At 43.4% G+C, this 534,005-nt stretch overlaps 3 protein-coding genes and 2 long non-coding RNA genes across 15 annotated transcripts; 2 read left to right on the top strand and 3 right to left on the bottom strand.

Moving 5' to 3' along the window:
• Nucleotides 1–204,790: 204,790 nt before the first annotated feature.
• ALDH1A2 (aldehyde dehydrogenase 1 family member A2) lies at nucleotides 204,791–299,374 on the bottom strand. Its single transcript, XM_045899979.3, has 13 exons — nucleotides 298,560–299,374; nucleotides 258,730–258,834; nucleotides 258,403–258,543; nucleotides 255,394–255,523; nucleotides 243,347–243,408; nucleotides 240,964–241,092; nucleotides 240,724–240,837; nucleotides 218,510–218,612; nucleotides 216,411–216,595; nucleotides 214,861–215,025; nucleotides 214,067–214,224; nucleotides 213,677–213,751; nucleotides 204,791–206,580 (listed from the first exon to the last, which is right to left on the bottom strand). The coding sequence occupies exons 1-13, from the start codon at nucleotides 298,674–298,676 to the stop codon at nucleotides 206,508–206,510; spliced, it is 1,557 nt and encodes a 518-aa protein (XP_045755935.1). The 5' UTR covers nucleotides 298,677–299,374; the 3' UTR covers nucleotides 204,791–206,507.
• On the top strand, nucleotides 297,995–393,145 carry AQP9 (aquaporin 9). 2 transcript variants are annotated; one of them, XM_054513521.2, is made up of 6 exons: nucleotides 297,995–298,362; nucleotides 376,218–376,344; nucleotides 381,615–381,752; nucleotides 383,133–383,255; nucleotides 385,943–386,156; nucleotides 390,771–393,145. In XM_054513521.2, the coding sequence occupies exons 2-6, from the start codon at nucleotides 376,302–376,304 to the stop codon at nucleotides 390,943–390,945; spliced, it is 693 nt and encodes a 230-aa protein (XP_054369496.1). In that variant the 5' UTR covers nucleotides 297,995–298,362; nucleotides 376,218–376,301; the 3' UTR covers nucleotides 390,946–393,145. The 2 variants fall into 2 exon arrangements, with proteins under 2 accessions (XP_054369496.1, XP_054369495.1); XM_054513520.2 differs by lacking the exon at nucleotides 297,995–298,362 and adding an exon at nucleotides 348,441–349,596.
• LOC135361573 (uncharacterized) lies at nucleotides 365,719–500,318 on the bottom strand. 9 transcript variants are annotated; one of them, XM_064570413.1, is made up of 5 exons: nucleotides 500,191–500,318; nucleotides 499,152–499,361; nucleotides 481,911–481,971; nucleotides 430,032–430,171; nucleotides 365,719–373,015 (listed from the first exon to the last, which is right to left on the bottom strand). In XM_064570413.1, exons 1-5 carry the CDS (start codon nucleotides 500,248–500,250, stop codon nucleotides 373,004–373,006), a joined length of 483 nt encoding a protein of 160 aa, XP_064426483.1. In that variant the 5' UTR covers nucleotides 500,251–500,318; the 3' UTR covers nucleotides 365,719–373,003. The 9 variants fall into 9 exon arrangements, 3 of the variants coding, with proteins under 3 accessions (XP_064426483.1, XP_064426484.1, XP_064426482.1); XR_010405009.1 differs by lacking the exon at nucleotides 430,032–430,171 and adding an exon at nucleotides 443,071–443,187 and having other exon boundaries at nucleotides 365,721–373,015; XR_010405008.1 differs by lacking the exon at nucleotides 430,032–430,171 and adding an exon at nucleotides 443,076–443,187 and having other exon boundaries at nucleotides 365,722–373,015.
• On the bottom strand, nucleotides 409,786–412,922 carry LOC135361572 (uncharacterized). The gene is made up of 2 exons (XR_010405005.1): nucleotides 412,638–412,922; nucleotides 409,786–410,313 (listed from the first exon to the last, which is right to left on the bottom strand). It is a non-coding gene; the product is annotated as an uncharacterized LOC135361572 (long non-coding RNA).
• LOC129046518 (uncharacterized) lies at nucleotides 499,561–514,444 on the top strand. Of its 2 annotated transcripts, none has more exons than XR_008508041.2 (3): nucleotides 499,561–499,717; nucleotides 500,033–509,343; nucleotides 509,633–514,444. It is a non-coding gene; the product is annotated as an uncharacterized LOC129046518 (long non-coding RNA). The 2 variants fall into 2 exon arrangements; XR_008508042.2 differs by having other exon boundaries at nucleotides 499,563–499,717; nucleotides 500,709–509,343.
• Nucleotides 514,445–534,005: the final 19,561 nt, after the last annotated feature.

The raw sequence follows: 534,005 nt of genomic DNA, 5'->3' as shown, positions 1-534,005 counted from the left end.
TCACAAACCAGATGCAGAAAAGCTACAGCCAGTACTCTGGAATCTCCCCATGGCCCCTGTGGATACTCTATTTACCTACTATCTGAGCTAACTACTGTCCTGACTTAGAGTAATACTCCCCCCCCCCCCTTAAAAAAAAATGGTCTTACCAGTTATGCAATAATACGGCTAGTTTGTTTTGCCTACTTTTGCCTTATAAAAATGGAACCCTACTGTATATGCGTTTGGTGTCTTTGACTCAACATTGCTTATAAAATTCATGTCGCGTGGGTATTTTTTGTTCATCTCATTGCTGTGTAATGTACCACTCCATCAATCCCACTTTAGTGTGGCAAGCACTTCTGTGATACTTTCAGGTTTCGGCAATTATAAGCAATGCTGCAGTGAGCATCTTTGTGCACATAAACATTTCTGTTGGGTATTTACCTAGGAGTTCAATTGGTGGGTTATAAGGTATGCATATCTTTAACATTTAATATTCCCACCATCCCGTCTCCAGCATGTATGAGAGTTCTAGTTCACTAACACTTGATATTACCAGACATTAACATTAGCCAGTGTGATGTTTTGATAGTAGGCCTTCATTTTAGTTTTACTTTGCATTTCCCTAATTAGGAATGGCTTTGAGCATCTTCATTTACTGGTCATTGGATTTCTTCTTTTGAAAAGTGTCCATTCAAAACTTTTGTTCATCTCTCTATTGTGTTTGTGTCAGCTGTCCTTTTCCTCACTGATCTGTAGGATGTATTCTTGATACTGATTATTTAGCTATATTTGTCGTAAATAACCTCTTCCTCTCTGGATTACTTTTCATTCCTTCATGGTGTTTTTGTTGGACAGAAATTCTTAAAGGCAAACTTACCAATCTTTATGTTTAGTGTCTTTTTTTGAAAGAATCTCCCTATCCTGAAGTCATGAAAATATCTTTTTTAAAGATTTTATTTATTTATTTGACAGACAAAGAGAAGGAACACAAGCAGGGAGAGTGGGAGAGGGAGAAGCAGGCTTCCCTCTGAGCAGGGAGCCCAATGTGGGACTCGATCCCAGGACCCTGGAATCATGACCTGAGCCGAAGGCAGATGCTTAACGATGAGCCACCCAGGCGCCCCGAAAATATTATCTTTTAAAATTGTTTTATTTAAAAAGGGCTCTATAGTTTTGCCTTTCCACTGTGTCATTGATGCTACCCAGAAATTATCTGTGACCGTGTGAGGAAGGATCCTTCTGTGTAGCCAGCCTGTTGTCCCACACTCCGTAGTGTATTTCTGGGACACATCAAGCATCTGTGTATGTCTGTGTTACTTTGCTGAGTCCTCTCTTTGGTTCTGTTCATCTATTTGTGTTACTATTACTCCGTATTATTTATGGTAGCTTTATAAGGCTGGAGTAAAGCCTGCCATCCTATTCTTTTAAGAGTGGTTTGGATATTTTTGACACTTTGCATTTTCCAATAAATTTTAGAATCGGCTTGCTTTGTTTCACAAGAAACAAAACAAACCAAAACCCTTCGTAGTGCAAATATCCATTCATTTAAAAAAGTGTTTGATATTCCATCGTTAATCAATTAACTTTTTATTCCTAACAAAATGTACTTTGAAACTTAGGAGATAGATAGGAGATTTGGAACCTTGCCATTTATCAAGGATAATTACTATTTCAACTAGGATGACTATTTGTGGGCTATCTGGTTAAATAGAAAATTGAGAACACTGTTTTATTGTGAATAAAGTATTACGTAGTTTTGATTGAGAAGAGTTAGCAAATAAGGGGTTTTGTTTTTGTAGTGTGACATGATTAGATTTTTATTTTTCAGAAGTACCACTTTTTCCCATTTACAAAAGAGGAAACTGAGGCACAAGGACTTGAAATAACTTGTCCAAGGTCAATGACTAGTAAGTGTTGGGGATAAGGTTTGAACCCAAGCTATATATGCTCTTAGCTCATAATCCATGTTGCCTCTCCAAGACAAATCAAAAGGGTACAGACATAGCAGACATGTTTTCTTTTTTTTTTTTTTTAAGATTTTATTTATTTATTAGAGACACAGCGAGAGAGGAACACAGGCAGGGGGAGTGGGAGAGGGAGAAGCAGGCTTCCCGGCAAGCAGGGAGCCCGATGCGGGGCTCGATCCCAGGACCCTGGGATCATGACCTGAGCCGAAGATAGATGCTTAACGACTGAGCCACCCAGGCGCCCCAGCAGACATGTTTTCATCTGAATTGCAGGTGAACAGAAGTTAACTATTTAAAATAAATTTTTAAGGAAGGAAGACTTCATGTTGAAATTAGGTTTAAAGTAGGAAAATAGAGTGAATCTGTGGTCGTGAACTCTTACCGTCAATTTTCAAGTGATGATGTTAAGGGAAGTGCTGAAGTTTGGGGCTTAACCTGAAAGGTGGGAGATGTTGGAGGGTTAGTCTCATTCTATACAGTCACCTCTAAGATAATTTCACAGCACCTGTGTCCAGTCCACATCACATTCTCTGGGGACCCAGGAGGTGTGTGAGTCAAGGTGGAAGGCAGATAGCTTATGGGATTCTCTCTCCTGTAACTGGGATGTTGCGGTGATTTGCACAAGGTCATTCAGAGGCAGCCGAGAAAAGAACCCAGCCCTCAAGACTTCTGGGCACCAGACTGCATGACCTTGTGCACAAACCCACAAATCAAAGTTGCATGTGGGCTTTAGAAAGTGCTAATGCTAGGTGAGAGCTCAGATTACTCTGAGGGTATTTGTCATGTCTCTATGACTTATGCCACAGAAGGGCTTTTGTTCTGGTAATTTTTGTGTTTGGAATGTTTTGTTTTTAATCATCTTAGAACTGTATGACCCCTTTGGTCACTGCTGGGATCTTCACTCTTCCCACCTCACTCGACAGTTGGCTGCGTAAAACTTTCTAGGAGAAGAGATTCGAGGCAAAGTGACCTCAGGTATCCTAGGCTTTATTCAGACGAGCGGATAAAATCTGGTAGTTTGCCCTTTGCAGGCTTCAGGACAGTTTGTAATGCTAAAAAGAAAATAAAGTTGTCAGGAAAAAAAGGTTCTGTCTTTTGCCTCTGCTAAATACATAAAAGGATTATATATCCTGCTTTAATGGAGAGCATATAGTCATCTACAAAATATGGCAAATTGCATTATTGACTAGCTCCTTGACAGGGAGGAGAAACTGAAAGCTATTATTTTAATTTCTGGCTAAAGTGAGGGAGCTTTGATACTGGGTGGATGAGACAAACCTAGCACCGGGTAATACTGAACCAGAGCCAGACCACAAATCAGAAGCGATTCTGAAAGCGCAGCATAAAAGCCTGAACAATTAAATATGATCTATTACCTCCCAAATGATTTTAGAAAACTTGGAATAAAAAAAAAAAGGCGAAAAAGAGGGTAAGCCACTGGAATAGCATTAGATTATTAGATTTAGGATTTAAATGCCACTATTTCCTCTGAATCCGATGGGAAGTTATGCGCTCTCCTGACTATTAAGTCTGTAAGATGAGGTCAGCGACCCCTTATCTAACGTATGGGGTATGTTTTGAGAGAACAGAAATTTCAAAGTGTGGTCTTTAGAGAACACTTTGGGGCCTAAAAGAGATTCTATATGAAAACCTTATTGTAACGATGGTAACAATTATGATCGAAGTAGTTTGGGGAGGTACCTTTTGGCATATGAAGTAAAATGTTTTAAAATCACCACCATATGAAACTTTTAATTTAGTGTTAAAATTAACTTGAGAACAATAGAGACTCCCTAAAAAGGCTATTTTGACAAGGGGAAATTAGGACACTGAGCTAAGGAAAGCCCGAGCTTCGGATGGAAAATTTTCTCATTATTAAGGCAAAAGAATGAGAGTTGTAAATCAAGCCCTTATTCAGAGCACACAGAAACGCTTCTCAGAAGACGGAGACCCAGATTGGTGCTTATAAATTCTGTCCGAAAATATTGCTAGTAAATACATCACTGCTCCTAACCAGTACCACATATATTTGTATTAAATAGCTCTTCTAGGGACTGTGTGGTAAAAACGAAGGCATATCTTCTATTGATTAGATTTTTAATAGGAAGGATTTTTTCTCCCCTTCAGCTATATTTAATAGGGTCAAAATGCAACACATGAGGAAACTCACTGACAATAGAAGGCTAATCTTATCTCAACTTAGGATCTTAGTTCTTAGGGAAGGAAGCAAGCTTAAATATAATTTGTTCCACATCCTATAAATAGGGAAACTGAGGCACAGAGAGGCACAGAGATGTGCCTATGGTGTGCAGCTGGTTCTAATAGAGCCGAGTCTTTCTGCCCTAGCCCCGTGTTCTTTGCTTAATGTGGAGTCTTCTTGTAATTAATTCCTTAACACATTTTTGCTAAGTGACAAAAAAAGCACAGTGCCAGGAATGTATTTTCTACTTCTGAAACTACAGAAATGTTACGTAGTCTTAGGTAGCCTTACCTATTGCAACTGGGTTCAGTTACTATAATTTTCTTAAATAAAAATGGATAATGTATATTTTAAAAAGTGACATTGAAGGGATAATGTACTGCTCGTTATATTTATGACTCTCTTTCCTCTTTGCTGCCTTTTTTTTTTTAAAGATTATTTGAGAGAGAGAGAGAGAGTGAGCATGTGGGGGGGAGGGGCAGAGGGAGAGAGAATCTCAAGCAGATGCCCTGCTGAGCTCGGAGTCCCATGTGGGGCTTGATCCCACAACCCTGAGATCATGACCCGAGCTGAAACCAAGGGTCAGACACTTAACCAAGACTGTGCCACCTGGGCACCCCCACTTGGTTTGTTTTGAATGTCCCCATTTTCCCAACCTCTTCCTTCAGTCGTCAGCAGTGTGACTTCTGCCTACTTACCAAAACCTCTCACCATGTCTCCCACCACCTTCCGAAGGTAACAGGGGTCTTGGGTTTCTAGTATTATTGCTGGCTAATTAGCATAATTAACAAAAATTCCAGGAAGTCTAATGGCTTCTGTGAAGCAAATGGATTTGAGAAGAGTAAACCTTCCCGAGAATGATGATTTTTTTTGGTTGAGGTATAACTGACCTATAACATTATATTAATCTCAAGTGTACAATATGATGATATTCTACACATTGGAGAAAGATCACCACAATAAGTCTAGTTAACATCCATCACCACACATAGTTACACTTTTTTTCTTTGATGAGAACTTTTTTTTTTTTTTTAAGATCTACTCCCTTAGCAACTTTCAAATATGGAATACAGTATTTTAACTATACACCTCACCATGCTGTACATTGCATCTCCAGGACTTATTTTATGAGTAGAAGTTTGTACCTTTTGAGCCCTTCACCTTTTTCCCCCAACCCCCTAAATTCGACTTGAATTAAGATGTTAATGAAGTGTCTGTGACTACAGTAAGGGGCAAGCTAACTTTTGCCCTTTTTTGTTCATAATCTTTCTGGGAACCAGGAGGACTTGGATGAAAGCTCTGTCCTTCTCAGAGCTTTGTGAATCTTCTGGCTCTGTCCTCCTTTGGCAGGCTAGTCGCTTCCCTCATGTGCTGCTGGGCAGTCTCTGCCATCAATACCTTCAAGGAAGTGGTCAGATATGGAATGGAGGAGTGTGTCTTCCTCGCCCTACTCTGGTGAAGTCTCTGGTTATTACAGTCTTGTTACCAATGATCATTTCTTAGATTGTCTCTTTGTTGGTTTTTTAATCATTAAAAAAAAAAAAAATCATGGCTTAATTTACTGCCCAGGGGTAGGACCAGCATTGCTCTTCAAAGCTTCCACCTCTTAGTCTTATCCAGAAATGAGGTCTGGGTGGCTGTGGGTTATGGGCAGATCTCAGCCCACAAGCTGTAACTTTGCTTGGCCTTAATCCTCTCGGGGAGAATACACTGAGAGTCTTATCAGTATGGGGGTCCCTCAGATAATTTACAAACAAAAGAAAACCATTTGTACTTTGGAACTTTATTATAGTAACACACTATTTAAGATGCCTCACAACTGGTGGAGGTTCACAGTGGGTCTTGATGTGTCCCTTGAGTAGCACTGCCCCAGGCAATGAGCTCAATGTTCTGCATCATTTCTTCGGTAGGAAGGTTATTTCAAAATAGAAAATTATATATTTGCAAATTGTGTTGTCAACAGTAGGCACTGGGTAGTGATGGATAAGGGACAATACGGTATCCCAGATTCAGTGTCTTTTCCTTCCTCCATTCTGTGGCTGCCATGATTTCCTTTGGGAGAAAACATTTTATTTATTGGAGTTCTTTGTTAAAATCCACATGATCCCGGAGGCCGCAAAACATCAGTGAAATTTTATTACTCTCTCAGTGCATATTAGTTCATTAGATGGCTTTTTTCCTGAGGGAAAGTAGGGCTTAAGGGAATGGGAGATAGAACAAGCAAACTTTGGGAGAGTGGGAGAAGGAAGACAGGAAATGGAAAATGGAGGAGGGGAAGGACAAGGATAGGAAGTGGGCCTAATGGACCTTCAAAAGCCAAGGAGCAGCAAGGAAGCATAACTTGGAACACCTGTCTATCTCACTGCCTCAACTCCTCTCCTCCAGCTCTCCTAAATACCCTCCAATCTCAAGTGTTTGCTCCCAACATGCCCCCCCAAAAGGTCAAGGTCACCAGTAGCCTTGCTGTTGCTAAATTCAGTAGTTAATTCTCAGTCCTTCTTCTTCTTGACCCCTCAGAGCATTTGGCATCGTTAATCACTCCCTCTTTCTCGAAACATTTTTTTTCTTGGTTTCTGGAATACCACTCTCTGTCGGAGGCACTTGATGACCACTTCCCGTCAGTCTTCTTTGAGGGTTCCTTCTCGTCTTCCCAATCACTGAACACTGAGATGCCCAGGGTTCTTTCCCTGAACCTCTTCTCCATCTATGCTCACTCCACTGGGGACCTCATCCAGCCTTGAGGTTTTAAATAACTCTTGATACATTGTGACTCCCAAGCTCTATCTCCAGCTCTGAACTCCAGATTCATATTCAGCTGCAACAGAAGTGCTCTGAGGAGAGTCCTGCGCTCTTGGGCTCCGAATCAGGATATATTGGCAGTGGCAGAGTGGTGGCAACAGACTTCTTGCTTTGCTGTTCACAGATTGAATATTCTTGGCCAAGTCACTTAACTTCTTGGGATTTGAGTTTTGCGGTTTCTAAAACGAGCGTGTTGGACTTGGTTAGCATCACCCAAAACATGTGTCTTAAAACAGAAACCCTATGGAAAATGAGATTTGGTGGTCAAACAAGCTACCACCTCCATTGCCTGGTTGCTGCGGGGGCCTCCTGTCTGATCTCCCTGCTTCTGCCCTTGGCCAAGCTTACAGTGCTGTCTGAACACAGCAGCCAGCATCACGCCGTAAAGACACCGTCAGATCAGGTCCTTTTTCTGCCTCAAGCCCTCCACAGGCTCCCATCTCAGAACAAGCTAAATGTTTACGATGGCCTACAACACCCCACCCGATCCCGCTGTCGCTTATCCGGCTGTAGCCCTGGGCCACATGGGCCTCCTTGCTCCTGCTGTAACAGGTCCCAAGTGTGCCCACCTAAGGGCCTGTGCATGGACAACTGTTCTCCCTGCCTCGAATGTTCCTTCCCCATACGTAAGCAGGCTAGTTCCTCATGTCCTACAACTATTTCTCCAAATGTCACCTTCTCAGGAATGCCAATGAATATAACTCCCCTCAGCTGCTTTATTTTTCTCCATAGAATCGTCCATTTTCCTGTCTGCTTATTATCTGACTTCCCCCACTAGAAGAGGAAGGCAACGATTTTTGTTTTGTTTATGGCTATATCCTCAGTGGCCTAAAACAATGCTAGACATAATGGGCACTCCATAAGAGAACGAATGAGTGAGTGAGAAGCCGAGCAGATGGAGAAGAGGAAGGGGGGCTTGGGGAGCCCCCCTCTGCACCTGCCCGAGAGCCACTGTCTTCAGTGGGAAACCATGATGCCCAACCCACAGCTGTGTGTGCTTTAGGACATGGTCTCACAGCTGGGGTCCCTCCTTCTCATACATGCCCTGTGAGGTAGGGATTATACCAGCGTTTTCCAGGAAGGGAAACTGAGGGTCAGTGAGGCAGTGGCTTCCTCAAAGTCATGCACGTGCGTCTGCCTTTCTCCAAGTCAAGTGCCTTTTCGGTTTCCCAGGGTGCCTTGCGTACTTGTTCTGTTTGCTTGCATTCCAGATAGCAAGTGCCTGGCTTTGCCCGTGGGGCTGGCCGGGATGGGTGGGGAGCACCCTACATCTTGTCACTAAGGCCTTCCACTGGGCCCAAGGGGGTCCCTCCCCTTTGGTCCTGACAGCAGTGTTGTGATGGGCTGTGCCTTTCACAGATATTTTCCTTAATGATGAGCGGCAGCAGGGAGAAACAGAGGACAAAGAGCATGAAAACAGCCCGGGTGTGAGCCTTCTCTAGCTCTTTCCCTCCCAGCTCTTTGGTTCTACCTTCTACGGCCACTGCCTCTCCCCAGAGGACCACCCAGCACTCACTCACGCACCAGCCCGAGCCAGCAGTTCACATCCGCCACTTACTCCCAGGGTAGCTAATGTTCCTTAACTGCTCGGAGGCTCCTCATCTGAAAAGTGTGAATAGTAAGAACAGCCTCACCGTCAGAGGCTTGTCGTGGAGATGAGCTCGGTCTAAGTCTACAACAACTGTTAGCTGCTGTTCTTCCTGCTTCCAGCCTGTCTTCCACTCAACACCTGCCTGCCCCCACCCTCTGCACCACTGCTTCGTAGAAGAGAACAGAAGCGTCAGGTTGCCCCCTGCCCAGGCCCTTCCAGGGGCTGCCACTTGCATACCCAATTCTTATCCAGAGTATACAGGGCCAAGTGGCTAACGGACCAAGGACCCCATTTCCAGGAGGGGGCCAGGTAATCTCCATGAAGGAGGGCCTTTGAGCTGTGGGCGCCACGCAGACCGGTGGGCTGGGGTGATGGTTGGACACGTGGCATTAGCAAAAAGCCAGGAAGGGGGGAAATTCAAAATGTCTGGGAAATGACAAGAAGTCAGTTAATATCTGGCCAGTATAATGCAGAATTGGATTTGAATTCAAAAGCATTTAAAAAAATACATATGAGCCCTAAAGTGAAGTTTAAAAAGACTTCAAAATGTATTCGACTGTCATAGACCCTGAGGTGGAGGTTAGCATGCAGGACGTCTGTTAGGCGAGCTCCAGAGAGAAAAACCTGTGAACGGAGGACAAGGAAGCAGAACTGGGTTGGGAGGGGAGAAGTTGGGAGGGGCCGAGGTTCACAAAGCCCTCAGGCGACCTCACAGGGAGCTCGGGAGCCCTGCAGAGTGGTGTCCCCATGGGAGGTCTAGGGGTCCGAATGGTGACCCCAAAAAGATGTGTCTGAGTCCTCCCCCTCCATCCCTGTGACCTTATTTGCAAATGTAATAAAGTTAAGGATCTCAAGATGAGATCATCCTGCAGTTAGGGTAAGCCCTAAGTCCATCAACCAGGGCCCTCCAGTTAAAAGAGAGGAAGATTCGACACCCAGACTCATGTAAAGACAGAGGCACCGCCTGGAGCAATGCGTCCACAAGCCAGGGCGGGCCAAGCATGGCCTGCGGCCACCAGCACCTCCAAGAGAACATGGGACAGACTCCCTCACGGCCTCCAAAAGGAGCCTTCTTGCTGGCAGTGATCTCAGGCTTCCGGCCTCCAGCTCCGTGAGAGAATAACTCCCGTGGGGTTAAGCCACCCAGTTTGTGGTGATTGGCTATGGTGGCCACAGGAAACTAGCACAGGAGGCCAGGCCTTTTTCACCCTGGATGATCAGTCACTGGATACGGAGTGCGCCGGAAGGAAGCATGGTCTTGGGTGAGCCACTTTTCTTCAGCAGGGACAGACCCCAGAGAGGGCCGACAGCTGAGGGCCCAGGGCTGGAGGCACTCCCAGCAGCCTGGGGAAGATGTTCTGCCTTCCTGAAGAGGATCTGGGAAGCACATTCTAGTAGCCACTTTTCTGTCCCTCGGTTTTCCCATTGACAGAATGGGAGCGACAGTAAGACCTATCTTATAAGGTTCCTAGGAGACAAAATTCGATGATAACACTAGCAGCTAACATTTATGGGGCACTTACTGTCTACATGCAGGCACGCCTGTACTTGAGTTCATACTTGTATGTGGCCCCCCATGTTGGCTCTTATCATAGGGGGTGCGTCCAAGGTCACACAGGCCAGAGCCAGGATCAGAGCCCAGATTTCCTCTCAGGCCAACACCCCCTTGTCTGTAATAGGTCCCCTCTCTGCGTGTGTCTGATCGGGCCTTCTTTTCATGACGCCAATGGCATTTTTATGCAGTGAAGCCAAATCTGTGCTTCACAAAGGAAATGTTATTTGCCTGGTTATCTGAAGGGAAGAGCTTCGAGTTGTCTGAAACTCGTTCACACTCTCCCAGGCAGACTCTGTGTGACCAAAGACATTAATTTGCAAGACAGGCTGGGGCAGGAGGGGCAGCTGGGGCTGGGCACAAGTCCCTTCTGCCCACAGCTCATTGGCTCGGCAGGCCCTGCGTCCCAGCATCTGCTGACACGGCATTCCTGAGATGTGGGGAGAGGCCAGACACGATCGCTTTACAGAGGACAACGTGAAGGACAGAGAGATTAGCCGATTTGCCCTCTTAATTATGTGGTGAGCTGGAGATGGAGCCAAGAATTGAATCCAGATTTCTCCAGTCCCAGATGGGTTTTTTCATCAGGAGGCCCTGCCACATTCCCTCCCTTGGAACTGCCCCTTCTCTGGATCCCAGGAATACATACCTGGGCTGAGTTCCGGGCTGTGTGTCTTTTGTGTGTTATGTCTCCCTTCACATTAGGCTGATTCTGAAAAAGAAAGAAAAAAAAAAAATCCTTACCCTTAACAATGATCGCTTAATTGAGAATAGCATAGATGATGCACACATTGCTTAAATGCTCTTAACCACATCAGAAGAATTTTGGCTGGGCACATCCGGCGCCCAAATAGAAGGGCCCTTCACATTTGACCCATGCGTTTCTTCCCAGAAGAAGTTGCATACAGAGACATTGTGCAAGCGATTAATGTTAAAAGGATTGTTCTCCTCCATTCAAAAATCTGAGATAAAATTCACATTGACACAATCTGGGACTAGGAAGGGACAGTGGCTATCCAGAAATTTCCATATGCACCCCTCTCCACCCAGACCGGACTTTAAGAACATGACTGCGGGCTTTCACCACTAGAGGGCTTGACCTGAATTACACACTTAAAAATGTCCCAGGTACAGTTGGTAACACATTTCCCGATTTTCAGGCAAAGTGAGCTTTCCAACAAGGTAACTCACCAAGGATTACTGTTCCTGTTGACCTTAGATACATTAGTACATAACCCAATAGGGTTATGTGCCCCCCTCGCCCAAATAAATCTATATTTAAAAAATATAGACAAGACGAGAAACAAAACCAGTTTGCTAACTTTGATTAACTTGTTACTGACCACACAGTCTTGGTGACTTTTTGTGATAAATACCATCCCTCGAGGCTGCTTGGTGATCATCCTGGCTGGCCTCCTCTGTCGGGCCCTTTGTCCCAGCCTGGATCTTCTTCGGAAACAGACACAGTTTTCTCTTTGTATCTTCCGGTGCTGGTGGGCAGAGGGGTGGTTGGTTATTTTTTCCTTGAAAGAGCTGAGAAGTTCTTTAAGACAATAGACAGCTAGTTGGCTTGTTCAGTAGGTCATTCATTCACTCATTTATTCAGCTGATATTCACTAACACCCGTGACATACCAGGCACTGAGATTTCTTGACCTCTTGGAATTAACCATTTAGTGGGGGAATACTAACAATTACAAATGTGGGAAGTGTGATGGAAGGATGCTATGGAAGCATGAATTCTACTCACCTCCTTAAAAAAAAGTCTTAACTGCTTCCTTCAGTCGTCCACTCAAAAGAGACACCATCTTGCTAAAATTATTAGAGTGCATCACCAGGTAATGTTGCATTATCTCAACTGTTGGGTTTAAAAGAATGTTCCCTTTGGGGTCCGCTTCAAGCAAAAATAAATATATTAGCAAGAGAGCCATGAAAGTGCTCTGAGGAAGAGTCCTGGGCTATTATATGAAAATACATTAGGTGACAGGGATGAGGGAGGTGGGGAGAAGAAGGGAGAGGGAGTGGAGAGTCCCTGCTCTGCTATTATCAGATAGCTTGAGTGCCTGGCCAAGTCACTTAACTTCTGGGGATTTAAATCATCCCATTTCTAAAATGAAGACACTGGACCTGGTCAACATCTCCCAAAATGTGTCTCTTAAAACAGAAATCCTGAGAACAATGGAGTTTGGGGAATGCAGCATAATCTCTGCCCCCCCACCCCTTTACTCACTATCCCATGGGAATTCAAAATCACCTTAGCATATTAAAGGTTTTGATAGGTCCTGGAGTGAAAAGCCTATTTAACTTTGTTTACTCAGCATTTCCCAAATGTATTTGCCTGGAGATCCAATTTTATGTAATTCCTATTAATATAGAAATGTTAGACTAGATGTTCACTGAAAAGCCAATAAACATTTATTGAGTGCCTACTTTGTGCTAGGAAGTTGCCTCTCGGGCTGTATTACATGAGTTTATGAATATTATGATTTAATCAAATAAACAGTGTAGATGGAGATTTTTCCATGGACAATACCTTCTAATTAATCTGTCCACAATTCCCAGGACTTGACTTCCTTCCTTCCAGAGGGCACTGTTTCGTATCATTAGTGGTTTTCCACATCAGTGCCAAATTTTTTCTTCAAATTGTGTTAGAGTGCAAATCAGATTTAATTCTTCTAAATTAATACAGGAAACAGCAGAGGGTAAGTAGCGCTAACCTCGTGCTGGTTGTGACTGCCCATCAGATTCTAGTCCAGAGGACTGGACCAGACTTCAGATGCACAAGACTTTCTAGGAATGTACACCCAAACTTCATTTACCCACGTCACCTTTCTTTGGGTTCTAGATGGTTTCACAGTTTTTGTGAAATTCAGTTAGTTTGTGGAAGGAGGAACTTTTAGTACATGCTCCTTTGGTACAGCTGATTAAAAACAAAATCCTCATCTGGTCGACTCAAAAATATTCTGTCGTTTCCACTTTCACACCAAGGAAAAGGACATTGCATGTCTTTAAAATGTTCTCCCAGGTGTCTTATTCTGCAGAAACTTTAGGAAGTGAGTCTTGATAGAGAGCCTGGTTTCCTTTATTTTAAAGTCATCTTACTTTAGATTTTCCAATGAAGATAGGGCACGTGAGAGGGAGGTCGGGGGGAGGGGAAAGCATCTGGGCTCATGGTGAGAAATCCCATTGCTGGTTCCAACTTTGCCTTATCTAACACTGGGGAGAAAGAATAGGTGGGAAGGTAGGATCTGCAAGCTAAAATCTAGATTCTGGATTCTTTTTCATTCTCTGAAATGGACTCTCTGCTGCTGATCGTAATGCCTAAATGATAGCTGCTGCTAAATATTATCTTTGTCAAGAAGTAGGGCATCATCAGATGTCAGGTCTGCAGACTAATTTTTAATGCAAGCCCAGCAGATTTTTGTGGCTATGGGCCAGGAATTTTAATGAAAGAAAACATCAAAGATGCAGAAGAAATGAGAATATTAGTCAAGGAAGATACACAGCGATGCTCTCTGATAACCCCTGTTATTGACATTAGAACTCTGTGGGAGCAACTTAAATAAACATCTGGACACTGAGTTTAGACATTTTCAGTGACAAACCCCAGACAGATCTTTTCGACTTGCAATAATAAATATTTCAGAGGCTATATGAATCAACTGAAAATTCTGTTTTCAATTATTCTAGTTTTATAAATAGAGCATAGTTAATTATTCAAGTATAGAATTTCTTTTGAAGATTAGGTGAATTTTATATTTCCTTTGTCCATGTTATACTTCAGTTTTATTATTCATATCAAATTTATGTCTGTGTGTTCAAAAATAATATAGTTAGCTTGCCAGATGCTATTAAATCAGAATCCAGCTGAGCTTGATTTTTTTATTATTTTATTTTCAGGAAAGGCTCTTTTATAGGCCCTCAGCCCTGCTGTTCCATGAACTTGTTCAGCATGGCCAGCCCCAGTGAAGGACACCAGTGGTAGTAAAAGGGGGACAGACGGACACCCTAGCTCTTCTTACCAGGTTCCATGATTGTTTGGACTCATTTGGCCATGATTGTCGTACGGCCTCATTTGGCCATCAGTCCATCAGGAAAGCATCAGAAGGACAGCATACTGGTAATGCTTCAGGAGAACCGAATTTTAGGAAAAACTTGACCCAAGTGCAAAGAGGTCTCTAGTCAGTGACCAAAGCTACTCGGATGGTCCTGTTGATTGCTGTTGAATATTTTATAAGAGGAATACAGGCTTTCCCCTAAAAATTGAAAATAAAAAAGAGAAATGTGATGCACTGCATATATATTATCTCCAGAGAGCCTAAACTTTCATGCCTTAAAAGTTAGCATCTGCAGTGGATAGCCCTCAGTATTTATGGCCCCTTCTAGTATTAAGAGTGTGGCGTGGAGAGGGCCATCTTGGTTGGGGGCTGGTTTAATAATATGGTTATGTGGTGCTTACCAGAGTGTACTTGGTGTGATATTTATGTTCACACTTGTTCCCCCACTGCCACCGACCCCGACCAGACTGAACCTTGTGGACTGAGACTAGCTCATCGTTGAGTTTGGCACAGACGATGCCCTTTTACAATGTTTTGAATAAAGAGGTCCTAGCTCTGCTGCTGGTAATTTTGGGAGGGAAAAGTGTTAGGCAAGCCACAATGTCTCCATTTGTCCAGTTTTAAATCTAGGAGGTGATAATAGCAGCCAACATTCATCAAGCTCTTAGGAGCTACATTGAAGAAATACATGTATATAATATAAAAAGTCAAATAGAACTGGAAGCTTTATAATAAGAAATAACAATCCCTTCCCAACTCCATCCTATCCCTAAAGCAATGACTTTAGTTGTTTCTCCGTTATTTATCTCCAGATTTCTAAATAACGGGCTTATGGTGCTATTGTTTAACTTTTGAAACAGATATTATCTACTGATTGGAGAGTGCAGTGTAGTTTAGCTCCCATGCCCCACCTACCCTCTCACATTGCTGCTCCTCTCATCCTCCCAGTTTTTGATTAAATATTCAGGGTTTTTGTTATAATGACTATAAACAATATTTTCACAATATTGCAAGATTACATGTTCTTCTTTCTATGATTTGAGTGTGCTCTGGAATTCATAATCACTTTATTTGTTTGCCTGATTTTCTATGTGCCTAGAAAAGGAAGTCTCAAGTTCTCCAACAGAAGCATAAAGCCCCTCTCTGTATTGTCAAACAAATCAAATAAACTTCTGTTCTTTCTTCCTTAGAGCCTTCCCTGCTAGAGCCCCTGTCTTGCTCTGCTCTGGGCTGCCTGGTCTCTTGGTCTGCCCCATGCTGTGATCCTGAGACTCCTCTTCGCTCTCATCTTGGAATTCCTTTTACCTCCCCCTTGGAAAATCATCTGTTTTCTGGATCTCGTGTCTTTGTCTTTCTTGGTTTTCTGTTAAGTTTCGATGGCACACATCTCCCATCAAATATGGAAGCAGCAAAAGCAGCATAGGACATACATTTCGGATACCTTGCAGGTCTGATGGTTTTATCCTACCCTTACTCTTGATTCATAGTTCGGCTGGGTATAGAATTTTAAGGAGGAAATCATTTTCTCCTAGGATTTAGAGGCATCAGTGTCTTGACTGTCTTTTAGCTTCTAGCTGCTAAGAAATTTGATGGTATTCTGATCCAAAGTCCTTTGTATGTGACCTCTCTGTCTTGCTCTTACTTGCTCTCTCTCTCCTCTCAACATTTAGGGTCCTTCCTCCCCCCCAGGATACTGAAGTTCCATGATGATGTGTTTTGGTGTCAGTCACCCCCCCTTTCTTGTGGAGGTGTATGTAGGGTGGGTTGCTACTGACTGGACTTGTTCGATCTAGAAAAGTGTTTGTTGATTTCTGGGAAGTTTTCTTGTAGTAGTTATTTGATAATTTACCCATTTCCACTTTCTATTTTCTCATGCTGGAACTTCTTATAGTCAGCTATTGGATCTCTTGGATGATTATTATTATATTCTCATTCATATTCATTATAGTTTTCTCTTTTTTAAAAAGATTTTATTTATTTATTTGACAGAGAGAGAAAGAGACAGCGAGGGAGGGAACATAAGCAAGGGGAGTGGGACAGGGAGAAGCAGGCTTCCCGCCGAGCAGGGAGCCCGATGCAGGGCTCGACCCCAGGACCCTGGGATCATGACCTGACCCACTTAACTGAGCCACCCAGGCACCCCTGTTTTCTCTTTTGTTTTATTCTGCTCCTTGAGCTATCTGTTTCTTTCAAGTGCCATTTTTTCCCCCTGTTTGATTTTGGTCTTTCTCTCATGTTAGAGGCTTTCTTCTAATCTCTTCTATCCTTGCTGTCTAGTGAGTTGTTGGAAAATTGAGGGGGATCTATTTGTGGGCCTTGAGTGATGGGGGCACCCAGGCTTTCTTTGGGAGATGTCCAAATGTCAGCATCTCTCCATCTTCCTCTCACACTGGCCAGGTTCTTCAGAAAGTCTCCTGCCTTCAGGGTGTGCTCAATTGCCCACATTTGGGGAAGTGTCCTGGTATTCACCATTCAGCCTGTAGTCCTTCACTCCATTCCCCATCTTTAATAAATTGCCTCCCCACCCCCGTGCATCCATGAATGCCCTTGAGTCTGCCCCTCTGTGGTCTCTGTCTTTAGAGGGGCCACCACCAGATGCAGGGGCAGGGGGAGGGTTTCCCTATCACACTATCAGTGAATCCTCTGGTTTTTAGCTCATCTCTCAGACCGATTTGCCGAGCATCCCCAACTGCCTCCATTTCTGGAACATTTCTGGGTTTAAGTACTGTAAATTGGCTTGCTTTTTATTGGTTTCTCCTCACTTGCAGACAGTTACATATCAGCTTTCTGTACTCTAGTAGGTGGCTGAATGCACGGGTTAGCATAATTTTTATTCTCCTGTCATCTCAGTAGGACTTCGGTAGAGAATGGATTTAAATGCATGTACTCAATCTGCAGTATTTAACTGGAAGTCTTAAGTAATCTGTTCAACAACGTTATGATGTAGGAACAATTATTATCCCTGTTTTACAGATGGTGAAACAGGCATAGTTTCCGGTCATGCAGCCAGGAAGTGATAGAGTTGGATCTTAAACCCAGCTCTGTCTGACCCTCTGCCTAGTGGTTTTTCAAAGCAGTGGTGCTGACTCTTGTTTGACAAGATAACCTCCCAGGGAGCTTTAACACATGCTAATACCTGGGCCACACTGAAACCAATCAAATCAGAGCTTCTGAGGATAGACTCAGGCACTGATGGTTTGTCACACCTGCCCTGGGGAGATTCCTGCGTGCACCCTGGATTGAGAACCACTGCTCTGAATTCTCCTCCAGTTCCAGGATTCTTTCTACCACTTTCCTTTTGTAACAGAGGATCACCCTGCAGGGTGACCATCGAGATCTCTCTGTGAAGCTCCTCAGGCCCCTTCCTCAACTGTTCTCCATCCCTTCCACTTGTGTTCACTTTTTCACCCACTCTATTCAGATAGGGTTGCCAGAGTTAGCAAATAAAAATATGGGACTCCCAGTTCAATTTAGATCTCATATAAGCAACAAATACTGTTTTTAGCCTAATGTCCCATGTAATATTTGTGACATACTAAAAAATTATGTTGATTCTTTGAAACTCAAATTTAATGGTGTCCTGCCTTTCATCTGGCAATTCTATGTTGAGAGCATCAAAATGGCAGAACACTCAAGATTTATAGAACCTTCCAGCTGGAAGCAGCCTGGCTTTAAACCTCTGTGCCCCCCCTGGACTCCCCTTGGCATTTCCACCCCTCCTGTCATAGAATCCAGTGGGTGGGCCGAACCAGTGCCCCCACCTTGCGTTCCCTTCCTCTTATACACAGCATGTTCATACTTCTCAATGCCTGCTTAAATCCCCCCACTTCCAAAACATTTTCCTCTTTTCTCCTCTGTAACCCCACAGCATTTCGTTTGGAACTAATAAACAAGTTGGAGCTACTAAGTTCATTGCCCGTGTTGTGAGATGTCACTCGTCTGTTTCCCTGATTTGCCTGCAAGCAACCCCAGGACTGAGACCTTGTCCTGTTCATGGTCTAGTCCCCTCAGCACTTGCGTCTCTGGGTGTGGGAGTGAGGAACGGAAGCACTTAGGAACCAGTTGTCAGAAAATTGTGCTCTCCTTGCACCCTCTTCCCTTAGGCTGCCCTGCAGTCCCTTACTTTGGCAAATCTCCTCTTATTGCCTTGCCAGGCGCTAGGGCATGTGATTTAAGGAGACACTCACTTTCAGTGTCGTGCAAGTACGACCCTGAGGTTGCATGACACTGACCGTGAGTACCTCTTTATGTTTTAAGGTGTCTTGCTGACCTTACCCTTGTCTGGCCCTGCCTCTTGGGGAGAGAACACTCACTGCGTGGCCCCAAAGAAAACTGGCCTTGGATCACCCAAGTGGTAGGGTGTGTTTCCCAAACTTCTCATGTTTGGCTTGTGTCCCCCTCCCCTCATCAGCAGCATGTGGATGCTGAGGTCTGTGTCTATCTCCGTGGGGCCACCAGCGCATTGCCAACACGCGAGAGCAGGTGTGTAAAACATACACCGTAGGGACACAGAAGAGTCTCTGAAACTCTCTGAAGTCTGCAGACAAATATTCAGGGAATATGTTGTAAGAAGGAAAATCCATTCCTGTCCTTGAGGAGTCTATGCTGTGTAAGTGTCTCAAGTTAAAATTATATACCTCTCTGTCAATAAAAATACATTCTTCCCAAAACAAAACCACAAACCTTTCTGTATTAGCTTTAGCAGAAACAGGGTCTTTGATGCCATTAACTGGCCATGTTATTGTAGAAGTCACTTAACCTTTCGGACCTCAGTTTCTTTGTTTGTAAGATGATGGGGGCTCAGATGAGGCAATCTCTAGACCCCTTTGTGTTTTAAAAGTTCCACGATTTCTTTTATCTTAGGATTTCATTCCCTCCTAAACTGGTCCATCTCTCCTGGCAAGTGACAGAAATATTTCTATTTGGGACGTCTTTCTGGATTTATCACTTATTTTAATCTAGTTCCCTATCCTGGCATACTGCTTTGTCTAAAACCTGTATTTTAATTTTTTAAATGCAATTTGTCCTTTATAACTCTTTTTCATGTCCCATAAAAATGATGGATGGGGGAAGATAGATAAAGCTACAGATCAATCTTAGATTCTGATAATCTAATAAATGCTTTGAGCACCGATCTTGCAGTTTATGACCCCTTGCCAGTTGATTTACGGCCTTGTAGTAAATTTTCTCTCCCACTTATCCAGTATTTATTGGAACATCTTGTTCTTAACAGACAAAGTACTGTATAAAACATCTGTCAAAACAAAAGGCAATTCAATTAAATATCTTTTACTTCCAAGTCTACTTCTCTGGTTCTCTCTAGCATCCAGATTACAAAACAAGTCATGTTACGCACAACCTTTGAGCAAGGTTTCAGGAACATAAAATGTACTTGAAAAATCATTACAACAAAAGTTGATGTGAAAGGAATGAAAAGTCCCTATTTGGTCCACATTAGAGGCTGGACCCTGCCCCATATTGACGCTGGCTCCCTGAGGGCCCCCCAATCTCTCTGTCAGTAATGGCCCCATTACTCATTTTCCTCTTACAGACCCCACCATTGGAAAGATTTTCTTCAGAAACAAACTTTATTTACCTGGTATGAACTAGCTTGGTTATTAATCTCAAGATATATTGACACCTGGTTCGTCTGTGATAATCCACATTCACTCACAGAGTTGAGATAATTCCAACCAAAACTAAAGGAAAAAACAGGTATGTGCAATTTCTTTAGGCATTTTGAAAAACTGAAATAAACTCGGGGTCTCTCCCTTTTACTGTTTTGAAGGGACAGCTAAGTAAATACAAACTGAGATATTTTCACTCAGTTAGATCCTTTTTTTTCCTATTATCAAGTCCAGTTCGTGGGGTGGGGGAGAAGAGCCTATTTCTCCAAGAATTTCAGTTGTGGGGGGAACCCTCAACTCTTTGCAGCAGATTCATGTGTCTGTACTTCTTGTAATGTTTCCTTTGTGCATGGGTGAGAAGTGTTCCGATCGGTGTCCTTGGCCACTTTCTTTTGACCTGCAAAACCCCGAGCTCTACTCTGAAGGTCATTTTATGGATGGTTTGTGTATGTGGCTTAGTGAGCTCCGGACTGCAACATTTCCATAGCTTAAACTTCTCCAGAATTCAAGGTTCCAGTTTTGTTATTGTTGCTCCTAAATGCTCCCCAAATGTAACGGGGATGGATGACATATTGAAAGCATATGTCTGTTTACCTCCATATTGATGTCATTTCCTATAACACCAAGAATTATATGTGAAGTACAGGGAGGTGGGGAGCACGTGGGGGGATCTGACAAGCAGAAGCAAAGGCCAAACGCATTCTAGGAGAGAACTCCATAGTAGTTTTGATGTTAAAGTTGAAACCTGAAATATAGTCTCATCTCAAGGGGGAAAAAAATCCTGTCGATGGACATCAATAGTACCTGAGCCATTTTCTTCTTTATCCTAACTCAGGAAATTTTGGAAATGGTCTTAACGGCATACTTTCATGTTAATTGCCATGGTGGTGGCTATTTTTCCTCTGGGTTTAACCCTTCAATTGTGATGTCGCCATATTCACAGGGAGTAAGGATGAAATAGATAACTAGTCAACAGATCTCGAATTTGTTCCCCAGGTCTCTTACGGAAGTTGCTGACAGTCAAAGAGGGGGAAACAACACGTTAGAATAATATAGGAGCGGATTTTGGCACATGGCTGATTTTTGTCTTCTCTGGCCTGGGTGCTCCCAGCTCCGCTGTGGACAGAAGGTATTTTAACTACCATCTTTAAAACTCAGCCCCCGAAGCCCCCAGATGGCTTTTTTAAATGTTGCAAATTGTCCTTGGGCATGTAACATTTAAAATGGGAGCCCAGGGTTTCTCCAACGCTGAAATAACTCCAGTGAAAGCCAGCGGGACTGCGAGACCCTCCATTTGAGCCCACAGCCCCCCAAACGCTCTCAGCGGTGCCAACCTCCAGAGTAGGTCTGGAGCAGGACTGTAAGGCGGCGGTGTATGCAGGGGGCCCGGGGGCACAGTTCCCCTTGTGCCCTGCTTTCTTGGGTAAGGCACAGCTGCACCAAAGGCCACTGAGCTAGGGTGGGCCTGTCTGTCCCAGCTGGCTCCCTTCACTGACCTGCTCTCGGAGGGCCCAGGGTCCCAGCCTCACCCAGAGTGCAGAGGCTCCCAGATCAGATGGCCCCCGTTTGGCATTGGCAGGCCGAGTGACCTTGGGCAACTTCTCCGTCTTTCTGTATCTTAGTCCCCTTACCCATAAAATGGGTTTTGTGAAGATCAAATATAACGAGGTACACGAAGCACTCAGTACAGTGCCTGGGACTATGAGGAGTGCAGTAAATAGCGGTTCTTATCATTTGTGTGATTAACAACATGGGAGTGGAAGTGACCGCGTGCGATAATGCCTCAGCACTTTCCACCTGCATTTCTACCTGCAGGTGACTTAGGCCAGAGTACGGCAACCCTTGCGCTTGACTTAAAGCCACTGGTTGACGCTGCTTGAGGCTGGTGTGTGTGAAAGTGAAGGAGGCCATGCTGTCCTTAGCAGCCAGAACTTGAAAGGGCATGAGCTGGCCATGAAGTTGACCAAAGTGCTCTCATGAAGGTTCATGGAGCACTGGCTGGGTACCAGCTGCTGGGGATCACGTCGGGGCGAGACAGAGACCATTCCTGCCCTCGAGGAGCTCCCAGTTGGGCAAGGGAGAGTGCAGCAAACTAATCACTGCCCTGCAAGTCTCCTGCATAGTTTCCTTTCTATTCTACGGCTTACGGGCACGGCCTTTCCCCACGAGGCTCACTCCCCACCGTCTTCCCTCCCACCAGGACCTGCCCAAAGTTGGAGCCATTTCTCTCCAGTCTTTCAAGACCCTTCTCTATGGTAGGTCCCCACAGCACTCAGGCCATGATGCTTGAGCGCACCTGCCTATATAACTAAGTCTGGTTCCTGTACCTGTGGCTAGATGAGCCCAGCCGCCGGCGTACAGAGAGCAGAGAGCGAACTTTGTCTGGCAGATTCAGTAGTTCAGTCTAGGGTCTTCGGGTAGGGCCCATCGGAGTCAACTCCTAGGGAGGGTCCACCTCCTGAATGTTCCACTGATAAGTAGTAGTTTCCGCAATTCAAATAACATTCATGGAACTTTCAGGAGGTGAAAAGCACTGTGTTAAACACCGAGGATGCACTACCTCCCTTAGTCCTTTTATCCACCCTTGAAATCGGTACTATAATTCTCCCAGTTTTACAGAGGAGGAAATCGAGGCATGCCCAGGCTGAGCAGCATCCCAGAGTTTGTCAGCAGCAGAGCTGGGGTCTGAACTGTTTCCCATTCTCTCTGTTTCCTGTTCCGCGAGGCTCTTGCTGGGGGCGCAGGTACTTCTTGCCATTGCTGGTGTTCAGCTTCCATTTCATCCAAAGCCTTGACTCTGGCGTTCAAGGTCTTCCACGGCTGGGAACCAGCCAGCCCTCTGCAGTCACCTTTCTTCTCCCCCTCAGTCATCCCAGGCTGATCCCCACCTCTGCACCACTAGCTGGCGGCCCTCCAATCAAACTCCCCCAGAGACCCCCCCCCGCAGCCTCCAACACCCAGCTCCCGCGTGCTTCCGCCGTGATCTCCGGGACCTTGCCGCCCCAATTCTCCTGCAACACTTCAAAAGTGTCACCTGTCCATGGGAAGGGGCAGCTCTGCAAGCGCTTGTCCGGTTCTTTACCCTCCTAGGCATTGGGAACGTGGGTACGATCTAGCCTCCTGCCCAGAGTCCATTCCCCAGTCAGTGCATGGTAAAAGTGCTTACCCCCACACAGGCTGTGGATCTGGCCACTGTGAATTCTTATCTCTAGTTTGCTTGAGTTTACTGTTGCCATGTGAACCAGTTAATAAATAAACAAAAAGAAATGGCTGGCAAACCATGCTGGGATGCCCTTTTGGCAGAATGATGAAACAGGCAACGTTTGTCTGCTTTGTTGCTTGTCCTACGTCTTTAAGTTGTGCCTTTGTGAGCCCCGTAACTTGTCACTTATCCTTGGACACTGTACCCAAACCTGCTCGCAGAGCCCTCATTCTGCCCCCAGGAGTAACTGATGGCTGGCGTGAGTCCTGGGAGGTGCCATCTGTTTTAGCTGGAACCGAAGCCTTAAGGTAAAGGAAAGAAGGTTCGATGGAAGGACTGCAGGCATCCTCAGGCAAGGGAAGTTTGCTTACCCCCTTGAAATTACATGTGGGCTTCCTGAGTTCGTCCTTACGTGGACATTTTCACTGTTCTCTAAGGGATAAGTTTTTGCGGAAAGATCTCGGGGTGGGGAGGCTGGGGCCCTGCTGGCTGTGGGAGTTCCTGTGCCAGCTGATAAGTCTGTCAGCTCCAGAAGAAAGGGGGTGCCCCACAGCCTGACCCGGCTCTTCTCCTCTTACCTCTTGGGCTGCCCCTCCATGGACGCCTCTCCTTCCCCTCACTCTCCAACAATGGGCTTCTTTCAGCCCCTCTCCCTTCCCTTTGCCATTCCCCCCTCTATGAGCTCGTCTCTTCTCATGGTTTCATCAGCACCTCTTTGCAGATGCCGAGCAAGTCGACCTTTTCCGCCATGACCCTTTCCTGTGCCCCAGACGGCATTTTCAACCGCTGACAGGACATCTCTCCTCACATATCCTGAAGGCCCTTGGCCTCAGTATGCCCATCTGCTCACTCCCTTCAAGATGTGCAGGTGCTTCATCTAGGGGTCCATTTCAGTCAGGGCTCTGCCAGGCTTTCAAGAGCTCCTGGCTAGGAACTGAGACAGCTATCAAGAGTCTACTGGGCGTCCATTGTGTGCCAGGCAACATGCTTGGGCTCGGGGTAGAGAGATGAATACAAATCACTGACAGATCTTAAGACAGTCGGTCTAGAGAAGGGGAGAGATGCATAAACAATGCACGGCAGCATTTGATGCATGTTTCTTGGTGAGGACGACCTCAGTCTTGGCTGGTCTTGACCTTCCTCCCCATTTCCACCGCCACCATCTTGGTTCAATTCCTCATCCCTCATATCTAGATTATAGCAACTATCTCCCCTCTGTCTCTTTAATTGTGAATCTCTCGGTCACTAGCGAATTCTTCCAAAATACCACTCTCACTAGTTTACCCCAATTCTCAAGAAAAAAAAATCTATCCTGGTGTCTCCTCTTTTCTCTGCAGCCTGGTCTCAGTACCGTGGTTAGAACATGGGGTCTGGTGTCAGGCTCACTGGGCTAGAATTTCAGCTCTACTACTTACCTCCTGTGTGACCTCCTTCAGTTCCTCGGGGAAACTGAACGGGGATAATAAGTCAGCCTCCTTTGTGGAGTTGTAAGCACAGAGTGAGTTTAATATTGGCAAAAGCACTGAGTAAGGTAGCCATTATTGTTCTTTGCTGCCAAGTAGTAGGGGCCCTCTGTGCCCCCCAGACCCTGTCACAGGCCTTGAGGATAGCTGTCTCTGTGTTTCCCATGATGACAACCTTCCCTGAGACACCAGGCTTTTCTGGTTATGTTGCTCCTTCCCGTCTGTCAGACCTAAATCAGTTCCCTGAACCTGTGTGGAATCTGCCCAGCTTCCTTCGTTCCAGTAACTTCACTGTCATGTGAGCTTGGATCAGAGGTATAGTAGAGCCCCTTAGAGTTTTTTGGAGACTTCCTACATATACACTGCTCTTCCTTCAAGCAGGTAAAGACTCTGTCTGGAAGTTTAAAACTGGCAGCACTGAAGATGAAAACACTATTATCTCCTGCCCGGGTTATGGGCACAACCTCCTACCTGCCCTTTGTACCCTCTCTGACCAGGGGCTGGCAAATTTTTCTAAACAGGCTCAAATAGTCGACACTGTAGGCATCGCAGGCCATATGCCTACAGCTCAATTCTCAACTGCTCAACTCTGCCGTCTTCGTGAGAAAGCAGACAGAGCCAAGATGCGGCTGTGTTCTCATACAATTTTTGCATACGAAGCAGGGGTTGGCCTGCTTTGGCCCACGGGCTGTATTTTGCAGAGCCCGGCTCTAGCTGAGAGCCAGTTCACTGGACAGACCCTGCTGCTCAGCGAGCCTCCCTGAAGTTTCCTCCCGGGGACAGAGTATTTCCTGTTGCTTGGACTCCAGGGAGCCCCAGCAAATGTTTAAGTGGCCTGGGGCATGAAGGTGAACTAGTATGCCTCGCCTGACAGCTTTGTTCCTGAGATCAGCCAGAGCAAGGGGGACAGGCCCAGGGGGGCGCGCGACGTTTAAGCAAAAGGAAACCAGGGGCTCTTCTCATCCTCTTTTTCATCCCTAACCCACGGCCCACTCACGCTGCCCTCAGCCTTAGTCCCAGAGGTAAATAAATATACATTTTATAGCCACTTCAGACAGATTTTTTATTATTAAGAAAGGAAATTAAAAGTCTCTGAAGTGTAGATAATATGGAGTTCACTGGACAAATTGACAATGGCCAGGAAATTTGAAACTGAGGGCTGCAGGCTCTTCCCCTGGAGGTCCTTCGGCCTGCAGTCTCTCTGGGCTGGGCTGGCCTCCGGGTGTGGTGGTACGGCCTTGACCGTGCTGTCAGTGGGCCCCGAGCTTCTCTGTGGGCCAAGCTGCTTTGCCCAGTATCGATTTGGCATTTGTAAAGATCGCTCCACCCCGGGCGCTCTTCTCCCCTTTGCCTTCTCAGAGGGTTGGTAGTGAAGTCACTTGACTGTCCAAAGAAAACCCCAGTCGCTAAACCCTGGGTTGCTCTCTCTTAATGGAACCTTCCTTTGAAGGAGACAGACACATCTCTCTGGGGACTGCCCTGCTTACATTCTCCATAACCCCTTTGGTTGTCACCAGGGGAGTAATTATAAGTTAAATCGATGGGTACTTGAGAGAAGGTGAACTATTTGCCCTCTCCTAGCACTTGACATTTTGAACATTGGACAATGAAGGGTGACTTTGTTTATTTATTGAGCTATTAGGGCTTAATGCTAAAAGGGGTTCCTGACAAGAACTGAAAGAAACCTCCTTTTTGGGATAAAATCTTTAAGCATAAATTGCTTTGTCACTGGTCAATATTTGAGAAAAAAATTCCAGCGAAAGCTATATCCATTTGATATCGTGTACATTTTTCTATATCTCACTGGGTACGCCAAGCCAAAAGTAACTGCTTTCCCCAGTATTTCCGACATCTGGTCTTAATATTTGAGTCTTTGTTTCATGTACTCTTGATAGACAACATTTTTTGTGTATGGAGTATTTTGTTATTAGACTCTATGAAATGTTGATATTAATCTGAATTGCCCTGGTCTTCATGGAACACAAGGCCAGTTGGGAACTATCCTTGGGTGCATCTTTGGGAGAGTATTTTGGGGATCATGCAGCATATTTTGACATCCTCCCAAGGGCATCTGACTTTGTTTTGTGGAAACACTGTGCATGCTTTTGACCCAGAGGACCCCTGGGCAGGGTTGCTGCTCACTTCCAATCTCTCCGACCAGTGTATCGGGTGCTGTTGTGTTAGGAACGTTGGCAGGTTGAAAGGTCAGAGGTTAGGATTTAGCTTCTCCACTCAGTGTTCATGGATCCAAAGGAATTAAAGGGCTCTGTTCGTACGGGGTGAATTGCATTCTGAAGGGGGCCTTCAACCCTTTCTGGATCTGAATGGACGTTAAGAGCTGAGTGTGGAGGACAGGCTGCTCTCCAGACCGGCTAGGCCTGTTTGCAGATGGACAAAAATGAGCCAGGCCCATGCAGAGTGATGCCCTCTCTCACTGTCAGCGTCTTTCAGGAAAAAAGCATGCTTGATGGAATGAGCACCAGGTGTTGTGTGCAACTGATGAATCACTAAGTTCTACCTCTGAAACTAATAATACACTGTGTGTTAATTGAATTTCCAAAAAAAGCGTGCTGATGAAATTAAAATGTAGAAGGTTTACGAAAACGAAGAATGGCGCTGTTTCCGCGGAAGAAGTAGAATGAGGAAGCGTGGCAAAGCTGGGGCCAGCCGATTTGGCAGCCACCTGCATCGCAGACCTGAGGCCCACGACAGTCACAGAGCAGGTCAGTGTTACACGCGGTCTCAAGGTTATGAATCACCTGGAGACGGAACAAAGACTCATCTTCCCTGATCGGAAATACTGATTTCCATTTACACATATTTCACATAGTTTCCTTTTCCCTTTAAATTCCCAGAGTCCCAGATCTACGCTGTGTATGTAGTCAACTTTCCGAAAGGAAACAAAACTTACCAACCTAATTTATAGAAACAAATATTCTCACTCTGGCGCCTTGTCTATCCCATGGGCAGGCCAACCAACAGACCCCGAGTAGCATGATAATTGATAAAGAAGTAAAATATTTCAGACTTTTCCCACTGCCCCCCACCCCTTACATGTTAGCAGTCATGGCAGGGGAACTGTGAGTGGGAGGCTAGACATCAGACTGGATTTGCATTTAGGTTGATGGCTCCTAATGTTTACCAACAGGTGCCCCTAAGCGTGGGAAGACACGTGCTGGATTATTTGGGATCCACCTGCAGGGGGCTAAGTTTATTTACAAGTGAGTGCGCCCAGAAGCAGGCTCTGCATCAAAGGCCATGATTAAGGCACACGGTTAATGATAAAACAAATAAAAGCAACTCTCTAAAAATGTCACATGTAAGAAGGAAATGAAAGTGAAGGGGAACCTGACCTCTATAACCCCATGATATTCCAAATATAATTGCCATCTGACTCAGATCTCAGAGTTAATGGTGCAGAAGTCATTTTTTTCTAGTGGCTTATCTTTGTCATTAACGAAATAATAATTTGGGGGGAAATTCTGTCATGATTTCACCGGAGTTTAAATTCCTCTGTCCTGCATAGATCCATAGGGCTCTCCAGAGATGAAGAGGAATGAAGTTATTTCCTAGGGCTGGGATATTAGGGGTCCGGTTTGGCTCTATGGTGTTGCTCTCTTGGGGGACAGGAGGTACGGACAGGGACACCCAGATGGAGTCAGGCTGCCCCAGGTCCATTCCCGTGCTGCCACTTACTGACTTTGTGGCTGGACGCAAGCCACGCTATGTTGTTGAATTTCACTTTTCACATCTGGACCCTGGGGTTAATGACACTGATTTGGAAGGCCTGTTTTGAAGACTAAGTGTGAAAACTGGTCTCCAGCACCTGCACGCTTTCAGCACGTAGAAATGTCAGATCCTCTTCCTCTGCAGAGAGCCCTGAGATGCGAATCTCCACCCCCACAGCAGCTGCAGCCCCATTCCCTCCTTGCCAGCCGCCTGAGTAAGTGTTCCAGGATCCTGACCTTCCGTGGAAATGGACGAGTGCTTGCTCAGAGGTCCGTGATGCGCTGCAGACGGCCTTATCTGGTAGGGACCTTGCTTTCTCAAGAGGAGCTTGAATTTCCTTCACTTGGAGAAATGCTATTTCACAGTCCCTCGGTAGATGTCAGCAGCAGCGAACAGCTCCATGCCACAGGAGAAGCAGGCTGGCGTAAAAACAACTTTCCCAATTAAAAAAATTAAAAAAAAAAAAAGTCAATGCCTCCTTTGCAGTTCTCTTTAGAAATCCCAGAACCAAAATGGTGAGATTCTTTTTTTTTTTTTTTTTTTTTTTTTTTTTTTTTTTTTTTTTTGGTCTTTTTTTTTTTTTTTTTTAATTTTTTTATTCTTATGTTAATCCCCTTACATTACAACATTAGTTTTAGATGAAGTGTTCCATGATTCATTGTTTGTGCACAACACCCAGTGCTCCATGCAGAATGTGCCCTCCTAAATACCCACCACCAGGCTAACCCATCCTCCCACCCCCCTCCCCTCTAGAACCCTGTTTGTTTTTCAGAGTCCATCGTCTCTCATGGTTCGTCTACCCCTCCGATTTCCCCCGCTTCATTCTTCCCCTCCCGCTACCTTCTTCTTCTTCTTCTTTTTTTTTTTTTCTTAACATATATTGCATTATTTGTTTCAGAGGTACAGATCTGAGATTCAACAGTCTTGCACAATTCACAGCGCTTACCAGAGCACACACACTCCCCAGTGTCTATCACCCAGTCCCCCCATCCCTCCCACCCCACCCCCCACTCCAACAACACTCAGTTTGTTTCCTGCGATTAAGAATTCCTCATATCAGTGAGATCATATGATACATGTCTTTCTCTGTTTGACTTATTTCACTCAACATAATACCCTCCAGTTCCATCCACGTCGTTGCAAATGGCAAGATCTCATTCCTTTTGATGGCTGCATAATATTCCATTGTATATATATACCACATCTTCTTTATCCATTCATCTGTCGATGGACATCTTGGCTCTTTCCACAGTTTGGCTATTGTGGACATTGCTGCTATAAACATCGGGGTGCACGTAGCCCTTCGGATCCCTACTTTTGTATCTTTGGGGTAAATACCCAGTAGTGCAATTGCTGGATCATATGGTAGCTCTATTTTCAACTTTTTGAGGAACCTCCATACAGTTTTCCAGAGTGGCTGCACCAGCTTGCATTCCCACCAACAGTGTAGGAGGGTTCCCCTTTCTCCGCATCCCCGCCAACATCTGTCGTTTCCTGACTTGTTAATTTTAGCCATTCTGACTGGTGTGAGGTGATATCTCATTGAGGTTTTGATTTGGATTTCCCTGATGCCGAGCGATATTGAGCACTTTTTCATGTGTCTGTTGGCCATTTGGATGTCTTCTTTGGAAAAATGTCTGTTCATGTCTTCTGCCCATTTCTTAATTGGATTCTTTGTTCTTTGGGTGTTGAGTTTGATGAGTTCTTTATAGATTTTGGATACTAGCCCTTTATCTGATATGTCATTTGCAAATATCTTCTCCCATTCTGTCGGTTGTCTTTTGGTTTTGTTAACTGTTTCCTTTGCTTTGCAAAAGCTTCTTATCTTGATGAAGTCCCAATAGTTCATTTTTGCCCTTGCTTCCCTTGCCTTTGGCGATGTTTCTAGGAAGAAGTTGCTTCGGCTGAGGTCAAAGAGGTTGTTGCCTGTGTTCTCCTTTAGGATTTTGATGGACTCCTGTCTCACATTGAGGTCTTTCAACCATTTGGAGTCTATTTTTGTGTGTGGTGTAAGGAAGTGGTCCAGTTTCATTCTTCCGCATGTGTCTATCCAATTTTCCCAACACCATTTGTTGAAGAGACTGTCTTTGTTCCATTGGACATTCTTTCCCGCTTTGTCGAAGATTAGTTGACCATAGAGTTGAGGGTCCATTTCTGGGCTCTCTATTCTGTTCCATTGATCGATGTGTCTGTTTTTGTGCCAGTACCATGCTGTCTTGATGATGACAGCTTTGTAATAGAGCTTGAAGTCCGGAATTGTGATGCCACCGGCTTTGCTTTTCTTTTTCAATATTCCTCTGGCTATGCGGGGTCTTTTCTGGTTCCATACAAATTTTAGGATTATTTGTTCCATTTCTTTGAAAAAAGTGGATGGTATTTTGATGGGGATTGCATTGAATGTGTAGATTGCTCTAGGTAGCATTGACATCTTCACAATATTTGTTCTTCCAATCCATGAGCATGGAACGTTTTTCCATTTCTTTGTGTCTTCCTCAATTTCTTTCATGAGTATTTTATAGTTTTCTGAGTACAGATCCTTTGTCTCTTTGGTTAGATTTATTCCTAGGTATCTTATGGTTTTGGGTGCAATTGTAAATGGGATCGACTCCTTAATTTCTCTTTCTTCTGTCTTGTTGTTGGTGTATAGGAATGCCACTGACTTCTGTGCATTGATTTTATATCCTGCCACTTTACTGAATTCCTGTATGAGTTCTAGCAGTTTTGGGGTGGAGTCTTTTGGGTTTTCCACATAAAGTATCATATCATCTGCAAAGAGTGAGAGTTTGACTTCTTCTTTGCCAATTTGGATGCCTTTGATTTCTTTTTGTTGTCTGATTGCTGTGGCTAGGACTTCCAATACTATGTTGAATAGCAGTGGTGATAGTGGACATCCCTGCCGCGTTCCTGACCTTAGGGGGAAAGCTCTCAGTTTTTCCCCATTGAGAATAATATTTGCTGTAGGTTTTTCATAGATGGCTTTTATGATATTGAGGTATGTACCCTCTATCCCTATACTCTGAAGAGTTTTGATCAAGAAAGGATGCTGTACTTTGTCAAAAGCTTTTTCGGCATCTATCGAGAGGATCATATGATTCTTGTTCTTTCCTTTGTTAATGTACTGTATCACATTGATTGATTTGCGGATGTTGAACCAACCTTGCAGCCCAGGGATAAATCCCACTTGGTCATGGTGAATAATCCTTTTAATGTACTGTTGGATCCTATTGGCTAGTATTTTGGTGAGAATTTTTGCATCCATGTTCATCAGGGATATTGGTCTGTAATTCTCCTTTTTGATGGGGTCTTTGTCTGGTTTGGGGATCAAGGTAATGCTGGCCTCATAAAATGAGTTTGGAAGTTTTCCTTCCGTTTCAATTTTTTGGAACAGTTTCAGAAGAATAGGTATTAATTCTTCTTGAAATGTTTGGTAGAATTCCCCTGGGAAGCCATCTGGCCCTGGGCTTTTGTTTTTTGGGAGATTTTTGATGACTGCTTCAATTTCCTTAGTGGTTATAGGTCTGTTCAGGTTTTCTATTTCATCCTGGTTCAGTTTTGGTAGTTGATACATCTCTAGGAATGCATCCATCTCTTCCAGGTTATCTAATTTGCTGGCATAGAGTTGCTCATAATATGTTCTTATAATTGTTTGTATTTCTTTGGTGTTGGTTGTGATCTCTCCTCTTTCATTCATGATTTTGTTGATTTGGGTCATTTCTCTTCTCTTTTTGATAAGTCTGGCCAGGGGTTTATCAATCTTGTTAATTCTTTCAAAGAACCAGCTCCTAGTTTCGTTGATCTGTTCTACTGTTCTTTTAGTTTCTATTTCATTGATTTCTGCTCTGATCTTTATGATTTCTCTTCTCCTGCTGGGTTTAGGCTTTATTTGCTGTTCTTTCTCCAGCTCCTTTAGGTGTAGGGTTAGGTTGTGTACTTGAGACCTTTCTTGTTTCTTGAGAAAGGCTTGTATTGCTATATACTTTCCTCTTAGGACTGCCTTTGCTGCATCCCAAAGATTTTGAACAGTTGTGTTTTCATTTTCATTAGTTTCCATGTATTTTTTTAATTCTTCTTTAATTTCCTGGTTGACCCATTCATTCTTCAGTAGGATGCTCTTTAGCCTCCATGTATTTGAGTTCTTTCCGACTTTCCTCTTGGGATTGAGTTCTAGTTTCAAAGCATTGTGGTCTGAAAATAGGCAGGGAATGATCCCAATCTTTTGGTACCGGTTGAGACCTGACTTATGACCTAGGATGTGGTCGATTCTGGAGAATGTTCCATGGGCAGTAGAGAAGAATGTGTATTCCGTTGCTTTGGGGTGGAATGTTCTGAATATGTCTGTGAAGTCCATTTGGTCCAGTGTGTCATTTAAAGTCTTTATTTCCTTGTTGATCTTTTGCTTAGATGATCTGTCCATTTCAGTGAGGGGGATGTTAAAGTCCCCCACTATTATTGTATTGTTGTTGATGTGTTTCTTTGCTTTTGTTATTAATTGCCTTATATAATTGGCTGCTCCCATGTTAGGGGCATAGATATTTACAATTGTTAGATCTTCTTGTTGGATAGATCCTTTAAGTATGATATAGTGTCCTTCCTCATCTCTTATTACAGTCTTTGGTTTAAAATCTAATTTGTCTGATATAAGGATTGCCACCCCAGCTTTCTTTTGGTGTCCATTAGCATGGTAAATGGTTTTCCACCCCCTCACTTTCAATCTGGGGGTGTCTTTGGGTCTAAAATGAGTCTCTTGCAGACAGCATATCGATGGATCTTGTTTTTTAATCCAGTCTGTTAGCCTGTGTCTTTTGATTGGGGCATTTAGCCCATTTACATTCAAGGTAACTATTGAAAGATAGGAATTTAGTGCCATTGTATTGCCTGTAAGGTGACTGTTACCATATATTGTCTGTGTTCCTTTCTGGTCTATGTTGCTTTTAGGGTCTCTCTTTGCTTAGAGGACCCCTTTCAAGATTTCCTGTAGGGCTGGTTTTGTGTTTGCAAATTCCTTTAGTTTTTTTTTGTCCTGGAAACTTTTTATCTCTCCTTCAATTTTCAATGACAGCCTAGCTGGATAGAGTATTCTTGGCTGCATATTTTTCTCATTTAGTGCTCTGAATATATCCTGCCAGTCCTTTCTGGCCTGCCAGGTCTCTGTGGATAGGTCTGTTGCCAATCTAATGTTTCTACCATTGTAGGTTACATATCTCTTCTCCCGAGCTGCTTTCAGGATTTTCTCTTTGTCTGTGAGACTTGTAAGTTTTACTATTAGATGTCGGGGAGTTGACCTATTTTTATTGATTTTGAGAGGGGTTCTCTGTGCTTCCTGGATTTTCATGCCTGTTTCTTTCCCCAAATTAGGGAAGTTCTCTGCTATAATTTGCTCCATTATACCTTCTGCCCCCCTCTCTCTTTCTTCTTCTTCTGGGATCCCAATTATTCTAATGTTGTTTCGTCTTATGGTATCACTTATCTCTCGAATTCTGCCCTCATGATCCAGTAGTTGTTTATCTCTCTTTTTCTCAGCTTCTTTATTTTCCAGCATTTCATCTTCTATATTACTGATTCTCTCTTCTGCCTCATTTATTCTAGCAGTTAGTGCCCCCATTTTTGATTGCACCTCATTAATAGCCTTTTTGATTTCTACTTGGTTGGATTTTAGCTCTTTTACTTCTCCAGAAAGAGTTTCTCTAATAACTTCCATATTTTTTTCAAGCCCAGCTAGTATCTTTAAAGTGATGATTCTGAACTCTAGATCTGACATCGTACTAATGTCCGTATTGAGTAGGTCCCTGGCAGTCGGTACTGCCTCTTGTTCTTTTTGTTGAGGTGATTTTTTCCGTCTCGTCATTTTGTGCAGAGGAGAATAGATTAATGAGAGAACAAAATGCTAGCAGAGTAACCACGTCCCCAGAAAATATACTCTAAACAAATCAGAAAAGACCTGAAGCAGTGGGATAAGAAGGGGAAAGAGAGAAAAAAAAAAGAAAAAAAAAGAAAAAGATAAAGATAAAAACAACAACAAACAAAAGAACAACAACAAAAGAAAAACCAGAATGTGATCAAATATGATCTATATGGTATATAGATCAGTGCCACACACTAGATTTGGGGTGTGTTTTGGTCTTTTAGAAGAAAGTGTCTCCCAAAATTTTAAAGAAAGAAAAACTTATATATGTACAAAAATAAGGGTTGATATGATGAAGGGATGGAAAATGACTGTAAAAATGGAAATTATAAAAAATTTTATAAAAGGAATTGATAAGAAGTTGTTTGAAAAAAGAAAGAGGATTTAAAAAAAGAAAAAAGAAAAAGAAAAAAAAAGGGAGAGGATGTGATCAGGCAGGGGAATAGAGAACACCATATACTAGAGATTTAGGGTATATTTTAATCTGTTAGAAGAAACTATCTCAAAATTTTAAAGAGAGAACAACTTATATATATAAGCCAAAAATATGGGTAACTACTATGAAGGGATAGAATATGACTCTAAAAATGAAAAATAAAAATGTTTTTTTTAAAAAAAGGGATTGATAAGATGTTGTTTGAAAAAGGGAAAAAGAAAAATTCAAAAAGAAATAAAAAGACAAAAAGACAGTTAAAAAAAAATTAACTTTAAAAGACTAAGGAATCATGGTAAAAAAGCCGTGAATTCTATGTGCAGTAGTCCCTTAGTGCTGGAGTTCTGCCGTTCTCATTGATCGGTAAACTTGGTCTTGGCCGGCTGTTCTCGCTGATCTTCGGGGGAGGGGCCTGTTGCCGTGGTTTCCAAATGTCTCTGCCGGAGGCGGAATAGCCCCGCCCTTGCCCCCTCCCGGCTAAGTAATCTGCTCGGGTTTGCTCTCCGGGGCTTTTGTTCCCTGCGAGCTTTCCGTACAGCTTTGGAGGCGGAGAGTGAAAATGGCGGCCTCCCAATCTCCGCCCCGGAGGAGCCGAGAACTCGGGGCCCGCTCCTCAGTGAGCCCCCAGAGAAAAGCCGCCAGTCACTCCCGTCTCCCCGGTCTGCAGCTGCACTCCGTGCTCAACCGGCCTGTGACCGCGCGTTTCTCTCTCTGGCACCCGACCCCGGGTGGAGTCTCCAAACCCAGCAGATCCCTGCGGTGCCCTCCCGCGCGGCTCCTCCCGGGGGAGGAAGGTGAGTCTCCCCGGATCGGCCGCTTGTTGGGTCCCTGCTGGAGGAGCAGGGGCCCGACTGGGCCGCGGATCGCGGTTAATGGCAACCCCAGCTGAGAGCCCGCGCCTGGGCTCCGCCTCTGCAGCCGGCTTCCCTGCTGCGTTACCTGGGAGCTCTGCTGCCCTCAGGCACCCCCGGTCTTTCTGTGACCCCGAGGGTCCTGAGACCACACTGTCCCGGAGGGTTCCACCCCCCGCTTAGCCACCAGAGTGACGTCCCTCGGCGGAGCAGACTTTTAAAAGTTCCGATTTTGGGCTCCGCGGCTCTATCACTTGCCAGAAGCGGCCGACGGAGGCCCCTCCCCCGCCGTCTATCCTCCCGAATATCGCCTCGGATTCACTTCTCCGCACGTCCTACCTTCCAGAAAGTGGTCGCTTTTCTGCTGAGACAGTTGTTGCTCTTCTTTTCTTCGATCTCCTGTTGAGTTTGTAGGTGTTCAGAATGGTTTGATCCCTATCCAGCTGAATTCCTGAGAGGAGACGAAATCCAGGTCTCCTACTCCTCCGCCATCTTGCTCCGCCCCCCCAAAATGGTGAGATTCTTGAGAGGATTACCAAGCATGCATTTGCATTTTAAAGACAACCTTTTCTTCTCAGTAATGAAAACATCATCCCAGAGATGGTTAGGGATTATAGCAACCTTTTTAGAATTTTCTGCAAGTTTATCTTGCATTTTACCCTCCAGGCAAGAGTGAAATAATAGAAGATGTCCAATATTTTGTTTCTTCCTGTGAAGTAAATCAAAACCGTGGGAATGTTTTCCCCTAATTTAATTTACTGCTGTCTCCTCGAATGTATCTTTTATTGTACTCAATTAACCCTCTGATTGTGACCACAACAGCAATGAGGTCAAAGAGTAAGAGTTTTCTTGTCAGAAAAAAAAAAGGGCTGATTGGAGTTTGTGGCCAAGTAGTATTTGGATGTGGATACCGACCTGGGGTTTTGCTTATGACATTTAATCTACCAGCTGACTCTCCTTCCCACTCTCTCCTACATTCTTGCCTGCCCCACCCCAGGTTTGATATGAGCTGGGCCAGAACTACTAAGTGGGAATGTCTCTATCACTTACATACCTTATTGTCCCCAGTAATATGTAATTTTGCCTCCAAACTTGACTTCCCGGCTGGCTGGCTCTTGGATTTTAGATTTACTTGCTTCTGCTCCTCATTGCTTTCTGAGCCTTCAGTCTGTGGTTTCCTGTCATTTCTATCACAGCCTACGTTTTGTGGGGGAGGGAAATAGATGGTGCCCAAGGTTTGAGAATTTGTAGCTGCTGTCTTTAGGTAGTGAGCTCCCTGTCACTAGAAGTATTTATTCATCAGTGATTCTCAATTATGGCTGCACATTGGGATCGTCTGAGAAGCAAACATCAACTAGGGTGACCAGTCATCTCAGTTCCAGCACCGAAGACTCCACATCCCAAGGAACCCTTTCGTTCTGGGCAAACAGATGTTTGGTCACCTTACCAATGTTTTCCATTCCCAGAGATTCTGGTGTAAGTGAGCACTGGAATTTTTAAAAACTTCCCAGGTGATTCTAATGTACAGCTAAGGTTTAGAACCATTGACCTTGAGGCCAAATGACCATGGTCATTAACACTTTGGAAGGGACTCTTGGGTAAGCTATAGGAAAACGTGGCTTTGCCCCTTTGCTGTCACTGTCAGAGCCTTGACCTAGGGTTGTGCCATGGTTTCTTTCTTTTTTTTTTTTTTTTTTAAAGATTTTATTTATTTATTCATGAGAGACAGAGAGAGAGAGAGAGACAGAGGCAGAGGGAGAAGCAGGCTCCCCGCGGAGCAGGGAGCCCGATGCGGGACTTGATCCCAGGACCCTGGGATCATGACCTGAGCCGAAGGCAGACGCTTAACCGACTGAGCCACCCAGGCATCCCGTGCCATGGTTTCTAACAAAACAAGCCACTTGATGCTTGAACAGGAAGACGGGGGCTGGGTTCAGGGTGAGGCAGGTGGAGGTATTTGCCTTGTGCACAAAATTTAAGAGGCACTAAAGCCACAGTAATCAACATAGATAATATTTCTAAAAATCAAAATTAGTGTAAAAGATCCATGCTGAACAAAATATCAAACTTTTCAATAAAGACAAGATTAGTAACGGTGCCACGTGGAGCCGTATGGGAGCCTGAGATAAAAGCAAAATCAGTAAGAGCGATCCTATATTTATTTAAAAGTTTGATATTTTCTTCATCATGCATTTTCTTGCATTAATCTTGATTTTTGATGTGGCATTTAAGTATTATATACTTTAAAAAAAAATTTTTTTTTAATTTTTTATTTATTTGAGAGAGAGAGACACACAGAGAGCACAAGAGGGGGGAGGGTCAGAGGGAGAAGCAGACCCCCTGCCGAGCAGGGAGCCTGATGCGGGACTCGATCCTGGGACTCCAGGATCATGACCGCCAAAGGCAGTCACTTAATGGAGCCACCCAGGCGCCCAAGTATTCTATATCTTGATGACTGGGTTTTCAGGACCCCCCTCAAATGTTGCCTGGGAAGATGCCTCACTCACCTGACCCTAGTCCCGGCCCTGGGAGGGATGCACCTCCAGGTTCATCGAAACCCGAGAGGAGCCCCTTGGGCTTGTCAGAGGCTCAGTGGGTTCACAGATCGGCAATACTGTCTCACTGCACCGTCTTCAGAAGGAAGTAGGCCTCCTAGGAGAAGAGAAGTGGTGATGCGCAGGTCTGAGTGAGTGGAATTCACCAGGGCCCTGTAAGGGGAAGCGGAGCCTGCGGTCCTCAGCACCCTGGCCAGAGCAGGGCAGGCACCTGGGGCAGTGCTAAGTGACTTGTAGGTGTCAGCTGGTTTAAACCCTTGCAGCCCCTTTGGTTAGAAACCAAAAGCAAACTGTGTTTTTCCATTTCCAGGACTAAAATTAAGCCAAACCAGAACCCCTTCTTTTTTTGTAAGTGGAGTGGAGAACAGACAGGGCAAAAACCTGTCTGTGGCAGGCTTCGGGGGGAAGAGGGAGGCAGAGGGCTTAATCATGGCCCAGGACTAGCACTGCCAACAGCAGGAAAGAAAGGCTTAGGGGGCTCATGGGGAGACTCTTTGGGCCAAGAGACCCCAGAGGGATGGCCACCCCATTCCCTCCTGCCCTCCTGCTAGTTTGGATCAGGAGCTGCAGAAAGCACACTTGCTGTGTATTTTTTCATGAAAAGGTCAGAATGGACCAAAGTGTTGTTATTTATTTGTGCAACATGGTTTAATCGGGTCAGATTTGGAAGACCAGATTCCAATCCCAGCCCTACTTCTGGCCAGTTGTGGTGCTTTGGGCAAGTCAGTGAGCCTCCTAGAGCCTCACCTCCAGCCTGCAAATGAGGGTGAATGGGATTTATCCCGCCAGCCCCCAAAGACATCCGTGAGACTTGACTGGTTAATGTTGGTGACAGAGCTATGTAAGGTGTAAAGGCCCCACAGATAGAGGCATGATTGTGGTGGTGGTGGTTGCTATCATTCTAGCCCATGCTCTTGCTATTTAGCTTGCTTACTTAATACATTAGTTAATTCAATATATATCTGAGAGCCTGCCATGGGCCAGGCTCTGTGCTGTGAAGGAGATAAAGCATTCTCCCACGAAGGGTCTAGTAGGAGACAGGACAAATAAATATACAGAAAACTGCAAGATGTGATAGAAAGGGACACTAATGTCAAGGAGGCAAGCAGGGGGAGGAGCTGTTCCTTCTGGCGGGAGGACTCCCAGAGGATCTCATGTGGAGGTAAATATTGGGATGAGGCGGTTGTAAATGTCAGATATTTGCAGCATGAGCTGGGGTGTATGTGTGGGGTGGGGGTGCTGAGGAGGGTAGGGAAGGCACTCCAGGGGAAGGCAGAGAGGCTGGGAATTGGTTGAGGCATGTATGGGGAGACAAAAGTGTTTCTTAGCTGGACCATGGGTTATATGAACAGAACAGTGGGCAAAGGTTGGAAAGAGTTGTAGGGGCCAGGTTGTTTGGGGGGTGGGAATCTGATCTAGGGGAAGGAGGATGGACTTTATCATTTGGGCAGCTTTGTGCCTGACGGTGTTTGAGCGGGGTAGTGGCATGATCAGACATGTCGATTAACTTGACCATGAGTAGAACAACACCCTGCTGGCTTGCCCAGGCCCTGGGTACTAATGTTTCTCTACCTTTTCCTTATGGGACTCCCTGGTGGCTGGCTGTCAGACCCACCCTCCCTGGGCCTGGCCCAAGGTGTGTCTGCCTGCACCAGAAGCCGATTCCAGAGCATCCCCGGCAGTGTTATGGGAGCGGTTGCCACCCTTGACTCTGCTCTGCTAAACGTTCCTGGGGCTGACGTGTCTGGGAAACGCTGCACACGATCCACCTCCCTCTTGAAGATTCACAGCACGCATGAGCGCACCAAAGCATCCGAGAAGACACTTCCTTAGCTTTGCCAACTCAATCTCTCCTGAATTTAGTGAGCCACAGAATCTTTTAGCATGAAACTATTAGCATCCCAGGGAAGTGGAGTTCCACATAACTCCTGGGAGAATGAAATGGTCTCCAGGGGGTTCTAACGTGCAGGCAGGTTGAGGCCCTGCTACTCAAAGTGTGGTCCATGGACCAGCAGCTGCTGCAGCAGTAAAGCGACATCGCCTGGGATCTTCTTAGAGATGCAGAATGACAAGCCCCGCCTCAGACCACTGAGTCTAAGGCTGCATTTTACAAAGTCCCCGGGTGATTCATAGGCATATTGAAGTTTGAGGAGCACAGTTCTAAGTCACGGTGCTGGACATTAGCTGGACATTGGAAGCAACTGGGTAGCTTAAAAACGCCTTGATATCTGGCCCTTGTGATCCTAGCAGTTAAGGTCTGCGGGATGGATTCTTTTTTTTTATTGGGGTGAAATATACACAACATAGTTTATCATTTTAGACATTTTTAACTGGGCTACACTTCAGTGCACTAAATGTGTTTGCAATGTTGTGTGATGATCATTATTATCAATCGCCAGGATTCTTTTTTTATCATCGCAAAGAGAAACTCTGTATCCATTAAACAATATGGGCAATGGAATTTTAAAAAGCTAAGCAGCTGATTCAAAATGCAGTCAAATTTGAAAACCACTCATTTAGGCTACTTGCTCGCTACATTTAGAATGTTCCACCAAAGGCCTTGAGCCTGGGGCACCTGGGTGGCTCAGTCAGTTAAGTGTCTGCTTTTGGCTCAGGTCATGATCCCAGGGTCCTGGGATTGAGTTCCGTGTGGGGCTCCCTGCTCGGCGGGGAGCCTGCTTCTCCTCTCCCTCTGCTGCCCCCCCACTTGTGCTCTCTCTCTCTCTGTCAAATAAATAGATAAAATCTTAAAAAAAAAACCCCAATAATTTTTTTAAAAAGGCCTCTAGCCCTTCTAGGTCACCTGAAGCCTGACTTTGGACCCCGAAACACCCTTGTTCTAATATGGACTCTGGCACCTTGGCAAGTCAGCCTCTCTGAGAAGGTCTGTTCCATCTACGTGAACGGGCAGTGACGGGTAGCTCACAGTGTTGTGGTAAGGGCTGGTCCGGGGCCTGGCCTGTAAATGTCAATGAAGAATCACAATTATTATGCTATCTTACTTGGAGAGGCAGTTTAATGTAGTCCAAAGAGCACTGGTTTTGGAGTCAGAGAAACCTGAAAAATCCTGGCTTTACCATTTAGGAATGATGTCACATGGACAGGTTATTTTACCATTCTGAACCTGTGTGTGTGTGTGTGTGTGTGTGTGTTTTAACCTGTAAAATGGGGATAATAGTACTTACCTCATAAGATTATGGTGAGAATGAAGCCAGACGCCATACCTACGTGATTGGTACATAGTAGGTGCTCAATAAATGGTGTAATTAGTTACAAATGTGAGACATACATTACTTCTGTATAATTTGTCATCCAGGGTCAAAGGAATCATAGGCTTCTGGCACTGAAATAATTTTTAAGATGAGAGGAAAAATTAGTAAAATATTGAAACTTCGAAATGTCCCCCTTTCATTGCAGCGCGGGGGGTGGAGGGGACGCGACCGTGGCTTAGTGATCAGAGCCCCTGGAGCTCCAATAGCTGAGCTCCTGCTAGCTGTGCATTCTCAGGCAAGTCAAATTCTCAGGGACTCGGGTTCCTCATGTGAAAACCAGAGAACTTAAAAACGATATATGTGCATCAGTAAGTGTGTGAATATGAAGAGAGAATTTTTTTTTCAGGTCTCATGTCTTTCAGGGACCTACTGAAGCTTCGATTCTGTCATACTCTGTCGCCTTGCTAAGCCACCCAGCTGCCAGGGGCTAGGATAAGAGCTGTCCCTGACTCTCCATCCCCTCCCCTCCCTGTTCCTGGGCTTCTTCCGCTGCCTGACGGACCTGACATGTGGAAAATACCACTAGTAACCATCTTGTTCCCACAGATATCCATTAAATAAAAAATTCTTTTCAGCACCCTCTCTATTCTCTCTGAAACTCTCAACCAAGTAAAGATCTTTCCTAAACCAGGATCAATTTTGTTTGGGCTAAGATGACTCTGGTAATATATACATAGTCTGATCCTCCAGGAGGAAATGTCAGCATGTTACTAATATTATTCAGAATATATACTGTCACATATATTTTCCAATTCATAATAACGTATGTCAGTTTATTAAATCACTGTGTGGCATATGGGATTGTATTTGCACTCCTTATGAATGTTTTTACTGTTTTGTAGTCAAGATGAATTATGCTTGAAGATTTGTAGGTACTCTTTGTTCTCGATTGTATAGCTTTGATTTATCATCAAAATGACTTTGGTTACATGATTAAACCAAATGTTATCTTCTTTTTTTCTTTTAATGAGTATTTTTGGAATGTACGATGTTGATGAATACCAGTGGTTTAAGATTGAACAGCAGGCTAAAATTTTGTAGCTAGATGTTCCATTTATAAGACATCAAAGAAAAAAAGACATGGAGTCACATTACCAAAGTTCAGAATTGCTGAATATAGGGTATGTGTACATAGGGAAGTAAATTTGAGGGGGTCCACAGTGATGAAGTCATGAGGGGTCTGAATACTGGTGCTTTGTTCTGTGGACCAAGGGTCCCACGCTGGAATACCTACTATGGCCGGGTGACAGTGAATGAAGAGGTCCTGTATGAGAAAAGGCATCTTTGATTATGCTTTTTCAAATCTGACACAATTTGCTTATAAAATGTGTAGGAAAAAACGTCATGCCTACAAAGAACTGTGCACTCTCATGTTTTTCTTCAGGTGTGGCCCTCATAAACTATTTGTTCTATTCCTGATAGAGGTGAAGAGAACCATTTCTCTACTATAAGAAAAACAACAGTATATGCAGGATCGTGTATGGCATTTCACTCGCCCTTCAGTGTCAGTGAAACTATAGGGAGGGGTGGGGACTGTGGCTGACCACACCATCCAGTCCCTGCCTCAGGAGATTTACCTCTGTTTAGCTCCATTTGAGGCTCTTGTTCTGGGGGGATAATAGCTCCACGTGGAGAAGTCTGAATTTTGGAGAAACATCAGAAATTTGCTTTCTGTGAAATCTCTCATTTTATTTTATTTATTTATTTATTTATTTATTTATTTATTTATTTATTTAATTTTTTTTTTTTTTTTAAGTAGGCTCCATGCCCAGCATGGAGTCCAACTCGGGGGTTGAACTCACGACCCTGTGATCAAGACCTGAGCTGAGATCAAGAGTCAGACATTTAACCAACTGAGCCACCCAGGTGCCCCTGAAATCTCTCATTTTCATTGTTGGCCTGATAAGAGGTGAAAAAAACATGCATGTGCCTATGTACATAATACACATTTGTCGACTGGATTCCATGTGGGAACTGCCAGTTTTGGACCACTGCCAACAACCAAAGAGCTTTAACGATATCAGAGATGTGACCAATCTACACTTTAGAAAGATTTATGTCCAATAGCATGTTAATACAAAGGGTGCTATTTGGTTAAAGCAGTCTCACTGGCCTCTTTATTTGTAAATGTGTATTTAGCAAATACCCATATAGTGTTAACTATCCAAGAAACTGCTGCAAGGGCTTTGCAGATATTTATTCCTTCTAACAGGCATGCATGATCTATACTATGACTATCCTCATTTTATAGATGAGACCTGAGGCACAAGGTCACAAAGCTAGTAAGGGGCAAAGCTGGGTTTTGAACTCAGATAGTCTGGTTCCAGAATGTAGCATTTAACCACTCTGCCATGTTGCCTTTTAATGACAGAAGATAATAGGCATTCGGAAGATTGTGTGTGTGTGTGTGTGTGTGTGTGTGTGACAGAGAGAGGGAGAGTTGGGATGGTGAGTATAACTTTTTGACATATAATTACATTCTGGTTGTGGTTGGGGAAAACATAGAGACAAAGGTGTCTTTATTGCTTAAACAGCATTGTTAAAGGATAAGGAATTTCTCTGTGGGAAATCCAACTAATATGTCAAAAAAAAAAAAAGAGTAAGTGATAAGGTAGTCTTCGAGGACTCTGAAAGAAGAGAGAGTGAAAGTCCAGAAGACTTTCTCCAGATCTGGTATGCTCAAGGGACCCCTTGATGGCGCTTCATGGCCACGTGGTATGGTGGGGAGGTGAAGTCAACCTTCTCTTTGGTTTCTGGGGGGGGAGGTGTCCTGAATACCCACTGGTCAGAAGGTCTCTTTTCGCCCTGCCCCGGCTCCTCCCACCGCTAACCCCCAAAGCCCGCCGAGTGTCCACTTTACTTGGGGCCACAGAGCAAGAAACTGAAGAGGTTAACCCCGGGCTCCCCCAGACTAAGGACACATGACAACCAAATGCAACATGTGACCCAGGAAAAGACAATTAGTGGGACAATTGATGAGATATGGATAGGGTCGATCGTGTAGATAGGAAGTACTGCAGCAAGGTTAATTTTCTGTTTTGATCATTGTAGTGTGGTTAGGTATGATGTTAACATTTGGGGAATCCGATGAGGGGTATATGGGAATTCTTTGTACTATTATTGCAAACTTTTTGCAATTCTGAAATTATTTTCAATTGAAAATATAAGAAATAAAGAATGTAAATTAACAGACTCCTATGAGGGGAGGTTGGACCCATGTGCTCCTCCCGAGTAAAGGATGGGCCGGGCTGTAGCAGGTAGCAGGTCCCCGGGAGGCTCTGCTGTGGCTGGGCTGTGAGCTCCACTTGGAGAACCCCATGTGTTGTGCTTTTGCCCTGATTTCCCCAAAGAACTTTGATGTACGTCAAAATGATGTGTGGAACTGGTTTTGCTCTGATTTAATTTACACGTTGAGGAAGGTTGTCAGGAGGACCCCCCCTTAGATCGCGTGGTGTGGGGGAGCTTAGGCACAGGAAGGATTTTCGAGCTGGATATGAAAGCTCAGGTGCTCTGGGTCAAAATCAAAGTGTATCTGGCTTGGTTGGCTAATGGAGAGACCATTCCATAATCAAATAACTCTGTCACCACAGGCAGGTTATAAATTTACAAAGAATTCAAATATAAGGAAATACACTTAACATTAAACAAATAAACTGGACACAATCTAAGCATTCTTGAGTGGTTCAGAAGACGTTCAAGATTCTGCAGCATCCACGTAATAGCATCAGTGGGCATTGATGAGATGCAGAAGTCTTGGCTTTCGTCCTTCTCTACAAAGAACAGAATGTCTCAATTTCCACTGATCATCTTGCTCTTCTCTTTCATGTGGAAATATCTCAAGAAGGACAGGTTCCATTTGGAGACTTTTAGTGTACTTCTGTTAAGGACCATAATGATAATCATAAAGGGGATGATCATGACTAAAAACAGTAGGAGCCATCAAACCCTATACTTACTGCTTTTTATAATTCAGAAGAATTTGCGTACATCAATTTTCTATACATTATTAGAAGTATAGATTGGCAATCAAAAGGGTAGAAATGCTCCAAGGAGAATAGGAGAAAAATATTAAAAGTGAGATGTCTCCCCATGCCTCTGGTTACCTTCACCTGGGAGCGAGACAAGAAGGATCGAGTCAAGAACAATCCTGCCTGATATACCAGGACGAGGTCCCTGGAAACATGGCCCAATCAGTGTCCTGGAGTCTGGATTTGTATAGCCTTCTCTTGGACTAGAGAGGAAAATGTGGGGAGAGGGACAAAGGATGTTCCCTTTCTTTACAATCTTGTAGCTCTCAATATCTACTTTTGCTTTAATGCCCCTGTTGAGTGGCTTATTCTTTTTTTTTTTTTAAAGATTTATTTATTTATTTGAGAGAGCGAGAATGAGAGAGAGAGAGAGTACATGAGAGGGGGGAGGGTTAGAGGGAGAAGCAGGCTCCTCGCCGAGCAGGGAGCCCGATGCGGGACTCGATCCCGGGACTCCAGGATCATGACCTGAGCCGAAGGCAGTCGCTTAACCGACTGAGCCACCCAGGCGCCCCAGTGGCTTATTCTTTATTTGCATTATTTGCAATACAGTTACTTCTGGTAAGTTTCCAAGTTGGCCACAGCTCATGGGTTTGGTTGGCCCTGGATCAGCTGCACTAGTGCTAGATGGGATGAGTATCTTTGGTCCTATTGCCTGTGTGGCCGGGAACGCAGGGTCATGTGCATGCTATCAGAAAATGTTGGAGTTCGCGATCTCCTCTGTCAAAGTTCTCTTCCTGGGAAAAATGCTCCCAGCCTGTGGCTTTGGAGCTTTTTCTGAGGAGAATCCCTTCTGTATAATGGATTTCCTCCTTGTTATTCCTTATAGTCCTTTCAAATGGAATTAAATCATTTTGCCTTTGGATTTTTGTTTGTTCAGGGAACTTAAATTTATTTCACCAAACCATTCTCTGGCATTTACGGGGTATTTTTCCCTCTAGAGTAAAACTGGGGCACCCTTGGAGTGCCCTTGTAATATAACCCCTCTCCCAGGCTTTACCAGTCTGAGTACAAATTAAGTCATATTAATGTCAGTAACTCTTGAGTTCCTGTTCTTGCTCCCACACATGCTCCCAAGAGTCCTCCAGCCTCCCACCAAGCCTCTCCAAATATTTCTGTGACTTTACAAAGAGAAGGCCCTGTGGGGCCACAAACTAGCTGCCTGTCTGTAGTCACCATGTACCTCCTGCCCTGGTCCCCCCTCCACTGTCCTTTCCTTGGTCTCCCCTGCGGGCGGCAAGGTCAGCCTCTCAGAGCCACCCTCAGAGACCCCTCTGCCTGCCCACGCTGAAGGAGAAGGCACCTTTCCCCTGCTCTGAACCACCTTTGTCCCCTGGGCCCCAAAGCAGCCCTGCTTTTGCTCAAGTGTCACCTAGGTCCTCTTGACAAAAGCTTATTTTTCCTTCTGCCTTAACTTCTCTCTCGCCCTGGAGTCCCAAGAGGCCTGGCAAAGAACGGGCCCTATGTGACAATCTTCCTTGTTCTCATCTCTCTCCTTTCTCTTAGTATACTCTGCTGTCAACAAAACGCTCCTTCCTTCTTTCCCAGCGCCAAACCAGAAGTCTCCGTTCACATAATTTCATCTACACTCGCCTCCGGGGACGCCTGGCTCACCAGGCCCATGAAGGGTGAACCTGGGAATTGCCTTCTGAGTGACCTAGAAAACTCTGCTACCTAATCAGTGATGGATTCCCTTAATTGTAGAGAGATTCTTGAGCTGAAGTTTGAGAAGCAGTGAAGAAACATTTTTATTGACTTGGAAACCAAAGATGTAAAAAAATGTTTTTCTTTAATTATGGAACTCACTAAAAGTCCCTTCAGCTAATTGTATTCTTATTTTCCTTTTTAAAAATTGTGGTTAAAGACACACAACATTGACTTTCCCATTTTAACCTTTTGTAAGTATACAGTTGTGTGGCATTAAGTACATTCACGATGTTGTGGGACCGTCACCACCGTCCATCCTTCTCCAGAACTTTTTCATTTTTCCAGATGGAAACACTATACCCATTAAACAATATGCCCCACTTCCTCCTTCCTCCCAGAAACTGGTAACCACCATTCTGCTCTGTCTCTATGAACTTGACCACTCTGGGTACTTCATATAAGTGAAATCATACAATATGTGTCCTTATATAACTGCCCTATTTCACCTGGCCTAATGTCTTCAAGAATCATCCATGTTACAGCATGTGTCGGAATTTCTGTCCTTTTGAAGGCTGAATAGTATTCCATATATGTATATTCCACATTTTGTTTACATATTCATCCATCGATGGACTTTTGGGTTGCTTCCATCTTTTGGCTATTATCAATCACATCTACAATTTTAAATTTTCTAGTAGTCACATTGAAAAAGTAAATTTATATATTTATAGATACATTTTAATATATTTATATGTATTTGTGTATATATACAAATTTACACAAAATTTTATCAACATGTAATCAATATAAAACATTAATAAGATATGTTAAATTCTTTTTTCAATATGAAATCTTTGATATCTGATGCATATTTTACATTTACATCTCCATTTAGACTAGCCACGGTTTAAGTTGTTCATGTTCAACTTGTGTGGCCACATGTGGCCAATGGATAGTCTATTAGATACCCAGATCTAACTTATCATAGGGCAGCCTAACGAAGCCCTCTTTCCATGTCCTTGGATTATCTCGGTCTGAGAGAGCCAGGGTCTCAAATGAATCTTTGGCAAGTTATAGATTTCTGTCAGTTCTCAGTTGATTTCTCAGACAAAATGCCTGGAGTCCCACATTTCTGTGGCTCCACATGTTTCCGCTCTATGTCCAAGCAGTTGAACTGACGTTTTGAAAATGAAGGAGATTGATTTGCATTCTCCCCAGGCAGAGGAATACATGCTGCGATCACTTACACACTCCAAGTAAATTATGTACTCAACCCTTTCAAGGCACCACATAGATTTTATTTATCTCTACATGATCCAGCATAGTGATTCTATTTCACAGGGATATGTGTACATACCTGAAGTTAATGCTGCACCATAATCCTTCATTTACTCATGAATTCAGCAATGATTTTTTGAGCTCCGTTTATTGGCCAAGCACACGCTGGGCATTGGGGGTCCATCCACAATGAGATGTACACAATCCCCACGCTCAGGGGCCTTGAGCTATAGTTTGTGGACTTTCCTTGTCAGCGAACTTGACGTTGGCTGACATGGAAAGAGGATACTCTCCCTTCTCAGCCTGGGCAAACCTCTGCAGTTCTTTTCTCCTAACCAAAGAAATAATTCCATTCTCTGATTGTGCACCCCTGGGTGCACCCGTGGGAACTTGGGGGCTTACTTTCATAAATGTGAGTGTAAATTGCCACAAAAACTGCTCAAAACTGAAGCTCACTACCTGACAGTTGGGGTGGCTAGGGCAGATTTTCTCCACATTCTCCAACTCCCCAAATAGGAGGCCTGGGTTTTGTTTCACAAAAGTCTTCTTTTTGCAGCTAACGAAGGCCCAGGTAGCATATTCTATGTCATGATATGTATGGTTCCTACCGAGAGGTTTAATAATCTATGATACAAAGGCTCCAGTTGAGTCTGAGCTGGATTTCGTCCCTTTGTTTATTCAAAAAACACATGCATGATGCCTGGAAATGCCCCTAGTCCTCTCCTCATCCCACTGTTCACATTCACGAGAACGCCAGATTGTTGGGAGCTTGAACATCTGGGTCATTCCCGAGCATGGATTTCTTCGTGCCTCTTTTGACTGAAGTGAAACTGTGGCCCACATTTCTTTAGGGAAAATTCCTTAAAATTAGTGAGTTCTTACTAGATACCTCACTATAATAGAAATGCATCTATTCGACTGATTTTCTAGAATTGTGGATGAAAGCCATGTGGCTTTGGATGGAGGTTATTGTCCTCCTCCCAGGGCAAGTTGCTGAGGATTGCAGGTCAGTCCCTCTTATATCTGGGAGGAGAGTTGGCATTTTGGCATTTTGGTCAGTCCCTCTTATATCTGGGAGGACAGTTGAGAGCACTGGAGGTGGTCTAAGGAACGTCAAATTCATCTCTGTGTTGGTTCTTCCCACTATCATTGGCCAACTCAAGAACTCGGCCCTTTTTCTCTCTGCGCAACCAGGCAGCATCTCCTTGTGGCCCACCCACCGAGTTTGCCACCTGTGGGCTTTTCTTCTGTGTCTTTCCAAAGCCAGATCAAGCATCACCACCTTCTTGAAGGCTCTGCCCTGACCCCAACACCACACCGCTCCCAGACCTCAGATTCACTTGTGTAATTTGGCCTGTCAGACTTTTTCTTTCTCCTTGGTCCTTTGGCCACAGCTCTAAAAAATTAAGGCAGAAAGATGTGGAAGAGAGATTCTGTGTTGAAAGAATGAACTCTTTGATATCCTGAAGGAAACTGTATTCTTCTATGAGAGCTCTTCCTGCCGCAGCCCTCTCTCTTTTAGATGTGGGTCTAGGTCACGTCTAGCATGGAATTCTGAATCTCTCCCCAAGAAGTGACCACTGCAAAATAGAGCCCAACCCTGGGCATTGAGACCCTTTAAGACATTTTCGAATGGTAGTAAAAATAATAATGCCTGCATTGGAACTTTATATCTGTTACCTTATTAGTTACCTGAACGTTATTATTATGACTAAGTGCATTTTGTAGAGAAGGAACGCAGCTTTGGGATGAAGCAGTTTGCACATAGCTGCACACTGAGCAGGTCCTGGGACCAGGGCTGGTGAGCATCAGTGTAGACCCAGTTTCACATCCAGGCCAAGGTTTGCTGAGTGGAACACGGGCTCACACTTGCTTCTCTGGCTGGGCACAAGCCTACACAATCCTACGGGGCCAGTGTGTTCACATCCCGGTCTAGCTCCTGCTCTCATCACAGCAATGTTGGGTAAAGTTACAGGATGGAGGGATGTGGGGAGGAGCCTTTGTTCTTTCTGTGTAGGGCCAGGCTTCTAGGTAGGCAATAGAGGCTGTCAGTTCTTTCATGCAGTCTGAGGGACACAGGAAACCTTTACCTGCTTGCAATTCTATCATGAAGTCTGGGATCTGATGAGGAACATGCTTTTGACTTTGGGCTTTGCTCCTTGAAGGTGTGCATGTCTTAAGTAGGTCTCTTCAGCCTTCTAGACCTCAGTTTTCTCAGCTAACAAATGACAGGTTTGGATTAGGTCACTCACTTTTTAAACATGAGAATTTAATTCACATACTATAAAATTCACTCTTTTGAAGTATACAGTGCAGTGGTTTTTAGTATCTTTACAGGGTTGTGCAACCATTGCCACTGTCTATCCAATTCTAGAACATTTCATCACCCTTGAAAAATCCTGTACCCATTACCAGTCCTTCTCAATTCCCCACTCCTTCCAGCCCCTTGCATCCACTGGTCTACTTCCTTTTTTTTTTTTTTTAAGATTTTATTTATTTATTTGAGAGAGAGAATGAGAGAGAGAGAGAGCACATGAGAGGGGGGAGGGTCAGAGGGAGAAGCAGACTCCCTGTTGAGCAGGGAGCCCGATGCGGGACTCGATCCAGGGACTCCAGGATCATGACCTGAGCCGAAGGCAGTTGCCCAACCAACTGAGCCACCCAGGCGCCCTGGTCTACTTTCTGTATCTATTGATTTTCCCATTCCAGACATTTCATATAAAAGGAATTATGTGATATGTGGTCCTTTGTGCCTGGCTTCTTTTCTTTTTTCTTTCTTTCTTTCTTTCTTTCTTTCTTTCTTTCTTTCTTTCTTTCTTTCTTTCTTTCTTTCTTTCTTTCTTTCTTTCAGATTATTTGTTTGTTTGTTTGTTTGATGAGGGGAGAGACAGTGAGAGAACACAAAGAGGCAGAGGGACAGAGGGAGAGGGAGAAGCAGTCTCCCTGCTGAGCAGAGAGCCCCGACGCAGGGTTTGATCCCAGGACCCTGGGATCATGACCTGAGCAGAAGGCAGACACTTAGCTGACTGAGTCACCCAGGTGCCCCTCTTTCTTTCTTTTTTAAAAAAGATTTTATTTATTTATTTGTTTTGGTGGGGGGAGAGAGAGAGAGTAAGGGGAGGGGCAGAGGGGGAAGGAGAGGGAGAGAGAATCTCAAGCAGACTCTGTGATGAGTGCAGAGCCCGATGCAGGGCTCTATCCCGTGACCCTGAGATCACGACTTGAGCCAAAACCAAGAGTCAGCCATTTAACCGACTGAGCCACCCAGGCGCCCTAATGCCTGGCTTCTTTCTTTCAGCATAATGATTTCAAGGCTCATTCATGTTGTAGTATGGATCAATTTTTTTTAAACTTCCTTTGGAAAAGCCAAATGTTTTGAAGAGAAATTGTGGAACCTCAATATATCCCGTAGATAGAAGCAGAGGTGATCCATTGGGAGCAGGGCAGAATTTCCTGCCTTGTTGAGAGCGCTCTCAGCCTGATGTTGGCCCCTGGAGCACCTCTGCAGAGCCCTCAGGCTCCACAGAATACAGCTGGGAAGGCCCTGACCTAGATCCTCTCTCAAGCGCCTTTCGGTTCAAAGACCTTGTTTCTTCGGGCTTGTACATCAAGAATGCAAATCACCTTATCCGTCATTTTCATCTGAATTAGTTCAAAACACCCCTCTCTGAAACTATTCAGAGAGAGCAGAAAATTGAGCAAGTGGGAGTCTGATGGCAGAAAAGCACGGATGGTCTTGTAGCTTCGACAGTGCGTTGGAGAACCGGGTTGGGGTGGGCAGCTGGAAAGAGGGAAACCACACAGAGAGAAAGGGACTCAAGAGAGCGCAGGAGGCTGCTTTGTAATATCGCTGTGGTCTGACCCCCAGTGATGGACTTTTCTGAGAAATGTCTTCTCCTTTGACGCCAGAAAAGCGTTATTTGGTCTGCAGCTGGCTGGAGCTCTTCTTCCCCTGGTCATGACTGCCTTGCTGGGTGAGGAAAAAAACCCAGGAAAATCTCTGTCCAAAGTCAGTTATCTGAGATTTGTAGTAGTGTAGTCTGCCAATGGAAACTGTGGGTCATTTGTATGCGGCCTGCTATGTGGGATGGCTTAGACAGCTTTTCTGGCCCTTCTGTCCGTCCTCCTCCTCCTGGGAGACTTCAGGCAGCTGTGGCACCCTCCTTAGCTACAAGCCCCCCTCCGCTGAAGGGGGCAAGTTCCTCCTGAGTCGGTGTGAGCCCTCTGATCGTGTGGTGAAGCCAGCAAGGGCCTCGCCTCCTTCATCCCCAGCATGGTGCCTGAGTCCATCATAGGCTCTGGACGGTGGAAGGAGCCCTAGACAGGGGTCAGGGGGCCCACCTCTGACCAAGCACACACAGATTTTGGTATAGGCTCTGCTTCTTTTTTTTTTTTTTTAAAGATTTTATTTATTTGTTTGAGAGAGAGCACACGAGCGAGAGAGCAGAAGCAGAGGGAGAGGGAGAAGCATACTTCCCGCCGAGCAGGGAGCCCGATGTGGGATTCGATCCCAGGACCCTGGGATCATGACCTGAGCTGAAGGCAGACGCTTAACTGACTGAGCCACCCAGATACCCTGAGGATATTTTATTTTATTTTATTATTATTTTTTAAAGATTTTATTTATTTGACAGAGAGAGAGACAGTGAGAGAGGGAACACAAGCAGGTGGAGTTGGAGAGGGAGAAGCAGGCTTCCCACAGAGCAGGGAGCCCGATGCGGGGCTTGATCCCAGGACTCTGGGATCACAACCTGAGCCGAAGACAGACGCTTAACCGACTGAGCCACCCAGGCGCCCCTCTGCCTTCCTTTTTTAAAGCAAGCGATAATATGCAAGTCGTGTTGTCTCTATGTAATCATCTGTTAAATGTTTGATTGACTGGCTTCCCATCTTGCTCCAAAAACGGTTTAAGGCAACTCTTCTGTAAAATTAAGGAGTCAGGTCAGGTGACTTCTAAGTTCCTTTTTGTCATCTTTTAACCCTATTCACACAGTGGGGCTAGATTCCTACTGATTAATTAAATGCTGTTTAGAAATGCCTGCCAGTTGGGGAGGCTGTTCTAGATGAGGGGAGGATTAAGGGACGTGAGAATGACATAGGACATGCGCTCCTTAAAGAGATCTTGCATCAAAAAACAAAACAAAGCCAACAACCAACAATGGGCATTTGGGGGAACACTGAGGTTTGAGGCAGAATGCTCCTGGCCTTCCGCAGACCAAGCCCGACCGACCTCCTTTGCTCTTCTCAGCCAGCTCCCCCAGGGCTAACTCAGACCTCGATGCCCAGGTCCCTCCCACACGCTCCAGCCGATGACATCTCCTTCCCTTTTGCGGCTACACCGGCTTCTACACAACTCTCCCTCCCTGCTTGCCCCGAGCCTCGAAGCCCCGATCCCGGAAGCTGCTCCTTCTGCACGTGTGTGTGCCAATGGGCGCCGCGAGAGGCCAGGGGCCCTGGCTTCTGTGCCAGCCCCAGGCAACACATTCAATAAATCATTTTGCAATTGAACTTGGAATAAGTATTCAAATTCAAACTTTACTGGCTATTGTTGCTGAAGCAGTTTCATGTTCTGGGCCTCTTGCTCATTATTCAGAGGTGAGGGCAACGTGGATCGGCCTGGATCCTGACAAAACCCAGCTTCCCCCGAGCTCAGAGCCCCATGTTTATTTTACAACAACGGGAAGCACGCAGGCTCCTTCCCAGACAGGTTAATATATCAAGCCAAGTTGTACACACTCCCTGCTCACACACGCCTGGTGCAAGGACCTCGGACACAGCTTTAAAAATGGCCTTGGTAACAGGATGTTGAGAGGCACTTTCTCTGTTCCTTCACAAATGGTCACCAGGACCCCAAACTGAGGGCAAAGAGATCTGACCACTTCTCATTCTAAAGAAAGCCCCCAAGAACTGGGCCCAAACCTGCCTCCACGGTCAGCCATCACAGCCAACCAGCCCCAGCTCAGCCCACCCCAAGCTGAGGCCAGAGGAGAAAGGGGAGAGCTCTCCGGAGCCGTGCCACGCCATCTTAGTGGGATGTTGCAGTTTGCCCTCCTGCCCTTGCTTTCCCGGTTCCCATAATAAAGTGTGAGGGGCTGCAAAAGAATAATACATACGCAAAAAAGAAATTTGTTCTTTAAAAATCACATGGACAGACTAGCTCTGCCTGCAAGGGGAGATTGGCATCTTGTTATCCAGTTGGATGTCTGCTTGGGCAACAGATTTGTCCATCGGGGATCATTTGTAATGTCTGGGGACATTTTCGGTTGTCCCAAGTTAGGCAGGGGCCACAGGTAACTACTGGAGAGAGGCCAGGATGTGGCTAAATACCCTATAAGGCACAGGGCAGTCCCCACAACAAAGAATTATCTGACCCCGAGTGTCAATCGTGCCAAGGCTGAGAAACTCTGCTGCGAATAGCTTTTGACCCAAAGAGAAGGGATGTCACGATTCCTGGGGACACCCCAACAACTGTATCTCATCCTCACGTCCTCGATTGCTGGCCAGTGCACCCCCTATTCTTCCGTGCCGTGTATTTCTGAACCCTTATGCCACTGTGCAGGTCGCAGCCCACATCCCTCGGGACTCACAGGCTTTCATGTTTGCCCCAGATGTGACAGCTTATTAACGGTGTGATCCCACACAAGCACGTTTGAAAGGGAAGCTGCTCTCTCCAAATAAAATTTTTTTATATATATATTTTTAATTTCATTTTATTATGTTAGTCACCATACAATACATCATTAGTTAAAAAGGCTACACATTAGAATCATCTGGGGAGTTTTTAAAGTTCCCAATATAACAGCTGTGTCCCATAGCAACTAATCAGAACCTCTGGGGTGGAACCCAGGTGGTTGAATTTTTTAAAACCACCCAGTGATTCCGACAAGTGGCCAAGTATGAGAACCTCTGCTCTACCTAAGCCTTGTCCCCGTGCCTGTGCTCAGGGGAGCCTTATCCCATCACAGTTATAGAGCAGGACCTGGCGGACTCAGCGTGCTGGCCTTGGGAGGACTGCTCTGCATCCCTTATCTCAGGAACTAGCTGGTCGACCCTGGCTGGGCTTACTGCTTAGCTGCAGCATATGCATGTATGTTCCTAATGGCTTATGTATTTGCATATATTATAAATCCTTGTGTAACCCTCGATCCCACCTCACGAAGGATGAGGAAGCTGTCTCTGGCCCTCAGAGGCCGTGCCCTAGCCCTTGGCCACAGGCGTCTGCATCATCTGCGCAATCCCACGGAGTGTCATGATTCTTTCTTTCTTTTTTTTTTTTAATTCTTATGTTAATCCCCTACAATACATCATTAGTTTTAGATGAAGTGTTCCATGATTCATTGTTTGTGCATAACACCCAGTGCTCCACGGAGTGTCATGATTCTGAGTGTCACACTGGTTTTTGCCATGTCGGCCAACCTCGCCCCCTGGCCTCATGCGGATTACCTGGGCTCTCAGTCCTTTCGCATCTCTGCCTTAGCTGTTAATGCGACTAGAGCACTCTCATCTCGGCTGCTCTCTTTGCATGGAGGCTTTACAATGGACTCAGATGCTTTAATGCTCAAATCAAGAACTCTGGCTGCTACAGGAGGTTTTTTTTACAAAATGCCCTTTAAATTAAGGAATATTATACAAAGAAGAGAATATAAATAATGTATATATTAAAAAGCACCATAACCAAAAGAACACCCCGAGCTTGTCTACCCCCAAGCCAGGAACTAGATTATAGCCTATCCCTGGTGCACACCACTCCTCTTCATCTCTCCGTGCTTTGCCACCAGAATCAGCAACAGTCTGGATACTGTTTATAATTGTTTTCCCTTTTGGAAGGGGGAAAAAAAAAGGTTTTCTCAGGGTTTTATGGATTCCTAAACAATGCATTATTTGGTTTTGCTTGTGTTTGAGCTGTATTAAAGTGGTAGCATATTGTATGTAATCTTTTGTGACTTTTTTTTCCTTAATATGGTTTGGCTCAGGTTCATCTTTATGTCACCTCAGAGGAGTTCACTCATTTTCAGGGCTAGATAATATTCCGTTGTGTAACTATACACCAGTTATTTACCCATTTTACACTTGAGCGACATTTGTGATGTTCCTACCTGTTGTTACTATAAACAATGCTGCAAACATTCTCTTAGACATCTCTTGCTATACATACTTGAGCAGAATTTCTTTAGATCAGGGCGTCACAAACTTTAATAGGCATATGGAGGATCTGGGAATCTTGTGAAATGCAGATTCTGTTTCAGTTAGTCTGAGGGGAGGCCTCAATACCAGTGCTGTGAGTCTCTGGACTCCACTTCTAGTGATAAGGTCCTGAGTGTTTAGCCAACTTTATCGAAGGATGCCACATAGCCCTCTAAAGTGGTGGGGCCCCCTTACATCCCCACCAGCAAGGAATTTTGACACAGATCTTCTCCAGGATTTGCTATTGTTGGCTTTGAGTTCTGAATTTGCATTTCCCTAACTATTAATTAACTTGAACAATCTTTTGTATGTTTATTGGCCATTCATATGTATCTCTTCTTCTGTGAAATGCCTATTCATATCTTTCGCCCACTTGTCTTCTGGGTTGTTTGCCTTCTTATTAATTTGTAGCAGCTCTTCTTACTCTTCTCATGCTCTGATTCAAATCCTTCACTGTTACATGTGTTGCAAATATTCACACACCATTTGTATCTTTCCTTTTACTGGTCTTTATAGTGTTCTTTGCTAAATGGAAATTCTTAATTTTAATATGGCTGAATTTGTCAATCTTTTATTTTTAGAGTCTTTATGTCTTTTAAAAAAGTCATTCTTTTTTTTTTTTTAAAGATTTTATTTATATATTCATGAGAGACAGAGGCAGAGGGAGAAGCAGGCTCCCCGCGGAGCAGAGAGCCTGATGTGGGACTTGACCCCAGGACCCTGGGATCATGACCTGAGCCGAAGGCAGACGCTTAACCGACTGAGCCACCCAGGTGTCCTTAAAAAAGTCCTTCTTTAATTCAAATAGTTAATTGTGATGTGCCAATGTTAATTTCTTAGTTTTGGTAATTGTACCATGGCTATGTAAGATGTTAATTTTAAAGAAAGCTGGGTGAAGAATATAATGGAACTTTTTGCACCATTTTGAAACTCCTTTCTAAGTCTAAAATTATTTCAAATAAATTCTTTTCTTAGAGAGAGCACAAGTGGGATGGAGAGAGGCAGAGGAGAGAGAGACTCTCTAGCAGGCTCCATGCTTAGTGGGGCTCGATCTCAAGACCCTGAAATCATGACCTGAGCTGAAATCAAGAGTCGGTCGCTTCACCAAATGAGCCACCCAGGCTCCCCAAAATAATTTTTTTTTCAAAGTCCATCACTCTCCGAAGGTTATAAAGTTATTCTGTATTTGATTCTAAAAGTTTTACCTTTTATAGTTAGGTCTTTGGTCCATCTGGAGTTGATTTTGTGTTTAGCGTGGAGGTATGGATTTAATCCCATGATTCCCCACGTGGATCTGCAATTGTCCCACCGTCATTTTTGAACAGCTTCTCCTTTCCCTAGTGCTCCCCAAAGCCATCTTTATCATATACTAAATGCCCATTGGCCACTGGGTCTTTATAGACTTTCGAGCTATAGAGGAAGCAAAGAATGACTTCTGTGAAGCGTGTTCCTCGGAAGACTGTACCATACTCTTCCCAAGCCCACGTGCCCTTTTCCCCAGGGTGGTTCCACTCTGTGCAGCAAGATCAAAGGGACCGGCCACCCTGGGCTTGCAGCTTTGGGGGCTCTCAGTCACGCCCTGCTTCACTTCCTGTTTTTGACTTTCAGGTTTGTCAGACCCGTCTTGCTCATGTTCTGTCTTTTGAATCACACACTGTTCAAGCCGGGAAGGAAGCTGGGGATGAAGTTTCCTAGCCTTTTCAACTTAGAGTCAAGAAAATTTAAGTGAGTTAAGCAATGTATCCAAGGTCAGACACTGAGTTCATGGAAGAGCTGAGATTAGACCCAATCTTGCAACTCCCCATGCTCATTCAGATTTGTTTTCCCCTCCTGTGCTTCTTATCCCAATTCACAACATGACTGTCACCTTTCAAGCTAGAACACTGGAGGTGTTCCCGGCTGACCCCTCCTCGCCTCTCTGCACTTTCTGTCATGGCCACATTCTGGTCATTCTGCTTCCGAAATCTTTTTAAAAATTTATCCTCTCTCACTCATTCTACTTCTTGCCTTTCTCAGGGCTCGATTGGACCACAAGAGCCCCCCTTATTGGCCTTCTTTTTCTCGTCGTTCCCCTCTATCATCTACTTACTTGCTAGACTGCTCTTAAAATTCAAAAACACATACCTAGTTGCTCTGTCCTGCTGCTTTGCTTAAAGACCTTTGCGTCTCCTTGCCAAGGGATAAAATTATTTTTTATCACCTACTCCCAGTTTATCTTCTCAAGTTCATTTTTTTTTTAAAGATTTTATTTATTTATTTGAGAGAGAGAGACCGAGAGAGAGAGCACATGAGAGGGGGGAGGGTCAGAGGGAGAAGCAGACCCCCCGCTGAGCAGGGAGCCCGATGCGGGACTCGATCCCGGGACTCCAGGATCATGACCTGAGCCGAAGGCAGTCGCTTAACCGACTGAGCCACCCAGGCGCCCCCCCCCTTTTTTTTTTAAGATTTTATTTATTTGAGACAGAGAGAATGAGAGAGACAGAGAGCACATGAGAGGGGGGAGGGTCAGAGGGAGAAGCAGACCCCCCGCTGAGCAGGGAGCCCGATGCGGGACTCGATCCCGGGACTCCAGGATCATGACCTGAGCCGAAGGCAGTCGCTTAACCAACTGAGCCACCCAGGCGCCCCTCAAGTTCATTTTTTATCCTCTTTTTCCTCCCCTCCAAGTACCAGGGCTGGATCCACAAGGGGCTATTGGATGCTCCTGAGAAATGCCACACGTGTTTGGGCCTCTGGTACTGAGCACACGCTCCCTTTGCCCACAGCACTGCTGTATCTTTCTCTACCTATTACAACTGCCTTCACCCTGCAAGACTCAGAAAAGGGCTGTCTCCTCCATAGAGCTCCCCCCCCCCCCCCCCCCCCCCCCCCGCCGAATGTCCTGGTTGCAGCCACTCACTCTCATAGCATTTTTATTTCATTTTTAATTGAAGTCTAGTTGACACATAGTATTAAATTAGTTTTAGGTATCCAATACATCGATTTGACAACTGTAGATATTATGCTCTGCTCACTATGGTAAGTGTATTTACCATCTGTCACCATGCAAAGTTATTATACTATTATTGACTATATTCCCTATGTTGTACTTTTCATTCCTGCAACTAATTTATTTTAGACCTAAAGTGTGTGCCTCTAATCCCCTTTACCTATTTTGCCCACCCTACCTCCATCCCCTCTGGCAAGCACCAGTTCTCCGTGTATACCTCTCACGGCATTTTGTACGATCCTGTGGACCTCTGTTACAGCCATGGGCTTGTTCATGTGTCTGTATCCCTTACCAGTCCTTGAGCCGCTGGAGATCCGTAACCATATTTTAATCATCTTTGTCCCTCAAGTGTCCGGCTCACAGTAGACAATCTATTATTATTGTTTGAATTCAATAGACATTTGAGGAAATTACTTAGGAAATGTTTCTTACCGTTATTAGATTCTTATTCTGCCAACGCACGCTTATGTTGATATCACTTACGTATTAGTGAGGACTCTTGGGGTGGTAGGTGCAGAAATTCTATTTGCATAAGCTTAAGTCCGATAAGAAGCTAGTATAGGGCCCTGTAATCTGCCATGGAAAGGGCAAGGTAAGAGTTGGCTTTGCGGGCAGCTGAGACCAGGGATTCAAATGTGTTCAGAGCTCTCTACGCCAGACTCTGGCCTTTGGGTTTCTCTGCATAATGGCTTTATTCTCTCCCGTGGGCTTTCTCTCAGGGCAGCTCTGGACCAATATGAACAGCAACATAACTGAGAGAAAATAGCTTTTCTCCTAAGTCGGATATGAAGCATCCTGGAGAACTCTGACTGGCTAAGTTTGGGTCAAGTACCTGCCCCTAAGCCATCTGGGGAAGTAGAGTCAGCTCAGGGAATGAATAAATATGGCTAAAATGGGGGAAGAAAGAGCATATCCCCCCCAAAGATTGAAGGAATACCACTGACAGATTATGACGGGACCATCTCCTCCCCTTAAATTGCGTCCAATTAGAGGACAGAGACAGAAAATGACTTTGTTTTGTTCAGTTGTAGGGTTGAAACAAGGAAAGAGCACAGGATTTGCACACTCAGCTGCAATACTTGATGAAGTGAATGTGTCTCCCCCTAATGAAGTTATTCCATCTTTTGGGCAATGTCTTCATGTTTGACAAGTACCAGGGACTTTAATTGAAAATTACTTTGGGAATCTTGCCAGACATTACAAATTGAAAATATGAAAACCCTTCTCCTGGGTCAGAAGTGTAACAAGCCCCATGTCAAATGTCATTACCCCACGTGCATTCTAAGACTGTGCAGGTGGGAAGCTAAGTGTTGATTGCATATTTTGGCCCAAGAATAATTTCCTGAATGGCAATTTGTTCCTTTATTTGATGAAACCGAGGTTTTCAACAGCAGTAAAATGCAATCTTTCCAGAGTGTATTTCCGTGGGTTATGAAGATTGATTATGCTGCTTAGTGAGAGATTCATTATTTGGTTATTTAGACCATGATTTATTAAAAAAAAAAAACACAACTAAAAAGCTAATGATTTCCAGTTAGGAAGGTTTGCCCCGTGAGCAGTGGTATTTGGCTTAGCGTTGCTTCTAATTGATAGGGCTGGGGCGGGGGTGGGGGGGGGAAGGGGCTCCAGGAGACAGGCCTGTTTTAAGCTCAGCCATTGGTACTTTCTTAGACCTCAGAGGGCCCCCTAATTTCTGTGGCTCTCAGGACTGCTTGGCCCCCACCTTCCCGAGCCTGTAGGGACTGGAATTTTGATTGTGCCCTAGAATAAGGGAGTGGGGGGCAGGGCAAAAGCATGGATGGAGGCAAAACTGAGGTTCAGAGGGGGACACAGGCCTAGAAAAGACCCAGGGAAAGTCAAAGGGGAAAGAGCTGTGAGCCAGAAAAGTGGGGAAAGAACCAAGCCAATAACGCATGAGGGATTGAGTGTGAAGGAGACGATGGAGAGAGGGAGCTGGGGAATCACATGGAAGGTTCAGACCCAGACAGAAGACCATAGACATGGGGATGAAAGTAGAGGTCATAGAGAATGGAGTCCCTCATCTGTAGTGGCCCTCAACACCTGTGTGTCTATGCTCAGCTCCACCTGTCCCCTAGGGCTTCCTGCGCAGACCTGCCCAGCTCTGCCCAGGCACAGATTCCTTAGAACGTTCCAGCCACTGCAACCCCAAGCACTCTCTTTTCAGGAAGACAAATCTGTGTATCAAAAAAAAAAAGCATAGCGTGGTAGGAGGGCTCTGGGAGGGATATTGTTCAGATCAAGAAGACTGGGAGAAAGGAAGGACACAATGGAGAGTGGCCAAATGAATTCCCAGCTACTCTTCTGTGCCCATAATTCTTTCCCTGTGCATGTTTCTCACACTCCAGACCCCTGTTTTCTAGAAGCCTCCTCTTGGGAAGAAGCCCACAGTGATGAGACTGAAATGGTAGAAAGTCCTTTGTTTCATGACATGAACCAGTCCTAGATTCTAGAAAAATCGCCAGAAAAATCCCACAGCCAGAGCTGAGATGATGACAACATTAGCTACTCATTGTTGACTCGGAAGTGACCGAGACCTAACAGTCACGATCTCCTTCAAACCTTGTAAGGACCCCTCAGGGCAGGTTTTGTTACCACCGCTCTGTGTTTTAAAGGCAGATGTTATGATCTCTCTTCTGCAGAGAAGGAAATGGATGCTCCAGGGAGTTGGGTGTCTTGTCCAAACCCTCAGCTCTGGGAGGTGATGAACCAGGTTGCCTTGAAAGCCCCAATTCTTTTCCTCACACCTGGCTGTCCTCCAGCCGGTCCATGGGCCAATTGGAGACAACGACCAACCAATTTGGTGCACGTGTGAAAACAGCTCCTTCTATTAGTGTCAGACATGATAGCCATTTACCAAGGCCATTCACATCCATCACTTTGGTTCACTTTATGGTCACACAAGAGGCAGACCAGACATTCCGCAGCAGATGAGTGAGAAGAGCTTTGGGTTCAAGGAACATGGGAATACCTTCTAAATGGGCTCTCTTGAGCTTGGAAACCCAGCATCACCGGGCCACCTTGTCTCATGAAATTTAACCTTCAATTCAGAACTCAACCCCTATGCCTCTGACCCTGCCCCAGATCAAAGAACCAGGATACCATTTAAAGAGGGATGTCTTTCTTGCCAGGCTGGAGCAGGGCAAATAACCCCATCATTGTGATCGGGGAGGAGGGGGGAAAGTGGCACATTCAGTGGAACCCTGCCAAGGACAACTTCCCGGTTTGAACCTCAAAAGAATCCAAACTGGGAGAAACACAGTCATGGGGGGAACAGAACATCCTTTGTTGTTCCTTTGAGATGGTCCCAACCCAGTTTCCACAGTCATGCTTCAAATTCCTTCAGCATTCTTACATTTCCTCATTATTGTGTCCCCAGGGAAAATTCCAGCCTCTCAACACCCAGGGATCTCATTTCCAAAGATACAACTGCAAAGTCCATTCAAGTGATTCTTTAGGAAAATAATAATAATTTTTTAAAGGTATTGCACTGTAGTGACAGATTTCAAAATTAGCTGTCTTACCACATGTCTCTCTTAAGATTTGCATTAACTAATTTCTTTTCAAGTTCACAAGGAATGGGCAGATTTTTCCCGCTCTTTCTACATACCGTAGTTTACCTTGGAGAAAAAGGAAATTTGGTGAGTGTTCCTTTGGATCTGAGAAATGTGGGGAGTGGATTTTTATGATGCCTTTCCAACTAGCAAAGGCAACACTTGCCACTGAATACCAAGAGGAGGCTGGGCAGTAGTCACGAGGCTTTGCTGTGCATTCACATCTAGCTGGGCTTCATTGATTGAACTGTAAAGGAGAAACTCAAATCGTCAAACAGTCAGAAAAAAGGCACAGAGTAAACGAGAATGCATTGGCCATGGTATCCAAAAATGTATGGTTTTGTCCTTTATGACCTTTTTTAGCAGAGTGATTAGAAATTTCTGAAGGCTAAGACTGTACCATTTTGGGTCCACTGTTGTGTCCCTAAGGCCTAGCACCAGGGTCTTCCTGCCTGTCTGTGCAAGCTATGCCCTTCACAAAGCCGCCCGGCCAAGGGTGTGAGGGTGCTGAAAGGTAGCCTGAGCTTGGCTTGCCAGACCAAGAGGACTGGGCCTTCCTTTTCTATCCTAATCCACACAGTCTGGTTTAGTGGAAGCTCTGCCTAGCAAAGCACAGTTGTTTTAAGTGAACTGGCACTTCACTTATTAAAAAGAAAAGTCAACTGGCTGATCTTGTGTAAGCCACAAACCCTCCCTCTCAGTCTCTTCATCAGTGAAGTAGTGCTGCGAAAGCTTCATTTATGGAACAATTATGCGGTTGACAAAAACCCCCCCCAGAAAACGCTTTCTCAAGTCCTACATGACTACAGGATGTTCTCTTGGGGTCGCATGGCCCTCCGGGCTTCCATCACATCGATAACGGCCAAGTCCATCATCCATACATTCTCAAAAATTTGCAGTACCATTTCTGTATGTGGAGAATAGGTTGAAAAACCAGAATATTTGGTTCTCAATGGACAAAAGAACTATTCCCAATGCACCTTTCAGCCTTATTAAGCAAATCCGTGGAACATGGTTTATTGTTTTCCTTCCTAAGTGGGAATCTTAGGAGCAAGCTCTCTGAAAATAACTACTCTTTTGCAGTATTAGAAATATTTCAATAGTGACAGCTTGGAAATGCTTTAACTTTTAAATACTTAAACCAAATAATAAATAAACCCTTGTGACGAATGTTTCCAGAAGGGACGATTAACATTATCCTTACAGCTGTTCATGATATAATATCAAAATGAAAAACATGCACGAGAAAAACAGCAAGCCCATGCTGACTTCATGTCGCTTTTTTTTTTTTGTAAATAGCTCTAATGTGAAGACATTCTCAGTAAGACTTAACCAACGATATTTCATCTGATCATCATTTAGCCAAACCGCAACAATACTCCCGAGACCTCTTCAGTTTCACTGACAGCATCTGTCATTTCAGTTACTGCAAATGTGATCTCGTGCAATGGGGCTCTGTGGCCTGCAAGGAGAATGAAATGCTATTTTTCACATTTTTAATATTTTATTGTCAAGGTAGGACTCAATAGTAGCTCAGGAAGAGAGGATCGTTGTCATCGTCGTCGTTATTTTGTTTGTTTGTGGGCGCTTTGAGAAAAATAAAACAAAAATGTGGATCTGGGCAAATGCATATGTTCCTGATTTAACGGTGTACCTGAGCTGCAAAATAGCAAGAATTCCTGTTTATATCAAAGGTGGTTTTAAAGAACACAAGGTTGAACTGCAACTTTAAAAATCTATAATCTTACCAGTCAATAATTTATTGGCAGAATTCCCCAGCAACTTAATAATTTTACATGAGTAATAATAATTACCATATGTGGCTGGCTTGCTCTGTGCCCGAGGCTGGTCCAGGTGGCCTTAAATACCTTATCTGACTTAGTCTTCATGACAACCCTCTGAGGTAGGTAGGATCTCTCTCATTTTGAAACAGAGGAAACTGAGGCTCAGAGTGGGTGCCACTGCATTGGGCTCCAGCCCAGCGTTGCCCGACAGTCTTGTTCTCACCCACCCTGGAGGTTCATTTGCCACCTCTCGGCCATTGGAGGAATTGGTGGAGAGGTGGTCATCCAGGGCTGTCAAGAGCATTTTAGCTTGTAAATAAGAAGTCCACTTCTCAGCTCCCTGGGCCCCTTTGCTTTCTTTTGAAACGGGTCCTTCCATGTGGTGGTGGGGGGAGGGAAGATGCTCTCCTAAAGACCTGGCTGTAGGGTCTCATCTTCTGAAGTTCATCAAAATGGCGTCTGTTCCTGATTGACACATCCCCTTCACAAAGCTGCCAGGCCAAGGGTGTGAGGGTGCTGAGGACCCCCCAGGAGTCTTCCCATTGCCTTGCTCTGACAGGCTAACAAATCTGCGATAATCTGGGAATGCCCAAGCAGTGTTAAATGAAGGACACCAGGGCTTTGATTTTGGACAAATGCCCCATGATGGATGGGCTCTGGCTGACACACTTTCCCTACTGGGGCTCAAAAGTGAGAAGGAAAGGCAAACGAGAGGTGCCAACTCCAGGCAGGTGGGGAGACCTGGACTGTTAACTGCCACTCAGCACTTTCACATGGCAGTGGAGGTTGCCTCTGTCACACGCCCTGACATACCCATCCATCAGGGGGCATGTGGAGCTTCCTGGGGGCCTTTCCTCAGCCCAAGGCAGGATGGCTCCTTCTAGGGGGTGTGACAGGAACTTGGGTACCACCACCTGAGCTGCAAATTTTCTTGTTGATGTAAGAGAAAATGTTCCCACACTATTCTCGTCCACACCGATCTCAAAGGTGAGGCTGAGCTTAAGTCAATAGGGATCTGAAATGAATGCAGTTGTGAAAAGCCCATGAAACATAGCATCATAGGGTAGCCGGGCTCCACAGGCTATAATTGATGCGGGTTTCTGCTTCTGGGATTTATCCCAAACTTCCAGTTTTTAGGAAGCTTCCATTCGAACAGTGAAATACCTGATTTCTGGATCCTCGAAATTCTCTTCATGTGTGACTCAGTCTAACCTGGGTTAAGGACTCAGCTTAGGTGTCACTGTCTCCCAGAAAGCTTCCTTGAACCCCACTACCAGTTCAGTGCCCCCATGAGGAGCTTCCACAACAGTCTGTTCTTACCCTGAGATGTCTGTATCAAAATTGTGTGTTTGAGCTCTGCTTCCTCACCCGAGCGAAGACACTGGTCTCGGGTCCATTTTTGTGCTGTATCCCTACAACACAACATAGAAACTAACAAGGGGTCATAACAGAGCCCCAGAAAGCCATGCATGCTGTCCTGAGGATGTGAGGTCAGGTCAAAAAAGAATTCAGATGGCCTTCACTAAGGAATAGATTGCTCTTGTGGTGTTTATAGATTCATGACATCACAAAATTTGGGGTGATGATCACCTTTGTTTCTAGCACAGACAATTTCTACACATAAAGCTCACTGGTTGATATTGTACCATCACAGTCTTTAACGTCTGGCTTAAGGGGCTTGCTTTTGGTGAAAAAGTCAGTATGTTGGGCCTTTTTGTGCAGAAGCTCCATTAAATAACCACAATCAACACACCTAAAAGCCAGACAATGTGATTTTTCTGAAGCACAGTGACAGTAATTGGTGTGATCTTCACTGCGGTCTTACCTGGTTGAACAGCCTTTAGTAACTGGTCTTGAACACCCTGGGTTCCTGGAAGTGAAGGTCACCACAGAGGGCTCAGGCCACAAAGGGCAGCATGAATCTCCTGAGTCCCAGTCAAGTTTCCTTTCCAGTTGGTAATAAAAGGTTCTTTTTGGTCCAGAATCCACTCATATATTTGTCACCTCAAGCTGTGGTTATAGAAAATATGACCAAGTAGGAGCTGAGGGGTGACAAGGGCCGAAGTCAGAGCCTCTAAAGGTTGGAGGACCAGGACAGGGGACATAGCCAAGAGTAAGAAGAAGGGTCGCAGGCCGGTGCAAGAACTCAGCACACCCCTCCAGCCCTCAGAAAATGAAATGGTACATAGCTTCTGCAGGACCTTCTAGCTTGTACGTCCCACCTTGTAAAAGGCTGTAAACTCACAGTCCCTAAACACAAGGAAAAGAATGAACCAAGACTTGGGGTTTTGTAGTACAACTCTTTTGCTATTACGCTATTAGCGTGACAAGCAAGGCAGAGCCCTGAAGGATGGGGTCTGTTTTCCCTCTGTATTTATTTACCTGTCTATATTGGAGAAGAAGACCTCCCAGTTTTTGTTTTTTAACCCCATATGAAGCATTTTTACCTCATATGTAGCATTATACTTTTTTCCCACTACAAAGAAAACTCTGAAATATAAATAATATGTACTTTAGAAAATTCACAAATATAGAAAAGAAACAATTCAATCAGAGGAAACTACTATTAACTTCTTACATCTTTTTTTTTTTTAAGATTTTATTTATTTATTCATGAGAGACAGAGGGGGGCGGGCAGAGGGAGAAGCAGGCCCCCAAGGAGCAGGGAGTCCGATGCGGGACTCGATCCCAGGATCCTGGGATCATGACCTGAGCTGAAGGCAGACACTTAACCATCTGAGCCACCCAGGCGCCCAACTTCTTACATCTTTATACTTACCCTATGCAAATACACAGATGAGAGTAAATATTTGTAATATATAAAACTAAAAATAATTTTCCTTGTTTGGTTGATGTGGTCTTGAAATTTGCAATTTTCATTTAAATGTATGGCAAATATCTTTTCATTTCAGTGAGTGTAGATCTACTCTACATTCCAATGGCTGCATAGGGGCATGATTGATTTCTCCAGTCCCTGTGTCTACACGTCCAACAATATTTTCTATAATAAACAGCAAGGTGATAAACATTCTCACTAACTCATCTGGAGGCCTCAGCATCTGGGTTTATAGAAATGACTGTGGTTGAGGAAGGCAAGACCAGGAACCAGAAGTTGGGAGCTGTGGCATCCTGGGATCCCGAGGGGTGGGATGGCCTAAAACGAGGGCATACTTCCTGAAACTGTGTCTCTCCGGTGGGCTAAACCCAATGCAGCTTCCAAAGAATAGACATTTCACCCAAAAAACAAAATGACTGTAGCTGTACCTTGAGAATCCCTTGCATTGTAGCACCATTGTTTGCTCATGTCCAGAGCAGTCAGGGGGGTGTGAGGGGTGTGGAGGAGAGGAGCGATCAAAAGGTTTCAGAGGCTCAGTCTCTAGAAGAGAAGCTGCTGCTGGTGGGTGGCGTTTTGCCAAAAGGACTAAGGAATGGAAACTGGCATTTATGGAATGTTCTAGCAGTTTCATGCTCATCCTCTTATTGAATTCTCACATCAACCCTTGGAATCATCTTCCTGTTTATAGGTAAGGAAATAGAAATGAGAGAAATCAGGTCATTTTCCCAAGGTCGGCTCATGGTGACAGAGCTAAGATTTATTAAAACTCTTGTCTTTCTGGCACTTTCTATCAGACAAGGTCAATAAGTTTGAGAGTTGCTTATAAACACATTGAAATGAAGACTAATTAATATCAATTTTGAAAGTGACGACTTATTAATGACACGTGTAAAAAAGCTGAAAATAATGACAACAATGTGAGGCGCTGTGTCAAGCTCTATCCCATGTGTTTGAACCTTTACTTCCAAGCTGCCACTCTGCCTTTAGACCAGAAACTTAGCTGGTGTCTCAAGAGTGTGACCAATGAGTGCGGTTGGGCTGAGCTATAGCTCTTCTCTAGGCTCAGCGACTTCACAACCACCAGATCTACTCTAGGCTGGGCCTAGGAAAGCAGGGTGAGAGTACAGAACAGCTGAACATTTCTCAGGTTGCCATGAGTCCACCTCCTGATGTGGTTAAGGGTCACCCTCCAGCCCGCTGTGAGTCACAAGGTCCCTCCCTGAGGGTTGGGCTGCCCTGCAGGCGTAGGGCTTCCGCTATTGTGCCATTCAACTGTCCCTTATTATGTAGTCCACAGGTCAACAATTTCTTTTTTTGTAGAGGACCAGATAGGAAATAATTTAGGCTTTGTGGGCCATACGTCTCTGTCACAATGACTCAGCTCTGCTGTTGAAGGACAAAAGCAGCCACAGACTATAACCCACAAATGAACATGGCTTTTTCCCAATAAAACTTTACTTAGCCTGTGGGCTATGGTTCGCCAACCTCTGCCTTTAGTCCAGCAGCTTTATCAAAGCCCCACATTTTCCTTTCCATCCTCAACATAATGTTTCAAAGCACAAGTTGTTTCCAGTTTGCTGGCCATGGAGCACAAAGATATATACGTGGAAGGCCACTGGCATTTTTTTCTCCTCATATCAGTGACTAAAAGCGACATTCCACCAAATCATCACGTGACCAAGCACAGAGCCAGTGTCTCTGCAATATCTTTCTTTGCCTGCTGTTCACCTTGGGTGGTCGCAGGTGTTCCGAAGGATGACCCTCTTACCTAAGGGAAAACAAACCCATCATGTACTCTTGGCACAGTGGTCTGGACTTGGGGCTGGCTGACCCCACCTAGAGCAAAACCCACCAGCCTCAATATCCCATTTTGTTTCTGATACGACACACAATGAAGCCCTGGGTCACCTACTCCCAGCAGGTCTATTTCCTAGACGAGTAGAGAGAACTTTGGACTAAGACACAGGAGGCGTGGGTTTTAGCTCTGGCTCTGTCTCTATCCAGCTGCCTTACCCTGGGTGGACTACTTCCCTTCTGTGCTCAGTTTTCTCATCCATCAAAAATCATCTTTACCACAAGAATGATGTTGGACCCTTACCCTTACACCATATACAAAAATTAACTTGAAATGGAAAAAGACATAAATGTAAGAGCTGAAACTATAAAACTCTTAGAAGAAAACATAAGAAAAAAGCTTCCTAGCATTGCTTTTGGCAATTCTTTCTTGGATATGACACCAAAAAACCCAAACAATAAAAGAAAACTAGATAAATTAAATTTCATCAAAATTAAAAACTTCTGTGCATCAACAGACAAATGAGCAGAAAAGGCAGCCCATGGAAAGGGAGAAATACTTGTAAACCATGTATCTGAGAAGGGGTGAAGATCTAGAATATATAAAGAGCTCCTATAACTCAACAACAACAACAAACCCCAAAAAACTCCCATTAAAAAATAGGCAAAAGACTTGAATAGGTATTTCTTCAAAGATGAAATACAAATGGCCAATAAACACATGAAAAGATGCTCAACATCACTAGTCATTAGATAAGTACAAGTCAAGACCATAATAAGATACCACCTCACACCCATTAGGACGGCTACCATTAAAAAACAAAAAAACCCAAAAAACAAAAAACCCAGGGGCGCCTGGGTGGCTCAGTTGGTTAGGCGGCTGCCTTTGGCTCAGGTCATGATCTCAGGGTCCTGGGATCAAGCCCCACATCCGGCTCCCTGCTCAGTGGAGAGCCTGCTTCTCCCTCTCCCTCTGCCTGCCACTCTGCCTACTTGTGCTCTCTCTATCTGTCGAATAAATAAAGTCTTTAAAAAAACCCCAAAAAACAGAAAATAACAAGTGTTGGTAAGGATGTGGAGAAATTGGAACCCTTATTTGGTGGGAATGTAAGATGGTGCAGCTGTGTTAGAAAACAGCGTGGTGGTTCCTCAAAAAATTAAACACAGAGTTACCATATGACCTAGCAACTTGACTTCTGGGTATATACCCAGGAGAATAAAGCAGGGTCTTGAAGAGAGATTTGTCCATCCGTGTTCATAACAGCATTATTCACAATAGCCAAAAGGAAGAAGCCGTCAACAGATTAATAGATAAACACAATGTGGTACATACATACAATAGAATATTATTCAACCTTAAAAAGGAAGGAAATTCTGACCCATGCTACAACGTGGATAGATCTTGAGCACGTTACACTAAGTGAAATGAGCCAGTCACAAAAAGGCAAATACTGCATGATTCCACTTCTATGGGATACCAAGTCTAGTGTGATTCATAGATGCAGCAAGTAGAATGGTGGTTGCCAGGGCTTGGGGAGGAGGGAATGGGGAGTTACTGTTTAATGGGTCTAGAGTTTCAGTTTTGTGAGATGAAAAGAACTTTGGAGATGGATGGTAGTGAGGGTTATACAACAATGTGAATGAACTTAATACCACCGAACAATACACTTAAAAATGGTTAAGTTAGCACATTCTAAGTGTGTGTATTTTACCACAATTACATTTTTTCCCCAAAAAAGCTACAAAAGATCACCTTTACATGTTTGCTGAAGTCCCTTCTGCTCTGAAGTTCCATATTTCACTGTGCACACGGGAAGGCATTTTCAAGGATACAGGTGCTGGTATAAAGTGGGGGTGCCCACCCACCTCCTGACCACAGTCCCTTGAATCCTACAGCTCGTCACAAGGACAACTCATTTTCAAATGCTTGGTTTCATTGGAGCAGTACAACAGCATTACAAAATTGGCAGGGTTGTATTATTGTGCCCATTTTACAGTGGAAGAAACTGAGCCTTGGGGATTTCAAAGACTTGTCCAGGACATTGAATTAATACATGGACGTGCAGGGTTGAGTCAAGCTCTCCCTGCTACATCCCTCGGAAGCTTCAAGGGATGGATCTCGAAGATGTCATTGACATCGTACTCAGCAGCATGCCAGGAGGTGACCCCTACTGGCAGCTATGGTTTTTCTCCCCAAGCACCATGACTGTCTCCTGCTTAGTGATCTCCTCTCCCTCCCTAAAGAACTTCAAGTTGTCAGGCCTTCTTGCAAAGTGATTTGCAGAGAAGGAAGGAAATGAAAATGTATTGAGCACCCACAACAGGCCACTTTTCTATTAGAGAAGCAATAATATTTCCTTTTTGAAGGATGAAAAAGATATGGGTCCTAGGGAAGCAAGATCACAGGGCTAGGGAGTGAGGTCCCGATAGAGTGGAGGACCATGAGTCAGTCACCCTGTCTGTCACTTTCCCCAGACATGGGTGGCCCGGTGTTAAAATGCTCCATGCACTGGTGCTAAAAAGCTGAGCAGAAGAGCAAAACGGGCAGGATTTCTCTCCAGATGGACAAGCTGATCCTCTTGCCTCACGAGGCTCTCTTGGTCAGGAAATGTCCCCTGAGCTTCTGGTAAGTGCCAGGCGAGATGCAAACGCCGAGAAGCAGCTGGACACAGGCAGGGCAGGTTGCTGGTCCTGGTGCTCCCCGTCCCCCTAGGAAGCGGGAAGCAAGATGCAAAGGAGTGCACAGACACACTCTTTTCAGGTTGTGATAAGCGGAGGGGAACGAACAGGGTGATAGCCCATAGAGAGTAACGGGGGGAACAGGGTAGGTCTTTGAGGAGGTGATGTTCCAGCTATGACCCACAGGGAGAGAAAGAGAAGACAGATGAAGAGCGAAGAGGAGACACCAGGCAGGGGACCGTGACAGCGACAGCAGGTGGCCTCCTACAGCACAGAGCTTCAAGGGACAGGGGCCAGTATGGCCCAGCCCATGAGGGAGGGGGGCGCCTCGAAGACCATGGTCCGGAGTCTGCATTTTACCCTGAGAGCAATGGGAATTTGTAAAGAGTTTTAAGACCATGTGGGGGAGCTCACAGAGGAAGCTGGGGACAGTTCCCCCAAAGCTGCTCCGCACATGGACGCAGCCAGCCTATCACCTCCACAAAATAGTCCTACTGTCCATATGGAAAAAATCTAGTTAACATATTTTAGGAGTTATAGGATGCATACATTTTTCAATATTTCTTTTAGGGACCATAAACCTTCAGTTTTATGATGACTTAATATTGATGCTGAGCCATAAACAGAGCTGGGCCAGTTTGATTAGAAAAGTAGCAACTTTGTGCCAAACAGGCAGTATTTTTTCTTTTATCTTTTTCCTTTTCCCAAACATGCTTAAATCTAATGCCTGGAGCAAAGGACTTGGCTCTCCCTTGGATAACGGCAGCTTCCAAATGTCCTTTGGAGCCTGTGTCCGAAACTGGGGACAGACCTTAATTTACAGTGGCCTTGACCTCTAGAAAGGCACCTCATGTTGGAGGGGACACAGCCCATTGCAGATACCTTGCAGAGTGCCCTGGATGGGGAAAAAAATCACAAAAAACGCCAAGTAATCCCTACCCCCTCCCCCACCTCCCCAGCAGCTCTCCAGGAACATAATATTTATAGGGCCAACAACAGGAAGGCAGGAAGGCCCATGGTGCAAGAACTTGGGGAGAGAAAAGATGATGAAAAATAACTTCCAGAACAAATGAACTCACATCTTGAATGGAAACAGTATTTAAAGAGAAAGCCCAAATCCCAAACATCCCATCCAACAGGAAATCATCACCGGTGCTATGAAATCCCAGGGAGAGCACCCTGGGACAGTGGGGGAATTGGCCCAAGGACATCAGTTGAGCGGAGGAGGAGCTGCGAGTAGATTGACCAGTTCCCCAAGCCCCTGGGGGTAAGCTCGGGGCACTGACACCCTCCTGACACGCTGGGAGGGCAGAGATGTCAGTGGTGGGTAGGAGGAAACCAGTAAGGTGCTGTGACGTCCGTCACTCTATCTGTGTGGCCTCCTGTAGTCAGTGGATGTTAATCCTGCCTATGCCAGGGGCCAGGCACCCTTCTGGGCCCTGGCAACACATAGTGAGCAAGACAGAAAGAGTTCCCGCTCTCAAGGAGGGCACACCCACGGCTTGGGGAACATTCCGCTTCCTGCCTGGAGAGTTTCATGAGATGGATGGTAACAGTGACCTGCCTTCCCCTAGCAGAGGGGTAGGAAAGTGAGCCAAGTAAGGTCAACAGCTTAGGTTGAGATTGGCATCATGAGAAGAGTGATAAAAATACCGGGGGCATCAGTGGGGGCAGGTCAGTCCATGTTCTAGCAGTCTTTCCTGGAGGGGTTTCCACCTGGAGCCCCAGAGCTACCGTGGCACTTGTCCTTCCAAGGCTGTCCCTTCAGCCTGCCCCTAGGTTCTGAGAGCGGCTGTATGGTGAGCTGAAAAGGGCCGGTTCTGCTCAGGTCACCCAGTATTAGTGCCTATCGCCTGTGGCTGCGACCAACGATCCTTGACTATTAGAAGGTGGCCAAGAGGAAGGAGTTAGAAATGGATGATTGTTTTGCAAGTTAGACTAAAACTCAGAACTATCAGGCCTGGTCTCTACTTATTACCAGCAAAAGCTTGTTTTCCGACCTTAAATCCTCTTGCCTATGTTATTGACATAGACCTCTTCTGGTCTCCTTGCCTTCAATTTCTTTCGGTGCCTACAGTGACTGTCACCAGAATGATTATTCTAAAATATTTCCCCACTATTCCAGAAGCCTGAGTCTCCTCAGCCTGAGGGCAAGACCTGCCAAAATCTGGCCGAAACTCCTTTGTAGCCTGCTTCCCACATCCTTACGTATCCGGCATTAAAGCTGTGTGGGATAACCAGTCATTCCCCCCCTGCACCCAATGCAATGGTCCGCCACAGGGCATTTGCTCAAGCTCTTTCCTCGACCAGGAATGTCTCTGTGTGTTTCTGTGCTCTTCGGAAAGCCTACTTCAACCTGAAAACCTCAGTTGAAATGTTATTTCTGGTGTGAAGCCATGAAGAAATAATCACGTCTCCTTCTGTGTTCCCATTACCCCCTAGCTTGTATTTCTACTGTTTCCTTGGCCTGACCCTGAGGTTAGTTGTATGTCTATCCATGTGCTTCTCTAGATTTGAAGTCACCCGGGAGGGTCCGTGTCTCTGGTTTCCCAAAGCTCAGGACAGCGCTGGCATAAACAGACAACACAATTTTGTTGAATTAATTTAATTGCTGGCCCCAGGCCTCTCTGTTATTTCTTTCTTAATTAAAATGGATCTTGAACACGAAGAGTCAGGTTCCGGCCACTCACTCAGAATTAGTCCTCCCTACTCCGTCTCCTTTCTAGCACAGGCTCAGCAGTCATTTCCTGGTACTGCGGCTTTGCTCATTCAGCGGCAGCTGCGCAGCGCCCCCCTGCCAGCCGGGCCGTAACCATCTTGTTCACCAGGGTATGCCCAGGCCCTGGCACGAGGCTTAGCATATGCCAGTGGTGAAGCAAGTTCTGGCTGCATGAATGAGTAAGGGAACGTCCTTGAGCTTGTTTACTCTGAGATGGATTCTGGCTCAGACCCATCCTAGCGTTTGTGAGGCCACGTGCAAGAGCAGAAAGGAATCCCCCGTGCCGTATGTCTGCATATGTGAGCGTTGCAAAGCAAGCTAAAAAAACCGTTATAGAAAATTTTGTTATCTTCCTACCTTGACAAAGTCCAGAATGTGGACTTCTCCACAGTCTGCACTCGGACAAGGCGGAGGAAGGAAGGCTGGCTCTCCCCCTGCTCTGCCTCATAGCTGAGAGGCCTCACACAGGCAAGCCGTATCCACATCGCCCCACAAATTGCTTCCTTAGCCACCCCTTGCACCCCTTGGCTACCCCTTGGACTTTGGGGTGTACATATTGTGGTCATTGCCTAGCCTTGAAGGATAGACCCAGGGATGAGGCCCACAGAGGTCTGGAAACTGGCTCGGGGGCTTTTGGGTCGGGAATTCTGAGGTCCCGGTTGCCAGAGAACAGTCTAGAAAGGCAGATGTGGACTCCAGGTGGATAGAGACTCTTCACTTCATGGGGAGAAGAATGGCCAGGGAAGGACCCGGCGCGGGGGGGGGGGGTACCCCTCATGCCTAGGTCTAAGGAAAGTACTGTTCTGATTTTACTCTTCTTAGGAGATTTACCCATCAAGGAACCAAGCAAGAAAAACTCCCACTTCATAGAGGCTCTTTCTACACTGGTTTATCCTTGGGGTTTGCAAAAGCATCATTAGCCCAGAAAAAGCCAGAGCAATGGGTCACCTAGACACCCATGGGTGAGAATGAAGCTGATGTTCCACACAGCAGTCTCCTCTCCGACAGGGGTGGGAATCCCTCTCAGATCCCATGTGTGTTTGTCATGGAGGTCTAGAAGCTTCTGTTCCTGAATGTGATTTCCGCCATTTAGAAGGGCCCCTTGGCCAGATACAGGGTGATGATGACACTACAGTTCTCCAAGCTGAGCAAAACCAGTGGCTGGCGCTTTAAAGGAAGAAGGAGATTTTCCGCACGAAGACTTTTCAAATGGGCTCCTGCAGACAGCTGTGGCCAAGCTTTTGAAATATTTCTAGCCTCTGTTTTCCTGCTGTGAAGTCTTTCGAGAAACAGCTTAGGAGCGATGAGCTGTTTGCTATTCTGGGGCAGTGGGTGTGCAGATGAAAGGGCAGATGGGTTGTGGGGGGGAATAATTCCCCAAGCGCCCATAAAATTTTTGATCTTTGGCCCCTGCTGTAACGTGATTCTGGGAATGCCGGTCAGACAGGAGAGCCAAACTCTGTGGCCCTGGGGCTTCCTGTGACCTTCGTCTGGGCACGTGGGACACAGTCCTTGTCACCGAGGGCACTGAGATGGGGACTCTCATGGCTCCTGGAGGCTCCAGAGGCCTGTTGGAACTCTGAAGAATCTCAGGCCAGATGACAGGACTGGGGAGGTCTTTTACCAGATAGGTACAGCCGGGTCTAGGTAGTTGATTCAAAGAAGTAAGTACTCCACCAAGAAAGTGAAATTTTGCCTGTGAATGTGTTTGGCTGATGATCGAACTCTCTCAAGCTCAGGTGAGTCAAGACTGCGTGGTTTGTTGAGCAGAGCACTTCACTAAGAGTCCGGAGACCGGGCATTAGCCCTGGAATCCGTCGCCCCCTGGTTGCGGGACTGGCCAGATTAAGTGCCCTTCCTGCCTTAGGATTCTTCCCAGCTCAAAGCTCTGAAATTATTTTTCAGGAGTGGGGGAGTCCAAGCGGAAGCCTTGGGAATGGCCTACATTTAGCTGATTTCCTGATTTCCATCCTTCTTCAGATAACAGTTTAATTTGGGCAGGACATTTGAGATTTAGAGTCAGGGTAAATCTAAATGCAGTCCCAGCTTAGCTACAGATCACTATGCATGCTTGGGTGTGTGTTGGTCACCTCGTTGAGCCTCAATTTCTTTACCTGTAAAATGGGATGATACCAGTTACTTCTCCAGCTGTTGGGAGAATGAAATGAAGTGATGTCCTTGGATGCTCGGGCATAATGTGCACTCCCTCTCTCGCTCTCTCTCTCTCTCTGACAAATAAATAAGTAAAATAAAATAAAAAAGGCTTATCCAGAATGGTTCAGTGGAAAAGGTGCTGGATTTGGAATCAGTTGGGCTGGGATCCTGTTTCATCCCTAGTACGTAGTAACATAACTGCCATTTAATTGAGGCAAAATAAACACATGCTTAATGAATAGAGGAAGGAAGGAGGGAGAGAAAGGGAGGAAGAGAGGGAAGGAGGGAAGGAAGGCGGAAGGCAGAAGGGAGGAAGGGAGGAAGGAAGGAAAGAAGGAGGGAGGGAGGGAAGGAGGAAGGAAGGAAGAAAAAAAGGAAGGAGGGAGGGAGGGAAAAAGGGAAGGAGGGAGGAAGGAAGGAAAGGGAAGGGCTAATTTGCTTCCTCCCTCCGCCACATGAGACCTGGAGATAATCTCCTCTTTGGCCAAAGGTGGATAATAATATCTAGCAAAGGGGGTGGTTCTGAGGATTCACTATGACATGTGCATTTCAACCTGTAAGGTGCTATCTATCTATGATAATGACAGTTAACAACAAAATTAGAGCGGACACTCATAGGAAACTGTAAGAGGAAGTGAACACGGACGTGGAGAAGGGTATCAGTCAGTCTGAAGTGCGATTAGCATTGCCTTGAAAGCAATGCCATCTTCAGGACGAGTAACCAGCCAGGAAAAGGGCTCCCGGTCGTATCGCAACATATTTTCTTGCCCTCCATTTTTCGGAAACAAGAGGCGCATCCTAACCAAATAAACTCCCTTAGCAAATATTTCTGTATCGACTGGGTTTTAGCTAGAATATGGTAACTCCACGCAGGGATTCTTATTTTCATTCCGGACAATAAGATGTTGAGATGCACGCTCATTAGCATAGCAACATCCTCAATCATGAAGGACACAGTCAAGCTTACTTCACAGACGTTCGGAGGCAAGACACTGAGCCTTGGTGCTCAGCGAGGTATGTGCAAATCTCTGTTCCCCCAGGCGCTGCCCTATTTCAATCTGTCCCCCTACTTCCCAGCCTCATGCAGTAGTATACGCCGCTGTGTGCCCGGCACCGGGCTAGGGGCTGAGAGAACATCGTGAACAAACCTCAGGCCTCGCCCTCCTCAGGAAGGCTGGAGCCTGGTGAGGCAGACAAATAAGACGGTGATTATAATAGTAATTATAGTAAAACGTTAATTATAATAGTAGTAATTCCTCGCGTATAGATTGCTTCATTGTTTTTCAAGGGATGCTTTTCCCTACCTCACTGCTGTTCAGTAATCATTAAAAGGAAGTCACTGGAACTCTGCATGCATCTTTGGGAGTTCTAGGATGCCGGCAGGCCATCCCTAGGTTTTCCTGGTTTGTACTACATAGCGTCCAGCAGAATAGTAAGGTGCTATTGGTAATAGACTGGTTAAGAGCTGGTAGCACTAATAAAGCACCTTACTGGAAGAAAGCCACATCACCCTCCAATATCACAGCTTATTAGGAGCTGCATTTCTTCAGCATTTTATGACACCGCCCGGAGGCTGGTCTGCCCAGGTATCCGAGCGGCTGTCCCCTGCGTATGAAGTGAGTTCTCCGTTTGCAGTAGACTCTCACCCAGCAGAAGCCAACATCCTGACCCCAAAAGGATCCTTGCAGATGTTAACTTGCCCAATTCCTCCAGTCAGTTCTGGCCTCCGTGGCTCTTCCAGCCCAGCTGAGCATGAACTGGGGAGGGACTCTATCCCCCTCATCAATTGGAAGACATCTGGGTCGCCTGTAGGCAGCCAATGAGTTAAAAGCATGCCTCAGATACAAATACATCCGATCAGTTGTTCTGCGCTCGGAAGAAGTAAACAAAGGTTTTGCTGGTTTGCGGTAAAATCAAGTTTTCGGTCTTACTTTCCCTAATCTTTCGTCCTCCATTGACATATATACTTGGTTGCTTTTAGAAGGTAACATGTTGAAAGGGAAATTACGTCACTTAGAGGGCACTGGATGAATAGAGAACTGTAATGTCATCCTGGCTTAAACAATTTGGAAATTTCCTGTCTCACAGAAGAAGAAGTTCAGAAGTGGGGTGGGCTCGGGGGTGAGTCAGCAGCTCAGTGATGTCACCGTGGAGCCCAGTTCTCAGGACCCCCGAGCTCCCCCTCGTCTGCGTCGGCTTTGCTCGCACGCTGGTGCCCCTCAGGCAGACAACCACTGTGCATAGGAAGAAAAAGGTGCTGTCTTTCTTGGGTCTACATTTTGAGACTTCAACAGTTGGCAGGCTTCCCCTCACATTTTACTGACCGGGCTTTGGTCCCATGCCCATTCCCATACAAACCCCGAGCAAAGGCAAGGGAATGGCCTTAACTGGCCCAAAGGAATCCTTTGGGGGTGGGATGGGTGTTGGGGCAGGAAGTCATAGGCACCCTTTTAAACCTGCAGTTTCAGCTCGGGACCCAGTCCAGTGCCGCGAAGGCAACAGGCTCTTATTAGCACACAGGGGACAGTGATGGCGTCCTAGGCTCGGGTTTTACCACTCCGACCTGTTTACTCTTACTGCTGCTTTGAGCTGCCTCCCGTGAGTCTGGCTAAGCACAAGCACGGACAGACTGTAAGGACTCCACGCTGTCTATAAACTCATGCTGGAGCACGCAGGCAGGAACTCGCGGGCGGCCGAGAGCCCCGCTCTGTGGTTTGGCAGGGCCACTGAGGCGCCAGTCCGCATCCCTCCCTGAAGGCAGGACACGCGATCAGCGCAGAGCTGGCCTCGTCCATCCAGCTCCCACCGAGAGGGGGGAATTCCCAAGATGCACTGCTCCGAGCAGCCTCACCTGCCCACTGATGAGCTGTGAGTTTCAGGTGAGGCCTAGACAACATCACCATGGTCATCTGAATAACAAAACCAAGTTATTCCCTCATTTCAGTTTTCCTTTCGAGGGGGAAAACGTTTGGAACACAGGGCCCATCAAGACCTTTCCTGTTTCTGATGTCTCTATCACAGACTTGGTTCCAAAGGTTAAATGTTTTGGATTACAGAAATGTACATTATATGGGGGTCTTCCTATAAATCAACAAGGCAGGTATGTTAAACACAGAAAAATATCTACAGCTGTTCTCTTACTCATCCTGCTTGTTATTTAACTCAGCCTGGGCCCTAAGGAACATTTTTAGTTGTACTGTCAACAGTTTCAAAACAAAGAAGAAAATGCGACTAGCAAATGAGGAACCCAGCTGGCCCTCTGTTTAGGCTCCCACTGCATATACTTTAATCCTGACACCTGCAAGCTATTTAATCAGGATTTACAATTGAACATGAAGGATGAGGGGTCCGCAGGGCTGTGTTCTTAGTGTTTGGATTGCAAATGATGGAGAAAAACTTTGTTATCGGATGTTGTAGTTATTTGAAGTTGGGTGCCCTCTAACCCACAGGGAACCGAGCATCATTTATCACTCCCCAGAAAAAACTCAGCTCAGGCAGACGCTGCCCCTCACTGCCTAACATTCTATTTTTGCTTCTCCTGTATTCTAGAGTAAACAAACTTGAAATTTATGAACAACGGGAAAAATAATTTCCAGAGAGCATATGGCCAGAGAAAGTTCTAAGTGAAATAATAAAAGCACGATCTTGACTTAGAACACAAAGCAAAATACAGATGAGGGCATTTGCCTGCAATCTGGCCGAGGCCTGTGGTCTACAGAAGGGTTTCTACTTACAAACTTGCCGACTCTCATGGAAAAGAGCGTAGCCTTAAGCCAGAGTGAAAGTATGACCATTTTGCCTAACACAACAGATAGAATTTAATGTTGCTTGTAAATGTGCAAATTTCCCAAATGAATAAAGAAAATGCCCTCATTCTGGACTTGCAAAAATCACCTGAGGAATAGCCTTTTAGATGGGAAATTTCCTCTAAGTTGAGATTCTATAGTAAGGTGACTGGATGAAGCCTACAGAAGTGGCCATTGATCGCTATTTATTGAGTCCCCAATTGGCTGTATGCTTTGGAAGAGATGAAGAAGCAGAAAACAGGGTCCCACCCTCAAGGAGCTTCTAGTCTACTTGACGGAGGAAAAGACCTTCATTGAGACATAAGAAAACAGGACAGAACAGTGTGCAATAAAAAGAATTTCAGAGAAGGCAAGTCCCTGTCAACTGGAATAGCCAAAGAAAACTTCCTGAAGAACTTGGAGCTTGAGTTGGAAACACAAATGGTTGAGGCAGTGGTTCTCAAGATATTTTACCGCAAAGAGCGCCAAACGATAGTCACTTGACTTTACAGTTAGAATCCATTAATTGAGAAATACTTAAAAAACTGCCATGAATTCATTACCACTGAAAAATGTGTGTTTTATTTTTCACCATAACAATATTTATATGCATTGGAAAACAGTACAAATCTAGTATTTACCCAGTCAGCGTACAAGATACAGTTCCCATCTGGCCTTCTATCTCTTCCTTGTTACGGCTCTGCTATTTCATCCGAGGGCTTAAAGTCCACAGGAAGTAACACTGGCTTAGAATAATATCTTTGGGTGCTTTTGAAACTGTCTTAATGGGTATTAGGGAAAACACCCAACAAACTGGGCAGATGATCCTACGGATGCCTTCAAATATACTTAAGGGGCAGTGGCCAAAGCTTGGTTGTGGCTTTAGCTGCAACCTTTGAGCAATGTCTCTACCAGCAACTCAGCTCCTTGAGTGATTCCTTTCTCCCCATCCATGTCAGTGTGCCCAGGTTGGTGAGTGGTCTAAGTTTACCCTTAAACTCTAGTGTCAAGGTTAAGAACAATGACCATCTCACTGGCTGCCTTCCACTGGACCTGGGCCAGCTCACACAGAGATCTTTGACTGTCAAGAATGTGACTTTTAAAGAGCAACAGAGAACTGGATTTAATGGTCTCTCTCAGAAATTCCTTATCCAAATGAATAAAGAAGAGGCACTGTTTTTTCCTCTTGAGTTCTAAAGTAACATATGCTTGCTTATTTTTGTGAACATTCCAAGTATAGGAAAACACAGAGCTCATCTGGTATTTTGCTGGAATCATTTTGGCATGTATCTTTCTAGTCTTTTTTTTTTTTTTTATGGAGGCATACATACATATACATAAATATTTTTTTACAAAACTAGAATAATTCTGTAAACCATATTATAGCTGATTTTTTTTGATTAGTATATTTGGCTTAGTTCCTTTGCCCATATACTTTTTTCTAAATCTTAATTTTTATTTTTTATTTATTTTTTCTAAAGCTTGATTTTTAATGACTACATAATATTTGGTCACATGGCTTTTCCATATATTATTTAACCAAACCTTTTTTTTGTTACACATTTAAGTTGTTTCCATCTTTTAAAAATCTTAATAGTGTCATGATGAATATCTTCATATATAAATCTTTATGCTCATCTCTAAGAAAATGCAATTTCAATTTGATTAAATGTCTTGAATTCTATAGTTTATTCCTAGATTTTACTATTCCATTTTGGCTTCCTACCAGCTTCTGATTCTGTTTGGGGTCTACATTTAGCCATTAGCCAAAATCCGCAGAATACAAGGCAGTGAGATGACTTCTTCCCAGATGAGTTAGAGAGCTAGGGAAATACAAACCTTCTCCTCTTCCTTCTCCCAACCTCTTGGGAGGTTGGAGAGGTAAAGCACCATGCAACACTTAAGTAATTGGTGGGGGAGGACTTCAGATGTAGAAACGCTGCCTGGACAGCCAGGAAAGCTCAGGGAGGACACAGTGCTTAGGCCCTTGGTTGGAGGAGGACGCTCAGGCTGGGCTCCCCCTTGAAGCCTCGATTTCTAGCCGGCGGCAGCAGGATTGGAGCCCGAGGATGATGATGGTGCTATTTTCACTTCTTTCTTTCTTTGATAGCCTTCCACATGACAGAGCTGATATTTTAGCATGGGCATTGCTCAAAAAAAATTATTCATGACACTTGCTAAAGACAGCAGGGAAGACTTTATTCAAGTGGGCTACATGATGAGGTTTTGCAGTAGGAGAGATATGGGGCTCAACTCCAAATACAATAAGGAAAAGTTGGGATTTATAGCCAAGAAGCAGAGGTGGGGGTCAGTGGATGGAAAATTACTAAGATGCAGGGTACTTCTTTTTTAAACTGGCCTAATGGATTTTTGCTGAAGGCAGACCAGGGTGATAAGACATGGAGGGTGGGTTTTAAGCAGGGGGTTTCACTACTGACTCAGCAAGATTCTTGCTGAAACTGGAATAAGCAGGCCAAGGACAGAGCCCGAGGTGGGGCCTAGTGAGAAAGAGGACTCAGAGGAGGCTCCATCGAGTTTGGTCACAGAGAAGTGTCTTTGTCAGTATCTCTGTCTTCTGAAGTGTCTAGCCTCTCATCCTGGTGTTTCTTGGTTTAGTTTAGTTTAGTTTTCCCTCAGGGAAATAATAAATGTGAACTCCGCTTTCAGGGAGAAATTTCCATTTGGTGCTTTTCACTTTACATTTCTCTTTCTCTGTTTTCCTACTCTGCTCTTCCACTCCCGGCCCCTCTTCCTCTTACCTCCCAGTCCTGTGCCCTCCTCACCCATACTCCCAGCCCCTCACACCCATTTTCCTCTCCTCACACATCTTGCAGCACAGACTTTGTAGAATCATTCACTTTCTCTAACCACAGTGCTCCCTTTTCCTCTGGCACCTCTGTGGTGAATGGAAGCATTAGCTCCTGATCAATCACGGGTCTCGAATCTACTGTCCTTGTGGGGTCTTTCCTCTTCAACTTAGAGTTTACACACCTGACCTGGTAACTTATTCTCGGCCTCCAATTTAGAAAGGCCTGGTATTCCTACCACATTGTCTTACCATGTTGTCTTACCACATCTGACCATAAAATTTGTCTAAAATAAAGGGCACTTGGAGAGTAAATGAAGGTACTACTATTAATCATGCCAGACCAACAGCATAAATAGGGACCCCCCTCCCAATAAATATGGATATATAATCACATATCTTAATTTTTCCCTTGCTTTCATTCCCAGTCTCTCTGAAAATTCTCTGTCAAATAGAGTCAAGAACAGATCACAACCCTAAGAATATGAAGTACATCATTTTGGAATTTTTATAAATTAGTCAGAGGTTGGGCTCAATCAGGCTTGCATTGTGCTATCAATGAAGAATTTTGGCCAAATGAACAGTGTAATGCAGATACTAGTAGGAAAAAAAAAAATCCAGGCACCATTTTTTTTTCTTTTAGGCACCATTCTTACATAGTGATTTAAGCAGCTGGTCAAAGGACTTTGAGACATCAACACTACGTTATTGTCGTGTAAGTTTATTAATTTTGTTTCTTTCCTATTTCCAATCTGGATTTTTTTTCTTTCTTTGGTTGGTCTTTTAGCCCATCAAACAGATATGGTTTTATAATAATTCACATCAACTACTATGGCTATTGAGGTATATTTATGGGAATTGGCCACTGATGGATAAGAATTATTTAGGGCCATTTAAAACAAAAGGGGCTATGGGAGCCCAGATATGAGACAAACAAAATTAGGGAAACAGAATTATTTTCAAGATGATACTAGCCTCCTTATCTTGTATTCATAAAAAGCTCCCCATATTTCAAGTGTCTTCTAAAACATTTATTTTACTTTTTCCTTTCAGCTTGACATTTGCATGCCAATACCTCTCTTCCAAAATATTGACCCAGTCTATAAGTAGGAAACCTAAATACATCAAAAACTGTAGAAGAAATGGAAAAATATTGCTAAATGATTACCTCCCCAAAGCATGCTAGACTGACAATTTGTCAGATTTTTAAGAATAAAAAAAATCCCTGTGTTATAACATTTTTCCAGATAAAAGGAAATAGGAAAATATTTGAAAATTCACTTAAGAATTAGCATGATTGTAATACAAAAATTTGACAAATACAATATTAAAAAATCTATAGTCCAATCTCATGTGTTAATAAACACACAAAAATTTTACCTAGCTATATTAAAAGAACAATATATAGAATGTTTATTATGATACCTAGGAATTCATGGATGGTTTGCTATAGAGAAATATAAGAATGTAAATTATACATGAATAGGTCAAAGGACAAAAGTCACATTATTATGATCAAAAGGCATAAGACTCAATGTCCTTCCTGTTTAAAACTTTCAATAAACTTGGTACAGAATGATACAGAATACAACTGTAAAAGAACACACACACACACACACACACCTCTTTTCCAAATCAATAGCCATGCAACATCATTCTTTTTTTCTTTTTCTTTTAAATTTTATTATGTTATGTTAGTCACCATACATTACATCATTAGTTTTTGATTAGTTCCATGATTCATTGTTTGCGTATAACACCCAGTGCTCCATTCAATAGGTGCCTTCTTTAATACCCATCACCAGGCTAACCCATCCCCCCACCCCCCTCCCCTCGAAAACCCTCAGTTTGTTTCTCAGAGTCCATAGTCTCTCATGGTTCATCTCCCTCCCCCTTTATTTTTCCCTTCTTACTATCTTTTTTTTTTTTTTAACATATAATGTATTATTTGTTTCAGAGGTACAGGTCTGTGATTCATCAGTCTTACACAATTCACAGTGCTCACCATAGCCCATACCCTTCCCAATGTCCGTCACCCAGCCACCCCATCCCTCCCACCCCCCACCACTCCAGCAACCCTCAGTTTGTTTCCTGAGATTAAGAATTCCTCATATCAGTGAGATCCTATGATACTTGTCTTTCTCTGATTGACTTATTTCACTCAGCATAATACCCTCCAGTTCCATCCACGTTGTTGCAAATGGCAAGATTTCGTGCAACATCATTCTTAACCATGAAACACTAGAGCCAATCTCATTAAAGGAAGAAATACATAGGATACTATCACCACTACTTTTATAGTACAGTATAAAAGTTCTAGACAACACTGTAAGTCTTAAAACAGAAAAAGTAGGTATTGTTATTTGCAAATAATATGATTATTTACTTAGATGGCCTAAAAGCCAAATCTGGCCAGGGGACTGCTTTTGTAAATAAAGTTTTCATTGGAGCAGAGCTATACCCTTTCACCCTGCTTTTGAATTATAACAGTAGAGTTAAATAGTTGTGGCAGGTGCTACACTTGATCTTAGCCTAAAGGCTGAGAAGTAATGAATAGTTGTGACAGAGACTGTATGTCTCACAAGGTCCAAAATATTTACTGTTTGGTCCTTACTGAAAAAACATTGCCAGTCCTTCATCTAGATTACAATTATTCCCATGGCCACAAGCAAGAGACAACCAAAAAAATCAATTAAGAAGTCATTAAGGTGGTCAGATACAAGACACACCAGAGATAGTTATATAACACACCAATAATAATAAGTTGTATAACATTAAAGAAAAAATCTTACAAAAATAACATATTTAAACACACATACTAGGCAGGCTCCATATGAAGAAAATCACCCAATTTAATAAAGGATATAAAACAACATATAAGTAAATGTAGGACACAGAATGTTTATGAATTGGAAGACTGAAGATCAAGTAAGTGACACTTCTTCCCATATTATTTTATAAATTTAAGGCAATTTCAATAAAAATTTCAATTTAGAAGGGGAATAACCAAAATGATTCTTAAATTAATTGTTTAAGAATTGTAAAAAAAAGAGGGGTGCCTGGGTGGCTCAGTCGGTTAAGCGGCTGCCTTCTGCTCAGGTCATGATCCCAGGGTGCTGGGATCGAGCCCCGCATCAGGCTCCCTTCTCAGAGGGAAGTCCGCTTCTCCCTCTCCCTCTGCCTGCCTCTGTGCCTACTTGTGCTCTCTCTCTCTCTGTCAAATAGATAAATAAAATCTTTAAAAAAAAAAAGAATTGTAAAAAAAGAAATGGTTAATAGATAAATAGACCCTCGAATGTATGCCAGACAAAATAGAAGTTTATTTCTCATTCAAAGGAAGCCCAAAACGGGCATTTCAGATGGGCAAGCAGCTCTATTCCAGAGATCCTCAGGGGCCCAGGCTCCTTCCACCTCCATGATCCTGCATCTCAACATAGGGCTTCCAAGCATATCTTGGGGGATCCTTTCAATCTGAGATAGATGAGAAGGGAAAAGATGGTGAATTGCTTATGTGAGGTTTTATTTATTTATTTATTTATTTATTTTTAATTTTTTTTTATTTTTAAGATTTTATTTATTTATTTGAGAGAGAGAATGAGAGCGAGCACATGAGAGGGGGGAGGGTCAGAGGGAGAAGCAGACTCCCTGCTGAGCAGGGAGCCCGATGTGGGACTCGATCCCGGGACTCCAGGATCATGACCTGAACTGAAGGCAGTCGCTCAACCAACTGAGCCACCCAGGCGCCCCAGGTGAGGTTTTATTTTTATCGGTGATTCTGGAGATGCCATACATTGCTTTCCCCTCACATTCCTTTCCCATGTCCCTTTGACATCAATCATATGACTACCACTAACTGCAAGGGAGCCTGGGAAATGTAGTCTGGTTGCATACCCAGAAGGAAAAATAAAAAGGTTGGGCGAACAGTCTACAAAGTTTGCCATAGCACCAGATGGGGAAATCCAGAAACAGACCTCAGCATATGTCAGAATTTATAATGTGATAAATATGGCATTTCAAATCAGCGAGGAAATTACAGTCAATTAACAGGACTTGGACAATTATTGGTTATATCTTTACCCTCACAACCAACAACAAAATAAATTCCAGATGTACTACATTTAAGTAGATACTGAAAAAAGTGAAACCCTCAAAAAAAAACTAGAGTAAATATAGTTTGATATTTTGTTGGGCAAAGCCCTTCTAAGCATAGAAAGGGAAGAAACCATAAAGGAAAATTGATGGTTTGAGTACCTAAAAATTAAAAACTTCTGTATGCTGAAATTAGAAAAAAAAATTAAAGGCAAATGACAAAAGGAAGAAAATGTTGTCTATTTGACAGCAAAAGGGTAAATACCCTAAATATAAAAAAAGTTCTAAATAGCAATGAGGAAGAGATGAATTGGTCAGCTGAGAAATAAGAAATGAAATGAGATGTAGGTGGCAAACAAACATATAAAAAATAAACCTCAGTAACAATCAAGGATTCCTGAGAAAGCCTATGACCTTACCAGCCCTCTTGGAGTCCTGGTTTCTCCATCTGTGAGACTAGAATAATCACAGAAACTTCTTGGGAATCTGTTTATTTAAATGAGATAATTCATGGACAGCATGCAACAAACACTCAACAAATATGAGCTATTGCCATTTTTTTATCATTCTACGTGTTCATGGTGTATTTTTAGATGAAAAAAGAAAGATTCAAAATGTATTCAGTTTAACGTCATTTATGATTCACACATATCCCCATACACCCGGGAAAGGAACACGCTAAGATTTTAGCACGGTTGTCTCTTGCTTGTGGCTGTAGGAATAATTGTAATGTTCTCCTTCAGACATTTTGGTGTTTTCCAAATTTTTCACAATAAACATGTGTTGTTATGTTTACAATTTTTAAAAATTTAAGCTCTCATCTTTGAATCATTGTCGAATGACCCTAAATGGTTTCTTAACTTTGTCTGGGACTGATTAGTTTCTGAAACCGGACTCTGTTTTCAAAACTGCTGTCCCGAGCCCTGAGCAAGGGAAAATCACCAAATAGGTTTTGCCTCAGTTTCAGCTCAACAACAGAGTCTCTTTCTCGCTTGTCCAAATTAAGTGTGAGATCATTGCCCCTGAAGGATTCAGAATGTCAACTGAAGCACTCTGAAAAAAAAAAAAAAAAACAAAAAAACTAGATTATAGCAGATTGAATTCCAAGGAGGGCAAAGTGATACAAACGGGGATATGGCTGCGCAGCGAGGATGGCTGGCATGGGGCGCGGGCGCTTGGCTCCTCTCAACCCTGGTGCCCCATTGTGGTGCTTCTGCTCCTTCAGCCACTTCCTTCCTTATCTCCCATCTCCCTTTGTGGGCTTCCTCTTGTCCACTGCTGCTGTTTCTTGGGAAGGTTACTTAACCTGAGTCTCAGCTTCCTCATCTACAAAATGAGGCGAATAATATCTTCCGATGGGAATGTTTTATATAAAGCACTTAGGATACTGTCTGGCACATAGTAGGTGCTCCGTAAAAGGATGTTGTTATTCTTCAAATGCGTGTTGTGTTCATTCTTCAAATGTCAACATATAGAATTATATTTTCACTTTTTTCTGTCTTGTTTCTGGGTCAGGAAGTGGAGAAGGGGCTGAGGGGTTTGGGTGAAGTGCTGGCTTCTATTGGCTCTGTGTTTTATTTTCTGCTTGTTTGGAACTAGAGTGGGGAAGAGAAATGTTCTTTATTGGAGACCTTCACTATGATCCCAACAGAAAAAGCAGCTGGACTCATCCAATCGTCCCTCAGACATACAAAAACTGAACTTGGCAGTACTTTTAGTTAAATACCCAACAGAAAACTCTCCTACATGTGCAGAAGGGGACATGGGTAAGCATATTCATGGCAGAGTTGAAAAATGGAAACTGTCTATGTTTTTATCAATAGTGGATAGATAAGTGAAATGGGTTTTTATTATCTTTTATTTTATTCAATTTATTTACTTGGTGAAATATATATAGTAGTTAAAAGGGATGAACTGGGTTTATATGTTTCAATGTGGATATAGATCAAAATCATTATGTTGAATGAAAAAGGAAAGTCACAGCTTGTGATAACATTTATGTAAATGAAAAAACACACACACGAAACAGCACCATATATTGTTTTCGGATATGCGCCTGTGAGAGACAACTGAAAGACTCTATCAAACCAGTGGTGGTGCATCATGGTGGTTGTTTTCGGGGAAAGAGGGAAGGGGCCTGTGAGTGGCTCAGTCGGTTAAGTGTCCGACTCTTGATCTCAGCTCAAGTCTTGAGCTCAGGGTCACGAGTTCAAGCCCCACATTGGGTTCCATGCTGGGCATGGAGCCTACTTAAAAAAAAAAGAAAGAATGTAGCAACCAACACATTTGATTCTTGTTGGAACTATGTCAGCTATAGGAGAAAGAGGGAAGAGGAAAATAGGCTCAGGTTGGCTCAAGAGAATTCTATCTGTAATATTTTACTTTTTATTTATTTATTTTTTTAAGATGTTATTTTTAAGTAATCTCTATACCCAATGTGGAGCTCGAACTCACAACCCTGAGATCAAGAGTCACACACTCTATGGACTGAGCCAGCCAGGCGTCCCAATATTTTGCTTTTTAAAAGAGAATCTAAGCATATACTGTATAATTTTAAAAGGCATACAGAGAGGGGAAGATTCAGGAAGCAAACATGACAACATGACAACAGTTGGGAATCCTGTTTCATGGGAAAATGGGTATGCTAAGTTAGACGTTGGACTTTCCTGTGAATAAACCTTTCCTCAAACAAAAAGAAATCAAATAAAGCAGGGGTTGCTCTTGAAGGAATCTTCCAGTGGTAGGAAGCACCGGGGCCGGAGAGTCCATGTCAGGGTAACAGCTAGAAGACTGTCCTGTGGCTGGGGAGGTGGAGGCCACACTGGAGCTGTATGGGAACGAGCAGGGCTGAACGAGCAGAGGGAGCCGGCACCCAAGGGAGGCACGCCGTGGAGGGACGGGGCCGAGGGAGAGGCCGTGTGCCCCACAGGAGAGGATGGGTGTGGTCTGGCCCAGAAGGTTCTCCAGTCCTGACCTAGCTCCCATTTCAGTCCGTATTCTTAAAATAAACCTCCTACTATCTGGTGCTAGTTTGAGGGTGACCAAACGAGCTGTACCTGTGCTTCCGGTTCCGGTAAGAGAATGGCCAAGCGCCCACACTGGCTCGTGTCCTCAGATGTTTCTGTGGCCTGACCATTTCCAGCCCTGAGGATGCTGAACTGATGTGACAATAATGGTAGAGCATCGGTGGGCTCTCCCTTCTCCCAGGCCGCTTAAAAGAAAAAATAATAAGCTTTTGAGGACAATTTTAGATTTACAGAAAAATTGCCCATACCCCTCACACCCGGTTTTCCTCTTATTAACACCTCGTGTGTGGACAACAGAGTTGTGACAGCTAACGAACCAATCCTGACGCATTATTATGGACTTAAAGTCCATAGTTTAGTCAGATTTCCTGAGTTTTCCAGGTCCTATTTCTGTCCCAGGGTCCCACCAATACCCCATCACATTTAGTGGTCAGATCTCCTCAGGCTCCTCTCGGCTGTGACAGTCTCTCACTTTCCTTGTTCCTGTTGACCTTGACGGTTTGGGGGAGCACCCGTCAGGTATTTTGCAGGAGGCCCCTCTACCGGGATGTGTCTGATGTTTTTCTCATGATTAGGCCAGGGTTAACGTTCGTGGGAGGACGATCACAGAGGGAAGTGCCCTTCTCATGTCGTCACACCTAGGGGACCTCCTGTCAACATGACTCGTCACTGTGGACCTGGGACTTGATCACCTGGCAGGTTACATTGTAAAAGTGGTTTTTCTAGGCGTTCTCTGGCCGCAAGGAGTGACCGTAATGGAGAGTAAGAGTCGTTTCAGGTGGGGGCAGCGCTGCCTCACAGAGCACCGCAGGCAGCTCGCCCCAATCCCGCAGGAAGGCCCGGCTCAGCCTGCTCGCTCGCCCACAGCCCGGCAGCCCGGGCCCGAGCTCCGGCTGGAGCGCCCCTGGGCTCTGAGCAGGGGCCAGGAAACTTCCCCGGGCACACAGGAAAACCACAGTGGCAACCAGAGTCTCCTTTCCCAGGCAGTGGGGAGGGGTATCTCCAGAGTACTAGCATTTACACTGATAAATATTTAGAGAAAAGACCTAACTTCATTTCCTGTCGCTGATAAAGGCCTGTGGAAATATTTGGGCCTTGCTAGTTTGCAGCAAGCCTTTAATGTCTCCTAGTTGACGCCACAGCTGCTATTTCAAAACTCCTTTTATCCACCGTCCACTCTCCCCTGAGGGACCCTCTTAACCTCGGGGAATGGTTGGCTTCCTAGTCTACTGGGAGGATGAGAGCCTGTTCTCCCTCGGCTGCCCCTACTGCACCTTGGCCCCTGCTTGCCTGCCAGCTTCCCCCCTGCTCTCCGCTGCCAGGACGAAGGCTGAGCCCCTCTCTTCCTAGAGCCCTGTCCACGTGCTCCTCTCCTTTTAACCTGCCCATTCCCCCGGCCTCTCGTAGTTCAGCTCATCATACTCCAGCTTAGTCACTTTCCCCACAAGCTGCTTCCTCTCCTTTCCTCAAATGGCTCATTGTGACCCTACCCTGACAACTCACCCGTCCTCACCTCTGCATTTCCTACCACTGAGCTCCAGCCATGACCAAACCATCAGTAGTCCCCACAAAGCGTCAGCTTCTCTCTTTCTTCCGGATCTCCAAGCCTTCTGTGTTCATGGCTTGAAATACTGTCTCGCCCTACTCCCCTCCACCTGTGTCATTGGCTGGCCAACCCCCACACTTCCTGTCTCACACCCTGACAGACCCAACTTTCAAAGCACTTCCTCCAGGAAGCCTTCCCTGACTCCCAGAAATCAAAACAGGGCCCCTCTATGTACACTCGGAGCACCTTGGGCATGCCATCTTAGCACTTACCTCATGGTATTGAAACTGCCCGGGTATGTCTGTTTTCTGCCCCATTGGATTACAAGCTCCTTGAGGGAGCAAGCTCATCTTGTTCATCATTATATTCCTCAGATACTGGACCTGACCAATAGCTGGAGCTCACAAATATCTGTTGAATTAAAAGAGCAGTCTAACCAGCCGTTTCTGCCTTGAACATGAACTCTTGTGTTCTTACCATTCGTTACACTCCCACCACCTACACCCCAAACTCCTTTATTTGCCTTTTGTATCAGCCACCTTGTGGAATGATCTTCCAAAGAACTTCCTCAACGTAGCAGCCAACGGTCCCTGCTCAGTCCTTGGTCCACTCGACTCTCCGCTGGTTATGATGCTCCTGTCCAACTTTTCCTTTCTTGTAATTCTCTCCTCCGTTGATTTCTGGAATGTTGCACTCTCCTGGTTCTCCCCCAACTTCTGTGACTTCTTTTTCTCTTTGCCCTCTTCTCTCCCTTCTACTTTAACAGCTCCCAAACTACTTCTGTCATGTTGCTTCCGAGACTTGCTGCTTGTCCTTGCTTCCCCGTTTCTGTGAACAGCATCAGCAGGTGGAAACCTCAGCCTCATCTTCAACTCCTCTCTCCCTTTATATGACCTTCTAATTAGGAGCCACCAAGTCTAGCAATTTCTGCCTCCCAAATTTCACTATGACCCTTGCTCTAAGTTAGGCCTTCATCCCTTCTATCTGGACTACTAATGGTTATCATCACCTCCGAGCTGGTCTCATGCCTGGCCCCACTCCAGTGTCCCCCCACCTAACCTATCCTTTGCACTGTTCCGGTCATGATGCATCATCACTTTCAGTGTCAGTTGCTGTCTGTTGCCTCTGGAAAAAACCTCACACTGCTAGGGAAGAGTTCAAGGCCTTCTTCAAATGGCACAACCAACCTTTCCAGCCTTATCTCCCAGCACAGGACCCCTCCTTGCACTTGAACTACTTCTTGGCCTGCTCTGGCTACCTGCTCCGGCTTCTGCCTGGACTGGCCCTGCCCACCACTCACGTGGAAATCCTACCAAGTTTTCATGCTTTGTACAGATGTCGCTTCTTCTTTGAAGTCTTCCCTGATCTCTCACCTTTGCTCTTTGTTTTAGTCAGGATGTCATCAAGCTCTGCCGCCTTAACAAATCAATCCTGAAATCTCAGAGGCTCCAACCAGTTACTCCCCACTCACGCTACACTCTGATGTGAGTCCAGCAGCTCTCCTTGGTAGCTCTTCCCCAGCTGTGACTCAGGGGTCTCCGCTGCTCCCATCTGTCAACTCTACCATCTTCAGAAGTGTCTGCTTCCAGTGGTGAGGGGTGAAAGGGGAGGCCTGGAGAATGCTTGCCCACTCTTAGCTGTCCTCTCCTGGAAGAGGCTCATTGCTTCCGTTCACATTCCTATTGGCGGAAGCTCAATCACGGGGCCTGGAATGACCTACACAGGAGGCTGAAAAATGTAGGGAAGCACACAGACATTTGGTCAGCACTGCTGTGCCGTAGGGTCCTGTGCCAAGGGTGACTGACCTGTTTGCCTGGGACTGTCTGGGTTCTAGCACTGAGAAGCCCGGCTTCCCAGAAAACCCTTCATCCTAGGCAAACTGAGAAGGCTGGCTGGTCATCCCACCTCCAGCTCTTGGCTCACACCTCTGTACAACTATGTCATCCTCGCCTGTTTCCACTTCATCCAGTTGTAGATTACAGACTTCCTGAGAGCAGGGACTGGACTGCGCGAATCTTTTTCATCCCACAAGGTCAAGAACATTGCACTGGGTAGATAACCATAAATTCGCATAGAGGTTTAAGATGTCTTTTTGGCTTTTGATTATGCGACTAATATATATTAAATGTAAAAAAACAAACAAACAAACAAAAAACCAGGTAAGCAAAAAGGGAGAAAACAATTTTTAACTTTACCTTATTTACTAGCCCTCCTTAGAAATGACCACTTAGCTTTTGAGCACATGCACGCACACACATATTTGAGTTTGTATGTGAATTGTAAAGAAAAACTGGGTCATATTTCACAGGCTGTTCTGTAAGTTCTTTTTCTCATTGAACAATATATCTCATAAATGTCTATGGAATTAAATTGAAAATGATATAATTAAGTGACTTGCTTTTATTAGGCCCAAATTGTAATATACCTGGGAATGCCGGTATGATTAACGGTTGTATCATGTTCTATAACTTGGCACGCTAACCATTTTGTATAATTGACTGGTTGTATTTCCTTTTTGCGAAGTAAATGTAAGTGATAGAAATTGTTCCAGAACATTGCAAAAGATGGGCAGCTACCCAGTTCATTATATAAAGCAAACATAACCTTGGTACTTAAAACTGATCAAGATATCATTTAAAAAAAAAGAAGAAGAAAGAAAACATACAGGCTAAGATCACTTCGGAATATGGATCTTAAATGAAAAACAAGCAAATAGACTGTAAGAAGATAGCAGATAAATTAATTAGAAGAATTATAGCAACAGTAACACAAGCTAACCCTCATAGATCTTTCTATATGCCAGCCACGGGTCTGAATGCTTTACATATACTGACTAGTTAGTCCTCATAACACTCTGTGAGGGAACATTTTACAGACGAAGAAACGGGTATAGACTGAGACTAACTTGTCCACAGTCCACGACTAGTGACTTCCTTCCAGGATTACATCAGCCTTTTATTCCAGCAATGCAGGGATGGGTCATTACAAGGAGATTTACAAAATGATAGAGTACAACAATAGGTTTAACAAGGAAAACAAGATCATTTTGATACTAAAAAAGGCATTCAAGAAACAGTGGTATCTCCTTTAATAAAAACGTTAAAAAAATAGAAGCAGAAGGGTGTTTGTTTACACTAAAAAGTATATTTATTTATTTATTTATTTTAAAAGATTATTTATTTATTTACTTGACACAGAGAGAGACAGCGACAGAGGGAACACAAGCAGGGGGAGTGGGAGAGGGAGAAACAGACTTCCCGCCGAGCAGAGAGCCCGATGTGGGGCTCGATCCCAGGACCCTGGGATTATGACCTGAGCCGAAGGCAGACGCTTAACGACTGAGCCACCCAGGCGCCCCTAAAAAGCATATATTTTAAACCAAGGCATTTCTGTTAAAATTTAGGTTCAAAGTATGGATTCCTCGATTCTACCTATTAACAACCAAAATAGGAATACTTTATAGGACACGTGAAATCTTTCTCTTTTCTACAAAAAGAGTATTTGTTTGTGTTTGAAAATGTTGAAGAAATAATCTCCTCTGTCATTAAATTCTCTCATACATGAATTTTAATGGCTGCATAATATTTCATCAAAAGGATGTACCATAATTTAACCTCTGTGTTGGACACTTGAGGGATTTCCTTTTTTCTTTTTACCTTCCTTCCTTCCTTCCTCCCCCCTTCCTTCCTCTTTCCTACCTCCTTCCTTCTTCCTTCCTTCCTTCCTACCTTCTTCCCTTCCTTCCTCCCCCCTGCCTCTCTCTCTCTCTCTCTTTCTTTTTTTCTGGCTATTATAAATAGTAATGCAATTAATATCTTTGTCCCTAAACCCTCTTTCACAGACCTGAAGGTGAATTTAGGTCGAATTCCTAGAAAACAGCTCCAAATTTTTTACGTTTCCTGCCAAACTACCTGCCTAGAATATTTGCCCTAATTTATGCTTCTTCCAGTAATGTAGGAGACTACCATTACCTCCACACTCACATTTTCCAATAATTCAAATGAAATATGTGTGTGATTCTATGAAGATGTTATGAAAACTGATAGCTGACATGCATCATGCTCCTGAATAAGAGGGACTATGTGCCATGAAGCTGTCAGTTCCTCCCAAAATAATTTACAAATTTAATCCAAGGCCAACAGGAATTTTCTTAGAATTTGCCTCGATTCTAAACATTATCTGGAAAAAGGAGCAAGGGAGGGCATCAGCAAATGTTGTAAAAGAGAAGAGCGAGGACAGGGGCCAATTCTCATCAGATTTTTAAAAAGCGGTAATAGTTCAAGCTCTAGCTGTGGGAACCCGAGCGCATCCCCCTGTCCCCTGCGCCGAGCTATGCGTCCACACAGATTAGCTGCTGGGGAGAGAGGTCTTCTCAGCAGCTGATAAAGCCTTGTGGGACTCAAGCCACTTCATGTCCGAATGTGAATTAATGAAGAGCAGAGAGAAATCCAGATGTAGGTTTGTTTTTTTCCACAAGGCCTTGCTTTCCACGGGGAGAGGCCCCCCACAGAAACTGGATGCACTGTCAGTGGGCCTAACTGCCTCTCTCCTATCTCACTGCTGATTGAAGAGGATGAAAACAGCTATGTTCACATAGTACTATTAACTTTGTAAAGAACTTTCTAGGACCCAAGCTGAAGGCACAGCCATAGCTCCAGATGAAACGCAGACTCCCGTGATTCTAGAGGGTGCAGTGGCACTTTGGCTGGTGCTGGCTGTGGTGGAAGCTGCTGACTTCGAGACGGGAAAATGGAGCTCTTTGTGCCCCCCAAACTCAATGTCTTTTAATATCAGGGATTAGACCCTTTCCTTGACTGCTCTTGTTTAAAACACGAGGTCACTCCCTATAAAAGCCCAAGTTCATTTGCTTAAACCCATCTGTGGGAAACTTTCCCATAGAATGTTCCACAGGCTCTCCCGTTTAAATTATTTGAAAGAAGGACCCCAACAACACAGAAGGAATTTGAGAGAGAGACACCCACTCACCCACCCACACAGATGCTCACATACAACAAAACCAAACCAGTTGGCATTGACGCCCAGGCCCTCTGAGTTCAAAGCAAGAGCCACCTCAGAGTTCCCACCATCCGAAGAGGACCTTCGCTTTTTTCCTTTGAAGTGTTGCCTTTGAAGGTCAAGGTAAAGGGGCCATGTTGACTTAAGAAATTGCTAATCTATAGAAGGATGTGGCCTCTGCCCCATCACACATTTGTAATGTTCACATGAGGTTAACAAAACAAATGGTTTTGACTGTAAAATGCGTGAGCGAGGGCCGGCCTTTCTTCTCCACTTGTCTCCATCACGGGAACATTCCTTCAGGACAAGGTGAGACCCAGCCTAAGAAGGAACTCACTAGGTTCAAAAGCCAGTTCCAGGGCTAATTCCGAGCCTCTCGAGTCTCAGTAGTCATGCAGTCAACACTGGGGTCCTGCCATTGGCTACTGGGTGCCTCGCTACAAAGACAGTCCTTGGAGATAGAAGATCTGGATCGAATCCCAACTCCTTTGTCCCTGATGACACAGTGTCATTCCTGACAGGTCTATCCGCAGTTTTTCTTCTTGACCTGCCTCATCCTAATTCCTATGGAAGACTTTCTTAAAACAAGTTGAAATGTAAAACAAAAAACAAACAAAAAAACCCAAAAGAGACTTTTTGAGCATAGAACCCAGAAGTAAGTAGGACTTAACAAGCTGGATTTTAAGAAGTAGAAACCTTGGCATCCAAGAGAAACACCATCACCGAGATGGGCTGAGCCTGGGCAGAATTTTGCCAGGGTAGCAATGAGTAGAGTGTTCAGCAGGCTCCAAAACCCCTCCCAACCACACAACGAGCATCACCAGAATGTTTGCACAGGATGTATCTTTTATTTTGGTATCTCCAGAACCCAGCACGGGCCTTGGCATGCATCAGTCAAATTCAGTTAATCAGGAAATGCAGCACGTTCTCTCTGCACTCATCCCTACCCTCATCCACCCAAATATTTGGTCTAAATTGTGGGTATACTAAAAGTGATGTGTATCACAAATTGAATCTAAAAGCGTTTCTCCATCTGGAGAGAGTGGGTTGTCTGGCAGAGTCAAGAAACTGGAAATACCAGATAATTACAAGAAACTTTGATCAAATATTTTGTTTTGAGGTTGATGCAGGTGACACGCCTCCCCCAATCCTGCCCCTTGCTAATAAGGTCACCCATGGGATTTGGAATGGATGTTGCATATGCCAGTCACCAAATGGCCTGCTTCAGAACCCCAAAGGGTCATATGTTTGGATAAAGTCTCTTCGGCCTCTCTGTTGTTGTTTATCTCGAGTCCTAATTCAAGGGGATTCTTCCATCACTTTTTTTTTCCCTCAAGAAAATACCACCCAGAGAGCTAGGAGATCAACAACAGAGTGTGTCAGGTAGGTGGGGATGGAGTCTATTAGATAAAAGAACAGGCGTGCTTGGGGCTTAAAAGAGTGACTTTGTCTACCTTAAGTTAGGATTTTACACATGAATATGAATATAAATATAAATATATATACACATACATGTAAAGCCATATATAAATCTATCTATCTATCTATCTATCTATCTATCTATCTATCTATCTATCTATCATATACCCACGCAGGTGCTTCTATATCTGGAGCTATTGTACAGGATGTAAACTACATTTCAACACCTACATCAGTGGTGGGGCAAAAAGGAGCCCATTTTCTCCATATTCATAGCATTTTATATTGTTCCAAAGCACTACGTTCAAGGAATCTTCACTAAAACTCTGTGAAGCAGAGAGAGTGAAAATCATTTTCCCCGTGTGAAGGTAAGATGCACGCCCGTGTCCCTCGGGAGGACTGAATCTCTCCTCACCCAGGAATTGGAAGGGCCTCAAGCCACATTGGATGCTCTCCCTAGCCCCTCGGTGGTCTGGATCGTTGAGAAGTGTCAAGAATGCCCTTTATCCCATTCCCCCAGATGTTCTCCTAGGTGGGTGGTGGGATTGTCACCCTGCAGCCCTCCGGCCATCCTGTGAATGAAGGCCCCTATGTGGATGTTCTGAAGAAATCTGTCAGGAGAAGGTTGCTGAATCCGAACGTGGACAGTGGATGGGCCAGTGATGTGACCACCATTTGGTCGCCTCCAAAGATGTTGGTTCAGCTGCTTTGGGAGGGATGGGAATGATATCTGGAGATGCAGGGCCAGAGGCCCACACAGTTTCTGAGGCATGGCTTGATGGTTGTGATTAATTGGGGAGATTGAGGCGGAACGGTTTTGGAGGAGTTAAAGGGGCTGATCTCTTCGAGACCTCGGAAGTCCGACCTGTGAATGCAGTAGATAATAAGCAGTTGCTCAAACTTTCAGCACACACAGAAAAGAAGTGTTTGCAACAACTGCTGTATGTTCAAAGCCCCATTCAGTCTATTCTCTCCGTTGCTACCAGAAGCAAACCAGACACTGGCTTTTTCAACAGGGTAGAATCTTAATAGGAGTTTTCTTCATGTAGAACACTAGATGATTTCCCCCTCCTTTTCCACTTCTCTGTTTTTTTGTTCATATTGTCGACAAAAACAAGTATTCCTTTAGAACACTTCAAATGTGTTTTTAAAGAAATCCTCACATACGTTCTTTTGCCCTTAGGATAAAGTATATATTTGTCCCTGATGGCAAGACCCTCCATCTCCATTTCCCGCTTCCCCCCACCGAGTGTGTGTCCACCACTGAGCCACTTATATACCCTAGCCTCCAGCCGGATGGAACTGCTCCCCATCTTCCCCTCCCCAGCCATCCTCCCCTTTGTGCCCCTGTGACCGTGTCATTCTGCATGGAGGCCTTCTTGCTCCTTTGTCTCCCTGGCTAACACCCAAGTATTATCTCCTAGATGGCACCCATTCTGACCCCAGTCGTACCCCTGGCAGGTGTCCCATAGCCAACAAACACACAGCTCTGAGCAGTCACTCGTATCTAGAGCAAAAAGGAACAGGCGAGCACTTGAAAGATTCAGAGTGTCTCTGGGAATACACAATGATAATCGAAGTTTGATTTCCTGCTTAAGTCTGGGGTTGGCTCACAATACAACCTCCTGGTGGAAAAGATAGAAAAAAGTAAATTTAGTGTTTATGGCATAGATATTATCATTCTTTATAGTTATGTAGGGATGAGAGTTTACAAAATATTCTTGAACTAGGTTTTGTTTGCTTCACAGCCAACGCTCTGAGATGGGCATGGTATAAACTCTACTATCCACGCTGCAGGGATAAGGAGGCTAGGGTCACAGAGGGAAGGTAACTTGTCCATGGTGCCACTTCTATTTGGCATAAGAGCCAGCATGAATCCTCTGCTCCTTCATATCAAAGAGCAAAGCCACCATGTTGGTGTGGGAAGGCACCTTCATGTACACCGAGTTAAGAGCCCATCTAGGATGGGAGACCCCTTCGTTTCTCTCCCATGCTGCCCCTTCTCTGACACACACATTTCTTCACCCAGCTCCTGACAAGCATGCGCACAGACAGGGAGCTCCCCACATCCTTCCCCATCTTTTAGCAACTTTGAGAAGCCACAGCTTTTACTGTTGGATTCTTCATGGCAAGTATCATGCTCAGTATTTTACAAATAAAAAACAACCCTATGTAATAGCTATTATTATTTCCATTTTACAGAGTAGGAGTCAGAGATACAGAAAAGGTGAAGTATCTCATTTATGGTCATACAGCTGCCCACTCACAATTTGGGGATTCGAGCCCATTTTGTCTGACATTCACCATATTATATTTAGCCAAAATCAGACTTTCCATAGTTTGTAGTTATTCATTTTACTTCTTGATACTCCTCAAAAATAGTATCAACTCTCTTTATGTAAGAATGCTTTAAATATTTAGAGGCAGCTGCTTTGTTTACTCAGAACCTCCTCTTCTCAGACCAGATATTACCAGCTCTTGAAATGACAGTTTCAGGTTCTCTCTCCAAAACTCCAGTTGCTCTCCTTTGTATTTTGCCAGTTTGTCTATGTTTTTGTAAATAGTAGGCACACATGGGGCTCCTGGGGAGCGGGGCTCAGTCGGTTGAGCATCTGACTCTTGATTTTGGCTCAGGTCATGATCTCAGGGTCCTGGGATCAAGCCCCACATCAGGCTCTGCACTCAGTGGTGAGTCTGCTTGAGGATTTCTCTCCCTCTCCCTTTGCCCCTCTCTCTGCTCTCTCTCTCTCAAATATATAAATAAATAAATATTTTTAAAAATAGGCACACAAAATGAAACATAACACTTTAGATGTGGTTTGACCAGCATTGTAAGTAACGTGACTGAATTTGAGTTAAGTTAAAAAGAAAGCTCCCATCTATTTCACTTGTGTTGATATTAAACTATGGTTCCTTCATCCTGACCATAGCAACTGATTTTTTTGGACACAAATATAGACTTGCACACTTAACCCTAGAAAAGTTCATTTTTAATTTTTCCCCTCCTTTTGGCCTGTCAAGATCTCTTTGTCAAGCACCTGTCTCTAATATCTACCCTATTTGTTTGCTTCCTTGATTTTATGTAATCTTCAAATTTATTTCTTCTGTACCTTTAAGCTAACCATTGGTTTAAAGCAACAACAAAAATAAAACTTCCCCCAGTTTGACTTCTATCCATTCAGTATAGGTATGCAACCCTTTATGAGTTCTCCTAATTGCTCTTGAATCCACTTCATTATTTCTCCATTTGGTCCACATAGATATTGAGAAATGTTTTACCAATCTTGCTGAAACTTAGATATGTTGATGGACTTGTCCTGCAGCCCTATACCAAATGAAATGTATTCATGGTCTCACCATTGGCATTGACTTATTATCTCAGTACCAAACACAGTGGGAGATATAATGATCTATACATGCCACAGTTGAAGCCCATGAGAAGCTTATGAGGTAGACGGACTGAACAGACACACACAGAAGGTGACCACCCAAGGGGAGCATGATCCATCAGTGAGAGAAGTATTATGCAAGGTCCTGCAGCTCTGACCAGTGCAGAGACTAGATCAGATCAACAGAGCAAGGGAGGTCTTCGAGTCACATGACGCTTGAGCTAGAAGAGACATTAGGAATCGTGTAGGTCTGACCTTATTTTGTAAGGAGGAAGCGAATCCATAGATATTAAGGAACCTGCTCAAAATCACCCAACTTGTGTGACAGAGCTGGGTTTTTGGACCTAAATTCAATGCACTTCTACTGAACCCTTCTGCCCTGGCTGCCATTTCCAACATAGCTCTCAACTGCCCTGGTGTGATGCTCAATGTAAAAACCAGATCTATAGAAAAACAAGGTAATCAATAGCTAAATCCTAGATTTGTTTATTTGCAAACTCTAACAAAATGAACTCTTTTAGGAAACCTAAGAAAAACACACACACACACACCACAATATTTGAAAGGGAACAACTCATCTAAAGAATGTAAACTAATTAAATGACATATTAATAAGTATAAAAACCTCCACGAAATTATTTTTCCAAAAAAAGCATTAACTAAAAGTAGAAATCTTGAAAAAATTAACACCTGTGGAAGGAACTGAGGATGTTACAGAACCTTTCCCAGAAGGGACCCTGACAAGGGGCTCACTACCAACTACACCCAGACTGCCTTCCACACATTAAGCAACTGATAATTCCTGTGGTGTGTAAAACTTTCCAGAGCATAGAAACATGAGGAACTGCCTAATTTCTAGGCCCTCATTCCAAACCTGATAAAGAGAGTGAAAAGAATTTAAAAATAGGAGGCCAATAAAAACAAAGAAAAAGACTAACTTCTTTTTTTTTTTTTTAATATTTATTTATTTTTTTAAGACAGAGAGAGCAGTAGTAGGGGAGGAGGGGCAAAGGGAGAGAGAATTTCAAGCAGACTCTGCACTGAGCATGGAGCCCAACCTGGGCTTGATCTCACAACCCTGAGATCACGACCTGAGCCAAAACCAAGAGTTGGGCATTCAACCAACTGCACCACCCAGGCGCCCCATAACTAACCTCTTTTGAATGAACAAAATAGCAAAAGGAATTTACTAATATGTGAAGATATGAATATACCACAATCTAATTGAGTTATCCCCCAAATATAGGAAGGTTCCGCATAAGAAAATGTATTAATATAGCAGGTTAATTAATTAATTAATTAATTTATAGCAGGTTAATTTTAAACATGCCCTTCAACTGGTTAACTTCAAAAGTTTAAACAGGACTAGAAATCTATTTCTCTAAAGTGGTGAACCCTATCTATTCCAAAGAACTAATCAACATTATATTAGATGTATGGAAAATGTTTTTGAAAATATTAAATTAATAAATTTGATTTCCCCTTTGAATCTTATTCCCTTGGCAGCCTTCCATCTCCTAAACCAGCAGGCAGATATTTGACTTCCATAGCTGGGCACAGAAATGTTTCAAAGTCTTTTTTTCCTCTCCTTTTGGTTTGACAGGAACCTAGCCTGGATGACTATTCCCCAAGTTCTCCCACAGAATGACAATGGGCCTTGAAGCTGATGCTCTTTGGTGGGGGGGGGTGGGGAGGTGATTTGGGGCAAGGATATGACAGAGGGGAAGTGAAAGCTTAGCGTCTCCAACTCAAGGGTGTGGAAGAGAGAGGAAAGAGGCAGAGGGGAGACAGTTTGAAAGAGTGCAAGATGGAGTTACATGCTCCAACCTCTCCTCTTTGGGTGTCTTTGAAGGCTGGGATGAGTGAAGCAGGGATTAAGTAGCATGAGCAAACTCCAAGGACTCTTGTTTAGACGTCTGGGGGCAGCCACCTGCAGATGGTGCCTTCACTGACAGAAAGGAGGACACCCTGGCCTAGCATCATCCCAAAAGAGGAGGGTCTCTCCTCCAGGCTTCTGCCTTAGGGGAGGCTCTGAAAGGAAGGGAGAGGACTAGAGAGTCAGTGATCCTGCCAGGGACTCCTTGTGGGGAGGGAGCTGGTGACTGCAACAGAGCTGAAAGAACACGGTGGAATGGAATTCAGAGGGTCTATAGGTCTATAGGTTCAGAGATTGGGTCACCAGACTCTGCCTGAGCCACCAAAGAGACCAGCCACAGCCCTCACCTGCCAGTGCCTGAAAGGTTGGAGTCACCAGGCAGATGAGGGGCACCTGGGAAAAGATTAGTGAGGATCTGAAGATTCCACACACATCTGAGGATTCCTTTTCCACCGGCATGAGACACGGGCAGCCACCCACGAGATCAGGGATTGTGCGCTGGTGTGGGGTAGCGGCGTATCTCGTCAGTGCATTGAGGTCGACCATAGCATTGATGGAAGCATGTCCTCAGGCTCATGATCTGAATATTCACCTTGTTATCATCGACTGGTGACAAAGCTAAACTTCAAAATAAAAAGCTGAAGGTAAAAGAGGATATTTGATCACTGGAAGCTTACCAACTTTCTAAGTTTTGAAAACACGAAATAAATTTGAGAGGAAGCAAGTGAAAAATCCCCATAAGCAGTCTGAGAGCTTCTGCCTGATAACATAAAAGTAAACGTGGAGCTTTAAAAAGTAGTCTTCAGAGTGTAATACATAGGGAATCCTTCTTTGACAAAATAAAGAAAATTATCTTTAACATATGCAACATTCATAACATTGTGAGTAGCGGTAAGGTATTAGTTATTCCCAGTAAAACAAAGAAAGCCTATGGCTGCTTGCTTTTTTATTATGATGTGGTTTTTAAATTGTAGGTAACACAATAAAAGATGTAATTAAAATAAAAGATGTAATTAAAATAAAAGATGTAATGATTATATATGAAAAGATGAAACTACTGTTATTTGCAAGTGGTGTGATACTCCTCAAAACCCCAAGAGAATCAGCTGAACATCCTTCGGAGGGTGACTCCCAAATTTATCTACAAATTGGAATCATTGGGGAATGTCAAAAACTCCTGGTGTTCAAACTTCACCACAGAGACTGGAATTTCACTGGTTGGGGGTAGGCTTGGACTTGGGAATTTCTAAAGATCCCGAGATGATTCTTTTTTCTTTTTTTTCTAATGTGCAAACAAGTTTGGTAATGGCTGCTTTATAATTATTAATAAGCGAGCCCAATAAATTGGTTGCGTTGAAGAGAAGTATACAAAAATAAATAGCTTTCAGGGTGCCTGAGTGGGTCAGTTGGTTAAGTGTCTGCCTTCAGCTCAGGTCATGATACCAGGGTCCTGGGATCGAGTCCCATGTCGGGCTCTTGTTCAGTGGGGAGCCTGCTTCTCCCTCTGCCTGCCACTTTCCCTGTTTGTGCTCTCTCTCTCTCTCTCTCAGATAAAAAAAAAAAATAGCTTTCCTATCCTAGAAATAATTAGAAGACAGTACAGAAAAAAAGGATCCCATTTATAATAGCAACAAACATGTAGGATGCCTAAAAATGGTCTTAGCAAGAAAAGTGTGCTATTTCTGCAAAATAAATTATAGCATTATATTGGGACACATAAAAGCAGGCTTGCATAAATGGAGAGATGTAGTGTGCTCTCAGATTAATTTATAGATAAAATGAAGTTTCTAGGAGGATTAGGGGGAGAGGAATTAATACTTGCAATCCTAAGAAAGTAATTTTAAATTTGGGTAGCCTAGTTTTTCAAAAGTTTTTTAAAATTGAAAAATAACAATGGAGAGTATTTGCCTTCCTAGATGCTCAAGTAGATTTATAAATGGTGTAATTCTAGTCCAAGAATAAAAAGATTCATAGAACAGAATAAATAGTTCAGAAAAAGACCTTGGAATATTTGGAAGTTTATGTATGCTGAAGACAACAGATCAGTGGAGAAAGGAAGTACCATTCAAAAGTCATGCCTCAAAAATTGATGAACTATTTGAAAACTTTTTTATGTTGAATTTTCACTCTAATTCTAAATAAATGCTTAATAAACTAAAGAGTTGAATAAAAAAATAAAGTAAAAAAAAAACAGAAGAAAATATAGGTAAATAATTTTTGGTTGGGAGAAAATGTTTAAGCCCAAAAGTAATCTAAAAAAACTCATCCAAAAAAATTAAAAATAATCTATTACATAAAAATTCAAAAATTGATATATAGAAAGAAAGAAAACTAAAGGACAAACTGGAAGAAAACCTTTCCTACAAACGACAAAGGATTAACATCCTTCATTCATAAAACATTCTCAAAAGAAAAAATTGAAGTCACAAAATGAAAATGATCAAAAGCCATAAACAAGCAACACTCTTAAAAATATATACAAATCATGAAAATATTTTCAGCCTCACTAATAACCAGAAAATACAAATTCAAACACTGAGGCACCATTTTTAATTTATTAAATAAGCAAGATTAGAAAAGAAAATGTACTCACCATAGGGGAAGATTTTGTGGGATAGCCAGACAAACCCTAATGAGACTGTAGATTGACCCTTATCTTTCTGGAAAGCAAATAGGCAATATATACCCAGAATCTTAAATATGTCTTTTCTCTGACACATAATCTTACTTGTAAGACTCTATCCTTTGCAAATAGGAAGAAAGGGTTTTCTTCCAAGAATAGTCTGAAAGACATTATTAGTAATAGAAAAAAGCTGGGATCAGCCTAATGTCCTGCAATAGAGAAACATTATAATGTCACAGCATGCGACACATACATTACTTTTGCTATCAGATAAAAATACTTTCTAACACATATATCAACTTTGCTAAACTGAAGTAGTGATAGGTATGGAGTTTTTGCCTATTTTAAATTATTTTTAATACCAATACTTGTTTTTACAACCAACAGTTGTTAGATTTATTTATTTATTTGAAGATTTTATTTATTTACCTATTTATTTATTTGAGAGAGAGAGTGCTTGTGAGCCGGCGGGGCAGGGGTGGGGGGGGGGGGAGACAGAGGGAGAGGGAGAGTGAGAATCTCAAGGAGACTTTGCACTGAGCGTGGAGCCCCACATGGGACTTGAACTCATGACCCTGAGATCATGACCTGAGCCAAAATCAAGAGTCTGACACGTAACTGACTGAGCCACCCAGGCATGCCAAGTTTTACCTTTATAATCAGGAATAAAAAGAAGAAGAAAAGGGAAAAAAATTAAAAAGAGGACCAATGACCACTACCGTGGGAAACCCATATTTATGAAAGCATCAGAATCAATAGGTAAATAGGAAAAGGACAAAATAATTTACATAAAAGGAAGTTAGCACGGTATATATTAAAAGTTGTTCATATTCAAGTTCTCTGGTAATGAAAGAAATGCAAGTTAAGGCACCAATTCACAACTAAGGTTAAATTAAAAGCATAAAATTATTTCCAATAATTTCCAATGTTGAACAGGTTAGAGTGAAATTAATTCCCCTCTGAAAAGCCTGGGGCACTGCCAATTCCAGGTCTATGAGAGCAATTTGGTTCCATACATCAAGAGTGGTAGTAATGTTCATATCCTTTGAAAACTCAACTTCCATATTGGGATATGCTACTAAGGAAATTATTCAAAAGGAAAAAGAGAGATAAAACTATCCATTTATCCATTTATCCATTGATAAAACTATCAATTTTACTTGGAATATTAAATTAGAATATATAGTAAAGAACAGGAGACATCACGGCACATCAACCTGATGGACGGTTGAGATGCTATAAAAATAAAGGAAAATGTATGATCACTATCCTTGAGTGGGGACTAGATGCAGAAGGCAAACCTGTATGCAGATTGACTATGACATTTAAAAATAGTCAGAAAAAAATAGAAACGAAGAAGGAGAACAAGAATGTGTTAGGGTGGTAAAATTATATGGAAATTTTTTTGTAATTTAATCTCAATATGACCTTGTTTTTTCAACAATGCACAAAAATCAGAGGGAAAAAGTATTAGGGGGGATGAAGGGGAAAACAGTATTTATACACTAATTACCTGTGCATTTAAACATCAATAGGTGACAGGGACCTTCTTCTATATACAGCTGTAAAGAAGGTATTACCCTCATTTCCTTGAAGGAGTAGAACAGCAGCGTTAAGAGGCAAATAACTTGTTTGAAGTTATACACTCAAATTCTGGAATGAAGATTTAATCCCCCTCCCAACTCTACTATGCCACCTGCCTGTAAATATGTATACACTACTGACAATTAACCTTTATGTGTCACAGACCTCTTTGAGTATGATGAAAATTATGAACCGTCTTCCTCAGAAAAACTCACATGAATGCACACAAACTTACATATTCAGCACCTTCTGAGGGTAGGGTCATCAAATGCCAGGGCTTTTGGTTACTCTGGAAAAACTGTTAAGAGAGCCACCTTTTACTCTCAAAATTGTTCTGGTTTGGACTATAAATTATACAGTTATCTTTAATTATAGACCAGACATAGTTCTTCTTTTTTTCTCCTTTCCCCAATCTCACTGGTTTGCCCTTAAATGTCACCGCTGGTGCAACTTTTTAAGTAAAGCAACCAAAATAGGGAGCTCTTTCCACCTACACTGTGTAGCCAGGGAATTGGTACCTCTGGGTCTGGCCAACTAGCAGTAGGTCACACCTCATCTTGTACTGTGTTAAGTAGCCTTTACCTTGGGAAGTTGAAAGCAGAAGTCTGAAAAAAGGGCGCCTGGGTGGCTCAGTTGGTTAAGTGACTGCCTTCGGCTCAGGTCATGATCCCGGAGTGCTGGGATCGAGTCCCACATCGGGCTCCCGGCTCAGCAGGGAGCCTGCTTCTCCCTCTGACCCTATCCCCTCTCATGCTGTTTCTCTCTCTCTCTCTCTCAAATAAATAAAAATAAAAATAAAATCTTTAAAAAAAAAAGAAGTCTGAAAAAAAAGTGGACAACAGGCATTGGGTAGGTTGTGGTTGGGTAGAAGGAAGAACTGGGCCTCTCTCTGTACAGCCCTGGTCAGGACTCACTGGCTGCCCACAGTTGACACCCTGAATACCTGGGTGGGGGTTAGGAGAAGGTGAGTTCTAGATTGACAGGGTCAACAATATGGCTCTGGGACAAGGTCAGCCACCAGAAGATAACATTTTTGCAAATATCCCAATCATATCCATGGCCACACTTGGTCTGCCTTTAAAGTTGTCTCTTTAAGATAAAGATATTTAAGCAAGCAAACACTGAAGCTAGGGCCACAGTCCATTGAAGTGGGAAGGGGTCTGCAGCATCAAACAGAGAGAGCTGGTTCCTGGAGAGCAAGTACTGAGCATCCTCAGGCTTGCTGGGTGGGAGGCAGATGGGCCCAACATTTCCCCTCAGCAAGGAGTCCCTCAGGACGTGTGGCTGCTGAGATTCCCACAAAGGAGCAAGGCAGATAAGCATCTTGTGCCCCACAACTCTCTTCTCAGATAGAAGGATATGCTAAATCCCAGTGGCAGCAGCAGAGAACAAGGGCTTCAGGAGATCTTTTGGACCAGACCGACACCATTTGTCCACATCAGACAAAGCTGGAGAAACGGATTAGATACTGGCTCCAGAGGAACTGTGTTAGTCACTGGGAGGCTGTCCTCAGAGGCATGTTGCTTAGAAGGGCTTGTCCTCAGAGCCCAAAGGAAATTGGTGGAAATCGTGAAGGGTATTACTGAGAAGCATTGTTCCCAGCGTGGGTGGAGGAGATCGTAATGGACAGGCACATGGCAAGGAAAAGCTCCTACTTTTCTCTGACTTAATTTGTCCAAAGCAAGGGTTCTTAACCAGGGGATCTTTGACTCAGATGAGAAAAAATGATACATCCTTATTTTCCTTAACTTCTCTTAAAAGTTATCTTTTTCTTTCGTTATGAACATGAGTCCCACAGCACCAAGAGCACCACCTGTGACTTTCACCAGTCAGCATCATAGATATCTCCGTACCACATTCCAGTTGCAAATATTTCTCAATCTCATTTATGTTCATTAATTTTTGGAAATTTAAGTTGTGAGATTTTGTCTGTTGGTTTGTTTTTCTTTTTGATTTTTGGGGTTTTTTTTTAGATTTTATTTATTTTTGACAGAGAGAAAGTGTGTACAAGCAGGGGAAGCGGCAGGCGGAGGGAGAGGGAGAAGCAGGCTCCCCGCTGAGTAGGGAGCCTGATGAGGGGCTCGATCCCAGGACCCCGAGATCACGACCAGAGCTGAAGGCAGACGCTTAACTGTCTGAGCCACCCAGGCGCCCCTTGTCTGTTGGTTTTTAATGCATTAAGGAAGCACACATAATACTATATCACAAATCTGTTTTTTTAGATTTAAACATTTTAATAATTGTATTTCAGTATATTGTATTTCCTTTGTCATGCTACATAGTTTATTTTATATATTTAAGAATGTTATTCTTTTTTTTTTTTTTTTTTTTTTTTTTTTAAAGATTTTATTTATTTATTTGACAGAGAGAGATACAGCGAGAGAAGGAACACAAGCACGGGGAGTGGGAGAGGGAGAAGCAGGCTTCCCGCCGAGCAGGAAGCCCGATGTGGGGCTCGATCCCAGGACCCTGGGATCATGACCTGAGCCGAAGGCAGACGCTTAACGACTGAGCCACCCAGGCACCCTAAGAATGTTATTCTGAGATGGAGTCTGTGGGCTTCGCCACACTGCCAAAGGGGTTCGTGGCATAAAAAATAGTTAGGACCCCCTGGAAAATAAAACCATCAGCCTACTTAGCTTTTATCTTAAGTTGCTCTAGTAGCTATTACACAGTATTTCTGTGAATTGGTAAATAATTGTGGGAAAATGACTGAACCATTTCCTGTAGGACAGTGTTCAATAGATGGCCTCCAGCGAAACTATTTGGCAATATTCTATCTTCATTTGAAGAGCTGTTCTTACTTTGAGAACTCCTTTCCTTGCTACAATGTGAATTCTTCTACTTTTCAACATATGGCTCATGTTTCATATCTGTGCAATGGCTGTAGATCGTATAGCCCCAAGAAATAAGAACCTCCCACTTCCACCATGGGCTTGATCAACATCTTAGACTTTACGGTGATGATTTTTTCCCAGTTTGCTCCGTTTCTACCACCTCTCCAGAGGAAGTGGGTGCTGCATGAGTATTGCTTATATTTTGGAAATGGTTGCTCAAGATGATAGGCAAATACACTAGAATCAGACTTTCAGAGTTATAAGGAATATGGAAGGAGGATGGGGACATGGATGATAACACCAATGGAAATAATAATGGATAGCATGTTGAAAGCTACTGTACTTTATATAAATTATTATTTAATTCTCTCTATAGAGTAGTTGACACATGTCTTCTGATTTAATTTACAGAACATGTCAGATATTAATATGCACATTTTACCCGTGAGGAAATTGAGGCATGAGGAGGTTAAGTAAGGACATGCAGCTAATAATGACAAAGCCGAAGTCTGAATCCATGCTGTTTTCACACCTCATGCCCTTAACCATTATTCTAATTTGCCTTTCTAGATTTGGAAATCTTTCTATATGTAGAAAATGCTGAAGTCTCCACCAAAAAACTACCAGAACTGATAAAATCAATAAAGATGCAGGATATAAAATCAATGTACAGAAATCTGTTGCATTTCTATACACTAATAATGAAGCAGCAGAAAGAGAACTTAAGAAAATGATCCCATTTACAATTGCACCAAAAAGAATAAAATACCTAGGAATAAACCTAACCAAAGAGGTGAATACCTGTATTCTGAAAACTATAAAACAAAACACTGGTGAAAGAAATTAAAGATGACACAAAGAAATGGAAAGACAGTCTATGTTCATGGATTGGAAGAACAAATATTGTTAAAGTGTCTATACTACCCAAAGCAATCTACAGATTTAAAGCAATCCCTATCAAATTACCACCAGCGTTTTTCGCAGAACTAGAACAAACAATCCTAAAATTTATATGAAACCACAAAAGACCCCGAATAGCCAAAGCAACCTGGAAAAAGAAAAACAAAACTGGAGGTGTCACAATTCCAGACTTCAAGTTATATAACAGTGTGGTCCTGACACAAAAATTGACACCATATCAATGGAACAGAACAGAAAACCCAGAAATAAATGTACAATTATAAGGTCAATTAACCTCTGACAAAGCAGGAAAGAATATCCAATGGGAAAAGACAGTCTCTTCAACAAGTGGTGTTGGGAAAACTGGATAGCAACATGCCAAAAATGAAACTGGACCACTGTATTTCACCATACACACAAATGAACTCAAAAGGGATTAAAGACCTAAATGTGAGACCTGAAATCATAAAAATCCTAGAAGAAATCACAGGCAGTAATTTCTCTGACATCAGCCGTAGCAACATTTTTCTAGATATGTCTCATGAAGCAAGAGAAAAAATAAAGCAAAAATAAATTATTGGGACTACATTAAAAAAAAAGCTTCTGCACAGTGAAGGAAACAATCAACAAAATTAAAAAATGATCTACAGAATGGGAGAAGATATTTGCAAATGACGTATCTGATAAAAGGGTCAGACTTGGGAATCTTTCCAAATCTCTAAAATGTACAAAGCAACATAGAAATGAAAGATATTGTCTATGTGATGTTAAGATTAAACAGATTACTAAATATAAGAGCTGAAAACTCTTAGAGAATTGTAATGTGATTATTACCCATTTCAAAAGACTTGACTACAGGTAGACCTTAAACGCTGAAGCCTCTGCTCAAATAAACTTGGCAAAGGAAAAGAGTGTCTCAGGGACAGAAATTAGATTAAGATTAAAGTTAGAAGTGTCTGTTATCTTAAAGAGCTTCAAAAAAAAAAAAAAGGTCTCTTAAACATAACACAGATCACCAATCCAACAAAAACTAACAACTACTAAGTTTATCTCCTTCCCCCTCCACCTTCAGGCAAACATCTACTGGATAAAACAGTAGTTTAGAACATTCCTGTTCCATTAAAGCTCACTCTTACCAAATAAATTTAATCAAATTGCAGGGCATATGAACATAATTCAACTTAAAGTAGATGAAGAAGATTTTGTAGTTTCAAAGAGTGGAATCTTTGCTGTTTTCCCCCCAAATCTATAGTGATATTCAAATCTGAGAAACTGTTTATGGTGGGTGAGATGTTATGTTTGGTTTAGGAGTAACTTTTCCAGAGGTTTTTAAAATTGGTTTCTGAGCCCTGGGTTACACTGCAGAGATGAGGGATGGTGCCCATCGGCATCCCCTTCCCCGAGACTTTGAGTTGCATTTGGTGATTCTCAACACACGTATGTATGTCTTAATTGAACAGTGATAGGTGGATATGAATGGTCCATATTTGAGGGTGACTGGAACTGTATATCCCACAGTGGGCATCAAAGGGAAATATCCTTCTCCTTGGGTGTGCCAATCTTTCCATTCTATTTCCCCTCCCTCTGCTCCAGGGCAGGTATTTTCTAGAACTCCCTGTGGTGCACACTGGCAGGAATAAGCCCATGAAGCAATTTGGCCTTCATCCCAGGTCCAGAGTCAGGATCATAGTGGGAAGCTAGGCCACCTGGCACATGGCACATTTAAAACAAAATACTCCAAGTGGGTCTTTTATGTTTGGACTTAATAAGTTAAAAATAAAAGATAAGGGATGCCTGGGTGGCTCAGTCAGTTAGGTGTTCAACTCTTGGTCTCAGCTCAAGTCTTGATTTCAGGATGGTGAATTCAAGCACCACATTGGGCTCCATGCTGGTCATGGAACCTACTATAAAATAAAATAAAATAAAATAAAATAAAACAAAATAATACAATAAAATATAAAATGAGAATGTATAAAGTCACATGACTTTATATACAATTTACTAGTCAATTATGCATCTTGTAGAGCAGTGAATATAGGCCTGGCTACAGTGTGATTCTGGTGTTACCTTGGCTCTTTCCTATTGAGTTATTGCTGGAACTGTATCAAGGAGTGACGGGGAGGGTGTTTTTCCGCATTCTGTCTCCATTTTTCACTTTCTTGGTTGCTGATCTGCACCCTACAGTGGTTTGCATGTCAATTGCCTCTAGCATCAGAGTTACTTAATTACAGAGAAGTCACGACCTTGGCCTTTTTACACCTAGGGTCTTCGTCACCTGAATTTCTTTCCATAGCTCTGACTCAGAGCTTTGCACATGTTAGGGTGTGTGCATGTGTTCAAAGTGCAGATGTGGGGGCCCTACTTCCAGAAATCTAGTATGTAGTTTAGGTTTAGTATATTTGTGTAGAAGACCTATGAATTACACTTAGGGAAACACTGCTGGAACTATGGCTCTTTCTAATTGACAACTGCAGTTTTCTATACAATGACAGCATGTGAAGTTTTCTCTCCTCCCACATGGCTCCCGAGGACATTTCTGGCTGTAGCTGCTTTCGCCTGGAAAAAGCTTTTTCCGCGTCAATCAGCTTCTATTATAAGCTGTGGGAAGAGTGGTAGAGGTATGTGTCGGTTTGGGCTGCCAAGTGAAATTCCTCAGACTGGGGGCTTCGACAAAAGAAATGTATTTCACACTGTTCTGGAGGCTGGAAAGTCTAACATCAAAGAGCCAGCTGATTCGGTTCCCGGGGAGAACTCTCTCGCAGGCTTGCAGACAGCTTCTTTCTTGTTACGTTTTCTCTGGTGTCTCCTCTTCTAAGGACACTAGTCCTTTTGGGTCAGGGCTCCACCCTTATGGCTTCATTTAACTTAATTACTTCCTTTTAAGCACCACTGAGGGTTAGAGCTTTAAAATACGAACTTGGAGGGAGGGGACAATTCGATTCACAGCAGTGGACCATCTTAAATTTTGGTGGAAATAGAACCTTCCTGTCTTGGGAGTCACCTGGCAAAGGTTTCTCCTAGTACTGAAAAATAAAACCAAAATTAGATATTGTTGGAGGAAACTGGGAGTAGAGGGACACCCTCCAGTTTGGGTGGGGGCGGACAATAAATCGAGACAAACTTCTGGGCCCACCTTGTTTCTATGTGCATGAGCTGTGGGCAGCAAGAGCAGCTTTGACCATGTGACTGGCCTCTCAACTCAAACACTCCTTGAGGACAATTAAGGACAAGCTGTGTAGAGAGCTGTAGAGAAGCAAAGAAGAATCCGACCATCGCTGACCCCCAAGATAGCTCAGTTGGCATCAATTAGGGGCAAGGGGGTATACACCAAATTACTCTGCTATGTAACTTCACAGTTGCCCAATGTTATGGAAGCAATCCTTTCTGGAAGGATCAGGGACAGCTTTAGAAGATGACGCCTTTGAGTAGTTTTGAAGAATAAGGGTTGGGTTTTGACAGGCAGAGATAGAGGTGACAGAGAGGAAAGGGAAAAGGGGAGGGGTTTTCTAAAGAAGAGGTAACTTTGAGCATAGGCCAAGGCTGGCTATACAATTTGTGGGGTCCAGTGCAAAATGAAAACGTGGGGCCTCTTGTTGGGAAAAAAAAGACAGGAAAAAAAATGCCATTGAAGATACCAAAATACAAAACTTCTTCCTTACTTCCACAGTTTCTCAACTTGTCATAGTTGTTTTTTGTTGGCTATTTAATGTTGTTCTAAGTAAAAAAAAAAAAAAAAAAAAAAATTAACGCATTAGCATGGATATTATGCTTCCTTTTTATATTAAATGTCAGCGTAAGAGCATTTTATACCTCTGCAGAAGCATCAAAATTATGGAATGTTTATTTCATGGTTTGCACGTATATACATAACTCCTCACCAGAACAATGGAAACATGGCGCTAAACCGACTCAGCTGCTTTTATTTCACTTCTTGGTAAGCACACATCCTACTGATGACTCTGAACATTCAGCTCACCAATGAGTAAGGAGAGAGTGGATGGACCAGGAATCATGGGCTCTTTTCCTTTCCATGTCCTCATTCCCAGTGTCAGCTAAGACAGGGAGGTAACACTCACAAGGGGGGATATGATAAGGCTCCTGGATCATTTGTGTTTCTTAGAACACTATCGTCTTCTTTTCGTGTTGGAAGCCAACTTCTTTTTTTTTTTTTAAGATTTTATTTATTTATTTGAGAGAAAGAATGAGATAGAGAGAGCATGAGAGGGAGGAGGGTCAGAGGGAGAAGCAGACTCCCCGCCGAGCAGGGAGCCCGATGCGGGACTCAATCCCGGAACTCCAGGATCATGACCTGAGCCGAAGACAGTCACCCAACCAACTGAGCCACCCAGGCGCCCGGAAGCCAACTTCTGATGCAAACAAAAGGCCTGGCTGTCAGGGCTGCCCGCGCACCCCCGGTCTCGGTGGTAGAGATCACACGCTTACCCCTACATTGGCTTTGGGTCTCTGTGAAATTCCACTCCCCATGCATTGCGGGGTCATCAGAATTTTATGCTCAAGGGTGCATCACAAACACTACATGCAGATGCTTGGGGAAGTAACCGTGGAGACGTCCGTGTTTGGCGTAGGTCCTCTGCTCGTGTGCATGCTCCACCCACTTAATAAGCACAAGTCAGAGATAAAATATTAAAGAATTTAAACATGGCAACAGTAGAACATTAAAGCAAGCTCAAGTTCCTTCTGAACACGGGGTCCTGTGTGACTGCACAGGTCCCGCACCCAGGAAGCTGGCCCTGGCTAAGGCATAGAAATAGAAAGGTAGGTTTCTGGTTTGGGGAAGGTGATGAATCGTGTTTATCTGGACCACAAGGCATAAGACACAAAAACCTAGAAAAAGAAGTTGGACCAGATCCTAGAGCACCTTGAATGCTATAGCCCCAAGTTTGGGCTTTATTTGAATACAGTGGTGAGGGAGGAGGTTTTGAGTAGGAGACTGGCATTATCTGAAGAGGGCTTTAGGAGGAGGACAGCTTACAAAGTGGATCAGAGAAGGTAACAATGACAAGGGGGAAGGGACCAGCCATGAAGTCATTACAGCAGTGAAAATGAGGTCTAGAATCAGGGCTGTGGCCGAGAGTAAGGAGAGGGGCTCCAGACACAAAGACACACTTTGAAATTCAATTTAGAACAGTCCTTTCTGCACTGCTTGTCTGGTTTTGTTTTCAAACTTAAAAGTTTATTTTAAAAATAAAACTTTCTTTTCCCTTTGGAATTCTGAAGTTTCACATGTCTGCGAAAAAATTACTTGGGTTTTAGAAATTTACTTTGGAAGCTTAAGGCTGTCAGTCAACTCATAAGCTATGCCCCAAGCACTTGCAACTCTCAACGCTGCCCTCCCCAAAAACTGTGCTAGTCATGTCCCAATGGCTGGTGATGTGTTAGAAGACCATACTTCATGCAAGTAAGGGTTAAATGTTTTCCAACCTAAATCAATTCCTATTGTCTATTTCGGACCATAAGAAATTGATGTAGTAAGAGTAAAAGAAAACTCTAACTGAAAACATCCTTTTTGGTAATTAGTGGATTAAGCTCTACCTTCAACTAGTCTTATCAAAATGTTGGAGGTGAGCCTGTGAAAAGGGGTCCATGGCTGCCCACAGGGGCAAAGTTATGTCTTGGCGAGCTATGTGTCAAGTGGTTAGATAAAATTTAGCCTGGCCCTGATCGAACTCCCAGTCCTAGATTGGGTCAAGCCACATCTGTTGTCTGTTTATGCGTCAAAAAGGCACGTACGAAGGAAGGGGTAGGCAGGGTTTTCTAGTTCACACCTTGTTAGGAATATTCCTTGACAATGAGTGGGTATAAACACAGGTGGTGTAGAGTCATCAAATGCTTTGTTTGGCCCTATAAAGTCCAAATGTTTGCTAAGGCCCAAGTGCCAGATACTCTTCAAAATAGAAAAGATTTATTATTTTGACAGAAGCAATACATCGCTGTGGCTTTGAGAAGGAGAAGTTTTTAAATACTCCATCCGCCACTTCAAACAAGGGCAACAAACCTCATGCAGGGTTTTGTTTTGTTTTGTTTTAATTTTTTAAAGATTTTGTTTATTTATTTGAGAGTGAAAGAGAGAGAGAACAAGTGGTGGGGAGGGTAAGAGAGAGAGAGAAGCAGACTCCCCACTGAGCAGGGAGCCCAATGCGGGGCTCCATCCCAGGACCCTGGGATCATGACCTGAGCTGAAGGCAGATGCTTAACCGACTGAGCCCCTCAGGCGCCCCTCATGCAGGGTTTTAAAACACCCCTCAACACAAATTCTGACTCCAAAGGTACCATCAATGTCTCGCTCACTTTGTTGCTCTGCAGCCCTTGGTTACATTGTGTTATTTTTTGTCTCTTGTGTTCAAGGATGAGCCAGGCGGTTCTGGTTCCTCCATCCACCCCAGCTCGGCTGCAAGCGGCTGCCGGGCCACCAGCCCTTCCTATGCGGCTGCCGGGCCACCAGCCCTTCTTATGGAAGTGAACTTCTTCTCTGTCGTCAGATTGCTTAGTCCTCTAGCAGACAGACATCGGAAGCTTTGATAGGACATGTCAATGCCTAGGAATGAGGAGTATCCAGAAGGAGATGATGCAGCAACTTCGGGGCAGTCACCTCTGGGCCAGCACTGTGTGACAGAGAGTACATTTATCTTGGTGAAACCGTAATTCTCAACAAGAGCCAATTTTGGCATCGGGGAGGTGAGGGGGGGGGATTTGATAGCACCTGGAGGTATTTTGGATTGTCAAGACAGGGGTTGGGGAGGGGTCACTGGCTTCTTGTGAGTAGAAGCTGGGAATTCTGCTAAACATCCCACAATGCATAAGATAGCCAAGTATCCAGTCCAAAATGTTAATAGTGCACTGTTGAGAAACCCTAGTATAAATAACTGTTGATTCAAGGGATACCCTGATCACTGCACCAAACCCTGAAGGATACGTGATGTGAGGAAACTGATGGTCCAGGTGGTAAGAAGGGAACTGGCATCCAGAGGGCTGATGAGTCTTCCAGGATCCCCCCCCCGCCCCGCCCCGCACCTTCCCCTGGCAGGGGAATGCATCCTTTAACTGACATGTGTTCCTATAGCAGACATCTGTTATTTCCGCCTGTCCGATGCCCTTTCCCTTCTCCCCCTGTGGAGAGCACGGTGATTTTCCTTGGAGTCAACCTTCCCTTAGCCATACAGTGAACACGGTGCCAAGGTCAGGTCTCTTAGAGTCTCTCTCCCAGAAGGAATGACACAAGGATGGCAAATGGAGCTGTACTGAGATTCCCAGAGCAGCTCCTTTTCTCTCTCTCTCTCTCTCTTTTTTTTTTTTTTTTCCTTCCCAAAGTCTGGCAGCTCAAGTTTATTTTTTCCTGTATCTTTCCAATACATCCCTTGGGTCGTGTGTGCGTTTGCTGTTTCAGCTCCCAAGAGTAGGCTGTAAACCAAGAACCCAAATGCCTCCAGCTCCCTGTTCTGAGCGCCGCGGTGGTGTCCTGCATTTGAATGAAAGCAGATCTGCAAGCCGCTGCATTGCGGGTGCCTGGGTGCAGGAGATTGAGAGAGACCCACAGCGCACCTCCAGCCCAGCGCCTACCCCTGCTGCTGAGCGCTCCAGTCCTCCGGGAAGAGTGGTCGGCGCTCCATGCTAGCGCCGTGCTAGCTCGGGCGCCAGGAGCAAGGAGACCCGCTCAAAAACACTGATGAGAGCGCGGGCTCAGAACAGCAAACCCGGCAAATCATGAAAGGCACTGAGAAGTACAGCACGACATACCTCAGATCTCCTTCTACTCGTTTACTGGGCAACTCTATTAAGGAACCATGGGGGCGATGCTGCAGGTGGTGGGGATGAAGCCGTGAGTTGTATGTCTGATGCTTAGGGATAACTCGTAAACAGTCCCTCAAAACTGAATGGAAATACCATAAAATATTTTTTTAACAATTTTGTACTCCATTCTGTTTTTGTTTTTATTTTGTTTTATTTTTAACTACAAAAAGAATACTTCTTAGTGTACTAAATGTGGACATAGATGCCCCCTCGCTCCTTCCTCTCCTCTCTTCTTCATTCCCTGAAAGAACAACCACAGTGAAGCACCGTGAAGAAGCTTGTGAAGAGGTTGGCGTCTCATACACTGTATATCATTCCAGATCTCTTTTCCTGCCTACCCAAGCACACTGTTTGTTGTTTCCCTTGTGAATCATAAAGTCGGGACCACACTCTCCATGTTCTCCAGCACTTTGCTTTTTTTCACAATGTATCTTTCAGACCTCCCTCTGTGTCAATACATAGACATCTTATTTCATTACTCTTTTTTTTATGTGTATTTTATATGCGACATCAGCACATGACTGGTTAATTTCTGAATCACTCATATGAGCTGATTAAAAAATAATGGTGATTCCAGGACCACCTCTGGCTAATCTGGGTTTCTGGGCTAAGGGCGGATCTCCTGGCCTGCTGCCCATGATATATTATTGTCGCTGTTACGAAAGAGCAGAAATATGCCTCGAGTATTTCCTCCAACCATCAAACCTTCAGGGCAAGGGGAAGGACCTGAATGAACCGCTCAGCAGAGAAAGGGAGAAGGTCCTGGAAACACATTCCTCGACCAAATGAGACCCAATGAAATAGAGCAGCCAATTTCTTCCACACATCCCCTCCCCCAACCTGCAATCAGCAATAATTTTGGAGAAATAAAGCAAATGGATCGCCGCATTCCTACACGTCTATTGCATTTGACTATTCTTTGCAGGAGCTACTCAGGACCAAATGTTTGGAAAGGAAGTTGGCTGGCCACAGTGTCTTTTCTTTCTTTTCTTTTCTTTTCTTTTAACTTATTCTGCTGCAGCTGCAAAATAGGAAAAGAAGAAGAGAAGAAGAAAAATCCAACCTTCCTCAACCAAAGACCTTTCTGGGAAAATTCTTCCAACTCCCCCCTTTTTTTTGGAAAACACTTGCATATTATACATTTGTGCTTACACATGCTGAATCTCTTGATAATCCACTGAGACCTTTTACTGTTTGTTTTTATTTTTAGGTTAAGAATTTAGAGATGTATTTTCTTGCAAATGAGTGGGTCCTCTGGGTCAGGATTAACTGTTGAATTCCTTGGCTTCTATGTAGCCCTAAGTGAGCTCTAAAGACAGCTTGTTTTCTTAGGGGTTATTCCCGTGTGGGCTAAGAGGCAACATGAATATTGATAATGACTAAGTTGCCACAGTCTGCCTCAGTAGTTGTGTTAGCATATGAAACCTTGGTCTTCCCCTCAGTCTGTATCATAGCAAGCGTCATATTATAAAGTGATTTATTCTGGTACTTTCTTAGCATGGCACTGCAAACCCTTGGGTCCTTCCCAATCTGCCTCCCAGCCTCATCTACCTCAGCGGGAGAACACCAGACCCGCCCCAAATCACTTCCGTTGTCACAGCACTGGGCCTCCTCTGTCTGCGATGCCTTACCTTCTCCCCCCCTCTCCCCGCCGAAGGTCTCCCCATCCACCCAGGCCCAGATGGAGGGCCACCTTCTCTCTGACATTTTTCTTACCCTCTTCTCCCTCTTGCCCTCTGTAGGCAGAATTAAGCCTCCACGTTAGGTGACATTTGTGTATGCTCTTACATGTACAGTGCAATTTTAGTTTTCATCTTCAAGTACTCACTAGCTGCCAGAAACCGAGGCTGAGGGCTTATAGGGGGCCATTTAAAGCTCCTTTGATTTTGCCCCATTTTACAGAGGAGGGAATTAATGTTTGGAGACATTAAGTTGCCCAAATGCACACACCTAGCAAGCAGCAGAGCCAAGCCCCAGCCGGCCTGATCCCAGAGCCTGTGGTCTGAGCCCCCCGGGCTACGAAGCACCCTTGCACCCATCCCCTTCTCTTTGCTGGGGTGGGAGCTTTCAGGGAAAGTGCTCTGTCTCATCTACATTTGCCTTCGCTGTTCCAGGTATAGCAAGCACTCAGCACTACAGCACTTGTCCTTTCAAGTGGGGTTTCATCCGGAAGCTGGAGGCTGATGAGCAAATGGGGCCAGGATGCTTGCTGAGGGGCGGGCTGAGCCCTCTGACTCTGCCTGCAGTCCTAGGGACAGGAGATGGCCAGTCGTGCGGAGGTGTGTGTGGAACGCGGCAGAGTGGAGTAGGGTCCACTGCATTGGGTGGCAGCCAGGTAGGGAGAGAGACTGAGTATGAGGATGTACATCAGCGGGGGGTGTGAGGTATGTAAAGGCCATTCCAACATTTTTAAAAAATTTTTATTTATTTGAGAGAATGAGAGAGTAAGAGAGAGAGAACACAAGCAGGGGGAGAGGCAAGGAAGAGAGAGAAGCAGGCTCTCCAGGGAGCCCCATGCGGGGCTCCATCCCAGGATGCTGAGATCATGACCTGAGCCAAAAGCAGACGCTCAACCAACTGAGCCACCCAGGCGCCCTGGCCATCCCAGCCTTTGAGATTAACATCTACCAGAAGGCGGGCTCTTGGGCTTTACATTCCTTCCCATTCAGTCTCCTGTTCCCATTTTCAGATGGAAAACAGAGACTCAGAGGGGGCTAAGTAACTCATTCAAAGTCATACAGCCAGTACGTGGCCAGGACTCCTATCCAGGCATGGGCCAAAGGGCCCCTGGGAGACAGTGTGTCTGATTTAGTCTCAGGTCTCACATCATTGTGCTGTCACGTCCCAGGACCATAAGTATAATGTGCTTTGTGGAAAAGGAACACATCAGCTTCATCCAATACAGAAATATTTAATACACTGCTAAGTAAAGGGCAGGGAGGGAATGTGTTTCTCTGGCATGGTGGCCGGGGGATGGAGGGTGCCGCTGAACTTTGACCTGGCACACTTAACCGGCATGCAAACAAAATGGGCTACAAAGTGTAGCCAGCCACCTCCACCAGACCTGGGAGTCTGTGGGATGTTGCAGCTCTCCTCTGTAAAAGGGGACGAGGGTGGGAGGTAGACTGTAGAGAACAAGCATTCTTTGAAATCCATCCAGTCCAGGGTGGCACTTTGATGGGGCCAGAAGAATGGAGATGTCACCCTTCAGCCTCACCTCTCACTGCTTTGAAGGTCTCACCCACCCCTCTCATTTGCAGGGCTCACATACCATGTGTCTAAATATTTAGAAGTTATAAATCAAACCAACAACCTGTTAAATCAAATATGTTCTATCCTCCTACCTCGACAGATCGAATGACGTGGAAGGCCAGGCTGGAATTTACAATTCTCAGGTTCTTGGAGGTCTCGGCTGGAACATGGTGGTACCGGGAGAGGTGGCCTCTGGACGAAGGCCCACTCACCTTCATTTTCTATCCTGACCTATGGAAGGCCTCAAATGTACACGTGTGGATATTCCAGCTCACACATTCAAATTCTGTCCATACCCCAAGCATAGAGCTGCCCAGTGGCCACTCAGAGACTAGGATCTCATCATTGAGCAGGGAATTCTGGGGGTGTCAGCTATCTGGAAGGAGGCTTAGGTGGGGGTTGTGGGCCCCTCACCCTGTGTGCAAGGGTGAGGCTGTAGGGGAACCAGAGCCAGCCCGCCTTAAGTAATGGGCCCGGGCAAGGTCTCTCTTGCCAGTGTCTACTCTAAAGCAATGAATGCTGCTGATAAAGAAGTTGCATTTGTGAATAAAAGCTGAGGGCAGAGATCTGGCGCACCTTGATTATCATTGAAGCCCTTGCACCCAGCACAGTGCTCTGCACACAGTAGGTGCTCCATGAATGGTGATTGAATGAACTGCCACCACCGCAGCCAAGATGGAGTTTAAGTCACTGGTTGTTAGCATACCAAAGTCACTAGACCCTTTGAACGCTCCTGAAGTAAAGTGGGATTTGAGTAGCTACTGATTTTCACTCCCTGGGTCAGGGGGCCAATCCTTCTTTCTTCCCACCCTTGGGCAACTCAAAATACTTAAAATACATAATTTTATATTAAAATGCCTGCATTCTATAGAAAACCTGTGTTGGAAATGTTAAAAACAAGTTGTCTTCATTAGGAAAGGTAATTTTATATCACCTTTAAGCAGAGAGACTTTAGATTTGAACACTAAAGCTTCCTCTGCGTAATCCTCCCCCAGCTGGAAGGGGGATGAGGAGTCATAGTTGGATGTCTTCATCACTTCATTGTTTCCTTTTAATGTCAGGTCCTGCGCTCTTCGGGTGGTTATTTGTGCCCTGATTTCGGGGACTACAGTTGCCCAATTCTGCACAAGGACAAATAAAGTGGAGCCCATATTGGTTCTTCTCCAGTTTATGACAGCATTCTTCCTCAAGTCATGTAGGGGGGCTAAGTTGGTCTGATCAAAGTCACCATGACCCATCCTGTGTGCCTACAATTGCATTCCTTAGAAAATTAATTACAAGTTTGATTAGGTTTCAACAAGGTATATGGCTGAAACTGCGCTTCAACTTCATTTTGGGGGATGTCATACCAATGAATTTAGTTGTCCACAGTTTCTATTCTGTTTTCGGGCCAAGTGTCTCTGGTCTTTTGCATTCCTTAGTCTTTCTTTGCCAAGGTTCATGTAAAATAATTGGAGTTTTGGTGAATGACAGCGTGGTAATGCCAACCACAAGGTTTGAGAGATAGGGAAGGATGGGTCAAATATGGTTAAGTGGTGGACAACAGGAAGTCCCCCCTTTTTTTTTTAAGATTTTATTTATTTATTTGACAGAAAGAGACACAGCGAGAGAGGGAACACAAGCAGGGGGAGTGGGAGAGGGAGAAGCAGGCTTCCTGCCAAGCAGGGAGCCCAATGCGGGGCTTGATCCCAGGACCCTGGGACCGTGACCTGAGCCAAAGGCAGACGCTTGACGACTGAGCCACCCAGGCGCCCCAGGAGTCCGTTTTCTTGATATCAGTTCTAAATGGCCAAGAAACTTGAACCTTGGAGCACTCAACTCTTTTTCCACTGCTTGTTTGAAGGATACTGCTGTCAGGGAGGAGGTTTTGAAATGTTAAATAAGATGCTTGTGGTTTAAAAAGGTTTTCTCCTTTGCTAGTTGGTCTTTCCATAGCTGTCTTCACTGCCCCCTCCTTCCTCCTACCCAAGAGGTTTTGCCAAACCTCAGCCTGCCTCAACTGACTGCTGCCCTCTCACCAAACAGAAATGGCCATGCCACCAAGAGATTAGACGTCTCCTAACCCTCAACGGGTCCCCAGGCTTTTAGAGTTCTCTGTCCAGGAGCCTCAGAACAACCTCCCACAGGTTAGACAATTGTTGACGTCAGTGGCAACTATTAACTCTTTGTTCTGAGATAATCAACTAAGATCCAAGATAAGGAACATGTTTCATGCTTCTCCTACTTGGCCAAGTTCAGGTTCCTGCCTTCAGGGCCACCCTCCAAGGTTGAGGTGGTCTTGGTATTTCTTCTTCATCCAGGGGGAGAAATTTTATTGATGTATATCATTCCATCCCAGTTTTTTTTTTTTCTTCAAAACTCCATTATCATTTCTACCCCAGCATCTGCTACAGCTTCTCATTTTGCTGCAAGCATGGTGTTCATATGTGATGTGGGCTTTGGAGGCTTTTACCTTGAAACATGCTCTAGATGACCATAATGTTCTTCAAGGAACAAATATTATATATTGTGCAAGTTTTCTTGTGATTTGTTAACAGAGGGACTGTATGTTTGGTTATAGCCGTCTCTGAGAGCTTAGCAAGGTGCCTATCACACAGGTCTTCAGTAGGTGTCTGCAGAATGAGTCAACTATGAAGTTCAACAGTCAAAAGGATAGGTGGCACAAGTGAGAATCTATTTCCTCACTAACACTCTAGAATAGTAATAAAGAAGAAGGAGACGTAAAGGCAAAATTCTCTGAATGACATAAATGCTTTGAATGGGATAAAAAGAAAAGAAAAGAAAAACAGAGGTACAAGTGGTTGGGGTGAGCTCATATAGAAACTTGGACTCAGACTTTAAATTCAGATGGTAGGCTGAGTTCAAAGTCTCTTCTTTTCCAAAATCCCTTTGAAATCACAGGAAAAAATAGAGTATAAATAGTGCTGGAAGACAGAAATGAGTACTACCAGAAACTGAATTTCTACACAATAGTGAAGATGGAATAATGTCAGTGACCGGGGGAAAATCCCAGTGTCCTGAAACAGTTAGAGGAGAAACCTCCTGTACAAGTAAGAGTGTCTTTTCCCAAGCCGGACCAAACACCAAACACAGAGTGAACAGTTACCCAGATCAGCACGGGGACAGAGGGAGTTGCCAGTAACAAGCCCCTCACACTCTTCCTTCACTCTGACACTCTCCCACCCCCTTGTTCCCAGTGCTTGGCTGGGCTAACTGGAGAAAACTGTTCTCTAAACAAGAACATGTGCGTGTGTGCTCAGTGTGGAGAGAAGGTGTGGTTTCTGGTGTGGACACTGAAGCTGAGAATAAAGCCAAACAGAAAAGCTGAGCCCAGGGTGACTCAAGAAGTGTGTGTCTATGTATTCTCTGTGTGTGTGTGTTTGTATGTGTGTGTGTGTGTGTTTAAGGGGTGCCCAGAATGGGCATCCACTACGGGAAAAGAAACTTAGGGGATGTTTGTAAGAGATTAGGGGAAGATGCTGTTGTTTAATCTGCGATGTAACTCCCCTTTCTGTTTCCCCACAAAACTTCAGGAAATACTCCATGTTTTTGAACTGGCATTTAGGTGTTTTCAGAGGAGGGGGGTGATGGTATTAGCCTCAAGTAGCAATAAGACAAGAGCAGGATGGATCAAGGGGAATAGAACTTAAAAACAAGGCAACTGTAACAATTGTCTTCAGGATATATGAGAATGTATGGTAGCCATGAAACAGAGGAACCATAAAATTACTCAGAAATTTAAAAACGTTGGGGTGCCTGGGTTGGTTAAGCATCTGCTTTCATCTCAGGTCATGATCCCAGGGTCCTGGGATCGAGCCCCACATCGGGCTCCCTGCTCAGCGGGGAGTCTGCTTCTCCCTCTGTCCTTCCCCTTGCTCGTGTTCTCTCTCTCTCTCAAAGAAATAAAGAAAATCTTTTTAAAAAAAGAAGAAGAAATTTTAAAATGTTAGCTAAGATAAATTCAGTAAAAAGCCTAATGTGGACATGTTTGAATAAAACATTAGTAATTTAAAAGATAAAGTCAAGAATATCTCCTGGAACAGAGAACACAAATTCTGAGATGATGACTTGCTCTAGATGACCAAACAGGATTAAAGAGAAAACCCTAGACACTTTCAGAAAGAAGATAAAATATTTAAAGAAAAATATAGAAGAAAGGGATAAAGGGAAAAAAGAAGGAAAGAAGAAAAACCGAAGGAAAGAAAGAAAGAAAAAAAGCAAAACTAAGAAAAAGGACATTTGAAAGGCTTAAAATCAGGAGTACAAAAGACACACAATATGTGGCCGTATTGACCACGATGTAGTAAAATTAAGAAACTAATAGAAGAATGAAGGGAAAAAAGAAATATACTTGAATTTTAAAACTATAGACAACTATTCAGTTCAATACGATATAAAATGAGCATGAGACTATAGGTAGCAGTGAATGCAAACAAACTGGGTGCTTGAATAATCCAGAAAATACACGCTTCTGGAAAATGTTGAAGGGCAGCAAGAGCAGCCAAGAAGCACCAGTAAGCATTCATGTGGCTGTGAAGGGGCTCGTTTTAAAAGATGTGCAATTATGTATAATTTTTATTCAAATATTTGAAGTCTGGATAAAATAAGTGATTTTTTATGAGACAAAATTACCAAAACTGGTATGGGAAGACACTGAAATAGACTTAAATCCATTCTCCTTGGTGTTCCCAGGCTTAGCCTGAAAAGCAATATCTGCAAAGCCTTTAAAGAATATTTCACTGCCAGGTCATTTAACTGTTTCATGACATTAAAAATGCACACGCACACACTGCTTTCAGCTCATCTCACACCACTATCCTAGAATCAAAATAAATACCAAATAAAATAGATCATATAAACCACATCACATATGAACCGTTCTCAAAAATTCCAAGTAAATCTTAAGCAAATTCAACCAAATAAAGTATTAAGAGAATAATGTATTATAACCAAGAAGACTTTTTAAAAAGATTTTATTTATTTATTTGAGAGAGAGACAGAGAGAGCACCAGCAGGGGGAGGGGCAGAGGGAGAAGCAGAGCAGGGAGCCCGATGCGGGGCTCAATTCTAGGACTCTGGGATTATGACCTGAGTCGAAGGCAGATGCTTAACCAACTGAGCCACCCAGGCGCCCCCTATAACCAAGAAGAGTTTATCACAGAAATGTAACAATGATCCAACATTAGCAAGTCTCTATTACATTAATAGTTTAAAGTAGCAACAACTAATGCTTTCAAGAGATGCTGACAAGGCATTTGATGAAATTCAACAACCATTGTCAATTAAAAAAAGAAACTTGGACCTAGTCCAACATATTTGTTGTATGAGAGGAGGGAGCTATGATCTTTCCTATAAATAGCTACTTGGAAATCATAGAAAGGTTAGATTTTTTTCCTTTTTTAAAGTTTGTAAGAAGTACTTGCTTAGGAAATGTGATTTCAGGGAAAAAATGAAGACAAGTTTTCATGTGACTGAACTCAAGTAATATTCTGGCCCAATTAAGAACCTGTTCACAGGGACGCCTGGGTGGCTCAGTCGGTTAAGCGTCTGCCTTCGGCTCAGGTCATGATCCCACGGTCCTGGGATCGAGTCCCCCATCGGGCTCCCTGCTCTGCAGGGAGCCTGCTTCTCCCTCTGCCTCTGCCTCTCTCTCTCTCATGAATAAATAAACAAAATCCTAAAAAAAAAAAAAAAAGAACCTGTTCACAGCCATTGTGGCCTTCAGAAGTGTTAGGTTCATTGAAAAGTCATAGATTACTGAACAGTTTTCATCAAATGGGAATTTCTAGTTATACTTCAAAAGTACCCATTTCTGGTGTCCCGGTCAAAATACCATTAGAAGAAGCATTCAGTGGTTCAAAAGTTGCACATGATTGAAGAGTACATTTCAAGGTCATCTCACTTGCAGGAATTATTTCAGAGCCCAGCCAGTCATTCTATTTTTAATTTAGAGACAGGCAATTCTGTGTAATTGGTAATTCTGCTTATGCCTCTTACTTCTGGGAGTACTTGGGGGCCTCATGTCATCCATCAATTAATATTACAAGCTTTGGAGAGATGGCTTAAGTATTAATGCAGTATCTCTCCAGTGGAATACAATCGCTATATTCTATTCAATAATCCCAGGGATGGTATCTCAATTCCATAACAATCACTGTGGCAAGGCATAGAACATCCACAGCAGATGCCTACCCTATCAGAATGGGTCCTCTGTAATTTGTACTAGTACAAACCAGCTCAGGGGTAAACCTGCTGAATGTAAATCCTAAATTGGTCCCCACAAGCCATGGTTCCATGTTTTCTGTGGAGCAATTGAGCCCTTGGTTTGAGCTACAGGGTCTTAGAGGATTCAATGAAAACTTCACACTTAAAACTCCATTCTTCATCACCCTCTCTGGTTTACTCTATCTAGCAGTTGTACCTTTCCATCATGTTTAACACATATCCTCATCTCTTCTTCTTCTGACTTCGCTGTTCATATCAACATTTAGAATCGTTGTTCTCAGTCATTCCAGCTTGGAAATTACAAGTAAGCCTCTATTGGTGACAGACTGGAGATGGCCAATATCAGGGCAACAGACCTGCGTGGTCCCCAGGAAATTAGAAAGCCAGATGGATAGGACATCTGTATCAATTCAGTCTAACAACAAGCAGTAGGGCAAAGAACAAGGCAGAACATGGTGGCAGGCAGCAAGGAGCCAACAGTCAATGAGCAAGGCCCGAGGAGGAAAGGTAACAAAATATCTGGTCCCAGAAGTCCTGGGTAGGGGCTCGAGGCAGAGAATCAGGCCCCTGAGTGCAATGTAGGCTCAGATGCAGAGGTCCAAGAGAACAGCCTGGCTATTTGCACTTGAAAAAAAGTTTAAAGGAGAAACATTATTGCTATAATCTAGTGTACTTTGGAAGAGAGGCTAAAGAATAGGTCTTTACATGAGGCACCAGATGGCCAGACTTTGTTCCTTTTTCTTATTGGCCAAGACCAAGCCCCAGGGCTCAGGGAAGCCACCTTGAATCTTTGTATATACATCGTCCACGGGATGTGGTGGGTTGGAGGGGCGAACCAGGCACTTGGTGACAAAGCCAGTTATTACAAAAAGGAGAAGGGGGTTAGACTGTTGGAATAAGCTCCAGTCTGTGGCTCTAGGAGCAGGAGTCCTCGGTTTGGAGTGCTGCCTGGCTGCCATCAAGCTGTATTGTAGGGAATAAACTGCCTGCTCATTCCTATAGAAGTCCCTAATGTCAGAAAGCCAAGTCAGTGAGAACGGGTATGTGGATGGGTCGGGACTATGTACTAAGAAGTTAAAGGTCAGGTTTAAACTGTAAGATGTTAGCTACACATGATTTGGGCCTCCATCTCTGCTGCCTTCTCACCATGGAACACACTACCTGGCACACAACAGTGCTCCATAAATACACATAAATGAATACAGATCTGCATTTAATCTCGGCTCTGCCACTTACTAGGTTATCATTAAAAAATGCAATATTGTACACACAAAGTGCATAATAGGTGCTTAGTAAACGGTCGTTGCTCTTGTTGAAGATCATGCCCTGACTCCTTTCCAACCAGAAGCTTCTTGAGAAGAACTTGTTCTATATGTCTTTGCAGACTGTGGATTCAGCACCCCAGTTCTGACTTCATACATGCTCAGCAGATACTCTTTGCTGAATAGCTAAGCATACAGTGCTTACGTGAAGGGCAGCCCAATGTTGTGTTAACAGCAGGGACTCCAGAGCCAGATGCTTATGGCTAGATCCTGGCTCCACCACTTGTGAGGTATGCGACCTTGGGCAATTGACTTAACCTTTTTGCCTCAATTTCCTCATCTAAAAAATAGAAGTATTAGAGCACCTTTCTCACACAGTTATAGCCAGGGTTCAATGAGATAATATCTGTACAGCACTCAGAACAGTGCCAGGCATATGGTCAGTATGATGTAAGTATTTCCTAATGCTTCATTTTAATCCAGTTTTTACATTTTTAAATTTTGAAATAAGAGTTCACTCATACCCTTTGCTCTGTTTCCTCTAATATCAGCTTATTCTATAACCACAATACAATAATCAAGACGAGGAAATTTCAACTAGTTACTAGTTACGTACTAGTTACTGTTTAATATAAAACTATTAAATAATTGACAGACCTTCTTTGAACTTCACCAGTTTTCCCACCCATGTCCTATTTTGGAGCTAATCGGGGATCTGACATTGCAGTGAGTAGACATGTCTTCTCAATCTCCTCCAACCAGTAATAGTTCCTCAGGCTTCATGTCACTTTGAAGAAGATTAGCCAATTGTTTTTCACAAAGTCCTTCAATTTGAGTTAGTCTGATGAATTCTCAAGATTTAAGCTGGGGTGGTGTATATTTGGCAAAAATGCCATACAAGTGACCTTGGGTCTTTCTCAGTGCATCATATCAGGAGGTATAGAATGTTGTTAAGTCTCACAACTGGTGATTTTACCTCTGATCACTAGGAGAAGGTGGTAACCAGATTTCTCCACTATAAAGCTACACTTTTCCCTTTATAATTCATTAGTGTCTTATGAGAAGATACTTTGAAATTGTGCAAATATCCTGTTTCTCATTAAACTTTTACCCACTAATTTTAGCAATCACTGATGATTTGTGCCAGTAATAACTATTATGGTGGTGTTTGCCTAATGGAGATTTTTAAAATTTTATTCAATTGTTTATTTATATCAGCTGTATTCATGATTATTTATTTTATTTTATTATCATTATTATATATATTGTTGTTCAGATGGTCCCAGTTTTGGCCATTAGGAGTTTTTTCATGTTGACTCAGTGTTCTTTAGACATGCAGTCATAGCTTTTTGAAGTGCTTCCATCCTTTATGTTACCATAAGCTGTTCTAACCTCATCTTATATTTCTCCTGCCCTAGCCTCGGAATCAGCCATTTCTCCAAGGAGTCTTGCCTTTTTCTTATTGGAGAATGGTGTTTAGAAACCAAGATCTGGGTGCTAGGTGTGCTTGTTGTTATTGAGATGTCATTGCTTCCAGGTCTTCTCAGTGGACAGAATTAGGAAATATAGGCATATATACTCACATACAGATATACAAATTTCTTTTAATTTAGTTTTACTTAGTGGAGAAAAAAAATACTTTCTGTTCTCTTTTGAGATATTTTCCAAAGAGACACAGACCATGACCCATCAGCTTACTTGCAATTCTACATATTTACTTATTGCTTTAGTAGGTGCCATAATACAAGAGAGATGTCTAGTGACACTGCAGTTTTAAAGACTGATGGCTGGGAAGGAGGCTTGTTTTGGGCCTTACTCTTCTATCTTCACAAGATCCCTATGGGCTCACCCTGGAGCAGTACTTCTCAAAGTGTGTTCACTGGAGTCCCAGTGCCTACGGACTGATTAGTTTTATGATAGACTATGTTTAAAAAACACTTTCCATTATGCCCCCTGCACGGTATACATGAGCACATTAAAGGTTCCCAGAAGTCTTGCAGTAAAAAAAAAAAAACAAAAAAAAACAAAAAAACCCCCCATGAACTCTCTTGACTTGAGAAAGGGAAATGAAAAGGCTCTGCTCCCTCTAGTGGTCAAACTGAGTAACTGGTATTTTATGGCCTTGGAACATAAAGAGACAAGAGTTGAATATATAAAAGAGATAATGGAGGGATGAGCAATTTGTTAAAGATATTGACCAATAGGGGAATATATGTGGTCAGATAGAATTAGTATGTGACTCTCCTATGGCATGAATGAAACTAAAGGGAGTAATTTACAGCTAATGCTTGGCTGGGTCGCTTGAGATTGTAACATAACCCAACATTTCACAAAAGCCATTTTTAGGATCATCTCCTAGATCATCTCATTGGAGTGTAAAGCAGATTTTCATTATCCTCACTTTTCAAATAAGGAACCAGTCTCAAAGAGGATAAATGGCAAGCTTAAATTAACATAACTTGTTTGGGACAGAGCTGGAACTTGGTTTAAACTTGTATAGTAAGGAAGCGTTGGTCTGTGTTGTCATTGCCAGCCCTCTGCTCTTTCTGCTAAGCACTTTAAAATTATGTTAAACATTTTGTTGCGATTGAAAAAAAAATACAAAACATGAACCCAAAATTCCGGCCCCATAATTTAAAAAGGGAAGAAAGGAAGGAAGGTAGGAAGGAAGGAAAGAAAGAAAAAAACCATCTTTCACATTTTGACTCTTGCCAACATTTTTAGCAGCTCATAAAAGTGAGAAAAAGACAATCCTAACTATCAGTGAAGTTCTTTATCAAGTTAACACCTAGTTAAAATAGGTAATGGAAGCTTTATAAATACAAAATCCAGACTCTCAATAAACTTCCTACCACCAGATGTGGACTGAGATACGCACCAGTCTGGGAAGCTGGCCACCATAAACCCTCTGAGAGCCATCGGGGAGTCATATAACCATCTTGCTCCACGTGATCACTGATCTTTGTAGTGTTAGCCTTGCTTTGGCTGAAGAGAGATATCACCATAAATCCATCCCTAACTAAAAGGATGCATTTCCTCATTTTCATCTACACAGATTGGAAAATAGGGAAGAGATTGATCAATACCCTCATCTTTCTGCAATCATCTGAGAGGCCAAAATGGCCTGGGGTTTGATGTATTGCACACACAACGTGAATCCCTAAAAGCTTCTGGTCTCTGAAGGTTATTATGGAGACAAGGATGGGAAGTAATAAAGCTGTGTCATTTATTTAAAGTGAGGGCTTTCGTCTTGTCTCTCCTGGTACCTCCCATTTCTATTCCTAAAATGCTGACTGGACAATAGGAAAGAGAAGGAAATGTACCGATTTCAAACCTTCAGGAAGTCCATTTGGTCAACTGATTCTAGAAAGGTAAAATCTATCAAATAATCCACAAATAAAAGTTGGTGTTAGGTTAACTTTCAAACCAATACCAGACTCAAGACTTGGGATGTGTCATTTTTATCCAAGTAACAATGCAGGAATGACACAGAAACACCCCCCGCCCTCTCCACTGGGACTAACAGAATTCCAAGCAGAGCTGCACTATTACTGGACCTGAGAGAGCTGGCTGTTTGCATGAAGTTCAATAGAGCTGTTCATATCACTGACGTACTGTGAAATGTAATTGCTAAATCTGGTTTGGAAAATCAAAATGGGCAAAATGTGCTGTGAAATAGAATTCCCAAGTCTGGTTGGGAAAACAAAACAAAACAAAACAAAACAAAACAAAACAAACCTGTGAAAACATATGCATCGGATACTCTTTGAGGTCAAGTCTGTAAAGGGAACTCACAGGTTCTATAAAATTCTCATTGTCTTTTTCCCCTTGTCCTCAGCTAGCCAGTGAGGAGACAAAGAGCAGGCTCATGTCAACATCTGGCTAGTGTCTCGGCATGAGCCATGATGTTCTCCTCCCACACACAGGTGCTGCCATACGATGTCTGGCCGCCACATGGCACAGCCTGAAGAAGGGCATGCTGGGAAGAAAGTCGGTATGCCCTGTTTTCTGGTCCATCACACCCATGGGCACCATGCCCAGTGTAACACATGAAATGGAGGAGTCCTCATTTTCAGCCAGTTCTATGCAGCAGGGAACACAAAGACCATGACGGTCATCCCTGCCTCCCTGTCCCCTCGACGCTGAGGGGAAGCAGTCAGAGGAGGGTGTCCTCAGTACATAGCCATTTGAAGCCTGCTGACCAGTCACGGAGAAGTTATCTTCTGGGACTGGACCATCTAAAAACCACCAGGAATTGGATAGCGCAAGCCCCCTACGGGAGTGTGAACTTGTTGACCTGCCATACCACACAGCAGTGGAGCCCTTCGCCTTGTAGACCATGCTCACTTCCTGGCATGCAGTTGCTACTGTGCTAAGATTCTGCTCGGGTGTCCCCCCCTCTAGGAGGTCTCTGAATTCCCCCTGCTCTTCACCCGTCTTTGCCAAGCAGGGCGTGCTTTTTCTTCCCTGTTCCCAGAACTCAAGTAATTGCTGTGGTGACATGGGGCTCATCATGGTAGCTCCATCCCCCTTGCAGGACGGACCCCTGAAGTCCAGGTCATTCATCCTCGTAGCCCAGCGCCAAACCCCAAACGGGGACACAGTAAGATAAAATCCGTACTGATTGCATGAAAGAATTAATGAGGAAGCAAGAGAATCGTCACGTTTACCAGGACACACTTGGGTCTGAAGTGCAACTGAAGGAATTTCTAGTCCAGCTCCACGTTCCCGGAAGTGTGGTCAGTGAAGCATAAGCCTCTTGGATGTGTTCTGCTCCCCTTCCCCTGAAAAGAGTAGAAATTTAAAGGGGATATTCTTTGGCCAAATAAGTTTGGGAAATGCTACTTACTATATGCTCTCTCGGAAGACCTACAGTTAAGAATCCTTTCCAAAGTTGGTTTCATCTGGTGTTGAGCAAATGAATTCTTTTATAAGCCAGGTCTGGCCATTATGCACTGTTTTATGAGCTAACCCTGATGCGCTGATGGTCGACTGGAAGAAAATTTCCAAGAGAGGAGCTTCCATTACAACAGTGGTTCTCAAAGTGTGGTCCCCAGACCAGCAGCATCGGGGAACTTGCTAGGAATGCAAAGTTCAGGCCCCACCCCAGACCCACTTTTCTCGCTTTCTGTTGTCAGATCTGCTGTTTGCAACCTGGGTGCATTCTGGTCTGCTTTACTGGGAGGCTGTAAGCTCAGTGGGCCAGAATCTTCTGTGGTGAAGGCCTGCGGTTTTCCAATGCTGCCTGCAATTGGGTAGGTAAATGATCCAGAGATGGAGTATGAGTAGGGCTTTTGCCCGAAAATCAAAAGCCTCACCTTCCAAAAAAAAAAAAAAAAAAAAGTTATTTTTAGTTAGAAGATAGCATTTTGTTTCTGTTTTTGTTTTTGTTTTTAATTTATTTATTTGACAGAGAGATAGCACAAGTAGGCAGAGCGGCAGGCAGAGGGAAAGGGAGAAGCAGGCTCTCTGCTGAGCAGGGAGCCCGATGCGGGGCTCAATCCCAGGAGCCTAGGATCATGACCTGAGCTGAAGGCAGCCGCTTAACTGACCGAGCCACCCAGGCGCCCCTAGAAGATAGCATTTTGATCATTGTTTGCCTGCCTTTGAGGTCTTATTTCTTAACTGGTTCTGAGCTTGGGTGGGGAAAAAGGGAGGTTTTTACAGAGCTGCCATGTGGAACGGCACAGAAATCAATGTGGGTAGTGCTCCTAGGGTTAGATATTGTAAGAGCCCCGGTTATCTTTTAGTCCCATAAAACCCCAATTTTGTTGGCTGTTTAGACTGCTGTGTTGAGAAGGATTCTGAGACCAGGGCTGGGCTCAGTGGGAAGGACTGGTTACAGGTGGGCCATTCTCCTGTAGAAAAGCAATACGTTGGCCTTTGGGTTTATTTCTAAGTCTCTTGTGTGTTCAGTTAGTCATGGGTCCAGCGAGAGCCCGAACACCTCCAGCAAGCTGAGACTTCACATGCCAGAAAGCTGAACTGGGTCCTGGCCACTGTGAGCCTCGCTCCGGGGAAGCCAGAGGTCCCCATGGGTATCTTCCATCACATAACGGGGGGGATTGGGCAGAATGGACCTTTTCTCAACTCACACTTTCCATTTCAAAAGGCAAAGCATTCAGCCAAAGGGGAATGACGAGGAGGAATTATCTAGGGAATTTGATCCTTGTGGTCAGTTCACAGACTAAAATGTTCCATCCATCCCTTTTCTCAAGAGCAGGAATTTGGTACCTGTATTATCGAGATCATTACATGACTTCTCTTGGCATTTGGAAAAAAAAAAATCTGTTTTTTGTGTCTGTGAAAAAGAGATTTAATGTATTCACCTTCTTTTGATGCCTGCTTCCTCTCTGAGTTTTTATTACTGCAACCAATGATGCCCCTTGCAGGTAATTTTGTAATGTGAAGCCCACACAAAAAGGGCTTTTTTTGTGTGTGTGAAATTACTTGTCTAAAATTACTTCAGAGCTGCCAGTTCTGAAAAGCAGGCCTTATTGAATTAATTTTGAACAACAACAACGCCCAACTAGTTAAGGGAGAAGAAAATTGAGAGGTAGGAGCACTGTCAGAATTTTCACATCTAATCTCCTCCATATCCCCGCAGCCAGTTAATCCAGAGACCATTGCTGCCTAGAAGAGTAAATGTTTAGGAGGAAATGAGCAAAACTTTTGTGAAATTGACAAAGCTCTTATAAAAACGGATGTCAGAACATGTCAGAGTTGTCTTAGAACTGAGAGTAAAAATGTAGACCTTCCCTGCCATTTTCCACATCTTGCTATGAGACCTAGGTGCTCATGTGTTAGAAAATGTGCTCAGAGTGACCCCTTCCAGATTTCTAGTGACTTCCAATGCAGCATCACATTTGAAAGCAGGGGCTGTGGAGCCAAACGGCACCTTCATCTGTGTGTGGGCCACTGTTTCCTAGCCGGGTGATGCTGGGCAAATCGTTCCTCTTCTTGGAACTTCAGTGAGCTCTAAGGTAAAAATAGGGACCATTAGAGCCCCAGTTTACAGCCCTGCAGGGAGGAATGAGCTTATTCATGTCAAGGATGTTATATTGTCTGGGGCACCTGGGTGGCTCAGTCTTTAAGCATCTGCCTTCGGCTCAGATCATGATCCCAGGGTCCTGGGATTGAGCCCCGCATCGGGCTCCCTGCTCACCAGGAAGCCTGCTTCTCCCTCTCCCACTCCCCCTGCTTGTGTTCCCTCTCTCGCTGTCTCTCTCTGTCAAATAAATAAATAAATAAATAAAATCTTAAAAAGAAAAAAAAGATGTTATATCGTCAGCATTTTCCTACATCATTAAAATTCTTCAAAATTCTTCAAATGTGCACTCCTTGTTAGTCATATAATATTCCACTGACTGAAGATCTCTATTTTATTTAACCAGATTCTTTGATCTTTCAAGCCTGCCTCTCTGTGTTCGGAAAGACATCATTGCAGATTTATCCCAGCTGCCCCAGACATGATGTCAGGGTTTTACACCTCCTTGCCCGAGGCCCTCTGTTCTCGGAAAGGCAGACCCGGAGCGTGGCTAGAGGCAGCAAGCCCTCCTACCTTGCGTGTGAGCTGCGCTCTTGGAAGCCCGAGGCCCCCACCTGCTGCAGGAGGGAGGAGTCCGCACTTGGGTTGAACGAACGCATCTTTCTCAGGGCAGTGCAGCAGCCTAGCGGAGGTAGAGACCCCAGGAAAGAGAGGGTGCAGGAAGGGTGCGGAAGGCGAATGGCAGAGGGAGAGAGAGGAACACGATGCAGGGCGGCGTCCAGCCAAGACTTCTCGGCTTTTACCTCCCGTTTTCCCAGAGCATCCCTGCCTACTTTCAGCTCCTACACATGTTCTTGGACATGGCTGGCACAGGGCCAACGCTGGGAAAAAGCACAATAAAAACAAAATCTTCAGCAGTTGCTGCAACCCAAAGAGGCTCTTATATTCAAGAACACAGACCACGGCCCCAACTCAGCAAGTGCGGTAGCCTGGGAATAGACGTGCAGGGACACCATAGCCCAATGCAGAGAAAATCCTGCGGAAAACTTTTGCATTCTGGGCTCTCACAGGATTGGCTGTCTGGCTTTCTTTAGGATAAAGATGACCAATGTTAGGTGATAGAGGAACTGAAATGTTTATTTAAAAAAATTTGTTTACCTATTTCTTGCACTGATAGACCTGTGATTGTATTCATAGTTTTTGTCCTTTCTGAAAACTCTTCAGAATCTAACGTGCCCAAATTTTGTCACAAATCAGAAAGAAGCAACCGTTGGGTTTTGCAGACAATCTTTCATTATGATTTGGTTTATCTCTGGTTGGGGTTGGGGCAGAATGTTGGACTGAATCATCGTTACCAATCTTGAGTTTGTCACTCATTAGGAGTGTGATTCCGAACAAATTATGTGTGTGATTTTTTTTTAAGATTTTATTTATTTATTTGACAAAGAGAGAGACCGCGAGAGAGGGAACACAAGCAGGGGGAGTGGGAGAGGGAGAAGCAGGCTTCCTGCTGAGCAGGGAGCCGACATGGGGCTCGATCCCAGGACCCTGGGATCAGGACCTGAGCCGAAGGCAGACGCTTAACGACTGAGCCACCCAGGCGCCCCAATGTGTGTGATTTTAATAAATGGCTTACCTCTTCTGGATCCAAGTTTCCTCAAATGTAACATGGTGGAGTTGAATTATTGGGCTAGTTTTCGAAATTTTGGCACTGAGGCCCCCAAGGCTGATATTTGAAATATTTGCCAGCCAGGAGGCTGGGACCCCTCCAGTCAATACACGTGTTGACCACAGTCCTGTGGCAGAGACCTGGGAGCTCCCTGCCCTGTCTGACAGGAGCCCGTTGGTTCTGTGATCAGAGGGAGCTGGGGGGTGGATCTCAGGGAATAACCAGTAGGATGCACTCTGAGAGCTCAGGACAGCAATTGTTTACCCACGGTTCTGTCCATAGAAGTATGAGTCACGATAGTCAGAAGTGGAAACAAACCAAGTGTCCGTCAGATGATGAAGGGATAAAGACAAGGCGGTATATCCATATAATAGAATGTCGCGCAACCGTATAAGGAAATGAAGTCGCCATAAATGCTAGAGCATGGGTGAACCTTAGCACTTTATGGTAAGTTAAAATAGCCCAACACAAAAAGGCCACGTGCTGTATGACTCTGTTTCTGTGAAATGTCTAGAGCAGGAAAATCCTTAGAGACAGAAAGTATGTTCACCGTTACCAGGGACTGGGGTGGGGGCAGGGTGGGTGGGAGAGAACGAGAAGTAACTGCGAACGAGCATGAGGTTTCCTTCTGGAATGATGAAAATGTTCTGAATTAGATAGTGGTGGCGGTGGCACAAATCTGTGAATCATCCCTGAATCATACACATTACAAAGGGTGAAGATCATGGTATGTGAATTCGATCTCAATAAAACTGTTATTTAAAAAAGGTATTATGAGAAGCTATGTGCTCGTCTGTTTTAAAGTTTAGTAAATACACGAGTACCCGAGAAAACACAAAATGGCAAAATCAGCCCCAGAAAAAAATAGAGAATCTGACTTGACTAGTAAGTATTAAAGACATTAAAGTAGGACTTAAATATCTCTTCTTCCCCAGAAATCCAGGCCCTGGTGGTTTTACAGGTAAGTTCTACCAAACTCTCAAGAAATTGTTAATTCTAATCTTAAATAGATTGGACCAGAAAACAGAAACAAACAAAAAGATTGTCCCATTCACTTAATAAGATTAGTGTATTTTCATTTAAAATCAGATAAAAACAGTATCAGAAGGAAATTATAGGCCCATTTCACTTACGAACATGAATGTGAAAATCAAAACGAGATTTTAGCTTACCAAATCAGATATTGAATTATTTTAAAAAATGCATCATGATTAAGTAGTTTCATCCAAAACTTGTGGAAATGGTTTGACATCAGAAATTTGATCAATGTAATTTTCCTTGTTAATATAAGCAACAGAAACACGTGATATCTTAAGCTACCAGGAAAAGCTTGGATCCATGTGTGATTTTTAAACAATTGCTTTAAATCTAGAGTAGAAAGAGAGCTGCCTTGATTTAATAAAGGTTAGATATAAAACGTACAGCACGTGTTACACTTGACTTCTGCTGCTTTTCCCAGTTTGGGGGCAGAGAGAGGGGCTGTTTCTGAAGAACCCACAGGTTGTTCCCCCGAGAACCCCTGAGACCAGAGAGCCCCGTGTCCAGGTCCCCACAGTGTCGGACAAGCAGCTTTGCTGCTGCCTTCCTCCACTCTCTCCCGCACTTTGATCGTGCAGGGATGAGAAACCATGATTAATAAGATTGGGCGGCTGGGAGGGGGCTAGGATCAGAGCTCGAGAACTCCAGCTCCTAACCTTGGCTGCCGCCTGGTTCCAAGCCTGAGCTGGAACGTGCAGAAGCCCCGAACTGTGGATGACGCGGAAAGTTTAATTTGTCACTGGAAATCAAAAGTATGAGTTATTGACCTGAGACTACTTTTATTACCTGAAAGGGACCACAAAACTCATGAGACGTGTCCTAAATTTCATCCAGGAGCAGAGAAGAACTAGTTCCACAGAATGAATTTAAAGAAATTAAAGGGGACTTTTTACAGAAAGGCTTTGATTACAACCTATGTGCAGGGCTTATTGGAGATTATTGGAAATCATTACACTATTTGTCACCAATCCTGGTGGGTAGGTATTGGTGTGAGAATAACATCAAACCCATAGAGGGGAAAACTCTTGCTTGCAGAGGTTAAGGGATTTGAACAGATTCACAGAGCAGAGAAGTGGCAGAGCCTGGATTGCATCCTGAATGTCTGGCTCTGCAGTCTTCCTTGTAACAGAACATTTAAACTCCAGACTTGAAATAAGTGTAAGATCTCCTCCCGTCCCACATCAGGATCTGCTCCACACAGAACCTTCTATGCAAAATACCTCTCTGTTCCCCATGGTCCTCTTGGGTTGAGTGTCTTTTTAAAAGACCCTAAGCAAAATATTCCCATCCTGGTTTGCACCTTGTTCCCCCACCGTTCTGTGCCTACTGATGGCACAGGGCCTGCCCCCAGAAGGAAGACAGGTGTCTCCCAAATTAGCCTTCTGCTCCCACTTGGTCCTGCAGTCACAGACACGAAGGCTCTTGTCTGGGGATCCAACAGCTCTATGGCAGACCCAGCAAAAAGTGTCCAAAAGTCCAGGGGATGCAAAGCATGCTTTCCAAGAATTGCACTGAAGTCCCCTCTGGGCAAGGGATGCAAAGGAGCTAAAGAGCCCCCCCTCCAGTCCCACTTCCACACCCTGTGACAAGATGGGCGCAGCTCTAGGAGACCTCCCTTAGAAGTCCATGCTCTTGTTTTGATCTTGTATCCCGTCAACTTGTTGAACTATCTTATTAGTTCTAATAGCTTTATTCTCCTGTTGATTATATGGTTTTTCCCAGGAATTTCATAGTATCTGTAAATGACGATAATATTACGTTTTTACTTCCAGTCTTCTTACTTTCATTTGTTTGTTTGTTAGACACTGGCCAGGCTCTCTACTGTTGTGTAAACTACCAACAGTTTGGACGGTTCCAACCTTACGGGAACATCCACACAGTCTTTCTGCACCCAGGACCCGCCTCGAGCTCCAGACTCGGCTTACTGCTTTGTGGTTGCCATTTTGATATCATAATAATTTTTTAACAAGGGGGTCCACTGTCTAGAGGACAGTAGGTGATGGTTATATAACAAAATCTACAACAGTCAAGAGTTAGCAATGTGTAATTTCTACTCAAAGGCCTTGTCTCACCTGGCTAGCAAAGTGTCCTTTTGTTGACATGCCAGAGCCGTATTGTCATTCTTCTTGCTAGATAAAGGTCTGTATAAAGAAGCTGTTTTATCTTTTAAAAAAAGAAAAATGGCCGGCTCAAGGGTGTTTTAAGTGACTTGTGGCTGAGCCTAACACATAGTGGGGCCATGAGAACTCAGTTGTCCTTATTATGTCAGAAATCAAGTCATCCCAGTTTGGATTATCAGAAGAGGACAACCAAAATGGTGAACATAAGAATCATTTCAGGAAACTATTGGTTAGATTCCCTTCTTGAGCCTGAAGACCTTGCTGACATTCACTAGGGAATTCATCATTTTTCCTTTTTCTGGGAAGCACATGGGCTTAACCAAGTGTGCCCGCTCTCCCAGTCCTCAGGGCCAGCACACCAAGCTCTGTGCTTTCTCCCGTACCATATTGATAACAGTCTGTGAGAAGTCACTTCCGGGGCAGGCATTATGCTTGCTTTCTTCCTGGGGAGGCACCGGCCCCTTAATTCAATGAAGCAAGATGGTGTGAAACCCAGGGGAAGGACTGAAAGGGTCAGAACACCCACCCACCACCACCACCACCACCCACAGTGAATTGATTTCCAGGCCCAGCCTTGGAGCTTGGCTACAGGGGCTATGGGCCAGGCCCTCTGGGTGACATGGCTGGGGGTCCACGACTTCTTGATTGGTGAAAGCATTCCCACTTTTGGTGGAGGGCTGGAAGCCGGAGCATGGTCTCCAGGGAGTGGTGAGGAAAACCAAAAAACAAACAAAAAACTCTGACCAGCTGACAAAACCAATTAAGCTCTCTCCCAAAGAGGGGAGCCGTCTCTATGCTTGGTATTTCTAGAATAAAAACCTTGTCCCATTGAGTAGGATTGAGAGAGGGTATATGCTTAGCTAGCCCAGAAACAAAGACTCAGAGGGACATGAAGGCATTAGGGGACCACACAGGCCTGTGGCTTGCCAAGGGCAGGACCAGGACAAGGGGTTGCCATGGCAACGAGTCAGCTTCGGCTGATTACAGGGAAGAACCATCTATCTGGAGCTCACCTTAAGTCCAGCTCTTCACATGGAACAACTGTAGAGGGTCTCTGGAGGCCTTTAAACCTTTTTTATTGACATATAACAAATATTCAGGAAAATATTCCTATAAGTGAACAGCTCTTTGAAATTTTAGGCACTCCCCACATCTAGGTAGTGACCTCAGAGACTGCTACCATCTCCCCAGGGAGCCCTTCCAGTCAGTATCCTTTTCCAAGGGTACCCCGTATACCAACTTCTAAGGGCATCCACTGCTTCACCTGTTTTGTACTTTATATAAATGGAATCAGAAATCTGGATCCTTTCTGGGGCCTGGCTTCTTTGGCTCATCCTCACATTTGTGAGATCCAGCCGTGGTTGTGAATGATTCATTCTCATATGTGAATGTAGTATTATTTATATAACAAGTCTACTTGTTTGATGCGCATTTGGGTAGTTTCCAATGCAGGACGATTAGACAGAATGCTGAACATTTTGGTACATGCCTTCTGCTGAGCATGTACGTACTTAGTCCTCTTCGGCAGGAGTGGAATGGCGGGCCTGCAGAACATGTGTTTTAGTAAATAACTGCCACCAGCTTCCAAAACGTTTGTATCCATTCACATTCCCTGCAGTCGTGCAAGAGTTTCAAGGCTTTGGCACCCCCTGAAATGTGTTCCCCATTGGCAACCTCAGGGACATTTGAAATGTTGCCCCCGCCCTTCCCAGTCACCTACATTGCGTGGGAGTGAGCACTCATTCGGGAAATTGAGAGATTTTGACAAGGGTCAAGATCAAGGCAGGAGAACATTGTGCACTTACTGGCTGGGAAAGGAGACCGGGAACAGCATAAAGGCCTGTGGGTCTGCCTTGTGGCCCCGCAGCTCAGCTGTGGTCCCGAGGTTTTTGCTGTGGCTGTGGGGTCTGCACCCAGCCTCGGCTGCTCTTCGTGAGAACAACAAGTTTGGCATTTGTCCCGCAGGTTCTGAGCAGAGCAGAGACACTGAGCAGAGACCCGGTCCCCCACTTTCTCCGGCGAGGAAGAGGAAGCAGCTTTGGTGTCCCCAAGACCCCAAGGAAGAGGGGAGCCCCCTGGCTGTGCAGCCCCTCAGTTTTTTCTGCTTCTCTGTCCTGCCCCACAGATCCATGACCCGTGCCCCCCACTACAACCCCCAGCCTCCTTCTCTACTTTTCTCCAAAACAGGAATTACTTTGCACATTTTCTTTCCAAGTCCAAAAATAGGAAAGAAAAGGGAACAGCTAATCTGGTCCAGCTGCTGGTTTTGCTACTTAACAAAGTTTTGTTTTGTTTTGTTTTGTTTTGTTTTTACATTCATTCTCTCTCTGGTTTTCCCTCACATCTGCACAACCTCCTGCCCCCCTCCTCCTCTGACACCCCTTTTTACAAAACCACCCCCTCTAGAATCCAGATACTGTTTCTTCCTCAGCTTCCCATAATGTATCCACCCAGCTGAAGGGGCTCCTCCTCCGTAGTGCCGAGCCCCCCACGCTGGGATTTTCACCTCTTGCCATGTACACATTCTGGTTGGATCATTGGCTGGTTTCTGTGAGTTTCAGCACATCTCACCCAGGTGATGTGCTCATATCTTGCTTTTTGAGAAGTTTGGAGGGTAGGCAAGCGGTGATAAGAAAACCCCCCAAATATGCAGCCTCAGTTAGCAGCCAAGCTGTAGAGTGAATCATGTTGCCTTGTGAATTACCAATTACTAACCTAAACTCATGCATTCATTCATTTAACCAACCTGCATTTCCTGGGCACCTAACTTAATGGCGGGCTTGGTGCCAGATGCTGGGGTGGATGCACACATGTATTTGTCACATTGCTCATGCTCAGGAAATTCATGTTGGAGGATTCTTCTAACAGCAGAAGGTACCATTGACAGTTACGGCAGGACAGCAGGCTTGAACTGGAACGATCCTGGACCAACAGGGAAGGCATTTTGCCCGTAGCTTAGGGCACTGGCTTTGACCAAGGTGATTTCCAGCTCGGTCACTGTGGGAATTCCCAGGGACCCCTTTTCCAGTGCAGTTCCCTACCTGCTGCCAAACTGATAAACAGAATGGAGCAGGGTTCTGGTCCTAGCAATGCCCTGTTCCAACTCTTCTTGCTAGAAGAGTTCCTTGCCTTCTGTCCCCTCCTCATGCTTCCCTCCATCACAGATCGGTGGATGTGGGGCCACCCCCAGGTGACGATCTCCACCCCCTGCTTGTTCAGTGAGTCCACTGCTGTCTTCTGTGGCATCTCAAGTCAAATACAGAAATTCAGAGGTCATAGATAGAATCTTTGTCCCCAGATCCTGCATGGATCTATGGTTTCAAATGTCATGTTGTGTCTGAAAATGTGGACCTTTTTCCAGCATAATTTCTGAAATTTCACTTAAGAGGCAGTTGTATAAGTCATGCTTGGCTAACCAGTCTTAAGAAGGAATCATTGTATCCAGATACAGCTTACATTTCCCTAGAAAACTTTGGGAAGGGATTTTCTTTAACAGCATAGTGGCAGATTATCTCATTTTTGGCTGAAGAGAATCTAGTGGACAGGATTTTTTCACATTCTCACCGTAGAGAACCCCTATGGAGTTCTCGACTTTTCCCCCTGGGTTTCTGTTCCATGACCGGGAGGAGAGAGAAACTCAGAAAGAAAAGGAAATTGCATGCATGGGAAATTATTAAGGCAGCAAGTATTGAAAGAAGGCAGTATGCCTTATTTATCTGGGTATCTCTAACTACCAGCATCACGAGCACTCAGTATAAATGTTTATCTAATGAACTCATGAATGAATGAATGAATGGACATCAACAACAAAAAAGAAATTAGATTCTTGTGATTGGAATTGGAGAAGGGACAAGAATAAATCCCTAAAAAGTCTATTTTGAATGACATTGCCAAAGCAAACAGGGGACAGAAGTGAGTGCCATGATTCCTTGGGCTGGTCTTTGGCCTGGGTGCCTTCACATGTCTCTACAAACTGGTGGGGCTGGTCAGGGTGGAGGCATGTTGGTGCTGGAATGTGGGTTCAGACCACTTTGCAGCATATAAGCTGGTGATTCTGAGCTTTCATAGGGGCAGCTATTGACTTTGCCTGTCCACCTCCTGTTCCCCCTTCTATTGCTAGGTGTTTATCGATCTTCCTTTGGTGGATCCACCTCTTATCTACTCCCAGTCCATGTAGTTCAGGCGGGGCTTATCACACCTTCCACCTCCAGTGATGGCTACATGACTTTGATATGTGCAGTCGAAGTTATGATTGATTTAGAGATAGGGCCATGACCCAGTCTGGCTCAACAAGGGCCCGTCCCAGTACTTCTGCCGGAACTATTGGGAAAGAAGCATGGCTGTTATTCTGTTGTGGCTGTTAATCTGGGAGATGTCAGCCTGCTGCTGCTGGCTGCCATATTTGCCACTAAGTGGGAAGGGCCTGACCTGAGCTAATAAATTCTCTTTCTGTGTTAAGATTAGGTTTTGATTTTCTGTCTCTTGCAGCTGAGAGAGCCGTAACTAGGGCTCTCTCTCTCTGTTTTCTGAGGCCCTGAAACCACCCATGGGGTCCTCTGGCTCTTGGTCAAGCATTTTTGCCAACTTCCTGTTGTCCACAGGCACCTAGTTCGTGAGTTTCAGGCCATAGCATTTTCATCAAGGCTGTCCCCTTGTGTTTGGGCTTCCTGAAAGATTCCAGCTGGATTCTTTCTTGGCTTGGCAGATTGTCCCTGCGGACAGTGCGTCAACATTCTGAGAATGCAGCCCACTTTCCTTGGTGGGGCTGAGTTTCCAGGTTGGTCTCAGCTGTTTCAAGAGTCAGTGGCAGGACTGCATCGCCATGGGGACCCTTCAGGTTGTATCCTCATGCCCGGGCAGCTGGTCTAGACCAGAGCTGCTCAAAGTGCCCATCCACAAACTATTTGTGACTTGTCCATGATGAGGTAAGGAGCTTGTATCTGAATGAATATTAATGTACTCCTTGCTTCATCAGGAAAGTCTTGCTACAAAAAACCCCCAATCCTTAATAATATGATTGTTTCCCATGCTTGTATAATCTCCTTAAGGACCAGGAATGAAAAAGTTAATGGACTGACACGGTCTGCAGACCATACTTTGAATAGCACCTGCCTAGATAGCCCTCAGTTCCCACAGTCTTATGGGAGAGTTGGTCTTGACCGCAGTCACATTCCTAGATGTGATCCCCCGTGACAGGGAAGCCTTGCCATCTTCTGAGAATGATGGCTGTATTGCTGTAGTTCTCAACCTTGGTTGCACACTGGAATCATCTGGGATACTTTCCTTTATTTATTTATTTTTTGTAGTTTTTAACTTTATTATGTTATGTTAGTCACCATACAATACATCATTAGTTTTTGATGTAGTGATCCACGATCTATTGTTTTCGTATAACACCCAGTGCTCCATGCAGTACGTGCCCTCCTTAATACCCATCACCAGGCTAACCCATCCCCCCACACCCCTCCCCTCTAGAACCCTCAGTTTGTTTCTCAGAGTCCATAGTCTCTCATGGTTCATCTCTCCCTCCAATTCCCCCCACCCATTTTTCCCTTCCTTCTCCTAATGTCCTCCATGTTATTCCTTATGTTCCACAAATAAGTGAAACCATATGATAATTGACTTTCTCTGCTTGACTTATTTCACTTAGCATAATCTCCTCCAGTCCCATCCATGTTGAGGTAAAGTTGGGTATTCATCTTTTCTGATGGCTGAGTAATATTCCATTGTATATATGGACCACATCTTCTTTATCCATTCATCTGTTGAAGGGCATCTCGGCTCTTTCTACAGTTTGGCTATTGCAGACATTGCTGCTATGAACATTGGGGTACATATGGCCCTTCTTTTCACTACATCTGTGTCTTTGGGGTAAATACCCAGTAGTGCAATTTCCGGGTCATAGGGTAGCTCTATTTTTAAATTTTTGAGGAACCTCCACACTGTTTTCCAAAGTGGCTGTACCAACTTGCATTCCCACCAACAGTGTAAGAGGGTTCCTCTTTTCTCCACAACCTCTCCAACATTTGTTGTTTCTTTCCCTGCCATTTTTGCCATCCTAACTGGTGTAAGGTGGTATCTCTGTGTGGTTTTGATTTGGATTTCCCTGATGGCTAATGATGATGAACATTTTTTCATGTGTCTGTTAGCCATTTGTATGTCTTCCACTTTTTAACTTGATTATTTGTTTTTTGGGTGTTGAGTTTGAGAAGTTCTTTATAGATTTTGGATACCAGCCCTTTATCTGTAGTGTCATTTGCAAATATCTTCTCCCATTCTGTGGGTTGCCTCTTTGTTTTGTTGACTGTTTCCTTTGCTGTGCAGAAGCTTTTTATCTTGATGAAGTCCCAAAAGTTCATTTTTGCTTTTGTTTCACTAGCTTTTGGAGATGTATCTTGAAAGAAGTTTCTGTGGCCGTTGTCAAAGAGGTTACTGCCTATGTTCTCCTCTAGGATTTTGATGGATTCCTGTCTCACATTGAGGTCTTTCATCCACTTTGAGTTTATCTTTGTGAATGGTGTTAGAGAATGGTCGAGTTTCATTCTTCTGCATGTGGCTGTCCAATTTTCCCAGCACCATTTATTGAAGAGACTGTCTTTTTTCCATTGCATGTTTTTTCCCGCTTTGTCAAAGATTATTTGACCATAGAGTTGAGGGTCCATATCTGGGTTCTCTATTCTGTTCCATTGGTCTGTATGTCTGTTTTTGTGCCAGTACCATGCTGTCTTGGTGATCACTGATTTGTAATATAGCTTGAAATCGGGCAACATGATGCCCCCAGCTTTGTTTTTCTTTTTCAACATCTCCTTGGCGATTCGGGGTCTTTTCTGATTCCATACAAATTTTAGGATTGTTTGTTCCAGCACTTTGAAAAATGTCATTGGAATTTTGATCGGGATGGCATTGAAGGTATAGATTGCTCTGGGTAGCATAGACATTTTAACAATGTTTATTCTTCCGATCCATGAGCATGGAATATTTTTCCATCTTTTTGTGTCTTCTTCAATTTCTTTCATGAGTGTTTTGTAGTTCCTAGAGTATAGATCCTTTACCTCTTTGGTTAGGTTTATTCCGAGGTATCTTACGGTTTTTGGTGCTATTGTAAATGGAATCGTTGCTTTAATTTCTCTTTCAACAGTTGCGTTGTTAGTGTATAAGAAAGCAACTGATTTCTGTGCATTGATTTTGTATCCTGCCACATTACTGAATTGCTGGATGAGTTCTAGTAATTTGGGGGTGGAGTCTTTTGGGTTTTCCACATAAAGTATCATGTCATCTGCAAAAAGAGAGAGTTTGACTTCTTCTTTGCCAATTTGAATACCTTTTATTTGTTTTTGTTGTCTGATTGCTTTGCTAGGACTTCTAGTACTATGTTGAACAACAGTGGTGAGAGTGGGCACCCTTGACGTGTTCCTGATCTTAAGGGAAAGGCTCTCAGCTTTTCCCCATTGAGGATGATATTTGCTGTGGGTTTTTCATAGATGGATTTTATGAGCTTGAGGAATGTTCCCTCTATCCCTATACTCTGGAGAGTTTTAATCAGGAAAGGATGTTGTATTTTGTCAAATGCTTTTTCTGCATCAATTGAGAGGACCATATGGTTCTTCTCCCTCCTCTTATTAATGTGTTCTATCACATTGATTGATTTGCGAATGTTGAACCACCCTTGCATCCCGGGGATAAATCCCACTTGGTCGTGGTGGATGATCCTTTTAATGTATTGTTGGATCCTATTAGCTAGGATTTTGTTGAGGATTTTGGAATCCATATTCATCAGGGATATCGGTCTGAAATTCTTCTTTTTGATGGGGTCTTTGCCTGGTTTGGGGATTAAGGTAATGCTGGCCTCATAGAATGAGTTTGGAAGTTTTCCTTCTGTTTCTATTTTTTGAAACAGCTTCAGTAGAATAGGTATTATTTCTTCTTTGAATGTTTGGTAGAATTCCCCAGGGAATCCATCAGGCCCTGGACTCTTGTTTTTTGGGAGGTTTTTGATCACTGCTTCAATCTCGTTACTGGTTATTGGCCTATTCAGGTTGTCCATTTCTTCCTGTTTCAGTCTTGGCAGCTTATAGGTTTCCAGGAAGGCCTCCATTTCATCCAGATTGCTCAGTTTATTGGCATATAGTTATTGACAATAATTTCTAATAATTGTTTCTATTTCCTTGGTGTTAGTCGTGATCTCTCCCTTTTCATTCATAATTTTATTAATTTGGGTCCTTTCTCTCTTCTTTTGGATAAGTCTGGCCAGTGGTTTATCAATCTTATTAATTCTTTCAAAGAACCAACTTCTAGTTTCGTTGATCTGATCTACTGTGTTTCTGGTTTCTAATTCGTTGATTTCTGCTCTAATTTTAATTATTTCTCTTCTAATGCATGGCTTAGGCGTCATTTGTTGCTTTTCCTCTAGTTCTTTAAGGTGTAGAGTTAGTTGGTGAATTCGGGATTTTTCTGTTTTTTTGAGTGAGGCTTGGATGGCTATGTATTTCCCCCTTAGGACCGCCTTTGCAGTATCCCATAGGTTTTGGACTGATGTGTTTTTGTTCTCATTGATTTCCATGAATTGTTTCAGTTCTTCTTTGATTTCTTGGTTGACCCAAACATTCTTGAGCAGAGTGGTCTTTAGCTTCCAAGTGTTTGAATTTCTGCCAATTTTTTGTTTGTGATTGAGTTCCAGTTTTAGAGCATTGTGGTCTGAGAATATGCAGGGAATAATTTCAACCTCTTGGTATCGGTTGAGACCTGATTTGTGACCCAGTATATGGTCTATTCTGGAGAAAGTTCCATGTGCGCTTGAGAAGAATGAGTATTCTGTTGTTTTAGGGTGGAACGTTCTGTAAATATCTATGAGGTCCATCTGGTCCAATGTATCATTCAAAGCTCTTGTTTCCTTGTTGATTTTCTGCTTAGATGATCTGTCCATTGCTGAGAGTGGAGTATTGAGGTCTCCTACAATTAACGTATTGTTATCAATATGATTCTTTATTTTGGTTAACAGTTGGGTTATATAGATGGCTGCTCCCATGTTGGGGGCATAGATATTTACAATTGTTAGATCTTCTTGTTGGATAGACCCTTTAAGAATGATATAGTGTCCTTCTGTGTCTCTTATTACAGACTTTAGTTTAAAATCTAATTTGTCTGATATAAGAATCGCTACCCCAGCTTTCTTTTGAGGTCCGCTGGCATGGAAGATAGATCTCCATCCCTTCACTTTCAGTCTGGATGTATCTTTAGGTTCAAAATGAATCTCTTGTAGACAGCATATGGATGGGTCCTGTCTTTTTATCCAATCTGCAACCCTGTGCTGTTTTATGGGAGCGTTTAGGCCATTCACGTTGAGAGTGATTATTGAAAGATATGAATTAATTGTCATCATGTTGCCTGTGAAGACGTTGTTTTTATAGATTGTCCCTGTAAATTTCTGTTGTAGATCACTCTTGGGGTCTTTCTCCTTTTATAGAACGCCCCTTAATATTTCTTGCAGGGCCGGCTTAGTGGTCACATATTCTTTCAACTTCTGTCGGTCGTGGAAGCTCTGCATCTCTCCATCCATTCTAAATGAAAGCCTTGCTGGATAAAGTATTCTTGGCTGCATGTTTTTCTCATTTAGTACCCTGAATATGTCTTGCCAGGCCTTTCTGGCTTGCCAGGTCTCTGTGGATAGGTCTGACATTATTCTGATGTTCCTCCCTCTGTATGTAAGGAATCTCTTCCCCCTAACTGCCCTTAAGATGGTTTCCTTGGTTCTAAGATTTGCAAGTTTTACTATTACATGCCGGGGTGTTGGCCTGTTTTCCTTGATCTTGGGAGGGGTCCCCTCTGCCTCTAGGACTCGAATGTTTGTTTCATTCCCCAGATTAGGGAAGTTCTCAGCTACGATTTGCTCAAATACATCTTCTAGCCCTCTCTCTCTCTCCACTCCCTCCGGGATTCCAATTATTCTGACATTGGAATGCCTCACGGTGTCACTTATTTCTCTGATTCTATTTTCATGGATTCTGAGTTGTTTTTCCCTGGCCTCCTCTTTTCCCTTTTTATCTATTATACCGTCTTCCAGATCACTTATTCTTTCTTCTGTCTCAGTTACCCTAGCTGTTAGATTATCTAGATTGGATTGGATCTCATTGATAGCATTTTTAAGTTCTGCCAATTCCCCTTTTATTTCTGCCCTTAGAGACTCTATGTTGCCATTAATTGATTTCTCCATTCTAGCCATTGTCTTCACAATTGCTAGCCTGAATTCCATCTCTGACATCTTGGTTATATCTGCATCCATTTATAAATCTGCAGCATAAGTCATAATCTCTGAGTCTTTTCTGTTTTGGGGGCTCCTTCTCCTAGTCATTCTGTTGATGGGTGTTTGAGGGAATGTATAGAATCCAAATTATTGACCAGAACCCAAGCAAGATGCACCTGTTTTCTTGGGACCTTAGGGTTGCTGGCCTCTTGGTTTCCCAGCCTGTCTTCTGCGGGAGGGGCCTGCCTCGCTGTTACTCAGGCAACCCTGTTTGGGCGGAGTTGCCCTGCGCCCCTGTGGCGGGGGATGGGCTCAGTGGGGATCAGTCTTTGGGGCTTTTGTTCTCTGGTGGCTTTCCCTGGTGGCTTTCCGTGTCTCTTCCGCGAGTCAGAGCAGAAGAGACCATTTCCAACCCTCAGCCTCAGAGCAGAGAGACCTCAGTCTGTTCTTCAGTGAGCTCTCCAGGCCACACTGTCTCCGTTTCTGTCCGTGCTGCTACAAACTGCAGGGGCCTGGGTTGTGCGCCCCTCCGCAGAGCCCCCAGTCCTGCCTCCAGGTCGGGGCCTGTCTCTGCCCTTTGTGCTTCTAAAACCGCCAGCTGCTCATAGTTCACGCGGGCGTCTCCACCGCTTGGGGTCCTGTCCCGGGGACTGCAGTTCGTGCACATGCAACTCCGCCACTTGGGGTTCTGTTCTGGGGACTGCAGTTCGCGTGCGCGCAACTCCGCCGCTCGGGGTTCCCACCCCGGGGGTTGCAGTTCACCGGCGGGACCCCAGCGCACCGGGTTTCTGACTCGGGGGCTGCAGTTTGCCTGCGCGCGACCGTCGCTCTGGTTTCTGTCCGGGGGTGCTGCAGTTTGCGCGCGCGACCCCGCTGGTCTGATTTTCCACCCCGGGGGGGCTGCCCTAAAGTCCTTTCCCGACGCTACCGGTCTGCGAGTCTGTGCCCCATCTGCAGCGCGCGAGGCTGTCACTCACCGGTAGTGTAGGATCCCCACGTCCAGGCACCCTCCCGCTGCCGTATATCCTCCGATATCTGCCTGCAGAATCACGGCTCTCCGCTTCGTACCTCAAAACCAACTGCCTGCGATATTCTGTTTGTAGAGATCCACTAGGATCCACTTGTTTTGTTCCACTAGGTACAAAAGCTGATGGAAGAAGCCTGCTCTATCACAACGCCATTGTGATTTAGTCATTGGTCCTGGCCATTCCTAAGCCTGGCCTAGGCTGTCTTGAACCTCTTGTTATAGCCTACATCTCAGGCTGGTTTCGTGGGTGCTCAGAGTGGTCTGGTAGATATCCAGCTCAATTCTGGGGACCAGTTGAAATAGGGTCCCCTACTCCTCTGCCATCTTTCCCCCCTCCTGGGATACTTTCAAAAGATGGTTTCCATGTCCCAGATATTTCAATTTGGTTGGGCCAGGGAGTAGTTGAGCATTTGGGATTTTTAGAAATTCTTCAGATGACTCTCATGTGCAGCCAAGGCTGAGAACCATTGCTATAGCCCTAGGTTAGTGGTTGTTCAATGTTAATGTGCAATAAGAGTCATTTGGAGAGCTTGTGTGAAATATATTTCTAAGCACCAATGTCAAAGGCTGATACAGTAGGATCCTGGAAATTGTTCTTTTTAAATAAGTAGTCCTGGAAATTTTGATGAAGGTGGTCCATGGACCACAACACTTTGAATAGCACTGCTTTAGATTATTGTCTGGACAGGTTAGATCAAGGTAGACTGGAATAAGCAAAGATTCAAAGAGAATTTTCAATGGTTGAAATATTGAGGCCTTGCCAGGTGATTTATTACCTTTTCTTTTCTGAGTATCTCAGCTATGTGGAGCTATAACAGCAGAGAAGTGGGGGGCTATAAATAGTGTCCTGTGAAATCCAGGAATCAGTGGGAAACAATAATTGTCTTGGAGCTTGTCAATCGTTATATCATTAATGTCATTATGATACTCTGTCTTATTTCATGTGAATGCCCCTGCCTTGAAGGGGCACTCAAACCACCTTTCTCTGCTTTAGCCTAAAAGGAAATGCTATAACAAGAGGTTCAAGACAGCCTAGGCCAGGCTTAGGAGTGGCCAGGACCAATGACTAAATCACAATGGCATTGTGATAAAGCAGGCTTCTTCCATCAGCTTTTGTACCTAGTGGAACTATTTTACTAGTTGAATGGCTTTATAATGGCAACAAAGGGAAAGAGATCTTTTATCAGGATGAGGTTGTAAATCCATTCAAAGGTTCATATCATGAGTCAGGTTCTGCTCCGTTGGTTGGAGGTTCAAAATCAGAGGGAGAGAGCAATCTATCTCAATGGGAACGCACTGAAGTCAAGGTGGTCTTGAAACAGAAAGCACCCACATCTCCCCACCTCCTTCTTATTGATGGAGAGTCGCTAGGTCCTGGTAATCCACCTCCTCGGGTTAGTACTTATGTGATAGTGGGTGTCTCCAAATTCAGGCCCAGAATGAAGATACTGTTAATGTTTAGAAGGACATGGGTCCTGGGGACCAGTTCTATGGGGCAGTCCCATTCCTGAACAGTGAACCATTCCTCCTGGTCTAACACACCTAAAGTCTGAGTACTTTTTTGAGATTCTTTGAGCAGGGGAAAATGGTAGATTGACAAAAGTTCTTTTCAGTGATTTCTGAAATGAGTTTTTAATGATTTGGAGGTCCTAAATCAACTAAAACTTAGTTTAGTTGAGTTGAATTCAATATACAATTTTTCTCTCTTGGGAGACTTCCTCTTGAAAGCTGGATATGTATAATTTGGCAGATCTAATTATTCTGATTTCCCAAGGATATGTTCTGATTACCCAGGAAAAACTCAGTTTACATCTATTGTCCTCATATAATTACTAAGATTCTCTCCTTCCAATGAAGAGGGTCCCAGTTTGGGTGACAAATTATACGGAGATTTTTTTAAAATAGTAAATCAATGAGTATAAGTTCTGTCCTTTTTTTTTAAAGTTTGTATTTATTGAAGTAAGAAGTCAGGTTAAGAAATGAAAGTGGGGGAGATATTTGTTTAAAAATAACTATTAAACATTTGCAAAGTGTTCTAAGATGAATTCAATAGGAATCCAACAATAATTTTTAAAAATCTCCCAGGCAGTTAAGACTTTGATGGAAACTGTTGACTCTTCTCTGCCTCAATGCCCTTTCACTTGAGGAATCCACACTTGCTAAAGGCCATCAGATAAAATCGTAGCTGGATTTAAAAAGAAAAAAAAAACAATTATTTTTGAATCCTACAATAAGCATCTGCTCTGCTACCTAAGACAAGACAGCAGAGAATGAAATCCCTTGTTCCAAGGAGGATCCTCAGGAAATGAGATATAAACAAAATGTTCTGCCATGAAACTATTGTCCCTTGAGCAGACAATAATGAGCAGTGCCTCATCCAAAATGAAAAATAAGAAAAAAGAAAGAAGAAAGAAAGAAAGAAAAAGAAAGAGAGAAAGGAAATGTGTATGTCTTCAGCATTAACAGAATTGCCAGTACCTGCCACCCAGCCTCATGTCTCTTTCTGGGTCATCACTGGGCTCAGTTTCCAACTCATTTCTAGGTCAACACATTCAAGGTAGGGAATAATGACTATGTTAGCAGCTTCTATGTCATTGGGGCCTTAAACTTCTCTCCCTTGGTGTTCCAGGTGCCACTAAGGGTGTGGAAGTGTGACTGATTCATCACATCATCATCATCAACATAGCTACCACTTATTCAATTCACATGGTGTCCACCATATGTCAAGAACTGTGTCAAGCACTCTACACGAAACAACTCACTCTTTACAACCTTACGAGGAGGGACTGTTGTAATCTGCACATAGCAGATGAAACTGAAGCACAGGGAAGTGACTTGCCCAAGTTCCCATGAGTACTAAGATGTGGAGCCAAGAGTGTTTCCTCAAAATGAGGAAACCTGCTTCCAGAGCCTCTGCTCCTAACCTTTCTCTCTACCTCCACTCTAATAAGAATGACGATCTGTATGGCACATAGCTATGTCTGCTGACACCATTTCCCTCTCTCACTACTTCCCCCCTTCCCTTTATAGCAAAATTCCTCAAATTTCTCAAACCACACAACTAGGCATATAGCCAACACTCAGTGAATAGGTGTTAAAAGGATAAATCTCACGTGCCACTCTGTGATCAATTGGTTATGGCTACCTGAAATCCCACATTCATAGCAAGTGTTGCCTGAGCTTAGCAGGAAGAGCTTAGCCAGCATCAGTTAGTGATGCAGGAATGGCATCAGGCTTGCCATGCATGTGCCCTCCCCACTCTACCCCTGCATCTTGTCTGTGGGCACAATTCAGACCCAGTGAGCCTGTACCAATGATAACAAAGTTTATGCTTTGTCAAGGGCCCCAGATCAAGCAACTCATTCCACCATTTAACATTCATAACATTAGGAAAAAATATTTCTCTCCTAATTCTCGATACAAATGCCAAGATTCAGTTTGTCTGTTGGCTCCTGATTATCTTCTGGGGAGGCAAAGAATAACTGGTTATTGTTAGTTTTGAACTAATTACATATAACACAGAGAATAAACATTAAGAAATGAAAACTATATGACTTCTAGTGGGGGGGATTTTAACCTTGAATACTGTCCAACAAGAGAATTCAGAGTTTATTTGGAGTTTGAAAGCAATTTTCAAAATGGGTTAAGTATTTATGCAGCCCATCAGAATACCACCAGCCCGAATTATAGGGTGGAATGCAACATTCATCAAAGTCCAATCTGCACCATTACCAATGGACTTAGAGATCCCCTTTGAAAAATTACTCTTCTTCATGCACTCACAAAATATCTTCTGATTGTCTACTGTGTTCTTGACATGGCTTTAGGCCTAGGGAGTTCAGTAGGGGATTAGATGGAGTCCCTGCCTTGAACGTCTTACTTGTCTTCCTCCAATAGCATGATTTTCTGACTGGCTGCTCTCACCCCAATTACATAGTCAGAATTCAGGTGTCTAAGAGACTTCCATGCTCAGCATCAGCTCTTTGTCTCGTATCACATGGAGTATAAGGTAGTAAGTGGGACAGCCCACGCAGTTTTACTCAGCCTGTCAGTGTTTCATTGGTTTTCCTCAAATCCACAACTTTGTTTTCTTTTATGAAACAAGAGGCAGAATTTTAGTTCCATCACCCAAGTCCAAGTATTACTTTTGCTGGATTCTGGGTATCTTTAAGGTAGTGACTGGCCAGGTTCCTCCTGGGAGAGTGGAGAAGTCTGGTGTGAGAAAGATCTGCAGCAGCATCGTGGGCACCAGGTCTATTCAAGACCCATCAGTCAGATTGAAACTTGGAAGCATCACAGGCATGTGGAACAGGTCTGGGTAGGCATGTGGATGATGTAAAGGGTTCAGTTTTCAATTTCTTGGCCATAAGAGAACTTCAGAAAATCCAAGAAGACAGGCCTGTTAGATAATGGGAAATACAATCAACGAGCCATTCAGCATCCCATCATTGTATTGGTGATCGCTGACTCGCAGGAACTACAGATCAAGGGAAAGAGGGTTGAGGATGGAGTTCTAGGGCACATCAACGTTTCACACATTATCTCATCTGACCCTCGCCATAACCACTGTGGTAGGTGGAATGGAGATTATTTTAGTCTTATTTTATAGAAGAGAGATGAGAAGTTCTGAGAGATCAGTTTGCTTAAGGTCTCATGGAACATCAAGAATAGGCTTTGTGGGACTCCCTTCTTGTAATATCACTACTCTTCAACATGGCCTTCTAGAGAGAAAGACTATATTACCCAGATTCTGTTGTTTCTGCACTTCTGATGATGACTCTGACAACTCCTTCCTTATATATGGGAAAGGGAGAAAAGGTTGCATCAGCTGGATTTCCTCTATATGCTGCAGATGGGACATAAAACCAGAGTCTTAGCCTCTAAGATCTAAGCATCTTAGAAGATTCTTGTCACCCTGCCTGTCGATGACTGCCCTCCAGCTCTAAACACACCTCTTGTTTCCTACTAAAATCTGAGCCAAAGAAATGTAGCTGAAACCCTGACAATTTTTGTATTTTTGTAACACAGTGGTCCAGACAAAGATGAACAGATTCGAGCAAAAAAATTTTTTTAATAAAGCAAGCTAAAAGTAATTTCTTCTTTGTAAATGTCGAGCTTCACCTCTGTGTGCCTTGAAATTCCTTGGCAATGCATTTAATTTTGGGGAATCTGAGTTTATTACAGGAATGTTGGGAGGAAGAAGGCTACGTGCCCTCCCAGCTCAGTGTTAGATTTAACCATGATTGTGTCTGCTTTCATTTGTTTGAGGTGTTATAACTATGAGACACAGTGATGGTCTGAGTCTCTCCCTTGTCTACCTGGAGTGAAGAGTAAGGTATTTGCTTGGCTCTGTTTAGAGCAGTAACCAGTACCTTTTGAGAAGAGGAGTATGAGCTTATCCCATCCTCTCTATATCTGTCAACAGATTTCCAGAAACTTCAAGGGAACAAAATTAGCCTACAGCACCTCTTGGGAAGTCCAGTGGAGGGCATTGGGACTGGTTTTTCTTAACAGGGCATTACCCCTGGGAGTATGATTTACAAAGAACAGAGTGTTAAGAACTACCCCTACCATTTTATCATGCAATTTATCTCCATGTTACTCCACCATCTCATTTAATATTTGCAAAACACCAGTGAGAAGTATAATTTTCTCCATTTTTACAGAAAAAAACCAAGACTCAGAGATCTCACGTATTTGCCGAAATTCACAAAGCTGGTAAGAAGTAGAGCAGTGAGCGTCTGACTTCAGTGTCCAAAGGGTACCTCCCACTCTACGGCTGTTGCTTTGCCCAGGTGGGGACTCTGTCCCTGGGCCTGCAGCCTTTTGGAAGGGAGTTCATTTCAAACTCAGCTGGCTGTTTTCTGAGTCAGCCTCCTGTCCTGGATGGGGCTCACACAGTGCCTGATCACACTGTGGTGCGGTGGGGCTGGAGAGCTAGTAAAAAATGGAGGGCAAGGTTGCCACATTTAGCAAATGAAAATCCAAGATGCCTAAGTAAATTTGAATTTCAAATAAACAATGAAAAATTTCTTAATTTTTTTTTTTTTTTAAGTAGATTCCTTGCCCAACGTGGGGCTTGAACTCGTGACCCTGAGATCAAGAGTCTCGTGCTCTACCGACTGAGCCAGCCAGGCGCCCCAGCAATAAATGATTTCTTAATGTAAGTATGTCCCAGATGCCACATAGAATATACTTATGCTGAATTTTTTGTGTGGTCTGTCTGAAATTCAATCTCAACTAGGAGACCCGTATTGAGCCTGGCATCACAAGATGGCCTTCAACCAGCGCAGTGCTGGGCTCTGCTCTGCTTCCCAGCTTGGCTCTTCAGGCAACCCTTCCCCTCCCAAATTTCTCCCATCTCCAGAGACGCAGCCTGCTTTCCTCTCCTTTCACGGTTCCACTTCCTAATCCCAACGGAAAAGTTACCTAGAGTCCTCATACTTCCCAGCTGGTTTCTGGCCCCCCCAAAGAAGCACACACACTCTCTCTAGCTTCCTTTTCCGGGTGTTTCATTAACCATAACAAGAACACCAACAGGGGTGGTAACAGGAGTAACAAGCATGGAGAAAGCCCGAAGCTTCCAAGTGGATTACAATGTTCTCTTGGTATTTATTTCCTGCTTTCTCAGCAACACACCCTCCCCTCCAGTTTGCCCCCACCCTCCCCCCCACCCCCCCACCCTGACCTGGGTCTCTCTGAACTGGTTCTAGACTTCTCCTCAGAGTGGTGCCAGAGTCCGTCAGGCCACAGGCTTCTGGCCATGTCTTTTCATTTCCAGAGCTGCCCGTTCACCAGTCATCCCCCTCCGCTGCCCCTTGACCTGAACAAGGCCAAACGCCATCTTTGCCCCATGCCACTGTGTTGGATGAAGCTGAAGCCAGAGGAGAGGTGCCCCCCTCCTTCACTGACCCACCGGTGTGCCTGTGCAGGAACTATCTCAGGAAACGGACTCCCTTCGCTCTCTATCATGTCGAATCCTTGTCCTCAAATCCCTAAGTCCCGGGCAACTACAGCTATGCTCCTGCTTTAAACTCCTGCTCTCCGTGCCATCACGTGAGCCTGGTGCTTCCCAATCAGCCAGCACTGCAACTCTCCCATTTCTCTTGGTTTCTGCCAGTCTGGCTCTCACATGGCTGGGCACCTCAGGATGAGCTGTCATAACCTGGCAGCCCTCTGGCTGATTCTGGACCACAGAGGTTTTTTTGGGGGGGGAGGGGAACTGTACAATGTGTTAAAAATTAGCTAACATTACAATTTTTTCATTATCACTTCTGCTTCTGGCTTCTCGTTACAAAACAGAAGACCCAGTGCCCAGAGGCCCATGTTCCTGTAATTTCGGGGTGCCTGCACACCCTGGTTCCACACCTCCCTCCTCCGGTCTCCTGCCAGGCCCCTGTCAGGACCGACAGCCAGTCCTTCACTGGAGAATTACAGGCTTCCACACACGAATGGCAGACCATAAATAGACTCCCAATAAACACATTACATAATAGGCGGAGACCTGGGCAAATTATAGTATTTCTTAAAAAATGGGTGGTTAAAATGCTTCCACAAGAAATCATTTATTTTCTCTGATGACTGGATAGGCTACTTTGAGGACTTTTGAAATACATGCATATGGTTATTCTGATTGTCCTTTATAGGTTTAGAACCAACTGGATCTAGTGCTATAAAATATATAGGCATTATAAAATTATGTCTCATTAAATTTAAAGGAAAAGTTTATTGGTAAATCATTGCAAATTTGCTCACTGAATTTACTTCAAAATACTTTTAAGGTTACAGATGGAGTTCCAATCTGCCAAATCCTGTGAAATCAGGTGTCTCTTCATTTTTGCCAATATATGAGTATTAATAGGCAAAAAACGTGGACAAGTGAACAGAATATAGAACTTCACTCTCCTTTTGCTAAGAGTCAGAAGAAAAGAACATGTTTGCCAGCATCTTGATTAAAACACCACAAGCAAAGATGATACTGAGTCTCTTCGCTATTCCCCGAAGCAGAAAAATATCTTGTGCTGACTATTGAGAATGGTGCTATTCGGCCTCAGAGTTCAGAAGATGCTATGGTAGATCATTTCACCTAAAAAGTTATCCTACCAAATAATTAAGAAATATCTTTTCTTGCAAGCATTTGAGAACCATTTTGCAAAACAAAGCTTCCCTGATGAATCAATCCATAAACCTATGCAAAATATTAACGTGTCTGTCATACAATTTCTATATTCATCACACTATAAAGTACATCTTAATGGAGAAATGTTTTCTTTCTTTCGTTTTTTTTTTAAGATTTTATTTATTTATTTGAGAGATGGGGGAGGAGCAGAGGGAGAGGAACAAACAAAGTCCACGCTGAGCTCAGAACCTGACACAGGGCTCGATTCCATGACCCTGAGATCATGACCTAAGCTGAAATTAAGAGTCAGATGCTTAACCGACTGAGCCACCCAGGCACCCATGTTTTCTTCCTCATTTTTGTCAGAAAAGTCAGAGAATTTACCCCACTTGTCCAAATTTGGCTGCATTGTTAGAAGAAATCACAAAACTACAGAGTCACAGATTTTAAAGTTTCAAGGTGCCTTGGTGCCGTGGGGGATGCATTTTACCCCTTTTCCATCATCAGAGTTCATTGGAGGAAGACAGGACAGTACTGGCTTACAGAGAGTGTCCTGGGATCGAGCTCCGCATCGGGCTCCCAGCTCATAGGGGAGTCTGCTTCTCCCTCTCCCTCTGCCTCTGTCCCCAGCTTGTACTCTCTCTCAAATAAATAAATAAATAAAATCTTAAAAAAAAAAAAAAGAATTCCCACTTGTCTTCATTTTCATGAAAGGTGGATATTCATAAAAATGTAATGAAGAACTGCCTGTCCATAAACATGGTGAAACACAACATTTTCTTATTCCATTCAGCTGAGGACACAGATTTTTTTAAACAATGAACTTAATATTGCAGAAATACACTTCAAAATCGGGGTGGGGGGGAGTAGAGAGAAAAGGATGGTGAATACCAAGGGAAATAGAGGGAAAGAGGGAAAGCCCACCCACCGCCTTCCAACAGGGGAACTGAACATAAGGGGAGAGTGAGAGCTTCAATAGCAAGAAAGACACCCTTCTCTTCCTGACACTCCCACCTCCTGGCTTCTGAGATGCTGTGCACTTTGACTCTCCAGCTCTTGACACTTGGCTTCTGCCCCTTTCTCCACCCCTGGGGCTCAGTCCTTAGCATTCTGCTGCAGATCCCCTGCAAGGCTGTTCTTCACTGTGGTGTTGGCCTCCCACTAATCCCTCCTGATATGAAGACATGTCCACACCCAGCATTACCCTAAGAGCAACACACATCCAGAGGCTTTCAGACCGCTCTCCTTGAGATGCCCTGCCATCACGGGAATATACACGAATACATGTGGACGCGCACCTACTGTGTGCAAGCCGCCGCGGGGGATGCATTTTAATCTTTTTACGTCATCAGAGTTAATTGGAGGAATGCAGAACAATATTGGCTCACAGAGAGGGAGCTGGAAGTGGACCCCACCTGGGCAGAGCACATGTGCATGGGACCCATTTACTGCTTTCATCACTTGCCTTCGTGGGACTGAGGCACATCTGGATCCCATTACAATTATGAAAGGTGCAGGCTTCATGTTTGCTCCAAAGCCCAGCTCTGATTTCACAACCAGCCTGGAGAAGCAGGAGGCAAGTAAATACTTCCTGTTCCATTTGTAATCAACATGCACTTGACATCAATAAACTGGGATAATTACATTATCATTATCATTACCATCATTATTACTGGACACAATCGAGGAGACATTAATAGAGATTTCTGCAGGATCCTCTTGGGACAGATGGGACTCACACTGGAGTGGGAGGGTGGAGGAGGATGCCATTTGTCACTTTCCTTAGCCAAGTAGATGAGGCAACTCTTTAAATGCTCTCAAAAGACATAAAGGAGGGTTGGGGGGTGGGAGGGATGGGGTGGCTGGGTAATGGACTTTGGGGAGGGCATGTGCTATGGTGAACGCTGTGAATTGTGTAAGACTGATGAATCACAGACCTGTACCTCTGAAACAAATAATACATTATATGTTAAGAAAAAAAGGAAGAAGATAGTAGGAAGGGAAAAATGAAGGGGGGAGGAAATTGGAGGGGGAGACGAACCATGAGAGACTATGGACTCTGAGAAACAAACTGAGGGTTCTAGAGGGGAGAGGGATGGGGGGATGGGTTAGCCTGGTGATGGGTATTTAAGAGGGCACATACTGCATGGAGCACTGGGTGTTATATGCAAACAATGAATCATGGAACACTAAAAAGCAAAACAAAACACACCCAACTGCTTGGGGGAAAAAAAAAAAAGACGTAAAGATCCGATCCCTAGAACAGCGATCGATGGCTTCTATTGTTTCTTCCACACAAGATGACAACGTTTCCAGGCCTTGGGCATTTTCTGGAACACCAGAACATTGGAGGAGGAGGGATCTTTAAAGAGGTCCAGCCTCTTTTTCTCTTTTTTATTTTATTATTTTATTTTATTTTATTTATTTTCTTATTTTATTTATTTTCTTATTTTATTTTTGCTGTTGAGGAAATGTAGGCCAAGGGACTTGTTAGCACATTCGTTTGTAGAACTCAAACTAGTTTGTAGAACTCAATCAAACTAGAACTTCAGACCTGGCCTGTCCACTTCCTCCACTGGCTAGGAAGAGCTGAACCAGGCTACCTTCACTCTTATAGGGCAGTTTTCTCACCAGGAATTAAACTTTCTGATGGCTCAAGACTCTTCACTTTGGCCCTTAGGACTTCTATTGTTCATTATCTAATGTAATATACATATTTGGGAAACAGCCACTTGGCTTCTCCCCTGAAAACAGAATTGCAATGAGTGAACTTCACAACAGACTAGTGTGGGTTGTTAGACACTGGCAAGAATCATGGAGAGATTTTTTTCCTTTTGAAAAACCTCTATATTGGCGATATATATATCTATCTTACTTGGACATACTCTTTGTTGGATGGTTTCCTGTCATCAAATGAGTCCTGAAGAGGTATGGATGGTGGTGGAAAGAGAAACATTATTTTGCGTTATCCATTATTTTGTGTGATATTACACCCACAATCCTGCTGTGTTTTTAGAATTGTTTGTTTGAGCGGTGGCTAAGTCACCCAGTCAATGAAACTAGCTGGTAGTGACAGATGGTAACCAGACTTACTGTGGTGATCACTTTGCCATGTATACAAAGGTTGGTTGAGTCATTATGTCATATACATAAAACTAATAGAATATTATATGTCAATTAGATAGTTCACTAAAAAAGTTGTTTTTAATGAAACAACCTGAGACATCCCTACTCACAAAGCATGTGCACACGCACCCACACACTACCTTTTTTTATCTTCATCTTCATTACTTTTCACTCCATCATTTGTACAGAAATGTATAAAGATAAACAAAACCGCCCACAATCTTTATACTCACAGCCGTGTCTTGTGTCCCCGTGCATAGGTGGTAACCACTGGATGGAATCTTCCCTGAATGTATCCCTAACCCTTTGAGTCTTTGATTAATAATAAAAAAAATACTGTTGGTTCTAAAGTTATTTTCATTATGATTGGAAAAAAACAAAATATGATGAATAAGCAAGTCTTTACTTAGAGCCGCCTCCTCAGGCACTTCTTTGGTGAGCATTTTAAAAGAAAAAATTATGGGACACCTCTTGGCTGCCATGATCAATCATGTCAAAGTGACCCTTTTCAAAGGCAGCTTTTCCATTTAGGAAAAGGACAAAGGAGTCAATCCAGGGTGGCTGCTCTAAAGAACTAGCTGGACAAACACGGAGAGGTGTCCTTTTCCCAATGTGGGTCTCTGGCTCATTTCCTTCAATTTGTTCACCTTTCTTGTATGAAATGACCTGATTTTCCTCAACATCTTGATGATTTATTGTAAATAAGGGTTATTTATAAGCGATCTTCCAAAGTACCAGCAGAATTATGTAATGGCTTCCCAAGAGGCCAGCTCAGCCTTGTAACTCCCCTTCTTCCAATTCAGGGCCAAAACAAGAAAATAAAACCTCATTTAACTGTTTATTCAACCCAAATAAATCTGGCTCCGGGGCCTGCCAGGATTTTACAGTGCCAGAGGCAAGGGGGTGAGAAACCAGAAAGGGAAAGGAGGAAAGAGATTTGTAAAATGTGGGCAAAGCAGGGGGAAGAAAACAGCTCACACGGCATGAGCTTCCTGCCTCCGCAGACCCTGTTTATGAAATCTGAGCTCCAGCACCCCCAACACATGGAGCCAGGATACAAAACGGACGGAAAATGAGAAAACGTCAAGCCGCTTCCTGACTTCTCCAGTGTGTTCTCACCTTTTACCAGTTGGGCCCCAGACCGGACAGGTGCCAACAGCATTTCCTTCACATGGGGTCCCTGTTCCCTGGTCCCTGTTCCTTGGGGTTCAGAGGGGCTGCATGCTAGAAGGGACCTCAAAAGGTCATCCATCCCGTCGATCCTGCTGCCTCTAGGCGACAGTGCCCCCCATTGAAGATAGCATACTTTGTTTTAGAATATTCCCCGATCCCCGTTGGTCATCTGTTTCAAGGTTGAACCATTCTGTTTTCAAAATGTTTGCTACTTAGAAGCAAGAGAGGGGGAGAGCTTTATAAAAAACAAATCCTGCCTTATATTCCTTCCACATGCTCTTTCGTCTGTTACCTTGTGTCCTAGGTGACAGGCAAGGCAAGTAAGTTTTCGCGGCACTGAGGTCGGGGGATGAAACAGGTTGCTTCGGTGTCACAGATCACTGATAACTTATATCCCCCATGACAGCCAGATCTTGTGGCTCTCGGAAAGGCGATCTCTCTGCGTCATTAAAGTATCGAGAAGCAAATGGAAGGTTGAAATGCAGAACCAGTGAGTGTAGGCAACACATTCCAGAATATGAGCTGTGAAGGGATGCACATCCCCACGCAAGTTAACAATGTCCCAAGGAGGCTATTTATTTATTTTATTTTAAGATGGAGGATGCCTGATTGTGTTTATGGGGTAAGCGGAGGGAGACGGTGAAGACAGTGAGGCTGAATAAGCAGGGGGAAATGTTTGAAAGAGGGAATAATTAACAGAGCAAAAGCCTGGCGGGAAGAGGGTAGTCTGTGGTATAGAACTCAGGTGCAGCAATTAACCTTGGACGTCAGAAGGACATCACGTCTTCTGAGATGGCTGGGAAAGAGATGCAGGTGATGGTGCACAAAGACAGCTTGTAGGTAGAAGTGGAGGGAGCCTATCCGATAGCAGGAGTAAAAGTCATCTGCTGAGCGAGGGCGGCAGGGCTTACTGGGGGTTCAAGGAGGGCGTGGGGATTCTTAGTGGCCCCCGAGGGAGTAGGAAAGCATCTAGGGGATGAGAAGCTTTGCAGAGCAGACTAGAAGACAGGGAATGAGTGGTGACTTCCATCCAAGGTCGTGTGGGACTTTCTCTAGCATCACTCAGCAGCCCAGGTTTGGGAATGGGGATCTAGGCTGGTTGAGGTAACCCAGAGTCGGAGGTTCACAGGAAAGCATGTAGAGGGATTGCGATATAGAAATTGAAGATGCTGGTTAGAAGGTTCTGGACTGTGGGGAGGAAGAAACAGAGCCAGAGGAGACTGGATGACAGTGAGAAAAACAGGAGGCAGGAAACCGGATGTCATGAAGGAGTTGAAGAGTCGAAGGCCTGGAAATGAGGATGGTGGGTCAGACGCTGAGACACTGGGATGTGAGACCTTAGAGGTGGAGCAGTTCTGGTAGATGACAGTCTCCAGGGTGGCCTCGAAAATGGGTAGCTAAAGAGGAGTATAAAATGATATGAACAATCTATCCACAACTTGTTCTTTGGGTAGGGAAACCTCTAAGATGTAGGGAAACTGGGGCCTTTGCCAGGATCCCCCTTGGTGGTAGGGGGGTGCACAGTGGCCTACCCCTTATTCTTCTTTTCTGACCGTAATTCAAACTCAACATCTTTTTTTTAATCCCAAAGGTCCTCTGCACGAAGTTGACGGTTGATACAGCTGCCTGCCCCAGATGCTATATTCTCACATCAGCTCTGTCCTAGGGGGGTGGCCCCGGGCCTCATCCAACCGTCTTTCCTGACAGGGGCACTGACAAAGACTCTTTGCTTGATCAAACTTTAGTCAGTCTCCTGAACCTTCTTTTAGGCCTCTCTGTGCACTTCTTGTAAAATCCGGTTTTAGCAAGAACTCTGCTAAGTCAGTTTAACCAGAACTCCCTCCCCTGGATATCTGATGGGGTTCCACATCCTCCACCCTCCCCCAGGTGGTCTGCTCACCCTGGCCTGTCTTCAGCAAGAATCCTGTCAGGTCAGTTTAGCCAGAATCCCCTTTACCCCTGATGTTTCCTCTTAGTAATTTTCTATTCACAAACCCCAACCCACTCCTTGGCTCTAAATTCCCGCTTGCCCATGCCATATTCAGAACTAAGCCCAGTTCTATTCCAGGGTCTCTTATCTCCTATTGTAGTAGTCCTGAATCAAATATATATATATATATATATATATATATAAAACAGATCAAATCCAAGCATATATAAAAAAGTTAATATATCATGAAAAATGGGGCTTATTCCAGAAATGCAAATTGGTCTAAAATTTAAAAATCAATGCAATTAACCACATTAGCAGAGTAAATAAAACGTCTACCCAGAGTAAAAGAAAGCAGAGTAAAAAAGAAAAACCAAATGATCATCTGAATGAAAAAAACAACAAAACTATGTAGACGTTACATACATTTATGATTAAAAACAACAACAACAGCTACCAGAAAACTAGGAATAGAAAGTAATTTCCTCTGCTTGATAAAGGCCATTTACAGAAAAACTAACAGCTAACATCTGACTTAATGGTGAAAGACTGAATGCTTTCTCCTAAGATTAGGAACAAGGTATATATGCCTGCTTGAAACATTCCTATTTCAATTGTACAATAAAGGTGCAATAAGGCAAGAAAATAAATAACAGTCATCCAGGTAGGAAGCTGTCTTTATTTTAAGATGACATGATCATTTATTTAGAAGATGCTAAGGAAATCTTTTTTTAAAGTCAGGAGAACTAATAAGTGAGTATGGAACAGCACTAAAATACATGAAATACTTGGGTATAAATTTTACAAAATATGTGTAATATCTGTATTATAAACATACAAAAAACTACAGAACACTGATAGAGAATATTGAAGGATCTAATAAATGACAAGATGGTAATACCATAGGGGCGCCTGGGTGGCTCAGTCGTTAAGTGTCTGCCTTCAGCTCAGGTCATGATCCCAGGGTCTGGGGATCGAGCCCCGCATCGGGCTCCTTGCTCTGCAGGAAGCCTGCTTCTCCCTCTCCTCCTCCCCTTGCTTGTGTTCCCTCTCTTGCTGTGTCTCTCTCTGTCAAATAAATAAATAAAATCTTTAAAAAAAAAAAAAAAGATGGTAATACCATATTCATGGATTCGAAAACTCAATATTGTTAAGATGTTAATTCACTCCAGATAGATCTATAGGTTCATTGCAATTCCAATCAAAAGCTATCTCAGCAAAAACTTTTCTTGTGGAAATCTACAAGTTCGTTAGAATCTTTTAATGGGAAACTGAAGGAACTAGGATAGCCAGAACAATCTTTAAAAAGAATAAAGTTGGATACTCACACCACCCAATTTTAAGACTCTCCATAAAGCTTCAATAATCAATACAACGTGGGCTTGATGAAAGAACAGACCTATAATAAACCAATGGAAAGGAATAGAGAAACCATCAATAGACCCACACATTTACCTCAATTGACTTTTGTCAAAGGTGCAAAAGCAACTCAATGTTTTCAATAAATGGTACTGGACCAAACAGACAGTCATATGGAAAAAAAAGTTTAATACCTACCTGCAACAGACACAAAACCTAACTCAAAATCGGTAAGAGATAAATACAACAACTAAAATTATAAAACTTTTAGAAGGAACTTAGAAGAAAATCTTTGCTAATTTTCATTTCCTTGAAACATCACAAAAAAGCATGATTCACCTAAGAAAAAATTGGTAAATTGAGCTTCATCAAAATTAAGAACTTTTGCTTTTGACACTGTCAGGAGAATGAAAATACAAGTCAAAATTGGGAGAAAATATTTTAAAATCACATATTTGATAAAGGACTTGAATCCACATATATAAAGAACTCTCAAACTTTAATAAGAAACAAAATTTTAAAGTTGGGGAAATATGTATTTATTTATTTATTTTAAGATTTTTATTTATTTATTTATTTTAAGATTTGTATTTATTTATTTATTTATTTGACAGAGAGATAGAAGCACAAGTAGGCAGAGAGGCAGGCAGAGGGAGAGGGAGAAGCAGGCTCTCCGCTGAGCAGGGAGCCCGATGCGGGGCTCGATCCCAGGAGCCTGGAATCACGACCTGAGCTGAAGGCAGACGCTTAATGACTGAGCCACCCAGGCACCCCTGGGGGAAATATTTAAACAGATGCTTCACCAACAAAGAAATACAGGTGACAGTAAACACGAAAAGATGCTCAACACTGTGAATCATTTGGGAAATGTTAATTAAAACCACAATGTGTTAATATTACCCACCTACTAAAGAGGCTAATAAAACAACAGCAACAATAAAACCCCCTAAGTATTAAGACTGAAATTCTCATAAATTTTTCATAGAAATCTAAAATGGTACAGTCACTTTGAAAAACAGTTGGGCAATTTAATTTAAACATATGCTCCCTTGCAATCCCTCTTCTAGATATTTATGTAGATATTTACCTGAGTGAAGTAATAGCTAAGGTTCACACAATAACCTGTACGTGAATGTTTATAGCAGCTTTACACATAACTGGCAAAAACTGGAACCAAATGTCCTACAAACTTGGGTAAACAAACTGTGGTTTGTATTTATACAAATGAACACTACTCAGCAATAAAAAAGGATAAGCTACAAATACGCAGAACAGCAGGAATGAATCTCAGGTGCATTAAACTAAGCCAGATTCAAATGCTATCGTGTGTAAATCCATTTATATGACATTCTTTAAAAAGCAAACTATAGGGTGCCTGGGTGGCTCAGATGGTTAAGCATCTGCCTTCGGCTCAGGTCATGATCCCAGAGTCCTGGGATCGAGTCCTGCATCGGGCTCCCTGCTCCTTGGGAGCCTGCTTCTCCCTCTGCCTCTGTCTCTCATGAATAAATAAATAAAATCTTAAAAAAAAAAAAAAAGCAAACTATAAGGATAGGAAACCGATAAGTGGTTACCAGGAGTTTTGGCGGGGGGGGGGGGGGGGGATGGAATTATTCTGTATTTAAATTGTGGTGGTAGTTCTGCTGTATTTATCAAAACTTACAGAACTGTACATTAGAAAGGGTTACTTTACTGTATATGTATGTATGTTTTATCTTATTTTTTAAATGAAAAAAGAAAAAACACAAACAAGATTCAGAGGTTAACTGGACTGAGATCCACAATTAGGAGTGGTAAAATTGGGGTTTGAATCCAGTTCTCTCTGACTCCAAAGCTTGTGTTCCTATCCACCAGAGGTGTCACGGGATCCCACCACAAAACAGTGGAAGCTCTGTCAGCCTGGGTTCCTGAATGACTATGTGAAATACAAACCTCTGCATGTTAAGCCACAGATTGTGGGACTGTACGTAACAGATTGTTACGACAGCATAATGTGACCTGACCTGACCGATACAACCATGATGCTGCACTCCCTGGTAGCTTCCTTTTGTAAGACCTGAGGATCTGTGTAAATTTCAGGTTATAACCCTGGGACAGCAGAGAAGAGAAAGCTGTTGAGGGTCTAGAATCCCAGACTTTAGAAGCATCTACTCCACTGGCTAGGTGACAAACTCCCACATAACTGGACATCCTGGGTTCAGTCTATAAAGAACTATGAAAGGTGGTGGCCCAGTTGCAAAATTTGTAGCCTCTGTGACTTGGCCCCCTACGGCTCTGCCCAGGAGCCATTTTCCTTGGTTTTAAGAAGTTAAGTCTCTCCCTGGCAATCTCTCCAAAGGCCAAGCCCTTTGGGCACCAAGAGTATCCAAAGCCTTCCTGTTTGGAATCTAGTGCCCTGGCTGGCTCCTGCACTTTCAGGCTATGTTTTCCTGTGCAGGTTACGATGTTCTGTGGAAAATGTGAAGCAGAAATTGTTGTGATAAGCCCGGAGCGGAGGGGCCTCTGGGGAGCAGCCCTGGTGAGCTGGGTCACCTCATTTCGTGAGGGCCAGCCCTGGGGGAGGCTCCACAAGCTTAATTAAAGCCAGCAGGAGCCTGTTTGAAGCAAGAGGAGCGAAAGAGTGAGGGCAGCAAAGAGCAGGTTAAGCCAAACCCACCTCCTTCTGCTGGAGCCCAAGCTGGGGAGTCCCACAGGCTGGAGCCCAGTCAAAACCAATGCACAGGATGAATGAAGGACAGCACGGGGAGCACTGGGGGCGCCAGGGAGGGGGGCAGGGGAGAGGGCCTGGGCAAGAAGGCAAGGTGGCTGAGCTGGGGGGCAGGGGGAGGAAATCACAGTTCTTTGGAGAAGCAGTTCCTAGGGCAGAGATGCTCGTGATATCAGGGTAACCAGCTGTGGTGTGGGGGTCGAGGAACACAGAAATGCCAAACGAATGTGTTCATCAGAGGTACAGGGACACATTTTAAAGCCAGATATTGCTACCACAGCTTCTTTTAGAAGGTTTGCTCCCAAGTCCCAGCCTGGGGAACCCTCTTCCTTCTGCAGGGTCTCCTTTTCTGCGTTGTTCATTGACCCGTGTGTGGGTAAGTGTGGGGGCAGCAGGGGGTCCAGCTTCGGTCCAGCTTCTCTCCCCATGTATCCCTAACCATAGCTGCCGGGGGCTTCATCTACAGAACTGGCAGATGCTGCCTCTGGTTTCTGGGGCTACTGGCCCCATACCATGCTCTGGGGTTGAGAGGAATAGATATCTTTCCTTCCATAGCCATGAGCTTTGGGAGTGCTCCTGAGAGGACTTGACTTCTGACCAGCAGAGACGATAAAGGGGTTGACAACAGGCCTGAGTATGAATTTGTACCTCTGTACTTTAGAGTTTGCAAAGCCTTTCCACATGTCTTGTCTCATTTCCCCCAATTAACTACGAGATCATAAGAGCAGTTCTTATTCCCATGTTACAGATGAGGGAACAGAGCCCCCACAAAGTTAAATGACTCCCCAGAGTCATAGGGATAGACTCAGGAGCCTTTCCTACTGCTCCAACTATGACAGCTTTGTTTTTGTTTTTGTTTTTTCTTTCTGTCCGACATGGGACATTATTAAAAGATTTCACTTGCTAAAAAATAAAATTGTTTAGGGGCGTCTGGGTGGCTCCTTTGGTTAAGCGTCCAACTCTTGATTTGGGCTCAGGTTATGATCTCAGGGTGGTAAGATTGAGCCCTGCATTGGGCTCAGCCCTTTGTTGGGCTCTGCCCTGGGCATGGAGCCTGCTTAAGATTCTCTCTATCTCCCCCCATGCCCGTCCCCCCACCCTCCCTCTCTCTTAAAAAAAAAAAAAAGGAAAAAAGCTTAAAAAAAAGAAAAAAGGAAATAAAATGATTTGCCCAAGTTCATGCTGAATAAGAAAGCAAGGTGGGGCCAGACCCATTTTTTCCTGCTTCCAGGCCAGTTTTCTTTCTCACCCAAAATATGGTTCTGGGCCAGACCTGTGCGGTGTCTTTACTCTCTGGTAATTCTCAGGCATTACTGTTCTTTCTTGCCAGGGTCCAGATAGAATCTCAGAATTTGAGGGCAGGAAAGAAACTGAGTCCCAGGCCAAAGAACGGGGTTTTACATTTCACCAACCGGGACACCAAGGCCAGGTGGCAATGACTTCCCCCACATCCCACAGCAAGCTAGAGGCAGAAACAGGATGAACCTGGGAGTTCCCAGGTCTTCAGGGCTGGGCTCTTCCACTGCACTGGGAGTCTGCCCCTTCTGCTGCCCCCTTGACCTGGCCTCCCAGGTCACCTTCCCCCAGTCTCAGCCCTGACTTCCTACCTCCGGAAATTCCTGACTCTTTCCTCTCTGACCGCCAATGGCCTCCTCCCTTGGCCTAGGATGGCCCACCCCTCAGAGCCAGGCCAGCGCTCTTGCTCTTTCCTACCAGCTCACTCTTACTGCAGGGTTTCCCCTCCAGCCCCGCCCTGCACTGGGTGCCAGGCGACACAGTTAAGGCTACCTGTGCCCAAGAGGAAAAGGGTCACAATCTGGTACAGAGTGGAAAGGGTGGAGGTGAAGGAGGGAGATGTCCTTCTGGGCAGTTCCCTAATCCTGGAAGACTTTTCATGACGTCTTCCTTGAGAGCCCTTAATGCCACCATACTGCTGGTGTGGGGCTTAGGAGGAGTCTTTGTCGGGGGAGGTCCAGCTCAACCGTTAAGGGCGGGTGGTGGTGGGTCCATGCTCTCCTCCCGCCTTAGACTCGTCTGACTCCCAACCCCACCCACCCCGTCTCTGAGGGGCTCATTGAGCTTTGTGTTCCCAACATGTATACACAACACCAGCAACAGTGCTTTGCACATAGCACCAGATATTTGCTAGGTATTTATTCTATATTCTCTTCTAATATTATCATATTATTTATTACTATAATATTTACGTTCTGCTTATTTATAGGATTATACATAATCTTTATATATTATAAATATATATTTATTGACATACTTCTATGTCATAATATATTATACGTAATATATACTATCCTTATTATATATAATACATGATGATACGTTATATAATACATAATCTATAACTTAAATGTTATTATAATTAATATTAATTGATTATCTAATAATTCCTATATCCCCATATACTTGTGCAGGACCCAACTCCAAGGGAGACAGGAAAGGATCCTGAGCAATATATTTCGTGAGTTAGAAGAATGAGAACTAAATCCCAAATATATTTCCCCAAATGCTTTTCTGATTAAGTTTCCAATCTCTTTAAAGACTCCTTAGAACCCTGTTCTCATTAGCTTCCATCCCCTGAATTCCTAGTTTCCTAAGACTGAAATGTACTAGCTTCACTGAGGCTCCTGACATGCTGTAAAATTACTTAATGGTTATCAACAGGATGCTGTGTCCTGGTCAAACCAGACAGCTGCCGGGTCTGAGGGTCCAGGGTGAGCTGGAAGCATGCAATCTGTGAGTTCTGCGAGAGTTCTAGGTTCGCAAAGTGCCCACGAGTGTCTGCGCGTCAGGAGGATGGCTCAGTGGTTGGTTTCTACCTCTCCTGTCACCACTTCCATGAGCCTCCGTTTACTCACCTGCAGCAGGGTTGAGTGAAGGAGAGGGAATAATGATCTCTCATGGCAGGGCTATGAGAAATAATTAGAGAAACATTGCAAAGTGTTTGAATGAACAAATTCATCTGAAAAACCATTTGAATGGGTCTCTGGGGAACAACAAACAGACTTTTACAAGTTCACAGTTACTTAGCTAAGATCAGGTGATGATATTTTATTTCAGGAAAAAGCAAACACCATGTGCTAGCTGAGTTGCTCACGCTTGGGCTGAGTGAGGGACATCTGGGAGGAGGGAGGTGAGGGCTGCCCTATTTCGGCCCCAGCCCTGAGAGGAGCCTTCACCCTTTCCGGTCACAGACCAGCAGCGTCTCCACCAACACCCTGGGTCCTGCCATCTCCCTGCCCAGATGTTTGGCTTCCCCTGACATGCCCTGCCATGACATGCTCTCAGCCGCATGTCTCCTTCCTGGGTTTTCATTTTCTCTGCTTTTGTCTCCTTTTATCAAGTGAAAATGCCCCATAAAAGCTCAATATTTAGTTTTGGCATATGGTGGGAGTTGGCCAAAAGCATTTATCTTCTTTACTTCTCCATTTTCCAGACTATTCGTCAGGAATAAGAGGGTTGTATGTCCTATTTGGCAAATATATTTTTACTTTTTCTTTTTCCCTTCTTCTTTCCTCCCTCCCTCCCTCCCTCCCTCCCTCCCTTCCTTCCTTCCTTCCTTCCTTCCTTCCTTCCTTCCTTCCTAATTTTTCTTTCTTTCCTCTTCCCTTCCTTCCTCCCTCCCTCTCTGCTTTCCTCTCTCTCACTCTCTCATTCTTTCTTTCTTTCAGTGATTTATAGGATTCCTAGCTCTGGGGATAAGGGAGTTCAGTGTGTAGCCACAGATAATCTGTGAGGTGGCAGAAACACTGTAGTCAATCACAACAGCTCAAGAGGGAAATACTAACGATGCTTTATCCCCAGAGTCACAGAAACTGCTCTGCTCGAGACCTGAAAAGGCCTACCTTCATGCCCCTGGGGAACCAAAGGGGCCTTCTGGGCCTCAGTTCCCACGTCAGGTACCTGCCGCCGCACTCATGCTTTGGCCCTGCCTCTGCTCTTTGGGGCTGTGGGGTCCCTGGGGAGATCAGCCGAGGGTGGGAGGCCCGAGGCTGGGCTGACTATGTGGGTATAGCTATATTATTGTGGCTCATAGCATAGCTTCTCTGGGCCTCCATTTCTTCATAAATAAGTAGGAGAGGCTTAGATTAAGTCAGTGGATTTCAAAATGTTACTTTTAATTGTTTTCAGCAGCGGAATCCTTTTCTCAAAATCTCGCACAGGACGTCATTACAAGAAACACACAAAGGTGGAGCTACCCGGCTCGAAGGTGGGTGGGAGGGCTTGCTCGCTGGCTCCAGGGCCCAGGCTGGGGACAGTGGAGGAGACACCTGCTCTGGTCCTTTCCAGCTCCCATAGTCTGTGATTCAGGGCCCCTGTAGCCCCTGACTCCAACTGAGGATGTTGGAAAGGAGTAAGGAAGCAGAGCACCATCTTGTTGCCCTATTGTCCTGGCATCCCCGCCTGCCTTCTCTGTCCCAAAGCACCTGGTGGGAAGTAGGACCCTCCGGTTCTGACACGGCGTTACGGAAGCGGGGCCAGCCCGCCCCCCACCACGGGCTGCTGTCGCTGTCTTCCTCAGCCTCCCAGTTTCTGAGGCCCTGCAGATGTGAAGGCTGACCTGGGACCTGGGAAAGGCCTGGGGGGTGGGGGGGAGCTGGTGACCTCACAGGGGAGGAGATCAAAGGAGGCTGAGCTCATCTGACCCAGGCCACAGAGTCAGGGCCGGGGACAGCTGTGAGAACAGAGGGCGGGCACCCAGCGCTCCAGGCAGGAGGGAGGAGGCTGGGGCTCCTTTTCCAGCTTCCAGGTGCTACCTGCTTTCCTGCACAAGCGTTTTTGTGGTGGACAGTCGAGAGAGAGAGAGAGAGAGAGAGAGGACTGGTAGAACTCCTGGTTGTTTTGTTTCTTTCCACTAATTTCTCATCCTGTACTCCTCTCCCACCTCCTCAGACTTTATGGGAATTTTTGGTTATTCGACACACCCTCTTTCCTGTCAGACCATATTTCATTTCTCACATTCCACCCCGGGGCCTAGGTTAGCACAGCCCAGCCGCCCCGGTTAACCTAGGTGAGATATTAAACTCCACCCGCCCCGGGAGGCACCCATCATCGTCCCTGAGCCGTGGGTTCTCTCCCTGGTGAAACGGAGGTGATAACAGTTCTCATGGTATTTTCAATTAAAAATTCCTGAAATGTTTCCAACATCAGCCAGCCAGAAAGGAGGGTGATAAAGAACAAATGGTGACAAGGAGAGAAAGAAAGAGAGAGAAGGGGGTGGGGTGGGGGAGGGGGAGCAGGCAAGTGAGGAGCCAGAAGTCAGCAAGGGAGCCAAGGAGACCAGAAGCCAGAAAACCGAAGGCAAGAAAAGAGAAGCTGTCAGAAGAAAGATGAAGAAAAAGGGGGGCGGATTAAGCTGCGAAAGTGGAATGGGAGGCCCGAGAGAGAGCAGGACCAGCCAAAAGATAAAGCGCTTTGGCTCTAAGTCCAAAAAGTGCAGCAAAGTGAGCCGGCACGTCCTGGGCATTCATTAGCCGACTTTCCTGTAGTGTCCTTAATGATCCTCCCTTTATGATCCTTTATCATCGTCTTTCTCATACTAACCAGAGGGCCCACCCCCGAAATGTACCTGAAGCCACAGGGAAGGGAGTCAGGAGGTCTAAACCTTTTAGCAAAGGAGGACCCTTTTATCCCAAAGGCTTTTGTTGGCTTTCCAGCAATTACAGAGGACCGAGCCCAGCCCTGGCCTCCTAGGCATGTCCTTGACAAATTCATTCTGTTGAAACCGATGTGGTCACCCATCCTGTCAGGGAGGGAGGTCCTCAGGCAAAGATAAACAGCGGAGAGATGGGGAAGGGCCGTTATGTAACATTCCCAAACACACCACTTCAGAGAGCGTGCGGAGGAGGAAATGAGAAACCAGTCATTTCAAAGGCAAAAAAGCAAACTAAAACCCCCACAGGCACCCACTTCCACCCAGAGCTGTGCCGAGGAGGGAAGTCACTGCATCGACAGGATCCGCTGCCACCGGGAAGCTGCTTGTGGAGTTCTCTGCAGGAAATAGCCACAGAAATGGTCTCCTCCAAAGAGTGTGGGATCCCCCTCCTGCGTCCCCCCAGCCCAGGCAACCGTGCCACCCACCACCCAGAAACCCTGGCACAGTCTACCTGGCCGCCTCCTCTTCCCCCTGCCATGTTCATCACCATGTGTGGGAGCACTTCCTCCCTCCACCTCCTCTGTAACCGCCTGGCCCAGGCCACCACCCCCTCTCTCTCCAGGGGTATGGTCTGCTGGTGGCTTCCCGGTGGCCTCCCTGCAGTCACTCCGGCTGCCCCGAATCCACTGCCCACCCCACAGCCCGTGGATCTACAAATGTGACTCTCGTGGCGTTTCACCACTGAGAGCCTGCCCATGGCTTCCGGCTCTCCTTGAGTCGGGTCAACAGAGTGAGCGTGGCCCCCAGGCTGCTGGCCCACCCTGTGACTCTCTCACCCTGCACCGCTGGATGCCGGGCATCCTTCCTGTCCCCTATCGACGGCCCAGTTCCCTTCTGCAGGGCAGGGTCTCTCCTTTCTGTGGCATCGGACTCACCCTGAGTATTTGCTGAGGGAAGGGAAAGATCAAAGGAGGGGCCGTACGTTCTCCCGGGCTAGCGGGTTTCTCGGCTGTTCTGTGGTCTTTGCCTCCCTAGTAACTGTGGTACATCCTGACACGAGGTCGTACCAGGCAACCCAGGGTCCTTGGAAACTCCCCAGTGGTGCCCACGCCTCCTTACTTCCAACATCTGTTCCCATTGACAGACCACCTGCTAACTCTCGATGAGTTTTAAGCAGTTGTTTTCCTGAAGGTTTTTTTTTTTTAAAGATTTATTTATTTATTTGAGAGAGAGAGAATGAGAGAGAGCGAGTACATGAGAGGGGGGAGGGTCAGAGGGAGAAGCAGACCCCCCCGCCGAGCAGGGAGCCCGATGTGGGACTTGATCCCGGGACTCCAGGATCATGACCTGAGCCAAAGGCAGTCGCTTAACCAACTGAGCCACCCAGGCGCCCATTTTCCTGAAGGTTTAAGAGAACATCCCCAAACTGTACCAGTGGGAGTGGGGCAGTTCTGACGTAGGCTAACTTGTCCTTTGGGCTGGAGCTAGGTTCAGGTATGAGCCTTGTTGGAGGAGATTCTGCCCCTACTCCTCCACCCTCACTACCTCCTCAAGCACCTTTGTACCTACTTTCGGTCTCCTTGAATACCCCACATCCAAAGCTGTTATGGCCTCAATATCGGTGTCCCCCAAAAGTCCTAGGTCGAAGCCCTAACCTCTAATGTGATGGCAATAGGAGGTGGGGCTTTGGGGGGTAATTAGATCGAGATGCAGTCATGAGGGTGGGGGCCCCCATAATGGGACTAGGGCCCTTATAAAAAGAGGAAGAGATACCAGAACTCCCTCTCCATGTTCACACACTGAGGACAGGCCAGGTGAGGCCACAGTGAGAGGGCAGCCATCTGTAACCCAGAGAGAAGGCCCTCATCAGACGCTGAATCTGACAGCACCTTGACTTTGGACTTGTAGCCTCCAAAACTATGAGAAATAAATGTCTGCCATAGAAACCACTTAGTCCACGGCATTTTATCAAGGCGCCCCAAGCTAAGACAGAAACCCAGTCTGCCTTCCTCAGGATTCTCACACTCTCCACGGGACATCAGAGCCCTCTCCTGTCCACCATGGCCTTGGCTCAGAGCTGGCAGAGGCTAATGGGCCATGCCTCTTCCCAGGCTTTTCCCCGCTTGGAGGGACAGAGTGCTAAGTGACCACTTCATTTGCAGTTTGGTCTTTATCCCTGGGGGATGCTCCCCCCTGCTTTCTCTCTCAATCACCTATGAGCATGCGCCAATGTGCAAAGTAAATCTTTTTTTCTGAGGATGCCACAGTGTGGTCTACGATGGAAACTTCTTTTTTCTTTAAGTCATTGTGATTTTATTCTTTTTTTTTTTTTTTAATTTTTAAAAGGTTATTTATTTGAAAGAGAGAATGAGCAAGGGCAAGGAGCAGAGGGAGAGGGAGAAGAAGCAGACTCTCCACTGAGCAGGGAGCCAGACTCAGGGCTCTATGCTGGGACCCTGAGATCATGACCTGAGCTGAAGACAGATGCTTAACCATCTGAGCCACCCGGGCACCCGATGTGATTTTGAACATACTGGTGGGTATGTAGTGCTATCTGATTGTGGTTTAATTTGCATTTCCCTGCTTTCTTAATGTGCTATGGCCATTTGTATATCTGCCTTTGTAAAGTTGTTGAATATTAATGTTGAAATTATCTCTTGAAATATAAGTTATCGAATATCTGTTTAAGATTGATTTCTCTTTTTTATGACTGAGGTGTAGGGATTCTTTTTATGTATCCAGGAGATCAGTCCTTTCTCAGATACCTAGCTTGCAAATTTTCTATCAGTCTCTGGCTTGCCTATTTATTTTCTTAATGATGTTGAAAACCTTTTTTTTTTTTTTTTCTATTTACATGACTTTGATTTTATAAAATAGCTCTGGTCTTTTTATGTTGTATGCATATTTGCCTCCTTCCTGAACTGTGTTCATTACAAAGAGTTCCTTGCCTCTGCCCCCAACCCCACATTAACTGAAACTGCAATTCTCTGCCCTCATTCAGGAAGGAGGGCACTATCTTCACATCATTTCTCTGTGATGTCCCCAGTTTCTCTCTGGAAAGTAAGGGAGGGTCTATTTCAGTTCTTCCCCACGGGCATGCTTCTCCTTCAGACTGGAATATTCCTGCCTCCCCAGTTCCTTTTATCCAACTGGCTTCTGTTTGTCTTCTACTTCTCAGCCCGAAGTTCCCCAGAGAGTTCATTCATTCATTCATTCATTCATCCATTCACTCCTTACTCTATACGAGGCCCTGGTTCAGATATCGGAAATACAATGAGCCAAGACAAGCATGTCCCTTGTGGAGCTCGCTGTCTTGTGGGGGCGGCCAATCAAGTTGATGGACATAGGAGTGCAACTGTGATGAGCTCCAGGAATGCATTACTTGGGAACTGGACCTAGTTAGGAAGGTCAGGAAGCTGAATTAGACAACAGGAGAGACATGAGCCTTCCAAGCAGAGGAGGAACCTGTACAAAGGCCGTTTGTCAGGAGGCAAAGCCCGTATCAGAGCCTAAAAGAGGGCTGGGGTGGTTGGGGCAGAGAGTGCAGCCGCATCCAGTATGAGTTGGGGGAGGGAGGGAAGGGCAGAATATCCAGGACTATGTAGAAGATGCTCTGGAGCTTGTTTTGATTCTCAGAGCGAAGAGCCATTGAGGTTGTACGTGGGGGATGGGGGGTGGGCGTAGAAGGGTAGAGGAGTAGAGGTGAGGGATAGAGGGTGCCATGATCAGGTTTTTCCTTTGAGGCTAGCACTGTGGCTGCTGTATAGGACGGATTGCAGGGGCCCCGTGGCGGGGAGGTGAAGCTGGGTGGGGGGCTACAGTGATGCTGGCAGAAGATGCTGATTCTGCTGAAGACAAGGGCCGTGCGGGTGCAGATACTTAGGGAACACAATCAAGGGGCTCTGGTATGGGATTGGTAATAGGGAGTGTGCAGTATGAGGATGATTCCCCACTTACTGGCTTCCACACTGTGGGGAGTGGGGGTAGTGTGCTGAGATGGGTAGGACCACAATAGGACCTGGTGTGGGAGGGCAGATCATAAGTTCTTCCAGTACAAACCCACCTGGCACCTAGTACTGTTGTAATTAATCATTATCTGGGTAGTTACGTGTTTATGGTATGAATTTTCTGGAAATTATTATCTCCATGAGGGCGGGACTTGAACTGGTCTTATTCACCAGGAAATCCGCAAGGCCTGACTTGCTGGCATTCAGCAAATGTTTGCTGAATAAATTAGTGACCATCTGCCTCACTCTATCTGCCCAGGGGAAATCACTGTTTGAAATATTCACCATTTCTGTAGCCTCCGTGCATCCCAAACAGAATTTGTTACTAACTTCACATGTTGGAGTTGAAAAAGCACTGGGCTGAGAGTCAACAGATCTGGGTTGGAGTCCCACTAGTTATGTGCTATACTAGCAAAAGTCCACAGACAAGTCCGAAATATTCAGAAATATGTTCCCTCTGGGGTAGAACAACCTGGAAGCCAGGCCAGTCTGAATATAGACACGGGGAACCAAGAAGCCGTGATTCTTGTTCTGAAGGTGTTAGCTCTCACGCGTGCCGCAATGGTTCATTGTATTTTTCTTTAATGGTGGGGTCCCAGAAGAACCTGAGAATAGATCAGGATCTCCAAGAAGGGACTAAGTTTTCCCCGAACAGTGGGGCTGCCCCAAAAGGACTTTCTCTAGGAGACATTTCTCCAAGAGATATGTGCCTCTCATCATTCTTTCCTGGGGAAGAAGTGGGATGTGAGAGGGGTCCGGGTGTGAGCACTGAGTCACGCGGGGAGGGGAGGAGTGCTGACCCAGCCTGCTGGATGACTGTGGACAAGCGCTGCCCACCCCCCAGGCCGGGCCCGAGTTCTGCAGAGAGAATGAAGGCCTTGAACTAATTTGCACTTTATATGCTTATTCCTGGAGTGAAACTACGCATCTGAGGGTGTTGCATAACCAGAAGAGGTAGCAGTTTACAAGACCAAAGTCAAGGAGGGCCAGAGCTGGTGGGATGAGGCTGTTGACCCGAGACACGAGGAGGCACGAGTTCAGATCTCCAGTTGCCTGGGGTCATTTCTGGCAGTTCGTCACTAGGGTGCCCCCTGAACCCCACTGTAAAGTTGGCCCCCCATTGTTTCCTATCATAGCGCCCTACTTTAGGAATAAACCATAAAAATGACACAATTTTATTTTATTTTTTATTTTATTTAAAATAAACTAAGTTTTAATGAATGAGGCCTGATTATTTACCTAAGTGCAGGAGAATAGTGATTGATCTTACAGGCTCTTTTAAATCTGCTTTGCTGTTACTTTTCGTAAAGAATCTCCAGATTGAACTTTTTTTTTTTGAGTGAATGGACCTATTTTATTTTATTTTATTCTATTTTCAGCCATCAGAAAAGATGAATACCCACCATTTGCATCGACACGGACGGAACTGGAGGGGATTATGCTAAGTGAAGTAAGTCAAGCAGAGAAAGACAATTATCATATGGTTTCACTCATATGAGGAATATAAGCAATAGCACAGAGGACAATAGGGGAAAAGAGGGAAACCAGAGGGGAAGAAATCAGAGAGGGAGAACCATGAGAAACTATGGACCCCAAGAAACAATCTGGGGTTTTCAGAGAGGAGGAGGTAACAGGGCGATGGGTATTGAGGAAGGCACGTGCTGTGATGAACACTGGGTGTTATACTTAACTAATGAATCACTGAACACTGCATCCAGGACTAATTATGTACTATACAGTGGCAAACTGAACATAATACCAAAAAATGACACAATTTTAAGTTAAATATTGATTAAGTTTTAAACATAACTCTGCCACTAGGCCATGTTTTATTAAATGCCTATCCTGTATGAATAGCATTTAGCACAGGGCCTATCAGGCACAGATTAAGTGGAGGTCTTGGATGGATGGATGCATGGATGGATGGACAGATGGATGTGTGAGCCAGTGAGCATGGAAACAGATCGCAAGCATCAGTGTACCCTCTTGTGCTGGGATGGCTGCCTTCTATTTTTTTGATAAGTTCACTCCCTCTTCCCAGTAACTGCTCCCCTCCCTATGCTAGCAGAGGCTGTCTCTGGGAGAAAGGCTCAGAGCTCCTCAGCTTGCTTGCCAGACTTGGCAATGGGACTCTTCACTGATTGTGTGGCTGCCATCCTGACCGTCTCAGCCTTTATGACCAGAGGGTTCAAAATTAGGCAGATCCTGAAGATCATTTCAGGGGGACCAGCTGCCACCCAATTTCTTGTTTGCCAGAAGTCTGCCAAGACCTCAAAGACTGTGGTTCTGATGGTGACAGCAGTTCCATTATTTTGTCCTCAGTCATCAGGCCTGTGCTGAGCACTTTGCAAACATTGTCATCCATTCTCCCAAGCCACCCTGGGAAGTAGATGCCATTCTTACCTTCGTTGCCCAAAGGTGGGCACTGAGGCCCAGAGGCGGCCTTGCCCAAGGTCATGCCAACAGCAATGGGCTGAGCTAAATTGGGATCCAGGGCAGTCTCCGTATAGACGCCATGCCCTTACTCATTAAAATCTATTTCTTCTTGTCCTAAAAGTGTGTTCCTTTCAGTTGAGTTCAGCTCCAGCTGTGAGATTTCTATTCTAGGGTTCATATTGGGTCTCCAAGTAATGCCCAATTGCAAAGCGGGTGGGTGTGGAGAGGGCTGCTGCATCCTGGGGAGAGGAAATATTTTGATTTTTGAGTGTCAATGGTGCATACAAGTTCTGCAGATTGTCCTCCAGGGGCAGGAGGCTATACTTTCAGGAAATGCTCAAGTGTCCGCTCTGGATGCAGTCAGCCCAGGGAGGAGGGCCAGGTGCCCAGCCCCTGAATGCCAGCTTTGGGCCCAGGGCAGCCATGCCTCCTGCCCCATGGCTACTCCGGCAGAAGGCCTGATGCTGAAGCTCTGCTTCAACCGCGCTCACCTCTTTCTCAATGCATTTATTTCCATTTTAAACAGTAAGGATTAAAAAAAAAAAAGGATCAAATTTAGGAATTAAATCCCCAAGTGTGCCAAATGCAGACTCTGACACACCAAGGACTGATAAGCATTTCAGAAAGCACCATCTTCAAGTAACAGAAATGCTCCCAAATTAGTGCTTTTAACCCCTTTGTTTTAATTGCTTGGATAAAGATCAACTCCGAACCAAGCCTGGAACCAATAGGCTGTTGTTTCTTCTGTTTGTATCAATCTTATAGCTGTTGCTTTGCTAGGATTAATATGTCTCTGAGGGGTTTCAACACTGTCCTCCCTGGTGGATTTGCAGAGCCCATAATGTCATGTAATCGGGACCATGTTATTTTTGTCTGAATATCTAGGAGTGATGTAAGAGGAAAAGGAAACTAGCTAACTCCCAACCATTTGACTGACCAAAGGTTAAATTAGTCTTGGCCTTTCCCCAGCTGGACAGAATGCTGCTCAGTCAAACATTTATTCCACCCAGCAGAATGGAAGTCCTCTTCCTTTCTCCCTGAGTTGTTTTCCTTAGATATCCTTCCCCCATCGTGCCCCTAAATAATACACTGATGTTCTCGATCCCCTGTCCCTCCCCGCCATCTTCATGTTGTTCATTATGGATCATTAGCACGGGGGGGGGGGGGTGGCGGGAAACTGGGTAGAAAAGCCAGACAAGGTGGAAATAGATCCTGACATTGGAACTGGAAACAAGTTTTTCTCAAGAAAGACTGCAGGCCATTAGGTTGTCCAGGCAAGGAGGACACCCTGCTCACCCCTGGCCCTCATCAACAGTGCAGACACCCAGCTTGGCCGGGATCTCAGGAACACCCTGATGACTCTGATAGGAGCTCCTTCTGAAGCTGCCATGCGGGGTAAGCCAAAAACCCCACCCAAGCCTAGTAGTTGGTCCTCTTGTAAGACACACAGACATGTTGACTTCGACTCTATCAAACTTACTCTTCTTGCAAGGATAGGAAGCTCTCTCAGGACCTGAGGGTGGGTCTTGAAAAATTAACGTCTCTCCATTGATGCTATCTGTTTTGTACTTGAAGACACTTCTGGGCAAGAGTTGGGGCTATTGAGTGATACGCCTGACCCAGGCAAATAGTCCCTTTTCTGTCTGGCATTTTTCTTTAGTTGGCAAGCAGAAATTCATCCAGTGGCAGACTACAGCTTTCTGAAAGAGTGTCTCCTCTCCCAGGAGTGGGGGACACTGTGGTAGAGGGACTCTGGAGCTAGAAGACCTGTAGAAACAAGAGCTAGCATGGCTTAAGACTTCAACAGGTGTGGGCCAAGCACTTTCTGTGCCTTACTCTCTTTAGCCTGGGCAGCGATCCCAGGAGGCAGGTCCTTTTGTGGTCCCCATTTTCAGAGAAGGAAATTGAGACTTTGAGAGTTTGTGTCATGGGCCTAACATCACAGGGGTGGTGGGACACCACTCTGGGATCGTTGGGACCACTTTCCTAGGCGGCTCGATACTGCTTCCGCAAGAGTGGGCTGTGGACTCAGCCTCAGTTTCTTTCTCCCTAAAATGAGAACAGTAAAATTTGTCTTTCCTACAGGGGTGGTTATAAGACTGGAGTGAGGCACGGATGTGGAAAGAACAGCGCTGTGAGGCAGCATGCAAATGTTTTGGTTTTTATTTCTATGGCTGAGAATTGATGAGCCTCAGGCACCCACTGTCTCACAAGCTTCTGTTTGTAGTCCAAGGTCTTATAATGTATAGGATAGTTTTTGTTGATGGCAGCCCTTGGGATGGTGGTAGTGATATTTCATTTCTTAAAGGATGAGTGTAAAAAAAGTAGGAACAAGAAAACAGGAAAGCGATCTAAGAAAACAAGGGCAACATGGTGGCCAGGAGAGAGAAGACAAAATGTTGAAGAATCAACCCTTTCTCAGTTATTTTCCCTCTTACCTCCTAGCCTGAAGTCCATTTGGTTATCCTCATCCAGCCAAATTCTGTCAAGTGCATTCCCCAAAGAGCTCTCACATCTGACTTCTCTCCTTCCTCTCTGTTACTACTGATTTGGTTCAAGTGCCAATCAGCACTCACCTTGACTTTGTCATGGGTTTCTACCTACTCTCCATGCCTCAAGTCTTATCTTTTTCCTTCATCCTGCCCTCAGAAATCTTACTCTTCAAAGGCTACACCATCCCCTGAAAAATAAAATCTAAATTCTGAGCATAAGTCACTACCCTCAATGACCCAGACCCTGCTAGGACCTGCACACTCAGGCAAACTACATCTCTCAGGCCTGCTCTACATCTCTCATGGCCACTGCCCATGCATGACATTTCCTCTGTGCTTTTAAGATTTGGGGGGTGGGAAAGATGTCCTTCCCTTCCTTATCCAGCAAACTCCTATGCATCCTGCAAGGTTCAATTCATGAATTGTCCGTCTGTGTATTTTGATGACACTGTATTCAAATTATCCAATAGTATTGTAATTATTCGACACCTATAATTCTTCCTCAGGGTTTCTTACCCGTGGGAACTATTTATTAGCCTCTATAAATCCCCTGTCCTGGTGTCTGGCACATAAAGGCACTTGGGAGAAGTTGCCTGAAAGGATGAATGACCCTCTAAGATGGGAGTTGGGTTTGTGCAAGATGGTTGATTCTTTCTCTTCTCTTCACTCAGTTCACTGGCTGTGTTCTACAAATTTTCATGAGTTTTCCAACAACTATAGAGATTGTATTCATGTCTCATGATGTGGTATGGCTATTTCTGATTCTTCCTGAGCCGGGCAAGTGGGTGGTATGGTAAAATATCTTCAAGCAAGCAAGCAAAAAATGCTTTTTAAAGTATATCCAAACAAACACTTTTATTGAACTCTGAAGAGTCTTGGAAAAGAGTTTGGTTCAGCACAAGGTTTGAACAAAATCTCTGCCAGCAAATTAATTCAGGGAAATGAGCCCCCACACCTCCCTTCTTCTGTTCTTCTCATTGGTTTAACAAAAAGGATTGGAAGGTCATTGACAACACTGTGTTATCCAAAGGAGCAAAATTCAGAGCTATTCTTTCCATCAAAAAGAAACAATATAAACTCTGGGAGCAGATGCATATTTCTGCTATTTTTTCATGAAAACCTATTCCAGTTCAGTGAGTTAACCACAGCTATTTTGGAGATACACTGTATTAAGTGTAAAGCCCCAAAACCAAAATGTCTTAGACATTTTAATTGTTCTAGCTGCTAGTCATTGATATATATATGTATTTGTTCTAAATTTGTTCTGAATTTTCCCCACCAACCAGCATACATAATAATCTAAAAATAGAAATAGATTTAACTTTTAATGTTTACTAGTCTGATTACAAATGGGTATTAAATTGTGTGTGGTTAAGAGTGACAGCAACAACTTCAGCCAAGTTAAAATGAATAACTTCCACAGAAAGCTTCTCCTTAGAACTATTTCTTGGGCTTAGCCAGAGTTCTAGATAAAACCAATTTATTTTCTGGGAAGTTACTATGCTAGCAACAGTTATCTGGTTCAGTGATTCCCAAACACCAAACCCAAAATTAGTGGAGGGCAGGTGGCAAATGGATCTCAAAAGGAGATTTTCAAAAGTGCTATTCCCAGAGCCACCAGATCCATCCTGATTTGAGGTGTCTGGGCGGAGCCTGGAGACCCATACTTTTGCAAAGCCCCAACTGATTTTGATGCAAAGTTGGGTCTGGGATCCACCCCATGCCATCCCTTAGCTTGCACAGGTGTAACTTAAGGTCACACCTTTGTCATTCTCTAAGTGGCCACTCTGTTCAGGGACCCAGAAGGTGTGAGGTGATGGCCTGCCTGCTGGCGTTCCATGGCAAGAGCCACAGGCTAAATGAAAATGTGTTTGCCACTCAGAGAGCTAGACTTTGGTGTCCATGGTTCAGTCAACAGCCTGTTCATGTGTAAGTGATTTGTCACAGATTACTCTGGAGTTACTCTATTGTGCAAGAGAACTGGAATGGTCTAAGTAAAACCACCCCTCAGCAGCCTCTGCTCTCACGAATCCTGAAGTTTTTCTCAGATCAGGGTGGGATGGATCGAATCTCTCAAGCTAGAATCTTCTTTTCACCTGGTACCGATCTGGCCCATGCATCTAAATACAAGGGCCTAATCTACCAGGTCAGCAGAAACCAGAGACTTCAGCCTGTTGGGCAACCTGCAGGTCAGAGCCTGACTGATGGATAAACGCACTGGGGAAAGGCCTCAAGGGTGAATGGGGGTGCAGTTACCTTAGAAGTAAGGGCTGGACCCTTTTATTTTGCAAGCTGGATGAAGCAGAAACCTAGCAGGTTATCAGGGCATGGCTGTGTCCAACACAGCAGGTGTGACCACCAGACATCAAATCATTTCCTTCAATTTGAATCATTAAGCATCTTAGAAGTCCTTCTTTGTCATCAGATATGTACAACAGATTTTAAAGAGTATTTTAAACATTTAAATTATCTCATCCACAAAAATGGGAAAAACGGTTTAAAAAAATCATTCCAACTTAATGTACTATTCCCATCTAGGCAGAGAAAGTACTTTAAATTTGGAAAAAGGTAGCCTAATCTTTACCTCCATTTTTCTTTCAGTAATAAGTTGGAATGGGTAGGGGTGCCTGGGTGGCTCAGTCTGTTAAGTGTCTGCTTTCGGCTCAGGTCATGATCCCAGGATCCTGGGATGGGACCCCGCATTGGGCTCCCTGCTCAGCGGGGAGCCTGCTTCCCCTTCTGCCCCTCCCCCCAGCTCATTCTCTCTCTCTCTCAAATAAATAAATAAATGAATATATCTTTAAAAAAATAAGTTGGAATGGGTAGATAGAGATTTGTATTTCTGCTTTTTAATAGTTCCTTGATTTATTATAAGATGAATTTCACCCGAAGAAAGACAATTATAGATAGAGTATTAAGTAGCACGAATCCAAGTGTTCAGGAGATCTACTCTAGGAGTAGGGAACATTTCAAAACCTCAACAACTCTTACAAGTTTCACCCTCACCCCAGACATTTATTATATCTAGAGTTGTATGAGACAAGTCCAAGAGGCATTGTTCTTCAAGGTGAAATGAGCTTTAGCAAGGCCCTCATCCAGTCCTGTGTTTACAGATGAGGCATCAAGGCCCGAGCAGCTGTGTCCTGTCTCATGTCACAGAGGTGTTAGCGGCTTGGGACACTGGGATCCTGATAACGCACACACGGCGTGGCCCTTGCTTTCCAACCGTGAATGGCTAACCCTGGAATGAGAGATTAAGACCCTTCAACCAAAGGAAACAATTGTGCTGCTTACATGTGTGCTCAGTGCAGACAATGAACTCTGTCATGGCATAGTCCTGTTTTCAGGATCTTCAGTTTCTCCCCAGTCTCAAGAAATCAGCAATTTTTATTTATTGATTGATTTTTAAAGATTTATTTATTTGACAGAGAGAGACACAGAGAGAGGGGGAACACAAGCAGGGGGAGTGGGAGAGGGAGAAGCAGGCTTCCCACTGAGCAGGGAGCCCAATGCGAGGCTGGATCCCAGGACCCTGGGATCGTGACCTGAGCCGAATGCAGATGCTTAACGACTGAGCCACCCAGGTGCCCCGAAATCAGCAATTTTTAAAAGAGGCACCTTTCCTGTCCCATGTTCAAGGCAAAGGAAGGATCTGAATGGCCAGCACATGGTCCTTCCTTCTCTTTGGCCGATGTCAAGAACAGTGCCCGTGAGGATTCATTCCCTCTGTCCAGTCACCACCTTGTTCTCCACTTGTCCTTCAGATCAGAGAACAGCTCCTAGGTCTATCTTCCCACTCAGGACACCCATGGACTCCCGCAGAGAGCAGCTGTAATGGGGTAGAGGCACTCACTGCTTTCTGGTTTCCCTCTCCCTTCCTACTCTTCCCCTCTTCCTTGCTGATGATTTGCGCCCGTCCCAGATATCTGAAGCCTGAGGTGTACTGAATGAGTCCCACACCACATGTTAGTAGCTGGAGGCTTCTCTCCACTTCACCCCATCCTGGGGACATTGACAGCACAGCCGACCCCCAACAAGAAACCTTGCCATCTGAGTTTCCTTTCGCTGCTAATTCAGTAGGCATTCCACCAACAGTGCCTTTCCTGATTTAAGTTTTTTTAAGTTTCTTTCAGGGGCTGCATTAGCACAATATTCCTCAAGATTGTCGTATGATATTCTTTCCTTTTCCTTCCTAGCGATTTATCTGTGAGGGTTGCTCTGATGGGCAGACATAATCCTGGTATCGGGGTCCAAGCCATGACAACGATGTGTGGGTTCTCTGCTGACCCCAAAGGGAATTCACTCCATAAACCAGCTTTCAAGGTGTTAGTTCTTGTTGGTGGCACTCGCAAATTATTACTATACACATATCTGACTATTAACACAAATGTGTTTTTTATGACGGAGAGTTTCAAAAATCTTTTGGCATTCGAAGAGCCACTGCCCGGACATCCACCGGCCTCATCCGCAAGCTGGCGAGTTAGGGGAGGGCTGTTGCGGTAAATAAGTCCTGTGTGTGGATGTACACTCAACACTGCCGGAGACGCTCAGCAGCTGCAAAAGGAGGGTATGCCCGTAACGCTCCCCCAACTGCAGCTGAACGATGGTAGATCTGTACCAGAATAACAAAAGCGCTCAGATGCTAGTGTGAGGATGTGGTCACCCACAGTCCTCCGGGAGGCGGTGGGCGTCTGAGAGCTGGCTGGGCGGGAAGGCCAGGGCTCCATCCATCACCTTCAGAGCAAGCGTGCTGGGTAGGGGTGCATCCCCGGTGGGCTCCACGGGGCAAACAGGCATCCCATTTGCATTTCTTTGTTGCACTGTTTGCATTTTGCACGTCACCACCTGTCTACTCAAAGGTAGAAGTTCATTAAAATATCCTCCAGCAGTCCTTCTTCCCAGGAGATGGGGTTTCCCTTTTCCCACAGGATTCTCCCCTCCGGCCCAACCCTTGACGACGGGGAAGCCCAGACAACTCTTTCTCTTCAAGACAAAGGAACTTTCCCCTCAGAAGCTTCTCCTTTGTTTTCTGAGCCCCTTCTTCTCATTTATATCAACAGTTTATGTCTCCCTCGGACATGCCTGTCCTACTCTGCTAAGTCTCTCCTGATCAACTGTGTGGATCAGAGTTAAGCGCTTGACTCTAGTGCTTGACTCTATTCTCATAAACTTTCGGATAGACAGTGGGTCTGACCAGATGGACAACCAACACATCTCTGCAGATCCAAGCTCTGCATTTGAAAGCTGAGCATCTTTGTTCCCAAAGGCTTCTTTCTGGAGGCAATGAGCACTGACTCCCACGGAGAAGAGTATTTTTCTTTAATATTTCTATGTCACCTCTGGATACGTCTGGACCTATCTACATATGGCACCCTGGGAAGGGGAGCCCCAGACATAGTTCATCCGGTGTTTGGATGAGCTTTTGAAACTTTTCTTAAAAGGTTACTTGGCTCTCTGTATCAAGTTATATTTATTTGCCACCCCAAACTAGTATAAGGTATAACAGGAACTTGATGGCTGTTCCATAGTGATACTTTTGACCTTGACTATAGCTTGAGTGGAAACATTTTTCTATAGGAATGGTAATTCTATTTTCTGAAACAAACATCAGGATGCACGCTCTGCCAATAAGTCAAGGTATTTGAAGATAGTTCTGCTAGAGAATATCTAAGATGTGTACAGCAACTCAAAAATATATGTTCTCCTAAGAAACCAGACTATCCCAGCTCCACAAAAACAAAAACAATATTCCAGACTTTTTCATTGTTTTTTTTTTTTAAAGTTAATTTTAAAGTTGCCATTTCACTGTAGTAGCAAGTTAAATCATCTCTAAAAACTCTTGGGCCTTCTACTTAAGCTTTGAGTTCCAGCTCCCCTCCTCTGTGATTTGGGGATAGTGAAGACACTGGCCTCACAGGATCTTGGGGACTAAGTAAGAGAATATGTGAAAGTGCTCTGAAATGCAAATGTTAGTTGGGAGTGATTTATTTCCTTGGAGCAATGATTGCGGACAAGAAAATCACCATAATCACCATTTGCCTCTGCCCTCAAGCGAAATATTCATGCCACTAGTTAGACTTTTACTGGAGCTGTACCTTTCCTAAGGAAGTCTGGTGATAAGTGTGTAAAGGAAGAGATGTTCACGTTTTACGGGCCCAGAAATGAAGCTGAGTCTGAGTGTTTTCATGCCTTGGAGAATTTGATTTTTGTATTATTAGAGCACTAAGTCTTAGGAACCCGTGTAAAACCCACTAGCTGTGTTGCTTGGACAAGCCATTGAATTTGTCTGGTCTTTCTTTCCTTATCTGTAGAATGACTGTAGGCTAAATATGGACCTTCCCAACTCCACTGTGGGATGATTTTTACTGGCCCATTGTAGGGAGAAGGGTCATGGTCATGATAGGAAAAGCTACATTACTGACCCTTTCCCCACGTTAGGCTCTAAGTGCTTTACATCCGTTGGCTCATTTAGCCTCACAACAACCCTTGGCAAGTACTACTAGTATGTTTATATGGAGGATAAGGAAAACTAAGGCAAGAGAGGTTATATGACTTGGTAAATCCACACGTGGAGCCGGGGTGTGCACCCAGGCCGTCTGGGTTCCAAGCCAGTAGTTTGAACCACACCCTATGCTGAGATAAATTAGACATACATTAAATTTGTACTCACTGAACTTCTCTGCTTAAACTAATCTATGAACGCATTCTTAAAAGAAATGGAAACTTTCCTGACAAAGCTAAAGTGCCTGGTGACAACCCCATTCCTATGCCAAGCCCCTCCCCAGAGGCAACCACGGATAGACATTTGGTGTGAACCTAATGTGCACCACGGACTTACACGGAATGTTTATGTGTGTTTGTGTCTTAATCTACATGGCATCAGGCTTCACATATTGTTCTCCCACAGCTCTCTTCACTTCACATTATGTTTAAAAACATATTGTTTTCCCTCTTCCTGGTACATGGAAAGGAGTCAGTAAGTGTAGTTTATTCTACAGTAGAGCTACACACAATTATTTTTAACCAGTATTGATCGTATCCTGCCATTGTGAGTCTGCATAGTCGTGATTACTAGTGAGAAAGAGGATCTTTTCATATACAAAGTGAAGTGGCCCTTTATATTTATTCTCCTGTGAATTACTTACTCATATCATTTGTCCAATTTTCAATTGGTTTGTCTTTTTCTTATTGATTTCTAGGAGCTCTTTACATATTCTGGATACTGATACTTAGTCTCTTACATATATTGCAAATACTTTCTCCTAGTCTGTTGGAGGCATTTTTAAAAAATCCTATCTATTGAATGCTTACTATGTCCTAGGCTTTGACATGCATTGCCACTAATTCTTGTAATACTGCAAATTATGTGTTACTCTCTCCCTCAGTTTCAGAGTAGAATGACATGAGATGCAAAAGATAAGCATCTTGCCACAAGTCACACCTAAATAGCAGCACCAGGATTTGAAGTCTGCCTAAGTCCAGACCCAGTCTTACAACCGTTCTTGACTTGGTCTATTCAAACAGCTCCATGTGGCCAAATGCAAGGATTATTTTTTAAATATCGGGTCATGCTTATACAACAAATACAAACTTTTGAGTTCAACTAGTAAGTTCCCCTATTTTCCATTAATGTTATTTGGTGTGACGATTAGGCAGGCAGGCCCCAGAAGTAGAAATCCAGCCACAAATGCTTTGAAGACAGGAGCCAGGTCTTTTTCATGGCGCTCTGCCCGAGCCCGACGCAGTGCCTGGCTTGTGGAGGTGCTCGACAAGCTGAGAGGTTCTGACCATAGCAGGCAGAATCCTACTTGCCTGGTGTGGCTGCCATGGAAGGACCTGTGCTCTTCAGTGTCCATGGGAACGTGCTTCCACCAGTGCATCCCCCCCCGGGCCCTGGATGGAGATCTGTGTGAGGAGATCCCACTTCCTTTCTGCTCACTGCTCCTCCTGAATTCCAGATGAGCAGCTGTCAGTCCACTTGCCAGCCTGGCATGCTTGGTAAGCCTTCATCAAAATCAGTGTCTTCGGCTCACAGAGCAAAGGGGAAGTAGACTGTGTTATTCAGTTTCTCTTTAAGAGCCCTTCTTCCAGAACATGATCCCTGCCCCTCCTTGCAAGGTCCGTTCGCATTTCAGAGAGTGGTGCAGCCAGCCATGCTCTCATGGATTCCTGGTCACCTTCCCCTGCCTTTCCAAATCAGTCTCGAAGGCTCTGCAGGCACCTTCTGCTTTGCTTATATACACTTAGGATCTATTCTTGCTTGACGGACAGATGTGCTCCCCTTGAGGCTGATTCCAGGCACTCTGGGTTTTCTCTTCTTGCTTATATCTGCACCTTCCCCCACCCCCGACCCCACATGTCTGATATGTGGTAGGCTACATGATAAGTCATAACGGTCTCTCTCTTGCCCCTGCCCTATAGTCATCCTTCTAAAATCCTCTTTGGAAGCAGAGAGGTATTAAAAAACCCAAAAACCCCAGATGTCTCCCCAAACTCAACTTAGCCCCTTGGCTCCTCCACCTTTTCACGGCAGCTTTTCTCCTTCCTGGTCCACCCAGCTGTTACCCAGTGACATTGGGGTGAGGGATTCATTTCTGTCTCCCACCTTAGACGGTCAGCCCCAGAGGATCAGCTCCCCTCATGCACTAAGTACTCCCAGCGCCTAGCACACCGGCAGGGAGGGGTCCTCCTGCTGCAAGTATGAAGGAAGGACAGAAGGAAAAGGGAAGTCGGGGGAACGGGCTGGGTTCTGGGGAGAGGGAGCCTACCTGTGGAGTCAGGGAGCAAGAGCCGATGGGTTAGTTGGGGCTGCCGGAGGAAGCAGCGGAGGGTGGGCAGGGGCGGTGGATATGTCGTGCGGCTGGGCAGAGGTTGGGGGGTGATGGTCTATCAACCCTACAGGTGCTCCGCCCCAATGCCTGGAAGAACACTGGCCTCCGGGTCTTGCACTGCCACTCTTGCAAGACAGGATGGGCCAGGCCTCTCCCAGCGGGTAGAGCTGGGACGGGAGGCCAACCCTGCCGGGTGAGGCAGCGGGCCGAGGGCGGGGAGTCAGCACCCAGCCAGGAGCGGGGCCCAGGTGCCTGGCCTGCGAGTCAGGGCCCTCGGGCCTCGTGGGGCTGCCCCGCGGGCTCCGGCGCAGGAACCATGACCCCGGGACGGCAGAGGAATTCTGTTTGCTCGCACACAAAGCCCTACTCAGGCCAGCTCCGTGGCAGGCCAACTGAATTGGATGCTGAGAAACAGGAAACAACCAAGCCATGAAGTAAACTGATCCGAGTGTTGAAAAGATAATTTGTCCAGAAACAGACCCCTGGTGAAGCTTCACTGTGTTATTTATTAGCTAAGGGCAGGAGTCTGTGCAAATGACGGTTGCTGGGACCATTACTGGGAGAGCTTGAAGGCCATTCCTGACTCAAATGTCAGCGATGAAGGCGCTTTCGTCTCTAGGATTTCCAGCTCCTTTTCTGGGAAGGTTTTTCAGATAAGAAATCAGTCCAGTTTGGGAAACCATCCCCATGCTTAAATTTGGGATGCCACAAAGGATAGGGAGAGGAGGGAAAGAGGCAGTACCCACGGTGGGACTCACATCTTCCTGGGCAGCCAGGAGAGGCAGGTCTTACTGGTCAAGCTTCCCTCTGGGGCAGCGTCGGGGTCCCCACAGTCATGCTCCCAGCGCCCCTGGAGCCCTGGCCAGGGGTTGGGTCTGAGCAAATCCCGGCCCGATTTCATGGCAGGGGAGAATTCAGCTCTCCCGTCCACAGGAGACGCACCGGAACCCTCCAGTCCCTGAAGGCAATCGCCGCCAGCAAGACAAGGACCCCAAGCAGACACAGGCTGGGGCCTTCAGACACGCCAGGCAGAGAACTAAGAGCACCGTGTACCTGAGCCGCCCTATTGCTCCGTGAGGCGTGATGTTCTACCAGCCCTAGGTCTCAGCTCCCTCGTCTGCAAGGATAAGGAGACTCTAGAGCAGACCCCCCACATGCCTGTCTTGAGACCCGCTGCACCGCAAGCCCTGGGGCTACACATTGACAATGTCGATGGCATCTTTGGAGAGATACCGAGAAACCGGCAACGGGTCTGCTTCTGGAAAGAGGGCTGGGGACGGGACATTTAAACTAACACAGGGAAACAGCTGTTGAGCAATAACTAAAACAATTCACATGAACCACACATCCAGATTTCCAGACTGAACCTCAGTCCAACTGAATCGAAAGAGCCAGAGAGGAAACAACGGGGCAGTGATTTTAGCCAATTCTCCAAAGTGACCCTGAAGCCAGGTTCAAGGACCCCTGTCCCTGAGGACGCCTCTTCTCTCCTCACCCACGACCTCTATGTTACAGATAAGAAAACTTAGCTCTGAAAGGGAGAGGGATGGGGCCAAGTCATCCTGTTGCTTAGAAGCACAGCACAGCAAGTAAAACCAGGTCTCCAAACCATGACACCCTCGCCCTCACCCTGCTGCAGGCCCCCGTGTCTTTCCCCCCGATTCCACTTCTCTCCACAAGAAAGACTTTCCTCATCTCAGAGCCCTCACCCTCCAAACCATGCTTTCCTTAAGCTAATCTGGTAAACTGAGTGATGATGTGTTTAGTGGGTACTAATGGGCTAACGTGTTCTATTAAAAGACGCTGCTTGAACCCTTCTGGAAACATTTGCAATTAATGGCCATGTTTTACTTCTGTAAAGTAATATGGGGGATTCAGTGTAACAAGTTTCCAAAAATTCTATCCCAGGTGGCAGAGGAGAAAAAACATCAGACCAGTCCTGAAATCTGGGTTGTAAGGTTTACCGTGTGGAAGTCATTTCTCTTTTTTGGCTCATTTTCTGCATCTGTGAAATGAAGGTGTTAGACTGAATAATCTCAAAGGTCCCCTTTAACTCTTAAAATCCCATTACATAACCCTGTCTAAATCTTCCTTCTCTGGCGAAATCTGTATTTTCAACAACAAGCACCAGAAAATGCCATTGGCCCTTTGGAGAACGGTTCCCGGTGACACTGAATATTTTGCAGCTCTGAGCACCAGGAGCATGGTCTTAGCCAATCAGGATCAGGTACGGTGGCAAAGGGGACCATTCAGTACAAATTCCATCTTCGTCACAAGAAAGAAGAAGAGCTTGGGGTTCACAAAAAGAAAATGAAAGCAAACAAAAATTAAAGAGGGAAGACCGTCTGCTTGTGTTGGAGGGGACCCAGCACAGGGAGCTGTTTGTTAGCACGAACATGCCTGGTCTCTAGTAATTTCTGCCCTTACCGAGGGAGGAGAGCCAGGTCTGTGTCTGAGACAGGGATTGTCAAGGAGAAATGCTTTTTTTTTTTTCATTCCCTTACAGTTCCCCTTCTAACAGCTGGGACAAGAGGCCTTGATCTAAGGCCTCTGCTAAAATGCAAGCATCCCAAGAGGTAAGCCTCACAGTCTCATCGGCCTTCTTACCGCTGAGTGCATATGGATTGATCAAATCTTTTCACGAACAGGATTCTTCCTTATTGTGGTAAAATATGCATGGCATACAATGTGCCATGTTAACCATGTCTAAGTGAATCATTCTGGGGCATTAAGTATATTCCTTATTGTGTTATGAACACCACCATCCATCTTCAGAACATTTCATCCTTTCCAACTGAAACTTTGAACCCATTAAATAATAACTCCCATTTCCTCCTCCCCCACCCCCCAGCCACCCCCAATCTGCTCTCTTGTCTCTATGGATTTGACCATTCGAGATGTCTCATAGAAGTGGAACCGTGCAAGAACAAATGTCCTTTGGGGCCTTACTTCTATCACTTAGCATAATGTCCTTAATTTTCATCCACTTTGGAGCAGGTGTCAGAATTTCCTTCCTTTTTAAGGCTGGATAATATACCATTGGATGGAGAGACTACACCTGTGAACACGGGTGTACAAATATCTGTTCAAGTCCCTGCTATGACCAGATTTGTAAATAGGGGTGGGAGGACCGTACCTGGCAGGTTGGGGCACTGAGGACCAAGTCTGTACTTCAGGGTTTTTCCCAGGCTTTCCATGGAGTGAGTCCTCCGCCATCGTCTCTTCAGATCTGTTCACACCTTGGCATCCACGGCCATGATGGAGGTCCATCTAACTGTGAGCACTCCCTAGTGGGTAGCTCTGTCCAACATGCCTAGACTCTCCTTCCTGACCACGGAGAGCCCGGCCCAGCCCAATTTGGTGGCTGTGGGGACCTCCCTGCCTCCTCAGCTGAGCACATGGATGTGTGACTCAAGCTCATGTTCAAGCACACCTTCCAAAGTCTTAATGACCTTCAAAATAGGAAAGAATTTAATTGGAGGGTATGGGAACTTCTCTCCTAGAGTAGGGCTTTAAAGGTTACCAAAACATTTCTGAACAATGTGTTGAATAGACAAGACTAAAATTGTGGTTTAGTTTCCTGAAAAGAATTCCTGACAAGCTAATTTGTTACAAAGTCCTTGATATCGCTGAGGGTAAGTGGAAAAAAAATAAAGGACAAGTGTTTCCAATATGTATGTGGCTTCGCGCACTAGTTTATTTGTTATCTTTGAGTGAGAAATGAAAAGAAAAAAATACCCAAATCAGAATCCTGGGTCATCATGGCCCCTGGGATTGAGTGAGTTTCCAGGGTGGTTTTATTTTCCCTAAGTTTTTTAAGGTTATTGATTCTTCTTGTGGGCAGTTATAAGAACTGTTACTTCTTATAACTAGTTTGTAAGAATAACAGTTTCTTGTGGGAATGAAACGGAACAAACAGGCAGCCGAGAAAAGTGTTCTGGGCATTTTTCGGTTTTGTTCTCTGCAGTCTGTTAGGCTTAGCTGATTTTACCAAGGCCCCTGCTTGGGGGAAGGTCCTTGTTCTTAACATCTGGGCCAGAGCAGCCCCTGGTCCTCTGAAAGGGCCCAGGTGCAGAGTCACACTTTGTAGCTTTGGGGAGAGGTGATGCCTTCCCACAATGTTACTCTTCTAGAAGTGTTGCCATCACCTTCCTGAGAACCTTGGCTATAGTGTAAACATTCAAACAGACAGGTGATTCCCTCCCCTGCACCTAGGCAAAAACCCCACCAGGTTCCTTGAGCTCAGTAGCAATCACAACCACAATAATATTGTTGTAACATAGCAAACCCTTACTCAGCAAAGTTGGCAAAAGCCTCTTCTAAGTTAATGTTTGCCTCCTTCACCAACTTGCCCTGACTTGCTACCTGTTCTTTTAAACAAATGGGAACCAGGACAACATCTTCTGTGTTAGGAAATCTCTAGATCTCAGTGACAGGGCAGGCGGAGCAGAACGGACCGGACACAGAACCGTGATTTTAAATGATTATATCCTGCCAACCTCCCCGCATTCACCAAAGCTCCTGGTTCTAATCCCACCACTTAAAGCTACCATAGTACCCGTGCCCTCCTGCCTGGCTTCTGCATAGGAACCCAAAGCCACGGACGTGTGAAACCAAACCCAAGGGACTGTGAAATTTACCATCTCTACGGGACTATAGCCCTCCTGAATACTGATTTGTTAATGAATTTTTATTAATTGCTACCATTTTTTTGAGCTCTTACAAAGGACATTATTAAGCATTTTACACACATTTTCTTATTCCACTCTCATGACAACTGTGTGAGGTCGGTGATTTTATTACCCCATTTTCCAGGTGAGGAAACTGAAGTTAACTCATTTTCCAAGGGCACACAGCTAGTGAGCAGTAGAATACTCTAGAATTCCCTTCCTTTGCCCATTGGAGAAGCTCTTTACGGTACTAGCTAACTGTTACTAACAGTTACCGAAGACAATTCCTGGAATCAGAGTGTGTCAGATCTGAATTTAAAAGAGTAGACATGTGATGGGTGGACACCCATACACACACACACCCCCGTGGTCCCCAGCCTTTGTCTGACAAGCTCCTGTCCCCACCTTCCCTTTGGCAGGCAGGGCATGGCCTTGCTTTTAGCACATAGAATTAAGGGCTGGGAGGGAGTGGACATGGCTGCAGGCTCTGGGAGTGTTTGCGGGCATTCTACCTCCCTTGGGGCCCCTAGGGAGCATGAGCTAATGGTACTAACAAGGGACATCTGGAATTTATCCAATTTTACTCAAATCCCATGTTGTTATGAATGAACCTAACTTGGGAAATGGAGACTGGGATCTCAGCTGTTCAACAAACAGCTCCTTCCCTTGAGTTTAGCCAAGCTATGGGGTCTTGTTCATTGCTACTTGGCTACCCTCTTGGGGATCTTTCAAAGTTCCCACTCTAGGTCACCAATCAAGAGGAACTGGGAAACATCCTACACCATCCTTCCGTAAACTGGACATATCTGCTTAGAACTGGAAAGCGAGAGGTCTTCCCAGGGTCCTGGAATCACGGCGTTTGGCTCCCGATGGGGTAGGGACCGGAGGAGTCTCTGTTCCTTGCAGCTCGGGAGTGTTTGGGGTTGGAATATTTTTTATGCTGCTCAGAATATAAAATATGCAGCCTGCTGCACATCTCTGAAAACAGACTGGGGAAAACACACTGGAAAAGAGATGAGGCAACTCAAGCCCACCTGATAAGTAATGTCTATTTCATGAGAAGGAGAGGAAGGACCGGGACCTGCTCTTGAGGAACAAACCCAAAAAGCAAGGCTCAAGGACCTTGAAACCATTAAGAGGAGCTCCTGCTCCAGCAGGGAGGGGGCCCAGGCCAGGCTGGTTTCAGGTTCCTCCTTGCTACATAGATAAATGGCCAAAGGAAACATTATCTAAGCAGTTTCACATCAAAGGCTACATGGCAAGCTGATCTTCCTTTTAATCTGACCAATAACCAAGTGAGAATGAGACAATGCGTGTTTAGGAAGAGGGCTCATGCGGTTCTGGAGTGGACTTTCCCATGCTCTCGTTCCCAGCCGTCTCCACCGAGGAGCAGTTGTGTAAGACGCTCGGGGCGGCACTGAGCCCGCGGGCCTCGTAATCACCCCACTTGGGCTCTGAACAAAGCGTTGAACCCACAGGACCGAAACGGGGGGAACGGTCGGAGCTGCAGTCATCGCTTGCCCCTAGCTGGCTCGAGGGATGCACCTGTGGCCCGCCTCCAGGCCAGGAGTCCCAACCGAGAGAGTCAGGGTCCAAATGATGGCCTCAAAGCTGGGTGAGAAATGACAGATTCTGGGGTCCTAGGAACTGATCGGCAAAGCAATGGAGTCACCCTGTGATGACTTCTTGCAGTTCAGAGCTGTGCGTGTGGCATGACATCCTGGAGCACCGGAAGAAATAGATCATCCACGAGGTTTCCATCCCCACACCGCATTGCAAGGTAGGCAGGGAAGGCATGATCATCCCGATCCCACAGAAGAAGGGGAGACCCCCCCGAAGTGAGGTGACCTACCCAAAGACACACACCTCACATAAAGGCACTCCAAGTGAGCAGTGCTCATCCCTTCCTGGACCCTCTGGGGCAATGTGCTTTTCACTCTTTCCACACTGCTGGTCAGCTGTGTCTCCGAGCCGAGCTGTCACTCTGGATGACCACCCCGAGGATGTGGGAGAGGGTCTACAGGACCCTTCCATCAGCTGGATGTGTGTGCCCGGCAAGGAGTTACAGTGAGAGCAAAGCATGGGGTCCCCCCGCAGGGAGCAACGGCCATGGCCCGCGAGCTTCCCCAGGGCAGGAGCCGTGCCCGGCCTGCTTTGAGCTCCCGCATCCATGCCAGCGCCTGGCGTCAGAAACATTGCTGGAGGGAGGGAAAGGAAGAGAAGGGGACAGAGGAGGAGGGTGGTTTCTTAGGGTCACTGGTCAGCGGTGCCGGCTCTTCCCTGACCGGCTGACGGCGACCCCCGAGAACAGTGCCAGGACTTCGTGGAATGTGTATTTTCCAGCCTCGTTGGGCTGCATTCATTAGCTTCCCACCTTTGTTTTCTTCTTTTCTCGTCCCGTTTTTAAACTCATGTGATGCTGTTGCTGTTTCTATTATTCCTGTTATAGTTTAAGCATTGTGATTGACTTTAAATATTTTGGGGGATGTTAGTCAACAACAACAATAAAAAAAACAAGCTAGAAAAACTAAGAAGTGACTGTATAAGTACATGTAACTGGCAGTGAGCCTTTCCATTCTGCCCCCGCAGAGAATGCAGTCAGTATGGCAGTAAAAGGGCCTGGAGATTTTCCCCAGCAGTCCTGCTACCCCTCCTCTCTGCACCTTCCCCAATTCTACCCACATTTTGACGCTTATTCCGAGGCCAGTGTCCTCCTCTTCACCTCCCCCAGCTAATCCAGCTCGAGTTTCTTCTAACTTAAGACAGGGAGCTCACATCCTCTCTTTCCATGGGGCTCTGGAAATTCAAAATCCCCTAATGCAGGGCTCCTCAAACCATCCCCATCCTTTCAACCTCTTGGCTGCCTGTCCTTCTTGAACTCTCTGCCCTGGGTTTCTGGGGTGTACCTCTGACAGGGTTTTCTCCCAGTTCTCTGCCTACCGCCTTCATTTCTTTCACTCAGCTCCTCCTCCTCCTTGGCCCGGGTTTTGTTTTTATTCTTGTGTTCTCTGTACAGACAACCATCACTCTTACGGTCGCGTCCCAGTCCAGTCACCCGAGTCAGGTTCCAATCTCTTACCTCCAGCTGCCTGCGGGTCTGTCCGGATATCCCTTCATCACCCCCAGAATTACATGTCCAAAGCTGGACATCAAGATCTCTCCCTAAAACTCTGTTCCCTGTGTTCAGCTTCTTGGTTCTACTTCTGTGGCCATGGCATTGCCATTTCCTTCTCAGCCAGGCTTGAAAACATAGTCATTTACTTTTTATTCTTTCATATTCACTCACCGAGTTCTGGTGACGTCCCCACTGATTTGGTTCCCTCCTCTCCATCCCGTGACCATGCCAGGATCACCCCAAACTCATCCCATCATCAGTCTGCTTCTCCTGCCATCCATTCTGCTCCCAGAATGGTAAGCTCTAAACGCTGCCTCGTCATTCTCCCGTCCCCAAACCACTGGGGACCCCCCCTCCCATTTTCTATTTCAGTACCAGGGATCTCTGGCTGACCCCCAGGACCATCGACACTCTGAACACTCGCTGGCATGCGGTGCCTGTCCCATCTCATGATCACATGACTGAGCCCTGCCTTACCTCCAGGCCCCTGCAGATTACCGTCTCCCCGGAGTGCCTGCTTCCTGCTCCCTTGCCTATTGGAATTACATGCCATCCTCAAGCCCAAATCAAAACCCACCTCCTCTGCTAGCTTCTCAGACTGTCCTCTTTTCTTGGGCATCTTCCTGTTTTGTTGTGCAGTCCAGTGTATTCACGGTTTCTTTCTGTTCCTTAGTCCCTACATTGTAATATTCTTGCCCTTTATTATCTAAAAGGTAGTGAAAAAGCATGAGATCACCAATATGAAGGCACTGAGCAAGTTTTGGAGGAAAAGGTATAATGGAAATCTCAGGTGTTAACAGTGAAAAAAAAGACCGCAAATATATGGTGCTGATGGCAAATGACGGAGTGTCTGTTAGTTTCATTAGTGACATGTGCAATGCTGTCATTTGCCTTTATGTTGGTACCATAAAGGGATGAGGTTTGAGGGACTTTGTGCTTTAAAGAACCATCAAATTTTATCTTATTCTGGATTCCTGTTATCTGTAAGCTCTATAATGCCACCTGCCAGAGGACTTTCCATGATTACTCTATGCCCATCTCATTCTCGTTTTCTTCCCGATGGCTCAAGGTAATGGACATGAGATAGAATCACAGGGAGCCCACATCTTCAATTTCAGAGTACGTCCCAGCGCCCAGGGACCCCGCGCCTAAGGCTCAATTTGTTCCTCCGAGGGAGCAACACGTCCCGCCCCGAGTCTGATTCTCTTTGTGGCCAACTCAACAGTTTTTGTTTTGTCTCACTGGACCAGGACTCAGGTGGAGACTCCAAGCATTGAAGGAGGGGATGTATGGGTCTGGAGGGGGGGGAACCCCTCCCCAGAAGCTCAACTCTGAGAACGTGGAGAGAGCAAACAAGCTCTGGCTGGTAATACAGTCACCACTTACAGCTTCCTTTTTGCAGCTGCGAAAATAGTGCATCAGGTTGTCAGCTTTTGACTTCATCTCACCACGGTAAATAAAAATAAAGCTACTGCCAAGTGCCATCAGCGATGTGAGCTCTGTCATGTAGCCCACGACTCTGAGGACAAGGCCCTCAACACTCCTTCACGTTTTAGCTTTCAGGGAGGCAATTTTGAATTAAAACAGTCGTTCCAAAGATTTCATCCATGATTCTACTTGTTGGCCGTGTAAAACAGTATGAGTACACAAAGTTTAAATAGTGTCAGAAAACAAGGGTGTTGCTTACTGCATTCTGTAAAAATACTCTCCCAGACTCCTGCTCAGTAACCAGAGAAAACAACACAGCTGAAAAACCCAGCAGCTGAGAGAAGGACCCAAGTGTACTCAGTATGACGCGAAGATTCGTAAACACAGCCACATAATCCCAAGGAGTACACAATATAAATGCTTTATTGCTAGCACAGAGGTTTCTTTTTAAGTAAATTAAAAGACATAAATCTTCATTTTCACATTCTATATTGCAGTTGAAAGGTAAACTAGCTGGTTAATGGGTATGTTCACTTGGACACACGCTAGAAGAGGAGAGCATGACATTCACATGGAAGAACTCAGAAGCGTGGCGTCTCTTGAGGCATCGGGCCCCTGAATGCACTGTCGTTCGTAAGTAACAGCAAACGGAGATTTCCTTTTAAACATCGTGAATAGACGAGACTCATAAATAGAAAACCGGTTAGAAAGCAGAAACCCATTACATACAGAAGGCTACCTACGTGTTGCCCATATTCCATGTACTTCTAGGTTATGTTTGGTACTTTTAAATAAATGATCTTCATCTAGGTTACAGACTGGATTGGATTCAGCAACTGGAAAAAGGGAAGGAGCAAAGGAAGCCGACACTGTCCGTCAGCTGGTGGATGCGCTGGAAAGCAGGAGAGGAAGTGTGTGGCTGGGGGAAAGGGAGAGGGGCTGCTTTGTGCCTCCCCCTCGGGAGGCCCGTCGGGAAAACCATGTGTGGACGAGCCACTGGGCATGGCGGGCTGGGAATGGAAATGGAACCTCCAGGCTTGGCCGGATTTTCCAAGGTTACTGCCAGTGCATTTACGACATGAGAGGCCACAGCAACACCCAGAGCACTGGGAGGAGTGGGGTTGGTGCAGGGAGCCTGGGGAGCAGAAGCAGCTTCGGAGTCCAATTGCAGAGATAATTCACTTCCTAAGAATTGTCGGCCAGCAGGGAAATGAACTTCTTTCTGCAGGCCCCCAGCACTACCCGGTACCAAATTCTTGAGCCGACTCAATTCATTTTAGGGTTGATTGTTAAGAGAAGCTTTGGAAAAAGATCTTATCAGTCAATGAAAAACAACTGCTCCCTCCCCCGCCTTATTCCAGAATCACCCAGAAGGAAGTAAACACACACGCACACCCACACACCCTAAAACCAAGCGGCAAGCTCAGAAGCTGTGAACTACATGTGATCATCTCTGGATCTGCATCTTCCTGATCTTTCACTTTTGTCTTTTATGGATGTATGAAAGCCAGACTGGATCAGGAACATCCGAGTTCTTAGTTCTCGTTACATCTGCAGTGTACCAGCTCCTGGCAGTTTCGGTCTGGTCTGGCTCTAACTAAAACCATTTCATGTTCCGCTTTGAAGAAGTGGATAACATGAAATGGTAATTTGGCTGCAAAACCCTGGAAAATTGTTCCCGGCCCAAACATCTGCCCCAAATGAGCTCAGCTGAGATCTCCTTGGAGGGGTGGGAGGGGTGGGGGGGAAGTGAGCAGAGAGAGCCTGGAAGGGGGAAAATGGAGACAATGGAAAGACGACCTTTCCTCAGGAAGAAAGTTCCTTGTGACGAAAGGCATCAGCCCATCACTCCGGAAAGAGAGACTGGGTGTACCCGGCAGTGACTTCTGCCTTCAGCCCACTTTCCCCAATATTTGGTATCGTTAAGGTGATCCCTTACAGAGTGCCAGGAAACCGTGCCCACGTGGTCTGCTTTCGTTATGCAGTGACTGGCCTGGCCTACATGTCATTACTTAAATCTTTAAATAAGGACTGGGTATGGACTTTGGATTCCTGAGAGCCGGGCCCCCCAGGGAGAGCAGAGAGGAAGGGTCCTGTGGGCTGGCCTCCACCTTCCTCCTTGGCCTTCTTAGGAGTTCTTCTGAGGGATCTTTACTGTCACCGTCTTCACCTCGGAGTACTCTCGCAAGCCGAATTCCCCCCTGAAAGGCAGAAATAGGCTGTGTCAGACACCCAAGGCCTGGGCAGCCTGGTGTGAGTGATGGCAAGAGTCCCGAGAAGGGGCCGTTTAGCACTTGCTAACAGTAGGCCCTGGGGTTTCCATGTAGAAATGTCCAATGAGTGGACAGTCCAGCCCTCCTCTGAGGAGCAGAGGGGGCTGTCCTGTCACGAGCAGTGACCGTTTCTTAAAGGCAAAGGCTGATCCGTCTTCCCAGTATGGCCCAGGAAGGGGCAGCATTCCCAACTACTCAGAGAAACAGGCATGCGTGTTAGCCTGGGCCAGCAGTCACACAGACCCTGGACCATGCCCCTGGGTGGGCACCACAGACAGCAGCAGGCCCGGGCCCTTACCGCCGTGTCTCTACCATGGACAGCAATGGCTCTGGAGGACAATGGTGTGCTTTCCTCCTGCCACCTGCCACCCCGACGTGTCTGTGTTCTAGTCGCTCTCCTAGACACCTAGTCCACTTTAGCTGAAAGAAAAGCCTGAGATTTCTAGGCTGGGATCCCCTGGATGTTCTAAATTCTTTTCCACTGGTCCTTAGACTTAACAAATGGAAGCGGGGACCCAAAGGCCTGGGCAGGGAAGAGCATGGATCACCAGCAATGCTTTAAAGACAATCCTGACACATGCTGCCCACAGCCCCACAGAGTCAGGGGAAAGAGGGAGGAAATCCAAGTACCTGACTTCAAAGGAAGTGGCAGTAAGGTGGTCCCCCAAGACTCTGGGTAAACGTTTATGGGGTGGGAGCTGGGTCCCCTGCCTCTGCGGGGGCCAGGGGACGCTGCCCTTCCTGGCCCCCTGGTCCCGCTGAGCCGGGCTCCAGCCACTGCCCTCAGGGGGCCGGGGTTCGGCCCAGCTGGCGGCTGCCGTGCTCCCTTCCTTCCCCTCTGTGTCGTCTCTCCTCAGTTCACCTCATTTCCATCACCTTTTTCACCTTTCCTTTATTTCATTGTAAAGTCAAGCATGTTCTCCTAATTTTCTCTTTCAAAAAATGAACTTTTCTCCCCCTCTATTCTTTTTAAAGTCACTGGCCCGTGAGGCTTTCCCTGGCTCTCTCAAGGGGAGGAGCTCCTCCCTCCTCTGTGTTCACAGAGCACCTGGTGCGCCGACCACCACAGAGCTGTCACCTGTCCCCGGGACAGAGGCCGTCTCCCCCTGCAGACCTGTAGCTGACTGTTCCTGCTTCCTGCCGGCCACCGAACCTGGTGTAGAGCCCACGGCTTCAGGCTCGGACGGCATTTGTGGAAGGGAGGGACAGAGGGAGGGCTTTTTCCCATCCCCCTTCCCCAGTTCCACCCAGTGGATATACCACTTCTGCCAGGAGAAAATAAAAGAACACTTAGAGATTTATTTGACTAAGAAAATATTAATAAAAAAAGTCACATATGGGGTGCCTGGGTGGCACAGTCGGTTAAGCAACCAACTCTTGGTTCAGGTAGGGTCGTGATCTCAGGGTCGTGAGCTCGAGCCCCGTGTCGGGCTCTACACTCAGTGTGGAGTCTGCTTGGGAATCCTTCTCCCTCTCCCCCTTCCCCAATCTCTCTAAAAAGAAGTAAATCTTTAAAAAAGATCCCAGTCATGTATAAAAGATACGATGTTACAGTGACTGGGCTTTACAATAAAGACCTGCTATAAGGGATTCATGCTGCTTCCTTCCAGGAACCCCGTGCCCTGCACAAGGCTCCAATTATTTTGCCAGCAGCAACTCTGAGCACCCAAGTCACCTGAGTTGTCATGCCCATGCCCTCCCCGCCGGGACATCAGAGGCAGCCAGGGAGAGACCAGGGCATGTGTGCTGTTCTCTTATCTGTGTTGGCCATCTTGCTTACGGGAATGAGAATCAATTTGGGACTGTCCCACTCAGTATGAGGTCCCCTCATTAGCTCCTTCCAGGCCCTGAGTCTTTATTACCAGCTCAGCTCTGTCTCCTTCTCGACTTCTTCCTGCCCTTGGGCAATTCTGAAAGTGTCTCTTCATCACAGACATCATCTGCCTCCTGTTTGAAGTGAGGTTACTCCCTTCTTGTTTCCTGGCTTGCGCACGCACATGGGGCAGACCCTGAACCATCTCCTCCCACTCAGATCTCTAAGTCTGTTGTGAGAAGCAGAAGGAAGCCTACAGAGTCAGAAGCGTGGTGGTATGGTTGCTTTTGAGTGTGATGATTGGTTCCTGTAATCTTTGGGCGCACAATGCGATGGAAAATCATCCTGGGCTGGAGGAGCTCCTCCCCTGTGTCTCGGGCAGCCATCTGCCACCCTGGTTCGCACACAGCCTGCTCCGACAATGAGGAGTGGCCTCGAATCTGTCATAAAAACAACCCTGGAGCTGGGGGTCAGCAGGCAGGCATGCCCACTCAGCTCTGCCATTAACTGGCTCTAAGACTAGGCGAGCCACCCCATCCTCCTGGTGCCCGGGCATCTCTCAGGCATCAGGAAACGTAAGGATCGTCCTTGGAGCTTGCTTACATTGTGGATTCCTGACCATCCCCACTGAAGACTCTGTCCCGGTAGGTCTGGGGAGGAGCCCAGGAGACTGTGATGCAGGTGGTTGTTTGGGCCACCCTTTGAGAAGCGCTGCTGGAAAGTCTCTGAGAGCCCCACGTTTAGATTCTTCTGCTATTTCACCATCTCATTCTGGGGGCTTTCTCTCCAATCTAACTTAATCCAGTTAAATCCCACAGTTACGGGAGAACTGCACTACGGTGCAAACGTAGACACGCCGCTCCCGCTGTACCCCAATCTCTCTGCAGAGCTCCACGGTGCGTCCGGGCAGAGGCACACTCAGACGCCTGTGTTCCTGCTTCTGAGCCAGACTGGGTTATATTCCCTACCACTAACCAAACCTGGCACCCCACAGGCAAGTAAGATGTTAGATTTGGGTGCCTCTCAGCCAGTCACTGTAGAAAATCACTCATAAAACAAAGAGGGATTTCCATGTAGGATGTATACTTCCCTGCTCTTTTCTTTGCCTTACAGCAACATTTCGCAGAGCAGGGTTTCCAGACCACCTGCGCCGAATCATTCCAGAAGCCTGTTATCAATGCAGAACCTCAGCTTTACTAAAGCCAAATCTCTGAGAGTGGGTCGCCAGACAGGCACACGTGGCAAGCCCTTCTCCCAGACCACAGGTGACTTTCTGTGCACAGGCATGCTCTGCACCTACATATGAGCACACATGCATGCATGCATGTGCATGCGAACTTGGGAAGCCCTTATTATCCTAATAATGCTTCTCATCTTCAAAGCCGATGTCCTTAGTTTTTAAAATGTTGAGGTTCACAGCTTTCTTTCCATGTGCTGTTTGTGACATGTATTTTATAGCTTGTCTCAGGGAAGCTTAAATGAGGAGTAAGGGAGGGGTCAGGAGGAATGAAACCGGGAACTGGCTGCAGGGCAGGTCTGAGCCGCCCCCATCTCTGACCCTGGGAATCAGAGGCCAGCCCATCGGGGTACCTGTAGAGGGCAGCCCTCCACAGCGCTCTGTGGGGGGAGAACTCCGGTGCTCCCACAGTCCGCCTTGGAGCTTGTTTCCCGAAAGTGCTACTTCTCCGTGCCTCTGAGAGGTGGGAAAAGGGGTGCCAGGGACCAGAGCCACATGGGGTTTGCAAGGCCAGGAGATAAACAGTACTGTCCAGAGGAGGGTAAGGGGAGTTTCTGGGATTGCAGTAAGTAGGAAGGAAGAGTGGGGGACCAGGATAGAGTAGGTTCTTTTATTTGAAGCCTTTGCGACCACTCTAGGTCATTTAAGGAAGAAAAAACGTTTGGGGAGCAAGTAGGGACTAAGAATCATATAATCTAGGCAAGATGAAGTGAGTCTCATCAAAGAGCACTGTTCCCTAATTATTTTTTAACTGCACTGCAAAGGCCAAATCACTACAGCACCGAGACAAGTCGAGAAAGGCTGCTTTTCAGTCTCTTGGGCCACTGTTCTCTGTGTGGTTCTGACACAGCCAAACTGTCTCCTGGCAAGTTCGTCTCTTTGCCTTTCCAGGCAAGGGGAAGGTTTCTAATGGGAATAGACTGGACCTGGACAATGTCACAAGCCCGAATCCTGTCCATGCTGAGGGTCCAGGACAAGTCTGGGATAAGCTCCATCAACCGGCAATTATTTATTATATTTTATGCCCATGATTCACCCTCTTAATGATCTGTAACAAAACAGTCGGCATGAGAAGCATTCCCAGAGCCAGGGATCGTCCCAACATTTCAGAGACCAAGAAGGCACAAACACAGAAGCGGGACACGGAGTATCAAGTTACATGCATGCTGAGAAGTGGGAGCAGAAAGTGAAGGTCATATGCAGGTTAGGAGGAGATAGCTGGAGTACTCGAGGACTTTGTAAAAGCTGAAAAAATACTGATAACAGAGCAAAGAGGATCCGGACTGCTTCTGTATCCTCTGGTTTACTTGCTGTAAGGCAAGTGGGAAGCACTGAAGGCCAGAAGCAAGACTCAAGCAAGAGTGATTTCTCCCAGCATTCCCAGGGACAGAACAGAAGTTGATGATGCGAGCCACACTTCCAAAGTAAGACATTTATTAGGAAAAAGAAGGATCACCTACATAACACTCATCTACTTGACCACTAGTGACGATATCAGCTAACATTTCTGGAGGCTTGCCAGACACTGCTGGATATCTGGAACACTGAATCCTACCATTTAATCCTCACGGCAACTTCTGGGGTAGGTACTATAATTATTCCCATTTTAGAGATGAGGAAACAGAGGCTTAGTGAGATAAAGTAATTTGTCCAAGGTTGCATAGGTATTAAGTGGCAGAGCCAGGATACGTATCTGAAGCCATGTGATTCTAGAAACTCTGCTCTTAGCCTCACCGCTATGCTTAACTTCAGTTTAATGGCTAAGAGCTAGAAATTACCAGCTGAAGTATCCGAAGCATGTAAATCTTCTGCACTGGTCTTACGGGTTCACTCTACTTTGTCCCCAACACCGTACTTGTTTCTCCCACAACTGCCGCTACTCACTCTTCCTCCACTCTTACCAACCCTGCAAATTATTCCCCTCTCTCCAGCTACCCAAATGTTCCTCTCCTTTAAAGGCCAATTCAAATCACTAGGTTTGATCCTACCTAAAGGTTTTCCAGGAGTCTATAGCTCACAATGATCTCCCCCATCCCTGAACTCCTCTATGACTTCACGGTCTTCTCTGGAATTCTTCTGATTCTTTCAATGTTGTATATTTCATTTATCCAGCAAAATCTCAAGTGCTTTGATGAACCACATCTTCTCCCACAGGCCAAACACTCAATACTTCAGCAGACTGATCATGAACTGGCATTGGCTCCCAAAAGGATGCATTCATTAATGGCAGAGGGAATGGACATAAGGATGTTTCCTCTTGGGAGTCACAGGATTTAAGAAACACAGAACCAGCTCCTTTCAAGAGGAGGGAAAATTTTTTGTTTTTGTTTTTTTAGAGAGAGTGTGAGTGGGGGCAGGAGGGAGGGGCGGGGTTGGGAGAGCAGAGGGAGAGGGGGAGAGAGAGACTCTCAAGCAGACTCCACACTCAGTGAGGAACCCAATGTGGGGCTCAATCTCATGACCCTGAGATCATGACCTGAACTGAAATCAAGAGTTGGACGCTTAACTGACTGAACCACCCAGGTGTCCTGGGGGAAAATGTTTTTTTGTTTTTTTATTGGGGGAGGTGCGTGTCAGCTCAGGAAGACCCTGGCTACCATTCACACTCTGAATGCCACTCAAAAAATCCATTTATATATGAAGGCGGCAAATAACATCCCCTTGAGTGTAGTTCTCCACTGCTACAGTCCCATTTTTCAGGTCCTTTGCCTCACAGGAGGACCCTCCACAGCTCTGATCCCGGCCCTGAAGAGTCCCCACACCTGGCCTCCCTGCTTCCTTGGCTGCATATCACGGCAGCCACTGAAACCTACGTTCAAACCTCACATCTGCCACATACGGGCTGTGTGACCTGGGCAGGCTGCTTAGCTAGTGCAAGCCCCAGTTCTCCACCCAAACCATGTGGGATGTGAGGGGAAGTGTATCAATCCCACTCTGTCGTCATGAAAATCAAATGAGACATTAGGAAAGAAGCTAACGTAAAGCCATACACAGAGTGGGCATTTAATGAGTGATACCTATCAGTGTTAATTGTAAAATCCTCGTGATGGGTCTTCTTCCTCTAGTCTTTGCCAGGATGTCCTCTACCTGCCAGAAATCTCAGCCTTAAAACCTCTGGTATCTCCTCAGCTCCCACAGAATGTCTAAGCCCTCAGAGACTGGGTTTAAAACAACCTTTCCACTTGTATCTTCAGCATCCTCCAGCCATCCTACGTCCAAACCCTGCAGTCCCAGCCTCAGAGAACCTACAGGAGCAGAGCAGGCGATGTAAGGGAGGGGCTTGGGCATGTGTAAAAACGAAGGGCTACCAATATTCAGGCCCCAGAAGCAATAAGGACAGTGGGGAAGAAGGCGAGTTCTAGAGCTCACAGCTGCAGCAATTTTGCTATGGAGGAATGAAAATAAGCAAGAAATCCAGATTTTATGGAAAGCCTCATTTTTGAATGCCAGTTAAGGATTTTAAAATGTGGGGCAAAGTGAAACACTTCTGCAGGCCAGATTTGTCCTTGGGCTGGCAGATGGTGACCTCTGTTTTAAACACACCAAATCCCTGATGTTCTCTATTTGTTGTACCTTCACGCCTTGGTTCCCGCTATTCCCTCTACATGGCAAGACTGGTCCTCACAAACTGAAACGTGATTTGCTCTGTGAAGTCTTCTCGGACCCCAACACGCAAATTCCATGGATTGTTTCCTCTGTACTTGCAAGAGGTTTGGCACACTTCTATCAAAAAAGCAGCCCTGATTTTGTGAAATAGATAGTAAATTTTTATCCATTCCCACGTAAGGGAAGGGAGTTGTGTTCTATTCATCTTTGTGACATGTAGCACAGTGCTTCGTTTATAGAAGTACGTGCTTAACAAACTGCTGAATGAATGGATGAGAGTAAGAGAATTAAACAATTGTGTGCATACTCCTCTAGGCTGGTATTTGTAATCCGTTTCTCTGCAGGCACCAGCAACTTTGGACACTTACATTTCTCTCCCATTTCCAGACATCTTGAATCCCCCAAAGGGGCTCTGGACATTTAAGGCATTGTAACAATTGATCCTAAGAAAAGAAAACATAGTACCGTGAGTGTGAATTCTGCTTGCACAGAAGTAGTCCCCTCAGTATAACAGTTCTTTTAAAAGTTTTATTTTCTAATTCCCCTTTTTGCATATGAAATATTTAGAATTTAAAATTGACTTTGATCTCCTGACCTAGCCATTAAGGAGTGTATATCCCTCTTCAGGGCGAAGGCTGGTTGCCTTCCGTCTTCCCCATCCCCCCGGAGGATATGCTTATGACCCACACTCCAGAGATCACGAGTACCGCCAGTGGTGTGCGTTATGGCCAGAACCATGAGGCTGGCCCTCATCTTACCAAACAGTCCCAGCCTGCATTGCAGAAGACACTGTGAGCGCCTTGTTGATGTCATTAGTGAAGACGGCTGCTACAAGTCCAAAGTCTGAGTTATTGGCTCTTTCGATAACTTCATCCATAGTCTTAAACCTCAGAATTTCCTGAACAGGTCCAAAGATCTGCAACAAAACGGTGTGAGCCAACATGGGGTTGTTGCTCTGCCTTCATTATTTAAGTGACATTTAAGTTTAGTAGCACAGAACTGTAAAATTGCTCAAACTTTGCCAGAACAGGATTATGTGAGTCTAACTCTAGAGTTCATTTAAGGCCCCCTCTCCTCCATCCTCCCTGGCATCCCCAGATCCCACGGTCTGTACCAATGCTGCCTTCTCTGTGATTCCCCAGCCACTGCCCCAGACCTCAGAACAGCTGCTGGCTGAGGTGCTCCGGTCACCCTCCTGCACAAACGTGAGGTGGCTTGGATGCTTTCTCCTTCCCGGCGGACAGCTTAGTAACCCCACGTCTGAAGGATTGACCTGTGACTAGCATATTACTAAGGCCAGTGATCGGCTGTTATGATTGTCCTCTTGGCTAATAATAATTGCAGTCAAGGAGCACGTCACGACCTGCCTCCATCTAGCTTGCCTGCCTTCTGATTTAACATTTTCTTGAAAGCAGGATTTGCACAGACATGTGTATTGTTACAGAATGTATATCAAATATAAAGAGCCAGAGCTAGAATATCATCTACAAGAAATGCTCTGGAAGCCATCCCAAGAAAGGCACGGCTTCCGCTCGAACCCCATATTTGATACCTCCTCTTTGGCAATGCGCATGTCATCGGTGACGTTGGAAAACACGGTGGGCTCGATGAAAAACCCCTTTCGGCCCAGCCCTTTGCCTCCACATTCCAGCTTGGCACCCTCGGCCACACCACTCTGGATGAGTTCCAGGATCTTGTTGTATTGTTTCTTATCAATCTGCAAGAGAAATTTCCTAAAGACTCCATGTAAGGTCTTCTATGAAAAGAGAAAGAAGTGTGTACTCAAGGATCTCTCACTTGTGATTTTTTCAAAGCTCCATTATATCTGGTCATGTCATAGGGGACTGCTGCCATTTAGGCACTGTTCTCCGAAAAAATGGTCACTTTGTATGTTTAATCCGATATACCGAGAATTCCATTAAATGCACTGCACGGATGATGGGGCCAAGTCAGAAGTACCAGATGCAGAGTTAGGCAATGTTTCTAAATGATGGAGAAACTGGCTAATTGATTAAACGCGGTTTCTAAATGGGGAAAAACTGACCGCTATAACCAAATGAACAGTTCACCAAGTTGAACTGATACTAAAAAGATGAGAACAATAGGTAAGCTCCATGGTGCTTTAAATCCTGCTGGGGTCTATTTTTGATGGAGCTCCTATTACACCTCTAGAGGAAAGGGTTAAGTATAAAGAGCAGGGACCAGCTTCCTAGTCCATAAAATACGGTTAGTCTTGCCCACCCCCCAAGTTATAGTCATCATTCAATTATGATGGTAAATACAAAAACCTAAATTCACTTAAGTTTGAATTACTCGGCTAGAACATCAGTCATCTCTCAAATGGTCCCCAAATCTAGGAGATGTTTCTTATCGGGAAGACCTATATGTCAGAGATTCAGATGCAATCTGATCCAAGTATCCTTTAAAAATTCCCAGACTCTATCTACAGTTTAAGATTCGACCAGAATTCTATCCAGAAATACACCTTGGTGATTGTGGAGAACGTGCAGAGCCAGATAGTGTGGGACTTTTGTGGCCCTCCCCACGGCACTGCATGAAGCCTACAGAGTAAGAGACAACCATACAGCAGGGGGACAAGTAGACAGCCCTCTATTCCCTACACGTTACAAGCCACAAGTAGGCCAGTTTGGCAGAGAGATTCCTTGGCCACGGATGAAAGGATACAGGGCTTCTGAGAAAGAGAGATACCCACTCTCCCTGACCGTGGCATTTGCAGGGATGTCTTGAAGGCCAGTGGTGAGGACTGGTGGGTTCTCAGGTCAACCTCCATCTTGTCATGCTCAGGTCCTTCCTTAGAGCTAAGAGACTCCCACTTACCCCCGGAGTCCAAAGCAGCCTTGAGGCAACTTTAATTCCTTAATGTTTCCGAGATAACATTTCTGAAGGGAAAGGGAAGCTTGGGGAATAAGCAATGCCTCACCAGCTCCAATTCCAGCCACGAAGCCCAGATGGGAGAGCAAGGAGGCGGGAAAAGGATGCTGTTTCCGGGGTCCCACTAGAGTGTCCGGCGCTCGCCCTGGAAAGTGCTCTTCCCCAATACTAATACTACGAGGAGAAAGGGAATGTTTATGATTTCGCTACCTGGGGTCCCTGCTCCGTGGTGGGATCAAAGGGGCTCCCCACGATGCGCCTCTTGGCCCGCTCCACGCTTCTTCTCACAAACTCCTCGTAGATGGACTCCTCCACAAAGATGCGAGACCCAGCAGTGCAGCACTGGCCCTGGTTGAAGAACACTCCCTGGTGGGCCTGCTCCACAGCGTAATCCACTGCAAGAGGAGACAGCCTTGTCCTCAGCACCATTCACCCGCGGAGGGCCCGTCCATGCAGCCCCCTCCCCTCCCCCGCCGGAGCCCCGGGTCTAATGCCGCGCTCACCGCACAGTGGAACCGTGAGGAGGCGGCACAGGGGACAGCAGTGGCTTGAGAACACAGTTTAGGACAAGTTCTGGCTAGAGCCTGACGTGACTTGCTACGTGACCTTGACCTTGGACAACTTCACGTCTTTGCGTCTCGTTCTTCTTCTGTAGAACGAGGGCCTGGACCACACCATCTAGAACGGGAGTCTCAAGCTCCACGTGCCAAGGGGCCAGGCAGATAATGGAGTGGTATCAATTGGCCAGCCAGGAAAACAATCTGATGGAGACTCAGAAGGAAAGCCACTGCATTTGGCTGTTACTGTGCATGAATGTAAGCCCCTGGGTTGCCAGATTCCGATTTTAAGAAAAAACAGACATCAGGATTTTTCTTTTCTTTTCTTTTCTTTCCGAGATTTTATTTATTTATTTGACAGAGAGAGAGACCGCGAGAGAGGGAACACAAGCAGGGGGCGTGGGAGAGGCAGAAGCAGGCTTCCCGCAGAGCAGGGAGCCCGATGCGGGGCTCGATCCCGGGACCCTGGGATCATGACCTGAGCCGAAGGCAGTCGCTTAACCAACTGAGCCACCCAGGCGCCCCTGAAATCAGGATTTTTAATGTGTAGTTTTTATTTTTTAAAGTGCTGTGTGACATTTTGACAGTTAAACATATGTATGCCCTGCGTTGGGTCTAGGGACTGCCAACTTGCAATCCTTGATCTACAGAACTTCATAGCTGTATGTTTAATTAGTATTACGGTGAATTAAACTCTAACAGAAATGGAGCTTCTTGAAAGATACCAAGTTTTCTCTACATTTACTGGAATTGTATAGCAGCAATAACTTTCATCTCAGAGCTTCCACTTCAAGATAGGACTAGCAAATAGTGTGTGCTGGTTGCTAAATGACTGACTGAATCAATCAGGCACGCATCAGTCAATCAGTCGTGTCAATGGAGGACCTACTCCCCAAGAGAAATTTAGGGTGACAGTTCTGATCCCTCTGACAACCAGCATGACGCTGATGCTTTATTCTTCATGGGCTCCAAGTTGGGGCTGAAAGGCAAGCAATCCGCTTTCTGTTTTCTGACCTCCCAGTGGTGAAAGGGAAAGCAGCTCTGTCTGGTGGGATGGGAGGAAGAAAAAGAGGGTCCAAAAGAGCTTTTGAATTTTTATTCCCTGGAAAGCTTTTCAAAACAGAAGGACCACACCGATGCAGAATGGCCTAGAGGGCATCCTGCCTGGACATGGGGTTTCCTAGATTACTGCTCCACGCTGCCATAGGGTCCTACTTCCAAGGTATAAGCAACTGACCAAAGTGCATCGACATTCTCAAAGTCATGGAAGCAGCAGAGGATGGGGGTACTAAACAGAGGAGGGGTTGTGGGTTTGGGAAAATGTTGGCAGGGCTAGGGAACTAGAATTTTTGTAATGATCTACAAAGCCACCAGACACCGTTGAGAACTTTCAGATTTCTTGAATCTAAGCAAAGAGAGGATATTTCTGGTTTTGAGAGGCTTAGACCATTGCTCTTTCCACTACACAGCACAAAGCAGGCCTTCTGCTCTTCTATCCTGGCCTGAAGTGCCACAGAGTCAAAGCAGCTCAGGAGAGCCTAGAAAACACTCTGTTCAGCTATCAACTGGCAAGTGCTCTTCCCCAATACTAAACTAGTTGCCCTCTAGGAGGAAGGGTCCAGGTTCTTCTACTTGAAGCTTCTTCTTAGCCTCACAGATCTTTTTCTTAGTGTCCTGTCAAAAGTGGAGATACAAAAGAGAGCACCGAGGGGCAATGTACCGGGACATGGAGGAGATCTGTAGTTGACTTACAATCAGCATCAGCAAAAATAATATTGGGACTTTTCCCTCCAAGTTCCAGAGTTACTCGCTTCAAGTTACTTCTTCCAGCTGCTTCTTGGATAAGCTTTCCAACCTGAAAGAAAGGAAATGGAGCGAGGTTTTGCACACCTTGCAGCTGAGACAGTCAGTGGCCAAAGCCAACGGTGGGAGGCAGCAGGGATGGATCCTGCAAGGCAAACTAGCAAACTAGCCCCATGGACAATGCAGGAGCAGCTCCCGTGGTCAACTTGGTCAACTTGGGTGGACAAGATACAAGTCAGTTGGGATGCAGTTTAATGTCTAATTGGAAGTGAACTGGAAGTGAATTGGAAGACTGCTTTAGTTTCATGATGAAAAGAGCACTGAAAAGGGGTTTAATCTGGAAACTTAATCATTGAAAGATTTCTTTAAAGGCAACTGGCAAGCAAAATATGACTAGAGGTTTTCTACCACTGTACTGTGGCTTTTAGCTCTGGACTCTGGTCTCAAAAAAAAAAAAAAAAAGGCCAATTGGCTCCACATGAAAGACATGATGACTGTAAAAGAAACTCTTCATGGATTTATAAAACTGCCAGGTATGACTTTAATCAGATGGTTCAAAGAAGATACAGATGTTACACCTTTGCCTCTGCCTAGTTCTGTAAGTAAAAGGAGTCCAGACAGCTGAGGATCTGTCTGTATGTGTGCAATGCCTATTTACTTAGAAGCCAAGCAAACAAGAAGCTAGGCTGGAGATAGCATTTACCACTGTGTAAAGTCGTGTTTCTAATGAAATTGAAAGCGTTCAAATGGAAACAGGGATGTACCACCTACAGCCTCCCTTCGAGGAAGAACACACTGATTACCTCGGTGAGTAGAAATGCTGCCAGATCCTTCAGAGTTGGCCTCAGATGAAGAGCGTTTTCTTGCCCAAGAGGATCCCCTTCCCCTGGGTGGCCTATCCACTGGTGGCAGGGGTACGAAGATCCTCACTTTCAGCTCACCACAGGACAGCTCCAGAGGACAATCTATGTGCCGCCATGCTGCCTGTTGTTGGCGGAAGCTACCAGGCCTGCATTGCAGTTCAGTTTCCCCTTGTGCCCACTTCCCTTCAGCAGGGATCCCTCATAAATAATCAGCATGGCAAACTGTCTCAGCAACTGCTTCCAGAGAACCTGAGCTGTAATAGAGTGCTACTCTACTATGGAGTAGAGGTCCCTTTATGGAAAATGCCAAGTCCCCACAGAGCCCATATGGGCAGTTTGCTCTTGTTGAGATGAAAAATGCAACTTTTGCCTGGAATCCTACGGAAAATAAAAGATTTTAAAAGCCTGGAGAAGAGAAATGCTACATTTCAGCCCCTCCTGCCCCTTGATATCCTCAAGTAGGGCTAATAACTCCTCAGGCAGTGTAGTCATGGTTGAGAGAAAAGGCTCCGGAGCCTGGAAGTTTTACTGATTTTATCACTTACCAACTGTTTGACCTTGGGAAATTAATTTCTGAGCCTCAGTTCCCTCCTCTGTAAATGGGGCTAAAAATAGTATCTACCTCAGAATCCACTGTCCTGAGGATTAAGTGAAGGTACTTGGGCCTTAAAACCTAGCCTGGTACAGAGTAAGTACCCACACATGGTAACTACACACAGGCAGGAGAAGTCGGGGCCCCTCTGCTTCCTTGTTCAATGCAGAGAAATGGAGCTGATTGTAAAAGGAGTTACTGCAGCTAGACTTTCCAAAGCAGGTCTCCCCTTCTTCCCTCAAACAGCCTCTGCATATCAATTGCTTCAGGAAAATATTGGGGAAATGCTGACTTCCCTCAGCCTCTAATATTACTCATTCACTGGATTAAATGCTTTTATGTTATTATTACTCTCCCTCATGGCAAAAAAAAAAAAACAGAACGTGGAAAATATACTTTCATTCTAAGGAAACCTGTGGGGGAAAGACAGTGATGTCTCTGAAAGAGCTAGAATTAGAGAGTTTCTTAATTTGCAGGACAACGCTAGTTTCCAAGGGGTTGAAAAATACTAACATGTGACCCTAAAGATTAATAGGTGGGCATCAGCCCCCCAGTCAGATGGTCCCTCTCCCGCCTTGCCAGGTTGTCTTGTCTGTCTTCTACCTCAAGGTAGACTCCCTGGGAAGATAGGCTAATAAAGGCCCTGTTCTCAGGCAGACATGCTCCCTCTCCCTCTTCTTCAGGAAGAAATTACATGTATATGATGGAAAGGAGAATCTGGCTCTCTGTTGTGGCAAGAGAATAGCAGTCAGGTGGAAGTTATGACTGAAGCCTGAGATCTCGAGCGTGAAACCTGCACGCAAGGGCAGCTGGGACAGCGCCGTGGGGAGTCCCCGACCAGGCTATTCCCCGCGACCGCCTGTTGTCCTGAGGAATTCTAGGGTTCTTGGCTCTCTCTGCCCTGAGGAATCCATATTCACTGATGATGACTCATCTTAAAGTCCAGGAAGATAAACAGGCAAGTGCTTTCTCAAAAAAAGGCAACCACTGGAATTCATGAAAATTATTAATTATAATAAAAAAAACCTAACATTTGCTGAGTCGTTCTGTGTCAGACATTGGCATGTATGAGCTCATCTAAGTCTCGCAAAAATCCTTCAGAGTAGGTACTATCTCATGTTAAAGGCGACCAAACTGAAGAGCTGGAAGCCAACGGATGTTCCCAGGTTACCCGGCAGGTGGCTGGTAGAGCCCATCAGAGCCCAGGGAGACTGACGCCAGGGGCCAGGGGTGGGTCACTTGCTCTATGCCCCTCCCTTCCTCTCTACTTTCTGCCCTGTCTGCCTTCCTTTCTATATTTACTGAGCACCTGCAGCGTGCCACACACCACCAAAACCTTGGCCCTGAACTCCAAATTGATTTCACAGTGAGTAGGAATATCCCCTTTTGAAGATACAGATGATGGTCACACACGATCAGCTGCAAAACTAGCAGTTGGCCTTCAGAGTGACAGAAATAAGAAACAAGCGAAGGCATGGAGAAATCACAGGTTTCACACACAGTAAGACGCTGAGTAAATGTCTGGGGCTGGTAAAGGGAGTGCTGGCCCAGCTGGTATCACGGTTCTGTCAGCCCTACTCCCTGACATTAATGAAAGGAGTTCTAGGAGTTGGTGTTTTTTGCCACAAGGAAATGTTGTCCAGTGATTATTTTCATGGCTACAGTAACTATACAAAAACCTCCCTCAGTCTGTGGTCATCAGAGAATACCTAAGAATAATTTTTCTGGGGTCAGTGCTTTGCCAGTCTTTCCTTAGAAACCAAATTTGTACTAAACATTGCAAGGCAAGTCTCAGATGAATAATGCCTTTCCTCTTCATCTTTGGAAGAAGGTCAAGTTGCAGCTCGGCCTCAAGAAACAGCTGGATGGGGGCGCCTGGGCGGCTGGTTAAGCATCTGCCTTCAGCTCAGGTCATGATCCCAGGGTCCTGGGATCGAGCCCTGCATTGGGCTCCCTGATCAGTGGGAAGCCTGCTTCTCCTTCTCCCACTCCCCCTGCTTGTGTTCCTGCTCTCGCTATCTTTCTGTCAAATAAATAAATAAAATCTTAAAAAAAAAAATAAAATAGTATAGCAAAAATTAAAAAAAAAAAAGAAAGAAAGAAAGAAACAACTGGATGTATGAGGCCACGGGAGAACCATTCCCATCTGGAGCAGCCTCTGGACCGGACACTGAGAAAAACCCAGTTTTCACTGATCCCCTTCATTCACCATGTATTGCTGGTTCTCCTACTTCGTGTCAGGTGCAATGCTGGGCACAGTCCTGCACCCGGAGGGCACTCGCAGCTAAGAGGACTGCATTATAAACTTAGCAGGTGCTCAGTAAGCGAAGCTTTGAGGTCCACTTGGGAGAAAAACCTGGGTCAGAATGTAGTATTAGATCTGAGCAGATGGGATTAGGGCTCTGCAGTACTTTGTTATAAGCCAGGGTCAGGGCACTCTGGTCCTTATGCACAGAACTGGACTTCGGAGAATGTACTATTGCTCATGAATTCTCTCTGTGAGTGCCAAATAGGCACTCCTCATGATCACTACCAAGATGGGAAAAGAGATGATGGAAAGGAGAACAGATACAACTCCAAAGCAGGAGATTCTTAACAGGGCAAAGTAATGTTTAAAAACAAAGAGTTCAAGTGAGAACTGACTCCGTGCCTGCTTACAAAATATGATAGGTCCTGTGCAAACTAGCCTAAAATACTCCTTGTACAAACCCCATACAGAGGTTTCCAGAATTACAATCTATGGAGTTAGACAAGTTCAGAAAGAATGAAATACAGGCACTACACAAAGGCCTGGGGTTAACTGGCCCTTCCAAGACAAGAAAGCGGTGAGGGGGGCGTTCCTTGGGGATACGTGCTGCTGGGTCAGAAGGCAGAAGAGCATGGAGAGACAAATGGGGTTGCAAGACACACAGGCCTTGTGAGGGGTTAAGAGTCAAGTCAATAGGGATGGATTCATAAAACCAAGTCCTATTCTGATAAAAACAGGCAACATCTCCTGTCTTATTGCTGACAACCTGGCTAATTATAAGCATATTCAGGTTTGGAGACTACAGTTTGGCCCACGGGAGGCAGGAGACCCAGGTACTCCAAACTGTGGCTTGGCTCCTAACTCCGACTGCAATGTGGGAAAGCCACTCTGGCTCCTTGAACCTCAGTTTCTTCACGTGCAGAATGAAGGCACAGGCCAAGCAGTTAATGTCCGTGGTACTCGAGTTAGTTAGAAGAGTTTAAAAAGACATATGGGGCTCCTGGAGCTCCTGCTCGTTCTGAGAGTCTGTCCACAATTCTTCTGCATTCTTCTTGCTTATGGAGCAGAAGTAGCTTTTCATACAAGTACCCAGCTGCCCTGAATGATAGAACCACCTGATTTTTTTTTTTTTTTTAGTTTCCTGCACAGAGCTCATTATGAAAGAGTAAGTGATAGCGTTCCTGTCATGTGGTTTCTTAACTTTGCATTCCCCATAGTCAGCTGTATCTGGGTACCCCAAACAGGCGCAAGGATGCGAAGGGGGGGGCTCCCCCACACATAATGGAACTGGGCTTGCTCTCAGCAGGAACGCTGGCACAGAGCAACTCTGACTCCCATCCTCGTTTTGAATAGGCTTCAAGATTGGTATGAGGAGTATCCCTGGAAGAGCCACAATGGACCAGACCACGTTCATGGCAATGTAGCAGGGGCAGGAAAGGCAATTTGGTGCTTTGCAAGGGAAAGGATTTGTTATACAGGACAAAAAAAACACATGAAAGGCCTTCCCATATGTGCTCTTTGCTCTTCATTTAAGGCTGTTATTGCCTGAACAGAATTTATGAAGTTAGGTAAAATTTTTATTAATTACTGAATTGTCCATATTAGGAGAGGTTCTTGCTCAGAAACATTTCTTTTTATTAATTAGTTAATTACACCTATTAATAAGGGTGGATTCTTTCTCAGAGATATGCTACCTTTTTAAAAAAAAACAGAAACACCTCAGTAAATTGGTTGAAAATGCCTGCTTTCTGGAATATATTTTCATTTCTTAAACCTCAAACAGATTGATTCTATGCTTTTTCCCTCCTCTCCTTTCTTATTTTTCATTGTTGGGCTTACTGGTTGACTATGATGGAAACAGGAATGCTGAAAATATGCATAATTGGATATTTCTTGTCTTTCTGAAATATCTACAAATAATAGCCCAAATCAATCTGTTCAGATTTCCACCAGAAAGTAAAAGGACCAAGATATTTAAGCAGTTCCTTTAATCTCAGTGTAACAGCAATTTCCAAACTTTGTCAAATTCAGATTATGAAAGCCAGTATGGCCACTACCGACCCATGCCCCCCATCGCACACCTGCCCTTCCAGCCACATGAAACCACTTGCCTTTCCTGGAACATGCCTCTCTTTCTTTGTACAAGCTGTTTCATCTGCCTAAAAGGCCTTTCTTCCCCTTGCTCACCGATAAACTCATTTTTCCAGACCTACTTCTGCTACTTCCTCTGTGAAGCTGGTTTTCCAGACCCACCCTCCCTACATGTCTGATCCTCTGATCCAAAAAAACTCTCACCCCGTACTTGTTTAATATTCGTCTTCTAGACTGAATGTGAGCAGAGAGACCCTCTGTCTATCTGACATACATATGGAAGATTTGTTGGGCAACCACACCAGAATATGACACCTGCGAATATGACACCTGCTCTTAAGGTCTCTGGAAATCAGAGACCATGAGGGCTTTAGGGAAACAAGTGAGAGATTGGAATACAGGATGCCTATGTCCAAGGTAGTTGTATTTTGCTACAACTAACAGAATAATCTTGGGCCTCCCAGTACTTACCTTTGGCTTAAATTTCCTCTTTTTAATGAGGGGGATGACTTCATCTACTACTGGCCGCACAGTTCCTGGGGGGCTTAAAAACTTTTCTATGTCTGGGCTCTCCCTCCAGAGATTCTGGTAGTTTTACTCTGGATTATTTTTAAAAGTTCCCCAGGACATTTTTTTTAAGACTTATTTATTTGAGAGAGAGAGAGGAAGAGAGCATGAGCAGGAAGGAGAAGAGGGAGAGGGAGAGAAAATCTCTAACAGACTCCTTGCTGAGTGTGGAGCCTGATGCGGGGCTTGATCTCATAAACACTGAGATCACAAGCTGAGCCAAAACCAAGAGTCAGATGCTTAACTGACTATGCCGCCCAGATGCCTCCTCCCCAGAAATTCTAATGTGCTGCTAGGGTTAAGAACCAGGAGATTCAAGAATCTTTAAGGGCATCTCTCCCACACTTGTCTCTCACCTTGCATCATTGCTTCTCCTTTCTAGTTGTGCAACGTTACTGTTGGCTGAGCACATATTCTGTGCTGTTTGTTCTCACAAACATTATTTAATCTCCATGTTGTTTCAGTGAGGTGAAATTACCCCTGTTTTATAGTTGAAAAAAAAAAAAAAAGAGGACCCAGAGAGGTCCAGAAATGACTTGCTGACAGGCTCCTATGGAGCCTGTCCTGGTTCTTCCTGCCTCATTACAGTTCCTGTCTGCGGTTCCTGCTTCTCTGCTCCAGATGCCCTGCTGGGGATAAGGTCCCCTCCACTAGGATAAGAATCCCATCAGCCAAACACACTATCCACAGCTAACAGATAGTCCAGATCGGCTGTCTGGTACACTTAGCATCCTTTTGTTAACTACACAGGACCCTCCCTTTTTATTTCAAAATAAATAAAAAAGGCAAGATTTTGATTTTTTGGTTTGCTTTGATAGGAAGACTCCTGGAGTACTCAAGTCAAGGTATGACACTTCCCACTCACCAGGTGAGCTAAATAAAGAGCTGGGCATCTTGGGACCTATTATCATCCCGAGCTCCAAGGAGAGGGACCCACTGCAGAATAAATAAATAATTTCGGCTAGCATGCAGAGGCCATAGCAGACTTTTTCCTATTCTCCAGTACTCGAGTTTTGATTTAAGTGTTAAGAAAAGGAAAAAAAGAGAATTTAAAACCTGTACATCCAATGGCTTTGACCCATCAAACTGGTATTTTTGATTCACGTGCCGGATGGTTTACTCGTGGACTCATACACCCTTAGGAAAAGGCCCATTAGCTTTTTATTAAAAACAGCTAAAACTCTAGCAGGCTGCTTCCCCCACCTACGAAGAGGTGGTGCGGCTACGAGAGAGAGAGAGAGAGCTGCTCCAATCCCTGCCTCCAGCAGCAGCGGGGGCGTCCGCACTATACGACATAACCTTCCTCCCGCTTAGGAAGTGAGAGGAGGACCCCGGCTGCGTGAATTCGACTCAGTGCTAATACAGCTGTTAGCTACAAACATTTGTTTGGCACGAATCAGTCTGGACTCTCCTGTAGTTTGCTTTGATGGTCTCTTGACTATCTTGTTGACTAGATGAAATCATGGTTTGTTCATCTAACTGAATAAAGAAAACACCACACCAAGCAAAGTGCAAACTGCTTTCCTGCACTTGGTTGAGGTTGTTTATTGACTCTGTGTTTATAAGAGCCCTTTAAAACTCACTTAGTAAATATTTACATGCATTGCTTATGTATTTCGCTGTATAAGGAGAAATTAATCCCATCTTTAATCTGCGTAACTCTGTTTTTCAAAGGCCTTTTGCTAAAGTAAAATGGAAAGCAGCCACCTCAAATAAGCTTCTTGTTACTGCTGCAGAAATTCTGTGATGTCCCAGTAAGTCCCCTCTCCCTAGGGTAATCAGACCAAGAGCCATGTCCAAATTCTTCCCTCTGGAAGAATCTATACAATTTCCCAAGAAGCCTACAAAGTTAAATGAGAATAGATGGATCAAGAAGTAAAAAACCTGATGAGAGCAAGCTTAAAGTGGGTCTGGGAATTATGGGCTCATCTGATTTGCCTGTGAAAATTCTCTACCCACCCCCATTAACATGGGTAATTATAAGCTGGCTTCCATATTCTAGACAGATGCTTCTCCCTCAGGTCTTCCACTGTCTGTTAATGATATCGTTCCAGAGAAGAAACTAGGAGATACTCCCGAGGCCACAGAAGTGGTTCCCCTCCAAGTGAGTGCAAGCCTCTCTAGAGACAGAAATATCAAATAGAGACTGCGTCAGAAAAAGTCAGTGAAATTTGCTCTACTAGCTCACTATTGTGAGTATTCCTAAGAGCAAAACTCTTCACAGGGTCATCTTCCGCCTCATTCTTTTTCTCAAATTCTCCCTTCTCTCTCTCTCAGGTCCCTCCATTGAAGATGTGCATCTTTGAAGACTACATACTTAGTTTTTAATGTTCTCCCGTTAAGATAAAGAATTTCCTATGTTATATAAAGCTACAGTAATAAAAAAAATAGTGTGGTATTGGTGAAGGGACAGACATATGGATCAGCAGAACAGAACAGAATCTAGAAAAAGACCCATACAAATATGGACATCTAAAACACAAAGGGAAAGGCAGAAAGCCAATTCAGTAGGAAAAAAACATCTTTTCAAGAAATGGTGCTCGAACTCTTATTATCACCATTTTTTTTTTAAAAAAAGAACTTAGTTCCTCACCTTATCACATGCACAAAAATTAAATAAAAACAGATCACAGACCTAAATGTTAAACATGAAACTATAAAATTTCTAGAAGGAAATATAAGAGAAAATCTTTGTGATAGTAAGCTAGGCGAGAATTCCTTAGGCGTGACACCAAAAGCCTGATCCAGAAAATTAAAAAATTAATGAATCAATAAATTGGATGTCATGAAAATTAAGAACTTCTGCTCTGCAAAGGACACTGTTAAGAGAATGAAAAGATAATCTACAGACTAGGAGAAAATATTTGCAAAGCACAATGGACTTGTATCCAGAATACACAAAGAATTTTTAAAATTCAACAATAAAACAACAGAACAGTAAAAAATGGACAAAGATTAAAACACACTTCATCAAAGAAGATATACAGATGACGAACACACACATGAAAAGATGCTCAACATCACGTATCAGCAGGGAAATCCGTATCAAATCCACAATGAAGTATCCCCTCACACCTGTCAAAATGGCTAGAATCAAAAATACTAGAAATATCAAGTGTTGGCAAGGACATGGAGAAAAGGGAACCCTTAGGCAATCTTGGTTGGAATATAAATTGGCGCAACCATTATGAAAAATTGTATAGAGGTTTCTAAAAAAGTTAAAGATAGAACTACTGTATGATCCAACAATCCCACTTCCGGGGACTTATCTAGATGAAGAAAAAAACACTAATTCGAAAAGATGTATCTGCACCCTCATGTTCACTGCAGCATTATTTACTATAGCCAAGATACAGAAAAAACCTATGTGTCCATCAATGGGTTACTGGATAAAGAAACTGTGGTTACGTACACAATGGAATATTAGCCGTAAAAAATACTAAACTCTTGTGCTCTGTGACAACATGGATGAACCTCAAGGGCATTATGTTAAGTGAAATAAATCAGAGAGAGACAAATACTGTATGACTTCTCTTATATGTGGAATCTAAAATAAATATATTTTATATATGTGTATGTGTATATATATGTATACATATATACAAACATATATATATATATATATATATATGATGCCTATCTAGAGAGAGAAATATCAGATATATGTATCTAAAACAAGTTCATAGATACAGAGACAAAACTGGTGGTTACCAGAGGCAGGGGTGGGGAGTAGGAGAAAAGGGTGAATTGTTTTTTAGTTTAAATAAACTGAATTCTTAAAATGGGGGCTAACATAAAAACAGTAAGTATGGGAAACAGCCTGTCTTTCAGGCTCTCCATCTGCAAAGCAGGTGCTTTATTCTCTTCCAGGACCACAGCTGTTAATATGTGTGCACTCAGTGTTTTAGCTCCTCCGCTTCAGAAACTAACATTATAGGGAGGAGGGCCAGAATCCAAAAATAAAAAATGTGCAGTGGAAACACCACATAAAAGCAACTACCTATCTATAATGCACATACATGCACAGGATCCTAAGAATAAGGGGAAAGGACCCCCAAGTGATGCACCAAGATCACCTAAAAAATATTTTAATATTTTTTAATTTTTTAATTTTAAACAAAAATTGTTTAATTTTTAAAAAAACTGCAGGAACTCACTTTCAATTATGCCACATGGTATGTTTGTTGATCTATCTCATGATAAGGTCTGGACTGATTATTACCTAATTTCAAACACTGTTAAGGATAATTAATATGTACAATGTCTGATTTCAACTCACAGTCCAGAAGAATCACTTGTAAGCCAGTAATGGGGTAACTGTGTTAACAGGATCTTCTGCAGATGTTGCCTAGTTTAATGGTCACAACCACTTTGTAAAGTAGGTGTCACACTCTCCCCACGTCATAGAAAACAGACTCAGAAAGCTAATGAGTAATCAGGTGGAACTTGGCATTAATTATGTATTTATGAAATAAATTTGTAGCAAAATGTTTTCAAATGGGCTTCTATAATTTAAAAAAATTTTAAATAAATGTGGTGCACAGTCAAAAGTTCCCAAGCTAGATATATACTATATACACACATACACTTTAAAAAACACTATGTTGAGATAACACTATAGATTTATTAGAATGGCTAAAATTAAAAAGACCGACCATACTAAATGCTGGATGTAGGGGAGGTGGAAACCTTATACATTGTTGGGAGGAATGTAAGATGGTACAACCACTTTGGAAAATAGTTTGGCAGTTTCTTAACCTACCATATGATCCAGCCATTCCATTTCTAGGTATTTATCCAATAGTAAAGGAAAAATACACACACAAAAACACACACAACACAGATGCACAAAGACTTGCACATGAAATGTTCATAGGAAATTTTATTGATAGTAGTTCCAAACTAGGAACAACCTAAATGTCCTCCAACAGCTGAATGGATGAACAAATTGTGATATATCCATAAAAGGGAATATGGCTCAGCAACAAGAAGGAATGAATTACTGAGATACACAACAAGGGTGGGTTTCGAAATTACTATGTGAGTAAGTACAGCCAGACAGAAGGGTATATACAGTGTTTTTCAATTTATATGGAATTCCAAAAGTGCAATGCAAACAATCTGCAATGGCAAGGAGCATATCAGTGCCTGGGAATGGAAGGGAATGGAAAGGAGGAGGAGAGAGATCACAAAGCCCAGCAGGAAACTTCCAAGGATGATGGATGTATTTGCTATCTGAACGTGGTGAGGGTTTCACAGGTAGACACATATGTCAAGACATAGCAAAGTGCACATTTATGTGCAATTTATTGTATATCAATTACAGCCCAATAAAACTGTCAATAAAGATACATTAAACAATGAAACTGTTACTTTATTAGAGCAATTATGCCAGACATCTGCTTGTTGTTCTTTCTGGACTGTTGTCGGGGAAATTATATTGAATCTACTTGACCATTTAAAATTCGATTTGATGGTTTTAATTAAAGTCAAACGCATTAGGAATAAATCAACTAAGTTTTAAGATAATTTGAGCTTGAGAGGGAGAGAGAAGAAGTGATGAGAAAAAAAGAAACTGACAAGAAAGCCAAAGGTGGTGAAAATAACAGATCAGAGGACGAAAGAAAGAATTATGATTAGAACTAGAAAGAGGCAACATTTGAGATAATCAGTCTCAGTAAGAACGAAGCACCACACTCACTAGAGAAGCAGACCAGTTCTCATTTACCCGCACGGACGGTAGAACAGACCCACGGCACCAAGGGCTCACGGGGCAGATAACGGAGAGGAGGGCGCTCCGGCAGCAGAAGCAGCAAAGGCAAGGGACAAGGTCACGGAACAGAAAGGCATAGCACTTGTGGGGCTATGCAAGTGGTCTGGGAAGGCTGGACAAAGGGGAAGGTGCGGGGCCAGGTCATGAATCGACCTGTCCGTGACCTGGAGGAGTCTGGCCATCCAGGTAGAGGTGTCCACTCTGCAGTTAGAAAGCAGAAGTCTAAAGCTCAAAAAAGAGGTCAATAATTACAGTGAACTATTTCAAGGAAATATTCTAAATGACATACTGTGTGGACTCCCTCATTGGATTATTTCATATTGCTAAATTAAAAATTAAATGGGCCAATTAAGTTACTCCAGGTGAAAAATCTTTTGTACTGATGGTCTTCTAGGACGGGAAGAGTTGGAGCGGGAAATGGTGGTTAATTTCCAAGTTCAGAAGCCAAAAGTGAGGACTGAAATGAACCTTGTACCTTCCCTTAGGAATAGTGCTTTTATGCAGAAAAGGGCAACAAAAATTGCTTGTAAGAAGAAAATCTGACCGACTAAGCCTGGAGTGTCAAATTTTCTCTGAATTCATCAGCTGATTCTCTGGGCTCCCTTGAACAACGTCTGCAGGGGGATACAGGACGATGCCATGATCTTGGAGCTGTGCTCAGCCTGGAGAAGCCTCTGGGGAACGGGCCCGAGGCACAGAAGGACTAGCAAAGAGAGGGAGGAGGAAGCTCATGAAGGACCCGGGTGATCTTTGGCTCTGTGTGCCAGGGGAAGCCCAAGGTCATCTGTCAAACAAGAAGTGACTTAAGAGCATCTTTACCAGGGCCCAGCACGCCGTGGGGAGTCCCAGTGGTTACCGGATGACAAGGGACTCTGAGTTTTAAGATTATCAAAGTCCTCCCTCCTGGGCAGCTGGCAAGGCCATCCGGGCCCTTCGGGGCTCCGGCGCCGCTCTAGGATCTGGAGAGCAGGAAGGAGAGACGGGTCATTAGCTAAACACAGACGGAGAAGTAGCAGAGCACATGCTGTGGTTCTTGTCCCTGAGGTGTAGCTTATGGAAATAAGAAAAACCTGAGCACGTTACAAGGGCACTGTGTGAGCGATAGCTTCTTCAGAGAAATATAATCATTGCAGAATCCATCCCCGTGGCAGGGAATACCCCCGTGTTCCGTCTAAGCACCTCTGCTGGTGCTTAGAAGAGAGAGGGTCCCTGGAATGAACTTACGGACAGAGCGGACACCGTGAGTGGCAGGTGTCAGTTCACACAAATGTCCTCTCTGGCACAGGCTAAAAAACTCAGACTTGTAGTTGTTTTCTTAAACGGACCCAGAAGCATGTTCTGGAATATGAGCCAACTCGTCAAATTATGTATAAGCTAGTGATTCCTGAGAGTTAGTGAACCTAAGGATCACTAGAAAAGCTTATAAAATGAGAATTCCTGGGCCTCGTTTCCAGTTGTTCTGACTTAGAGGCTCTTGGGTGGTGGCCAGGAATCTGCATTTAAACAAGCCCCTCCACCCTCGGCCAGCACTCCCCACCCCCAATCCCTGTAGGTGAGGGAGTCCTTGAAGAACTGCTGGAAAACATGGTAACCCATTACACTTTGTTGCAAAGAAATTCTCCCTGCTCTGGGATTCGGTTCTGGCAAACACAGGTTGTGGGAGTGGTCCCCACTCTAGGCCATAGTGGAATCATATGAAAGTTCCTTAATAGGTACCAAGTGTCCTCTTCTAGCACGCTAAGTACACTATTCCACTTTGGGGGGAAAAAAAAAAAGGACTTAAAATCAGCTGATCCAAGGAAGTACCTGGGCGACCTTTCAAAAAAGTAAAAAAGAACAGCAAAAACAAAAACACACCCACATTCATTGGAAGACAAAAATATTTGTAAACTGTGTATAAAAGCCCTAAAACACACAAATGGAAAGTAAAACTGCCAGAGGACTGCAGGAATTAGGAGTTATTCATAGCCCTTCTTGATAGATGAAGAAACGAGAGGTCAGAAAGACTAAATAATTTGCCAAAGGTCACAGAGCAGAAGATTTGGGATTTGATGCCAGGTTGGTTGAATCCAGCCCCCTTCTATTCTACCCCATTTCCCCAAGCATAAATTATTCTATAAATTTCATTTAAAAATAAATAGAAAACAATTACAGCTAATATTTACTGGTACATTACTATGAAACAGACCCTGTCCTAAACATGTTACATATATTAGCTTATTATATCTTCAGATCCATGAATTAGATATCTTCATCCCTTATCTAGAGGTAGGCATCTGAGGACTGGAAGGATAAAATAATCGCACATACTGTGAACAAGCCCACACCACCATTATAGAGGTTGAAATTATGTCTAGCTTTCCGATATGGATCTGACGTATCTTATTTAATCTTGATTGCTTTTAGTGTGACTTGAAGACAGTGCTTGGAATTTCTTACCGAAAAAGTGATTTCCTCTGTTTGTTTGTTTGTTTTACCCCCCTCTGGTTTTTTTAAAGAGGCAAAGTGTGGTGTTGTGACGGCAGTGTTCTTTCAAGTTTTCATTTAGCAAAAGGAGTACTTTATTTCCCTTTAAGAGGCTCTCAATAAAGGATTGAAAGAAATTAACTCAAGCTGAATGACATTAAAGCTCTAAAATTCCTAAACTAACATAAGATTCTGTGAGGAGGTCTTTGTTATCATGAGGTTGATTGGACTGATTACTAACGGTTTGGCTCAGTGATTAACTTCGGTTATGATAAGCCACTGGATAGCTTTGCAGATGGAGATTAACCTGGCCTGAATATAGGGGAGAGTAACATAATCTAAGGAGTAGAAAGATGATTTATGAGAAATAGGTATAGGGTAAAACCTAATATTTTACCTAACTCTGGCACATCTTTGCATCCTTTGAATATGAAATTCTTCCACTAGAACGCTGGGATTCCGTGTTTACCAGTCACCGAACATCTGCTGTCCAGTGTTGGTTTGCTCTACGAAGTGTTCGGGGCACAAGGAAATCAAATACACACCAACTTCTCGATATGTCCCATCTGGCATGATTTAGGTTCCTTGGGCTGGGTTTTTGTTTTTTTTGTTTTTGTTTTTCCCCCATCTCTAAAAGGTTTTTCACTTCCAGAAGGGACTGTTAAGGATACACACTGATTTAGCATAAAATCTACAGTTCTGGAGCGTCAATGCCTGTTAAAAGTAGAGCTGTCGGAAACGGCAGAAAAATGAAAACCATCTTTGCTTTTGAGAGGCAAACGGTGACACCTAATCTCCCGTTTTACATCCCAGCAAAACACGTATTAAGCTTTTTGAAAGTGCTGGTCCTTCATATCAGGCTTGGGAAAGATTCTGAGAACTGAATGGATTTCAGTATTTGTTGATTATCTATCTGCCAGCATCGAGCAACACATTACTCACAAGAGTCCTCACAGCTGGGGTTACTGTCTTCCAAAGGCCCTTCTGTCCCTTGGTCCCCATATCACCACCATTTCATTTTCCCCCAAGAGAAGAGGAAGATAGGCCTACATTTCTCCCAGTTGTGAATATGAACAACTGTGGAATTAAGATGTAGAACTATCTTCTTCTTAAATGTTATCTTTGAATGAAGTAGCTTTTCATTTAAACTTAAATACCTTGAACTAATGATATTGTGGTAGTGCTGTATGGTGGCAAGTGGTAGCTACACTTGGGCTGAGCATAGCATAATCATCCCCTTCTAGCTCTGAGATTAAGCTTTTTTTTCCCCCTCAAATGCAGTCCTTCCTCTTTTACGGGGCTAACAAATATTTATAATGCAAGGTGACTACACATCAGATACTACTTGAGGTACTGAGAAGAATGCCTAAGATAGACTCCAAAGAGAATGCCACCCCAAAATCTGCATATACGGCCAGAAAGTAAATAAATTTATAACCTCACTGACAACCATCTATCCAATTTGAGGCAATGAGGACAAGGACAAACTACGAGGATAAGTGATCTGCCTGAAATCTAAAGAAAGAAATCGAAGAATAGCATCAAAATTAACCAAAAGATGCCACAGAGGCTTCTGCTTCTGGTCATAATGGAGTAATGGCCCTGAACTTGTCTTCCCACCGTGAACAACTAGAAAAGTATGTGAAACAGCTTTCTTCAAACTGGCCACCAGGCAGTATGGGACTGTGATCCCAGAGATGAGAGAAACGGGTAAGGGAAGACCTTTTTGCTAAAAGACTTCCTTCACTGCAGCATGGGATGGGGAGACCAAAGTAGAACAGGGTGGTCTCCCTAAGTTGATGAAGAAGATCGGAGTTTATAGAGGCTTCAGTGGCTAAAAGGTGAGGGGCTTAGTACCAGAGGGAGAGAATGAGGTCCAGAAATCAGCACGGGGGTCCCTTTGAGTCTCTGGCTGAATGCTAAGCTGGGAATACATGGGGTGAGACTTCACGAGACTGGATAAAGAACAAAGACCAGGTCATCTGTATGCTGATAATCCCTGGAGCTCATACAGGGCTGGGAGACCTTTGAGTTTGGACTGACCAGAGTGGAAAGACCTGCTTAAACAGTGGGAGCATTCAGTCGAAGCTTTGGAAGAATCTTCGTAATCTTAGTAAATTTTAATATTTAGTGAAAAATAAACTAGTCCCAACAAAGCTTAAAAGTCAGTGTCAAAAGGGTCAAGCTGTCATGCAAGTGACTTAACCATTTGTCAAAAACAAACAAACCCAGCACTCTTTAAAGAAAGACAACAAAATCCACATGGTAACAATCCTTTCCAAAATTAACAGACATGAAAACCAGCCAAACAACTATATATATATATATATAAATATAACCAACCAACCAACCATATATATATATATAAACCAACCAACCATATATATATGTATGCATATATATATAAAACTAAACTAAATATATATATTTGAAAGAAATGGTTGAAGTTTTCCAAATTTGATGAAAACTATAAACTTACAGATCCAGCTATAGACTCAAAGATCTAAAAGTTTTCAATGAACCTCGATTAGGAAAGGAAAAACAAAAAAGAAAGAAAACTACACCAAAGTACACAAGAATCAAATTATTGAAAACTAGTGAAAAGAGAATCTCTCAAAAGCATACAGAGAAAAAAACATTACGTTCAGTAAAACAAAAATAATGACTGCTAAGTTTTCATGAGAGACAGTGCAAGTCAGGAAACAACAGAACGGCATCTTTATAAAGCGTTGAAAGTAAAATAAAGCAAAAATAAAAACTGTCAAATCAGAATTCTGAATTCAGAAAAAAATTAATTCAAAAACGAAAACAAAATAAAGACATTTTCAGACAAAAGCCAAGAGAGTTTGCCTCTCATAACCTGCACTCTTAAGAAATGTTCAAGAAAGATGGTAACACAGAGGGAAAATGGTATCCGAAAGACACTTGGGCCTACACCAAAAAAAAAGAAGAGGGCCAGAAATGGCAAGTCTGTGAGTAAACACAAAATAACTGTTTTCTCACTCTAAATTTTTTAAAAAGATAGCTTACTTACCAAAAAGAGTAGATAACATACATAGGAGCAAATCAGAGGGCAACAGCATAAGGGATGGGATGAAAAGTGGAAGAATTCTGTTGTGCGGTCATTATATATGAAGTAACAACACTGTTTAATGATAGACTGTGATTGAGATGCGTATTGTAATTACTAAAGCAACCACTTTAAAAAGAGGTAGAGCTAATAATCCAAAACAGAAGATAAAATGGAGTACTCACTTCATCCCAAAAGAAGGCAGAAAAAGGAGGAATGAAGGAACAAAAAAACAGATGGGACAAGTAGAAAATAAAAATCAGGATGGGAGATTTACACCCAATGATATCAATAATTCTTTAATATTAAACAACCAAAAAAAAAAAAACCCACCAACACAGGAGAGTATGTATTGCATTACTCCATTTACCTAAAATTCTAGAATAGACAAAAATAGAAAAAGGATCAGTGGTTGCCTGGGGCCAAGGGTATTACACACAAAGAGGCATGAAACATCTTCTTAGGGTATGGAAGTGTTCTATATCTTTATTTGGGCAATTATTATATGAGTAATTTTGTGTACATCTGGTATTAGGTATTTTATTGTATGTGCATTATACTTCAATGAAGTCTTTTAAAAAGTTGAAAAAAAAAAGGCAAGACAAGAGATTTGAACCCAAGCAGCCCAGAAACAAGTGCTTATGTTCTTACCGATTCACTATACCCTTTTTTTTTTTTTTAAAGATTTGACAGAGAAAGAGAGAGAGAGTGAGAGAGAGAACAAGCAAGGGGAGTGGCAGGCAGAGAGAGGGAGAAGCAGGCTCCCTGCTGAGCAGGAAGCCCGACTAGGGGCTCGATCTCAGCACCCTGGGATCATTACTTGAGCCAAAGACAGATGCTTAACCAACTGAGCCATCCAGGCCCCCTCCCCTTTTTTAAGATTTTATTTATTTGAGAGAGAGAGGGAGAAGGAGGAGAGGGAGAGGGAGAGAGAGAGAAGCAGACTCCCTGCTGAGCAGCAAGCTCAAGCTCACTCCATGTGGGGCTCGATCCCAGGACTCTGGGATCATGACCTGAGGCATGAAAAAGGCAGATGCTTCAACGACTGAGCCACCCAGGTGCCCCTTACTATGCCACTTCTTGTCCAGCCTTTAAGATTGGGTCATCCATCAATATAGCTTGCCAATACATGATGTGACTTTAAAAATCTATGTAACTGACACATAAATGAAAAGATTTGCATGGTGCTCCTAGATGAGAAGTCAATCTTGTACAGAAAGCACTCACCCTCAATTTAGTACAGACAGATAATGTAACACCAGTCAAAATTCCAATGAGAGTTTCTGGGAGGAAGGCAAAGTGTTTAGAGAATCAATTTGAAATTTTATCTGAAAGGATGGGCAAGAATAGCTAAAAGGTTTTGAAAAACCAAATAAGAGGGTATCTTGCCTGACATATTGCAACATCTTTTTTTAAAGATTTATTTATTTATTGTAGAGAGAAAAAGAGAGAGAGTGCATTAAGGGCGGGGGGAAAGAGAGAGGGGAAGCAGACTCCCCACTGAGTGGAAAGCCCAAGGTGGAGCTGGATCCCAGGACCCTTAGATCATGACCTGAGCTGAAACCAAGAGTCGGACACTTAACCAACTGAACCACCCAAGAGCCCCTACTGCAACATCTTTTAAACCTAGTAATTGAAGTAATCTGGTACTAGTGAAAGAATAGACAAATAAAATTGTGAGTCCTAAAACAGAAACATGTATATATGGAAATTTATCATACGTTAATGTTGTACTCAAATTAGCTGCAAAAGGATAGAGTAACTGAACACTCACTTATAAAAAAATAAACCTAGTCAACATCACTGATCATCAGGGAAATACAAATCAAAACTACAATGAGATACCACCTCACACCAGTCAGAATGGTTAAAATCAACAACACAGGAAACAACAGGTGTTGGCGAGGATGTGGAGAAAGGGGAACCCTCCTACACTGTTGGTGGGAATGCAAGCTGGTGCAGCCACTCTGGAAAACAGTATAAAGGTTCCTTAAAAGGTTAAAAATAGAACTACACTATAAGCCAGCAATTGCACTACTGGGTATTTACCTACAGAATAAAAAAATACTGATTTGAAGGGAGACATGCACCCTGATGTTTATAGCAGCATTATCCCCAAACTATGGAAACGGCCCAAGTGTTTAATTGAACTATGATACCCTGATGCAAGAATATGCTATTCACCTATGAAAATGAATGAAGGGGATCTGTAAGTACTGACATATAAGGAACTATATCTCATTTTATATATTATGATCCCATTTTTATTAAAAAAATATTATATAGTAGAAAGCCTTTAACTGGCTCAATCTGGACCACTGACTAATTAATTGATTTTTGAGAAAGAGAGCATGCGTGCAAGTGGGGGGAGGGGCAGAGGGAGAGAGAAAATCTTAAGCAGGCTCCATGCCTAGCGTGGAGCCGGACGCGGAGCTCGATCTCACAACCCTGAGATCGTGACCTGAGCCAAAATCAAGAGTCGAATGCTTAACCGAATCACCCAGGCGTCCCATGACTAGTTAATTTAAAAAAAGGTTAAAGCAGGTGAAGATCCTTAAATATTTCATTTTAATTTAAAAAATATGTACATTCATTCTCTAGTCTTTGGATATAGAACCAAGGACTTTTCTTTAATTATGGGTTTACCTTTCCTTTCTGATGAAACCATCCCCCTAAAATACTGTTTAAGATTTCTGGTTTCAGTTTCTTTAAAGTGGAGTGAAGACTTAAAAATATTTGCAAAGTGAGCCAGGTGCACATTCTATCTAGCTTTATATTGTCCCCTAGGTTCTTACAATTGTCTTGCCCACTCCTCGTTGATTGCAGTTTTTAAGGCATCTAGCCCTTAGCAAATCTTTTCAAAGCACTAGACTTAGTTTAAATAGGAACTATAATTTCCTTTCACGCCCACATTTTGGTTTATATATTTCATTAAAACTGCCAATTACTGTAACAAGTACAACTAGAATAAGAGGTTTGGAAACAAGATTAACTCTTTATAAACATAAAACCCAAGAATCTCTAACTATAAATTAACACTCGGGTTTATTAACCAGTCTCTTATGGAACTTTTTTACCTGAGTCCATTTAACCAAGTATCATTAATTGCATCCGCTGATACAGGCAAGCCCTTCCTCGCGGGCAGTCCAGTGTGGGAGTCACTAGCCACGAGCAGTGTAGCGACTCACAAAGGGGCTGGTCTGCTTTGACACGTGCTGCAAATGCAAACTACAGGCCGGATTTCAAAAGCTTTGTATTGAAAAGAGAATGCAAAATACTGTGACGATGACTCGTTATACTGATCCTGAGTTGAAATGATAATATTTTGGCAATATTGGATTAAATAAAATACGTTAAAATTAATTTCACTTGTTTTAAAACTTTTTTAACGTGGCTAACAGCAAATGTCAAATTCCAAGTGTTGCTCATTGTATTTCTGTGAGGCAACACTGTTCTAGATCTGCAAACATCCTTCCTTCGACAAGGAGGTCATCCGTGAAGTTCTACTTGAAACAATGAATCACTTTCTTTTTTATCATCTCTGTTACCTGAATCCAAGACATTTAGAGTAACATTTCAGAATAAATCTTTCTAAGCAGATTTATGACTCTTTATCAAGGGTCAATAAACTATGGCCCATGAGCGAATTTGGCCTGCTGTCTATTTTAGGTATGGCCTGCAAACTAAAAACCGTTTTTGTGGTTTTAAATGATTGGGGGGTGGGGTGGGGGGAAGAATCAAAAGAAGGTTAGTAATTTGGGATGTGTAAAATTATATGAAATTCAGATTTCAGTCTCTATAAACAAAGCTCGATGGGCCTGTGGCCATGCTCAGCTTGTACGTTACCTACGGCTGCCGCTTCCTGCTTCACAAGGGCAGAGGGGAGTGTCGCCGCAGAAACGACAGTACCTGCAAGGTCTCCAATATTTAGTCTCTGGCCTTCTCCCGGAAACGTTTGCTGACCCCCGCTCTTTCTCATCCCTTATGGCTCATGGGCATAGTTAGATGTCAACTGTATCTACAGGATCTGGTGAAATAGTGAGGACAGAGAGCTGTGTTTCCATTTTTATCTCTACTAGAGATCAGTTTGGATTTCCAGCTTCTTAACCTGCTTCTGCCATTAATGTCCTTGACTCAGAAAAGTGTTTAGAACCCCAGCTTCTGGGATAGATTTTGTTTGTTTCCTTTTGCCTCTGGGAAGTGTTCCTTCTATTTCAAAACATAAGAGGGTGTTTTTTTGTTTTCTGGGACAGGTTTTCCACAGATGGCATCCCGAAAAACACTCCAAGATCCGTGCCATCGAAAGGTCAACGCACAACTTGACTTTGACATTCGCGAGTGTTCTAGCTATGACAATATGCCAGCCTCGGAGGGCTTGGGTACTCACTGCTCTTGCGGAGTCCCACCTCTATAGATAACACATTCTCTTTTCTTTCAAACCCTCTCTTCATTTGCAGGACTGTTCCTCAGCCCACGGCTTCTCAGGTACCTACCTCCGTTGACCCTGTGAACGCAATCTTGTCTATGCCAATGTGAGAAGCTATTGCTGCCCCAGCCGTTGGCCCGTATCCTGGCAAAATATTGATGACTCCCGGCGGAAAGCCAGCCTGACAAAACAGAATTGGAGGAAATGTGGCTTGTGAAAGCTGATGGAGCACATTACATCGGATATGCTCCAGTAGGCTCCAGCTATAAAGGGAGCGTGAGCCACTCCTAAAGTCGGTTTCCCTTACCTCCTTGATGAGGGCTCCCATGTAGAGCGCGCTGAGCGGGGTTTGTTCTGCCGGCTTGATAACTACTGTATTACCACAGCAAAGAGCCGGAGCAATTTTCCAAGCAAACATCAGCAGGGGGAAGTTCCACTGAAAGGGAAAAACTCAAGGTGGATAAATGAAAAAATATTGCTCTATGACTCTGTTTTCAAGCTGTGACTGCTCAGATTTCTCAGACGAGGCCTCTATATAAATCTTGTCTCACCACAGAGTATAGATTTTGGATATTTTAATTACTTCATTAAGAAGAGAAGAGGACTGGCCTTGAAAACCTCCCCTTTTCTCTCCATTCGGCAAAATACTATATCCCAACGCCCCACCCAAAGGAAAGCTCAGAGTGAAAAGGGAGTTTTTGTTTTTTCTTTGTTTTGGTTTGGTTTTTCATTTTTGTCATTTTGTCTGTTTTTAGAATTAGACTTTGGAGGGTGCCTGGGTGACTCAGTCGGTTAAGCGTCTGCCTTCGGCTCAGGTCATGATCCCAGAGTCCTGGGATCGAGCCCCGCATGGGCTCCCTGCTCAGCGGGGAGCCTGCTTCTCCCTCTCCCACTGCCCCCTGCTTGTCTTCCCTCTCTCGCTGTGTCTCTGTCGAATAAATAAATAAAATCTTTAAAAAAATAAAATAAAATTAGACTTTGGTTCCAATAAGTTCCTGTATACGAAAACTTTTTCTTGCATGTGTGATTTTACACCAGCAGCTTCAGACGGGTTTGAGAGAGCTATTCGGTGTGGAAGGGCTGGAAAAGAAAACTCCGGCTGTTAAGTCAACGTGTACTTGAAGAGAGTGCCTTTTCTTCATATACACGTATTGTCACAAAGCACCCGATGATGAAAAAGAATCGCATCGCCTGATGAGTATGCAAAAATTTTCATTTGTCTCCTTTCCGTTGCAAAATAAACGAATGGGAGGCTGAGAAATATAGGGGAGTATCTGATTTTGGGGCCTAAGGTGGTTTATTTAAACTGATTCCTAAAAAGGATATTAAGCTTGTACTGTCACAGGCATAGGGATGAACCTTGGTGCTATCAGGTGTCATTGATAATTTCATTAAGAAAGAAAACAGAAATCCTGGTCCCCTGGCTTCAGCCCTTGACCATAATGTGTTTCAGCCTGAAGCATCTCAGCGGCCACCCTTGAAAGATTCTCACTGGCCCTGGCAAGCTTGCAAAAATATACAAGTGTCTTGCCTTCACCAAACACCCAATTTCTTTTCCCCTTGGTTGTTTATAAACTTGAGAGTCCACAGAGATGTTTTAATTCCATCTACAGTATATAAATCTTGGAGTGCGGTAATTGAGCCGGAGCTGGCTGACAAGTGGTTCTTGTGTTGTCAGTGAAAGCTGGAGCTCCGAGCTTGCCTCTGGGGAAGGGCGAGGAGAGCAGGTTTGAGTTCCCGCAATGGAGGTGACAGACCTCACCCCTGGCCCGATCCACGGGGGATTTCCCTAGATGGGGTAGGAGCAGCAGAACTTAAACCCAACTTCTCATTTTCTGTTTCATTCTCTAGTAAATTTCACAGAAACCCACAGCTTGCAGATCACTTAAAAAAAAAAAATACTAATACCTCTCAAAAATCTCTGCCCCCCCCCAAAGCCAAAGATGACTTCCTCCTACATTTTGGAAAGAGAACACTTCTTGTCTCTACTGTAAGAGTTGAATTTGAGCCTCCCCTGAAATCCCTGCCAGAATGATTAGCTAGTACTGTTGGAAGATTCGATGATGTTTTATACAGTGCCAAGGCTGTGTATGAGAGAGAGAGGGGAAAAAAAAAAAGACAATGTTTAATGTTCCAATCCAAACACTAAGCACTACATCTATTTCCCTTTACAAGACATACAACAGCCCGGCATGGTTTCAATTATGACCGTGACGTTAATTGTACTGCTGTGTCTTCCATAGAGTCTTCTATCTAGATTCTTGTGAAAAGAAACAGTGGGAAAGAATGGGATTAAAAGACCATATAAAACAATATGCCTGGAAAGATGGTGAGTCATAGTTCTAAAAAATAAACAAGCAAATATAACAAAGCATTAATTTTCCATAAGCAGAACGGACATCCATAACCAAGGGCAGGTTATTAATACACTGGGCTTTGCTTTGCTTTGCTTATTTTAATATGAGAATTCCATGGCTTGAGAACTCAACTCCTGGTAACAGAGCTGAAACCCTATTAACCTGTTCAAATAAGCATTTGCAGGGAGGCTGTTAAAGATATGTCAACAACATGAGCTCAGTTTTTTGCCCCCTGTAATGGAAAGCATACCTCGTTGAGGTCCATGTTTTATGTATCTTTAAGAGAACTGATTCAAATGAAAATAAATAGGAGGCGTAAGGAGATTCACTCACCGGGATGATCTGTCCACACACTCCAATGGGTTCATGTCTGGTAAAAGTAAAATAATCTCCATCTGAAAGAAATGCCCACGGTCACTACCAGAGAATTTGGATGAGAAGAAAAAAACGTAGAGAGAATTTGGGTGGCGATGGAAAAAGTTGAGAAAACATCCTACTCAGCCGTGTAGGAAAGCTGGTAGAAGAGCTTATCACTAGGCACAGGGTGTCTCCAGATACAGCTCCTGGACACCCAGAGTACTGATGAAGGGCCTCGAAGGTGAAATGAAGGACAAGTTTATGACAGGAGAAGCAGTCTTCTGGGGAGGTGGGGGCAGGGGACTGGTGATGGGAGGAGAGGGGCTGGGAACTGGAAAATTGTAATTACTAAATTTTATGTTAAGTGCTAAAATGATACTTCGATATACCTCAACATTTTAAATAACTTTATGAAGTATTAAAAAAAAACTAAGTAAAATGCTACTGGGTAAATTTTAAATGGTAGGCAACTAGGAAAGGTGAATAGTACAGTAAGATCTTTTTTTATAACTGAATCTAGGTGTCAAAACACTTTCCGGACACTGGGGGAAGAGAGACATGTCCAGGCCTCTTTCAAGAAGGCAAAAGTCCACTTCAAAAAAGATTCTATCAAAACCCCAAAGATTCCACCCTCAAATTAGCCAGGGAAATAAGGACGATTTAATAATCTTATTTTCCTTATAGGAGCAATAGGCATAATAATAATAGGAATAATTACCCGGGAAATCCAAACCAAATTTTTCTTTAGGAAAACACCATTATGTTTATCTGATTTTATTTTTTAATTTTTTTATAGATGCATTATTTATTGAAACAGTCTATTGTTAATGAAAATTTAGATTGTTTCCAGTCTTTTGCTAATGCAAACAATGCTGCAATGAATTATTTCATCTTTATGTACCTGTACACATATATTTTTGATCACTTCCTTGAGGTGGAATTGCTGAATGAAAGCATATGTTCATATTAAATAGTAATAAACCTTTTTGACCTGACCTCCCTAGATACTGTTATCAACTTGTACAGCCATCAATGATGTGTGATAGATTCTGTGTCAATGCATTATTATTTATTTATTTAAATTTTGTTAGTTAACATACAGTGCGATATTGGTTTCTGGAGTCGAATTCAGTGATTCATCACTTATGTACAACACCCAGTGCTCATCATAACAAGTGCCCTCCTTACTACCCATCCCCCACCTAGCCCCTCCCCCCCCTCCTCCCTCCATCAACCCTGAGTTTGTTCTCTGTCATTAAGAGTCACTTATGGCTTATTTCCCTGTCTCCTTTTTTTCTTTTCCCCCTTCCCATATGTTCATGTTTTGTTTCTTAAATTCCACACATAAGTGCGATCATATGGTATTTGTCTTTCTCTGACTGGCTTATTTCACTCAGCATAATACTCTCTGGCTCCACCCATGTCATTGCAAATGGCAAGATTTCATTCTTTTTGATGGCTGAATAATATTCCTATATATGATATGATAATATGTATATCATGTTTTATCTGAATTATTTTAAATGGCTAATTGAGATAACCAAATAATGGCTTGTTCTTAGCATACGGCACTACAATGCCAATACTGGACAAAGTCTTTGTTTTTCCCTCAACTGCCAACCCTTTGGCCACTTCACTCATATTTGTTTTCTATCTCAAAAGCTGTCCCCAGGGAAAGTGAAGACCTCAGCTAATTCTCCTGAAGAGCATTACTCTTAAGGATGAAGAAGTAGGGACAGGAGGAGTGTTGTAGGTTAGGGGAAGAGAAAGGATGTGATTGTTTATCATTGTCTCTCAACACAACTAAACCCCTCCTCTTTATACACAGAACTGTTTTAATTAAGTTCAAAATTAGGCATTTAAAAATAATTAAAGGTCTCTCTCCCTCCTGGACCTCTTCCCAGAATTCACAGCTATCTGTTGCTGGTGCATCTTTTCAAAGAACTTTTTTTTTTCACATACAAGTATATGTAGCATCCTTTTATTTCTCCCCCCAGCTTTTTAAAAAATATTAATGTGATCATACTATTCATAGTCTTCTATATTTTTTCCCACTTTTTTTTTCAGATACAGCTTACACATTTTTTGAACTGCTGAATGCTATTCCACTGGCTCAGTACTTGTAGCTACTATAAACTGTCCCGAGGGACACAGAAATTGCTTTCAGTTTAAGCTATTATAAATAATGCTTTAAACATGATCATTTCACATTATCTTTGCATACCTGTGGAATTTCATGGTCAAAGTGTATGTGCATTTCACATTTTGATAAATACTGCCAAATCATCCTTCAGTAAAATTATACAATTTAGAATTCCAACAACAACATGATATTTTTTCCCATCCTTTGACACTGGGGCTTTTCAAACATTTTGATTTCAGTCAACCGGACAGGTGGAAAATGACAACTTATTTTGATTTGTGTTTCATTATAGATACATGGTGTGAATATCTTCTCGTGTTTACTGGCCATTTTCAATTATTTTCTTCAAATTTATATCTTTTGCCCTCCTGCTGTTGGGTTATTCAACTTTTTAGTCATTTGAAGAACTCTACATACGTACATTAAGGAAATTAGGTCTTTGTCATGTGTACTTGCAAAGTCTTTTCCTAATCTGCGCTGCCTGTCTCCAAATTTGTTTTATGACAACGCTTTAAATGGAAGAAATTGGGAAACAGGCAGCATTCAACAACTGTAGGAAGGGAATTATTTTAGCATACATCCCCATTAAAACAAAAGTAGCCCAGTGGAAACTGTCCATAGAATGACAATAAGAAGTCTCAGTAATACTTTAAGAATCAAATCAACTATCTTAGCTTTGTATGCAGACAACTCAAGAATTTTCATAGATACCGTTCTTTTAAAGATTTTTTTTTTTTTTTTATTTGACAGAGAGCAAGACAGTAAGAGAGGGAACACAAGCAGGGGGAATGGGTAAGGGAGAAGCAGGCTTCTTGCTGAGCAGGGAGCCCGATACGGGGCTTGATCCCAGGGAAGGCAGACGCTTAACAACTGAGCCACCTAGGCACCCCTCATAGATACTGTTCTTTACAAAAGTACAAGTTACTGTCCTTTTTCAACTTACAATCTCTGAAAAGGTTTTGTTTTTGTTTTGCTTTGTTTTAACTATCAGTACCTTTTACTGCTTCACTTTTGTGTGTGTGTGTAAGATATAAATGGGATGTCAGGCCCTTCTTCCCGGAAGGTTTTTCATAAGGAGCAATAACCCTGATCAAAAGGTTAGATAGTTTCATTTGCATGGAAATCCTTGCCAACTCAACTGTAACTTGGCTAAGGTGACGGCTCCAGGTGGATCATCACAGATGGCAGAATCAGAGAATCATGTCAAGAAGGGGTGCAAACGGGCTGAGAAAAAGATGGGAATCTGGACTAAGACCACCACGGGCATTTACTGTGGCAGCACATGCGGGGAAGCTGGAGGAGTTCAGATGAAGCATGTCCCCCTCTACATTCTAATGGCTCAAGAATTTAGTTGTATTACTTATATAATTTTCAAAGTTCCTGAAGAAATGAAAGAGAAACAAAATGTAGGCAAAATCTTACAAGGCTGACCCAATAAGGAATTGAACTCAACTCCGTAATTGTGTCCCAAGAGAAACTGAGTTATGGGGAACGAAAACTTCCTTGGATGAACTGTCCACAGATTTGACACTTAGCTAAAGGCTGGTATAAAGAACGGACTGAAGAATCTTCTATCTCTACAGCTCCTCTAAGCAGAAAATGAAGAAATAAAGGGTATTTTGGTGCTTGAACTCTTCCCCCAAAGAATGCTGTGTGAAAGAGATAAAGGGGCCCTGACCTTGAGCTCAGTCTGTATTCTCATCTGGTTGGTGAGTGGGAGATGATCCCGGACACCCCGAGTCTGACCAGGGGTGCCAGGCAAACATAGGAGCTATGCCTTTTACGCGTACCCTTGGCTAGGGCTAACGTGGGCACCACAGAGGTCCTTCAAGCTACTCTGACCCCGCTCTGAATCCCACCCAGCTGCTCCGCTAACATTACCCAAAGGCCACCTTCATCATTTTCACCACGTCCAAGTGCATTACTTACTCTGTTAATGATTTGTTAAATCATTTTTTAAAAATATGTGAAGAGCTACTTGTTAGTCTCACCTGAAAAAACTCTATGGAACAACGGGTTTCATGAGCTAGCAATATTTTCTTCAAACCTAATAATTAAAATGAAGAATGTTCACTACTTTACTGTTTAGAATAATCCAGCATGCTCCAGTGCCATGTGGTATGTACTGTGCTTCTCAAACTAAAATGTGTATATGAAGCACCTGGAGAGCTTGTTAAAATGCAGGTTTTGAATCAGTGAGTCTGGGGCAGGACCTGAGAGTCTGCATTTTTCCACGCTCCCAGGCGATCATGGTACTTCTGATCTACAGACCACGCTCTGAGTAGTGAGGTGCAGAGGAACTGGAAGAGCAAAGAGGGTCCCTGGGTATCATGAGGACCTACAGCTGCTTTACAGCTGCTGACTTCCTGTCTATTTTACTGTTTGCCTCTCTGATGACTCTACTGATCTGCCCAAAGGAGTTTAAGTGTAGGAGAATCTGCTCAATCTTTTTAATATTTTACAAAGGCTAAAATAAGAACAAAAACGTGTCTTTCTATAGAGCTTAACAAACTATTTTCACATTATCTCATTTCAAGCTCAAAACAACTCTATAAAAATATAGGGCAACAGTTATTATCAGTATTTTCTAAGGAGAGAAAAAAATGGCACACAGAGGTTAAGTCTAAAGTGACTTAACCTGGTTAAACTGTGCTTCTGGATTTGAATCTGAGTCATCAGACTTCAAGTTCATTGCCCTTCGAAATATTATTAAAGACTATTCTGTGACTAGGCTGGATTTAGCTGGATATCACAAACCACAGAATCAGAGTATGATGTCTAGGAGTGTAAAGGGGGGAAAAATGAAAAAATGATAACCCTTTTGTGAAGAGTGAAAATGATTCCTTGAGGATTTTTTATGTGGACACAGAGAACTCACATAAACTCCAGTATCTAAGAAATAAAGGGAACACTGCAGAGCAATACCTCCTCCCCTCAGATGGGACACCTGGGACTGAGTGCCTCTCTCCTCTTCATGGAAGCAGAGTCAACTCCAAGGGGTAACAGTGTTACTTCTCTCTCTCTCATATACCATATGCTACATAATGAGTACTTTTCTCTGCCTAAGAGAAACTTACAGCCCATTTTCCCACCTTTTATGTTAATAATGTTCTCTATATATGGCAAGATGACTTGAAGGGTGTGCTATAGAGTGTTTCAGCTGGATATAGAAAAAAATTTTGGCTCCTGGGTCCTCAGTTGGTTAAGCGTTGGACTCCTGATTTCAGATCAGGTCATGATCTCAAGGTTGTGAGATTGAGCCCTGTATTGGGCTCCACGCTAGGCATGAAGCCTGCTTAAAATCCTCTCTCTCCCTCTAAAAAGAAAAAAAGAAAGAAAAACAAAAGCGAAAAGAAAAAAATCTCCATCCAAACTCAGATACTCTGTTTTAAGGCTATGATGATCTTAAGTCTTCTTACCAAATATGAGATATTATAGGGAGAGTTCAAACTCAGCAAGGAAGGACTGTATTTGATGAGAATACCAGAAAAATGTTCTGGATTCCAAATTCTGAGCCAACAAGTTAGATCATAACTATGGTGGAGAAAATTAAAAAAGAGATGAGATACCAAACCAGAAATACAAAATCACACGTGTAGGAAATTTCTCTCTCAGCCTCTTTTCTCTTTCACTCAAAAAAGTAAAAAATATAGGGTAATAGATACTGCTCTTGAAAGGAGTTTAAGATCCACCCAGAGACAACTTCTCTGATATGTTCTTATATTTGAATTTTTACAACTCATGAAGGATATAAAAATCTTACAATTAAATACATTATATCATGAATCTGGTTAACCTATGGATCAAACTTTATTGACTATGTGTAGATGGAGGCATTTCTAGGATTATACTGAGAAAAGCCTTTGACCCCTAGAAATGAGTAACAGAGTAAGCTTCTTCTGCATTTGGAAAATGTCAAGCCACTGTTCTATGTTCTTTGATGGGAACTTGTCAAACTACAAAGGAGAAACAGCAATTATTTAGTTAATTAGCACAATTTCATTATTTGAATTATTCCTTCAGACTTATCCTTACTTCTTAAGGGAGATTTTATCGTTGCTTGAAAGAATTTTTTTTACAGAATTTTTATTCTCATAGGAATATTGGCCATTGGCAGAGTCTCTACATGAACTTGAGTATGTTTAAACAATACGTCAATAAAATCAGAAAAATCTAAAATGTGCCAGAAATCGAGGAGAAATTTATCTAACATGGACCTCCAGAAATAGCTTCCAATTACAATACTAAGAGTATTTCAAGAACTACAGCAAATTTTATATACTCACTAAAAGTGAGTTTATTTAACAGCATAAAAATCTGTAACACAATTCAGTGAAGGGAATCTCTAGTCTGTGTTTCGAGGAGTTAGTAACCCTTGTGATGACCCCAGTATTCAACAATTAGACCAGCTACACTGAGTTATTCCATTATGTCCCCTAGCAAATACCTATGTATTCTGACACTGAACAGACCTCACTGAACATTTACGGCTATTAACGATAAACCCTATAAAGACCTATACAAACACTGAGACTTGATGTTAGTGCATAATGGTGCTTACACTGTTCTTCCCCGGAGTCTGCTAGCAACTTCTCAGAGGTGAGATCACATGTTCCCGAGTCAGGAAGATCTCTCTTAGCTCCACCACTACTCCATCATGTGCTCTTGGAAGAAACTGACTTCTCGACCTCCGTTTCTTTGTCTGAAAAATGAGTAGACTGGCCTTGGGACCCCTCAGGTCTTTTTTAACCCTGACTTCTCAAAGAGGTGTGAAGCAGACTTCACAACCTCCTGTCACCAGCAATTCAGGTCCTACGAAGGACCCTGGGTTCTCTATAGGTGGGCTGAGCAAACAGCTCCTCACTCTCAGTCTGAGTGAACAAAAGACCTCACCATGCACACTCTCAGTCAACAACACTAAACCAGATTGAACTCTCGAAGGCAACGCCTTATGATTTGAGTCAATGTCTGCACGTTTTTAGCCTATTCTTTAATTTAAAAGGTAAATCTGAAAGGGGGTGTAGTGGATAAATAATTACACATGATCTGGGTAGACTTTTTAGCCTTTGCTATATGCTAATGTATCATAAGGCCATTTTCATGTCAGAATTCAGCTTAAAGCATGGACATTTTCCCTGCTTACATATCACAAAATCATTAAAATCAACACTTGTTACAGAGAAAAACCTTAAGTCACGCTAATCGATTAACCTCCATTTCTCCCTCAGCAAACTCTAAACAAGCTTGGATCCTTCCTCCATCCCAAGGAGTCTGTGGACACGAGAAGAAGCAGAGGATCTTGATATAGGTTAAAAATAATCAAAATGGGGAAAATAATATTCCCTCTGCAGGGCTGCTATGAGATAAGAGATACTATAATGGGCACAAAGTGATCAATAAATCACAGTAATGATTATTATTTATCAGCATAATTAAGAGGTGCCATAGTAAAAGGGTCAAAGCGTAGGATTTAGGGTCAGAAAAAATAGCTCCATTGAATAGCATGGCAGGAAATAAAAACCAGTGTTGTCAAGTGAACATCGAGACCCTTGTGAATCACACTGATATTACATGACTCCGTGATCGTGTCTGACGTGGGCCTTGTGGGAGAGGGAATGCGGAAGGCTGGGAGAGGCTCTCAATTCAGAGGGAGAAACAGCTGCGCAGCGGAAGGTTCAAAGTGCTCATGCCATAACCTGTCTCTCTTCGTCTCAAATATTCTAAAAGGAGGCTACAGTTCAGGGGAGGGGGAAAGAGCAGGTCCTTGCTCTAAGTATCGATTATACAATCAAAGTGCTCTCTGTAAAATGCAATTTTGATCAAGGCATTTGTCTATTTAAAAGACTTCAGTGACTCACCACGGCTTTGGAATACAGCCTGTAGCATGCTTTACCAAGCCCCAGAGCCCCACCGGCTTCTCCACCCGGCTATGCCGTTAGACCCATCGCCACATCATACCATCCTCCCTCCGTGCTCTGCACAGGCTACTGTCCCCACCTGTGACGGCCCTCCCTCCATCTTCACTGAATTGCCCTTCAGGGATCATGTTGTACATCCCACTGCCTTCTCCAGGAAGCCTTAATACCCGGTGAGAGGCCTCTCCTACCGCGTCCCATCGAACTTCGTGCTTCCGTATCTGAATAAGCCACACTATATTGCAATTGCTTGTCCACCTTGTTTTCCTTACTGTTCTTTGACCATCTTACTTACTCACCTTTGTATCTCCAGTGCTTTACACAGGACAGGAAACATAGCAGGTGCTCAAAAACAAAACACAACAAAACAAAAAACCTGTCGAGTGAATGAATGCATGAAGGAAAGAGTGAATGACCGAGAGGCTGAAGTTGATGCCTGGGAGGGGAGATGAAGGAAGAGCTCTTTCCATTACAGGGCAGATTGCCCTCCTCCCTAAATGGGAAGGAGTGAAAGAGACAATAGCATCATTCTTCCTACTCTCTTTGGGTACTAAGCTTGGATGAACCATAGATTGTCCTTCAATGAAAACAAAGTGATCTTATATTTTGAAATTAAAAAAGAAAACTTTCCAGTTTACTTTTTATGGGTGACCAGACAGAACTGTACCTTTCATCCCTGTCTTTCCTCTAGAAGCAACGGTTTGGTATTTGCTGATTTAGTGTCCAAGCCAACTTTACAGAACATAACTGCCACGAACAATAGAAATCAAAAGTCTATTGATCTAAAAACCTGCAGAGGATTAAAGACTTCACCAGGGTGACTGGCCTCTTCATCTTTTTGTCCTGCTGACCTAGTCTCCATAAGAAGAGAGTCTACGATGGCTTAGGCAGAAAGAGACTTGGGCTTGAATCTCAGGCCTGCCATTTACTAGCCATGTAACTGTGTTCAAAATGCTAAACCCTTGCTGTCTCATTTTCTTATCTGTAAAATGGGTACAATACCTTTTAAAACCCAACCTGCTTCACAGGATCACACACAGAATCACACAGGTCCTGTGGGTGAAAGAACATTTTACACAATCAAGTACTATGCAAATATAAACTACATTATTCCTTTACATTATAATTCCAAATGTAAAATTAGGGTATTCCACAAAAAATGTATGTAACACAATAAAGACCGCATCATTAAAGACTAATAACCTTCTTATATTCCAGATTTCAGTGGGAAAAGCCAAGAATGCAGGGACAAAATGAAGCTGATGTTATGTTACGGAGTTACAAATGACAAACACAAAGGGACTGACTGAACATATTTGAGAATAAATAAGTGAATAATAATGACTCCCCCTTTCCTTGACCTTTGCCTATCCCCCCTCCCCCCGGTTCAGTGCAGCTAGAGTCCCTAAGCACTGAACTAGCCAGAGGGGCAGAGGAGCTGAATTCTCAGTAGCCTACGGGCAAGAGCAACTGTACCTACACCTGGAACAGAGAGGAAAGCTGCCAAGTTCACGTCTGCCTCCAGCCTTCCCTCATCTGTGGGAGGCACCACAGCGAGAGCTCTTCCATTTCAAATCCCCAGCCTCCGAGGAGCACTGCCTAGCCTCCTGACTCTCTGGAGCGTCCCTCACCTGGTATCCCTCTAAATGCACTTCAAGAAAAATTAGGGAAACTAAACATTACTTAGGATTTAAGAGAGTGCCGCACTTTTCTCCTTCACGGGCTGCACACTGGTTTGTGCGTAAAGGTGAGAGACTCCCATGACAGCCTTTTCCAAGCCCTGTGCTTTTAACTCCTATGTCAACGTCCTCAGGATCTCCAAAGAGCATCAGATGAAAACAGTGAGGTCTGTGCACCAACCACCCCTTGCCAGATAAAGTAAAATAAGCATCTAACATCAGAGACTCCAGGAAATCTTTATCGAATCAGGGTCTTCTCTCCTCTAAGAAAGCAAAAAACACTAAGACATGGTTAGGCCAAACCAAACCTATGTGTCCAGCCTTCTATTTCATCTTATTTCTCAAGATGTTTATAAATCATAAGAAAAGATATTTAAATGCCCAAAACATATTTGTTTTAATAATAGTGAAATGGCGGGGGGGGGGGGGTGCCAAAAAACCCAGGGCCTTTGGTCCTGGTCTTGTTTTATTTACCTTTCTGCACTGACACAGGAGAAGCCAACCTAAAAAGGCTGACACGTGTTCTGTTTTTAGCAAAGCTTTTCATTCTCAGGCCCTCCAACAGGTATGCTCATACCACACAGTAACCCTGCTCCGCTCAGGCCATTCCTAAATCCCGCCGGTGATGCTAGAGAGCAGGGCTTCTGTAAAATCCTCAGAGCCAGGACAGCACTAAGAGCCTGACATTCCCGAGAAGTAGTCTTCTCCATCCTGAGTCTGCTGAACAAGGAAAACCTCTGGATGGCCAGGAAGAACGCCTCTGACTGCAAACCCATTTCCTACAGACTAATGTTGTGCATGCTGCCGTCATTCATGGAGCTAATTTTGAAGTCTCACCTCTGTTCCTCCTCTACTCTCACTGAGACTTCTCTTCTGGCCCCATGCCTGAGTGAAGAAGGGTCCCAACAGCCACTCGGCTGGGGCGGGTCTCTGGAACCTCTCCGCACTGCTCAAGGCAGCGAAGCCCCAGCACAGACAGGTGCTGGCAGCTGGTGAGGAGGGCAGAACCTCGGGCCCCACCCCAGGTCTCTCCCGGCAGAAACTGCGCTGGAGGAAGATCCCAAGCGATACGCACAACATGCATCGAAGTTTGAGAAGCACCGCTCCATGCCGTCCATCAGCACCGCCAGCCAGCCGCCCCTTCTCGGGTAAAGCAACACCTGGCCTAGGAAGGCCCAGCCCTACTTTCCGCTCCTAGCGTGCCCGTGGAGAGCCGGCTGTCTCCGGAGCACAAAGGTAGAGTACCTGGCACAGCACTTTGCAGCCACAGGGAGGCCCTCAAGGAACACGCGTTTCCTTTCCTTCCGTCTGTTCACCGCTACCGACATCCTCCTGTCTCCTTCAGCCGCTCCCTTTCGTCTCCTGGTATCTTCCTCCCAGAATCTAAAATGGATCCGCTAGTGCAGTGATTCGCCGGACTCTAACGTCAGAATTTTGGCTCTACAACTTACTTGCCGGCGACTTAGGGAAACTACTTAGCTTCACTAGGCCTCAGTTTCTTCCTCTGTCAATGAGGATGCTAACACACTGCCTTCCCCATTGGGGTTGCTGTGAAGCCTCGGTCTGGTATTGGTCATCGCTGGCACGCACTGCGCAGGTCGGGACCTGTCCACTGACGGACTCAGCGTGGACACCTCCCTCCCCTTTACAGGACTACAGCGCTGAAGGCCAAGCCACACGACTCAGCAGCTCGTTGTAACTCTCCCATAGAGGTCTTTGTTTCTGTTGTGGGTGTTGTCCCCTAACCTGGATCTTAAAAGGATGGTTGCTGTTTTTACAGACTGTGAAAGTAATTCATGCTCATTATAGAAAATACAGCCAAGTATAAAAAAGAGAAATAAATTATCCACCAGCTCACCACTAAGAGACAGTTGTTAACATTTTAGAGTACTTTCTTCCAAACACATAGATCTCATGTTTCAGGAGGGGAAGGTCCAGGTCTTTAACGCTTGGGGAATCTTCCCTGACTTCCCTACGTCCGACACCTGTCCGCACCCCCAGCACCTGACGGAGCGCAGTGCTGAGCACTTAGCGGCTGACAAGCCCACCTGCGCCTTAGCTGAGTGCTGCATGGATGTGGCTTGCCACTGCACTTATGTGGGGACTGTCCACATACAGAAACAGGGATGCTGTCAGAGTTAGTGATGTGCTCTGTTCGGCTCTTCAGTTCCAGCTGCTGTGAGTGTGCTCCCGTCTGCTCTGTGACTGCCGTTTGTGTTTGATGGTGAAAGTGTGTTTCTGGTGGAGCTTCACGTTTCCCTTTCAACGTACTCGAATTTCACGTACCTACAGGAATGGTCATCCCGTGAATTTTATCAGCCCAGCCTGCGTAATACCGAAGGGTTTTGATGACCCCCTGCAAATCCACGTAAAAAGCTTGCAGGAACGGTTTGCCACCATTTAGGGATTCCATGGTCTGTAGGAAAAGAAATGAAGAGAGCTTTCTAGTGATATACTAAATAATTTCTGGAGCAGAAGAAAAAAAGGAAGAGAGAGGCTATGAATGAATATGAATAATGATGCACACCTGGTCAACTCTGACTTCCCCAATAAATAGATTTTTAGCACCGCCAGTTTAGTTTAGCTTCTAGTAAAGCCACGATGACTACTCATGCGCATGTTCTTGTGCCTGGGTATCTCCAGGAACCACTACCGCAATAACACATAAACATGACATTTCTTCAACTGATGATAAAGAAATGTTCTGCCTGTCAAACCAGCTTCTGTTATATTAATGATCAGAGCTGCGTGGGGATTTTTTGGAGTCTGAATCCATAAAGAGAAGCGGGGACATGGGCTTTTATGCGACTGACGAGAATATTAAACGTTTTCCACTGCTGCTAAGACCCCTGCTGAGAAATGGAATATCCACAGTGCACAGCGAGTTTATTTATTACCATCAAATAAACAAGATCTCTTCTAGGGAAGCTCACACTTTAACAACTTCAGGGCTGGTTTTTTGTAAATATTTATGTTAACAACCATTACCTATTAATAGGGAAGTATCTGGTCCATTTAATAAAAATAGACATATTGAGCAGTTCTAGATTATAAATGTTACTGTTTGAATGACATATTCTGTAAACTGCTTAAATCTGTAGCAACAACTAAAAAATCCAAATGGACACACTGAAATGAGAAACGAGTATTTCAACTTGAGAAATATCAAAGGTGTTACAAGTTTAACAAATTAAATAAGCAAATACATATGTTTATAATCTCACGTCCTTCTCTATAAGCACATTTTATAACATACTGGTGTAAGAACGACTTGAGTGCTGACAAAAGTAAAATGAAAATATTCTCCATTCGATGACATAAAAATACAATTACTTATGGTGCAATTTACCCACTCTGTGTAGAAGATGGGACTCATTTTAAAAGATCACATTGTTTATCACTGTATATTGGTTCTTCTTTATTAAAGGGAATCAAATTATCTCCCCATACTTTTTAGGATGTTTATATACTCGTGAGATGGGCACTACATTCTCCATGCAGCCAGCACACGGCCAAAGTCTACACAGCACTGAGTGAAGCAGAGTCAATAACCAGAATCTGGGCCACCTATATGGTCCCAATGAGCTGCTGACACCGGCCAAATTCACCTGTGTTTATTTTCAATTAATTATGTGTACTTGGATGAGGTATTAACTTTGCTCTCTGGTCAGGAGCTCCTCTATATTCCAGAGGCTATCTCTTGTTAAAACTTACTCCTCCTATGGCTCGGGAGTGTTTAAAAGGAGAAATCTCATTTAGGTGTAAGGACAAAAAGGAATGGATCACAGTGAGACAGAATGTCAGAAAAAGGATGGCATTTGAATTTTATGACATGAAAATATAACTGCAGAAATGGACTATATCATTATCTAGTACACACTGTTAGTGGAATGTTGTAAATATTGTGTAGATTTCACTCAATGAAACAGACACTTACAGACCATCAATGTGCTCCCCTCCCCCCCAACCGTTTATGTGCAAGGAACTGTGCTGGGATCACAAAAAAAGAAGTAAAATACAGTTTTCACTCGCAAAGAAATTATAATCCAGTGAAAAGATAAGCATCTAGACCGGCATTCCCCCCAAGTGTTCCGAAGAATTCAGTTTTGCACAATATTGACAGATTAGACAAAAAATAATGTTGAGGCTTAAGTTTGAGAAAGACCGAACAGGGCTTTTCAGGGTCTCTCATATGCTTGGTGTCTTGGGAATATCTGAGAAGGAGCTACGTCACCATGGAACGCCTTTTTCACAAAACGCGTAAACTTCCTTTCCTTGAAGTACCCTTTCCTACTTTCCTTCAAGTACCAGATTAGAAAATGTTTTTATAGAAAAGTAAATGTTACATACGGTCAGAGTTCCGCGATTCATTTGTGTTCCCATCCTGGGAACAGATCCCTGAAGGGGACGGTTGGAGGGAAGAGCCACAGTGGACGGGACAGTGAGGAAGGACACTCGTGCTCCCCAAGCCCAGAGCAAGCCCAATTGTGTCCTGCTTCTGTGCAGAGGGGAGGATACAGCGTTCATGATTCAAATGCCTGACTGAACAAGGACGTCCTCAACATTAATGGATCGCCTGTGGGTGATCGAGGTGGAGATCCCTGGTGTACGACAGACAGTCCCAAATGGTTCTGGTTTCCAGGCAGTTTATATTCTCTAAGAAATCAACTTTGATTTTAAAAAGAGCAAAAACAAACAAACACAGAAACCACTAAGAGAGAGGAAGTTCCTTAGGTGAGAAAACACTTTAGTGAAAGAACGTTTGCTGTCCCGGGCTAGCTCTCCTTTTTACTGGTTCTAGAAAGTGGCAGAAGAACAAAGGGAGCAGACGTGTATGAGAGGCCCTCTGCTTCTGAAGGACTCTATTTAGTCAGGAGAGGTTAACTCTGGGGAGGTGAAAAAAAAAAAATCGTATTTGATTCTCAAATGAATCATTTGGGATTGCTTTTCCACAGGCTTCATGGTGACTTTCCTGCTGCTTAACTGTTTTTGTTTTGTGTTTTTTGTCAAGGGTGGGATACGGTTGGGAAGGAAGGCAGGGAGGTCCTTACCAGTCATGGGCAGCTATGGTTTTGTTCTTCAAAATTCAGTAAGAAGAGACACTCAGCTGGTCTTGCACTTCCCCATCTGATCCCAAAAGCTTACCCCTCTCATTTTTCCTGTGTATTATGGACTTCTCACCTTGTTCCCCAGGTCGGCTTCACATCACATTTTCAGAAAGACTAAGGAATCTGCATTTCAGTGGAATGGTAAATTTAGAGTAAAGACTTAATGTGTTTTTTTTAGGCTACTTACTGCAAGAACTGCCCTGTCTCGTTCCACCAAGTCTGCAAGCTTCTCCAACAGACGGCCTCTTTCAGAAGCATCCATCCTTCTCCACACTGAACCAAGAGAGAAAGCCAGGCGGGCCGCCTGCACTGCTTTGTCTATGTCTGCCTGTTTGAGAGAGAGGAAGAGGCACAACTGAGGAGACACCACGCTCCAAATAAAGGAAGAACCACCTGCTTTCAGGGAAAAGGTGATGAACGAACGTCAGTGCTGGTGTCTAGAGAGCATAAGCTTAGTGCTCCGTTGTCTGAAGGCAGTTATTTCATAGGGAACATTTTGCTAAAAAGGACATACCTTGTCTGCTTCTTGGACTTCACACACCTGCTCTCCTGTGGCTGGATTATAGACAGGGAACGCTCTCCCGCTCTCTGAGTTCTGCCACTCGTTGTTAATAAAAATCTAAGGGAGCAGACAACAGACGGGGATCGGTGAGATGGGTGATAGGAAGCCAACCAATGGCCAAGTATTATGGAAGTACCATGGTAGTAATATTTGTTCTCTGTGTTTGCTGGCCTATAAGCAAAGTATAGAATTTGAAGCATTGCAAGAGACCCTCAAATAGTACACAGTCCAGACTCTCCTGGAATTCAGGAATTTCTTCTATGCTATTTTTACCTCAAGGTTATGCAAACTGAAATGTAGTTCTTACCTTGAGTGAACCTGCCAACCAGTGAGAGAGTCAAACAGAGATGGAAGGACAGAGTGGCACATACATACAAACAATACATGGAGGTTGTAGAAAATATTTCCTCATTGTCCAAACTGGCCAATATCAAAAGGAGTAAATCATAGAACAAACTGATAGTCATCGAACTTTATCCTAGTTTCTCTGTCAGAGGCATAAGTACCTTCACAGTGGAACTTGAAAGGGTGCTGGAATCAGTAAGCATTCACTTAATTTATAGTTAGATCCTAAACTGAGCAATGACTTTGAACAAACTAGTCAGTGAGTTAAACAAATTTCATGTGTAAATCCAAGTTAGATTTCTTTCCTTTTGCTGGGTAGGCTACCCAGCTCAGCAAACGGAAAAGACCTATCTTTCAAACTGGTCTCTCAAGGATTTCTTAAGACCCTTGGTTTCCTTATAAAGGAAATGGAGACTCTATTAAAATGGCAGAGACTAATAGTTTAAAAAATTACTCAAGTTAATATCTCAGAAAATTTGTAAGAAATGAGTTGAAGAAAAAGAGAAAATACAGGCAAAGAAATGTAAAAATTTTTATTGATATTAAAGAGAGAAATCCAAACAAATATTTTTGGACTATGAAAGCTCAAAGAATACACAAAGATATTTTACTCTATAAAATTTATAGCCTGACAATGAAAATTTCTGAACTTATGAGCCAACAGTCAGTTTAAAGTAAACACAATGATAAACTGATTTGTTATTTTCTGCCATTTTAATAGTCACAGATAAGGCTAATGAGGATAGAGCTACAATTTTAAATATCAAGTTCTAGATTATTCCAAAGCTTTATTTTTCCTTGATTTGATAAAACAATGAGCCTGTGTTGAAGGAGCCTTCTTTTCCTGAAGGTTTTTTTTAAAGATTTTATTTATTTATTTATTTAGGGCAAGGGGGTGAGGGGCAGAGGGAGAGGGACAATCTTTTTTTTTTTTAAAGATTTTATTTATTTATTTGTCAGAGAGAGAGAGAGCAAGAACTCACACGCACAAGCAGGGGGAGTGCCAGGCAGAGGGAGAAGCCGGCTCCCCACTGGGCAAGGAGCCCTACACAGGATGCAGGACTCAATCCCAGGACCCTGGGATCATGACCTGAGCCAAAAGCAGATGCCTAACTGATTGAGCCTCTCCAGAGTCCCAAGAGAGGGAAAATCTTAAGCAGACTTCACACTGAACATGGAGTCTGATGCAGGGCTCGATCCCAGGACCCTGAGATCATGACCTGAGTGGAAATCACAGAGTCGGATGCTCAACTTTAGGTACATGGATCATCTTATCAATTTAAGATACATTATATGACCTTAGTGATCTTCCCCTGTATCTTGAAACATTTTGCTATTTCATCATCCTAGGCATCATCCCATTATCACTCATCATTTATTTCCAACCATGCTAAGCATAAACACAATGACCTTGTAATTGCATAACATTTTAAATGTATAATTTATACACACACTTAATGTAATGTATTCATTTATTCAAGCAACACTCAGATACTTTTAGATATAGGACAGGCAAAAATGACTAGCAGTTCCAGCCGCCCAGGGTCTTCCAGTGTCTAGTAATTCATTAAATATTCGCAACAACCCTAATGGCAGGATTTTATTATCTCTACTAAAGATGAGAAAGTTGAGAGGATGGGAGGTTAAGAGTCTGATGAAGCAGGTTCTTGTTGTGGCTCTGAGTCAGTCCACCGCTCTCTCCACTACATCAGAGTTTGCAGGATTGCTCAGAACAAAGAAACACAACTAGTTAGTGTCCAAGCCTGAATGAGATCCATAGTTCTTGGACTCCTGGTCTAGTTCTCTTTCCATTCCGCTTAACAAACTTGCTAACAGTTCCCAGCTCATCAGATTTGCATACTCCTTTGAAACTCAGCATGATCTCCGAGGAAACAAAGGGAAAAAATTAAGAGATCAGTTTCGCTTCTAGAGCATTGTCAGGCTTAAGGAAGAGGGGTCTTGCCCATATTTCGTATTCTCTTTATTCACTATTTGAATGAAACTTCTTAACCTTTTTAATCCAATTTTAGTTTTTAGCTTCGGTACTGAGCAGTTCTAACTATATGTAAGAATTGATATTTCATGACTTTTATCGATTCTTAGAGGTCTTCCAAAGAGAAAAATTATTATTTTTTAACAGGATAAAACTCACTCATTCTCTTACTGTTTTCATTTAGGTACATGGATCATCTTATCAATTTAAGATACATTATATGACCTTAGTGATCTTCCCCTGTATCTTGAAACATTTTGCTATTTCATCATCCTAGGCATCATCCCATTATCACTCATCATTTATTTCCAACCATGCTAAGAAAGAACAAAACAAAAAATTATGGAACTCTCTAGAAATGAATAAATAAATACATCACAACTATCTCATCATCCTTCAGTGGTGCTGGAAATCAAGTACATACTCAAAAACCTGTGGAGACATACCAAAAAGACACAGGAGCTGATGTGAAGGGGCTCCCAATGACCAATACTGGGATAATTTAAGCAACAAAATAAATAATGACAGCAATGGATTATCACCCATAGAATTAAAGAGGCACCCATAATGATACAAATTTTTTAATGAATATGTAAGTGGGGGATAAGGTAAAGCTCTGCTTCACAGTAGAATTCCAACTAATAGCTGTGAAGGAATAATGGAATTAGATAATCACCATTTGTCAAATACCACAGTAGTAACTGCTGGAGGCAAAAATTATCAATGGATGGTAAAATCAGCAGATAAAAGTATAATGGAAGACTGGATGTTTTTGTAGTCTCAAAGTATATTCCCTCAAGATACTTATTAATTACAAAGGGAAAAACAGGAACTTTATGTTGGAGAAACTTGGCAGAGGACACCTTAATCAAGCAATCGATGTTAACATCACCACTAACAGGACAAATTAATTGTTATTGACATTTTATCTGCTTGTCTTAACAATAATTAGAAAGCTATGTCAAAATCTCTTGCTTTGGTGGTGGATTTGTCAATATATCCCTTAGGGTCATTATTTTTATATTTATAAATTTTAGGTTATTTTATTAGTAAATATAAGTGCATAACTATTAAATCTGGTAAAACAGAACCATTTATCAGTATGAAGTGGTCCTCTTCATTACTAATAAAGCTTTGTGCCTTACAGCCTATTTTGTTTAATATTAGTAAAGCTACCTAAGCTTTTCTGTATTTCTGTAGTATTTCCCTGATAGCTCTTTCCCCATCCTTTTACTCTCAGCTACGTCTTTATTATTTTACTGTGTCTCTTTAAATGACGTATGGCTAGATTTTATTTTAGTCAATATAAAAATCTCTATCTTTTAACTGGCAAGTTTAATACATTTGTATTTATTGTAATTATATATTGTGTTATATACTGTGTGATATTTGGACTTCATGCTTTCAATCTGTCTTGCTTATTTTACTTTCTGTTTTCTCGTGCCTCTTTTTTTAGTTGACTAACTACTGATGTTGGTTTTACAATTCAGTTTCCTCACTTTATTGGTTTGGAAGTTGTATACTGTATTTCTATTCTCTCATGGGTCACCCATGATATTTTATCATGCATATTTAACAACTTGGAAGTTTATTATCTTAACATTCCTCCCAAACAATTATAATAGCTTTGGAACACTAAATCTAATTGCTCTCCTCCAGGAGTTTATTTATTATAAAATTATTATTCTGCACAGAAAACAATTTCTTATATTTAAGATTTTTTTTAAAAATTTCATTCTCATGATTCCTTAGAATTTCATTTAGTCAAGATTTATTGGGAATAAAGTCTCAATTCTGAACATATATTTATTGCACCCTCATTTTCAAAAGGTATCCCAAGAAGGTTACACAATTCTAAAGAGACAAATACTTTCTCACAATATTTTGAGTATATTTATTATTCCAATATTTTCTATCTTGCAATGGTGTTTATAAGAAGTCTGCTGTAAGTCTCTTGATTATAACTTCTGTTTCTGAATTGCCTTTTCTTTCTGGTTGCTTTTCAGATCTTGTCTTTGCCTTGGTGTTTTTAAGTTTCATCACAATATCTCCAAGAATCAATTTCTTTATCTCAGTCATTAAGCACTGTGCTCACAGTGTGTGTGAAATTCTGTCTCATATGTTCTGGAGTATTCTTAATAATTATCATCATTTCCTTGAATATCATTCTCTTTACTCTCTCCTGGAACTCCAAGTGTTACACCTTTGTAGTCCACCCTCAATGTCCATTATCTACTCGTATTTTCCATCCTCCCTCTTTTAAAATATTTTATGTAAAAATAGCTTTATTGTTTTTGTCAATGTGGGATATATTCTTCTAAACAATTCAAACTATACCAAAAAACACAGAGAAGAAAGTAAAAAATCACCTCAAATTTCATCATCCACAGATAGCCAAAGTTCACACACTCATATCTCTAAGCCCCATACATTTATATAATTTTATAAAACAAGATCACATCTCTATGAGCTGGACAACTTGCTTTTAAAAACTTAACAATATTCTACAGACATTTTTTAATGGTTTCTTTGTATTCCAATGTGTATATTTACACATATGTAGAGAGGTGACTGTGCAGTTGCATGTGTGCCTGTATGTGTATAGCTTAATTTATTCACTCATTCATCTTCTACTGAAAAATGCTTTATTATTTCCATTCATCTCCTTTTTTCTTTGTGTTGCAATTGGCTGTTTCTTCAGTTCTGTTATCCAGTTCTCTTTACCTGGGTCTAATCTGCTAATTTCAATGTCTGTATTTTTATTTCTAAAAGTTTGCTTTGTTCTTTTTCAAATCTGCCTGGACATGTTGTTTTGGTTTTAAAAACTTAATACTTTAATTTTTAGGACAGTTTTGAGTTTGTAGAAAACTGAGCATACAGTACAGAGATGTCCCATATGTCCCTATTCCCCTCCTCAGTTTCTTCTTTTTTTAATATCTAAAAGATATCTTTAATATCTTTTTAATATCTTAGAGTAGTGCATTTGTCACAATTTATGGACTAGTACTGATACATTATTAACTAAAGTCTATAGTTTACATTAGGCTTTACTAGTAACTTTGTGTTGTATACTTCTATGGGTTTCGAAAAATACATAATATCATGTATCCACCACTGCAGTGTAATACAGAATAGTTTCTTCACTGCCCTAAAAATCCTGTGCTCCATCAACTTACCTCATCTTCTTCCAATAAACCCCTGATAAACATTCACCTTTTTTTGGTCTCCATCAATTTACCTTTTCCAGGATGTCACATAATTGGAATCATATAGCAGGTAGCCTCTTCAAACTGGCTTTTTTCACTTAACAATCTGCATTTAAATTTCCTTCATATTTTTTTCATGGCTTGTAAGATTTTTTTAAGGCTGAATCATATTCCATTGTATGGATGTTCCACAGTTTATCTATTCACCTTTTAAAGGATATTTTGATTGCATCTAGTGTGGGGAAATTATGAATAAAATTGCTATTATGTGCACGTTTTTGTATGAACATAAAGTTTCAACTGATTTGAGTAAATGCCTAGGAGTGTGATTGCTGGATCACATAGTAAGATCTTACTCTTAGATCTATAAGAAACTGTCAAACTGTCTTCCAAAAGTGAGTGTGCCACTTTGCGTTCCCACCTGCAATGAATGAGAGCTCTTGTTGCTTCACATCCTCATCAACATTTGGTATCGTCAGTTTTTTGGATTTTAGCCATTCTGATGTGTGTGTGGCGGCATCTTGTTGTCCTAGTTTGAAATTCCCTAATGACATATGATGCTGAAAATTGTTTCATATGCTCATTTGCTGTCTGTATATCTTCTCTGGTGAGGTGTCTTAGATCTTTTGCCCATTGTTTGAGTTGTTTTCTTTGTGTTGAATTTTGAGAGTTGTTTGTATATTTTGGATACAAGTCCTTCATCAGGTATGTGTTTTGCAAATATTTTCTCCCAGTTTGTGGCTTGTCTTTTCATTCTCTTTCACAGTGTCTTAGGAGATAAAAAAGTTGTTCATTTTTAGGGAAGCCCAATATATCAGTTTTTCCTTTCATGGATCATGCTTTTGGTGTTGTATCTAAAAACTCATTGCCAAACTCAAGGCCATCTATATTTTCTCCTATATTATCTTTTAGGAGTTCTATAGTTTTACATTTTACATTTAGGTCTATGATCAGTTTTGAGTCAATTTTTGTGAAAGGTGTACAGTAAGTGTCCAGATTCATTTTTTGCATGTGAATGTCTAGTTTTTCCAGTGCAATTTGTTAAAAAGACTATTCTTTGTCCATTATTGCCTTTGCTCCTTTGTCAAAGATCAGTTGACTATATTTACGTGTACTTAATTTTGGGCTCTCTACTCTATTCCATTAATCTATTTGTCTATTCTTTTGCCAACAGCACACTGTCTTGATTACTATAGCCTCACAATAAGTCCTGAAGTTAGGTACTGTAGGTCCTACAACTTTTTTTCTTTTTTTTTTTAAGACACTATTTATTTATTTGAGAGAGAGAGACAGCGAGAGAGGGAACACAAACAGGGGGAGAGGGAGAAGCAGGCTTCCCGCCGAGCAGGGAGCCTGATGCAGGGCTCGATCCCAGGACCCTGGGATCATGACCTGAGCTGAAGGCAGATGCTTAATGACTGAGCCACCCAGGTGCCCCTTACAACTTTTTTCTTTTCCTTCAATATTGTTGGGTCTTTCACCTCTCTATATAAACCTTAGAATTATTTTGTTGATATCAACAAAATAACTTATCAGGATTTTGATTGGGACTGCATGAATCTACAAATCAAATTGGAAAGAACTGACATCTTAAAAATATTGTGTCTTCCAATCCATGGAATATCCTTCCATTTATCTAGATCTCCTTTGATTAATTTCATCAGAGTTTTCCTTACAAAAATCTTATACATACTTTGTTAGACTTATACCTAAGTATTTCTCTTTTTTGTGGTAATGTAAAGGTATTGTGTTTTTTATTTCAAATTCCAATTATTCATTGCTGAGATACAGAAAAGCAAATGACTTTTGTACATTAACTTTATATCTTGCATCATTTATTAGTTCCAGAAGGGTTTTTTATTTTTCTGGGTTTCGTTTTTGGTGAATTCTTAGGAATTTTCTACCAAGACAATCACGTCATCTATGAACAGAGAGTTTTATTTCTTCCTGCACATTTTATTTCCTTTTCTGGTCTAATTGTATTAGCTAGGACTTCCAGCACAATGTTGCACAGGAGTGGCAAAAGGGAGTTTCTTGTTCCCAATCATAGACAAAGAGCATCTAATTTCTCATCATTAGGCATGATGTTAGCTATAGGGTTTATGTAGATGTTTATCATTGAGTTGAGGAAATTCCTCTTTATTTTTAGTTTGTTGAGAGTTTTTACCATGAATGGGTGTTAGATTTTGCCAAAAGCTAATTCTAAATGTAGAGATACTATCATATGATTTTTTTCATTAGCCTGTTGATGTGACAAATTGTAATAAACGATTTTTGAATTATGAACCAGTCTTGTATACTTGGAACAAATCTACATTGTTGTGGTGTATAATATATTGTTGGATTTTATGTGCCAATATTCTTTAGGGTTTTGCATTTATGTTAATAAGAGGTATTGGTCTGTAGTTTTCCTTTCCTGTAAATGTCTTCTCTGGTTTAGTTATTAGAGTAATGCTGGCCATATAAAATGAGTTAGAACATGTTCCTTTTGCTCCTATTTTCTGGGGAAAAAACTGCAGAGAATTGGTATGTTTGGTAGAAGTCACCAATGAAACCATCTGGGCCAGTGCTCTTTTTTTTGAAAGGTAATTACTAATTCGATTTCTTAAATTTTTAGGGCCCATCTAGGGTTAACCAATAGGAGTTCCATCCTCAGCTTCCACTGTCAACTCTTCCTTTTTGGTGTGTCTCTTAGGTCAAGCTCCTGAGAAGAGCATCTGATTGGTTGCAGCACAGTTTTTCTCAAGTGCTTCCAAATGTAAATTAAATGACTGTCCCTGGGTCCAAATACATGAAACCAGGAAGAAGAAAGTCATGTAGTATAGTTTGAGGCCATTAAAGGGCCAAGTCCTTCGTCAGGATAATTTCTTTTCAAAAGGCCTGTGGAGGGGCAGGCAACAAGTGATGAATATCTCAGGAGTGGGTGCCAATTTAACAGGTGTTGAGATTTTAAGAATTTCTGTATTTTTAAAAATGTCTTTGGTATTGGTATCTGAGTAACGCTGGTCTCAAAGAGTAAAATAGAAGGTATTCTCTTCTCTTCAATTTTCTGGAAAAGTCTGTGTAGAAGTAGCATTATTTTGAATTCAGCAGTAAAGGTATCTGGGCTTGGAGTTTTCTTTGTGAGAAGGTTTTTTTTTTTTTGGTTTTGTTTTGTTTTTTAGCTATAAATTAAATTTCTTTAATAAATATAGGGCTATTGAAGTTATCTATTTCTCCTTGTGTGAGTTTTGGTAGAATGTGTCTTTCAAAAAATTGGCCCATTAGTTATCAAATTTGTGGGCATATAGTTGCTCACAATATTCCTTTATTATCCTTTTAACATCCATGATGGTCCCTCTTTAATTTCCGATATTAGTAATTTATGTCTCCTCTCTTTTTCTCTTTGTTAGACAGGCTAGATATTTATCAGTTTTATTGACCTTTTCAAAGAATCAGCCCATGGTTTCATTGATTTTCCCTATTGTTTTCCTGTTTTCAATTTCACTGATCTCTGCTATAATTTTTTATTATTTTTCTTCTGTTTCCTTTAGATTTATATTACTTTTCTTTTTCTAGTTTCCTAAGGAAGAGGATTAGACTATTTCTTATTTTCTGTATATATGTAACTCAATGCTATAATTTTTCCTCTAAGTAGTGTTTTAACTGCATCTCACAAATTTTGATGTTTTATTTTCATTTAATTTAAAATATTTTTAATTTCTCTTGAGACTTTTTCTTTGATCCATGTATTATTTAGAAATGTGTTATTTAATCTCCAAATATTTTGGGATTTTCCAGCTATCTTTCTGTTATTAATTTATGGTTTAATTCTGTTGTGGTCTGAGAGTATTTTTTATATGATTTCTGCTCTTTTAAATTTGTTAAAGTATGTTTTATGGTCCAGAATGTGGCCTATCTTAGTGAATGCTCCATGTGAACCTGAGAAGAATGTATATTCTGCTGCTGTTTGATGGAGGTTTACTTTACTATTCTTAGAGCTGATATTAGCATTTGATTTTATAGAAAGCCAGCTTTTGCATTTTCCTTCTGCCCCCAATTCATTTTAAGATCAATGTTCTTTCAATTAATTAATGCATTAAAATTAATATATGCACATAGTTGTTTTGATTTCATATTGTAATAATATTTCATGTTATACCATGTAATAAAGAAAAAGAAATGAAAGGCAAAAAAGGCTGAAAAAGTAATATCATCTTGTTTTTCAGACATGATTGTCTATATAGAAATTCCCAAGAAATCTACAAAAAAAAAATACTGAAGGTATAATTTAGCAAAGTCCCAAGCACCAAGATCAATATATTATCAACAAATCACTGGAAAATGAAATTTAAATGCATATATTTATACACACACATTAGTTCATGCAAGATATAGTTGCATTGTGATAGTCCCTTTAAAGTATATAATTTACTTTAATGCTAGAAGTGGAAATACTGGGGAGCAACTATTAACCCTTTAAATTATGTGAATTTAAAAATAACAATCTAAGAAAGAGTCCAAAGAAGAGTTAAGGCTCTTAGGTGCAATGTAACCATTTCACAAAATTGAGGGACCTGCAAAACTCTCACCGTCCCAACCCTCCTCTGTAGAAACAGGTTTGATAGGAAAAAAAAAAAAATGTGAGTTGGAACTAAGAAGGGAACAGCTGAACAAAAATTTGAGTTTACAGAAAAAATGCCAAATGTTTATTAAAAGCCTATTCTAAGGGTGCCTGGCAGGCTCAGTCAGGGGAGCATGCAACTCTTGATCTTGGGATTGTGGGTTCAAGACCCATGCTGGGTGTGGAGATTGCCTAACGTTAAATCTTAAAAAAAAAAAAAAAAAAAAAAGCCTATTCTAAACACTGAGTCGTTTGGAGGTACTACTGAAAACCCACAGATGATATGTACTCTGCTCTGTGCTGTCCTGGGGCTTATAATGTTTCAAAGACAAAATTACTTTCCAAAAAGTTAAATAACGTAGTATTCTATGATTTAGTGCCCAGATGAATGGTAAAGATAACCATGGCAGGAGCTCGCCTGAGAGAAGGGAGATAGCGGTGCGGGCTGACATGTTAGAAGAACACTTCAGGAAAACAAGAAATAACGAGGGAGTATAACCCAGGGTACGGAACAGATAAAGTAGAAGAAAGAAACTCTATCCCTAATAAAACGATTCGGCTGGCCTGATCAGCCCCTCCTCCTTGACTTCACAGTTCCTCTTTGAAGATGATCTGATGCGCTGGTTTAAGGAGGGTGACAGAGAAGGAAGAAATCGAAGTCAAGCTGCTCTCCTTCCCTCCAGGAGTCCCCGAACCCTGCCAGCAACTCCAGCGGTTGAGTGGCCCTGGGGTCCCAGCCCCAGCCTCTGCTGCAGGACTGTCTTCAGAGGAAGCAGGGTGCCTTCTGGCAAGCAGGGTCCCCAAACCACGAAGACCCACCGAGTACCTAGGCCAGAGACTCATCAAGCTTGTCACAGTCACAGACAGAAGGGAGACATGAGAAAAGATTCTTTTAAGTGTTTTAAGTTGAAATATTTAGAAAGAGCTGTGATTAAAAGGCATGAAAATCACAGACCTGTACCCCTGAAACAAATAATACATTAAATGTTAAAAAAAAAAAAGAAGAAGAAGATAGTAGGAAGGGAAAAATGAAGAGGGGGAAATCGGGAGGGGGAGACGAACCATGAGAGACTATGGACTCTGAGAAACAAACTGAGGGTTCTAGAGGGGAGGGGGGTGGGGGGATGGGTTAGCCTGGTGATGGGTATTTAAGAGGGCACATACTGCATGGAGCACTGGGTGTTATACGCAAACAATGAATCATGGAACACTACATCACAAACTAATGATGTAATGTATGGTGGCTAACGTAACAAAATAAAAAAAAAAGAATGGAAGGAGAAAAAGGCATGAAAAATATGACAGAAGAAATAAGACGAAGAGACTGAAAAGATAAAGAAAATAAACACTGAAAAAATAGTGTTGAGAACAAATTTTTTTAAAGAAAAATACAGTTGTATTTTAAAGACTACGAAAAACAAGCCTTACGGATTTCCTACTGTGAAATGATGAACAGAGAAGGGAACCAAAGAGAAAGAGAAATGGGGAGTAGAGGGAAAAGGTGAGGGTAGAAGAGGGAAAATAGAAAGAGCTAGACCTCATCTCCTATGAACGTTCCAGGATTCAATATTTTGACCTACTCAATATTGGATAACTAGCTTTCTTTCCTTTTTCGCTGTGAAAATACAGTTAGCAAAAGCATTAAAGCCAGACCAGCCAGAAAACATACACAGCCGTGGCGGGAGAACAATGTGATAGCCACAGACTTGTGTCATCAGAATCCTGCTCTTTGCAGACACGGATCATGTTCGTGGTGTCGGTCAACGCCTGCATTTTGCTAGTCGCCCACACAATGGAGAAGGGATTACACTGTAGGGAAAGTGTGGTATTCTTGGGTAGCATAATCCTGCTATCCTAAGTATGTGTACTTGGGCCAAAAGTTTCTCAGAAGCCATGCAAACAAACACAGAAATAAAGACAAGGAGTGCCAGGCAATCAGTAGGGACAATTTTGTTATAAAAAGTCTAGTCTAAACACAGCTGAACTCCTGAGGGTAAGTCTCTTAAGACACGGGTTTCCAGGCTCTCTTCCTATTAACACCCTCCCATCCCTCCTTCCCTTCCCTTATCTCCCTCAACAGTTTTTACGAAGCACCTACTCTCTTCTAGGCATTGTGCCTGCTAGGGTCTCCTTCGATTTCTAGATTTTCTTCCTTTCCCAGGCTGAGCAAATTATGTCTTACAGGCTAAATATGTCTGCCTGTCTCCAGTCCAAGATGGCTAAGGGGGTTCTGGTGCCAGTCATCCCAAAAGACAAAGGCCACCGCTTCCATGGAGCACATCAAAACACACCCAAATAATTTTTTAAAGAGAGGAAAAAAAAAACCACTCCCGTGACTGATTCACTTGTAGAGAACAGACTTGGCTAAAACAAACTCGATTATATACAATCAGTCCTACCTACTCTACTGCCCCATGATTCCCGTATTGAGAAGGCTCTTGACATTTGTTTTAGGAAAAACAGTAAGAAACAGCCAACCGGTCTGAGCGGCCTTATCAGAGTCCTGTTGGATCCCGGCGTTTGTTACTCTGTTGAAACAACACGGCATCAAGGCCAAGTACACACCAATGTCAGTTGTGACATATTCCCAACCTAGAAGAAACTTTTCTTGCCGTCAGCATTGTGGTAGAAGGCAATGGGAATTGCTACTGGTAATGGTTAATGTTCATTTCTTCCTGTCCCACTTTCTATAAACACGGTAATGCCTATACAAGCTCATTACTGTAAACTGAGCACATTTAAATTGGCAGTAAAACCAGAGTATTTACTCTAGTGCACATATAAAGTGCCTCATCCAATGTTTTGGAAATGTTTCAAGTTTTGAAACCCAGCAGCTGGCAGCTTTACAAGCCAAACCTTACGCTTAAATCACTCACTCTGGAAGGTTTTTTGGTGTCCCGTGTCAGGTAGTACCATTCAGCAGACACTCATTCCCCCACCCCTCGGATTCTTCTGCAATAAATTTGCATTCACAGGGCTCTTATAACTAACTCTTCCAGCACCACAGACTCCCGATGGCTGTTGATTAAATGTATATATCCTGTGCATTTAATCTGACTTTCATTATGGCCACTTCGTAAAAACGCCACAGACTGGACAAGCGATGACACATAGCGAGAACCTGGAATCCCTGCAAAGCCTCAGATTAGGTTTTTTCTCCTTCTTTATTAATAGTGACCATTTTGTGGACCAGCTCTAAATCAGCCAGAGTACTTGACAGCAAATGTTCCTATCTATGGATTATATATAACCTGTCCCACACACCAGATGAAAAAGGGATAACCCTGGGAGAGGAAGGGCTTGCTTCCATGTAAATCATGTTACAAATTGGACAACACCCAGAGAGTTCATTGTTCAACCTCAATTGAAGGCCATTCCCATTTACTATTCCCCGAGAATCGATGTTAATTAAGGTGGACTGAGACCATAAATCAGCCCGGGAGTTTTACAATGTAATTCAGCATTAAGCATATATATTTAAATTAAAAGTAACTGATTAACCACTAGAGTTTTTCCAGAAGTGGCTGGGGCCATTTCTTTACAACGAAGATGTGTCACCTTTCATTTTTGTGAAGAGAGGACACGAAAGAAATAGTGTATTATCTTCCAAAAGGGGGAATTAAGGCTAGGAAGTGAGTCACAGCACTGGTTATGGGGAGGGAGGAGTTGGAAAGAGGGAGGGAAGAGAAGGACAGCGAAGAGCTGCATGGGAAGGGGAAGCAGCACATCTTCTCTCTGTCTCCCTTCGCATCCTTAACTCTTCCTCTAGCCGCGATCATTCGCTCCACACCTACCACACGTTAGGCTCTGTGCTAGGTACGGCGGTGAGACAGAAAGAAGTAAGAATCAGCGCCTGCCCTTGGAGTACATGTTCTTACTCTGTAGAGGGGAAGACCGTCGTAGTAACAAGATGCGACAACAATGTTCCCAAGTATTTGTGGAACACCCACTCTGAATGTGCTTCAGAGATAATATACTTCATATTCCAGTTCCGTGAAATGCTAGACCGGTCGTTTGTGTGCCTCAGAGAAACCCCACTGAAGAGCCACACCTGCCTGACAGAAGCCCGGAGAACATCCTTGTGGATGACAGGACCTGGCCTTCATCAGGAAAAGCTCCGGCTCTGTGAACCCACGGCTGAAAAGACCGGGCTATCTGATGAGGAAGTCCTTCTTCAAGAGCCCTGCTAACATAGCCCATCAGCACACGCCTCACTACACTGTGAAGAGGAAAACTACCTGCAGAGAGAGAATCTGGGAGAGGAATTTGTTTTAACCCGAAGTACGTGCATAACGCACAGTCAATGAAAAATTCAGATTAGTAACATTACTAGATGCCCACGGTATACCAAGCATTTTCACTATTTCACAAACCTGCGATGTAGGTATTTTCCTTCCAGATGTGTAAATGAAGGCTCGGGTTACCAGTGCAAGTTTATACTGCAAATAATTTACAGGACAAAAACTTGACCGTAGGTCTCTAAATGCTAACTACAGAGCTTTTCCATTCCTCTTGACATTACTGCCCCCCCCCCCACCGTCTCTGCTAAACTATAACTTTAAGTTAAAGATCTATGTTCGGTTAGGCCAAAAGCAACAGAAAGAATCTAATTAGAACATTGCCTGTAAAGTCAGGATCGAAAACCCAACCAATCAAGAGAATGATAATAGAAGTTAACATGTGAGTGCTTACTATGTTCCAGGCACTGTTCTAGACACTTTCCGTGTATTAACTCATTTAATCCTCAAAATGATCACATGTGGTAGGCATTATCATTATCCCTGTTTTATAGAGGAGGAAGTTGAAGATCAGAGATATAGAGGAGCTCACCCAGAGCTAGGCATGCGGTGGAACTGGGACTCGAAACCTACGTAATCTGGCACCATCACCCCTCAGCCCTGGACCTGGACAAGTGCCCCGGAGCAGTTTCCTTCGCTGCTGCATGACCTTCCAGGGGATGCCTGTACTGTTCCAAAGTAAATACGCGTATTTCTTCCCAAGGGGTAGGTTCCTTCCTAATCTGGTCCCAACCAGCCTCTCTGGTTTCGTCTCTGGCCATCCCTCACCAAGTATCTAAGCTGAAATAACGTCTACAGCAGGATACCATTGCTGTAAGTGAAAAACAGCTCGTGGCAAAGTAACACCGTGCTTCCCATCAGGGATATGTCTGTATCTAGATACAGAGTGGAGTGAGTGCCTGTGGAGAAAACAAGAAAACTTGCGCGTAGTGTGCCCTAAACGGAGGAGCACAATGATATAAAACTGTGGATCTAAGCTCCCCCTCATGCCCCCCTCTACTGAAATCACACCAAACATGCTATAAATTGTTATGAGTAAGGACATTTGAGCCTGCTGTTCTTCCCTCCCTTCTTTACCTGACACAACACTAGGATTGTGGTCATTCTTCAAAACTCAGTTCAAATACTTGAGAAAGCCTTTCCCAAATCCCTTCAGAGCTAACTACTGGTTCTCTGACTTCTACCTGTGTATCGTATCATCCTGTCATATTTTACCCATGTCCCTCCCTAGACTGTTTGCTCCTTAAGGACAAATACCATGTCACTAGGTCATCTTTGTTTTTGTATCTCCAGGATCTAGAAAGGGAACAGTGAAAAGGTAGTTGCTCAATAAATGTTTAGATGTATTTGTATTCTTTCAACCAAAACCAAAACCATGTGTGTTTTAATTCCAGGAGCCAGATCCTTGGACTCCTAGAACCATTTTCGTCCATCCAGAGAATCAGGCCCCCGCTCGACACTGAATACGATGCCACTAACGCTAGATACTTCCTACTTCTTCTTGTCTGGATTGAGGCTATGACAATCAGTGTTCATCCAGCACACGGTTCTGGGTAGATACTGTGATACCAAGATAATGGAGTTATTCACTTACCTAAAAAGACTGCAGAGCCACAGTAACTTGCGAAACCTTTTTAAGAGAAAAGGGGTTCAGAAGGAACCCCTTTCCTCTGGGGCCCTGGATAATGACACCCGAGGTCGCCTGAGCAATCTACAACCTGGAAAGTCACACTGGAGCTGCAGTGTCCCCGTCTGACCACTACCGAGTATGCAGTGGGGTTGGTTATTCAAACGGACTACGCGGAGGGGTTTCTTTATAAGGGGACATCACTTTAACGGTCTTATTTTCTTCTGCAGCAAAAGGAAGCAGAGATAGAGTGCTAGTGTTCTGCTCTCAGTTTCACACTAACTGTCCGGCAAGTCTCCCAGCTCCCTGAGCTCTCAGTTCCTGTGTCTATGACAGTATCATTCCCGGTCACTGAAGACAGGCTAACCTAGGGCACTCGTGATAAGGTCTTCGGTCCAGCCCCTTGACAGATTGATAACTGATCACAGTATCTTCCAGTTGAACTTCTGAATACTTTTCAACATGGCACGTTAACAAGCTAGTGCCACCTAAATGGAAGATGTCTTCCCTAATGGTTTACAAGTTCTAGCGACTCGGTTCATCTGAGGTACTGGGTATCCAACACGCATAGCCACCAGTGGGCGCTCAATAGTTTATAGGAAGTTCTGTGACACCATAGCCTTGTCTTGCTCCTTCTCCAAGTGCATGCTGAGGTTTCTTTTTTTTTAAAGATTTTATTTATTTACTTGACAGAGAGAGACACATCGAGAGAGGGAACACAAGCAGAGGGAGTGGGAGAGGGAGAAGCAGGCTTCCCGCGGAGCAGGGAGCCCGATGCGGGGCTCAATCCCAGGACCCTGGGATCATGACCTGAGCCGAAGGCAGACGCTTAACAACTGAGCCACCCAGGTGCCCCGCATGTTGATGTTTCTAGAACCATTTCAACAACATATCTCTGTGCCCATGCAGAGTCCATCCTCTGGGTTCAGAAACTGCGGTTTCCTTTTCCAATTATGTCTAGTACTTGAACATGCAACTGATGTACTAGAAAGACACCATTCTGAAAAAGGAAAATTTAGGTGGAAAAGAGTCCTACAACAGACATTTTAAAACGCATGCAAGGTCAACACCGAGCACAAGTGGAAACTGCCCACCTCCCCCAAAGCACTGGGCTTAGTATCTTGTTGTGAAACTATGAGGTATGCCACGATGATACTTTACCAGCCAAATCTTATTAAAGCACGATTTTAAAATGCACTAATGAATGAATGAATATCTTTTTCTTGGCCTAAATATAGTGAGAGGAGGCTGCTTGGGTTAGGAAGAGATAGATTCACAGAGCTGGAGGAGGTCTTAGATATAATCCACCCAAATGAGAAATGTTACTAAGTAAACGTCTCAAAAGGAGTCCAATGACTTGCCCAAGGTCACACACCCAACTAGTGGCAGAAGAGGGACTGGAACCCCCATATCCTGATTCCCATCCTACTGCCTTCTCTAAATTTAATCTTTGCTGATGTTCCTTTGGAAAGCAGATGTGATGGCTGCCCGGGTCATAGGAGAAATCCTCACTGCATTTCATTCACAATGTCTCTTAACAACTACTCAGCACAAGGAATTTTGCTTGAGTCCCTTTTTCCTTCACAACCAACACAAGTGACAGCAAAATAATTTTTCATTTCCTTTCTTGAAAGCAAAATGTGTTTGGGGAGCAACGGTGATTTCCATTCCTAATGTGATTATGCTTAAAGATGAGGTCCTGGGATATTTTCTGCAGTCCCCCCACCCCAGGTGTAGAACCATGAATTTCTGCCAGAGGACAGGCAGAAGCCTGACTACTGTGATCTGCAGGTAGGAAATTATTTCTTGGGCTTATTAAAGAACAGTTTCGTGCTCTTACAACTACAGGGGCTATGTTTGAGGGCCCAGGATGGGTCCTTCAAAACCTTCCCAAATGACTTCCCACAGGACAGTTGGTCTTAGATGAGCAGGAATGACCAACCTTGGCTGATTTAAGAACTGGTAACAATTTCACTGAATCAAAGTGATTCCTTTTTCATCTGTTCCTTTCTCTGTAGAATCTAGGTATCCAAGGCTGAATAAGAAAAGGGCATCAGATGCCACAAAGTCTTTATAAAATGGTCACAGCTGTTTGCCTCATGGTTCCTTCTCCCAGCTAAGGGAATTAAAGTAAAAATTCATAATGGCACTTTGTTAGGGACACTCTACACAGGCATTTGGGGAAGAAAAAAATCTGTAAGTATAATTTCCTCCTGTAAATATTTCATGGTATCCTAGATTCTGGGCAGGAAACGTCATATATTTCCCCATCTCAGAAATGTTATCCCCTTCCTGATGGAATGTGTTTAAGAACTCTAACAAGTACAATACTCTACTGCAACAAAGGCTTCTGCTGAGCGGAAGTGTCCTTTCCAAATCTGAAAAGAACAGGTATCTCAGGGTCCATGAGGGGTGGTCCAAAATATGAATGGAGTATACGGTTGTGTTTCTGGATTGAAACAGTAAGGGCTTTTTGAAAGCCAACTCAAGGTGACTGGGCTGGTTTATGCATTTTATTTTTTTCAAATGAGACCATCAGGATAACAAAGCAACATGCAAGTCTTTCTCCCCAAGACAAGTGTAGAGACTGATGTTGTTTAACGTATTCATTCATGATGGTAAAGTGTTATGAGGGCTGTGTTCATATGTAAAACAGAGCAGAAAAATAAGGAAATCCACTGAGGACTGAGGTGATTAATCTTGTACTTATTCCTTTATCTTCCTTGTAGAACCAACCAGAGTGAAGGTACTAGAGCTGGAAGATCCCCATGTAAATAAATACCAGTCTGTCTTTAACCACTTATGCAATCTTGAACCATCTTAAATAGACTCTCAAACTCTTTGAGCTTTGTTCCCTCCTCTCTAACAACAGAATTATAAGGCCCATCTACCTTGCAGGGCTGTTGTACAATTAAGTGAGATAAAATGTGAATGTGCCTAAGGCTTAGCTGGCTAAGATGAAGTTTCTTCCTTCTCTAAGTTCCTTGAAAAAAGCTCTCTTGGCTTCGTTTGGTTTCCCCCGTACTCTAACATAGCACTTAACATGCAGTCAGTGTTCAAAAGATGTAATAAATCCTATTACCATGGAAAGAAATAAAGATGGGATAAGGAATTCAGATTGGCTGTCCACAGGGATCTAATTCACCTAAAAGTGGCTTTACGTTGTTTTTATAAATCTCAGTAGTTAACCTGGATAGAGATTCAAAACTGTAAATTTAGCCACCAAAGCCAAGCCACATCACTTGGCCACTTCCGCAGCGGGAAGATAACGGAGAACAAATCAGGTTCGCCACACTTTTCAGCCCAAAGCCACGTGGCTGTGACAATATAGAGAGGCTGCCATGAATTTTCTAACTGGGGAATCGAAACCTCCGCGGAATTCCAAAGCGGCAGGCATTAATAGGAGTTAGGTGTAAATAATTACCCATCCTCAATGAATCTTTGACATAAAGCTGCCATGTTTTATTTCCGCAATAAAATGTTTTGTTTTTTTAATAGTAAATGCTTCAAATGATTTGTATTAAACCCTGCAGTAGACTGTGCCTTGGAGAGCTGAATTTTACTCAGCTTGCCACTTAAACTGCTTTTGGCTCATCAAAGGAGAGTACCAGATAGCAAATCAATAACCAGACGGATCTATCTACAGAAAAAAGTTCAATTACCTTTAATTAAGCAGTACAAAGGAGTAGTTTAAGAACTTGTCACATGTTCGTTATCTCCTTTGACGTGACTGCTCTATTGTTTCTACTGACGTACTGTACCTTAAAGAGATCTGCGGACAACATAGAACACACAGCACTATCACTTAACTGGACAAAATTAAATTTCTCTTGTAATAAAGAGTCGTACTGATGCTCACCTCAGTGCGCTACTCTGCAAAGCCGGTAGCCTTTGAATACTATAATCAAAGGTAAAAAGATTACTTTTAAGTTTGATGAAAAATAGCCCCATCTTATTTTACTTCTAATGAAGAGGCTACATATATAAGGTAAAGGAATGAAGGAAATGCTCAGATCACTTATGGGAGGAGAGAACCCTCCTGTTGAACTAACTAGGTAGTTAGAGCAAAAGTGATTCTGTTGACTTCCATTCTTTGCTTTGCTTCACGCCAAAACATCTGGCTAAAAAGTGAAAAAACACCCAAATGGCATTCTATAGGAAAACACACTTAGATGATTGATTGCATTTTTCACTTTAAAGTCAGTGTTTTGATATTATAGAGACGTGGGCTTGGTTCAATAGGTGTAATCTCTTACTGGTAAAAGCATGGTTCTACAAAGCTTGCTTTGACAAGGACAGACTTATCAATTCTAACTTTAAATCAATTAACTGTTTTAAATAATGGTATTTAATGCTCCGATATTGTATGCTCTGAACCCCACTTATCCTGAGTCTTAGGCTGAAAGGCAGGAAAAGGGAAAAGTCTTCACTAGAAAAGACTGCAAACTAGACTTCCCAAGTATGCACATAGCACAAGGTCAAAAGAACTGAGAAATGAGGGGCAACATTTAAAAACAGCTTTTAAAACTATTAATCCACAGTGATTGTGTCAGAGTATTTAAAAATGAAGGTTGTATGCCCAGCACATTACACTAATGTGCAATGGTTACACGACTTGTGTTAGTGTTGTAAACAGAAATAAGTTATGACCTTAGCAATTCTAGGTAGCAAAGATCCACCCGGCTTTTCCCGTACCCATCTAACCTCAAGGTCTGTTTCTGAAAGTGAAAGGACACTGATGAGAGTACAGAGACAAAAGGTCGTTCATTAGTCATGTTCCCAGAAGACAGTTCAGTTTGGGCAGCCTTCAGGGGACAAGGCTAGATCTGAATGAACTGGGAAGTGAGGTAAGGGGTGGGGTGGCTGGCCTCTTTCCCCAGAGGCTGCCTGGATCGTTCAGATTAAAGGGCTCTGGGGTAATTCCAGGGACCTGTGATCCAGATCAGGGAAGACCTAGTGTTCCTTTTGACTCAGGATTCCAAGGGGCATGGCAGGATATTTCTATCACAGGCCAAAACAGTCTAATATTCCCAGTCCCTTATCATATGACTGGTTTGACTAGCACCTAGGTTGAATCTCATGGATGTCCCTTTGGTATTCTTTAACCACAAAAATGGACAAAGATGTCCTAAAATCAAGTTCTGCCTCCCCATTGCTCTCATACTATATATATATATAAATATATGGTATACTTCCTATGTGTAGAAAGATTACTAGATGGTGTGACTTGAGTATGCCATTTAAACTTTCTGTGGCTCAGTTTTCTCATCTGTACAGAGATTCAAAACGGTGACTTTAGCCACGCAAGCTAATAATAAAACCACCTCATCCAGGGGATATAAGAATTACTGGGACTACCGAAAAGTCTGGAATAGTGTGCACCCAAACTTTTAACGGATTCAGATTCTGAATGTAAACAGCCAATTCAAGGCAATTTATTAGTGCTCTTAAAAAGCTAGTTACTGCTTGTTCTGTGTTTGTTTGTGTACTCATTCGTTTATTTTCTCCCCATTGCTAGTAACTGAATCCCCTTTGACAAACCATCAGAGACGAACAGGGCAAAAAGATGGGGGAAGAAGGTAAAGATGGTGAAGGCCATCCAACATATGAACTGGTCTCTGGGAGTTTCTGATTGCTCCCCTCTTCTGACTCTCCCATGAAGATAGGCCAATGCAGGCTGGTTCAGACGTACCAGGGTTGCCGGGCCCTGAGAGGGTCTGAGCAGTGGTGTGGGAAACGAGCTCTGAGAAGAGGAAATTCAGCAAAGGGCTTTAATGCCCTCCTGTCAGTCTTGAGAAAGCGGAATGTAACATGATTTCTTTTGTCTTCTGCTTGGAAACAAATGTTCCTTTGCCTATCTTCCCTAGGTTTAATTAGTCTTCTGTCTTTCTCAGAATTCAGCCTGTTCATTTGCAAATGGCAGACATCAGAAAGGCTAGTGACTGTGGGTGTAGGTGTTGGGGGGAAGGAGGCTGAAGTGTTTATTTTCAAAGCCACAGGGGTCCCCATTTGCAAAAGCACCCAGCTTATCTCAATGTTTTTGTTTGTATGATTTTGAATTAAAAGGTTGGAGCAATTCATTTAGGAGATTAAGCTGTCTTTACAATGGGCCTAGCTGCCCTATTTATTCACTAGTATTGCTAGGGTTTAAAAAGAAAAGTCTTTCTACTACATTCTTCATTATGCTAGTGCAAGAATTTTTAAGGATTCCTTGAGTCTTTAATTCTTATTGCCAATTAATTTTACATTAAAGTGATGTTAATTTGCTGGTCACAGATAAAAATCACAAACCATCTGCATAATGGTTTAGGTTTGCCAGTTTTAGCAAATGAAAATACAAGATGCACAGTAAAATATGAATCTCAGAAAAATAATTAAATTTCAGTATAATATGTCCCCAATCACTGGCAAATCATGGGACATTCTTATATTTAAAAAGATTTGTTATTTACCTAAAATTCAAATTTAACTAGACGCTGTATATTTTATCTGGCAACCCTACCAGGTTTTCATGGATGTTGTACACGCTCCAAGAATGCCAGTGGAAACTGGGAGAAATTCCATTTTGTTATTTCATTATTATACTTAAACTTGCTCCTTACAGAGTTGAAGTACTTCATCAATCGGAATAATACTCCCCATTTCATGAACAGATAAACAGATACCTGGGAAATCAAGTGAATTTTGACTACAGGATGAGACTTACTTCTAACCACCAAAGCCCATTCATTTATGATAATTTTTCTCATTATGAAAAAGTAAAACACAAAAGGGACAACTGGTATCTCTGGTTGAATTAGAACTTCATGTCATGAACTACTACATTTAAATGCCAGTATCTTTCATTTATGTTACAAAGCAAACATCCTGTGCAAATAGAAGCTGAAACACCCCAGTGAATATCCTAAGGTTGAAGAGGTCTTTGAAACAATAAATGAGTGATTTCTCCACAGGAGACTAAACATTTGCTTGTGACAGTAAACAAAAAGCAAGCTGAATTTTATATAGCACAATCATTTTCGTGTATCTGTTTATAAAGTTAGATGAGGAGACGGATTATTGGATTTTTTCTTTCAGTTAAAATCAAAATTATTGCCCTTGACTCAAATCTTAGCAAATGGTTTCAAACATAATTCTATCTATGTTGTAAATGATTAAATTCTTCCTCCCTCTCCTCCACTACAAATATGCAAAAAGGTCTGTGTGATGTCTTCCTCTACCCCAGAACTGGATGGTTAATATTTGTAACAATTCATTCCTAAAACCCCTGAGTTAATAAAATGTGATGATGAACTAATAAGTCTATTTGTGCAGACCCTACACAGTCAATTTCATTACCCTAAAGTCACATCTAATATTTAGGAAGAAAGGGGTCTTTTTTTTGCAGACCTCAAATCACCTTAATTTTTCGTTTCTTTTTTCTTTCTTTCTTTTTAAAATAGGCACCTTCTCCACAAAGGGAAAAGGAAAGGAGACATCAAATGAAAAGCTCAAATTAACCTTCAAATATCTGAGCAAGAAATCCCTATTTGCCATTTAAACAAAATATTAGGAAAATCTTGAGAGGACTTGATTTTGAAATAACCTCATGCTCGAGGTAAGTCTGGCTAAGAAATGCCACCAAAAGCTGCCACTTGACCCGGAATTCCTCTGCAAGAAAAACTAGCCATACCTACATGTGAGACCTTCTATGAGAAACTGCCGGAATGTCAACTTCATTTGCAGTGGCCCCATATGGCCTGATCGCTCTCCCTGGCATGATAAATCACTGGCAGAATCCTTACCTTCCTACGTTTGATCTCTGCTCAGCAAGATGTGGTTTTGATGTGAAGAACTCCAGATCTCTTAGGTCAGAGACAAAGAGCAGTGGCACTGACCTGCAAAGTGCTAAGTCTCTATTAGACTCAAGTGAAAAGCAGAAGGCTCCTGACAAGCATCCTCGCCATGGAGTTTGCCCGACCCACCGTGGTTTTCATGAGCTTAGGCTGACAGAAAAACTGCTGAGAATGGCTGGAGGAAAAGTGCCAACAAACCTTTTCTTTCTACCACCATGACCGGGTACTCACATCCATTTTCCCTAAGATTTAAAGAAGGAATTCTCTTGGGAGTCACTGCTCTGAAATTTCTAGTACTGTAAGTCTTTAACAAACACAGCATTTTCTATTTCTGGTGGATCTTTAGGACACGGCTAAATCGCTCATTCACGTAAGGAGAATCATTACCAGATTTCTGTGGACTGCTCTCTGGTAATGATAAGGACATCCTTGGGAAAATATTTGAAACACTGCTTTGACCCAAAATGTGGGGTCCCAGAAAGACTGCAAGGAAGACATACAAACAAGTTCAGTATTTTCCTTCTGATCCTCATAATCCCAGGTTTGGGCCCAGGAAATGAAAGAGTTCTGAAGAGTCAGGGTGGGGGTCAAGAAACCTTACAGCTCTTCCAATCCAGTTATTTTTATAAGTAGATGGGCTAATAAGTAAGCATCTCATTCTGCCCTATCATTTTATAAGTAATAAAACTGATGTCCAGGGAATTTAAGTAACTAACTCAGAATCACAAAGCATTTTCATATCCCCAGAGCCAATACAGAAGAAAGTACTCAGTGAGTTATCAAATAATCTGTTCATTCATTAAGTCCACGAATTTGTATTCTGTGCCTACATGTACAAAGTACGTGTATGCTAAAAAGCATACATCAGTGGCAGATCTGGGACCAGTCTGCTGACTCTTTCACTACTCTACAGTACACCCTACAGATTTTCTATTTCAAAGGAAGGGGTAGGTGAGTGGGACTGAAAGGGGGGAGTTTTTCATCCTAAGTGTGTGTGTGTGTGTGTGTCGCTCTCACTCTCAGAAGAGAGCTATTCATTTCAAAACACTCTACCTGGAATTCACTTTTGGGTCCTGGCATTTTGTCTATCAGTAAGTATGCAAATGAAATCAGACAATTTTCTTTTCTAGGACTCATTCCTTTACTCATTCTTTCTAACACAAAGATGTGTGGACCACACTGTGTGCCAAGACCATCGTGATAACCAGCTTTTATGAAAATTAAAATCCAGGAAGAAAACTAGTCTAAGCATTAAGCAATGACTGGACCCCTTGCTTTGGCATTATCAAACACACAAGTTATTCAACAGTAATAATAAAAATAAAGATCTGAAACCAACCTAAAAAAAAAAAAAACACATTTGAAAGGCTTCTTCCAACAAGTTCAGAAGCTATTTATTATAAAGATAACAGCCAAATCATTCCAAGAATTGTAAGACTCAAATTAGTATGAAACTTTAGTTGGCTGAAATGATGAAGAGCCCTGAGAAAGCAAAGAGTGGGCTATCATTTAAACAGCTGCATTATTTCAATAGCCGCCCCCCTGATACCACTCACAATTAGAGACACTCATAAATAAGCCCCTCGTTAGCTCTCTATACAACTAAGTTGGTGACTTCGCAAATGTTCATTAAAAGCAAAATGTTCGGTTTCTTTTCTTTTTTTTTTAGCTAAATGTAGTTTATGTACCCGTCTTTGTACATGCACGTCTACACTCAATGTTGAGCAATAATCTCTCTCCTTAATTCAGATCATCAAGAGTTCCAGAAATCACTGATCTGTGTACTTCTTTTCCAAGCCTTCTCTTTTTCTCTGTTGGAATTCCTGGTAATGATACCAGAATGTGGGCAAACCTCATTAGTCTCCCTGCTGTTTACAAGACAGGATTTATGCTCAATGTGCTGAACACAATGACACACATCACTAAATGGCTAGAACTACCACCCAGGCTCTAATCTGAGAAATTTTTCACTCAGTACAAATACCTATCAGCATGGAGAAACACGAAAGAACAATTACAGCCAACACATGTAGTCTTTTAAGAGTACACCGATAAATACCCATTTGTGAAGGTTAATTTAATGCAACCCAGGCTGTTATCTGGAATAGTGTGTGTCACCAATTCAATCCATTAAGTAATTACTAAAGTCTCAGGAGAGCTCATTGAAGTCAAATGTGGTTATTCCAGGTTCATTGCTTCTGGTCTCCCAAAGGACCGTTCAAGCCAACAGCTGGGAGAGCTGACTACAAAGGTTCCCAGGCAGAACTAGACATTTTATGAAAACAGGTAAATGAGTCTGATCAAGGAATGAGGGTCATCAAAGGCCTGCCTGACAGAAATACTTAGGGAGGCGGAAGAGAAGCCGACAAAATACTCAGGGAAAAGAAGAGTAAGATGGAAAAGGTGAGAAGAAGGAGTACCTCTGACTGAGAAGCAGAGGTACTTCTCTAAAGAGGTACACTTCTCTAAAAGTGAAGACCAAGAAATCTGAAGACTATCAGATCTGGCTTCGAGGAGACAACCTGTCAGCAGATTCCTTAGGTAAGACTTTTGAGCCATTCACAATCAAACATTAATCGTGCCTCCCAACTACCACCCTCCTGGCACTGAAGCTCTGTTACAGTAAGGGTATTGCATGAATGCCTGGGGCCCACTCTTTCTCTGTTCTGCATCTCCACTGAGGCTGCGTGCAACAGACAAATCTAATGTGGTTAAGCCTCGTGAGAAACGGTGGCTCTTAAAGGCAAGGTGGAACATATCCACCTGACTCTTTCTGCCAAGTGTCTCTCCCACATAGGTTATAGTCAAGTTACACAAAATGATGGCCTAGGGAGAGAGAGGAAGCACTAGAAAGAATGTGAAATATACTCATTTTCAGCGGTCTCAGACATACTCACTCCCAAGTAGATCTGAAGAGCCATAACAAAGAAAAGCACTTGTTGAATGAAAAAAAAATAATAACAAAAAAGCAGGACTTATTAAGGGCAGTATGTGGCTACCCAGCCAGTGGGAATCCAAAAACACAGTTCTTTACCATAGTCTAAAGAGTCATACCTACCTACATGTTGCTTATGTCAATCCTTTATTGTGTTGTTGTTGTTTTAACTGAACACTCTCATCTTTATGTGAAGTTGAAATTGTTGCTAATGGTAGCTACAATACCTACTATAATTACGTTTTGTAACAGGATTTGTAGTCAAAGAACTGGGCTTAGGATTGTCCTATACAATACTCCGCAGAGCTCTAGGCTAACAGTTCAAATTGTGCTTACTCCTGTTGTTAGGAGCAGAGAAGGAAGAAAACGGAGTCCTGGAATTGCCACCTACTAGCTGTCAAGCCTGGAGAATTTATTTAACTTTAATAGGCTTGATTTTCTCACTTATAAAGTGAGAAGATTAATATAACATCCACATCATAGGACTGATGCAATTATTAAATGTAATCATATATGAAAAGCACTTCGAAAATTTTTGTATTAATATTAAAAAGAACTATTAGTAGCCACTAATGCCAATAAAATATAACAAGTTTCACTTCACTGTAAGGCACTGAGCTAGATGCTTCAGAAATACTAAAATGAGTAAGAGTTTTAATCTAGTACAGTTTAGGAGTAGGGAGTTACACAGAAAACTATAATCATACAAGGCAAAAATTGTACCATTTAGGAGTAGGGCAAACAAGTAATATAGGCATTCAGAGAATATAGGTTCATCCTAAAAAAATAAGTGTGGGGCCAACTCTTGTCAGGTATTACATAAGCAATATGCACAAAAGGGCCAGATTCAGTTTTAAGGTTGGAGAATTTCATTCTTCCTCAGTAGCTTCTTTAGAGCTAGAAGTACACATGCACAGATCAATAACTTATGAAATCCAAACACAAAAGTGAATGTGTAACACCCGCTTTGAGTTTAAAACACAATGAGTTAAAACATTAATGAAATACAAAGTAATGTTATTTTCGAGCTTGGTGCTAAGGAATAATTTAAATTCTCTAAACTAAGAGGATGAAGCACCCTACTGAATTAGTTATTCAACAAAAAGACATATCAAAATTCTTTTTCACATTATATTAGTTGTCATCTCTCTAGTTTTTCTCCAGTCCTATAAACAAATAGCACACAGTGAAGAATTTACCTATTTACCTGGTAAAGCTCCTTCAAAAACTGAGTGGTGTGTGTGTGTGTGTGTGTGTGTGTGAGGGAGAGAGAGAGAGAACAACAGTAGCTAGCATTTGAGCATTTATTCTGTTCTAGATAATATAAGAAAGCTAGGGAAATAAGTCTTGACATGAAAAACTTATAATGATCATATTATCCTAAAGTTTTATACAATGACTCCTTAAAGGTAGGTTTATAGAATGCACTACTGTTCTTAGTTTAGGGAAACCAACATGTACTTAAAATCATCCACCAAAGTAGGACTAGTTTCTGGTATTTTCCCATTATGGAGAAGACCAGGCTTAGAGAAAAACCACACATTCTGAACCTCCTAATCCCGTTCCAAAATTACACAGAATACAATTTTGAATTCTTTACACATTAATATCATTTGATTTTCCTATATGTTACATCATTTGTCCTTAAGATTTACCTGTGTTCTTACACATATACAGATACCAATTACAGGTAGATTAAAACATAATGAGAAAGATAAATTCTTTCATAATAAATGTAAACTTTCAGAAGACTATATAAAAGAATATCTTGAAAAAATCAGAATAAGGATAGATTTCTTTAAAAAGACACCAAAAGCACTAAACATAAAGAACAGATAGGGGCACCTGTGTGGTTCAGTTGGTTAAGTGTCTGCCTTCAGCTCAGGTCATGATCCCAGGGTCCTGGGATCGAGCCTCACACTAAGCTCCCTGCTCAGGGGGAAGCCTGCTTCTCCCTCTCCCTCTGCCATTCCCCCTACTTGTGCTCTCTGGCTCTCTCTCTCTGTCAAATAAATAAATACAATCTTTAAAAAAAATACTCCTCTCTCTTTGCATTTAAAACCATATGACATTACACTTAAAAAGGAGGAGGAGGAAGAAAAAACACAAGGAGGCAGAAAATTTTCACATGGTATAAAGCTATCAAAAACTTATAATCCCAAGTACATAAAAACTGCTACAAGTCAGTAAAAATACACATATACGCAAACAGAAATGAGCAAATGATATATTAGCCAATTCACAAAGGAGGACAGCCAAATGGCCAATAAACATATGGAAAGATACTAAATCTCATAAGAAATCAACACAATGCAAATTAAAATGGCAGTGAGAGGGACGCCTGGGTGGCTCAGTCGGTTAAGCGTCTGCCTTCGGCTCAGGTCATGATCCCAGGGTCCTGGGATCGAGTCCCGCATCGGGCTCCCTGCTCCGTGGGGAGCCTGCTTCTCCCTCTGCCTCTGTCTCTCTCTCTGTCTCTCATGAATAAAAAAAAAATAAAATAAAATCTTTAAAATGGCAGTGAGATACCATTTCACACAGGTTGGCCAAATTTAGGAAGTATGAGAACTCCAAGTAGAGGTGAGGACGGAGAGTAGCAGGGACGCTGATAGACTGCTGGTGGCAGTGGAAACTAGCGTTAACAGTGTTGGACAGAAATTTGCAATCCTTAATTAAGATGTAGATCCACATACCCCATGAGCCAGCAATATCACTTCTCAGTATACATCCTAGAAAAACCTCTCACCCAGCCACCTAAGGAGATATGCTTAGGAATATTTAATGCAGCATTACTATAATAGCAAAATGCTGGAAGTACTTTAAATGTCACTAGGAGAGGGGCGCCTGGGTGGCTCAGTCGTTAAGCGTCTGCCTTCGGCTCAGGTCATGATCCCAGGGTCCTGGGATTGAGCCCCGCATCGGGCTCCCTGCTCCGCGGGAAGCCTGCTTCTCCCTCTCCCACTCCCCCTGCTTGTGTTCCCTCTCTCGCTGTGTCTCTGTCAAATAAATAAATAAAATCTTTAAAAAAAAAATAAATGTCACTAATAGAATTGATGAAAAATTGTAATATATTCAAAGAATGGAATCTGACAATGAATGAATGATGATTAATGAATCACAAATACATCCAATAACATGGGGGAATCTTGAAAATATGATATGCAAACAAAGCAAATTATAGCACGGTACCACTTATATAAAAAGTAGCATGCAAAACAAGAGTATATATTGTTCATGAATACATATAGATATACAGATACTTAAACCTATGGGAAGGATAAATGTCTCTGAGGAAGGAAAGGGGAAGAAAAGAGAGGAGTGGAAGAAGGTCATAGGTGGAGTTTCAATGTATTTCTTTAAAAAAAAAAGAGCAGCAAATATTGCCAAATGTTAAGAACTAACAAACCTGGGTACAGGGGCACAACATGTTTGTTATTTATTCTCTATAATCTTCTGTATGATTAAAACATTTCATTTCCTGGTAAGTAGGTCTAACAATACAGTGTGCTGTTGGTTTGTGGAGCCTGAAGCATCTCTCTCCCTTCTGAATGCTCATGGTGTTTCAAGGGCATTCATCTCACGCATCTGCATCTTCTATTATGCCCCATAGTTATTTGTGCCCATGTCCTCACCCCACATCCAAGTGGGAATCCTATCCAGCCCCTTCAGGGCAGGGCCCACATCTGTAGATCTTTTCATGCCAGACAGTGACTAACAGGGCTTTGTACACAAGTGGCCCAAATAAACGTCAAATGAATAAACAAATTAATAAATTCAGGTAAACAAAAGGATAGCTCTAGCTGTAGATAAAAATAAAAATGACCTCAAGATACTACAGTGAGATACCCTTCCCTGTGAAAATCAAGTTATATTGGTGTGTTGGGTATCAGATTCTAAAACACAGATGAGAAACCAGAATTCACTGGTTTCGGGTTTGCTCAGGAATTTAACCAGTCATACTGATTCCTGATCTCCTCCCAAAAAAGGATTCTGGGCAAAAGTCCAATTTTCACACCTAGGAAAGTAAGACTTTAAGTTATTCTCTGTAGATTTCTATAGACACTTCATAATTTTGTCTTATCAGGCAAGGTCTTCTTATGTCCCCTTTTCCTTCCCACCATAAACACCCCTCATTACACACATATCAGCCCATACACTGGGTGTATGTATTGGTTGTGGGGACTGGGAAAAGAATGAGGTTATTTTTGCCTGTTATTTGGTGTACTTAAATCTACAATATTTTGTAAGATCCATTTACCTGGAGGTAGTTTCCATTATTCCTGTGGGAAGAGCCACCCAATTTATACCATTTTTTGACTAACTTTCAACTTTAAGAAATCCCTAGGAATGACCTGGGACAAAAAAAATCCTAAGAGTCATTGCACTTGAAATCAGAAGATATAGGCTAGAGGAATGAGAAGAATGTACAAGAAAATATATAAAAATATAATCTTTAATTATTTTGAAATTTCCCCCTATATTTTATAATCAAGACTAGAAAGTGTTGGTACCCCTGATATCTTAAATTCTTTGCAAATAAGAGACAGGTGTGTAGGGCGCCTGGGTGGCTCAGTTGGTTAAGCGACTGCCTTCAGCTCAGGTCATGATCCCAGGGTCCTGGGATCGAGTCCCACATCGGGCTCCCAGCTCAGCGGGGAGCCTGCTTCTCCCTCTGACCCTCTCCCCTCTCATGCTGTTTCTCTCCTGCTCACTCTCTAATAAATAAATAAATAAATAAATAAATAATCAATCTTAAAAAAAAAAGAGACAGGTGTGTCTAGTTTTAGCTGGACAATAGGTTTTATCTTTCCAGAGGTCTAGGGCTAAAGCAACTGCTACGCTGGCTTGCCAAAGGTCAGCTTGTGATGAGGAAAGGAAACAGAGCAGCTACGTACTTCTGGAGGTAACAGAGCTAAACTGAAGTAAGAAGAAAGCTTCCTTCGATAATAAAAATTAGAATGTTCACTCACAGACATTCTAATTTTTAACCACATTCTACAGAGGTCAATAAACCCCCGTGTTTAGCCCCAGGGAAATTTTGTTAAGAGCCCAGCAGAAGTCTAGGTGGTGAAAGCACCCAATTATTATTCCAACTGGAATTTTCAAAGGTTGGAAGTATTTCCAAATCATGTGACACAACAGAGACACGCTGTAAATAAACTCATTAAGAGTTAAGATTTTGAAGGGAAACATTTTAAACATTACTTCATCTTAAAAGGCCAACAAAGGAGCAATGGAGAAATGCCAGAGGTAAGAAATTCTCAACTTGGATAATCTCATATATCTGAAAGGTAAAATGGAATGGAGCGCAAAGATACATCTGAAAAGGCAATTAAAAATTATCCAAAGTGGGATGCCTGACTCTTGATTTCGGCTGACGTCATGATCTCAGGGTCGTGAGAGTGAGCCCTGTGTCCGGCTCCACGCTCAGCATGAAATCTGCTTGAGATTCTCTCTTTCCCTCTGCCTCTCACCCCCGTTTTTTCTCTCTCTCTCTTAAAATAAATAAATAAAATCTTTAAAAAAATTATCCAAAGTGAAATTGTGGCAATCACTTTTATAATACATCAGATTTGGTGTTTGGGGGGACATGACTGGCTTTGAAATGATCTGTCACAGCGAATAAAGAAATTAGTGAAATGCTAGAAGGGCTTTCAAAATAGTCACTGCATGGTGGTTTCACTTTCTGGAAGGTGAAGTGCCCCAAAATTGGGCAGTCAGGACCAGTGAAAGTCTCTTTAGTTTTAAATTATATGAACTAAAATACCTTCCCACTTCTAAAAAGTGTATATATATATATATATATATATATATATATACACACACACACACACACACACACACACACACACACACACATATAAATTCTGAGAATGTCCTCAAACACTGCTACACCTCCCAGATTTATGTGCCAAAGACTTGGCAACATCTTTGCCAAAACTACTTAAAATGCCAGAAATGGTTGTTTGCCATCTGACACTTAGGGCCAGCCACGTGGGTGTCCTGAGGCACATTAATACTGAATTTTGGCACAAATGTCAGATATCTAATTTGATTATTAAAATACTGGCTGGGGAAATGGTTGAAAGACCTCAATGTGAGACAGGAGTCCATCAAAATCCTAAAGGAGAACACAGGCAGCAACCTCTTTGACCTCAGCCGAAGCAACTTCTTCCTAGAAACATCGCCAAAGGCAAGGGAAGCAAGGGCAAAAATGAACTATTGGGAATTCATCAAGATAAAAAGCTTTTGCAAAGCAAAGGAAACAGTCAACAAAACCAAAAGACAACCGACAGAATGGGAGAAGATATTTGCAAATGACATATCAGATAAAGGGCTAGTATCCAAAATCGATAAAGAACTCATCAAACTCAACACCCAAAGAACAAAGAATCCAATCAAGAAATGGGCAGAAGACATGAACAGACATCCAAATGGCCAACAGACACATGAAAAAGTGCTCAATATCGCCCGGCATCAGGGAAATCCAAATCAAAACCTCAATGAGATACCACCTCACACCAGTCAGAATGGCTAAAATTAACAAGTCAGGAAACGACAGATGTTGGCGGGGATGCAGAGAAAGGGGAACCCTCCTACACTGTTGGTGGGAATGCAAGCTGGTGCAGCCACTCTGGAAAACGGTATGGAGGTTCCTCAAAAAGTTGAAAATAGAGCTACCATATGATCCAGCAATTGCACTACTGGGTATTTACCCCAAAGATACAAAAGTAGGGATCCGAAGGGCTACGTGCACCCCGATGTTTATAGCAGCAATGTCCACAATAGCCAAACTGTGGAAAGAGCCAAGATGTCCATCGACAGATGAATGGATAAAGAAGATGTGGTATATGTATACAATGGAATATTATGCAGCCATCAAAAGGAATGAGATCTTGCCATTTGCAATGACATGGATGGAACTGGAGGGTATTATGTTGAGTGAAATAAGTCAAACAGAGAAAGACATGTATCATATGATCTCACTGATAGGAGGAATTCTTAATTGTAGGAAACAAACTGAGGGTTGCTGGAGTGGGGGGTGGGGTGGGAGGGATGGGGTGACTGGGTGATAGACACTGGGGAGGGTATGTGCTCTGGTAAGCGCTGTGAATTGTGCAAGACTGTTGAATCTCAGATCTGTACCTCTGAAACAAATAATGCAATATATGTTAAGAAAAAAAAAAAGAAGAAGAAGAAAAAGGTAGCAGGAGGGGAAGAATGAAGTGGGGGTAATTGGAGGGGTAGACGAACCATGAGAGACGATGGACTCTGAAAAACAAACAGGGTTCTAGAGGGGAGGGGGGTGGGAGGATGGGTTAGCCTGGTGGTGGGTATTGAGGAGGGCACATTCTGCATGGAGCACTGGGTGTTATGCACAAACAATGAATCATGGAACACTTCATCTAAAACTAATGATGTAATGTATGGGGATTAACATAAGAATAAAAAAAATAAAAAAATAAAAATAAAAAATAAATAAAATAAAATACTGGCTGGGAAATTGTTTGATTTAGTGACTTCTTAATAAAGAGAAGACCTTGGTAGGGAAGCCTCCAAGGGATGTCATTTGATGAAAATCCAGTGTAAACATATAAGGGATCCACAGCTACCCAGAATATTAAACTCTTACGACTAATTAAAATAGTACACAATGGCCTGTTTTACAAAACTTTATTGACTGTACAATTCTGATCTTTCTTAAAATGGGCCTCGGTTCATCCATAGCTCCAAACGTAAAAATGAAAATGGAGTTAGCCTTTGGCTGATCGCCATTCTATGTACTTTCACCCAGTTGTTCTTTTAGTCCTGACAAAAACCCCGAAGGGTAGCTACTATTATCTCACATTTGGCCGATGTAGCAATTGACACTCAGTGAAGAAACTCCTCAACAGGAGACAGCATCCATACCTTGTTTACCATTGCATCTCTGGAGCCTCAAGGCACAGTTGACCCTGTGTGCTGTCTACATGTTGACTGCCCACACAGCTAGTAAGGACATGTCCAACCAAGCTTCTTCTAAAATGTAGGCCATATGATCTCTGTTGCGACTACTTGACTCTACCATCGTAGTCCAAAAGTAGCTCCAGCTAATATGCAGTTGAATGGGTGTGGCTGTGTTCCAATAAATCTTCATTTACAAAATCAGGCAGATCGTCTGTAGTTTGCTAACTACAGCAAGCTGTTACTAAGATAACTAAAAAAGACAAAAATATACATCAGTATTTCTATTTCGTTATCCAGCGGAGAAAGACTTGAGACAGAACTGCATATGTTGGTATTTGAGATGTTTTTGATCTGGTCACGGTTTGATCACTGGGCTTGGGTAATGCAACAGAGAACGTATTACGCATGCCTGGCTTCTCTTCAGCCTTGCTACAAGGAAATCATACCTCACAGAACAGGCTCCTCAGAGAATCTTCTAACCTCAAATAGAAAAACTATCATTCCTCATTTTATAGAAGTGGAAGACAGAATTGTCCTAGCAAATGATGATTCCACAAAGTAACATAAGCCTGTACAGTAGAAAGCATCAGAACCCTAGGAGAGTTATCTAAATCAAGCCCTACAATTAAAATGGTTAGCTTCTCTAGTTTAAATGGAGATGACACAAACATCAAAAAGCTATACAATTATGAAAATGTATTCTTTGAAAATCTGAGGTTCCTATAAACATGGACGTGTGATTCACAATTTATGATCAAGACAATCTTGATTAGAGGTTTGGAAACAACTAGACCCACACCATCTTTTAAGAAATGATCCCTGGGATAGGCAAGAATCTTGCCCTAGACCTAACAACAACAACAACTCAAAGGCACATCAGAAATAGTAATTTAAAGTCAGGGAATCAAAAGCCACAGATGTAGCAGCTTCTTAAGAGGAGTGGACCAGTACATGTTCTCCCCATGTTTGCAACAGAAGCAACACAAAGAATAAAGACTTAAACTCTTTCAAAAAACCAAGCCAAAACAAAACAAAAATCCAAAAACAAAAACAAAAAACAATTATGTGACTGTTAGGAAAAACAAAGTATATGGTGAAGCAAGTTCCAGCAGTTTTTTTAAAAGTCAAGGCCAAGGTCTTCCTTATCAATTATTTCTACCTCTTCCTATTCTCTCTCCTTCAAAAGGTTTTGCAAGGATCAAATAAGATACACATGAAAGTGCTAAATAAACCATTAGGCCCCATAAACAATATAAGTGGCACCATATATTTTATTATCACCATTGTTATTACATTGATCGACTGAACTATTGCCATGCTGACGATTAATTTTTGGCACTCAATCTTTTTAATAAGACCCTAAGCTCCTGGAAGGCAAATGCCCAACTAGCATAATGGAGAGCACTGTTGTTAGAATACTAACAATACTCGATGGCCACTCAAACAGCCTTTGGACCGAATTGAAGTTGACCCCAGAAAACAGCAGATGTTCAATAAAAAGTTTTTAAATGAATGAATAAATAAATAAATAATAGTTACCCAACACACATTAGCTCTGATTTTCAGTTGATTGTCTTTTATTTTTTCTCTTCTAGTTTAGTAAGTCAGTACTCCATAAATGTTCCCTTCCTCCCTCTGTTCTCACTCCCCACAGCATCAGATGCTGGAAGAAAACACAACCCCTTATGTTACTGTTAGTTATAGGCATAAAGGGTCACTGAAAAAATGCTCAACACAGAGACCACACAATATGTGTGTTTGTGTGTGTGTAACGGGGAGGAAGCACTGGAGCCAGAAGAGATGATAGAGACAATAGAGAAGGTAGGGTGAGATAAAGACCGAAAGATTCCAAAGACCTTCTGGGAATCTGGAAGAAATCTCCCCTGCAGTTAGGGGTAGTCAGTAAAGTGCCAGCCTTGATTTTACAATGTGTGAACTCCTACAATATATTCAGCCATATGAAGGTTTAAAAACCAGACTGATGAAAAATAAACAATTCCGAAAAGCTTTAATTCATAAAAACACGGCTAAAAGCAATCAGGTTCCTGCGATCGCTGATAAGCGGTCTTCTCAGGATACAAGCAAGAGAGCATGCATTCTCTTGGCCTCAAAGTGGTCCCCCTGCTACTTCTTGCGGGTGGACTTAGCACTCTTTCTTGACTAACGTGGTCTTTGAAAACAACCACCACCACCACCATATTCCTTAGTAAGCAATCATTTTTAAAGCTTGGGATCTAGTTCACTGCATTAAGGAAATAAAATTAGACATATATCAAAGATGGTACTGCCATTGATCCTTAGTCTAAAATGGGTATTAGAACTTCAGAGAGGTAGGCTTCTTTTTAAAACTAAATGTAACTGCGTGAAAGTCAGTATAGGAGCACAGCTTTAGCCCTTTCAGCATCCATGGAGACCAAACCGTAATTTTGGAGTATTTTCACTGGACCTTTGACAAAGGTGTAACTTTCATTTCTGATGATCTCCCCCATTCCACCATTTATAAAAAGTGCCAAATACTTTTAGAAGAAGAATGGCAAAAAAATACAGGACAATACAAGATCACAAATGCAAAGTTTTCTGGATGCATGCTACTTGAAATTCTCATAATCTGACCATTTACACGTAGGCAGTGACTTCATGTTGGTCCCCAAAACACATTTAAAAATCCTGTCGTAATATCCTTCCCTAAAGAGGTATTCGTTTAAGAAGACAAAAATGATGTAGGATCCATCTTGTTTATCTTGTACCACTTTGTGACACAAACACCGTATTTGTTTCTTATGTGTTATTCAACAAGCCCTCCACCATAGTAATTTCTAAGCCATTACTCTTTTAAAAATTCCTGATGAATGTGGTACTACTGTTCTAAAGGATGAACTGTCCATTCTACCTTTTTCATTCTTCTGTTTCAAATTACCAATACCCCTCACTTCTGATCATAAGTGATTTTCAGAAACCTTTCCACTAATCTTACTTTCCTTTTAAGTAAAAAATCATTACCCACTACCCTCAGCTACCAACAGAGCACTGCTCTTCACGTTAAAAAAGCTGCTCGCCCATGACGCTTGTCTCAGAAAATTTAGAAGCCTCGCTAAAAAGCTGAGGAGGAAAGCTGCTGGGAATGTTCACAGATACCCGATTTAACAAGGTTCTGTGAAAAGAGCTTGCCTTTAGATTAACATTACTCAATGTTTATGAGGGTTGTTTGTCAAGCCAAAAATAAGGTGCCTCCTCCCCACAAATTAAAGAGTCAAGTTACAATCCATTATTTCATTTCTGATTGTTTTTCTTTGTAATAAGTGGGAAAGTGGATACTGGATAAAAGTCTCTCCGGAGCTAAAAGACTCCACATTAAAGGCTTCAATTAGCTATAAATCAGTTGTCTTTCCTACTGGGGGAGAACAAGAGAAAAAGAGAGCAGGGGAAGTTGGGAAAAAAAGAAAACTGGAAGAGCTTCCAAATTAAATTCCGGGATACCTACTGCATACCTAAAACTCCTTTCCGGGGCTGGGAGGAAAATCCAAACAAAAGTTAAGACTAAACTCGAACCCTCCCAAATATGAGAGTTCGCTCCTGTCTCACGGGGAGATCTTGGAACTTAAGACCTTTAAAGAGAGGCTGAAGAGGTTAGGGACCCTCATAAAACAAACCGTTTATGCTGTATACTTTCCCCGCTCGTTCCCAAACCCAGATATGTGCCCCCACATTGGCACTATTGTTATGCAAACCATCTAAATGGCTGTAACCACTAACGACCTCCCATTAAAACGGCTTTCAAAAATTTGTCACACCATCTAAAAAAGCTAACAGGTACATCAAACCCATCATAAACCGGGCGTTCAGAACACGAATCACCTTGGCTTGTATTCTAAAACTAACACAAGTAAAATTTCAATATTCGGATTTTGAAAAAATTTCTCTCTCAACCATTAAGCCAAAACCAAACAATCTACTTCTCAACAAATTTAGTTTATCTCGTAATAAGCAAGATGGAAAACAACTTTAACCCTATTGTGTGCGCGCCGTGTGTGTCTAAGTTAATCGGAAGAAATTTGGGGTAGAAATCAACTGAGAGGATAGAGAATCAAACAAGAGAACTGTAAAATGAACTCCAGGGAACACGACTTTCAATCCCATCTATCTCCCCCCTCTCCGTGCTATAACGTTATAATCACCCCTTGTGCCTAATCAATATATTTTTTCTATGTGGAATTCATAGAAAGTAAATTCAATTTACATTAAGGCAGCGAACGCATATTCTTTTTTATGTGGTGCAACAGCAACAAAAAACCCTGCTTGGCAAACCCAAGATGTCAGAGTTCGTTATAAAAAATAATTTCTTTTCCGTCCGACAGCGAGCCCGTTCGTTCGCACACACTTAGAGAGTTTCCGACTTTTCCAGGAGGGCCGCCGCCGCCTACAACATTCGAACGAAATGCCGGCAGTGGAGCTGCCGGTCGCCAGCAGCCAGGTTTCCGCGCCATCTGCAAAGGCGGCCGGAGCGCCGCGCGCCGGGTCAGCGCCTCCGGGAAAGCCGCTCCGCACGCGCGGGCTTCTGAGGGCCGAGCGGGACGCGCAGCCCAGCGGCCCTGAAGGCGCAGGGCCGCCGGGAAGAGCGGCCGGGCTGCACGGCCCACCTGGCGGGAACCCTTCCTCCCCACTCGAGGAGTCGAAGCGGTGCCGACGCCTTGCCCGCCGCAGTCCGGGCCGCGAGAATCGGATCGGAAGGCAGCGGCAGACGCGGCAGGGGTAGGGAGCCGTTGACCGCGACCCCCGGCGCCGCGCTTCAGGTTGGGGTGAGTCCCTAAGGCGTCGCGAGACCCCGCAGGACTTCGGATGCCCCAAGCCCGAGGACGGGGCGTCCGTCTGCCGCGCGGGGGTGACAGGCTGGCCCCTGAGGCCGTCACGCCACGCTCGCTCCCTAACAGATCATGGACAGGAAGGAAGGTTCTAGAAAGCCTCGGCGGACGGCAGGTCCTCGCCGGCCGCTTACCTTGGTGTACTTGATTTCGAGGTTGGGCGTGGGCGATGGCAAGAGGTGCAGGGACGCCATGAGGGCGGCGGGGTCGGCCTTCACCTCGCCGGGCATTTCGATCTTACTGGAAGTCATGGTGGCGGGCCGAGGTCTCGCTCGCCCGCGGCGTGGGCTGTGCGGGCTGTGCGCGCGGTGCGCGGGCCGGGGGCGCGCTCGCCTGTATATAGGCAGGTGTCAAGCTGGGGCTTTTCTTATTGGACGTGAGGGCCGAGGCGCGGGGGGCTGGTCCATCCTACCTAGGACGCCCGGGCGCAGCCCCGATTTACATAAAGCCCGCCGCCCGCGCCGCGCGGCCGCTTCGCTCGGCGCCCACGGTCAAGTGCGGCCGGCGACAAGCCGGCTGCGGGCACAGACCCACGCCCACCCCGCTGCCGCGCAGGCCTCGACGGCCGGAGCCGGGACCCGCGCCGCGGCCGCGCGGGGCGCGGAGAGCGGGGCCGGCCTCGCTCCGGCACGGGCGGCGGCGGCCGGGGGCGCACCTTGGCGGATGTCGCGCGCGGGCCGTGGCCCCAGAGGCAGAGCGAGCGGGGGCTAACGCGGTGTCGGCGGAGGAAGCTTCCGGGGCGCGGAGGGCGGCTCTTGGGGCGCCGAGCGGGCTCGGCCGCTGGTGGGGCGCGCCTGGAGCCCCTCCCACCCGCGTCCCGGGGCCCGCCGAAGGCGCGTCCCCCCCTCCCCCGGAGACCCAGGGGGCGCCCTCCGCTCTCCTTCCTCGGGCAGGCGGCCCCGCACACACCCACGGCCCACAGCCGAGCCCGAGCTGCGCCCGGCCGCAGGCTCCGGGACCGGTAGTGATGAGTGCGAGTCCTTCGCCCCACACTCAAAATTAAGTATCCCCGCAAGGCGTCCCTCGCCCGGCTTCTCCCGCCCAACTGCTGCCCTCTGCCGGCTGGGACCGTCCCGGTCGGTCTGGGCTGCGCCCCAGGATGCGGGTGTTGGTCCTTATAGGCTCTTGCGAGTTGCATGTTTCATTGGCCCCTCTGTCTTTCTTCTTGGATCCCCCCTTCCAGCGCTTAACTCCTCGCCCCCAAATAACACAACGATATACTTGCTTTGCTTTTCTGTTGTTTTTCACGCCAACAGCTATCATCCCTCCAGACATGGGGTTCCTCACATGGCTGCCCCTTTGGGTTTGAGCTTCCATATCTATACCCCCCTAATTTAGGTGTTTATGTAGCTCCAACAGGCCTTCTTCTAGTTTGTGGGATCTTAGAGGTCAGCATATAGGTGTACGTCCAGAACTCAAGAGATCCCATCCCAGAATGGACTTTGGGCTGGGTGGGCCAAATCTGGGCTTCAGATAAAAAGACCTTAATAGGTCATGTCTCCCCCTCTCTCCCAGTGTAAGATTGACAGGGGCCTACTGATTCTTATCTTTAATGCCATATTCAGAGCCCTTACAACCTCATTTCTTCGGGTGTTAAGGGTCAGCCAGAAGAGATCTTGCCTTAGATACTTTCCCTAACTAAAAATGCCTAACACTCAGTGCCTGGATACCAACCAACAGTAGAAATAGACAAAAATATTGCATTTTAGTATTAGGTCTGTAGAAATAAATCCCAGCCTCTCAGAACCCCAAAGTAACTACCCAAGGTTACCTGAGTGAATTACCTCAGCTTTAGGCAATAGAAAGATCTCAATTCACAAGGGGATCACTATGGCCAAAAATTGTGTTCCAGTAACAGTCTATGTTCATGAGATACAGGTGGGTTTTTTTTTTTTTAAAGCCTTGGAGAGTTGGAGATATAATTGAGGAATAAAAAAATAAAGTCGCAGAGTTAGTTGGGGAGAGAGGGAGAAGAGAGTAGCAAGGGAGAATCACTGGTGCTCGGGGAACAATTCTGCCATGTTTTGCAAGGCACAGTACTGGAGGCTGGGTTACAAACAAGGTGGGTAGCCCTTACCATCAGCGAGCTGGAATCCTCTCCCCACAGGGAGATAGATCGCTGACTATGAGGGGCTGTGGGGAAAAGTTGCAACAGAGCATCAACCGAATGATCTGGGGCTCCACTAAGGAAGAGGCCAGCTCTCTGGGATCGCTGGCCTTTGATTTGGGCCTTAAAAGGAAAGGTGAGACGTCCACAGGGGAGGAGAGGACAGAGTAGGCAGTAGAGTCCACAAGAGCAAAGGCCTAGAAATGCGAGTGGGGGGGGGGGGGCGGGCATCAATGTGACTGGAGGGGCAGAGGATGAACCTGGCAAGGCAGTTAACTCAGGTTGTAAGGACCTTAATTCTTGAGACACTGAGAAACCATCAAAAAATTCTGAACATGAGAAAAAGGAAATCTGTGTAAATTAGACTGATAAATGAATATTGTCAGGAAAGTCTCTCGCAAACTGGAAACCACTGAGCTGTATTCTTCTCCAAGCATAAGACAGGGTTGCTCCCCCTTGACCCACTTCTTGCTTGCTAACTCCAGTTCTAGCACCATGGCTGGAAAATCTTCTCCCAGGGAAGGAGCAGTGTGATGGAATCATTAGCATCTGTTACACAGTGATATAGAGCAAATAAAGAGATTCCCTCTTCTCCAAGCAAGGAAATGAGAATCTCTGAGCTTCTCCTCATAAACAGCTCCAAAAGGTCTAGTGCATTTTTTTTTTTTTTGGTCCAATTCAAGATGGGGGACAAGATTGAGCAGGAAAGAACATGGAATTATAACGACTTCTTCAGTGTACGTTTTCTTCGTTTCTGTTCGTAGGACTTAACTCTGCTGCTACTTACTCGTAAGGCTGCTGGAACCTCTCTTCTCACATTCTTAGTCTTTCCTTCGCTTCTCTTTCTTTTACTCTTTTCTATTATTTTCTCATTTCCTCTATAGATTTCTCCATGTAAGTTAAAGTGGCCATCTTCCCTTCAGATTTCTAGCATTTTGAAATTCACTCTTTTCCATGATTTGGTGAAGAAACATTTTTTTCCCCACCCTTATAATGTTTCTTTCTCCCACCCTCTCCCATCTGTGATTATTTATTGTTTAGGATACATCTTGTTTATAAAACCCCCTGCACAAGGGAACACAAGCTACAGCATGCTCTATTTCCTTGTGAAAATAATTTATTAGGCCTGGTGGAGCCAATATCCTGGAGTTGTAGAGGAGAAAAATAAATTCTTGCCTCATATTTCCTCACCTAAATAATAGAATGCAAAGTTGTAATTTTAAGGCATCCGCTTTATGTGAAGTTAGATTTTTTTTTTTTTAAGGTATGAAACCATAGCAGTCTGGGCTTATTTTTAGTTTGCAGTTATGGAGGAACAAATTGAGAAACATGCTTTAGAAAATCAATGAAGGAAACAGTTCCTCCTAACCAAGGAACACTTTTGGTTTTGACAACAATGTCCAGCTTGAACTTCAAGCTTCCATGTTCAGGGGCTATTTCAGCCTCAGGTGGCCCTGCTTAATTGCCTTCCTGTTCCCATTACTAACCATGCTGACAGCCCACCTTTTCTAACAGATACACTTGCATTTTAATTTATCTGCAAAAATAAATCACACATTATAGCATTTCTCTCTTCCGGGTTAATTGAATCAGTTCCTTAAATGTCTCTAAGTCTAATGATTTAAAAGGAGCACATTGTTTGAAATATTTAAAAAATTAGGGCCCTTGGGTTGTATGCAGAATGATCTCAGTGCTTATTTCAGATATAAGTGTTTCCTAATGATCTCATTCATCTCAAACGGGATATGCTCAGCTACTTCATTTAAAATGTTTCCTGAAAACTCTAACAGGAAAGCTTAATGCAAAGTATATTTATAGAGATGGTATTTAATTTATTAACAAAAGCTTATAGAGAGCATTACATGTTTTTATCCAGAAATGCTTAATGAAGTATTTTGGACCCATTCTGAAACAAATTCACATTCTATAAACAAATTCACTTATATTTTTATTTAACGTGAATATTAACTTTTTATTTGGGATCTAAACACTCATTTAATTATCCTCTTTCTTCCAACATCTAGAAGAAAAGAGGCTGAGATTGTGGCATTTATTAACCATAAAAATTCTCTTCATATTAAGTCCCTCATACCCCAGTGTGGCCTCTGGTCACTGTATTCTATGAAAAGGGGGTATTTATGGTTGCAGGGATTAGATTCCTAATTGGTTATGACTCCAAAAATAATGTTTTGATACAAAACACTGCTCTTTCCTTTTAAAATATATCCTCTACCTTTTGGGAGCCCCGAGAGACTATTTTAAAAGTGGAAACTAGATTTGTCTTTGTTGTAAAGCCAAGTTCCACCTCATATATGTTTTAGAGGCTTCAATCTAGGGGCAGGGATGAGCTCAGCACTTTATCAATAGTCACACTTAACAGGCACAGGGAGAAATTACAATCCCAGCTACGCAGCCTTCTCTGCCAGGCCTGAGGAACAGGGCATTAGCCCCCCCTGCAGTTGATGGCATGTATGTACAAACGAACGGGAAATGGCAATAGGCAATAGTTGGGATTTAGTGTATTTTATCTGCTACTGTTTGGCGATGTTACAGTTTTAATTTGAATTAAGCTGGAGATGGGAAAAGATCTCAGAATGCAGACAAATTAACTACAGTTAATTTAGGAGAGGGACTTTCATTTAAAAAGCTTTAAAAAAAGCTTTTGACTTTTAAGAAAAGAATCATAGTGTTTATTTGCCGAGTTTAGTGCAGAAAGTAAAGTGCTCAGACCCCTACAGTCCTGCTCACACAGTAGTCCAGAGCATCCCTGAGCCAGTCACATGGCTGTGTCTCAAATGGGGAGCAACTATTTTTATCATGGTGGGTGAGGAAGGGTTACTAAAAAAAAAAAAAGAACTCCTTTGGCATGTGACTAAGTTAAGTTTGCTTTTCTGTTTTCCTTTCATGTTCCTTAATTTGCAGTTTTCCTTTCACTTTTAAAATTCTTCACATCTACATGTAACTCTTAACTGCTGCTACTTACTTTAGGGCTCTCCCATTCTTAAACATAAGCTCCTTCCCCAAGTCCTTCTGCTCTTAGGCGGTCAGTCATCCAAAGGGTCTTTCTTCATATGGAATGGTCACATGAACTTTGGTGATATTTGAGGCAAGGATCCATATCCATGTTCACAAGAAGACGAGGCTCATTGAACAGTCATCGTCTCTCTTTTACATGCTGAAACGAGCCTCTGAAAATCTTCCCACTTTAGACGTCTTGACAACAGAGGGGGAATGCCGCTTCTTTCTTCTCAACCACACAGTTCAAGCTCTGAAAGACACAGGGCAAAACTGGGAGGCATTCAGAGCCGGGACACTGACATCCAATATGGACATCCCGCCCCAAACTGCAGAGGACGGGTCTCCCGCTTCCGCCTTTCAGGGCGTCTGTGACTCCCTGACTACCAATGCTAAACATAGACTCTGTCCTCCCTCTACCGGTTGCAGAGCTCCAATTGAACAACCATTCCCTGACGGTACATTAGGAGCCAAGCATTGCCATGGAGTCTCTGAAGAACAAAAAGAAGCGTGGGGGATGACAGGGGCTGGGGACATGAAGCTATTCAAGGGCCGGATGAGACAGGAAAGAAGTCAGAAGATGCGGTGCACAATGAAAGCGACAGGCCGTGGCGGGCAGGGCACAGCCTGTTGGCAAATCCCTTTGCCGGCCTTTCCACGGGCCTCACGCTCTTTTAGGAGCTGTGGGGGGCATACGACACACAGTGGTAAAGATAGCATCACCCAAAACGTGACCCAAAAAAGAACTCCTTTGACATCTTTTAGTGTAAAGCCAGCTAATGTGATTGGAGAGGTGAGCTGTTCGTAAAATCGCAATTCCCAGAAGCAAATACTCAGAGCTGAGATTCCTCCCACTTCCCAAATCCAAGTTAAATGTTCTCAAGAGTAAGACCTTTTGGTACCAACCTAGCTAGAAGAGAAGGTAGAGGGACCAAGGGCAGCTGAATTTTTTCCTTGCTTAGGAAGAAAAGAAAGCATTAAGTACGACATTAGGTCATGTTTCTAATGCTTACATACCTACTACGAATAGATACTGCCACCTTACTCCTGCTTAGTTGGGGAGATCAGACATTCATGGAATGGCCCAATGGTTTTCAACTCAGCTTCCAATATAATCATGTCGGGAGCCTTAAAAAGTTTGGAGGCCTGGTTCCACCTCCGAAGACTTCAGTTAGTCTCAGGTAGGGCCAAAGGCACTGCTTTTTTTTTTTTTTTTTAAGATTTTTAATTTATTTATTTGAGAGAGAGAGAAATAGCGAGAGCAGGAACACAAGCAGGGGGAATGGGAGAGGGAGAAGCAGGCTTCCTGCCGAGCAGGGAGCCCGATGTGGGACTCGATCCCAGGACCCTGGGATCATGACCTGAGCTGAAGGCAGACACTTAATGACTGAGCCACCCAGGCGCCCGGCACTATTTTTAACAAAGCTTCCTGGTGTCTGTAAGACACAACCTATTTTAAAAACCACTGATTAATCCACAGAAGGTTAACTCCGTGGACTTACTTGAGTCCACTCTGCAACCTCTGGGTTGGAAAAGTAGATTCCATGCTTCCTCCTCTGTAGTGTTCTTTGATTTGCTATTTTTAATTTAGTATTTGAAAAACACATCAAACCTCAAATGGATTGACCTTTCTGCTAATGTAGTTCACCTAAATTAGCAGAGGCAATTAACTAATTTATATTGGAATTGTGCACTTTCCAGTTCACATTTATCAACTCTTAAATGCTCAATCTGGTGTTGCAGTTTAAATTTTTTATTATTACCCTTTAAATCTGAAGAAATGTCTTACATCTAATTAGCGAAACTTACATATTCAATTAATAGATTCATTATGGGCTAATGAATATGGAGGCAGCACGAGGGCAACATCTGCTTGCTGGTTGAAAGGATGCAAACTTTTCTGCTATGAAAAAAGAAAAATCTGTTATAGAACTAAAACAGCGTGAACTTTCAGTTTTTGCATTTCTGCATACTGTAATGCCTGTAAGGAGTTTTAGGGGCCTGCTAACATAGGAAAGACAATATATTGTCCAGAGACAACTGCCTTTCCAGAGAAATATGAGATCGGAACTGCAAAAGAAATACACCTCTGCAGACCCTTTTCGATATGAAACCGGTACAGGTCTAGATTTTCACTTTAAATTATTGAGGTTTGGGGGCGCCTGGGTGGCTCAGTCGTTAAGCGTCTGCCTTCGGCTCAGGTCACGATCCCAGGGTCCTGGGATCAAGCCCTGCATCGGGCTCCCTGCTCCGGGGGGAGCCTGCTTCTCCCTTTCCCGCTCCCCCTGCTTGTGTTCCCTCTCTCGCTGTCTCTCTCTCTGTCAAATAAATAAATAAAATCTTTAAAAAATAATAATAAATAAATTATTGAGGTTTTTCTAACATGCATTTTTTTCATGAAAAATGCTTAAGAAAATAAACTCAGTGGAAAAATTAATATCACAAATGAAACAAAATCTTTAATTTGCTGTAATATACTTTAGCATCATTCCAAACTCATGTGACTTTATAGATTTAAAGATATGACCAGACATTACCTTGGGAACTGATTATTTCAGTAATCAGTTATATTTGGAATCTAGATAATTCAGAGACCTAAAATGAATTTCCACAATATTTTCAATTATTGAAATTCTGTTTTTTGATTTTTCTATGAAAAAAATAGACATTTTTAGTAATCCTGAAAAAGCCATGAGTTTCAGGAAAGGTGGCTGAGAGCTAGAATTCATGTGAAAGACTCTTTTTAGAGGTGGCAAGATTGTGAGGAAAATAATCAGAAATCCCTGGTCCCACGTCAGAGCAAGAATTAAACAAGTGACTCTGGACTTGTGTCTGCGATGTGACAGTAAGGGTATTTCAGGATACGTGCATGCTACCATACTGGGGCTTTATAAGTCTTTTTTTCTTTTTTCATTTTAGACTCCTTACATTCAAGCCGACACCTGAAATATGAAAAGACCACATTTCTTATTTTCCATGATAGAAGTGCACAGCCCCAATATCCTTGCTATAGCATCAAGGGCACATTTGTCAAATATTTTTAAAATGAATTACTGCAATATTCCTTATGTCTATTACCGATGGCCTCTTACGTGCCTAGCACTGGCCAGACTCCCTGGGGGTATGACAAAGAAAACTATAAGGTCTGGTCACACCTCAAAGAATTAATAATTTGATCCTCATAAGAAAAAATCTCTATAATTGACAACACATAGACCCAGGCCCACAAGATTTACTGCATTTCAAAAGTGGTTTATCCTCTTCAGTGTCTGAAAAACAGTGCCTGCGTGAGTAAATCTTCCGCTTGCTGCTCCCAGTAGAAGAAGCAGAGGAAAAAAGAAAAAAATAAAAAGCCCCTGGTCGGCTCAGGGGGGCTGGAAGGAGACCACATAAGCAATACCTGAGTCAGAGGGATGTCGCTATCGAGTGCTCTGAAGTTACAAATACAAAAAGAGCCAATTTAATAAAAATACCCAGGCACCTTGGTCATTCGAGATCTGACTTTCGGTGCTAGTCAGCCCTGAACATCCACTGTCACCACTAACACAGTTCAGGTCCCAAGGGAATGCTCTTCCTCATCTCTTGTCCTGTGTTCTGAAGACAAAAGACAGCGTGAGTGCTGGAAGATGAGCGTGTGAAGCACTGTCCTCGTGAGTGCACAGGGAGGGTTTGAGCAGTGCATGCGTGGAGGTAAGGAAAAGGACAAATGAGTTGTCTCTCAGACAGCATGAATGCAACAGGCTTTCAAAATGGGGGCATTGTTGCCCGAGAGTGCCAAGTGTCCATTTTCTTGCTTCTCTTCATATTCCAGTGGGGATGGTTTTTGCGGTAGTCACAAATTAACATGGTATTCTTATCAGTTGTAGGCATTAACTGAGGAATATTTTGCAATATTAAACAATTTATAATACTCTAAAACATGTATGTATGTAGGTCTAGACATGCATTAAGTGTGATATTGATTCTTTATCTTGGCAACTAGCTGTATATTAAACTCTAGAATTTCAAATAGTTTTATTTTTTAATTTTTAACTCCAGTATAGTTAGCATAGTGTCATATTAGTTTCAGGTGCACAATGTAGTGATTCAACACTTCCATACAATACCCAGTGCTCATCACAAGTGTACTCCTTCATCCCCATCACCTGTTTCACCCAACCACCCACCATCTCCCCTCTGGTAACCATCAGTTTGTTCTCTATAGTTAAGAGTCTGTTTTCTGGTTTGTCTCTCTCTTTTTTTCCCCTTTTGTTCATTTGTTTTATTTATTAAATTCCACACAGGAGTGAAGTCATATGGTATTTGTCTTTCTCTGACTTATTTCACTTAGCATAATATTTCCTAGCTCCATCCATGTCATTGCAAATGGCAAGATTTCATTCTTTTTTATGGCTGAATAATATTCCATTGCAGATATACCACATTTTCTTTACCCATTCATCTATCGATGGACACTTGGGCTGCTTCCATAATTTGGCTATTGTAAATAATGCTATTTATAAACATAGAGGTACATATATCCCTTTAAATTGGTGTTTTTGTATTTTTGGGGTAAATATCCAGTAATGTGATTACTGGATTGTAGAGTAGTTCTATTTTTAACTTTCTGAGGAAACTCCATACATTCCACAGTGGCTGCACCAGTTTGCAATCCCACCAACAGTGCAAGAGAATTCTTTTTTCTCCACAACCTCACCAACACTTGTTGTTTCTTGTGTTTTTGGTCTTAGCCATTCTGATAGGTGTGAGGTAATAGCTCATTGTAGTTTTAATTTGCATTTCCCTGATGATGAGTGATGGTGAGCATCTTTTCATTTGTCTGTTGGTCATCTCTGTGTCTTCTCTGGAGAAATGTCTGTTAATTTCTTCTGTCCATTTTTTAATTGGATTATTTGGTTTTTTGGGGTGTTGAGTTTTATAAGTTCCGTATAGATTTTGGATACTACCCCTTTATTGAATATGTCATTTGCAAATATCTCCCATTCCATAGGTTGCCTTTTAGTTTTGTTGATTATTTCCTTAGTTGTACAGAAGCTTTTTATTTTGGGTGTCTGTGTGGCTCAGTTATTTAAGCGCTTGCCTTCGGCTCGGGTCATGATTCTGGAGTCCTGGGTTGGAGCCCCACATCGGGCTCCCTGCTCAGCAGAGAGTCTGTTTCTACCTCTCCTCTCCAAACCCCGCCCCATGCTTTCTCTCTCTGTTGCTCGCTTTCTCTCTCAAATAAATAAATGAAATCTTAAAAAAAAAGAAGCTTTTTATTTTGATGTAGTCTCAATAGTTTCTTTTTGCTTTTATTTCCCTTGCCTAAGGAGACATATCTAGAAAAATGTTGCTGCAGATGATGTCAGAGATGTTACTGCCTGTGCTCTCTTCTAAGATTTTTATAGTTTCAGGTCTCACATTTTGGTCTTTAATCCATTTTGAATTTATTTTTGTGTATGGTATAAGAAAGTGGTCCCATTTCATTATTTTCTATGTAGCATTATTTTCCAGTTTCATTCTTTTGCACATTATTTTCCGGTTTTCCCAACACCATTTGGTAAAGAGACTGTCTTTTTCCCACTGGATGTTCTTTCTGCTTTGTCGAAGATTAATTGACCATATAATTGTAGGTTTATTTCTGGGTGTTGTATTCTGTTCCAGTGATCTTGGTGTCCATTTTTTGTGTCAGTACATACTGTTTTGATTACTATAGCTTTGTAATATAACCTGAAATCTGGAATTGTGATACCTCTAGGTTTGCTTTTCTTTTTCAAAATTGCTTTGGCTATTCAGGGTCTTTTGTGGTTCCATATAAATTTTAGGATTTTTTGTTCTAGTACTGTGAAAAATGGTGTTGATATTTTGTTAAGGATTGAATTAAATGTATAGATTGCTTTGGGTAGTATAAACATTTTAACAATATTTGTTCTTCCAACCCACAAGCATGGAATGTCTTTTCATTTCTTTGTATCATCTTCCATTTCTTTCATCAATGTTTTGTAAAATTAAATTACAGATCTTTCACCATTTTGGTTGGGTTTATTCTTAGGTATTTTATTAGTTTTGGTGCAATTGTAAATGGGATTGTTTTCTTAATTTCTCTTTCTACTGCTTCATTATTAATGTATAGAAATGCAACAGATTTCTGATTTTTTTTATTATGTTATGTTAATCACCATACATTACATCATTGGTTTTTGATGTAGTGTTCCATGATTCATTGTTTGCGTATAACACCCAGTGCTCCATGCAGAATGTGCCCTCTTTAATACCCATCACCAGGCTAACCCATCCTCCCACCCCCCTCCCCTCTAGAACCCTCAGTTTGTTTTTCAGAGTCCATCATCTCTCATGGTTCATCTCCCCCTCCGATTTCCCCCCCTTCATTCTTCCCCTCCTGCTATCTTCTTCTTCCTTTTTTTTTTTTTAAACATATAATGTATTATTTGTTTCAGAGGTACAGATCTGTGATTCAACAGTCTTGCACAATTCACAGCACTCACCATAGCACATACCCTCCCCAATGTCTATCACCCAGCCACCCCATCCCTCCCATCCCCCCACCACTTCAGCAACCCTCAGTTTGTTTCCTGAGATTAAGAATTCCTCAATGGGATGCCTGGGTGGCTCAGTCGGTTAAGCGTCTGCCTTCGGCTCAGGTCATGATCCCAGGGTCCTGGGATTGAGTTCTGCATCGGGCTTCCTGCTCCACGGGGAGCCTGCTTCTCCTTTTGCCTCTGCATCTCTCTTTATATATCTCTCATGAATGGATAAATAAAATCTTTAAAAAAAAAATTCCTCATATTAGTGAGGTCATATGATACATGTCTTTCTCTGATTGACTTACTTCGCTCAGCATAACACCCTCCAGTTCCATCCACGTTGTTGCAAATGGCAAGATTTCATTCCTTTTGATGGCTGCATAATATTCCATTGTATGTATATACCACATCTTCTTTATCCATTCATCTGTCGATGGACATCTTGGCTCTTTCCACAGTTTGGCTATTGCGGACATTGCTGCTATAAACATTGGGGTGCACATACCCCTTCGGATCCCTACATTTGTATCTTTGGGGTAAATACCCAGTAGGAAATGCAACAGATTTCTGCACATTGATTTTTGTATCCTGTGACCTTACTGAATTCATTATCAGTTCTAGTAGTTTTTTGGTGGAGTCTTTAGGGTTTTGCATATATAGTATCATGCCATCTGCAAATTGTGAAAGTTTTACTTCTTCCTTACCAATTTGGATGCCTTTTATTTCTTTTTGTTGTCTGATTGCTGTGGCTTGGACTTCCAGTACTATGTTGAATAAAATGGTGAGAATGGACATCTTTGTCTTGTTCCTGACCTTATAGGAAAAGCTCTCAGTTTTTCCCCATTGAGTACGATGTTAGCTGTGGGTTTTTCATATATGGCCTTTATTATGTTGAGTCTAATAGTTTTATTTAAATAAAGGTATTTTGTGAGATGTAATTATATTTTTAAAAACTGGGTAATTTTATTTAAGTTTGATACTCATTAATTTCTATTTTGCCTTTTTAATAGAAAATTTTAAATAGTTTAGAAAAAATAACTTTTGAAAGCATCTATGAGAAATATTTTACTGTTTCTATTTTTATTTAACTCATATGTCTGATGAAATATAGTCAAATTTGTACACTGCAGGGGCGCCTGGGTACCTCAGTCATTAAGCGGCTGCCTTCGGCTCGGGTCATGGTCCCAGGGTCCTGGGATCGAGCCCTGCATTGGGCTCCCTGCTCGGCGGGAAGCCTGCTTTTCCCTCTCCCACTCCCCCTGCTTGTGTTCCCTCTCTCACTGTCTCTCTCTCTGTCAAATAAATAAAATCTTTTTTAAAAAAAATTGTACACTTCAAATATAATTCCTTCTTAAAAGAAACTTTAAATCATTACTATCAATATCATCAAATTATGTGAAAATCTTGGTTATAACAATACAGTGATTTTAATGAAACAAAGGGCAAAAGCTGCATTTTGCATTCTGTGGAATACATATATAACTTACAAACCATGCAAGTCTTTATTTCATTAGTTACCCACACATTGCTGGCATGTCAACAGAACACTAAGACATACACAATATGTCTATGTTTACTGCAGTATTAATTATAATAGCCAAGATATGGAAACAACCCAAGTACCTATCAATAGATGAATGGATAAAGAATATGTAATATATATATACAATGGAATATTACCCAGCCATAAAAAAGAACGAGATCTTGCCATTTGTGACAACATGGATGGATCTAGAGAGCTACTGATAATTAAATTCAGTAGCCTTGATATTTTGCTGACTTTCAGTCAAATAAAAAGTATAGCTTTACATATTTGATAATGTTGCCATCATGAAGTTCTATTTGTTAAAGCAGAAAAGAACAATATATTTAACAACTGGTAAGTTAGTTAAAAATTATAAAATATTTAAATGTATGGTATTTGGGTCTCCATTTGTCCTCTTTATCTGGACCCCACACATGTTAGGGGTGGGCCCACATATAAGGAGCTACTTTTCTCTAGGGTCTTAGGAGATAGATGTTTTTTTGTGTCCTGATTCCCCATGACTTCTCAGAGACCCTTGGCTAATTGACAACTGTTTTCTTTTGTTGACTATCCTGTGATAATTCCCTTGCATATTTTTAAAGTTTTCTCTGAAAAAGCATGTAAAGTATTTCCAGAAACATTGTTTGAATTTGAACTGAATGTGTTAATTACCTTTTTAGTTTTAAGTGGTTTTCATGCATTGTTAACAGATTGAATCAACGTTATTGAGGTTTTCTCTATCTCATGATAATATTTTTCTTTTTTTCTATATTCCCCATGCTGTACTTCTTATCTCCATTACTTATTTATTTTATAACTGGAAGCTTTTATCTCTTAATCCCCATCACTTATTTCTCCTACCCCCCCGCCAATCACCCTCCAGTAACCATCAGTTTGTTCTTTGTATTTGAGTCTGTTTGTTTTTTTGCTGTTGTTGTTTGTTTATTCTTGTTTTTTAGATTCCACATGTAAGTAAAATTATATGATATTTGTCTTTTCTGTCTTATTTATTTCACTTAGCTTTATATGCTTTCTAGATCCATCCATGTTGTCACAAATGGCAAAATCTCATTCTTTTTTATGGCTGAGTAATATCCCATTGTATATATATATACTACATATTCTTTATCCATTCATCTATTGATAGGCACTTGGGTTGTTAAATACCCAGTATTACTGGAATTACTGGATCATATGATATTTCTATTTTTAATTTTTTGAGGAACCTCCATCCTGTTTTCCATACTGGTTGCATCAATTTACATTCCCACCAACAGTGCACAAAGGTTCCCTATTTTCCATGTCCTTGTCAACATTTGTTATTTCTTGTCTTTTTAATATTAACCATTCTGACAGGTGTGCAGTGATATTTCATTGTGGTTTTGATTTACATTTCCTTGTTGATTAATGACATTGAGCATCTTTACATTTGTCTGTTGGCCATCTTTATGTCTTCTTTGGAAAAATGTCTATTCAAGTCCTCTGCCCATTTTAAAATCAGATTATTTGGGAGTTTTTTGGTGTTGAGTTTTATAAATTCTTTATGTAATCTGGATAGTAATCCCTTTCGGATATATCATTTGCAAATATCTTCTCCCATTTGTTAGATTGCATTGTTGTTTCATTGATGGTTTCCTTTGCTGTGCAAAAGCTTTTGATTTTGGTGTTTATTTTCATGATAAATTTTTGTTTGTTTACCTTATTTCAATATGGAAAGGGCACTGGATCAGGATTCAAGAGACCTAAATTCTATTCGTGAATATTCCCTTACTCACTATGCTTTAGCCATTGAACGTCCCCTGCTTCCCCCAGGAGAAAATTTTTATGCTAATGTGAGTATATCCTCATGAGAAAGTGTCGAAGTTCGTATTAGGAGGTCAGCATTTTATTTAAACTACAAAGGAAAACAATGCCAATTTTCTATGTTACAAAGCCATTTTCAAAACTGTGGAAGAGAGAATTAGGATATGGTTGAGCTAAACAAGTTATGGTATATGTGAAATATGATTATTACATTACATCTTCATAATCCAACAAAAATAACTACAGCACTGTTAGGAACTCAGGGCTATAAAGATGCATAAGATGAAAGCTCTGTGTTCAAGCCAGCAGGGAGCATAGTGGTGCTCTAACAGGTGTGCAGTGCTACAGAGATCAGAAGAGAAAGTTGTTATGTCTCCATGGGAACCAGAAGATGGCATTTGAGCTGTACCTACCTGGTAGGGCACATAGGCAAGACTAGTATGGTGGCAGGAAGACTGGAGCAAATTCTGGAAAAGTGTAACATATCTGTAGACCAATGGTAAGGACATAACCTAGATGATAAGCTAAGAAAGCAATTTAGTAGAACGGGGAGCTCGAGTAAAATACCTCTTTCTTTGTCTCTGTCTCTGTCTGTCTCTCTCACTCTCTCCTCTCTCTCTCTCTCAAACACACACACACACACACACACCCCTCTTTACATGAGGATATTACCTGGGTTAGATAGATGATAGCAAATCCTAGAGAAGTGTGATGTGTAAGTTATTGCCATTCAATATTGTAAATAGTTAGGCAAAAGCAGAAAAAGGTCCAAAAGGTCTATGCACAAATCAAAGGATTCCCAGATATGAGGGAAATTCCTACGGTCACAGGAGGGGGAGGCAAGGTGATGAAAAGGAAAGGGCTGTGAGATGCCTGGAGGTGTTGCTAAGAAGGGGGTAAGAGTCACTCCCACCTCACTGACTGCAATACCTTGCAAGGTACAGGCTGGTCTCTGTGTTAACCCTCTCCTCACCAATTTCTGTATCTTCTAGCTCAGTACCATTCTCCTGCCCTTTCTCTCCACCTCTATGCTACTGCTTTGGTCCTGCTCCTCCCCATCTCTTCAATAGCATAGGTAGCTCTGCAAAGTTCTACACTGACAAGAATGAATTTCAGTTAAAGTTAAGTGATACCAGGCCAGTTCCTGTAGGATGTGGGAAGCGGGAATGCTCTAAGCCACTGATAGGAGAAGAGGATGTCTGGACTCTTATAATAATTTTGTCTTTACTGCTTCTGGTCTTGTACCACCCTTCACGCAGCTGATAGAGTGGCCTTTTGACATCTCAACTATGATCATGCCACTCTTCTCCATAGTGGCCTTCCAGTGCCTACAGGATGAAGCCCAAACTCCTTGATGTGGCCTTAGCTGATCAGAGCTGTGACTTTGGAAGGTTATCTGTATAACCGTGTGTGAGAGAAGTATTCAAACCCAACAAGAGAACTTGAGGTCATCCAGTCTGTGCTTTCCTAAACTCCCCTCATCACTCATGTGTATATTAGACTCACAGGGTCCTCCCAGGCCCACTGGATTGGTCTCCCAAGGAAGGGCCCAGGAGTGTGTGTGTGTGTGTGTGTGTTTGAACAATTGGAGCTCTCCCAGAGCATTTTTATCTTCAGGTGGTTTGGGGAAACAGTGAGAGAGCCCACCACCTTTTACAACAGGTGAGGCTAGGCCATATTCCAGAATGGAGGGGCCCAAAAGCAGGAGAGTTGTGAATGACACTGCACACCTCATTATCATGTCACCAAAGTGCCCATGCCAGAGCCTACCCTAAGGTCCACCGTGGGGCTCCTGGGAGTGTGCAGTGCTGGTGGGTAGGGCCTCCCACTCCCATCAGCCCCGCAGAGCCACAACAGCAGCAACTCTTGGGCAGCAGGGGCTGGAGAAGGGAATAGAAGATCAGGAGAGAGGAAAATCCTAGGCTGAACACATGATCCTCTTGCCCCCAGCTTTTAGTTGTTCAGAGACAGCTGAAAGTGAGCAAGAGTTGACTGAAGGCAGAATTATGAGTGCAGCAGAATTTGTTGCTGGTGTTTATAGCCTTCCCTTTTTGCTCTCTTTCCTGGCTTGTTAGTGTCCTCACCTCTTCATCCCGTCGGTGAGTACTTGTTCTCAACCCTTTCTTCTCTAGATACATAGAAATGGCTGTCATCAGCCATACTTTGACTGAGGCAGTGTTTTGCTTTCACCAGGCATTTGTACTATCCAGCTTTCTCTCTCTTTATCTCTCTAAGGCAAAAAAAGTAAATTATTTCAAGCAGCAGTAGAAGTAGAAAAAAATAATTGCAGCAGAAGGTCAAGGAAGCCACCTTGCCCTTGAAATGATAATTTTTCCAAAGGTTGCCTTAAAGTTTTCTTCAGCCATTCAACTTATATTTAATGAGTGGAGACTTTGTGTTAAGTAAGCACCATGTGGAATATTTGGCAACCAGAAGAGAACAGGAAAATATGCAAATAATAATAATAAATAACAGGGCTTGGTCTTTTTCTTTGACTTGCTCACAGTCTGGTGAGGATGAAAAGCCAGCCAGATAATACTGTAAGACAGAGGTATGTTTAACATACATAGGATCCTAGGGAACAGAATAATTAACTTTCTCTGGGCTGAGACAAGAAGGCTTTACAGAGATGCTACACTTGAATTTGGACTTGAAGCGTGGGAAGGTTTTTACTAGGGAGTTAACATGGAGAAGGAAGGACATTCCAAGTATAAGGAACAGCATACACATGGGTACAGAGGCATGGAAAGGTTTGTCATGTTCAAAGGAAAAAACTAAGCAAAACAGAAGGTCAGTATGGAAAGTGTAGAGTGAGTGGCAAAGAGTAGAAGGAAGTGGTGCTGAAAGGATAGGTGGGAGGTGAAGGGTCTACCATGTGGCAGACTGTATTTTTCAAGTGATATCATTTTTCAGAATGACTTCACCAATATATATCCCATCCCACAGGATCTACAATCCACCATCCAGAGGTGAGGTCTCAGTTCCCTCTCCTCAAACCTGGGCTACCTTTAAAACCTCCCTGACCAATAGGATGTGGCAGGAGTGATGCTACATGACTTCCAAGATTTCTAAGGCTGGTTCATAGAAAACAAGGTGGCTTCCACCCCACCCGCCTTTCCTCTCCCCTTCTTTCCCTCTCCTCCTGCCTCCCTCCCTCTCTTTCTGGACCCTTGTCTTTAGAAGTCAGCATGCGTGAGGAAGGCCAGATCAAATGGAGAAGCCAAGTGTGGGTGTTCTGGCTCCTGGTCCCAGCTAGGCCCAGATGTGGGATGAACTGGCCTTCAGATGACTTTGGACAGTGAGTCTTCTGGCAGGGCCCCAGACATTGCAAAGCAGTAACAAATCATCCCTGCTATATTTCTGCCTGAATTTCTACCCACAGTGACCCTGAGAGACAATAAATGATTATTATAATTTTAAGCCACTTGGGTTTTAAGCCAGTGAAGGTGTTTTCATCAAGGAGGTGGCGTAAGAATTGCAAATTAGAAAGATAGCCCTGGTGTGATATGGAAATAGGATGGTGGGAAAGGGGTGGTTTAGAGGCTGGGAAAAGAGGTAGGAGGCTATTACAGTTATCCAGACCAGAGGGAATGGTAGGGCAGGAAAGCATTTTCGATTTTCTAGGCAAACTTTCTTAATTTTTTTTTTTAAAGATTTTATTTATTTATTTGAGACAGAGAGAATGAGAGACAGAGAGCATGAGAGGGAGGAGGGTCAGAGGGAGAAGCAGACTCCCTGCCGAGCAGGGAGCCCGATGTGGGACTCGATCCCGGGACTCCAGGATCATGACCTGAGCCGAAGGCAGTCGCTCAACCAACTGAGCCACCCAGGCGCCCAAACTTTCTTAATTTTAGTTTGGTTTAGGAACTCTCTTATTTTTATGTACCCAAATGACGACAGTCAGTAAAGACAGCAAGATGCTTGAACTGATTCTCTTTCACTCTCCCTGATCCCAGCCGTTTTCTCTCCTTTCTTATATCCAGATCCTAGACTTTTAGAGTGTATTTTCATGGTGCCCTCATTCCTTCCTAATGATGTCTGGTGGTCAACAGCACACTCCTCCTAGCTGGTGTCTTCTCCTTGCTTTCTCTCCAAGTATGAAGGTCATGGTGCCAGTTTTATAATCTAGAGTTTCTGTTGCCTCTAGCTCATGGGCATCTGGGTTCAGAGGAAACCTTAGTCCTGGAGATCTGTAGGGGGCATGGGAGGACATGTTTAGGGGAAAGAGGATCTCAACTGTTAGGAAGGGAGAGCCTGGCTTTTTCTTTTCTTTTTTTTTTTTTTTTAAGATTTTATTTACTTATTTGACAGAGAGAGACACAGTGAGAGAGGGAACACAAGCAGGGGGAGTAGGAGAGGGAGAAGCAGGCTTCTCGCGGAGCAAGGAGCCTGATGCGGGGCTCGATCCCAGGACCCTGGGATCATGACCTGAGCTGAAGGCAGACGCTTAACGACTGAGCCACCCAGGCGCCCCTGGCTTTTTCAATATAGATGAGTGAAATAATGATAATCCAGAGACTTATATGATTTATACTACTGAGTACTATTTTGACACCAAAGATGACTGTAAATACCTAAGGAGTAATGATGTGTTTTTTAATACATATGATTTGGTCATATAGTGTTCACGGTATAATATCATTCACCACTTAAAGAAAGACTCTTTAACCATTGCCAATTGCCAAGTATATATTGTAGAATGTAAAATCTAAGAGATATTTAGAAAAGCAATACAGGCCAAAAATAAAACGAATTAAAATTTTTCTTGCACTTCATTTATGCTTCATTCTTCCTGCTAAATATTAGACTTATCTCTAAATTTATCTAGAAGTAGTTGGCAATAATATCTTACATGAACTGTCGTGCAATTTTATTCATTTTGTTAATTTTTGTTTCAACTTTTTCAGAATTTCCCTATTGAGCAATTTCTTTCTGCTCGGATATTTCATATTCATGACCTTACTGAATCCTCGCATTAAATCCGCAAAGTAGTATTTTATCTCTACTTTATAGTTAGGAAAACTTTCCTGATCCTAAGTTAGGCGACATGCTCAAGGTTAAATGGCTCTCAGTGATAAAGCAGAGCCCTGATGCTAGGTATTTTAGTTTTCCAAATTCAGAATTCTTTTCACTGTGTACCAGAAAGTATGATGGACTGAGGTCATATCTTTACAATGGCTGTCATTGAAGGCAAACTGCTTTTGTCGGTTATGATCACTTAATTTGTATTTATCCACACAGCGACAAACTGACAGGTTGTACCCAAATGGCTGGATGTTCAGATCTTGACTGCTAAGCCTTTTAATATGAGATCGTTTTCACTAGCCCTGTGTGAGCACTCAGTCACTTTCCATTCCATTGTGAGAATTTGTGGACAGTTCTGGTGCTTAAAAACTGGAGCCAACTGTTTGGATTCAGATCCTAACTCTGCCCCTTGTTAGTTCTGTGACCTTGAGGAATTATTTAACCTCCTTGTGCCTTAAGTTACTTCACCTTCGAAATGTAGATAATAACAGTGTGTATTGTGTGAGCTTGTGGTTAGGGTTAAATGAGTTAATGTAGATAAAGTTCTTAGAACATTGCCTGGAACATAGTAAATGCTATTTAAGCATTATTATTATTATTATTATTATTATTATTATTATTACAATTCCAGGAACCTAAAGGAATCAGTATGGAATCAGTTTAGCAATTTAGTAGCACACATATATGTGTGGTTATGTGTGGATATGTAGATAGCTGAGGTTTTTGGTTTTTTTTTCTTTCACAGTCTAATTTTCCAACCAAAATTTAAGAAGCCCATTGTCTGGAACTTGAAAAATCTCTGTCTCTTCAGTCATCATGGTATCTTGACACAATAGGTGATGACCTGCTTTAGTTTGCTAGGGCTACCATAACAAAATGCCATCGACTGGATGGCTTACACATGTAAATGTATTTTCTCACAGTTCTGGAGGCTGGAAGTCCAAGATCAAGGTGCTAGGAGGTTTGTTTTTTTTCTGAAGTCTCTCTCCCTGGCTTGAAGGTAGCTGCCCTCTAGCTGCCTCTTCATATGGTCTTCTCTCCGTGTGAGCACATCTCCGGTATGTCTTTGTGTGTCCAAATTTCCTCTTCTTATAAGGACACCAGGGCGCCTGGGTGGCTCAGTTGGTTGAGCGACTGCCTTCGGCTCAGGTCATGATCCTGGAGTCCCGGGATCGAGTCCCACATCGGGCTCCCTGCTCGGCAGGGAGTCTGCTTCTCCCTCTGACCCTCCTCCCTCTCATGCTCTCTGTCTCTCATTCTCTCTCTCGCAAATAAATAAAAAATCTTAAAAAAAAAAAAATAAGGACACCAGTCAGATTAGGTTAGTTTCTCATTTTAACTTTATCATCTCTTAAAAGGCCTTATCTCCAAATATGGTTACATTCTGAGTGGGGGTTGGTTAGGACTTCAACATGGGAATGGGACAAGGATGGGGGGAGGCATCGCGTGACTATTTAGATTATTTTATGTTAACCTGTCTACTGGGTAGGAGCTGTGGTCTCTTACTAGTATTATGTAAATCCCCAGAATTTCCCGAAGACATTGTCCCTGGCAGTTGGAGACCTGCATAGACTGCTGGTTGAAGTGTGATAGCTTGTAAAAAATCCTCTTGGGCATTCAGCTGGATTGCTGGGAAGGTAAGTGAAAAGTAAAGCCACACCCGAGAGCGCCCTTTTTGACTTGTCATTGACCTGCCAGGTGCTGTTATACTTACATGATATAGAACCAGGTGGGACCCAGAAAGTGGATCTGCCAGAAAATGCCAAGATTGATCAGAGTATTTTCCCTGGGTTTACTTCGAAAGTTTTTGACCATTGAACTTGAAAATAGCTGTAACTTGGCTTTTTCAAGGAGGCAGTCAGTAGAAGACTGGAACAGAAAGAAAGGAGGGAGGTTGGAAGGAACAGCTAAGCATGTGCTGACAGGGCAAGAAAACTAGGTTCACATCTCCTAGATCAGTCAGCCCTGGAGGCACCGGGAGGTTGAAGTGGAGGGACATGCTCGTGCATGGATGGGCATAATCAAATAGCTCTAATCATGCTGTTGCTCATTTGCAGTGGTTTTTCTCAGTAAAATATCATTAACATAGGAGAGGGAGGCACAACCAGGGCAATGGAGGGTAGAGTCGGTGCAGTTCAGTATCAGCGATCTCCAGAACTATCTTGTCTGATCTCCTGTTTTCCCAGAATGCATTGTTCTCTCTCCTTCTTGTTCTCCTTCTCCTAAAGTAGATTTCCCCTTTGATCAGTAATACTCAACATTTCCTCACCTTCTTTTTAAGATTTTATGCCCTTAGGGGCACCTGGGTGGCTCAGTCAGTTAAACGTCTGCCTTGGGCTCAGGTCATGATCCCAGGGTCCTGGATTGAACCCTGTGTCGGGTCAGGCTCCCTGCTCAGTGGGGAGTCTGCTTCTCCCTCTGCCTCTGCCCCTCCCCCGGCTCGTGTGTGCGCTCTCTCTCTTTCTCTCAAATAAATAAATAAAATCTTATAAAATAAAATAAGAAAATTTCTAAAAAAAATAATTTATTCCCTTATAAGAAAGAAATGAACTTCTGAATTTTTCCATAACCTTGTCTTGTGCTCTGTCTTCCCATCATAAATAACATAAAAGAGGGGTGCCTGGGTGCCTCAGTTTGTTAAGCATCTGCCTTCAGCTCAGGTCATGATCTCAGGATGCTGGGACTGAGCCCCGCATAGGGTTCCCTGCTTAGCGGGGAGTCTGCTTCTCCCTCTCCCTCTCCCTCTGCTCCTGTTCTCTCTCTCTCTCAAATAAATAAATAAAATCTTTTAAAAAGATAAATCACATAAAATAATGATCAGTTTAATTTATGTGGCTAAAACTCATGTTAAAATTATTGATAAGATTATGAAATAGCTGTGATGCAGCTATGAGAGTTTGGGATTTGCAGTCAAAGAATCTGGATTTGCATTCTGATTCTGCTGTTTACCAACCCTGTGAGGCCTAGTCATTCTTTACTCTCTCTGAGCCTCTGCTTCCTCATATATAGAATCAGGAGAGGAATACCTCCCTCAGGATTATACTGAGAATTACATAAGGTATAAAAGTGTTACACCTATTACAGGGCCTTACCTATAGAAAGTACATGGCATACCTTCATTAAATCCACTTCTGCTGTATTAGGAATTTTTAAAAAATCTTTTTATTATGAAAATTTTCAAACATACGCAGAAGGAAAAGGAGAATTCTAACAAACCCAATGTACCCATTACCCACTGTTCAACACATGTCAACAGTTTGTCAACTCCTTTTACCTATCAACACATTTTGTTCTGTTACATGTAAATACTTTAGTATGCATCTCTAACTTACCCCCATGTCATTATTACACCTAACAGAATTAAGAATGATTCCTTAATATCATCTATAATCTGGTCAATTTGCAAATGTTGATTATCTTAAAGTGACTATTTTTAGTCAATTTGTTGGAATAAGGATTCAGACAAGACCCACATACTGCATTTATTATATCTCTTAAGTTTCTTTTTTTTAAAAATAGTCCCCAATTTCTTGTATTTTTTTACTTTATGCCACTGACTTTTTAAAAACAAAGATGTTATTTGTGTTATAGAATTATCTACATTCTGAATTCAGCTGTTGTTCTGGATTCATGGTGCTATTTAAGTTGTTTCCCTATCTCCTGCATTTCCTGTAAACTGGTGGTTGGATCTAGAGGCTTGATTATGTTCATGTCCAAATTTTATAGACAAGAATGCTTCATAAAGGGTGCAGAGTTAGCAGTCTTTTGAGAATGACTAATGATGTCTGTTTCGCTATTTTACCATCAGTCTCAAAAGTCTTCCTCTGCCACAAACCCAGACATATAGTGAACATGGTGGAAGTTCCATTCATTTGACCATAGAATTCCGTTAGCTTACATTGCCATTGAATATGGCTGTATTGTTTTGTTGTTGTTTGTTGTTGTTGTTGTTTTATAAAAGGCTATGATCTAGCACTGTTTTGGAAACTATGATGCCCCTAACTCTAGTGAATCAACTACTTTTGTGAGTCACTCACCATTCACTTCATATACATAGATAATTAGTTAGAGGTTTAGTTAGTGTTGAGTCATAGTACATTTTAAAAAAATGAGTCATTGTCTCAAATTAAATATGATAGGAAGGGGTGCCTGCGTGGCTCAGTCTTTTGAGCATCCAATTCTTGATTTCACCTCAGGTCATAATTTCAGGATCCTGGGATCGAGCCCCATGATGGGTTCCGCACCCAGCCTGGAGTCTGCTTATCCCTCTCCCTCTGTTCCTCCCCCCACTCATGGTTTCTCTCTCTTTCTCAAATAAATAAATAAGTAAAACCTTTAAAAACTATATGATAGGAATTAGTCAGAAAACAATAATTATCTTCTCTATGGTCATGCCCCTAATTAAAAATAACTGAAGTTTTGGATTCTGGATAATTTAGAATTCCAAAATAGCTCTCCCTCAATTGTCTAGATGTTTTTTGGAAATATTGAGTCAATTCACATGATTTCCTTCAAGTAGATTCACAAATAAATATTTATCCAGCCCTACTTTGAATAAGTCAAGTTTGCAAGGTGCTACAAGATAAGACTTAGTTTCTGCCCTCAAAGACTAAGTTTGTTAGGGAACATAGTGAAAACACACATATTTATAATGTAAAGTATGTGTTGTAAGAGTGGCAAAAACAAAGCATGCATAAATTTAGTTTAGAAAGGTTATGGGAAATTTTTTGGTGGCATTTGAGATGAACTGTGAAGATTTGGAAGGTTTTGTTTGGTCCTTGAAAGATGGAAAATGGTAGCTTTGGCAGGAATGGAACATATGAAAAAGCATCTAAAAATCCAGGCTTGGGGATGCCTGGTTGGCTCAGTTGGTTGGGCGTCTGCCTTCGGCTCAGGTCATGATCCGAGGGTCCTGGGACCAAGTCCTGCATCAGACTCCTTGCTCAGCAGGGATCCTGCTTTTCCCTCTGCCTGCCGCTCCCCCTATTTGTGCTCTCTCTCTCTGACAAATAAATAAATAAAATCTTTTTTAAAAATAAAAATAAAATAAAAATCCAGGCTTGAAATCACTGGATATGGTTTGCCTCCAGTTAAAAAGATCAGCAGAGGGGCACCTGGGTGGCTCAGTCCGTTAAGTGTCCAACTCTTGATTTTGGCTCAGATCATGATCTCATGGGTCATGAGATCGAGCCCCTCATCAGGCTCTGTGCTCAGTGGGGAGCCTGCTTCTCTCCTCCTCCCTCTCCCTCTGCCCTGTCCCCTACTCATGCTCTCTCTCTAAAAATAAACAAATAAATCTTAAAAAGAGATGAGCAGAGATTGAGACAGAAAAACAAATCCATATCTTTCTTTCTTCCTTTCTTTCTTCCTTTCTTCCTTTCTTCCTTTCTTTCTTTCTTTCCTTTCTCTCTCTTTCTCTCCCCCTTCCTTCCTTCCTTCCTTCTTCAGAAGGTAACAGAAAAACCATTAAAGTACTATGACATACAGTGATGTCAAAGCCAAAAGAAGGAAGAGGTTTTTTTGTTTTTGTTTTTGTTTTTTTAAAGATTTTATTTATTTATTTGACAGAGAGAGACACAGCGAGAGAGGGAACACAAGCAGGGGGGAGTGGGAGAGGGAGAAGCAGGCTCCCCGCCGAGCAGGGAGCCTGATGCGGGACTCGATCCCAGGACCCTGGGATCATGACCTGAGCCGAAGGCAGTCGCTTAACCAACTGAGCCACCCAGGCGCCCGGAAGAGGTTTTTTTTAATTAAGATTTTATTTGTTTATTTGACAGAGACAGTGAGAGAGGGAACACAAGCAGGGGGAGTGGGAGAGGGAGAAACAGGCTTCCTGTGAGCAGGGAGTCTGATGCAGGGCTCGATCCCAGGACCCTGGGATCATGACCTGAGCCGAAGACAGACGCTTAATGACAGAGCCTGGCCCAGGTGCCCCAAGAAGGAAGAGTTTTAAGATGAAGAGAAGCACCATTATTCATAATAGCCAAAAATGGAAACAAATCAAATGTTCATCAACTAATGAATGGATAAACACATGTGGTGTATCAGTACAATGGCATATTGTTCAATCATAAAAAGGAATGAAGGACTGTTACACATTACAATATGAATGAACCTTGAAAACATGCTAAGTGAAAGAAACCAGTCACAAAGGACTACATATGACATTTTATTTATATAAATTGTCTAAAATAGACAAATCCGTAGAGGCAGAAAGCAGTTAGTGGTTGCCTAGGACTTGGGGGCAGGTGGAAGGATTGGAGGGTGACAACTACAGAGAGTGGGGTTTCTTTTGGGGGTAATGAAGTGTTCTAAAATGGATTGTGATGATCAATACACAACTCTGTGAACATATTAAGAGCTATTGGATTGTATACTTTATTTGAATGAATTGTATGGTATGTGAGTTATATCTCAGTCTAGCTGTTTAAGAAAAAAAATGATGAAGGGAGTGGTCCATTGTATCACTTTCTACAGGAAGGTCAAGGAGAGTGAATAGTAAGGCTATAGAATTTGATGATTAAAAGTTCATTGGTGACCTTAGAATTTGATGATTAAAAGTTCATTGGTGACCTTTAAAGGGGAATTTCTTCTCTGAAATGGTGGGAGTGGAAGTGAGTGGGTGAAGAGGAAGTGGAAGGAGACTTGCCTTTTAAGATATTTGGAGCGATGGGGTAAGGCCATGGGACGTGACTGCTTCAACTTCCCCCTACTCAACCTCAACATCTAATTTTTTTAAAGTCATCTCACTAATATTAGTTATTTCTAAAGAAAACCATTCTTTTGGGCCAGGGCTTACCTTTTACCTTAGTTCTTGAGCTTATTTTCTACTCTCAGTCCCAGAAGCTTGCCTGGTTTGTTGTGTTCTCTCTCAGTTTAATCATAAAGACGCATCATACAAATCCGAGTTATGGGACATTCTACAAAGCAAATTGTTCTGTCATGATTAAAAGTGTCAAGATCAAGACAGTCCAGAAAAACTGAGGAACTCTTCCTAATTGAAGGAGACTGAAGAATTAGTGTGATAACTAGATGTGACACATGATTCTAGACTGGCTTCTTCTGTTATAAAAGACATTATTGGGACAATTGCTGAGGCATGAATGGGGTCTGAGGATTAGGTAATAGTAATATATCAATGTTAACCTCCTGATTTTGATGGTTGTATCACATCTATGTGGGAGAATGTCCTTGTGTGTAGGCAACACTAGGGTAAATAGAAGCAATGGAACATCACTTGGCAACTTACTTACAAAGAGTTCAGGGATGTAGTTCTTTGTATAATTCTTGCAACTTTGTGTAAATTTGAGATTGTTTCAAAAATATAAATATAAGTATCATTGTGAAGTAAAAATAAAAGGAGCCTGGAAAGATAATCCTCCCAGCAACCTGCATAAGTAAGCACAAATCCTTCCTAAAGGAACAAAAGTTTAGCCTGGGTCTCAAAGAATTTCCACTTATGAAGTCATAGTTAAAATCATAGAACACAAGAAAATAAGTTATGAGAAAAAGCCAGCAGAAACAATACATAGCATAATTAGAGTCATAAAGACTTCAGGTATTGGAATTAGCAAAAAATAGAAAATTCATTCTCAATATGTATTAAAAATATGTTTAACATGCTTTAGGAGGTAAAAAGAAGATTTTAACATATACAAGAGACTATAAAAACAATGAAGAAGACTTGTAAAAAAAAAGAGCCAAATAGAAATTCTAGAAAATAAAAATATGATTGAAAGTAAAAATTTTAAATTTGATATTAAAGAAAAGATTAGACATAGTTCAAGAGAGAGCTAGTGAACCTGAAGATAGTGTCAAAGAAAATTTCCAGAATATAGTTCAAGGAAATAAAAGGATGGAAAATATGAAGTAAAGTAAAATATGAAAATATGTGGTAAAGATCCACAGAGGCTAGATTGTGAAGGACTAACGAATGTGCTATTGGAGTTTCAGAGAGGAATAATAGAATTGGGAAGAGTCAGTATTTGAAGAGCCACGAGGTTGAGAATTTTCCCAGAATTGCTGAAAGACAATCAACAGTTATCAAAAAAAAAAAAAAGACAACAACAAAAAGTCAAAATTCAACTGGCAAATACCAAAGAGAAACTGGTTTTTATCTAATATTAGCATCACACTTATATAAACAAGAGATATTTAATGTTCATGGTTTAAAAGACTTAATATTGTAAATATGCCAGTTTGGCCCACATGATTAATATACTCAATGCAATTCCAATAAAAATCCCAATAGAAATTTTCATGGAACTTAACAGACTGGGTCTAAAAGGTATATGGAAATACAAAATACCCAGGAGATCAAAGATACTCTTAAAAATGAACCAGTTGGGAGAACTTGCTCTACCATGTATCAAGATTTATAATAAAGCTATAGTAATTAAGCTAGTGTGACAGTTGTTCAGGGATAAAGAAATAGACTACTGGAATGAATATGAGCCCAGAAACAGATCTATCACTACAGGGCAGTGGGGAAAAAGAAAGACTTTTTAAACAAATGGGGCTGAAACAGTTACCTATCCAAATGAGGAAAAATGAGGTTAGATTTCTACCTGACACCATACAGAAAAATCAGTACTAGATGATTAAAAATCTAATATAAAAGGCAAAATTAGAATTCTCTAAGAAGATTATATAGAAGAGTATCTTCATGACCTTAGGATTTGGGAAGGATTTTTTTAAACAAGATATTTTTTTAAAAAACACACAAAAAAAGACTGGTAAGTTGGATTCCATTTAAAGTTAAGAACTTGAGTCATTAATTTTGCATTTAAAATGTTGTATTCTTTTTCTTAAAGAAACACCCAAATTGTATATCTTCACTCCCCACAAAACCTGCATCCACATCTAGTCCTTTCAAGCAATATCTTCTTCATTTCCTAAGCATACTTTATTCCCCAAAACAATATTCTAGATATAGACTTTTTCTATTTTCTCCTTCACTTTTATGTTTGTAATAATATCATGAAGAAATTTCTCTTGTGGAGCCCAAGAAGAATACCATAGTCTCTTTATAATAAAAGCTTCTATTCTTTTTGATTTGTTCGTGAATACAATTAAATGATGGACAATTTTGTAGAAGAAACCAGATCTCAAACCATGGTCATAGCTGACAAAACAGACAAAACCAGGGCCAACCTGAGAGCACCATAACCTCTGAACAAACTTTGTAATTCTAAAAGGCTAATTCATTCACCATTACTTCTCTTGGCCCTAGCAACAGCTCAAACACAAAGGGGCTTATCTGGTTCTTCCTAACTCGGCCTGGTGAGAAACTCACATGTTAATGCTTTGTAGCCCAAGTAGAATGGGCCTAGCTATCTTTACAGTCTAAAGTCATGGTTGCTAACTTTGCTGATAAAACCAAATAAAAGCAATGAAAACACCTGTACCTTGAAGCTCTGCCTATTCTGAGGTAAAATTTTCCTGGAGTTAATGATGTAGTTCCTGATAACCTAATCCTTGTTCCAACCAGGCTGAAGCTAAACTGAATCTGTGTTAGGCCAAAGTCATACCTACCTAGGTCATATGAGGGTTCACATATTACATGCACTTATTAAGGCCATGCTGTCCCTCTCCAGGTATAAATGACTACATAGTTATTTATCAAACCATCAAAAGTAAAAACCATGTGATTTCAACCCCTGAAGTCTTCTATTTCCTCAAATGGTTGCTCCCAGAAGGTTCAACTACATGATATTTTAGACTTCACAGTATCAGTCTTTATACCTTATATAAACAACTAATTGGTTATGTGTGTTGTGTATATAAATATAGGTCTCGTTTTCTGCCTGTTCGCTTGAAGAATTCTCTCCTCATCAACTAGAAATGCCCTTATTTATCATTCTGTATTATTTTTACTGGTATATATGGTTTGTCTTTTCAATTCGAAGATTCAATTTTTCATTTACTTTAGAGATACTTAAAATATTCTCTGAAAGCTCTTTTTTCTCTGTCTTATTTTTCAGGCTTTCTAATAGAGATAGCAATTATCCTTATGTTGGGTTGTCTCCTCTGTTTCCTTCTCTCTAATTGCTTTAATCTCTTTCCCTCTTTTTTTTTTTTTTTTGGCTTGTTTGTTTCTTTTTGGTTCACTCTGAATAGCTTAAGACTCCTGATCTCCAGAACAGTAATATAATAAATTTCTGTTGTTTCAAGCCATTACATTTGTGGTAATTTGCTACAGCAGCTATGGGAAATGAACACACACATTGTCCACCAGGGCCCATCCTCTGGTCAGGGGGGAGCACCACTTCTGTGGATGCCAGCTGACCCCCACCAAACCCAGCAGCATGCCCCTGATGATGGCAAGTCCTCCAGTCCCTCCAACCTTTGCTAGGGTTCCACGGTGACAGGGTAGAGCATCTGCTTTTAGGGCTTTTGCTTTGCTTTTACGAAGGTTCCTGACTTGTTAGTGTCCTCCTTACAAATTGGGGACTATTCATGAGGATCCCCAGGGTTGAGTTCACTCACCTTCTCCCTTCACTGGGCCTCCGAGAGGTGGGGGCCAGGTTACAGCCATACTGGACTGCCTCACACTCATATTCTCCATGTTTTCTTCAGTACCGTTTGTTGAGTGTTGTACTCCTTCCTTGATTGGTTGCTGCTCACGAATCTTTGACCCTTTATTTTTAGTTAATTTCCTAAGGAATTGGGGGAGGAAAAAATGATCTTACTTCAGTCCACCAGGTTCACCTGGAAGTCTTCCACTGTGGTTTTTGAGTTTTCATCTCTGTGCATTTATTTCTTGATCTCAGAAATTCCTTCTTTTGCTCTTAGGTCATCTTGAAATCATGAATTAGAAATTATCTAAAGTTATCTTTTTTTTTTAAATAAGAAGCTAATTTTTTTATAAGAAGACATTTGCTCCTATTGCATAAAACGGTTTTTTTTTAAGAGCAGAATCTTCTCATATGCCTGGTGATTTTATTTTGTTTTCTATTAATGTATCCTTAAAGATGGCTATATTTGTCCAAACTTTTAAGATGAGCTATGTTGTACAGAGATAAAGGAAGAATAAAGAATTTTAAATTTTCATCTTTTCTCTTTATTACTCTAAATATACAGTGGCCTAGGGAAGGTAGGAAGAGAGCTGGTGCCTGCTGCATTTCAGAAGAAAGCTTTGCTATGGCAGCCAGGCATTAAGCAGGCCAGGGCCTCTGTTTGGAAGGTAAGTGAATAAAAGTGCTGCCACCTACTCCCTCCAGGTGCTTCATCTAAGCAGAAGCTAGACTATCTTTATGTTCCCTGAGCTGACCCATGACATATACGTTCACTTCCAGTCCTTACCATTGAGTGAGTATTTTATGGATTTCCATCAAAGTGTCCTTTTCAGTCTAGTCACTTACCTGTTTGAAAAAAATTTAGAAGTTCCCTCTCATTAAAAAAAAAAAAAAAGGAAAACAAACCTACATCTCTAAGGGTGAGTGGAATTTTTACAAAAACGGGACCACGAAACAATGATAAATAGTGGAAGGTGAGTACCCACATTACCTTTCATTTCTTCTTTTCCTGTTAGCACCTCATATTTGCCTGTAGACTTCATTCATTCACTCAGTATTTATAGGCCTAAGAGCCTGGTTATATGTTGGGCAACAAGACTCAAAGATAAGTAACATGAACTCCTGGTAAGATAGTGATTGGATCCTTGATGGTCAATGGGATATAAATTTTATAAAATAAACCAGCACTAGAAACTTACAAAGGGTGGCATTCAAATATTAGATATTGTAGAGAAATATTTGCTAATTATAGTTTATACAGGATTAGCTTAAGCAAGGGCTGACCTTTGGCTTTCCTTACGTTGAAACCAGCAGTCGGCCTTCAGGTCATTCAAAGGTTTAACAGTCTCAAATTGGTCAAGAGTTGTAATCCCTTGGGGGAGAATTCTACCCGAGCTCATGAGAAGCATCCCCAGGGAAATGATGGCAAAGAAGTGCCTCCACTCACAGAGGTGGCAGCAGCAGGAGACAGGGCTTTGGGGCACATGTAGCGCTAGGGAGGAAGTGGTGATGAAGGTAACAAGAGCAAGCTGCCTCCAAACCCACCGTGAAGGGTCACAGACCCTTCTGTGACTTCTAAATGGGTTGAGTCACACATCTTTGCCATTAAGCCCAAGACAGGCATGGTATGAACAAATCAATGTTCCATTCCTAAGGGAACTCAAATATGCCTCCTTATTAATGCCACCTCTTGATCCTAGTCCTACCTCTGGAGTCATCTGCTATGTCTTCCACCTCAAATCCCTTTATACATTCAAAGATAGTTATCATGTCCCACTCTGTTCTTCTTTTCTCCAGAATACACCTGGGCAGTTCCTCCGACTCTGGCGACAATTTTTCTCTGCAGACACTTTAATTTTGTCAGTTCCTAATTCAGTTCCTCTTCTCTTTCAGTTCATGCTGGAGAGAGGTTGTCGGCCTTTGGTTTAGTCTCCAAACATGGTTCCATTTTAAGGACTTGTCTATTTGTCTCATTATTTGTTTGTGCTATAAATCTACGTGTTTCAGGACCTTGACATTGGTTCTACTCAATTGAATTAGTTGTCTCTCTCTCTTTGTTGATGATATTTGGGTGGTTACTTAACGGAGACCAATATAAACAGTTTAGAAACTTAAGTTTCTTGGTCAGAGGTGGAATTTCTTGCCAGGTGTATGAGCATGGGTCTTGGCCAAAAATAAGAATTTGGATGTGCATACATTAAATTGGCATGGGCTTGCTCTCTTGACTTGGAATTTGAAATGGTTTTTGTTGTTGTTTTGATTTTTATTAGGACCACTGTGTTTCTTCTAATCCTCTTAACTCTGTGCCCTGGCATACTCACTCATTCCGTTTCAGGAATTAAAGAAGGAACCAAAAATAAAAGTGAGGGCTAGAAATGTGAAAGGTTTACATTCTTTAAGATAATTAAAAGTATGATATGAGAGACTCAAAACATGTGCTGACAAGTTCTTTTTGCAACAGTGGGCATTTTTCAAAGTTGTAAATGACAGTAATATGTTCTAAGAGAGTTCCCCTTTCTCCGCATCCTTGCCAACATTTGTTGTTTCCTGTCTTGTTAATTTTAGCCATTTTGACTGGTGTGAGGTGGTATCTCATTGTGGTTTTGATTTGTATGAAAATAAAGTGATTTTTTAAAAGCCTTCTTTTTAAGAAACTCATTAGAATGCTAACTGAAAATCTCAAAACTCTTCAGCCTGAAAGGTTGAGCCCAATAATAAGTTTAGACACTTTTTTTTGTTGTCAAAAAGTCTGGTATGATTCCCCCTCTGCAGAAGAAGTCAATAGAACTTATATTTTGTAGCTATTGGTGGTTTGTTCCCTCCTCTTTATAGTTTGGAAGTTGTGGGGAGGCTTTGTCACTTATTTTTGCTATAATTGTTGATCATGGACTTTTGGTTTTGCTATCCAGTCATTCTCTCTGCTTTTATGTAGTGAATTGGGAAGATAAAAGCTATGTTGCTGCAGCTACTTTAAATGCGCTAAATTTTGTGCCAGAGTCCTAAGAAAAAGTTGGCTATCAGGAGAAGTAAGTTGAAGCTTCTACTATCAAAGAGCTCCCAGTTTAATAAAGGAGATAGAGAAGCCAATTAGGATGGGTGGTGCTGATGGCTCTGTGTACATGTATTATGTATACAAAAAGAGACTTCCCTGAGTTTGTGAAATAGTGGGGAGGAGGTCAGGGACAGTCTTCTGGAAGAGGTAACATTAGAGCCTAGTGTTGAAGGACAATTGGAAGTGAAATAGGATGACGGAGTCAGGGAAGCTTTTCTGCACCAAGGAAATTGCACAGGCAAAGGCATGGAAGCTAGAGATGACATGGCATAGCTGGGTACCATATATTAAACTATGGCTGTGTAGGAACCCTGAGCCGGATTCCTAAGGGAAGTGATGATAGATGAGCCTTGAACAATAAGTGAGCTCATGAGCTAGTTCATGACGACTGAGGTTGTAAGCTGAGGGAAAAGATTAAGCTGGGCGGTCATCACTTACAGATAAATGAGAGCTGTGTGTAATTGTTTTACAGGATGCCCTGCTCTGCCTTGTTGCTCAGAGAAATCACTCCAACTCTGACCTCCACCTGTGACCCCTACCTGCCCCTTCTAGACCTAAATAAACAAACCCTTGTGGTCCCTACTAATCTTGGACCATTCAGCTAGTTTGTTTATGGGTTCGCTTTTCAGATTTTGCCCCAACTTCTGCACATTCTCTGGCTCCAGCCTCTTTATGACCACTGGCTCCATTTGGGACCACTCTTCACTCCCTGCTGTCCTATCCCTGCTCATCAGATCTGACTATGGGACAACTTCCCCCCTGGCTCTGGGAATCATTATATCCCTCATGGATTTATTCTTTTACTCATATATTAAACTTATTAAGCTCTTAAAATGTATCAATGAGATGAATAAGAAATTCTCAGTCTTAGTTTGAAATCCCTCCTAATGCAGATACTGAGATGAGGATTAAGGTGCAGTTGGTTTACTTGGGGGATGATCCCAGGGATATAAGGGGAAAATCAGGGAAAGTCATGACAGGAGAGGGATAAAAGCCAGTAAAGGGTACATTACTGAGTGGGTAAGCACTGTGGACAACTGAGGCTGAATCCCTCTGTTAATCCTCTTTGGAACTATGTAGAACATGCCTCAGAATTGTTCTGTCAAGGGCCAGGAAGCTGGGGCATTTATCCGTAGATTTCTGTCACTCATTGGTCGAGCCTTCTCTCCTGGAAGCAATACATCCCTGGCATTTCTGCTCTGCAGAGCAGAGCAAATTCCTACGGCAGAGGAGAAAGCCCTCAGGCAGCAAAGTAGATCAACATAACACTTGAGCTAAGAAGATGTCATTGTGCACAGCAGCTTGTCCCCTGTAGCTGCAGGGAAGCTCAGAGTCAGCAAAAGGGTCATAGGGCAAGGCATCAGTATCCTCTGCTGCATAGTCTTTGTTTTCAAGAGGGTTTCTTTGCATAAGAAAAGAACACGCATATGAACAACTGGGTGTTGTAGTGTTATGGGTGTTGCGGTAGAAGAATATACAGGGTATGTGTGAGAGAAGGTACAAAGGAGGAAGTGGCACATTCTACCTGGAAAAACCCAGGAAATATTTCCTAGGAAAGTCACCCATAGACTCCACCCCATCCCACTTGGCCTGATCCTTCAACTGAGACACAGCTTGATTGAACCAGTGGAGGACTGACAATAGAATTATATGTTCCAGTCTGCATTTTAGAGTGTCACTTATGGCCATGTGGAGGGTGGACTGGAGCAGAACAAGACCAGAGGAAAAACCCAGTTCCATTAGAAAACTCTTGTAGTAGTCCACATGAGAAAGTATATCAGCTTGGGTTAAATCTGTGGCAATGGGAGAGAAAAGAACAAGTTCTAGAAGCATAAAGGAGACAGGACTGAGACAACATGATGATGGATTACAAACAGAGTTTACAAGAGAGCTAATTTAAGGATGTTTCTGGATGAAGTGACTGGGTGGATGGTGATTCCATTTGTGGATATGGGGATACAGAAGAGAGAAGAAGCTTTACAGGGAAGAGAGTCAACTCAGTTTGGGGCATGGAGTATTTGCATGCTCTTGGGGCATAATGTGGCCAAAGAATTTGGAACTCAAAGGAATGAGGGTAGAGGAAATAGTGAGGATTCAGGAGTGCTGGTCTCTTTCCCTTGTTTCAGAGATACAAGCAAGAATGCGATGTAGAAGAATGAATCATTGGAAATAAAGTCACAAAGGAAACTGGGTTCTCAGAGGAAAGACAATCTGCAGTAAGAGCCAAGAAGAGAAGCAAATGGAGACGGTGAAGGTGGAAGGGTCCTGTTATTAACCAGGGGATTTGCCCAGGGTTCTAAAGAGAATTTTACAAGAATTTGTCCAGGCACTTTAATCACGCCTGTCCCCAATTGATGGAAAGAGGAAAAGATAGACTCGGTGTGTTTTCAACTCACTATAAATAAACCACACATTATTTTGTACTAAAATTAAAATAATCCCCCTCTTCAAACTTTTCTAAATTGTGCCCTTTCTCCATCCCTTATAGGGGGGAAAACCTGCAAAACATCTCTTGGGCTTTTAAATATCACAGTTTGAAATAAAAATGGTTTTATTAGTTGAATAAAAAGTCACAAAGGAAACTGGGTTCTTAGAGGAAAGACAATCTGCAGTAAGAGCCAAGAAGAGAAGCAAATGGAGACGGTGAAGGTGGAAGGGTCCTGTTATTAACCAGGGGATTTGCCCAGGGTTCTAAAGAGAATTTTATTAGTTTTATTAGTTGAATAAAATTCTTTAAAAAATGTTTGTCCGTCAAACTTTTTTCTTTGTGTAAGTCACATGATGGACCATATTTCAGAATAGTTATTGTTGGATAGTAGAGAAAGGACCAGAAAGAAGGACACAGTGTATTTGTGGAGTATAAACTTGTTTTCTGCGGAGAGGTAAAAAAGGTAGAAGGAACTCTTCATGCATAAGCTCCTCTGGGTGTTTTGAGGAATGCAAAAGAAACTTCTGCCCTTAGAATATTTGTTCATCCTCAGCTAGAGATAATTCATGATTATAGTTTTGGTCAGCAATGACTCTAAGGCTTCATAAAGGAAAATATTATGGATGATAAATGACATGAAGGAAAGTCTTTGATAAAAAGGAAGGAAATTACAGTGATGGAGAGGACTGAGTCAGGAGGTTATGTGTGGCATGCCAACAATGTGAACAGGGGCAGAGCTGGGAATAATAATGCATTCTTAAGGGAATGATTTTGAGTGTCTCACATTGTGGAACGTTGGGGACGAGATTGGAGAGATCAATTGCGGCCCATTGGCTAACAGCCTTGAATGCTGGGCTCAGAAAGTATATTAATCTGATAGGTAAGCAGAAGTCATTGTAAATTTATGCAGAAGATGGCAAGATGAGAGTCCTGTTTGAGAAATATTTGTGTGAGTATTTAAAGAAACCAGTTAAAATAGCATATTTGGGGCATTAACCCCTGTGGTAAATTGAATAATGCCCCCCAAATCTTTCTAATATTCTAATCCCCAGAACCTGTGAATGTTATATGGCAAAAGAGACTTTGCAAATGTGATTAAGTTAAGGATCTCGAGATGGGGAGAGTATCCTGGATTACCTGACTGGGCCCAATGTAATCATAAGAGTCATTCTAAGAGGGAGGCAGGAGATCAGCATGAGTAATAGCAGATATGGCAACAGAAGCAAGAGATTGGAGAGATGCAAGAGAGGGGCCACAAGCCACAGGATGCAGGTGGCCTCTAGAAACTAAAAAAAAAGCGAGAACATAGCCTCCAGCAAGAATGCACCTCTGCCAACACTTGGATTTCAGACTTGTCACTTGCAGAACTGTAAGAGAATAAATTTTTGGTTTTTTTAGGTCTGTAAATTTTTGATAATTTATTTCAATGATAATAGCAAGCTGACATGTTTCCCTTTGAGAGACTTATGAAAACTATTATTTTACATAGAAAAATGCATGTATGTCCTAAATCAGAATACATATATTTTTTTAAAGATTTATTTATTTGAGAGAGAGAGGAGGGACAGAGGGAGAGGGAGAGAGTGAATCTCCAGAAGACTGCTCTCTGAGCCCCGAGCCCAAGGCGGGGCTCAATCTCACAACCCCGAGATCATGACCTAAGCCAAAACTGAGTCAGATGCTTAACTAACTGAGGAACCCAGGTGCCCTGAGTACACATTCTTTTCAAGTGCACATGGGACATTCTCCAGAACAGATCACATACTAGGTCACAAATCAGGCCTCAACAAGTACAAAAAGACTGAGATCATACCATGCATATTTTTTGACCACAACGCTATAGAACTTGAAGTCAACCACAAGAAAAAATTTGGAAAGATTACAAATACATGGAGACTAAACAGCATGCTTTGAAAGAATGAATGGGTCAACCAGGAAATCAAAGAAGAAATTTTAAAAATACACGGAAACAAATGAAAATGAAAACATGACAGTTCAAAACCTCTGAGATGCAGTAAAAGCAGTCATAAGAGGGAAGTATATAGCAATACAGAGCTACCTCAAGAAGCAAGAAAAATCTCAAACAACCTAATACCTAAAGAAGCTAGAAAAATAACAACAAATGAAGCCTAAAGCTTGGAGGAGGGGAAATAATAAAGAGTAGAGCAGAAATAAATGATATAGAAACTAAAAAAAAAAAACCAATAGAACAGATCGATGAAACCAGGAGCTGGTTCTTTGAAAAAAATTAATAAAATTGATAAACCCCTAGCCAGACTTATTAAAAAGAAAAGAGAAACGACCCAAATAAATAAAATCACAAATGAGAGAGGAGAAATAACAACGAACACCACAGAAATACAAACAATTATAAGAGAATATTATGAAAAATTACATGCCAACAAATTGGACAACCTGGAAGAAACGGATAAATTCCTAGAAAAATATAAGCTACCAAAACTGAAACAGAAAGAAATAGAAAACTTGAACAAACCGATAACCAGCAAAGAAATTAAATCAGTAGTCAAAAATCTCCCAACAAACAAAAGTCCAGGGCCAGATGGCTTCACAGGGGAATTCTACCAAACATTTAAAGAAGAATTTATACCTATTCTCACACTATTCCAAAAAATAGAAATGGAAGAAAACTTCCAATTCAATCTATGAGGCCAGCATTACCCTGATGACAAAACCAGACAAAAAATCCACTAAAAAGGAAAAGTACAGGCCAGTATCCCTGATGAACATGGATGCAAAAATTCTCAATTAAATACCAGCAAATTGAATCCAACAGTACATCAAAAGAATCATTCGCCATGATGAAGTGGGATTTATTCCTGGGCTGCAAGCATGGTTCAATATTGGCAAATCAATGTGATACACCATATCAATAAAAGAAAGGATAAGAACCATATGAACCTTTCAATAGAGGTAGAAAAAGCATTTGACAAAGTACAACATCCATTCATGATAAAAACCCTCAACAAAGTAGGGTTAGAGGAAACATACCTCAATATCATAAAGGCCATATATGAAAAACCCACAGCTAATATCATCCTCAGTGGGGAACAACTGAGAGCTTTTCCTCTATGGTCAGGAATAAGAGAAGGATGTCTGTTCTCATGACTGTTATTTAACATAGTACTGGAAGTCCTAGCCTCAGAAATCGGACAACAGAAAGAAATAAAAGGCATCCAAAATTGTAAGGAAGAAGTAAAACTTCCACTATATGCAGATGACATGATAGTCTATACAGAAAACCTAAAAGATTCCACCAAAAAATTGCTGAACTGATATACAAATTCACTAAAGTCTCAGGATACAAAATCAACATACAAAAATCTGTTGCATTTCTATGCACCAATATACACCAATAATGAAGCAGCAAAAAGAGAAATCAAGGAATCGATCCCATTTGCAATTGCACCAAAAACCATAAGGAATAAAACTAACCAAAGAGGTAAAAAAAATCTGTATTCTGAAAACTATAAAACACTGATGGAAGAAATTGAAGAGCACAAAAAAATGGAAAAGCATTCCATGCACATGGATTAGAAGAACAAATATTTTTAAAATGTCTATATTACCCAAAGCAATCTATACATTTAGTATAATCTCTATCAAAATACCACCAGCATTTTTCACAGAACTAGAACAAACAATGCTAAAATTTGTGTGGAACCACAAAAGACCCTGAATAGCCAAGCAATCTTGAAAAAGAAAAGCAAAGCTGGAAGTATCATAATTCCAGACTTAAATTATATTACAAAGCTGTAGTGATCACGACTGTATGATACTGGCACAAAAACAGACACATAGATCAATAGAGCAGAACAGAAAACCCAGAAATGAAACCACACTTTATGGTCAACTAATCTTCGACAAAGTAGGAAAGAATAAATGGAAATAAGACCGTCTCCTCAACAAATGGTGTTGGGAAAACTGGACAGCAACATGCAAAAGGATGAAACTGGACTACTTTCTTACACCATAGACAAAAATAAACTCAAAATGGATTAAAGACCTAAATGTGAGACAAGAAACCATCGAAATCCTAGAGGAGAACACAGGCAGCAACCCCTCTGACCTCAGTCATAGCAACTTCTTTCTAGATATATCTCCTGAGGCAAAGGAAACAAAAGCAAAAATAAACTATTGGGACTTAATCAAATAAAAAGCTTCTGCACAGCAAAGGAAACAATCAACAAAACTAAAAGGCAACCTACAGAATGGGAAAAGATATTTGCAAATGACGTATCTGATAAAGGGTTAGTATCCAAAATATATAAAGAACTGATACAACTCAGCACCCAAAAAAACAAATAATCCAGTTAAAAAATGGTCAGAAGACATGAATAAACATTTTTCCAAAGAAGATATCCAGATGGCCAACAGACACGTGAAAAAATCCTCAACATCAGGGGCACCTGGGTGGCGCAGTCATTAAGCGTCTGCCTTCGGCTCAGGTCATGATCCTTGGGTCCTGGGATTAAGCCTCGCATCGGGCTCCCTGCTCCGCAGGAAGCCTGCTTCTCCCTCTCCTACTCCCCCTGCTTGTGTTCCCTCTCTCATTGTCTCTCTCTGTCAAATAAATAAATAAAATCTTAAAAAAAAAAAGATCCTCAACATCACTCAGCATCATGAAAATAGAAATCAAAACTACAATGAGTTATCACCTCATACCAGTCAAAATGACTAATATTAACAACACAGGAAACAACAGGTATTGTCAAGGGTATGGAGAATGGGGAACTCTCTTAACACTGTTGATGGGAATACAAACTGGTGCAGCCACTCTGGGAAACAGTATGGAGGTTCCTCAAAAAGTTAAAAATAGAACTACCCTATGATCCAGCAATACTAGGTATTTACCCAAAGGATACAAAAACACTGATTTGAAGGGATACATGCACCCCGATGTTTATAGCATCATTATCAACGATAGCTAAATTATGGAAACAGCCCAGATGTCCATAGACTAATGAATGGTTAAAAAAGATGTGGTACACACACACACACACACACACTGGAATAGTACTCAGCTATCAAGAAGAATGAAGTCTTGCCAATTGCAACGATGTGAATGGAGCTAGAGAGTAAAATGCTAAGTGAAATAAGTAAGTCAGAGAAAGACAAATACTATATGATTTCATTCATGTGGAATTTAAGACACAAAATAATTGAACATGGGAAAAGAGAGAGAGGCACACCAAGAAACAGACTCTTAATTATAGAGAGCAAACCAAGGGTTGATAGAGGGAGGTGGGTGGGGATGGGCTAGATGGGTGATTGGTATTAAAGAGGGCACTTGTGATGAGCACCAGGTGTTGTATGTAAGTGATGAATCACTATATTCTAAACCTGATACTAATATTACACTGTATGTCAACTAACTGGAAATTAAATAAAAACTTGGAAAAAAAAGAAAAATGCATGTGTATGCACACCAGCACATCAGTATTTTTAAAAATAATTTTGGGGGTTTTACAGACCCATTAGAGCTTATGTATTGACTTTCTAGGGGGTGTTTGGTTCTTAGGTTGAAAACTCTGGAGCTCACAGGTTATGTTAATACCTCATACACATAATGAAAAGGCTTAGGGCTGTGACAGCGGGATAGGAAAAGATATTGTAAATGTCTGAGAAACTATGGTAGAAGGCTAGGCATGCAATTTAAGGACAGAAAAACATCGAAGGTGACTCCCAGACTGTAAATCTGAGAGACCAAGAGAATAAAGATAGGTTAACAAGAAATGGAGAAGGTAGAAAGACAAGAAAGTTTGACGGGAAAAGTTATGGGGGAACGCCCATGATACAGAGCCTGAAAGAGGACTTCAGCTACCTCCATTCTGACCTCAGTCTGCACTTCCTGATTAAGTAAGTTCTTTCCAGCTTATCTCTTAACTGGCAAAAGACCCTGCGGGCAAAGCATCCTCTTAGGGGAACTGAAACTACCCCCGAGCAATAAGGACTGCACTGAGCCAGCGAGACTCCGCAAAACTGACACCAAGATGAGGCTCCACCTGACCTGTACTGCCCACCTGCACGTATCCACCAACCTCTGTCCCACGTTCTCCTGAACATAGGCCTGGAAGTGTTTTCGGAACTTTGAAGTCTTGGAGACACTAGTCCACTGTCTTCCCGGTGCTGGCCTCAGTGAAATAAATTCCTTTCTGGTTTTGCCTCCACTTATCTCTCTGCCTCTGGATTTTGTCAGCGGCCACTGGCCGCACCTAGTCTGCGTGGGACCCCCAGAGCCAAGCACTGTGGCATCCGTGGCCCCAGTTACAAGCCTGCCCTATGGAGCCAAAATCCAAGTTCCCGGTTTATCTCAGGACTTAGGATCTCCAAGGGGAGCATTCGTGTATGTGGAATACCCAGAAGCCAGACTCAGGCTCGAGGGAGCACCCCAGGACAGAGTTTTGGGGCCTGCTTCCTCCGCCAGGAATTGAGTAGAGCCAAGAAGGGATGGGATGATCACCATGGAAGGTACCATGGAAGCCTCATGGCCGTGAGGAGGATGCCCTCAACATGTAGCCAATAGATATGCTGACTCCTACATGGGGGTCTACCCCAGAACCAAGCCTGTCCACAGCAGGAGAGGAATTTAGAACTCTAGGTTAAGAATTGATTAACTCTATGATTAGTAAATTGGTTTTCAGTCAGAAGGCTAGTCAGACAGAAAAGTTTCAGTTCATTGGTTTCTGTTAAGATAAGGAATCCTGAATTGGTGCTAAAATAACAATAGCACAATAGAAGCAAAAGCAATAAATAAAATGCAGGACAGCCTACTGCCAAAAGGTACAACCAAGGCTGTCCCCAGAAGTTCTGGGCATCTGGCCTGAATTGATTATGGACAATGAGGTCTGTATCATTATTTGGGGAGTCTATAAGAAGGTACCCTGTGTCATTATTTGGGGAGTCTATAAGAATTTACCCCTACAGTATGCAGACAACTTAAGGAAAGGGTCACTCTGAATTTTATGAAGAAGACAATAGAACATTCTGGAGAAAAGCATGGGTTCTGAAACTAGGAAGATCTTGGTTCAAATCAGGGTTCCTCCAGTTGCTACCCATCCCAGGCAAATGTCCTAGGGCCCGGAAGCCTAGTTTCCTCATCTTTAGAACTGCAAAAACAATACCTTCTTTTACAAGGATGTTGTCAACATTATGTATGGTAATATTCATAAAGCAATTTGCGTGGTGCCTGGCACATAAAAAGTGCTTGATAAGTGGTGGCTGTTGTTACTGCGATTAGGCACCTGCTAAGTTGTGTACCCTGGAGATGGTATGCAAATGTGAATGTGAGGTCTAATCTAATCTAGTCCTGCATCAAATCAAGAGGGTGTTACTCTGAAACTATAACCCACTCAAGTGTATTGTGAAACATCTCAGGTCATTGTGCTGTCCTAAAGGAAAGGGGCTGCTTAGAATCTAGAAAAAGTATAGAATGAAGAACAGGAACAAGTATTGTGTGTTTCCTGTGTGCATATGGATTGTGTTACATTAAAGAATTCATTTACTCCTCAGAACAGTCCTATGAGGTATGAGCTATTATAATCCCCTTTCTACAAATGAGGAAGCTGAGGTGCAAAGCAGCTAATAACTTGCCCAAAGTACCACCACCTATTGAGTGGTGACAGGAAAATAGAAACTCAAGCTCTCTTAACTCTGGGGCCTACACATTCAATCCCATACTCTACTCTCTCTCTCTCTCTCTCTCAAAAGAAGGAATTGTCTCCAGAACTGCTAATGGAGTCCTAACCAATGGACACATGTTCTTAATTCCTTCCATGGATACATCCCCACAGTAGAAATGGGTGCATGAATCAGATTACTTTCTGAATCCTCTCCAGGGCAAAGTGATAAGGAGGAGGGTGCTAGACTATTGGTTGGAGAAAGATTCTGGTTGGTGGAAACTAGTAGATTCAGTGCCAAGAGTTATCTGAAGGACAGAAGCCAGGGGTGAAAGTCAAGTTGAAAACTAGGGACCATCTAAGGAAATATCAATCCCAAACCAGTTGAACTGAAAGATGAAAACCTGGTTAAGAAAAGGGAGTATGAAAAGAAGCCAACAAGATGCAGTCATCAGATTCAGGTGAATTTGGAGCCTGGAGAGAGAATTCCTGAGTGCAAAATAGAAAGCAGATCTTTCTTTGAAGGGAGGCTGTGTGTGGAAAGAACAATTGTTAAGGCAGCCAGTTCCTCCTGTGCTAATCCATGTTTTCCAGGTTGGCTTCTATGAAGACCGTACTACCGAAGAGGTGTGTGTGGATCAGCCAGGAGGAGTGTAATGTTTTTCACATGACAAACTAATAAGCAGGCATGTCATTTATTAGTCAGCACCAAGTGAATTTGGTAACTTCAGTCAGTCTTCCAGGGCTTAGTCACATATAGGAAACATAGTGAAATTCAGTTTTAGACCTAGGAAAGCTGAAGACAACATCCTGGGTCTCAGTTGATTCCATTCAAAGGTCAATCTCCTTTCATAAGAGAGTTAACCTTTTTCCTTAACATCTTTTTAGGGACAAGAAGTTCCAGGAATTCACCCATTTCGGTCATTCATGCATTTGTCAAATTTACCAACAATCTATGTGGTTTCTTCACTGGATTGAGATAATCTTAAAGGCCCAGGCTGCTCTCATTGATCTTCATGTGCCCAGAACCTAGCACAGTGGCAGACACTTGTATATGCAAAAACTGTTTGTTGAACTGAACTGAATCAATGTGGATAAGAACAATGTACCAGACTATAGACAATACAGGTAATAGGCCCAATATGTTTCAAGGAGTGGATAAAGATATCATTTTAACTCTCTCTGTGTACCAAATATAATAGATATTTTTAAATGATAGATTAAGTGCTCATTTGAAAAATGTGACTGCCATTTTGTTTCAAACTGATTGTAATGTTTCCCCTCATGTTCTTTAGTAGCATACCAACTTTTAGCAGTTAAACCCTTTGATATCATAGAACAAACAAAAATAAAAGTGGCCTTGCTTTTAGTCAACACACTTTCCCTTAAACAAATTCTCTCTGAGCAAACTTTTGGGTAAACAGATATTCTTCGTCTTTGTACCCAGAAGATCAATGAACTCAGATCATAGAGGTCATGAAAATCATGAAGCCAAAGATCCCTTCACTGAGCACACATTAGTTATGATTGTGTTCAATTCAGACAATTCAGTCAAAATGGAGTTGACTTTAGATTTTTTCTGTACTGCTTCTGTGATTATTAGTTGATTGGTTATTTTTATCAATTCAACTGTTTAAGTACCTCGGCTATGTGGAGATTTGATCAATTATTCAGAGATTAATCTGTATAAGGTCTATATGAGGGAGCCACTACCATAGTCTCTAAATTCTTTGTATTAAACTAGAAGACGTTTAGAGATATTTTGAGAGTGTACTTCCATTGAGAAATACAGCATTTCAAAACACACTCTTAACTTACTACCAAGGACAAAAGTTTTGTTGCCAGTGGTGTGTTTTGCAGTGAGCTCCTCGATAATGGTTTATTTGAAAATATGATTTTGTTTTAAAATTTCTAGCGGTCATTATATTTTTCATCAGCTAAGAAGTTAATTTTTAAAAATTGTAATAATAATAAAGCCCATAGTGAATTCAGGAGATGAGGGAAACTTACCTCCCATGTATGCCTCGGTGTCTCACGGGAGTCTCCTACAAGTCTTGGAGAAAGAACTCCAGGATGTTCTTTAGCTTAGGGTGCCACGTCTTCTCTGAGGATCAGGTAAAGGTCACCTTCTCCTTAAACCCTTTATTTAATGTCTTTACCAGGAAGTGGACCAGTGATCATTGCGGTCTCTCCCCATGCTACAATAAATATAAAATTAGGAGAAGGGGTCTACCCTGAAAAGAGCTCTACAAAGAGATATTGTTGTCCTCTGGCCTAATGGAGCAGTTAGAATTAAAATTTGTGGAGTAGCTTCTGAAAGGAAAGCGTTCTGATCTAGCACTTTCATAGATAATGACTGACAATATAACCAACTGAACGAGTGCTAGCTACTTACTAGAACAAGAAGGAACTCCCAGGTTCTCAGGACTGTGTGGAGAGCACACTGGGCTATTATACAGCAACTAGTAGGCATTTGGGGCTCTCCACTGGCAGAGTTTGAAAAACAAGCAATGCATTCCTATCCCAACTGCTGAGAGACTTGGGGGGCCTTCAGCGCCTTTCTCAAGATATTGTGTCCAGCATCCTTGCTAGTGCGGGGATGCGTGGACTTCCAGGGCAATGGGCGTCCTTGTGAGACATGTGACTCCTCACCCCAACCCCCAACCTGATGAATAATTTAGGCTCCTGAAATACTGAAGTTGAAACTATAATAGTAACTGAGCTATACACGATTGTTGTTGCGAATGCGCTATCAGGAGGGCACCTGCTTTTGTTTTTGCAGTTCTGGAGACAGATTTGTAGATCACTCCCAGCCTGTGTGATCAGCTTTGTGTGATTGAGAGATGCATGTGGCTGGGGCTGTGGAGTCCATCCAGACCAAGTGGCACTTGCCAACGCCTTGGCCTTGGCCTCATTCTCACAGAGCTGCAATTCTACCCAGGAAATCTTATAGTGTGTTCATTCTGTGCAATAGCACATTATAAAGAAATTAGGAAAGTTTGAATAAAAATCTATCCATAAGCCAAAATCTTTCAGTTTGTGACAAAATCAGATTTCCCTACTGTGTTTGAGCAATGGTAGAAGGTACATTGGATCCAGAGTCCAAAGGTTCAGCTGTGAATCCTCACTGTCCTACCAACTGCCTGGTTTTAGACAGGTCACTGCTCTCTTGGGCTTCAGTTTCTTCAACTGAAAGTGAAGAGTTTCTTCACTCCCTAACTCCACATGTGTTTATTCAAAGATTACATGCCATAGGCATACCAGGTGCTGGGTATCCAACACAGTCAACATAGGTTTTTTTTTTTAAGATTTTATTTATTTGAAGAGAGAGGCACAGCGAGAGAGGGAACACAAGCAGGGGGAGTGACAGAGGGAGAAGCAGGGACCCCAATGCGGGGCTCGATCCCAGGACCCTGGGATCATGACCTGAGCTGAAGGCAGACGCTTAACGACTGAGCCACCCAGGCGCCCCCAGTCAACATAGTTTTTAACCTTCTAAGCATCAGTGTGGTATGAGAGACAGGCCAAGTAGCAAAAAGTTGTAATTTATATCTGCTTCTTTTTCTTTACATAATTGTCTTTTTTTTTTTTTAAGATTTTATTTATTTATTTGACAGAGACACAGCGAGAGTGGGAACACAAGCAAGGGGAATGGGAGAGGGAGAAGCAGGCTTAAATTCATATGTTACCTATAGCTTTCAAAGAGAGAGAAATAGGTGGCTAGGTAGACTCAGAGTTGGACTTTGGCAGCGTGGATGTAGGAGGAAGTCAGTGTGTCAGTGGAACCTGAGATACTGGTAAGTGCATTGTTAACCTGGATGACCACAAGGCTAAGAACTGAGTGGACAGGAAATAACTGAGGGACTGAAATTTATGAGGAGGATGTGCAGCACATTTGTGAAAGTTAGAGAGTGGGTGAAATGTGAGAAGTGGAAGTTTTAGTCAGTGAGATGTGCCTTCTCGTGAAAGGTTCTCAAAGAGGAGATGGTGACACATTCCAACAATGGCCATCAAAGGGGCTTCTGAACTAGAGTGGAGATAGAGTTGGTCAAGTAGAAGAGGTTGAGGAAGTGAGGTCAGAGTGTGAGATAGTTCTCCTTATGAACACCAGACTTGTTGAAGCCCATGAATGGAGGCAAAGATGGTTACTCAAGGTACAACCAGATAGAGAAGAAGAGAACATTGAGGTCAGGGAGTAACAGAGTCGGGGGGGTGAGAGCTGGGTAGGCTGGCACTGGAGAGTCAGCATGGCACTGCATCTAGGGGAGCATGGTTCTAGAACTCTTGGTGGCAGGACTAGTCGATACGTTGACAATGTACAGTGAACTCTCAGATGTCCATGTGGTGATAGCTGGAATTTTAGTTCAGTGCTTTGCATATGCTTAGCATTTGCTACATGATGTATTCATTTGGAAGTCTTTGTCACTTTGTCACTCAGACTATATAATGCCTTAGCACTAGACTTCTGTTTTCCTAATTTTGAATCCCCTGTGTCTGACACATGGTATATACTCAGTTAAAGCTTTTTCTGAAAGAGTGAGTGAATGAAGGAATGGAGGATGGATGGATGAATGAATGAATGAATGATGAATGAATGAAAGAAACTAAGCGGCCCCATATTTCCAATAGGAACTTTGGTGGGAGGGTGCAAAGGAGAGTGTGAGTGAGTTATGTTTGATGAGAAGTTGTTCATGGTGATGAAGGTGAGAGTGTGACTGTCATCTGAAAGCAGAATAAGTGAGATAACAAAGATTTCATTCTCCACGTGAGCATGGAATGTCCAGTACCACAAACTCAGCCTCTGCTTTCTTCAAATTCTGCCCCCAGGCAAGCTCAACTTTATTCTTGGCTTCAATTATCACGTCTATGAGCACACAAACCTCTCCTCTGATTCCAGAACCATATCTCTTCCTACTCAACTATCTTTTCTCCGAAGCGCCAGAAAGCCCCTGAGGCGTAATCTGCACACACAGACGTCACCATCTGCCACAGCAGTCCTGGTCCTCTTTGGGTGTTTTCTCTCCCAGTACTTAGCACCTCCTTCCCCAGGAATCAACTCTGCTGAGTCCCTCTCCTCACCTTCCGTAGCCACGCTTCCAAGTTCTTCCAATTTTAAGATCTAAAGTTCTTCTCTCCATTGTCAAAGCCACCCAGTCCTGGGATTCTGTAATATCCTCCAGTGGGTTTACCTATGCCTACTTTAGGCCCCTTCCAATCTCCTTTCCACCTCACAGCCAGGATGATTTTTTTTAACTCAAATTTGGTAGTGTTGTGTTCTCACTTAAACCACCTATGCAGCTTATCATTGCTTTTAGCCCTGAATGTTATTTATAGGCTCAGTCTGTGTGGTCTGACTCCCACCCATGGCTCCAGGTTCATTTTGCACTGTGTTCCTTCACTGTCTCTGGGAGTCAGGCAGTAGATTCCTTTTGTTCTTGAATACTGTTCCCACCCCCACTCCCCAAGGCCATTGTACATGCACTTCCTTCCCCACTTCGTGCAGTTAAACCCTACACTTCCTTCTGATCTCAGCTGGGACATGATTTCCCTGGAGAAGCCATCTGAGATCTCTCTGTTCAGGTGAAATCCCCCTCTTTTATTTGCTCATAGAAATATGTCTTCCATCTTTATAGCATACATCTCAGTTGTGATTTCATATTTCTGTGTGTATGATTATTTCCCTATGCCTATCTCCCTCACTAGACTCTAAGCTCTGTAAAGGGCAAGAACTCTGTGTGCTTTGCTAAGTGCAGTGTTTAGCACATAATGAGTATGCCATAAATATTTGTGAGATGAGTGAATGAAGAGACCAAAGAACACTCTTGTGTAGTGTTAGTTATAGTCACAGCAATAAAGTCCTGTTTCTCTGGTCCACCCGATGGGACTTGGGAATAGGGTAGTCATCAGTAATCCTTCTAGACAATGGTATCCATGATAACTTAACCAAGAGTTAAAGCCAAAAATGCTGCATTCTTGTCCTGGCTCTGGGATGGTGTGCCCTCTGGCAAGTTCTAATTTTTTTAGGCCTAAACTCTGTATTTCACCTCTAGATTAGGTATCTCCTTCTGTACTTAGACTCTAAACAGCTGTTTTCTCCAGACCTCTTCTCCCTCCCTGCCTGCCTGCCTGCCTGCCTCCTCAGCTGGAAATGACTGTAGGCCTCCTGCAAAGGGAGGGGAAGGCCTGAAAGAGAACTGGCTTCTCTGTGGGAGGATTGGGAGGAAGCACAGAGCGTGGGTACTAATGCTATGAAACTGCCTTGGTATTCAGAAACAACTGCTGGATTCTATTTCTTCAGACAAACTAGTTTTGAGAAGCAAGGCTTGAATACTTGACATGACAGAATGCTAGTCCTAAAGAGCCTGTTGCCTGCAAGGACGTTAATTCATCAAACTTCAATGGTATAACCTAGAAGCCTTGTTTCAGTGTATTTAATCCCTTTCTTGTTTAACTGGGGTGTCTCTTTGATCTTCAGGCAGTATAGAGTTTCAAGCCACTATTGTTTATTTTCTATGTGTTTTGCTTAAATATTTCATGGAAAATGAAGGGGAGAAACTTGGTTTTCAAGTTTCTGGAATCCTTCAGAAGAAAGTCAACAAGTCGCTTTCTCCATCGTTCTGATTCTTGGATCCCAGTTTGTAGATGAAGCCCAGCTATAGTAACCAAGGAGGAGATCCATCCTGTCCTAAAGTCTTGCAGTGTGAAACTTGCAATGGTCTCTTTGTATGTTAATTTCTCCATCTCTAGAATGGATGCAATTGTTTTTACCACCCTTAGGGAGGTGTCATTAAATCACTGAAATGATACTGGAAGAAAACAAGAGTGATTAATCTTGCAGAACAACACATCTGTATTTTCTCCATATTCTCCAACGTGCATGAAAAGTTCCTTCAGAAGAGAATGTTTACATTGGATGTATGTATACCTGATTTGATAATCCCAAACTGCACCCCAACCACCCACTTCTGAATAGGGGGAAAAAAAAATCAGAAGCCTGCAGTTGTGTAACATGAAATCTCTTCTGGACTGGAGCCCATCGCTGTGGTTTTTGGCAACACAACCAGCACAACATCTCCTTTCTCATCTCTTGGGAAAAAAAAAAAAAAAAAAAAACCAACAGAGGAAAAAAATACCTTGAGAATAAAGGTAATGATTAATCTATCAGGCACAAAAAGGATCGTTTTGGGGATTTCAGACTGTAACTCACAAAGTCAGATAAACAACAGTGAACAGGGGATGACAATTTCACCAGGAGAGGATTAAGTCACGGGCTGCAATTGGGACAGCGTTTGTACAGTCAGAGAATCTCACCGGACATCTCCAGGAATCTGAGCAGTTGCTAAAACTTCAGTTTTCACGTGCGAGTGAAGTAGGGGCCAGAAGAAGCAGGGACTGGTGGAGAGAGTGGTTCTTGGAGAAGCCCCACGATGCAGCCTGGGAAGGGGCAAAAGGGGAAAAGCTTCAAGCAGAAGCTGGTCTTGAAGAGCAGCTTAGCTAAAGCAACAGTCTCTGAGTTCTTGGGCACCTTCATAATGATTGTAAGTATTTCCTGAATTCTGACCCAGTTATGCCTCTCTTTCTACGTAGCTGGTGGCGGATAGTTTTGTTTTGTTTTCCTTAAGTTTGTTTCCAGATTTATCTCTTCCAGGAAACAGCACGTTACTTCCAGGTTGTTTGGCTATTTACTGGCCACAGGTTAGGTTTCCATTTACTCATTTCATTTATTCTCAAGAGTTGATGGGGGTTGGAGAAGGGGAATAAACTACTTTCTTCATTTCAGAGATTTACTCAGACTCTGAGCTGGCTTTGATTAAATTCAGCTGTTAGAAATTTTTCTCATTGATTAACTGATGTATACCATGTTCCTTTCCCACAAACATTGAAGTGACTCGCCCCTTAAATAAGGATCAGCAGTCAATAAATATGAATGGCAAGAAACAACTCAGTAGTACAAATGCTTGGCAAGGCTTGTGTTGTCAGATCACTTGACTTTTAGTAAGTTAGAAATTTCGCGAAGTAGAAATATATATTCTGCAACCATCCAGCTTTGGTTTTCCGTGATTTTCCCCCCTCTATTTACCTTAAGCTAATCTCTAAAGGTCTTTAATGAGACAGTTACAAGAGCCTTCTGTCTGTCTGTCTATCTATCTATCTATCTATCTATCATCCTATCTATCTATCTATCTATCTATCTATCTATCTATCTATCTATCTATCATCTATCTATCTAAAGGAAGGACTGATTCTAAGAATGACTCAAGGGTCTTGGCCAGGGAATTGCACAGCTATTAATGAAAAACTGGGCAGTTTACTTAAGTGGCATGGGCTCTAGGCTTTCATCCTATTGCACATTGTAGTATTCTTTGGATGCTGAGTTTTTAGCTGGAGCAAGACCATTTGTGAGCAGAAAATGAAATGTTCGATTATTCTCATATGCCACAACTACTGACTTTAACTTGCTCTAAAAAAGTAAATAACCCTGCTCAAAGATTCCCTACTTCAGGTATTAGTAATTTCATTTTTCTTAAAGTTATAGAGAGTTGTCCATAAATTTTGTACTTTAAAAGTTCTCTGGTAATGTACAGCATGGAGACTACAGTTAGTTAACACTGTATTGCATATTTGAAAGTTACTAAGAGAATAGATCTTTAAAGTTTGTTATCAGGAGAAAGAAATGTGTAACTACGTGGTGATAGATGTTAACTAGACTTACTGTGGTGGTCATTTTGCAATGTATACAAATATTGAATCATTATGTTGTGCACCAGAAGCTATTGTAATGTTATGTCAGCTGTATCTCAAAAAAAAGTTCTTTGCTTTGTATAAATACATAATAATTTAGGGGAATAAGCCAAGATCAAGAAACAAATGTGAACTCAGAAATTTGAACTAGTGTAAATTGAGAGGGAGTTGTAGATTTTCTGGTCTCTGAGAGCCTCTTTTTACTGGATCCACTCACGTATTTTCAAGGCATGTGGACAACTCCTTCTTGACTGTCCTCATTCACTTGAGTTAGGAATGCGGATGGGGTGGGTAGTTTGAAGGAAAAGAGAGAAGATAAAAGCCCATGATTCTTCTGATCTTCAATGCTTACTGGAAAATCACCCTCAGCGAGACAAGAACTCTGGGGTCATGTTCTTGACAGTTTGGTACCAGTGAGGAGAGTGGATGTCACCACAGACTCAATTCAGCTCTGTGGTGACCTGTGGTACAGAGAAGTAAGCAAATTCAGTTACAATCCGCAGTGCTCTGCAGAAAACACAGAGGAGGAAGTGAACTAAACATCCATTTTGCAACTGAAAAAGCTAAAACCTCCTTTCTTAATGAGAAGCTGTTTCATAATTCCATCCTGTCTGTGTTGAGTAAATAAAAGTTGCTTTTGGCCATTCACCATTCTATTCATACAACTAGTAACATGTCTTCCTCTAGTATTCAAGGTGGGAGCTAAAGAAATATCTTCTATTTTATGTTGAAAATAAAACTTTGTATCTTCTGGTGAAAGCCAATAATTGCCTAAATGTTTCATTTCCATCTACATTGTACATTTACTTTTTAAAATTAATTAATTAATTAATTTTTCTTTGTAAAGCAACCTCTGATGGAATCCATAATTGTGATTATAATCTTTTTATTGAGGCTTGGGGGGGTGGGTATATAAACAAGATGCTTTTGCACACAGTATTTTTTTTAACCAATTAATCTTCGTGGTTTTGCTCAACTATCAGCCAAAGTAATTGTTTCTGCTTAATTAGAAAACATGCATTTTGTGTTGCTTTGTATAGCAAAAAGCTTTGCATGTTGATAAGGCAGGGGCAAAAAGGAACATAAAAAAGATGGGAAAGGATATACAGGACTCTATCAGTCCTTCAAATTTGTTTTTTCCCCCAGATGTTGGGAGTCTGGTGCCATTTTCCCTCCTCCTCTCAAAACCTGCTCTCAGGAGAAGCATCTTAAACTCATTGACACCATGGTGTAAATGACTGATGACGCCCACTTAACCATTAGGATTAAAGTCCATGAAAAATTCTCTGTAAACTACAACTAAAAACAGCAATGATTAAGTTATAAGCCGTTGAACTATCTCTAATTTAGGCTTGTAGTGAAGGGATAAGTAGGCCTTTTTGCCTTTGCTAGTGCCTGGGAGAGGGTTTGTAATGTGTCTTCCCTAATATGTAGAAGAGGTTTTGAAGCCTTGAGCTGCAAAGGAAGGGAGAGAGCATGTATTAAGTACCTACCATATGTTAGCTTCTTTATATATATATATCTATTTAATCCTACAATAGCTGCACTAGAAAGGCTTTATTAACACTCATAAACAGTTGGAGAAATGAGGGCTCAAAGAGACAAAGTAACTGGCCCAAACCAGGAAAGCATGGAACTGGGATTCTTTCTAATTCTAGAGCCTACACTTCCCACCTATTGATGGAATTCCTTCCCCAATGTCCTTGATAGATAGTAAATCAGACTCCCTCTACTTTAACATCTCCATAGCTTGGAACCATGAAAGAGCTCTCTTTTGCTTGTAGGCATGTGAGTTGATGGGCTGATGGGCACTGAATGAGACCAGGCCAAAGGCTTCTGAAGCAGAAAAGACGGCTCAGTGGGAGCCAACAGGTATGAGGGGAAGGTAGAGCACAGGGGACTGCTCAGCCCCCTGCCCATGGCTCGTGGCCTGGGGATTTCAAGCTGCACATTACATATCCACTGCTTAGAAAGTTCCTGATGTAAAGAAACACTCATTAAATGCTGGCTCCCTTTCCCAGTTCTCTCCCCTTCCCCTCTTTCACGTGGAAGTCTTTGTAGTATTTGAAAATAGCTGCTTTGTCTCCTTCTGACATCTTGCCGGCTCCCTTCCCCCAACATCTGCCATGGAACTCTGCACATACATAACTGGGATCCCATAAAGTTTTGTTCAATTAAAATGTATTTTGGGGGCTGTACTTCCCAGAATCTCTAGTCATTTCTTGTAGTAAATATTCGCTCCTCACTATTCTACAGTGGAGTGATATAAAGATGTGATTCTTTGATACAGAGTTCATCCTATTGAAGATGCTGAGGTGAGCAAGTCGCCATATTTCCTCCTGCGGTAGAAGGGCATCCTTCCAGGGCTGGATTTATGAGTGGGTAATCATCTACTTGTGTATTGGGAAAGATTCTAAATTCTTGTCTCACTCTGCCAAGCTTACACATTGGAGATCTACCTTTTGGCATCTCTAAGAATGAAAAAATGTAAATACTTGCTATAGCCCTGATCTGTGCCCTGAAGGGAAATAGAATGAGCAGAGACCTGGGACACAGGATATGGAGGGCATGGGGGAATGTGCAGTGCAGAAGGGGGGAAGAAGTGGGATGGATGGTACATGAGAAATGCCGGACCCCACCGTGTTTTCCATATCTGCTCTTGCCTTCCTCTAAGACTTCATGACCATACTTCCCACCTTGCCAGAGTCACTGAGTTTGTCATTCTGTCTTGAAGAGATCTCAGATATGCTGACTATAGAAATTCTGGGGCTTTAAAATTATTATTACAAAATGTGCTCAGATCTTGGAGTGGGTCTATTCCAGATTGGAGAGCTTTTGAAACAAAAGAATATATGATTAGCATTTAGAGTAAAATAGGAAAATTCTTAAAATAAGCTAGTTCTTTAAAACAAGTGCTTTGCAGGGCATAATTCAGGACATTTGGGACTGCTGCATATTTAGAATTCCCAGGTACTAGTAGGGAATTCCCAGCTCTGAGATAGATGCTGCTGGCCCTTCTTATTGATGGGGAACCCAAGGCATGGGCTGATGTAATCGTGTGTCCTTTGAATCAGTGTGGAGCCCATATGTCCTGCCTTAAGCATGCACTTGCCCATGATTTCCACTGTGCTTCCCTCCAAGAGGCATAGAATGCTTTCTCATATAGATTCTTTTTTTTAAATTCTAGTATCATTAATACACAGTGTTATATTGGTTTCAGGTGTACCGTAGAGCGATTCAACTATTCTGTACATTACTCAGTGTTCATCATGACAAGTGTGCTCTTAATCCTCTTCACCTATGTCACCCACCCACCCCGCACCGCCCCTCTGGTAACCATTTGTCTGTTCTTTAGAGTTAGGAGTCTGTTTTTTCCATTTGTCTCTTTTTTTCTTTGTTTATTTTCTTCCCTAAGTTCCACATATGAGTGAAATCATGCAGTGTTTGTCTTTCTCTGACTTATTTTGCTTAGCATCATACTCTCTAGATCCATCCATGTTGTTGCAAATCTCATGTAGGTTCTTGTTTATTTTTATATTTATATCTTTCCTGGAAGGGGGGCGGGGGGAAGAGAGAAAGATCAACTCCATTTTCCCAGATGGAGAAACAGGTGTAACATAATTAAGAGGTTCACCCAAGGTCACCCAGCCTATGAATGCAAGAGCTGGGCTTGATATTTGACTGTAGTTATTCCTAATGTACCATTGTTTGATGAGAATTAACTCCTTTCCTGGGAAAGCCCAAGAGAACCTTACTAATTTTATAGTGTAAAATACATTAGACACTAAAGGTGTCAAAAGATGATAATATAGAACAGACACGATCATGGCATGGAAACTTTATAGAAGATCTATTAGCGTAGAGTTTATGGACCACTCCAGTACCTACAAACACATTCAAACCTCTTGTAACATGAGGGTTCTGAGGTGATTCAGTCATATCTTCATGTCCATAATGAACACGTTGACCATGCATTGCACTGTGTTTCTTCTAGTGCTTCTATTTTCTGGGTTCTCCTTGAGACCACCCTGTGGCTCAGAGCAAAGGACTGACAGGCCAGTGGCCATAGACACCGTAACTCCTCTCCTGCTTTCTGACTCAACAGTCACTTGCCCTTTCTCTGATTCCTCCCTGCTTGGTCTGGCTTATTGCTTTGCAAAGACCTGCCCCACTCCAAGGCGGGATGTCCAGGATGAGGGTCCCACTGAGCTAGGGCCGTCGGTCTGCCCACAGCTGATAGGACAGAAGCCTCTGCTGTCAGCAATGCCTGGCAGATTCTGGCCACAAATGGCATGTTTGCGGGAGCGGTGTGGAAGAATCTGTCCTCAGGCTCTCAGGCACTGGCTTTGGAATGAAGTGGCCTCTGTCGTCCCACCCCTGTGTCTTCCAGGTGAGGAAACGGAGACCCACATGCTCACAGAATTCTGTCAAATGCTTTTTCCACCACAGTAGGACATCAGAGAGAACTTGCACAGTCAGTCCCACCTGATTCTTATGATTTACTTATAATTTATGTTTAGTTCTCAGCTTCTCATGGATTTGTACTTCTGTCCTGGGGACAGTTACTTTAAGAAAGTGCCAGCTTCTAACTATGAACATGGGGAAGAGTTAAATAAACATGGCGGGATCTGTGTGGGCTCTTGCCCTGTGCCTTCAGTGGGTGTGAGGGTGTGAGATGGCCCAAAGCAGGAGGTTCTTTCCCTTCAAGTATGGCGATGTGATGAGGACAAAAGACAACGAAAGGGGTTAACATTTATTGAGCATACAGTATACCCAGACACTCTTTAATTCTGGCAACATCTCATGAGGTAAGGGAATTGTTCGTATCTTACAGATGAGAAAATGAAGGCTTACTACGATCAAGCAACTTGCCCACAGGCGAGTGTGTGGCAGAGTTGGGATCAGAGTCAAATCCCTGCTTTTCCTTCACCGTGCTGGAGTTATTCTCACATACGCTTTTGAGCTTTTACTACTGTTGCCCGAAACGTGTGTTACTGTTTTGTATGCTTTAAAAATGTACGTACGTGGCTTCCTCGTTTGTATACCTTCTACAATTTGAGGTTTTCCCCCAAGTACACTTCCTGAGACTGATCTATTTGGAACCATGTAGATGTGGGTAATTCATTATAGTTTTGTAGTGCAGTGGCTTTATGTCTCCACTCCCCTGGTGAACCGTTAGGTGGTTTGCAGTTCGTCACTAGGAGCACCACTGCAACAATGAACATCTTTGTACACGTCTCCTTGTCCGTGTGTTCCAGAGTTTCTTCTGAGTATACACTTAGAAGTGGGTTTGGTGGCCCAAGGGCATCTTCAACTTCATGCATATTGCAGAATTGCTCTCCAAAGTGGTTTTAAATTTACAGTACCATCAGCAACCTGTGAGTTTCCATTTTCCACGTACTCCCCGACCCTTGATATTATTCAACCTTTAGATTTTTGCCCATTTGACATATAAGAAATAGAATTTCACTAATAATTGTAATGCAGTTGACCTCGTGCAGTTGACCATCTTTTCATGTTTACTAACCTTTAGATTTCCTCTTCTGTAAATTGCCTGCTCATATCCTCTGCATTTTAATTTTGTCCTATTGATTATAATAGGATATTGGTATTTTTAAAATCCAGACATTAGAGATATTTTGTGTTTTCTTATTACATAGTTTCATGTCTTAGTTTTGATATTTAAGTCTTTAAATAATTAGAATTTGTTTTGGTATATGATGTAGAGAGTAGGTGCTCTTTATCTGGTAGGACAGCCAATTGTTCCAGTAACATTTTTGACAGTCTGTTCTACTTCTATTGCTTGTGATGACATCATATACCAGTTAGATAGAGATCATATATCAGTTCATATATAAATGTGGTTGTAGACCTAGACTTGATTTAGTTCTATCAATTTCTCTGTCCAAACCAGCACCAATGCCATATATTTTTGTTATAATTACTTTCTAAATTATTTTTTGTTATCTGGTGTTTTTCTTCCTTATTTTTCCAATATTGTCTTGGCTATTTTTAGCCCTCTATTCTTCCATGAATTTTAGGATCAGTTTATCAAGTTCCATAAATACCCTATAGACATTTTGACTGGAATTGCATTGAATTTATGTATTATTCTGGATAGAACTGGCACCTTTAAAATATTGAATCTTATATCCATGAACATGATGTAGCTCTTTCTTCATAGGTCTGCTTTCTAAACTTATTTTTAAGTTTTATAATTTACTTGATATTAGTCATGTATATCTTTTGTTTGATATATTGTGGTAGTTATTACTGTTGTGAATGGTACATTTTAAAATTATATTTTCTAAAACAAATTATATTTTCTAATTGGCGACTACTAGGGTTTAGGAGTAACATTGACTTGTGTGTATGTTGATCTTGTATTCAGCAAACTCAGTAACTCTCTTATAACACAAGTAAATTTATGGATTATCTTGGATATTCTGTATAGATCAGGACTGTCAAATATGATAGCCACTAGCCACATGTGGCTACTTAAATTAAAATTAAATTTACATAAAATAAAAAATTTTTTTCTTCAGTCTTACTAGTCCCAGTTTGAGTGCTTAAGACCCATATGTATGACTTCTGGCTACATTGGACAGCATGGATATGGAGTTCTATTGGACTGGACTGGTATAGATAATATTTTAAAAATATTTTTAATATTTTTTTCTGAGAATATGAGAACTTTTCTTCCCTTCTTGACCTTAAATATTTAATTTCTTCTTATTACCATGGTTAAAACCTCTCTAGTACAAGGTTACTAGAAGCTATAATTGTAGCATTCTTGTTTTATTCCCAACTTTAAAGAATCTGCTTCTCATGTTTTACCATTAAGTGTGATAGCTCCTGTAGGCTTTTGGTAGACATTCTTGATTTGAGTAAGGAAGTTCCTGTCTACTCCTAATTTACTAAAACTTTCATTAGGAATGATTGTTGAATTATAAAAATATCTCTTCTATATTTATTGAGATAAGCATATGGGTTTCTCTTTTATCTGTTGATAAAGAAAATTACACTGACAAATATTTTTAGCATTAAATCATCCTTACATTCCTCAGATGAATTCCCATTAATCATGCAGCATTTAGTTTGCAATGTTTTATTAAGGATTTGGACTATAATTTCTTTTTATTATGTTGTCCTTCATCCAGTTTTATCACCGAGATTATATTAATGTCATGAAATGAAGTTCTTTCCCTCTTTTTATATTTTCTGAAACACTTTGCATGCCGTGATCGTGTAGTGGTTAGTACTCTGCGTTGTGAAACACTTTGCATAAAGTAAGGATTACCTATTCCTTGAGGATTACTTAGCATATGCGCTGAAAAAAAGAGAGGGAGAGAAAGAGGGGAGGGAGGGAGAAAGAGAGAGAGGTGTGTACAAGAAGATTTCTCTAAAATTTATGTCTAATTTAGATTCTCCATTCTTTTTCTTAATTTAAATTCAATTACCCAACATATAATTTATCATTAGTTTCAGAGTAGAGTTCAGTAATTCATCAGTTGCATGTAACACCCAGTGCTCATCACATCACATGCCCTCCTTAATGCCCATCACCCAGTTACCCCAAAGATACATATGTAGTGATCCTAAGGGGTACCTGCACCCCAATGTTTATAGCAGCAATGTCCACAATAGCCAAACTGTGGAAAGAGCCCAGATGTCCACTGACAAATGTATAGATAAAGAAGATGTGATACACACACACGCACACGCACACACACACAGACACACACACAGGAATATTACTCAGCCATCAAAAAGGTTGAAATCTCACCATTTACATCAACGTGGATGGAATGGGAAGGTGTTATGCTGCACGAGATAAGTCAATCAGAGAACGACAATTATCATATGGTTTCACTCATATGTGGAATATAAGAAACAGTGCAGAGGAGCATAGGGGAAGGGAGGGGAAACTGAATGGGAGGAAATCAGAGAGGGAGACAAACCATGAGAGACTCTTGACTATAGATTCTCTATTCTTAATTACACTTCAGCAGTTTATATTTTTTTCCTAGGAAACTATACTTTATTGTGTTTTCAAAAATAGTTTTTGAAAATTGCTACTTTCAAAATCAGTACAGTGAAAGCAGTAATTCTGAAATAATTTTTCATAGTATTTGCATGGGCTTTTAATATCTCTACTGTACCTGTGGTGATGTTCTCTTTCTAATTTTTTATGTGGTTTCTTTGTTTTTCACTCAGTAGTTTCTGCTTTGACCTTTCTTAATATTGTTCCATTAAGTTGATCAGGTTTCTTTATTTCTCCCTTTTCTCCTGTTCATTCTATTTTTAAGTATTTACGTTTGCATTAAAGAAATGTATTCTTGAGTTAACAAAGTTTAAAGTGAGTCAATATCTCTTTCCTTCTGAACAACAGAAAAACTTTTTAAGATCCTGACTGTAATCAACCACTCTGCCTTACGTGTCATTATTGTCTGATATTTAAATTCTACCCTCATTATTTTTATTATTGGTGTTTTTAATAGTGATCACTTATTTAAATTTACTATCATTTATCAGTTTATTTGCTAATTATTCTTGCATACATGCATCTCTTTTAGGTGCAGTTTCCTTCTTTGTGCAGTAAAAAAGTTTTCTTCAGGAAATTTTTCAGGGTGTGTGAGGGATAAACTTTCTCAGTCTTTGTTTGCCTGAGTTCTTCATTTCACTTCAAGTTTCAATGATTAGCTGATAAATTTTAGGTTGATGATTGGTTTTGCTTGGCATTTTGCAGGTGTCATCCCAATGACTCTTATTGCTGTTGACAAGTCTGTTGTTTGTCTAATTTTTGTTCTTAATCTGAATTTCTCTGATTACTATTAAGTTTCTCTATGTAGTACATGCACACACACACACACACACAGAAATACTCAGCCATTAAAAAAAAGGATGAGATCTTGCCTTTTTTAACAACACGGACAGACCTAGAAGTTATTATGCTAAATGAAATAAGTCAGACTGAGAAAGACAAATACCATATAATTTCACTCAAATGTGGAATCTAAAAACTATAACAAATTAATGAATAAATAAAAAGCAGAATCAGACCTGTAAATACAGAGGACAAACTGGGGTTGCCAGAAGGAAGGGGAGGGGATGGACAAAATGGGTGAAGGGGAGAGGGAGGTACAGGCTTGCAGTTATGGAATGAATAAATCGTGGGAATAAAAGGCACAACATAGGGAATATAGTCAATGGTATGGTAATAACATTGTATGGTGACACATCGTAGCCACACTTGTGGTGAGCATAGCATAACCTAAAGAGAAGTTGAATCACTATGTCATACACCTGAAACTAATGTAATATTGCATGTCAACTATACTGAAATTTTAAAAATTATAAAAACAACAACAACAAAAAGAGTTTCTCTTTCTTTTCCCCTGAAATTTCACTACAATATGACTAAGGGTTATTTTATCTTATTCGTAGTGCTCAAGATTCATTGTTTATTGGAATTTAAAGATTCACAATTTTTACCAATTCTGGAAGATTCTCAACTTTATTACTTTGCCTTTCCCCCAGTCTATTTTCTCCTTTTAGAATTCCTATTATATGTGCATATATGCCTGACTCTCACTTTTTTTCTTTATGTCTCTAGCCATTCTCTCATATCTGTATCTCTTAATCTCTCCATGATGAATTTTATGTAATTGCCTCAAACCTGTCTTCCAGTTCACTAATTCCTTACTCCATTGTATCTAATCTTTTATTTAACACACTCATTAAGTTTTTAGTTTCATTCCTATGTTTTCATTTCCAGAAGTTCTATTTGGTTCTTTTTAAAAATTGTTTTTCTTTTCTTAGGTGTTTATTTTTTTCATCTCTTTAACTCACTAAAGTCTAATATATTTATGGTATTTTATGATTATTCTGTCATCTTAAGTTTTGGGGGAGCTAATAATCCTGCTTATTTTACCTACTAAGTCTCATTGATGAAGGATCATTTCCTTTAGTGTTTTGTAAATTTGTATTGTGAACTCTTCAGGAAGGTTTGTTTTTCTCTGTGGGAATTCTATATGGCCTGAGCTGTGGAGTCATTCTTCTACAGCAGGTTTGCATTTGTTTCTGCTAGGTTGTCCAGGTATATCACCAACCAGAAATTATTACTGTGAAGTGGAAAACTGGAAAAGGAAGATTGATGAATGTGCATGCCCTGTTGAAGAGCACTCTCCCAGAAGAATGGCTCTCGGCTCCCTTTCCCCCACATGGGATTTGTGACCATGAATGACTAGGAAATCCCATGCTTTCTCCAAATGAAGCTGGTTCTCTTCGTGTCCTTAGAGCCTGAGTCAGGATCAGCTGAAGGAGGACTTTCCTATAGACTTCCCCTTAACAGCCCTGAACATGAAGGGCCAGACTAGCCCGGAAAATTTCAGAGTTCCAAAGAACTTGGGGAGAAAAGTCCATTTTGGGTCACTGATCTAAAGGCTACAGACACCTAAAGCCAAACAGAACTCTGCTTTTGATCCCTGAATTTGAATTTTGACTCAGAAAACTTGCCACTTTCATTGACTTTCAAAGAGGAAGTACTTTTGTTTTCTGCTTTCCAAAGTGGGTTTGGTTGGTTTTTCTTTAGTGACAAAGCCCATTGCAACATGTTCCCATTACTTGACAAGAAAGGAGAACATAGAAATGAGAGCAGAAGTTGGCTCCTCTTTACTCATCAGCCTTGTGATGAAGATACCACATAAAATGAGGGACCATGAGGAAGAGAATCCTCATAAAAGTGAGATAACTGATAGATCTGATTGAAATGCTAAAACAGCCCAACAATGAAGACTACTCTGTACATCTAGTGGGCACCTTATTTCATGTCTGAGGTAGGATTGCTAAGGCCACTGAACCCACAAAGCAAAGCAAATTCTTTAAAAGAAAATATGCCAACGAAATTTTCCCCCCTCTTGATAGATTGAGTGATCATGCTAAGACACACAGTCCTGGCTTGGCCAGGCAAGACCAAAAAGGACCCGAGGGCCTAGTCTTTCTCAGCCTAGAATCAGCCCACATACATTAGTCTCTGTTTTGAAGTTTAGATTTTCTTAGGAGGAAACCTCCCGAAAAACCTATGCCTCTATCAACAGGTAAGTGGTTAAAGAAATTGGGGTGCATGCTTACAATGGACACCTATGTAGCCACTAAAGATAATGAGGCCAATTTTTATATGCTGATATGAAACGATTCATTAAACTATCAAATTTTAAAAAGCAGGCAGAAAATGATATGTATAAAATACTCCAACTTTATAAACACACACATACAATTTTTGACAGGATATACCAGAAAGTATTGATATTAGTTTCTGTAAAGAATAAAATATAAAATCTGGGATAGAAAAGAGACAAATTTCTTATATTTTATTGTATACCTTTTGTAATTAAAAAAATCTTATGTATTTATGTACATTTTCTTCCCTCCTCTGCTCCCCCTAAAAGAGCTCACTTAGCAGAATTTCTCCTTTCCAAGTAGGGAGTTGCTCAAAATGTGTTCTAAAGAACACTAGTTCCATGAGATGCAAATACAAATTTTGAAAGAGAATATACTGACCTTCCCAAATATGTTTGGAAAACACTGGGTTAAACCAAGTTAGGCAGTTTTTTTCAACTATAGGACTTGTCAGAGCTTTTATTGTTCACTATAAACTAAGAGGGGAATAGAATATATTGATGTCCCCAGACTCACTTGACCACAAATCCCTTCCTTAAATTTTAATTCCATTAGAGTTAACATACAGTTATAACTGTATGTTATATAGCAATATAACATACAGTGTTATATTGATTTCAGGTGTACAATATAGTGATTCAAAATTCTCTACATTACTCAGTGCTCATCAAGATGAGTGTACTCTTAATCCCCTTCACCTATTTCAACCATCCTCCCACCCACCTCCCCACTGGTAACCACCAGTCTGTTCTCTAGAGTTAAAACTCTGTTTCTTGGTTTGTCTCTGTTTTTCCTTTATTCGTGTGTCTTGTTTCTTAAATTCCACATATGAGTGAAATCATATGGTATTTATCTTTCTCTGACTTATTTTGCTTAGTATTATACTCTCTAGATCCATCCATGTTGTTGCAAATGGCAAGATTTCTTCCTTTTTATGGCTGAATAATATTCCATTGTACATATCTTCTTTATCCATTCATCTATCATTAAACACTAGGCTGCTCCTATAATTTGACCATTGTAAATTATGCTGCAATAAACATAGGGGTGTGTATATCCTCTCGAATTAGTGTTTTCATATTCTTTGAGTAAATACCTGGTAATATGATTACTGGATTATATGGTAGTTATATTTTTAATTTTTTGAGGAATATCCATACTGTTTTCCACAGTGGCTGCACTAGCTTGCATTCCCACCAACAGCACACAAGGGTTCCTACTTCTCCACATCCTCGCCAATACTTGTTATGTCTTGTGTTTTTAATTTTAGCCATTCTGAAAGGTGTAAGGTGATATCTCATTGTAGTTTTGATTTTTATTTCCCTGGTGTTGAGTGATGTTGAGCATGTTTTCATGTGTCTGTTGGCCATCTGTATGTCTTCTTTGGAGAAAAATTGGAATGACGCAGAGAAGATTAACACAGCTGCTGCACAAATCCCTTTTTTTGAGGAGCATCTCATGGAACTGATGATCTATGGAACATACTTTGGGAATTGCAGGGCCTAGAATGAATCTAAGAAACTAATCAGCCCCCAATTCCTCTGTCTCCAGGGTTCTTCCAAACTGAAAGTGACCCAAGGTGTACTTAACATTGTTAGACCACTCTAAATAAAGGGAGAGCTGTCTTGAGCAACCCCCATCCACATTCAGCATAATCAGACCATGGTTATCCTAATATGAACACTGACACCTTAATAATAAATAAATAATGCTTAATAAATAATAAATAAATGCTTAATTAGTTCCTTATTCTGGCGCTGGGATCATGATCAAGTTCTTGTCCAAGCTAGCATTATTTGGATGAGTTGAGGGATGTGAATGCCTGATGTAGGTCAGAAAAGAAGAGCGTTGTTCTTTTTAGCTTGTGAGAAATAATGGTGTTTAATCACCTTATATTTCTGAGGCCCAATTTTGTTCTTGGTACTTCTTTCTACTCAGAGAGCTCTGAGGTTGGCCATCTGCCCATTCACCTGGTTCTCAAACCTTGGATTCCTGTTTTTATGAGCCTGCCCTAATATCATCTCCTTGCAAGTACAGCTGGTTCTTGAGTGGTGATTGATCTTATCCTGATGTTCTCTCAGGCTGCGTGCCACCAAATACTTTATTTTTAACCAAAACGTCCCAGTTTCAGTCTTGGGTTTTTTTTGTGACTATTTTGTTATGACTGAGAAAATTTTATTTTCCAATTGAAAAACTAGCTGACTGGAAAGCCATACATAAATATGCATTCTGCCCTAATAAAGGGAACAAGCAGACCCACCGAAACAGTAGCGGTTGTCAGAAGAGGAACACAGAACTAGGAATCCGAAAACCTGGCTCCAGGTTCAGATTCTGCCACTTATTATCTGTATGAATTTTGTCGAATTATCCAGTCTTCCACTTTTTAAGTCTTTACTTTAATTCCAGTTAGTTAACATACAGTGCAACATGAGTTTCAGGTGCACAATACAGTGATTCAACACTTCTGCACAATACCGGGTCTTAATCACAAGTGCACTCCTTAATCCCCCTCACCTATGTCACCCATCCCCCCACCCGCCTCCCCTCTGGTAACCATCAGTTTGTTCTCTAGAGTTAAGAGTCTGTTTCTGGGTTGTCTCTTTCCAGTCTTCCACTTTTGAAATGTAGATTAAACGTTGGCAGGTAATGTACGTGACAGTGTGGTATACATGCTATGTTCACTTATCCAGTGGTCAGAATTATGTGTAGTCAAACCGGGGCCCCATCGTTGACCACCCGTGAGAGTGTGAGAAATTCTCTTAACCTCCCTAAAAACTTCGTTCCCTCATTTGTGAAATGGAGGAAGTAAGAGGACCTGACACACAGGGCTGTTGTGCGGACCAATGGGCTAATGTATGGAAAGTGCTTAGCTCATAAAAAGCACTCAATAAACATTAGTTGTTGTTGTGACTATTATCGTTATGTCTTCCAACGGCTATAGTCACATCAACTGAGTAGATATATGAGAGGTAGGATGTGGGGCTTCTGGTAACATATACCTACAGCCTGGGCTGGAGGGCCAAGGTTTGCCGAGAATATGCTGGCAGATTGGCATTTGTTCTCCTTCCTCTCCCATTACAAAAAGCAAGATGTTTATAGGAGGAGGGGAACCTCTGGCAAAGCCCCAAAGTGACTCCCGCCTCAAGAAAGGGGACTGGGTTTTTGGTCTCCCTATCACTGCCACCTTAGATGAAGTCATGCCCGTGGTCAGTCCTTTATTTGAAGGTCTCCACAGATTCTCCTTCCAGGAACTGAGAGGCTGGGCTACCTCTCATCCCAGAGATGTTATCACCACACCATCGGTGGGGCCAACAAGTCCCTGGCACCAAAAGCTAAATGGCTTTCTCTTCCCAGGACTTCAGATGGGAGTCAGTAGCCCCAAAGCTTATTGAGATGAGGCAGGTCATGTATATGAGTGAAGTGGACAGTGTATGTCCTGTCTTAGGATGCATCTGCCACCCAGGCTCTCTCCACTGTGGCCAGGTAGGAATTGGGTGGGTTTTTATCAGATTTTCAAGTTTTTCAAAAATGGTCAGAAATCAAAAGTTCTATGCAATGTTTCTCTTTTTAAATACTGGCAACATTTTCTAAAATAATAATGATAAAAAAAAAGCACCGTGTAGGCCAAACAAACATATCTCTGAGTCAATCCATCCCACTCATAAGCTGTCTTCAGCCATGGACCACCAGTTTGTGACTCTGCTCTAAGGTGTCCTTAACCGCATTCTACACAGACAAAATATGCTCACCAGAATAGGGAAAATGGAGAGACCATGAGGGTCTTAGCCTTCTGTTCAATATCATCTGTTTATAAGAGGCCTGGCTATGGGAAATCTAATTCCTGCATGCGAGATTGTTGTCCTTTTCTTTTCCTGTCCTAACACCTGGCAAAACTGATTGAGGCAATAGTGTGAAAACCATTTTTTTAAAAGATTTTATTTATTTATTTGAGAGAGAGAGAGCAGGAACAGGGAGAGGGGCAGAGGGAGAGACAGACTTCCCGCCGAACAGGGAGCCCAACAGAGAGCTCAATCCCAGGACCCTGGGATCACCACCTGAGCCAAAGGCAAACGCTTAACAGACTGAGCCACCCAGTTGCCCCATGTGAAAACCATTTTTATTTCAGGCAGTATCAGAAGAGAAATCTTGATCTCATGTAATTTTTTTTTAAAGATTTTATTTATTTATTTGAGAGAGAGTGAGAGCTAGAGAGAGAGAGCACACACAGAAGGAGAGGGAGAGGGAGAAGCAGACTCCCCGCGGAGCAGGGAGCCCGACACGGGACTCGATCCCAGCACCCTGGGATCATGACCTGAGCCGAAGGCAGACACTTAACTGGCTGAGCCACCCAGGCGCCCTGATATCATGTAATTTTAATCAAGTTTCTCATGAGGCCAATCTGTCATGTGCATATATTAATATACCTCAGATTTAATAGTATTATGTCAGATGATTCAAGAATTTGGGGAGACTTAAATGTCAAAATAACCATCATCTAGTTAATAAGGCAAAATTACAAAATCACATCTTCATGTACACTTTCCCTAGGCATAAATGCTTAAGGCATTTTTTTAATAACAAGCCTACAATATTAAATAACAGTACCACCCTTCATCCATACTTTTCCTACCAGTCTGTGAGCTCTCAGAGGACTTGGGTCTGATTTTTTTTGCATCCCTGCTACTATTGGGCATCATGCATGGCACTGAGAATTTTTTAATGTACCTATATATGGAGGAATAAATGAAGAGTGGAAGGAATGGCTGGATGAATGCCAAATTCCAATGAGGGCTACTTGTAGAATTGAGGATCTTAGTTTCCTCCAATTTTGCTTTTTGAAAGACAGACTCATAAAGCACAAATCTGGACAAACTACTTATTTGGCTCCTGCACAGTTGAGGGCAGTTTAGTTTAAGTGAAAAAGCAGAATCTTTGGACCCAAATGTTAATTTTAGTTTCCAAAAGATCTTTTCACTAGCTGTATGTCCTCCAGCAAATTACTTATCCCAAGGTTTCTTTGGATGAAAACAGCAGAGTTTTCCTCCCCCTCAAGTTATTATGTGGACTAAAAGAGAGTATTTGTAATGTGTGTGTGTGTGTGTGTGTAAACAAATCAGTTTATTTAAACCCAAAACAAATCAGTTTATTTAAAATACAAATGTTGCCCCAGATATACTCTTTTAATGCTGACTTCTGTCTGGTGAGCATTTACATTGAATGACAAATTTTCTACTGAAGGATATTTTTCATTTAAAATACACTGCTTACCTACTTCTAAGAAGACCGGCAGCAACGTACAAGGTCAACAGCCATACATGACTCACATTCTTGGGTCCCATTGCTGCTGCCCACGTGACCCCCAGCAACCATGCCGCAGACTGGCACTACCGGATTAAAGCATACTAACTTTCTAGAAAAGTTTTCAGGAGAAGAGAAATAAATACTAGCCAAGTGACCTTGGAAGCCACTGGGGCATTTTATTCTCAGTGGCCACTTGAGTTACTTCTTTGGCTCTGGTTAAAGGGACAAGCGGGAGTGGGGGAAATGCTTGGCTTCTCGGGTCCTGGTGTTGAGAACAGATATGAGTGCTAGAAGTCCCCAAACATTGGCTAGTGCCGCCAGAAGTCTGTTTGATTCGTGAGTGTGGTTCATCTGTGCCGAAGAGGCCCGCCCCATGATTATCTCAGCCTATTCGCTTCCAGGGCCAGGCAGGTTTGGTCAGCATTAGGGGCATGAGTGTGCCGGCTGCTGCTGACCACAGAGTTGGGAGACACTCTGAGAAAAGGAGCGAGCCAAAAAGAACAAGAGGAAAGGGTCTGATGGGCTTTCTGGTCTAGTATTCTCCTGGTGAGAGTTCAGTTATCTAGTGGAAGCTGTCTGTGCAGGGGGAGCTAGAAGGCAAGCAAATATTACTCAGTGAAATCGATCTTGCGTAAACCGAAAAGCTGTGCTTCATCACCCCCGTCTCACTGACCTCTGAGAAAGGAGGCAAATGGGGCTGAAGAGGATGTTTCCCTAGGTCATTGGAAGCTTTGGTGAAAAAGCACAAGTGTTGGGTATTTTTCTGAACCAGAGTGACCACATGTGTTGTCACCAGAAAATGCACTTGTCTTGGCGCAAAATCCCAGAATTACAGGAAGATTCCCAAATGAGCTTCATCCTCAGTCCTTTCTCCGCAGCCCAATGCATCTGGTTTACAGTGCGGGTAGGGTAGATGGGTAAGAGACAGCTGTTGGGTCTCCAAGTCCTTCAACACTCCCGGACAGCCCTTCACTTGTAGCGTGCAGATTGGGAAAACTGGTGTCCCAACCCCACATTCCGTGGGACCTCACTGGTCTCCCTGAATATTGCCATGAATTCTTGGGGGTGTTGGTTGTCTTGGATGACCTCTCACTCCATCCAGTGTGTAATGGTTAAAAGCGCAGGCCTCCGAATAAGACAGACCTGGGATCAAATCCAGGTTCTGTCTCCTTTGTTTTTATTACATAACCCTGGAGAACTTGCTTGGCCTCTCTCAGCCTCCATTTGCTCATCCATAAAGTGGAGATAGTGATCCTGTCCTCTTCTCCCAGGGTGAGTGGACATTGGTAGGATGAAGTGATACAGGTAAAGCACTTCGCCTGGGAGCGGGCACAGAGAGTGTCCCCGGTGTTTGTATTTTTTACCCATACTGCCCTAAACAGATGAGTACAGACACTAAACATTTCATGCAGCCTTAGCTCTGAAGTCCATGACAGTACTGGCCAAGAAGCCCTTTCAACTGTTCTTTCAGTATCCATTAATTCTGACAACACTGAACTACAGAAGGCATGTACTATACAAGACATGTTATCCTTTCCTTCTTTGGACAATGTCTGATGAGCACAGAGAATCACAGACCCCTTGCAATAATCACAAGGTCCCCTGGTGATCCCTGGTCTCACGTTGCATGCATTTGCAAACATTTTCTAAAGAATCTTTGGCCTTTATTAACTACTGCTTTCCCAAAGGGCTCAGTTTTTACATACTGACTAAAGAGATACGTGTTCAGTGTCTATTATACACTGTGTACCGTGTTAAGAACATCTTAGTTTGCACTTTAAAGGAAGTAACAGATACCCAAGAGATTTGAGAATGGTCAAATGAAATAAAATCTGTGGGCTTATGATTCTCCCCATCCCAGCATTTGTTTGTGATAATCACTTTACCTCTTTAGGTTTTATATTGTGTCCAGTAATCAGCTTGTCATAGCGGTCATGGCTCAACTGGGAACTTCCCAGCAGCCCAGCTGAGATTTCTTAAAAATTACAGCTCCCATTTCTCACATCCTATCCCCTGTTTCTATTGAAAAGAAATTTACACAGGGTTTTTTCCCCCCTGCTTATGTTTAGATATTTTAAGATTTTATTTTTTATTTATTTGACAGAGAGAGACACAGCGAGAGAGGGAACACAAGCAGGGGGAGTGGGAGAGGGAGAAGCAGGCTCCCCGCTGAGCAGGGAGCCCGATGCAGGGCTTGATCCCAGGACCCTGGGATCATGACCTGAGCCGAAGGCAGACGCTTAACGACTGAGCCACCCAGGTGCCCCTATGTTTAGATATTTTAATATATTCCATCAGATATTGTTTGAGGATGGAATATAAAGAAGCATGAGCTGCCGCAGTGGACATTACAGTCTTGGTAGGGTGATCCGAGGCAAGGTGTTATGTAACGAAATACTGTTGTAAAGACATAGCAGAAGAAGCAGAAGAGGTCTCTGAGGGCTTAAGTTGTCAAAGGAAAGCCCCACAGAAAAGGTAGGATTTTAGGTCAGTGTCAAGAATACATTGAGTTTGGTTGCAGAAAGGGACAGACAGAGAAGGGACATTCTGCTAGAAGGTAGAGAGCATGAGCTGGTGTGCAGGGTGGGAACGAGTGTCATGAGCTCAAAGGACTCAAAGTGACTGGGATGCCAGGGTGGCTGATGCAGATTTATGCTGGAGAATACTGGGCATAAAGTGGATGGGGTCACGAGGCAAGACCCTGGAGAGCTCTGAGTACCAGGGGGAGGGGCTTGTGCTGCCATTTCCCGAGTAATGGTTGGGGGAGCAGTGTGATGAGTCGTGCTCCCTCTGGCATGGTCACTGAGTGGGGAGACCCTGGGGGTGGGGATGCTGGTTGGGGGCTGCAGAAAAGCCTCCAAATATTTGGGAATGGCTAGCTATGGGTGGTAAAGGGAGAGAAGAGGAAGGAATACCAAATGATTCCAGAATGTTTGCCCTGGGTGATTGAGAATGACTAGTCACCAGTCAGTCTTTCGGAGGAATTCTGCCTTTCAAATGTCCTTCTTGCTTTTCCACGGAAATTCTTTCTCCCGTTCCTACCATGCATGGCACCTGAGAAGAGCAACAGTATTTGCCCTCTCCTCTTTTCTAGTGTGGCTTTCCCACCAAAAGTGTTAAAACCTCACCAACTATGAAAGGACCTAGCTTTGGAGAGGAATCACGAGTAGGCAAAACAACCTGAAGCTCTTGTCAGCTTCCCACTTCCCCTCTTCTGCAAATTTTGATCCTATGACTAGGAATGAAACAGCAACTATTTCTAGTATCTGTCACAGATGTGGTTTTCTCCCTGTTTTTATTGCCAGTCAGTGAGTCAGCAGTTAAGTTCATGAGTCCCTTTGTCTTAACATATTCACCCTAAAGTGGGGGTTTCCTTTTGAGTTTATACTAAAAGCAACAATATCCTGCACTTGCCATTGCCCTTTGTTCTTTAAATAGTGCTTTCATTATTGTTTCCCATTTGAACCTTTACTAAACTACCCTACAAAACAAGCCTGGCTGGTATCATTATTATCCTTTAATAGGTGATCAAGCTGATACTGAGAAGTGTCATTTACACAGACACCGGCTGTCATACCTGGAAAGAGCACCTCGAATCTCGTTATTTAGTTCCCTCCAATACACTAGATGCTGTTACAGAGACAAAGACGTTTCATACAGAATCTTGAGTACCTTATAAAATTGGGAAAACCGGGCATAGATACGTACACAGTTAAAGTACATCCTGTGCCTGAGTACCCCACTAGATGGCAATAGAAGCAATGAGCAGAAGGTACAGGATGACTTACCCCGTCGTAATGTGATGCACGAATATGGGAGGATTGTGTCCATTTCTGGGTTCTGTGTTTTAAGAGGGATGCTGACAACCCAGAGCTTGACCGGGTGAAACTCACCAGGAATCAAAGATGAAGGGACAGGCATCCAGGAAAGAGAACTCAGAGAGGACCTCACACTCCCCCCGTTTATTGGAAGGCCTGGCATGTGGAAGAGGCTTATGCTTTATGTCCCCGAGAATGGGCCTAACAGACAGAAATTACAGGAGAGAGGATTCCAACTTCATGTAAGGAAAGACTCCCTAGCCACTGGAACAATAAAAAATATAAAGAACAAGCTGCCCGATGTGGTAATGAGCTCCCTATGTCTCACGGTAATCCAACACAGACCAGATGAACACCTATTTAGGATGTTGTAGGGAAAATGCCTATATCTATCAGACCAAGTATGTTTGCCATTGAGTTCAGGACCAGTGTAGTGTTGAGGCTGAGGAGAGAGCATTGTGCTGGGTTTGAGACCACAGGCTCTGGAGACTCCATGGTGCTCACCCTTGGAACCCATCCACGGGGCTGTGAAGAAGCCAGGCCACATGGAGAGGCCATTTGTAGGTGCTTTGGCCAACACTCCAGCCAAGGCATCAGCTGACAGCCAATATCAACCACTAAACACATGAACGTGTTAGCCTTCAGATCATTCTAATCCTCCAACTTTGAACCATCACACTTGATACCAAATGGAGCTGAGATGAGATGCTCTGCCCAGCCTTGCCCAAATTCCAGATTCGCAAGCAAAATAAATGTTATCATTTTAAGCCACTAAGTTTGGGGGGTAGTTATGTAGTGCTGGGTAACTGGGACACAATGTTTGTGCGATATTCTAAATTGCCACCAATCTTCAAGGCAACTTACAGGTGCTGAGTCAAGTAGAAGGTGGTCTTATTTGCAGAAAGGGGGTTGGTGGGTTGGGCTGATGAGAGAAGAGAAAGTTTGGTGAAGCTATTGGGCGAATATGAATGAGAGATGAATGAGGAGCTTTGGGGGCACAGTGAAGGGCACAGTGAGAACTAGATCCATGATTGGTAATAACCTCCCTCCCCTACATGGTTCTGTGAGTTTTCTAACTCCCCTGGAGAAGGAAGCTAAATTGAGCAGATGCCAGATCCTGACAAAAAGGTGGAAGAGAACTTGGAGGTGTGTAGATGGCCGGCACAGGAGGAGGGGGTGGTGGACTTGGGAAACACAACACCTAAGGAAACAGAATGAAACAAAGTAGGCCAGCATATTGTTTGCTGTTGGTCTGGAAAGGAATCTTAGAGATTGTTTTCTAGATAAGGAGACCAAGATCCGGCACTTGGAAAACAACTAAGCACCAATTGTATAGTACGGACGGTACAGTTGAATTTCAGAGAACACAGGTTAGGTGTGGCGAGAGTATGAATGGGTGATGGGCCCACAACAGCTTTCCAGATAGTGGGACCAGAAAATTGAGACAAGCTGGATATGATAATAGGCTCTTTCTGTACGTAAGAAGGGGAAAGGTTGGGCAGTTTGTTTAAAGGTTAGGGCAGGGAATCATGTTGGAAATTCTCTCAGTAATACCATGAAGGACAGTTCTCTCATTTTGGAAGGGGAAGAATTACACTGGGCACAAAGAAGAAAACCAGAGTGGGTGACAATTACACAGCGATCTGGCCGTGGTACTTCAGGATATCCAAGCTCTGCCTCCCTGGTGCTTGGATGCAGGTGGGAAGAGGCAGGCAAGGGATGATACCAGAAGGTGGTATCATCATCACCTCACTGCCTTTCTGGCTATAATAAATATATTTTAAAATTAAAAAGCAATGATGTGAATCTGGGCTGAAATCTTCCGAGTGGCAATTTCAAATGAGGGTCACTGGAGTCCCCACACTGTTCATTTCTCCTCCTTCCTTTCCTGTAGAGCACTGCATTAGTCATCCTCCTGAGGAAAGAATAAAAAAACAATTTCAGCATGTAGGGTGGAAGAAGAGAGTGTTAATCATTGTGAAATTTGACAGCGGGGAGGCCTCCCCGAACCCGCCGGGGCCATTTAAAGCTTTTCTGCCCCCTCTAGACTAGCACAGGCGCACGTGCATCAGACCTCAAAAGAGGGAAGACGCTTACATAGTAGGAAGCAGTAATACGTCAGGACTGGCCCGTGTCTGGATGTGTCTCCTCTTACCCCCAGTTGTCTAGATCAGGTCATGTCAGCTGTCAGTAAGATTTCATTCCTCTTTTCAGAAGATGCAGTCAAAATGCCAGTTAGCGTAGAAGTTGTGCATGGTTCGCTTAATTGGCTTGAAATTAAAAAGAAAGACACCAGTGTGGTGGTGGTATTCATTCAGATAGTTACTAAAATAGATAGGGATTCTAGAAAAAAAATTAGGTCCTGTCTAAGTGGAATTGATAGGCCATGAAATGGACCCAGGTGGTATTTTTGAATAGGGAAAAGGGAACATGTTACTACTACCCCTTTAGTTAAGATTCCCTGTGGGGTCTGGGGCCCAGCCTGTGCATGTGTGTTGTGTGTAGCCCAAGGGCTCCCCTCAAGATGTCAAGCCCACCTACTTAACCCTACTGTCTAGCAAGTGGAACTAAGATGAGGCAATACGTCTTAGAACTGGGGATTACAGAAGCTGTTGAAAGATCAAGATAATTTCTCTGCTTTCAGGGAGGAATAATCTAAAATCATTCTATATGTATTAAATTATTGTTCATAAATTATATTTCTGTGAAAGATCTCACAGAGGCACCCGGGGGAAGCTATTTAGAATTAATTCATCGCTGTCAGGAAATTGTTCACATGTAACCTCTCATACTTCAGACTCAGATTTCCCTTTTCATCCTTTCGTGGAGAGACACACAGTGGCTGGTTATTATCTTCCTGATAAGAAGCATCCACCTTCTTAATCTCTTTTTCCTTACGTATATTTGCTTCTGAAACCTTTCCTTATATGCCCTTAAACAATATTCATTGCCTGATGTTGAGCCCTTCCTGAAATCGGTTGCTCTTTCATTATGAAACCCAAGCTGGGCTGTGTATTCTGGAAAAAGTTTGGCCAATTCAACACACAAAGAGCTATGATTTAATGATCCCATGTTCCAGAACTCACTCCTCCAGGACCACACTCACTCTTTAAACCACAGCATGAGGATGGCTGATGGCCATTTATTGTCTTGTTACTTTCCTACCAGACTTGCACGTGACTATTCTGTCTTTCCCAATAACACTCAGTCCCTCACCAAATGTTTCCTTCATGGCCAGGATTAAATGCTTTTGACTGGTTGTTCAATGAGTATATAGGACCCATTTTCTAAACATTAGGAACTACATGGTGCTACAGTCAAAATGTTTGTGTCGCCCCCCGCCCTGCCCCAAAATTCATTTGCTAAAAACCTAATGCCCACAGTGATGGCATTAGAGGTGGGCCTTTGCGAGGTGACTAGGTCATGAGGGTGGAGCCCTCATGAATGGGATTAGCACCCTTTTAGAAGACTTTCAAGAGAGCTCGCTTGCCCCTTCTGCTCTGTGAGGATGCAACAGAGAAGTCTGCAACCCGGAAGAGCACCCTCACCCAACCACGCCGGCATCCTGATCTTGGACCTCCAGCCTCCAGAACTATGAGAAATAAATATCCATTGTGTATAAGCCACCCAGTCTGTGGTATTTTATAGTGGTACAAAGAGACTAAAACACATGGTTAAAAAGAAAAAAAAAGATAAGCAATGAAAAGTTTTCTTCCAGCCCTGGCCATCTAGCTGCCCCTCGCCCCCACCAGAGTCCAACCCCATCTCCTACTCTTTTAGGTTCATAAAGACGGCTCATGCATATAAAAAGAAATACATATAGCGTGTTTTGAATACAGTTGGCAGTGTGCCTTAACACTGCTCTGCATCTTTTCTTAAAAATTAAGAATACCTATGGGGGCTCTTTCCCTCTGGGACACACAGACCTCCCTCATTCTATGATATAGCAGCAGAGCACTCTGCTGAAGGGATGTACCATGAGATATTCATCCCAACCATTTCTGAATACTGCTCCCATTCTCCACAGTACCCTCTACAGCTGAAGACTGTGGAAGACTCACGATCGCACTTCTTCACTATACACCTGTTTGCACAGTGCTTCCTGTGAGCACGGCTCCGTGCTTGGTGCCAGAGGGAGTACAAGCAGCAGTGAGTTTGGCAGTCTCTGCTCCCTCGGGAAGGACAGCCTCCACAGGGACAAAAGACACGGGGATGAGGAGGGCTTGATTGCCAAGTCTCTCCCCCTCCCAGTTTGCCTCTCTTTGCTTGCACATCAGGCCCTCTTTCCCATGGCCTTGTATGTGGAACCCGTGGCCCTTCCACGTGTCGGATGTGCATCTGATTGTGAGCCCGAAACGGCTTGCGCTGGGAACTTCTAGAGCAGAGCTTGCCCGCTCCCCTCCAGGGGCCAGGAAGGAGAACCACAGGAGTGCAGGGAAGTGACTGAGCCCACACAGGCTCTGTTTAAAGGGAGCGGCCGACCCCTACTCTGCCCCAGGATATTATTTCCTTGAGGCTGCTAGATCTTCTGATTGATTAAAAGGAACCAGCGGGTAAAAAATACATGGGATCTTTCTGTGTTATTTCTTACAACCTCAAGGGAATCTACCACTGCCTCAAAATAAAAAGTTTGATTTAAACTAAGAGCCAGAACCCTGGATCAGTGTGTAAAACTACCCGATTGACAAGTGGGGAAAGAATAACAGTGCCGGCATCCAGCAAAACTCATCTGTAAGCCATTTTGCTATCTGGGCTTGGCTGGATCCTTATAATTTGATTTGCATGAAGTCGGAGGCAGCCCAATCCGTGCATTTGCTTTAAACATATTTCTTTTTTTTTTTTTAAAGATTTATTTATTTATTTGAGAGAGCGAGAATGAGAGAGAGTACCTGAGAGGGGGGAGGGTCAGAGGGAGAAGCAGGCTCCTCGCTGAGCAGGGAGCCTGATACGGGACTCGATCCCGGGACTCCAGGATCATGACCCGAGCCGAAGGCAGTTGCTTAACCAACTGAGCCACCCAGGCGCCCCGCTTTAAACATATTTCTTATTCCTGCGACTTTCCATTGTCTTCGACAGTGGCCTTCTCCACTTAGTTACTGAGCTTCCTCTCATTCCAGGTCCTTGGATGTGGCTCTGTCGCCCAAGCTGTCCTCAGTCGAGGTCTCTTTGGAGGAATTGTCACTATCAATGTTGGATTTGCCATGGCAGTTGTAATGGCCATTTATGTGACTGGGGGTGTCTCTGGTAAGTAATAGAAATAATAGTAGCTGTTCATTCAGCCATTCCAATGTGCTAGAACAGTGTTGGGGGCTTCACATACCCCAGTTTATTTGGATCCCAACAACCCTGCAAGAATATGTATTTAATTCTGTTTTTATAGATGTTAAAATCAAAATGGCCAACAAACAGTAAGTGACTTGTGCAAAAGCAACATTTAGCAAGAGACAAGAGATGAGGGTTAGGATTCATAACTGGCTGATTCTTTTTTTTTTTTAAGATTTTATTTATTTATTTGAGTGAGCATGAATGGAGTGAGGAGCAGAGGGAAAGGGGAAAGCAGACTCCTTGCTGAGCAGGGAGCCCAATGAGGGGCTCGATCCCAGGACCCTGAGATCATGAGCTGAGCCCAAAGCAGACACTTAACCCACTGAGCCACCCAGGCACCCCTGACCTGGCTGATTCTTAAATCGAACCACTGCATCCTGTTCTTCATCCATCAGTATGATCTTTCGCCTATTTCTACCCCATGCTTGGAAGTCATTCCCAGAGACCCTGTGCAGAGCCCAGTGAAGATCACTCCAACAGAGACAAGTCCCTGGACCTTTACCCACAACAATCAGAAAAGTCTAGGCCACTTGCAAAATGGCTGGTGCTTTCGTGGAAGTGCAGGTCTCATCGAGCAGTGCTCTTGGTCGAATTCTGCCCCGAGTGGGGGGCTGATTAGAACCCATTCACAAAGTTCTGAGAAGCAAAATGAAATGATGCTACTTAATGCAGTCTGGGAACTCAGGAGAGGTCTGTGGAAATGATGCAGTTCTCAAAGGTGCTCAGAATCTTTCAGCAGCCCGGTCAGAACACTAAGGCAAGCCTGCTGAGCCTGAGGGAAGAAAGGGAAGCCCGCGCGGGGCCCTGTGCGGTCTTGCTGTGCATACTCTGTCCCCTTTCTCTACAGTAGTGCTCTGCCGCAGGGGTTCCTGTCTCCATGCCACCAAGAAACCTGGAGCTCCGAGAAATTAAGAAAATGGCGAGTCCCCCCAGCTGGTAAAGAAGCAGAGCAAAGACTTGACCTAGGTCTACGTGACAGCAAAACTCCTGTCCCCACCATTACGCAGTGTTCACAATGGTCTATTATGGGAAGGGCGTGACATTACAAGCAGGGTCTTTGGGCAGAACAGTCCTGGCGGAGGAACCTGCAGTCAAGCCGGCTGGCTTGGTGACAGATGCTGCCACTGAAACACTGAAGAATGGTTGCCCAGACCCCCTGGGGGCCCCGTTGGGCTGGGCACCTGGAACAGTCATCTGCTGGCTGCCACCTTTCCGTAGCGCATAGACTCAGATCCTGCGGCGGTCCACGTTAGAGATGGCTGTGTGTGTGGTTTGTTTGGTATGAGCAGTGTTTATGTTCACACTCTTGTCAAGTCTTTGCTGTGATCCCAGCACTGTAGTGCCTACCTAAACACCACAGTAGGCAGGGGACCATCCTAACTATAGTGCAGGCCTTGACAGCAAACAGATCATAGGCGTGGCCTAAAGCAAGCTTGCAAGATGCCCCACAGCTGCCCCCTCTGGCTCCCACTACGTTCACACAAGGCTGGTGGCCACAAACTGGGGAATATAAATGTGGGCGTATTTTTTAGGTAGAGACACGGTTTTGGAATATTTCACCTGCATAACACCCTGAATTGAACATCATCACATATTTATTCAGAAGAAATGGGTCCCAGACCCTACCAGTGTAGGTAATAGCTTTCATCACCAATGTGGCCCATGTCTGTTTACATCTATTGATATACTCGGGGATTTGGGCAGTCAACATAGGAAAAAAAAGGGCGAAGACCAGCAGGAAGAGGAAGAGAAGGTGAGAGATGGTGTGAAGTCTTCCCATCTGGGCCCTGGACTGGGTTTAAGCCCCTGTGCTCAGAAGGGTGAGAGCTAGAGCCTGTGGGACTATTTCTACTAGAGGTTCTTTCCAGATGAGGGTTAAGAGCCGACCTGTTCACCTGAGTCTGTGAGACCCCAAAATATAAGTAGAGCAGTTTCTGAGCCTGGCTGATACAAGGCTGCATTGGGCCGGAAAGGAAGCTTATCTCCCCATCTCTGGAACCTAGCACTGTTCAGCTCCTTGAGGACTGGTGGCTTTGGGAATGCACAGAGACCACACACCAGGCCACCGTTAACACCCAGGCAGACATCAGTATTGGTTTCAGCAGCCACAGTAATGGGAGAGGAAGACTGGCGGTGGGGGGGAGGGGGGACGGGGGGGAGGTGACTTTCTCCTTTGGCCGCAGCTAACATACTGGTTTGCGAGCACATAGGAGGCCCTCTTTGAGGATTCCAAAAATAACCATTGTACAATGGGCATAAACATAAATAAGATCCCATTTTGTGGTCACAGACTGGTGAAGTCAACTGACATCTGGTTTTGCAATATACAACATTACCTTCCTGGAAGGAAGTTATCACACTGTTCCTCCTTGTGAACATGCCAGTGGTCTGCCCCTCAAATCTTGCCGATCGGAACTCACGACTCCCCCATTAATGATGCAACATCCAACATTAAGTGTTTACGCTGCCTCCATGTATGGTGGCTGTTTGTGATGTAACATTGTTTAAGCCATATAAATTCTCAAAAAAGCAAGAGGGCTTTGCATCATGATAAATAAAATATTAAGGTTGTCTCTATCGCAGAATGGTCTGTGAGTATGGGGAAGGAGGAGACTTGCCCAGAACAGCACCTTGAAAGTGTTCATTCTGCTCACGTTAAGACTTTGATCTCGGGCCAGGCAGGCTCCAGCTCCACCCTGGGCTCTTCTTATGAATCATCTGATCTTCACAACAACCTGGACAGAGCCAGGACTTGAGGGCGGCGCTCCCCGAGTCCAGCACTTGTGTTCTTTCCACTACACTGCTCTGCTTTGTCCGGCAGTAAGCCAGGCTGAGCACTCATCCCTGCAAGGAGAAATCTTCCTGTTGCTTTGTAAGGCACCCTCCCAGACACACCTCTCTGATTCCCAAACAACTGTCCTTCTCGGCAGGCCTTCATAGTCTGAGCTACCCTTGAATAAAGGCCTCTGACGACTTATTGAATCAACTTTCAGATTTGAACACCTCCTGCGTGGCATGCATTGTTTAAAGTCCGAGACAAAGAATGAGCACCCTGCCTCAAGGTGCTTATGAGAGTCTACAAACTAGAACCCTACCTGTAGGAGGTTTTATTCTGGAAGAGGAGCTTGCCAAACACATAACTCTCAAATTGATGGACTCGTCTGAGGGGAGGTGTTTTTGATTGGGACTGATTTCTTATGGGCCCTTGTCCTTTCACAATGGATCTCTCTGCGCAGGCTGGGTGGCAGCTCTTCTCCAAATAGCCTCTGGGAATAGAGAAACAGGGCTGGCTTCGGGAACTTTCCATTGCCTGTGTACTCCTCTCTCCTAACCCCTGTTCCCAGCTTGCCTAGTAAGTGGTGCTCCTGCTGGTCTCCAGAATTGTGGCTTTCTTAGATTTAAAAGTAAAACAAACCAGTTGAGGTGTTTGTAAGGCTTCAGGAAATCACCCATACTTTGATATATTGGCATTTTCTTGCTCATATTAGCCCCTAAGTGGCAGGGGCAGGTGAAGAAAGGACCCTTGTGGCTTAGCCAGCAGTGAGAACCACTCCCTGCCAGCCCACTTTGGTTTAGAGACTCAAGAAGAGCATTGCTTTCTTCACAGGGGGAGGCTTTCCAGAAGCAGGCTGACCTATAGGTTCTGTAGAGAATCAAATGGTGAAGTTTCTTCTTCTCTCCTCCTCCTTCTCCTCCTTCATCATCATCATTATCATCTCTTGTTCACAACTATGTCCCCACCCCAAAGGTCCACATTTCAATGTGGTCACATTGACAGTGACTCTAATTCACCCTCCACACAAAGTGTACCCTGCAAATGAACATCTTTCATTTTTAGGAACTAAGCCCATATGCACTCAAAGATGATATTTGAAATGTTTGTGGTTTTTTTTTTCTGCCCACTAAGGCAGGGAAGGCTTATAAACATGGTGAAGGAGGTCTGGAAGTGGTATAACATAGAACATAGACTCTAGAATTCATATCAACCTGCATTTGAATAGCCCATTTCCACTACTTAACTGATCATGTGGCCTTAAAAAAGTTGCTTAACTTCTGTGCCTCAGTTTCCTTACCAGTTAATTGGAGTAATACCCATCTCACTAGGTTCTTATAAAGGTGAAATGCATGTAATACCCCAATAATAATGTATAGCAAGTGTTCAGTAAATGTTGTTGCTGTTACTAGCAAAGCCGGCTAGGGTATTGGTGACCTACCACTGAGCAAACCCACTATCTGATCTGGTGACTAGATGAGAAACCAGGAGACTGATTTCTCTAGCAGGAGTTTAGGTTGGGGTGTTGGAAGTGTTGCTACATTCTGTGTGTGAGAGAAATACATTGTTTAGGCAGAGGAACTGAGCAGAATCCACTCAGACACTGTGATCACCTCAAAGTAAATTGAGCCCCTTACCTGAGTGAGAGGGACAGCCCGCCAGCCAAGGTTTATTTTCCCATAGACATCTCTTTTCCATCTTTTTTTTTTTAAGATTTTATTTATTTATTTGAGAGAGAATGAGAGACAGAGAGCATGAGAGGGAGAAGGGTCAGAGGGAGAAGCAGACTCCCTGCTGAGCAGGGAGCCTGATGCGGGACTCGATCCCAGGACTCCAGGATCATGACCTGAGCCGAAGGCAGTCGCTTAACCAACTGAGCCACCCAGGCACCCCATCTCTTTTCCATCTTAAGATTGTTTTATATCCTCTGAACATGGGCTGAGGAATTGCTAGATGCAGATTTAAACTTTAAACAATATATTGTATAAATATATTGACTTAAAAATATATTGAAGTTAACAGTTTATATCCATCTCTTTGAGGTTATTGTTTTATAGATAGATAAAAGCCTGGTAGATAGATGATAGCTAGGTAGATGGTAGATCGAAGGTAGAGATACAAAATAAGCCTCTTGAGTACCAGCTTCTTCCCATATCTGACTCCCTTTTCAGAAAGCTGAACTTCCTAGACAGTGTCTAATGATGCATGTGGGTTATTGGTCTGCCTTTCCTCCCCATTCAAACACAAACACACACACACATACACACACACTCACATACACCTAAGTCTCTGTCTCTTCACACAGTTCTCTACCTGGAAGACTGAGTTCTGCCTGAGGTCTCTAGATAAGGTTTTCTGTGTAATAATTCTCCCTGGCCTGTTGCTAACATCCCTAATCATCTTCTCTTTCTTGTAGGTGGCCACATCAACCCAGCTGTGTCTTTTGCAATGTGTCTCTTTGGACGAATGAAATGGTTCAAATTTCCTTTTTATGTGGGAGCCCAGTTCTTGGGAGCCTTTGCAGGAGCTGCAACCCTCTTTGGCGTTTACCATGGTGAGTAGGTCCCCGAGCCCAGAGGTTAGGGAGAGCTGGCCATAATTAGGAAGTCAGAATTACTTGCTAGGAAGAGCTGAGATAAGGCAAGAACAGGGAAGTGTTCCACAATTGGCAGGCAGTTCTACGAATTCGAAGTTCTGAATAATGGGGCCAACATTATCATTAGGACAAATTCATGAAGCCTTTGTAAGAAAATGGTCACAATTTAAATGGAGGGCAGAACTAGAAGTCTATCTTTAGGTCCAATCAGTACTACAGGGTGACCTGCACAAAATAAGCAATGGGCCAGTGGCTTCTCCACAAGCTTTCTCTGACTTGGCTGGGAGAGAGGGTGTTGACTGGTAGCAAAGGTGATGATGATTAAGTATTCAGAGAAGGAATCTGGAACAAAGTCTTTGAAGGAAGGGGTGCAGTTGAGAATAGGCTAGGTGGAGAATCTCTTCCCCATTCTGTCCAACAACCAGGAACTCTGTTCTGCAACAGTCCTGGGAGAGAAACAGTACTGGCCATCAAAGACCCAGACTTTAATTCTGTCCTGTGTCAGTAAGTAGCTGGGGGACTTAAGTGTAAGTCATTTGACTCTGTCGGTCTCAGTTTCCTCCTCTGGAAAATGAGAGACTTGGCTTCTAAGACCCCTCAAACTAAAAATCTTTGAGATTGCATGAAATCAGTGGTTGAAGTAGTTCCTTCTGTCTAATCCAAGGTAAGTCTCAGTACATTAGGACTCTCAAACTAAAGCCCACCTAGGAGCTAGAATGTAAGAACCGTGCCTTCAAGAAATACTTTGTGGACGGAGACTTCTTCCCACAGAGTGTCTTTCTGAGAAATAGAGCTTAAGAGGACTGATGGAGAATCTGAGACCAGATCAGAAACTCAGGAGAGCCAGCTGCTGTGGCAGGAGAGACCTGGGGTTGGCGTTGGCTGTGTTGGGGACTGCGGTCTCCCTTGAACTAAGGGCATCTTCACTGTACCACAACACCCTCAATTTCTGGACTGGTATCAGGGGTTACTGAGAACCCCCTGGGAATCATGAATTCTACCTACGGTAGATTGAAGCTCCACCTTGCCATTTGGTTGACTTCAAAAATTCCAAGGATTCTCCCCCCAAAAATTAGTTCCCTGGACTCACTGGATAAGGATGGCTCAAGTGGAGTGAACCATGGAGGGCAGCCAGGGCTTTCTATCTTTGACCTGACATCCTAGAATTTCTCTGGGCATCTCTAAAACTGCCGTGCTATGAAGTGAGGAGTGGCATGTGGTGTGGATCTGCTAAGCTGAAGCTGAGTGTTGGGTTGCGGTTGTTTAGCACAAGACCAGGCATAGACTTCCCTCAGCTTTGCCCAGAGAACACTAATGTGAGAGTTCTTTCTTCCATAGATGGACTTATGGCCTTTGCTGGTGGAAAATTGCTCATCGTGGGAGAAAATGCAACAGCCCACATTTTTGCAACGTACCCAGCTCCATATCTGTCTTTGACGAATGCGTTTGCAGACCAAGTAGGTATCATTTAACAAAGATCAAACTTTGGTGAAAAGATATGATCTAATAAGGGGAATGCACAGGAGCATTATAGTCCATCAAGAAGGAAAGGCTGTGTTTCCAAAGTCAGAGGTCACAAGGCATAACCCAAGCATTTTTGACAAGTTTTTCCCTTTACCAAAGTTGATACCACTAAAAAAGTTTTCTGCTTCCTCTTTAATAGATACACTTGAGGGCGCCTGAGTGGCTCAGTTGATTGAGTGCCCAAGTCTTGATTTCAACTCAGGTCATGATCTCAAGGTCATGGGATCGAGCCCCTCATCAGGCTCCTCACTGGGCAGGGAGTCTGCTTGAGATTCTCTCTCTCCCTTGGCCCTTCCCCCTGCTCTCTCTCTCTCTAAAAATAAACAACATAAATCTTTAAAAAATATGCATACACTTGTTTCACATTGGTTGAGGTCCAGAAAAGAGTGGACAACTGGACATTTTAACCCCTAAAGGGGCAAATAGGGTTTGCTTTCTGATCACTGTCTCTTCTGTGCTCTGAACATGGAGGCCACAAGAAAAGACCTTTCTATCTCAATTCAAGGACTGTGAAGTGTGGCAGTTGAGCCTAGAGTATCACTAGTCCTCGTGTCTCCTCAGGTGCATAGGTTTATCTAACCTCTCAAGGTAGCTAGAAGTGTCTCTGCCCTATGGACATCTAAACAAGCTGCACCCAGCCATCTGTGATGTAGCCAATAGCACAGTTCTTCTGGTCAATTTGTGGCAGAACGAACATCGTCAACCTGATAGCCTCTTCCTCCCATACTGCAGCCCAGAAAGCCTGCTGGTCAGCCTGGAAGGAAGGAAGGAGGGAGGGAGGACATCTCCAGCAACTCTCAGTTGTTCTCTTGTGATCATGATGGGGCAGGGTAGAGGGGGCATGTGTATAAAAGGGATCTTCCAGATTACCAACCCTGCCCACCTCCATTTAATGGATAGATGAAAAAACCATGCCCTCATGCCCTCAGTCTTTTTCCTTTCCACTTTGATCAACAAACCAAACAGGCAACCAACAAGTCTTTCTTGAGCCCTCCCTGTATGCTCAGCCCTGTGTCTGGAGCTTGAGGGACTGACAAGTAAATGTGCATCATAAAGATCTGAGATTTGGAGTCTGAGTGTCTGAATTAAAATAACAGTTCTGTGCCAACTCCCTGAGCAACTTCAGCTAAATTACTGAACTCTGGGGGTCTCGTAAAGTGGGGATAATATGAGCACTTAGCAGATTACTTTATAAGGACGAAGTGAATAATATAAGGAAAATGCATTGTAAACAGTCTCTGCCCAGGAATTTTGAATCTAGCAAAAAACAAAATGAGCACCTGAGGACAAAAGGAACAATGCAAAAGTGAAGACAATTAGATGGGAAACTGGACTGTGGGAATCACATTAGTCATTTGGAACCAAGAGCCTAAATGAGCTGGGATGATGAGAAAAGTTTTGGTGGCAAAGATACAGAGAGATGTAGCTGCCAGAGAAAAAGGTGTTCTCATAAGCTGAAAAAATTGAAAGATAGTATTCAAATGAAGTAGTTTAGCGTTTTATACTCTATTCCATACTGGGAGTATTAGAGTCATTTCCAAATGTCACAGTTCAAGAGGGCATACTACTACAAGAGAGGAACCAAAAGCTAATGATGTCACACAGCAATGAGTGGAGAATGGGGATGTTTACTCCCGAGCAGGTGTGTGTGTGGGAGCTGTGGGGCTGGAGGTGATGGGATGGATTAGTAGCTTTCAAAGAGTTGAAGGAGTGTCAAGTGCAAAAGAAGCTAGGCTTGGTATGTACATCCTCCATGGAGATTTGGTGGAAGTTAGTACATAACGGGTGCTCAATAAATATTTATTAATATACTTACAAATTAATTATGTAATATATGTACACTAATATTTATACACGAATTATAAAATATTTAGTCCATGAAATTATGGTGAGATAAAGTTACACCCAATAAAAGGAAGACCTTTCTAGGAATTGGGGCTGGGCTATCTCATTAGAGATTTCTCATGTGAATTCAGGTCGTTTCCATTAGAGGTAAGAGAGAAAGAAGGCTGACTTTCTCTCTCTCAAACTTTGGCTTTCATCGAAAAGGACGGTATCTTCATTCCTTTTGAAAGTGGCATGTGTCATTCTACTAGAAGAGCCTGAGAGAACTGGTATCATTTCCCTAATGTTTAGTACAATTTGCCTTTTTTCATTACAAATTAGTTTTTCTCACTTCTTTCTTTCTTAATTCTATTTTTCTCTTATGAATTTTCTTTTCATTTTCTTTGCCCGCTTATCCACTGATGTCTCACGTTGTTCTTCTCACTAGTTTGACTGAGCATCTTCAACCATTTTGACAGCCAGCAACTTGCCTTTCTGTTTAGCAGGATGGTAGCTTAGCAGGATAGTTGTAGTCAAGATAACAGTCTCCGGAGCCGAACTCTCTGGGTCCACACCTGACTGCCACTGAGTAGGTGACCTTGGCACGTCACTAATGTGTAAATGATGCTAGCCCCACATCTAGGATTGCTGTGATGAGAAGAGAGCCTGGCACAGTGTGCTCACCAGTGTGTGTTAGTTATTACCAGGTTTGTTTGTAACAAGAGGGGGTGAATTCTGAGGTCAGTGAGTGAGCAGAATACAAGTTAAATCCCTTGTGCATTTTCTCTCTCCCCAGGTAGTGGCCACCATGTTCCTCCTCATGATTGTCTTTGCCATTTTTGACTCCAGAAACTTGGGAGTCCCCAAAGGCCTAGAGCCCATTGTCATCGGCCTCCTGATTATCGCCATTTCTTCTTCCTTGGGACTGAACAGTGGCTGTGCCATGAACCCAGCTCGAGACCTGAGTCCCAGACTTTTCACTGCTTTGGCAGGTTGGGGGTTTGAGGTCTTCACGTAAGTATTGGTGGTGTCGGGGGAAGAGAGATTCATGCTGCGCCTTACCGGGAAGGGCTGTGCTTAGACCAGGGAGGTCCGGGAGAGTTCAGTTGGGAGTGTGGAGATTAAGTGCATGCTCTGGTCATCAGTGTGGATTGTTTCACTGACGATTTGTGATTTGGGGTGTGGGGGTAAGGGGAGACACACATGGACACAGATAAAGAGAAAGAGAGAGGGAGAGAGACAGAGAGAGGCTCCAGGTAAATTCAAAAGAGATAGGCCTACCCTATATAATAATAATAAATCCTCAGTTAGTAGATGGCTTTATGTGAGTATTTTGGTTGTATAGCTTGTCTGCAGATTCACTTTGTGATAAAGTTGCACGTAGAATTTCCATCTTCTGATACGACTACTGGGCTCTTGCTAGTGAACCATGCTATGCTTCACTCATTCAGCAGATCTTTACTCAACACTATCTGTGCTGTGGTCACTCTGCTACGTAAGGAGATTTCAAAATCAGCTAAAACACTAGCCTTGAGCAATATAGTAAGGGCTCTGGCAACCCCCAAAACAAAGTGCTTAGCGAACGCAGATAAGAGAGTGACTAGCTATGCCTCACAAGTTGGGAAAGGCATCACCAAAGAAGTGAGGGCTGAGTTGGGTCTTGAGGTATGAGTAGGAAATCCCTGGTGGAACAGACATGAAAGAGAACCTGTGCACAGGAAATGGCAAGACGTCATACTTTCTACCTCAGAATGTGCTGAGGAAATACGTCAACTGTTGGTACCAATCTTCCAGGACACACTGTGCCCATTTATTCCTTCCCACTTTTGCCCCATGCAATCACAGTGGTCTGTTCCCATCCACTTAGCACATCTCTCTGTGGGAAAGGAACTTACGTTGGTTCATCAAGTAACAGGGCTCCAACATGGAGAAAGAGAAGTAGGAAAGACACGTGTGAGGAAATTCTAGTGATATTTGCTGTGAGAAAAGACTTGAATGTCCCTAAATGCTGACCTGTACATATAATCATACACATGTGATGACTTATTTAAGTGAAAGTTTGGGTTGTCTTCACCAGTGTGAAAAAGTAGCTATTAAAATAACTGACACCAGTCAGATAACCACCACAAACAAGGTTGAGAACTGCTAGAACGTAAGCATCCTGAGGACAGGGACCTGGCCGCTTCCTCACCGCCGCCCCCACAGTAACAAGACCAGGTCCTGGCATATACAGAGTCTCAGGAGAAGTCAGTAAAGTCTGAATGAAAGAATGGGCAAATGCTATGTGCCCGGCATGTCCTAGGAGATGAGAAATACAAAGAAAATCAAGCAACATCCCCTATCTTTAAGAAACTAATAATGCAATGAGTTTTCTAGACCAGTGGTTCTCAACCAGAGGTAATTTTTTCCACCCAAAGACATTTGGCAATGCCTGGAGACATTTTTGGTTGTCACAACTGGGGAGGGTGGAGGTGAAGGTTGTTACTGGCATCTAGTGGGTAGAGAGAGGCCAGGGACACTGCCAAGCACCCTATAGTAGCCAGGACAGATCCCCACAACAAAGAATTATTTGGCTAAAAATGTTAAGAGTACCACAGGTGAGGAGCTCTTGTTGCAGAATGATTACCACTAGGACATGAAAAGGTTGAACAAAATGTCCCCAACTAAGAAGGTTCTTTTGTGTCCTCCCGATGGAGAATGAAAAACATGTCAGAAAGAGTCCCAGAGCCCAGAATTAACCTGAGTTTCGATAATCCCACCTCCCTGAACCTCAGTCTAGGAGACTGCTGCCCCCACAGCCAGGTCACCTCTGTTAGCTTCACACAGACCCCTGGAACAAATAGGCCTCGAAGGCTTCCTTTTGAGCCCCGTTTTGTGACTCACCCAAAGCTCTAGGAGTGGTGGTGCTTCTAAGATCAGTAGAGGGCTTACCTATCCTCCCTTGGCTTTGTTAAGTATATGGTAAGAGATCATGTCTGTGGCAAAATGCCAGAATCCCCTACTGCCAGACCAGCTCCATGTCCCTCTGTGTCAGGGTCTTTTCCCTTCGTGCATTCATTTATCCACCCCTGCAGCTACCTGAACTCTTGCTCAAGGCCCCGGGCTGGAGATGATGAAACCCAGCTGCTGCCCTTCTGTTGCCTTTGTGTTCTGTTCAGCGGGCTCAGCATAGGTACTTACACCAGTTGAAGCTGCCTAGTGCCGTTAAGGAGATGTGACTCATTAACTCCAGCACTTGAGAGGTTTGCAACTCCAAATTTAGGAATTATGGGGGTGGAAGTAGGGGCATTTTATAGTATTTGGACACGCTTAAATGGGGGACAGAGAGGAGGTTTCAGGCAGAGAGGATCTGTTCACAAGGACGGAATGTTAAACTAACAAGTGATCTCGTCTAGCTGGAAGGGTGCGTGGAGATGGCTGGAAAGCACAACTCGTGTCAGATCACAGAGGCTCTAGACTCCCAGAGTGAAAGACTGGGGTCTGGGCTGCTCCCTCTTCCATAGATTACGGGAAGCAGCGGAAGGATTTAGAACAGAAGTGTGACATGCTTAGAACTCCAATTCACTAAATTAATCTGACATCACTACATAAAATGGATTAAAAAGGAGAGATAGAGGAGCAGAAACCAGTTAGGAAAGAGCTGGCTGGCTGGTAATCTTCAAAACTGCCCAAGAAAACCTTGGAGGGATAACAGATCTCCAGAGTGTTCCTAGATCGTCCCACCCTTTCAGGGTTCCTCATCCCTGGTAAGCATCTCAGTAGATACCCTAGCTTGGTGCCAGATAAAACCAAGACTGCCTAACTCTCGGGTCCCCACTCGTCCCTGTCTGGCAGGCAGTGAGGATGACCGTGGGCAGGGGGCACCAGAGGGTCTGACAAGGGCAAGTCAATAGACCCCGGCTGACTCTGGCTTTTCCCTTAAATATTAGGAAGTTTTCCATCTAAGCGCTCTCCACAAATTCACATTAAGGTGTTAATGACTTCATGGATGAAGGATCTCAGGGATATTGTTTATATTTTAAAGTTTACCCAAAGGAATGAATCCCTGATGGTGGTGCGTACCTTAAGCAAGTAACACAGACATTGTCCTGGCATCCCCCAAATCACGGCGTGCGGATGACACTGTGGACACGTAAGACCCGGCCAGGCAGGAAGCCACGTGCGAGGGCCTCTATCTCTGAGCTGTGACCCTGGCACCACACATTCAGCCCTGAGAGTCCGGCCAGTGAAACAAGGACGTGAGTCCTGGCAGATACCTGGGACCCGAATCTGTTAAAGGACAGTGAGATTTGCGGTTAAATCACGATGAAAGAAAGGAAATGAGAGAAAAATAAGGGGGCTTATACTTGTTTCATGTGTTTACCAAAGAGAAGGCTCCTAGCTCTTTAAAGCCCATGTGCCTCTCATAGGAAAGCCCTCCTGGATTTGGGGACTCGCCCCTCCTGGGTATGGAGAGCAGCCAAGTGCAGTGTCCTCTCTCCTGCGCAGTAAGAGTGACATCTGGTGGCCGCGGTGCTCAACCTCAGGGCTCTTCCCTCGAGCCTGAATTCATGAGCTAGGATTTCTGGGGACGATCCAGGTAGAAGGGATCACCATGCAGAGGGAAGAATGAGGGTCAAGAGCAGGGCTTAGTTCCTTTATTATCCTTTCTAATTCAAACGTGATACAAACAACAGGCCACCTGGAACATGTATACGGTTATTAAGCATAATGATAAAAAGAACAGCCATGAACCTTTCCCCAACTGTGAAGTCCTCAATATATGCGAATGCACTTGCTCTTTCCCCTGCCTCCTCCGCATTATCCTCAGTGCTGGTGTTTATCATTCCCCTGCTTTAAAAAAGTTTTATCTGAAATGTATAAATCCTTAAATAATTTTAGAGTATTACTGTACAATTTTGCTTGCTTCTGAGCTTCGTGTTCCTTCCTATGGAGTTATTTAAATGGATTTCCTGTCTCCGAAAAAGATGGTGACAATTTATGAAGGCACCTGCTTTCTCCCAGAACTATACTTCTAGTATAATGTACTGTTATTGAGGACTTCTGCAGAAGACAGGGAATCATGGCAGAAAAGCCTTATCAGAGAGTAGCTTGAAACTGTGACCTCAAAAAATAAGCATGAAATTAAATTATATTTAGTAGGTAATTCGTATGTCCACCTTTCATTTTTTAAATTCATTCATTGACAAACATTTCCTGATTGTTTATTCTGTGATTGCCCTCCTAGACCAACGTTACCCAGGAACCTCTCCACATCCTTCTATTTGTAATTCCCAGGACTCATCATTTCAGGATGAGGGAAAGGCAGTTTCAGAATAATCCACCAGCACTGTCCCTAGATGCCTTCAATTCTGACAGTGGGTTCAGGGACTCTCTTTCATGAAAGGAAAATAAATGGGACATATTCTCTCACGAGTACTAATAGGACAATGGAATAGATCATCTGAAATAAGGTATATGAAAAATCCAGGATGATGCTTGCGAAGCACAGTGAATGTCCTTATACTTAGCTCTTGCTGAGTTAAAAGGGAACCGGGAGCATGAGAAAGATGGGCTTGTTAGTGAATAGCTAGTAATACCAGGGGGAAGATCCAAGTGGTGTATCACTAACTTCTTGTTTGATTTCAGAGCTGGAAATAACTTCTGGTGGATTCCCGTAGTGGGTCCTTTGGTTGGCGCGGTCATTGGAGGCCTCATCTACATTCTTATCATTGAGATCCACCACCAAGATCCTGACCCAGACTTCGAGACAGGACAATCTGAGGAGAAACTAGATAAATATGAACTTAGTGTGATAATGTAGTAGTGTGCTCAGTTCGGGTTTACCATTGGCTGCCCCAGTATTCTCTTCAGAAAAGATGGCATCCAGGGGTCTGTGTTTTCACAAGACTAGGATGGAATCCACCCAATTTCCTCTGCTAGCCATGTGAGGCACCTAATTGTAAAAGCATTCAAGTGAAAGTTTGTAAATGCTGACCTCTTCTTCACCGGTTTCCCCCAGAATAGCACTGACTGTCCCCTGAAATAGCCTTATTTCCTGCTCTGTTTGTTTCATCCTTTGATGAGAATCCTTATTACTAGGCAAGCACTGATAACTTAGAACCTTGACCATGGACTTATTTGGATGATCTCAGCTGCACTACCTGTATGAAAAAGCATTACGAAAGCCTTATTTTTTCCACAAAGATTATGTTTGGAGTATCAACCAAAACTAAATTGAAAGACAAAAACTGTGATTTTAATTAATATGTCCATGAATTAGGGAGCTAATAGGTTAACTCTGTAGTTATGTTGCGCAACTATATTGGTATAAATACAGATACTCTTCAAACCTAGGGATATAGGAATCAGTAGAATACGCTGGAAAGCACAGGGAAGGACACTGCGGCATTCAGAAACCTCAGGAGACAAGATAAATTTGGGAAACCAAATGGAATTTTTTAATGGAAACCATTTATCAGATTAATCTCTTGCTCTTTGCATTTTAGAGGGCACCAGTTAATTTTCTTGTCTTTAGTATATAATGACCTAAAATACAACTATAACCTCAGGCATGAAAATTACATCACCCTGTACTTTTAACTCAAATGTACTTTCCTAATTGTCCACTTGAGGACAGACATTTGACAAGTTAAGTCAATGTCTGCACTCATCCGTTATTCTACACAGGCCCTAGAAGCCAAAACTGGAAGCCATGGGATCTTGGTCTAGTGGAATCTTCAGAATAGAAGGTCCCAGGAAAGATAGTGTTACCTCATGGGGCTTTACAGTTCACAAAAACACTTTCCCATTTATTATCTAATTTAATCCTCATAGTGACTGTCCGAGGTAAATGCCATGCTGCCCATTTTTTCAGATAAGGAAACAAAGTCTTGGGGAAGTTAAGTGAGTTGCCTAAGGTCACATGGAAAGTTGAACCTCATCTACTGCATCGTATACCTTTCAGAAGATCAGTAACTGGCCAAGAATCTCGGCCAGCCCTCCTCGGCCAGCCAGAAGACATGGGATTGGCAGCTGCCAAAATGTGTACACCTTCTGGATGTAATGTTCCCGGGATCCTAAAATATAAAGACCTTCATCGTGTGGTTTTTTTTTTCTTAACATATAATGTATTATTTGTTTCAGGGGTACAGGTCTGTGATTCATCAGTCTTGCACAATTCACAGCGCTCACCATAGTACTTATCCTCCCCAATGTCCATCACCCAGCTACCCCATCCCTCCCACCCCCCTACACTTCAACAACCCTCAATTTGTTTCCTGAGATTAAGAATTCCTCTTATCGGGGTGCCTGGGTGGCTCAGTTGGTTAAGCGACTGCCTTCGGCTCAGGTCATGATCCTGGAGTCCCGGGATCGAGTCCCACATCAGGCTCCCTGCTCGGCGGGGAGTCTGCTTCTCCCTCTGACCCTCCCCCCTCTCGTGCTCTCTGTCTCTCATTCTCTCTGTCTCAAATAAATAAACAAAATCTTTAAAAAAAAAAAAAAAAGAATTCCTCTTATCAGTGAGACCATCATGTGGTTTTATTCCTGCTGTTACTGAAACACTAACAAAGGAAAGAGGTCGCAATTTGGTCATATTTTTCATGTGTTGAAAAAACATTATCAGAATGCCTCCCTCCTTAGCCCACCCTTGCTCTTTCTAATTCTCACACCTCCTTCCTTGCCAATCACAAGCATTACATCTGGGGAATTTCCCCTTGGTCGGGCTCTTCCCTGTGAAGTTTCCTAATTGATGTCACTTTGGTGACAAGTCTCTGAGTTACAAGCACCAGAGAAATTGCTCTACATCAAATGATGCACCTTCAAACTGTTAAAAAGCCCAGCATTCCCAGAGGTATCCAGGTTCCCAATTGCTTTGTGATGAGAACAGAACAAAAAGTAAATGTGAAATGTCTCCAGTGGCCTATGTTCTATAATCTATCAACATGGAATGTTTTTTCTTGCTCTGAAACTACCTGGATATTTCCTATTTGAAATAAAATTGGTGGCTTTTTTTTTTTTAAGTTTTTATGAGTATTATGACTGCTAAGTACATATGTTTATCCTATGTCAAATTGAGATCTCCTGGGGAACTTTTAAAAAATACTAAGTCCCAGTTAATCATTTGTAAATATTGCAGTGATTCAAATGTGCAACAGAGGTTGATAACATTGACTTGGTTAAATTACATATGTCTAAGCTTTCTTTGAGAACCATGTCTGGTGGTGACCAGGTGATTTCTGGTAGGATTCTCAGGCTTAGGATCCTCATAGATTTGGAGCAGTGGTTCTCTACAGGGAGCAGCTTCACCCCCTTCTCACTCCCTTCCACCACCCCTGCAAGGGGATATTTGGCAAAGTTTGGAGAGATTTTGGTTGTCACAGTTGGGGCTGGGGAGTTACTGGTGGGTAGTGGGTAGAAGTCAGGATGCTGCTAAACATCCAACAAAGGACAGGATAGCCCCCCCCACCCGCACTCCCCACAATAAAGAATTATTCAGCTCAAAATGACAATCACGCAGAGGTTAAGAGATTCTGGATTTGAGAAAAGGCGAAGGGAGGAATAAGAGAAGACATTGAAGCCCTGTGCCCTGATTCAAGTTCTGCAAAAACAGAAATGCCAGACAAGTCAGGAACAGCCCCTGGGGGTGGATTATAATTATTAGAGGAAGAGACAACCTAAAATTTGAGTTTCAGGTTGGATTGTGGAACCTATGATCCATGCAGGTGTTCATTAAACACTAACTGGTGATTAATGACCAGGATCATGAAGAGGAAATGCACACTTATGGAAATGAACCCCAGGAAGGCTTTTTTAAATGGAAAAAAAAAAAGTCCTCTAGTTCTAGGGGTTTACATTCAAATTCTCCCTCTCCCCCAGTTTACAAGTGGGTTTGCCTGTGGTGGGTTCTTATTCCAGAGAATGTCTTTGTGGTTGAAGGTCTATATCAAAAGTCAAGTAGAGCCAAATAACCTATTTTTTAAATAGATCTTTTAGGAGATGGAATTTTACCCCCCCCTTCCTTGTCAATCACGAAACTTAATAGAAGCATTTATTTTAATGCCAAAAACAGAATTTCTCCATGATTCCCCAACCCATTGAGATCTCAAAGCATGTCAAATGTTGTAGAACTTTTCTAACCAGTAGGAACCAGAGTTAATACTCAGCTGTTGAACAGGCTAAGTGAAGTAGAAATGCCACATTTAAAATCTGATCCTTAAGATATAAGTTATTGTTTCCTTTAAATTGCTTACACACACACACACACACATGTCTTATATAAAGACACATCAGTACTCAAAAATATCAACTTCCAGTTAAAGAGAATGGTTTACAAGTTTTATTTGGCCACAGAACCTATTGTTCAAATAAAATCTTATATGGTAACCACTAGTAAACAAAAGCTACTATAAATAGAAGGAGGGCGGGGAAGGGGATAGAAGTTTTGCCCTGCCAGTGTATCATCATACTACCCCCATCTGCCCCCAGCCCAATGCTGAGGGGTCTCTGAAAAGGAACTATATGTGTGTATGTATGTAGGGGATCTTCAGAACACAATTTGAAAACCATTGATAAAGGACTTGGGACAAGTTGTTGATGAACATTTTTGTAAAAAGATGAGATTCAAGAACAGAACCTACCAAAGGTCATGGTAGTTCAATCTAGGGTAATTTCCCAAAGACTTCTTAATAAATTAATTAGATATATTAAACAGAACTACTTAACCCACCAAACATTACTCACAAAGAGATGTGTATCAATTCTCAAACTGGGAATTTAAAGTTGTCTGAGATAACATATTTACTAATCACAGCAAATGGAAAGAAGCAATGTTAGTCCTGGGTTAATTACTGGGTTGACTCTCTAAGTCTCTATAAAAATAAGTAGGTAGATAGATAGGTGATCGGTAGGTAGGTGGGTAGGTAGATAGACTGATCCACCAAGCCCTAAGCTCTTACTTATTGCTGGAAATGGACTAGCTCTTATCTAAGAGAAGCTGTCTCTATATTAAGGAAAGAAATGCCTCCATATGAACTGAACATGAATAAATGAACTGAATGAGCTGAGAGAACCCAGGGAACTGTGTATGGATGGAGATGCTGCCCAAGCACAGTTTGACTCTGTCTCCCTCCAGATGTGTCATCTGTGGACTTTAGGCATTTTTGCCTTTGTGGGCCCCTTCCCTTGCAGATTTTTAAAAAATAAATCATGTTTTATGATTGTACTAGTAGCAAGCTAGATTATAGATTACATATATATATATATATTTTTATTATGTTATATTAATCACCATAAATTACATCATTAGTTTTTGATGTAGTGTTCCATGATTCATTGTTTGCATATAACACGCAGTGCTCCACGCAGAACGTGCCCTCTTTAATACCCATCACCGGGATAACCCATCCTCCCACCCCCTTCCCCTCTAGAACCCTCAGTTTGTTTTTCAGAGTCCATAGTCTCTCATGGTTCGTCTCCCGCTCTGATTTCCTCCCCTTCATATATGTTTTTTCATATGATGTTAGAGAACATTAAAACATTTTCATGGGCTACTAAAAGTATCCTGGGCTCTAGGCATCTTGCTTAATGAATAAGTAGGCCCTGCCTCTTACCTCCACCTCCCCCTCCCCCGGTGTCCCCGGGAGAGCTCAGTTACAATGCAGCCTCTTCCTTGTGGCTCTCAACGCCCTGCCCATGGGGTCTCAGGTAATAGGTCAAGGGCCAGACTGAACCCTGGAATAGGGATGGAGACTGAGGAGAGCCTTGAGAGTTCTAGAGGTTGTGGGGGATACTCCAGAGGCCAGAACTACGGCCATGGGGAGTGTACAAATCTTGGTCCTTCTCCCTCCTTCTCAAACACTAAGCAAGAAAGGGGTTTCCTGACCTGAGAAGGAAACAGGGAGGTCCTAAGGCCTAGACATCATAAGCTCCAGAGATACTATAATATGTTATTAACACATAACTCTTGTATAGTGTCTTACAGTTTACAAAGCATGTTCACGGGGCGCCTGGGTGGCTCAGTTGGTTGAGCGACTGCCTTTGGCTCAGGTCATGATCCTGGAGTCCCGGGATCGAGTCCTGCATTGGGCTCCCTGCTTGGCAGGGGGTCTGCTTCTCCCTCTGCCCTCTTCCCTCTCGTGCTCTCTGTCTCTCATTCTCTCTCTCTCAAATAAATAAATAAAATCTTTAGAAAAAAAAAAAACAAAGCATGTTCACATTCAGTATCTTGTAAGATGCTCGGAACGGCTAGACAGGTACATTATTATCCCCAGTTGAAGATGAAGAAACTGAGGCTCAGAGGCCTAAATGATTTGCACCAAGTTCCAGAGTGAAAGAGTGGCAGAGGTGGCATACAAATCCCATGTCTGAGTAGGGTGACCACTGCTCTTTTATTCATCACTACTGTCCTAGTGCTTGGAACATGGTAGCTGCTCAATAAACACTAGCTGAATGGATGAAAGAAGGGATGATGGAATCAGACTCCCTGGGTTCAAATCCTGGCTCCTCAGAATTTTAGTTACTTGTAAAGTAGCCAAGTTACTTAGCCTTAGTTTACTTATCTCTTAAGTAGGTATAATAATAGTGAGATAACCAATGTAAAGCTCTTAGAATAATTCCATGCTCACGTTATATATTCAATAAATATGAACTAGTGCTGCTCTAGCAGCTGCCATTTTTATTAACGTCATTACAATATGGTGTAGTTTGAAAACATGGAGTAAGGAAATCAGAATTTGGTTAGAAGCTCTTCTCTTACCCTCCATAGTGTAATAATTCTTGGTTACGTGTATGTTCTGGAGCTTTAGAATGGAATCAAATGTAAGTTCTTATCAACTTAACATAGACTGTTCCAGATAATTTGTTATATGTAAGCCTCATGGTAACCACAAAGCAAAAACCTATAGTAAAAGCACAAAAGATAAAGAGAAAAGAATATAAGTATACAACTAAAGAAAACCATCAAACCACAAAGGAAGAAAAGAAGAAGAAAGGAATAGAGAAGAACTACAAAAACTGCTAATAATTAACAATATGTCAATAAGTACATACCTATCAATAATTACTTTAAATATAAATGGACTAAATTCTCCAATCAAAAGATATAGAATGGCTGAATGGATTAAAAAACAAAAACAAAGGGGGCGCCTGGGTGGTTCAGTCGGTTAAGCATCTGCCTTCACCTCAGGTCATGATCTCAGGGTCCTGGGATTGAGCCCCTTATCAGGCTCCCTGCTGAGCTGCTTCTCCCACCCCCTCTGCCCCTCCCTCCTGCTTGTGCTCTCCCTCTCTCTCTCTCTCTGATGCTCTCTCTCTCTCAAATAAGTAAAATCTTAAAAACAAAACAAGACCCATCTGTATGCTGGCTACAAGTGACTCACTTTAGATGTAAGAACACACACAGATGGAAAGTGAAGGAATGGAAAAAGATATTGCAACCAAGAGAAAGCTAGAGTAGCCATACATAAGTATGTCAGATAAAATATACATTAAAACAAAGACTTTAATAATAGACAAGGATGGGTGTTACATAATAATAAAAAGGTCAACCCAACAAAATGATATAATATTTGTAAATATTTATGTACCCAATATAGGAGCACCTAAATATATAAAGCAAATATTAACAGACTTTAAGGGAGAAATAGACATCAATTCAATGACAGGGAATTTTAATACCCCCACTTACACCAAGGGATAGATCATCCAGACAGAAAATCAATAATGAAACTTTAGCCTTAAATAACACGTAATACCAGATGGACTTAACAGATAGGCACAAAACATTCCAACCCAAAGCAATAGAATATACATTCTTCTCAAGGACATATGGAAGATTTTCCTGGATAGATCATATAGTAGGCCACAAAACAAACCTTAATAAATTTAAGAGGATTGAAATCATGTCAAGCATCTTTTTGATCACAATGGTATGAAACTAGAAATCAATTACATGAAGAAAACTGGAAAATTCACAATTATGTGGAGATTAAACAACATGCTACGTAACAACCAATGGGTCAAAGAAGAAATCAAGACGGAAATAAAAAAATACCTTGAAGCAAATGAAAATGGAAATATACCAAAAGTTGTGGGATGCAGCAAAAGCAGCTCTAAAGGGGAAGTTCATAGCCTAAAATGTATACACAAATGAAAAGAAACTGCAAGAGCTAAAACAAATGAAAAAAGGAACAAAGTGGGAGGGCTTATACTATCTAATTTCAACACTTTCTATAAAGCTATGGACAGTGTACTATTAACATAAGGAGGGTCAAATAGATTAATGAAACAGATGTAGAGAATACAGACTTTGATCCAGATTTATGCAGAAAATTGATTTTCAATAAAGGAGCCCATGCCATCCTATAGAGAAAGGACACAGGTTTTAAAAAAGATAGTAATGAATAACTAGAAAAAAGGAAACCTTGCCTCCTACTTCATAGTAACATAGTACACAAAATTAATTCAAGATGGATCATAGGCTTAAACATAAAAGCTAAAACTATAAAGCTTCTAGAGTAAAACATGGGAAGATGTATTTACAACTTTAGGATTAGAAAAGATCTTGTAAAAGCATATAAAACAAAAAATAGTTTAATTGTACTTCTGCAAACTTTAAAACCTCTACCCACTAAAAAACACTATTAAGAAAATGAATGTGTGGGGTGCTGGGTGGCTCAGTCAGTTAAACATCTGCCTTTGGCTCAGGTCATGACCCCAGGGTCCTAAGATTGAGCCCCATGTCGGGCTCCCTGCTCAACAGGGAGCCTGCTTCTCTCTCTCCCTCTGCCGTTCCCCCTGTTGTGGTCTCTCTCATGCTCTCTCTCTCTCTCAAATAAATAAATAAAATCTTAAAAAAAAAAAAAAGAAAGAAAATGAATGTCCACACCACAGACTGAGAAAAAAATATTTGTAATTCTTATTAGCTAACAAAGGACTTGTACACAGAATATCTAAAGTACTCCTTCAACTCAATAAAAGAAGACAAACATCAATTTTTAAAATGAGCTAAGGACTTAAGTAGACACTTTATTAAGGAATATATATGAATGGACAATAAGAATATCAGTGAAGTTCAAATGAAAATTACAATAATATATCATGTTACTGGTACTGGAATGGCTAATTCCAAAATAGACTGGACAACATCAAATAACAGTAGCTGAACTCGTATATTATCAGTGGAAGTGTAAAATGGTACTACTTTATAAAAGTGTTTTTTATAAAGTTAAACATACATATATCCCATAACCATGCATTTCACTCTCAAGTATTTACCCAAGTAAAACAGAAAATATATCCACCAAAAAACCTTATACAAGAATGTTCAGGGGTGCCTGGGGGGTTCAGTCAGTTAAGCATCTGCCTTTGGTTCAGGTCATGATCTCAAGGTCCCGGGATCAAGCCCTGCATCGGGCTCCCTACTCGGTGCAGAGTCTGCTTATCTCTCCCTCTTCCCCTCCCCCCACTCATGCTCTCTCTCTTTCTCTTGCTAACTCTGTCTCTCTCAAAAAAAAGGATGTTCACAGCATCTTTATTCATTATAAGCCCTAATCTGGAAAAAATCCAAATCAACAGGAAAATGGTTATATAATTTGTGGTATATTCTTACAATGAATCATTAGTCAACAATAAAAAATAACATGTTATTATACATGCCACAACTTGGATAAATCTCTAAAACATTCAGGGTAAAAAAAAATCAGACAGAAAAAGTACATAATATATGATTCTATTTTTATAGAGCTCAAGGACAGGAAAAAGAAATCAGAGATGCTGCAGAGATGGACAGCAGTATTGGATATAAAAGGGCTGGAGGAAATTTCCTGTAAATATGGAAGTTTTATGGTTTTTGACTGGGTTAGAAATTATATAGCTGTATTCATATGTCAAAACTTACCAACCTTACACTTAAAAGTCTGTGCACTTCACTCTGTGTAAATAATAATAATACAAGAACTCTTTAAAAATATTAACAACTAATTTCTCATTAGAAGCTATAGAGGACATAAGTCAGGGGGATATAGTAAATTCAAAGTAATAAAAGTAAAAGATGGTCAACGAAGAATTCCATGTCCAGCAAAACCATTCTTTAAAATGAAGGAAAATCTAAGACTTACCCAGATAAACAAAAACAGAGAGTTTGCCACTAGCAGATCTGTACTGCTTGAAATACTAAAGGAAATCTGTCAGGGTGAAATTAAAGGACATTAGACAGTAACCAAGTCCACATGAAGAAATAGACTGGTAAAGGTAACTATATAAGTAAATATAAAAGGCAGTATACATATGTTTTTGTTTGTAACCTTTTTTTTCCCCATGGTCTATTTTATTTTATTTTTTAAAAAGATTTATCCATTTGTTTTAGAGAGAGAGAGAGAGCACACAAGCAGGAGGAGAAACAGAGGGAGAGGGTGAAACTCTCAAGCAAACTCCTTTCTGAGCACGGAACCTGATATGGGGCTCGATCTCACGACCATGAGGTCATGACCTGAGCTGAAATCAAGAATTGGTCACTTAACGGACTAAGTCACCCAGGTGCCCCTCCCATGGTCTATTTTAAAACATAACTGTGTAATGTAATAATTACGAGGCTCCATTGATGGCTTTATAATGTATAAGTATGTAATTTGTATGACAATAATAGCACAAAATGGGGAGAGAATGAAGCTATATAGGAGCTAAGTTTTTTACGATATTGAAATCAAGTGGGTAATTATCAGAACTAGATTGTTACAAATTAGTAAATTTATTGTTAATTTCCGGGGTAACCATTAAGAAAATAACTAAAAAAATATTAAAGAAACAAGAGAATTAAAATGGTGAACTAAAAAATATGTTTAACACAAAAGAAGGCAGTAATGGAGGAATAAAAGAACAGAAAAGACATAAGATATATAGAATACAAGTAACAGAACAGCTGTTGTAAGTTCTACCTTATTAGTAATTACATCAAATGTAAATAGATTAAACACTCAAGTGAGAAGATGGAGAGTGGCAGGATGAATTCAAAAATATCATCCTATTACATACTGTCTACAAAAGACACACTTCAGATTGAACACCAAAGATAAGTTGAAAATGAAACAATGGATAAAAGATACACACCATGCAAACAGTAATCAAAAAAGAAGTATCTATACTAATATCAGAAAAATAGGTTTTAATGAAAAAGTGTTAACTAGAGACAAAGAGAACATTTAAAAATGATAAAAGAGTCCATCTATCAAGAAGACGTAAAAAGTATAAACATAGAGTTCCAAAATATATTAGGCACAAACTTACAGAATTAAAGAGAAAAATAAACAATTCAACCATTATAGTTAAATATAAAAATACCTCACTTTCAATAATGGAAAGAACGATTAGACAGAAGATCAACAAGGAAATAAAAGTCTTGAACACCACCATAAACCAAATAGACCTAACAGATATCTTTGGAACACTAACCCATAAAACAGCAGAATACATATTCTTTTCAAGTACACATGAAGCAGTCTCCAGGACAGACCATAGGTAGGGACTGAAATCATATAAAATATATTCTCTGACCACAATGAATTGAAATTAAAAATCAATAACTAGGAAATTTGGGAAATCCACTAATACATGTAAATTAAACAACACACTATTACATAATCAATGAGTCAAAGAAGAAATCGCAAAGGAAATTAGAAGATATCTTGAGATGAACGAAAATGAAAACATGACATATGGAAATTTATCGGATGCAGTGAAAGAGATGCTCAGAGGAAGATTTATAGCTATAAATGTGTACATTAAAAGAGAAAGATCTCCAATCAATAACCTAATCTTCTACCTTATGACACCGAAAAAGAAGGTCAGGCTAACCTGAGAGCAATGTTGACTGCACTGGAATAAAAAAAAAAAAAAAAAAAAAAAACCTAAGAGCAAGTAAAAGGAATAAAATAATAAGGACTAGAGTAAAAATTAATGAAATGAGAAATAGAAAAACAATAGAGAAAACTAACATAATAAGTCAGTCAGAGAAAGACAAATATCATATGATTTCACTCATATATGGAATTTAAGAAACAAAACAGATGAACATGATCCACAGTAAGAGGAAAGGGAGAGTGACTGCTAATAGTTACCAGATTTCTTTTGGAGGTGCTGAAAATGTTCTGGAATTAGATGCACAACTCTGTGAATAATCTAAAACCACTGAAATATACACCTTAAAAGAGAGAATTTTACAGTATGCAAGTCATTTCTCAAATAAAAAGAATGTTATGACCATTTAGATTAGGTTTTTTTTCCAAAGTAAGCGCTACACCCAACATGAAGCTTGAACTCACGACTCCAAGATCAAGAGTCACATGTTCTACTGACTGAGCCAGCCAGGCACCCCTGTCATGACCATTTAAAGAACAACCTAGAAGCATTTAGTTATAGTAGATGTTTGTACGCCTATGACTCCACAGGCTCACTCCTGTCCATATACCTCTGGTAATCAGATCCATAGGGACATGTGCATGGGGATATTTACTATGCTGTTTTTGACAGCAGGATGTTAGAAATAATCTAAAAGTCCATGATTCGGGAAATAAATAAATGAAATGTGGTGGATGCATGCTATCAGTTAGCAGCAATGAGCCAGATGGACATCTCGCCCTCTAAATAGATCATAGAAATAGTACTGAGTTAAAAAATAAAAAGAAACAGAACAAGACCTATAGCAAGTACCTTTTATGTAAATTAAAAATACATAAATACAATATATTTTTCAATGATGCATACAAATACAAGAATATAGCATCTTAGGATGGCTACCAGTGGCAGGAGAGAGGACTGGGAATAAGGATTCAGGATGAAGGGGGAAGTAATAAAATAAAATAGAAGCAAAGCCAAGGACATGCAAATGTTGATAATGTGCCATGACTGAGAAGTATAAATATTTCAGCTCTCTGCCCCTGAGGTCTAAGGAGAGAAAGAGAAGGAGGAGGACAAGAAGGAAGGATGGAGGGAGGAGAGGAGGGCAGAGAGAAGCTACTCAAATACGCTCCAAAATATTAAGAGTGTTATCTCTAGGAGGTGGGCTTGTGGTGGGGTTTATTTCTCCAACTCTTCAAAAAATGGGAGGGGGTATTTTTTTTTGTTTTAAAAGGTTAAGAAATGGTAAAAGTCTTAGATGGCTTTGAGTGACTTTTAAGGGCACCTTAATGCTGTAGACAGCCAAAGGATTATAACCAGTGCCATTCTCTTAGGTTGTTAAAGTGTATTAAAAATGACTGCCCTGTGAAGTGTAACCCATCACTGCCTCTCTCCACTCTTATCAGATCTATTCTAACATAAAATTGACATTTCAAGGACTCAGAGAGTCACCAGTGACCTGGATCCCACTCAGCTGTAGTCAAATACTGTCATCCTGCTGAAAGAGACATCTGGTAAGTCTCTAGCTAGTCTTACAATAAGGCCATGTTTCAAAAGTCAGAAATCGGTTAAGAGAGGCTCTCCAGGATTTAATCCAAAACCAGTTGGAAGAACTGGATGGGATTAACAAGTGTCAGGAATCTTGGAAATTCTCTCGGAGGACATCTTGTACATCGCTTGGCTCTCTGCTGGGGCAACACAGTAACCACCAACATCACTGGGGTCCTCCTGTTACTACTTATAGATTCTACTCGGACCAAGATCCGATACCACCAGTTTTAGTGCTGGAGGGTATGTAAGGAACCCTGGATTTGGTACTTTCTAGGATCTCACTACGTCAGTTTTGTGCCCGGTTCTATGAATTGGTACCCAGGTCCTTGCTACTATAATTCTATTTCATTTCCCTTTCTGATGCCCCAGTTCTCCCTTGCTTCTCCAAGCCCTGCTCCCTAACGCTAGACCTCATGACTTCTTAGTGTTGACTGGCTTTCCACCCCATCCTGGCAGAGCTAAATAACTTCTAATTCTGGCATCACCTACTACTGGGTTGACAGACTTATAACAGGATGACAGACCTATGCAAAATATGGCAGGAGCAAGAGTGGCCCCAGTGGGTCTCTGATGGAGGCTGGAGCCCCAAATGAGTTGAGCCCCGTGTAACATGCTAGGAACACAAAAGGTATGAGTTGGGCACAGGGGTGGGGGACACACTTTAATCAGTGTTTTGAGCAGGAAGGAAAAAAAAGGATAGGCCCACAGCTTCGGACAGATGGTTAATGTTAACAGATGGCAGATAGAAAGAAACACTATTTTTATTTTTGTTATATTCTTCAACACAGTGCCATAAAACTAGGGATAGGCATATATTATTCAAATTTTCAGAGAAGTGCAAAGAAAAGAGTTCAATTTTAGAAACTACAGATTGAGTAACAACTTGTTGTTACAATAATAAAACAGGAACAATAATGAAACCCAACATGTATTGAAGTATTACACGATCAGCATGGTGCTAAACGTTTTCCATACAGTATCTCATTTTAATCATCACCTCAAACCCCTAAAGAAAGTATTATTATCCTCATTTTATGGCTGAAGCTGAGGCTCAGAGAAGCTGAACAACTTGGCTTAATTCACAATTAAAAATAGCCAGGCTTTCAACCCAGGTGTGTTTAACGCCAAACCTGTGCTGTTCAAATTCTAAAACAAATTGTTTCTGACTGTGTAGAAAATAAAGTGCTCTCTGTTAGGAACCTACGTGAGTTGATTAAGAGCCAATCGTGTCAGACTAAATTGGAACCACTTTATTGGAAAGTTACACCCACAAAGTTCAGGGAAGGCAAATGCTCTGCGATGTCGTTGTGAAGAACAAAAGAAGAAAAGCAGCTTAGTGAATGACAGACTACACACACTTGTAGCTGGAATGATCATTTCCTAAAAGTGTCTCCCAATCAGTAGAACAAACCTACTCACCAGGAAGTCTTCAGTGCCCGGCTGAAGGACCCTGGATTTGCCTGGTCCCATTCAATAATTTTATCACGATGATTCGAATAAGGTATGTAGAGTATGTTTCTCAGATTGCGGAGGGCACAAGAGATCATTATTATCTTAGATAAGAGTGCAAAATTTTTTTCCAAAAATCTCATCGAGCTGGAATGATGAGTCACAACAGACAAGATGAAAATTATAAAGGGAAAATATATAAAATCTTTTATTTGGGTCTCTAACACCTTTTAGGAAGACATTGGAGAGAAGTAGCCAAACAGCCATCCTAGGGATGTATAGTTAGCTACACATTCAATCTGATGATACGATTGTTAAATGTAAAATAAGTCCAGAATGATGTTAATAGGGTCAGGATAAACAGACACTATTCCTTCCATCCTTGGCATTGGACAACCAGTTTGGGTTCTGGAAATATTTTTTGAGCGGTTTGTTTCAGTTATCAGTGTAAAACAAACCACTCAAACTTAGTAGCTTAATAAATTTTGTCCTTATCTCTCATGATTCTGTGTGTTGATTGGTCTCGGTTGTGTGGTTCTTCTCTTGATTTTGCTCGGAGACTCTCTTACAGTTGTGGTCAGTTGGCAGCTGGGGCTGAAGTACTCTAGAGGCCCTTGGGCAGGAACATTCAAGATGGGCTTGTCACTCCTAGAGCTGACGCCTCTGTTCTCCAGATGGCATCTTATCTTCCCAGGCCTTTCCTCCCCAGCAGGGCAGCCAGACTTCTTACGTACTGGCTAGCTTCCAAGAACACAAAGACACTAGGTGTCAGGCTTTCTTAAGGCTTAGGACCAAAACTGGCCCAGTCACTTCTGCCCATCCAATGTCTGTCAAAGGACAGCCAAAACTCAGGATGGGAGGGACTACACAAGGACATAAATACCAGGAGACGTCATTCACTGGAGGCCATCTTTGGAGTCCACTGGAGCAGGACAGTGAGGTTTATAATGAATTTTATTTTAAAATTTATATATAACATGAAAGACAAATACATTTGGGGATTTTAGCACAGACATTGTTTTTTTTTTTTTAAAGATTTTATTTATTTATTTGACAGAGAGAGACAACTAGAGCGAGAACACAAGCAGGGGGAGTGGGAGAGGGAGAAGCAGGCTTCCCGCGGAGCAGGGAGCCCGATGCGGGGCTCGATCCCAGGACCCTGGGATCGTGACCTGAGCCGAAGGCAGACGCTTAAAGACTGAGCCACCCAAGCGCCCCCAGACATGATGTTTTATAAGTTCACAAGGGTTGTTTCCAAATTTTGGGAGGACTGTGTACAGAAGATGGCTTAACTATATCCTGTATAGCTCCAAGCAACAAGATTAAGACTGGAGGTAGGTTTCAACTCAATTGCTAAGTATCCAATTGTAAGGGGTATGGAGAGAAGCTTCTGTCAAAGCAGGAAATACTAGATAGCCTCCAAGGCCCCCTTCAACCTCAAAATCTAAGTTTCTAATTACATGCCTCCTCCTGTTAATTATTTCTTAGTATATTAGTTCTATCTCCTCAGCCAGATTTTAGATTGAAGAAGCTGGACAAAAAAAGAAATAGAAGATTTCTGGACTAGCTTCTAGTGTTAGCTCTACCAGCAGTTAGCTGCTATATAACTTTGGGTAAATCACTTAATGCCCCTGGGCCTCAATTTCTTCAACTGGAAAAGGAGGGGTTTGGATTGTAACTTTCCTCCCAGTGCAAAGTGAGGATAATAAAGAGTAACTTCAATTGGGTTACTTTAAGAATAAAGTGGACATGAAACTAGATAAAGTACTTTAGAGAGTGAGTGGTCTATTGTCTGTGCTTAATAAATATTAGCTCTTGTTATTTCCATGATGATGATGATGATGGTGATGATTCTATGATTTCCACATATACAATAAAATCTTGAATTACTTTAGACCTTCACTTCTTTTGCTCTGCTGAATGGCGATCAGGAAGTAACTTAAAATTATCGCTGATCTAAGTTTTCTCAGCGGGTAACTAAGTGCCCACCATGACCTTGGAAAGGGCAAACCTTTGATTAATAATTGAAATGAACCTGAAATAGTTTGGGCAACAAATGTGTTCTCTTGCTCCATGTCAGCAGAGGGAGCCAAAGAAAAGGAACAAATCCTTTCTCAGATTAGGTGCCAAACAGCGAGACAGATCAGGGGCTTTTAGAGAAGTATCTTTAATCACATTCTCCACCCTCGTTTTATAGATTGTGAAACAGGCCAATGGAGGAAAGGGGACCTCCTAAGGTTACCAACTAATAAGTGGTAAGACTCTCAGAAAAGCAAGCCTGTGTTCTCTCAGTCCTGGTTCCTGGGTCTTTGACTCGTGGTCCTTCTTAGGCTACCATATTGCTTTCTTGCTCTTCAAGGAAATCAGCTGCAGATAACTGCAACTTCAGGGTTCTCTTTTGCCTAACTTATCTGATAGCCTAGTCTTTGGGTTCAAATCCTGACTCTGCTCCTTACTAACCGTGTGACCATGGGCAAGTTACACAGCCTCTCCAGGATTCAGAATCATATTTTTAAGTGGTTATAATAATTACACTTATTTCAAAGGGTTTGGGGGAGGAGCAAATGATATAATGTAATATAAAATGCCTCATAAGGCATTTCACGCCTTGAATGCAGGAGGTGCCTTAAGAGATATAAGTACCCATTTTTGTCAAAATAATTTTATCTAAGTGAATTGAAAATGGATAATGTAGGTCCCAAACTCAGATGCTTCCAAGAGCTAGCCATTTAAATAAAGCTGTCTGGATATGTAACAACAGGGACTTCTAGGGACTGTGGCAAATCACAGAGTTCATGGCCATGGGAGACAACTTTTACCGGGAGCAAAATTCAAGCCCACTGTTGTCAAATCTTCTGACACGTTGAGAGAAATTGGAAATCTGGATTTTTATGTGCAAATCTCTGATTTTCAAAAATATTATACAGGCCAAATAAAATCCAGGCCAGCAGCTTGTTATTTTAAATTTAATTTTAGAGCTCCATATGCAGCAGACTCACAACACACTAGAATTGAGAAACTCAGCCCAATAAATGCAGGCGAAGATATTATGTCTCTCATTTGGAGTGCCAATAATATGAACCCACAGGAATGTCTTTCCAAGGACCTTACTCAGCAAACACACTGAACCCCCGAGGATTATTTTGCAATCTCTAGAATATCCTCCAGCTTTTCTTGGTGACTTCAGATTTTCTGCCCACTCCATGGCTGATGCCATTTGAGTTGCCAGAGTCTTCCAGCCTGACTATAAATTATACATTCCACACTGATATAGTTTTTTCTTTACAAGGTAGAAAATAACATTTCACAATTTTATACATAACATTCATTTTTATTTAACAGCTACCTTCATTAGATATTCATTGAAAAGAGGCTCATTGTAAGCAACAACTAGGTGGGGGGAAAGGGGTTGAGTATCTAGAATTTTGTATACCAAACTTCCAATACACATGAAGAATAGCAATCCTTTCGTTCCAGTAAACAACAAAATACACTGTAGGCGCATCAGAATAGGAAAGAAAAGATGTAATGGTAAATAAAAATGAAAAAAAAGGGGAGGTATCAACTAGCAGAGTAGTTGGATCCAAACTAATTAAAGATCCTTGAGTTGTTTTCACTCTTCCACCTTAGCAGGCTTCAGCCCCATGCCTGATTTCCAGAGAGTATCTCCACCCTTCCTCTAGGAGAAGAAAGGCTGATTGGGAAAAGTTTCATTTTCATGGTTTCACTGACTTGCAAAATGTACTCAGCCTGGTAGTTTTATTTATAGGTTGGTGCATTTTGGTGCATTTCAAGCTACCTTTCTGGAGATCGTGGGAAGATAGTGCCCTGAGTATAACCTTTTGTTTAAAACGGAGGTTTCCAATTAGCATGCCAAATGCGATCATGTTGACTTAGTTATATTAGAATTTGTTTCAATACTGCAAAGAAGCTGTTTAAAAACCAGCCCAGGAATATTAAGAACCAGTGCTGGGCCAGGTCAGTGGGAGTGGTACCAAGTTAATGAAACAAGGAGATGGTGAGGCCCTGGGGGCTGGGCTGGGGGCTGAGTGAGACCACCTAAAAGAGGGCCAGGACCTCGTCCTGTGGTCCAGAGGAGAGGCACAGGTCTAGGGAGCAGGGGAAACCAAGGCCCTAGAGAGACAGACAACGTGCCCTGCCCTCCCCCACTCATTTTAATATGGAAAAGCCAGTGTGATGCTAGAAGAGATTAAAAAGAATTTTACATTAAAACGGAGTCTAATTTTCATGAGACAGCAAAGAGTAGTGGAAATAACAGTGGGTGCTGAGCTCTCCTGCTTGCTGACTCTGGGGCCTCGGGCAAGCGGCTTTACCCACGTGGGTTTTAATTTTATAATTCACAAAAGGAAAAATTTAGAAGATAAAAATCGAAGGATTCTTCCAAGTCTTATACAGTCAGGCATTTTCCCCCAGCATTTTATTGGGAAAAATTTCAAGTCTATAGAAAAGAATCGAACTAACATCCATATACTCGTCGTGTTGGTTCTCAACATTTTGCTGTGTTTGCTTTAATTTTCTGTTGCTGTCTGTCTGTCTCCAACCATCTAGCAACCATCTATCCTCCATATAACCACAATATCACAGTCACATCTAAGAAAAATGACAATATCTAATTGTCTATATCTAATATCTAACTTGTATTCATATTTCTAATTATACCAAGTTCTTGCACTTGATTAGGTTTTTAGCCTTTAACATTTTAAGATACTAAACTCTTTCTTTTTTTTAAATTTATTTACATTCAGTCCAGTTATTTTGAAGAACACTTCACACTTTTTGGACACGGCTGTTTCCTCGTCGTGAGATCTTTTTATTTTTTTTTTTAATTTTATTTATTTATTTGACAGAGAGAGACACAGCGAGAGAGCAACACAAGCAGGGGGAGTGGGAGAGGGAGAAGCAGGCTTCCCACTGAGCAGGGAGCCCAATGTGGGGGCTCAATCCCAGGACCCTGAGACCATGACCTGAGCCAAAGGCAGACGCGTGATGACTGAGGCACCCAGGCGCCCCCTCGTCGTGAAATCTTGCGTGTTCCTCTATCCCTATGTTTTCTGTAGGCTGGAAGTTAGGTCTGGTGACTTAGCGGATTCAAGTCAACACCTCTGGCAAGAATGCTTCTGGGGCCATTTGTGTTCTTCATATTGATTCGCACGAGAAGCCCTTTCATGTCAGATTGTCCCAGTATTCGTGATGTTAAGTTTGATCCATTGGTTAAGGTGGTGACGGCCAGGTCTCCCCAAAGTAAAGGCGTATTTTCTCCTCCTCTGTCGTCAGTAATCTGTGGGATAACACTTTGATGTCCTATGAACAAACCTCTTACCCGACTATTTTAGCACCATCAGAATCCTTACCTGAATCCTTTATTATGTTGGGTTTGTGGGGATTGCCTCATTTTACCCTCCCTTCTATATTTATTAGCTAACATTCTTCTGTAAAGATGAACTTTCCTTTTATTTTTTCTTCTCTCTCTCTCTTCCTCTCTCTGTCTCTCCGTCTCTCTCCCTCTCTCTACCTCTCTCTCTCTCTTCCACTCTGCGTGTGTCTCTCTCTGCCTCCCCGTGTTGTCCATTTTTCCTTCTTCCTCTCCTTCATATTACTATGGTCTCATGAATTTCCTTTATATTTAATTTGTAATCATTTACTCTCTTTATTCTTTTTGATGTCCAAATGGTCCCAAACTTGGCTAGGGAGAGCCCCTTTAAGATGGATCTTGTATCCTTTTCATAAGAACACATTGGTTTTTGAGTTCCTCCTTACTATCTAGCAATATAAAATATTTCTGATTCACTTCACATTTGCCCTCCCTGGATCTGAATTCAACCATTCTCCAAGGAGTCCTGTTTCCTTTTAATGGAGAATGATATTCACATCAAGAGCTGGGCAAGTAAGTATGCTCACTGCAACTAAGTGTCCTTACTTATAAGTCTTTTCAAGTGAGCAAAGCTAGGAAATGTATGTATATATTATACACATACTATATATATATTCAAGAATTCATATATTCAAATTTAATACAGAAGCCTTTTAAAAAATTATTTTATTTTCATTTATTTTAAATTTTGATTTAAAATCTTGATTCCTAATAATATTTAAAGTTTTGATTCCTAATAATATTACTATATCTACTTCTTTGCTTTTTCCTACAATATTTATATATAGTTTCAAAATTATAATGTTAATATTCCTAATACCCAATAAACATACTAAAGCTTTAGATGCCACTGAATTCTTTTTGTTCTTAGAATATATCCCACTAAGGGATGGTCAGCCACTGTCCTCATATCAAAATTTACTTGAATCAATTCTTTTCTCTGTGTAACCACAGAGATATTGTATTTTATCAATACAATATACAGCTAGATTCATTTGGTTTTTATTGCATTCCAATTTAGATTTGCTTCTTTCTGTCCCTTTCAATTTACTTTTTCAAGTGTCTAAGACATTCACATGTCCCCATACTTATTCCTTCCACCTCAGTCCCACTTCTCCCCCTTGTAGGTTTTAATTTCTGATTTATTCTTCCCGTGTTTTTTTTTGCAAAATACACACACACACACACTTTCTGTTCTTTCTGCACAAAGGATATCCTACTGTATACATTCTTGTACCTTGCTTCTACTCAACAATATGTCTAAAAGTTATTGCAAATCCACTCATAAAGATCTTCCTCATTAGTTTTCATGTATCACCAGGTATTTTCAGAGGCATATTTATGAAACAAGACATCATCGGGAAGCAAGAACCAAAAAGTACCTGACACCATGATAGAAGATTTCAAAATTGAAAACCGACTTTGAGATCCAGTGAACCAATTTCCCCACTTTACAGTTGTGGCCACTGAGACTAGAGGGGGAAAATGACCTTCCCCCACCTTTCTTTCTACACTATATTATGTGACCCAAATCAGAGTGGCTATCTTTTAACATGTGGCTATTTTAGCTGCAAGGATCGGCCCAGGGATGAACATACAACCTGATCCAAGCCACTGAGAGTACCTTTTAGGGGCTGTAAAAGTTAGAACTAGGGCAGGGGGAGTCTTTTCCTCTCTGGTAGCAAAGCTCTGAGCATCAGAGCCTGAAGCTGCTGGTAGCCAGATCCCCTGTTGAGCAGAGAAAGTTTATCTGTACTCGGAAAACAAAGTCAACAAGTAATGATCAAGAGAGGGACCTGACGGGGCTTGAGTCCCTATGCATCATAGGCCAGCTCCACCTTCACCTTTCCCACACTGGGACCTGAAAAATGACATGACCATCAGTGGACTAACTTACCTCCTCAAAAGGTGGGGGTGATGATAACTGGCAATAATTGTAGTACCAAAAGAATGTAGAGTTAGAAAATAGCCCGGCACAGGAACAACAGAGAAAGAGGGGGTGCCCGAGTAAGAATTTCTGCCGTGCTCCATAGTTCATGGTTCAAAATGTGGACTGTAGCTGGAGAACTGTTTCTCCTTCCCACTCCATGCCAGCCCTTTACTCACCAGCAACGCTGGGGATTCCAGAAAACGCCTTGGTCTCTCCCCCAGAGGGGCTACCCACAGAAAGGAGTTTGCCGGTTTCCTCTACCCAACCTCCCCATCCTACTTCTGCTTTGCTAATTACTTACCAAGAAGGCTTCGAGAGCCAGGAGGGTTTCGATTGTCTATGCCCTTCACAACAGTGACCTTTGAGTTAACAGAACCGCCTTAAGTTGGTTGTCTTCATAGTCTGTTTCATCAAACAATCACCAATCTCCCATTGCCTGCCCCAGTTCTGTGGCAAATGGAAGTTTCATCTTTCACAAACTACGGATATTGCTTGCTTTCTTTTTCCAGAAGGGGGACAAAGGTTTAGCCTAGCCTTAAGTCCCAGAGGAAGCAGAGATTTGTTTCAGTTGTTTTGATTTGAAAAATCGCCCTACCCCCTCCCACCCCTGCCCCACCCAGCCCTGTGGTGCTGTTCAAAAAAGATCCCACCAAAAACTTCCACATACTGGGGCCTTTGCATTTCTTACAGATGAAGGGTCTTCTGGCCATCATACCCTGGTTCTTCCTAGACAAGAGGCATAACTCCATTGGGTAAGTCACTGTTAGGGGCTTGAGCATGGGCATTTTCCTAGTGATGAGACCTCAAAATTCTCCAGGATTTTAGGTGAAACGTTGACCACTGCCTGCAGGAAGATCATAAAGAAGTGGAAAACACCACTTTAAACATCAAACCCTTGATTATAATATTAATTTGCAAAACAAATTCCATGAGCTTCAACTTCTGCATCCATAAGATGAAGAAAAAGAATGCCTACCTCACACGGATGTTCTGCTCAGGGAATGCTGATTAAGTGAATCACTGAACTAATTAATTTGCTGAATAGAGGCATCAGAGTTCTGGGTTGCAAGCAATAGAAACTCAATAGAACTTACTTAAAGAGAAAGGGAATCTACAGACAAGACACCAGGAAGCTCACAGAACTGGCCAGAAGCAGAAGAGCCAGCCCAAGAGTGTGGGAACCAGAAGACAACGAAGGTCTTGCAAACAGAAAAGAGTCCCTTGGGTTCTGACGTGCCCCACTGCTGCTGGGCCTTCAACACCACGTCACCCCACTCACCCAGTGCTACTCTTCTGTGGGAAAAATAAAAATCGAAATAGGTCCCATTCTACCTGTCTGGGTCTCCTAGCTTCACCGCATAATGGTTGAAAAATGTCTGACTGTAACCATGTGAAGGAATTACTGCAATTTTGAAATGACCATTTCTTCCACATCCTGAGGAATTCATTTCAAGTTGAGTCTACACTTGTATATCTGCCAGGGACTTGAGCACTTCTTCAGTCCAAAAAAAAAAAAAAAAAAATGATGGAGGGACAGACATGTCAATGGACAGAAAGATAAATAAAAAGATAATCTCATTTAAAAAATAGCTGAAGGAAAATATGTCTCAGGCACCTGACTTAAGCAAGTGAGGACATTTGGACAATGACTTCTACTCTAAGCATTCTGGCACCCAGGACTTGGAGGAAAATGTGATGGATTATGTGGTTTTAATTTTCCTTCTCACACCAGAATTTTCTCTCTAGAGACAAAATGTTTTCTGGCAATAATCTCATGCAGAAGATTTTCATTTGGGTTTGACATGAAAGGTGTTACATGAGCTAGTAGACAGTATTGCCAGTTACGATTTCACAAACCCAGGAAGGTTTTTGAAATGGATGCACCTCACGTGAAGTATTTTCTGAAGGCACACTGTATCTCGGAAATGTTTCTGACAGCCCCCCAGAGACAGGGCCCACATGCGTTGGCTCCTCCAAGGTCGCCCCCGCCCCCCCACATGCAGCCTGCTGGGTCTGGAAGTCCACCTGCAGTGGGCTTCCCCTTTCCCAGGTCAGATGTGCAAAACCAATCTCCAAACATGGCCCCAAGGTACGGCAGGTCCTCCATGGGCTTAGGCCTCAGACTCCAGACAGGAGAGGGCAGACTGCCCCTTCGTTCTGGAAGGTTTAAAACCCAATGTGTTCTCTTGCCCAGACAGCATAGCCTCAGCAGCAGGAGTATCTGCAGATGGAAAGGCTTTTTTTTTTCTTCTTTTGTCTTTCTTTTTCCAGGAGCTCAGCGGCTGCCCCAACTCCCATACCATAACAGAACCTCTGTTACCTGGGATGCAGTCTGCCAGCACTGTGGAGGCTTGTCAGAAACTGCATCACCGAGGGTGGGAAGGGCATAGAAGCCAAGAGGTAAGCCCTACATCTTTACATGACACAGGAGAGAGTTGCGGGAGGCACTGGGAGCCTGAAAACCGCAGTGAGTTTGAATGCTGATAAAAATGACCAAAATGCTGGAAACCTCAACTTCATTTCAAAAAAAGGTTTGAGACAGGTGTGGTTTGTTTTTTGGTTTTTGGGTTTTTTTTTCCATTTTAGGAAGAGATCAAGATGAAGGCACAAATAAAATCAGGTTAGTGAGATGAAGAGTGCCATCAAAGTGGTTTTCCAGAAATGCATGCCACGTGATCCCGTCCGTACAAGCCGGCTGAGCCCTGCCTGAAGAGCAAGCCAGCTCTCTGTGTGGCTGTGCAGAGAGGGGGGCTAGGGTGAGGTGTGGAGAAGGGGCCCAGACCCCGAGCTGGAGAAGGAACAGCAGAGGCCTGGATGGACAGACGACGTTCACCTTTCTTGGAAAGGACCATGTTTTCTCATGCTCCATCTTCAACAGACTGAACTCTACTTCCTCAGGAGCAGGTGTAGACCTTACCGTCCCGGATGCTTTCCCTGCTGCAGCCCCGTACCCCCACCCCCACTTGACCACCCCCTACCCGGACCCCATCCCTCTGGGCTCCCAGAACACTTCTCACACCTTTCATTCAGTGCGGCCAGATGCCTGCCTCTTACTGAAGGAACATCAGTCACAAGAGCACGTGGAAGAGAAGATAAAGTGTTTATGCTCGCCCCCGCCCCGTGACGGGGAAGAGGGGCAGGGAGATACAGGATTCTCCTCTCCCTGGAATCAGATTGTTCCTAAAACTAGACCTGAAGTTGTCATTATTTCACTCAGGCCAGAGGACCTAGATGGACGGTGGGATGTGGGGGGCAGGCCTCCCCTCTTCTTGCCCCCACGCCCCTTACTCCTCCCATTTCCAATTAGCTCTAGCTGTTCCCTCTGTGGCAACAAGGCCAGGTCCCACCCACACTGGCCATGGCTCCCCCACCCCCCAGAACCCCACAAGCAGTCTAGGCCCAGTGTCCCTTCTCCTCTGGTGCAGGTGACTTTCATCTGGTGTGGGGACAGAGAGCCTAGGGGCCTGGGCAGAGAGTGTGAGGGGCTCATGGGAGGGCCAGCACACTGAGAGGGAATCAGAATTCCTGGGGATATTCCAGGGAAATTCAGTCCTGGCAGCCAGGGGCTAGGAAGTAAAATCTGGAAACTTTGTCTTCAATTTACAAGTGATGATAATGCCCCTGAGACTAACATCTGGATAACAAAGCATATGCACGTGCACACACACACACACACACAGAGTATTTGACTCTTACACCAAACTGATGACATACATAATTATTATCTCAACCTTACAGACCCGGAAACCCAGCCCTAGGGAAGTGAAATGACTTCCCCCAAAAAGGAGCAAAATGCTTAAGTGAGGTTTGAGTCTTCTGCTCCCACAAAGTATGTTGATGATAAAACAATCCATGAATTTTAGCAATTATTTCACATGCTGAAGAATTAACAAAATAAACGTAGAAAACATAACATAAAGGATTTACCTGTGTAAAAGAAATTACAATTAAGTCCCCCAATGTGAACTAATAACAGTCAAACTCAATGTGATAATGGTTATAATGAACCATGTCTGATTAATAAATTTTTTAGATCTTATTTGATTATTATAATATAAGACCTATACACTTATGATATTTTCACAAATTATGCACTTCACAGTGTCAGCTTATAATGTTCTTATATTCCCTAAGAGATTAAGGTAATCAATTATTTTATAAGGTTTCACAGGCTTATCGTACTTCACAGGATGAGATATAAAGCAAATATAAAAACTTGTCTTTGCTTCACATTGACCTTGCATTCCAAACAGGAAGGACCACAGTATCATATGAGGCCAATTGGTATCTTTATAATTTGGCTTTTAAGATTGAATTCCTAAAAGGAAGGCTCTCAGCACACACAAAAAATGAAGTTAGGGTGGGTGGTCAAGACTGAATTTACGTACACCGCCACCAGGTGGAGGCAGAGTGCCATGGGTTGTGGAGTCGGCCAGGCTTGCTGGAGAATTTGCTAAAATTGCAGATGATGGTTCTAGGTTCAAGCCCTAGAGATTTAAAATCATACATGTTTCTATTTCTTATTTATTAGAAACATTTGCTGAAATAGCAAAATGCAAACAAACTATTAACAAACATTATATTTTATTTTATTTTTTTATTCATGAGAGACAGAGCGAGAGAGAAAGGCAGAGGGAGAAGCAGGCTCCCAAGGAGCAGGGAGCCCGATGCGGGACTCGATCCCAGGACCCTGAGATCATGACCTGAGCCGAAGGCAGACGCTTAACCATCTGAGCCACCCAGGCGCCCACAAACATTTTAAATAGCACTTTAGAGGGGTTTTATAAATGAGAAGTACACTTTCATTTTCCCCTTTACCTCTTAAGGTTCCTTTTCTCACACATACTTTCCAAAAAAATTATTGGCTCCTCCTTATGTTGCTTTCATGAGAAACCCCTCAAATCTCTGGATTGTTTGGCAAAAACTTCCAAAGCTCCATTTCAGGCTATGACCTATCTCCCTGTCTCCCAGCTAGTACAAGAACAAATGGTGAAGGACATTTGGAGGGTGGTGATGAGGAAGGTGATGGAGAGTGACCAGCTGTCCTGGTTTGTCTTAATCGGTCCCAGGAAAGCCCCTTAGTCCCAAGAAAACCAAAAAATAGATACAACTTTCCATTTCAGACTCTCTGCTCAAAGACCTTCATTTCTTTCCATTGGGGAAAAAAAGGCAAAATACCCCCACCCCTTGCTGAACCCCGCAAATTCCAGGTAGAAAAGCCCTCCTTTAGCATGAGTCTTTGCTGCTGGGCAAAGACCAGCACCTATTAATGAGGAAACGCTCTTTAAAAATGGAGATTTGGGGGGCGCTTGGGTGGCTCAGTCGTTAAGCGTCTGCCTTCAGCTCGGGTCATGGTCCCGGGGTCCTGGGATCGAGCCCCACATTGGGCTTCCGGCTTGGCTGGAGGCCTGCTTCGCCCTCTCCCACTCCCCCTGCTTGTGTTCCCTCTCTCGCTATCTCTCTCTGTCAAATAAATAAATAAAATCTAAAAAAAAAAAAAATTAAAAATGGAGATTTGGTAAGAATTACCTTCAAACCCTGCAAAGAAGAACCCAGAGATGCTGACCATGGAGGCAACGTCACAGTAGGAGGGCAGGGCCATCTCGCCCCGAGGCCCCCGGTGGGTACAGACAATGAACAAAGGCAACACATGGCACAAACACTATTAGAACAACACATTTATTTATTAAATCTGAGGCTGGGAAACTGAAGACAGCTGAGAAATATGGTTGAGTTCCTAACTTGGTGATGAATAAGCAGGCTCTAGTCTACAACTGCACAGTTGTGAGACTGCCGTATGTTATGTAAATAGCTGTGGGGCCCTTTAAGAAAAGAAATGGTGTGAAGACAAAGCTCTTTTGTACTACTGACTGAGGCCTACCTGATCTTCAGAGAATAAAAGAAAGGTCACCTGGATAGAGTTGCCAGATAAAATACAGGATGCCCAGTTCCTTTTAAATATCAGATAAACAATGAAAATGTTTTGGTATAAGTATGTCCCAAATACTGTATAGGACATACTTATACTAAATGTACTATCCGTTGTTTACCTGAAGTTCAAATTTAACTGGATTTTTATTTGCTGAATCTGGTAACCCTAAACCTGGGAACAAGAGGAAAGACCTGCGAGATGGGAGTGATGTAGGAAAGATGTTAGGGTTCAAAGCCAAAGGCCAAGAAAGAAATCTTGAGATGTCTTTGGTGCAAAAAGGTGGTTTTATGAAAGCACGGGAACAGGACCCGTGGGCAGAAAGAGCTGCACTGGGGTCGTGAGGAGTGGCCCATTATATACTTTCAAGTTGGGAGGGGGTTAGGGATAGCATAAGTCTCTAAGGAATTTTGGAAGCAAGGTTTTCAGGACCATGAGGAGGCTAGCTCTTTTGGGGAAAAGGTCATTTATTGCCATCTAATAAAACCTTAGTCATGAGACCCTTCAGATATATATCGGTGGGCCATATGCTTGGGGGATGATTGCCAACATGTATCTTGGGGGGTAGAGATAAAGGAAATTTCTAAAGGAATTTTTATATGTTAAAGTAGATTTACAGGATCCTGGGGGTGGGTAGTGGGGCTAGGATTGCCTTTTGCCCTTAGCAAAGTGTCAACATCAAGGCAGTTGAGTCCCTAGAGGAATGTCACTCTGCCTGTTTCAAGGACTCGTCAATGCGCTGTAGGTAGTAAGGAAATTTAATAATTTCTCTCCTGCCTTTGTTTCCCACATCAGGAGGGGAGTGTTGTCACTAAGACAAAGGAACAGGAAGTTGGACAAACATCAGCTTGCCCATGAGGAGCAGCTCCATCATCAGAGAGCCCAGGAGTGTGGAGAAGAAATGTTGGATTCCATGCAGAAGCTCCCAAGAGGCCCTCCAAAAAGCTTCAACGTTTTCTGGTTTGCTTGTTTATGCTGGAGTGAATGATCAGGCATTGAAAACTATTTTATTGGCTGTGTTGGGGCATATAATGTTCCCTTTTAAGTGGTGGAAGGCCGGCCTTTCAAAAGAGGTGACAAAGTTCTTCTGATTAAAGACCCACACAAAAGAAAGGAATGGGGAGTGGGTGGAAGGATGAAAGAACAGGAGGGAATAATGGAAGGAGACTGCAGCTGATTTCTAGAAGGTGGGGAGCAGGTGGGTGGAGAAGGAAGCAGGTGGAGCTTGCAGGGGGACCTAAATTCAGAACGGCCAGGCACACCAGAGGAAAGGAAGTGGGCTTTGTCATCAAGGAGTGGAAACCTACAACCCCCGGCCCGCACCAGCAGCTGGCAGAGAGTCCCTGGCCAGGGGATCTGTGCCGGAACTGAAAGGGAGAGGGGTCAGTTTCTAAGACTAGAAACTGCAGGTCCAGCTGAGGATAGGAGCAAGTCATCTGGGCTGAAAATAGTAGGAGTGATTGAAAGTCTGCAGAGGGAGTGATTGGGACTCCGACATCTTCCTCTGCCCTCTGCCGGGGACACTGAGTGTGGGCCCAACCCCAGCCCCAACCAGGGGAGAAGTTTCCTCCCCAGAGAAAGGGAATGGCCTCAGAGGAAGGACCTCCACGTGCCTCCCGCCCTCTGCCCCAATACACAAACATAACTCACAGAACTTCCAATCAGTTTACTTACGCCACAATCTTAAACATAAACAGACAACCAAGGATCATCAACCATTGAAGGGAATTTCCTACCCTTCCCGGGAAGCCCCCCTCCCCTACCTGAAAATGACCAAAATAGACAGGGGGAAAAAAAAAAACAACTATGTGAGGAGCGCCTGGGTGGCTCAGTTGGTTAAGCGTCTGCCTTCGGCTCAGGTCATGATCCCAGGGTCCTGGGATGGAGCACCGCATTGGGTTCCCTGCTCAGTGGGGAGTCTGTTTCTCCCTCTCCCTCTGGCCCTACCTCTCTCCTTCTCTCTCTCTCTCTTGCTTTCTCTCTCAAACAAATAAATAAAATCTTTTTAAAAAACAAGCCATATGAACAGGTAATAATGTCAAATACAGGGGGAAAAAACTTTGAAACTTCTCATTAGATCCTTAAATATGCAAGAAAACATTACCTACTCTTCCTCCTGTTAAAAAGAAAAGCAGCCCCCAAATGCAAGCATTTATGCTAGGCCCTGTCACCAAACTGGGGCTTAATACCGAACCTAATTACAGTTTCAGCCTCCCCTAGAAACGCAGTCTGAACTGGTCAGTCAGGAATTTTCTGGTCAGCTGTAATGAGGTCAATCCTTCACATGGGCCTTCTCCATCCCCCAAAGGAAGATGAGGTAATTCACCTAATGAGACCCCCGTCCTTTCCCCTAAGGGAAGATGACTTGGCCTGAAACAGTCCTTTCCTTGCTTTGGCTAGTAACTTCTTGCCCCAAACTCCTTCCTGTGAAATCCTCCCATTTTGTCCAGCTCCGGGGAGCATATCTCTGCTTGCTGGCTGAATGGGATGCTGCCCCATTCATGAAGTGTTTAAGAAAGCCAATTAGATCTTCCAATTTACTCGGATTGAATCTTGGTTTTTAGCATCCCCCCAAAAGAAAATACAATTAAAGTGAAACAACTGTAGAAAAAATACTCTTGGAAATTTAAACATGTTTCCAAAATAAAAACTCAATAGAAGGCTTAACCTATAAAGAAAGGGTCTCTCTCCCAAAGTAGAACAAAAAAGACAAAGACGTGGGTAATACGACAAGAAAATATAAAAGCCATAGAGAATCGATTCAGGAAGACCAATATTCACCTAAGAGATATTTCAGAAAACAGAGAACCGCGAAAAAAACTATCAAAAAATGATACTGAAAAATTCGCCTAACTGAATCATAAGAGCTAACAGGTATTGGGTGTTTCTTATGTGTTTTATAAATATTAACTCCTTTAATCCTCCCAGGAACCCGATGAGGTAGCTACTATTATTATCCCATCCTACAGAGAAGGAAGCTGAAGCGCAGAGAAGTGGAGAAACCGCCCGGGGCTAGGATTCAAACCCGGAGCCCACGCTCGGGAATTCGGTGTGCTTTAGTCTGGGTGGCCCATGGACCGCACAGGTGTCCTCGCTGCCTCTTCACCCCAAGTGCAGCTGCAGGCAGGCAAGAATGAGGGAAGGGAGGGAGGGAGAGAGGCAGGAAAGGAAGGAGAACAAACAGAGCTCGCCTAGGCTGGCCCTGGGTGCGCGACAAAGTGCGTCTCAGCCTCTCAGCCACCCAAACCCGAGGAAGCAGGAGACTTGATCTCCCGCCTCCCATTTCCACTGGTCGTGCATGCCCCTGGGCCTTCTAGCCTCCCCCTCCCGGGCCCTTCGTGGCTGCTCCATCCGGCCTCCCAGGGGCCGCGAGGGAAGCCAGATCGCGCTGCAGCAGCCCAAGAGCCCACGGTCCCCCAGCAGGTGGGCGCGGGCCAGCGGGGCACCCAGATGCTTGCGCGTCGGGCCCCTGCTCGGGAGCCGGTAGCACACGTGGGTGCCGAGCGGACCCCCGGGGTCCCGTGCTCCAGGGGGAACAAGGAATTCCTGGGGCCGGTGGGGGTGGGGCAGGCCGAAAGGCAGGTGGCATGAGGAATGAGGAGAGACCTGTTGAGTCAGGCCTGCCGGGGACAGGAGGCCCGGGAGCCCCTGCCACTGAGGGCTTGGTGTGGACAGAGACAGAACGACGATGGAAACCTCCACTTTGAGGCAACCCCCCTTTGAGGCCTTGAAGAATGTCGGGGGGACGCCAGTGATCTTCCCAGATGGCCGTCAGTAAGTGGCAGCCAGGAGAAGTGGGGGAGACCCACGGGTGGATAGGGCACCCTTCCCTGGGGGAGTCCGGAGACCGGATCGCTGACGACAACAGCTTCAATACAGCCAGAACCTCGCTGAGCTGCTGCCTTGGGCCAGGACTACTCCAAATACTACATCTGTGTCACCTATGTTCATCCTCACAGCACTATCACCAGGCTCTCCATGATTTCACAGACAAAAACGCTAGCACAGAGAGGATCAGCCCCTTCACCAGCACCATAGCTGGCCTGTGGGGGAGCCAGGGTCTGAATCGGGGCCATCTGACCCTGGTGTCAGGACGCTTCGCCATCGCAGTGATCAGCCAATAAATGAAACAGGCTTCCCACCATGTGAAAATTTGGAACGCCAAGAATAAAAAGATGATCCTACAAGCTTCCAGGGGAACCAAGTGCAACAGAATGAGAATCAGAATGGTACTAGTCTTCTTAGCAGCAACCCGAAACAGTGGGGAACTAGTGCAACAACTTCAAAATTTTAAAGATGATACATTTTTAACCCAGGATTTTACATCCAAATTGTTGATCAAGTATGAAAAGAGGATTAGACTCAGCAAAATGAACGTCCTTTCTTAGAAAGCGACTAGAGGATATGCACCAGCAAGACCAAGACATAAGCCAAGAAAGAAAGAGGAAGACGTGGCCTCCTGAAAACAGTAAATCCGACCTAGAACCATTAAGAGAAGATGCCAGGTTGGGGCACCTGGGTGGCTCAGTCGGTCGAGCATCTTCCTTCAGCTTGGATCATGATCCCATGGTCCTGGGATGGAGCCCCACTTTGGGCTCCCTGCTGAGCAGGGAGCCCGCTTCTCCCTCTGCCTGCACTCCCCCTGCTTGTGCTCTCTCTCTCTGTCAAATAAATAAATACAATCTTTAAAAAAAAAAAAAAAAAGATGCCAAGTTGATGACGGTGTGGCAGGACTACAGAAGCTTCATTCCACAATAGAGCAGGAAGAGACAGGGCTTCATGAAGGAGCTTCCAGAAAAAAAGGGGACCCAATAAGGATAGAGGAGATGATGGAGCACGTGACAAGAAGATGCAATCTGCAGTGCATAATATTTGCAGTTATAATGATGCAAACACTAACTATGGATATAACTAAAAGCCTGAGAAAATTTGGGGGAGAGGATGAGGAGGGAAAAGTGGAAATATTAAATCTTCATCTCGTATAACATTTATAAATTTAAAAATTGCAATATATGCACTGTCTTAAAACATGGGAAGGTAACTGCCAGAGAAAGCTGAGAAAATTTCAAAGCAGTTCAAAGCAAAAAGATGGGCAGCTGGTGTAGGGCTGGGCAGGGAACCATGTTTTGTATTATAAGCATTTTAGCACTATCTAATTTCTTAATTATGTATATACTTACTTAATTTTTTTAAAAAACCTTAAAACTTATTTTTTAAAGAGGCAAGCCCATGAGAGGAATCCATGCAATTAAGAACACAGCTCACGGGACGCCTGGGTGGCTCAGTGGGTTAAGCATCTGCCTTTGGCTCAGGTCATGATCTCAGGGTCCTGGGATGGATCAAGACCCACCTTGGCTCCCTGCTCAGCAGGGAATCTGCTTCCCCCCTCCAAGTGTGCATGTGCTCTCTCTCTCTCTCTCTCTCTCAAATAAGTCACTAAAATCTTTAAAAAATAAAAAAATACAACTCAGGGATCCCACAGGTTCTTTCCCCAATTTTGCTCCATGGCACTTGACCAGCTCTTTGTGAATCCCCATCCTTGACTCCTCACCTCTATCTCCAGTTTGCGCACCATCTTTAGTTTTGATTATCTGGTATATCCTCCGGTTCCCCATTCTGACATCCACCATCAGCTTGCTTTCTGTCATTGAGTTTGATATCTCAAACTCTCGCTTCCTCCCCACCCTTTCTGCCAACTTGTAACACAAGTGGCTGGGAAGCATGGCTTTAATCAAACAATTACAGGTATCCCCCGCTTTTTGAAAGTTCACGTTGCGCCACTTTGCTTTTAAGAAAAACCGACATTGGTACCAGGTTTTGCTGGAAAAAAGAAATCCAAAGGGGATTTTTGTTTCTACCAAAAAGGGGGGAAAGCAAAAACAGCCTTCAGCATTTGTGTTTGCGGTGTGAGCTGTTCCAGAGGCAGGGCGCGCTGCGGAGCAGCAAGAGTGGCGCCACCAAGCGCCTTCTTCGGGAACTACACGCAGCGTGTCAGCGTCAAGCTGGGGCAGCTTTGAACTGTGTGTGAGCAGCTGTGCTTTTCTCAATTTATTTTGCGCTTCCCTTAGCAAAATGTGTGCTAACGTATCAGAAAAGCCTAAAAAAGGTTAATTTTTAAGGCATGGGAATGCTCATTTTTTCCACATAAATTAATGGTAATTGTTTTTTTGCTTTTCACCATTTCTGCTTATGAAAGATTTCACAGGAAGCCTCTCTACTTTCAGAAAGCAGGAGAAACCTGTAAGGAAATATAACCTGTTGTAATTTTGTGACTCTGACCAAATCACCTCACTTCTCAGATCCCTTGTCTGTGAAGTGAGGGACTGAGTCTAGATGATCTTAAATCTCCTTGTACCTCCAACGTTCTATGGTTTGTACCTTGAACGTAAGGCTGAGTTGGCAGAGGTATATAAAAATAATTACAAAGGAAGTGATGTCATCTAGTCTATGATTAAGGAAAATAATTCTCTGAAAAGTCATATTGGATTCCGTTCACTTTAAAAAGAAATGTGAAGAGCGCCTGGGTGGCTCAGTCGTTAAGCATCTGCCTTCAGCTCAGGTCATGATCCCAGGGTCCTGGGATCGAGCCTCGTGTTGGGCTCCCTGCTCGGATGGGAGCCTGCTTCTCCCTCTCCCCCCTTCCCCTGCTCGTGCTCTCTCTCTCAAATAAATAAAGAAAGAAATCCTTAAAAAAAAAGAAAGAAAGAAAGAATGTGAAACTCTATACCTGAAACTCAAAGAATCAATGGTCCAGATCTGATTCAAGCTAAAAGTGAGCTTAAATGGAGAGCAGAGGGTCCCAAAGTCATGGTACTAGACAGTCTTGATCAAACTTCTCTTATGGGCCCTTTTATGAGAGAGGTATTCAAATCCATATCATAATGCCCAAGTGACCTCTTAATGCAAAGGAGGGAGTGTGGTTTTAATTCCCCAGCCCCTTGGGGAAGACAGAGGTTAGCTAGAAACAGACAACGGCAGAGGTTCCCATTAAGAAAGATGGGCCCAGATGACAAAGGAATAAAATAAGAGCCCCCCAAAATGCACACATTTCCCGTTAAAGGAAAGAAGGATTTCACTGTTACAGGCAAAGGTTTTTTTCTTTCTCTGAAGGTATACAACATCCAACTGTGAACTTGTTAAGTGGGTCTTGGAACCAAAAGAGAAATAATGGTGTGCATTTATAATTACTAATGGGGAAGATGTAAATGGCAGGCTTAGCATACCTTCTAGAGTTAGGGAGAAAATCTTGTTAGGTATATGAGATTCCAGAACCCTCATGTCACTTACTAGAGTAGATTTGATGGACCCTTGGAATTGTATTCCAGCAGGATGCACTGAGATCCATGGAGGTCAGTCCCTTGAAGTACTAATAATTCGTAAGTCTTTCAAAATACAAGAAATTAAGTAAATATTATATGTCTTGAAGTAGTACACACACATACACACACACACATTCGGAGAAGCAAAAGAGAACTGAAGGCCAAAAGAAAAACAACAGAAATGAACCTTAAAAATCTTAAAGGAAAAAAGGAAATCAATAAGGATTCTCTGGCCTTTGCTAAAATGTAATTGATTTTTTTGACATAGATAACTCTATCCCTATAAATGGACTCATTCTTATGTTATGGCTTTGGACCCTAAACTGGGACACATGAAGACAAAATAATAAAAGCATTTCTTGGTGATGAAAAGTTTTCCACCTTGTATATATTCAATATACTCTTCTTGAACTAACAGGGGCTATTTACTGAAACTTCCTAATGTCAGGTATGTCACTCAGCACCTGACGTATTTTGGCCATTTCATAGCAATCCCCGTGACATATGAGCTCTGAGTGGTCACATTTGCAGATGAAGAAATTGGCATAGTGAGATTAGGGAACATGCCCAGGTCTCACAGCTAGTGAGTCCATGTTCTGAACTATGCTACTGCTGGTTGGTCCATCAACAATGGTGGGAGAAGTGACCCAACCCTGGCTAGAATTAGACATGATCATCTGGGGGGGGTGCTAGTAACGAGAAATTCACAAGAAGTAGGGAAGCATTTAAGATCATAGAATACGGTGAGTTTTTAAAAATAAAGACTACGTGGGGCGCCTGGGTGGCTCAGTAGCTAAGCGTCTGCCTTCAGCTCAGGTCATGATCCCAGGGTCCTGGGATCGAGCCCTGCATCGGGCTCCCTGCTCAGCAGGGACCCTGCTTCTCTCTCTCCCTTTGCCCCTTACCCCCACCCATGCTCGCCCTTTCACTCTCTCTCAAATAAATAAAAAATAAAGACTACTTGATATTAGATATGAATTTCTAAATATTTAAACACCATTCGAGCATGAGCACTGATTGATTCAATAACCAGATGCCCGCCACATGACCGGTGGGTCATCCCAGGGACCTGAGAATTAACATCTCCTTGCAACTCTTTGATCTGTGGAAGAGGGCCCGGCACGGTGTAACAAAACAGCTTTTATACTCTAGGCCCAGGGAAGAGGATGTACCTCTCTGGCTTTCAGTGGAGGTTCAGAGGGTTCAGTGGGTGACCTGGGCCTCTGGGTGGGAAATTGCTGCCAGGCGCCTGTCCGAGAGACCCAGTGAAAAGGACCCTGTTCAGAACAGTAATGCACATTTGCCTACAGATCTTCCTAATTGAATAATAAGAGGAGCAGAATTAAAAGTTTCCTTCATCTCTCCAGCCCCAGAGGCCCTTATGCTCATCAAAGAGGTCATGAATGTCTACCTGAAGCTGGTCTAAGTGTGGGTCTGATATATTGGGGTGGAAAGGAGTTCCCCACAAGCCCAAAAATGTGTTTGAAATCTCATATTTCATCTTCTAAAATCATGGTCATTTTTATTTCGTCCCCATAATGAATCCGTCCTTGACTTAAGACAAAATTTCCCTCCTGAAATATTCAGTAAATCTGACACTCCGCAGAGAGGCCCCATGATTGTCTGAAAGCTTTCCTGAAGCCCCGCTCAAACCCGAGTCTGATACCCCATGCACTTGTCCCTCAAATGAGAAGCAGGGCTGCTAGAGAGAGCTCTGTCTAGGGGCGTGGGGGGGCTGTGGCCCATACACCCCAGAGCCTGGCCAGCTGCCGATGCTCCCGACAAGCCAACGAAGACATGAATGAATGAATGAATGAATGAATGAAGAAATGAACAGACAGAGGTGGTGACTCCTTGCACAGTATCACTTTTAAGGAGCCCTGTCCAAGTCCACTATGACCTGCACGTGAGCAGTTTTCACCGATGCCCGAGGCACAAGCCAAACACGTGCACTCAAGACAGACTTTCAGAACAGACCCCTCTTCAAAGGACACCTCTAGCAGGAATAATTAGGCCCAGGGAAGAGGATGTACCTCTCTGGCTTTCAGTGGAGGTTCAGAGGGTTCAGTGGGTGACCTGGGCCTCTGGGTGGGAAATTGCTGCCAGGCGCCTGTCCGAGAGACCCAGTGAAAAGGACCCTGTTCAGAACAGTAATGCACATATGCAGGAATAATTAATCGCCCGGGAAAAGGGAACCTGAACCCGAGAGACCGAGCAGCTGACAAGAGGGGAATGCTATATGGAAACCGATTAGACATGGGTGTTAAACATCCCCACCGTCTGCTACAGGAGAATCAATCATGTCGCCAACAGCAATTTGCAGGTGGGGGAAGGTTAAGGAGAATGGAACAGGAGAGCCGGGACACACAGAAAGGTCTCTAAGGTAGAAGGGGGCGTCATAGCACCTGGGCCAGGACCCTTCCAACCCAGAGACGGAGACACACCGGGTCATCTGAAGGCAGCCGTGGTGACCTGGCTCAACACTGAATGTCGGGGGGGGCGTCCAGAGGGCAAGAACAGAGAGGTCTCCCCTCTCGGAGCGCTGGATGGTTGCCTGGCAGAGTGGTATGGCAGAATGGCAAGTGTGGCAGTTGAAATGCATTTATATGACAGCTAAATAATTGCATGCCATATTTTACTCGGATACGGAATAACATTTGCATTTTTGTAGGCTTCAAACAAGAAGGATGCACCAATTGTGCCTTCCGTGTACTTTCAAAGTTAAATAAGAAACAGCCTATAAAATTAGGAAAGGGATTTATAATCTGCCTCGATCCTTGGGCTAGAGTTTGATGTCTGTGGATTTCAGAGTCTAACAACGCTGGGTCAGTTGATGTGACACGTCCAGAACAGGCACGTCCATCCACAGAGACAGAAAGTCGATGCGTGGCCACCTCGGGCTGGGAGGAGGAGGTGGGAGAAATGGGGAGTGACTGCTGGGACAGCGTTTCTTTATGGGGTGATGAAAACTTCCCAAAATGTATTGTGCTGAGGGTTACACAATTCTGCAAATCTACTAAAAACTGTTGGATTGTGCACATGAAGTGGGTGAGTTGTGCATAAATTATATCTGAATAACGCTTTTAAAACAGAACAAGAAAACCCCAGGTCAGTGTCCTAATTCTGCCACTTGCTAGTTGTGTGCCCTTGAGAAAGTTACTTACTCTTCCCTCGGTTCCCTCATCTGTACAATGGGATGATCTGATATGATGACATGACATGATAACACTAGCTAGGTGATGGGAATTCTCAGTCAGGTGCCGTATGTGAGCGGGCCAAGCCCAAGGTCCTGCCCATGATAGGAATGCAATACAGGTCAGCTACCTGTCCATGTGTCCCAACATAACAAACGAATTTATCTGAGAAGTGCAGTTTGAGGTTGGATTGATGGTTCCCACTGGAGGACCCTCAGACCTCCAGGGAGTCTAGAAAATAGTCACCAAGTTTCATCTGGCTATTTCCTGCCAGAGAGCCGACCTCAAGTTGCATTTACTGCAATCCGGCTGCCCCAGACTGCGAAAACATCAAAATTCTTTGCTTTGGGCTGGAATTAGATGAACTCAGCATGGTTATTCACTGATCCCAAGTTCGGTTGGCAATTATATAAGCCTTTGGCTAATTGTTTTATTATGAGTTGGTAAATGCTGTTCATCTGAGAGACAAAAATCTTTCAAAACACGGAGCGCATGGAGTAAACTAATGGAAGGAGTTTTGATGGCGAAGGCGCCGTGAACCACTGAGCCAGCGCCTCTGAACACCGTCTGCTCTGTAGTTCGGGCTGAGTTTTGGAGGACAGGTGCTTGTCGGAGACGGGGAAGGATGGCATCTTGCGCCACTCCATTGTGCCAGAATGTTAGTGCAAGTGACAGCTCGGAGCCTGAGAGATCTGGAGTGGGTGGGGAGGAGAAGAAAGTTCTCTGACTCCTTCTGCTCCTTCTCAACTGCTTAGATCTACTTGTGGCCGCAGGATCCAGGGCATTTTGAAAGCCACTCCAAGGTCATCTGGCTCACATTCCTGTCACTAAGGTCGTCTTTTATCCAGTGACACAACTAAGGTCAAAGCCATGGTCCTAGTGACTCTTGTCCCGGGACAAACGGAAGCTCGATGTGGCTTGTTTCACTTTCTAAATCAACGCTTATGGAGCACTCTGAGTCTCAGGCAGCATCTGCCGGGCTCAGCAGCGGAGTTAGCTGCTAGAAGGAAGAGCCACCTGGGGACTCTGGATCCAGGTGGGTCTGATCTCGTTCAGGGTGTTCAGTGTTTGTGCCTTGTCAGCAATGCATACAGCACGCTGGACGCTGGCCCTTCCCAGACTCGGGAGCTACCCCTTTGTCTTTGTGTCAGCCAGCAGAGAAAGGCTTCTGCCTATAGACGTTCAAAGGAAGAAAAGGGCTGACAGCTGTCTTCGAAGAGACTTCCCGCTGTGGCAGTTACGCACTCACTGACCTGACTGTGGGCTACGGTCTGAGCTTTGGTCTTGAGTGGATGCAGCATCGGAGCACGGTCACGGGGCCATAAAGCCGTTCTCTTCCTGAAGGTAGATCTGGGAGGGAAGCCTCCTGGCTCTGGAAAGGTGTTGGGTGGCCCTGGATCAGGACAGAGAGGAGTTAGGCAGATGAAAGGTGGCGACTGTAAGGCTGCCTGGGCCAGCCGTCTCCACTTTAGGGTCTGACTTACCAGTAGGTTGGGAACCCTTAAAAGATGGAGGTTAATGCCCCCCGGGCACCGCAGCCAACCAAGACAGAGGTCCAACAGACACCGCCCACCTTTGTCGTGGGGCCTCTCCTTTTTTTTAGTTCCCATGGTGACTATGCCCTTGTGATGGAGTGACACCGTCTATCTTTAAATGCATGAAAATATTCAATCCAATTAATCAAATCTCAGAATCTTGAAAGCCATGCCATCTCTCTCAAATTTTGACCAAAACTGGGATCTAGTTGGACCCCCAAAAGATAATTTATCTTCCCATTCTTTGAGGGAGTCTCACTGAGCACACTAACATTTACTGAGTGCCTAGGCAGTGCCAGGCAGAATGCTAAGAACTTGGCTTGCACTAACTCATCTAATCCGCATAGACATCTCATGAGGAGGGTTCTGCTATTACCGCCATTTACAGATGCTGAGCCTGAAGCACAGAGAGGTTAAGTAATTAGCCTAAGAGAGTGCAGCTCCTAAGTGGGGAAGACAGTGTTTGAACCCTCGCAGTCCAGCTCCAAAGTCAATACCCTAACCCAGTGTGTCACAAATACTAAGAACAGTCACCACTTGGAAGGTCTTCTCCAAGGAAAAGAAAATTAACTAGATGTCAAGCTGGCGCTTGCTGGAGTTTTGAGACTCTTGTCGGGAGTTGAATCTAGTCTTTGTGAATGAGTAGAAATAGGAGTGATGAGCCTGGAAAGGGGAAGGAGGACTAGCTGAGCCCCTTGTTCTGGGAGTGCCCTCCCCACCTGTCTCGTTGGAATTCCCTGCTCTTGCAGTCACTCCTTTGACCTGTCATATATTATTCATCCAGTAGACTTGTACTGAGCACTTTCTATGCAACCGACACTAGAGACGCCAAAGACACACATACAGTGGCTGTACCCCCCCCCCCAGGACCTCTCAAACATGGTAAGAGGTTGCCATTGACTTCCACCTAAATTACTGAATTAATCCTCAGAATCACCCATGAAGTAAAGGAGGTGGGAATTGATATACCCATTTTGTAGCTGGGAATACTGAGGCACCAAGTAGCTTACTACTCTGCTTCCATGTCTCCAGTCATCACACCGGCTTGAATCCCAAATGAAGCTCTATTTCAAGTGTTCTGTCTTCTTGCCTCCATATATCTAAAGGACACTTACATGGCCAATCTCTTAGTGGGCTTTCACTAGTCAACAATGAAATGAGAAATAAAGATGATGGAGAGTTGTTCCACTAGACTAAATTTCTTCTATTTGAAGAACTATCCCCTATCCTGAAATTATGTTCTTCCTACCTTTTGGTATTAAAATGTTCTTTTATAAATATTAATAGTGTTTTTTTTTTTCTGTGCACTTTCATGGCAAAATAAAACATGGGTGATTCTGTTATTTTCTGAACCCGTTTGCTGTTCTTTGGACCATTGCCCTAAAATGCACATGACCCCGGAAAGACAGTAAGCACAGCCCACCTGCCAGGGCCATAGATGAGCCTCTCACTATGCACTGTTCCTAAGGTGCCCGAGAACATGACCTTGACTGGGAGGGCAGGAACGCTGTGAGGAGACTTGGATCAAGAAAAACAAAGAGCAGGGATGTGTTGCCATCCCTTTACTCTGATTTACACAAGACACATGACTTTCCATAGCCATGGCAACTAGCCAAAAATGATAAGGCTGATTAATTCCACAAGTGCATTATTCACATGTCACCAAATATTGACTCTTACCTACCCCCTCCCCCGCAACCATCTGCCCTGGTGTGTCAGATCAAAATAAATCAGCGAACAAAAAGTGGCAGGCAGATGACACCCCAGGGATGCCACAGCCAATTGCCTAAGTCCCAGTGCTAGGCTGAGCTCTGAGTGGCTTCCCCACTTCTCCATCTTTCTTCTTCCCCAGTGGCCAGGAGGGCACGCCCACGGGTTTTAGGTGGCAGCAGGGTATGTGGGGAGCACAATGGTCGGGTGGGAGCTGTGGAGTGAAAAAGACTGAAGAGGTCCTAGGAAGTGATGCTAATAGTAAACCATTTACTGATATATTTGTGTACCGGGCATATAAATGCCATAAGGATGTTTAACCCTCACCACAGCTCTGAGATAGAGGAATGATCATTATTCCCATTTTATGGATGAAGGACTACAACCCATTTATGTTAATCGACTTGCCCAAAGCCAGACATCGAGCATTTCACGGTCTGAACTCAAAGTTACTGCTTTTACTCCCGACCTAAGCCAACCCACCTTCACTGCCGCCTGGACGTGTTTCTCAAGCTCTCTGTGCCTCCACTTTGGCATCTTGATAATGGGACCGTTATGGTACCCAGTTTACACGGTTGTTGGGAGGAATCAAAGAGCTAATACATGTCACGTACCTACCATAGGCTGGGCACAAGTAGGTGCTCAATATGCATGGCTATTCTTATGGACATTGTTGTTACTTTTATCACGCAATATCGCAGTCCCTAGTGGGATGAAGGGAGTGTGGAGGACACAGACTTTACAACAAGCAGAGGAGATATTTGGGTGTGTGAGCAGTCTTGGGGACCAAATGTCCAGAGAGCGACGTTTCTATCCCCAGGGGAGGATAAGTCATTTCCTCTGTACCTGCTCACCCTGGGTTGAACATTTCTATGCCCTGTGGACCTCCTCAGCAGCTCATTCTCCTTCTCAAGTCCTTCTGTCTCTTCTCTTCTGACAGCTCTCCAGAGAGGTGACTCACCCCATCTTCCACAGCCCTCTCTCCCGGAGTCAAAAACTGCTAGACTGTCGGGTGAGCAGTAGTTAAAATGAATCTCCAAATCAGCGGCCCACTGGTGGAGTGTGTGTGTGTGTGTGTGTGTATACCACACCCACAGAAACTCCCAACAAAGCACCGAGGAAGGTCAGCTCATGGCTCCAGCCGGCTCATTTTTAAAAGCAATTTCCAGCATTTTCCCCTCCACTGCTTTCCACCAAACGACAGGCAAACACAACAATTAATCGACCGAAACATCCCTCACAGCTGCTACCCGTCTTCACACGAGGCAAGTGATGCATACCAGTATCTTTAAATTTTGTAACATGGAAAATACAACCAACAACCCCTGTGAACGAAGAGTTATTTCTGTGAGTTTTCTTTTCCAGCATCTGAAGCCGATGACTAAAATCCCAGTCACCAGCTTGAGTGTGTCACAAATATGCTTTTTTCCCACACGACCTTTTGCCACCACTGACTGCATTTTCAAAAGTAGCCCGAGGCCAGAGAACAGCTGTTTGCTGGTTCCCTCCAGAGCAAGCTGCAAATGGCACATCGTTGGCTTGTGCTTTTTGCTTCTTTGAGGGATGCGCTTCAACGTGCCAAATGGAAGGGAGGAATCATAGAATGGATAATAGGATGTTAAAACTGGAAGTTTCATCTAGTCACCAACATATACCAGACGAGAGAAAAAGCAAAGTATAGATTTGAAAAAGAAGAGAGCACCAGCATGATCATCACTCCTTATGCTGGACTGGTCTAGCCTCAACTCGTCTCCCAGAATCACCTTTACAGAGTGGTCCAGATTTGAGTTTATGGTATGAAATCCGTGTGGGATTTGGGAGGTGGAAGTGAGGCAGCAGGCCCTTCCCTCTGGTGGTTGCTGTGGATTAAAGGAGGTGGGAGGAAGACACAGGGGCCAGTGGATTTCAGTTTGCTTTCACTTCTCCCTGTCGTGCATCCAGCTCTCCTTCCCAGCTGCTGACCCGGCAGCCAGCAGTGGCCACAGGCCCCCCGCAGACACTTTGCTGTGAACCCCAAGGGAGCAGCCGTGATAAGTAGACAGCCTTGCACAGACTTGTACCTGCCCCTTCGTAGCCCTACTCCACGGCTGGAAGAGCAGCTTGTCCCTGTGAGCTCTGAGCAGTCACTGGTGCCCCGCTGCTTCAGGACCTTTCTCCAACCTTCCTCCTCTTTTCTAACCTGTACTTCCCCCGCACCTCCCATAATGGTAGGGTCTCCTTGCTGGAATATACCCTTATTCCATAATGCTCGTAAGGATTCCACCTCCCTGATTGGACCTTGGCTGAGGCACTCCGGGACCCCTGAGCCCGATCAAGATAAGGAGTGGTCAAGTGTTAAAGAAAGAGAATTGTCAAGAAATTTTCATGAGTGGGGCACCTGCTGGCTCAGTCCATAGAGCATTCGGCTCTTGATCTCAGGGTTGTGAGTTCAAGTCCCACGTTGGGTGTGGAGCTTACATAAAATAAAATAAAATAAAATAAAATAAAATAAAATAAAATAAAATAAAATAAATATAGAAATTTCCTTGAGAGATGCAACTATGCCATGCGTCCCCACCTACCCCTATACCTCAAGTCTCATGATGGCCACCATGGGGCCCCTAGAGAGCTTTGATATGTGCGCCCTGCAGCTAGAGATGGAGGGCTGCCACCTAACTCATGCCTCAGAGAGAACCAAGCAGAGAACGAAGGTGACTGCCCTGGGTTCCTCTCACTTGCAAAGTTTGGGGGTGGGTAGAGTGGGTAGTGGCTTGTCCTGGGTCCTGACCAATAGGACTAGTGAGAGGGGTAGAGCAAGCTCAACAGCAACAAGCACAAGTGGACTCAGGACGCCTGTGGACGAAGCATCACCAGCAACCGCCGGGAATGGAGATGCACCCACCAGACCAAGGGATCTGCAGGAGAGCTCAGTGATGGGAATCTTGGTGGCACCCTGGAACCACCTCACCGGAAAAGTGGTGTTTGATACCTACTGACCCAGAAAGCATGAGGCCAGTGTCTGGCCCTGGTCAGCACCTCATTTACCATTCCTTCCTCCTTCCTCTCTGACCCTGGAGGGGTCACAAATTACCTAGCAAGCTGAAATGGGACAGGGCCAGAGAAAAGGCAAAGATTTGTCATAAAATTAAGTTCAGAGTTTTGGTTAATCTCTTGGAGTGGACATAATTGAACTGAGATCATGTTTTGTGATGTGCAGTGAGCATGTAAGTGAGAGTGAGCGGGAAATGATGGGCCTTCTGGAGTTTTTACCTAGGGGTGGGAGAGTGTTTCCGTATCATTTATGCTAAGGTGGAAAAGAAAAATGAAGTTGCGTTTGCTCACGCCCAGAGGCTGGGCACTGTGCATGCTGGTTACAAATGTCGAGGCGGGCACTGGGCCCCATGGTCCTCACTCGTGCTTGCGGAGCTCTGGATTCCCCTCGTGAAGCCTCAAGGCAGCTGTAAAGCCTGGGAGAGAGGACAGGTCAAGGTTCTAAGCTGCAGGGGCCATCCAAGGCACTGAGGCCTCAAAGTATGAAGGAGGGCTGTGCTAAATTGGCAATATCAGGGTAACTTTGGCCACAGACTCTCGTGGAAACATTTTGTGGTCTTCATAACTGCTACGAATCCCAGAGCATCGGAAAATATGTTCCTGTTGTTCTTCTATGACAATGGTTCTCAACCAGGGGTAGTTTTGGCCCCCAGGGAATATCTGACAACATCTGGAGGTATTTTGTTTGCCACACCAGTGGGTGGAGGCCAGGGAAGCTGCTGGACATCCTATACAACCCGGGACACCCCGCACCACAAAGATCCACCTGGACCAAAAGGTCAGTAGTGCCGGAGTGGAGAAACCCTCCAGGCATCCATCTTCCTTTGGGGAAATTCATAGCTGAGATGCCTATGCTATAAGGTGCTGGTTTCCCTGCGCCCACAAACTGGCCCACAGGAGCCCCCCCACTTTGGAGGGCAGCTAGGCCTGGAGCCCCGTACCAGCGTGCAAACAGATGCTGGCCACTCCCTACCACAGCAAGGTCTATTAAAAGAGAAGATGCACAGCAACACCTGTTCTACCAGGCAGCGACAGGCGTCGGAGTCCGCTGGCTCACACCCCTGCGTCCCTGCCGTGTCCTGCCCTACGTGATGGTCCTGCAGCGTCTCGGGTGTGGAACCTCACCTGCACGACCTTCACCTCCCACACCAGCCACCGGGACTCCGCCCACTTGGTTTCCGGCCGGCAAACCTGATGTCTCTTGCAAACCAAGTCAAGGTGGAGGTCGGAGGGGGGGCGGGGGTCATTGCTTCTCCTCTCAGAAGAACCAATTCGCTTTCTGCACACTCAGTGTGCAGATAGGGTGACTGTAACCCCCCCTATGATCCCGGCATGTCCCTCCTGTACCTCTCAGTAAGTGTGGGCATCTGTGTCCCCAAGACCCTGCTCCAGCTTGTTCAGACTGAGCACCCCACTTTCACCCAACTCATCTCATTTATTCAGTTCACCGAGGCACTCAAAATCATCCCCCCCTAAAATGTCAGGGGACACAGGTCCTCTGCCTCTCTCCAAGGGTACGGCCAAGTGCTTTGAAGGGCATAGCAGGAGCAGACGGGGGAAAGCTCAGAATCGTCTCTCTGAGCAGAGCCGCCAGCTTTCTTTCCTCTCTAGAAACAACCCTATTTATTATTTTGAGCCATGACTGGGACGACACTTACGACACACAGCAAAGCGGGAATTATCTTTAGGAGCAGAAAGACGAAGACATACTGGGAGTCTGATAAGATAAAAGCGGCTGCAGATAAAAGCATTTATAAAGGAAGATGATGGCTATCTGCCAAACAGGAGCGAGGAAACTCACCCAGCACACACAAAGAAATGAAAAGAAGTCAAGCCAAATTCTGTGATGTGCTGCACGCGAGCTAGCATCCTTCCCCGCGAGACGACTCAGCAGCGGGACAGAAAATGGAAGGGGGGTGTTGGGTGTTGGGGTTTGGGGACACCGTGTAACCTTGGACAGCAGTTTCCTGTGTGTAGAAAGGAAGGGAAGCCACCCGGTTTACCCCTCGAACTCAAGCGGATGCGGGTTATGGCGCCTTGCGTGCTGGGGAAGCATCAGATGTGTAAGGTTTACCTTCTCAACTGTCACATACAGACGTTGCTTGGGAGAGCTGCTGAAAAGACAGATTCTGGGCCCTAACTCCAGAGATGCCGAATCAGCAGGTTTGAGCTGGGACCCAGGAATCTGGATTTTGGACAAGCACTTCAGATGATTTCTGAAATAGGAAGCCTCTAACAACCCTGTGAGGTAAATACTGTTACGATCCCCATTTTACACGTGAGGAAACTGAGGCACAGCTAGTTTGTGGTAGAGCCAGCTCCCGAGAGATCTCAGACTCGAGAAATGAGAAGAGAGGTTGTCAAAATCTGGCCCGGGACCGCTCTCCCTGCCCCCTCCTCGGAAGCAGCCAACAGAACCGTAGCCCGTTCCCAGAAGCTTCCAGCAATCTCAGACGTGCTGTTTCTCTGCAGCCTTCAGGCAGGCAAATATGCCTGAGACAGGTGGAAACAGACCCTCATGAATGATAGAGACAAAGAAGAGGGAAGGGGGGGAGAGCCATCTTAAAAATTATAACTTACATCAAATTTGTGTTTCTCTGCAGATTCTCTGGGATAAAATTTGCTCTAAAATGCCAAGGTGATTAAAATGCCATTCTGTACCATCAGTGTACAGAGAGGAGAGGGAATGGCAGCCAGGATGTCAAGTTTTCAGAAAATAACAGAAAATGAGTACGTTAGGCTTACAAAACCCAGAATCATCGAATGTTAGAGTCGCACATAGCTCTGGGGGTGACCTTGATTAGCCCCTTTATTTTACAGATGAGCAAGCTGAGCTGCAATGAGGGCAGGTGCCGAGGTGGGCACAGAGCCCGGCCCCAGAGCTGGGAAGCCCCCAGTCTGGTGCTCATTTTGCTCCACACCCTGCCATCGTGAAACTTGAAAGGAAAGGAAGTCCTTATGTAGCACTCCTTCCAAACTCCTTCTTTAACGAACCACGGCCTGGGTTGGAAAAGCAGCTGAGGAAGGACAGGAGAGAGGTAAGAAGAGGCAGCCAGCCGTGGACTCCGTAAATGAGAGTCTCAGACATCATCACCCTGTAGAGAAGTCCCCACTCCCCAGCTCACTTAAAGTCACAAACAGAGAGGACAAGCGGCTGAACGGAAGAGACCCCGAGGAAGGCTCCCCAGGATGGGTCAGGGGACGGGCACATCAGCTCGCCCCGCACCACGTTCCTGGCTTGGGGACCCAGGGATGCCACTTGGAAAATCAACATCTTTGAGACACAGGCAGGATTCGGAGGCGGGGGGACTTCCCTTCCAGCTCAAAACCCTCACGGGAGCCCTTGGCCAAGGACCCCAGATCCACCATGGTCTCTGCCTGTACCCTGCCCATCCAATTTCATTTTCTACCACTGCCCTCATGTCAGCACATATCCTATGTCTTGGACTGTGCCGACTGTGGAGGAGGAATAATTTCCAGGTTCTGGGGTGCAATCCTGACACTGAGGGCGAAGCCGTCTAGGACACAGGCCTGAGCAAAGAGTACCCCAGGACGGTCCGCGCTCCCGCAGCAACAGGCTCACCTCCGCACGTGACACCACCAGGGCAGTGACGTGGACGGTAGAGGAGCCATGGCCCAGCCCCCCGCTCTGAGCTGCCCATCCCCCCGTGACCAGTGCGGTCAAGCCTGGTGCTAGGGCAGCCAATGCCCCGAGCTGTGACGAGAGCAGCCTGAGACAGCGGAGGACAAGACGGGAGGACCCGAAGTTTTGGTTTTCTTTCCACAAGGAGATTGTACCCAAGATTCCTATCACAGAATGAGTAAGCCCTGAGGCTTATCGCCAAAATGGGGGGTCCTGGGAGCAAAAGCCGACATCATCTCGACAGTGGAAGATAAAAGAACTGTGAGCTTATCCTCTCCAACCATAATGCCGTGGTGACCGTGGCATTGAAGTGATAGCCACCCACGAGATCTGGCTTTAACTTTGCTTAAACCGACGTGCACTCAGGTGCAGATGATCACGGTGTTTATCATGAGAATCATCCACTGGGTGACCTACTGTGCCTCAGGCTTACAAAGTTGTCTAATTTTCTGAACAGAACAGGATGTGTGAAGACGCCAAAAAAGAATGATTGCCCTGCAAGTCCTGAAAGAGACTTTCAAAGTTCCCCTTTCTTCCCATCTGTCTTGGTAATGAGTTCTCTGAGTCTCTGATCTGGCAGTTCAGTTATCTTTCCCCTCTCTGATAAAAGCCTAACTGTGGGGAAAGATAATATTTTCCTAATCAAATGAGCATCAGTGAGATTTATGCAGCAGCTTCGAACATTTTTTAAATGACTTGACTCTTTCGCAGCTTGTCTTAGGAGAAAGCCTTTGGGTATGATATGACTGTGAAGGGATATTCTACATTTATTCCAGATTTATTGAATTCATAATCATTTTTAAGCTTTTAAGTGGGAACCCTTGAACTTTCCAGCTTTTTGACCCTGGAAAGGAGAATGTGAACAATTACTTAGAAGATGTGATCAGTTTCAGCTGCCAATCAGGATCTTCAGGCCTAATTGCTTGGGGTCTTGAAAGACCTTGGTTAGCATGTTTTTTCTGGGGGCACCTGGCTGGCTCAGTCGGTTCAGGGTCCAATTCTTGGTTTCAGCTCAGGTCGTGATCTCAGGGTTGTGAGATGGAGCCCCATGTCAGCTCATCTGTCAGGCGTGGAGCCTGCTTGAGATCCTCTCTCCCTCTCCCTTGGCTTCTCACCCCCACCCCACCAAAAGAATGTTTTTTTCTGTTGTTTTACCTCTCTCTGCTACAGTTTCCAAGCCTATAAAAAGGAGATTATTATAGTACCTCCCTCATAGAGATATTATGAAGATTACATAAAATAATGACTAACATTTATTTATTTAGATTTTATTTATTTATTTGACAGAGAGGGACACAGCCAGAGAGGGAACACAAGCAAGGGGAGTGGGAGAGGGAGAAGCAGGCTTCCCGCGGAGCAGGGAGCCCGATGTGGGACTTATTCCCAGGACCCTGGGACCATGACCTGAGCTGAAGGCAGATGCTTAACGACTGAGCCACCCAGGTGCCCCAATAATGACTAACATTTAATACAGGGTTTGGCTCAGTAAATGTTAGGTTTTATTACCAAAGGACCACAGTGCCCCCCTCCCAGCCCCTTTACCTCTAGTTTCACTCTCTGTGGCTTTAGTTACCCTTGGTCAACCTTTACTTAGAAGCAGATGATCCTCCTCCTGAAATACTGTCAGAAGCTCGGTAGGAGCCTAATGCTACATCACAGTGCCTACGTCATTCCCCTCACCTCACATCATCACGTAAGCATTTTATCATCTCCCATCATCACCAGAAGAAGAATAAGTACAGCACAATAAGATATTTGGAGAGAAAGAGACCACATTCACATAACGCTTATTACAGTGCATTCTGACAATTGTTCTATTTTATTATTGTTGTTCCTTTCTTATGGTGCCTAATTTTTAAGTTATACTTTATCGTAGATATGTATAGGGGAAAACATAACATATACGGGGCTCAGTACTGTCCACAGTTTCAGGGATCCACTGAGGGTCTTGGAACGTACCCCCAGCAGATAAGGGGGGACCACTGCAATTTCCATCTCCACTTGCCTTTGCCTTTATAGATATGGCCTGTAAACATTCTGAACATCACAGAGACAGTTCTAGCAGTGAAGAAATGGCCTCTCTGAGTAAAATGTTCTTAATGCCACCTGTGATTTTGCTACTTGGAAAAAGAAGTCGGCTAACAGTTTACCATATTTGTTTCCTGGGGCTGCCAACACAATGCACCACCAAGTGGGTGGCTTGAATAAAACCCCAGAAACTCATTCTCACATAGTGGCGAAGGCCGGAAGTCCAAAATCTAGGTCAGCAGGGTGGGTTCCTTGTGGAGGCTCCGAGGGACAATATAGTCCAAGTCTCTCCCAGCTTCTGGTGGTTGCTGGCAATCTTGACATCCTTTGGCCTGTGGATGTTCTCCAATCTCTGCCTCCATCTTTATATGGCCTTTCCCTCTGTGCCTCTGTGCCTCAAATTCGCTCTTCTTTCTTTTACAAGGACACCAGTCATTGGATAAATCCAGGATGATCTCACCTTGAGATCCTTAACTTAATTACATCTGCCAAGACCCCATGTCCCAATAAGTTTGCATTCATAGGTAGCGGGGGTTAGAATTCAGACATATGTTTTGGGGAGACACTATTTAACCCATCACAGTTATTTTAAGTTCTTCAAATAAAAGCCTTTCCACTACTGTGTTGCAGGAGTGAAACGACTTCAGAGCAAGTATAGCTCATTTTCTATACATCTTTGGAAACTCCTACAAAACATTTAAGAAGTGTGGATTGTATGAGAAGTTTAAGTTTCTTTGCAATCTGGAGTCATGTTAAGTCTTTTTTTTTTTTAAAGATTTTATTTTTTATTTATTTGACAGAGAGAGAGAGACAGAGAGAGAAGGAACACAAGCAGGAGGAGTGGGAGAGGGAGAAGCAGGCTTCCCATGGAGAAGGGAGCCCGATGTGAGGCTCGATCCCAGGACCTTGGGATCATGACCTGAGCCAAAAGCAGACGCTTAATGACTGAGCCACCCAGGTGCCCCATGGAGTCATGTTAAGTCTTTTTTTTTTTTTTTTAAAGATTTTATTTATTTATTTGAGAGAGAGAATGAGTTAGAGAGCATGAGAGGGGGGAGGGTCAGAGGGAGAAGCAGACTCCCTGCCGAGCAGGGAGCCCGACGCGGTACTCGATCCCGGGACTCCAGGATCATGACCTGAGCCGAAGGCAGTCGCTTAACCAACTGAGCCACCCAGGCGCCCGGAGTCATGTTAAGTCTTGATAGAAGATGGTCGCAAACAGGATTTCGAATTTCTAAGTTCCAGTGAATGATGCTGCCATAGGCAGAATAAGGCTCCCTGCCCCACCAAATGCCCGTGCTCTAATCTTTGGAACCTGTGAATATGTTTACTTTTCATGAGAAAGGAAATTACAGTTATAGATGGAATTGCTAATCTGCTAACTTTCAAATAGGAACATTATTCTGGATTATCCAGGTGGGCTCAATATAATCACAAGAGAGTCCTTAAGGGTGGAAGAGTAGGTCTTTATGATGCCATGTGGAAGAACTTGACCCACTGTTACTGGCTTTGAAGGTGGAGGAAGGGGCCAGAATCCAAGGAATGCAGGCAGCATCAAGAAGCTGGAAAAGTCAAGGGGCGCCTGGGTGGCTCAGATGGTTAAGCGTCTGCCTTCGGCTCGGGTCATGATCTCAGGGTCCTGGGATCGAGCCCCACATCGGGCTCCCTGCTTGGCGGGGAGCCTGCTTCTCCCTCTCCCTCTACTGTTCCCCCTGCTTGTGCTCTCTCACTCTGTCAAATAAATAAATAAAATCTTTAAAAAAAAAGGGGGGGGGGCGCCTGGGTGGCTCAGTCGTTAAGCGTCTGCCTTCGGCTCCAGTCATGATCCCAGGGTCCTGGGATCGAGCCCCGCATCGGGCTCCCTGCTCCGCAGGAAGCCTGCTTCTCCCTCTCCCACTCCCCCTGCTTGTGTTCCCTCTCTCGCTGTCTCTCTCTGTCAAATAAGTAAATAAAATCTTTAAAAAAATAAATAAATAAAAATAAAAAATAAAAAAATAAAAAGAAGCTGGAAAAGTCAAGAAAACAGAGTCTCACATCCAAAGCCTCCAACAAGAAATGCAGCCCAGCCAATCTCTTAGCCTAGTAAGACTCATGTTGGACTTCTACCCTCCAGAAAGATAAGATAATAAATGTGTTCTAAGCCACTAAATTTGTGGTCATTTGTTAGGTAGCAATAAGAGAGGAATACAGACGCACTCTAAACAAACACAGTTCTTTTTCCTACTTAAACTCTACTAAAAGGTTGGGAGCAGAAGCGGGAATGAATGCACAAGAACAAGGTACAAAGAAGAGAAAAAAGAGACTAACACGGCTTTTGAAACTAGAAAGCAAATGGGCAGGTGGTACCTGACCTCGCTGTCCTGAGAATGCTGCATCATGAGCCATTATTGTGAAGACCAAAAGCAGCCCAGTTTGTCATGCAGAACCTTCAACCGGCCCAGAAATTGGTGGCACCAGGTATATCTAGAAGTAGAGGGTAAAGCAGAAGTTAAAAACAGAAGGATTGGTGAAAATCTTTTCAAGGAGCAGTTAGAGCTCCAGATCTTGTCTCCCTCCTCGATCATCAGCCTGGCACGTGCTCCTCTCCAGTCCCAGCAGAAGACTGGAGGTTCTGTCCTCACCGAGGGAATAACACACAATCTCTAGAACTATACACATGGCATCGAGCAATGTTCATTGAATGGAATTGAGTTTAATTGAAAATGAATTGAATTAGATTGTACTAGTGATATAAAATGTATGTTACATATCATTTATCCATTCAACAGTCAATGTACAAAGACAAATGACTAAGACGCAGTACCTTTCCACAAAGAGTTCTGGTATGGGGTGTAGACAATTCTGCAGGCCATTACAATGGAGAGTGAGAAGGGCTATGCCGGAGGTGAACTTGTGACACTCTAAAGGACTGAGGAAGGGAGCCCCTCTCCTAGTGGCTGGGACAGACATGCCTTTCCAGATACTGAGATGCTTGACTTGATCACTAATCAACCTCTTCTATGGGCTAATAGCACAGTATACAAAGAACAGTGTTTTGCTATGGGAAAAACATGATATGAAGTAATGAGGGTTATTTTGTGGAATTCATTCTGTGGCTCCCAGCCCATAATATCACTATAAAGCCATGGATCTCCAAGTTTGATGGAATGAAGGGCCACCTGGGTATAGAACAAAATGGCAAGAACTTTAGCTACATTATTTCTACCCTCAGAAGAATCCTGCCACATAGGAATTATAATCCTCATTTAGCAGATTAGAAAACTGAGACTCAGAGTGTTTGAGTAACTTGCCCAAGATAATCTACCTGGGACTTCAAAGTCAGTCTGTCCTCAAAGTCCACGCTTGCCCTGGATTGTCAGGTCCCTGGAGGAGTGGCTCATGAGCCGTGCCCACTCTCTGAGCCCAGGGCTTTGGTGTGGCCTGAAAGTAAAGCCATCCACCCTGCGATGTAACCTTAGCGCTCTAGATAAATTGTGCTCGGGACGATAGAAGTGATGAGTAAATTGTACACCTTAGTTTATGACACACCTTCACAGGGGTCTATGCAAAGCCCCTCTCTTTTTACATTTACTTTGTTGCCTTTGCTCATTCATTTGACAACGATTTCAAGTGTCTACGGTGTGTTAGACACTGCTTTTTCCTGCTGGAAATAAAACAGTTAAAGTCTTTGCTCTTGCAGAGCTTATTCGAGTCATGGAAACTGACAAATAAGTAAATAATAAATATAAGGCAACTGGTGAATAAATGTTATGAAGAGAAAATAAAGCAGAGTAAAAAAAAAAAAGAAAACGAGAAGCAGAAGAGTAACATAATTTGACTAAAGTTTAAAAAAAAAAGATACTCTGGCTCTGTGTAGACATGGTAGAGAAACGAGGAGATAATAAGCCAAGGGACCCATGAGGAATGGTGGTGGCTTCAGCTAGCCTGGCCGGGACCCACGGAGATGGTAGAAGTGGGTCAATTCTAGATGCTTGGAAAGTTGAGTCAACATGATTTTCTGGTGATTAGGTGAGAGGTGTGAAAGAAAAAGAATAAGGGGCCCTATCAGAGGCTGAAAAATTGGATCCCCTGAAGATATCCACCTCTGCATCCCTGAAACCTGTGAATGTCACCTTACATGGCACAGGGGACGGGGTGGGGAGGTGGTCTTTGCAGATGAGATTAAGGAGTTTACAATGGGGAGATTATATTCCAGATTATCTGGCTGGGCCCTAAATGTAATCGCACGTATCCTTATGAGAAGCACAGAGGAGAAGGTACTGTGACGGTGGAGCAGAGAGGCTTGAAGATGCTGGCCTTCAAGACTGGCGTGATGCGGCCACAAGCCAAGGAGTGCCAACAGCCACCAGAAGCTGGAAGAGCCTAAGTGGATTCTCCCCTATAGCGCCCAGAGGAGCCGGCATCTTGCTTTCAGCACGGTGATGCTGATTTTGGACATCTGGTCTCCAGAACGGTGAGAGAATACAGGGATGTTGCTCCACACTACCCAGTTTGTATGAATTGGTTCCAGCAGCCACAGGAAACTAACATGGACCCCCCCTCTAACCAGCCTCCCCACACCAGACATCTGCTCTTAGGTGCTGAACATACGGCCTGATACAAGCTTGTATACTTGTAAAGTGTGGATTGTCGTTTTGAAGGGTGTTTGTGGTTTGGACTAATATTACTTATGCTATGCTCTAGATCTTACTCTTTTTCCCCTTCTGTCCTCAACTCTATATACTGAACGTCTCTCTATGCTCTTGTGTGCACACATGCCTGGCTTTGGTGTCCCTTTGCTACAGAACGTCTGTAGCATGCCTCCACCAGATAGCCCTTTCCCATTCTCCTACAGACGGACATCTCCATTGCTCCCAGCTCACTGCTGTCAAACTATGACAGTTTCAAAACTTGCTTCATCAAGAAGTAGATCATTGCTGATGCGATCTTTCTAGGACCAGGTGAAAAGAACAGGTCTTATAGTTGGACCCAAACTACGAGAGGATAAACTGCTCTGTGTTTGAGTGACACATGTGATTCTTTTTTTTTTTTTTTTTAAGATTTTATTTATTTATTTGAGACAGAGAGAATGAGAGACAGAGAGCATGAGAGGGAGGAGGGTCAGAGGGAGAAGCAGACCCCCTGCCGAGCAGGGAGCCCGATGTGGGACTCGATCCTGGGACTCCAGGATCATGACCTGAGCTGAAGGCAGTCGCTTAACCGACTGAGCCACCCAGGCGCCCGACACATGTGATTCTTGAGTTGCCTTGGCCTAACCTTTCCTCACAGGTCCTTCTGCCCTGGCCTTCCCTACCCCCCAGTGATCTTAGAACTTGAAAGGCTTAACAATTCCAGCTGTCTTGCCCGACACATCGGAATGGAAGTTGGCAGCTGCTTTCCCTCCAGCATCCTTTGGGAAATCCACCCCACTACACGTTTCCAGCCTGCCCTGGCTTTCCGAGCTGTAATGTTCAATACCAAAGTGGCAAGTGCCACATACAGGGCATTAGTGTGGAGATGCAAGGCCAGGCCTGGGAGGGGCAAAAACAGCCCCCTGGGAGGAAAAGAAGCCAAAGTTATTTGGCTAGAAGAAACGTGGATGGGATGGCTCCGCTGGCTCAAGTGTATAAACAATGATGTTAAACAATTGTGCTTCTACTCAGTTGAGGGACAGACACAGTGGACCTGAACTGATAAGAGACACCTGGCTCCGACATGAAGAAGGCCTCTATACTGAGGGAGGTTTGAGCAGCAATCATGAGGCCTCAAAGCTGGAATATGTGGATGCAAATTAACTCAGTCAAAGCAAACACTTGGGCTGGAAGGGACCTTAACGATATGTGTTAGCTCTGTCGTGAGTTTGCTTTAGAACTTGAGTTAAGCCCCTTTGCTTTGGTCTCATCTTCAAGAGAAGGGTCCAAAAGCTGTGGCTGCACAAAACTAACTCAAAATGCACGATAGAACTAAATGTTTAAGAGTGACCACAAGTAGGCACAACTCCAGGGGCGATGGAAGTGATAATGGCTCCATAATTGTATACATCTTCTAACAATCATCAACTATATTCTAACTGCAAGCAAATTCCACGGTTTGTAAATGTCACCTTGGTAAAACAAAAAAATGAGATGTGGCAAAATGGAGATTCTCTGTGCCCCTGAAGGTCTGTACAAATTTTGTTTTTTGTTGAATGCACACCCACTTGCTCAACAATCCAGTTAGAAATTGCCTGAGAACCATGATCCAGGAGGTGGTGGATTTGTGAAATTTTATGCAAAATCGGGTGGTCTGGGTTAAGAGGCTAACTTTGTAAAGTAGGTGGCTTTGTCTCTTATCTGTTTTCTGTCCTCAACTCCAGATCAGCACTTCCGGCCACCACACCTTACCCTTTCTGTTACTCCCTGTCCTCAAATGGATAAGAGTTAAACTTGTGTTCAAATGGGCGAGTGCCTTCGACTAAAAATGGTTCCTTCCTCTGAAAAGTGGGGATAATCGAACCAAGCTTGTGATGCCAATGGGCAGCCTGGGCCCCACACAAAGGAGCTGTTAGCTGTTAACTTCTCTCTCCTCTTCCCCATCCCCAAACCTGCTTCCAGGAGAAGAAGGTGCTATTAGTTCTTCAACACCTCACAGAGAATGCACTTCATTTAATTCCTTTTCTGTATTTGGAGTTACCCTTTTCAAAGTGGAAGAAAGGCCTTTTCTGCACTGAGGGGAAATATGGCCCCATCCATCCTGCAGCCCTTCCTAAACTCCAGAAATCTCACTCCCTGGTCTCCTTGCTTGGTTACCCACCACGGACCATGGGAAGAAGCCAGTTTCTGGCAGCCTGAAAACCCTGCGCCTTCCCTGGCACAAGATCCCAAAGAGTGTAGTGCCGTTTCAGATTACATCAGCAGACACCCCCAGAAGGCCAAGGACACAGCCACGGTTACCTGAATGCTAAGTGCTTGCCTGCCATCCCTGCTGAGAACAGCTCCTCCTAGTAGAGCGGAGCTGGGACCAGGGTCAGGGGAGGAGGAGCTTAGGGTGTAACATTTAAGGAGGCACTCATTTCCAGCTGTCAACTCTGCACTTGCATGACCCTGAGAATGAGTGCCTCCTTAAGAGTGGGCCCCTTGGGTACCACCTTTCAGACGCAAGCATTCTCAGGATTGTGTAAAGGTCAGGGAAGCCCCAGAGGGTGGTCTCCTTCAGTGTTTTACCCTAGGCCCCTCACTTGCCTAGAGAGCCAAGTCCACATGTCGAAGCTAGAGCACCAGCTCTGCCATCAATTAGCCATGGGACCTTGGGCAACTCTGTACCCCCACTTTCCCACCTTTCTGGTTCTGTGATGCTAGGGCGACTTTGCTTCTCTCAGCCATAAAGCAAAACAATTAGTATGCATTACCTTGATCTAATAGATGCCTGCTTAAATTCCCTATCTTCACAGAAGCTTCCCCTGACCTGTAGGCCACTAACATGTTATATTAGAAATTTGTTCCTTTTATTCACAGGAGTTATCACAATTTATAATTTTGCTTTATTTTATTATTTTGTATGAGTCAGGATAGTTTAGATCACGGTGTAGTAATAAACCCCCCCTGCAAATCTCGAGAGCCTAAAACAACAAAGATTTACTGTTTTTTCATTCCACACGTATGTTAGGAGGCAGCTGGGACGCTCAGCTCAGGGGCCCAGCTGATGGGGCGACCACCATATGGACACTTCGCTGGTCATCGTGTCAGAGGGCACAGAGCCCCAGGGAGCACCACATGAACTGCTCAGCCCAGAAGGGACACACATCACTTCTAGTCAGGACTCATTGGCCAGAAGCAGTCACTGTCCCCAGCCCCCACAAGGGGCCCTATCACTGCACTCATGATGTATGCCCCAAAGGCAGAAAGCCACAGAGTTTTGATGAGCAGGTCTAATGACTCCTGCATTATTTATTTGGTTTTGTCTGAATCCTCTGACCAGAACCGTCCAGAAGGACAGGATGATCTGTCTTGTTCGTCATTTCATCCCCAGTTGCTGGTTTGATCACCATCTGTTGACGAACTGAATGGTTCTGGTAGTTTAGGTTTGGAGACCAAGACTGTTGGGTGGATGAATGTCAGCTCCCAGCAAACTGCTTGGAATCTGGGGGACCGCGTTTAGCTACACCCTCTTGAAAAGGGACGAACATTATAACTGCTACTTTCCACCATTTTCTCCTTGAGTGTCTAACTGCAGAAGCAACCAACAAGAACGTCTGGGAGTCTGAGAGCATAGTCCAAAGCCGTGAGCTCTAATCTGACATCTCTTTGTAATTTTATTCTCTATCTTAAAAGCTCATGTGAATTTTGTATTTTGCTCCATATCATATCCATGGTCATAAAAAGTGTTTTAAAACCTTGAATTGGGGGAAATGAGTGCTTTGCAAACACGTGTCATGCTTATTTCACTGTTTCGAGGCCCCCCCGACAGCTCACCCCTCCACCCCCAGGGTGGTATGCCCCCAGTCCGAGAACACAGTTCTAAGCCTCCTTAGGTGGCTGCTGGGGCCTTAAGGCTTAAGCTTAAAACATTCAGAACATCCTCCACATTTTGTTGCCTTTCTGTGGTGCCTTTTTCTCTGACAGGAAATTTGTAATGAATACTGCATGTGGGGATTTGCCTTTGTCCAACGAAATGAGGAAAAGAGTGAAAGAGGCCTCATTTTCTTTCCCATGGGTTGATGGGCAAAATTCTTCTAAACCAGTGTTTCTCAAACTTTTTTTTCCCATTATGCACACTAAGAAATGCATTTTCTAAAACTTCACGAAATGGACAGCGTGGGTAACCCCATGCAGGCCGATGCCCCCATTCCCCAGCTGCCCAGAGCATTGCCTCCTTCCCTGGAGAATTACTCTGAGCTGAGCAGGAACTGCCTTCCCAGAGGTTATGCATCTCTGTTCCTCAGAGTGGTCCACAGCCAATGACTGGCTGACATGGGGGTTCAGGAGACTACCCCCTTGGTTCAGGCAGCCCCAACTCTGGTACAATTCAAACCATGAGATTAGGCGTGAGAGCACACCCTTTCTTAGCTCTCCTGCCCTATCCAGCTCCCTCCCCCCTTTTTTTTTTCTGAGAGCAGTCCCTAAAGACATCATAGACACCCACATTCTTTTCTTGAGCTTTGCTTCCAAGGAACCTGAGTTAAGACGATACCAAACACACACACACACACGCAGGCCCACACATACACAGACCTACATACACTCACCCCTGAAATAAAATTGTAAAAACACTTACACTTCAGGTGATCTGCTCTGATACTTGCTACATTGTTCTGTCTGATTTGTTTCAATTGCTCATTTGTGATGCTTTAATTTGATTTCATAACCCACTAATAGGTCACAGCCCTGCAGCTGGAAAAACACAGCCCTCAACCTTTCCAAGTTAGTCTTCCGGAGGCTGGTGTTCAGTACCTGGGCAGGTTAAGGAGAAGGTTAAGCTGAGGGGCACCTGTTCCAGTGTGCAGAGCACTGAGAGTTTAGAGGCCCAGGAAGTTGATTCTAATAGGACTGAGCATCTCAAGGGAGCAGAATGCGTCCGCCGTCTTCCAGCCACTGACCTGCTCCACGCTCTGCAGGCTGGTTTTCCTTCCTGGCAGGAATGCAAATACTCAGGGCTCCATTAGGAAATGTGGGTTCCAAGGAAATAAAGCAGATTTTGACCTCGCACCAATGCACAGAGATGGACATGTGAGGCCATTTATTTCGGCATTGTCTGTGATGGCCAAAATCAAAACATTGCAAATGGCCACCCCTAAATGAACTGCACTGCATTATGTCCATTAATAACAATGTATCTAAGTACAGAAAGTTTTCCACTAAGTGGAAAACTCAACGGCCCTTCAGTTCACCAATTTAATCCCATTTTTATTTTTTTTTAAATTAGTATGCGTGTATATGTATAAAAATATGGAGAAATATATTCAAAACTATCTGCAGGGGCATGATAATGGGAGGCTTTTACTTTCTAAGTCATACATTTCCACAGCATTTGAACATTTTCCCTCTAGTATAATTTACTTTTGAAATAGGAAAAAGCAGTAATTTTTCGCTTTAAAACAGCAAAACACAAAAGGGAGCTATTTATAAGGTGGCCGCATATATTCCTTTGAAGTCTCAATAGCAGTCCTTCAGCAGGTGATGTGTGCATCCAAGAGTCTGCGATAGAACCTGCTTCTAGAAGTTCATGTTCTGAGGCAACATCTCAACAGATAGAACATATAGAAGTGATAAAATACACGTCAAGAAAATGTACACACCATAGAGAGGCTTGGAAACTAGATCGATGGTCCTGTGCCCCAGAAACAGAAGAGAAACACCCCATCAGGGAGCAAGACTGAGGCCAGGGCCCCGGGCTCAGGTTCTGGAAGCAGGTACAGGTGGCCGAGTTTGGCTCCAGCAAGGCCCCAGGACATTAAAAGAGGTGGGGGTTTGGGAGGAGGGTAGAGTAACCTCACTGCTGGATGTGGGGACTGGAGGCCCGCTCCCCAGCTGGTGAGAGGAGCCTGGAAAAAGCTGCCTGTCTGGAGTTGTTTGTCCATTTTCGCTTTTTAAATCAGGGATTTGTTATTCTGGCTACATTTTAAAATCACCTGCGGACTTAAAAAAAAAAAAAAATACCATCGCCCTGGAAATTATAATTTAATTTTAAAATTCTCTTTTTCTCTCTCTCTCTTCCTTTTTGTAAAGGCTCCCTTGGAAATTCTAATCCACATCCAAGATTGAAACTTGGGGTTTAGGTAGGGCTCAGAGGATCCAGACACAACCTCTGTCCAGGGACTCAGCTGAGCAAGCAACCAGCTTGGAGGTGAGAGCTGGGATTTCCCCATTATGACCTCAGAGTGGGCATTTCCAACCATGGTGAGGCCTGCTTTGGCACTGGAGGTCCTGCCAGGAGGCCGAACACGGCTGGTCAGGGCGGGGTAAAGAGACAAGACAGACAGACAGGAAAGAAATGTCTACTCATCGGTAAATGCATGAATCCATGATATACGTGATATATTCGTAGAACAGAATCTGATAGAACAGTGAGATTTAATCACCCAGCATTAACATGAGCTATAAAAGCAACTTGCAGCAATGCATGTACATTATGATATCATTTATTTAAATTTTAAATTATAGGAAACAGGGAGTATGTATTTTAGTGGCTAAATCCGTATACAATAAAACTATAAAAATATCCATAAGAATTAAACACACTGACTCGGGTCTGTGGTTGCCCTTTGGAGAGGAATGGGAGAGGGGCACACAGGGAGTGGCAGGCACAAATCTGGGTGACCCCAAAGACATCATGCTGCATGTAATAAGCCAGCATTAGGAGGCCACATCCTTATGATTCCATTTACAACACTGGAGAAAAGAGTGGTGGAGAACAGATGAGAGGTCGCCAGGGGCCACGGGACACTGGTTATAAAGGGAGGTTTGGAGGGTGATGGGGCTCTTCTGTGTCCTTACTGTGGTGACCATTCTGTCACCCTACAATGCACAAAAATGCATAGGGCTGAAATTCACAAAGATAGTGGAATGGTGGTTTCCAGAGCTGGGAGGAGGAGAGAATGGGAGTCACTGTGTATTGAGGAGGGAATTTCAGTTCGGGATGATGAAAAAAGTTCTGGGGATGGATGGTGGTGATGGTTGCAGAACAATGGGAAAGTATTTAATGCCCCCGAACTGTGCACTTCAAAATGATTAGAATGGCAAATTTGTGTTATGTATATTTTACTACAATTTTTTTAAAAAAATGAAAAAAATTCATAGGACTGTAGACCAGATGAAGAAATAAAAAGGCTTTTTTATCGAATTTTATTGCATAGTAATTAAAAAAACCCTAAAAGATCTGAAGCAAATATTGCAACATGTTAAGATTTATTAAAGCTACATGATAAATACATCCATGCCTGTTACTGAATTTTCTTCACTTTTCTGCATGTTTAAAATAGCCTAATCAGTTTGTGGTAGCTTCAGGTCGAATCAAATTTTTAAGGCTTCAAGGAGCTTTTGAGATCATTCCCTGCACAGTCCTTCCCTGAACAGAGAGAAACTGAGTTTTCACAGCTAAAACCCCTGACTCCCAGGCCACTGTTTCACCCATGCTGATTATGTGAAACTGAAGTTTCTAACTGAAAACAAAATTAGGCTTCTTGAATTTTGAAGAGCTTAAGAAATGCACAAACACACGGAGTGTGCTCAGCTTCCCCATTCCACAGGAAACAATCCCTACATAATCAGAACATCGAACTAAGTACTCTCAAGAACAGAATTAAAGGGCACCTGGGTGGCTCAGTCGGTTAAGTGACTGCCTTCGGCTCAGGTCATGATCCTGGAGTCCCGGGATCGAGTCCCGCACCGGGCTCCCTGCTCAGCGGGGAGTCTGCTTCTCCCTCTGACCCTTCCCCCTCTCATGCTCTCTCTATCTCATTCTCTCTCTCAAATAAATAAATAAATAAATCTTTAAAAAAAAAAAAAGAACAGAATTAAAATTTAATCAGCAGCCTCAAAAGAATTGTTAAAATAATTTTAAAACAAAAAAGTTGCAAAAGAAATGTGCCGATTTTACACGGAGATATTCAAATTGATCTCATAAAGCATTTGAACTTGTTTTATCTCAGCTTTGCTTCTTCCTGCCTTTGTTCTCACCCTGCCTTCCTCCTCGCTAAATACAACTTCATACTGAATAGCTTCTGGGACCACCTCTCACCCACATTTAGAGTCAGGGTGGCTCAAATTAGAACAGATTTCTTTAGCAAGTAGTACTCTGCAAAATTCTTGGCCGAAAAACAATCGGCCTCTGCATCTGCAACGTTGTTGGTTGCGAGCAACCGAACTTGACTCAGAAAGCCAGAAAAGCCAGGCCTGCACAGGGCAAAATGTGAGGGAGGAAGCCCAGCCAGGAGACCCCTGTCCCCACAATGGCCACAACACTGCCTTTGGTACCATTGCCACCAGCAGGATTCTCACCTCATCGCCGCCATCCCCACGAATTTCTCAGCGATGGCATGTCTTCTATGAATCATTCCATCGAAACTGAAGGCTCCAGGTGTGGGCATCCAGTTGGCTGAGCCTAGGTCCCCAGCCCCTTCTCTAGCTGCCAGGAACTCCGTTAAAGGGAGTCCCAGCTCTGCATTTCAACCACCCCCACACAGTGAAGGACTCTCCCAAGTAGGGAGGGAATTCCATGCTGGGGAGCAAAACAAGCAAGAGCTGTCTCTTCTCTTGGGTTTCCAAAGGCTTCGCAGCATCCACAGATGCCCTTCTTCCCTTATTTAAATCCCCCTCACTGCTCCCACCCCACAGTCACTTCTCCTGCCAGCAGCCAGTGTGATCGCCTGAAGCCCAAGACACATCTTGTCACTGCTCTGCCCAAGACCCTCCAATGGCTCCCCTGTCACTCCAAGAAAAGCTAAATCTTCCCCGTGGCTCCTGGACTCTAGGTCATCACCTCCTCCCCACCTGCCTGACCTTATCTCCTACTCCTCTCCCTCCCTCTGCTCCAGCCACCCTGGCCTCCTCCCTCTTTTTCTCACCTACCTAGCTTGGGTTCACTTGGGTTCAGTGGAGGCCCTACTGACTTTTCCTTCTGTCAGATAGATACACGACTTGCTCCCTGTGCCAACGTTATCTTCTCAACTCCCTCTAAATAAAATAGTATCCCATTGCTCTTCCCCCACCCTGTATCCTACCTTATTTTTCTTTACATGATCATAGCCAGTGGCCTTCTCTGTGGTTATTTGTCTATTTGTTTAGTGTCTATCTCTTTCCATCAGAACACAAACCTTATGAGTCAGGGCTTTGTTTTTCTATCTCAGATCCCCAGAGCCTAAAGGAGGGGCTGCTTGAGAGTAGGTGCTCACTAAACAGGAGTGGCTACTGAAGTACCAGGTGGGTCCTCTGCTGAGAATAAAGGGCGAGGAGGGGAGCAAGGGTGTCTTCCAGTGAGGAGGGTAGATGAGGCTTGAGAAGCGTTCTCTGGTGAAGTGGAGAGATCTGACCAGGAAATGGAGAGGTTTGTATCAAGACATGAGTGAGGATGAGAGCTAATAAGAGCAAGGATCTGTGGATGAGTAACTGTTTTCCTTTCAGGCCCACTCAGAGCCTCAAGGTAGGTGTGGAGAAGCACAGTTGAATTGATCCAGCAACAGAGTTGACCGTGTGGGTAGGGCAAAGGGGACAAGGAGAAAGGACATTGAGGTTTATTGGCAAGAAAGCAGTTGTGGAAATGGGCTTTGGGCTCTAAGCTGCATGGCGAGGGGAGTAAAGGAAGACAAGGAAGTGGTACAGAACACCCAGGTGAAGGATAGCATGCTGTCAGAAAGAGGCGAATGGATGGCATCATCTGGGAGGATTGCTCCTGAGGAGTGGAGAGCCAGGCAGGAAGCTGGGAAAGGAGGACAGTTAACGGACAGGACATGTGGGAGGGAAGGTACATGGAGTCTGAGATCTTTAAGTGAATCACTATGGGGTGATGTGTGTGGCCAGGCTAACAGAGGCAGATGTACACTAGAATGTGATCTCTATGGATTTTTAAGATTGTAATCTCTTCAGTTACAAGAATATTTCTTCACTGTTATTGTTGTTATGGATATTACGATGTAGCTGAAATGATTAATATCCCAAGGATACTTAAATATCCTATTTGTTATTGAACTACTCGGGTATGAACATTCAGAGAGGATCTAATGTAAAATAATAATGACTATAGGTGACAACACTGCATTGTATAATTGAAATTTGCTAAGAGAGTAGAACTTAAATGTTCTCACCAAAAATAAAATAAAATAAATATTTGAGGTGATGGATGTGTTAATTACCTAGATGGGGGGAGGGGAATCTTTTCACAATGTATGCATATATCAAATCACCATAATGTATACTTTAAATATCTTACAATTTTGTCAATTACACCTCAATAAAGCTGAAATTTTTAAAATATGAGAGCTATTTTAACAAAAAGGTTTATAGTAATCTTTACTCTAATTGTGCTTTTTCCCAGGACAGAGACCAAATCTGACTCCCTTGAATGGGACAATTGGCAGGATATTGGGTAGCTCTCTTGGACTAACAGAAAAATTGGAAAGACAAACCAGAGAGGCAAAGCAGCAGGGAATGCAACCAGAAAGCCAAACCATGTTTGTTGGGGTCATTTTAGAAGCTGCCACTAGGCTAGCAAAAATGATCCAATGAAGAGCCAGTCCTGTCCACCGTGGCTATAATAACCTTACAGTACCCACCAAATCTCCAGTGGCAGCCCACTTTTCCAGTCTCATCCCCCATGGCCCCGTGATCTCACTTTCACAAATCTTGTTCCAGGGTAGTCCTCACTGATCCCCAACACACCATGTCCCTCATGCTTCTGAGCCTTCCCCATGACCTAAAATGCCCTTCCCTCCCCTGGTGCCTTTATCAGCCTGGTGAGCTCCTACACACCCTTCAAGACCTTGTTAAATATCACCTGTGGGAAGCCTTTCCCTGTTCTCCAAGTATACAGTGTTCCCACAGCACCCAGGGGATATCACTAGTATAGTCTTGATTGTGCTATATTTAAATTATCTGTTTTCCTGTCTGTCTTCTTCAGTGGACTGTTACCTTGCAAAGGCAAGGTCTGTGTCTAATTAATCTTAGTTAGTTAATTAACTGGGTTACTCTAATTAACATAAAGGGCAAGGTCTTGTTATTTGCCTCCATGCAAAGTACAATGCCTGGTACATTTGCATGTTTAATAAATGCTGAATAAATAACTTAAATAATTAATGATGACCCAGAAAGCTGGAAAGTATCTCATGGTGCCACTTAATGGATTCCTCTCCTTCCAGGCAGGGTCTACTGAAATCTGATCAATCCTTTCCTTAAACCTGAGAAGCCTTCAGGCAAACATTTTAATACTACATCTCTTACATATGGGGAAATGTCTTTTATGCCTAATGTAAAATCCTTTCTAGTGCATTTTACCAATTCTCTTGAGTCTTCCAATCAGTGGAAAGAGAAAAGCTCTTTACCATCACTCATACAACAACCTTAATATATACAAAAGTAGGTAGAGATGGCCACACTGGGCCAGCCCACAAAGCCTTCTCTATTTGTCTACGAGGGCCACCATAACCAAATTCCACAGACAGAGTGGCTTAAACAACAGAAATTTGTTTGGAGGTTGGAAGTTCAAGATCAAGGTGTTGTGAGGGTTGGTTTCCTCGGAAGCCTCTCTCCTTGCTTACAGATGGGTTGATGGCACCTTCTGGCTGTCTTTTCACATGGTGCCCCTGGCGTCTCTCTGTGTCCTAACCTCCTCTTCTTATAAGGACACGAGTCAGATTGGATTAGGGACCACCCTAATGCTTTTATTTTAACCTAATTACCTCCTGAAAAAAACCTACCTCCAAATACAGTCACGTTCTGAGATTCTAGGGATTAAGGCTTCCACATAGGAAATGAGGTAGAAGAGGAGACACAGTTCATCCCAGAATACCTTCTCCTTCTCCGCGAGCATCTGGTCTCAGACAGTAAAACCAGAAGACAGCAGGCTGGTAGGGAGCTGCTGCAATGGGCCTCCCTAATCCATTCTTACAGCCATTCTCATTCCACCAATATCTAATGAGAGTCATTTATATAATGACATCATCTACAGAAAACCAACAGAGTGGTCTTTCCAAAATGCCTGTCTGATTATGTCTCCCTTCAGACAGCAACTCCTGAGTGGTTCCCATACCCTTAGGAAAATTCCAAAATCCTAGCACAGTATATAAGACATTTCAAAATCTGGATTCTGCTCACCTGCACAGCTACAATTCCATCATACCTCTTTTGTTCCAAAGTCCAGCGGTGGTTCCCCAAACAAGTTATGCTGAGTTATTTCTCACCACATGAACCCAAGGAGAAAATGGATTTATTCAACAAATATTTAATTATCATCTCCTCTCTGGAGTTGTGCTATGCCCTAGAGCAGATAAGAAAATCCCACCCTCAAAGATCTCCTCATATGGAGGAAATATCAGACAAGTAAATGAAAATAATAATACAATTGATAGGCGATTTATTCCAGATATATGCAAAAGTGTCCTAGGAGTTCAGAGGAGGAACTTCTTAAATTTATAGAGCATTAATTCCTCCAGCAGAATAACACACCCACCTCCAAAATTAGACTTAGGAGAAGGCCAATTTATAGCACAACCTATATGTTGTGCTAATACATTACTGAAATACATCAGAAATGTGGTTCCAGTTATTAAGAATGAGGTAAGTGACATCTTACATAACTAATGAAATTGAAACTGGTTACACACTCACCAGAGTATGCAGGGCCCTCAGGTGGAATTTAAAATCCCTCCTTGCTGTGCTCGCTTCGGCAGCACATATACTAAAATCCCTCCTTGCTGCCATGAAATCATCTCTGGGGTGTTTTTCAAAATGCACACATGAAAGTCACATGGGACAACCACTATATGAGCTACTCCACCAAGCCTGAGATAAGTCTAGTTCATTGCCTGAATTAGCCACAGTCTGCTGATATACTCAAACAAAATCATGCAATTTGTAGTGAGGATTATTTATTTATATTTAAAACCTTCTACCATGGTTCTCAAGAAGCTACCTACTCTAGAAAGTTGCAAAAACAAACAAACAAATAAACAAACAAAAAAAATCCCAAACCGAAGAGAAAACAAGAACAGGTATTGGTAAGCTGCCCAAGTAATACAGATGGAAATACAGATGGTTGCAAGACATAACTGAGTTCTCAACCACAAAGGGGAATTCCCAAGTGATTATAAGAAAAGTAGTAAGCCATGAGCTGACTGAGCAGCTACTCAATTGGAAGAGGTGGTATTGATATCAGTTTCCATGGAGTTCCGGTTTTAATGCCCACGTGGAAGCAGGGAGTCTTTGAGTCCACCTGAGGTGAGGTGGGGGGGTGGAGGGGTGGAGGGGGTGGGAGGAGGTTTAAAGCCAGGACTCTGAAAGGGCAGCACCTTCAGAGAAAGGTAGGCAAACAATAATGTGCCCACTGGCACATAGATCTAGGAAGTATGTTTCCACTCATGTTCCGGGTATGGAAAAATGTTAATGCTGATGGGGCATTAATCAGTTCATTCCCTCTCAGTTACAAATTCACTTCTCAGTACCTGGTCCATGATCATGAAATGGATGCCTTAACGTTTCTTTGCAATAAGTGTGATACTACACTTTGTCAGTAGAGGGCGCTGGAGGGACATTGCTGGAGAGAGGGGGTTTCTCCTCCTGGTTCCTGTGTGCTAGGTTTGGCTTTTTCGTGCTCTCACTGCATGTTTGGTGTTCACTGCGAACATGTGGGACATCCAGTGGTGCATTGCACAGTCACTTGGTGACCTCAATGGCCCAGCCCAGGCCTGGTGACCACTTTTCCTGACTCTCCTAACAGATACCATGTGCTCCAGACATCATGCCCACAATGGCATCTCGAATATCAATGTGCACCCACATAACAGCCTTGGCATACCTGCACCCCCAAAGTTGTTTCCTGCCTGCCAAGGAAGTGTGGACCTGCTCAAGCCAGGGCAGCTGAGTAAGCTGCTCTGCCTTCCGATGAGGTTAACTCGGTCAGTAAGTTGAACCCCAACCTTGGGGAGGGCCCCCATTCCAAGTTCCTCCTTCATTTTAGCATTCTCTTTATATATTTTTAGTTACACTTTTATCATAGCTTAATAATCCCTTATGTTAAACTTAATTTTAATTTAAATTATGGTGTGGTTTCTGTCTCCTGGTTAGATCTAGACTACCACAATGGAGAAATCAATATCCCTGGCCTATGCCTTATTAAGGGTTCAAGTTGACGTTACAAAAACATCCAGATGAAATAGTTCCTCAGCCTAGTTTGCATGGCATTCTCATAGATATAGCATGATGAATATGAATTCACAGTCCAAAATTTTAAAACTCATAAAAATGGAATCCTCCTTGAGGAAATGTTATCAAATATAATCATTATGGGGCTTAGAACTACAATAACTTTTGATAATAAAGCAATCTAAAAAGATTACTTAAGTATGCTTAAAAGAAAATTGGCAACTTAGAAGAAATTACTTTAAATGTAAATGGACTAAACAATTCAACTAAAAGACAAAGATTGTGAAATCTTTATTTCCTGATTTGGATGGTGTTACATGGATATGTTTATGCCCTGAATATTTTATACAGCTACACTTTCATGATTTTACACTTTTCTGAATGTATCATCTATTTCTTATGTATGTTTATAAAAATATATATACTTCTACATACTTTGTAGGTCAAAGAAATCAGAACTATTCTAGAAATAAGTCACTAAAAATAATATATATCAAAATTTAGGAAATAGAGATAAAGCAGTATTTATAGAAAAGAAATTCATTATTCTAAATAGCCTTCTTGATTAAAAAAAAGGTCAATGAACTAAGAAATTAGACAAAATAGAATAAATTCAAAGAACATAGAAGGAAGGAAATCATAAGGTTAGAAAAACATGCCTGAGAAATTGCAAATATTAATAGCTTTTCTAGTGTTAGTTTGTCCCTGCCCATCTGTGCAAGTAGGCCACCTGAGCATTGAAACGGCTTTTGCCCTGAGGGCTTTTGTTGATCTAGGCAAACTTGGACTTCAGTTTGGGTAGCTTCATGGAGTGAGGAAAAAAAAGAAGAAATTGCTCAGGGTTTACTCTGATACTGGCCATCTAATAGGACACCCTCTTCCATATCAAGCTGGTCTCCAAAAACCACACCCTTTGGGCAAGGCAAAGCAGAACTCTGTCTGTCCCTAACCCACCCCCAGGACACTACAGTAAAGGTGAGCTCGGTGCTGAGTGCAGGTGGTATTCACCTTGCCTCTTTGGTTCCTTCTTTCCTTTAAATTCTGGCCTGATAGTTTTTTATAATTTTGTCAGTTCTTTAACACTTTTACAAGATTTTAAAATATAGCCTAGAAAGAATCTCTATATATAGTTTAGACAGCATTTAGGTATATTTATCACAAGGAAGGCTTGAATGATCTAGCCCGGCATTATCAGAAACCGAACCTCTAGATGTGGTAAAAGTATAAAAATCTGTGTAGGAGTTACACACATCAACTTAAGGATAATAGTTACCTCTGGACTGGAAGGGAGGAAAACGAGATGGAGATAGGCCTTTAGCTCTATTCGTGACGTTCTATATCTTTAAAAGTAAAAGATCTGAAGCAAATTTGCAAAATATTGACATCTCTTAAGTCCTGGCAGTAGGTGATGGCAGACATTGGTGGGTTGTTGGCCCAATATCCAGTCTCTCTTTCTTTATTATTAATGGAACCCCAATTCTGATGAGGTTGGTAATGTCACTTTTCCAAAGCCCCTTGTGGCTGGAATGGCCATACGACAATAGTTCTGGCCAAAGAGAGGTATGCAGAAGTCCCAGGGAGGGACTTCCTAATGCAGTAAAACAAAATCAGCAACATTCTGTGTACGGAGAGGCTGCTTTTCTGTCTTCTTTCTGCCTGAAATACACCAGCGGTAATGGCTGCAGCATCTTCACGTCATGAGGCTGGACTAAGGGTGGAGAAGCAAGAGGGAAGGGTGGTCCTTGCAGGCATCTCTAAGATTCCATATCAGCTTTGACCTACCTCCAAAATTCTTGTCATGGTAGAAAAATAAACACGTTTAAGCCACTCTTTTTCACTTTTCTGTTACGAGCTCCTGAACCTAGTCCTATGTGATACAATGGTACGTGGATTTTATTATTTCCTTTATATGGAAATGTCTCATAATTTATTTTAAAATTTCAAAATGGTAACAGAAAAGATAGGAAACTAGAAACAGTTATCGCACACGAGTGTAGCCTCTTTGCTCCGTTTAGACTAGCCGAAGGGAATGAATGGCTGTATGATGCCATTCCTTCTATTTCTGAAAAGTCTCTTATGCAGAATCTTTTTCCATTTCCAAGTTTGCAAATAAATCCAGGTGGAGCAGTGTTCAGTTCTGCTGTATCAAATAACTTCTGCGGTTCTGAACACTAGCGGGGATGGAGACTGTCTTCTTGTCCTCTTGCTACTACAGTTCCTGCTGGTGGAGTAAGTAGGTTTGACCAGTGTCACTGATGTCACTTACTGTAATGTTGCTCAATGGCCTGTGACCCTCAGTCATATTGTGTCATAAGGGGAATCACGTTAGGATGGTTTGTAAATAACTCGGTGGTCTCAGCAGGAAGAGACTGTCCGGGAAGGAAGTTTCCACAGCTCAAGAGCTGACTGAGGAAACCAAGTGGGGAGGAAGCAGATATAGACGTCTTCAAAGATGTCAGTGGCAGGCACCGCTCAGAGGCCTTGGCAGATCATCGATTGACTACATGACTCCAATCATTTATCTCTTCTTTGTGACATGCCAGTCCAAATTCAAAGGCGTGTGTGTGTGTGTGTGTGTGAGAGAGAGAGAGAGAGAGAGAGAGAGAGAGAGGGAGAGAGAGAGAAGGAGAGAGTCTTAATAACTAAACATAGGGTGCCTGGGTGGCTCAGTTGGTTGAGCGACTGCCTTCGGCTCAGGTCATGATCCTGGAGTCCCGGGATCGAGTCCCACATCGGGCTCCCTGCTCAGCGGGGGTCTGCTTCTCCCTCTGACCCTCTTCCCTCTTGTGCTCTCTGTCTCTCATTCTCTCTCTCAAATAAATAAATAAAATCTTAAAAAAAAATAAATAACTAAACATAAACCTTAGGCCCTCTCATCTGCTACCAGGGTTTGGACTTGAATCTGACACACAAGCCTTTAGGTTCTGAAAGGATGAGCACACCACTGACTATCATCTCCCTGCACAGACTGAAGAGAGCTGCCGCTCTGGAAGGAATTTGGGCCACTGTAAGGCAGGGGTGTGGGGGCCAGGTGGCTAAAGCAATGATGACTGCTTGCTGCCAAGGGCCAGGCGCCGAAGGAAGGAACCGTATCCTAGTGACTCCCCTCACCACTCTTTTCCTACAGTATGGAATTACACAGATACTGCTAGTGGAAAATCCCATTTTTGCAGGTTTTGTTGAAAGTACATTTCTAAATGTTCCTGTCAGGTGAATACATAGGTGTTATTATCAACTGTAAAGGATATTGCTCAAAGCGTGCACTTGCTAGACAATAAAATCAGAAAGGAGCAACTTTTTAAACTTATTTTTAAGAAGGCTTTTAAACTATTGCCATGTGGGGCACCGGGGTGGCTCAGTCAGTTAAGCAGCTGCCTTCGGCTCAGGTTATGATCTCAGGGTCCTGGGATCGAGCCCCACATCGGGCTCCCTGCTCAGCGGGGAGCCTGCTTCTCCCTCTCCCCCTGCTCATGAGCTCCCGATCTCTCACTCACTCTTTCTCTCAAATAAATAAAATCTTAATAAAATTTTTTTAAACTATTGCCATGTAAGTAGCCCATTGCCTCAGTGAATAGAGTGATTAATAGTCCAAAAACTTAAATATCATTCCAACAGAGTGTTCCCTTATGACATCATTCATTCAAAGAAGTAAAATATTTTAAATAAATATGTAGACAATGACCCCCTCCATACAATAAGCTAGGCTTACTTTTGAAAAACGCTTTGAAAATCTTTGGAAATTACTTTCTGAAAGTGTTAAATATTTTTTTTCATCATTTTGAAGTTTATTAACTAAATGGCAATTTTGTTTTCCTTAGAGCTTATCTTGACATTTCTATTTTGTTTTCATCTGCTTTTTTGCTATGCAGCTAAAACCAGTGAAGAATAAAGCAGAGCATATTTAAATTTTAAGTTCAAAAAACTTCTTCTGGTTTGTGGTTCAGCATAATGCACGAACACACACGTTTATCTCCTCTTCTTCCAGAGACTGCGTGAAGATGAAACTAAAGGAATAAAAAGGGTCAAAGTCAGCAACAATGTAGAATATCAGTAGGGCCCATGGGTGGAGGTGAGATTTCAGCACATATATGCGGGACGAAAGTGGACAGACTTCCACTCTGGGAGCATAGTGGGTCTAATATTCTGAAGGGTCCTTCTGCTAAAAACTAAGTTCCATATAAGTTACAACAAACGTGATTTCAAATGCATTGCTCAGATCACAACAAAGTGAAGGAAGTCTCTAAAAGTCAAAAGTCAAAAGTCAAAAAAAAAAAAAAGTGTAGAGGGAAAGGAGAGAAAAGGGGACAGAAAGAAGCAAAGAAAAATGATTAAGTGAGCCAGACCCAAGGGAGGGAGCAACGATCAGTGTAACATAACTTCATCCTTCGTGCCCTCTGTGTTTCTATAAAACCACCAAGCTATGGAATTTTGCATAATAAAAGGAACAGGACATGCAGGAAAGCTAGGATTGGGGAAAACCGTACATAAAAAACTTACTGCCACAAAGTAATAAAAGTAAATAAATACATACATAAATGGTATCGCCACTTTTGTTTTCTAAAGAATAAACCTTATCATAATCCTAGACAAAGCATATCAGCTTGCTTGCTGTGGTGAAAGGTAGCTTCCGAGTCACAGACAAGAGGTAGAAGGAAGAACAACATTCTGAGGCTGAAATGTTGTGACAGCCGAGATGGAGGGTTCCGGCTCATTGTCTGTCTTTTTTCTTTTGCTCTGGCTTAAAATAGAAACCCTACCTTTGTTGTTTCCCAGTTTCCTTCTTTCATAAAAAAGCTGCACACGCAGCTCGATGCGGCCAGACACAGGGCGCCATCCTGCCGCTCTGAGAACTATACCGTCAGCTCCAGTCCTCGCAAACGCTTCCCACTCCCAGTTAGCACAGATGATAACTGGGCTGTGTCCATCTCTCCTTGCCTTTATTTTTGTCACAGTGCTGTCTCTGACAGAATGCAATGGGGACTCCTTATTTCTTGGATATCACATGTTCACTCGTTTTTTTGTTTTTTGTTTTAATTATAATTCCAAGCTTCCCCTCAATACTTTAAGGCTTTTTTGTTCTTGCTATACACTACTTGGATTCATATAACCAGAATGTTTACTTGTGTTTGGAATGGCTGTCTTAAATATTTATATTAAAAAGATGACACAAGCTTTGGAGAACTGTGCAATACATACTTGTAGGCTATATACATAAATGGAGGAAAGAGAAATTGAAGGGTGTGTGTGTGCAGGGTGTGCGTGTGCGAGCTGAGTAGCCTTCCATGAGACACTATGTTCAGCAAGGTGGCTTTTTTTTTTTTTAATCTGATGTTTGGCTGAAGCACAAACATAGTCAAAATGGGAAAAATTGTGGAAAAGCTAACACAATTTCTAACTTTGGTGATTTTATCCCTTGCTTATTTATCTTGAGTATGTAAAAGTACCCATTTCAAACAAAACAAAAGACACTGTAATGATGCGAAAGGCAAGGTTGCCCCAGAGGCAAATGTTGATAACAGCTCTGCAATCTGGAGACTAACTCTTCAGCCCATGGAAAAGTATGTGAGTGTAATCTGAGATTCATCCATTAATATAGGACTCTTAAAGGGGGCTGAAGGATTCTTGGTAGTACCCCTAAGTCTTGGGCGCTACCAGGACCAGAAACAAATGTCCAGACTCTCTGGATGATAGTAACCAAATTTAGGCACTTAGGATTCCCACAAGCTAATCTCCTTCATGAACACAAAAGCATAAATTTTAAACAAAACATTAACAAATCCAATCCAGTGCTATATGAAGGGATTGATTATACATCACAGTCCAGTAGGGATTATTCTAACAATTCAAGGGTAGTTTAATATTTGTGAATCAGTTCATGTAATTCACCACATTAACAACAAAAAAGGTGGGTGATGGAACATACAGTCATCTCAATAGGTAGAGCAAAGGCTTTTGATAACTTACTCTGAGCAAATTAGGAAGAGGTAAACTTCTTAATCTGAAAAAGAGTGTCCATACAAAAATGTATGGCAGACACCTTACTTTATGGTGCAATATTGAAAGCATTCCCCTAGAGATGAGAAATGAAACAAGGATGCCGTCTATCCTCACTTTCATTCATCATTGTCCTGGTAGCCAATGCAATAAGGCAAGAAAAGAAATCACAAGGATTGGGAAGAAAGAAATAATACTGCTTTATTCACAGATGATCTGCTTATGTAGATAAAAACCTAAGAACATCAAAAGGTAATTTCAGAATTATTAAGTAACTTTAGCAAGGTCACTGGATACATGGTCAACATATATGAAACACTGCTCTTTTTATATCTCAGAATAAACAAATAGATTATGAAGAAAGTAAAATAACTCCATTATAGTGGCATCAAAAATTCAAACCATCAGGGAAATAAAATTTAAAAAAACAACAACACAGTATTACACCACTACCCACCCACCAGAATGACTGTAACACAAAATCAGATGATATAAAATGATATCAAAGATGTGGGGCAAGAGTAACTCCCCTACTCTGCTGAGGGGAGCACAAATTAGTACAACTACTTTGGACAACTGTTTGGCACTATAAGGTACAGCTGAACATATATGTACACTATAACCTAATGCTTCAACTTCTAGGTATATATCCAACTGAAATGTATGCATAAGTTCATTTAAGAATATGCATAATTATGCTTATTGCTTTACTGTTCTTTATATCCAAATATTAGACAGACCATAAGTGCCCATCAACATCAGACTGGATAAATAAAGTGTGGTATTTTCATACAATAAAATACCATTACAGAAACAAAAAGGAATGAAATTTTAGTACATCAACAGCAGAGATAAATCTCAAAAACATAATGTTGAACAAAAAAAGCCAGATACAGTAGAAGACAGACTGAATAGTTATATTTATATAAAATTCAAAGGCAGGCTGAACTTCTCTATGATGTTAGAAGTCAAGATCACGGCTAATTTGGTAGAAAGTAGGAAGTGGGAGGGGGCACAGGAGGACTTCTGGGATGGGATAAAGTTTTATTTCTAGATCTAGGTCCTGGTTACAGAGCTATGTTTACCTATCAAACTTTATACTACGGTTTCTGCACCTTTTTTGAGTATAATTATACTTCAATTAAAAGATATCTAAAAAGGAAAGAACAGGGAGAGCCTAAAGAAACTGGGAGGTGAAAGGGGCTGATACAGGTGGGTGGAGGGGAGTGAGCAATGTTTTCATCTTAAAAAGTGGAGAGTCAACAGATATTATTACCTATGGAACAGGTAACTCGAGCTTAACTCTTGAGGTTGCAAAGGTGATGAACAGAGAAAGCAAGTCTAGTGATAAAATTATAAAATGGCGGTGCGTGGCAGAAGGGGATGAAATAATGAACTAAGTCCTCATTTGTCATAGCAAGGAATTGATGGGCAATGCCAAAACTGCCCAAAGAAACTTAAGTATTTTAAAACAGCAGCCATTTGTGATTTCTCATGGTTCTGTGGATTTGCTGGGCCGTTCCGCCATTGATTTTGTGTGGGCTCCCCCATGGGCTACACTCTCCTGCAGACATGGCTGGGCTGGGCTGGACAGGACGAGGTGGCTCTATTTGCACATCTGGCTATTAATGCCAGCTGTGCCCTGGGGTACTTCAGTTCTCATCTACATGACCTCTCACTCTTCTATAGGCTAGATCAACCTCCTTAAATGATGGTCTCAGGACAGCATTCCAAAAGGTCAAAAGCAGAAGCTGAAAGGCCCATTGAGGCTTAGTCTTAGGCTTTGCAAAATGTCACTTCTGCCTTATGCTACTGGACAAAGGAAGCCCCAGGGCCAACCCAGACTCAAGGTGTGGGGAAATGAACTCTGCCTCCTGATGGAAGGGGCTGTGAAGTCACGTTGCAAAGGGGCGAACCTTCAGCAGTTAGCAGGTGAATCCTGCTAACAGGATGGGAGGGATTGTGGCCACCCTCCTACTGTCTGTCCTCTGCCACAGTTATTTACATTTCTCTCACATGCAGAAGAAACAAACACAGAACATTAAACCTGACTGTCTCTGGGAAGGAGAACAGTGGGTAAGGAAGAGTGGGGACAGGGGCTTTTTCATTCTAGGCCCTTCCATACTACTCTTTTCAAATACAAGCACGTTCTATAAAAATAAATGTTTCTAATATTATAGAAGATTCAGTGCCTATAAATCCCTTGCTTTGAACAGAAAAACTGGAAAGATATTTTCTTCTATCCTCATCTAATAAATGATGAACAGTATTTACTAAGCATGAATTCTAAGAACTGTAAGATTCTTAAACAACTCAGGCCGACCCAACACTGTTCAGTTTTATTCCACTTCCTAAGGATTCAATTAAAAAATGTGATTGTGCCTATGAAAAATGCTTCTTAAACTGTAAATGTTTTATAACGCACCATACATTATTCATTGCAACTGTTTCCATGGCATGCCCAGCACCGTATTAAGCTGTGTAGAGACCACGAAAGGACCAGAAAATACGGTTCCTGCCAGCATGGAATTAACAGTCTAGGTGAGGAGACAAGATGACACCCACAAACCAATTATAGTACATTATGCGAGACTGTAGGGGCCCCTGCAGACAGGGACAATTACTCTTCGTTCATTGCAGCCTCATCAGGACCCCACATATAATAAGACCTTGATAAATATGCGTTAATGGAGGGATGGATCAATTACCTGGCAGCCCATGATTCAGAGCCCAGTCACAGGACCGACTATGAGTGCTAAAGTATCTGAGAAGCGGGGGTCAGAGGAACTGTTTGTACTCAGTCTAGGCACCGAGGCTGGGCTTTAGGCCCAACCGGGCTATGACAAGGTCACAGCGCCCCAAGAGGGGAAGATGCATATTGCAGCCTGGGGGAGAGCCCCCCGAAAAGGAAAGCCTCAGAGATAGGAAGGGAGGTCAAACCAGCCTGGATGGAAGCAGGGAAGCAGGAGGAGGGCTGTAGGGTCTCCCAGAGCACCCACCTTCTGTCCTTGTGGCAGCTGGGCAGACAGGAAGCAGGGCTAGGGAGGAGTGAACAAGATGGGCTAGCAAGGGGCAGGAAGCACTGGGGGCACCTGAGAGGGAGGGAGAGAACAGATCCCACCACCGGCAGCCACAGGAGAACCGCAGTTCTCCCCATAGAAGAATCCTGCCTTTTCCTCCACACTGAAATCAGCAGGGAAGACAAAGGTGGATTGGACATTGCCCCATTCACCCGGACATCAGTGCCTCTTAGAGGGGGAGAGACAACAGTAATTTAATTTCTTCTAAAGATTTTATTTACTTATTTGAGAGAGAGAGAGAAAGAGAGGGAGAGAACAGAGGGAGAAGCAGACTCCTTGCTGAGCAGGGAGCCCGATGCAGGACTCGATCCCAGGACCCTGAGATCATGAGCTGAGCCGAAGGCAGACGCTTAACTGACTGAGCCACCCAGGTGCCCCCACACCAGTAATTTAAATAAATAACTAAGGATCTTGGAAAGCCAGGACTCTGAGTTCAGGCACACCTGGGTTCCCATCCCAGGTCTAGTGCCCATAGCTCAAGCTCCTTAGGCAAGTTAACCTTTGTTCGCCTGTTTTGTCACCTGAGACCAGTCCCTGCCTCACGGGTTGTGAGAATGAAATATAAGGTCCCCCATGTAAAGCTCTCAGAGGACTCCATGCACCTTAGTATTGTTAAAGCCACAGCTATGAGACCAGGGAAGCTGGTCAGAGGTGCTGGGGACTTGAAAATGAGCAGAATTGAGATATGCAGAGAGGTGAGCCAGGGCATCCAGCTGAGAGCAAGAACAAAGCCCCAGTGCATGAAAACAGCTTGCAGAGGGAGCCTCAAAGCTTTCCCTTTGACTGGCTGTGAGGGGTGCAAAGGAGCTACCTCTGGAATGACAGATAAGGTATCCTGGGGATACCGGTGGCGTGTCCAGAGCAAGAAACCAGACCTTGCTCTGGAGTCCGTTGGGAGCCGCGAAGGGTTTGAGCAGGGAAGTGACTGGGTGAGAAGTGGGTGGTGGGCTTAGTGCAGGGAGTCCATGGGGCGCAGGCCCAGCTCCTGGAGAGGGTGGGAGTGTGGGTGCCGTTCAAATAGATCAACTCTGACACATTCTGGGAAAGACCTAGGGTGGAGATGTAATTCTAATTCTTAGGACTTTATCTCTTTCACAACTAGCTTCAAAGGGGAGAAGGCTGGGTGACAAGAGGGAGATAAAGGGCCATGTTAATGATTGGAGAGGTAATATGGTTCAGGAAAACATCGATATGCCTGGTCTAATCATTCACAGAGAAAGCGTCTGCAAGAAAGGCGCTTGAGAAGGACAGCTCTGCACCCCTGACAAATGAGCTACAGGCCAGATGTGGTCTGGCCTTGGGCGACGTGAAGAATGGATTGTTCCCTCAACCTCCCTCAAGTCTCTTTAGGGTCTCATTGCCCTATTAGCACTACCCTTCCTCTCAATTGCCCAGACCCCATCGCCACATCCAAACACATTATGTCTCCATGTGCCAGTGTGGTGTAGACATTTGACTCCCCACAGTGCTACTCCCCAGCTGTGCCCTGTGGGCAGGTGACTTATGTGGGTCCCTTGAGACCTCTAAGGATGAATCCTTCACCGGTAGACTTCCTACTGGGAGCCTCAGTCTCTTCCTTCAGCACAAAGGGAAATCTGTTGAAACTCTAACCTCAACAGACTGCTGAGTGTACATTGAGAAAGCTCACATGCTTCCCTTTCAAGTTGACTCTAAATCCACAGATGATGTTTGCTCCTAATATGGAGATATGTCCCAATCTGTAAAAACATCTGAACTTATGATCAACTTAGAGTCAGGTGCTAGGGTGCATGTTCCAGAGACTTGAAGGTGCTCTCAGCTCAAATTGTCCTTTTCTGAAGAAATTATGTGAAGTGTTGATGCTGGTGAAGCATTTCCAAAATGAAACCTGGTTCAGTACATCTTCCTGACATGAAACGTCAGGAAGACCTAAGGCTCTACAAGAAGGTAGTAGTCCAAATACAAAGCCAAGTAAAATGGGACATGATTTTAAGCAACTGATAGATTGAAAGAAAAGACAAACTATTTGACCTTGACATTATTGTGTGTCCTTCCTTTTCGAGTAGCCCACAGGTCCTGACAATGGACCCGCCAGGAGGACCGTATGTTCCTGGCATATTGTCCCTGCCTGTGGTGGGCAATAATTAACTGATCATAATAACACGTACCCATTTTCTTATGGATTCTCTTTCCATCGACCATAGAGAAAGCAGGGAAGCCTTTATTACAATTGCAGAACTGAATGGAGAGTGTCTGAATGTTGACAACATGAAAGCAAAAGTGTAGCTGACAAAGGGGCTCTAGATTAATTCAGTGGGTTGTCTGGCATCCTCCATAACAATGAAATTACTGAGGAGGAATCCAAAGCAATCACATCAACAGGAAATGCCCAAATCCTACATTTAGTAAATTTGGCAGATTTGTTATTAATCAAACTGCATTTTAGAGAACTGGGCTGCTTCTTACAGAAGATAAGAGATGAAAGAGTGACCTTGTCTTTCATACAGGGAAGTAAATTACTGACTGAAGGTGAAGAGAACAAAAAATAGAGGTTCAAGCATAGTATTTAAAGTTAAAAATACCAGCAATGAGGAATTTTCAGAAAATAACAGAACTATCAAGCCTTAAGAAAAGAAGAGGTAAGGGAAGTAGAGTCATGTGACCTAAATCTTCATCATAGTTTTGTTTTTTAAAGATTTTACTATTTGAGAGAGAGAGAGAGAGAGCACAAGTAGGGGTGGGGGCAGGGAAGGGCAGAGGGAGAGGGAGAAACAGACTCACTGCTGAGCAGGGAGACTGATGCAGGGCTCGATCCCAGGACCCCAAGATCATGACCTGAGCTGAAGGCAGATCCTTAACCGACTGAGCCACCCAGGTGCCCCACACATCATACTTTCTTAATAAGTAGTCAAGAGAATGTCCTAAAGCTGAGAAAATTAGGAAACTGTGATCAAAGGTTATTGTTTTGAATTATGGAATAAACCATGGGAGAATGGTTTAGTTTTTAAAACTAAACCAGCGTTTGAAGGAATAATTGTGAATAAGTGGTTGTGAATAAGTGAATGCCTACAAAACTTAAAGTGAAGTCAGTTACGTTGTTCTGTGCCTCACAAAGCATCATTCTATCAAGTATCACTCTCCAGATCCAAAAAAGCTTTAGATTCAAAAACTGACTATGCCTGAAATAACTGGAAGAGACTCTTGTAAAGTCATAAATAAGGCCTGGTAGAAGCCAGAGGGAAAATTTAGATTCTTTAAAGTAAGTGGAGAGATTTTGTCCAGTAATGGAACAAATTGAAATAATCCAAGCTGAAAGAATACTGGGTAGCAAATACATACTGAATCAACCTCAACACTTTCAGCTTCTGGACTAAAATATCATTTTCATGCAGATTTAAATGGCTTAGGCATTAGGGCTTAATGCAAAATTAGCCTAAGTGGCTGTGTCTTTGAGCCCAAAGAAGGTCATAGGGATGCAATGCAAGAGTGTGCTTGGCCTCAGGAGCACAGCACGCTCGCCGTGCCCGTTTGATCACTCACCCTATCAGTGAAAAAGGTGGAGGGGGCCCCCTCCCTCATATATGTGTCTACAAATTATATTCTGATATACTGGATTAAGATACACATGATAGTACATACACAAAAAATAGGAAACATTAAAGGATGAACTAAATACTGCCTATAAACAGAAGTTCTATTGTTTCTTCTTACTCTCCAATGGGTAGTCTTGCACAACCCCAGCTGTACCCCACTGAGCCCCCATTGAGCATGGGACTCCTGATCTCGGCTCAGGTCTTGATCTCATGATCATGAGTTTGAGCCCCGTGTTGGGCTCCCTGCTGGGCAAGGAGCCTACTTAAAAAAAATACTGGTCTCTAGGATGGATTATCACACACTGAGCAAGCAGTCATGGAGAATAAATGGTCTATAGAAGAAAACAAAAGTAGTATAATTAGAGTCAACATTTATTAAGGACTTATCTTGTGCTAGGCGCTGCTCTAGGCAGTTTGTATTAACTCATTTAATCCTTACAACCAACCTATGGGCAGGATGGAGTGTCAATCTCCAGTTTACAAGAGACAAGATTGAGCCACTGAAAGATTAAATAACTTACCTGAGGTCACACAGCTGGTAAGGTTGGAGCTAAATGGCCTTTTAAAAATAAACATTTAATTTTGGAATCATGTTTGATTTATAGAAAAGTTGCAAAGATAGCACGGAGAACTCCCCTACACTTGTCCCCCAGCCTCCCCACCACTAACGTCTCCTCTCACCATGGTCTATCCGCACAACTGAGAAACCAACATTAATACATTACTATTAGCGAACCCCCAGGCTCCTTTGGGGTTCACCAGTGTTCTCACTCTTTCTGTTCCAGGATCAAATCTAGGGCATCCCATTGCATCTAACTGTCCTGTTTCCCCAGTCTCCTCTAGTCTTTGACAGTTTCTCAGTCTTTCCTTGTGTTTTTATGACATTAATGTCTATGAGGATTACCAGGCAGGCATTTTTTAGAAGGTCTCTCATTTTGAGTTTGGTTGATGTGTTTCTTGTGATTGGCCTGGAGTTACGAGTTTTTGGAAAGAAGACCACAAAGATGAGATGTCCTTCTCATCACGTCATGTCAGGGGGCACAGGATATCAACATGACATCGCCACTGATGCTACCCTTCATCACTTGATTGAGGGGCTGTTTGCCAGGTTTCTCCACTGTATAAAGTTACCATTTTTCCCATTCTATACTCTGTTCTTTGGAAGCAAGTCAATAAGCCTGACCCACCCTGGGGAGGGGGCAGGCGATTAAGCTCCACATTCTAGAGTGAGGAGTAGCTACATCTACATATATTATTTGGAATTCTTCCATAAGGAAAATTTGTCTTTTCTCCCTCATTTATTTATTTATTCAATCATTTACTTACATCAATATGGACTCAAATATATCTATGTTACAGTTGGGGTTATACTGCAAAGCTCCACTATTTATTTTGTTGTTTAAATTGTTGCAGTGTTGGCCACTGAGTACTCTTTTAGGTTCACTCCTGTGTCTCTTTGATGTACCTGCCCACCCCCGGCCCAATCCATGTGGTTGGGTTTATTATTTGTTTTGCTTTAGCTCTTTCTTATTCTCTGGTACTACAAGACACTTCAAACTCATCTTGTATATTTCTTGCCCTAATCTTAGAATAGTCATTTCTCCAAGGAGCCCTGGTTTCTTTCATTGGAAAATGATATTAGAAACCAAGATCTGGGTGCTAGGTGTGCTCACTGCTACCAGCATGTCATTGCTTCTGGGTCCTCTCAGTGACCAGAGCAAGGGCATACATGTATGTACACTAACTCATGTATACACCCTTCCCAACAATTGTTTGTGTCCGTCTATCTATCTATCTATCTATCTATCTATCTATCTATCTATCTATCTATCTATCTATCCAAACATGAGTTCATCTTGATGGCTTTCCACACTAATCCCAGACCCCGGAGTTTGTTCTAGCTTTTCTTTCTTGCTTACCTGTAACTGCCCTCTCTGACAATGAGAAACTAAGCTCCCAGCATCTGCCATCCATTACTTATTTGTACAACCCTGGTCTACAGATAAAGCAGTTTGAGAATTGCTCGCTTACACCCCTGTGAGAAACAACTTGACCAAGTAGGGTACAGTGTTTCTGTGCACGTCCCTTGCCTTTAGCCTGACAACTTTTTCCAGAGTTACTTAAGTCGTCTCCTTTGGTCCCTACCCACTCCAGTGCTATTACATTATCATTTTGCATCAGTCAGGGTTCTGCCAAAGAAATAGAGCCACAATAGGATATGGAGGTGGATACACATACGGTGTTCCTTGGCTTGCAGGTGACTCTCCTCTCCCTGAGTCTGCACATCATCATCCCTCTATGTGTGTCTGTGTGTCTAAATGTCCCCCTTTATAAAGACACAAGCATATTGGATTAGGGCCCACCCTAGCAAGGCATCTCAACTTGATCATCTGCAAAGATCCTATTTCCAAGAAAGGTCACATAACGGGTACTGGGCCGAAGACTCCAGTATCTTTTGGGGGGCACAATTCAACCCATAACTCTAGGCAAATCTAAAATCCATAGGGCAGCCCATGAGGAAGGGCAAGCTGGAAACTCTCAGGCAGGGCCCGAGCTGCTATCCACAGGCAGAATTTCTTCTACTTCAGAGAAGCCTTAGCTCTGCTCTAAGATCCTTCAGCTGATTGAATCAGGCTCATCCAGATTGTCTAGGATAATCTTCCTCATTTAAAGTAAACTGATTATGGGGCGCCTGGGTGGGTCAGTTGGTTAAGCGTCCAGCTCTTGATTTCGGCTCAGGTCATGATCTCGGGGTTCTAAGGTAGAGCCCCAGCATGGAGCCTGCTTAAGATTCTCTCTCTCCCTCTGCCCCTCCCCACCTCTAAAAAAATAAAATAAAATAAAATAAACTGATTATGGATTTTAATCACATCTACAGAATACCATCACAACCACATCTAGCTTAGTGTTTGATTGAATAAGTAGGGGCGGTAGCCTAACCAAATTGACTATTGCACACTGTGAGGCATTTAGATTAATTTGCCACAGTCTGCATTCCACAGGATGCCCTTTAAAGTCAAAGAATATCCAAACCAAACCTAGAAACTGCTGTAACTATGAATCCAGGTGGACTTGCATTTTATACCTCTTACTTTATACATGCTTGAACAGAAAGGGACTATTCTTTTTTTAAAGAAAGGGTTACAAGATCATTTCCTTAAAATAACAGCAAAGACAGAAGGAGAGAGTCTAGAAGCAGTGGAAGGAGTCCAAATGCACATCTGCTCACCTGCTCCTCTAATGTGCAGATCGGACAGAGGCTGACATGAAGAAGCAGGTAAAATTTTCAGGATAGAATCAGCAATTTCATGCTGGAAATCTGTCCAGTCTACTCCAAGTTGCCCACACAACCTACCCCCCGCCGCCCCCCCACACACACAGAGGGGACCTAATGTTTTGCCCTCCATAGGGTCCACAGTTACTGTTCAAAGACCACTGGGAACAAGAGCGACCCAAATCAACCCCAGACACCCTTGGGCATCTTTGGGAAATCCTCTCCTGCTTTCTAACCAGAATCTCAGACCCCTCTGCGAAGGGCAGAATGAAACTTTCCCTTCCCCTGCTGAAGGAGGTAACCTGGAGTCAAGGGTGTTACAATGTGAGGCTAATTACTGTAGCCTCTTAATATTCTCTTCTCTGAGGCCCTCCCGGGAAGGATAAAATAAAACCCTGCATAATAATAGGTGAAATGAACGGTGGACTGAGAGCCTTCCGTGGCTGTGTGTGACCTTGGACAAAGCAGTTGACCCAGACCAGCAATCTCATTAACACACAGGGAAAGAGAGTGAGAGAAAAGGCCCTTTCTTCTCCTGGCCAGGGTGATGAGGATCAGGCTGGAGCCACGGGATGTCACAGAGGACTTGTCTGGAAAATAGACCCCAGGGAGGCAGCGTTGCCTTGTGGGAGACACAGTGCCTGCTTCTTGAGCCTGAGGTCCTTCGTTATATCGTCCCACAATTTTTGTTCAGCTGACAGCCTCAGTTTTATTCGCCCAATGGCTTTTGTTTTGTTTTGTTTTCATCATGAACTATATCACATACACGGAAAGGTAGAAAAAGCTTCTGTACGGTTTGGAAACTAATAGTAACATGAACACCTGTGTATTCGCCCTTCAGGAAGAGGAATAAAACCTTACCAAACCTTAAAATCCCCATGAGCCTCCTCCAGGTCAACCCCGCGGAGTCAACCTTCCTCGCCTGATTCTTGTCCTAACAGCCTCCCTTGCCTTTTCTTATCACCCATGAATGTAACCTCTAAAAATAGATTGATTTTGTTTTTGACATTTATATCAATACCATCATACTGTTACGAGTTTCAACTGTGATTTGCTCCTCATGCTTGGTTTTATGTTTCTAAGTCTCTTTCATGTAACTGAGGGCAGCTGTGAGGGGGTTCCTTCATTACCACCACTGTTACCGGTATTGCTTAATACCCCGAATCACAGACACCACCATCTATCCATTCTACCGTCAATGGGCGCTCAGGTTGTTTCCAGTTTGGAACAGCAGCTGTGAATGGTCTTGTTACGTGCGTCCTGTTTCTTCAGGCAGGAGTGGAGTTGCTGCGTCATGGAGCCGGGGGGTGGCCAGCCTTGCCGGGTCAGATTCCGTAATGCCACACTGCTTTCCAAAGTGCTTGTATCAGTTTATATCCCCACTAGCAGCTCATAGATTTCCTCACCTCTCCCTGCCCAGCTATAAATCATTAACCTTGTTTTTGCTAATTGGGTGGTATAAAATGGTTTTGCATTGTAGTTTTAATGCGTAATTCCCTAGTTGATAATGAGTCATACGATTATGAGTCCTATGTGACTCTCCTTCTGTAAAATGCCCGTTTGTGTCTTCCCCACCATTCTACTGAGTCATTTGTTTTCTTCTCCTTCTCCTCCTCTTCCTCCTTCTTCTTCTTTTAAGATTTATTTATTTATTTTAGAGAGACAGAGAGCTAGAGCGGTAGGAAGGGGTAGAGGGAGAGGGAGAGAGAAAATCTCCAGCAGACTCCCCACTGAGTGGGGAGCCTGATGCGGGGCTCCATCCCATGACCCTGAGATCATGACCTGAGCCGAAATCAAGAGTCAGATGCTCAACCGACTGAGCCACCCAGGCGCCCCTGCTTTGTTCTTATTGTTTCGTAAGAGTTGTTCTATATCCTGAAAGCCCTTTGTAGTTATATATTGCAAATCTTTCTTCTCTCCTTGTAGCCTCTGTTTACTGTCTTAAAGTTATCTTCTGAAAAAAAAGTTCTCAGGTTGAACATAGCTGAATTTGCAATGATTTATCAGAAGTGTGGATCTGTAGTAGGGACAGTCCCACCACCTTCTGCTGCTTCTTCAGCATTGTTTGGACTATCCTTGGCCTTTGGATCTTCTATACAAATTTAAGAATCTGCTTGTTACGTTCTACCAAACAAACAAAACCACAAACTCCTACTGGAATTTCACTAAATCTGTAAATCACAAAGGGAGGAATTTACATCTTTATAATATTGTCTTCCTATCCAAAATGTAAAAATGGTGTAGGTCATGGTTTTAGGGCTAATTTAAAGTCTTTCAGTAAAGTTTTAGAGTTTTATCTATAAAGACTTACATCTCTTTTATAAATGTCCTTCTAACCACTTTCTACTTTTTGTTGCTAATGTAAATAGTAGCTTCCAAAATTATATTTTTCTAACTAATTGCCTTGGTATATAGAAATGCAACTGATTTTTTTTTTTGCAACTGATTTTTATATCACTTGTATGTGCAGCCATCTTGCTAAACCCTTAACTCGAATAATGAAGATATAGATTATTTTGAAATTTCTACATCTGAAAACAGTTTTGTTCCTTCCTCTCCTATTCTTAAACTTTTCATTTTTTTTCTTGTTTTATTGTCCTAGCTATGACCTCCAATACATTGTTGAATAGAAATATTGGAAGTGAGCATTTCTATCTTATCCCTTGAATTTAAACTTTTGACTATTAATAATGATGTTTGTTGTAGGTTTTTAACAGGTCCTTTTTCAGATTAACAAATATCTCTTCTATTCCTAGTTTGCTTTAATTGCATTCCAAAAGTTTCAAAACAATATTTTCATCATATTCATTTTTATGTATTTTTAAATTTCCATTATGATACTTCCTTTGATCTATGAGTTGTTAAAGCATGTTTTTCATTTCCAAACATAAGTTTTTTTCTCATTATAATTTTTGTTATTGATTTCTAACTTAATTACATTTGAAATTTATTCATAGAAAATTCCATTTATGCTTAAAAAGAAGCAATAATTTCCAACTGCAGAGTACAATGTTCTCTATATGCCCCTTTTATCAAGCTTATTAATGTGTTCTTTAAATCTTCTATATCCTTCCTGATATTTATCTGCTGAATCTATGAATTACTGACAGAGATGTATAAAACCTTCTACTAGCACAATGGATTGGTCTAGCTTCCCTTGTCATGCTGTCATTGGTTTGCTTTATGTATTTTGAGCATAAATAGATTGATAATGATAGATAATAGATAGATAGATAGATGATAGATAGTCTTATGAGTTTGAAATTGTTTTATGTGTTTGGGAAATAAAGCATTTTACTGCCATGTGGTGACCTCTTTATCACTCATAAAGCTATTTGCCTTAAAGTCTGTTTTTTTTCTGATACTAATATATTTTTCCAGCTTTCTTTTGATTAGTATTTGCCTATTGTATCTTTCTCCTTCCTTTAACTTCCAATATATCTACATCCTTATGTTTAAAATGTGTCTCATGTAAGTAGTATATGCTAGATTATATTATTTTTTATCCAGGTTATCAATTTTTGTCTTTTTTTTTCAAGTTTTTATTTAAATTCCAGTTAGTTAACATACAGGGTAATATTACTTTCAAGAATAGAATTTAGTGATTCATCACTTACATATAACACTCAGTGCTCATCACAAGTGCCCTCCTCAATACCCATCCCCCATCTAGCCCATTCCCTTGCCTACCTCCCCCCTCAACCCCCAGTTTGTTCTCTATAGTTAAGGATCTTTTCCCTGGTTTGCCTCCCTCTTTTTTTTTTTTTTTCCTTTCCTCTATGTTCTTCGGTTTTGTTTCTTAAATTTCACATATGAGTGAAATCATATGGTATTTGTTTTTCTCTGACTTATTTCGCTGAGCATAACACACTCTAGCTCCATCCATCTCATTGCAAGTAGCAAGATTGCATTCTTTTGATGGCTGAGTAATATTCCTATATAAACACACACACACACACACACCCCACATCTTCTTTATCCATTCATCAGTCGATGGACACTCGGGCTATTTCCATAATTTGGCCATTGTTGATTCAATTCTTGTCTTTTAACTGGGGAGTTTAGTCCTGTTGTATTTATAATAATTACTAATATATTTGAATTCATTTCTACCATCCTGTTATGTGTTTTACATTTGTCTCACTTTTTCTGTTTTCCCACACTCCACTTCTTGTGAACTGAGGTTTTTTAATTTATTCATTTGTATTTCATGGTTTTTTCCCCTATTGAATTCTATTTTTTGGAAGTTACTTTCTCTGCATCTTTTCTTTTTGTGGTTGCCCTAAAAATTTTAAGATGCATTTTTCATAATTCTAAAATTAATGTCTTTAACCTCCTCCTGAAAAATTCACGGTCTTTAAATGTTTTTTTTAATTCCATTTATTCTCCCACTCAATCCAGTGTTTAGGTTTTTTTTTTTCTTTAAAGATTTTATTTATTTATTTGACAGAGAGAGACACAGAGAGAGAGGGAACACAAGCAGGGGGAGTGGGAGAGGGAGAAGCAGGCTTCCCGCAGAGCAGGGAACCCGATGTGGGACTCGATCCCAGGACCCTGGGATCATGACCTGAGCCGAAGGCAGTCACTTAACCAACTGAGGCACCCAGGCGCCCCAGTGTTTAGGTTTTAATTCTAACATATTTTTACCCTGGAAAAGTGGTATTATTATCATATTATAGAGTTAAGGTGTATTCATATTTATCCACATACTTAGAATATATTTGTGCACTATTCCTTCTCGTATCTCCCATCATCCCTCTTGGACCATTTTCTCTCTCCCACCTGAAGTACACTGTGTAGAATTTCATTTAGTGGAGACCTTCTGATGGTAAATAATCTGTTTTATTTCTTTTATTTTAAACATCTTTACTTTGCCCTCCGTTTTGAAACAATCATTTGGCTGGATATAGAGTTTTTGTTAACTATTATTTTCTGTCTGGCTTCCGTTACAGTGGGGAGAAGTCAGCAATAACACTAATTGCCATGCTTTTTGTCGAAGACCCATCTTTCCTCTCTGGCTGCTTTCAACATCACCTCTGTTTCTCTATTCTGTAGTTATTGTGTCTAGGAGTGTGCTTCCTTTTATTCATCCTCCTTTGGATTTGTTGAAGATTAGTGTCTTCTCAAAGAGCTCTCCAAAATTCTTAGCCATTATCTGTTAGGATGAAATCCTCTCTCCATGTCTAACTCAAACTTCTCATTTGGTTCTCTCTCTCTAATTTTTGCCTTTTTTTCATATTTCTTAACTTCTCAAATTTATATCCACAATACTGTCATTGCATCCGTCTTCATTATTTCTCTCTAACTGTATCTAATTTTCTGGTTACGCCATCATTTGAGGTTTTAATTTCAATTATTATATTTTTCATATTCGGGAGTTATATTTGGTTGTTTTTTTTTTTCAAATCCACTTGCTCCCTGCTCACATTTTCAAGATTCATTTACCTCCCAGAGTTCTTGGTTTCAGTGTGTTTGGGAACTGAGAGGATTATCTTATTTCCCTGTCAGCTCAGAGATGCATTTATGAAGATTTAAAGAAATACTTTATCCAGTATTTCAGTTGTTTTGGATGGGAAAATTGTTCTGGCTATCCAATTCACTCTATTGCTGGAAACAGAAATGATCAAGCTGTTTTATTTTTAGCCAAAGCTAATTTCCAGATCGCTCTGCACCTGTAAACCTGAAACAATTTGCATGAACGCTCCTTTCCTTTTGAGTTAAAAAGAATTTCCAAAGAGGATAACCAATGCACTTCTGTTAGAGGGAAGTCTTCCTGTTCCAGAGGCTCCCAGAATGACATTTCTAACTCAGATTTGAAACTATCCTGTCAAATCTACTACTACTCATAGCTAAAGTTCATCAGGATAAGGCTTACTACATGCCCAGCATATATGTATTATAAATGTTACCTCCATTTTCACGACCACCCTCTGAAGTAGGTATTATTACTAGTTCCATTTTACAGATAAGCAAACTGAGGAGAGAAATGGTTATAAAATTTGCCCAAAGAACATGGTGGAAGTGGGAAGCAGTTGGGCTCCAGAGCACACGCTCTTAACCTTGCTGCTATACTATCTCTGTTAGAAGATGAGCAATCACTGCAAAACGAGCAACCTGAGAAATAGGACGCATATTGGTTTGTTCAAGGGAAATTGTTCCTCTAGTGCCATGGTTTTCAACCTGCACAGCCCATCAGGAGTACCCAGGGAGTGTTCTCAAAACGTACTCAGCACATCCCAACTAGAGATTCCAATTCCATTGGTTGGGGTGGGGTCTTTTGTCAAGTCTCCCCTGCAGTTCTGATGGACCCCCTTGATCAGAACCACTCCTCTGTGGGTTTTCCAAGACTCCCACCCCAAATAGCTTCCTCTCTCCCTTTGTTCACATTTTAGAACGCTTTACCAGGTTTTAATTTCCCAGAAAAATGGACGTTGGGCAAGAAAGAGAGTTGTCATCTTACCAGTCACCATCCGGATGTCCTTGAGCAATTCACTCCCCCAAATCTGAGCGTCCGTTTCTTCCTGTGTAAAATGAGAGTCTGTTTTAGTGCTAACATTGAAGATTTTCGGTCACTGAATAAGCCTAGTCTTTTGGATCAGCACTGTGTAGCTGCAGGTCAGGGCTCAGAGAAGGGAAGTTCTGGCTTCAATTAGGCCTGGGGATTACTTATGGGGTTGATATATCCATCACTCCACACTCATGGATATTTGGAAGAGAGAGTCACCACACGATGCTGCCACCTAAGTGATCCTGAAAGATCTTGTGAACAGAAGACCCTTGCGGAAAGCCCATGCTCTTTCCTTGCTAGTTAAGCGTTTAAGAAAAGCACGAACTACAATTTAACTGGGGAAGAGTCACTAAGGGACAAAGTCCTAAAAAAAGACAGGGAGGCCCAGACTGAGAATGCCACCCACCTCCACTCACACACCCCCTTCTGTCAAGGCTGCTGAAGCCATCTGGTCAGAAAGAAGCTGCTTTTAAGGAATTTGGCTTTGTTGGGCCTGCGTATAAAAATCCAACACAGATGTTCCTTGGCAACCAAGCGCCTGACTTCTCTGGACCAACATGGCAAAAACTCTCCCTCCTTGGCTGGTTCTGGCCCCGAGGTGCACCAACTTCGTCCTTCCATTCAGTGCTCCTGGCCTGAGCCCTCCTAACCCTGCTGGATCTCGCCCCAAAGGTAACCAAACATTTCCCCACAGTGTTGAGCCGGACAGCCTCCTCCTCAGTGCTCCCTACCCTGTGCTTTAGAGGGTTTCACAGTTCTGCTTTGGCCACTCACAGAGCTCCCAACCCCAAAAGTCAGGGAGAAGTCCCTTCACGTGTAGTTAGAAATGTGAAGGTGATATGCTGAGCTTTCTGAGGACCCCAACCAGCCATGGGTATTGATTCATAAATCAACCTCACCCATTCATGTGGGACTCCCCTGAGAGTTGAACTGGCTTCCCCACCAGCCCCTGGCCTGTCTCTAGATCACAACCTAAGCCTGGGTCTGTCTCCTAGACACCCCTGGCCTCCTGTGGTTGCCTCTATAAATCCCAGGTGAAGCCTCAGACAGGTCATGCATTCCTAAGGAGTGGGGGTAGGCCTTCATTCTGCTTCCCTCACAGAGGTGCCTTAGGCTGCTGGGCAAGGGGTGGACAGAGAGAGTGGCGGTGGGAATGGAGGCCAGGAGGACCTCGTTCTATACCAAATAAGGTAAGGTGTTTAGTGCGCTACCTGGAGTACAGAAGGGCTCACTAGCGGCCCGCTATTATTAGAGGGCCAGGCAGGTGGCAGATCTTCCAGACACTGTTGGAAGCACTCTGCATATATTCTCCACAAATCCTAATACATTTCCTTCAGGCTATTATTATTTTTCACAATTTCATAGCTGAAAAAACAGAAGTTCAGAGAGATTAAATGATTTGTCCAATGTCACACAGCCAACAGTAGTCATTTCAAACACAAATGAGTCCAACTCTAAAATCTGGACTCTTTCCACTATTCTAGGCTGTCTTATCTCCCCTACGAGATGGCAAGCTTCTCAATGAATTTGTTTCTTAAAACAACTGATAAAATTTTTTTTTTAAGATTTTATTTATTTATCTGAGAGAGAGAGAATGAGAGAAAGCACATGAGAGGGGGGAGGGTCAGAGGGAGAAGCAGACTCCCCGCCGAGCAGGGAGCCCGATGCGGGACTTGATCCAGGGACTCCAGGATCATGACCTGAGGCGAAGGCAGTCGCTTAACCAACTGAGCCACCCAGGCGCCCGATAAAATATTTTTTTAAAAAGATTCATAAGAACTATGAGGAGGGATGCCTGGGTGGCTCAGTTATTAAGCGTCTGCCTTCGGCTCAGGTCATGATCCCAGGGTCCTGGGATCAAGCCCCACATCGGCTCCCTGCTCCACGGGAAGCCTGCTTCTCCCTCTCCCACTCCCCCTGCTTGTGTTCCCTCTCTCGCTGTGTCCTCTCTGTCAAATAAATAAATAAAAATTTAAAAAAAAAAAAAAAACTATGAGGAAAAAAGGCCAATCACTCTCATCAATGTGGGTATTGTAATAGAGCATAAAACTATGCTCTGGCCTCCTGGAAGCCCAAAGAGGGAAATGAAACAGATGGAATTTGTCTTCCTGGGCCTTCTTTTCCTGATGGATTTTGCTCCCACTCCACCCCCCAACCCCACCCTCACCCCCAGCATCTACCTCTATCCCTCTACTGGAAGGATTCTGGAATTCTGGTGCCTGGTGCTTGATTCCCACCCAGGGCAACTTCCTATGCCTTGCCCTGTCTCTTCCCTCAGCCTACCAGTCTGCGCTCAGTGATAATTTTTTCCTGTATTCGGTGCTTGCATAAAACTCAGAGAGTAAGTCTTGTGCACTGAAGGACGGATCTGGGCAGCACAGGTAATTACAGGCCAGAGCAGAGTATGGTGAAGGTAGGAGTTTGAGGTGTAGAGAGGAAGAGCAGTAGGCCTGTCTCCAATGGAGGAATCATCTTCCATAGGTGGCAGGGGTAAAAGGGAGTATTCAGAATGGGAGTATCTTTGGGGACCCCACATATTGTACCATAGAGTCCCCTGCTTGCTCTACCATGGGTTTGGGCTGCTCATCCTCTTAACAGATCGATACAAGGTCAAGCAAATTTCACTAAACAATCCTGGAAGAACAGGACTGCTTCCTTGGACATCGTATACATCTCCTACTCTTCTGGTGTGCAGATTACAGGCAGCTAATGAAATCCTATAGCTAAGGCAAGAGCCGGTCAACCTACTCCCGATTTCCGGAGATGGAAGGTATTTTGAGCATTAGAGAATCCACATGTGCACCAAGCATTTACTATAAACTGGATGACTATGTCTTCCACTACGATGAACCACTATTTCACAAAGATACCTGACACTATGGAGTTTATTGTCTTAGGTTCTTTTGATTCTAAGGAAGGAAGTCAGGGAAAAAGGCTCTTTGGTAGCAATGCCATTGAATGATGAAGGAGGCAAACTCTCATGGTGTATCAGTCAAGGTCCTCCGGAGAAATAGAGCCAGCAGAGGCAGAAGCTGATGCTGCAGTCTGGGGGCAGAATATCTTCTCCAGAAAACTTCAGCTTTTGCTTTTAAAGTCTTCCACTGATTAGATGAGGCCCACCCACATTATTGAGAAGAATCCTCTTAACTTAAAGTCAACTGATTGTAGATGTTAACCACATCTACAAAATGTCTTTTTTTTTTTAATATTTTTATTTATTTGACAGAGAGAGAAAGAGGGAGAGAGAGCACAAGCAGGGGGAGTGACAGGCAGAGGGAGAGGCAGAAGCAGACTCCCCGTTCAGCAAGGAGCCTGATGTGGGGATTGATACCAGGACTCTGGGATCATGACCTGAGCCGAAGGCTGTTGCTTAACCAACTGAGCCACCCAGGCGCCCCCAAAATGTCTTCATAACAAACCTTTGATTCGTAGTTGATCAAAGAATGGGTAGTATAGCCCAGCCAAGTTGACATAAAACTAACCATCACACATGCACATCCAGGAACAGGAACCGTCATGGCCTTGTGAGGCCAGGAACAAAGAATGGTTCTGGATCTACTAGTACCCAGACGTTAGTGTGATTCAGCCACTTCCTCCCAATCTCTTCTACTCCCAAAAGGCACATTGGTTTTGTACATTCAGTTCAGATTTTGCAGAGAGAAAACATATTGATTCAAGCCATTTTTTTCATCCTAGGCCATGTTAAGGTCAGAGCGAGGGTCGGTTGTCCTGGAGACAGGTGATCTCCCCGTGGCCCAAGCACTGTTTGTCCCTGTGCAAAGGTCAGCAAGGGCTCTATCTCAGGGCAGGCCGCTGTGGGCCAAGGAGCTTCAGCTAGGCGGGAATGGGGAGCACAGCAGGCCCCTGACTGCACAGCGCCAGCAGGCCTTTCTAGTGTCACAGCACCAACCCAGTGGATCCGAATCACACACACTGGTGCACACAACTCACCTCTTCCAGTGAGGAGACCACCAAAGATGTGTGTCCAATAGGCAGTGTGTGCGGCGGCGGGGGGAGGGGGCTTACAAAATTGTTTTTCAGCATCAAGGCCATAGTCCCCTGATGATACTCACTCCTTTCATGTTCCCTCTGCAACCTTTTCTAGGGGCTATTCCTGATCCTTCTGCAAACAAAGGGCAAATGGTGAATGTAACCACCACCAACACATCTAGTAAATATGATGGAAAACAGAACATTCTGAAGCTAGCAGTAACTAAAGTAATAACATCTACCTTTCTTTAAAAAAAAATTGGAGGAGAATATGGTATAATTACCCAACTTTCAGATTTTAGCAGGGAGGGGATAATAAACCTTAATAATTAGAAGGTACCATGCCCTTAATTCTAGAGTTAGTCCCAAGGCTGTACCTAACATTTGTCGCTCCTTTCCTCCCTTCTTCCATATTGCCTTTGCTTTTCACTCAATGTAGTTGAGTCTAACTTTTGCTATCAGGAAGTCTTTTGTCTGCAAATAATAGAAAATCCAACTCATAGTGGCTTAAATAAATAGGAATTTGTTTTTCTCATATAACAAGAGGTAGAAAGAAAATTTCTGGAGTTGGTCTAGCAATAATGTCAGGAATCTAGGAGACTCATCTCCATTCCACTCTCACCCTCTGCCTCCTGATCACAAGATGCCACCGTGGGCATCCTGGCCATGTTCAAGGCAGGAGGACTAAATAGAGATTGACACCGGCTGCATCTTGACTTTTTATCAGCAAAGCCAAAGCTTTTCTAGGAGAGTCCAGCAGGCTGCTCCTTCTGTCTCCTTGGCCAGAACCCCATCACACCACCACTCCTAGCTATGTTGGAGGCTGTGAAAACAATTATCCAGCAAAAGGAGAGAGAAATGTCATAACGGACTTCCACCAAATGTTATTCTTTGACTGGTCATGGCAGATTACCTTCCTCCAAACAAGATGAGGAAGAAGGAGGTGGAAAAATGGCTGTGTAATTGATGCACCTGCCTACATGACAGAGCCACAGTTCCCCACCACCTTTTATAGTCCCTGACACCCTATTTTACCGTCGCAACTTCCCCAGATAATCAACATCAACCTCCTTTGCCAATGCCCTGGACCCCCAGCATTTATCAAACCACCAGTGGCAGACCTGGTTCCATAGGGTTTTTATCATGATCCTCAGGGAAGGAATCTCTCCACTGGGTTGTGAAACTTCCAGACCAGCAGAGTTTAGCAGCAGTGGGAAAAAAATGCTTCATCAAGGATGAGCATGAGTGGACGCCCACCTCCACCTTGAGACTCTTGGCTTTTTTTTTTTTCCTGGCTTGGAAGAGATAGAAGCATATAAAAGAACTGAAAATTATTCAACAATTCACAGTTGCTTTTTCTCAATCAGTCGTTGTCAAACGAGAGTGATATGAGCGTCTGTGAAATGGTTTTGACTTTCTAAAGGGTTCCTCGTGCCTGAAGGAAGACAGAGGCCCACTGGTCCAAGGGGGAGATATCCAGGAGTTAAGAGCTTTTGGGGCTAAGGCTGGTTCTGCAGCTACCTAACCAACTGTGCATCTTTGGAGAGACCACCTCCCCTGTCAGGACCCTAGCGGCGTGCTCTGTAAGCTCAGCAGGATGGACTATCTAACAAAGGTCCCTTCCTACTAATTTATTAGGATTAAGAATCATTTATTAGGATTATTAATTTATTAGAATTATAAATTAGGATCTATTCATTTATCTTGCAATTCTGAAATCTTATGATCCTATTACTTTCAGGGTTGAACTTTCTTGCTGTTCTTAGTCTGCCTTCATTTCGAAAGATAGACATATTCTCATTTCCCCTAAAGGCAATGGGCTTTCTCTCCAGATTAACTATCTAGAATATACTGCAGTGGCATATAAGAAGACTCCCAGTGGTTGGTCATACTGTATTATTCACAACTTCTATTTTCAACAATCAGGAAAAAAAGGAAGGAAGAAAGGCGTTCAGTTCAAAAGTCTTAAATCCCCCCACAGAAAAATAAAGCAAATTGGAACTGTCTGGATATTATTGGGGCCTTTCACCTTCTAGGTTAATTGGCCATGCATCAAAAGTACCATGAGGTTCTAACAGAATTCATTAGTGCCAAAGTTCATTTATTCACACTTGGTGCAAAAATGATGGTGTACCGTGGTGAAATAAATCTTCATTTAAAAAATAAATGTCAAGGCTGTTTGAAGACTTTTTAAAAATTGTTTGCGTTTTTTACACCTTTCTTTCTTGCCCATAAGTGTATTACATGGTATGCTACAGAGAACCATGGAGCTAGGAATCAGTTATCGAAAATCGTTGTCGACACTAACTGTGTGGTCCTTACCAAGCCCTTTTACTTCCTTTAGCTTCAAAATAGAAATGATAATAATTAACACTAAAGACTTCAGTGAGAATAAAATCGCACCAGAAGAAATACAGTAATATATGCCAAAGTTTTTATAAGTTATAAAATGATACAGTTGAAACTAAAGACACCTTTGAGCTAATGTGGAAATGATTTAAAAAGAATGTAAAATATATAATTTGTGATTAATAATCTTGTGTGAAGTTCAAAAGATCTTCTCCATCTGAGGTTTTTTTAGGTCTATCTACCAAAATCCAAAGCAGCTGAACTCATAGATACACATACACACACACACACTCTCTTTAGTAGCATTTTAGAAATTTGTTTTCATTGATTCAGAAATAAAGAAAAACAAAATATTTTCAACCCCCTAATCGTGTTTACTGTTTTACAAGTGTATACATGTCAAACCTTATCAAAGGGTACACTTGAAAATACATAGTTTATTATATATCAATGACATCTTAATAAAGCTGTAAAAAATACTAGTTCTAAAAGGCCGTTTAACATGGAAGATTATATTCTGGTTGACTCACTCTTCTGGTTTCCTTGTCCTGCGTTTTCCTTCATTCCTGGAAATGTTCTGGGAGAAAGTAGTCAGCACACATTCCTAACATTGCACTCCTTGAAGTTAAAAACTTCAAGACTCCCTACCACCTCTGGCAGTCATAAGGCAGATAATGAAGACCAGGACTCTGCAAGAATCTCTGTCCCTGACGGAAGCCCAGCTTGAAGCTCGCAGGTGGGGGTAGAACCAGCCACTGCCACTTCCCAGAATCCCACACACACCCAACTGCCCGGCTGGTCCTTCTATGGGAATTCAGCACTGAAAGGCAGGCTCATCAGCTCATTCCCCAGGGAAATAAATGGAAGAGGAGAGAGAGAGAGGAAAAGGAAGAATGGGCAGCCCTGAGGTTTGAGTCCAATGCAAAAGCCAGCAAGGAAAGTATGGTGGCCTTGAGACAACAGACCGCTGCCTCCCAGCATCTTTCCTTCCCCTTTCCCTGATGTTTGGCTGCAGAATACATTCAGGCGAGGCCAGACATAAGAACAGATTCTACCGAAAGCCATTTCACCCAACACAGAGATTTCGAAACAGATAGACCATTCGAGGTTGTATACAGGAATAGAAGAGATAGGACATTTGCCAGATGATAGGAAGTTTTGACAGAGATGATCTCAAGAGAAGGTTACTCTGCCCAAACCGAGTCCTCCCCGCCAGCAGCAGTTCATGATTCACTCCTTTGCTTTAAGGTTTTGACTTTGATACAAAGTAAATTCTTCTGTGAGTGCACGGTTCAGGTAATATTTTTATGCTCAGCTAGGTTTGATAAGAGTCAGAAAGCCCAAGCAGAGGTTCTCAGGATCGCTTGCCCATTGAAATTACCTGATTAGATTTTAAACTACTGATACTAGGCTCTCACCTCCAGAGAGTCTGACCTCACTGGTTTGGGCTTGAGCATAGGGATTTTTTTTTAAGTCCTTCAAATGATCTTAACGGGCAGCCAAGGTTGAGAAGCACCTCCCTTGGGTAGGGGACCCACACAGCTGGCTGATAAGCTGATCCCCTAGGAGCCTGGTGAACATACAGAGGGGCGGACCCTCCTCAGACCTGTCTGAGATTCTCAGGGGGTTTTCCTACAGCCATCCACTAGCCCTGGTGTTAAGACCTTCAAGGAAGTACCCTCATCCGCTGCCTTGCACTCTCACTTCCCCTAGGGCATAAGGCCTAAAGCAGTGCCTCTCAAATGTGCATCCTGATTACCTGGGGATCCTGTCAAAATGCAGATGCAGAAGAAGGAGTCTGAGACTGCGTTTCTAACTAGCTCTCACCTGATGCCCAAGCTGCCAGTCTGTGGACCACATTTTAAGGAGCAAGAGCCTACAGCCGTGGTTTTCAACCCTGGCTACACCCCAAAAATACTGATGTCTGGGAAAGTCTGATTCAATTGGCCTGGGGGACAGCCTGGGCCCTGGGATTGTTTTTAAAGTGCTCCAGGTGATTCTCCAGTGCAACCAAGTTTGAGAACCACAAATAAGCCAAAACAAAATGCTCTGTGAAAGGGATATCTGCTTTAGGATTTTGCGATGCTTTGTTTTATGACGGAAAAAAAATACGTTAAAGTAAGAGTAGATGTAATTTCTCTGTGGAGAATGGATCTTGAGGAAGAACCTTTTGTTTGCCGAAGAGATGGTAGAAATGCAGACAGAGGCTGGTGGTAAAAAGAGAACTGTTTCTACAGAAAAAAGAGCACGGAGCTCTGAGGGAAAATGATTCCCAGACACTGAGAGGCAGGGGAGAGAAAGAAAAGCTGCTGTGAGGATGGAACTTGGGTAAGACGGAGAAATGAGTATAGAGAAATTTAAGACAGTTTTACTGTGCCTAGGGCCATGTAAGCTCTTCCTCAGTGTCCAGAAATCTTCAACAAAGACCTAGTCCAAATGATAATCGAACTCCCCTCTGTGGTGGATTTTGTTTGGTTTTTGCCTGGGTCACTATACCTAATGGGGTTCTCATAACGACCCTATTATTAGGTTTAGAGAAGGTAAAAAATGTGCCCCAAGTCTCACAGGCAGAGGCAAAGCTGAAACCTGAGCATGGCTGAGGGAATCAACCCCAAAGCCCAGGCTCTGGCACCCCAGGAAGAGACTGAGGCCTTGGACTCAATTTGCATGAGAAGAGACAAGGCCTCAAGGAAGAGAAAATAAGAGACAAGACGGAGGAACAAGGCTTCTGCTGAAGGCAGGAAGGCTGCCAGCTCAGCACGGGCCTGCCACTCAGACTACACTTGAGTCCTGAGCCCCAGGGGCAGAGAGGGGTAGTGTGGGGGAGGAGGCATGGGGTGAAAAGTTAAGAGCTTTTTCTTCAGGCATCTCTCTGCAGACCCCAAGAAGGCCTGCCTCATGAACAAAGTAACAACTAAACACAAAGGTAGGCCAGGGGTTCCTCCTGCTTTGGCAGGAACTCTGTGGAACACAGCACTCATTCAACGAAACACTGATTTAGCACCTACTGCGTGCCCAGTGTTGAGGCGTGGGTGACCCACAGTTCTAGTGCTAGAATGAAGACACTCCTCCAAAGATGTGCAGCTCCCTGCCTTCTTCTGCCCGGTTCATCAGGGGCAGAGGTCCCTCTCTGCATGTCGTTCTGCCTACCCACACATCTTGAACACTACTCATTTCACCAAGGAAAAATTGTTTCTAACTTTCCTTATGCTCTAAAGGTTTCTGGAAGTCAAAGACAAGAAGAAAGTATCCATAAGATTAAAACAACCACCCAGCGAGTTGGAAGAAGTTTCTTTCATAGCTCCTGCAGGAATGCACACAGTGTAATGTAATCCACAAATCAACAAGAGTTCCAAGGGTTATTTCTTCAGTGGCTCCTCAATATAAGGTTACATATCACGCCAAAGAGCAATTCAGCAAAACAATTCCACAGAGGCCTACTCAGCGAGGGCCTGCCCGGAGGGGCAGCCTCATTCAGGACAGTGTTAATGGAATAATTCTTAACTTGGGGGGTGGGGTGGGGTGTTGAGATTCCCTTCAAGAACCTGAAGAAGAAGCCATTGAATGTCTCCCTGGGAGAAAACAGACATTTTGCACAAACAAAAAAAAAAACACTGCCTAGGATTCCAGTTCCTAGACCCCCAGAGCTCCAGTAACAGACCTGTTAGCATCTGTGAGACCTGAATCCTGAACTGAGGATGCCTAGCTCGGAGGACCGAGTGGATAACACGTCCTTCAGTGCGCCCTTCATAAATGTCTTCTTTCCATGGGCCTCTAGAGAAAAACAAGGCAGTCATGAGGTTGAGGTTTTGTCCTCGACAAGAGGCTGAAGCAGCTGCCGCTCTCTTCAGTGACATCATCAGCACAGGGGACTCATCATGACTTCTCCAGCTCATCTCACTCCTGCAGTCGAAATCCCTCCTCCTCAGTTTACCTCACGTCAGCTGCTTTTGAAGAGGCATCCTCTTAAATCACCCACCGTAAGATACAAATGACTGAGAGCCCCAACCCCACCTGGGGATCTTCCCATTTCAAAAAGTGGCTGGATTTATCCAAATGGTGACATTTCAGAACACGTGACACAGGAAAATAATGCCAGAGGGACAAAAGAAGGAAAATAAATAATGAGCACCTGTTACCCGTCAGGCACCGCACGCTTTCATTAGATTTCCCTAACGTCGTTGTCCACTCTTTACCGAGAAGGAAGCCGGTGCCCCAAAGACAAAATAACTTAATGCCCTAGAGCAGGGTTCCCAATCTGTGTGCACATTGCAATCACCTGGGGACCTTCAAAGACACTGGCTCCCACCCCAGAGGTTGTAGCCTTGGCTTTGGCCTTTTTAAAAGACGCTCTGAGGATTCTACTCAGTGGACCTTTTGGGAACCACTGTCAGAGAGTAGAAAGTGGAGATGTGAATTGCCCCAGTTCTTTCTTACTTCAGGGCGGATATTTCGTGGGACATCCATGCGGTCATCCAAGCTGTATAAATCTTGCACTAGTTTAATATCAGTTGGTATGTAGCTGCCGATTCAAGCCCCTGTCCTCCAACATCACCCCCATCCCTTGCCCTGACTCCCGGGGCCCCCTCATGCCCAGAGTTGGAAGGCTCTGCCAAAACCATGGTCAAGTATCTTGAGGATCATCCCTGGCAGTTTCCGTGCTCACTTGCCTTCTTACACCACCTTAGTACACGTGAGCAAAGTCAGAAAGAAAATTCAGGGTAGTTTTCTGGGCATTAGCTCCACAAAGCTGAAAACCCCTGCCCCACACCTGTTCACCATATTGACCCTTGCTGGAAATACCGACAGCAAATTGGGACCTTTGCTCAGTTTTTGCAAGAGACAGCTCAGGAGTTTGAAGTCAAAATATGCTTTGTTCTCGAATGTACCAAATCCATTGTCAGGGGGTCTCCTTGAGTTGTCCAGAAAATAAGAGATACTATGAAAGAAAAAAGGCTCAGGAAATGATCTCAGACTTCCCAGCCGACTACACTTTCCTGTAATACAAACAGCAGGTCAGGCAAGTCTGAGGTTTGAACAAGAAATTCCTGTTCCCATTGGGGCAAAGAGCAGGGGAATACAGCTTTCCATCATTAACCAGAGTAAACCACATGAAATGGGACAATCAGACAACATGCAAAAACAAGCTGGAAGCCTCCGGCCTCTATACATCTGGTCAGAGACAGTAAATACAGAAAATGAAAACAATACATTTCACTATTAGGTTCCATCTCTTTCATAATTAACTGCAGAAGAATATAAGTAGTGATAAAGATCTTTCTCTTACTTAAGGCACCTCGTCTCTCAGTGCATCCCCCGAATGAGTGCCTGTAGAAAGTGTGACCTTCTTTATACGTTTAACAAACATCAGCAGAGTGGCTATTATTTGCCAGGACCTCTGCTAGGAGACAGGATGGAATGTAAGCCTGAGAAAGACACGATGTTGGCTCTCAGGAACCCACAATCCAGGAAAAAGACACACAAACTGTTATAATGCACCCTGAGAAAAACTGGAACCAGCGGTCGTGCAAGGTGCTTGGGAGCTCAGAGTAATGGGTAATTCGTTTGGCTGCCGGGTTAGGAAACTCATGGAGAAGCCATATCTGCCATGATACTATAGATGGATGGGTCCAGTTGATTCCTGACATTTATTCCAACCCTATCTTCAGATTCTATAGAAGAAGAGAGAGATACACCCTGGACATGGTCCTGGATCATGCATGAATATTTTTTAAAGCCTCAGAACAAAGGTTGGAGACTTCTTATGCATCATTGAGGCCCCCAAAGAGTACCTGTGAATATCTGCTGGGTCCTGAAAAATGTCAGACTAAGTAAGGTATGACCTGGAGATTATGTCAGGACATGTAAGAATCACCCTTCAGCCAGAAAATGGTAGATCCTTTTACTATGAATCATGCATTTCCCAGAAGCCTCTGATTCCCTGAAATTTTCCTTGAGGTTCTGAGAGGCACTAATGAGCTCTTTCAAATGGCACCATTTTTGATCATGTCTGCCTCAGCATTCTAGTAAGGAAAACCGGCCTTAGCCTTTCACATTGAAGATTTGGTTGGGTTTCATTTCGTCACTTCCTCTCCTGCTGCTTCTTTCTATGGGCTGGCTTGGAGTGGTGATTTCAAATAAAATTTAAAAAGAAACTCCTGACATGCCTAAACAAACCTGACAACCGTTTGGAAATATAAGTAGAGTCACTGAACACTCTTCCTTCAAGAAAAGCCTTCTTTCAAAGCCCACTGCCTGGGAGATGAAGTCATGTCAGGCGGGCAGAGAGAATTATTCCAAAAGTAAATCTAAGAGCAAAAGATTTGAGCAAAATGAGCAAAAATGACCCCTCTCATTCCCATGCAACAGTCACTGCAGGTAGGGGCTTTTCTCATAAACTCAGTTGGTGTGTTCATTCTATTTACTGAGCATCTATACAGCCCAGGAGCTGGAAGAGAGGAATCAGAATTCTAAGACGAAGGACAGACAAGTCTCTCAAAGGATTATATACTTTATTTACAGACATGGACAGTGATTTTATTTTTTAAAAATCTTGAATAAATAGGGAACACAGTGCTCTCAGTCTATGGACCGGAATCTACCAACGTTTTTTTCATTATCTTATGGCCTTTTGTTCTTGCAACATTTATATAGTTAAGATCATCTTGAATATACAATTTGAGGGTTTTTTTTTTAAGTTTACATGAAAAAACATGTCCCCTACCATGAAAACATCCTAGTCAATATCATCTTTAAGTAAGTGCCCGGTATTCCATTGTGTGGGTGTAGCATAAAATTCATACAACATTCCACAGTACTGGGCGTTTAGGTTGCTTTGGCAATAAGAAATAACATAGTGATTAGCATCTATGCCCATACGTCTTTGTCGGCATTTTTGATTATTTCTCAAGAAGATTCCCAGAAAAGGAATTACTGAGTAGAGAGTATGAATTTTAAGGCTTTTTTCAAGCCCATTGCCACATTGCTTTCCTGAACATCGGGAGCCATGCTTTTCTCCCCACACCCTCACCAGCCTTGAGTAGTGCCATAGTCTTAATCTTGCATGATGCAGCAGGGGGCAAATTGTATTTTATTGTTGTGATTTGCATTTCTGTGATTACTGGTAAAGCTGAATGTTTTCCCATATATTTGTAAGCCGCTTTTATTGCCTTATCTGTGAACCGTCTGTTCACACTATCTACCTACTTTCCTATATTAATGTTTCACTGTTCTTCTTATCAAAGTAGAAACTCTTTAAAGACTGAGGCTATTTAACTCCTTCTCCATCACATTTGTGATAAAAAGGTACTTTTAGTTGGCTTTTAATTTGTTATGGTTTTTTGGTTTTGGTTTGTTTTGGTTTTTTAGAGAGAGAGCAAAAGCGAGCAGAGGGGGAAGGGGCGGTGGGAGAAGAAGAGAGAGAATCTTAATCCAGCTCCATGTCCAGTGCACAGCCCGACATGAAGCTTGATCTCACAATGTGACCTGAGCCGAAATCAAGAGTCGCACGCTTAACAGACTCATCCACCCAGGCACCTCTGTTGTGTGTGTGTGTGTTTGTGTGTGTGTGTGTTTGTGTTTAACTTGCATTTACCATACATCCTAGCCTGATTCATTTCCTTCCCATTCTTCACCGATGCTCCTCTGCCTAGTAACTCGGGGTGGTGTATTCTAGAGGAGCCACTCTGTGAGGGATAGCCCAGACTCTGGAAGGAGATGATAAGGCCAGGAAATAGGGGTTGGCAGAACAGGGCTCTATTGGGGAGCAGGGAGGACATATAGCTAAACGTGTGAGGAGGAAACAAACAGGCAAGATGAAGCAAAGGGAAAATGAGGGTGGGAACATCAACAGAGTCAGGAATGAAGCCTATTCAGAAATGCATGCCAAGAAGTTCTACCCTCTGGTTAGGGGTTGGCTCTCAACCTTTTAGCACCCAAGAGTGAAAAGGTGTGAAAGGGCTTTGGTAAGTCCGAGAAAGACCGTGGGAGAGAGTTGAGAGGTAGGTATGGAAGGAACCAGAGAATAGAGAGAAAGAGAGGCAGAGCGCCCACACTAGATGTTTACTAAAGCCCAACCACCTTCAGACGAGTGTGCTGTGCTATTGGGACTCAGCGCACGGCAAACAAAAACTTCACCAGCTCTAGATGGTGACGTATTGGGTTGGCTGCAGAGAAATGCTAAGACTGATAACATCTGACATTTACACAGAGTATGGAAAACATATTGCGCAGTGCAACATACACCTCTGCAAATGGCGTGAAGCTCTCTAGGCGCCAAGGTGCCAAGACTACTAGGGTGGGAAGCATGAAGATCACCGTGGCCTACGTGTGTGAGTGCAAGATGGACTGAGAGCTGTCGGATCAAACACAGATTGCACCACAGGACGAAGCTGCTTCTCTCCATGCAGAAAAGCATTGCTTGGATCTTCAGGTTCAAGTAATGGCATGCTAAGTAATTTAGACCACTCTCCTATCAAAGATAACGTAATGGAGGACAGTAAAATCATCTATGTAACAAATCCAGTGGAATCTACAAGTGGTTGCAGGATACAAGATCAATATACAAAAGTCCATTTTGTCTCTATAGACCAGCCACAGTCAGGAATTGCAATGATCAGACAAGATAGACTTTAAGTGAAAAAGTGCCACAGGAGACAAAGAAGGATATTATATAATGATAAAAGGGTCAATCTACCGGTAAGATAGAACAATTATAAGTACATATGCACCCAAATCAGATCATCTAAATACATAAAACAAACACTGACCAGAGTGAAGGCAGAACTAGAAAACAATAATAGTAGGATGCTTTAGCACTCCACTTTCAATAATGGAGAAATCAACCAGATTCTTCTTTTCAACAAAGATACAGTGGACTTAAGGAACAACATAGACCAAATGGACCAAACAGAAATATACAGAAATTTCAACCCAACCGTAACAGAATATACATTTTTTTCAAGCTCACATGGAACATTCTCCAGAAGAGGTCACATGTTACGTCACAAAACAAGTCTTAACAAATTTAAGAAGACTGAAATCATACAAAGTATCTTTTCTGACCACAATGGAAATTGTAATTAAAGACCTGCACCATTTATAACAGCATCAAAAAATGAAATAGAGATAAATCTGAAAAAATGATGCAAAAGACCCATACACTAAAAGCTATAAAATATTGCTGAGATAAACTAAAGACCTAAACAAATAGAGAAATATATCTGGTTCATAGATTGGAAAGTTCAATATTGTTAAGAAGCCAATTGTCCTCAAATTGATCTACCAATTCAAAAGTATCCTAGTAAAAATCCTAGATGGTAATTTTAAAGAAATTAATAAGCTGACTCTAAAGGACTGAGAATAACCAAAACATATCTGAAACAGAACAAAGTTGAATGGCTAACGTTATCTGGTTTCAAAAATTATTACAAAGCCATAGCAATCAAAACAATTTGGTATTTACATAGAGACAGATCGATCACTGAAACAGAATAAGATTCAGAGATACACCCACACATAGATGGACAACTGATTTTTGACAAAGCCTCAAAGGCAATGCAGTGGAGAAAAACAGCCTTTTCAACAAGTCGCAATGAGATACCTCTTCGCACCTATTCAGATGGCTACAATCAAAAAAAACAAAGACAAAAAAAACAACAGAAAATAATAAGTGTTGGTGAGGACGTGGAGAAAATGGAAACTTTGTGCATTGTTGGTGGCAACATAACATGGTGCAGTCGCCGTGTAAAACAGTATGACATTTCCTCAAAAAATTAAAAATAAAACTACCATATGATTCAGTAATTCCACTTGTGGGTCTATACCCAAAAGAGTTGAAAGCAGGATCTCAAGGAGTTATTTGCACACCCGTGTTCACAGCAACATTACTCACAAGAGCCAAGAGGTGGAAGTAACCCACGTGTCCATGGACAGATGAATGGATAAACCAAATGTGGCATATACATAGAATATTATCCGGCCTTAAAAAGGAAGGAAATCCTGACACATGCAACAACATGGGTGACTCTTGAGGACATTACAGTAAGTGAAATAGGCCAGTCACAAAGAGAAAATATTATAGAATTCCATTTATATGAGGTACCCAGAGTAGTCAACAGTGGGTTGGGGAAGAGGATGAGATTCCATGGCAGACCTCTGAGTTTGAGATGCCTGCAAGGCTCATGTGGAAGTTTGATTAGCAGTTGAAAATAGAGATCCAGGGCACCTGGGTGGCTCAGTCATTAAGAGTCTGCCTTCGGCTCAGGTCATGATCCCAGGGTCCTGGGATCGAGCCCCGCATCGGGCTCCCTGCTCGGCGGGAAGCCTGCTTCTCCCCTCCCACTCCCCCTGCTTGTGTTCCCCCTCTTGCTGTGTCTCTCTCTCTCCGTCAAATAAATAAATAAAATCTTAAAAAAAAAAAAAGAAAATAGAGATCCAAAGCTAGGAAGAATCTTTTAGGCTAGAGTTGCACCAAAGTATAGGTTTTTAAAATAATAGGCAGTTTTCTCTGAAAAACTGGGGTGGCGGGGTGGGGTGGGGAGAGGTAATTGTTTTGAGAAGAGAACTGAGCCGAGGGATCCCTGGTAGGTTGAAGTCAAGAAGAGACAAGGTTGGCACTTGTCCCAGTTCATAAATGAGGAAGAGCAGGTTCTGACAGAGTAGGCAACTTGCCCCAAATCACTCAAGTCAGTAAGGGGCACAGCCGGGATTTGGACCTATGATCCACCCTTAGCCGCTATCCTCCTCCCGCTAAACAACAAAACAAAGAAACCACCTAAGCAGGAGAGGCCGCCTTGCCAAGTAGCTGCCTTCTGGTGCAAGTCCCCCTCGCCAGCTGAGACCCAGTTTCCTCACCTGCAAACTGGGGGAAATGGGACTTCTCTTTCCTGGGGCACCGGGCTGTGGCGAGGACCAGGGGATTCCCGGATACAGACAATGGTCAGCCGTAAAATACTGTTTGCTGGGGCTCCAGTCTCTGTGCACCAGTCTCTGAACAAGGGAAGACCCTCCACGCAGTCGGCCTGCGATAATCTTCAAGGCAGAGGTCATAATCTTCCCACGAACCTGGACCAACAGCCAAGTTAATCAGTTCAACCTCAGACCCACTTCCTCATGTTTACCTTTCTCTGGGAACCATCAGACCCAGCCCGCTTCCCAGTCCGCCCAGTTCCCTGTTCTCTGCCAAGCCGGGGCCATTCCCTGCCTCAAAGCCAGCCCCCCTCTCTGCAGGCTGGCCCTGACCGAAAGCCCAGGGCGGGATATTGAACCCATATCCTGTTCCAACCCTTTGGGACTAGAAACTGCCTTGTTTTTGGCAGTCCCCACCTCAGTGCCAGGACTGGAATCTGGGGAGTCAGGAGGCGGCAAGCTGCTGGTGCGGCCCAGCTAGGACTTCTGAGAATCACCCGAGCCCGAGAACTGTGAGTCACTGGCCCCTGCCCGCTGCCCGCCTTGCGGCCCCAGGCTCACGGCCTGCTTGGACCACACCCTCGCCTCAAAATCACAAACCTAGGGCTGCTATGTGCTGCTTACCGGGCTACCCATCCTTCCAGCACCCCCTGCTTACCAGGGGCCCCCACCCTTTACCCAGCACCCCCATCCACAGTGCCTGCGCCCTCCATAGCCTTTTTTCCCTGCACCCTCCACCCCCAAATGTACACGTCTCCCAAGATTTCACCCGAGATAAATTTTCTTCTCTGCATTGACTGTCCTTTGACAATCTTATCTACTCCTAGGGTTTCAACTAGCACCTCCAAAGTGGCAGAGGCCTAAGGATATAAAGGTCATTTTCAAATTAGATTGACCAGGGCCCAAGGCTGGTCAAGGAAGGAGGAAGAAGAAAAAGGGTGAGAGTCAAGAGGGAAGCTGAGTCCCCAGAAGGATGGCCCCTCACCACAGCCGTGGAGGGAGAAACCCAGGCCCCCGTGGGCTCTGAATCCTCCAGGCCTGGCATAGAGCCAGGCACAGATGGGTGCAGAGTCTCTGCTGGATGGATGAATGAATGAACAAGTTGGTTCTTCCCTCTCCGGATCCGAGTGTGTTTTCCGGAGCCACCCTCCTTCCTGATACACGAAGCCGGGAGAGGAAGTGACTAGGCAGCCAAGTCCAGAGAGGAAACATGAGTCCCTGTGAGATCTGTCCAGGAACAGGAGACTAAGAGAGGACAGAACAGGCACCCAGATTCCGAAGCAGCACCCCAGCTCCTGCTGTCTCCCTAACAAAAGCTTGGGTACCACAGGCTTAGCCAAGCCCTTGACTATTTTCATCTTGTTTAATCCTCCCAAAGACCTATTATTTTCTCCACTTTACAGATGAGAATATAGAGGCAGGAGGTCAGGAAACCTGACAAGGATCCCACAGTTTATCAAAGTAACCAAGCTGGATCTTTTTCTTTTTTCCTTTTTCCTGCAGTGGTGCTGTTTCATCTTTAAAATGCCAGCAATTTGCCCACATGCTCAGCTCTGCTACAATGTGTTATTTTCAGATCTAGCAATGAACTACAGAATGGTAGAAGTGGAAGAGCCTTTGAGATGAATTAGTCCGGGCCAGAGTTGGGGAGACAGGGGGAGGGAGGCTGAGCATACAGGCTGCAAATCCTCCCCTCCCTCTTCTTCCTTCTGCTCCTAAAATAAAACTGAACAAAAGACTGGAAAGTTACTGGATCAGAGAATTCAGCATCTCCCTCCTAACTCCCTGGGATTTTATTATTCAAGATAGCAAGCAGGATCTACATCCTGGAGCAAGAAGAAGCTAAGATCTCCCTGCCGGTGGGTGTGATTTTGAAAGTGCGAAAAGGCAGGAGCTTCTGGGCCCCTCCCTCCAGCAGAGATCTGTCCTCCTCGAGCCCTGTCTGGGATGCTGGGAGGCTGCAAAGGGCAAATGCAGGGCCTGAGGCCTTCCCACAGTCGGCTCCCCAGGAAGACAACCCTGTCCTTCAGCAAGCCCTCACCTCCCATCTGCGTCCCTAATTGGCATCTTCTGGTGACTTCATTTTTCACTCTTGGCTAAAATGGGCCTCTGATGATTTATTCTATCCCGGGTGTTGACAAGCTCAAGAAGTTGTGTGGGGCCCACTGCCAGGCACTCATGGTGACAAAGCATGACTCACCGCTCCCAGGTCAGTTGGGGGGGTGTGGTGGTGTAGGAGGCAGGAGAAGCAGCTGACAAGGCTCACCACTGCATCACTGGGCCTTCTGCCCTCTTGTGAGGCAGCTCCACTCTCGGATGGGGAAATAGACACCCCAGAACCCTCTGACGGAGACAGGACAGGCAGCCCACAGGTCTGTCACATCTCAAGGCTGCTTCTCTGTTTTGTCTCCCACCCCCAGTGCCAAATGCTAAACTGTCTTTCAGAGAGAGCTCTAAAAGGGAAATATAAGCCAGCCCTCCTTGAATCCCCTCAATCATAGAACGTTAGCAGTGGGGAGGGGGGAGACAAAGAAAGCCTTAGAGATCATTAAACTCAATCTTCTTATTTTGTGAGAAAGAATTTGAGGTCCAGAGAGGCCAAGTCATTTGACCAAGGCCCCAAAGTGAGTTAGAAGTGGAGCTGGGACTAGAACTTAGGTGTTTGTTCCAGACTTGTGCTCTCTTGCCAACCAAGATATGACGAGAATTTCACTAGCACTCCTGAGGGAGAGGAGGCCAACTCTCCCCCAGAAAAAGGGGCAAGAAGCACTAATGCCTAAGGCGAGATGAGTGGGCTGGACTTTGGCTTTGCCCTTTGTTCTTCTCAGATGGAGCTCTGTGCTTTCCTGGCTTATGGGGAACCCCAGAGTCCAGGGGGCTCCAGGCTGAGCATTCCCTCTCCCAGGAACGATACTTCACTCACAGGAACGTGCCAATGGCAGATGACCCGCAGACTCTTTCTTGGCTTAGCCAACAGCAAGTTGCCCTTAGAAGAGCCCGTTGCATCTGGCTGCTAAGTGACCTTATTTCTCTTTTTCTCTTTCCTGACCTTCTGGGTAAACAGCGTGTTAGCTCAGGGGAGACTTAAATTCATGAACCCAGTAAATGAAAAGGGGCCACAAAGTTCCTCTGGTCTGTACGTGCTCCACGGGACCCCCTCCACGATACCCCAGATGGACACTACCTTCAGCTTGAACACTTCCCAGGATGAGCCACTGTTTCTCCCTCACTCCCGGCCCCTCTGCTGCTGGACAGACCGAAGAGATAGAGACGGCTATCTAGTCCTGACTGGAGTCAGCCACCCTGTGATGCCCCCTGCGCTGAAACAGAGCGAGTGACTACCCTTCTCTGGACTATGGCCTGTGTCTTCGCTCATGACTTATAGGGACAAGCCCAGACAGACATAACCGTTCTTGATCTTACAAAGATTGAGCATCTGTTTGGGGGTCTAGTCCAATAGGGCTCTTGCTCAATTTTCTTTTCCCATCTGATTTCCATGAATAAAGAAAGAAAGAAAGAAAGAAAGAAAGAAAGAAAAGAAAGAAAGAAAGAAAGAAAGAAAGAAAGAAAGAAAGAAAGAAAGAAAGAAAGAAAAAAGAAAGCTTGCCCACCACCCCTAGAGAAAGAATAAGAAAAAAGGATAAGTGCCAGACCTGTTCATTTGCTTCTTGCTAGAGATTCTGGTGAAAGTTCTGACTGAGGAGGCAGTTGGACCCACCCAAGGCGAGGTGCAGGGCATCTGTGCTCGACAATTAACCTCTTTTTTCCCCTTCCCCTTGTGGTTGAAGACGACCAGCATATTCATGAAAAGTAGTATTGTTGTTCTAAATTCCTTATTTGACATTTCATTCATTTTGGAAGCCACGTGCGAGTTTCATCCAGTCAAAAAAAAAAAAAAATCAATTACTATATGCCAGGCAGGGTTCCAGGCGATGTACTGTGAGTGAAACAAAGCTCCTGACCCTGTGAAGCTTCCTATTCCAGAAGACAAGGCAGAAAGAAAGTAATAGTTAGACATTATAACATAATAAGCATTATAACAGGAGCTGCCGGGCACTACAAAGGAAGACAAAGCAACATGAGGGGTGAGAGGTGATGCAGCTGTCATTTGGGGTGAGGAGGGTGAGGGCAGGCCTGGGAGGGGATGTTAGAGCAGATGCTAGAGTAGAGTAAGGGACCCCTCCAGGCGGATATCTGGGGCAAGTGTTCTAAGATGAAAGAACTGTACGAACCACAAGAAACCCCTGATCAATGTGCACGTGGGATCTACTAGAATGCATTTCAACTAACGTTTCATAGATGAAAATAATGGCCAAGGCACATTTTGCCAAAAGCTGAAAAATTCAACATGACATTACCTGCACTTAGAGGCCATTAGCATTCATAACCCGATTTCCGGGGTGGGGGGACCATCCGTATATGAATGAGGTGATCAAACACTCTTCTCTCCTTGGAAAGCTCCCTCATATACCATCTTTTTAAATAATCACCACAAGCCCACAAGGTAGATCTTACAGTTCACAACAGTGTGAAAACTAATGGGAAAACTGAGGCTGTGAGTAGTGACTCTGGTCCTGACCTAGGCCACCGGTATGCAGAAGTGCCCCATTTCTAAAGGAAGTTGTCCTGTTTCACTGGAACATGTAATACAGAGAAAAGTCCAAGAACATCAGGGCTTGTAAATTTAACTTCAAATCAGCACCATAACTGATATCGGAGACCAGTATCTCTGTGGTAGTGTGACATGCACCTCTCAGCTCTCCTTCCAGAGGACCTGCCAGGGGGAGCAGATTCCTGACTGCCCCAGTGAGTGCCCTGTGGACGTGGGGGGGTCAGGGCCACCCCTCCTCCGGGCTGCTCCCAGGCAACCTTTGAGCTCTGGGACTGCTGCCCGCCTGCCTGAGACCCTGTCAGAAACGTACCGCAGACTGAGAATCTACCTAATTCTTCCTTTCCTCTTCCCTCTCACGCTGCCAGACCGGCATTAACGGGCTGAAGGCCCTCCCTGCCATCTCCCGAGAACCCCCTTTCCTCCCTCACAGACATTTCTCCCAGCAAACCTACTGTGTGTCCAATCTCATCACTTGGCATCTGTGTCCCAGAGGATCCACACTGACATTTCTAATCTCAATAGCTCTGTTTTACTTCTTCACAGAAGGACGACATTATGAGTTCATTTCTATCTTTGTCTTTCCTGGACGTGAAAAAACAGAAAAGAAAAGAAAAAAAGTATTTTGTCGGTTACCAGTGTCAGACTTTGGGCCTCATTAGTGGTCCATTTTAACAAAAATGTAAAGGGAAATTCTGGAATGTTACTAGTGTTACCTGGGGTGAGGTTTTGGCCTGAGTTCTGCCAACAGCCTTTTATCTTAGCAGCTTCTGATCTGCTTTCACAGGTCCTGTCGAAGATGAGCGCCTCATGCTTTGTGTCCAGGCTATGAACTCCAGCTTAGAGCTAATCAGAGCTGACAATGCCTATTGCAGAGTATCGAGGTGGTTACAGGAGGTCGCTTGGGGTGCCCTGAACCAGCACTGTCCAAGAGAAATAGAATGTGAGCCACCTACATAATTTCAAATCTTCTAGGAGCCACATTTGAAAAGGAAAAAGAAACAAGTAAAATGAATTTTAATAATATGTTTTGTTTAACCCAAAGGCATCTAAATTATTATCATAACACGTTATCCTATTTAAACGTTATTGATGAGATAATTTACATTTTTGTCACATTATTTTTTTTTTAAGTCAGCTCCACACCTAGGAGCCCAACACAGGGCTTGAACTCACGACCCCGAGATCAAGACCTGAGCTGAGATCAAGAGTCGGAGGCTTAACTGACAGAGTCACCCAGGTGCCCCTCACACTAAGTCTTTAGATGAGGCATGTCGCAAGTGCTCCCTAAACATATATGGCTGGCGGCTCCCGTGCTGGACAGTGCAGATCTAGGCACCTCCGAGTCTGAGGATTAATATTTGAATATGGAGCAGCTGATCAGCTGTTTCTCTTAATGTTCCTCTAAACCAGTTATGGGTCCCCACCCCACTGAGGAATTTCAAAATCATCACCCAAGGGGATTTTTATTCAGAACTTTTGTTTGTTTGCTAAGAAATAGAAAGTATTCGTTTTGAAATAAAATATAAAATAAGAGGGATTGCGTTCTTGGTATTTATAAGATACCAGCTTCCACAATCATTTTGGATGAATCTTTGTAGCTGGAGCATCCAGGGTACAAACATAAGAAAGAGGCTATTTCCTTCTCCCAAACATGTTTGAGTCTAGCAGCCTTCACAGTTCCCATTACAGGACTGATTTCTTTGGCCCCATCCCCGGAGTAGTCCTCTCCCGCCAGCCCCCCAGCAACGTGCGCCCCCAGTGGAGAACATCAATCATGTCCTTTACTACTACAAGAAAACACGATACCCCAATTTTTAAAAACCGGAATCATACATTTAAAAGCTATGCCACACGAGGCAAGTATTTACCTAGGCACTCACTCATTTTTCAACTTTATATTTTTCTCTCCATTTTACAGTTTCAGAAAGCTGAGTAACTTGCCCAATGCCACATCGCGAATCATTCTACAACCCTTTAAAAGTTGGCATTGGGAGTTGACGGCATTGTAAATTGGTTCAATCTTTTCTGAGATTAACTTGACAATGTTTAGCAAGTTATAAAATGGTCCGTGCCCTTTTATACAATGATATTGGGATGAGTTCTAAGGTAATAAATAAAATATGTATGGACACACTCACACATTAGCTTGTGCAAAGATATTTACGACATAAAACCTATGATAGCTGAAAAAATTTTAAATACCCCAAATTTTTCATTTATTTAGCAAACATTTATTGAATACCTTCCATGTGTCAGGCACAGGTCTAATACCAAGGATTCAGCAGTGGAGAAAAAAAACAAAAGGACGACAATGAATCCCTGTTTTCATGGAGAAGTTTCATAAACAAAGATCCTAGGGGTAAAAATAAGAATGGATAATAAGGGCCACATACATAATTTTTAAGTTGTCTAGTAGCCACATTAAAAAGGGAAAAAGAAACAAGAGAAATTATTCTTAATAATATATTTTATTTAACTCAATATATCCAAAATATTATTCTAACATGTAATCAACACAAGAAACTAATTAAGATATTTTGTATTTTTTTCATACTGTCTTCAAAATCCAGTGTGCATTTTACTCCTATAGCACATCTCAATTTCAACAGCAAAGTTTCTTCAGAAATATTAGATCTGTATTTAGGTGTCATAAAATTCACCATTAAAAAATTAGATTCAGGGGCACCTGGGTGACTCAGTTGGTTAAGCAGCTGCCTTCGGCTTGGGTCATGATCCCTGGGTCCTGGGATCGAGCCCCACGTCCGGCTCCCTGCTCAGTGGAGAGCCTGCTTCTCCCTCTCTCTCTGCCTGCTGCTCTGCCTGCTTGTGCTTTCTCTCTCTGTGTCAAATAAATAAATAAAATCTTCAAAAAAAAATTAGATTCATCCAACCAAACATACTTAAAGATATCCCAATAATTCAGGTGAATATCCAAAATAATTCTTTTAATATTTGCATACACATTGACCAAACAGTTCATTTTTTAGAATTGATTTCTAAATCCCAGGACCCAGGGATCAGTTTCAAAACAATTTCTGTCCAAGTAAAGTAAACTCACTCACTCTTGGGTTAGCTCAGTCTTACTAACACAAATTCAAAAGGATATTACATAAAATGAAAAGCAACTCTAAATTTATCAAAACCAACGAAGGGTCCTTCAAGTTTTTCTTATAATATTTTCAGCCAATTTGTATAACACTGTTGATTACAACTGAAATTTTCTGCAATTGATTCATATTAGGAAAAAACGTATAAAATTGTTATCATTGATTTGGATTATGAAAAGTTTCGATTTCAACACAAGTTCTTGTGCTTATCTTGTTAGGTCATGAGCTTTTACTTTACTTGGAACTTCAAATTTACCTTGTCCACATGCAGTGTAGTATCAGTGAGAAAACATAAATCACACTGCCATTTTGTCTTTAATTATTGGCCACTTGGCAACTATTCCTTTTGTTTCAAGAAAAAAATTGGACTTGCTAGCATAGTAAATCTTTGTAAAATGTTTCCACAATTCAAATAATGAGTATTGGCAAACAGCATTAAATACATTAAATCCATTGTCTTCTATTTTTTTCAAAAGTTCCGTAAACTTGGGATGATTCATAGTATTTCCACATGTATACTGAACCATCTTAACAATTTCGTCCACGACACCTTTCTGAGTGTCTCCTCTAGAAAACTGCATTCAAATATTGTCAGTATGTGACACATAGAGGGATGAAGCAATAAGAAAAACATCCATGTCTTATTTCAAAATTCCAACAAACCTGGATATTTAAAGTGATTATAGCTGGATCACGGTACATCATGATAGAAAGGAATTTCTTCACATCTACCTGAAGTTCTTGGATAAATATAAAATATTCAAAAATATTCATACCTTGAACTCAGATTTTTAGACCACACATTGATATTTCTTTGTAAATGTGCGAGTCCTTTGAGAAAAAAAAAAAAAATCTAAATGTTACTGTTCTAGTCATAGTACTAGCTTCTGCATCTCCATGTGGTTCTTTGTCTTAAATTAAAATGTTTGTCCATACTTATTTTTTAACTAGAAAAATAATTATACTACAATTAAAATAAATGCAGGGGCACCTGGGTGGCTCAGTTAAGCGTCTAACTCTTGATTTCAGCTCAGGTCATGATCTCAGGGTTGTGGGATCAAGCCCCAAGTTGCGGGTGGGTCCCTGCTCAGCAGGAAGTCTGCTTGAAATTCTCTCTCTCTCCCTCCCCCCTCCCCTCCCCGGCTCTCTCTCTCTCACAAATAAATAAATCTTTAAAAAATAATAAAAGCAATAACATTAAAATTTTAATAAATGTTATTACTAATTATAATTTACATAGGTATCACTATAACTCATGTTGCCCACAGGAAATACTCAAATAAACACAATACAAGTTGGGGGCGCCTGGGTGGCTCAGTCGTTAGGCGTCTGCCTTCGGCTCAGGTCATGATCCCAGGATCCTGGGATCGAGCCCCACATCGGGCTCCTTGCTCGGTGGGAAGCCTGCTTCTCTGTCTCCCACTCCCCCTGCTTGTGTTCCCTCTTTCGTTGTGTCTCTCTCTGTCAAATAAATAAATTAAAAAAAAAATTAAAAAACACAATACAAGTTATACCAGATACAAAGAAAAGCATCACTCAAACTGATTCAATCACCTGACACCAACTAGATGGGTGAGGTACGTATGGGTAGACTACAGTAAGTTCTTACACAATGGAATGAAATGTCCTGCTATAACAGCAAATGTGATGTGTAACAGAAATATATTTTATTCTGCTGAAACTTCTAAATTAAATTAGATGAATTTAAATTCGAATAATAATTCCATTCCTCAGTCACTCCATGCACACTTCAAGGGCCGGGTAGCAACCAGTGACTGGTATTGGACAGCGAAGCCCTAGCGGAAGATGGGGAGAGGGTCCAGATCACTGGACTTCAGAGCCACCTCGTGTTGCCTTGAGGGTCCCGGAGTCCGGAAGGGGTGGAAAGAAAGCACTGAGGGGTGGGACATCTGCTTTCCTTATTGAATCGTCACATTAAGGTTTGGTGGGAAAAAGGTGTCCCAGTGTTTTTGTTTAAGGCTTTGAAACCATTGGTCCTCTTCTTCCTTGCTTCTCAAAGTGGTGAATCTGGCAGTGGCTTCCCCTGGGAACTGGTAGGAAATACATGTTCTCAGGCCCCGCTCCGGGTGATTCATGGCAGTGTAAGAAACAGTGGGCTTGTCGGCCCCGTGATCTCCTTTCCCTATGAATCACACACACACACACACACACACACACACAGTGTTTCAATGAGGAGTTAACCCATCACGAAACCAGAGCCAAACTGTAGCATTTTAGAAACAATTACACGGCAGGGAATCTAGCCCTAGCATCTCCTTTCCGCAGCGGCGACCTGTGTGGAGCTCCCGGATCCTGAGTGACTGCCCCAGCACGTCCCTCCCGCGCTGCCATTGCCATCCCTGCTGGAGCCCCCAGGAGCAGTGTTACTGTAGAAGACTGCACGGACAGGGTGGAGGAGGTATGCTGAGTAGCGAACAGAATGAACCCTGGAGCCAGAGTGGATTTAAATCCCAAGTCTACCACTTCCAGCCTTGCCAACTGGGGAAAGTTTCCTTGGGTGGTGACAATGTGTTGGTGTAGTTCGTCAGTTGTAAAAAACGCACCACTCTGGTGGGGGATGTTGATAGTGGGGGAAGCTGTGCATGTCGGGGGGATAGGGAGTATGTGAGAAATCTCTGTACTTTCTTCTTAATTTTGCTTTGAACCTAAATCTGCTCTGAAAAAGTTTGTCTTTTTTTTTAAAAAAGCCATTCAAGTGGTCATTTTGTGGTGGACACTATGATATGGCCCCAGATGAGAACAGAAGCCGGAAGTGATGTCCACTCCCAATTTCTTGGTTGAAGTTCTAAAGATGATGGCAGGAAGGACCCTTGTGCTGGACTGTCACCATTTGGAGGATGAGGCTGGACAAGAGGAGGAGGACAAGAGTGACATTTTCTCCATCAGGGAAATGAGCTTTGAGTCCCCCAGAGAGTCAGAGTGGAAGAACATGAATTACACACTCAACACAGATTTCCTGCACTGGGCTTTGTGCGACCACTTAATGGACACTTTTTCAGATGAGCTCAGTATGGCCCTGGATCACCAAGAGTACATAGCTTTTCTCAAAGACCGCAAAGGTCTTGTCAAGAGCCAATAGAGGGGTGCCTGGGTGGCTCAGTCGTTAAGCATCTGCCTTCAGCTCAGGTCATGATCCTAGGGTCCTGGGGTCGAGCCCCGCATTGGGCTCCCTGCTCCGCAGGAAGCCTGTTTCTCCCTCTCCCATTCCCCCTGCTTGTGTTCCCTCTCTTGCTCTCTCTCTCTCTCTCTGTCAAAAAATAAATAAATAAATCTTTAAAAAAAAGAAAGAAAGAAAGAAAGAAAGCCAATAGAGCAGACAAGATACTGAATACCTTGATTTTATGGCAGGCTTTGGCCAGTGAACCAAACCTACTCTGAACCCAGACACATGGACTTTGAAATGGTTTTCATCCTCATATCAGAGAAAATAATTCAAATTGATTTCTGTTGCCTTCTTATTTACTATTCCTTTGTTTCTTCTCTACAAATCCATTATTTTTGGATTTTTGTATAACATCGTGATGGACAATAACATTGGTTTATCTCCCCCGCCATCATCCTTCTTCCCCTTCCAAAAAGAGTAAGGAATGAAGGACTTCTTCCCTCAGCTGCCGGGAGCAGCTTAGAGGACAGTCCTCAGTGGTCAGCAGCCCAGGAATTGCCTCAGCTGAATGAAGAGTCACTTCCCCAAGGTCATGTTGCATTCCTGATGGATACAGGGATAGAGATACCCAGCTCTCTTGTCTCAACTCGGGACAGTTCTGAAGGATCCTCAACCTTGAGAACTGCCCACAGGGCCACTATTGCAGCTTCTCTTGACATTCCATCACAGCTGGGCTTCCCCTCTGCCGAATCCGCTCCCTTCCCAAGGACATCCCTGGTAAACTTCTCATGTTCCCAGCTCTTTGAGTTTGCCTCCCGGGGAACCCAGAGATGAGCTGTCCATTTCGAAAGAAAGGGAGTCACACACAGTATTCATTCAAAGTTCCTAACTTAGAGAATTCATGACATAAGGTTCTTTTGATTTTGGCTAATGTCCCTATTTGACACCTCCCACAGATGAAGAACCCACCCATCAATACCTCTATATTTATAGAGAGGTACGTATGTTTATGAGAAGATAATTATACCTTCCCAGGGATGGTGTTGCTCATCATTACTATAAAAGAAAGTTGAAAGAAGAAGACAATTCACCAGAACTCTTTTTAGTTTTTGTCAGTCATTAAGTGAAAAACTGGGTATCACTTTGTTCTTTTAATTGGCAGTGCCCCAACCTGTGAGGTTGAGAATGTTTGCAGGTGTTCATTAGCCAGGTAAATTTCTCTCCTGTGAATTGTCTATTCATATACTTTTGCCCATTTTTCTTTTGGCTTCGCCTGTCTTTTTCATAATAACTGGTAATAGACTGTTGGACATATGTTGCTTTCTTGGCTTTCTTTAATGGTGACTTTATCACTTTTTAAGATAACACTTTATGTGTTGGTTTTGCAAGGGTTATTTTCATTTTGGTTTTAAAAATCCATATATGCAGAAGCATATAAGGCAGAAAATAATTGTCTTAGTCCATTCATGCAGCTGTAACAAAAATACCATAGGATGGGTGGCTTATAAACCACAGAAATGTGTTTCTCACGGTTCTAGAGGCTGGGAAATCCAAGATCAAGGCACCCACAGATTCAGTGTCTGATGAGGGCCTGCTTTTCCTGGTTCCTAGATAACTATCTTTTTGCTGTGTTGTCACATGGCCAAAGAGGCAAGGGATATTTCTGGGTTCCCTTTCATAAGGGCACTAGTCCCATTCATAAGAGCTTCACCCTCATGACCTAAGTACCTCCCAAATGCCCCATATCCAAATACCATCACACTGGGGATTAGGATCCAATATGTGAAACTGGCAGGCGGGGTGGGGAGGGCACAGACATTCAGTTTATAGCAGTGGTAATCACTTAAAATTTCTCCACTTAGAGAAATTACTTCAAAATTTTTCATTTTTTCTTGTAATTTTTCCATGCCCAGTTTTCCAAATTGAGATAATGTGTTAAACTTCCTATGTAGCTTTGAATTCTTGTTTTTTTATATAGTATTTAAGCATTTCCCCAGATCATCAAAAGCCTTTATAAGCATCATTTAAATGGGTGCCTAATAGTTTATCAAATAGATGAACCATTATTTGGTGTAATCCCTTCAGAAATGTTAGACGTGTGGATCATTTCCAATTTCTCACTACAAATAATACTGTGATGAGCCTAGGCAGAAATATCTGTTTGTGTTTCACATTGTCTCTTTAAATACATTCTCTAGATTGCAAGTGAGTTAAAAGTAAAAGCATGTAAGGGCTCTTATTATGTATCTCAGTTCGTTTTTTGTGGAGCCATTTGCAAACCAATGTTTTACTCTGAAGAGAAATACTGCAATGAAAATACCACATCCAACCTTAGCCCAAGCACTGGAGGGAGGCCCCAGCCTTCAATCGCATTCAATCAAGCAAACATGTGTTACACCTGCTGCTTACAGGAGACTATTTTAGGCCCTAGAGGGATGCCAATACGTTGAGCAGGATCCTGCCTGCCATCAAAGAGCAAAGGGTCCAGGAGAAAAATGAGCGGTAACTGATTAACCATAACACAAGAAAGGGTGAAACAAATCTTCAACGACATGGTAAGTCAGCGTGTGTGGGGTACGCAGTGAAACAATGCAGCCGGAAAGATAAGCTGTTATATGATGGTCTCATAAATACCCCAGAGGGCACTGGGACCTTCGCAGATTCAATACTGGAAGTACACGAATGTCCAGTCTAGGATTTGGAATGTGGATTCAGGATTTTACATGACAGAGTTAATGATTTTTACAGCTTTGCTTTTATGATCTGCTAGTGGTCAACTCTATGGCTTTCTTGATACCAGGGGTCCCCAGCGTGCAGCCTCCACCTTCTTCCTATAGAGTTGCATCCTCCAGAATCCCACTCTGCACCATGGACTTAAAGACAGCAATGTGTCCTCAAGGCCAAAACCACTTGTATTCCTTGAAGTTTCAGTCTTTGTGCTGCTCAGCCCCAGGGGGCTCTGGTGGGTGGAGAGAGAGCTGCTGGCTTCCAGCAGAGCATGCTTCCTCCCCTGCTCTGAAGCCAACAGGACCCCACACACCACCCCTGAATCACTTAAGAGCAGTATGATGGATGGCCATGGAGTCAAAGTTCTGAACCTGACCTTTGCTTTCCCCACTTAGCAGCCCTCCAACCTGGGCAACCTAATTAAACCCCTCACCTTTCTTTCCTCAACCATAAAACAGAGCTGAGAGTGGTCCTGAAAAGACAGAAAGATAATGGATATGAAAGCACTTAAAAAGAAGAAATTGTCTTTGAAATCAGCATTTATTATGTTGTGGAAAATCTAAACAAAAGATTTTCTAGTCCTTCCTCTCTGAACAAACTTTGACTTCCATGGGGGTGGGGCCCCAGGGTGGTAGTGCATTGATGTATTCTTCGTTAATTTTTAAAAAGCATGCCTTAAAGCGATGTGACAGAAGAGCGCTTCCACTGGCTTTGCTGCGTGAGCGAGGCCGACTTCGGCTAGCTAACGCATTCTTGTGTGTGCCTAGATTTTTGAAAGTGAAGAGGGGATTCCTGTAGAAGGCTAGGTGAGGAAGTTTCCTTAGGGTTTACAAGCTGATTCCAGGCGCTGCCCCATAACCATGCAGACCTTGAGCCCTCGGGATTTACCTTCCACTTCATCTTGCACAAAGGGGGCGCTTGGGAAGCGGACTCTAACATGACGAGGGAGATTTAGCCAGGCTCCCGGATAAGTGAAGCTCAAAGGATATTCTAGCAGGGATTTTCAGAGAAGCACCTCCACTTTGTGAGCTTACGAGAAAACCTGCAGAATTGCTGTTTATTCCACTTTTGTTGAATGGAAAACATATATGGCTCCCTAAAGAGCCTACCGACGAGGTGAAGGAAGCCATTACCTGGAGTGATGTAGTTAGACACACGGGGAGGCCAACTCAAAGGGGCTACACCTTTGTTCAGAGATGCTCAGGGGGAGATGGAAGTGACTGGACCACGCTCCCCAATATATCTACCCACCCCCTCACCAGCCAGCCATGTAACAGCCCCTGGAGAGCGGGATTGAGGCATCCCTCCCCACTCACACCCCACTTTCCATCCTCACTGGCACCCCCACAGGGATAGACAGTCCCTGTGCCAGGCTCACAAGGGGAGTTGCTTCCTTTGCTGGCCACCCTTCTGCTTTCCCTGCCTACCTTCAAGGACCCTCCCCTGCCCCCCAGCAACGTGGCATGGCACCTGCCTCTCCAGGGGAAGGCCAGCCCCTCACACCTGATGTCTCCCCATGGCCCCTCCCCAGCCACCTGGCGGGGTCACCCCCAGCTTTGCTCTCCTTCAGGCTTCCATCTCATCACGGTTCCCTAAGGGTCCTCTTTCTACCCTCTGCTCTGAGATCCCCACGCCTGCCCGTGCTTGAAAGAGGGTCCAGAAAATTCCCAGGACGCTCTAAATATAACTCAGCTCCTGCTCTGTGAATTCTCAGCCCCAGTCAGAAACTTGTGGAGCCTTGCCTCAGCTCCCTACCCTGGAGAAGTGGTATTTTTAGAAGCACTGCCGAGTGGGGGCGGGGGGGGGGGTGTCAGGCCAGGTGAAAGGACAGGTCTGCTGAATAGAAACCTTGGGGCGCCTGGGTGGCTCAGTTGGTTGGGCGACTGCCTTCGGCTCAGGTCATGATCCCGGAGTCCCTGGATCGAGTCCCGCATCGGGCTCCCTGCTCAGCTGGGGGTCTGCTTCTCCCTCTGACCCTCCCCCCTCTCATGTGCTCTCTAATAAATAAATAAAATCTTTAAAAAAAAAAGAAATGAATAGAAACCTTGCTCCGATGGAAAATAATAACCCTAAGAGTAAGAGCGGTCATTCCCTGAGACACTTGCGTGCTCGTAGCCGTCACTTCCTTGACTCCTCAGCACCACCCGGCGAGGAAGGGACTGGGCGACGAAGGTGAAGGTGGACTGGCTCTGCTTTTCAGGCGAGGAACGTAAGCTTACGGAGAGCAGGTAAGGAAGTGGTTCCCGCAGAGCCCCGGACGGGGCGGGGGGGGGGGGGGTGGGCTTGTTGGTATCTGAGGTCTGTCCAGCTTCTGGCAATAGAGAGCAAGCACCGGGGAGCCGGGAGGCCAGCAGAGCCGCGCGCCTCCTCCGCCAGCAGCAAGGAGCCCAGACGAGCCGGCCGCGGAGCGTGCTGCGCGAGAGCAAGGCGGGCGAGGCGCCCCGACGGCAGCCTCCTCCCAAAGCTCGGCTGCGGCCGACCGAGCCACGCGAGCGAAGCGAGAGCTGGAAACCTGCACCCTCACGTGAAGCCGGAAAACCGCACTCCACGTCCTCCAGGCCGCGCAGCGCATGCCGCCACCGTGGACGCAAAACAGGCCACACTCAACCACGCCTCCCCCCCTTGCGTTCCCCACCGCTGCTCCCTGGCGCTCCCGGGGAGGCGGGGGGGGGGGGGGGGGGTGCCCTGTGCAGTTTGTTCTTCTTTCTTCCAACAAGTGGGCAGAACCTGGTCTGGAATGCATCTCCTGCCAAGAGCAGACGGGGCTCATGGGCCTGTGGCTGCAAGGGCTCCCAGCAGGTGTGTCCGTGGGGAGCGGCCGCACCGGATCCCAAGGCTGGGCTGGCCTCTTCTGCGGAAGCTGGGGGAGCTAGGGAGGGCCCCCTCCGACTCCCCCCCCCGCCCGCCCCACCCCACCTCAGGCCCGGCAACCCTCCCGCACCTTCCCCCACTCCCCACCCCAGCAGACGGCCTCCTGTGGGCGCGAAGGAAATTTCCTCTCCACCGCACATGAGCCAGAATATGGGGATCCAGTTTTCAGAGTCATTTTGCTGCTTTCTCTGCTCTTTCTAGCTCCGAAGCTGTTACTTCCCTTAGGAGCTCAGTGCTCCTACCAGGAAGAAAAAGGCGGGCACTCTTAAAGATTTACACAGGGTCCTCATCAAAGAAGAAGGTCCCTGAGATGTTAAGGACAGACAAATATTACAGTGCTTTCACAAACATTGGTTCATCTAAGCCTGGAAGAGCCCCGAGGAATAAATGGAAACGCTAATAGTAGTGTGGGTACTAAGTATTAGTGATGTGGGAAACAAAGGCAGAAGAAAAATTATTAAATTTCCTTACTATCTACAGCCCATTGACAAGTCCCTGAAACAGGCAGTGACATTCCTCTAGGGACTCAACTGCGTTGATGTTAATACTTTGCTAAGGGCAAAAGGCAATCTTAACCAGACCCTCCAGGATCCTGTAAGTCTGCTTTAATATATAAAAATTCCTTTGGGAACTTCCTTTATCTCTATCCCCAAGGTACATGTTGTCAATCATCCCCCAAGCATATGGCCCACCGATATACATCTGAAGGGTCTCATGACTAAGTTTTATTAGACGGTAATAAGTGACATTTTCCTGACAATAACTAGCCCCCTCAAGGTCCTGGAAACCTTGCTCCCAAAATTCCATAGAGACTTACGCTATCCCTAACCCCTTCCCAACTTGAAAGTACATAATGGGCCACTCCTCACGACCCCAGAGCTGCTCCTTCTGCCCACGCGTCCTGTCCCCGTGCTTTCATAAAACCACCTTTTTGCAGCAAACATGTCTCAAGAATTCTTTCTTGGCCTTCAGCTTCAAACCCTAAGGTCTTTCCTACATCATTAGTATCTCTATTCGGATTCCTGTAGCTATTGCTCTTCATATTAGCATTTGGATTTAGATTAGAATTTGTATTCACATTCACATGAGCACTTGCTATTCCTATTTATATTCATACTATCATTCACATTCCTAGTGGTGCTCATTCTGGTATCAATATCAGTATTAGTACTTTAGGAGGGAGAATGGTGGGCGCACAAACAGCGAGAAGGCCCAGTGCTGTCACATGTTGCCTCTGTTCTCCATAAGCACTGGAGATGGTCTCTGGCAGTAATGACAGGTATAAAGCTCTGGAGTTCTCTTTAACCCCGGACAGGAATGGGGTGATAGTGGTCCTCTTGGAGCTCTGAGAGAAGAGACAAGTAAGACACAAGTAAGGTCTTAAGCATGACCCCCAAATCCTACACATGAGGACAGTGCTACAACAGGGAGGTGGGAGATTATGCTGGAATGAGGACAGGAGGGCAAATTCTGACATTATGAATGACATCATGGGTTATGATAAGGACTTGTCCTACTACAAGAATGAGGCACCACTGAGAAGCAGAAGGCCCTCTCAAGTCCCAGGAATCAGGCTTGGAACTCCTTCCCTCATCCAACACACCGCGCACAACCCCTACACACACAGCAGCCCCCCCGACACTCACCCCTACACACATACCACACCACACCCACACACCCACACATCACACACACCACGCACACATATTACATGAACCCTCCATACACACTTCACATACTTACCCACACACACACACCACACACACACACACTGCACAGAGCTTCTGACAGTCACTCATGCCCAGGTGTGGCCCCATCGCTTGCAGAACCCTCACAGAGTAGAGTCGAGCTTATTACCTTAGCCAGGGTAAGTTTGCGGCTTGTTCCACAGATGTCAGCCCCAGGGTGACTGGTGATAGCTCGGCTATTCACAGAGAGCCTACATCACCTCAGCACTTCTTTGTGACGGGAAACCAAAGCATCAACAGGCCTGCTCTTTCTGGTAGCATTCAGCCTCTCATCACACCCTGAGATGCAGAGGCTTTTGTGGGGAACAGGCCTCAGTCACCTTCTGGCTCAAATGTCCTTTTGCAGCAAAGGCCGGCACCTCATGTCCAGTCCTTCCTTCATCTTATGTCCTGCTGTGGGAGGACACAGTACGAGATGGCACATCTCTGGGACTTTCCACAACAGGAGGCCAACACAAAGCCATGGGTTTCCTCTTATCATGCTATTTCATGACATAAAAGAAAGCACCCACCCGGAGAGCTAGAGCCTGAAAAATATGCACATTCCCCTACATTAGCATCCCTTTGATCTATAAGGACAGCGGAGGGAGGCACACTCAACTAGACCAGAGGGGCCGCATCCTTTCCTGTTCATCATCTTCCTTCCTGCTTTGGGGGCAGTGAGTCTCACATGTGCCTGGAAACCAGGTAAATGTCTGGGCTGGTGAAATGTACAACTTCCAGAAGCACATTGATAGTCAAGGTCAGGCATCAGAGTTAAACCTTTAACATCCGAAATGCAAGCTTCTTGTACTTTTATTACTCACCACTGGAAAGAATTCTAGACCATTCCAACTGAAAAATATTAGAAAGCTCATCTAACTTCATCATTCCACAGATGAGGAAATTTAGAGATCTGTTTCCCCAAGTGTGATCCTCTAACCAGCTGCACCAGAATCACCTGGGGGCAGAGATCCCTTAGGTCCTTCCCTAGATTTGCTACATCAAAATTGACAGTGGAAAAGCCTAGGAACCTGCATTTTAAGCAGACTCTTTAGGAAATCATATACCTGAGAATGTCCTAGAAGTACAGCTGGTTGATACAGCTCAGACCATCACAACAGCAACAATAACAGTGACGACAATATTGAGGGGTGATAAATCAGGATGGCCTCAGAGACTCATCTCCTCCCCTCTTCGGAGCTTAGCAAGAACTGGCTCAGCAGGTCCATGCAAACCAAGAGACAACGCTGTCCCCAGCCACAAAGCTCCCAGGATTCCCCCTTTCTAACAAGCCTATTTCCTCAACCAGGAAGCCCACTGATCCATAGGTGTCCCCTACTCTTCTGTCCCTATAATGAGGCAAGGTCACTCTTCTGGAGCTCTTTCCATGGTATGAACAGTCCCTCCAGGTCCAGCCCAAACATGTCTCTCATTTTATTGATTCTATAAACATCTATTGAAGGAACTCTATGCCACACGCTATGCTAGGTACCAGCAATCTGATGATCAAAAATAATGAATCTGACATCCAAATGTGGGTCTCCACCAAGAAGAGGCTGAGAATTGTTCCTCTACCCTGTAGATTAGAGATTAGGTAGGAAAAGCCTTCAGATTTGGGGAGAAGAATGCCTTCCTTCCAGACAGGAGATAGTAAAGGAAAGAGCTTCTCTCCAGGGTGGCCCTGAAGGGGGACACCAGGGAACATGTCCTTAAAATGGCCCCCCAAATGTGTTTCTTGACCTTCTCGGTCTCATCAGCCTCACATCGGAAACTGCACAGAAAATGGCTGCCAGTTTGGAAGTTCAAATGTGCCCACTTCCCTGCACTTGGCAGCCACCAAGCAGCCATCCTGAGACATAATCTCTTACCAAACGTCTTCCCCAGAGTTGAGGGTAGGTCCACCCAGACTGTGCACCTGCATCCAGCCCTAAGCCTTAGGCAAACTCATAACAACACACACACACACACACACACATCGAATGACCCAGAGTCTGCACAACTCTGCTGACCAAGGGCTCCTGCATAGTCCTCTAGTCCTCCAGTGCTCCTCCCCTCCCAGCCCAGTTGGGTCAGTCAGGTTTCTTCCCAGAGTGACTTCTCTGGCGGTGTGCCCTGATGAGTGGCCTCTATAAGTGCCCTTCTCTTGGGTCTGGAGTCCCTGCCCCAGGCTTCCGACTGGGGCCTGCTCCCCAGGTGACTCTGGCCCCAGCGGATTGCCTGGTTCCCACTGATGCCCCGGCTAGTGATGCGATCAAGACCTTTGGAGTCCGGCCTCACCTACAATCCCAAGTCCACCACTTCCTAGCTGTGTTACCATGAGTGATTTCTCGATCTCTCTAAGCCTCAGTTTCCGCATCAGTAACATGAGAAAAATAAGACCTCCCTCTCAGGGTGTATTGTGGACTAGTGACGACCTTCATGAACACCAAGCGCATTTCCATAGCAGGTGCCTAGTACATGATGGCCCTTGCTGTCACTCTCCATGTGTCCTTGGACAAATAACCTGTGTCCCCCAAAGGACCCATTCACTCATCCAAATACCTATTGAGCAGCTACTCTGTACCAGACCCTGGAAACATACCACGGACAGGACAAAATCCCTGTCCTCGTGGAACTTCAATCCATAATGAAAGACATAAAGGGTCTGTATTCGTTTGCTAGGGCTGCTGTGACAGAGGCCCACCAGCTGGGTGGCTTAAACAACAGAAATTTATTATCTCACATTTCTGAAGGCCAGAAATCGAAGATTAAGGTATCAGCAGGTCTGGTTCCTCCTGAGGGCTGTTCTGCGCTTCTCCCCCAGCTTCTGCTCGTCTGCTGGCAAGGGTTGGCGTTCCTTGCCTTGGGGTTGGCCTGATCTCTACCCCCATCTTCACACAGTGCTTTCCATGTGGGGTGTGTGTGTGTGTGTGTGTGTGTGTGTGTGTGTCTTCTGTCTGTCTCCGTGTCCAAATTTCTCCTTTTTATAAGGACGCCAGTCATTTTGGATTAGGGCCGACCCTAATGACCTCATTTTAACTTGATTGCCTCTATAAAGACTCTCATTTCCAAATGAAGTCACATTCTGAGGTACAGTGGGTTAGGACTTCCATGTATCTTTCAAGGAGTCGGGGGAGATGCACTCCAACCCATAATGGTGGCCCTTTCCATATACTCACTCAGCCTCCTTTGATCTCTGGATTGAATAGGTTCTGCTCAGGCCTCCTTCCAATCCAGTTTAATCTGGAATTGGGTGTATCCAGTATGTTCAGTGCTCTTAAAGGCTATCTCCAAGACCCATCTCTGTCTCCTCTCTGCTCTCAAGAAGGTGAAAGACCTGGACATGGACCTTCCCCTGACTCAGAAGAGGGACCATACAATGCCCCAGCCGGGGCTCAGGTCACAGAGCCAGCTCCCTTCCCCGGGTCTCTGACTCGGGCCACCTCTCCAGCAAGCAGGGCATCTGACGTCAGCACCCTTCCCACAGGCCTCAGGTGGAAGGTTAACACGCTGCTCGTCGTACGTATGGTTCCTCTCTCGCACAGAGTCATCTCATATAAATGGAAGAAGCATCTCTTTGTGAAATTGCCTATCTCCTGCAGCTTCAGTTGGAAGAGTGTTTACTTATTTGGCCCCAGGGAATCATAAGCATCTTACAGCGTATGTTAACAGTTACTCCATAATACTGTTCATTTTTAGTATCTGAAATTACAAAGTGTCCCCCCCCTCCCCAGGATTTACCTCTAGTTGTTAACAGATGGATGGGCTCAATTCTCCTTGTTTCGGGCCTCAGAGGGATGACATTATTGATCCTGGTTTGTCCCCTTCAAAAAAACACCTCTTGATGTGAGAAAACAGAGGTACCAGCCACCAGTAACAAACCTCATTGCAAAACCTCCATAAATGCCCAAATAGAAGACCAGTCACTGATTATAAAAGATTTAGTGGTTCCTGAATGCCAGCCAGTGAGCCTGAGTGAACTTGAGACTTGAAATATGGATACCTGGAGCCCCCCTACCCTGCTTATTAAAAATCAGAATTCTAGTAGTAAAAGGAGAGAATCTGCATTTGTAACAAACTCAAAGGAGATGGTGAAGAAGAGTCAGGTGTGGAAAGACCGCACCCCTCCCTCGGCCTCTCAGAGGCCCCTCCCTCACAGCAAGCCCGCTGCTCTCTGGGCCCCTTCCAGATGCTGTGTCCAGCCCAAGGGGCCTCTCTGGCAAGCTACCCAAGTCTGCCTGTTCCTGGCATCACCACTGCACTGCCCCTTGATCTGCCTCCTGCTCTCCTGCCACCATCGGGTCAGTCATCTCTCTCTGGGACCCCGCCGCACCCCCTGTGCCCCTCCCCAGTAGTGCTTGCTAGGCTCCCTGTATTCGCTCTTTGCATGTCTGTCTTCCCAGCTTGGCCATGAACACAGGGAGAATGTGCCTTTCTTCCCACCCCCAGCCCAGCTCCTGGCTCACCACATCCTTGCTACCTGCCTGAATGACGAACTGAACCCCGTCAGGGCCCTCTGTGACCTCAGCCCAGTGGGCAAGCTCCCTCCGTCCCTCCTTCTCTTTCCGTGCGTCTGTCTCCGTCTTCCTGTGTGGGCAGGGCCTCTCACTGTGCCCCTGAATTCTCAGTACTGGCCCAGAGCAGTTACTAAGAACTCCCTCCTACTGCTGTGCATGGGTCCTTTTTGTTCTAGCCATCTGTTTGCATCCCCCAAGCATCTAGCACCGTGCTTGGCATCTAGCAGGTCCCTGTAGCGATCTGTGGACGGCTGGCTGGTAGCGACACGGGGCAGTACCGAAGAGAGGACTCAGTTATACGGAAGACCTGGATTCCGGTTCCATCCTCACACCCACAGAGTGAATTTGCTGCAAAATCCAGAGCTCATTCATTGATGACGACGGCTCTTGGCCTCCTTATTTGTAACTCCTCGTGTGAGGCAGGTAAGTTAGACAGGGTGAGGGAACATTCTTAGAGCGCCCTGAGTCTGCAGGTGCAGATGTGCCTCGAGTCAGCATGCAGCCTAGCTGCTGTGGCGTGGTCCCATGGAGCCGTGTAAGCGCCCCCAGACCCTGCAGAAGGGACAGGCAGGACTCCGGACTTCAGCCAGCAATCCGGCCATAGGGGATGAAATCAAAAGCCAGTCACCCTCAGGGAGTCTCAGCCATGCCAAGGAGTTGCCGTCACCAAATCCATGACCGGTTGGTCCTTGTGTCCGGCAGAATGTTGCCTGAGGTTCCCTCACCATCCTCCACACCTCCGCCCAGGTCAACCGACTGCCAGATAAAAAGGAGCCTACAGTGCAGGCCTGCCTCCACGCCTCAGGGCCCCGAGGGCGCTGAGGTCTTCCACCACATCCTGCATGGTGGGGAGGAGTCACCTGCTTCCAGGAGAAGAGGCTGTGGGGCTGAGAGCTCAGCGGAAAACCGCTGCCTGGCAGATACTAGGAACAGACACTCCAAGCTGAGCCAGCCCTGCCCAAACGGCAGACAGCAGGGTGACAGTCCTCTCTCAGGACGCAGGGCTGTCTGAGGAAAGTTCCCGATGTGCCCTTACCAGGACCTTGTCGGGGTCCCCGGGAGGACAGCCCTGCCCATCCTCCGCAGGATCAAACAGGTGAGCATGCACGGGCTTCACAAAGCATCCAGACCCCACAGCCCCTCTGGACGTGCGTGGTGTTACGTGCTGCTACTTGCCATCCTCCCTTCCTCTCTTCCCGTGGACCGTGGGAAGAGAGTGGACACCAGGACTGGCAGAGGAGGTGGCCGCCTGTTTGCTGGGATTTCATCCAGTGGTCCAGCAAACACCAAGTGTCATAGGCTGTGCCTGCCTCCATGCCTGGAATGCCCACTGACCTCTGTCCTGACGTGAGGATTTAGGAATTTCACAGTTAGAAGAGACCCCTTGTTAAGATGTCAATATTCTATCTCTGGATGAGAAGGCACTGGTGGGGGGGGGGGGGGCGGTTTCTGCTTAACATTTTCACCTCATTTAAATTATCTGCTCTTTTCCAGAGTCCGTTTTCATTTGCAAAGAAAAAGAAAGCAAGAAAACTTCTCCTCACGTTTCAAGACACGGGTCAAGTGTGTCCTCGACAGAGGTTAGTTTTCTCCCAGAAAGAAAACAGCATCTTAACTTCTCGTTGCTTGTTTACATGGTGCAAGCGCTATTCCTTATGCTGTCTTCAAGACAGTCTTGCAAGTTAAGCAGGAAAAGCAAGCCTCATTTCTCCCCTTGACAACTAAAACAAAAACACAAACAAAAAAAAAACAATTAAAAAAACCCTTATAGCGTTTATCATATTTAAAAGAGCCTGATACTTTTTATTTTTATTTTTAGCTGAAAAGTGTAAGAGGAGTTTAAGTTTATAAATAGTTGTGGCATGTTTTAGAGAACTTCATTTACTATAATTATACGTTTATTGGATACAAGAGTAATTTAAATGCTTAAGAAGGTTTTGCTTATTAATATTGTAAGTATACCCTGCCAGACATTTGAAGTGTCTAAAAAGTAAACATATTAAATTTATACATGTGGTTGAAGATGTCTAAGAGAATGTAATTAATTAAGTTTGTAAATGGGGCTAATTTTAATCTTTGCCAATGAGTTACTTGAAAATCCGTGAACAACTGAAAGTTATTTGTTCTCGATTTTTTTACAAGAATCATTAGAAGTATAAACAAAAATATTTAAGAGTTAGCTTTAAATGCATAAAGAAAATGAGTCTTTCGCATCTGAACTTGGCTCTCTAACTAGGTATCTCACACATGCCCCAAGTCCAGTGGCTTAGCTCCCCACAGGTGTCCCCATCTCCATCAATTCCAACTCTATTCTTCCAGATGCACCCAGCCAAAAAATTCCCAAGTCTTCCTTGACTCTTCTCTTTCACTCACATCAATCCAAGAGAAAAATCCCAATGTCTTTACCTTCAAAAGACAGAGTCCAACCATATCTTAGGACCTCTCTGCTATACCCTGGTTCAAGCCACTGTCCTCTCCGTCCCGGGTTACTGCAATCACCTCTCACTTGCCACCTTACCCCCTCTAATCTATTCCCAACTCAGCAGCCAGGGAGATCCTGTCAAAACAAAGTCAAGTCATGGCGCTCCTCCACTCAAAACCCCAGAGTGAAAGCCAGAGTCTTCACGGTGGTCCACAGGGTCAATACAAATGGGCTCCCTTTCCCCCATGACCACACCTCCCCAGAGGTTCCTGTTGCTAACCCAGCTCCAGCCTCATCCACCTCTGGGCCTTGGCTCTAGATGTTCCTATGCCCTGAACTCTTCCCTAGATGTCAGCATAGGTAGAATAATCGCACCCCACCCCCCAAATATCCATGTCCTAATTCTCAAAACCTATGCATATGTTGGATACATGGCAAATGGGGAATTAAGGCAAAAGATAGGGTTTGTGTTAGGGATTGAACTGTGTTACCCCAAAACTCCTATATTGGAGCCCTGACCCCCAGTGCCTCAGAATGTGACTGTATTTGGAGATGGTATATTTAAAGAGGTAAAATGAGGTAATTGGTGGGTGGGCTCTCATCCCATATGACTGGTAAAGAGAAGACCATGTGAAGACATAGGGAGAAGACAGCCATCTCCAAACGAAGGAAAGAAGCTTTAGAGGAAATCACCCCTCTAACACTTTGATTTCAAATTTCTAGACTCCAGAACTGGGAGAAAACAAAATTCGGCTGTTTAAGCCACCCAGTGGTTCTTTGTTACGGCAGCCCTAGCCAGCTAATAGAGGTTGCTAATCAACTCACCCTGAGATGAGATTATTCTGCAGTATCCCGGCTTTATGATCCCAGGGTCCTTCTACGTGGAGTCTCAGTGATAAATGAGAGTATTCCTGCCCTCAAGCTGCTTCGTCTAATGGGAGGGATATAAAGAAACAATGGTCAAATGTGAGAAGAGCTTTCACAGAGATTCACAGGCACAGAAAGGTGTGGTGATTAAGAACCTGACTTCCATTCTGAGCTGCTCAGCTTCAAATCCTGCTTCTACCTCTCTCTAGCCACGTACCCTTGCATACACTGATGTGCCTCATGTCCTCCACTAAGCTAGAGATAAGGAAAGCATAGACTTTAAAAAAGCTCTTATGAGGAAAAAAAATGAGACAATGCGTGGAAGGCGCTTGAATCGCACTCCGCACATGGAAAACTCACTAGCTATTCAGTTCTCTCAGTTATTGGGCAGTGGAAGCACAAAGAAGGAAGTGACCAAAAGGGACTAACTCCACCCAAAGGGGTCTGGGATGGCTTCTCAGAGGAGGGCTATGAGGTGAATCCCTTTCCAGGAAGGAAAGAGAGGATGGGCATTTCACATAGAGGGAGTGAATAGCCAAGTACCCTGAGGGTGATAGGGAACCAGTGAAAGTTTCTAAGCAAGAGAACGACTTGAACAGATACGTGCTTCAGAAGCGATTGGATTGGAACGGTAAGAGTCTGAAGGCCGGGAGGTGAGTTACAATGCTGTCAGCCAGTCGGGGTGGAAATGAGAGGGGCCCAGAAGGAGGCAGAAGGAAGGCAAGGAAGTAATGGCTTCAGAGGTAGAATGGCTGACATATAAGAGGAAGGGAAGGGGAGGGCCAGGACCAAAAGAAAACGTTCATCTTTAGAACCTTCAGGTCTCCTTTCAGCCCTTCTTCCCCAAGGCTAACCAGGACCTCACCGAGCTGCCTTCGGCCCCTTGGCTGGTAAAAATGTGAAATTAAACCTCCCCTGAGAGAAGGGACTTCCGGAGCAAACAGGCAGATTCACAAGGTCTCTGGAAGTGAGTCCTAGAGCCAAGAGAGAAAACAAAACCTGCCCAAACACAGGGAGAAGGTGACAGGAGGTTCTGGAAGCAAAGATCGCACCTCGAGGTGCCCTGACGTAAGATCCAGGGTCTTTCTCTGGACACTTGCTCAGGTTGGTGAGCAATTGTCCGACATGAACGAAACTCAGTCCTGGCCCAGAGGAAGGAAGCAACTAATAAACTGTAAGAAAAAAAGACGGATATCCCCCAGCGCTCTCCGCTGATGTTTGCTCTTAGCTCCTCAACACACAGGACAGCAAGACACGAATAATCAGGGTACCTGGAGCCAGGCTTTACCCACCGGTGTTTCTTCCCAGCCTAAGTCATTCTGCCGACTCTAAAACTCGAAGAGAATTTGTCTGACGTCTCCAAAGACCCATCACTCAGTCACATTATGCATGACAGGGCATTGCTGTTGTTTGGTAAATCCGGGTAACAACAAAACCCCAAATCTTAAACATGAAATCTTCAGATCTATATTCCCCTGTTGTTGTCACTGCTGTTGCTGTTTGTCATTGCCAAATACACAAATCCCAAACATCTGAACATTGTTCCTCCAAGTATAACTTCAGAATTCAAATGAGGTTTCCATCTAGAATCTTCTTTTGTTCTTGGGATGCCAAGTCTGAGAGTTCTGAGACGAAGAAAAATAAAGATAATGTTTTCTGTGAAGACCGTGGCTGCCCAGCCACTGTAAAGAATCAGGGTGTGGCTGGCAGTGGCTGGTCTGGGACTCTGTGGTCCCACTCTGGACAGAGGGGACCCTGGTCACCCCCCAGGGAACCAAGTACTCCATTTCCTGCTACAAATCTCAGCAGCTGTTCTTTTCTCAAATTTACCATGCTCCAGCCCTGCCTTCTGGGTCCTCTCCTTCCTATGAATAGTTAAAAAACAAACTGAAACAAAAAAACCAAAAAGCCAAAACACTAGAAATTTATACAGTCCAAAGAGGGGATGGGGGACGGCGAATCTCCCAGCCCCAAGCTGAGCTCTGCTAAATAGTCAGTCTACCTCGCTGTTGTTTCTCCCTGCTATTTGGTGATGCTTTTGAACGAATGTGGTTCTGGAACTTAGAGGACAAGCCTGCACTCCCCCAGAGCTGAGGTCTGCCGCCTCAATGCTCAGTGACTTCTGCCCCATGCACACCCACGTTCCAAGGAGCCAGTTTCCCAGCCTACTGTGGCAAAGATTCTCATTGCTCCCTCACCTTCACTTTCTGCTTTCTGTGCCCAAGGAATCACGTACCTTTCAATCTCTCGAAGGGCCTCATCGCTCCCTTTCCTCAAAGAGGTTTTCCCCAAATAGAGCCACCAGGCCAACTCTTAAACATGGGTTATAACAATGGCGTCAAGGGGGTTGTCTTCGGCAGCTTAGGCTGCCATAACAAAATACCATAGACCAGGTGGCTTAAATAACACACATTCGTTTCTCAGAGTTCTGGAGGCTGCGCAGTCCAGGACCAAAGCGCTGGCAGAGTCACTTCTAGGTGAGGAACAGCCTCCTGGCTTGCAGAGAACCACCTTCTTGCTGTGTGTTCCCATAGAGGGAGGGAGCTCCATTCTCTTTTCCTCTTCTTATAAAAGCACTAATGCCATCATGGGGGCCCCACCCTATGACCTCATCTAAACACAATTACCAACCAAAGGCCCCACCTCCAAGTACCACCACAAGCAGGGGTAGGGCTTCAACATATAGATTTTGGTAGGGACACAAACATGCAATCCACAACAGGATCTGAAATCAAAAAATTCTGGTTGTCTCTTTCTCCCTAGGGAGGGAGCTTCTTCAAAGCTAAAAGGAGGTTTGTTTTCCTCCAAAGCTGACATGACTGATTTGCAGGGACATCCTTCTGTGGAACAAATTCATGGGAAACATACATATAACACAAGTTAAATTTTCAACTGGACGAGCCGCTGCACATCTTGATAAACTATATAGCAATATGTCTCATGGACCTCACTTTTCACGTACACAGATGACTCTCTCCATTCATGGTAGAGTGTATGTAGTACAGAATCCTGTGAAGAGGGAAATACACGCAAACTCTACTAATGTTTTCCTAGTGCAGTGAATCCCAGCATTGAAAGGGATTTTGGGGGGCACTTGGGTGGCTCAGTCGGTTAAGCATCTGCCTTCAATTCAGGTCATGATCCCAGGGTGCTGGGATTGAGTCCCACACTGGGTTCCCTGCTCAGTGGGGAGCCTGCTTCTCCCTCTCCCTCTACCCTCCCCCTGTTCATTCTGGCTGTCTCTGTCTTTCTCTCTCTCAAATAAATAAATTTTAAAAATCTTAAAAAAAAAAGAAAAGGATTTTGGTACCACTCTATCCACCTCCCCCCACTCGATGTTTTAATTCCCTCTAATGTCTCTGCCAGTGGTTACTCAGCTGATGGGAGAGACCTCCAGTGCCAGAGAAGCTGCTCTCTAGGCATCTTCTTGCTTGCTTCTGAAAACACACACACATTTTTGGCAGGTTGTTAAGGATAGCGTAACAGACAAAGCCTGGGCTTTGGTGTGAAACAGACCTCAAAATCCCAGCTTTGCCGTTTTCTGTCTGGTTTTAAAGAGACGTTTGTACATTTTTGAGCTTTAATGCTGTCATCTGCTAAGAAGAAGGAAAGGCAATAATGCCTACTTCCAGGATTCTTCTGTAAATGTATTAGATGACAAAGGGCCCAGGATAGAGTAGGTGTCAGTTAGTGTTAGTTCTCCTATTTCCTCATCACCTTCCCTTTTAGCCTTCCATTCATTTCCTGCAATACGGATATCTTGAGTGATGATTTAGATTAATATGGAAACACGATAGCCAACATCCCATTGATAAAAGCATCACAGAAAAGCCATAAAGGAGCCATTATGTTGAAAAGGGAGACCCTTGCCTGGCAAGTAGACTCATAAATCCATGATGATAATTAATGTCCTCATTTGATTATGAATTATTCAAGGGCATGGATCTGTCTTATACCCCCCATAGAATCTGGCACAGGTCCTTGTGTGTGGTAGACACTCAGTAAATGTTTCTAAGTTGAACTTTGTTGTATTTTTTATAAATTTTATTTCAGAAATTTATATAGATCAATGCAAAATGCAATAATATTTGGATGTCTGTTATTTGGGGGAATATCTGCTCCTGGGGGCTATCGCACTAATAAGTAGGCATTAATTACTAATCAAACTTCTATAAAATTTAGCTATTTTCATTATATGCACGACCGAATTACATTTCTTTTTTTTTTTTTTTTTGGAGATTGGAATATTTGAAAAGTTTATTCCCAATTACCCTTATATTCCTGGTGCCTAGCACAGTGCCTGACAATATTTCGTGGGTAGATAGACAGATGGACAAATCTGTAGATTCCTGTGTTTCTGCTTTGAGTATATTTGCTGAAAAACATAATGAAACTAGAGTTTAGGATTATACTTAAAGGTCTAGTATATTATTTACTTAACTTAAATATTCACATTGTAATGTAAGTTTCAATTCTGTATTCTGTCTGGTTCATTGAGTTATTATATAAGGTATGGTCCGAACATAAGTTACTCCAAAATCATAGAGATAAGTCACTCTTGGGGAATGAATTTGGTATAAATCAACAAATAAGGAGCTTTACTGCTGCAGAAATTACCCTTGCCAAGAGATAATTTGTAAATGTGTTGCTGTTACCAACTTAAGAATAACCTAAATACAATTAAGATGATTAAAATGTGACTTTAGAGAACTAATTAGAGAGACAGAAAATGTTAGATGAAGAGATGTGGTCAGCAATTAGTTTTCTTGTGTAGCTCCCAACACTGTATTATCTTCTTAGATCAGTGCATACACCCTCCCCCCCCCCCCCCCCCGTGAAACTATAAGCTCCAAGAACAGGCCCCATTTTTTTCACTATAAAAGCTCCCCAGCTCCTGCCATAGAGCCTGGCACACGGTGCACATTGGGGTTTCTACAAAAGCCTACATGTTACCCTCTTGTCCTCTCTAGACTCTAAATCACTTGGAAAAAGCCCACTCAGTAATCAAGACACCAGCTTTCTTAATAAGAGAACTAGTAAGCCAAAATAGTTCTTACTGCAATGAGATCCTGGAGTAGGGAGAGTTTGGTCTCCAGGACAGACCCTCATCATACAGAAGAGGCAGTAAGACTAGGCGTATGAAACATAGTTGTTGCCTCAGGGACTCAAGGGCTCTTACTGTCAAAATTATGGAGAGTCTGGGATTTTACCCTACTTGCAAGCTAATGAGCTGGCCTATAACTGTTTCATGGATGCTGGCAAGAAGCTATGGCACTCCTGGATCAGAGACAAAGGACTTGATCATAGCGTATGTAATAACCACAGTGTCAGCATGACATTCGTATCAGTGTCCCATGCCCTCCCCCAGGCCCCACAGGGACAATGTAGGTGGCCCCTAGATGGACCCTGAGCATGCAGAATTGTGTTACAGGAGAGAAAGTTGGAGCTTGGCTGATTCACCACTTTTATAGCAAGTGAAGGCAAACCTGTTCTTTGTCTTTTTTGTCCAGGGAGAGAAATGACCTCCTTTCTCAAGGTTGCGCACTGCACATGCAACCCTGAGTAATGGCCTGGATGGAGAGCAGTCAGACTCTTGTATTCACAGCACACACAGGAAGAACATGTAGAGATGGTCAGGGCCCATAGCCGACTACCTCTCCCAACACCAGTCAAACGAGGTCCCCCTTCCCATAGGAGCAGAAGAGGAGGGAGAGGAGTAGAGAGGAGTGTTATTCCAATACTTCTCTCTCCTGAGAAATAGAGATGCAACCCCCTTATGGGGGCACTTCCCAGCTTTTCCTTACTTAACTTACTGGGTTTAACAAGCTCAACAGGTTTTGTGGCTTCTCTTTGGGGAAGAGAACAGCAGTTTATCAGTATAACGCCCCCACATTTACTAGGGTATGTCCAAATCTACGACTCTTGCTTCGTATTAACCTTTTGGGACAAATTATGGGTAGTTCAGATTTTGCCTTTATGATGGTTAGTTTCATGTCAACTGGGCTAGGCTATGTGACCCAGTTGTTTAATCAAACACTAATCTAGGTGTTGCTGCTAAGGTATTTACAAATGTGGTTAACATCCTCAATCAGTTGAGTGTAAGTGAAGGTAATTGCCAACCCCCTCCCCGCCCCCGATAATGTGGGTTGGCCTCATCCAATCAATTAAAAGACCTTAAGAACAAAACTGAAATTTCCCTGAGGAAGAAGAAGTTTTCTCTTAAGACGGCAACATTACTTTTGCCGAGAGTTGCCAGCCTGCCAGTCTGCCTTACAAGTTTCAGACCTGGAGCCCCCACAATTATGCGAGCACATTCTTTGTAATATATCCTACTTGATCTGTTTCTCTGGAGAACCCTGACTGATATCCTCACATCTCAGAACTAGGTCAGAAAAGGATAGTAATTAAATACACCTACAGCTCTGCCGCATCCTTGCTCACCACACAGTCACGCCATTGATTTTTCAGGGCCTCGAGTCACTTGATACTGGGCAGAGCCCAGACCTCAACAGTCCATAATAAATTAGCGTCTTTGCCATACTGTCCATAGTTTCTAAACCAAAATATCGGAGCCCATGGCCTGACAGATATAAGTGTACTTATAGGGAAAATTGGAGCGACTATTTGAAACTGGGTCTGTTCCAAAAAATCTGGGACATACAATTGATGTATTTATATATCATACAGATTTGCTTCACCAGTCCTCCGGTCCAGATAAATGCTAAATACACCCCACAGAGCCCAACTTCTAGTCCTGCAAGATTGAGGATCTCCAATTACTCAACAAATATCCCCTGAGTACATAACAGACCAGTCACCATCTTAGCCTTTCAGATAAAAAACAGAAGTTACAAATGCTCACTGGTAGCTCACTGCTGGGATAGACGGGCAAGGAAGGAGGCTATTTAAAACAAGACCCCTGACAAAGCCAAATCCCGAGTATTCCCCCCAACCAAGGCTGCACCCCCCCCAGAGGCCCCCATAAGAGAGCCCCCTTCTGTGCCACTTCATCCCTTTTTAAACTCAACAAAAGCTGTCTGTCATGTCCAAGCTAAATGCATTGCTCTGCAGCCCAGGGTTTTCTCAGGGGCCTATGTTCATGGCTCTTGGCCACCTGAGGAAAACTCACAGGGGAGTTTCAAAGACCATAATGCGGGATAATTCTGTCTTATTCAGGGACAGGTCTAATTTTTCTGCTATTCAGTCCTTCAACTGATTAGATGAGGCCCACCCATATTAGGGAGAGCAATCTGCTTTACTCAACGTTCACCAGTTTAAATCTCCCAGCCTGGAGATACCCAGGGAGAGCAATCTGCTTTACTCAACGTTCACCAATTTAAATCTCCCAGCCTGGAGATACCCAGGGAGAGCAATCTGCTTTACTCAACGTTCACCAATTTAAATCTCCCAGCCTGGAGATACCCAGGGAGAGCAATCTGCTTTACTCAACGTTCACCAATTTAAATCTCCCAGCCTGGAGATACCCAGGGAGAGCAATCTGCTTTACTCAACGTTCACCAATTTATATCTCCCAGCCTGGAGATACCCATCCACCGTCAGCTGAGCTCAGGCAGGCCTCAGAGTCACCAATGGCTGCCCCAGGCCTCTGTGTGCAGAGCCCCCTTCCGCACATGTGGCTTTGATAAAGACTAAACTAAGAAATATTAACTCCTACGTCCACCCCGCCACTCCCGCCCTAGACTGGCCTCCCCCACGGGCTCATAACTCTGGAACGTAAGAAACTGCTTTCCGGACCCTGGGGGCAGCGCCTGGTCCAGACTCACTGCTCAGAGCCCCATGTTGAAGGGAAGGAGGGAAGAGGGTACAAAGGACAGAAAGAGATGTTACAGATGAGAAAATCCAGTGGCAAAGTGAAAAAGGGGCTAGCCTGCTGGGGGAGCAGTCCTAGATTTGAACAGTGCCCGCTCTTCACTTTTAGTGAGTCTTTGGGCAAATGACTAAACCTTTCTGACTTGTCCTCGCTGTGACAGTGGGATCCTAAGAGCGTCTACCTCACAGCGATAGAGTGAGATGTCTATAGAGCATTCGGCACAGTGTCCGGCAGACAAGTAACACTCCGTGTATATTCACGTTACTGTGATAGTTATTCTAGCATCGCTTCTGACCTGCAATTTCCCAGCTATAAAGTGAAGGATTAAACCGCATGAACACCCTCCCCCCACCTCCCTTCAAGCCCAACAGTCCTGTGACTTGGTAAGGCAGAAATCAGCTCCTTTTACATCAACTCCACACACGACAATGGATGAGGAGTGCAGAGGTGCTGGAGCCCAACTCTGACTTCTGCCCCCCGTGCCCAGGCCAGCTCCAGCACCCACTTCAGGACCAGGCTGGTGCTAGACCCGGCAGAAAGCCCGCCATCCCTGGATGCCCCCTCCCCAGTGTGACTTGTGTCTTGCCTCTTGTTACACAGCTAAGCAAATATTAGATCTTACTGTTGAGCACACGCTGCACTGCTATTGATTGTCCCACTATGTCTCCGACTAGCTTTAATGCATTATATATTCGGCCCCACACGGCTTGCTAAAACCGGCATACAGTCACATCTCAACTCTCCGCAGGCCTTAGAATGTTTTCAGGACTCTAGATTTCTTAGAGAATTGAACAAAATTTTCATTGAACAACTGGCAGGTTTCACTGGACAGCTGACACTGAACAACTAAGGAAAAGAACCTCAAAAGCTCTGTCTGCAAAGAATATAAATTACCAATGATCAATTTCAATGACCCCCCAGTGCGTGAATCACTCCAGTAATAAAACCATTTGGGCAAAGACTGAAGGATTGTGTCTCTTAATCTTACACTCCCAGAATTCTGTTATTGAATG

Source organism: Mirounga angustirostris, unplaced genomic scaffold, assembly GCF_029215605.1.
Source record: "Mirounga angustirostris isolate CCGP_5_RB_7025 unplaced genomic scaffold, mMirAng1.0.hap1 SCAF_9, whole genome shotgun sequence".
Lineage (NCBI taxonomy): Eukaryota > Metazoa > Chordata > Mammalia > Carnivora > Phocidae > Mirounga > Mirounga angustirostris.
Note: the sequence above shows the minus strand (reverse complement) of the source record. Positions and strands in the feature narration are given on the sequence as shown.

Bases quoted from the DNA above. Each gene is read 5' to 3' on its own strand.
- ALDH1A2 (XM_045899979.3), bottom strand. From the start codon at position 298,676: ATGACTTCCAGTAAGATCGAAATGCCCGGCGAGGTGAAGGCCGACCCC. The intron at 258,835-298,559 runs GTAAGCGGCCGG...CTGCTCCCTTAG, and splicing joins TCGAAATCAAGTACACCAAG to ATTTTTATTAACAACGAGTG. The intron at 218,613-240,723 runs GTAGGTACCTGA...CCTTTCTTTCAG, and splicing joins CGTTCACAGGGTCAACGGAG to GTTGGAAAGCTTATCCAAGA.
- AQP9 (XM_054513520.2), top strand. From the start codon at position 349,486: ATGCAGCCTGGGAAGGGGCAAAAGGGGAAAAGCTTCAAGCAGAAGCTG. The intron at 381,753-383,132 runs GTGAGTAGGTCC...TTTCTTCCATAG, and splicing joins CCTCTTTGGCGTTTACCATG to ATGGACTTATGGCCTTTGCT. The intron at 386,157-390,770 runs GTAAGTATTGGT...GTTTGATTTCAG, and splicing joins TGGGGGTTTGAGGTCTTCAC to AGCTGGAAATAACTTCTGGT.
- LOC135361573 (XM_064570412.1), bottom strand. From the start codon at position 500,250: ATGCCAGGCCTGGAGGATTCAGAGCCCACGGGGGCCTGGGTTTCTCCC. The intron at 499,362-500,190 runs GTGAGGGGCCAT...CTGTTGGTCCAG, and splicing joins TTTCTCCCTCCACGGCTGTG to GTTCGTGGGAAGATTATGAC. The intron at 430,172-481,910 runs GTAAGATGACAA...GTCCTGATCCAG, and splicing joins GGACATCCGGATGGTGACTG to GGCCACCCAACACCTTTCCA.